This window comes from Vicugna pacos, chromosome 3, assembly GCF_048564905.1.
Source record: "Vicugna pacos chromosome 3, VicPac4, whole genome shotgun sequence".
In the NCBI taxonomy this organism is placed as follows: domain Eukaryota; kingdom Metazoa; phylum Chordata; class Mammalia; order Artiodactyla; family Camelidae; genus Vicugna; species Vicugna pacos.
In genome coordinates this window covers 64,288,739-64,862,885 of record NC_132989.1, presented here as the reverse complement: position 1 = coordinate 64,862,885, position 574,147 = coordinate 64,288,739, and the positions used below count along the sequence as shown (strand labels likewise).

Genomic DNA, 574,147 nt, shown 5'->3' with positions numbered 1-574,147 from the left:
CCATTCAGCCATGGATGTCTCAATTGCTGACTCTGGGCCAGGGGTGCAGCCCAACACTAGTGTTTGTTAAAAGATCTTTAGTACACTAATTTTAATACTTAACCAGTCAATAGTATGTGTTTAATTTTACTGATATTGATGCATTTGTTGATATTATATACATTTCCATTCATTTGTGGGTTCACATGTGTACTATTTGAAATTTACATTGGAATTAGCTTTAAGAGTCTTTTAAAACAGATTTTTGTGTTTAGTTAATTCCCTTTTACAACTTTTTACTGCTTTATAGAGATATACATTACTTTGATCAGTCATTATAATTATGCGTAAGGGCAAAGTCATTATAATGACCTTTGGTTAAAAAAATCAAACCAAGTAAGTAAATAAATAAATAATCTATTTTTGTGACTAAATAATTTTACAAAGGTGTAAGTTGTAGGAAAATATTAGAAGACCCAAATATCTTTTCAAGGAAAATCATATCAAAAGAGTAGTCTATGTATGAAGATTCCTTCTAATTATTAACATTAATAATTTATGTGGAAATGTTACTGAATGCAAGTTCATGTGCCTGACGCACAGTGAGGCCAAACAAATGCAAACATTGGCGTTTGGAGCAGAGAAAGTTTTTATTGCAGGGCCAAGCAAGGAGAACAGTGGCTTGTGCTCAAAACCCAGAACTCTCTGACGGTTTTTGGGGTGAATTTTACTTCTTTTTTTTTAAACTAGGGTGAAGTTTATAATAGGCAAAATGAGGCTTGAGGGCTGCCAGGTGTGTGACTTTCTTCTGACTGGTTGTTGGTAGGTAAGAGGGCCATGCTCCAGGAATCTCGTGCTCAGCCTGAAGTTATCATCCTCCACCTGGGTGGGGGCCTTAGCTCCTGCAGAAGAACTCAGATATATTAAGGACAGCCCTGCCCCACTGCTGCAGCAGTTATTTCTTGACCTGCCTCCTTTGTTTCTGCATACCCTGCCTTCCCTGATTAGCTGCCGTTTGAGTCTGCCCTTTGGAACTCTGGGAAGGTTTAGAAGGCGAAGTGAATCCTATTTCCTACAAACAAGAAACGAGGACACACAAATAATTTGCAGCTGGCAGGGCCCTGCAGGGTCCTGCTCCGTTTCAGAAACGTCTTTCATGGCGTAATGAGGTATTTTGTTTTTGTTTTGGAGGAGGCAAGGAGATCAGCTTTCTTAAGTTTCAGGAAAAAACATATTTTCTTCCATATTAATTTTTAAAATGACTTAGGTGCTTAAAATTCATGTAAGGTTTTACTTTAATTTACCTGGCTAAGTGCTACAGATACAGAGCCTAGAAATTAAAGTTGAAAATCAAGATTCTGGAAAAGCAAATACTCATTTAGAGTTAATGTGTGTGTGTGTGTTTGTGTGTGTATATATATAGTATATACGTATGTTTATCAGCAAATCTTGAAAAGACCTTGTCGAGCATAATGTAAAAGTATTTTTTGAGAATGAAAACTAGGTCAGAATGGTGTTATAAAATGTAACTGCATTTTTTTTTTTTTTTTGCTAATTGTAAGGCAGTTTGGGTAATTGGGTTGAACTAGATAAAATGGAGTATTCAACCATTTTCGACCTACCGAAAAAGGCAATTTCATCTGGCCTAACCTAATAAAAACTTAAATATGTGCGTAGTATAAACATAGCAGGAATATTTTCAACATTTAAAAAATATCGATATAAAATATCATGAATCGTTAATATGTAATAAATTTGCAAGCAGAGTGGTATTCCTCCTGACATATTACCTTTCTAATGGAATATACATTTTTATTCAAATGAAGATTACCTAAATTCATCTCCTTTCCAAACTCAAAAGAGGCTGCTCTATTATCCACTGAATTTCAGAGAACTCCTTCCCTGTGAGTTTGTGTTTCCTGGAATTTTTGCCTCAGGCTAATATCCTACCTGGTTGAACATCTGCTGGGAAGAAGATGCAGCTCTGGGCGCTTTGAGGTAGCAGATTGGGGGTGGGGAGGAAAGCCATTTGACCTTTCTTGTTTGAGGGCTCAGAACTTCATTAAAGCATCCCTTGGGAATGTGGGTAAAACCATGAGAAAGACATCATTAGTAATTAAGTCCTTCCCACTGGCAATATTCCTGTTAAACTCCACGATTAAAATACAAATGCAATATTCTAAATGGTCACAAAGCATTTGATAAAAGGTTATTTTGCTTTTAATGCAATGAGGTGGGGTTGACTTTCCAAGGGCCCACTTTTTGTTCTGTCACTCAGAAAGTGTCCTGCAGAGAGACTCTTCAAAAGGGCAAACGAAGTAATTAGGCCATAAATTGTTCAAATGTTAAGAGCAGAGCTGTTCCAGAAGCTAGTGAGGCCACAGGAATATCATACCAAGTGATAAATACCCTCAGGTCCTGAGAAGTTAAGTGCCTGCATGTTCTCGAGTTTGTCTGCTGGATTGGTTTTGGTTTCACAGCACCTCTCTCGTAATCTGTTGTTCCCGTGGTGTGTTTCTTTTGTCCAGAATGCCCGAACTCTTTCCTTAATTTTTATCAATACATTGGTGTCTATTTGGTTATTAACCAGGTTCCATTTCGCAGGAGCACTCAAATGGAGAGAATCCTATCTACTTCTTTGTGCTGTCTTTGATTGTTCTGGTGTTAAGAAACTTCTTCCTCTCTCACAACCCTATATTACTCTTAAGAGCACTCATTGGCCAGTTTCATACTGCCTTGTATTTTATTTATATTTTCATGTATTTAGTTTTTTTTTTAATCAAGTGTACTGTCAACTCTCTAAGGGATGATATTCTATTTTTGCATCTTCAATTTCCAGCACACAGCCTTGCTGGTAGAAGCTGATCAGAAAATCTTCATTGCTGTTACTGAGGATGACGGTGGCATCCTTTATATTCAGGAGAGAAAATAAGAACACATGAGGAAAGCTAGTCATTGAACAAGCTAGTTCAAAGTATTTTGCATCTGGTAGCCTGTGGCATAAATAGTAAATCATCAGAGGTTGATTAATAATTTGTATCATTCTTATTGCTCTTACGGAATTAAAGGAAGCATAATGCATATTTTTCTTCCATGCTTGGCTGATGAGTGATTGTATAAATGATAATCAACAAAGGTAAAATATTTTACTCTTTGAAGAAACTAGGTTGAGGTTAGTGACAAAATAAGGTTATTGTCTTAGAATTACAGTATCAGCCACTTGAATATTGATTTTTTTCTCTTGTATTTGTAGTTATTTTAAATTTAAGCCCATTATAACTGTCAGTAAATGTAGTCCCTGTTATATTTCTTGCTCTTTTTTTTTCTTATAACCTTCAGAGAAAAGGATGTCAAGTCTAATTGGGCTGGAGTGATTTATACAGAGTTCTTCTTAGGGTAAAAGGGGTGAATTAGCTAATGCATCATGGTTGGCATGGGGCAAGACCACTCAGGAGAGACTAGAGTAGGCTCTGATTATTGGGAAGTAAAGGAAGGTAGTTCAGATTTGTCAGAAAGATGGAGGGAAAGACAGGAATATATTGTATTGGAAGTCTATGAAGAGAATTTCAAAAGGGAAAGATTGGTTAGGTGCCAAGCTTAGAGTCTATAAGACTAGAAGAGGATATTAACCTAAATACTTAGAACAGCATGCCTCTTAGTAAATTTTGATGTAAATGGTTTGGAATAAACATCTGGATGTCTTTGAAATTTTATATACCAGTCTATGCTAAACTTGATAGGTAAAATCTATTTTTTCCCCTAATATCACTAGAAATACAGAATTAATTCTTTCTTTACATCTAAGTTTTAGACAGTCACTAGGCAGTAATTAAAATAGTTTTATGTACCTATCTGTCTATATATATACACATGCATGTAACATATGTATTCCCCCCCCCCCCTTTTTTTTGCATTAAGGTCATTAGAAAGCTCACTTGTTTATTTAAAGTACTAAGGAAGTAAATGATTTTGGAAGGAGCCTTTGAACAGTGCATGTGGAAGTAGCCTCACATGCATTGATCTCACACTTCCTTTCACAGACTAGCTCAGCCAGCTGATTCTACTGTAAATAGGAAATCTGCACTTCTTCCTTAACCACTATCTGGTTGTTTCAACATATGGCTAAATTAAGGCATGAAAGATTAAATTGGAAGGAAGACGCTTAGGAGTAAACAAAGAAAGGAAAAAGAGGAAGTATTTCTCAATTTTGTGTCTAATTGCTACTAACCTTGTTGATGAAAGCACCACAGTTCTTCAGTAATCCTGCCCAAAATGTCAGCTAGAGAATATTCGTTTGCTGGTACAAATGCCTGGTGTTGGATCTCTTTTGAGCTTAAAGGCTGGTAATTTGGGAACATGAATAATTGTGAAAATTTGCAAAGTTGAGGTGACTCTGTCTCAGCTTGTACATGGAACGTGTCAGTAACTTGAGAATCTGGTGATCTCTAGGAATTTTTTTCCCTGTTAATTAATGTTCTCTATTCATAACTCTCCTTACCTCTTTCCAATAACACTTAAATAGAAATAGAAAGGTTTTAGAATGAAAAGTAAGCTAAAACAATCTAAATCAATCCTTTACTTTCTGGATGGGTAAACTGAGTCTGTTGAGATTAAGGGTTGTCCCCAAAGTCACTCTGGTAACCTGTCTGTGAATTGTCTTGGCCACTTATTTCTGCAAATTGGACTAGTACTTGGGATGCAGTGTAATTAATGTACTTCTAGAACACAGCTAAGAATTAATTATTCCTTCCTCTCCATTTATTACCTTATATCTCCATCATGGAACTTGGCACAGTTCAACTCATTAGTTAGGTATATATCTCTCTCTCTCATTATATATGAGCACATTGCTTATTCACGTCTAATTGATTCTTAAATCTTCCAGTGTTGCTTCCCACCCTACCCCAAGCACAGTGCCTTGCACTTTCAGGGGTAGAGAACATTTTGCTGAATAGAATCACATCGAAACCATAGAGAAAGCATGCTAGCAGGGAGAAATGGAAAAGTGATTTCTAGTTGAACTTTTCAGGTTTATCTTCTGTAAAAAAAAAAAAAAATAGCCAATATGTTTTGACTTAAAACCCAACTTGACTCATTTTTATGGTCTTTAGCTCTTCTCTCTTAGTTTCTTTCCTCAGTATCTTAATGTCTTGCAACACAAATGCTTTATTTTTCTTACTGGTTGAAAATTACCCTGTGAGGAGTCTGTTGACTCTGGAGGGAAGTCGAAAGTATTTCTCACACCTGTCACCTCTTTTCCATTTTGCAAATCCCTTTCTTATTTGATCCCTACTCTTCTGTAGTAGCATCCTGGTTCCTCCCTGACTCAGCCATCCTTTGGAGGGGTCCGTTTCTGCATGCTTACAGTACCATTTTCTTCTGTCATAGCTCTGAACGTAGCACTTGCTTCATCAAAAGCTTTTTTTTTTTTTTCCTGGATTAGGCTTGCTGAAAAAAACTGAGATGTGTATTTAGTTTCGTGACCTACACGTTAAAATCTACATTGCTGTGCTATACTTAGCCCAAGAGTGATAATCTTTACTCTTTGAATTAACTACATTGTTTGGAGGCTGTTGAAACTACCTTTGGATCAAGTTGAGTGAATATAGTTGTTCATTAGACTCTGGCAAGTCCTAAAATACATTTTTTTGATTACTAAGTTACTATAAATGAAAGTTGCTTAAGCAACTAGGTCCCTGGGGTGGAATTTTGTACTCCACTTTTGTAGACAGTCATTACGCTCCGTTTCTGTATGTCTAGACCCATAAAGTAATAGACAAATATTTGTAGACCAAAAACTATATAATTTTGTATTATGGTTTGATCACTTTGTAGATTTTCTTGTGGATAAAAGCTTTGTGTTACTTGAGTCAGACTTATTGAGTCCTACAATGAGAATTGTGTGCAGAGGTCAGAAGCCTCCCCCCTCAACTGGAATATTTGTTAAAAACAAAAACAAGCCAACAAACAGTGTGCATTGCCTTATTGAGATTCAGTTTTCTTTAAAGACAATTTTTTTAGAGCAGTTTAAGTTCACAGCAAAATTGAGAAGAAGGTATAGAGATTTCCCAAATACCCGCTGTCTCTACACATGCATAGCCTCCCCCCAATATCCAAAGTCCCCACCAGAGTCACACATTTGTTACAATTGAGGAACCTACATTGACATCTTGTTATCACCCAAAGTCCGTAGCTTACAGTAGGGTTCACTCTTGCTGGTGTACTGTCTGTGGGTTTGGACAAATATATAATGACGTGTGTCTGCAGTTTTAGTATCATATAGAATATTTTCACTGCCCTAAAAATCCTCTGTGTTCCACTTACTCATCCCTCCTTCCACTTCACCCCTGGCAACCACTGGCTGAGTTTCCATTTTTAATGCCTCTAGATAATTTAAGAAGCTGATACTGAACTTTTGTGAGATCCCATACTGAATGAAAATGTATAGTCCTAGAAGCCACTTAAAAACACAAATTAGGGCGCTTTTAATGCATGTTATTTATTTCAAAATGTGTCCCAGTATTATCTAGTTCTGCATAGAAGGGGATAAATAAAAGTTTTCAGGTAAAATAATTCAGTGCATCAGGAGTGCATGCCTGGCTCTTTAATAAGATTAAAGCTTCATTTCTGCCGCTTAGATTGTCATGCAGGCTGCTTCACCACTGCTGATAGTAATTAACTAATTTTCTTTCAATCTTTATTGATGGTAATATTTTCTGTTTTGTAATCCTGCTATTAAAAATCATGAAATTGTTTTAATCAACTACATAATTTGAAGTGAAATTAAGGTTCATAGCATTATTTTCACTTCAGTGTAAAATATGTATATCGTTTGTGATTCTCCTTTTAAAAGCTAACTATGAGAATGACTCTTTTCTAGCACCTTTTTTTTGTTGATAATTAAACCTGAAGCATATTTTGTCTCACTGATTCTTCAAAGTTCTGGCTGTCAAAAGATCTCTTTTCCCTTAGGGTTTAGAGAAAAAGAGAAGACTCTTAAATAATAAAATACTCAATTTTAATGCCTGTAATCTTTTTGTTTGTTAGGATGATGATTTTGGCTAAGGCTTTGTTTTTTTCATTCCAAGATGAAGCAGATTTTACTCTAAAATGTGGAATGAGCTACCACAAGTAATTGGCCAATAAAATAAAATAACACTAATCTATTCTTAATACTTTAATAAATCTTTTAGTTTGTGTTCTTACATCAAAATACTCATCAGCAATTGTTGAGGTTATTAAATTATTTAGTTGTCATGCAGACAATGGAAATAATCATTGATTTTTAAAAAATTTGTAATAGGAAATGGAAAAGAGTGCATTATGGTAATTCTGTAGTATTGAGGCCACATGCGTAGATGGACTTGTACTTTATGTATTGGTAAAATGATTCTCCATAAAGATCTTTGCATTCTCCTGCCCAACAGAACACATGTCCTGTTGAGGAAAGGTTTATAGCTATGAATCTTTGATGCTTGGACAAATTACAGTTGGGCAGTAATTTTAGAATCTTAATTGCCTTGCTAGATAAATTTTTTTTGGTTTTTCGCAGAGATATCTTACTATTCTCTCTTCCTTTAAAGTGTTTACCAGCACATTGATAAAAGGGGCTGTAATCACTTCTGTTTTTCATTTGGACTTGAGGAATAGATTTTGGTAAAAGTTACCCACTTGATCTGCCAAAATCTTGAAAGACTTCCGCTTATGCTGCATTAGAATTTCAATCTCTGTAAAATTCTATTTTAAGCTGGATTAAACTGTTATCATTATAAGATTACTGCCAACCACAGTCTAACCATTTTTAGAAATTGAGTGCAGTTACATATGAAAAAGAAACAGAAAGGGGCCAGAATTAAGCTCTTTTGCTCCCATTGGTTTCTTAGGGTATTTTTCATATGAGGAATAATAAACGATGGAAAATGTAATAGATTTGGAAGTGAATGAGATATAAATTTTTCTTCTTAAGAATCACAGCTTTAGCTTTTCTGTTGTTTACTCCCTTAGCTTCCTGAACCCCTTTACATCATAGTTATCACTTGTTTGCTGTCTGTCTTCCTTGGTGGAGTTTGTTACCCTCGGGCAGAAACTAAGTCCATTTTGTTCACTGCTTTATCTTTAACACGTAGCATGTAGTAAGTTATTGACAAATGTTTGACAAGCATTTTAAAAAAAAGCTTATTTTGAAAGTTTATTTTAATAAAAATAGAAAAGAGTAAAAACTTCTTAACCAAAATTAGGTTTCATATCCAGGGTGTCTTTAATCGAGTCTTTGAATGACACTGACACTTGAGAGAAAAATGTTTCCTACCCTAATTTATATATTCCTCCTCATAAATCTTTCTCCAGATCTATTAATAAGGAATGGTATTGAATTCCTTTGAGCTGGGATGATCCTACTTATAAACAGAGTGGGAGGCAATTAACGGTATAATTTGAGGGACAGCAAGGGACAGGTCTGTTCAAAAATAGCTCCCACATGGCAGCCGCAGTATTTGGAGTCCCCATCATTGGAGTTGTTTTGTTGTTGTTCGTAAAGCATCTCTAGAAGGGCCATTTAAACTGACTTATTCTGGTTGTTGTAAAAACAAAAAAAGATATACTACCCCCTTTCTGGGGCAAGACTTCTAAATTAGGAGTTATGTGAAAACTTTGATCAGTAGAATGACATATGATGTGCTGTCATTTTGTTGAATAGGCAGGGATTTTTCACTTAAAAATTTGAGAATGAGGAAAAAAAACAAACCTAAAAAGATCTGTAAAGCTTCAGGTAAGGAGTAGAAGCTGCTCCTCTAAGGAAGATAAGCAGGAAAGGGATTAAACTCTATTAGCTAAAAGATCATTGGTGCAAAATTTAAGAAAAAATGAAATATTCCTGAAGCCTGGAAGAATGTGGGGAACATGGACTTTCAATATATTATTTATTTGGAATACGGAATGGGTAAGATGACTGGGTCAGAGTTTGAGAAGCAGTGATGGAAAGGATACAAATCGGGGTGAGGGAGGGGAGATGCTTAGCAACCCAAAGTCCATTAAGGCAAGGAGATCTTTTCAGAAGAGATACCCTGGCTTGTGGACTCACCATTTGCCCTCTCACCTAAGCCAGGAAACAGGGAAGAGGTGGGAGATTTCATTTGGACTGTGATTTATAATAAGCAGTACATATTTCTCTTGGTCCTGTTTCTGGCACAGAGCTCTTAAAACTCTTGGAGTTTCCCAAGTGACAAGAGAGGCGAAGGTGACTTTTTGGACCACACCTAAGGATGGGTTCTGGTTGTCAGTGGAGCCTACCCTGTGATCAGAGGGTCGGAAATCTCAGTCCCATCCCTGACCTCCTGGGAGGGGAGAGGGGCTGGAGGCTGAATCAGTTGCCAACGGCCAGTGATTTAGTCGGTGATGTCTTTGCAACAAAGCTTCCATAAAATTCCCAAAGGAGGGAACTTGGGGAGCGTTCAGGTTGGTGAACACATGGAGTTTGGGAAGACTGGCACGTTCTGAGAGGGCACGGGAGTTCCCTGCCCTTCTCCCGTCCCTTGCCCTGTGCATCTCTTCAGCCAGGCTCTTCCTGAGTTACATCCTTTTAAAATAAACCAGTAAGCTAGTAAGTGAAAGTTTCTCTGAGTTCTGTGAGATGCTCTAGCAAATTAATTGAGCCCAAGGAGGGGGTTGTGGGAAACTGATTTCTAGTCAGTCAGAAGTACAGATAACAACTTGGACTTGGGACTGGAGTATGAAGTACAGGAGAGGGTCACAGGGACCTCCAGTCTGTAGTCAGCGGGTCAGAAGCCCAGATAACCACCTGTCGGAAGTGGGAGGAGAGAAGCAGTCTTGTAGGGCTGACCCCTCAACCTTGTGGAATCTGATGCTCTCCTTGGGCAGATAGTGTCAAAATTGAGTTGAGCAGTAGGATACTCTGCTGGTGTCCTGAGCATTGCTTGTTGACCTGTGGGAAAGCCTCCCCACCCTCCGCAACCCACAACCACAGTTGCACTGGGTGCTGGATGTTGGTGTGGGGGAAACCTCTGCACATCCGGTGACTGGAGGTGAAGTGTTCTGTGTGGGCGTGTCAGCAGTGTGAGAATACAAGAGAAACACAGGGAGACTGAAGGGGTTTTTTCCTGTTTGCTGACTTTCTTGTATGGCGTTTACTTTTTCTATTTTCTCCTTCCTCTCTGGTAAAGGTGATCCCGGATTCTGTAGTGGGTAGAAGGCAAACTCAGGAAAGAAGGAAGGAAAGTAATTCATGACTTAGTCCCACAATAAATAGTCAGGCTCCTGAATCACTAAGAATTTGAATCCTTGGCTGCTTGTTTTCTTACCTTTGCCTCCACTGAATAAATGAATGGTGTACAAGGAGAAGAAAAGCCAGAGGATGAACCCACCGCCATGTACTGATTGTGGCTGTTTATATTCACATCTGGGCACTCCTCACTGCTAACCCCTGCAGTGTCCTCAGGCAGGTTATCTAACCTTTGTAAACTGAAATTTCATCTGCTATAAAGTGAAGATTAAAGTGGCTCCTGACTGCCAGGCGATGTGAGGGTTAAATGAGCAGCAAGAGAGCATAACCCAAGCTGTGTCCACAGACGCGGGATGAATGTCAGCTGTAAACCTCAGGGTGCAGCCCCCAAGCCTGGGCTGATCTGGTCTGGGCTGGAATGATCTCCAAGTTAAAGAGGACCCAGAAATTCTTGAACCATATTTGGAGATTCCAGTTTTGACATCTTTCTAGCTAAATATGGGTAATTATACAAAAACAAAACCCCCTTAGGGCTCCAAATTGCATCTGGAAGTAAGTGCCTCATTGTCAAAAGTATGGGGAAAAGGAAACCTTTGATCTCTGACTAAAGTCATCCTTTATTGAGCCCGTTTTCCTCCTGGAAGATTTGCGTCATAGGTGGTTTATGTACGTGGAGTTAATGCTACCTCATAACTAAATTAAAAGAGAACTGCTGTGAACTGTAATCAGGGAGAATTTTAACTACTCCACCCTGGATGATTTACTTAACAAGCCATTCTGGGCAGACTAATTAAGTACTCAACCTTTTGAACTTCTCTCACATATTACAGCTGGCCTTTTTTTTTGGGTCTAAACTCTGTCACTCTTTAGAAATTTTACTTGAGAATTTTCTGACAATTGCTTCTTTCCTTCCACATTAGAAAATCTTCTGAGAGTAGCTTTTCTCCTTCACTTTTCCTGCTCGACCACCTGTAAGGCTGGCTTCTGCCTCATCCACTTTCCTGTTCTTCTCGGGGTACTAACGGCGTCCAGTGTCAGCCTTAGAACCGGTGGATGCTGTTCGGTCCTTATATGCTACCTTGGTACTGTTGCCCACATGGCAGGTTTTTCAAATTATTTATTCCCTTTGCTTTCATGATAATATTCTCTCATTGTTCTCCCAAATCTCTAACCGCTCACTGCTACTTTGTTTTGCAGTTTTTTCCTTTTCTGCTATCCTTTTATGTTTCCAGTTTTCAGTCCTTGGTCTGTTGCTCTTTCCGTTTTACATACTCTTCTTGGATGATCTCGTTTATCTACCATCCATGTGTCAGTCACTCTTAGATCTGAATCTCCAGAGTTGAGACTCTTATTTTCAGACATATGTCTGACCGTATGTCCAAAGTAACATCTCCACCTAAGGCAGCCCCATCACAAACACACTCTTTATTTCCTGCCTTGGCTCAGGAATTACCATCTGCCCTTCACTGACTCTGAAAGCCTAGGGAGCGTTCTTAGCTGCTCTTGAATCTTTACCCCTATCAAAGTCCAGTCAGATTTGCTTCCTCGAATTTCTTATTTTGATCTAAAAGCCTGAGTCTTTGCTGATGTGAGCTGTTGTGTTCTTATTTTTTTCAATAGGCTTCTAAGTGCTCTCTATTCTCACTACTCAGCCATAAAAAAAAAAATGCCATTTGCAGCAACATGGATGGACCTAGAGATTATCATACTAAGTGAAATAAGTCAGACAGAGAAGGACAAACATATGATATCACTTATATAAGGAATCTAAAAATATGATACAAATGAACTTATTTACAAAACAGAAGTAGACTCACAGACATAGAAAACAAACTTACCAAAGAGGGAAGGGTGGGGAAGAGATAAATTAGGATTTTGGGATTAGCAGATACAAACTACTATACATAACATAGATAAACAACAAGGTCCTACTGTATAGTGCAGAGAAATTACATTTAATATCTTGTAATAACCTATAATAAAAAATATGAAAAGGAACATACATATGTATAACTGAATCACTATTCTGTGCACTAGAAACTAATACAACATTGTAAATCATCTATACTTCAATAAAAAATAAATGCTCTCCATTCTCACCTTTTTAATGATGTTGATTATAACAAACTTTTAAACAGGGGTGATTACATGTCAATCTCTGTTCTAAGTGCTTAACTTATTTAATTCCCAAGATAAGCCTCCAAAGCAGGTATTCAGAATATCTGCTTTTTATAGATGAGATCATTGAGGCACATAGTCGTTAAATAAGTTGGTCACAGAGCTAGTAATGAGTGGAGGCAAGATGTAAACTCAGGCAGGCAGGCTGCAGAGTCCATCCTCCGCACTGTTATCCGAGTAATCTCTGCACAAGGAAATTTAACTGTGTTTTCCCTTCTGTCCAGAGCCCACAGAAAAAGCTGAATCTCTTCACCATGGCATAAGAGTTCTGGTCTCTACCTGTCTGTGCAGTTTCACTTGTCACCTTCCACTTTGCACTAGGTTCTAGCCACACTTGCCTATGCTATGCTCTGGCAATAAACTCAGGAGCAGTGATGAGTTCTCTACCTTTGCACACCTGCCATACAGCTTGGCATTCATTCTATCTGTTCTTGTACTGATACATTTCTTAAACACATAGTTACGAATGCTGTAACAGTTTAACCAGTTTGTTAAATGGGTGTTGTGCTAGACGGAATTCCAGGATGCCCCTGCCTCCCCACATTCTCGGCTGTTGCTGTATGTGTTATCTTTTCCCAGTTATTCAAGTAAGCAGTAATTTCAGTCTGGCTATGAATGGATTTTGCAGATGTAATTTTAAGTACCAAATCAGTTGACTTTGAGATTGTCTTAGTCGACCTGAGCTAATCACTAGAGTCCTTTAAAAAAGCAGAGTTTTTTGTTTTTTGTTTTTTTTCCCAGCAGGAGGAAGTCAAGAGATTCAAAGCCTGAGAAAGATTTGATGTGCTATCACTGGCTCGAAAATTGGAGGAGGTCCCATGGCAAGGAATGAGGAAGGTCCCTGGGAGATGAAACTGGCCCCTGGCTGAGAGTCAGCAGGAACCTCAGTCCTACAATTGCAAGGACCTGCATTGTGCCAACAAAAGGAACGAGCTTGGAGCCGTTTTTCAAATACAAGATCACGGCATCAGTGAGTAAAGATAGTTTTACTTTTTGCTTTCCAGTATGAATGCATTTTATTTCTTTTTCTGCCTAATTGCTGTGACTAGAACCTCTGGTACAATGTTGAGTGGAAGTGGCAAGAGTGGAATCCTTGTCTTGTTTGTGAATTTAGGAGGACAAACTTTATTTAGTCTTTCCCCATTAAGTATGATGTTGGCTTTGGGGTTTTTTTTTGTAGATGCCCTTTATCAGGTTGAGGAAGCTCCCTTCTCTTCCTAGTTTGTTGAGTGTTTTTCATCATGAAAGCTTGCTGGATTTTGTCAAATGACTTTTCTGCATTGATGGATTGATGCATTGATGATCATGTGTTTTTCTGTTTACTCTATTGATATGTTGTATCACACTAATTGATTTTGTGATATCAAGGCTATTTATTCCATTCCTGGGCTATGTCTTACTTGGTCATAGTGTCTAATCCTTTTTATATGTTGTTGGATTCAGTTTGCTAATACTGCACTGAGGATTTTTGTGATTCATAAGGAATGTTGGCCTGCAGTTTTCTTTTGATGTCTTTGTCTAGACCACAGTAGAATTACATTAGAAATCAATAAGAGAATGAAACTTCGAAAATTCACAAATATGTGGGGATTAAACAAAGCTGTTATAGAAGGGTCAAAGATGAAATCACAAGTGAAATTTCATTAAAGATGAATGAAAACAAAACGTAACATGCTAAAACATGTGATGCAGTTAAAACAGTGCTTTGAGGGAAATCAATGCTGTAAACACTGATACAAAGAAAGAAAAAAAATCTTAGATCAATAACCTAAACTTTTAATCTTAAGAAGCTGCAAAAGAACTATAAAACAAACCCAAACTAAACAGAAGGAAGGAAATAGTAATGATTGAAATGAAATGAAATAGAGAATAGAAAACATTAAAGAAAATGAATAAAACCAAAAGTTGGTTTTATGAAAACATCAAGTCTGTAAACCTTTGTTCATAGGATGACAAATAAAAAAGAGAAGGCTCAAATTAGTGACATCAGGATGAAAGAGAGAACGTGACTGTCGAGCCCTAATTTCCTCGTCTGTATAATGAAAATTATAGTGTGTGCCCCATCAAGTTGTTACGGATGTTAGAGGAGAAACTACTGACCGCTGTGCCTTGAATGTAACAGGCTGTTATGAGAGGTGGTTTTCCTCTTCCTCTTTGGTACTTCTAGTTCATTTCACACCATTTAATTTTTTTTAAAGTCCAGCTTAAAACTCAGCCGTGATTATTCATACGTGTTACAATGACTGCATTGCTTAGCTTCAGTGCCTTCTGTGTTCTAATCCCAACTTACCTGTCTGTTTACCGTCCTCCCTACACTTTGGGATGATGCTTCGCTTCAGCCACGCTGTTTCATTCACTTTTCCATGGATTGCAGTGGATGTAGGGATTTGCTTTCGTGGATTTATCTACTTGTTTTCTGGCTTTGCTTTCCCTTTATCTCTGCTCTCTCACTGGTACTCTTCAGACTCCTCTTTCCCCTCCACCCCAAACAGGAGCAGATCAATGAATTGAGGCATTTCTTACTCGAGTGAAAGGCAGAAGCATTTGGCTCCTGCTAGCAGAGCTGTTTCTTGTCTCTACTCCCTATGTAAACAGCCTTCAAACTTCTCAATGTCCCCATTCTGCACACCTTTCAGGACCTCAAGGCCTGCGTCCTGTAACTTCTTTCATGCCCAGTTTGAGGCTCAGTCTATTTCTGCATAGTTACAATCAATTTTTTCAACTATTTTGTCTTTTGGTTTCTTTAATTGCATCATGACCAAAGTTTTAGCAGGATGTGTGTACTGGCATATCACTACAACATTATCTTCAGTTGAATTACAAACATCAAAAGAAAATACTCAAAATTGTAAAAGGTGTGAGTATAAAAGTAAACAATGTTTCAGAGAGGGGTTAATAAAAAGTTTTTATGCAGTTTGTTCAGGCATAATTTTGCCCACAGCTTCTAAAATAAAAGTGAGGTATCTTTTAAACAATGCCATTTAAAAAATGTTAACTTTAGATGTCATTTACTGAATACCTGCTGTAACAGATTGGGAAATCAATGCACACACATTTTTCCACTTTCTATCAAACAACTTAGTGCTATTTTTGTCAGGCATATTACTATTTTTTACATTTTCAAGGTTTATAGTGTTGACCTAAAATAAATAGAGTGCCATTTATTTCTCCAGCAAAAATGGGTTTACTCAAGATGAAAAAAGAGTTGCAATTTCAGGTCTGCAGCCTTAGCAAATCACATGCAAGTCCCCAGGCAACAAGGAGAGGAGAACTCTTTTAAAGAGGGGAAAAGGAAGTTGGGAGGGTTGTAGTAGACAAAGGGTCCATTGAGAAATTGAGAGTTCAAGGTTTAGTGGCTCTTCATTGGCTGAGTTGTGACGGTCTCTTGTTGGCTGAGCTCTTGCCAGACTAGAAGAGAAAGTCTTCCTTTTACTGTTGGCCTCTGCTGTCTTGGTAGGGCAGGAGAGCTCCCTCTTCTAGCCTCCTTACTTTAATTGAGGCTTCCGTTTATTCACTGTTACAAGTGCGTATACGTTCTTAAACTAACCTTTTATACTGAGCAACAAAATGTCTACATCCCTTTGAGGTGATAAATACATTTCTCAGCATTTGTTCTATGGATGCATAGTATATTCTGTTGTATGGCTGTACCATAATTTATGTAACCTGTGTGCTATTTAAAGACATGTATGGTATTTTCCATTTATCTTATATAAGCAATATTCTGATGATCATTTTTATAGCTACATTTTTGCTCATATACTTAATTTGTTTCTATTCTTTCCTAAGTTTATGAAGATAAGGCAAAGACAAGTTTAAAAATATAAGTCTGGGTAATCATTGGCTATCATGTTGACCAAGCACACAGGAATTTCAATTAATGTATACTAAACCTACTGTAGTTCACCCATAAAATTAAAATGTAATGTCTTTTCCCTCAGGGTTTTGAAAGTTGCATTTAGATAACATCTGAAAAAGATATGCTGCGTTATCAAACAGTGCAGTATATTACTAATCTCATTGTTGAGGCAGTTTTATGAAATCACTGCCACCACAGCCCTGCTTTTATGCTTTATTACCTTTTGACATAAATGACTACTTACAAAAACTGAAAACACTATGAAAATGTCAGAACAGTCCTGAGTTCTACACATACCTAGCTTTATAGACTCTAGCAGATCATGAGGTTTCAAAGTATGCTATAATTAAGAATTCCTAACACATATCTTTTTTTGGAAAATACACAATAATGACTTTTCCAAGTTGTTCATTTAATGACTGCTGTATTCTACATTATAAATCTAAAAATTTAATCTGCAGGTTGTTGTTCCCACAATTGCAGTACAATCCCACCCATTGTGGTGATGATACTTTATATACTTTAGAAAAAAAATTATCAGAGGCTCTGAATGTACATAGTAAATAGATTAAAAGAATCACCATTAGCTAGTTAGTACCTTTCATAGTATTTCCAAATAATAAACTGAAACATAGCTTCACAAAATGAGTTAAGGTTGGAAGAGTTTATTTTTAAGAATCTACCTGAGTATGTACTGAGGTTAAAGGAGAGGCAGGGTGAATTAGTAATTCAAAACAATGCCGTTTATATTTGCCTAATTAAAAAAGGCTCCTCACTGAATCTGTTGAGTGGAGTGGAGTGTCTGTGTGCTACTGATGTCTCCACATCTTCGCCTTTCCTCCTCTATGTGGCAGTGCTTAACAGAAGGGCAAATGCTATTGTAAATATGCCATGGCTTTGCAAGGGATAGACAAGTAAACATTATTGAGATCCTACTATGTAGCGGGCACAACGCTAGGTGTTAGAGGTCCCAAGATCTGTTCTTTGTGGTTTCTGTCTTTGATGAGTTGACAGCTTAGAGACAAAAACAGACACACAGACAGGTCATCTCCATATAATAGTTTTAGCACTCAACATTTTGGGGAACAGAGTTTTGGCCCTGTTTGGTAAGGTCAGGTAATGCCTGACCCAAGTCTTCAGAGTTAAAAGCCGCATAGCCCGCAGTCCGTGCTGCCAGGTGGACGGGCGCAACCCCACCGGTTTTCGCAAGCGCCGCCGTGGCCCGTGTGCAGGGTGTGCTTGTGCAGGCTGTGCTTGAAGTAGAGCCCATGCTGCGCTGGCTCGCACTTCTATGCCGTTTTATAATTCGTCTCCCTAGAGGAGGCATCTTTCTGTAATCTCTCCGTCCAGCTGTGGTGCCTTTTAATATTTGTTCACTCAGAAGGGCCACTTCTCTGCAGTCTTACAAAGGTGCTGTACTTCTAGCCTGGTACTGTTGGTCAGAGAGCAGCGCTTTCTTTTCATCTTTTAACTCACAGGTTTTCTAAGCATCTAACAGCCCCTTATCCTCTCTTCTGAAAGCTTCCAAGTGTCCTGAGCTTTCTACCTGTGGCTCGTCAACAGCTAGCAGGTTGAGAAGAGGGTGGAGAGGCTGGTCTGCACTGTGGGCTGGCTCTGTGTGGTCTAGATCAAAGTCAGTACAAGCCAAGAAGCCAAAAGAAATGTGGACAACTGGCTGACCGCTCAGGGAGTGGGTCTCAAAAGAGAACAACTGCACACAGAGTGAGTTTCCAGAAATGTGAGCTCCCAGGGGCTCAGGGTTTCTCCGGTGTCTTCTCCTTTCTATGTGGTACCTCCCCATCTTTTTATTCCTTCCTCCTAACTGGTTGCTTCTATAGACTCTGCCAGAGGAAAACTTCCTCTGCCGTAAGCCTCCGAACCTCTGCCTCTTGCATTGTACTCAGGCTTTGTTGATCTTTCTGCAGTAGGTGATTTCACATCTACCTGCCCCTGTGTGGCCTGGGAGATGGAAGAGTTCCCCTGTGGGGTGTGAGGCATGGGCAGTGGGGTACATGGAGGAATTCACTTTGTTCAGAGAAGGTGTGATGTAGGGAAAAAAGGTTAAAATTTAGAAATATGTTACCACATTGTGTGTGCTGGAAATCCCTTACAAGAGAACATTTAGGGAATGCCTAGGGTAGTGGCCAATACAAAGAGCCCCTTACTTTAACTGAATGAAGAAATCATAAACCATGTCTCTGAGAACTAGGTCTAGTCCTGGCACAGAACAGTGTCCTAGTACCATCTCAGAACTCCAATAAGCAAAAAGATGAGCTTGGTCAGCTACTGAGTGTCTCTGAAGTTGTTAGGCAAATGTTAACCACATAGATAATAAAGGATGATGGTAAATAGTTTAAATTCCTTTTCTCCTCCTTGGCAGAGACACAAGGAGGGCCCTAAATGTATTCAAAAGCCTTTAAATTTCTTATTCAGTATCTCTGAGGTGCTCCCAGGAAAAGGTCACACACTGGGAAGCGTGACTTTGAACAGAAGTTGTGTGACCTTCAGGGAAGTCCCAACCCAGCAAAGTCCCGTGTCTGCTTAGAAGCTGGACACAAAAATCTGATCCCTCGCCAAGAAAACCAGCAGTAGTTGTTCACCAGCAGTCAGGTGGCAAGTAAAATGTACAATCTGGAGAGGAAAAGTGCTAGGATAAAATTATCTGGACAAATTGGAGGATGAGTTAACTTGATTGGGGCTCCGGAAAGAGGTGGGTATTGAGACGTAAGCATGACCTGGAGAGACTGGACAGATACTGCTTCTTTGAGTAGGTGGGTTCAAAGTAATTCTTGGCAGGGTGACCAGATGCCTGCACATGCTCTGCCACCACCCCAAACACAACCTTATGGCAATGCTTCATCGGTGTAGGCCGAGGACGCCTGGGAGCAGCACAGTCTCCTGGGATTCTTTAAATGTCTGATTCCTAGATCCTACCCTGGCTTTGCGGCATAGATTTCTCTGTGAGTCTCAAGAATCTATTTTTGAATGACCCCGAATAATTCCTAGGTCTGTTACCATTTAAGAATCACTGACTTACAGAATACAACGTGCTGTACACAATATTCACAGACAACCATGTAGGAGTTGGTTTACGCAGAGCAGCTACAGACGTAGACTTTAAGATAGAGAAATCCCATAGGGTGCACCTATCTCTTTGTGGGAGGACTGCAGAGATATGTTGCTACTTCAAAATAAGAGTACTCCTGCCGAGCCAATGTGCTTCTCACTTAGGTTTTTCCTCCTTTTAAAAAAAAAAAAAGTTTGGTATGGATGAACTGGGAGTCGATAGATGAAGAGGAAAGGAAAGAAGTCTGATATTCACATGTGGCCTGCTTATAATTAAAGTGATAAATGTGGCTAAGTAAATGGCACTGAATACTGTGGTGGTTTGCTGGTAAACGTTGAAGCACTAGCTCTTTTGGGAAAAGGTCCTGATTTGTAGAATTTGCTGATTTTTGTGGTGTAAATACTTCCACATTCATCAATTACAAGCTGCCAAAGATTTAACAACTGGCTAGTCAAGTTCCTGAAATTTTAATATCAGGTTTTAGAAATCAATAACAGCTAGCTCCACTGACTTTATACATAAACTAGTGTATCTATTTTTCAAAGTTAACTTTATAACTTATTTATTATATTGAACAGTACATAATTTCCTCTCCAAGTCCCAGCCAACATTTTTTTCCCCTTTTGCTGTTCTTTTTGCATCATTATAATTTTGACTTGTTAACATGGCCAGTGCACTTTTCATTCAGATTGCTTTTCTAGAATTACACACCCTTAATGTGCTTTTCTTTTTCTTTTCTTTTTTTTAACTTAATGTGCTTTGAAAAGGAACAAAGAGACCTTATAACAGTAGTGGAAAACTAGCTACAACTACTAGATGGAGTAAGGTAGTTATTTTTTAGAAGTAATTATAAAATTAAATGGCATCAGTATATCAGATACCATCTTACTTGTTCTCGAAAAACTTTCCGCAAAATAACTTGGTTCAGTAGACTTGGAGAAAAAAGAGGAATCTGGTTCAATTGCTAGAAAACTCTAAATAACCATGCTTGTTATTCTCCACGGAGAAGAGGAGGGTGATGTTCTCTGGCAGCTGGCAGGTCTGTCAGGAAAGTATTTGTCATATAATTTTCTGAAAGGAGAGTGAAGGCATGAGAGAAATCTGGGAAGATCTTTTAACAGTGCCTACAGATAGCCACGTACAGAGTTTCACAGTTGGAAAGGTTAGTGGGAAAGACGGGTATATTTTGAGAAAGCTTCCTGAGAATTCTAATTATTATGTAACAATCTACCAGCTGTGGCCCCGCCTCAGCCCAGCTCCCTCTCCTGTAAGAAGCGCTTTGGTAGGATATAAGCAAATATAAGAGCAGAGTTATGATTATGGTAAGTTGGTTCTACCTGAAAATGCTATTTTTAAAGGAAATCAGGATTTAGGAATTTATTTTTTCAGAGTGCTATTAAATTGTTCTTCCAGTGACTAATGCGGCTACAGGAATGTGGGCTAATTAGGAGGGAGGAATTTTGTGGTGACATTGGTTAAAAATGCTAAACATCTGGATTATATGTTGTTATGGACTGAATTGTGCCCCCCCCCAAATTTGTATGTTGGAGCCCCAACTCCTCAGTGACTGCACGCCTGCCTGCTTGAAGACACATGTCGCTGAATAGGCAAAAACATCATTACTTCAACTCGTGTGTTCTGGCTTCAGCAACAGTGTTTTTGAACATCCAGCATTACCAAGTGGTACGAGTTAATCGGAAAGAGTAAATCAAAATCAGTCTTCAGTATGTTTCTATCATAGTTCATGAGAAAATTCTAATATACCTTGGAGAAAAAATTTCAATATAAAGAAAATATATTTCAAGATTGAGATGGAAACAATTTAAGGTAGGCCTCTCTTGTCCAATTATATGTATTATTTAAAATAATTAAATTAAGGTGGATTTTTAAAATAATCAAGTACCTAACTGTGATAGGTTCTTGTGGATGAGGCTGTATGTGGGAACATTAAGACTAAAAAAGTGAAGTAGGGAATCACATGGTAAAGGAAAAGTAGTTCTGCTCACCGGGGATGACACAGTCGGCAGAAGTGCGATTAAATTGGCTCTGGGAGTCTTGGTATTTCAGGGAAGGAGTAATCTAATAGTTTGCATACATCTCCTCATTGGTATTATTTGCTTTATCATTTTGCAGTACATTTCATGTCCAAGCTCTGGTTAACACTCTGCTGTCGAATGGAAATAGCTGGTTTCTAAGAATGAATAATGGTGGATCGTAGGGTTTCATCAGTTTACTCTGGTGCAGTGTTTCCTTGTGGCCCTTAGCTTCCCTTGCAGCTGGCTGAGTGCAGCAACTCATGTGTTCTGGCTTCATGAAAAGGAAGAATGGCTGGCTACTGCCCTGTTTTTTTTTTTTGTTTGTTTGTTTTAAAGTATCTGTATCTAATAGATGTATATATTTCCTGGCTAAAACAAAGGGTGACAAAGATCCTTCCTGTTTTTGCTGTCTTTGGTCTCTTCCTGCAGTCTTCGCTCTGGCTCCTCAGCTTCTTTAGATCCCCCATCTTACCGTTTGCTTGAACTTTGACCTCCCATCCTGCACCCTCTGTATTAGTCATGCTCTTGTCTCTGACTCTAAGGCCTGTAATATCTTTAAGGATTCTTCTTCTTCTGTTTGTTTTTTTTTTTTTGGCATAGATAAACTACTCAGAGGTTAATTTTCAGTTCCAGTAACTAAATTTGATTTATTAAAGTCACAAGTTCAAAAACTTAGTATTTCCTTAAGGTAAATTCTTATTTTTAGTTTACAGATCCTACTATTGTAATTCTTAAGTCTAGCAACTTTTCACCATTGCTTCAAACTTAGTTAATGAATAAACACCTTCAAATATATTTAGCTGAATTTATAAATTAAATATGTTCAGTATTCTTCTTAAATACTTCAGTTGTCCAAAAGGAAAGACATGGCCAAAATGAGATCATCTTTCTGCAGAGTAAATGTTTCCAATTAATATGGCAAACATAAATACTTTCAATTTTCTTAACATTTACATAAAATAGTTTAATTTTAATTGAACTCTGTCCTGCGACACATCATCCTAAGACTAGCTTTCTGCCTGGTTCTACCTGGTTGTCATGTGCTGCTGAGAATTTCCTTTAAAGGAAAATCCATTTAAATATGGATATTTTTCAGTGCAGTACCTTTTTCAGTTTTCTGCCTGTTTTGGTCCCTCTCCATTGCTTTCAAATAGTTTTTTATTTATAATTTGCCCAAAATTTTAATTGTTTTCTGTGGGAGGGTTAGTCTGATATCAGCTACTGTGTCATTACACTGGACTGGCCCTCTTGAATCAGAGGCTCTTTATTTGTTAACCTGTCATTAAGATAAAATGAAGGCTGGGGAAATAAAGATACCACAGAGAATTACCCAACAGCAAATAATGTCTTCCATAGGCAAAGCTAGAAAATTAAATGTGAAATTCATAGTGTCTTATATCATACGAATAAAGTAAAATGTCTGAAATGCTATTCTGTTGCCAGCAATGCTGTTGGTGTGCTAACTAACAAGACTGAAGAGAAGCTGCCGTTTCATTAGGGTGACCAGCAGTGCCCTGCCATTGGCAGTGGCCCCTGGCTGGTTTTTCAAAACTGCCCTAGAACCCATGTTGTATTTTGTTCTTCTCAAGTGGCTAAGATACCTGACAAATGGTAAATGATTGGCCTTTTAGCCTGCACAGAATAATGGCTGTGCCTTCAACATTGAAAGACTTAATGCAGCTTCAATAACTATACATTCTGTGAGTTTAAACCTTTAAGAGAATTTGTCAATACTCCATTTGAAACTTACGTTAAGATGCCTTATTAAATGCTATGGATGAAGAGTAGCAAGAAACAAGTACAGAGGATGGTAGAGGAGAGGATAATTTTCAGCAAAACATTGCATATAAAATGTATCGGAGGAAAAGGATCAGAGAAGCAGGGAGATGGGGTAAACCATCTCAAACAAAAGAGTAACTCCTTTTGAGAATTAATCTAAGCCAGTTTGGCTAGCCAACAACGTCGCCCCACGTGAACAGGGATATATCTGGGACTGCGTGTTCCCTTCACACGTTCATGTTAGCAGGTGATATTTTATGATGAAAGCAAGTCTTAACCTCGACCCCAGTTCTGCCTCATATACAATCGTCTGTTAGCAAACAGGATATAGTCCATTTTCGTTACTTCTGAAACATCCATCTCTCTGTCCTCAGCCCCTGCGACGGATATCTTACTAAAAGGTTCAACCAGAGCCAGTGCAACAGTATTCTGATGGAAGGGTCAGCCAGTATTTACCGGGGTCAAAAAACAAAGTTATCCTTGAAACGGAATGGCCCCAGGCTACTGGAACTAGAAATCTCAAGTGATTCCCAGTTGGGGTTGGTTGAATTTTTATGCCTTCTTTATTTAGTCTCATATACTCTTTTTCTTTTTCTCATATGACTCTTTTTAGTCATATATTTCAGAAACCATTCATGTCAGCAATGAAAACTGATAGCTAAGATTTCCTTGTGATTAATAAAACTTCTTGTAAAGATTTTGGGAAAATATTTGAAGGGCTTAAGTGCACTTCCCAAGTGTGGCTGCTTCTTTAATCTATTTCAAATGTTTACTGAATGCCCCACCTTAAGGGTTAGCATAAACCTGTATCTGTATACATTCTACTGCTTACTGATGGCTTTTAAAAGTAATTTATTACACAGATAATATAATGCTCCCAATGACCGTCAGATATGTCTAGAATCCCTTAGCCCGAATGAACAGATTTGAACCACTACCCATGCACAGAGGATACACACTGCTAATGAATGATTAACTGCTTTTCTTCCAGGATTAAATATAGATTCATGATCTTCGGCAGGAAAGGCAGCCACTGCCAATCAGAATTTTCAGTCAAGATATAACTTGTCATTCTAGCCTTAGCCTTCCCTCGGTTTAATATCAAACATTGATCTGATTTAAACATCTAAGTAATAACCAACATTCTCCATTTCCCATATTGGGATGCCAGCAGTTCAGCAATACACATCTGACATTTGCAGTCATTAAGTTTTTTGTTTTTGTTTTTCCTAATGGAGACAAATAACGTAGGAGGGGGTTCAGTGCTGAGTATCACAGCTTTAAAAGAAGTGTACATGGCAGATGATTGCTTGGAAGCTGCAGCAGCAAGAGACCACCTATGAGGAAAATAGAGCTAATTACAAACAACAATCACAGCTGTTAACGGCAGCACTCATAACACATCCTCAGCATGAAAGCACTGCAACTAATGCATCAGATGTTCTGCCGCACTCAGTCACTGTGTTGGACCCAGAGTGGAGACGATCTACAGACAAAGCCAACATGAACAGCAGGAGAGGTCAGAATTAAAGTCCAGAGTTTGCCTTGCATGAGAAATTTTTAATCATCTCAGCATTAAGACCTAAAGGCTTAGCTTACTTTGCATAAAAAATATATTACCAGAAAGTTACTTATCAATCAACTCTGCAAGATTTCTTACCATACTTGAACATTTCCTATAGATGGCACTTGAATCATTGTACTTACTTTTCCCAGCTGCATAAAGAACCTTCACACAGATACTGTGCTCTGCATTCTTTAGTTCCAAAGCTATTTAGGATACATTTCATTGCTCCCAGACAGGAACATATAACATTCAGGAGCCAAGGGCTAAATTATGTTGGATTCATCTCCAGAAAAATAATTATGATTTATTTAAGAATATTCATTTTTGGAAACACTTATTCATTTCATTTCCTGTGAAGTGTATTTAATGTTGTGATTGTTTAGTAAGTGACTTTTATCCTCTAATTTCTTCTGCATTAATATCTTCCCAAGCCCACAAAATAACCAGCGACCATGACAAGTCAAGTAGCACAAAAAAAACATGCATAATAATAATAATAGTATAGATCCAATAGATTAATTCAAATTCTGATAAGATCACATATAATTTAAACAAACATAGTTCGTAGTACTTTGAAATGAGCAGCATAATCAGAATATATTAAAATTTATAAGTAAGGTAGAATAAGATAATGTTGCCATCACTTCTTTGTGTCCCAAATCTGCATATCCTGTTAACATGAATTTATATGCATTTCAAATGTTTACTGTCACACACAAAATGTTTTGCTTTGGGCAAAATGTTAGTATTTAATGTATTTGCTTAAGGGACACTGAAATGCAGAAAAATATTGATGAATTTAGTTTTTGTTTGAAGTGAATGCCTTTTAGCTGGTCTGCAGTGAGCTTTAGCTGGAAGTTGAGAGAGAAAATCATGCAGATTAGCTGCAGCCTTGGCCAAAAAAGAGCTTCCGCGGAGAATGCATAGAGGAGCATCTCCTATCCTAAATGAGGAAGGCAAATAACAATGTGTGTAAAGTTAGGTAACTTGGAAGGGAGAAGAGGGATATTAAGGGAATTTCTGGTCATATCTTGTTTTTGCTTAGAATAGAGGGGAGGTCAGTCAGTTTTAAAACCCAGTCTAGAAAGTAGCCCCATTTCTTCTTTAAACCTTAGTCTTGTCCCCCAAATCTGTTTTCCCTCCTGCTAATGGTGATTTGGGGGGACACCCCCTTAGGGGGACCAAGAAAACCTGCTTTTGCTATATACCTGGACCCATATCAATGTGGATAAAGTGATGACAGCGAGAAAACTGATTTCTCACCTGCCTTTCCCACCATCTTTCATCTGGGTCAGTAAATCAACAAATTAAGCAACTTTTGAGTATATCCAAATGCATTCTTTATTTAAAATATACTAAGTTTTCAAAGCATTATCATGTACAGTGTTTTACTTGATCTGGACAACAGTCCTAAAAGTAGAAAGAGGAGACATTCTTGTTGTAAGACACTAATGGCATCTAATATTTATAGAGCACTCTATAATATGCAGAGTGTTTTCCTATAATTTTCTCATTCCAGCTTCAAACAAATTATCAGAGTATCAACAATTTGCAATGGAATAAATATGAGTAGTTAATATTCACAAAAGTTTTTCAAGGTCACTTAAGACCAAAGAAGTATAAATTAAAATTAACAAAAAACATTTTCACCTGTCAAATAATTGAGGGACCAATATGTTCAATTTTGTCAGGGGCATGTGTTGGCAAAAAGGATTCTGTTATATGCTGCTGGTAAACTTGTAATTTGTTACATCTTTTCTGAATGACATCTTGGCACTAGAAATTAATTCTGAGGAAAAATAGGAGCTATAAACAAATCTTTATATGTAAATGAACTTATTACAGGTTATTTATAATATAAAATATTGGAAACCTCATTTATTTGGGCAAATGTAATTAGAAGCAGTCATCTTGGAACATGAAATCTTGTAAATGTAAACCCTATAAAGTGAAACAAAAGTTGAAAGAAGGTTGGGATCATAGCTGCCTAATCATCTGCACTGACATCCCTGGAGTTTTTAATATAAGAAAAGCAAAATGCTCAGGCAGGGCATTATGCTTTGGGGATGCATGTTACAGCCCAACCTGATTTTAGCGGGCACAGGTGTACCTGCTTGCTTATTTGTGTGTGAATGCATTTATTTAACACTTAAACATGTGTTTTTGGAAAACTTTCAGTCTCCTTATAAGCATAGAATCTGTGTTATTAAGGGACTAGTAGGAAGGAGGCCATGTGGTAATTGACATGGTAGCCCATTATAAAGCCAGTAGATACTGAAGGCCTACAGTTATTTTAAAAACTATTGACGTGTATGTCTCTGCTTAAACTGGTGTAGGTAATATCCTTTATTCTGATTCTCAGACTTGATGATCCTGAGATTTCTTTTAGCTTTATGAGTCTATGGTTGATTTAGCCGCCACATTTATTATTTAAAGAAAGTGAGAAAGATGGTGTTAAATGTTCCTCAAAGTGGAATTGAGGTTTTAATTATTACAGGACATATGGGGGAGAGAGACACAAACAGCTCTATTCCAAGCCTGAGAACTGTTTCAGTGAATATTTAAAGACACAACAGTGTGATTATTCAATTTAAAAGTTGTTGCTGTTTGTTTGCTTTCACTGGGCAAAAATTTAGCCAATCAAGTTATTATAGCACTTCGAATTTAATAAAGAAAAAAACTTTTTGTAAAGTACTGATTAAAACCTCCTTAATTTTCACTTAAACAAAATCAGTGCTATAATATGTAACATTTTGGGCTGTGGATGCATATTTTGTCATGTAGATTAAAGGCCACCTTAACAGTTAATGAAATCTGCAAAACTGAATTGTGTATTGGGCTATAGGAAGTTCTCAGATTTCTTCTCTTTCTGAATTATTATAGTGAAGATGGCAGATGCCTTAACTATTGAAACAACTTTCCTGAAAGAATACCGTGTCTCTCTTCTCCCCCAGATGCCCTCTCAGAAGACTTTGTTCTTTTTTTGGCAAGTGGTAACTCTTACACTGTTCAACTTTTCTATTGCATCTTACGTTATTTAATATTTTATCCTTCCTCTCTCTCTCTCCCTCCGTTCCTTCTTTCTTTCCTCTTTTCCTTCTCAGTTATTGAGATCAAAATGTTAGTGCTACTATAGATAGAGACAGGGAAATTGTGGCTTTATTTTGGCAGCCACATGCAGCTACATACTCTCTCGAATGAATATTCCCCCAACACTGACATAGATGGCCCCTCAGAGTGGTGTACCTGACTGTTAGCACACACTGGAGAGCCGAGAATGCCTGTGTGCCCTGAGGACATGTAGCGCCAGGGATAAGCACTGCCCTTCTGGAAACACCCTCAGCCCTTGGTTTCTGCCCCAGCTCACTGTCCTGTTCTTCCCTGCTCCCTCTCCATTTCTTAGATGTAGCTTCTGCCTTCACTCTGCCTCTTCTCCTTTAACTTGTTACCCTGAGGCTCAGATACTCCTAACATTCAGTCTTCTCTCGTATACCCACTCCCTTGGGGGCTTCTTTTTACACTTGCAGTTTCATGTATTATGAAGGCAAACACCAAAGGTATTTCTCTAGTTCTGGCTTCTTGGCTCCTCACTGGACATCAGTAATAAAACTCATTTTTAAAACCAAACCACTCCTCTTTCTCCTTTACAAACCATTCCTTTGATGCCCACATTTTTGCTACTATATCAGCGCTTTTCCAGTCACCCAGACGCAGAAAGTCTGATATCCTTTCCTCTAATCAGACATTCCTTTGCCATATCTCCTGTTTCCATCCTTTCCTTTCCCTTCCCCCGATACCATGCTGGCTCCAAATCTGAAAGGGCCACACAAAGATTTATTTGTGCCTGCTGTTTTCTGCCTCTCCCTTGTCCATTTCATCCTGCAGACACCCATCTTCTCTAAGGTTAATCTCCTTCGCCTTTGGAATTAAATCCCTTTATATTGTACTGGAGAATTCACACAATATACCTTTTACATACCTTTGGAGCTAATCTACTTTTCTCACACTAACCTTCCATTCTAATCCAACTTAACTCATCTCTATTCTTTTAATAACTTTTTTCCCCTGTAGCTCTTTGCTTATTCAGTTCTCCCTACCCAGACATCTTCCGTGTATCTCTCTGTTAAAATCTCACCCTTTCCTTAAGGTCCAACTTAAACTTTACCCCCTTTCACAAGCTTCTCTCAACATGAAATTATACATGCTGCCTTTTACACTCAACGATGAGTTTTCAAATTTTTTTTGTTATGTTGAGTTTTATGATGCTTTGTTGCTTTGTATAGTTTTAATATGTTTTATATCTAGTGTTAGATGATAAGCTGCTTGAGGGCAAGGAGTGTATTGGTATTTTCCATAGTTAACAGGAGGGCTCAGTGTATCAAGTTTACTGATTGCTATTTGGAGATTATGTCACCTACATAAAAGCTATTTACCTCCTATCTTTCCATGAGTCATGAGTGATTCTGAAAGTTATTATTCAAAATAGCCACCTACATAATAGGGACTGGATTTTTCTTGATAACATATGTACTTAGTTTTTTCCTCACTTGAATGCCAATGTGGGTTTCAGCTAATTATTAATTTTATTCCACTCATGGGGAACTCTTGGGGGCCTTTAGAGCTCTAGGGCGCTATTTATCTTTGGTAAATAATATCTTCATGCACAAAAGGAAATCAGCAAAATTAATTTCCTTGTTGTATAACCACATGCAAAACTGCCAGATTTAGACTATCTGAGAACAGGGACTGACCCATGAGACTTTTCTGTTACAATCCACAAAGCTTTGAAGAAGATTCCAAGGCTAAAAGTAACATGTAGTCAAGTGAGGGATCCAACAAAACTAATGAAAAGCCTTTCCCCAGAAAGATAGTGTGATTGTTGCTGTCCGGGGACATGATCTTTCTCTTGCCTCCAAAATGGTGTGTGTTGACAATTAAGCTAAGATAGATTCCTTTTCAGCTTTTGAAAACAAGGGTTGGTAGGTGGCAGTAAGAAAACTAGCATAATGACAGCAACTGCCTAATGTGAAAGGCCACGTTGCTTAAATTTCAGCATGAAATGAAAAATTTTTAAATAAATGGAATTCATGTCCTAAAAAGCAGTTCACATAATTTTCAGTACTTGGACTGTTCTTTTGCAAAAAGTGTGGGAGAGCATGACCAGAAAATGATGCAGTTGCTGACAGAGGATGCCCTTTGTTCACAGATGTAAAGTAATTTTGACTTTTTAAAAATATATTGAAAGCAGCATTGAGTTACAGCCACCTTGGAGTTGTAAAGATCCATAGAATTCTCTTTAAACTAATTTTTATTGCTTCATCTATAAACAGAAACATTAGAATCTAATTTTCTATAAACGGTATTCTTCAAGTATTCATTAAAATGCTCTGTGCATATTTCCCATAGCCTCTTTTTTGCATTCTCTTTTCCAGGCCAGCTAATCTAGTAAGTGTTCCCTTGGTCTAATTCCGCACCTCTGAATCTCTGCTCTGACTGTCTTTTCATCAGAAATCCCTGGGGTTGCAGTATAAGGCAACCCAGTCTTAAGTCAGTTAAGACATAACTTGCGGTCACACCCTTTCTTTTGGGAACAAATATGGATTCCAGTTCACCCTTACATTATATCACAGCCATCCAGCACATACTCAGGTCCAGCTCCTTGATAAGCATCATCTTACCACTAGCAACAGGAGGACTATTTTAAAGAGTTAGATTAATGGATGTATAAACTACCCTTGTAGTTCTAAAGGTGACCTTAGAAAAATATCACTGCCTCTAATTTTCCGATCTTAAGATATTTGCTGAAATAGCAAGAACATACAGTTTTTAACATCTCAATTTCATTTTCAGGACTCCGCACAGCATTTTTATAACACACCAAGTCTGCAGTCACTTCACTGGCTGTTGATGGCCCCTGTCTCAGCCAGTTCAAGTGGAGGTTAAAGTTGGCGGCTTCCGTGGTGCCTCCCCAGTTTGAAGTGGACCAATTTTCTGTTCTTTGGCAGCATGTGACTTTTTAATGCTTCATTGTATTGCTTGCAATCTGTATTTCGATTGCCAAGGTTTTCAGACTTTGTTTTGGAAGTAATAACTTTTGATTATTTCTTTGAAAGTTCCAGCTTTAACTGAGCATATTTAGCATATGCTTAGAAATTAAAGAAGCAGCATCTGATTAGAGACTTGAGGGATTGTTGTGCAAAAGGCAAAAACCTCACTTTCAAGTCAGTAGGTGAAATGCCTGGATTGAACTGGCTTACCTATGTATGTAAGCTTCTTAAAATATAATCACTGAGAGTCATTGTGTCAGGTAATTTGCTGAAGTTATCTCTTGTATTTGTCACGGTGACTCTGTAAAATAGGGATGAGTAGACCATGTTGTGGGTGTCCGCTACTTCTTGAATTGCTTTAATCTTTTTCTTTTGGAAACTACTGCTCCTTGTAATTCAAGTGGTGCAGGAAGGTAACTGTGCCTTCACCTCCATGTGACATAGACTGATCTCAGTGGCCAAGATTATTGCCCCAGGAGAAAGAACAGGATTCAAGAAAAGCCATCCAGAATTGATGTTGGAGATTCATGTGGCTTTTGGAGGAGCAATACCTTGCCATTTTGTCCGAAGTTTCCAATATTGAGGGAATGTATACTTGGAAGGGCAAGGGCCCAGCTTTGCTGCCCCATAGGGAAAAATCTTCCTACAAATGAAAGCAACCCAGAGGAAAACAGAGCCCAAAATCTATGTTAACCAAAACTTATTTTATTTTACTTTTTTTTTTTTTGCTTATGCCAAGTTTAGTAGGGTTCCTGACATTTACAATCAAAAGAATGCTAACTAATATTCCCTTCCCATTTTATTGCACACAAGAGGTTACCTGACTTCTCCAAACAGACACAGCTAGTAGGTGGCAAGCCCAGGATTTGAATACAAGTCTCTCTGATTCTAGAACCATAGTCAGTCACACTAGGAGTATCTTGGGGAATCTTGGGACCAGTCAGCTACTGAAAACATCAAGATGGCCTTGGACTCTGATTCCAAATTGTGCAAACCATTTTTCCCCAAGACGTTTTTGTGTACCCCCAAATTATAAGGAGAGTAGTTTCTGAAGGGTAGATGTAGCCCCCAGATTCTAGCACGTTATCATCTGTTCTTTTTAAGATAGTCTTGAAGAATGTTTGCTTATCTTAACCTTGACAAGTGAGAACGTTTTGTAGAAATCCCAGTTTTACCTCTATCAGTGTTGGCTTGGACTGGTTAAAAATTCTGATGTTTGCTGTCTTCTAAATAGTCAATATAATCTAGTACCAACTGATAGGAGCTGCTGAGAAGAATCCTTGGATTTTGATCGCCGTCCTCTCCTGAGAAGGCCCTTCCTAATGTGCACTTTCACGGGCCCAGTAGGAGCTCTTTTCTCTTTCTGGCTCCTACCGTGTTTTGGTGACTGGGTTAGTCTCTACTTGGGTGGCGTGGATAAGTGTAACGTGGGAAAGCTGCTTCTCTGATGTCTGAGACGTTCAGTGAAATCTTATAGTCTGGTAAATATTCATGGGCCACTCAGGATATCCCCGTAGGTTGAGGCAAAACAGCTACAGGAATTCTTTCCAAACAAGATTTCTAAACCTGTTCTAAAATTTCCTTAAATTAATATTTCGAAAAAGAAGTTACACTATTAAGATAGATGGCACAGGGCTTAGCTGTAAGGAGACTTGCCTTAATTTCTTCCTGAAATTCAAATCTCTTAACAATTTATGGAGATAGGACTGCAGGTATTCAATAATTTAAGCGTCTCAGGCTTAGTGGATACAATGAGAACTTTGCGAAGGGTGGATTTTCATGTCTCATAGGTGTCTCATAGTTTTTGTTTTATTTTTTAGACTCTTTTTGTTTACTCCAAAGCATAAAGAAAACTTTCAGTACACTGATTCCAAAAGTTAGGATTCAAATGTTCAATATTTATCAGAGTGCACATTTTAAACTCAGTTTACCCAAGTACCAGGACAGAGGCTGAGTTAAAAATCTTAGCAAAATTACTTTAAAATGGATTTGTATTGCCTGCTATCCATTTACATTTTGTTGAAAAGAAAAGATTCCAACCCCGTTGTTAGAATATCTAGTGTTTGGGGATTAAAATAAATAAGCAGACATGCCTAGCTTGGCCTCAGTTTTTAAAGTCTATAAAAGTATACTATAAAATGCAAATTGGAAAGTTGAACACAATGAGTTGCCCAAGCATTAGCTTCTGCTCCCTCTTGAAACTGCAATAAAATGACATTAAAAGGTGTTTTTTAAGGTCACAAGTAAACAAGGACAATGAGAATGGAAGAGAAGATGTCAGCAATGAAATGTGGAAGCTGAAGAACAGATGGAAGAGTTATAACTGACTTAGCAGATCCCAGAAAGCAGCGTCCTAATCGCACAGTAGAGACAGCAAAGAGCAAACTGATCTGCACCGTGGGACCTCCAAAAGGCTCCGGAATTGCTGATGCTGGAAGGAGATGGAAGTGCACTGAAAACAGGATTTGGGTTGAAGGTCTTTTAAGAAAGTTAGCCCCGCAGTTCTTTCTTCCTCTCTGTGCAGCTCATCACTTCTCCTTCCCAGTGCTGGCATGTTTGTTCTCTACAGAAGATCTCTGTCCTGTTTCTCTTCTAAAACACATTTAGAACGGAATGCCCCACTGTAAACAGGGAATGAAGTGAAGATTTGCGTACTCTTTGTTGACTTGCCAAACTTCGTTGTTAGGCTTATATCCTCAAGCAAGAATTGAAACTGTCTCTGGGAAATCTATCTGGTCCCCCCTCAGTAAAGATGCTGACTATCCCCAGTGGGCTGATGTAGGCACACTGCACAGAAAAGAATTCACATCCAGCTCCCAGCTGCCTCCACCGCGTGTAGACCTTCTAATCACCAATTTATGGCTCAGTCATAAACTTGAGCAGACAGTCAAGGATCACCAAGTATTTGAGAAAGCCTCCAGTGTGAAAAGTATAAACCAAAATAAAGATACAAAACAATAAATAAAAACAGTGTCTTAGAGGAAAGAGTTACTGTGAAACAAGGAAGAAAAACAATGACCCAAGCCCAGTTATCTTCAAAATGCTTGGAGATAAGAAAATATATTGTGTCCATAAAATAAAAACAGAATGTCAATAAACTAAAACACTTTCATAGACTATAAAAGAGCTCTTGAAAATTTAAAAAAAAAATGAAAGAACAAAATGAAATACTTAGTAGAAGAGTTGCAAAGTTTGAAAAATTCTCCCAGAAAATATAGCAAAAATTAAAGATACAACAAATAAGTAAAAGATGAAATTAGAGGACCAACGTAGGAATGTCAACATCTGAGGAGTTTGGGGAGGGGGGTGAGTAGGAGAAGAACACAGAAGAAATAATTCAGTGAAATTCTCAGCTTTGAAAATGATGAGTTTCCAGTTTTCAAAATGTGTATTGTCATTGAAAGTTTGGGTTTCTAGATTTTAAAATGTATACTGTGTCTGATATAAAGAATTTTTAAAGAGAACTCATACTTAGGCGGAGTCCTTTGAAATCTCACAACATTAGAGACAAAGAGAATAAGCTAAAAACCACTTAAAAATTATGATGGGAAAATGACTTTTATTTTAGAAATTTGTCTTGCCAGACTATCACTCAAAGTTGAGAATAGACTAAAGCTATTTTCAGAAATGTAAGGCCCCCTAAATTTTAGCACCCGTGGTTTTTTTTTTCCCCTAGGAATATTAGTAAAGTATGTGCCTAAAACGAAGGAGTAAACCAAGAATCAGAAAACACAGGATCCAGGAAAGATACCCAACACTAGATAGAAGCAAAAGGAACCTCCAGGAGAAAGTTCCAAAGAATAATTGGTCTTTATTGAAGTTTATCAGTAGGATCTAGGAAAAACTTTCTAAAAAAGGAATGTGAATACCTAACAAGTATAAATCAATTTAGAGGAGATTTAAGTAATGGGTAGGGGAATAGTTTAGAAATCAATTAATCGTTAGTTGTTAGGAGACAAAGCATACAAAAATAAGATATCTATTAATAATAGGGACAATAAAATGTTGTATAGAAAAGGCAAAATAATCATAGTGTACTAAGTAGTATATACAGCTGAAAGATGACCATTGATCTAATAAAAACTATGTTTTGATCATCTTGAGCAAATGGGAAATGGAGGTAAGGTGTGTGATGGAAGCCTCGTCTTCACAGGGGGAGTCAGTAGTGTCTAACACTCAGATCAGGAAGAAGCAATTTAAGTAAATTACTCAAAATAAAAATTAGTAAGAAAAATTGTTAAATGATTTAAAAATGGTTACCTCTAAAAATCAGGAAGTTGTGGCATATAGGAGGTCAGAGGTGTGTTGTTTTTTTTTTTTTAAACAAGCTATTAACTCTAAACTGTTTGTGTATAACTTACAAAAATGAAAAAAACAAATTAAGAATAAAAATAAAGAAAATACATGCTGGAAAAATTTTTCTAAGGATACCTAAGTATTTGAAATCTAATTTTCACAGACCTCTTCCCCATTCTATGCCATAATATGTAGTCATTATTTAATATCTGTGTGTCCAACATATATATAACAACATATAATATATGTATATAATATACTAAATACATATATATGATATGCACATAAATATATATTCACATTTCTTTTTACTTATAAGAATAAATCTGCAATGAACCTCCTTAATCATATAACTTTATTCATAAATATACATGCACACACATATGCTTATCCATATATCCAGATAACTATTTTGAGATTTAGAAGTGAGGGTCTTTAGAAGCAGAAACAACAGAGAAACTTCCAAAATTGCCCCCCAGAGCACCCTCTGGCACACATGAAGCATGAATTTTCATTCTTACTCATGTGCTAGGTACAGCTCAAATGCCACTTCTTTTATGAGCCTTCCCTGACCCACCCAACTGAAAATAGAATGGACTGTCTGCTCCCTTCTCTGCTTTACCTTTTGGCATCTGTCACAATTATCTTTCTGTTTCTTGTCTCTAATCTTCTGTTACCACTGATAGCTCCCTAGCTTTATATCTCACAAATTCAATATCTTGGCGAGACTACTTGTTTATTTCTTTGGTTCCAAGTTCAAAACCCCCTTGGGCCAGGTGCCCACCTCTGTAGGTGCTCTACTGTGGCCAGGGCCTAGGAAGATTTTGTGGACCGTAATAGCTCTTCTTAAGATGGCCATGTGTATGAAGGAAAAAGACTGTTTTCATGAGGTGAAGGTCCTGGACAGAGGCTCCCTCGAATGTTTTTTCCACTAGTGTCCATCTGCTTTGGGAAAGAGGTGAATAACTACTGAAAAGATCATGTTGGGTCAAAATTATTTGAGTACAAAGGGGTAGGTATCTGGAACTGTGGTCGAGACACTGGCCCATACAGCCTGGTCCGGGGCTGCTCTAGTAATTGATTAACCTGTTCCTTGGTTAGGTTTAATTAACATTGCATATCAGCATTTTTAACAATTTCCAATTTGCCATATGTAAAGATGGTAGTCAAAGCAGTATTTTCATAAACTATTCTCTCTACTGGTGAAATTTATCCAGCACTGCAATCCTTAGAGACATGTTCTGAAGTGTTTAATTCATTTTAATTTCTGTAGATATTCCACTGAAAGGTTAGGATGAATTGTTATGAAAAATTAAGGTTAAACCAGTATCTGTTCAGTAGAGAAAGGGACATGACTGCAGGAAACAGAAAATATTAGGGGGAAGTGTACTGTTTGCAGTTTAATGTAGCAATAAAATTGTCCAGAACAACCCACTGATTCAGGTATTGTCACTGCATATCCTTTAACTGAGCAACGAAGTATGACAAGAGAGCTTTTAGAAAATCTGTATGAGGTTTAGATTATAAATAGAAATACCAACTTATAAACATCAGCTCATTGAGGGGTGCTCACCTCACTAAGAAATGATTCTTGTGAATACCATATTCAGATTTCTTGTCATTTTATGGTACAGTTTTTCACACTGAAGATACATTGTCCTTTCTTTGTCTAAATGTGTCTATTCATTTTTACTCAGTCCTGAGCAGAATGACTTAAACATTATAATTTTCTTTAAAGAAAATTTTTTTCTTTGGGGAAAAGTTGCATTTTTACGCCTGATTCCTTTGTAATTAATGGATTAATCTTTAGCTCCTCTTACTTCTGCATAAATGGGTATCTGATTGCTTATATATTCAGGGTATATATTCCTCATTTAAATCAGAGAACCTAATCATCCTATTTCCCCTACTTTAGGAGCCTTACTCTCCCAGCTAACCATTCATCACTGGCCTTTAAATTGCTGCAGGCAAGCAGAGAAAGATTTCCTTCTTTTCATTTTCTTAGAATATTTTCACAGAAAATAAAATTAATAGAAGAGTAAAAGACTCCCTGAGAACATTTGCAGCCACGGCAATTTAGAAATGTTATTGAATTGGTATTTTTTTTAAGCACAAAATAAAAGAAAAAGATTAGGCTAAAGAAACCTGCAATTTTTTACTCTTTAAAAAATTTTTTGAAGGGGTGAGGTAATTATGTTTATTTATTTTTACTTATTTGTTTTTTAACAGAGGTACTAGGGATTGAACCCAGGACCTCATACATGCTAAGTATGCACTCTACCACTGAGGTATATGCTCCCCCACTAGAAACCTGCAGTTTTGATTTTTAAAATATTTTTGTGATGATCAAGAAAAACCTTAGGTTCAGGTTGCCAACCATACAGTTTCAGAACCTACAACTAAGCAGGTACTGGCATTCTTTGTTTCACACACAGGCACACTCACGTGCACACACACAACTTAGATTCTCTTTTCTCTCCAACGGACATTCCCTATACTTAAAGTCAGTCTTGACCTATCTTGCCTCTTTGAGACCCATGAGGGAGACAGTGTAAAGAGCTGAGGTTTTGACAGTAAACAAATACAATTTTGGGTCCTGGCTCTGCCACTCAGCTATGTGACATGTAAGTTACACAAGCTTTTTTAAACTCTACTTCTCTGAAGTTCCAGATACTTGCCACCCCTTGTTGTGAGAGAATGACACATGCTTCCTGTGGCTTGTGGCTCGTGGTTTAGTCTCTCCAAGAAAGGACTTGACTTCCAGCCATCATGTCCCCCTTGTCCATGTGTCTTACTTTAGCCAATAAAATGTGAACAGAGGTCTTAAGAGCCATTTTGTGGTTCCACTACTGATCTTTTCCTCTGCCTCAAGATTAGTATGTCCCAGGTAGGCATTGTTCCTTCAGCTTTGGTCCGAAACACAGAAGACCAGCACAGACACAGTGGATCCACAATGGAGACTGGAATGTGAGCAGGGAATACCGCCCTTATTGGTGTCAGCCACTAAGACCACACAGTACCTTAGCCTAAACTGATTGCTACATTTCCTTATCTATAAGGTGGGGATAATATTATCCATTCTGCAAAGCTAATGTAAGACAAAGTGGGATAATGTATATAAAAACTCAGCAGTTGATAGTCAATGAACAGCTTGAAGATGGAGTTGAGAAGTTTAGGGGGCTAGAAAGAGGGAATTTCTGGAGCGTCATCATAGAAACAATTTTAATTTATGCCGACATACACAAGAAAATTTGATACGATTCTATTATCTCGTACAATGACACATCTAGTAATGCGTATTCAAATTATCAGGTTTATGATAGAACGGAGTAGGCACTGCACATAAGGAGAATGCCTTAGAATTTTTCATCCTCCTCTCCATCACGGGGATTAGAAGCAGAGTGGTTCGAATGTATTCACTTTCCTTTTGTCTCCTTTTTTTAGTCCACTCTAGTGGTTCTCACAGTGTACTCTGTATAAGAATGTCTGTGTATAATATATGCATGTTTATTATAGCTTAGGGGCAAGTTAATGGGTTTTTAACGGAAAATTTTCAATAACTTTACTGAGGTAAAATGGCCATGCAATAAACTGCAGATATTTTTAAAGTTCAGTTTGAAAAGATTTAATCTATATACACACCCCTGAAACCATAATCACAATCAAGGTCATGAACGTGTCTATTACATTAGAAGTTTGCTTGTGTCCCTTGTAATCTCACCCCCCTGAATTCCTCCTTGCTGGCCCTTCCATCTGTAGATGACCACTGACCTGCTTTCTGAGCTATAAATTAGTTTGCTTTTTCTGAGCTTTATATAAATGGAATCATACAGCGTGTACTCTTTGTTTGGCTTCTTTCACTCACTGTAATTATTTTGAGATGAACATTTGGGTTGTTCCCAGTTTGGGGCTATAGCAAATAAAGCTGCTTTGAACATTCATGTACGTGTCTTTGTGTAGACATGTGTTTTTATTTATCTTGGGTAAATACCTAGGAGTGGAATGGCTAGATCATATTATAAGTTTATATTTAACTTTTTAAGAATCTGCCAAACTGTTTTCCAAAGTGGTTGACCATTATGCATTCCACTAGCACTATATGTGAGTGCCAGTTTTTCTACAACCTTGTCAACACTTGGTATGGCCAGTCTCTGTAAGTACAGCCATTCTGTGAGGTACGTATCTTCCTGTGGTTTTAATTTGCGTTTCTCTAATAACCCACAGTGTTTAGCATCTTTCCATTTGCTTGTTTGTTACCTACATATTTTCTCTGGAGAAGTGATTGTTCATTTTTTTTCCATTTTTATTTTTTTTTATAATTGCATTTTGAAAGTTCTTTTTATTTTTTCAATACAAGTCTTTTATCAGAAATATGCTTTGCAGATTTTTCCACTTATCAGTGGCTTGTCTTTTCATACTCTTAAGAATGTCATTGGAGAGCAGAAGTTTTTAATTTTGATAAAGTATACTTAATCATTTTTTTCTTTCGTGGTTATACTTTAGTGTCTAAACAATTGGTTCCTAACACAAAGTCATATAGGTTTTCTCTTACATTCTCTTCTAGAAGTTCTATAGTTTTAGGGTTTACATTTAGTTCTGTGATCCATCTTGAGTTAATTTGTACTATAGTGTGAGTTAGGGATTCAAAGTTTATGCTTTTGCATATGGATATTCATTGTTTCTGACACTATTTGTTGGAAAGACTAATAACCTTTCTTCACCTTTGCAGTTTTGTTGAAAGTCAACTGTCCATGCCTTGGCTATTGTGAATAATGCTGCAGTGAACATCAGAGTGCAGATATTTCTTCGAGATAATGATTTTGTTTCCTTCGGGCGTATACCCGGAAGTGAGATTGTTAGATCATGTAGTAGTTCTACTTTTTATTTCTTGAGAAACCTCCCTACTGCTATCCATAGTGGCTGTACCAGTTTATATTTCTACCAACAGGGTTCTTTTTCCTGCACATTCTTGCCAGCATTTGTTGCCTCCTGTATTTTTGATGATAATCCTAATAGGTGTGAGGCAATGTCTCACTGGTTTTGATTTGCATTCCCCTAATGATTAGGGGTATTTCATGTATTGTTGGCGTTTGTATATCTTCTTTCCAAAAATGTCTATTCAGGTCCTTTGCCTGTTTCTTAATTGGGTTATTTGTGTGTTTATTTTTTTTTTGCCATTGAGTAGTATGAGTTCCTTGTGTATTTTGGATATTGACCCTTTATCAGATATGTGGTTTTATATATCTTCTCATATTCATATTAGGTTGCCTTTTCATTTGTTACTGAACCACACTTGGGTCTGCTCACCTGCACACAGTAAAGCCAATCTATTGACACCAGCTTGTGGTAAAGGAAGGTGCAGTGTTTATTGTAAGGCGTCATGTAGGTAGTCCAGGATAGCTAGTGCTCAAAAAGCTGGAACTCCTCAGTGGGTTTCAGGAAAGCATTTTTAAAGGGCAGGTGAGGGATGCAGGTCCAAGGTTATGTGACCAGCTTGTGCACAATTCTCTGATTGGTTGATGGTGAGGTAACAGGGCAGTGTCACAGGGGTTAACATCATCAGTTCTTAGGCTCCAGGAGGCCTGGGGGCTATGTGGTCATGGTCATCAAGTTAACATCTTCCATTTGGTGGGGTTTTCACATCTGTAAAACAACTCAGGAAATGTGCATCAGATATTCATCTAGGTACTTCAAGGAGGAGCTAAACCAGAGGATTGGTGGGGGGGATCTGTCCTAGGAAGGCCCCATAGGATCCCGCTTAGTTGTAGTTTTGTTGATGGTTTCCTTTGCTGTGTGAAAGCTTTTTAGTTTGATGTAGTCCCACTTACTTATTTTTGCTTTTGTTGTCCTTGCTTTAAGTGCCAATTTAATAAAATCATTGCCAAGGCCAATGTCCAAGAGGACTTTACATACTATAAAGGAAATGTGGTGTATATATATGCAATGGAATATTATTTAGCCTTAAAAAGGAGGAAATCTTGCCATTTGGAGCAGCATGGGTGAACCTGGAGGGCTAGAATATCTAGTGCAGTGTTGAACAGAAGTGATGAGGGTGAATATCTTTGTCTTGGTCCTGTTCTTAGGAGGAAAACATCCAGTCTTTCACAATTTAGTATAATGTTAGCTGTAGTTGTTTCATGGATGTCCTTTATCAGGTTGAGGAAATTCCCTTCTATCCGTATTTTACTGAGAGTTTTTATCAGAAATAAATGCTTGATCTGGTCAAATGCTTTTTCTGCATTAGTTTGGATGTCACATGATTTTAACAGGTATATGTATATGAACAGTTGTAAATTATCCTGATTGATTTTTGACTGTTTAATCAACCTTATATTCATAGGAAAACTCCACTTTGTTGTGACGTACTTAATTTTTTTAATGTATTGTCAGATTTGGTTTGCTAAGGTATTATTTAACTGTTGGCATCTATATTCATGAGGGATATTCAGCTCTAGTTTGGCTTTTTTTGTTTTTGTTTTAGTTTTTGTAATGCTTTCGGGTTTGGTTTCAGAGTAACACTAGCCTCACAGGGTGATTTAGGGAGTAGTCCATTCTCTTTAGTTTTCTCAAAGAGGTAATGTGAAATTGGGATGAATTCTCCCTTACGTCTTTGGTAGACTTCACCAGAGAAGACATTTGGGCCTGGAGGTTTTCTTGTATGAAGATTTTTACCTGAAAATTCAATTTCCTAAGTAGGGATGAGGTAATTCCTCTTATCTATTTCTCTTCTTTTTGAGAGAACCTAGGTAGCTTGTATCTCTCAAAAAATTTGTTCATCAAAAGTTGTTGTATTTATTTGCATGAAATTGTTCATAATACTTTCTTATTTATTTATTTATTTATTTATTTATTTATTGCATATGTAGAATCTTTGGTGATGCTCTTTCTCTAATTTCTGATATTGATAATTTTGTCTTCTTTTTCTCCTGAGCAGTCTGACTAGAGGTTTATTGCTTTTTATTGATCCTCTCAAAGACCCAGTTATTGTTCATTGGTATCTAGTCTGGCTGGTGGGAACAGGGTCTATTCCCCGTCCTGTGTGAGTTTCTGGAACTGTTCTCTCTTATTCTCAGAGATGGTTCTGTCTCTGGCTGTGGGTGGTTTCTTCACATGCTCCGACTGATCTAAACTCTCCTGAATATTCAAGAACGAACTTCTGCAGGTCTCTAGTGTTCTTTTTCTGTGCGTTTCACTTCTCTCCAGTACTCTGTCTCAAAACTACACCCTCTTGGTTTCTTTAGACACTCAGCTTCATGCCTTCACCTCAGGGAGTCCGCAAGCTCCACCTGGATTCCCTCCTTCCCATAACACAGTCTAGAAACCTCTCTTGAGGCCATAAACTGGGCAGTTATAAGGATCACTTCATTTGTTTCCCATCCTCAGGGATTACTTCTTTTCTTTGCCTGATGGCCAGGGTCCTAAAATTCATTGCTTCAAATATGTTGTCTGGTTTTGAGATTGTTTCAGACAGGAGGGTAAATCTGATCCTTGTTACTCCATTTTGAAAGTTCCTCTTCTAAGATGGCAGATGTCTCTTAAAGCTAATTTTGATTATGCGATTTTTCACTTCATTAAATTAAGTCTGGAAAAGTTAATTGATTTGAGTAAGGTTTTGCTGCTAGTAAATAAAGCTTAGCTGGGAATAGCGAGGCCTAGAACTCACAACTCAGTCTTTATTTTCATGTAGCAGTCAATCCTTAACAAGCTTAGTTTAAAAATTTTTTCATATAGTCAGATGTATGTTTAGGCACATATGCACAACCATACTGATTTTTGATGCATGATAACTTAATTTCAAGTAATTCACACATATTCCATTAAAAAAAATAGTGGAATAAAATGATTTTTTTCAAAGAAGATCTATTTCTGTCTACATGCCTACTGTTACTTTGGTGTAAATTTACCATTACCTAGAGTTATAGCACTAACAGATCAAATTTTATGGAGTTTTCCAACACTGAACATACAAAACTGTCAGCTGTCAGTTGGGAGCTATAGGTTTATTTTGAATCAAGTATATCTTGGAAAGTGAAAACTTAGATCTGTATACTGTGATTTTTATGCAAAAAAATGCTTAAATTAACACATAGGGAGATTTAATTTTATTTACATATTTTAACATTATGAGAAATTATATCTGCTAGATTTGTTGGTGAAAACTATGTTGTAGATTATTCTAAAGGTAGAATTGGCTTATTTTTGCCTGCTATTGGCAAGTACATAATATTAATTTCTTCCACCTGGGAAAAGCTGAGCTGAATGAAATGGATTATAGGAGAGTTTCTAGCAAGTGATATATATATACTCAAAATATATTTACTGAATGAATACTTTCATGCTTCTTCAAGCTCCTGAGCATACTTTTTATTCTTTCATTCTTAATTGTACAGATATTCACTAAGTGCTCGTTAAGTACCAGGCACTGCAGAAGACACAAAGATGAGTATATTTTAATTGCTGCACTGAATGAGCTGATGGTCTAGCATATGGCACTAGCTGGGAGGCACCTGCTATAGAATACTAGGTGCTGTGTGTAGGGTTAATGCCATAAAAGGATGCAGAGAAGCTTCTGTAGGGACTGGGCACCTCAAAATCAGAAAGAAGTCACCTCCACTTGGGAGAAATTGGGAAAATAGACAAGGCATTTGAGATGGATTTGGGAATATGGGTAATGTTTTGATGGATGGAAAGAGGCATCAAGGAAATTCCTAGTAGGAGAATAATATATGTGGAGATATTCCATTTATTTGGTAAACAGGGAAACTGCAGAAAGAGTTGAGGGGTGGAAACCGGAGTGACAGGGAGGAAGAAGTGGCAGTTATATTGTTAGCAGCCATGAAATGAGTAGGAGAGTATATTTAATGTCATTAGAGAATTGAAAGGCTTCACATAGTTTAGTAGGAATTCAGTGTGTAATCAGAGCTGTGTGTATGAATATAAACTGACATTTAAACATAGAAAAGAAGTGGGCAGGATGAGAGGAGTGGAAGCCCAGTTAGGGGGCAAGCAAAATAATTCTCGAAAGGAATGTTGAAATGCAAGATGGGGAAGGTTGCAAAGACATTTCAGAGGTAAAAATCTAAATAATTTGGCAACTGGTTCAGTAGTTATTAAAGTGAAAAAGAAGAAATTTAGCTGCAAAGAAAGAATTTTACAAATGTACTCAATTTGTTTTTAGCTAATGTTCCCAGATTAGAAAGCACAGAATACTGACTCTAAAGAGAAGTATGTGTTGAGAACATAGTAACCTGAATGTAAACCATGTCAATACCTGTGCACAGAAATTGAGACCAGACAAGTTAAGCCAACACAAGATAAATATAGTTTTGAAAAGTACTCACTTCTCTAATGACTTGGAAGTTCTGAGCTTACATGTCTGGTGGAGTAATCAAAGTATTAATGGAATCTGGAAATCCAAGGAGTAGGCTAACTAACTCATAATTACCAGTTATGTTTTTCAACTCTGAATGCACTTGGACTACCAAAGCAAAACAAAACAAACAAACAAAAAACCTCAAACAACGTCTTTCTTCTTTTCCTTCTTCAAGAATAAAATTGTATTCAAACTACCAGGTCAAAGACATGAAAGGGGGTTGCAGATGTTTGTAGCAAATCTAATATAAAAAAGTTTAAAGAACAGATTATGTTTCAAAAGGCCACATTTAAGTCTAGTGATTGCAAGTTCCCAATAAAACTATCCAAACACCTGGACGTTTCCAGAATTAGCAATGAGCTCACAGGCATTTGCCACTGATGCTGAAACACTTTTTAATTCCAGTAATCACTTGTCTCTTACTCATTTTTGAAGATTGCATAGACACAGTACTTTTCTCAGGCTGTTTGTGAACCCTCTTTGTCTTTCCGAATTATTCCTGATTTCAAATGTTTCATCCCTTACCCAATCATCATCATCTTTCACCAGTTTCAATTATTCTGTGATCTTGAATGTTATTTTTAATAAAACATATATCTCTTCTTACTAGCACTTTTATTATTTCTACTGAGTTTTCATATATCAGGATTTATGTTCATAAAGCATGACAACAGCAAACACACCATCTACTAGCAAGTACTGTGACAGGCGACACTAAATGAATGTTCACAACTGCTACTGTCCTCCGTTGATTGGATGCAGAAATGAAGCAACTTTGCTTTGCTTATGAGAGGCAGTAGGTTGAGAAGTTCATGAGGACAGGAGATTTGTATATTCTGTGGCCTCAGGCCTTCTGTCTGCTGAGAACATACTGAAAATGAGTCAGTCTTTCCCTGCAGGTGAGCCATGGTGGTGTAAACTAAGGAGTTTGAACCTTTCCTTTCTCTGCTAAGCAAAGAGGCAGGCTCAGTGTGATGAATACTTCATCAATGTCTGGACAGTATCTGAGTTTCCCTATTTGAGAAAATCACAAGAAACATTTATGAAAGGATTCTTATTAGCGAACTTCTCGCTGAGAAAATGCACCCAGCTTACAGCTCACCAGCCTCAGGAAATCTCAGGACTTGGGACTTTTGCCAGGCTCCAAGGGGTGGGAGGGTTGGGGGAAGGGGATGCCATGTGAGGGTGGGATGGGGACTTTCTTCTCATGTCCCCAAGTCTGCTGGGACTGACTCCTGCTGTCACAACACTTTTCCTTCCCAGGGAACGAAAAATCTCGATATTCTCTTTGATTGATCTTCCTCTTTGTAAATTTCTATCATTATTTCCCCCCACTACCTCAGTGTTACTTTTTAAAAAACTGCACTGGAGTCTGATGGGCAAAGGAAGGGAGAGCTAACAGGGAACTTCTGGGTCTTAAAAGGCATCAGTTAGAAATCTAGAGATTAAATGACAACAATAACAGGCAAGTTGTGAGGCTGGAAACTGAACTAAAAAAATACAGGAGAGTAGTTTGCTTAAAATATGGTATTGATTAATTGTCCTTTGTCCCAGAAAGCAAAATTTTACAAAATTACTTTCATATTTGGAACAATGCAAATTGGACTTTTTGACTCTAATTTGAAAAGGTAAATGCACCCCAATATTTGTAGTAGTCTATTTACAATAGCCAAGACATGGAAGCAACCTAAATGTCCATTGACAGATGATTGGATAAAGTTGTGGTGTATATATATATATTTTTATATATTTGTATTTACACACACACACACACACACACACACACACACACACACACACACACTGGAATACTACTCAGCCATAAAAAATAATTAAGTAATGCCATTTGCAGCAACATGGATGGACCTGGAGATTGCCATACTAAGTGAAATAAGCCAGAAACAGAAAGAAAAATACCATATTATATCACTTATTTGTGGAATCTGAAAAAATAAGACAAATGAACTTATTTATAAAACAGAAACAGACTCACAGACATAGAAAACAAACTTATGGTTACCAGGGGAAATGTGGAGGGGTAGAGGGAGGGATAAATTGTGAGTTCAGGATTTGCAGATACTAAAAACTATATATATAAAATAGATAAGTAGCAAAGTCCTACTGTATAGCACAGGGGACTGTATTCAATACCTTGTAATAGCCTATAATGAAAAAGAATATGAAAAGGAATATATATATAACATGTATAACTGAATCATTATGCTGTACACTAGAATTAGCACAACATTTAGACCTACTATACCTCAAAAAAAATTGAATGGAAAATAAAGTTAAAAAGTAAGTTGCATTTTCCAAGTCCAGTATTAATATTGGTTTGAGAGAATTGGGTGAGACTCAATATTTAATCAGATTTCATTTTTCCTGTAAGGTGAAGAGGAAAATTGAGAAAATACCTCTTCTCTAAACATTCAGGTTTATTAATGCAGAAAATGAAAAAGACCAATAGGGAAACCTATGTAAAAATAAAAACTCATGTAGATAACTATGACTCTGTTTCCTAAATCATATATATTGGGAAACATGTAAGCAACAGCTTGCCCTTTAACAATGGCTAGTATCTTTAAGTCAAAGAGTTACTTGTGGCTGTGGCATTGTTTTATGTTAAGACTTGTGGTTTTTTATTTTTTGTTTTTTTGATTTTTAGGGTTAAGTGATTAGTAACCACATGTTCAGGATTTTGTGGAACTGTCTTGATTTAAAAAAGGGAGCCTCAACAGGGTGATTTTGACCTCATACAGGGGACAACGTCTAGAACATTCTGATGGTTGCACTTTGGAGATGGGTGGGTTGGTCCTACTGGCATCTTGTGGGTGGAGAGGCAAGAGGTGCCGATAGATGTACTACAATGCACAGGACAGCCCTCTCCAACACAGAATTATGCAGGCCCAAATGTTAGTAATAGTCTGGTTGAAAAACCTTGATTTCAAATATCGTATCTCATTGTCTTTCTGCATACTTCTTAGCTCATGTAGTCTGGTAGTCCTAATTTGGAGTTCAGTAAGTATTATTTAGTCATTTAATTCTATAGTAGGTTCCATTTAGATCAGGTTTTGCAACAAAAGTACTTGACAATTTTACATGTAAGGAATGAATATTTTTGTCTAATATGTAATACATAAATATATATTTTTTATTTTATTTCAGCTCTGTGTTAACATTGTAATACAGTTTGTACAGGCTCATTAGGCCAGTTATCCATGAAAAACATGTTCTAAACTGACAACAAAATGCTTCTGCAAACATAGGTTGGAACAGCAAGTTAATAGTTTTCATGACAAGGAAATCTCAAAAATTTAAATCAAGAATTGTAAGCTTTGAAATACGACTTTGTTTCAACAGCATTTTATTCACTCCAGCTTTCCCAAGTGTATAGAATAAGTACTGACATTCTTAAACCTGGACTGAAGGTGAATGTTTTACCCAGTGGTTGCAGAATGACTGAACGTACTGTTCCTCCTTCCCAGGCCCTCCTGTTTTACAAAGAGGCCATTTTGGGTGTGCACGTACCTGGTGGTGGGAGTGCAGCTGGGACCTCTGAGTGGGTGTGAATAATCTTTCTGTGGGTTGAGTTGTACCCAAGAACAAAGTAAGACCTGAGCCTCCGAATGCAGCCTCTGTACTCTCTTTTAAAGAGTTTTATTTATCTTCAGGTTAAATAACATTCTAGAGTATCTAAGCAGAATCCCCGAGGTACATCGTGTAGTAGGACAGACTGCACAGAAGTGAAGCTTGTGTTGGGCATGTTGTGTGCCTGGTGCTCACTGGATATTCCAGTATCATATGAATTTTCCAAAAAAAACTTAGATGTTCCAGCAGTAAGCTAATGTTTTGAGGGGCCATTGAAGTGTTATGGGTCTGGAAGTATAAATGTAAATTCACATCAAATATAACTGGTCTGTTAAAAGATCAACAGAATTAATATTCACCCCCCCTACCCCCGCCACCTCCTTGGCCTTGTGATCAAAACTCACTGTGTATTGACATTTAAAAAATGAATGTGACAAAAATTTATTTCTTTACTGCCCTTTCAATTCCTATTCTTTAGGGAGAACTAGTTGTCTAGGGTTGCTGTCTTTTGATTCATGGTGCAGCATCCAGACTGCAGTGGTGTGCTCATTTTTTCTATTTATTCAGTCAGTAAGGAGATGAAAATTTATACCCTCAGAAATATCAGATTCACTGCAAAATGCACTCAATCAGGGCTAAAATATTTTTGTTATTTTTGGAGAAATAAGGTACATACTATCAAATTTAAAAATATACATATAAAATTTAAAATATAGCACAGGTATTGCTTTTAAGTTCTAGATCATATTTTTGAAAATCATTTGAGATATTTTGAGTTTTAACAAAATCGAGCCTGACATATTCACCTGAATAAGCATAAATTAAGTCTCATTTATGATGAGTTTTTTTTAATTGGCCTCCTTAAGAACAGTAGTTTTCAAATCAATCTCATGGTTTTATGGGGTAAGAGAATTGCAAGGAGAGAAGAGGGTCTTGAGGACATAGGAGAGTGACAGAAGTAGAATTTCCAATGTTCCTGTTGTCCAATATTTATCCCTTTCTCATTTCCACTACTTTTCCTGGATCCCCTTCCTTCTTGTTTTGTCTTCTTTTGGGTTTACAACTTTCTTTCTGATTTGACAAATTAATAGACACAGAACTGAAATAAACTTTTCTGAATAAATACACTCTTCCTTCATTGCAAGTGTTTAAATATTCAGTACAAGACACTGTAAGGCCTTGTGGGGACAGGAGATACGTGGGCCGTGGTGCTTGTTCCAAAGAGAGCTCCACACATCTGCACAGTTGGCTGACTAGCAGTGAGAGAGGTGCTACAAGACAGATTTCCCTTAAAATCCTGCCTTTGCCTGTGCGCTGCCCTCCCTTTCGAGCTCAACTTCAGATTTCTACCACGAGAATTACTGTTATCCAGGGTTGCAAATTTACCTAAGCCAATTTAGCTGTTTAGCAAATGTCAGGGTTTCTGGGTAAATGTCAGGGAGTTAGGGGTAGGTACTGATTTTCTGCCACCATCTCTTTGAATTAATGGCCAGATGGTTAGTTACAACGAAAGCAAATCTGAGACCAAAGTCTGCCAAAGGTTCCTGCATTTATTAGTGAGTTATGGTTAGTTACAACGAAAGCAAATCTGAGACCAAAGTCTGCCAAAGGTTCCTGCATTTATTAGTGAGTTGTCAAAAACGCTATCAGAGCCTCTGTTCTCACAGCTTGGGGAAACCTCTATCCTTAAACCCTCTGACTAGTACCATGCATGAAAAGTTGACTTTAAGGAGGATTTTTTCTTACTTTTTATGATTATTAAGATACAATTAAAATACAATCATAAGAGAATTTGTTGCATTTTGATAATTTTCTGTATACTTGTGTAACCACTGTTATTTATTTATTTGTAAATGAGATGATGTATATTTTCATTCCCTGCTCCCCAGAAGACAGCCCGCTGCTCTTTCCCAGTTCATGCCCTCCCTGAGAACGGCCCGGTCTCCATCTGTGTAAAGCGGATGGTGTGCGTGTAGATTTCGTGTAGGCAGTTGTACTAAGACAACTTTGTAGCTGAGTCAAGACAGAATCCCCAGGAGGTGGAGGGATGCTCGGCCCGATGGGCTGGATTCTTCCTTTGCCCTCATACCAGGGATGTGGGTCTGTGACATCTTTCTAACCAACCACATGTCCTAAATACCAGTCAAGAATGAGTGACTATTTCTTAACTAATAATGCCATTTAACATCTTCTGGCATAGATTTGGATAACAGTACGTAAATCAGCTATCTTGGAGAGTATATTAAAGTTTTTGCACCTACATTATATTCTAGATTGATAGAGGAAATTGTCTTCCAATAATCTTGCTCCTGCCTTTACCTCCTTCCCTGAGTGAGTCCCACTCACCCTTAAATGCACAAGTCTTCAGCCCTTTGTCCACCATCATAGCAGGGTTTACTGTGGCTTCCGTTTCCCATGGTTCTTTGTATGAACCTTGATTGTAGCACATATAAACAGTGAATTTACCACACAATGTGCTCTGTCTTTCTTGGCATGTAGATTTTCTCTTCAGAAATCATATCTCAGACATCTCTGCATTTTCTATGTAAATCACTGTATCCTCCAGCAGAGAGTGCTCAATAAATATTTGTTACACTAATCCAAGGATGGGTGGATGAATAGTTAAAATACTCTTGTGTTTCCTGGGGCTTTTTCACAGAGCGGTTTATAAAGAATTCATGACGCTGTCTAGTTGTTGGGAATAGAATATTTTCACTGGGGGGATTTCAGCCACAAAGGCACTCTGGGTGGGTGGTCCAGAATGACGCTGCCTGATGCGGAAATGTACCTCCCTGAGGCACTAAAAAGAGATGGAGGATGATGAACTCTATAGAAATAGATTTCTCTTCTTTCCCGACTTCACTGAGGATTTACATTGCTTCCTCACCATGCCAGTTCTGTCTTTCCTCCCTGAGTCATTATATGAGGTTTATTATATTATAGGAGGATATGAGGTTAATCACGTCAGTGAACCAGCTAGAAATCTTTGCAAGATTTAAAAGACTTTAATCTCAGAAATATTGAGATGATTGGCTTAGATGGAAAAGATTCCTGGAAAACACTGATTTGGATACCCATGGCCATCTTCACCTTAGTTATGACTTTTGCTTTTTGAAATGATAGATAAAGTCTTCCTCTGAATAGAAAAGCTTATGTGCTAACATATCTTACTGGGGGAAAAAAAAAACCCAGCCTAAGTTTGATTTGCTTTATGATGTATCAGAAAACATTAAAATTCTCAGTACCTATTGCAAGTTATCAATTAATTGATCCTAACTTGGCATAATCAAAATTAATTCTTTCTTAATTTCACATATAGGACATGTGCTCCTCTGTAACTAGAGAGGAAATTTTTAGTGCCTAATAGATTCTTAGCACTAATTAGGGTTATACAATTATAGCTCAGTGAACTAAAGAAGAATGCTGCTGAGAAAATTAGCGTACCACTTAGAGTTTTAAACATGAAATGGAGAAATGCCTTTATCCAAAGAACACACATCTTTTACCTCTCCTTCTCACTCAAGGAAGTACTCTATCTCTAGCTACATACTCCTTTCTGCCTTATCTTTCAGTCTCACCACTCTCTCCTTCTGCCCTGGGCTCCTTTGAATGATTTTCAACCCACAAGCTAGTGTGATTCTGTTAAACTGCAAATCAAATCATGTTACTGCTTCACTGAAAACTTTGTAGTAACTTTCCATCTCAGTCATCCCTAAAGTCTATCACTATCACTTTATCCAAGGCTGTAAGAAAACCAGACCTCCTCGCTCTGGAACAAGAGACTGTATCTTCCAAGCCTCTTCCCTATATAAACATCCTTGAGAAAATAGCCCAGAACAAAGGTGGTCAGTTCCGCTGACCACAAGATGTATGGGACTGTGAGAGACTCATGGAAAATTATTTCTGAGCAACTGTGCCCTGTCCTCCACTGGTGTACCTCCAGCACCTAGAAGAGCACCTAATAATAGATACTTAACACATAGGCTGTTGACCAAATGAATGAATGGCTGGTCCCTCACCAGAAGTTATAAAGGAAGCTAGCTGATAAAACCATCCTTCAGTTCAGTTGATGTGGGTATGAGATAGGCTTTAGCCTCAGTGAAAGATATTTGACCACCGATTCCATCTCCTACTGCTTAGAATGCTGTCAGGCTCATGGTAGGCCCTCTGTAAATATTTGTTAGATATCTATGATTTACTGTCAGGAATTGGATCATGTGATTACAGTAGTTGAGAAGGCAAAGATGTGCAATTAGCAGGCTGGAGACCCAGGAGAGCTGAGACGTAAGTTCCAGTGCAAGTCTAAGGGCCTAAGAACCAGGAGGGCTAGTAGTGTAAGTTCCAATCTGAGTTTGGAGGCTGGAGAGGACCCATCTCCCAGCTAAAAGACAGTTAGAGAGACAGAGTTCTTTCTTACTCAGCTTTTTATTCTATTCAAGCCTTCAGTGGATTAGATGAGGCCCACCCACATTGGAAAGAGCAATCTGTGCTCAAGTTGCTTAGAACAGAAAGAGAGGGTCAAAGGTCCAGAGATGGGGTAGTTTGTAGGGTCATTTTGGGGCCAGAAAGTAACCAGGCTGAAGAGAGACTGGGGTGGGGCAGGAAAAATGCCTTGGGGCTCCCTATCCGGTCTGAGATACGGAAGCCTACTGTGACCCTCGTGGAAACTTCTGTGTTCTTTCCTTCTGCTAACCCAGGGAGGGCCCTGAGAAGAAGGAGACTTCCTCTCTCAGTTTCTTCTTTGCCCTGGAGAGTTTTAAACAGAAGCCCCATCTCTCCAGCCAATGACACTTTCTATGTGACACCAAGTGCCTCAAACTGGAATGGCGAAGGGGGACAAGGGTCACTCTATTGAGTGAGGGTGGAAACCAAATCAGCCTATGGATATAGTTAGGACTTCTCTATTAAGTACGTGGTCCTAAGTATGTCACACAAAAAGACCTAACTAGAAATGTGGTAAAAAGTTTTATGTTCAGAAGTTAAAACCTTATTTGAAAAACTTCTCATCTTATCCAGAAACACCCTCACAGACATCCTCAGGAATGATGTTTTAACCAAGTGTCTGGGAGTGGGGCTCAAAGACGGCAAGTTGTGGTACCTTGGGAGTGAAAGAAGAGAGACTGTCCCCACAAACCTGGAGCACTGTGGAGCCTATATCTAGTTAAGTTTGGAGAAAAATGGACGAAGACAATAGAGACCCTCCCAGGTCCAGCCAAACTGACATGTCGAACAAACCATCACCATTTCTCTGGTCCCTCCAATTCATAACAGGCACTGATAAGTAAATAACAGGGTTCCGAGGATCTGGTGTGTTCAGACCATTGTGTTCAGGGTCATCTTTACCACACACAAAGCTTAGATGATCCCAAGTAGCAGAGGGTTAGTCCTACTTAGCAGATCATGGCTGTTGATGGTGAGATGAACAAGTTCACACTAAACTAGCTGAAAATTATGAATTCAGAAATTAGGTGGATGACAAAACAATCATCTTTCAAAGGTAGAAAGGATGCCATAAAGATAACCTTGATGCATTTGATCATCCATGGCGTTGAGATAGTGAGAGAAATAGAAGCATTGTCCGCTGGAAAAAGAAATCGCCTTGATTGATTTTCATTAGATATCTGAAACATTGGGAAGTTCTGAGGTAACAGGACCTGAAACAGGCAAGTTCTAGAAAGTTGGGAGCAAAAGAAGGGAGATTGTCTCCATGGAATTGGAGCATATGTCTGGGTCTGGAGAAAAATGGACAAAGAGAGCATGTGGACCAACCACCAATGTGACCGATAACACAGCTCAGGCATAATCCAGCTGTCATCTTGATTCGCTCATGTAAAACGTCATGAAATCTGTTTCCTTTCTAACATCTCCTTTTTCATCTCTGTTTTTTTTATCAAGGACAAATGAAATTTTTAACTCCCCAGATATCTCCCTCATAACTGCATCTTGTTTTACTTGTTTTCCTTGAACTTACAGACATACAGTATTTTATTTAAGATTCTTTTAAAATAGTTTTTCAAAATTAAAATATCATTGATAAATAATTCTTTTAAAGAAGATGCTATTCAATATTTGATTTCTTCCCCATATAATACAGTAGTGCCAAAAAAATAAGTCAGAGTGAAGCTCTAAGTAAACAAATTATTAGAGCTGTTTACTTTGTAAAATTAGTGTTTGACAGGTAAATATAAAGTTTCATATGTACAAACTATTTTTTAAAGAATAAATTGTAATTATCCAAGTGACTTCTAATCAAAAGTTTTAAAGACACTGTACTGTTGCTTTTTTGTTCTGAAAGAATCAGAATTTCACATGTTGAAAATTACCCAAGGTTATTTTTCTTTTGGGGACCCCCCCCCCAAATGGCTTTGACTCATCAAAATCTCGTAAGACTTCAATTCATTTGAAGCTTTAGCTTCCCTTCTGGTAACTTATTCATTACTTCCTGAGAGTAGCCAGTGTCCTAGGTACAAATGACTAGATTTCTAGAAATGGTACCTCAGTGAGTCATCATTTTGGCCTGAAAATCCCATTTCCAGGGGTAGAACATTGTGGATGGTGGCACGCCCATCATGAGACACATGCTAGTAAGCAGCATTTATTTATGCATTAAAATTTTTTTCCGTAAAGTTTTGGATGTAAAACAGAGAAATTGAACCAAATTAGGAGTCATTCTGTGGCCGTGGTCACGTACTGTTTTATGGAATAGGGTTAAGCAAGTACAAACCAGCAGTGCTTCAGGGGTTGGTTCCCTGTGGGATTACCATCTGGGCTTGGAGATCAGACCGGAGTTCAGGACTAGTCAAAGCCAGTGACTAAGGATCAAAACTGAAAATCCCAAGAGCCAGGTGGCCTAGATTAGAACTGTGAGTGAGTAGTCATAACTGGGAACCAGTAGACGTGAATAAGTCAGATAGGGACTCAGAAAGTAAATGTAAGACATTCTGATGAAATCTGGCTAATACAGACTCGCTGGCTGAGTTTGCTTAAAAAAAAAATGACTTCATATCATCCTCATGAAATTCAAATAATACCTGTGGGTATACGTTTAAAAATTAAGAGGAGAATTGACACCTTTGTAATATTAAGCCTTTACATCCATGAATATATCTTTCTTTATCCAAGTCTGTTTTTATGTTCTTCATTAAAGTATTACTCCTTCAAAAGTCTTTGCATCTTTTCTTAGCTCTACTCCTGGCTTCATGGTGATTTTGTTTTTTCTATTGTTTTCTACAATGGAAAGGAATTTTTTTTCTATTACATTTTCTAGTTGATTATTATGCGTGTATAGGACCTTAATAATTTTGATGTGACCTTGTACCCTGCACACTTTGTGAAGTCTCCTGTTAGTGAAAATTCCACAATAACCACAGAGGTAGCCAATACATATCATTTTGTTTCTTTATTTCCAATATATTGCATTGGCTAAGATTTACAGTCTAAGAATTATCTACATTTGTATTTTTAAAAGATCATAAATGTTGAAGTTTATGAAATGCTTTACTCTTTCTGCATCTATTGTTATGATCATGTGGTTTTCCCTGTCATCTGTTCATGAAAGTAATACTTAATATTTTTCCATTATTGAACTCTTCTTGTATTCCCAGCATAAACAGAATTAGGTCATGATATATTATTTTATGTACAACTTTACTCATTTAGATAATATATTGTTTAAGATTTTGGCTTCTATATTTATGTCAGATCAGTCCCTAAATTTGATTTGGTTTTAAAATATGCTTTATAAATATAAATCTGTCTTTTTTCATTCCTAATAATGTTTGTGTTGTATTTGTTTAATTGATTAGTCTTATTTCTATTTGTTTTTTCAACAAATCAGGTTTTGATTTCATTGGTCATTTTTTTCTGTTTTTTCATTTCACTAGTATGAGTTAGTAATTTTATTATTTTCTTGTTTCAACTTTCTTCAGATTTGTTTTACCTTGCCTAGTTTCTTGAGTGAAATGCTTAACTCATTTAGCTTTTTAGAAAACTCAGTTTCAAAATACTTTCCTTTTCAAATAAATGAATTGTGTACATTTTTCTCTGTAGTACTTGCATTGTCACTTGCTTCTAAGTGTCTCATAATTTCCGTTGTAGTTTCCTCATTATCCCATGAGCTACTTAGTGCATTTTGAGGTTTTAATGTATGTGTGTGTGTGTGTGTGTGTGCGCACACAAGTTTATGTTTTTCCATATATGTTTACTCTTACTTATCTTAGCTAGAAAACAAAATCTGAATGATATTAATTATTTGAAATATTTTGAGACATAAAGTATTCTCTAGTTTCTATCTTTGGCTGCTAATTTTACAGTTGCTTCTACTTATTCTCACAGTCCAGAACTAGGTCTTAAAATTATGGCTTAAAGCTTCTTCCCTGCAGTGATATTGGAGGATTTGGAAAATCTAGAGACCAATCCTGCAGGTCTCTTGACTTAGGACTTGATCCTAACTGGCTCTGTGTTCGTTGCCTGTGTAAGTCAGCTGCTCCGTGGAAACAGGAACCCTAGGAAATGGTTGGGAGTAGTTTTTTCTTGTTGTTCTTAAGTGTGTTTTATGGGAGGGAAACACCTTTCCTGTCTGCAACTTTAAGCTGTGGTCACTGACTCACCTGGACCAGTTTTCAGCTACCTGCCGTCAGGACCTGAACTCTTGGTCACTACTGCCTGCTCTTAGACACAGGGCTTAGGTGACCCATGACTTTGGGACCCGCTCAGTGCGTTGAGGTTTTTTTTTTTTTCCTGTTTCTGATTCAAATGAAATTTTAGTTTGCTTTTGATCCTACTACCCTGTTTTGGTTTTTTCTTTCTGTATTATATTCCTATGTGTTTGAATCAGAGGTTGTGCATATGCATCAGAGCATAAACTTCCTGCATGCTATTGACTTAAATGCTTTTAGTTTTACAATATTTGGAATTATTTTTGCGTGTGGTATAAGGTGAACATCTAATTCATATTTTTCCCTCTATGAAATGAAATAAAAGTATCTCATTTATTCAGTGATAAATGATACTTCAGTTCATCCTGTGAGATTTAAAATACCTTAATTGGTGGCCTCTGGTTGAAATTGGGAACTCAGAGAGCTTTTTTGAGCTTTTTTTTTTTAACTTTAGAAATTAAAGTCATTTTGAAAGGGGCACAGTCTTTATAGTTAGATAGAGTCGACAACCTTCTCTATTGTCTTATGAACCACTTCACCCATTCTATAACTTACCTGGCCCTAAAAGCATCCGAGTGTGCAAATTCTTATGTAAAATGCAGTCCTTTAAGTTTTAATCTCATGGATGCTATTATTTTTGACTCATTAGTACAAAGAGTTCTTGAAAAATGAATTTCACTGAATATCCTCCCCCTGAATTTGGCTTGCATATAGCTTTATTCCTTTCAGATTGCAGGTGGAGTACCTGCAGGGGAAATAGTTAATGAATGGCCAGTGTAAGATTCTGCATAAATACTATAAGCAGTAAATGATTTTTAAAAGATCACTGAACCTCACTTGGCCTAAACTCCCTCATCAGTTAAAATGTGAGAAATGGATTATCTGACCTTTGAGATTCGTGTAGGAATATGGCTGTGTCTGTATCCTGGATCTGAGTTTAAAAAATAAACAATAAACAGCACTTGGGAGAACCTACCATATGGAGTATAACTGGGTGTGATGCTATGATTAATCCTGTTCTTTTAAAATTTTTGAAAAAACATTAGTGAATTGGAAGACAGGGTGAAGAACATATTAATTACATGGGCAGATGACGCTATATAAGGCAATACTGCAAATGTGAGAGAGGAGAGATGATAGGTGTGACTTATTACATATGCATGACCAAGAGAGAGCAAAGGACTTGCTGACTGATGCACATATTATGTTTGTTATTCTAGCACAAATTTTTCTTAATGAGCCAGATTCTCTCATTGTTTAAAAATGGTTCCCTTAATTCTTCCAGGCAGTTGGAGTACCATACCCTGAAGTATCAAAATTGTCTTTGATGTTACCCTAATGTCCCAAATATTACACTTCCCACAGTGTAGTTTAGGCAGTTGAGAAGATCTGACTCAATTTAATGTTCAGCTTTACGTATCAGGGGCTTTTGCATGATACCTTGTTTTCTCCCTGGAGAGTTATCTTAATTGCAATAGGAACACCAAAGTGGTAACACAGTTAGCATTATTTATCTCTGCATTAGGCACACGGAGGGTCTGTTTAGCATCATTTTCAGTTTCTAAAGAAATGAAGTTTTATTCCCAGTGCGAATTCCCATTTCTCAGCCAGCTTCTCTGGAGCCTTAATGATCTATTCACCTTCTCAAAGGAACACTAAGTGTTAATAACAAAATATCCCAAAGAGACCAACATTTTGTTGACTTCTAGTCTTCTTAATTTTTCAGATTTGCTGATTGTAACATAATCTGGGTTACTTATTCCTTCATATTTGTTGTTGCTGCTATTGTGTTGAACATCAAAGAAATTTCATAACATTGACTGGAATACTGCTACTTTCTGGTGCCCTGAAATGTTTATTTCAGTACTTGTGCTCACAGCTGCTGTAGCTCAAGTTCAAGACTAATACATTATACCGATATCAAATATTTGCCCTTCACATTTCCTTCTCTTCCCCAGGTTTGGTTTTGTTTTAATTTGGGCTGACATGAACTGAAGTTACCCCTTGGGACTTTTTGCTTAGTCTTCTGCCCATACCCCATGAAAAACAAGAAGACAAATTGTTTTCATTTTTAAGTTTTACAGCTACTCACTTATTTAGGGGAACTGAAATGAAACAGCAAAAGTAACAAATTCAACCACATTTAAATAGACTTCCACACATTTTTATCTGTATTTCTGTATTCTTCTCTTCAAGGATGGAGAGATCTTTTGCATTTCTCTTTTCTTACTTTCCTCCTTGAGTGGCCATCAGCAGTCATCCTTTTTTTCCTCCATATTCACACATTAAACCAGTATTTATTTTACAAACCATTTCTTCTCTCTCATCTGTCTTATTTTGTCAGAATACAAGTAATGCATACTGACTAAATATACTCCTGAGTAATAGGAGTTCTTAAAAATACAAAGAAGATGCAAACCAAAAACAATAAAATGTCACCCGTATTTTTACTACTCTGAGGCACCTACTGCACCATATTGCATTCTTACGTACTGTCTTCTACAAATCTTTTTGCATATATACAGTGTTCACAAGGCTTTGATCAACTTTATTCTCACCTCTGAAGAACAGTGACAGTTGTCCACCAGGGTACGTCTATGACTCTGAATTTTAAGCACTTGAACTTCATTTCAAAAGCAAACTGATGGCAATCTACAGATTTAATGTAATCCCTCTCAAATTACCCAGGACATACTTCACAGAACTAGAACAAATCATAATAAAATTTATATGGGACCATCAAAGACCTAGAATTGCCAAAGCATTACTGAAGAGAAAGGAAGAGGCTGGAGGAATAACTCTCCCAGACTTCAGACAGTACTATAGAGCTACAGTCATCAAGACAGCCTAGTATTGGTACAAAAGCAGACATATAGACCAATGGAACAGAATAGAGAGCCCAGAAATGAACCCACAAACTTTTGGTCAACTAATCTTCGACAAAGGAGGCAAGAATATACAATGGAATAAAAACAGTCTCTTTAGCAAATGGTGTTGGGAAAACTGGACAGCAGCATGTAAAACAATGAAGCTAGAACACTCCCTTACACTGTACACAAAAATAAACTCAAAATGGATCAAAGACTTAAACATAAGACAAGATGCAATAAACCTCCTAGAGGAAAATATAGGCAGAACATTATCTGACATACATCTCAAAAATTTTCTCCTAGAAGAGATAAAAGCAAGAATAACCAAATGGGACCTAATGAAACTTACAAGCTTCTGCACAGCAAAGGAAACCATAAGTAAAACAAGAGACAACCTATGGAATGGGAGAAAATTTTTGCAGATGAAACCGACAAAGGCTTGATCTCCAGAATATATAAGCAGCTCATACGACTTAATAAGAAACAACCAAACAACCCAATCCAAAGAAGGGCAAAAGACCTAAACAAGCAATTCTCCAAGGAAGACATACAAATGATCAATAAGCACATGAAAAAAATACTCACTATCACTAATTATCAGAGAAATGCAAATCAAAACTACAATGAGGTATCACCTCACACCAGTCAGAATGGCCATCATTCAAAAATCCACAAATGACAAATGCTGGAGAGGCTGTGGAGAAAAGGGAACCCTCCTACACTGCTGGTGGGAATGCAGTTTGGTGTAGCCACTATGGAAAACAGTATGGAGATTCTTCAAAAGACTAGGAATAGACTTACCATATGACCCAGGAATCCTGCTCCTGGGCTTATATCCAGAAGGAACCCTACTTCAGGATGACACCTGCACCCCAGTTTTCATAGCAGCACTATTTACAATAGCCAAGACATGGAAACAGCTTAAATGTCCATCAACAGATGGCTGGATAAAGAAGATGTGGTGTATTTATACAGTGGAATACTATTCAGCCATAAAAACCAACAACATAATTGCCTTTGCAGCAACATGGATGCTCCTGGAGAATGTCATTCTAAGTGAAGTAAGCCAGAAAGAGAAAGAAAAATACCATATGAGATTGCTCATATGTAGAATCTAAAAAACAAAAACAAAAAAAGCATAAATATAAAACAGAAATAGACTCATAGACATAACATACAAACTTGTGGTTGCCAAGGGGGTGGAGGGTGGGAAGGGATAGACGGGATTTCAAAATTGTAGAATAGATAAACAAGATTGTACTGTATAGCACAGGGAAATATACACAAGATCTTATGGTAGCTCACAGAGAAAAAAATGTGACAAAGAATATATGTATGTTCATGTATAACTGAAAAATTGTGCTCTACACTGGAATTTGACACAACATTGTAAAATGATTATAAATCAATAAAAAATATTAAAAAAAAAAAAGCAAAATGATGCATTACATCAGTATTTGCTGGAAAAGCTCAACCAAGGCCAGCGTCATCAGGATCGGGCTTCCGAGAGCTGGAAGCTGCAGTAAGGAGGTGCCCCGTCCACGCTTGCCTGTAAGGTAGGAGGCAGAGGGACCAGAGTACGTGGACATGGAATGGCTCAGCCTTCTCCAGCAAGGCTGCGCATCTGAAAGAAAAATAACCACTTGCCAGATGATAAAAATGAATGAAATAGCATTTTCTTTCTTTGAAATCAAACATTAACTGGCCATTATATGAACAGCCATATAATTTATAATTCTAACTAATTGGGTTAATCTTATGATTTCTCTCCAAAGTATTTCTGAACGTGGTATCCTGTTGCACCCAAAATATATTTCACTTTGCACATATTTGAATCAGGTACAGAATTTCATGAATTGAATCTTTATCTTCTGCCTCAAGTCATGTTTCATATGACTAAAACTCTTAGTTTTACTCTGTCAGCAAAATGTCTCCTGGCATTCTCCTGTGTGCGTAGTACTAGGTGAGATCAGAGGACACCAAATGGAAATCAGTGGGCCAGACCTGGCTCACAGTTACCTTTTTTTTAGGTCTGAATTAAAAAAAAATTTTTTTTAATAGTTGCCAATATTTAAAAATAGATGGAATGCACATAAATATATGGATTCCTTGCTTCTTCGTAAGTCAAGGGACCAGGCGGTGTTGGGAGTATATTCAACTACAGCAACAATTGGCTTGGTTGGAGAGTGTTGCTCCCTTAAACATGGGGTGTGCACCCTCACCTGCCATCACCCTGCCAGCTCTGGCTCTTCCACGCCCGGCAGCTTTTCCTCATTAACCTCTGTCTACATTCAGGTCTGAGGCTTCTTCTCTCTGTGTTACTCTGGTTCCCCCTCACCACTTAAGCTCTTCACATGTTGACAGTATAACCTGACCATGCGACTGGTGATTCTTCCCTTCTTAGACTTGTTTCTACTTCTGGGCTGTTACTTTTGTTGTTGCTGTTTGTTTCCACAGGTTCTTTCCCTGTCTATTTTCAGAGTTGCCTTTTGTCATCTTTTTATATTCCAGGCAAACCGTTCGCAGTTTTCTGCAGTTTTGTATGGTCTTACACCTCACAGAATTCCTTCTGCCTGTGGTGTTTCCTCTTCTCATCCATCCTTGGATGTCACATAGTCATCCTCCAAGCATCAGTACCAATGCTGCATTGTTCTGACACAGCCTGTCCCTCTACCAGCTAAGTTAAGGGTCTCCCTCTTTGTCTGCCAGGGAAACCTTGGGTGCCATTCTGTTAAAATATGTGTTCCGTTTACAACTCTAGAGTGTGTTTGTTGATATCTCTGTAGTGCCTCAGTTTCTCCACCCTCTGACTCATTCCTTGAAGGCCAGCACCATGGCTCACGTAGGTCCACTGTGCCTGGCTCAACAATGTGCTCAGCATACAGAAGGAGTTGAGTAAAGGAATGAGAAGTAAAATATGTGTTTAAAGATAGTGCCAATTTTATAGTTCTCTAGTTGTTTCCTTGAGTTGTGCTTTATTTGATAACTTTCACCAAACTAACACTTTTAACATTTGATGGCGTAAGTCTTCTCCCAATCTCTTCTCTTCCCTTCCTTCTTTTCTTCCCTTACTATTTCAGACTGCAAGTGTGCCTGGGCACACACACACGCGCACACACACACACACACACACACACACACAAGCGTGCACTGCTGCTGCCACTGCTAGTATCACACAGCAGAGTAATAATACTTAATCAGTATTCACTAATTGGGGAGGTTGCAGTAGCACAGAAATAAAGATCTAGAATTTTCAATATAAATATCAGACTTATATGCTACAGTATCTTATAGAGTCTATTAAATTTTATTTTTTTAATTGCTCCAAAAGTAAACAATAAGGAAGAATTTCACGTAGAGCTAGAATGAAAAGAAAAGAATTTCTGAAGGCTTGAAAGACTGTGATTACTTAGTATGGATCATTTAAATATGGCTGCTTTTTGAAGAGAGGTTAGGAACTTTTAGATAAGCTGGAAGGGAGTTGACCACAGAAATCTTCATGATTACAGTATCACATCTCCTTGCAAACATGGGGCCATGAATACCCTCATCTGTGTGCCTACTGTGGAGCTCTTTGTCTTTATGGGACTTTGCACAGCTGACAGCTAATGCAGGCATTTAAATGCAAAATCTGACACTGATGTTTTCCCCCAAATGACACTTTGATTCATAAATCATATGAATGTCGGTAGCACTATTCATTTATAAAATAATGCAGCTATCACTTAGTAATGCAATTCAAAACATCTTTCGCTTTATTTAGTCATTTCCAACTCCATTACATGTGACTATGTAAAGAATAAAAATTGATTAGACAACGAGTGAAAAGTGGGCAAAAGCATTTCCCGGCATGTTGCCCGCATCGTGGCAAAATGATGAAACCATAGTATTTTATGTCCTATTGAGGAGATGTTTCTTGCTTAGGTGGCCTGTTTCTGATTAAAAGCATCTTTGTAATACTGCATTTCACTTCCATAAAAAGAAAAATATTCTGTGTGCCCGGGAAGAGTCTAGTACTAGCTGCAAAAAAAAAAAAAAAAAGATGTTAATGTGGTGAGACAGAGGATCCCTGCTTCCAAAGCTGGTAGGATAGTGGGTTTTGAAAACACAGCAAGTCATGTCTCTTAGCTTCTAATTTCTCAATGGTGGGTCAATGATAAAAGTGGTAGTGATGATAATAATAATAATAGTTGCTAAGATAAAAATAGCTATAATTTTTGAAATGCTTTTTGAATGAGTTGTATTACAGATAAATATATTATCTTCTATTAAATATATTATCTGTAATTGTCAAAACAACCTGGAAATGTGGAATTATTGCCCTATTTCACAAATGTGAACTCTGAGACCAAGCCTGGTGAAGTGACTTCCTGAGGTGGGCAGTTAGTGCTGAAGCCCAGAGGGCTGCTGTCAACAACTCCTCCTCTCTCGTTGTATCTGCATAACTTAGGGGTTATAGTGCCTTTTGTGAAAACTAGGAGGTTCCCATTGACTGTCTTTCTTAAGGTGGCTCACGGATCTGTGTCATGGGAGCACTCTGCTTGCTTCCATAGACTGTTTAGACTTATAAAAATATATGTTTTCCTATTTAGGATTTTCCTTTGGAATTTTGGGGCACTAATCTGAATACAGATCTGCTCTGTCTATTTCAGGAAGGGCAGGGAGGTGGCACATCTTTCTCTCGGGTGGCACTTGGGGAGTGTCTTCCTGGCTGATCAGCCATTGTGGGAGAACTCAGGGACCAGTCACTGGTGTCCTTGTCCACAGATGCTGACTGAGAAGCAGCTCAGACTAGAATTCAATGAAGAATAGCTTATCAAAGGACAAGGGAAATATTTCACATTTACTTTTCTGATATGTGGTGTTACATACGGGGGCCTTGCATTCTGAGCAGAAGGCTGCTAATTTCTCATGTGAGCTTTTTCACAAAGTACAAAAGCAGTGAGCAGTGTCCAGACAGAAGAACACATCTCAGGTGGCTGGTGAATTACACAGCAGGATGGCCTCAGCTGCCCAAGGACTGTTCCAAGGTCATATACATTCTTTATTCATTAATTTCAGATTTTGCCTAAAATTTTTATAGGCATGAAGCTTTTCTCCAAGGGGAAAAATTCAATTTTAATGAGAAGAAGAAGAGTCAATTTGAGCAGTATTCATTTTATAGAAAAATACAATCCTATATCTATAAAACAGAAAAGAGTAAATGCTAAGATAATGTCTGTGTTCAAAATATATTCACAAGTGTTTTTACACCTCATTTATCAGAACTATTTAAGTCGTATCATTATTTCCTCTTACTAAGATCCTTTGCCTTGTTAGTGGCAGATGGAACCCTATGGACTGAATGTTTTGTTTTAAATGTAACATGAAACTTATTACATAGAAGTGCTTTCCTTTCCCTCTTTTGGTTCATTTCTTTCTCTTAATCCTATATGATCCTGATACTGTATTTTCAGTCAGCTGGACTTGGCCAGTTTTATAGAATAAATGGTATTGAGTTGTACTCTCAGGCTGAAAAGTCAACAGTTGGAAGGAAAGGAAAGGGCTTAAGTAATCATGGTCAACACTAGAAAAGCTTTAGGTTAAATATAGACAAGAAGATCATAAAATAATGGCTATAATTTAAAAATGTTTCTTTCTTTCCAGCCCCACCCCCCAGTTTGATGTTTATAAGCATGGTACGGTTTCTGAAGCAACTTCATGAATATATTATAGATGGGCAGAGGAAAATGAATCAGACCTTTTTTCACATTCATGTATATATTCATTAGATCAACATGTTCTTCCCTCTGTTTGGCATAATCTGAAAACGGTACTTTTGATATTATTAACACAGCACAGATGGCCTGCTCTGATCAGTTGGGCCTCTTGACAGTCCATGGACAGACCATGTCTGTTCCACCTCCAAGAGGTTCCTTCCGTTTCTGTCTCTTCACTGTCCACAGTCCTGCCCTCCAGGGTCCAGCGCACGACTCTCTCTCTCTGTCTTCCCTTGCTTCAGAAAAACTGTGGCACCTAATTGCCTGTTTAGTCCTCGGCTGTATTGCTCTTCAGTATGAATCTCTCTCTGCAACTAGACTACAGGCTTCTTGAAGTTACGGACCCTGGCATCTGCATCCCTCAGTGCAAAGCAGAGTGTCAGCTCTCAGTAGGAACTCGTTGATTCAGAGCCTGCTTTCTGCTACTTTATGTTTATTATTTAATTGAGTGAGGTTCTGCAGGGCATAAACTACGCCCTTGAACCCAAGGCACCCTTGGGAGCTATATTAACTTAAGTCACATGGACCTTATTTATTTACTGTTTCAGTACACTGAGTTGGCTGTACTATCAATCTGGCAGTCTTAAGCATCTGACAGTCTTAAAAGAGGCAATGCTGCTTCTTTGCTCCTCTCGTTTGACTTTCTGGAAGTGGTGGAGAGGGACTTGGGAAGAGGAGTACTTGTCATGTTGTATCAACTAGAATCTGAATTGAAAACTGAAGAACAAGAATTCCTTTTGTCATATACTTATTTTTTTTTTAATAATAAAGAAGTACCTTCCCATAGATACAGAAAAGCTGAGTATTTCCATTCACTTTTAGACTTAGAGGCAGGGAATGAAAAAGCAAGTGCTTCTATTAGGGTGGTGTTTGGCCAGATGGACCCTTGGCTCTATTTCCTGCTTTCCTTTTTCGTTTAGAAGGCATCTGGTTTCAGTGTGTCTGAGATGGCATGGATGAGCGTTGGGGGCTTGTTTGGGGGTAAGTCCCTCGGGAACTCTCAGCCAAAGTGCATTTCCAATGAAGTATTCTAAATAGTGCTTCCCTGGCCATCAAGTTTTCTGGGAGCTCTTGAGTTGAAGGATCTAGGAGCAATGAGCTCAAAGTAAGAGTAAGAAGGGCAAATTAATCCCTGGACAGAACCACTCCAAAAATAGCCAACCTAAAGAGATATAAACATGTTAGACGTAGCCAGGTTAGTGTCGAAATGCCCATTGTTTGAAGGATGTCTGCACGGAACAAAGGAAGGTCAAATCTGCCTTATGTAAGCAGAAGCTGGGTCCAGCCCAGGAGCTAGGGGCTGCTAGGAGCTTTACGAAGAAACCAGGAGAATGGTTGGTTGGACAAGGCCAGTCCCTGGTTCTAGGAGAAATTTTGGATGAGGAAAGTTGGGTAAAAGATTCACCAGGTGAATCAGATACAGGCGAAGGGATTTGAAGTCTGATGCCCTTACAAGTGCTCTGAAAACTAAATGTACCCTGAAACTGTCGGGGTAACTGGCAGACAGGATTCCTGATGCTCTTCCTGGGTTTTGCGAGCTCTCAATCTACTGCCTGACCTGACTCTAATTGCCTCAGGGACCTGCACTCAGCACATCTTTATTTCTGGCCTCAGGGCAGGAAAAGTATTGGCAGGAATTCTTATAAAGGCTCCTGAGAAATCAGATCAGTTTGACTTTAACTTGAAATGGCGTTAGGGTGGCCCCAGACTCTTGGGCCAAACCTGATTCTTGGGTCTGCCCTAGAGTGAACCCAAACCCTCTGTCTGAATTATTCGTTGGGTCTCCTGGCTTTCAAGACCACAAGGGCCCTCTCTGGGCTAGAACAGACTCCTGGATTAGCCTCAAGCAAAATGTATTTCTCTGGAATCCATCTAGGGTGGAAATAGCCTTCCCAGGTCAGCATCTGTGTGTGGTACAGCATTGCTCAACCCAGAGCATTCTCCTTGTGTGTGACTTCAGAGGGGAGGTGGGGCTAAGGTGGGGGCTGAGGGTAGAGGTTTCTCAGAAATGTCTGTTTCACAAAGCAGCTCTTTTTCTCCGCTGAACAACTTTGAGCCTCTTGCTTTCATTTTCCTCAAATATCTATCAGGGCTTTGTAACTTATGAGCAAACAAACTGAAACAGAAAGCCATTTTTTAAGTTAATTTTATGTTTGGTACAGGATTAGAAACTGAGCTCCGTTTGCACAGCAGGTTTACCCTTTAGCACAGAAACGGTGCCTGGTCTTCTGACACATGGCAGTGATATTTGGTCTGAAGGGGATTAAGAATCAGAAAAAGGAAAAAAAAAAAGATCAGTTTCTATTTGTAGGTAACTCTCAATGTCCCCTCTCAGACTCTGTTACTTCTTATTTTCTTTTCCACGTGTCTCATGGCCTTAAGACGTGCTGGAAACACTAACGTCCTACATTCTCATCACCAGCCATGGCTCATAGCACCACTCGCTGACGTTTTACTGCGGTGTCCTGAGCTGCCCAGTCACCTCATGCTAAATTTAGGCTTTAAATAAATAGAGCATTTTAGTTGCAGCGCTACTAGAAAGCATCTGGAATAAGGATACATGGACGTACTGCTTTTGTATTGCTGGAATGGGAAGCATAATTTTGAAAGTTATTTTTTGTTTTCTTTTTTTATATTCGAAGATATTTTATGGGAAAATAAATGAGTAGAACTCAGGGTAGCAGTGAGAGAACAGCCTCTCAGATAAATGAATTCCTTAGCTAATTTTTAAAAATTAAGCAAATAAGAGACAGCCAGTCTGAATAAATTAAATGTCTGTCCAGATCTAGACTCTGAGCTAGAAGTCCCAAGGTGACACAGTTGTCATCCTCTCAGCCTCTTTAGAACACTTGGCTATTGAACGTCACGTGTCTGGTGTTGATTTGCTAATGATCCATGGGGGTGCATCTTGCCTCCCCACGAGTACCTTGAGGAGAAAGACTGACGTTTGTCTTCCTCATACTCTCTCATAGTACCTGCCATGGGCACACAGTGAAGATGGCATACAGTGAAGCCATCAAGAAGTGTTTGCTAAAGGGATATGCCCTTGTTGACCTAAAACAATAAAAACAGCCAGTTGTTTTACCAGCAAAAAGGGCTTATTCAGGAACAGTAAAGAATTGCAATTTAGGAAATGTAATCTATGGTGAACCACAGACAAATCCAGAGAACAAAGGAGAGGAATATTCTTTTATAGAGAAAGGGGTGTTGGGAGAACCTGTTATAAACAGAGTCCATTGGAGGAAACTGGGAGTCCAAAGTGTAGTGGCTTTTCATTGGCTGAATTGTGACAGTCTCTAATTGGCTGGACTGTTGCTGGGCAAAGAGAAATTCTTCCTTCCTCCTGTTGGGCAGAGAAGTAGTAACTTTCTTCCTGTTGGAGTTGCAAAGGTACCTCTCTTTTTTTCAGTCTGCAACTGATCTCAAATGGCAGGATGTGAAAACTCTCCCTTCTGGTCTCCTTACTCTATTTTAAAGGGGATTTCTGTTTATTAATTTTCACATTATGAAATTCACAGTATGAAATTGACATTTTAGAATCAAGGCATACTTAAAAAATAATTTTTGAACATGTACACAGTACAAAATATAAAAGCTGCTACAAAATATAAACTTAAAAGATAAGGCTACTGTTACCTCTATTTCCTAGTCACCCAGTTTTCTTCTGAGAGTGGAACAGAGGCTTCCTGTGTATGTAACTTTCCATAAATACTACATTCATTTACAAACACATACATAGACAAATATATATGTACATATCAAATTTTAGCAAAGTATGCACACTGTTCTGCAATTGATCATTTTTTTTAATCTAACAGTATATCCTGGAGAACTTTCTGTCAACACAGGAAGCTAACACATTCTTTTAAAGAGCTGCTTAGGGTATATTCTATGGTTGTCCATTTTCCCAAACTTTTCACTATTATCAATTACACAGCAAGGATATCTTTGTATACATGTCATTTTATAAATGAGTAAGTATAGCTAAAGGATAAATTCCTAGAAATAGAATTGTTGAATAAAGGCATTGACAAATTGCTCTCCACCAGATTTCTTTCCAGCCAACTTACAATGCATGCAGTGATGATTTTTTTGACATGCCTTGTGATACCCAAGTGAAGAAAGTCACATTATTAATGGCAAACGCTTACATAGCACTTAGTCTGTGCCAGGTGTTGATCTATGTGCTTTACATATATTACCTCAAATAAGACTCACAACAACCTTGTAAGGGAGGTACTTCCATTACTTCCAATATATAGGTGATACAAGATATTTTGCCTCAGGTCACACATCTGGTAAACAGGAGATGTCATCTGAGCCCAAGCAGTCTGACTCTAGGAATCAGTAAGCATGATCCTAGGTTGTGCTAATAGTGACAATTAAAAAAATACTCTATATGAGATACAAGAATAATTTTTCAAGAAACAAATGTTTAACTGTTGAGTAAGGATTGCATCAGGCTCCATCATCATACCTCCTTGTTGCAGTCTTCCATAGCACCCTGAGTGCCTCCCTAGCAGTCCTTGAAAGTATTCTTTCCTGGTTCACTAGCACATTCTCTAACCTCACTCTGGTCATTATTTGGTGGAATATCAGTGCTCATGTAGATGAACCTTGCATTGCTCTGGCCTATCAATTTCTCAGTCTCCTCTCGCTCAGTGATCTTACCTTCCACTATACCTCACTTCTCTTTCCTGCTGTGTAACCAAGATCTACATCTTACCATTATCAATAACTGCATCTCCTTTATAATGTCACTTTCAAGCATCCTACCATCAGACCAACAATTCCCATTTTCTGACTCACTTCCTCTAATACCCCTACTTCACCAGCTCTAGAATCCCCACTGGGGTCTACATTCTATTGATACTATGAACAAAAAAAGAACAAAGAACATCACTCATCTCTGAGTTATATAAGGGTTAAATCACAGCCCTTTGCTGTTGCTCACCAACAGTGCACCCTGAAAGGAATTCAGGATGAAAAATAGGATGAGGCACTCTGTGCTTTGGGTAAACAGCCCCTAGATAGTTAGATGTATATCTCAGGAAGAATTACAGTAACTCCAGATTCTCACATCTTCTCGTATATAGGAAAGCACTAAAGTCATTAACTTAGATAGTTGTTCTTTGTGATTAGCAGTAATCTTTTACCAAAATGTATGCTTGACTACGTGTGTTTCCTAGCCAAAAAATCGTATTCATACAGCTCCTCCCCTACCTCTTTGGACCACTTCCCCAGAGTTGTCTCCTAGGCTATAGTCCTCAGTAAGTCCCTGAAAAAAAATGTAAACTCATAACTCTTTATGTTGGCAATACTGCTGTTTTTTTCGCTGTCCACCCCCGCACTGGTGCCCTCACTTTTGCCTTACACAGTAGCTAAGATTTCACAGACCATTGCTACAATCAGTTTTGTCTAGATTATTGCATAGCCTCCTGAAAAATCTCTCTGCTTCCTTGCCCCCCTTTTATGTATTCTCAAAACAGCAAATGACTATTAAAATGTAAGTTAGATTAAGGTACTTGTTAGTTTAAAACCCTCCGATGTCTTTGCATTTCACTCAGGACAAAGGCAAAGTATTTTAAATGGTTTATAAGTCAGTATGTAGCCTCTCTGGCTATTTCATACTACTCTCCCTTTTTCTCACTCTACTTATGTTCCATGTTTCCACCCTGAAGTCTTTGTGTTTGCTTTGTGACTTTGCCTGGAACATTTTTCTTCCAGGTATCCACAAATCTCCCTCTGTCACTTCCATGATTCCAAGAAAAAGTATTGCAATTATGATAATTTCAGTCACAAAAGTGAAGTGTGTAAATGTTAACTTGTTCCCCTTTTTTCTTTTTTACACTACTGAGCTCTACATAGGGTATTTCCCTTCATTAACTGAATTTTAATCAAAGTTTAATCACTTATTGTTAATCCTTGGTGTTGAATTAGAAGTCTTATACTCCTTTTCATGAGTTTCCCCTATTATAAATTCTGGCATAAGAATGGGGATACTTTGTTTCAGAGCAACTGATTTTTGCTTAAAGTATATACTTCCTATTTAATTGTTTGCAGCTTTGTTTGTAATAACAAAGAACTGGAAACTGTGTCAATATTCCATAAGTGGAAGATAGTACTTGGAACTTTTATACAATGAAATGCTATGTAGCCATTAAAAAGTAATGAAAATGTATCTGAAAATACTGATTTGGAAAGATTATCAGACTAAGACAGGAATGTAAGTGAGAAAAAAATATAGGACAGTGGATACAGTGTGGTTCCTGTATATTTTTTCTAGATTTGGTGAATAACAGAGTTCTAGTTAGTATGGTGTGAATAAATGGAAATGCTTTTTAAGGTATGCATGGGGCACCACCGAAAGCATTCACTGTGGTAAAGGGTGGCTAAGGAGGCTCAGTGTTCATTCCATTTCTTTTTTATAGTTTTATTTTAAAACGTGTGTATTTTTATTTTTTTGTACTTAAATTTTAACTTACATTGAATTATTGAACTGAGTCATTTAGCACAAACTATTTGTTAGTTATTCAGTAAACAACAAATCACTCTTAGACTTTTACTGTGAGCATAGTACCATGCCCGGTGCTGGGGAGGCCATAAAAGGAAACAAGAAATAATCATTGACCTAACAAAACTTAGAATACAGTAGAGGAAATAAGATACACAGAAACAATTAGAGAAGGGCATAAAACTCCTATAATTTAAGCTAATGTTGATGAAGTGGATGATAGATGTTCTATAAATTGAAACAAGAAGTTGCCAAGTGTCATCAGGTGAAAGAAGATATAATCTGAATTTGGTGTTGAAAGAAATATAAGGATTAGATTAAGGGGCAGAAATGGAGAAGATAGTCCAAGAAAAAGTAACACATATCAGGCAGCTTTAGCAGAGTCACAGGTAGCTAACCAGCAAGGTCAAAATGTTTTAGGAAGGTGGATTGTCATCAGCATAAGAACTGATAGAAATGTAGAGACTGGGGAGGAAGTACATTTGAAGACTAACATAAAAGTGAAAGCCTGAGTATTTCAGTCTAAAGTGGAAGAATAAAATTTGGATGGAGAGAAAAGGGTGAATCCAAAATCTGCCGGAAAAGAAAACTCATATAGAACTTGGTTGAATGTTAGCACTGCGAAGTAATTTTCAGAACATAAATGTTTCCAAAAAAAGTTTCTACTTTTCTTACTTTGGACACATATTAATATAATATATATTGATATAATGTCATGTCTATTCAATTAAGAGCTGAAGCATAGAAAAAAAGTTTATAAAATGTCTGTTGATGTAATTACTAATAAAGACAGACACAAGTAACTATAAATCTGTTTAATAAAATTGAATGTAAATTCAAAACTCAAGAGATGAAATAAAAATTTAATGCACTAAGAATGACCTAGATGCAAAATTTAGATATAACAGAAAACACTGAGAAGCTAGGCAGGTTGAATGAAAGAAATAAAAATACACTGCTGACTCATTTTCTCTTGAGGGACCTGAATGGTTTTATGAAACTCTTAATACAACTTTCAACCCTGACTCCAGACATTGGGAAACAATGTTGTCTCCCTGCTATTTCCCTGGATTGGTTCAACTCTCCAAGATAGTATTAAGAGGAAGGAAATAGAATCCAGGGTCTAGACTGATAAGATTGCCCTGAAACCCTACACAAAGCACCAGAAGACTGAGCATCTGCTTTTGCTAAGGGCACATTTCCTAATAAATAAGGATTCCTTTTAGGCAACAATGCCATGGTAACTAGATGAGGCAACTTGAATGTAAAACTACGTGATTAATGACTTAACGTCTATTCCAACCTGGATCAGAAAGAGTAGCAATAAGTCTGCAATGCTCAGGTCTCTTTGATACTTCTTTTTACAGGTGTCACATTCTTCCCCTTCATTGACATCATTCTTGGTCTCTATCAGAATTCCTCTCCAGACCCCTCCCAGGCCCACCCTCAATGTGGCACTCTCCAGGCCACCTGTGGCCCCACCCCTAATTAGTGTTCACTTCATTTGCATGTACGTTTTCTTATTATAGTTCACTTTCATAAAGTAGGATTCTTTTGTCAGGTCAATACAATAAAGCTTTGTATTTTATTTATTTTTTTATTGAAGCATATTTGATTTACAGTGTTGTGTTAGTTTCTGGTGTACAGCATAGTGATTCAGATATTTATAAATTCTTTTTCATGATAGGTTATTACAAGATATTTAGTATAGTTCCCTGTGCCATACAGTAGGACCTTGTTGTTGTATTTTCACATAGTAGTGTGTAATCTGCTACTTCCAAACTCCTAATTTATCCTCACCCTTCTTTTGCTCTTTGAAAACCATGAATTTGTTTTCTATGTCTGAGTCTATTTCTATTTTGTAAATAAGTTGATTTGTGTCATTTTTTAAGATTCTGTATATAAGTAATATCATATGGTATTTGTCTTTCTCTTTCTGACTTAGTATGATAATCTCTAAGTCAATCCATTTCGCTGCAAATGGCATGATTTCATTCTTTTTTATGGCTGTGTAGTATTCCATTGTAAATACACACTGCATCTCCAGTCATCTGCTGATGGACATTTAGGTTATGTCCACATCTTGGCTATTGTAAATAGTGCTGCTATGAACACTGGGGTGCATATATCTTTTTGAATTAGAGTTTTATCTGGATATATGCCCAGGAGTAGGACTGCTGAATTATATGGTGACTCTAGTTTTAGTTTGTAAAAGGAATCTCCATACTGTTTCCATAGTCGCTGTACTAAGTTACATTCCCACCAGCAGTGTAGGAGGGTTCCCTTTTCTCCACACTCTCTCCAGCATTTATCATTTGTGGACTTTTTAATGATGGCCATTCTGACCCATGTGAGGTGATACCTCACTGTAGTTTTGATTTGCATTTCTCAATACAGTAAAGCTTTGATAAGAACCCTTAATGTTACCTGGTCTGATTTCTAATGTATTCTCACTTTCCCTCCTGTGGTAGACTGAATAAGGGCCCCTCAAAAATCTCTATTCCCTAATCCCCAGAACCTGTAAATAGGTTACATTACTTAGCACAAGGACTGTCCAGATGTGATGAGGGTAATGGATTCTGAGATGAGACTATTCCTTTCAGTCTAATCTAATGACGTGAGGCTTCAAAAGAGAAGAATCTTTCCCAGCTGAAGTCAAGAGACACAGTGTGAGGATTCAAGCCAGCATTTCTGACACTGAAGTCTAGGGAAGGGGACTATAAGCCAGAGAATGCAGGTGGCCTCTAGATGCTGAGAACACAGCCCTTACCTGACAGCCAGCAAGGAAACAGAACCTCAGTCCTAGAGCTGTAAGGAACTGAATTCTACCAGCAGTCTGAATGAGCAAGGAAGAAGGTTTCCCCCCAGAGCCTCCCAGAAAGGAACAGGGGCAGTTCCAATACCTTGATATTAGCCTTGTGAGACTCTCAGTGGAGCCTGGAGTCCACTGACTTCTGACCCATAGAAACTGTGAAATTTTAAATTCGCGTTGTGTTAAATGACTCCGTTTCTGGTAATTGTTACAACAGCAGTAGAAAGCTAATACACCTTTGTTGTGTGGTTAAGAGGATGCAAGTCATTCCATGGATTCTACTTGTCTCTGTTCTTGTTCTCTTTTCTTTTACCTCTCAGTGTCTAACTGGTAGGCACAATTCTTTGTCATTTCATAATCTAACTCCTTCAATTACTGCTGGCAAACTCTGATGCTTCTCCGTGTGTACTATACAGCAGATTCTCTTTCTAATCAATGCATCCTACTCAACATAGAAATTAAGTAATTTCAAATGTAAAAAAAAAAACCATGAAGGTAATTTAAAATATGCATATGGTCTAAAACAACAGGAAATATGAAAACAAACAAGAGTCCATATGTCACAAGTTAGGGGGAAAAAAGGAAAATGTTAAGAAAACATTATAAAAAAGAGAGAAATCGTTTAACAAGCAGATGGAAGTAAGACCAAATATTATTGTAATAATAAATGTAAGTAGAAGATTAGACTGTAAAACAAAACCCAAATGACATACTTTAACACAAAAGGATTAGGTATTAAAGCAGGTACAAAAGCATATATAATGCGTTCAAGTCATAAGAAAGCATTGGTTACAGTAATAATATCAGACAATGAGTTGAAAACAATAAGCACAGTGAAATAAAGGTCTTATTTTTATATTTTAAACTACATAATTTATGCAAAAAATTAAGTTATGATTCATCTGTTAAATAAAATTTTATTGAATTATGTTAAGCAAAAGTCATAAATGCAAGGAGGAATTGAAAGAAATAAAAAATTGAAGATTTAAAAATATGTAGTATTTGACAAAAGAATATAATGATGCACATGCTCTGAATTAAAGAGTAAGATTTGTTTAAATATCTTAAAATGTATGCCTTAAAACCGAAATGCAACATTTTTTTAACCACTGCCCATTAATTGGCATGTCAATAAATTCCTGAAAAGAGACATTTTATGGGTCATATTCCCTATGCAAAATGCTTTAGTTATTATCAGAAACTTGCAGTAATAAATTAACATTAAAAATCTAATCACTTAGAAATCTTAAAATAATTTACTTAATATTTAGTATTTATTGGTTCAAAGTAGAAACACAGCTACAGTATAGAATACGTAGGAATCAATAACCATAGGAAGTTATATGCAATCTGGTCAAGGGAGTAACTCAGAGCAAAATTCATAGATTAATAACTATATGACTAAATTTAAAAAGTAGGAAAGAGTTGCATTGATAAAGACCATAAATAAGCAAATGAAAAAGATGATTAGATATGTTATGCTTTTCTAGAAAAATATAAACTAACAAAATTAATTGAAAGAAGATATGACTAAATCAGAAAAGTTGGAAGCAATTCTTACCAAGAAGTTACCTTTATGAGGAGCTCCTAATCCTTTCTAGAAACCAGATTTGTTCTATTATTACCATGAGTCACAATACCAATCTAAGGAGAGGATGGGGAAAATGTATATATGTAAGCACAGTAGGTGGTTTCCATTCATGGTTAGTTCTAGTCAGTATGGAGCAGAGTACTCTCATGAAAATGTGTCTCCAAATAATGCATAATCTCACCATATGAGAAATGATTTGCTTTAAAGGTTCAGCCATCCCTAAACGGTGTGAACCAATGAAGACTTTATACCTAGATGAGTTTGTCAGGTTGCTTCGCTCCACAATAAAGAGAAATGAATCCCAGTGAACTACTAATGGACATTTTGGGAACACGTCCTTGAACTGGTTTTTACTCTTTCCATGTTTCTTCGGTTCCTCTGCCCCTCATTCCTTCCCCCCGAGTCACTTCCCAACCAGCCTCCCACACTGAAGCTTTTGTTGTGGACTCTGCTTTCTAGAGGACCTGAGCTAAAACATGAGAGAGAGATGGTGATGTCCTGAAAGGAAAGATGAGATTGTACTTTACTTGGGTTAAGCTTTTTCTGTGTGTCCTAGAAATGACCGAAGGGTGATAACTTACGGGCCTAATACTATCCCATGTGGAATACCACTACCGTGGGTGGATGGAGTGGGTCACAGGATGGAAAGAATACTCTTCACTGTTTCACTTCTTTTATTTTCGCTCATTGCTATTACATGATGAGACTAATTTGAAAACCCTTTTCCACGTCCATAAGTACATTTTTATCTATAAGAAAACACTCCCAAATTTTACAAATAAATCATATTCAGTGTTATTAATGTGCATGCACTTGATGGGTCTCCAAATGTATATAATGCTTTTGAAAGCCTTAGATTTAGAATACAAGATTTAAAAAATAAGTTTCAGGAAAGTCAGGGGTACAGTAACAAAACCTTTGCATCAGAACCCTTTGGCATTTTTTAAAAAAAATTTAAAATCTTACCATTCAGCAAGAGAAAGTCTATTTAACACCCTCTGTGCTTTCAGAGAAATTAACACTTCAGCAGATGTCAGCGATGCTTTTTTTTAAGTGATGGCCTTGCTCAAATTCAAGCTTTAGAGCAAATTCTCTAAATGCACATTCATAAAATATTTATGGACTATAATGAATACGTATTGTAGGAAATATCTAAATGACTGGTTTGGGGAGGGGGAGGAAAAATTAAAAACAAGGGGATGAAATAGATGAATGTCTGTGGTTAACATTATTGTCCACTGTTTTTTTCACTCATCGCATTAGAACTTTCTTTACAGCATACCATAAATACTTAGTTCTGTTTCATAATATGTGTGCTACTGCACCATGGGTGACCAAAAGGAGTTTTTCCTGTTGACTGCTAACTGTCCGTCTTGTTGACAGTGCTGGAAATGAACAGCAATGCGGTACTGAGACATTATCAGTCTTGAGGAGAGTAATCTGCTCAGAATTGAGGGGCTCCATTGCTTTGAGATTGGTCTGGATCTGAACTATTATAAGGTCAGTCCTGAGACAGAAGCTCCAGAACCTGGGGAAGAAAAATAAGCACAAAGCTGGAGATAAATTGAAACAGTCAGAAATGGTATGCTCTGACCTTGAATGATATTTTAGATAACTGCTTCATTCTTCCTTTCTTTCAATGTGAGGGGACCTTGCAATTTTGTGGCATAAATTTTCAAGTCTCTATTTTGGCTATGGGGAAAAGTGTAAGAAATTTGATTAGATTTTACACTCAGCTTTTTAGTTTTCCCCTTGTGGGTCAAAGGAATTATATATGAACACTACTAATTGTCTAGCAGTTAGGGATATCTATTATTAATCACTGTTGAATCCAGAAATACAACCTATTTTAGGATCCACACTCTCTTCTAATCTTCCCTTGGGTGGAGGGCGGGCACACCAATGACACAAATTAAAATTTTGTTCCATAAGGAAAAACTCAATTGTTTTTTTCTTTGATCACCAAAAATAATCAGCTCTCCAGTTGGTCAGGTTCCATTGTGATTTTTTCTCCTAATGCAAAAGCTGTGGAGGGGAAGATATTAAACATACTGTAGGATAGAGGTAACATTATCGTACAGTCTACTGCATTCACAGAGTAGCACACGCATGCCACATCTCTTCAACATGGCCAGGGAGCACTCTATAGGAAGGATATGATGGCACTTTAAAGCTTTTTTTTACAGTCTGCAATGTATAGGACTTCCTTTTCTTACTGTTTTATGTATACAGACCCAAAACTTAATAGTTTGGCAGTTTTTGAGTTAATCTGATTATTTGGGACAGCCAGATTAAATAATTCAGTTCCCAGCTGGAATATGATTGACCTGAATGACCTGGTTTGGTGGTGTGCAATTATCCAATTGACACACATATTGCCAAATCTCCACTTCATGGCAGTTTTACAACGTTTGGAACCACTGCTTTAAGTAGCAGTCCCATGAGACCTAAGCTGGCTCTTGCTGCTAATGAGTTTAGTTACACACATGTTGCCTGCTCACAACCTCCTTTACTGCCAAAAATCTAGTTACAGGAATAGATTAAAAAAACAGAACAAAATAAAACAGCGGGATTGTTAGAGCATTAGGGTTAGATGGCGTTTTGAAGGGGTTGAGCAAGGTCGTGCCTTCATAGGAGGTGGGAGGGAGGAGCAGGGATATCTCAGGAATTGGGGAAGACTGATAACTTCCGTCTTTTCCTCAGTCTCCCTGGGGACTTGAGTTAAAGTAGCCAACAGATGCACGTGGCATTGGTGGTTACTGAGAGCAAGCTCCTTGTAGGGTTCAAGCTGATGGGGTCTAACGTTTCTCAGGAATCCTACTGGAGTTTTCGCTTGCAGAGTTCTGAGGAGACAGGAGGGCTGCCCAAGAGCCCCACCTCCCTGGCATGTTCTGGTTGACAAAGCTGCCAACTAGGGTGGCCCTGAGCCCAGGCTGAGTGGCCAAAGCTGCCCCAGCCTGGCTGTGGAGACAGGCACAGTCTGCAACTCAGCAAAGCCCTGGTTCCAGACATTTTTGGTCATAGATTTAATTTCTACTTTCAAAAATATCCCCGAAGCAAGCAGTGAGTCCGTAAGAGATCTTCTGTGTATTTTCCCCCTCCTTCTATATTATCCACATCTAAATGACAGGTATTTTTTTTTCCATAGGCTTAGTTTCAAGTAAAACACTCAACAGGGAAGTAAAGTTGTGACACAAAGTTTTTGTGAAAACTGAATCAGAGGAATCCAGTCACAAGATGAGCTTTTACTTCCAGAATTTTCCTCATTGCCACTCTTAGTACTGAAAACCACCCAGGTACACACCACGTAAAAAGTCATATTTAAAAAGATTAAAATGTCACTCTAACTTAAACATCAGAAGTGAATGTGCAGTCCTAAGTAATTTTAATCTCATAATCAGGGTGAAAACCATCTAATATCTTTATCTAAGATATAACAGAAGCTATACGTACATATGTAAAAGTGTAAGAAGAAAGGCAATATGAAAAATACTGAAACAAGACTAAACAGAAATCATCTTCAATTGCAGCCAAACAAACTTGGATTGCATATTAGAAAATTTCTAATTCTAACTCGAATGTTTTATTGAGGGGAGACAATGGTTGTCAGAAGATGTTTATACACAAGATTTTATGTATGTATGTATGTATGTATATTTAAAAATTTCAGAATGACTTGTTTGTGCAGAAGCAGAGGTAGGAACGAGATAACTTTTAGGAGCCCCAGTAAATCTATAATTCAGGAGTCCCTGTCCTGATAGTCCACATGCCTTGTGCAGCTGGAAGACTAAAATACCAAAGGGCACATTAGTCTCTTACTACTCATTATTCATGCTTTAATATTAAGAAAATCCTTCCTGGACCTATTCAAGAGGGTTCAGTAGAAAGTCCTTAAGTTCAGAGCGATACCAAGAATGAGCAGTTATGGCCACACGATGGTGGCAGGCTAGGGTATACAGATCCTGGATTTCACTATAGTCATCTTTTCTCTTTCTCCCCATCCTCCTTCCCCATCCAGTCTTAAAGCAGGTTTGCAATCCCATCGTAATTAAGATAGGAGTTGGATTGACAGGAGTTTGGATTGCAAAGTCTTAAAGGGATTCTGGAATTGTTAAACGAGGCTGAAAAGTATGCTGTTTTGTGCCGAAGGGGAGGGGATTCTGAACACCTGAATGTGTCAGAAAGCCATCAGTGTCCTTAAGATGCCCATTGTGAAAGCCCCTGGGGGTGGGAATTGCATCATAAATATCACTCAAGTGAAAGGCTGTGGGAAAGATTACCAAAGTAGTCCCAGATATAGTTAATTCTCTTTCTGACTGGAGTATCTCTTTTCCTTCTGGTTCCCAAATAGGACTCGTCCCTGGTGTCAGATTGCTGGCTCTCTGAGGAATGTCAATAACTGCTTATTTTTTTAACTTCCTTGTACCCATCTCTGTGTTTTCCACAGACCTCTGGAATGTGAGTCAACACGGCATTCACTACATACACTCATAAAGGCTCAGTAGCTTCCTGAACTTCATTTTCATTTTACTCATTCTTGATGATTGTGGCAAAAGACAAAGAAAATAAAAGTTCATGAAAACAGGGAAGAACTGGGTTTGAAGGTTATTGAGGACAGAGATACTGGAAAATAACATTAGATACAGGACAAGACACTATTATTTAATGTTCCATGTAGAATGTGCCAGAATATGCCAGCATACTCCTCAAAACACAGAAACTCATTTTCATTGGATTGTTATTTTATCAGAATCAAACTAAATGAGACTGTCAGAAACTCTACATTCTCCTAGTAATTGCATCTGCCATCTGTACTGTGATCCTTAGCAACGAATTATTAGATTGTGTTAAGTGCCCAGAGTGTCCCCATATTCTATGGGTATTTTTTAAAAGATATGCATTCCATTCTGGCTGTCTAATAAGTGAAAGCACAAAAATTCCATAAAAACAAGCAAAAGTTACATTAGCCTTCCTAAACTGTCACTGCCCTTCGTGTTTTAAACACTCGTGTTCCAGTATATTCCTTCTGCTGTTTTATAACCAGATAGATGCAGTTCCTAGGGATGGGTACCATTGCTCATAAGTGTAAGTGTTCTCAGTGTGAACTGGCCCGAATGACAGCCCTATAAGCTTGCATTCCCCGGGGATGAAGGTGAGGTGTTTGCTACCAGCACTTGAAGTGCGTGTCACTGTCTTCTCCAAGTTGCCCCCCTGAGCCAGCTTCAGGAAAAAATGTGAAGTGACTGAAATGTGCTTTTGGTGCTCTAAGTGTTCTTGTTTTTTTATTCTTCTCCATGCATCAGCATTCACTCCCCTCAGCGTCTTAACCCTGTCAAAATTTACTCTCAGAAAAAGAGCTCCTTAAAATCTTTTTAAGTTTCAGTATGAAATTCTTCGTGTCATCTCTCCCAGGGCGATTTGTATGTTAATTCCTAATGATAATTATAGAATGAAATGCTCTTCCTCTTCTGAGGAATTCCATGCATCATTGAGCAGGTTGGAAAGAGGTTCTGGAGGGACACGGGAGAAAGCCTTCTCAGCACTCTGGAACATTCCTTGAGTTCACACACACCCACACCCACACAGCCACAGAAGACATTAACACACACCACCTCTCCAGCATGTGTCAGGAGGGCTCAGCAACAATCATTTGTGTGCTTCTCACTAAATTCTGTCCTGTAAGACTCAAGAGGGAGGTCAAGTTATTTTGTCAAGGTTACACAGCTATTCAATATTGGATCCAAGATAAAACGCTCAGCCAATCCCTGGTGTCTTTTCCCTGGATGGACTAATCATTTTTGTTGATTTGGGTGCAAGGCATTTTCTGGGCTTAAATGCACATAAAAATATGGGAGAAACCAAGTGAGAAAACGTGAATGTAAAATCCTCTCAGAAATCCCAGGGGGAGCCAGATGGATCTTAATGTCTGAAGTCTTCATTCATTTTTCTCCGTCTCTAAAGAGACACTTCATTTATCATTTCTGCGTCATCTCTTGCTTTGGTTAACGGATGGTGTTACTCTTTGATTACTGACTGATCTCTCATAACTTCTGTGCTGTGAGGCATAAAACATTGCACATCACATAACATGGCATTCTCACTATGGAGTAACTAAATATTTATTTCCCTGGAAATGTTCAGCAGGGTCTGAGTGCTTCGTTTTCGCATTTTCCAACCTTTCCCCTTTTATTCATTTCATAATTACTATCAACAGTGTGTCATAAAATTCTTTTCTTGATGATCAAAATGAATCCAGTGTTCTTTCATCAGTGCTTCTGCCTTCTCTATTCCCTGTGGAAATGAGTGTCCTGTCATTAGACAGACTCAGAGGTACTCAGAACAGAAGTCGCTGATATTGAAACTTCTCAGTGTTTGACATTCCTTCTGCATTTACTGCTCTTTAACTACCTATGTGCATCCAACAAGGCAAGGCCATGAACATAATTTCGTACTTCATTGTTTTGTTAAGCAAAGTGTATTTTTAAATTCCGTATTTTTTATTGAAGTATAGTCAATTTACAATGTTAGTTTTGGGTATACAGAAAAGCTTTTCAGTTGTGTGTGTGTCTGTGTGTATGTATATATGTGTATTTTTTTCCAGATTCTTCTCCATTATCGCTCATTACAAGAAAGAAAATATAATTCCCTGTGTTATGCAGTGGGTCTTTGTTGTTTATCTAATTTATATACAGTAGTGTGTATCTATTAATCCCAAACTCCTAAAGTGTATTTTAAAATAATAGTTGACTTCCATTAGCAATGCAAGTCATGCAGTTTGAAAATTATCTGCTGTCATTTACGTAACTGGTATTAATGGCTTCCTGTGTGACACACACCAGGCGCTGTTTCTGAGCTAGGGAACGCAGGGTGAACAGATGTGGCCCTCCTCTCCTACAGGCTAGTTGGGGGAATGCGTATTAGTCAAATGAAAATGCAGAAGAATGCATGATGACAAATGAAGATATGTGCTCTCAAAGAAAGGGATGAAGGAACAAAGAAACAATGAAGGAAGGGAGGGAGGAAGGAAAGAAGGACAGACTTTGTATGTAACAAAGGAACCTGGCCTAGAATGAGAATGGGAGGAAGTAAGGGAAAGCGTCCAGTGTTAACACGAGGAAGTGGGGTGAAGAAGAGCTTTACAGATGAAATAGTAGGACCAGAGGCCTGCGGTTTAGAAAGAAAGTGGAGAAATTAGAAATTGAGAGAAGGTAGCTTGGCGAAGCTCACAGACCAGGTGAGAGAGTAATGATCAACGAGACTCGGGAGAGAAGCCAGGCTCAGACGCAGTGGACACTGAGCAGTGCTGTGGACGTTGCTCTTCAGGTGAAGAGTGATGGATTTTAAGCATGGGGGTGACATGATTGATGGGCTTCACACTTCGAAAAGATTCCTTTTTGCTCCTGGCAGAGTTTGGTCTTGGTGAAAGGGAATCAGTTATCAATTTTGGCCTCTAACATCCAGTTATTGTTAAGATTTGATTGGAGGGGAAAATGAAGAATATGTTCTATAATGCTATGTAGAAATTTATCTCTGCTTTTTTTCTCTCCCTTCCTCTCTCTCTCCCTCCCTCCCCCACCCCTCTCTTTCTTCTTGAATTAATACGATCAAAGCAGACTTACTCAAATAGAAATAGGCTACTTGATAAAGGTGTTCACTAATCTTCACTTATAAACATGTATAGAAAAATCTGAAATCCCATTCACAGTGTGAAGAACAAGTGGTTAAATAATAATCAGTGGCCAAATACAGATTTATATGCTAGAAGCAAATTTGTTTCTCATATGAATATAACGTTGCACAGGGAAGACATGATATACGTCCTTATTTACAAAGAGATTTTAATCATCTTTGGAATGTTTTCTAAGAAATGTGGCTGTCTTATAGAAGTATGATATATCTTTACCCAGACAGAAGTATACTGAAACCTACCGAGCAGATGTTTATAATATTTCTCTTAGTGTGAAAAGAGACTCATATTTGATTGACTGATTCATTCACTTATTAAACACATTTTTATGGAGTCAATCCTGTTAGGTCCTGGTTCGAGAGATATGGCAGAGAACTAGAGATAGTTTCTGTTCTTATGAGGTTTATATTTTGGGTGGGGTAGATACTAAAGAAATAAGGCAATATATGGTATGTTAGGTGGTATAAACAAAGGGGGACAGGATTTCAAGACTGATTGAAGAGTCACGCACACCCATAAAAAATCACTACTAGTAAGGTGTTCTCTCAATATGCATACACGTACACGTACACATAGGTATGTATATGTGTGTATCCACATACGTGTATTGAGAGAAAATATTACTGATTAGGTGGCACTTGAGCAGGTCAAAATGCTGATACTTTAAATCAAAGGAAATCAGAAAAAGCCCTTTCAGAATTTTCTCTCTACCCATTGGTGAAAGACACACAAAGTCACCTTAATTGTTAATTTTTTTCACATCATGCTGAAATGTTGGTGCTTTTTGGTGCTTGATATTGGGAGATCACACGAGTGCAGCCTCACCTCCAACTGCCAGGCCCTCTTCTGCTTTATTCTGAGTCACGTGTGGCTGCTCTGCTTCTGGCTCTGTCTGGAGTGCCTGCTCTTTGATGATTATGGATGCTGTGAATAGCATGTTTGGGAAAAGATCCACTTCATTTGCAACACAGTTTAATTATAGGAGAACTTTTTAAACTAATGTTTTCTTGCTAATTCCTTTCTCAAACTTGGTCTCTCTCTTTTGTTTAGCAGATATGTTTTCATTACACACGCATTTGGCAATTTTGAAACACGTTCACAATAGAGCCAGTTTTCTAAACAAAGCTGCACAAATATGCAAACTGTGAGCTTGACATTCAGCTTTACAGCTGCAGCAAGTGAAGGATAAATAGTTTGTTGTTAAGAATTACCATCGTGAGACTGGAGGTACTACTTGTCCTGATACCTAGAAATAAAATGATAACCGTATTTATTTGTAATAGCAGTGTTTTCAAAGTATTTAAGAATCTATTTCTTCAATAGCATGAAAATATGTCAAGTCAAATCTAAGCACATTTTAAAAATCATCTTTGTGTACATACTTTAAAGTTATAAGTCTGTCATTGGTTATTAATCTCATAGAATTTTTTTAATGGATCAGATTGCTCAGAGTACACATATGTTTATTTTACAAGCTAGATCTGCTCTGTTAATACATGAATTCACTGATAAAAGCAATGTGACTGAAATACTAATCAGAACTTTCCATATAGGGTATCAGAATAAGAAAGCAAAATTACAAAGAAGAATGTGGCATGGCCCATGCACAACTGGCATTCAAGTCATCTGACTGGGAATAATTAAGTACTTAAAAAAAAAAAAGAAATACTGACATCACAGGGTCCTGGATTCTTCTTGGCAGACCCTTAAGATTCAGAAACACATGCAAATAAACAGTTCACGTTCAGTCCACTTTCAGTAATATTTGAGATACTAGGCAAGATATTAAGAAAGATCAAATTGTCATCTCACTGTGGTGGTGATATTTTAATTATCACATGAAATTTTACTCTTAAAAGGAGTGTCTGAAAGTTTTACAGTTTTATTTGTTTATTTTTTGGACCAGCATAGACCTATCTGAGGGACAATTTAATAATCTGTGTGAACTTATTTATGTGGTTTAAGTACTGTTTTGTGGAATTCTGAATACCATGATATAGAAAATTTGATTCAGAAACAGTTGTTATACCACCAAAGTGCTCATTGTGGTTTTTTTTTTCCCCCCAAGAATAAAGGGCAAAATTTAAAATAAAAAAACTCAGTTGGTTTTTTAAAAATATATTAAATATAGTTCGAGTTAGAGTCATGACTAAAGCAAAGTAAATTCCCTTAAGGATTTCTGAAGGATAAATTATGAAAGATAATTCACACATACAAAGATAATTCACACATAATTTTTTCCCTGTCCTTCTATAACCTACCTCAGAGTGAATAGTAAGGTCACATTACAGATATTACTGTTACCCAGAGATTAAAGATACTGGGAGAAAGGTACTGAATTTAGTTTCTGAGTTATATTTAAAATTATGAGGGTGTTTGACTCTTGGAAAGTCACTTTCCCTCCTCAGTCATAGGTTCCACAGTAAGGTTATAACTTACCCTTAAATGTCTGTTGAATAGCAATTAATGATTAATTACTAGGTTTTCCAAAATTTTTAGTGGTTAGATAGCAAATACTAACTTAGCCCCTGGTCATGTTTCCTTTTCATATTAAGTTCCATTAAGGTTTCATTCTATCTAAGCTGAAATGAATCATGCACTTGAGAATGATACCATGTTTAGGAAAAAATGTCTCAAAACGAAACATAAAATATAGACCACATCAAATTCAACTAAGTATGATTGAGAAAAATCTAAAGCAATAACAATTCAGGACACTCTAGCAAGTTAACCTTTTTCAGTTTGCTCTTAAATCTCTAAGTTCTTGTAGGTGGAGAAGAATGCCACCCAACCAAATTCTGCCCTGCGTGTATTCATTGAACCTTAACCAACAGCCGTTAGCAAATAGGCACATACGTTCATGCAGTCTCTTCTTTAAGCTCTCAGTCCTTTTAGAGGCTCAGTTTGTATAAATTATCAATCGTTAATTTGTATAAATTATCTCTCACACAGCAGGCCCAAGGGTCTAGGGGCAGAATTCTCTTCGAGGGTCTCTAGTTGTACCAGTAAACCAGAAATGATCCAAATTCAGATGCTTGGATTAATAAGGATGCTGTGTATCTCAGAGACCTCTTAGCCAGTTTATAAATATGACGAATACTTTTAATTCAGCTAATTAAAACCCATTTTTAACATTTATGATGATAACTGAAAAGCCACTATTTCACATATTAAAACCATTTCTAACCTTTAAATGTACTAGCTAGCAAATCCCCAGTTGTTGATGGAGAAATGGTAATAAAAGTAACAAAAACACTTTGAATCATCTTTAGACTGGGCTTCAGGAATAGAATGCCAGGGTCTGGTGAGCACTGAGGTGCTCATGAAATACACATAGAACATCACACTATATAGAGAATTTGAAAATCTGAGGAACTACTCTCTGTCCAGCTTATTAACTACTAGGATTTTATCGACATCAGCCATGTGTCCTGAAACCTACTTTAGTACAAAATGAATGAGTACCCATTATGATGCCTTCTACTGGGAATGGTTTTAATTGCTTTTGTTTTGACTTTTTCCATTTCTTTCATGTCACATTTACAGTATGTGTCTATTGTGATTTACAGTATGCCATCTACTGTGTGAATACATTCACAGTATTGAGCTCAGGCTTGGCTGTATGACTTGCTTTGGTCAATGAAATGTGAGCGGAAGTGGTGTGTAACATTTCTGGGCAGAGGCTTTAAGGAATTGATTATCTCTTTTCTCTTCACCATAAGATTGATAGTGTTCTAAGTGGAGGGTTGCCAACAGCTTGGGTCCAGAAGTAAAGAAATATGGAGCAGGGCTGCATTCAACTTATAAGAGACATACAGTGTGAGTGAGAAATAAACCATTGTTGTTTTATGCTCCTGAGATACTAGCTCACTAGTTACCACAACATCACCTATTCTGACAGGATGTAGTTACAACAAATGTAAGTATGGGCTCACTGTGGCTTTATTCCCAAACACAGACTCAGGCATTTGAAAGCTGCTAAACCTAGGTTTGCATTCTGACTGCACCTCTTGTTAGCTTTGGGACGTACTTATCCTCTCTTCATTTTTCCATGTCAGTGAAATAAAGATAATTTTAATAGTGAAACTATGCTAACAATATCCTTCAGAGATTCCTATGGTGATTAATTGGGTGTGGTTTAAATACCCATGGTGTGTTTAAAATGCTTATTATGAGGCAATATATCACGTAAATCTTTTTGTTATGATGATGTTTTAATTGATGTCTTGAAAAACACTACTATGATTCCTTTCCCGGGTCAGTGCTGATAGTCATAGACTTTCTATGTATTAAGGTTGTTTGGGTTTTGTTCGTATATTTACTTATTTCCAATTTGGCTTCCTAACCCAGCATGGAACATTTTCTCACACTTTTGATATCGAGAGGTGAAATTTTATTGGAAGGCCTCATGAAAGTGTCAAACTAGAGCTATATGTGATAGGATCCCCATGTTTTGGACCTGTAGTGCTCAAAGTTTTTGTTCATAAAATCCCTTAGCAATCTCAAAAGTTACTGAGGACCTTAAATGGCTTTTGTTTATGCTGGTGATAACCCTGCTTTATCATATTAAAAATGAAATCATTTTGTATTACTTACTTTTTAAAAATAATATCACCATTACATACTTTAAAATTAATTTTATAAAATAACTATATTTTACAAAACAAAAATTAATGAGAAGAGTGGCATTACTTTAAATTTGTGCAAATCTCTTTCCTTAATGTCTGACAGAAGACAGCTGGATACTCATACTGCTTCTGCATTCCTGTTGCTATATATTGCTTTGGTTGAAGTATGTAAAAGGAATCTGACTTCAAACAGATACGTAGTTGGAAAAGAGCATTTTAGTAGCCTTCCCAGATAACTGTGAATATTCTTCTTTGATACTCTACCAATACTTGACACGTGATAGTTTCTTAAAGATCAGCTGCAGTGTAGAATTTGAAATACCAATGTGCTTTTTAATACTCATATAAAATTCATAGGTCTGTCTAGCACTTTGAATAGATCTGTTACACATGTATGATTGATTTTGTAACATCATACATTGGTTATTTGTAAAATATTGGTTTATTGAGTTATGTAGAGTTTTCAAATGCTGACATATTTCACTTTACAGTGTCAAATAATCACATTCATGAATATCCCCCCAGTCCCATCAGAAATGTCCATAGGTTTTGGGACACTCTCAAGTTCGGAGTAGTGGGTATAGTTTTTCAAAACAGTTTCACTTGGAAATCATATGTTGTCACTTGCAGCATATGTTGGGAGTTGTTTTCCTGAACTGGCAGGTTTGCTTCATCCCTTTTTTGAGAAAACATGCCAAACACTCAATATATGTTAGAAACATTATCTTATATAATCTATACTGGAAACCAGTGAGAGATGTATTATTATGTAGCCATAATTTTTCTTCATTCTTTCAAACAAAATGGTGGTTTTTCCAAAAAAAAAAAAAAAACAAAAAAAAAACCAACAAAAAACAAATTGCGTAAGTGCTTTTCCTGGAGATCACTGTCGTCCTTCCTACGTGCAAGAGGAATGCTTTATGTGTACTTTATATTCAGTTGCACAGAATGTTAAAAATAAGATTACTCAAGGGTAGAACCTTAGTAAAGAAAATTCATTTTATTTATCAAGGACTTAAGTAAAGCTGACCTTTTTTTTTTTTTAAACCGGGAGTACATTCAGGTAAAGAATACAATGACCATTAGTAAAGTTTGGTACTGCTGCCCTCATTTGTGCCAAGACATTGGTAGTTTTGTCTGCAGTTGCTTTTGCATCACCAGTGCAAATGTCAACATAGTGAAAATAAAAATAGCATTGTAGTATTAGAGAAATAGCTTTTGCCTCTCAGATAGCCTGAAATGGTCTGGATGACTGAGGGTACTACAGGACACATGTTGAGAACTGATTACTATTCTAAATTCTTACCTTTGTTTTGTTTCATAGTAAAAAGTAACATTGTAATATTGAGAAATTGATTAAAAGTTATTGTCGTAATAATAATAACTGCCATCTATTTAGAGCATCCAGTGTGGCATGTAGATGCTAAGTGTATTAGACACATTATCTTATATAATCTATACTGGAAACCAGTAAGAGATGTATTATTATACCTATTTTATAAATGAGGAAATTAATCAACTTAAAAGGTTAAGTAGTTTTCCAAGGTCATGTAACTTGTAATTTGTGGAGTTGAGAATAGAACCCTGGAATTTCTGATTTAAGCCCTAGCTACTGTTAACCACTGGGTTAATTCATTTTTTTAATGGATATACATATTTGAATACAAACTTAAGGTGATTTAGGGACCCAGAGAAGTCAATTTATATAAATGATAAACAATTATTGTTCTCGAATCTAGATCACTTTTAAATATTCCAAGGAAGACTTCCTAAGATAGTTTCCCTGGAACAACAACATTTATTCTTTTTCCTATACAAAATTCCAATGTTTGTCTCAGCCATTGATTCCTATTTCTTCATCACTTTCCTTTTGAAAATTTAGTCTCACATCCAGCGGAGGCTTACTTTTAAAATTTTGGTGAAGACCATTGACAATGGTTTTTTTTAAAGTCTAGGTCATTTTTGAAACTGATAGAATTTCAAAGATTCTCTTTAATACCCAGACTCACTTGAGACCCTCATATCACTCTTGATTAATCAGGAATAACTAACTTCCTTTTCCAGAAATGTGTTATTTTCTTTCAGATGCTAAGCCTATGGGAACAGGAACTTGTTTCATCCCTATATTGTCTCCTGTGTGACATCATTGGTGCAACTCTTGATAAGTGAGACACGGTGATAAGGGGGTGTCCCCTGTCAGGAATTGATAACCTAACAAAGTCTGCTCATTTCCTAGTTGAGTTGATTCTTCCCTCCCAGATAAGGTCTTGAAGTCTATGGGAACTCTGCTCCAAGAGGGGTAACCAGGAGCCTAGTGAATCACTGACATCCAGGCTGAGAGCGTTTGGCTGACCAGTAGATGTAACAAATGCTGACTGTGCAAATGCTGCATTTTCCTGCTGGGCAGAAAGACATGGCTTCTGGCTTTGCATGGCTACCATTTGCACCCAGTCCTGGACTTGAACTTGCAAAGGAGTAATATATATTGCTACTGAAAACATATGTAACCCAACTCTTACATATTGTAGGCATTAGTACTTGTATTCAACAAATAGTTCCCAGGCATTTACTGCAGTCACAATGTTAGGAGCTGGAAAGCCACAGTACACAGGACAGTAGGTCCCTGCTCTCAATGGTTTGCTGTCTATAGGAGAAGTCAAATAGTCAGTATACACATAGTTTTTGTCTACAGACATTTTAGTGGCATTCTTGCCCTTGCCTGGTTATAGGACAAAATCATCTCAGCAAAGAGGAACATCTTCCTTTTGGGTTAGGACCTGCTAAAACCACCCGTCTGGTCTCTTCCCAGGCCTCTGCTCTGAGCTAACAAGTTGCTGGTAAACAAAGCCTCGTCCTGACCATACCAGGCCTTCCTTTGCTTGGAATGGCTCTGCTCTCATTCAAAACTTCTTCTTTCTTTAGCTCTCTAGACAGAGAAAACCAGTCTCTCTCCTGTGTTCTCTGAGCATTGAAGAAGCCAGAAGGTGCAAGCCTCTCTTCCAAGGAGTCAGAATTCAGAATGCTTGGGTTTGAAGGCCAGCTCTGCTGTATCTCGCTGTGTGATATTGGTCTAGTTGCATAAACATTCCAAGCTTCAAGTTCCTCAGCTAAATTACGAAACAGGCTGACTGTGCATATTTGTGAAATAACCTGGCACAGAGTTGACTGGCTGATACTATGTCAGTGATCGCATTCATTCTTTGACAGAGCTTCATGAGTCTGTGAGTGGACGCTTAAAAGCCTAAGTTCTTACTCTGCTCAAACTCTTACCATGGCCCCCGTCACTCAAAGTACAAGTAAAAGTTATTCCAATGACCTATAATAAGGACTCCAGATAATTTCTCCTTTTACATCTCTGTTCTCGCCTCCTGCCACTCTTTCTCTCCCTCATTCTACTCCAGCCACGTGGGCTTCCACGTTCTCACACTTCAGCAGCCTCTGCCTTCCAGCTTTGCACTCCATTCTCCCTGGAGTGATCTTCCCTCAGATATACTCTGGGATTCCTCCTTTATCTCCTCCACCATCTTTTCAGGAAAGAACCACCCACTCCAGTCACCAACAAGAACGTCACTCCTCCTGATGTCACTCATCAGCCCATTTTTTTGCTTTGCTGTGTGTCTTGTTCATCATCTCCCCCTACTACGGGAATAGACCTTATGAGGTAGAAGTTGGTGTCTTTCATTCATCACTGAAATCCTGAGCACCCAGAACACTGGGTACTCAGTAATTATTGTTGAAAGAAATGAGAAGTGGTTCCCCTTTTCCCCCTGAGTCCCTTCATAGTTTCATTTATAAGAAATATTCAGTAAATACTAGGTTAGTTTATGCAGATATCTTGCAGTAAGTGAACTGAAATAACAGGTTACCTAATCAGTTTTTAATCTTTAAAAATGAGTATGAAAGATGGTTTCCTGTGTGAACAAGTCTTTCTACTCTATGGAGCTATGGATTTTCACTGCTCATATCAGAATCATTTTCTGAAATCCCTTATGAAGGTGTTTATTATATAATGCCCCACCCCGACCCTCCCCATAGCACTCTACAGCTCAAACATGTAGAAAATATTCTTTATTTGACATTCAGGTGTGTTTGTTTTGTTTTATGTTTTGAGTCTAGAGGCTTGAACGAAGGTGGAACTTATCTTTGCAGTGGTGAAGTTTTTATTTAGACTTCTGAATCATAAGAATTTTTCATCAAATGGTTTAAATCGCCCCTGACCAATTTTTACTCCAAGAAGCTCTGTCATATTGACCAGAGCCTAAAAGAAATAATTAATTCTAATGCCGTATCAGATTGCAGCCAGCATTAATAGGAGTTGGCTTTCCCATCACACCACTGCTGTTAGCACTCAGGATTTAAATCTATAGCCAGGTTCTGTTCCATTGTTTCTCATTTGCTTAATATTTTAAAATATAGATTATACTGTTTTTAAAATATTCACTCTCTTTATTGTGTCTGTTTAGAATATATCTTTCAGTCTTAAAAGCATCAATTTTTCTCTTAATTATATTACTGAAAGCCTTTTGCTCAGAATCCAGCTGATGTGCATATACACTGCACAGAACTCCAAAAATACAAATACACTACTAGAAAAAATGAGTGCATATGAGGAGAATATAAGACGTCTTGGATAGCAGGGAAGTAAATAAGCAGAATATCAATAATGCTTAGACAATACTTAACTCCAAGAAATGCATGTTATAGGTCTCTAATACTTAATTATTAAAGTAGACACAGAGATTAGTGGAAAAGGAACTTGTGAAGAAACCAGGTTAATTTCCTACTACATTTTGTTATCATTATGAATTTTTGTTGAATCACAGAAAAAGAAAAAAGAAAACTTACTGATTCAGTAGTGTAACACGAAATATAAAATGGGTTATTCGATAGAAGGGGTGAACATGTGGATGAAAAATTACATTTAAATGACTATAGTCTCAAAGAGAAAAGCAAGAAGTACAGAAATGAGCCTCTGTTTGGTTCGGGGAATTTGCAAATGTGAGTGTTCTGGGCCTTCGCAGGTCTCTCTTTGGTGTTTTCTCCTTTCTACTGACCCTTTGGTGCAGAAATGGCTTATGACTTTCTGAAAAGCAGCTTTCCAGCCAAGGTCTGTCTGCTTGGCCTGAAAGTGAACCTTAGGGGTGACATATGAAGGCTGACTTTCTGTTCAGGGCTGAAGTTAGGCCTGTGGGCTCAGACTAGTTTAGTGTGTCAAGAAAGAGTATACATATCTTGTGTATGTCAGTGTTAGTTTTGGTTATTTATCTGGTTCGTTCTATCATTATTGTCATTACTATTACCTAATGACACTTGAGCAATTGTATAAAGAACTTTGTTTCATATTAAAAAAACAGAGGCTAGCAAGGGTGAACCTTGAGTGTATATTTCATTTTCTCATCATAATTTTATCATCAGTTGGACACAAGAAAATAGATTCCAGGGAAAATGGCCATCCCCTGTACTAGCTGTGGAACAATGTACAAATTACTCTCTTGGGGTTCTTAGTTTCCTCATTTGTAAAATGAGAAATGTTAAGGTGGTGGTGAAGATTAAATGATCTCATAAATGGAGAACACTTAGAATTATACCTGCTTATAGTAAGTGTTCTGTGAGCATTAGCCATGTTGGTGTTGGGGTGGTTGTCATTTTCTGTTTAATGGACTTGTTCTACAATTCAGACACAGGAAATGACATTGAAATTGGCCAGATGCTATACATGAACAATATTTTGGAGATAAAATAATGTCTCTGCTACTTTACCCGAATCCAGTTGTCTAATTTAATCTCTGGTTGGTACCATCCGGGATCCATGGCACACTTCACTATTCACTGAAGAACTTCCGGTATTTCCTATGGATAAGTGGTTCTCCAACTTCAGCATGCATCATTATCATTGGAAATACTTGTTAAAGCACTCATCGTTGAGCCCTGACCCCAGGGTTTCTGATCCCTTGGCCTAGGGTAACACCTGAAAATTTGCCTTTCTGTCAAGTTCCCAGGTGGTGCTGACCCTGTGGGTACATGGACCACACTTTGAGAACCAAAAAGAAATGGTGCATGTGTTTAGGTGCCTTATAATTCCCTTTGTGCTCCCTCCTAGTCTGTGTGTTTGTCTTTCCTTGCTTACATCTAGAGCTCTTGGTTTTGGTGTCAGATGGGAAACTGATGGATGCTAGGCTTTAGGAAGCACTGAAAGAGAAGCAATGACAGAAGATCCCCAAAGACGACAGATTGTGACAAAATGGCATTCTTTACACTTTTATATTGCATTTTAAAAATCATATTACATTTACTTTCTATTTTGTAGCTGCTTTGAAAATCTTACAGAGATTTCCTCTTAGACCCATCTTGTGGGTTCCATGGCCACCATTTCTAGCCCTGTGGAGTGGCACAAAATACTAGTAGTAAGAATGATTCACTCTGAGTATTTCCTTCTAAAAAGGCCAAGGAATGTTTTGCTTTATTAATTTTCTTTCTTAGGGCTTTAGTAGAATTTGAGAATCACACATTGCCTAACAAATCAGATTTGGAATATAATGTGATGTAGCATGTGTTAGACCTGATATGTGAATGGCAATTCTGTTTTTAGTAGCTATTTCGTAAATTCTTCTGACATGTAAGAACATTATTAAGAGAAATGGCAACGTCTCAGGTCTATGAGGACTTAAAAAAAATTCAGCACTGGATGAGTTCTTTTCAGGATGAATATTGCAATCTCAAGATGAGTTACAATGTTCTTATTTTCTGAAAATATTTTTTTGAGAAACCCTCCAATTGCTCAAATTCAATAAATGTTGGGCCATTTGAAATGAGCAATGGGTGGATGACAGAAGGATCCATTCAGCTAATCATAGGCAATATCTAGAGACTGTCTCTTCTTACAAGTAATTTGCTGTTTCGCAATCTTTTAAGAAATGGCCATTAATACAAACTACAAACAAAGCCCTTTCAAGTCCAAGGATAGATTTACTCATTTCACATTACAGACCTTCCCAGTAAGTCTATACACAGCTTCCATCACAACTGTAACTAAATTTGACCTTGTGTTGGAAACTCTTCACCTTGTTGGGTATACGCATTTGAGAAACACTCATTTTAATTTGAAATTTCTAATTTATTATATTTAACCCGATTTTAATACGTAGCGACTCAGGAGATCCTCTCCCAAACACCTCAATCAGGGGGCCATTTGTAAGACATTCAGAGACAAATGACCACAGGCATGAGGCCTGGGAAGAGGGTTTGAAATAGCAGCCAAAGAAAACTGTATCTTGTTAAATGGGCATGTTATTTAGAAACAAAGTTGTCCTTTTGAGAAGTGTACTTTTGGAGTGGTTCCAACATTGGGGGTGACACTGAGCAAAATAAGAGTTAAAATGGAGTCCTTCAACCTCCTTGTCAATGCTTTTGGAAGTGAGGCACCGGCCTCCCCGCCGGAGGTGCTGTTTTAGGACTGGGATGGAGAAGCGGCTGACAGGAGAGAAAGGCACTTTGCTCAGACAGGATGTGCCTGCGTGCTAGCTCTCCACAGCTGCAGCCTCAAAGACGATAAATGAGGGCCTGTTCACTCATTAATCAACCAAGAGGGATCGCACACACAGAAAAAGGCTCCAATCAAATTGCTCAGATGTTTTGGTCTTTCAGCGCAATCACTAATTGCCTGGAGATGTGCCTGCAATTCCCAGAGTTGGCCCTGGGCCCCTCTCATTGTGAGTCCAGTCAGAACAGTGAGAACCAGCTCCCCAAATCCTGTCCACAGCTGGAGCCTCAGATCCCGGACACACTCAGCTATCTCGCACTGAATTTGCCAGAAGGAAAGCGGCAGCCGCGTTTTGAGTGGCTGGGGAGGGAGGGCTGGGAGTGCAGTGGCCCGTGTCCTTAAGAAGAGTCTGAGTTACTGAGTTTGGTTCATCTCTGGTTTTCTGTTTGTTTTATGACACATGTGGCTTTCCTTTCCACAGGAGATACGTTGGAGGCTCCACATTTAACAAATGTCAGTAAGACAGTGTGAGTCTTCTTACAGCTGAGTTCCGTGCGAGCCTGCAAGAAGAGCTGTTTCCTGTTTGGAGTGAGTTATAAGATGAAGCTGTGCTGTGGGATCTAGACAGCAATTCTTCACAGCAAGACTTTATTATTTAAAGACAAACTCAGAGATGCTTTGATTTGTTGTGCTGTGAGGGGCTCTAGATTCAGGCTCTGATCTCACTCTTTGTTTTCCCTGAGAGGAAAGGAGGTCAGAGAGGGGCAATAACTAACTTACAGAGGTGACTCAGTAATGGAGCCAAGACTAGTTCCCAAAGGTCATGGTTCTCAACGACAGTGCTTCAGTTTGAAGTGAATTTCCAGATCATTCATATTCAAATGTGAGAACCAAAATACATTCTGAAGTGAAAGGTAAAGGATTTTTCCCAGAACATTTGCTTGCTTTGTCTGCATTAGGAATAGCCAATTATTAATTATTTGCAATGTATATTTTAAAAGAGGAAGAGAGAATAATTAAGGCAAATGCATATCTATCCTGTAGGTATAATGGAGAAGTACCAATACTTTAGAAAGGATTTGAAAAGAAATTAGGAATACATTAACTGTACTCTAAATTTTATGGCATGGTTAGGCAAGATGTGGGAAGGTGGGTTTGATTGGGGATTGAGAAGATGTAAGATGTATTATTAAAACCTTTTTTTTTTTTTGCATGTATGTGCTTCCCTTTAGCTCTCTAAACATGACAAAGGCATTCTTACATCCTCTAAGCCATATGGGCAAGTGTGTGAAGTAGGCTTGAGTCTCCAGCTTTTGTTTTTTTACTTTTTAGAGGGGAGGTAATTAGGCTTATTTATTTATGTTTAGAGAAGGTTCTGGGGATTGAACCCAGGACCTCTTGCATGCTAGGCATGTATTCTACCACTGAGCTATCCCCTCCCCCTCAGATCTCCAACTTTTGGACAAACTAGTTAAGCCTCCACTGAGGCACATGGATTTTGCTGAGACTTACAAAGACCCTTCCTGGGAGGAAGCCAGCCCCAAAGCTTCTATAGCAAAATGCTAACAAACAGAGATGTTAACAAACTTCTTTAAGGCACTATGTGTATAACAGAAAAGACAGGAGAGAGTCTGCCTTCGTAGGTTCTAATGTGACAGGTAGGTTTTCCTCAATAGACTTTTGATACCATGGAGTAGATTTTAATGTTGATAAATGAGGTTTGTTTTGGAAATTTCTATAACTTTTACCTTCTTAGCAACCATAGTTTTTCTTCAAGAATGTAATCTTTATAATTTAAGAATTTACTAGATATTGAAGCCAGGTTTACTAGTGCCTCGAAAGAAAGACAGCAGGAACCACACAGCACACAATCAGCCCTAAGGCTGTTTTCATCAACAGAGAGATCAATATATCAGCAGTGGGATGAAAGGGCTGAAAAGGGTTTAGCACCGTTCCACTCTGCCTCTTCTGTAGACTTCCCTCTCCTTTGCTGTCAGCCATGTTTGCTTTGCAAAGATAGGCTTTTTGAATCTTTGGGATGGGACTACTGGTGGTAAATGATGGGGCTAAGAATAAGCATGGTAGGCAGTTTGGGCAGGAAGCACAAATGTTCTGGGGTGGGCTGAAGTAGAGGTGGAATATACTATTGGGGTCACAGGTGAGCAGGCTGGGCTAGGCCTGACTCGGAAAGTACCACTCAACTCAGCAAGCAGGCCTTGCACCAAACTCTGAATTTGGGGAGAAAAGAGTATTTTTATGAATTCTCACTTTTTAATGCATCTTCATAATAATTTAGTAGTAATAACTTCTGACTATATTAAAAAAATTAAAATAGGTATTTCTCTTGTTAAAAAATAAACACTTGTTTATTGTAAAAAACTTACATTTTAAAGTCTTCCTGCCCGTTAGTCATAGGAATATATTTTCAGAGCCATGCCTAGGTGGGGACGGGTGGGAGAGGCCACCCAAGGTTCAGGCCATCAGGGATCCATCGTCTATGGAGAATTTAAGAGCTATAATAAAACCTTTAGTGGATCTGCTTTATATTAACACCATTTGCCCACAATTCCAGAGAATGTCAGTGATAAAATACTCTTCCTCTCCAAAGAGGTCCACTCCCGCTGTCTTGCCCTTGGTACACCACTCTGATTTTGCTTTGACAAAATTGGATCATTGAATTTCTATCTCATTTAACATTTGTCCTTGAATTTGTTTCTTTTGTAGGCTGTTTATATCACAGCTTTCTTTTTATTTGCATTTTCTTGATAAATCTGTGCTCGTTTGTTTATTTTGAATCTTTTACCTAATTTTATTTTAGATACTTCTCATGTAAACAGAGTTTTTATAATAGAGGAAAACAGTTTAACTTAAAATCCAAATAGACTGCAGCAGCATCTTGTTTTGAGGAACTAAGGGAGGATATGAGAACAGATGATGGCCTAATTTATATTTGGGGGCTGGGGAGGGGAGTACAATCCCAGGCTCTCTTATGCCTACGTAGGTTTATAGAACAAAGGAAATGAAGAGTGAAATTTCAAAGCCCATTCTGGGTTGCTGAGTTGAGACCTAGAGTAGAAGGGCTGTTTGAGTAGTGATATTAGTAAGACTCTGGAAAGCAGAGACAGGATAGAAGTCTATTTGTGATTCAAAAGCTAGGTAGGCTGCTGTTTAATGAAGGGAGGATAGATGAGTTTTCTGCAAACATGATGGTGAGGAGGTCTTGGAAATCTGAGAGGCCTAGAGATGTGCAGAGAGTATTGAAGACAAACAAGGGACACATAGTAGGTGACTAGCACCTTTCTGTGGTCCCAGAGCATCAGTGGTGTCTGCAGCTCACACCATTGCTTGTCTAAGGTGTTGGGGATGTGGGAAACCCAGGAAAGGGGCAGGAGCAAGAGCTGGAGAGGTAAGAGGTCAGATGCAAGTGAGATTTAGAGTTTAGAAGTTAAAAGACCTTGAATACAGCAGTAATAACTACAGGAATATACCACCCCGGAGCATTGATCTTCCTGTAAAATGTGAGATACTTCAATGAGCATTTGTTTGTTTGTTTTAATCTCATAGGAGAAGATGATCTCACCTGAAAGCTGGAACACACATGTTTAAAATTTTTGTTTAATCTAGCCTGGCCATCTTGGTCTTTTAGTAGGAAGCATAATCTACCTATCTTAATCATCATATCTGATGTGTTTTGGCTTATTACCATCACATCATTTTATGCCATTTTAATCCTTATTTGTTATTTCATCGTACCTTTCCATTCAAACATTTTGAGCCAATTTTTAACAATTTAAAATATCAAATAGTTTTCAGAATGGGTGCATGGATGGATACATATTTTTGGACCACTTGAATGACTGAAAATGTCTTTTTATAGCTTTTTCACATGAACAGAATCAAGGATGGGTAAATAAATCTTGGGTTAATTTTGTTGTTTCCTTTTCAACACTCCGCAAACATTGCTTGATTGTCTTCTGGCACTAGTGTTGGGAAGGCGATATCTAAGTCCAATTTCAATTTTGTTCCTTTGTAAATTATCTACTTTCCTATATGGTAGTTGAGTGTCTAATACCCCTCTGTTCTGTGAAATATGAATTGTAACTAGGATATGTTATAATATTGTCTCTTCTCATTATTTACATCTTACATTTGTCAAATCCCTTAAAGATTCAGTCTTTCTTCAGCTGAAACAATTTTAAAAAATTTAACTTATTACTGATTTTGTAATTTAAAACCTTTTTTTTTCTTTGTCCTGGGATGTCTACTATAGGTTGGATTCTCTGACTCTCCTCCACGTCTAACATATTTTATTTGCATGATTTTCCTCTTTTTGTCTTTCTTTTCTGAATTCTGGGTTGATTTCTTGCATTCATCTTCTACTACACTAAAATAAATATGCAAAATCCAATCTACTGTTTGCTCTCATTATCAGGGCTCAGAATGTACATTTTCTGTAGAGACTTTAAAGACAATAATAAAACCAACTAAGTCAGTTTGCTTTTTCTTATCACTATGTGCTAACCTCTATCATAATGCTGGTTTAGGAGACAGGTTGTGTCTTCAATCCTGGTGGAACTACCTATTTCTGCACTAGAACAGTGAATATAAAAATTAACAAACAGATCTTTATTTACTTCAAATCTGTCTTCCTATGTGCCCAATGGAGTTTTTATTTGTGTTTAGAATTTAAAGCAGTGAAACAGAGTGAACTGCAGGTGTGATATTTTTGGTTAGTAAGTGCAAATTTTAGTTATACATAAAACATTTTATTGCATTTAAATAATAATTTTTTAAAAAATATTCTTTTAAATGATAATTGTTTTAAAAATATAAAAAGTCAGTAAAATAATGTGTATTACTGATTATTACATTATTGTGATTCTTGTGATTCTTGTCATATAGAGGAAGGAGATTTTAAAAATGATCTGCTTTGGTCATCAAATGTGCTGGTCATGTCACTGCCAACCGTGATGATAGTTGGCTTTTTGCAGGAGCTCACTTTATGCTGAAGCTTGATCAGTTAGGTGTTCTCCTTAGGACAGCAGTCTTTTCTTCAAGGAAGTCCCCATTTACTGGCAGTTTTCCCTTTTGGCTGCCTGCTCTGGGATAAAACCCTATTAACCTTAACAGCCTGCTTGATGTGGCCATCTGGTCTACCCTGACCTCCTTTCTCTCCCTGCCCTCCCCCCCAATCTTGTGTAAATGAAACTATGTGGGTTATTTTTAAAGTCTCTCACCCTTCTTTCCTAGGCAAACTGAAATCTTGCAGGTCTCTGTGGCTCTTTTAGTCCAGTCATATATGTACTCCCTCTTCAACAAATTAATCAAAGCTTCCAGTTTCTGATGGCACCCTTTCTAGTTTCCAGATGGGTAGAAGTTTTGCTCTATTTTGTTGTTTTTTGATTTCTATACATGTCATTGAGGATAGGGGTAGAAATCTACGCTCATGTCATTATCTTTCCCCAAATTCTCTGCATCTTACTGATTTAAATTCCCCCAACTCTTTCTCTCATTAAATGTACTTCTGGAAGAGGTGTTAATAAGCAGGCTGTGTGTGTGTGTGTGTACACATGGAAGTGTGTGCAATGGTGTGGGTGTACATGTGTATGGATTAATTTTAAAGACTTGCAGCTGTTAGAAGAAAGCTCTTGAGTAATCCTGTAATTACAGTGTACTGAATAGTTTAATGAATTCATGCAGTTTTTTTTTCCTTTTAAAGGAATTAATGTAAGAGCCTGAATAAGTGTACTGTTATAACAAATTCTTGACACATTTTTTAAAGTTTATACATGCTTGCATTCATAAAAGAGGAGACTCAGAAAAACACTTTCACCAATTCAGGAAATACATCCTTTATATTCCCAAAGAGAAGTACCCACAGTACTTATAGAGGTGGTAGAACAGGTTAAGAATTACTGTTTTGAAGCTGAAAGTTCAGAATCAGTTTAGGGAATTGTGATATACCTAAGACTTTAAAACTCTTTATTTCTATCCTATATATTTCAGAGCTGATGTTTTTCTACTCTAAAATTTATCCAATGTACGTCTGGTAAAAATGATTCTATGGAATGTGAGTGAATCCCTGGCTCCGGAGGGAGTACTAGCAAGTCCATAATGTTGGCTGCAAGTATGGCAAGGATATAAAACTCCTGAGAAACATCAGAGGGATTTAAATGATTCAGTACTAAGCTGGGTGTCTGGGATTAATAGGTAGCATCCTGGTACTGAGATAGTATTATTTGCCAAAATTAATAGTTGATTTAATTGAAAATGACTACTTAACAATGTTTAAGAGGTAAGTCCATAAAGAGGGGAGAAGGAAGGCTATTTCATGACAGATTTTTAAATGAGAACAGGAGCCTAGGGGACAAAAGCAAAGCATTTGTGTGGGAGGAAGGAAAAGAAGACATTTGAAATTTTGGTTCCCTCTGGGGTCTCTCTGGCTCACCTTCTGAGAGTAAGGCTCCCATTCCCGTTCTGCCGTCCCAGATATACATGATATGCTCCATCTCTAATGAACTTGTGGATCATTTCCTGAGCACACACTTCTTCTCAGAGCATTTTCCTTTGTACATGCTAATCCCTCTCTTGGAATGCTTTTCCCATTCTTGCTTGTGTGAAGAAGCCCTCCTCAAGTATCAGGGTGCAGTTCCCACGTCCTTTCTTCTGTGAAATGTTCTCACCAATCAGACATAAACAGAAGTTGTTACCATCCCTGTGCCCGCACCACTCCGTCACCTTCAACAAGTCTGGCATTTTGTTTCTACCAGCACCTACCACATGTTTGTCTTTTTAATGCCTCTCCCTGCTGGACTGCATGCTCCTTGAGGACTGAACCGTGTCCTATTCCTCTTTGCACTTCCAGTATCTTAAATAGTGTCTGCTCTTTAGTAGAAGCTCAAATATGTTAAATGAACAGAGTGAAGAAAACAATTCCATAATGTTAGAATTACCTCCATAACATAGACTTAAATTAACTTGTCTTAGAAAGATGGACTTATAACTGCATTTATTTAATTCAGAAATAAAGAAACTTTGAGTGCTCTACTGCTTCCTCTGGGAGATGCGCCTTCTAGAACACTGGAAAATGAGAGATACAGATACTGTTCAAAGGCACTTGGGCATTTGACAATGCTTTCTCCTTGTAGATGAGAAAGTCCTGGTTTATGCTAAATTTGTATCAGGAATAGGTTATTTGTAAATAGTCTCTTCTAAAATACTACTTAGGTGTAAGTTTTTCTGGATTGAGTGTAAGAGGGTGCTGGCATAACACCAGTGTTGCTTCATTCTTTCTGTTTACAGGAGCCTAAAAGGCTAACCTGGAAGCTCTGGAAGAGAGAAAAACCACACTAAGTGTACTATTCCTGCAGCATATTCTATAAGGCCACTTACACGTGCTTCATAAATTACGAATTCATAGCAGGTGTGCATCTATGATCTTTCCCTGCCATCTGTGATCTACCTGCAGTGCTGCAAATTATTTACATTGGATTGCATTGATCACTCTCATAGGCACTGCACTTATCAAGGATTGTCTATTCAACGGGAATGTCTTTGAATTCATAGAAGAACTCTTTAGGTCCCCAGTTAAGTATTATTGGAAATAAACTTGATATGCACTTAGTGTGTATCTTTAAATATGCCTCCACTTCTAGGCTATTTACAAATGTATCTGTGGGCCGTTTAAGATGATATTCTGAGTCAAAATAACATAGATCAATTAGGTCACGGGTTAACTATCTGCACGTGAACTCATCCTCTTCATGCCTTTGCCTTTCCTTCTTTGTATGCTAGCTCCGATTTCTGAAATTGATAGCAATTTAAATGGATGTTTCAGAATGTCCCTCTGCCTTGGAAAATTATCTATAGTCGAGGGTTACAGAAAGTTATATCAGAGCTTCTCAACCATTGTGCTAAGATACATTTGTGTGTCTACAGTACCATGGTATTACACTAAGACACTGGTCCTTCATTCCCCAGTGTGGCCACAAGAAAGCCCCAGGATGGTACCTCCAGCCACAAACAGTCTCATACTTTTATTCCAATCTGCCAGTCAAATGTGATCATTTTTTGTCTGTGCCATCGTGTGAAAAAAATTCAAGAAGCACTGGTTTGTAGCATGTTGGTATAAAAACCCATGGGGTGTATCTGCAAGAGAACCGCGAGGATGCTGAGAAGGTCACTGTGTAATGGCAGGGAGCCTAGACCTTACATGCTGTGTGAGTTTGAATCCCTTGTCTGTTCTTTACTAATTGTGTGGAATCAGACAAGTTACTTAGCCTCTCTGTGGTCCAGTTTTCTTATCTGCAAAATAGAGATAGAAATAGAACCTAGCCTATAGGATTGAGAAGATCTGTTAATATACCCAGAATGCTTAGAACATGCCTGATGTACAGTAAAGGCAATGAAAGTATTTATTATGATGATTTATTTTCTTGGTGAGGAATACGTTTAATTAGCATATAATTGATAAGAAAAGTTGTCTCTAGCACTTAGTATGCTATCATAAAGATGTATTCATCTCTAATACACCAGAAGCAAGGACAATATGTTAATAGTTATTCATGTAAAATCTATAGTGCTAAGGGCTTCCCTTAAAATTCTCATAGTCTCACAGACATCACTTTGCAAGCAGGAATTGCTTATTCTGAATGAGTTTTAAAAAAATTCTACTTTATTTTCTTGGGCCAGATTTAATGACTTATTAACTAGGTGAATGTTGGAGAGGAAAAAAAGCTGGTGAATAGGTATAGTTTGTTGGCCAGATAAATTTGGGGAGCAAATTTCCAGGACACTGGAAGCCCCATCGTTCTTCTAAGGGCAGTCAGGTTGATGGATCAGGGTATCTGCTTGGGAGAGGAACATGGAGCTGGTTTCCAGAGCTTCAGTATATCTAATATGTAGACCTCAGAATCATAGACACTGAGTCTGCTTAAAAACCCAGGACATGATGCTGACATCTGATTTTTTTTTCTCTCCTTCAACCGTTCTCCTTACCCAACAGACTTATTTTTAAGACTTATCTCTGATAGGTCAGTATAAGGCAGAGGTCCCAAATGATCTGAATTTATGATTTAATTGACTGAAACTGTATAATATCATATCTAAAAATGGGCCAAATGTGCTGCTTATAAGATCCCTTTTTTTTTTTCAAACTATAGGTGGTACATGTGTAATTTTTTGAATTTCTTGTTAAAGCTGACAAGGATTTAATATTTCAGTAGCATTTTCATTAGTGGGACCCAAAATATTGCTGTATACATTCATACAGTTCAGGAATCTTTCTACATATGCTATTCTGTTTGAGGAATACTAACAAAGATTTTTTTTTTAATTTTATACTTCAACTTAATGCTTCAGTCCAACACATATCTAATAACTGTTCTTTCCCTGAAAATTAAGTCTACCCTTTAACTAACATTGCGATCAAACCATAAATTAATCATGCAGTTTATTCACCCCACTGCTGCAGTCATCCCCCAGTAGCAACTTGGATGCCTTGAAGAGTAAGTTGACTGTGGAAGTGCGCGAAATGGCATCTTAATGACCTGAAAGAGCTAATACACTTCTGTAAGTGCCTCGCTAAATATCACAGAGTGACTTGGACGCTGGGGAAATCTTGGCTCATTATTCCACTCTGCTGAGCTAAATCATTTGGGTTCTTTTTATTTGCTGTTGGCCTTTCTCTTTTCCCTTCTCTGCTCATGCATAAAGGATATTGATTTAAATAAAAGATACTGTAAACATGTACTTTGTTAGGGAAATCTGACTATGCAAGTATAATTTCAAAGGTCAGAGTTCTAGCAATGCTTGATTTACATTAATTTGTGCTTGAGAAAAATATCTACTTGACTAAGAAAAAAAGTTGATTCATGTATTGCTCTGTGTTTTTCTATCATGTTCTCGCAAAACTGATCAAAGAGGAAAATCATATTTACCAGAAGATCTTACACTTGGGATCACTCAGTGTAGTACAATAGGTTAAACCTCTGGGGAAAATATATAGCCTGAATTTTAAGTCTGAAAGAATTTGGGACCTCCATCCTAAAATGATTGCCATAGTGAAATAAACAGTTTGTATTTTTTAAAGGTTTTTTTACAGCTGTTTTAAAGACAGCATACTTTTTAAAAATTCCATAAAGATGGATTCCCTGGTATTTAATGAGGCACAGCTACAGTAATCATCATTAGCAATATCAAGATGCATAGTTTAAGCTCCAACTGTGTGCAAGATAATATTTCCTGACATGGAAAAACTGACAAAATCTTTTTAAACAGATGATTATATATGCTCCATGTATTGCAAAAATGGCAAATGGTTTAACTCCTTTACCTACTTCAGCAGTAAATCTGCCGTTAAATGCCCTTACTTTTTGTTCATGAATTCAGTTTTTAGTGCTGATTTGCTTATATTAACAAGCACTTCTATTAATAAGGTTAATACACATTTTCTTAAGGTGCTATTCCTCTTAAAGCACTTTCAGAATTGTTTATTTACCATTGTATTACTTCTGTGTACTTTAAAGATGAGTAAAAACTGCAAGTTAATGATCAAATGCAATTGACAATAGTGTCATAAGCAGAAAATCCCTTAATTATTTAGTATCAAGGAATTTTTTTTTAAACCTGGGATTTTTGTTTTTCCCAGATTAGGTTCCAATTCCCAGAATTACCTCTTCCTAGCTGAATTGTGAAAGAGAGGTAACAAATACTGCCTTATATTATACATTGTCAAGAAAATTGCTGATAGTAAAAGTGACCATTTAGTGATCATTTTATTGTGTTCACTCTCCCTGCAAGGTGTTAAGGATTATACTGTTTCATTCCTTCCTTATGACAAAACTTTAGGGTAGGTAGCAAGACTGTTCATAGATGAAAATCTAGGATTTAAGATAAGTTATGTAATAGTCAAGATCACAAACCTAACAAATTGCAGAAAAAGGATTGGCATCTTGGTAGGCTTACTTACACACACACACAAGGAATCTTGGTAGGTGCGCGCACACGAGTGCGCACACACACACAACACACACACAAGCTTAACTTTTGTTCTGAACTATATGTAATGTTTTAAAAGGACATAGAATATCATCTGGACTCTGATAGGAGATTAATAATTGATTGCTATTCTTAAGTATCATTATTGCTTTGATATTCCATTAAAAGACATCTAGATGATCAGAATCCAAAATTAATCCTGGAGTTAATGAGTCTGTACTTGTCTTGGTAGTTGCAATTCTAGACTTACCATTGGCTCAGTTTATTGTTACATTAAGTATCTTTGGTGGGAGGTACTTTTCTGTGCTTGAATTTTGACTTTAAGCCCAGTACTTCCCTTCACTGTCCAATCATACCTTTGGCAGATTTATCATCTTTCAATAGTCATGTGCTGACACAGCACACAGAATCAATTCTGTTTCTGTTTTAGGTGTATGAGGGTCATTTACCCTTCCATGCCCGTAAGATTTCCCTAGGCTTCTTTTGCCTAGTTCATGAAACCTTGCATTCATTCATATTATTCCCCACTCTAGTTTCTGTCTCTGCACATCTGCTGTTGCTTTTTCTGTTGACTCCATACTCGTTTTCCCCCATGAAACTCTCACAGTACAGAATATACATAATGCAATTTTTATGTTGCTGTCATATTACCTTACTGCTTGTCTCTGTCTCTACGTGTTGCTAAAATCCTCAATAACTTTTTCTAGGAGGAGAATCTTAGAGCCCATATAGTTCATATAAAATGTTTCCTGCATATACCTCATTATTCAGGTATTTGTAATTATTTTGTTCTAAGGTGAGCATCACCCTTTGTTGTCTCATGTTAAGGCTCATATTTTCTTTATAAATGCCCAGAGTATTATGCACAGATACGGAATTGTGATGAGGTTTTATAAACCTGAGATGTGCTTGGTAGTTTCAAATGAATGAAAGCTGTTTTGTCCCAGTAGTGTTCTGGTTGTCATTGTAAGAGTGAAATGAATGATTTTTGCTAGTTCTGGTACTCATCAAATTATTCTATCTTGAATTTTTTCTGAAATAGAGAAATAGGAACAAAAGTCAAAAGACTATTTTTTTAATCTCTGTAGTGACATTATTCTATCCATACGCAGTTACACACCAAAAGTTCATTCATTAAAACACATACTTGTAGTAAGCCAGAAAGAGAAAGAAAAATGCCATATGATATCACTCATATGTGGAATGTAAAAAAAAAAAAGATACAAATAAACCTATTTACAAAACAGAAACATATGCACAGACAAAAAACAAACTTAGGGTTACCAGAGGGGAAAAGGGCCACATGGAAAGGGATAATTTGGGAGTTCAAGACTTCTGGATACTAACTACTATATGTAAAATTGATGAACAAGTTTTTACTGTATAGCACAGGGAACTATAGTCAATATCTTGTAGTAACCCATAATGAAAAAAATAGGAAAAGGAATATATGTATGTTCATGTATGACTGAAGCATTATGCTGTGCCCCAGAAATTGACACAACATTGTAGACTGACTGTACTCTAATTTAAAAAAAATGCCTAAAAAGCATAATTGGAATAAAATTTATTATATGGGTAAATACATATTTATTTGAGGTTATATGTGTGTATATATAAACATATTTTTATATGTATATACAAAATCAGAGATTCTAGAGGAATATAATATAGTACTATGTATATTATATATGGTAGAATATATTTTACATATAATTCAGTTGAATAGTTACTTTCATTTAAAAGAACTAGATAACTAGATTTATTTGGCTTCAATCATGTGGCTAACAAATCAAGTTTTCCATTTCCTGTGTATGTGTGTATCTGTGAAGTCTATTTATTTAGTGCATTAAAACTTTAACATGGAGAGTTTTTCTATATCATCTTTTCAATTACATCAATGCAACAGAGATATATTTGGAATGTTCATTGTGATACTAGGTAGTTCTCTCTAATTTTAAAAGTGAGAACCTAAAAAATGGATCCATGTCCCTCAGTATCAGTATTTCTTAATTGCTTATATTGAGCATTTGGTTTAACTTATCTTTATCTCCATTAAAAAAAAAATTGTAACAAAGGCCCATTCAAGCAGAATCACTGAACTCTAGAGTTGCAGTGAACTCTCTGGGTCATTAAATCCAGATTCTTCATTTTACATAAAATTTAAAATTAGGTTTGTCTGTATATTTTTTTCATAAATAAAAAATGAAAACAAAATGCTTGATACCAAAGTGATAGAATTTTTTTAACTTTCAGAATTTTCTGTGACTTTTTTTTTTTTAACATTTTTCACATTTCTTTAATGGGTGTACTTCTTGAAATAAACCACACACACCTGTATTTTAATGCAAAAGTTCTTCAGTTTAATATACCCATTTTTATTGTAGCACCATCTCAACCTATAATATAAATAATGTCATATCATTCTCAAATGTCTACCTGGACTTTTATAACAATCATTGTTTCAGTCTTTCTAAAATGTTGTAGGCCTTAATAGAGAAATTTTTAAACATTCCTCCTTCACAATCATTCATCAAATACAATTGAATACCATTCAAAATATTTTTGTATTGTCTTTGTCTTCTCTTATTTATTTTTCCTTTTTCAGTTTTGTAAGGTAGAGTTATTACAGTTTGACTGCATGTATACATTATATTGCATGTAAATACATATACAATATATTGCACATTTTTTTTAGTTTACATATATGTACTGATCATTGTTTCTAAGAACAGATTAGAGCTTTAGCTTTTTAAACTTACATAGTTATCAAAAGAATAAAGCCAACAAATTAGAATCAACAGAGTGTGGTAATAAAGGGCAGTCAAATGTGCTTACACATATTCAGGAAATCAGTCACTAAGTTATAAATAATAAGTAGTTCATTTGTGTTTTTATTTTTATTTTGTTTTATTATTATTTTTTAGATTCCACATAGAAGTGATACATGGCATTTTTCTTTCTCTTTCTGGCTCACTTCACTTAGAATGACGATCTTCAGGTCCATCCATGTTGCTGCAAATGGCATTATTTTATTCATTTTTATCGCTGAGTAGTGTTGCCTTGCAGATATACCACATCTTCTTTATCCAGTCATCTGCTGATGGACATTTGGGTTGTTTCCATGTCTTGGCTATTGTAAATACTGCTGATGTGAACACTGGGGTGCATGTATCTTTTTGAATTTTATTTTTCTCTGTATATATGCCCAGGAGTGGGATTGCTGATCATATGGTAAATCTATTTTTAGTTTTTTAAGGAGCCTCCATACTGTCCTCCATAGTGACTGCACCAGTCTACACTCCCACCAACAGTGTAAGAGGGTTCCCTTTTCTCCACACCCTCTCCAGCATCTATCGTTTGTAGAGTCTTCAATGATGGCCATTCTGGCTGGTGTGAGGTGATAGCTCATTGTGGTTTTGATCTGCATTTCTCTGACAATTAGCGATGCTGAGCATTTTTTCATGTGCCTATTGTCCATTTGTATGTCTTCATTGGAGAATTGCTTGTTTAGGTCTTCTGCCCACTGTTGGATTGGGTTGCTTATTTCTTTGATATTAAGGTGTATGAGCTGTTTGTATATTTTGGAAATTAGTCCCTTGTCAGCTGCATCATTTGCAAATATTTTCTCCCATTCTGTAGGTTGTCTTTTTGTTTTGTTGATGGTATCCTTAGCTGTGCAAAAGCTTTTAAGTTTAATTAGATCCCATTTGTTTATTTTTGACTTTATTTCCACTATTTCATGTGTTGGTTCAAAAAATATATTGCAGTGATTTATGTCCAAGAGTGTTCTGCCTATGTTTTCCTCTAGGGGTTTTATAGTATCTAGTCTTACATTTAAGTCTTTAATCTATTTTGAGTTTATTTTTGTACACAGTGTTAGAGAATATTCTAATTTCAATCTTTTACAGATAGCTGTCCAGTTTTTCCCGACCACTTATTGAAGAAACTGTCTTTTCTTCATTGTATATTCTTGCCTCCTTTGTCACATATTAATGGATCACAAGTGCTTGGGTTTATTTCTGGACTTTCTATCCTGTTCCATTGATCTGTGTATCTGTTTTTGTGCCAGTACGATATTGTTTGATTACTGTATTTTTGTAGTATAATCTGAAGTCAGGGTGCATGATTCCCCCAGCTCCATTCTTTTTCAAGATTGTTTTGGGTATTTGGGGTCTTCTGTGTTTCCATACAAATTTTAACATTTTTTTGTTCCAGCTCTGTAAATAATGTCATTGGTAATTTGATAGGGACCACATTGAATCTGTAAATTGCCTTGGGCAGTATGACCATTTTAGCAATATTGATTCTTCCAATCCAAGAACACAGTGTATTTTTCCATTTGTTTATGTCATCTTCAATTTCCTTCATCATTGTCTTGTAGTTTTCGTCATATAGGTCTTTTGCCTCCTTCAGTGAAGGCAAATACCTAGGTTTATTCCGATGTATTTTATTCTTTACGTGCGATGGTAAATGGTATTGTTTCCTTAATTTCCCTTTCTGCTATTTTGTTGTTAGTGTATAGGAATGTGACATTTTAATGAGAAAGGAAAAATGATCCATGACTTGGTTTTCGAGTTCCTCTTTAAAATTTTATAACAGCTCCACTCTCTGGGAAAGCATCTCCTAAAATGGCCTGCAGTAACCTCTATGGGATAATGGTTTATAAATACACTTTAGTTACTTGAGTGGTGATTAGTGACACATGAGTGAAGAACCATATTTTAAGTTCATGGATACTGAGCTTAGTGAATGATGTTTTGCTTTGTAAAAGTCTGTTGGGGGCTGTTATGAATAATAATGAGGGAAGAACACATATTTGCATCCATAGTGAATACCCTCCGGCAGCAAGGCCTTGAGAGCCCACACTGCCCGGGTTCCACTGCCTAAGTGACATCCCAGACTACCCTTCCCCAGCACAGCAAAGCCGCAATCAGTGTGTGGCTGCAAGGATCATTACCTTTTTGACACCGCTTCCATTGCTTCTTTCATTCTGAATTTCTCTGAGAATGAGTTTTATTCATTCTATAACTATAATACATCTAGTTTTGACACTTTTTATCAGTAATTACAAAAGAATCAGTAGACTGGAATTTGGAGCAATTCAGATATTGTCTAACTCAAGTGTAACTATTGCTTTTGTAGAACTTTTTGTATGAAATATGACAAGCACACTTTCCTACCTCGTACAGTAGGGACCAGAGAAAGAGTGCTCCAAATCCTCTCATTAGAGGCAACCTTTGGACACCCTTTCTGAACCCACAACTCTCTCATCCTTCTCTGTTTTCTTCCTCTGTTTGTGTTTGTTCTAGCACACATCACTCCCTGACATAATATTTAATTATTAATTCACTCGCCCTATTTCCAGTGGAATGTAAGCTTTATGAAAATAGAATTTTGTCTATTTTATTCACCTGTGTATCTTTAGTACCAGAACACCGGCTGACATATTTTTGCTGGATAAATGAATGATGAGATTATAAAAACTTTGAAGCTGCTGATAAATACTCACTTTATAGGCTGACAATTCCAGGGCAGTGGATTTCAGCTTTTATCCCATATTAAGTGACTTCTGACTATGTGCTTGGCATTGGGGTAAGTGAAGATGAACAAGATAGAATCCCTGCCCACATAGAACTGACTAATTCATAGATCATTCTACTAATCTGATTTTCTGGGGATGGGTTTTAAGACTGCGTAAATGGAAGAGTTTCACTTATCTCTAGACTAAGAAGCTGAATTTGAATGTCATGAAAGACGCCAACTACAAATCCCAGAATAGAGCTGCTTTTATGAGTTAAGCCATTACTGAGTGCAAACACATTAATGGAGGTGGTCATTTATGAGTGCGACTGCACTTAATTTTTACTAAAAGTTTTGATTGAATCTGCTATGTGCTGGGTATATCAATAGCTATACTCACACAAAGTACCGAGAAGAGACAGGAGAAGATGGGGTTTGTGAAAGGCAGAGGCTAAGGACTGAGAGAAGTCTAGGTGGAGCACAGGGCTTTGTCAGGACTCTCAGTGTTACCACGGAGGAAGGCCTGGGCTAAGCAGGGAGAAACATCAGAGGCCAGAGAAACTGGTAGGCAGGCATTAAATGGGTGGGGAAGTCAGATAAAGAAGTGGAATTTTGGCAAAGAGTAATATTTATGATTTAGGACTTCCCATAGAACTGTGCAGTAAATTCATGTGCTGGAAATCATTTAGGTCAACCTGGCATCTTAAAGATGAAGAAAATGAGGTCTGGAGAAATATTTGGTGACCTGCTCACAATTGGTTGCTAGAACTGAGTATTTTGACTACTATGATTTTATGACCATTCGACGTCCACTTGTTTGTTTTTTGTTTTTTTTGGTAGCGAGCCATGAGTTGGCGTAGGGATCTGCCTTTCTGTCATCCCCAGCTCTTGTGGCACAGTGAGCCCCATTCACAGACTCCAGAGGTAGAGTATGAGACAGTAGCCTAACCCAATAAGAATCAGCCATCTCCCCAGGTCTGAGGTCTCCTTCGTGCTATGGGACTCAAGTGATACCTTGCTACTGCCAGTCTTTTCCTGGTCCCTTGAAGAAGTGGTCTCTATTTCTAGCTTGACTCAAACTTGAAACATGACAGACTGAAGCTGCCTCAACTATCTTGTTACCCCCCAGATAGAGCCTGCCCGTGACTGGAGCCAAAGTTGAGGACTCGGAGCCCAGGAGGAGGGAGGACTCCAGGCTTGGTGTCATTGTTGGAACCTCTGTATCAGGCAGTGCCTGAAACACAGTAGTGTCTCCTGGACTCCCCAGTTTCCTGAGCTACTGAGCTCCTTTTCTTTTTTTTTTTTCTTTCTTTTTTTTCTTCTTATACATTCTTGGACCAAAGATTGAGTTTGTTTTTGCGTTGTAAATGTCCTAACTGATACACAGGTGGATTTCTAGTTCATTTCTTACTTGTTTGGATGTGTTTCTTGAATCCTGACATAAGGACATTCACATAGTGAATGTGTCTGGTTAGCATGATTTGGTAGAACTAGTTATAGTTCAAATCATAAGGCCATGAAAATATTAGTATAGTACAGAGGTTAATAATACCAAGTTTGGAGTAGAAAACTAGAAGCTCAAATCCTGTTTCTACTTCTAGGACCTTCAGTAATTTCCTGAAACTCACTTTCAAACACACAATGGAGATAACAGTTATAGTTGCCCGGTGGGATCATTGTAAAGGTTAAGTGAGATTATATGCCTATAGCACGAACAGAGCCCAGCCCGTGGCAAACACTCAGAGGAGTTTTATGGTGATTAATATTATGTTGTGTTAACATATGTTGCTTAGAGTCATTGCTCACTAAATGGTAGGTTAAAAAGAGATTGTTTTAATTTATGATTAGAAGGATTTGACTTTATTCTCTCCTTCAAAGATTTTATTTTTAAAATCTCATTCTGGCCCCTTTTCAATTTTGTAACTTTATTTTGGCAATTATTTTTTATGTTCTCATTTTCTCATTTTTTTCATGTTGTTCTCAAAGACCCTTTTGGGATTTTATTTCCATCTTTGATTTCCTTCTGATGGCCAAGTTATTTAATGGACAACCTCCCTGCTAGTAAAACATGGTCAGAGGAACTGCATCTGATCCACTTATTTTTATTTCTAGTTTGTTCTTATACAATCTCTAAAGATGCTTCTTACAAGTTTCATTTTCAGAGATCCAAATTTTTTCTTTTGGCAGAATGAATTTCTTTTTATGCTTCTGAAATATAAGTTAGAACAGGTAGAAAAAATAGAGCTTTTACATGTTTTTAGTTCTACTCAAAAGGTAAAGGTAAAATTCCTTTTGCACTTATAGAACAATTTTGTAATTTTTTTTTGTATTTGAAGTTTATCTTCATTTTTGTTAATTACACTATTCAGGGGTTTAGAAGTTTCTGATTCTATGTTAACTGTTTCTCATTGCTCTATGTTAGCATGTATCAGAAGTGGGATTTTAAATTAGAGTGGACCACATGCTGAGAATATGAGATAACCCAGGCAGTGAGAATTTAATAAGTGTGATAACCTGGGACTCTCCTTGTATTCTCCTTACTGGGTGATGAATGAGACTCTTTGTATATAAGGTAATTCTAAGGCAAGATTTTCCAATTACTTTTTTTCTGTATAATAAAATTTTGTGTGTATAACTGGCACTTTTTCCATATTCCAGCAAAACTCCAATAATGTAGAATTATTTTGAAGAAACTAATATTATTTATAGTTCTTCAAACAAAACAGCTTCTACTGTACTTCAGGGTCTGAGCTCCTAGGACCTAAACAAAAAAGTACAACTGACGTAGAATTCAAGAATATTTTTAGAGCACAGGAAAACCAGTAGAACTGGCATCACTTGTAACAACCAATATCCTGAGTGGGCCACTTAGGTAAAAGCCCATTAAATGTTTTTGTCAGTGCTACATGAAAATACAAGTGTTCAAGGGTTAAAAAAAATTTCTCTGAATCAATGTGATTGAGTAGCTTGAGTGATAGATTTTTATGAAATTAGTGTAGTCTAGTTTGGGAATTAAGACAGTGACACCCACAGTTGTATAGATTTATCCTCTAGTAAATTTTCATACATGGGGTGTCTGAAGGAGGAAAAGTGTACTTAAGTAGTCTGATTTCTTCCCACAACATTGACTTATTTCTCTTTTGTTTCTGTGTCCTACTGTAAAATGGAGTAAGTTTATCAGTCAGGTTCTTAGCTGCAGAGAATAAAATCTATTCTAGATGCTTTAAGCTCAAGGGATTATTAGGGTTTACATAGTCATTGGTAGACCTGATGAAGCAGATGCTGGGAGTTTTCAGGAATAGATTCCCAAACTGTATAGCAGAGCTGGACCACAAAGGGAGCAGGTGACTCTTTAGAAACCTGGTGAATCAAGATGCTATGGTCCCAACTGTCACCTCCAGCACCCTGTACTTCTGCCACGATCTGCACCGAAAAATTGTGTGCCATATACCCTACTCCTCTCCTCCTATGAAACTCAGCTTAGATTCAGAGCCTCCAGAGATTATATGAGTGACAGAACCTAAATTATTGGTAATGTTAGCTGCAAAGGAATCTGGGAAATCTAGCCTTTACCCTTCAAGACACTGCAGATGGAAAGGCAGGTAGAAGGGGGTTGGAATGACTGCTGAGTGATCCAGCTGTAGTATCTGCCACGTGGGGACAGGAGGTGCATTCATTTTAGTAATTTAAGAATCTGTTGTGTGACATCCTTAGGAGCAGATAATTCAGATTAAATTCCTGAAATGTGTGAGTTGTAAACATCTGATGATTTGACAGAGATGCATAGAGGGAAGGGAGAGAGATGGGAAGGAACTGGAAGGGACTAACAGAAGCCATAATCCTAAAATCAGGGAGATTCATGTTGGTGAGATCTTCTTTAGAGTCTTCAGTCTCCTATACCTCTGTCTCTGCCCTGCTTTCTTCATGGGCAGTCACTTACATAAAACATTTCCTTGCCTTACCTCTTTATCTTGCTCATTCAACCTCTTAGCAGAGGACAGAAGCCACTTATCTCCCTGGACAAGACAGAAGGCTTTTGTCTGTGAGTGAGAAATAAATAGTTTTTTCTATGGCCCTTTACTTTTCTATATAACTAACATCAAATGCACCACTAGATACGTTGACATCCTCCCACCATCACCATAACATGAGAAGTGGGTTAAACTGCTTCCCTATCAGAGGTGTGCACTGCACCCATTTGCAGCTTCCTTTGCAGAGCTTGATGCTACTGCCAGCAGTATGCCTGGGGAGTGCTTGAAGACTGCTGGGATCTGGCATCAGTTCAGCGACAGGGATGGCAATCTGAGATTTTAGCAAGCATCTTACGGCCCCACAACAAACTCTCAATTCCCCAGCCCTGCTGAATTATTTGCTTCTTTCCTCTTAGAGTGGCAGCATCTGGACAGGGTCTTCAAGATGCAGAGCATCTGTTCCCACCCTTTAATTTTTACTTTCTGCCTATAACTCAGACCTAAAGCCTAGGGCACAGTGGAGCCAGTCGGCAAGATATGTGTGTTTGAGTGGCAAATCCAGGTGTGAATATCCCCTTTCTGAGCGGTTTTGCAGCCTCCTCTCTCCTAGTCATGACCTCCACAGGGTCCGTTGTCTGTGGCTTCTTATGGCCGGCTCTCTGCTGCAATTTTGAAAGCACTGAGCTTTTTTAGAGCTTCCTTTTGATGCTCTTTCTAATTATCTTTAAGTATGAGAACCTGAACTACTATGATCAAGATTGGGAAAGCCACCCACTCCCCCATCCCAGTACTGCAATTATTGGGAGTCAGAGTTCTAGGCTTCATCGGAATGTTTGGAACAAGTTTTTTCAAAGACTTACCTAGTAGCCCTTAGTAGAGGGCTTCTGAGTATTATTGTTTCTCTTCTAAAACAAACTAACAGAAAACCAGTGTCAGTTGTTACTTCAAAAATTCTGAATCCTCTGTGATTTTTTGATAAGATACCAGCCATTATCAAAGATCTACAAAATAGACTGTTACCTCTTCCATACAGATGAACTTGTCCTTTTAAACAGTTGAGCACAGTTGGCTGGGTGAGTCAATGCTATTAATATCTGCTATTTGGTAGAATGTAAATGGTCATTTGAGCCTAGTAAAGGACAACAGTTGTCTTCTAATAGGGTCTGGCAGTATTAAATACTGGCTTTAATTGTGGAAGCGTCAATTGTATGTCAACTGGATAAATGCTTTTCCAAGTGAAAGGAACATTCAGATGGTTAGAAATGTTTTCTTTTTCAGACTCATAGTCCTGAAGTTAATAAAACTTAAATTCAATAAATAGATTTCTGCATGAATGTAATGCTGAAAATGTTTGTCTAGCACTTGACTACTATCAACTCTAATGACATTTGTAACAAATAAGCATTAATTAAAATGTTTTGCAACAATAATTTTTGTATGTCTATTAGTAGTAAATGAATTTCTTTTAAAATAAATAGGCTTTGTAGAGGAAGGTTGAAGATGTTATTTTCTGTAGTAGGATGACATCGATGTAGTAAAAATCCTACAGATTTTGAAATTTTGAGTCCTGTTATTTGAGCAAATTTGGGAAAACATTCTGCATCTGTTTTCTCTTAGGTAATATAAAGATAACTATTCTGAAATTAAGAATGTATTGGGGGGTTGAATACAGTCATTGGTTTACTCAGTAACAATTTATTGGGTACCTACTCTGCAAGGTGCTAAGCTACAATTCTGGACCAACATTTGTTACTACCATTAAGAATCTGTAATCTAGAGTATGAAAAAGCACTTTGGATATGTGAAAGATGTTAAACAAATACTTGTAGTTACTACTGAACAATGTAAAGATGGAGTAATTATTAATTTTATCTTTGAGATAAAATATTCAGTGCTCGAATCTTAATCTTAAAAATACCTTAAACAGCAACTTGTCAACGCTAGGTCAGTTTAGACAGTGCATGCTAAGAGAATCTCTGCTTTTCAGAGACTTTCACAAATAACTACAATAATAGTACATTTCTAATCCCAACTCTGTCACATGACTTAAGCAAAGCCTTTATTATCTCACCAGTAACTAATTTCCAACAAGGCAACTCGCTAGTTTAGCTAGTCATAGCCTGATTCAGCTTTTTTAGTGCCTGAACTGTATACAACTTTGGGGTCTCTTAAGAAAATGAATCCAATATTAAAAATACAAAATTAAGTTCAAATGGAATATAGATTTAGAATAAAATAATAAATCAAATTACAAATATTTAAAAAGCTATCAGATACCACAGACATCACAAAATTCAAAACCAATGCTTAATTTCCTCTAAAAGTAAGGATTTTTTTCCTACAAGATCACTTCTCCATATGACAATAATTTTCTACTATCACTTTCTATACAGACAATAGAATTCAGTCTTTTGTCAAACATGGCAAATTTAAAACTGCTTTTTATTAGTTTGGAAATGTTTCTTTCAACTTCATAGCTCTCTATTTGACAATGTTGTATATATATTTTTAGGATGTCTATCGAATTTGGGGAAACTTCTATCAAATGTCTTTGATATGTGAATTTTACAGTTTGGAAAAATTTTCTCTGTCCAGTCCGTTTCAAACTGCCTTTCTCTTATACTGTTAGTACCTTCCAAGCATTAGAATAGAAATTCATATCCTGATTCAGCATCTGGTTGTGCATTTATGTGCCATGGAGCTGGGTGAGTTGGCATAACTGTGGATAAATGTGTTCCTGAAACCCATTCCTACACCAGCTAGTCAGCAATAACTTAACCATATGTGGAAATAAATGAAACTACATAATATATCTTATTAAACCCAAACTAAACATATTTTCAGCTCAGTCTCCCCTTAACTATACTCCCCAAGTCGCCGTGACCTCACCCAGGTGAAAGGAAGTGAAAACAAAGTGGAAGTAGGAGTAGAACAAGGCACATCATTATGTGTAAGCGCCCTGTGATTTTAAGTATTAAAAAATACAAATGACCCTATGAACAGACTGCTAGAACTCCCCTAGTTGCTGTGGAAGTGGCCTCTGCAAGCGAGCAGGAGCAAATATTGTGCTTCATTATTTCACAGTACAGTTGCCTCTGTGTCCAGCGTAGCTCTTTCCTTATGGAGCAGAAAATTTATTGGATGGGCGTTAGCCTCACAATAGTGTTCTACAACAGTGATCTAATACTGTGAGAGAGCCATATGGTTCCATTTCCCTGAATAAGGCCTTTATCTGTTTCAAATATTGTCTTTGTCAGCTGCTCATTTGTTTTGAGCCATTGGTTCCTAATTTGTCCATGCCGTTAACCAACGAATGTCTCCTGTGCCAGGTAGTGTGCTCGGCCTGACAGATGACAGGAGCCGTGGAAGGGTTACTCGCTGCCCTTCAGGGGTTGTGGGCAGGTTTTCAGTGGAGACTGAGAATGAGTAAATTGATACTTCTATTCCTTGGAATTCCACCTTTTACCTGATATTTTGCAAAATAACACAGAAAAATCTCTGCTTTCTCAAAAGTCTCTTAGTCATTTTCTTTCTCAAAGCCACAGTGGTACATTTCTAATATTCTCTAACACTCTCTAACATTCTCTATCTTTAAGTGGATAAGCCACTTCCTGCCACCAGTAGGCAGATTCCAGAGGCTGTCTCTCTCTGCTCCATGTAGCTTTATAATTAGATGTTTATAGCCATGTCCCTTGGCAGCAACTGATGAAGGACAAAAATCTTTGAACGTTGCCAATGGTCTTGAAATGCTGTCTCACTACTAGATGCATGAGACTATCAAAGCACCTCATATCTTTGTAGTGTGTGTTTTTTTTCCCCCTAGCATTCTCCCTGCAGTGAAGACATTGTCTTTCACATTTGTTTGAGATGTAATGGTAATCATTCTGTGTCTTCTGGCATGTCAGTTGGTAAAACAGAAATGCTGACTGATAAAGCATTGATAATTTCTGTCAAGTATCACTGTATTTCATTTCTGGGATCCCATTCCTGCAGAGAGGCTCTTTTGATGTTGTTAATCTAGTGATTTGTAGGGAATGGTATCATGTTAGGTATGTGACATGTATTTTCCTTTTCTTAAAGAAGAGCACTTCAGTTAAGAATTACACTAGTCTGGGAGAGGGTATATAGCTCAGTGGCAGAGCGCGTGCTTAGCATGCACGAGGTCCTGGGTGTGATCACCACTACCACCATTTTAAAAAATAATAATAAATAAGTAAGCCTAATTGCCTCCCTCCCCTCACAAACAACAACAACAACAACCAAAAGAGTTATGCTAGTCATCTGAGGAACTAACACTGTAAGAATAGAAAGAATCGCTCTGCACTAAGAGAATCAGAGGTGTGGGAGGAACCCGGGCCATGGGCGTGATTATCTTCTAATTAATCAAGACAAATTAAAAACAGTATTTTGTGTTTAAAGAAAGCATCAGAACAGTTTTCCTAGTTAGCCATTCCAGTTTCTAATAATTCTCACTCTCAGGCAGTTGTTTTATTTATAATAAAATGGCCCTACAGTGAGTTTTTGGAAAGGAATACAGGTGGCTCATAGCAAGAGTTCTCCAAAGGGTACCATGAATTAAAGCAGTGATACTGAGGCTTGGAGTTTTGAAAACCACCAATGGCTGACAGGGGAAATGAGGTAAAGAACCCAGCTTTGCAAAGAATTCCTATGAAGGTCCTGGAAACTCACAAATTTGTAAAAATTGATTGAGCCCCTCTAATACCAAGTGCAGTTGACTTCTCTTTCTCAGAAGTGCCTTCTTCCTGATTCAGAACTCTCTGCTACCCTTTGGTGAAGTATTTTATTTTGTAGGCACTTAGTTTTTCATTCAACGTATGTTTTCATTGTCCCTAACAATGTTTAAGATAAAACATTGAGGATTCAGAGATGAACAAAGTTCCATAGTCCCTGACCTTAAGGAACCCCGTCTAGGAAAAAAAAACCTGAGAATGTGTGTGAGGTTTGTTGTGGTGAAACTATGCACACACAGGGTAAAACACATTAAAAGATATTACTAAATGAGGGAGAAATGCAGGAGTTTACCTACCCTTACTATATTGGCTTTCTTTTGGGGGGGAGGGGTGGGGATAATTAAGTCTATTTATTTAATTATTTATTTAATGGAGGCACTGGGGATTGAACCCAGAACCTCCTGCATGCTAAGCATGCTCTCTACCGCTGAGCTATTCTTTCCCCATATACTGGCATTCTTATGCAGTTTTTCACATTAAAAAATAGAAAACCAAACCTCCCAAGGAACTATGTGCCATTAGATTACATCTCCAAAATCTAGAACAGCCCAAATCCAGTAAATGGATTCCTGAACATGAAGGCTCATGGAAGTGATTCCTTCCGAAATGACTTTCAAAGTCAGATTTCCCACTTTTACTAATTGACTTACAGAAAGTAAAATCTTGGTAATGTTATAATGAATGGTTGATCTTTTCTTCCATTTATCAATACTTCAGAAATATTGAGATCCAGTCTCAAAGTAGTTAACCTGTGCAGGCAAGAACAATTAATGATTCAAAACATAAAGTCTGGAATCCATTTAAAATTGTAGTCTGGTCACTTAGGTAATGAATGGCAGCAGAAATTTCAAGAATGTTTTGAGGCATTCTGAATGAGACTGGACCACACTGGAGAATTGTGTGTGAAATAGTGATTCTCACTCTTTTTATCTCATAGACCCCTTAAGGATTTGATGGAAGTGTGGCTCCTTTTAGAAAAATGCACATACACAATTTGGGGGGTTTCGTTGAAGCCAGTAAATGGAGTCTCCATCAGTGTTTTGGAGCCTTTTCTTGTCTTGGACTAGCTTGCTAGAGCTTCTTTCATCAAGAATCCACATGCCACATAATTACTGTTGGAATACAAGGAACACTTGAGAGTAATGGAATCACATAGCTAAATATTTCTGAGTTTCCTAAAACTTTGGGGTTTGGCCTTAATAAAATCAGCTCCTACATTTGCAGTGGCTCTGTCTTCCCATGGCCTGGTCAAGGCTTGCCTTGGCTGTCTGAACAGCCTCTTAGGTGTTTAATCTGTCACTGTTCCCGTACCTCCCACCCCTCTGCCACACTAGCTGCCAAAGTGATTGGACCAAAACATGCATCTCATGATTGAAAACCTTCATTGGTTCTTCAAACCCATATGTTCAAGCCCTGCATCATGGAATTGAATACTTAATCATCTTGCCCCTGGATATTTCTCCAGCCTCCTGTTCCCCAGCTCCATCTCCTACATCTTTATCAGATGCTCAGTTGTTGCATTCTGTTACTGTAGAACCTGAACAATCCATCATGATTTATGTCTCCATTCTTTGCCCTTTTGCTGGGAATCTACTTTCATCTCTTGCTTTCTCGTGAACTATGTCTCATTCTATAAAATTCAATGCAGAGGTCAATTCCCCTGAGAAACTCTCCCAGGCAGCACTAATCACTTTCCCTCTGATTCATGATATCTTGAACAGAATTCTGTTGATGCTTTTATCACATCATATTTAAGTCTTGTTGTTTACTTACTCGAATCACCCACTAGATACAGGGTTTCTTGTGAGCAGAAAATTTTTGTCTTTATAGTACATTGCCATAGCCAGCACAGTATGCAAGTTGGCTGAATTGAGAAGTGCAAAGTTATTCTTTTGGAATTTTTTAAAAATCCGTTTTATTTTTAGTAATAACTATTTTGTCTGCAGGAGCAAGGGTTAGTGGTATTTTAATTAGATGTTGATTAGGGCATTAAAGTAGTAATACAGCAGTAGTCTTAAAATCATCCAAAAGCCATGTTGTACAGTGAGTCCTTAGAAGAGAAGTTCAGGGATAAATTAATGGTAGAGACAGTCCTAAAATAGTGGCAGAAAGAGTAGGAAAAACACATCACATACAGATGAGTACGTTGGGGCAATAAATAGACAAATATTTCTAAATATCACCCTGAGGCTGACCCCAGACTCCCAAGATCAATTTAAAGTGCAGAAAGTTGTGGAATGAATGGCATGACTTTTATCTGAAAGGCCTACTAGAGCTGGCAAATATTTCAAAATAATCTTTGAGGCATTTTGTAATTAAGTTCTAATTAGTAACTATCTACATGTAGAAGTAGATCAGCATTGTTACTCTAGTTTTAAAGGCTGTCCTTTGTCTTCTGAGTATTTCTTATTTTTTTTATCATTCTGTATCATTTATTTCAAGAGGTGTTTTTTCCTTAAAATGTAGCAGTTGCTTAAAAATAAATTTCCACTTATGAAAAAGTCATTCTTGATATTGTTGAGTAAATATCTTTATAATGCTGTAGCTATAGAACAGACACTGTTTTATTTTGTAGTTAATTGCACCTTTATTTTGACCTTTTCATGTTTCCTTGGAATGCTTTTCTTTATGCATTGTTATTTTAAGGATAACACTATACCAATTTATTAAAATTTTTAGTATAAATCAGAAAACAACCAGAGCAGAAGAAGAAATGTTATGCTGATGTGTTAGAAAGGCACTTGTCTCTGTTTTGCTTTTAATATTAGTCTTGTTATTATTTTCTCAGTGTCATGTTGATTATTTGATTCAACAATTGCTGAAATGTATCACTAAATATAGAAGTAGAATTGGCACTCTCTAAAATTTGAGTTGGATATACCTGGTGTTTTCAGTTGGAAATAAGATTAGTAATGACAAATAAAATATGATCATAGAATAAATATGAGGGAAGTGAAAGAATATAACTTGTAGGGGTTTTCCTGACCAGGAGAGCAGGTTAACTTTTGGAATGGGGCATCAAATTGACTATTAGCTGAGATAATTTGAGCATTTGTATATACATGTATGTATATAGGAAAATGTACCTATATGTGTATATATGTGATTATATATAGTGTCATATATATAAATAATACTAACATATACATAAATATATTGTTTATACAACATGTAACACACATAAATGGTCTATTTCATATGACAAATAATATATGTTAATATCAGTATATTGCACATATATTTATATTATATGTAATATAAATATAACAAATGTAATAAATATAAATTATATGTAATATAAATATAACATATATATATATTATATGTAATATAAATATAACATATATTATATGAAATATAAATATAACAAGTATATTGCACATATATTTATATTATATGTAATATAAATATAAATAAAATATAGGGATATTTTATTGTTATTTTATATTTATGTAACATAAATATATGGATTATATATATATATTTCCAGGAAGATAATTAGTAGAGTCATTCAGCTTTATGTGAGTGGAAGCTATTTTTAAAAATTTAAAGAAATCAAAGCATGCATTTATGTCTTGAAATATTGAACTTGAACAGCAGTTAACTTGATCTTTCAGTTTAAGTAGTCCTTTTAATTGCTTTCTATAAAATGTGGCCAAACAGCCTTTCTCCTACCTTCCTTCCACCACTCCATCTCCTATTTTTTGTTAGTAGTCTAAGTTATTTCTGTATCTCAAAATTCCTATGGCTGTGCTTTGATTTGCCCTTGGAAACATGACCCAAATCAAAAGCTATTTTACTTCATGTGAGTGTTTCCCTCATACTATACAATATTGTTTTCTTCCAGGACAGTAGAAAAATTTATTGCTCATAGTGAAAACAGGTAAAATTCATAAAACAAACTAAGTGAAAATAATCACTTCATAATCCCAGGACATTAAACATGGCAATAGCTTTGCTTTGTAAAAAGCGTGGTTTTTAGAGGCCTCTGGAAACATCAGTGTTCCTGCCCTAAAAAGTATTTATTTACTCTGTGAATAGTAGCAGGTCCTTTGTCCTCTGAGGGTGGGTTGTCAACCAATATATCTTTGAATCGATACCATTTTGAAGGAGTCACCAAGTTAATTTATCTTTTCAGTGTCTTCTTTATATAGATTGACAGCTAGGCAGACAGCAAGAGTGTAAACCCATGTTTCTTAAAGTGAAGTAGTTTGTAGGGAATTCTAGGTCAGTCTAATTACTATCACTCTAACTTAAACATAATGGCAGGTTGCCTTTTGATTCAGAGTCTGATGGTGTAAAGGGATTTGAAAAATGAAACAAGCTTTTAATCCAGTGTGTTTGCAGAAGGTTGAATTGACAGTCACATGGGCAGAGGTGGGAGCAAGGTTTGAGTAAAACTGATAGAAGTAATACATCTTAATTTCCATTTTCCCATAATTACGATTGTCATGCTAATTAATCATAGTCCGTGTCATGAGCATCTCAAGACTTAGGGATGGGTAAAATTAGAGTATTGCCTTTGATCAAAAATTGTATGTTAGTTGTTGTAAATGGAATCGATCCTTTTGGAATGCCTCTTGTCACACAGCAGGATGGCTCCTGCTTGATCCTCTTGAGCCTGTTTTGTTGAAGCATCTGCTTCCATTGGCTCTGACAGGAGCACTTCCCTGAGGGAGACCCACTTTCCCCTCTTCCCTTCTAATTATTATTCAGAATGTTTCTGTCCTTCCCTTAACTACCTGCATCAGTACAAAGTTGTGTTCAGTGATTTCTCTAGAGATGAGGCTCAGCTGGCAACACATCATAGACAACTCAAACGTGACAAGAAGTCATCTAAGAATTTGAAAAATCTAAACAAGAAAAAATGTATCCCCAAGCAGCTTAGGCAAAGAGATTATCCTTGTAAATATCTTTCCTGGTGCTTCAAAGACCTTCCAGAGGAAGGGCTTTTATTATCTTGCACACAGTGGGTGCTTAAACTGCACATCTTGTTACTACTAATGATTATTGTAGCTCTGCCTCTTTAAAAGGAAATGCAGTGCAATAATTGTGGCTATCTAGCTGCTGAATCGGGTGGCCTTGCAAATTTTCTTAGCTGGTTATTCAGTGTTCCTTAATGTTAGCTGCACATAGAATAACCTGGGTTGGTTTGAAATATTGATGCCTAGATCCCATCATCAGATACTCTAATTATGTGGGCCAGTGTGTAGCCTGAGCTTTGGGATTTTTAAAACCTCCCAGGTGATATATACACACAGCCAGGGTTGAAAATCATTGTGTTAGTTGTATTAGCTGGCATATGCTGGGTGCTTATTATGTCCTGGGCTGGTGCTAAATGCATTACACATGACATCTTGATTGCTCAGCAGAACCACTCTTTAAAGTTGCAAATCATACCTCCATTTTACAGATGAGGACACTAAACTCAGGCTAAGTGAATTTCTCCAAGTCACATGTCTGGTGAGTAGTAGAGGATTGAACCAGATCTATCCACAATCCTGTACTGTTGACCATCCTCATTGGTGGAAGTTTTGAGGCCAAGGCAGAAAAAAATGGCTTGTTACACATTACATATGTTGTACAGGAGTTTCCTCACAGGGCAGGAGATTGAGCTGGCCAGGGTTTTCCAAACTTTCTTAATGATGAGAATATTCTGGGGTTTCTGAGCGTCTTTCCCAGAAACTGATTCAACATTTCTGGATTGAGGATCAAATAATTTGCAAGTGCTTCGGTTGATTCTTATTTTAGGGACGCAGAAGAAGCACTGGACTAGGTAACTGCTATAAAATCCTAGGATTCTGTGTGATCATATTCCAAATCTTTCCAAGGAAAAGCAAGAGGAACGATGGCTCTGAATCCTATTGGAAACAGTTGACAGGGCAGCCTGTGTACTACCTACTCCTAAGACACAAGCTCTGCATGTTTCCCTGTCCCCAGCGTTCTGAGGGTGCTCTTAGTGTACCTGTCTTGGCAGTGTTGGGACCCGTGCCTCTCAGATGCTGCTGATCCTGCTCCATCATCTGAGTCCCTTCCTCTATCTTAAGAGGTGATTGTGCTCATCATCTCTGCCCAACTCCCCTCTGCATTCAGTGATGTCCAGTTGGTAGTTTAAAGTTGGCCATCCTGAATTCTTAATTTTTAATTAAATTTTTCTTTTAGGGTAATTTTAGATAAGCAGAAAAGTTGCAGAGATAAAACAGATTTCTCATCTACCTCTTGGTGGGAGTTTTTACACCACGAAATTCAGCAGATGCTAAAATCAGAATTCTGCCCCTGCCCCACATACCACTCTCCAGCTCATGTTCAAACATTTAGCAACAAACCACTGCTTAAGCATCTAAAGCTGCTTACACAGGGCATTAACATTTCTGCCTGGAAAAGTAAAAATTTCACTTAAGAGATATTTTCCAATTTTTTGCAGACTTTTTGGTATTGGTAAGATTCTACTTTAAAAATATGCACATGTAGGAGATGTGTGCTCAAAGATTGAAAGATGGGATGCAGTGCTGTTTCTTCCTGGTAATTTTAAGTGATTTTGAACGTGATGGAAAAAAAAGGAAATGATGTCTGTATATTTTACATCTCACGTATATAAAGAGAAGTACTAGATAATTTGATGTAAAAAATTCTGTAGAAGTCCCACTGAGGCTCAACCTAAACCTGTATGTACTAAGGTATTGTAATGCATTTATTTTTTAGGAAGTGCTTACATGAATAGAAGTTTCACTACAACCCATGATAGAAATTTGCTTCATATTTACTTCATTATAGTTGAGTACTTCTAAATTTCTATCTTGGAGATGTCATGACATAATAAAATATTTTAAGGGTTTTAGAAAGGGTTTCTATTTAAAACACATCCAAAAATACCTGCCAATTATAAAAGCCATGTTAACGTCAAATCAGTATAAACTTAGCTAGATCAGACTCCTCAAAGACAAGGCCATTTCTCACTTACTCCAAAATAGTATTTCCTTTCTAATTCAGTGAAAATGATCCTTTGTCCTGATTTATCACTACTCTCCCCAGTCCCCACACTATTCACTCAGCACTTAACACAACACCAAGAGACCTGTGTTGGCAAGGGTGGTGTTCAGGTTTCATAAGGCAGCTCCTGTTGTAAAGCTCTTACCTTGAAGTTCATCTTACCATGCATGTGGTTTTCTTTCTCTTGCACTGACTTCTTAGAAATATTCAGTTCCATAGTATCTTATGTTTTGAAGAGATTGTAAAGGTCTCCTTTCCAACACCTCATTGGTGATTTCCCCTCATGAAGCTTCCTCTTTGTAACTGTAGTGATGGAGCTGGAGTTGATTTTGAGGGCTTGTAACCTGTGTGCTTACACGAGATTCCATGTTCAGAAGGACCTCACGCTTTGTTTAACGTTCTGCGAGTCTTGAAATTCTTTGTATTTTGTGAACACTGGGCCCTGAATTTCATTGGGTGCTGGGCCTGTAAAGCAAGGAACCAGTTCTGCATCCAGCTGTTGACCACTGGAGGACACTAACTCCATCCTCCCTCTCTTTATAATGCTCCATTGCTTAGCATGTAATTATTGCTCATTAGATATTTTCTGATTGTATGGAAAAGACTCCCCACTTAGCCTTGCTGATCCCACAAAGGAAGATGAAAAGACTAGGTCTGGGTCCAATCTCTTAGAATGTAGAATGTTTTTACAGCAGTAATAGCTCTTATTGTGAAATTAAATGGTTGATGTTTAAACTTAGAAAAGGAGACTTTTGGGTAAATAGACATAGTATATTTTCTGACAAGGTAACCAACATTAAGGACTATTTTTATAACACTAAAAATTAATGTAAAATTAATGTTTTAGGCTTTGTGCATAATGTTGGTAATACTATATTTTTAGTGTAAATTATTAACAACATCAGGAAAAATCCAACTGAGATTTCTTGTCTCATTTTCACTTAAGCCTGAAGGTATTAAAAACACCAGTTGGCAAATGTAGGTTTGGAATAATCAGTTAGCAAAGCCTAAACCATTCCTTAATGTTTCATGAAAATTAAAAAACAGAAAAGGAAAGAAAGATTTTTACTGGAGACTCAAACTGAGCTTGTACTGCTCAGTGGGAAACCTTAATCAGTTTATTGTTGTGTCATGTTACTTCCCTTCATTAGGTAAATGAATATTGAGAAATAAAATAATGAGCAAAAAAGTAGTCTTAGGTCTGTACCTTGAAAAGCCTACAAAAGATCCACCAGCCATTTAAATGCTCATAGACTCTAATACAATTGGAGCTTTTGATTACTGTATTTTAATATTTGTATGTAGAATTGGTGAGCATGCATGACACAAAAGAGAAATGCTTACTGTTTAAGGTACTTCCTCAATTACTGAGGTATGATCCAAACAGCTTTGTTTATGCCATATCTCATTTTTATGATGGAGAGTTGCATAATTAAATGAAAGGAAATACTTAATCATATAGTAATACTATTGTAAGAGGGTTCTTAAAATGGGTAATAATAATCTTTTATGTTTAGAGAATGAATAAACTAATATTTTTGATATCTATGGATTTAATTTAGCCTGCCCTGAAGCTATGTAATAGAAGGGCATTACACTGCATTACATTTTGAAGACTGAGGCTATCTCTGTATAATAGTAAACACTAAAGAGACAAATAAGGCATTACATTAGCAACCATTCCTGTAATACTGAAAACTTGCCTTTCTGACTGAGCAGGGAGTTTATTCAAAAATCCAGGTTACCAAACAGTAGGCCAGATTCTCCCTTTGTCATTTTTGTCTATTCTTGTTAAGTGCTGAGAAATATTATAGGGTAAGTGTTCAACAGTAGGCATTATATGGATTGCTACCCAGATGTGTGCTTTGCCTAAAAAGGAACCATTTATTTGGTAGTGAAAAATGTGAGATTCTAAGAGTTAGATTTGATGTTCCTATTAAGTGAGTTGAAATAGGCAACCTTCTGAATTTGTAAAAGTTAAGGAAAAAGTTTAAGCTAATTTTTGGCTTAAACATGGGAAGGTTCTCATATGGAAACAATTACACTGTATTAAAAAATAGGAACTTTAAAAATAAATTTGTTGAAATCTTCCCCCTCAAAAATCACATTCTGTTTTAAATAATCGTGGTTCATACGTACATCAATTTCTTGGGTAGACTGTAACTCCTAGTGGCAGGGCTAATGTCTGTACAGTTTTTGCATGTAATGTGTTTGCTTGAAAATATGTTTGTGAAAGGAATTGCTGAAGTATTATAGATGTGATGAAAATTGTGATACCCTGATGAAGAAACTGCACAAATCAGCCAAGAGGAAAATCAAAACTATTGGTGACGTATGAAAAAGATGTGAACAGAAATGCTGAAGTGTTCATTTTGGCTTTCTATTGACACATTATTAGATGAAATACATTAAATGAAACCTTGTTGCATTTCACGGCTTCACTGAGAACTCCTTTAAACAAAAAAATAGAATCCTCAAACTCCCCCAAGTTAGGAACCTGAGAGACTAGCTGCTTGAATAAATCTAATCCCTTGGACCACACCAACCTAGATGTCAAGCATGCTTTTCCATTGTCATACATCTGTAATTTATATCCTCTGAATATTTTTTCTGAAAGTCCATAGGATGCTTAACTCCGAATCACGTCTGTAATATTTACGTTTAATTTCTAGAAATCCCCCACAAAGTTAGGCTTACAAGTAGTAGATGGGCTACTTGAGTGGGGATTTTGCTGATTCTCAAGGAAAGCTGATTCCTGCAAAGGCAGAAGTGGAGGCCAGGCAGATGCTGTGTCAGGGATCACTTCCTGCCAGGCTCAGCGACGGTCTATTTCACCCTGCAGAGCAAAAGGGACGAAACCTGAAGGCCAGATTTTTGGAAATGTTATATGAAATTTGAAAACAGACTTCCCATGAAATGTAACAGTTTCTCATTAAACTAATGACTGGAGAACAGCTGTTGACATTAGTTCAGTGAGCTCTGGGGCTTTCTCTTATTGCATCTTTCATAGTGTGCAAGTGTTAGTGGAAGGATACAGTCTGGGCCCTGCGGTTAAGTGCCCTGAATTCTGTGCCCTCTGCAGCACTAATAGGCTGTGTGATCTTCATCAAGACTTTCCTCTGTCATGCTTCACGGCCACGTATGAAATAGGGACACCGATAAGGTGTCTTTTAGAGATTTCGTAATTTTTGGTTTAGCTATTACATTGAAAGGGACACAGATCCACTACTTTTATTAGATAATTTCTTGCCTTTTTCTTCTAATTGAATCATTCTCTATCGCAAGACATGTGTGTGCACACACACACACTCAAAAGTACGTCTTGCGGCTAAGTGGAAAATATTTGTGGCTAACCCTCTAGGCAAAGGTACCTCAGTGTTTAACATCTAAAATGTCTTTGTGTAAGTCCTCATGCAAGTTTCTTTCTGTCACAGTGAGTTTATTTTATTTTGCAGTTCATATTTCCTACTCTGTATTTTTATAGGTATAGGCTGCACACACCCTTTGGTTAAAATCTCAGTTTACAGATTATTTTTGCTCACATCAGAGGGTCCATTAGTTTGCTTTGGTTCATAAAAGTCTGTATTTAGTTCATAGGAAATATTTAAAGAATGTGACCTTTAGAATTAAATTTATTCTGAGCAAAAAGTAGTATGTCAATAGATCCTTTCCCTGTGGTTACACAGTGATTTTCTTTTATGAAAAAATTAGACTATTTAATGCAAATGGTTTAATAATTTTAAACTGCATACAGTTTTATCTCTGTTCATGATAAAACTGTATGTGAAAGAACCTGGATGCCCTGTGATTTTTATTTATTTATTAAACCCAATTTGTATTAAAAATCATATGATGAGTTGGAGAAATTCCTCAGAATTCATATTTTTACAGGAGGTAAATATGGAGAGTCTTTAAGCAGCCTAGTTATTGGATTTAAAGTCAAATTTCCTGACTAGCTTGTGCTGTTTCTACTTAAAAGAGCTCAGTGGGCTCTATTATTCCAAGTACTTGGTTTCTTCTTGTTGTGGTATAAATCACCTTATTCCATTTACTTGGGAGTCACAAAACATACTGCAGTGTTGAGAAAGTAAGTTCATTTATCCAGCTACGTAACTTTATGGTGGAAAAAAAAATGTTGGAGTAAGATCAAAACTACCATGAAAAAATGGAATCTAAAAAGGTAGGATGTGGCATTGGGCCAACACTCATAGAAGTCACTGGTCTTATCATGTTCTCTGCCATCCTAAAGCAGCTGGTTTGGTAGAATGGTGAAACGGCCTTTGGAAGTCTCAGTTACAACATCAGTTAGGTGGCAGTACCTTGCAGAACTGGAGTGAGGTTCTCTAGAAAGCTGTGTATGCTCTGAGTCAGCATGCAGTATCCAGAGCTGGGATTCACAGGTCCAGGAATCAAGGAGTGGAAATGGGAGTGGTACCACTCCTTATTAGCCTTAGTGACCCACTAGCAAAATTTTTGTTTCTTGTTTCTGTAACTTTATGCTCTGCTAGGCTATAGGTCTTAGTTCCAAACAGAGGAATGCTTCCACCAGGAGACACTACGGTGATTCCATTGAACTGGAATTTATAACTGTCACCTGGACACTTTGGGCTTCTCATTTCTTTGAATCAGCAGGCAAAAAAATGAGTCACTCTGCTAGCTGGGGTGATTGATCCTGACTACCAAAGGGAAGTTGGAGTTCTGCTCTATAATGGAAGTAAGAAAGACTGTATTTGGAACACAGGAAGTCCTTTAGTGTATCCCTTGGTATTACGATGCCCAGTATTAAAATCAATGCAAAAAACCATAACTCAATTCAGGCAGAATTACTAATGTCCTAAACCCTTCAGGAATAAAAGTTTGGGTGACCACACCTGGAGAGAATTACAGTCAGTTGAAGTACTTGCTGAGGGCAAAGAGAATACAGATTGGGCAGTGGATGGTGGTTGTAAATACCATTTATGACCACATGACTGGTTACAGAAATGAGGACTGTAATTGTCTTGAGGATTTCTTCCTTATTTTGTTGTGAATATGTTTGTGGAAAGGTTTGGTGTGTTTTCAGTTGTATGCAGGGTATTTGTATCATGTTAGGTGGAAGTATGATCGTGCTTTTGTCTTTATTTGGAGATTCAGTGTGATTTAAGGAGATGTATTTATTAGATGCCAAGTTGACAAGGGTTGAACTTGGGATGGTTAATTTTATGGGTCAACCTGGCTAGTTCACAGTACCCGTGTATTTGTTCAAACATTATTCCAGGTAGTTCTATGAAGGTATTTTTTAGATGAGATGAACATTTATGTCAGTAGATTTTGAATAAAGCCGATTACCCTTAATAATGTGGCTGGGCTTCATTCCTTCATTTGAAGGTCTTAATAGAAAAAGACTGATTTCTCTGGAAGAAGAGAGAATTCTTCCAGAAGAATGAACTTGAACTACAACATTGACTCTTCCCTGGGCCTGTAGACTGCCTGCCTCATCTGCAGGTTTGGGACTTGCCAAGTCTCCACAGTTACATGAGCTGATTCCTTAAAATAAATTTCTCCCTATATATACATACTTCCTGTTAGCTCTGTTTCTTTGGAGAACCTGGACTAATATAGAAAAATCTCCAAAACAACTTAAAAACCAATGACAACAGTCTGCTGTCCATAAGTAATGTAATGAAATGCCATTAGAATTAAGCTCAATGAAGGCAGAGGTCTCTTGATCACTGCTCTCTCCATCACGTAAAACATTGCCCAGACATTCAATAAATACTTGTTTAATTAATGAATGAGAAGCCTAAAGAGGAGTAATCACTTGGTAAATGAAAAATCTATGTACATAGTTTATGAAGGGATTAATCAAACCCATTACATACTTGAAGATTGGATTTGATGATCACTGATGGTCATTGATAGAGGAATGAGACAGAGGCAGAGGCCAGTTTAATGTTGATTTAGGACTCAGTTGAGAAATAGATGTAAGTGTATATCTTTCAAAGAATTTGGTAGTAAAATTTCTTTCTCTATGTCTGTCTCTCTCACACACATACACACACAAATACACATACACACACTAAGGTGGGCCATAGCAAATTTTCTTAAATTTAAGGGAGTTCAGTAGACAGAGAAAGGACTGTAGGGGAAGGAGAATGAGTCACATTTGTTAGGAATAGTATTTAATAAGAAGAGCTTCAAAATCCAGGTTTATTCACTAGCTAATTGTTTGATCTCTGGCAGGTCCCTTTGTCATGTTGAGACTGTTTATTCATCCACAGAATAGATACAGTGATGTCTACCTCATAGGGTTATAATTGGAGATTAAAACATTGTGAATTTTCCAGAATGTGTTAAAGTAGCTGGTGGGTGTTGCCATTTTGAAGCTTGGCCATGTGCTCTTTGACACTCCTTAGGTTTTCTACCATCTTGAATCTGGAGTTATTGTAACTGGTTTGAATGATAGTTTGTCAAAACAGATGATGTGTGACTTTTGACACTAGGTCAATAATTGCTTGGCAGCTTCTGCTTCGTGCTGTTGGAACACTGAACCATCATGTAAGAAATCTATCTCTCCTGAGGCCACCCATTATGCTGGAGAAGGCCATGTGTGGGTACTCCAGCCAACAGTCCTTTCTAAGTCCAGTCTTTTAGCCATTCCAGCCAAAGCCCCAGCACAGGAGTGATGAAACTGTCTTAGAAGGAGATTCTCCAGCCCCAGCTTTTCAAAGACCCCCAAACAATTTTGGTCTTCCCAACTATGACCCCAACACCAGGAAGCAGATACAGTCCTTACTTGCTGTGCTTTATTCAAATTACTTACTTGCTAAATAGTTGATCATTGTAATATGGTTATTACTTTACAACACTGAGTTTAGGGTGGTTTCTTACAAAGCAGTAGAAACTGGAAAGCAGGAGTGAAGGTGGTTGTTAATACATCCAATAGGGTAATAAGCACATTTATACCAGTAATTGTATGTTACCCTCATACCAAATCTATAATAAATATATTATTGTCATATAGAAGGAAGTCAGGGCACAGATATGATAAGAACTCCCTTTCTGATGTCACAGATTAATAAATGGAGACTTAGCATTAAAACTTACATCTTTTCACTTTATAGTACCAAGAATTTTAAGATCAGGAGAGAGGAAAAAGAAAGAAAAGGAGTTATAGAGGGGTACAGGGGAATGCATGTGAGTGTGGCATCTGTAGATTTAGAACAGGAGAGGAAGGGCTGGTTTTGGCCAAGAGCAGTGCTGCTTCTGAGAGTGAAAGGGAGGGAGGCTGCACTGATGGGCTCAGGTGGAGCTGGGTGAGGGTGGCAAGGAGCTGTCAGTTTTCTCTGTTCTGAGTGAGGGGCCCTTGACGGGAGCCCTTGATGGGGCTGAGGGACTGAGGAAAGCAGCAGTGGTTTAGATTTAGACTACTACTGTAGTGCATAGGAGAGGAAGCTGACAATGAGAGGCAAAGAGATTACTGAACACCATTGCATTATGAGTCCACAAGGAACTGGAGGTGAAGACTTGGTCATGGCAGCAATCTGTTACTTCCCTCTGGGGTGATGTCAGTCCAAATACAGGCTCTGAAGAGGAAATGTTGGGCTCGGTTGAAGATTAGATATTGGCAGGGCCAGTGTGCTGGAAGGATGTGGTAAAACAGGAGGGAAGAAGAATTTATTCAATTATATTTCTATCTACTACTGTCAGGCACACAGCAAATATTTGTTTGGGGAGTCAAGAATGCTGGTGAGGTAAGGTCTAGATTAGTGAGAATGTATCTCGTCAGTTTAGGGAATGAAGGTTTGAATGAGAACAGAGAGCAATTGTCTGAGAATGAGGAGGAGAGAGAACCTGGTAAGTGGGAGATGGTGGTGAGAGAGAGAGAGCGAGATCTTGAAGCTGGAAATATCAGAGTAATGTATCTTGTTGGTGACAAGGTCTTGAAAGTTGAGGAGCTATTATTACCAAAGTGAAGGAAATGGCAGATGAGGAATTCAAAGAACAGTGAGGCTAGACATGATATCTTCCCCATCCTCCTGGACCATCCATTTGTCTGATGTGAAGATAAGGTGACTGTGATGGATTAAATATTTGTGTCACCTCAAAATTAATGTGTTGAGATCCTAACCCTTAATGTGATGGTATTTGGAGTTGGGGGCCTTTGGGAGGTAGTTAGGTCATGAGGATAGAGCCCTTGGGAATGGGATTCGTGCCCTCATAGGTAGAGACCCAGGAAACTTGCTCCTCCTCTCTCTGCTCTCCGTCACGTGTAGCTACAACAAGAGACGTTCTTCTGCAGTGTCTGGTGGGGAAGGGGGTCCTCACCAGACACCGCGTGTGTCAGCATCTTCATCTTGGACTTTCCAGCCTCTGGAACTGTGAGAAATACATGTTTATTGTTTCAGGTACCCAGTCTATGATATAATATAGCAGCCTCAGTTGACTGAGACTGTGACTTTTAGGGTTGGCCTTTAAGGACGAGTAGGATGCTTCCAGATTAAAAAAAAAAAAAAAAAGAAAAGTGAAGCAGAGTATTATAGTCACAGGGAACAGATTCAGTAGAAGATCAGAGATATGAAAACCTTTTGAGCCAAACTAGCCCAGCTATTATTGCCTTGGACATAATGCCAACAGAAACTGTTTGCGTAGGGGTGAGAGGGGTTAAGCTCTATCTGAAGGGAGAAGTCCTCTCTGAGTGTCACCTTCTAAATATATATAGTAATCTTAGATGTTTGAAGATGAATTTCTGTTTACAGCATCAAAATAACTCACTTCATTGTTAATGTAAACACGCTGGTTATAAAAACGCACATTATGAGTGTGAGAAGGCGTGTGAAAGTGTATAACCCTTTGAAGATAGCTATATTCAAAATTCTGATTTGTGTGCACATGTGGGGGGAAAAATCCTGACTTCTGGCCAAATAACACTGACAGTGAAACATGAATGTACGTGCTTAATTGAGATCTGAGGAATCATCAGACAGCTGGCCCAAAGTTGTGTTTTTCCTTCTATTCACTGAAGAAGGTGAACCACAAGCTTTATGAGTTTATAATTCACAGCGTATTGCATTGTCAGTCTGAAAAATAACACTTCGGCTAGAATCACTCTGTTGAGTGAAGAGCCCCAAAGGCAACGTGCATGGAAATCCTACCACTCATGACTGTTCATCACAAGCAAGCCCGTGCGCCACCTGCTGTGTTGGGCTCGCGGTGGCGCTGTGATACTCAGTCAAGGGGACAGCCACTGGGCTCCCAGTGACCAAAGAGAATGTCAGTTAACTGGGATCACAAAAGAGATTGCCTGAAGTGGCTGTTCTCAGGCTGCTGCTCAGTGAAGCAGTTCAGTGAAGTAGGCAGAAGCCACGCTCTCGGCAACAGTTGCCTGGATCCGGATGTGCCAGCTGCCAAGTCTTTCTGATGTCTGGCTTGCATCACTGTCTTCCTCTTCGCTGTTTTCTGCAGTCACTGCTTTAATTCAGCTCATCAGCCCATGTCCAGGCTGATCCATAGTCTCCTAATGGGTCTCCTCCTTCACTCCAGACCCTCTACTCACTCTCTAGAAGCATGTTTCTCAAACGCAGTGTCAATCATTTCATTCTTTTGAAGGTGAGATGGCTCTTTAGCTGAAGAACACATTTCTGTGCTTCCCTGGTAGCTAGGTGGGGCCTTGTGACTGGATTCTGTCCAAGGGGACAGGAGTTGATGGTGCAAATTGTGGTTTATGGACTTGAAAAGGAAAGGCTGTGTCCTCCCCTGCCCCTTTTCTTTCCCTGTTGGGATGCAGACATGACCACGGGGGCTGGATCGAGCATTTAGGGTGTCCGTTCAAGATGGCAGAGCAACAAGATACAAGAGGATCTGAACTGGAACTCCAACAGCGTGACACTGCCCTATCAACACTGGATTGCTTATGCTCGAATCTGTGTGTGAGAGAGAGATCAACTTCCTTGTTGTTTAGGACACAATTATTTTGGCCTTTATTGTGGAAGGAAAACCTCTATTATCAGACGCCCTATTTAAAAGGCTTCATTGGCTCCCCATTGACAGTTAAGTCCATATCTCTACAGAGGGAATTTAGAACTCTTTCAAATCTAGGTTCAGTCCACTTTTGCAGCTTAATTCCCTGTCACTTGCCCTATGGATATACTCCTCCAGTCAAGTTAGTCCTCCCTTTCTACCAAACAGATTTCACTGGTGCTTTTACATATTGCTGTTCCCTCTTTAAAAAAAGCTTCCAATTCACCCTTCAAGGTCTAAAGGTCTAGCTCTAATATTACCATGTCTGTGCTGCTTTCTTGGACTTCTGGCAACAATTTTCCCTGGCAGATTTAATTTTTTCTCCCTCAGAGCTTCTAGAGTACTGTGTGTGTGTGTGTGTGTGTGTGTGTGTGTGTGTGTGTGTGTGTGTCTGTCTGTGTCTGTCTGTCTGTCTGTCCCTGTCCCTGTCTGTGTCTGTGAAGAGAAAGAGTGAGACACGTTTCCTGTAATTTCTTGCATTATTTGTGTTTATCTCCCTCACCCGGGGTTTATTCCATCAACCACGTTATTGGCCAGAAGTGGACTCCACTCCAACTCCCCACCTTTAGTCTTGCCACGGGCAAAGTAAACAGTGAATAATCAGGAGGACATGAAACTGAGGAATCTGTCTTTCATGAGGAGTCGAACCCTGAATGAAATTGATGTTCTGTTAGCAAAGAGAAATGGAATGAAAGTTCTGAGGGACTTTCTGGTTTTTCCTACTGAAATGCCGTTGACGATGGAGGGGAGACCAGGAAGTCACACATCACGGGGCAGATGCCTTTGCTTACCGGATTCAAGCTGGAAAAACAGTCTCTGATGGGCTTACAGTCGTTATTGTGTATTTCTAGAACTTTGAAAGATAAGGAGGAAATCCGCAGAGTAGCCCACGAGGGGTATGAAGGGAATTAGGCCAGTGTCGTCCCTGGAAACAGGCATGTCTCGTTGGACTGGATGCAGAGATGTCTTCCTGCGTATCTGACATCAGCAGCTGCCCTTTGACACTGCTGCTCTGACAGTCTGCCTGGCAGTCCCGCTGGGTGAGAGTGCGAGAAGTCCCAGCCAGTACATTTGGTTTCATCTGCTTTAGCCCATGCTCAGCCTTAAACGAAGAATTGCTTAATCTCCCCAGTCTTCAACATTTGTGAATGAAGAATTTTACATCTTAGCATCTACAATTTCCACTGAAAAACACTGCTCTGAGGTGTACCCCAAACATCCCTACCCTATGAGAAGCGTCTGTGAACTAGGCTTGGGTGAATTCTAGTTATATGAAGGCAGGAGCCTTTGAGAAAACAATGCACACATCTTAAGTTACTAACTGAGTTTGAAAATAAACTTTGAAATGAAAACCAAGAATATAATTTTTTTTTCGGTGTCTGAATAAACTTAGAGTGGAGAAAGCAGGCTGTTTAAAGAAGGAATGGAAGATTGCCACATAAATGCAATGGTTGAGAATATGAGTCCTGAGGTCCAAGTGTGTGGGCTGGTGGCCTGGTTCCATTCGACAGCAGCAGGCACTTAAACCTGCTGCACTGTAGTTTCCTCATATTTAACCTGGAGATGATATTGCTGTCACCTCATCGGCCTCCTTTGAGAATTAAATGAGATGAATGTGGAAGATCTTCCTTTAGTGCTTGCACATAGTAAGTACAATAAATATTAGAGCTCTCCGTCTCTATTTTATGTAACATTCACTTGTCAATTAATACTCCTTTTCCTTGACCTCTTACACAGCCTCAGACAATGGACTGTTTCAAAAATCATATTATATTGCCGGCATTGGTGACCTTATAAAAAGAGAATGTCAAGAATTCAGTATCTTCTTTTGTGGCATACTAAGACATGCTCTGGGGGGATATAAGCTGATATCTAAGTAATGACTCCAGATTGGACTGAGAAAAAGAAAGAGGTTCTACTATAGTTGGTTCTTGTGAAAATGTGCATCGGACTGCATACGGTGGGATTTTGGAGGTAGATTTTTCGTAGGTGGTAGTGGGTAAAATCATAAATGTGGTGGAGGAGGAGGACACTTAAAATTAACCCACATAGCATTTTTGGCACATATCTTTATGTTGGCCACCCCTGAGACAGTGTGAGGGCTTGTGGTGGCTTTCTGCCCAAATTCTTCATGGCATAATTTAAAAGATTTTAAGGAAAATAGGCTGCCACAATGAACACACACTCTATGCTTTATGAATGGCCTGTTTATTGCTGTGGTTCTGCACAGCTAGAACAAACTGGTCTAAACTCGTCAAATTCATGCAGAGTCACGAGGTTGTGCTTTCAATCTATCCCTCACTTCTAAATCTGCTTTCAACTCCATTAGTGTGCAGCTATTGCAATGAAATACACTGGGTCGGGCACCTTTTCGGTGACTCCATATAGGTGAAGATTTCATTCGGAGCATGGAAGAATTTCTGATTCCCAGGCTTCGGTGTGTGCGGCCAGCTTGAGCGGGTCTGGTTGCAGGAAATAGCAGCTCAATCTTTGAAGCAAAGACTTTTCCTCTGCCTCTCAGAGTCAACAGCCCAAGAGAGCTTCCTCACTCCAAGGAAGTTGAGATAAGTGTGTGATAGGAAGGGAGAGGGCTGTCTTTGTGTCTGGCCGAGCGGCACCTGAAGGAAGGCAGCTGGCTCCTGCCGACTGATAAGGTTAAGGTCACTGAGGCAGAGATAAAAAGCTCGCTGGGTCAAAATGCCTTACAAACCAAAAGATTACCAACAGGAGTTTTTCACTACACCCCTAGCCTTCCTCTGAACAAAGTGACAGTCTGTTCCAATTTTTTTTTAAGGGGATTTAAGACGTATACTTCACTAAGTGTGGCACACACACATACGCACACACCCTAGTTGCTGGCTTCCTTAGCTCTAGGTGGCTGACTCCCTCCCCAGTGGAACACTTTAAGAGAAGAAATCATTGCAAAGGACCAGAACAGACAGGATAGAGAATTTTATTGCTTGAATCAGGAACTTCCATTGCAGGCTTTGTTGGTGGTGGTTCTGGTGGTGGTGGTACTAGTCAGGGAACTCCAGGAGCAAAACACCTAAATCTAAGAGCTGGGGAAAACCTCACTCACTCAGTGCTGTAGTTGGTGCCTCTCAAACATTTTTAAGCTCTTCCTGCTTTTGATAAACATGCTCTTCTTCTCACGCTGGGGGTGTGTCCCTTGCCTTCCCAGCTCCCTCCATCCCACCCCAGTGGTGCCTCCGCAGTGAGGCCTTATTTTACGGGGCCTTATTTTCTATGGTCTGTATTCCCTTCAAGTTAGTTTCTCCTTCGTGCAAAATATGAAATTATCACCTTGACCTGGCTCCTTCCATACTATGTGTAGAATAGTCCTTCATACTCCATGGGTGGGGTTACCACCCACCTCCCCTCCTCACTGCCATGTACTCTCCTAAACTTTTTCCAAAAAAGTTTTTTAAGACTTACAGGCTTGTTGACAAAATTTTCCAAGATAAAGCACTGGAAAAAGTAGTGAAATCACAAACCTTGCCTAAAAGAGATCTGACAAAGTCTGTGCTATGCTAAAGGGGTCTTAAAGGGAGATAGTTATTAATTCTCTCTCTTAAAGAGAGATACTTATTACTTCCATCTCTTAAAGAACAAACAGACCTTTTCTCTCTGACTTGTTTCTTTGAGATGCTATTTCAGCCTGTGTGTGTGTGTGTGTGTGTGTGTGTGTGTGTGTGTGTGTGTTTTCACACCTCCAAGCAACAGTCTCTATGTAGCAAAGCAAGGATTCCTGAACAAAAGCTTGTACTTTGCTTACCCATTGGCAAGTCAGATCTGTCTTACCGAGCAGGGCCGGCAGGGGGAGACCTTTGAGTGAGCGTCTGTGAGGACTAGGAGAAAGATAAGGCAAGACTTGGAGAGGGTGGCAGATTTGCAGGACTAACAGTTTCTGCGTGCAGGGGCCACGAAGACCACCTTCCCTCTAACTTTGCTGGGAAGGAAAAGAAGTGGCCCAGTAGAAATAAAGAAATGGTCAAAGTTTAAAAAGAGATGAACATGGGCGGGGGAGAGGGGTAGGGCGATAGCTGGATGTGTAGGTGATTTTTGAGTACAGAATAGTGGGCATTCATTGCCTCCAGGCATAGTTTTGAGGAATCCAGGCCTGTGAACATGGATGAGCAAGGCCCCAGCACAAGGTTGTAGCCTCAGGGTGAGGTCAGCCCCGGTGGTGGCCTACTGATGGAGTAGGTAAAAGAAGTGAGCAAGAAACAAAGAATAATCTTGTTGACTCCAGTACAGAGTTTACTGGGACAGAGTCAAAGAGCAGCTACAAAGATACTGATGTAGAAGACCAGGTATTAGTTTTCAGAATGACAGAGGGAACGATCAGTGCCTTAAGATGACAGAAAAGGAAGAGAGGTATACGTAGACCTGTGTGAGCCGGAAGGGAGGGATTTGAAGAGCACAGAGGTTCCAGAGGTTTTGCTCATTGTGGGTGAGTCAGATCTACTGTTCTGATGCTGGATTAAAATCCTACCATCTAGGATGACTTGGGAAAGAGTGTGTTAAAGATTTTGTATACACACACACCCTAACAGTATCTGTACAGATCTAAGAGTATCCATACATCCCTTCGTGAAGACGTGTAGAGCTTCAAATATGGTAACTTTCCATTTCCAATATGTCCAAATTATGATTTGCCCCCCACCTAAACCATATTTTCTTTGGTAAAACAAGAATAAGAAAGAGCAAGAGAAAAATAGAAGGTGTAGCTTTTTTTCTCTGAGATTCCCGGGAAAGAATTCCACCATAAACGGCACATTTACCCGTCACTGCACTACAGTAACACTGTCTACAGCCTCCCACGGAACCGGTTTCTTCAGAACCTTTCCTGTGAGGCTAAGTGAGGCCTTCCTCCTGGTGGAGTAACTGACAGGCGGGTCAGTGAGGGCTCTGACCTCAAGTGCTGGGTTGGCACAGCCCGGGCACTGCAGACGTTAGGCAGATGCCACCGGGATGCGCTCCCGCCACTCTATGAATAGCTCCTTCAGGGGTGGCTGTTGCCCCTGGAACCAGCAGGACTAAAGGAGTTCTGTGTGCAGCAGGCTTTTCCAGACCTGTGGGCTGGAGGAAAAGCTGCATGAAACTTTTTTTTTTGGTATGTTAAACTTGACATTTATGTTTTGACCCCCTTGTTGGAAACAGTGGGACAGTTGGGGCATGTTAATGACTCCTTTCAAAACGTGTTTTCTAAACTTAAAAAAAAACAAAACAGTCAATTCAGAGACTTAGGGCTTCAGATGAGTGAAACATTTCCAAGTGTTATTTGATTTTTCAGCCCAACCAGCTATTTCTGAATTTACAAATGGAAGAAGTTCAGTAAAAGAAATGAGTCCAAGAATAAGGAGAGGGTGAGTAATAGAGGGAGGGAGGGAGAGAGAAATAGACAACAAACAGGGAAAGAAACCGAGTGTAATGAAAATAAATTATTGGTGGGAATACTTTAAAGGTCAAAATGTTTATTTCTTCTTTTAGCTTATCTTCATTTATTTATCAATTCCCATTGCATTAAATTGTAACTATAAAAATGACGATTATTTGTTTTGGTAAATGTGAATAACTTACACCTTTTGCCTGCAGAATTTAATTACTAAGAACTTTCATATATATTTTATTTATTCATTTATTGTTTATTGAAGTATAGTCCATAGTGATTCAGTTACACATACACATATTTTCCTTTTCGCATTCTTTCTCATTATAGGCTACGACAAGGTATTGACTATAGTTCCCTGTGCTGTACGGTAGGGCCTTGTTTATTTTGTATGTAGTAGTTAGTATCTGCAAATCCCAAACCCCTAATTTATCACCCCTCTCCCCTACTCCTTTTCTCCCCTGGTAACCATAAGTTTGTTTTTTATGTCTGTGAGTCTGTTTCTGTTTTGTAAAAAGTTCATTTGTGTCATTTTTTAAGATTCCACATATAAGTGATATCATATGGTATTTTTATTTTTCTTTCTGGCTTACTTCACTTCGTATGATGATCTCCAGGTCCACCCATGTTGCTGCAAATGGCATTAGTTTATTCTTTTTTATGGCTGAGTAGTATCCCATTGTATATATATACAACTTAATCTTACATATAGTTACTAAATATAGAATTCCTGCCAGTTTCATTTAAAATCTTCAATTAAAGGAACAAAAATGCATATTGTGTCATAATTCATTGTGCTTTAGTAAAACTTCCTGAGGGCCAGGGTTTTATCTGTCTGCGAGTTCATCAGCTACTTCATTTTACTAATAGGGAACCTGAGGTCAGAGAGGTTTAATACTCTTTTGTTTATGCATGTGGATGAGTGTTAAGGAAATTATTAACTGATGTGTTCCTTCCCCACGGGCCTTTGCGCCTCTGATCATTGTCTTCTCCCTATTCTTTAATTCCAAGTAAAAGCAGAAAAGCCAGACTCTGGGTGTCACATGCAAACATTTTGGGGAGAGCCCCTTCTGACTGAGTTCCCCAAAACCTGACCTTCACCAAGCCCCTCTGAGCTTGGGAGGGAAGGAGTGGAGGAAAGAATGGCCCTTCTGCATTGGAGCAGGGTATGCAGGGTCTGTCTCCCCTCAGTAGTGCAGTCAGGGAAAGGAAAGACCTGTGACTCCCTGGCAGTCCAAAATTCTGGCAGTCGGTGACCTCACAGATGTGCTTAGGCTACAGCGTCTTGGGGCCTAGAGTGGAGGTGGCTGAGTCAGGGAGCAGAGCCATTCTGAGGACAGCTCCAAGTCTTCCTCTCTAAAGAGAATCTCAGACGTTGTATTCATTCATTCATTGATTCATTCATTCATTCATTCAACAAACATCTATAGAGAATAGATGTCTGTGTGAGGACAGGGATTGAGTAGCACACAAAAGCCCTTATGGAGACCACATTCTGGTGAGTCGTCCCAGTCACCCAAAGAAGGGCCCAGTATCAGCTCAGGCAGAAGACGGTGGCCTGAGGGGTCACAGTAAGGAACAGTGGCTTCTGATAGCAGGATGGAGCAGCAAGTGGCCCAGTGGAGAAAAGACTGTGTTGTCCCCATGGAGGGCAACAGAGCACAGCCACAGACAAGATAATTCTGTATCTCACACCAGCTGCCAGATATGATGGGGACATGGGTATCCCTGTCCTGCTAACTCACATGGCCTTCTAATGCCCTGAAGCTTAGGCTTCACCTCCAGCTGAAAGACTGGCAGGAGAAAAGTAGTGAATTTGGAAGAAATTAGTAAATACATAAAATAACTTGGAAATCACTGAAGTAACTGAGTTTTCTTGGAAATGACTAGATTACTTTTTTTTTTTTAGAGGGAGGCACTAGATGAAATATAAAGAGTAACATTTTTGTACACCTGAGTTTGTGATCTTTGAAAAGTAAGGCAAGTAAGGCTGCCACGGGACAAAACCGAAAAAACTAAAATTTACTGAGAACCTATTTTTACACACACACACACACACACACACACACAGACACACACACACACACACACACACAGACACACACACACACACACACACACACACACACACACACACACACACACTTCCAAAGGAAAAAAATTTCCAGACAAAACACTCCTGGAAACCTGCCCAAAGAGGATTTGATACTTGAACTCGGGGCTATCGGATTCCTCAATCTTTTTTTTTCTAGGACAGAAACCTTAGGTTCTTTAACTGACTAATGATACTAATTATTTGCATACATAGTTGCCTTGGGTGTGCCAATCTAAAGAAGGTATGACCACCAAATGGAAGAATCTGGCATTTGTCAGCAGATGCTACAGAATCCTGTAGGCTGTCTGGTGCACTTCCTAGGGATAGATTGGGAGATGTAGGTTTGTAAATAGAATTTATAATTTACAATACCAGATTTAAGACATGCTAATAATATTGAAGTTTATATATTTCTATTCTTCAGATAATGTCAATGTTTGGGCCTGTGACTTTTTTTTTTGAAATGAAATAGGTAGCAGAGGTAAAAATACGATTCTCAGATGGATTACCATTTTTATTAAAAATTAGCTCATAATACAGAAACCATTCCATTGAAATGGATCTGTTTTAATAAATGCTCTCTAAACTAAAGTAAATCTCAGCTGAAGCAGAGTATTATTTCAGGGCTGGATTTTGTGATAGGGGCCAATTACATTTTTATTTTGGCAGCATTACATAAATCCTGAAAAGTCCAAAGGTTATGCTGACAGAAAGAAATATGACTTGTATAGGGAAAATACTGCTTTTATTTTTGTGTAATTGTGGGAGTAAATTTACTTAAACCAGAGACTAATGTAGGAGACATGTTTTTAATATTTTAAGAATCCCTTTAGAATATAAATCAGTGACTCTCATCCCCTATTAATTTATGGGATTGTTCTATCAAAAGTTTCAGTGGACTCACCTAGCAATTGAAGTTTGAAAAGGCACAACAATGTGCCTTTCAGTTCATGCTTTTTGGTAATATGCAATATAAACCATAAACTATAATACAAATGTATAAATATGTGGTTTTATTTGCATTTTTCTTCCAACTCTTTATTTTTTTTAATTGAGATATAGTTGATTTACAATGTTGTGTTAGTTTCAGGTGTATAGCAAAGTGATTCAAACCATATATATATATATATATCATATAGTTTATGATAAGATATTGAATATAGTTCCCTGTGCTATACAGTAGAACCACGTTGTTTACCTATTTATTTATTTTTATTCTATTTATGTCAAAGAGTGTTCTGCCTATGCTTTCCTCTAGGAGTTTTATAGTATCCTGTGTTACATTTAGGACTTTAATCCACTTTGAGTTATTTTCATATATAGTGTTAGAAAATGTTCTAATTTCATTCTTTTACATGTAGTTGTCCAGTTTTCCAAGCACCACTTATTGAAGAGACTATCTTTTCTCTATTGTTTATTCTTATCTCCTTTATCATACATTAATTAACCGTAAGTGCATGGGTTTATTTGTGGACTTTCTATCATGTTCCATTGATCTGTGTCTCTATTTTTGTGCCAGTACCATACTCTTTTGATTACTGTAGCTTTGTAATATAGTCTAAAGTCAGGGAGCATCATTCCTCCAGCTCCCTTCTTCTTTCTCAAGTTTGGGCTCTTTGGAATCTTTTGTGTTTCATACAAATTTCTAAATTTTTGTTCCAGTTTTGTAAAAAAAAAAAAAAAGCCATTGATAGTTTGGTAGGGATTGCATTGAATCTGTAGGTTCCCTTGAAGTACGGCCACTGTAAGAAAAGTGATTCTTGCAGTCCAATAACACAGTGTATTTTTCCATCTGTTTGTGCATCTTCAGTTCCTTTCATCAATTTCTTAAGAGTTTTTGGAATACAAATCTATTGCCTGCTTAGGTAGGCTTATCCTAGGTATTTTATTCTTTTTTGATGAGATGGTGAATGGGATTGTTTCCTTAATTTCTTTTTCTGATATTTTGTTGTTAGTGTATAGAAATACAACAGATTTCTGTATATTAATTTTCAATCTTGCAACTTTACCAAATTCATTGATGAGCTCTAGTAGTTTTCTGGTGGAGTCTTTAGGATTTTCTATGTATAATATCATGTCATTTGCAAACAGTGACAGTCTTCCCTTCCAACTTGGATTCCTTTTAGTTCTCTTCTCTGGTTGTTGTGGCTACGACTTCTGAAACTACGTTGAATAAAAGTGGTGAGAGTCAGCATTCTTCTTGTTCCTGATCTTAGGGGGAATGCTTTCACCTCTTCACCAGAGTATGAAGTTAGCTGTGAGTTTTTCATATATGACCTTTATTATGTTGATGTGTCCAATTTTTGGAGAGTTCTTTTGTTTTGTTTTGTTTGTTTAATCAAAAATGGGTGTTGAATTGTATCAAAAACGTTTTCTACATCCATTGAGATGATCACATGGTTTTTATTCTTCAATTTGTTAATGTGGTGTATCACACTGATTTGCAGGTATTGAAAAATACTTGCATAGCTGGGATAAATCCCACTTGATCATGGTGTATGATTCTTTTGACTTATTGTTGGATTTGATTTGGTAGTATTTTGTTGAGGATTTTTGCATCTCTCTTTGTCAGTGATACTGGCCTGTAATTTTATTTTTTGTGATGTCTTTGGTTTTGGTATCAGGGTGATGGTGGCCTCATGGAATGAGTTGGAAGTATTCCTTTCTCTGAAATTTTCTGGAATAGTTTCAGAAGGATAGATGTTAACTCTTCACTAAATGTTTGGTGGAATTCACCTGTGGAGCCATCTGGTCCTGGACTTTGGTTTGTTGGGAGTTTTAAAATTACTGATTCAATTTCAGCACTGGTAATTGGTCTGTTCAAATTTTCTATTTCTTCCTGGTTCGGTCTTGGGAGGTTATTCCTTTCTAAGAATTTGTCCATTTCTTCTAGGTTGTCTGTTTTATTGGTGTATAGTTGCTCATAGTAGTCTCTTATGATCCTTTTTATTTCTGTGGTGTTGTTTGTAACTCTTAATTTTTATGATTTGGGCTCTCTCCCTTTTTTCCTTGATGAGTCTGGCTAACAGTTCATTGATCTTTTCTATTTTTTAAATCTGTTTCATTTGTTTCCTCTCTGATCTTTATGATTTGTTTTCTTCTACTAACATTGGCTTTTGTTTGTTCTTCTGTCTCTAGTTGCTTTAGGTGTAAGGTTATGTTGTTTATTTGAGATTTTTCTTGTTTCCTGAGGTCAGCTTGTATTGCCATAAACTTTTCTCTTAGAACTGCTTTTGCTGTATTCCATAGATTTTGGACTGTCATATTTTTATTTGTCTTTAGGTATTTTTTGATTTCCTCTTTGACTTTTTCAGTGATCCATGGTTGCTTACTATCATATTGTTTATCCTCTATGTTTTTTTTTTTTCCAGTTTTTTTCCTTGTGGTTGACTTCAGTCTCAGCGTTGTGGTTGGAAAAGATCCTTGATATTTCAGTTTTCTTAAATTATCCAATGCTTGTTTTTTGGCCTAGCATGTGATCTATCATGGAGAATGTTCCATGTGCACTTGAAAAGAATTTGTATTCTGCTGCTTTCAGGTGGAATGTTCTACATATATCAGTTAAGTCATGTGGTCTAATGTATTATTTAAGACCTGTATTTCCTTATTGATTTTCTATCTGGATGATCTGTGTATTGAGATACATGGGGTGTTATGGTCCCCCACTATTACTGCGTTACTGTATCTCTTTTTATGTTTGCTAACAGCTGCTTTATATATTTAAGTGATCCTAAATTGTTTGCATATACATTTACAATGGTTACACTTTGTTCCCGGATTGATGCCTTGAGCATTATGTAGTGTTCTTCTTTATCTGTTGTAACAGTCTTTATTTTAAAGTCTGTGTTGTGTGATACAATGATTGCTTCTCCAGCTTCCTTTTGGTTTCCATTTGCATGGAATATCTTTTCCATTCCCTCACTTTCTGTCTGTATATATTTCTAGATCTGAAGTGACTCTTATAGGCAGCATATATATGGGTCTTTACTATACCCATTCAGCCACTTTGTCTTTTGTTTGGAACATTTAGTCTGTTTGTATTTAAGGTAATTATCAATATGTATGTTCTTACTACCATTTTTGTTATTTTGGATTTGTTTGTATAGGTCTTTTTTTCCCCCTTCTTCTTTTGCTCTCTTCTGTTATGATTTGATGACCCTCTTTAGTGTTATATTTAGATTCATTTTGTGTGTGTGTATATGTATCTATTACAGATTTTTGGTTTGTGGTTATCATGAGGTTTTTGTACAGCAGCTTGTGTGTGTGTGTGTGTGTGTGTGTGTGTGTGTGTAGTACATATATATGATTGCTTTCAGTTGCTGATTTGTTAATTTCAAATGGACTTTTAAAACCCTGTATTTGTACTCTCCTACCCTCATGATGACTGCTTTCAATATCATATTTTACATCTAATTGTTCTGTGTATCACTTAACTGCTTATTGTGGAGACTCAATTAGACAATTTTACTACTTTTGTCCTTTAACCTTCCTGCTAGCTTTGTGTGTGGATGATTTACTACCTTTACTGTATGTTTGCCTTTACTTATGAGCTTTTTCATTTCATAATTTCTTGTTTTCTAGTTATGGCCCTTTTTTCCTCTCAGAGATGTTTCTTTAACATTTGTTATAAAGCTGGGATGTTGTTGCTGAATTCTTTTAACTTTTGCTTGTCTGTAAAGCTTTTCATTTCTCCATCAAATCTGAATGAGAGACTTGCTGGGTATAGTATTCTTGGTTGTAGGGTTTTTTCTTTCATCACTTTAAATATATTGTGCCACTCCCTTCTGGCTGCAGAGTTTCTGCTGAAAAACCAGCTAGCTTTATGGGAGTTCCCTTGTATGTTTGTTATTTGTTGCTTTCCCCTTGATGCTTTTAATATTCTCTCTTTATCTTGAATTTTTGTCATTTTGATTACAATGTGTCTTGGTATGTTCCTCTTTGAGTTAATCTTATATGGGACTCACTGCACTTCCAGGACTTGGGTGACTGCTTTTACAAGTTAGGGAAGTTTTCAGCTATTATCTCTTCCAATATTTTCTCAAGCCCTTTCTCTCTTCACCTTCCTGTACCCCTATAGTGCAAATATTAGTATGCTTGATGTTGCCACAGAGGTCTCTTAAACTGTCCTTTCTTTTTATTCTTTTTTCTCTTCAGAGGCAGTGATTTTTCACTACTCTGTTCCACCTTACTGATCCATTCTGTATCATTTAGTGTACTATTAATATCTTCTAGTGTATAGTTAGTGTATTTTTCATTTCAGTTATTGTATTCTCTAGTTGCTCTTTATATTTTCTAACTCTGTTTACAACTTCTAATTTCGTGCTTTGTGCATCCATTCTCCTCCCGAGTTCTTTGATCATCTTGATGATCATACTCTGAAGTCTTTCTCAGGTAGATTGCCTATCTCCACTTAACTTGGTTCTTCTTCTGGGGTTTTTATCTTGTTCCTTCATCTGAAACGTATTCCTCTCCTGCCTCATTTTGCCTAAGTTGCTATTTGTATTATTACGTATGTGGTATGTTAGTTATGATTCTCCACCTTGGCGAAGTGGCCCTCTGAAGGAGACATTCTATCTGTCTCAGCAATGCACTCCACTCTCATTACCCCAGCTATATGCTCTAGGGGTTCCCCTTAAGAGGGCCTCATGGGTCCTTCTCTTGTGGTGGGCTGGCTGTGTGGGTGGTCTTGTATGCTTGGTTGGCCCCTAATCTGATTGGTTGCCAGACCCTACTTTGTGCGGATGCTGCTTACTGAGGCCCAGTCATGAGGCAGCTGGTTGCAGAACCCTAGGGGCCCCGGTGGTTAGTGCTGTCTCACTAGTGGATGGAGTCATTATCCCAAAGACTCTGGGCTGTTGCCACCCACTGACAAGTGAAGCCAGGTTTGCGGTTAGTGCTAGCCTACTGTCAGGCAGAGGTGTTTCCTGAAGTCTGGCTACAGGGCCCAGGGATTCCAGAGCTCATTTCATATCACTTGTGAGAGGGGGCTGGCTCCTGACACAGTTGGGTATGGGGTCTGGAGTGTCCTAAAGGTTGTGCTGGGAGGGCCAGTGCCCGGCTGGTCCCAGGGTAGGATCTGTCTTGCTTTTGGTGAGCTCAGCCAGCAGGCTGTGAGATTGTAATTTTCTGCTTCTGGTGTGTGAGGCTGGTCTAGAGGGTAGTGGAGACTTCCTGGCTGGAAGGGCCAGTGCCTTCCCACTAGTGGCTGGAACTGGGTCTTGGCCCTCTGGTGGGCAAGGTTGTGTCTAGGTGCATCTCTAGAGGAGGCTGTGGACTCAGGAAGACTTTAGGCACCCTGTCTACTGATAGGTAGGGGTAGGTCCCTATCCAGTTAGTTGGCCTGAGGTGTCCCAGCACTGGCATCTGTAGGCTGTTGGGTCTTGGCTCTGAAGGGCCAAGATAGCAGCCACTAGCAGCAGTGTTCACACATTTGAATATTCCCCATTGTGTCTGCCACCAGTGTCTATTCCCCAAGGTGAGCCACAGCCACCCCTGCCTCTCTGGGAGACTCTCAAAGACCAGCAAGTAGGTCTGGCCCAAGCTTCTATCAGGTTACTGCTTCTACCCTGGTGTCTGAGATTTTGTGTGCACCCTTTAAGAGTGAAGCCTTATCCAGGAGCCGGGAGCTACTGAATTATGCCCTGCTGGCCTTCAAAGCCAAATGCTCTAGGGGATCTTCTTCCCCAGTGCTGGACCCCTGGGCTGGGGAGCCTGATGTGGGGCTCAGAGCTCTCACTCCTGTGGGAGAACCTCTGTAATGTAATTATTCTCCAGTTTGTGGGTCACCCACCCAGAGGGTATGAGATTTGATTATATCACAAGTCTACCCCTCCTACGCATCTCATTGTGGTTCCTTCTTTGTGTCTTTAGTTGTGGAAGATCTTTTCTGGTAGGTTCCAGTCTTTTTCATCAATGGTTTTTCTGCAGAGAGTTGTGATTTTGATGTGCTAGTGAGAGGAGGTGAGCTCAGGGTCTTTCTACCCTGCCATCTTGGCCACTCCTCCCTTATTTGCATTTTTGAATAAATTTTTGATTAAAATATTTCCAATAAACATTCTCTAAAGGGAAAAGTAACTCAAATACTTTGCAGATAGCCTGAAAAGGTAAATCTTGAAAGATTCAGTATTTCACTACCTTCCAAAGCTGTCAATGCAATGAAAGAGCTTTCTTATATGGGGGGGGGAGCAATTTGTATCAGCTCCTATGTTACCTTTGGTGCCCCCAGTTCTGCCAACATTATTAACAAGCTCTCTGAGTTCAGTAGAATGTCAACCTGGTTATGTGGGTCTCCAAGTCCACTGGGTAGGCACTTAAAAGTAACTTAATGAATAAAGAAGATTCTAGAATTTTTTTTTCTGCCCAGTATATGACTCACCTGATACATCCTTACTGTAACTATTCTAGCCATTTTGAAGGCAGTAAATAGGGGTAGAAAAAGAGGACCTCTATACCCATGTTGGGTACAAGTTGTGATCTATAGCAACATCAGTAGAAGGGAGATTGAAACAAAAGCTGGAATTTTCACTTTCATTTTTAAGGTTATTCTAAGGAAAGTTTTAGAATATGCTAACTATATTGCAAAACTGTAAAATATTGATAGTGTCTATACCGAAAGATTGAATTTAACAAAAATTAGGGGCAGGCATTGAAACTAATCACGATGCCTCTATCCCCAGAAAATAAGATGCTAATTATAATTAGCAAAAGGGGCCTTTCTGGGAATATGATATACACAAAGGCACTTCCTCTGGACAGACCTTCTTTAGGAAAAAAGAGAATGTACCTCAGCCTGCACTCAGAACCCTTGGCCTGTCAGCTTTGTGCCGGTCACAATCTATTTGACCATCCACAGATGCCATGGACATAAATTTCATCCTTGATATTTTTATGGGTCCTTTTGTTTTGCCTTTAGTACACTCTAAATAAATTTCTTGGATGAGAGAGGGCCTGAAGCACAGGTTTCAAATTATTATTTACTGTGAAAATGGTTTTTAGAAAAGAAATAGGAATATATACATGACAATGTGCTTAATAAGGAACAGAATATTGGCTCAAACCAAGACCCAGAATAACTTAATGTTCAGGAATGCATTAGACATAATCAGGTACTCACATTAGACTACAGACTGAATATTCTTAAAGCTTTCAGGTGCTACTGTAAAATTAGCCCACTGAAAGGATAAGTAAGGATCGTAAATGATCTTTTCACTACATTCAGTGTGCCTTATCCGTGCTGAGGCCCTAAATTTTCAAAAGATGATTTAAAATATTGGGTAGGTTTAAAAAAATTAAAGAGAGATGAAAAAGCAAAGATATTTTCTTTTTCCTGGAAAGGGCAAGAACAGAGTCAGCATAAAAAGACCATCGACCAGTTTTCTGATTTTAGTGAAATATATGAATTCGGCTTTAGCAAGGTTATAATTCAAATATTAGGAGTAATATTCATTGGCCATGAGAACTTTACACTCTCCTTTCTTGAACACATTTAGATACTGGATGAATGCAACCTAGGGAATTAAACATTTAAACAAACGCATCCCAGAGCTGATGGTTCCTTAATTCCAATTGTCTAGAATTATTTCAGCTTATTCTGGTTCACTGATGAATAACTGACAGAGAATTGACTATTTAAATCAAGTTATAGGAATTTCATTTACTGATTACATGAGGTTGCACAGAGTTATTAGTCACTGGTTAAGCTTCTAATTCTACTAATTGAAAAGTCACCAGGGAATGAAAAAGATAATGCCATCTATTTATTAAGTTGGTTCCTTAAACCGTGTGAATACACGTACCTTATTTTCTAAGATACTGTTCACTACTCAGCTTCCTTCTAATCAAGAGCATGTTACCTCTTAAATACTGGGAACTAGAACTCAAGAAGGCATGGTTTTTGTTCTTGTTTTTTGGGTGTTATGTGGAAATTGTTTTAAAAATGGAAACTATCTGTGGCCTCTCTTAACTGAGTGAATGCTATTCTCCAAATTTTCTTAAATATAAATGTTTTTGATTTTTCCATGAACAATCTCATGCTTCTGCACATGGGGACAGGCCATTTACTGTGTCGTGGGATAGCAGATACTTTGACAGCTGGGGCTTATTATTCTCCTTTTAAAAAATTAATGCCATCACATATCTCATGGTGCTCATTAGCTGTTCGTCATCTTTTGAGGACCTGTCCTCATATGTCTTGTGATCAACACCTCGCCCGTTAACCAATTATTTCAAAACCTTATTAGATAATACTGGTCTATGCAATTATTTAGGACAGTGTGAGGAGTTGCAGGATAAACAATGACTGCTTGTCTGGAGGAATATCATTCCTGTTGGTAATTTATGTACTAGTATGTAAGGAAACATTTTCAGCACCTCCTTTGACTTAAAAGAAGAAAATGGGTATTACACCGGGATGGAGAGGAATCAAATCTAGGGACAAAGCAGAGCTCTGCAACTTGGGCAAATCTCCTAACCTCTTTCAGCCTCTCTTGTTTTCCAAAGAGGAGATGTTAGTTACTTCCTAGAGTTATCATGAATAGTAAATTGGAGATTTTGGGGGTCATAAATATTAAATTGGACCATTTTGATGTCATTTCAGATGTCCCCTCCCCCAGGGTAACTTGCCTGACCTACTTCATTTACTAGAGTGAGTGCTTGTGTTCTGTGTTCTCTTTGCACTTTGAGCATAGTTTTGTCACGGCACCTAATACGATCCTTGGCTTCCTTGTCTGCCCACTCCCACCCCCCAGAATGCAATCTCATGACAGTTGGAGTCTTTTCATTTTTGTATTTCCAGAACCTTGCTTGTGTAGATTTTGAAATTTTTCTCAGAGAATGATTTTTTAAGAGTTGGTTAATCTAAATCTTAATCTTCATTTAGTAGTTTCTACAGTGTTAATTATGAAAGGATTTAGCTTTTATATCTCCAGTGAAAGTGAAAACATTTCAACATTTTATAGGTCCTGAATTACAGCCCAATGCTACTATTTGGAGGCATTTATGATATCAGGTTTAGGTAGGAAAACTCTCAAGCAAAGAATTAGTAGTAAGAGTTCTGAAAGGTTGGCTTAAAAGGTTAGAATGAGGGTGTGGGGGGAATCAAATTATCAATTTTTAAATCAGAAGTGACTGTAGAAAAATCTATTTAAAAAAACTCATCAATGTCTATTCAAACAAACAAGCAAAAACAGAACAACTTTTGGATCTGTATGTTTAAACTCAAGTGCCAGGTGCCCACAGGCAGCCTCTGCTCATGCTGCAAACCCACCTTCAGGCCATACTCGCACCTTCCTTAGCAGAATAAACAATGAAGTGGAATAGGGAAAAATTTATTTTATTAGAATATTTTACGAGGAGGACAAAGGGCTTTGCCCACCGCAGAGAAAAAATCCACACAATTCTCCGTGTAGTATCTCTTTGTTTTCTTAAAAATCTCTCAGGCCTCCAGCACCATGTGCCGCCTCTGTCCCCACCCAGCCCCTAAAAGCCTGTTGACAGGATCCATCCAATTCTGGCTCTAAACTCGCATCAGCCCCCAGCATACCTGGCAACCAAGAGATGCCACTCATTAAGAAAGAGGTTCAGGGACCATACTGCAGTGGTTTTCAAACTTTTATGGCTATCTCAAAGTAAGAAAAATAATTAGCACTGTGATAAAGAACACTTACATACACAGGAATATAACTGATGTAGTATGTTTTGCAGAAGAATTTTTACAATGGACTCAATCCTTCCTTCCTCTCTCCTCCCCTCCCCTCGTCTCCTAATGTATTTAATCAAGAAAATAAACTAGTCCTAACCCACTAATTTTTCTCCACTGTAAAGTTGAAAAAGATTTTACTATTGTTTAAAAGTCCACATGCCAAGCAGCTTATTTATACCACTAGTAACAGATTCCTTCTAGGGATGTGTCTTAGTTCATTAGGGTTGCTAAAACAAAATACCACAAACTGGGTAATGTATCAGCAACAGCAATTCACTGCTCACAGTTCTGGAGGCTGGGAAGTCCAAGTTCAAGATACCAGCATGGTCGCTTTCTGATGAGGATCAGCTTCCAGGTTCATGGCTAGTGTCTCACTCAGTGGAAGCGGCTGGGGAGCTCTGTGGTGGCTCTTATATAAGAGCCCTAATCCCTTTCATGAGGGTTCTACTCTTGTGACCTAATCCCCTGTACCACAGTCCCCACCTACTCTGCCATCACCTTTAGGGGTTAGTATTTCCACATATGAATTTGGCAGAGGGTAGGGCAGACATAAACTTCAGATGATAGCAGGCTGCTTCTACTTAAAAAAAAAAAAAAGAAAATCCATACCATTACCTAAGAAGCTTGAGAACTGAGAAAGTTAAACTGTTGGAGTTGATTATTTAGTGCTTCCTTTGTGATATACCATGTTTAACCTCTGTGTTCAATTCCTCTCTCCTAGGTTCAGGTGGAAAATGCCATGGGCCTTGGGAAGCACAGTGCTAATTAACCCTGCCAGAGCCACCAGCCTGCTATGGTTCTCTTCTGGAAAGGCAAGTCCTTTTTATTCTTTTTCTTTACATTTCAAAAAAGTGGGAAAATTATAAAATGTGTAAATATGTTTGTCATTTAAATCATTTATCCCTGAAAATACTCCTCTGTCATAGGCATGCTGCCTACTCCCAGTTGTCGTCTTGTTAATCCTCTGTAGTGTTTTGGCCTGATGCCTATGGAAGTTATCACAAAGCTGTTTGTGTACTGGCCGCGGGGGATGTGTTGTTTGAATGCGCCCCATCAGTCTCAGTAGCACTACTTCTTTTCCAGGTGGCAGCAGGTTGAGCCTCTGAGCCATTGATCATCATTAATACATTTATATGTGGGCATATGAATAGCACTATGGGGATTTTACATAAATAGGGAAAGTATGAAAGTGTAGTTCATGCCTTTGAAGACGTTAAAATAAAATTAGAGACAGTGACCATATGCAGTGCTTAATCATGTAATGTGACCATGTGCTGGTGCTACTCTACCGTATTTCCACAGCATTAGTGGTTTCAGATGACTCCATCAGCTCCTGCCAAGAGATGCAAAACCAAGCAAATGAGGAGCCTTTTCCAAAAATGTTTTCCTATTTCTGCCACCAAATTCATTTAATAGAAATAACTCTGTGAGCAAGTGCCACTTGCCTGCTGTGGAAAGCACTTTATTTGGTGGCAATGTGGAAACATCTAGTATGAATTATAGCCTCTTACTGCAGTAGAATCAAGGACTCCCATTTCCTCTTTCAAAACCAATAGAAAAATGCTACCTCTACCAGGTGTTCTTTCTTTGCAGAGACAAATGACAACACCTTCTCTTGCTTCTCAACTAGCAGAGTTGTTTAATCCTCCATTTTAACTGCTCGGGTGAAAGGGTACTTTCGCATCTCACAGACACTTTTGTGGCAGTATTTTTTCACAAATAAATAAGACACTAACTCCATTGTTAACAATATTTTCAACTAGCGTTTGGGAAGAGAGAGCATTGCACTTCTCACAGCATTAAACATCATGTATTCAAAGCTGAAGTGCTAGATGTTTTAAAATTTTAGATTATGTAGAGAGAATATTTTCCATTCATGAAGTTATTCTTAATAGATTTTTAAAATCAAATTTCAACATGATCGGACTTTCCTCCTTGGAAATATTTTTATTATTTTTACATTTTGAACTAGTAATTTTAAAAGCCTCATAGTTGAAAAGTTTCTGTTGAATAATTCTTCTATCATAATGAATTTTTACCCCGTTTAGATGTCATAATTCTTTATTGGCCTTATTGGGAAAATACGTATAATTGCTTGTATTTAATAAGAAACACATTTGTATAGGTTTGTATGTGGGAAAAGTAGGCAAGAAATGGAACCCCACTGAACCATTCACATTAAAATGCAATTAAATAGAAACACGTACGAATACACAAACATATAATAAGAAGTTAGTCTGAGAACTAGCAGAGATTCACTGAACCTCAACTCAGGAGTCAGCATTTAATATCTCAAGTCTCTTCCCTAAATTTTTTGAATGTTAAGCAAATATCTAAATGTGGGACGTACATGGACTGAATATTTTACCAGTGACTTTCAGAGAGGAAGAAGCAGGGTTTGTGAAGAAGCCAAGTGTTAGGATTTTCTTTCAGCAGCAGCTGGCGTTATATGGATAAATATTAGTGTTTGTGGTACTGCTTACTATTGACTGAATCTCTCCATTATACTCCTGAGAATCATGCACTTAAAGAACAATAGAAATAACAGCAGTGGCTTCACAACGGGCAGATCAGTCCTGGAGCTCAAGACTTTAAATATGCATGAGGCAAAAAAACACGACTCTGGGTTATCAGTATTCTAATAACATGTTCCCCAGCTAAAAGGAGCCGGAGAAATGCACACATTTTAATAATTTGGGAAAGGCCAATTTAGCAGATAGCAATGTATATTTGAAGGCTATTGTGATTTTGACGTTTGTTTTTGTTCTGTACTTGTTTAATTTTCCTGTGCAAAGTTAAAAGTAAACCAGCATGTAGGTAAGAGTAATGGGTATTCACATTGAGACAATTTGTGCATTCTTACAAATGTGTTTGATTACAGCGGCTTCAAAAGTATCCCAGATTTTCAAAAGTTTATTTTAACTCTGAAGACTAGACAAGGTCATACTGATTTTACAACATCCTACATGATTTAATATATACAAAGGAAAAAAAACCCAACATTGGAATATTACACAGCTTGAACGTTTGCAAAGGTTATCTTGTGTCTTAGTTATTTCTGTACTTACTGACACATCCGACGCCAGCAGTGAGTATTATATTTCATGATTTGTTGACTAGCAAAGGTACTATCATTAGTACCCCAAGTCTTCAAAATTCACACCAACCCTTATGAAGCCATTCAGAAAGAGAAAGTCAATCCTAAAATTAGAATTAGTGATTATGATAAAGGCTTTTAATAAGACATAGATGAAATGAAGATGTTTAAAATTGTAATTTCATAGATCATAAAATTAGCATATTATAGTTACTTAGTATGGTGAAGACTGAGTCTTCTGTGTATTCTGCTTATGAGATTTTACTTGTTTTAGTGTAAATTTAAATAGAATAAGTAAGTTTGCTTTACTTTGATGTCATTGACACAAAAGTTACATAATACTTCACAATAATTAATTATTAACATTTCCACATGTCGGAATCTCTTTGTTGTTATTAATTTGGGGCATCATGGACAGACAGCCCATGATATGCTGTGTTGGTGAAAAGCATACAGAGCAGAGAGAAAATGCACAAGCAAGAGAAAGCCATCTATTTCTGAAAGGTAACCGAATTTTAACAAACTCCTTTTGAAACTAGTTATTTTTTTCAAAAAAAATCAGTAAACTACAATTCAAAACATTGTAAGAAGCCATGAATAATTTGAGAAAGTAAAGCATTAAAAAGTTACTCAAAAATTTAAAAACACACTCTGTTAAGGATCAAGAATTGTGCACAGTGTACAAAGGAAAATGGCTAGGAATTTGGTAGGACAGTAAATTTTTAAAGAAATAAGAGCCATTGGCTATGAAGTAAGTCTGTGTATATTTTTGGACCTAAGTCATTATTTGTAACATGACTTTAATATTTAGCATATTAAAAATATTTAAATTCATAATTTAAAGTTCTCTTAAAAAGGTGATATTGATGACACGGAAGTTTTGTTTTTGAAAGATGCTAAAAACTGATCACCATTTCAGATACTTCAAATCAACACTTTTATAATAAGAACCTAAATTAGAAAGCGTGTGGGCATAGGACAAAAATGTGGCCAGCTAGTCTGTAGTTTGATCTTTGAAAAATGCCATTATGATTGATTGACTTTCTCTTTAGATTCTTCACTATGATTGAAGACAACACCATATATACATCATTAAGAGATGCTGTTAGCACGTGGACACAGACAAGACAGTAACAGTCTAGTGGCTTTTGTTATGCAGCACAAATAATAAAGAAAAGAACTTAGCAGTGTTGCACAGGACCTCAACGTTTCGTACACATACCATACTTTCTCTTCCAGGATCCTTAATTTTAAACCCCAATAATTCTGTGTCTAAGCCTTAGAAAACAAATACTTGTAAAGGTTATAAATTAGATGTTGAAGACTTTCATGGAGGCAGTGTGAGTTTTAATTTGAGAGACTGTCAATGAGACCTCCATTATCAATAACAAATTGTGATGATAATTGCTTATTTTTCAGAACCTTTGAAGCAAAATAAGTAGAAATCAATTTTCATCTTGAAAATGGTTGACAGCGTTGTCATTAGTATACTTCTTTTCTCACAAATATGTACCCACTGTGCTTTCCTGAGAAACCACCACCAGTTTCAAACCTCAATAAAATTCTAGTTTCACAGGAAATGCAGAGATGAACAAAGAAATGATGAGTATGCTTGACCTGGTTATGCAGCACTATGTCAATATTTGTTTGCTAAAAAATTTTTAAATAGACATTTTATTCTATTATTTTAAAGTAACGATAAGGCTATGTAAATGCTGGTAAAACAAAGGTTTACATTTTGTTTTAAAGAATCAATGAAATTTTGTTGTTTATTTTGCAAAATGGAAGTATTTGAAAATTAAATTTAAATAGTTATAGCGTCCTTCAAAAACAAAAGAATTGCAGATTCAACCTACTGATAATTAATTATGACCAATGTACTGACTGATATTCAGTCACGTTTCATCCGTGTGTGTGTGTGTGTACACATATAAACACACACACACAAGCATGAGTTCTTTTAGGCGAGTAATAGGACAAAACTCAATTAGGAAAAATAGGGAGTTATTCAGGCAATATACAGTGTATAGAATAGAACAAAAAGAAACAATCTGATTAAAAATAATGAAAGTAAAATGAGAATTACAGTATCAGTTAGTACTGCACATTAGATTCTTCGTCAGAATTCAGTTTAAACACCGTAGGCACAGGGAAATAGGATAATATAGAGTCATTATGGAAGGAAAAAACAACTTATTGCTAACATTGCAGTATTCCTTTTATAAGAATTGATTATAAAAGCTCTAACAACTCTTGTGTTTGGTAACTGTGAGATATTTTTACCCTTGCTATCAAAAGAGTGCTACTATCTTTCCCTAATATACTTCAACCAGTATGAATAAGTCAGAAAACAATGAGAAAAGTAGTTCACAGTTAATGTGATGTTGCTTAAGAAATTTAAACGATAAAAATCAAATTAAACCATTGAAAAGGCAGGCTTAGACCTCCTTAAGAAGACAGTTAGTGGCCTACCATAATTTGAGCACTTTTTCATGAAAAATCCCATTCAGTTTCCTACAGATTTTGCACAGGTCATTCCATGGAGAGACTTTTAGGGAAACAGGAGGGGTGCAGGATGTGGGGGTCTCCTCACTCTTCCTCTGTGCAGCCCAGCAGCTCCGACCGCAGCGTGATCCTCCCATACCAGGACCAAGGAAGGATTCTTATATGCCGAGCATAGATGGGAGGGTCGATGACGTTTTTCCTGTGAGTATCGTTGTCAAAATTGCCCTGGAAAACCTAGTAAAGAACAGACTATCAATCATCTGGCCTTCCTTTTCTTAGAAATGATTTTTATTATTTTCTTGCTTAGAGCATTCTTCCTAAACATGAGATTTGATAAGTAATTCATGCTGGGTTTTTCAAAATATATTGCAACTTCTTTTACTGATCATTTTGAAATGAAACTGTCAACGCATGTTTAAGACTTAAATAAGATGAAGATTGTCTAACACAGGAATACATAGTTATCAATTTTAATGTTTTCTTAAAACTATCAGGATTTTTTAATGCAGCAAATAGTCATTCTTTGCATCTGTTACAGGCTGTTGGTTAGGCAGCCTGCCGACGTGCTTTCTTTGAAGGGGTGCTACAGAGATGCGGGCTGTTGGAAATCACAGCCACCGTCTGAAAGAGATGTCCGCATCCTCAAGGGGAGAGAGAGCTGGGAGATTGTGCAGGATGTTTTAAAGAAAAAGGTATGGGGGCAGCTTGGATACATCTCATTGACCTTATCTAACTATAGGACCCCAGCCCAACTGCAAAGGAGTCTGGGAAATGGAGAGGAGCACATGGATACTTGGTGAGCATCATGGTCTTTCTCACAGTGTTTTTCGCATACGTCTCACAACAGAGAACAAAACTCATCCCCAAGAGAGAAACCCTAATCAATACTGTTTTGAACTTTTTTTTTTTTGGTGTTTCTATTAATTTCTGAATCCATACAACACTGTTGTGAGCATGGTGCCGTATAATGTCCTGACGTGTTGGCATTGCGTCACTGTTCCTCATTCTTCTTTTGTTTCAAAGTTTTTTTTGAGCTTTTTATGTCCATTTTTCTCCCAAGAGACTTTAATAGTAACGTTGGGAAGTGCTTGCTTCAGGGAGAAAAACCCAAAATCAAAACAGTGGAGCCCATGGGGGTTGAACCTCGATATACCAAGAATTATGTCTACAAACCCACTGAATCACACAGAACACTGACTGAACTCCGGCAGAGTGTTTCTCGCTTTGAAATACAGGAGAATTCTCACAAAATCCAGTAAGAAAAAAAAAAAATTGGTGCGGGACTGGTCTTGCAGGGAGGGCACAGCATGGGAGGTCAGCGGGGGTGAGGGTCCCTGCGATCCTTGGCCCTAGACTCGAGCCAGCAGGAACAAGCCGGGACTGGCTGCTGGAGATCTGTGCAAAGCAGAGGGCTCACTGCACAGAGGAAGTCTCAGGGGACTGGAGGGCATGTGTGGAACAGAACAGCCTGGGACCTCCACATAAAAAAGGAACAGTGTTGGGGGGTGTGGTGGGGATGGGCACAACACAGCCCCGCCATAGCTGCTTTCTCCACTTGGCTCCATTGTTGGTGTTTTCTTGCAGGAAGAGAGGTGGGGCTTGGGCATAGCCCTCACGGAGGCAGGGCTGAAAGCTGAATCCACACCCAGCAGCCCTGTAACTTCACAGGCCAGGCGGGACTGAGATTTGTTTACAGCCCCAGGTAGAGCGGGTGGATTTGCTCTCTGGACCCACGCCTCTAGGGCAAACAAGCAGTAAGCAGAGTTCTGATACACGGCAGAGGTGAGTATGGATAATTAATAACAGGCCAGCATAATGTCCTGTATGCAGGTGTGGGGCTGGGGTCTGCTAACCCTGTGGTGCACCACAGATTCAGGCTGTGACTGCACTCTCCCTATGGTGGGTCCTAGCACCTGACATTGGCGGATGTGCACTGGTGGTTCCTGGGCCCCAGAACCTGGTGGACACCAGAGCATGTGGCCAACATTCCCACAGCTAAGGACAGGACAAAGGCAGCATCAACAAAGAGCGCTTTGTAAGCCCACATAACAAGTAACAGACACCACCACAGAGGGCACTTACCAGTGGACATCTCCTGCCTACCAGACACCACAGCTCAGAAACAGGTCTAGAAGCCTCTAATCCAGCAACAGGGGAGTAGACCAGACCCCTGTCAAGGCTGTGACAACCATGGAACAAAAAAGGAGGCCCAGCTCAACAACAACTATCAGGGCAGGCTCTGATCACCACACCCCCAATTAAAGAGCTAATAGCCCATACAGACAGAGGAAAGACATGGTGAACAGCCATCACAAAATCTGTACAGAATGCTCCTATTTAAATTAAAACAAACAAAAAATAAAACAGCCCTTCAAGACCACAGTAGACAACTGATACTCCCAATTAAAAAGACCAAGAGAAATTCCTTGAAAAAAACAATCAATGAAATAAACCTCCTCAATAGTCTACTAGATCATGACTTCAAAAAGGGAGTGATCAAAGCACTAAAGGCAGTCAAGCAGACTAGATAATGCAGAGAAATGAGTAAGTGACTTAGATGACAGAATAACAGAAGTCACCTAATCAGAACAGCAGACAGAAAAGCAAGTAAAAACTAATGAAAGCAATATAAGTGTGCCAACCTATACATAATATGGGTCCCAGAAGGAGAAGAAAGAGCAAAAGGGATTAACAAGGTATTTGAAGAAATCATGACTGAAAACTTCCATCCAAGTATAGGAAGCACAGAGGGTCCCCAACAAGAAGAACACAGATAGACCTACACCAAGACATAATCAAGATGGCCAAGGTTAAAGAGAAATGATCCTAAAGACAGCAAGAGAAAAACAAAGAGTGAGTTTACAAGGGAACCCCCATAAGGCTCTCAGCTGATTTCTCTACACAAACACTACAGGCCAGAAGGGAGTGGCAAGATATATTCAAAGTCCTGAATGAAAAAAAGATGCAGCCTAGGATACTTTATCTAGCAAGGTTATCCTTTAGAAAGCAAGAGAAACAATTTCACAGGCAAGGAAAAACAAAGCATTTAGAGTCACAAAACCCAAAAAGAAGCAAAGCTAATACAAAATTATCAAATGACAGAAAGAAAAGGAAAAGAAGGGAACAAAGAAGAAACACCAAATCAACTTGACTACAAAGTTCAAAGTGGCAATAAACACACATCTATCAATAATTACTATAAATGTCAATGGACTAAATGCTCCAATCAAAAGAGTGGCAGATTGAATAATAAATGAAAAGCCTACAATATGCTACCTACAAGAGACCCACTAGATTGAAAGTGGGAGTAGCAATACTCGTATCAGACAAAATAGACTTTAAAACAAAGGCCATAAAGAAAAAGAAGGACACTATATAATGATCAAAGGAGCAACACAAGATGAAGATATTATACTCGTTAACATATGTGCACCCAATATAGGATAATAGGATCTATATAAAACAAATACCAACAGATATAAATGGAGAAATTGATGGGAATACAATAATAGTAGGAGACTTTAACACCCCACTAACATCATTGGACAGGTCTTCCAGACAGAAAAGAATACAATAATAGTAGGAGACTTTAACACCCCACTAACATCATTGGACAGGTCTTCCAGACAGAAAATCAGTAAGGCAAGGGAGATTCTAAATGACACAATAAAACAGTTATACTTGGTTGATATTTTTAGGACATTACATCCCCCCAAAACCAGAATATACATTATTTTCTAGTGCTCATGGAATATACTCTAGGATAGACCACATACTCAGGCACAAAATAGGATAGACCACATACTCAGGCACAAAAGAAGCCTCAACAAATTTAAGAGGATAGAAATTATTCCAAGCATCTTCTCTGACCACAATAGCATGAAACTAGAAAAACAAATGAGAAGAATGCCAGCATGGAGACTAAGCAACATACTACTATAAAACCAATGGGTCAACAATGACATCAAAGAAGATATTACAAAATACCTTAAGACAAATGACAATGAAAACATTACCACACAAAATCTGTAGGCTGGAGCAAAAGCAGTCCTGAGAAGGAAGGTCATAGCAGTACAGGCCTTTCTCATAAAGAACAATCTCAAACAACCTACCCTACCACCTAAAAGAATTAGAAAAAGAACAAACAAAACCTAAATTCAGCAGAAGGGAAGAAATAAAATAGAGATTAAAAAAACAATGGAAAAAAACCAATCAAACCAAGAGCTGTTTCTTTCAAAAGAGTAAACAAAGTTGACAAAACTCTGGCCAGGCTCACCAAGAAGAAAAGAGAGAGGACACAAACAAAATAAGAAATGAAAATGGAGAGAGATTTCAACCATCACCACAGAAATACAAAAAATCGTGAGAGAAAACTATGAACAAGTAGATGGCAATAAATTGGACAACTTGAAGAGACCAATCACTAGAAGTGAAATAGGATCAGCCATAAAAATTCTCCCTGCAAACAGAAGTCCAGGCTATCATAGAAAGAGCTCATACCAATCCTTCTCAAACACTTCCAAAAGATTTAAGAGGAGGGAGTACTCCCAAACTTATTCTATGAAGCCACCATCACCCTGATACCAAAGCCAGACACAGACAACACCAAAAAAGAAAGCTATAGGCCAATATCGTTGATGAACATAGATGCAAAAATACTCAACAAAATGTTAGCAAACAGAATCCAACAACACATAAAAAAGATCATACACCATGATCAAGTTGGGTTCATCCCAGGGACACAAGGATGGTTCAACATATGCAAATCTATCAATGTGATACACCACATCAACAAGAGAAGGGACAAAAACCACATGATCATCTCAATAGATGCAGAAAAAGCATTTGATAAAATTCAACACCCATTTATGATAAAAACTCTTACCAAAGTGGGTACAGAAGGAACATAGCTCAACATAATAAAAGGTATTTATGACAAACCTACAGCCAGCATAATACTCCATGGTGAAAAGCAATCTAAAGATTTAATGCAATCCCTATCAAATTACCCAGGACATTTTTCACAGAACTAGAACAAACAGTCCTAAAATTTATATGGAATCACAAAAGACCCAGAATTGCCAAAGCATTACTGAAGAAAAGGTATGAAGCTGGAGGAATAACCCTCCCAAACTACAGACAATACTACAGAGGTTACAGTAACCCAAACAGAATGGTATTGGTACAAAAACAGATAATACGGATCAATGGAACAGAATAGAGAGTCCAGAAATAAACGCACAAACTTTTGGTCAATTAATCTTTGACAAAGGAGGCAAGAACATACAATGGAGTAAAGACAGTCTCTTCAGCAAATGGTGTCAGGAAAACTGGACAGCTGCATGTAAATCAATGAAGTTAGAATACTTGCTCACACCATACACAAAAATAAACTCAAAATGGCTAAAAGACTTAAACAAGACAAGACACGATAAACCTCTTAGAAGAAAACGTAGGCAAAACATTATCTGACATAAATCTCAGCAATGTTTTCCTAGGGCAGTCTACCCAAGCAATAGCAATCAATGCGAAAATAAACAAATGGGACCCAATTAAATTTATAAGCTTTTGCATAGCAAAGGAAACCATTAGCAAACTGTAGATTGTCTTTCTGTTTTGCTTAAGATCAGACTGACAAGGGCTTAATTTCCAGAATATATAAACAGCTCATACAACTTAAGAAAAAAACAAACAACCCAACCCAAAAATGGGCAGAAGACCTAAACAAGGAATTCTCCAGTGAAGAACATACAAATGGCCAATAGGCACATGAAAAAATGCTCAATATTGCTAATCATCAGAGAAATGCAAATCAAAATTACAATGAGGTATCACGTCACACCAATCAGAATGGCCATCATTCAAAAGTCCACAAATGATAAATGCTGGAGAGGCTGTGGAAAAATGGGAACCCTCCTACACTGTTGGTGAGAATGCAGTTTGGTGCAGCCATTGTGGAAAACAGTATGGAGATTCCTCAAAAGACTAAAAATAGACTTATCATACGATCTAGCAATCCCACTCCTGGGCATAAATCCAGCGGGAACCTTAATTCAAAAAGACAATGCACCCCAATGTTCACAGCAGCACTGTTTACAATAGCCAAGACATGGAAACAACCCAAATGTCCATCGAGGGATGACTGGATAAAGAAGTTGTGGTATATTCATACAATCGAATACTACTCAGCCATAAAAGACAATAAAATAATGCCCTTTGCATCAACATGGATGGACCTGGAGCACAGCATTCTAAGTGAAGTAAGACAGAAAGAGAAAGAAAACTACCATATGCTAGCACTCATATGTGCAATCTTCAAAAAAAGAAAAAAAGATTCGAACTTACTTACAAAACAGAAACAGACTTACAGACATAGAAAACAAACTCACGGTTACCAGGGGCGGCGAAGGAGGTGGGAAGGGATAAACTGGGACTTGGAGATTTGAAGATACTAATATATATAAAATAGATAAACAAGAAGTTTATGCTGTATAGCACAGGGAACTATATTCAGTATCTTGTAGTAACCTATAATGGAAAAAAATGTGAAAACGAATCTATGTATGTTCCTATATGACTGAACCACTGTGCTGTACACCAGAAACTGACACCTTATAAACTAACTATACTTCAATAAAAATATAAGAAAAACAAAACTAAACAGTGGAGTCCTGATAAGAGTGGCAATAAATTATAAATTACTTTGGGAGTAACTAATATATTTATAATATTTAGTCTTGAAGATTTTACCATTTTTAACCTATAGATTCTGAACATTTATTATTAAGTCATTTCTAACTATTTTACATTACCATTTTTGTTGCAGTTCAACTAGGATAGTGAAAATCTCTTCAGGGTTTTGCCTTTCAGCTTTATGAGGTATCTTAAAATTGGAGGATAATTTTTTACTCGTGTGAGATCAAAATGTGACTACATGGTCAAAGAGAGACCTGAAAATAAAATTCTTCAAAGGGGTAAAAAAAAAAAAAAAAAGAAACTCTATTATCACATGACAGAATATTTAACCCTATCTTTGAACGTTCTGAAATTAATGGAAATGTTTTAAAAATGGCCTTCTGGAATAAGTGGTTCAGTCTCACATGATCACAAAAGGTCCCCTGGAAAGAGAAAAATCAAGATACTCTTCTCTAAAGCATTAGACAGTGTGTGACACTGATTAATGGAAGCAACAGGCAAGATGAGGTAATCTTTCCGTTGGTTCCATGGAAAGATTATGTGCCATTGAAGGTGAAGGCAAAGTGCCGTCCCAATCTTGTGGGGAAATAATTTTTCACTTTGACACAAAATATATCTCAAGGCTGTTTTTGAATAAATATTTGCTGAAGAAAGGAATACTGAACTGTGCCAAGTCTAGAATTCATCATCCTGGCATATCTGAATCCACATTGATTTAATACAAATTTTATCCTCAGCAATGCTCTAGCCTGCAATGACCAAAGAGGAATTAATTCTGGATTGAAAATTGTTACTAAATAACAGTGTCTCTGTTAGCAAAAGCTCACATGTATAGGATATACCACGTACACACTCACCAAAAATCTTGAGAAATGTTACTGTAACAACAGAAAATAAGAAGAGTATATTCTGTGGTTTCCTGACATTCTCTCTAACATACAATTTGGATTCAAGTGCTTCACTGCGACTGTGGTGTTACAGTTTAATAGAGAATCTAAAATCCAATTTCATAACCCTGCTACAGAACGTTAAAAGTATATCTCTGGAATAATAGAGTTTAAATTTACTAACTTTCATCACAAGATTTGCAACCATCCAAGTACAATGCTATACCACTTCCTGGGAAGGAAATACAGGAAGAAACAATTTTCTTTTAAGTAGCTTGTTTTCGGCACAAGTTTCAATATGGAACTGTCAACCCACAAAGCAGTTGAATTATTACTTATACTTACTGCTTTATTCATAATGGAGAATACATATAGAGAAACTATAGCAGCTCTGAAATTGCATACAGCTATGACATCTGATTTAATATGTGAAAGTCATAGATATTTGAATGTTCATCAACAAAATTAAATGAAGTTTCATAAAACAGAATAAAGAAAACAGCTTAAGTCTGTAAGGGAATCAAACAAACAAACCAAGATCTAAAAATACTGAAAATATACTTTTTTCCCCACAGGTCTCTCAGTAATGACCCAGACAGCACACAAGGCACACATTTGCAAATTCCAGCATGACACCTTGTACTTGCTGTGCGAACATGTGGCACATGTGCTGGATTCTTGTCTCCAGCACCAAGAGGATCCTGCTGAAGAATGCTATGTCAAGGCTTTACCTGGCAAAGGGATGCAGACTTGGTATTTTCAGTTAACTTTATAAAACCTGTAAGAATTCTAGAAAAGTGCTTTCACATACACACTTTAGAGATACAAGCACCTTGATTGAAATCGAAGTCTGAAGAGATGGATGGAGAACATTAAATCCCCATATAGAAAAAGGGAAACACTGTACCCGACAAAGAGAAGTTGATTTAGAAGCTTTTAGAAAGAGTATGCACACATTTCAGTTTTAGGAGGAAGCTTAGCTACTTAGCTGATGACAATTTTGCTGAGATATTCAAACATGATAATGCTTAGAGGTCTTTCAGGTTTTTCCCAACATACAGGGCCAGGAGAAAAAGGTACTCAAGGTACCTTGGAGAGGAGAGGCTTCTACAATTACAACCTAGGAGAAGGTAAGAGAGAGAAAAATGCAGCTGTGTCAATGTGACTGAGATCTTGGATCTGATTTTCTTATATCAGCTCTCTTGTGATATTAGCTAAAATTCAAGTCAGATTCTGGTGAGGATTCAAATCTCAACACAGAGACCGTCCAACAAAATAGAACCATCAAAAGTTGCCGGGAGCAACATTTTTTGGTAAGATGAGATGTGTCATCCTTCAGTAGGGACAATGGTCTACTCAGGCCAGAGGAGATGGTATCAGCTGGAGGCAGGCAAGACTGTCCTCCATGGCTCAGTCACAGAGCTGGGGAGCATCTCAGTGTCTCTTAGCACTGTGACTCTGTCTTTCACAAACACCAAGAAATCCTTTGGGGATTTATTGCACATATTATTTATTTACTAAGTCATCGAGGTTTGTAAAAAATGTGCTTTTTATTTGTCTTTAACTTAACTTATTAAAAGTTTTAAAGAGATTCACACTGTTCTAACCTTTTGGAATTTATGTTCACATCATCCAAATAGCAAGCGGTATTAAGCATTTTTATATAGCCTCCGTGAGCTCTTCACAGGGCTGACAGGTCAGTATTTTAGCAAGGTCTCAGGTGACCATCACTTTATCCCTGTGGCCTCTTAGTCATCTCCTTCTAGATTTCATTATTTCTCTTCTGATATGTAGATTCTAGATATTGTGGAAATGAAAGGATTGAATCAAGCTTTCTCAAGTTTTCTCTGTTGTTTACATTTGCCTTGTTAATAGTGTCAACCACAGCGTTGGCTTTATTGACTAGATCTGTACACTGATCTAATGTCCTTAAGGGAAGGACAAAGATAAAAACCCTTTTTCCTAGGCAGACTGTGGGTGGGGCTGAGAGGTGTGCAAAAGCTAAGAATTCTTTACTTAGCATACATAATTTTGAGTATCTACCCTTTCATTCAGAGTGCTTATAAAGAAGTTAGAAAAGAACAGTGTTTTGCAGCTCTGATCCCTGAGAAACCCTGTTTTTATCTAATTCTACTGATAGAGTGAACAGATCTGAGACCTGAAAGAGAAGACAGATCTGGCTATTGCCATCTTCCCCAGCATTTCTGACATGGAACTTTCAGCCCATCCATGACAAGTCTCAATGTAATAAAGCAGGTATGTATTTAGACACTTGGAAACCCTGCCTTCTTATTAGGCTGAAATATGCCTCTTTCTAACATCCATGTATCAATCTTACAGCTTTATTCTCAACACACATAGAATTCTAGGTGTTAAAAGAAAAGCACTTTAGACATATTTAACAATAACTGACACAAACCTTTCATACTCAAACCACTGCTTTAGGCTGAACATTTATGGTTCCTTACAAAGTTCCCTATGTTAGATGATTTTCAGACTTATCTTGATTGCATTCCATTAGATACCTTCTGCTTTAACTGTGATTCTATGAAAAAGTGGTATTTGCTTGTACATAGTATGGAGTTGTTATGCCAATGGCTCAAAAACTGAGTGCAGCTTTGCTGTGGATACAATGCTTCTATCAAGGCAGGCTAAGATTTAAAACTATTATATTACATTTTGGGTCATGACTGATTGATTTATGGTTGAATAAACTGAGCTTTTCCATAAAATTTCTCTTAAGCCAGGACTTCCCCAATTTTGTGCTTGTAAAATGGGTTTATAGTGCATGTAGAAATTTATATTCATCCCAGTTTTTCATTGAATTCATGACATTTTAAAATTAGCAATTTCTAGTTAAAATAATGGTCCTTTTTTTAAATAGTGGAAACTTAGTAGTTATAGATTAAGTATCTATTTCATAAAGTAAGCATTTACATATTATGTGAGTATAAAATCTGATTTTTGTGGGTGACATAAAGGACTTATACTTACTAATTTATGATTCAGCATCATAAAACTCATTTTTATATACTTAGTATCAACATTATTTGAATTTTCTGGACTGTTGAACATTTTAGAGTTACAACTTGAATCAATGCTTTAAGTGATTTAAAGCCTTATGAAAAATTTCACAGAATTAGTATGCACAAATGATGTTAAACATAATATTTATCCATATGAATATTGTACATGAGACACTTCAGTTGTTTCTGATTCTTTGGCCACATTATTCATATGCTTTAGGCTGAGCAACAATTTATGTCCTACTTTGCCTTATATTGGAACATTGCAAAATTCCAAACTTTTCATTTAAAAAAGTAAAATAAAAGTTACTGTGTTAAAATGTGTAGAAAATTGTTTTCTGAAAGTTTCAGTGAGTGGTATAAATCTACATCATGTTTAAAAAAATCTTATTGGAAGTTCTGCTTGTTTTGTGAAACTTCTGTTAGTGATTGGATATAAAAAATTTGAAACCAAAGTCTGATTCATTTATCCGACATAGACTCTAGCTATTATTCAGAGAATTCAATTTTCTAGGAAAACATACCAGTACCCTGAAACCATTTCATGATTGAATGGCTGGTATATCATTCTTGATGGTTTTCTCTGCAATCAATTCCACTAAACCAATGAAACCCTGTAACAAAATTAGCCTAAATATAAGTACATTCTTCCAGCTGTAATAAGGAAGCAAGAACCAGTTTCCAGGTAAATTCTAGGAAATGTTCCTTGGAAAATTGTGCAAATTGAGAATCACATTCTAAGAAGTACAAAGAGGAAAAAAGGTTCTTGTTGGAGGTAGTAGATGTGTTAACAAGAATCTACATTGATTAGTAGTCTAGAGAAGAATAAGCTGGGGGATGAGTCCTCACTATTGGACATCCCAACAATGCTGCAGGAAAAATTCTCATCAGCAGAGAAGAACAGGAAGCTGTCTTCTAACCCAAAGCATCTTGAATAAAACTGTTGCCTTCCAAAAGTGCAGATGAAGTAAGGCCATAGCCAACCAAAATAATTCGTCAGCAGAACATTTCTGTATGGTTTAGGATGTGTTGGGCTAATATAGTCACAGTGTTTGCAGACACGTCATTCCAGTAAGGAGCGTAGAGTTCATATGTACAACTTTTTTAATATGAGTGTGCCGTGGAAGATTATCCAAAGGGCTGGGGTTGGGGGTTCTAATCTTTGCCCTCAGCTCCTGGGAGGTAATCTCTAAACCTTGTAATATCCTACATGATTAGAGTATCTCTGTTTATCTGGGGGCTGTGGTAAGATAATCCGTGATAACAGTGTGATGTATGGTGGGGCTTTGGGCCACCTTGACCACTGGAGGGGCAGGAGACTAAGGTCAGCCATGCATGTGCTCAACCATGTCTCCATGTCTAAGCCTCAACAAATACTCTGAACATCAAGGCTGAGATGAGCTTCCCCAGTTGGAACACATCATCACTGAGAGGAGTTATCACTATCCAAGGCTCCACCAAGGGAGAGCCTGTGTTTGGAATCTCCTAGACTCTGCCCCATATGCCTCTTCCCTTGGCTGCTTTTTATTTGTATCTCTTCACTGTCATAAGCTGTAACTGTGAATGAAGTAGATTTAAATGAATTCTGTGAGTCTTTCTAGTGAATTATCAAACCAGAGTCTTGGACCTCAGCACTCTCAATTGGCATCAGAAGTGAGGGTAGATTTGGGAATTCCCAGTTCTGCACTGAGTATTTGGTATTGGAAGGTTATAGGCTCCACAGCAGTTTTGATATTTGTAACACTCACTGTCTAAAAAGGACCTCAGTTGTCTGGAAGGATTATGTCTAAAACTTCCTCGACCTTATATGCCAGGCCTGGGACAGATGTTCAGGCTTCAAAATTAATTGTGAACTTTTTTTTTCTGATTCTTTGACTAAGTCCTGACACAACAAGCTATTAAACTGTATTTATTGTGACCCTTGAGACAAGTGCTAAATCCTCTGCTCTTAGGCTCTACTCTCTATTTTACTCACTCTTCTTAATTTCTGGATAGTTATTCTCATAGACATAAACTTAAATATAGCAACAACTAATGTTACTTGTTCTATTTAATATTTCACTGACTTAACAATTCAATATTTTTATTCTTCTTTATTTCTTTAATATCATTTCTACAAAGGTTTATAGAACCTTTGGGGAATATTACTTGGGCCTTCTATGGGGGATTAATTTGAAATCTCTTAAGAAACTACAGTCAGCTTTGCTGAAAGCTACAGAACATGGTGACATATATAAATAATTCTGTACCGCATTTCATATTGGATACCAATTTTTATCTGTTTCTTTCAAAATGCTGTTTTATTCCATAAGCCCTTTTAAAAATCTGGACCCTGGAGCCTTCAGAGATTTCTTTGTTTCCGAAACCCCTTGATGAAATTATCTGAGGCTTTCAGACTGCCTATCCAAAGATTTAACTTTGAAGGTCCAATTACAGAGCATTTTTGTTTGATTGTGGAAGTGAAAAGAAAAACATGGGAACAAGTTCCATGTCTTTCTTCCACCAGTGCATGAATCATTTTAAACCATTAAAATGAATATATGGATTCTCTGAGAAAATGATTTTCACCAGCAGTGTTGCTCTCAGGAGATTTCTTGTGGCTCTTAAGTCTGCTGTCTTTTGTAATTAAGTTCCAGGTAGGTCTTTGGTTTCAGGGAATGCTACATTTCACTGAACTGATCTGGCTTTGCTTCATGCTCCTACTGTATGTAGATCTCTGATATATTCCAAGAAAATTTCACTAAACTGCAAATTTTATGTTCACTTGGAATTCTTGTTGCATTATTTGCCCTCTATCGTTCTTTTTGTGAGTTTTTTTTTTTCAAAATACACCCATGTGAGATTCTAATAACAGGTGGCCTCAAATGCAGAAATGTTGCCTTTTTCCCCCTACCCTTTAAATTGCTTTTCAAATTGTCACACAGTCTTTTTCATTGTCCTATAATTGATATGAAAGCTGGTTGACTGATACTTAATTCTTGCTTGGGAAAAAGAGCTGTGATATCTTTCTAAAATTCACTCTTGGGTACTCTGGGGGTTGCAAATGTTGGGAAAGAGGATGAAATGACATACCTTTGGGAGTATTTCTGTAAACTTTTGAACTTCTGGACTCTCCTAGAAGGGTGCAGATGACCCAAATTGGCAGGAGAGTAAGGGATACACTGATCTACAGTAACATCAACCTCTGTATTACTGGAAAGCAGGCAGAGATTATCTTGTGATTCCCTGGTGCACTGTGACAGTGACAAGTTCAGCTAAAGAATTGCTAAGAAAAACATAGGACCTAATCAAACTTGTAAGGTTTTGTACAGCAAAGGAAACCACAAACAAAACAAACAGACAACCTACAAAATAGGAGAAAATATTTGCAAATGATGCAACCGATAAGGGATTAATTTCCAAAATATACAAACAGCTCATACAACTCAATAACCAAAAAAACCCAACAACCCAATCAAAAAATGGGCAGAAGACCTAAATAGAAATTTCTCCAAAGACGACATCCAGATGGCCAACAGGCACCTGATCAATATCACTAATTATTAGACAAATGCAGATCAAAACTACAATGAGGTATCACCTCACTCTAGCCAGAATGGCCATCCATAGAAAACATGGTTACCAAAGGGGGTAAGGGGGTGGGGAGGATGAATTAGGATTCCAGGATTAGCAGATACAAACTACTATATATAAAATACATAAACAACAAAGTCCTACTGTATAGCACAGGGAACTATATTCATTATCCTGTAATAAATAATGGAACCATAATGGAAAAGAATATATATATAAAACAGAATCATTTTGCTGTACACCAGTAACTAACACAACATGGTAAATCAATTATACTTCAATGAACATTTAAAAAAAAAGAGAATGGCCATCATTAAAAAGTCTACAAATAATAAATGCTAGAGAGGGTGTGGAGAAAAGAGAACCCTTCCACACTGTTGGTGGGAATGTAAATTGGTGCAGCCACTGTGGAGAACAGAATGGAAGTTCTTTAAAAAACTAAAAAAAAGAGTTAAGATATGATCCAACAATCCCACTCCTGGGCATATTTTTGGAGGGAGTTCTAATTCAAAAAGGCACATGTACCCCAATATTCACAGCAGCACTATTTACAATAACCAGGACATGAAAACAACCTAAGTGTCCATTGACAGATGACTGGATAAAGAAGATATGAATATATATATTTTATGTATATGTAACGGAATATTACTCAGCCATAAAGAAAGAAGGAAACCACATCACTTGCAGCAACATGGATGGATGTACAGATTATCATACTAAGTCAGACAAAGTCAAATATCATGTGATATCACTTATATGTAGAATCTAAAAAATGATATAAATGAACTTATTTATAAAACAGAGACAGACTCACAGACACAGGAAAGAAACTTATGGTTACCAAAGTGGGAAGGAGTAGGAGTGGGGGGAAGGAGGGATAGATTAGGAGTTTGGGATTAGCAGATACACACCACCACATATCAAATAGATAAACAACACAGTCCTTCTGTATAGCACAGGGAACTATACTCAGTATCTTATAACAAACTGTAACAGAAAAAATATTGCTAAGATTCAACCCAGTCAAACGATGGAGAGAGAGGACTGGGGACTAAATTCTACCTCCATCCCTTCTGTGGTTTTCTACCATAACTTTGTCACCAAGTAGCTGGAGACCTGGCAGCCTCTTAGAGCCAGAAGAACTCCACTGAGAAATTCATATGACTTGTTAATAGGTCTCGACCCTGGAAAAAGACCCAGAGAAAAATCAAAGCAAAAGTTTTCAACTCTGTCGACTGCTACCTTCCTTCCCCTCAACTGGCTGACATTTAGAATGCTCACTCTAAAAGTCAGTAGGTAGGACACACCACCATATTTAACTTCTTTTATGATGAAAGTCTCCTTAAGTAACAAGAATATCCTAGGAAATACATCACCTAGGATGATTACCTATAAAGATTTATGAAACATAAAATATGCCATTCTAAGCTGTGGCTATATATTTAAACTATCTGCTTTCCAGCACTCAGGTTTTGACTGCCCTAAGATATATTCCTACAGAAAAAAAAAACAGAATTGAAAAAAAGTCATCTGCTTTTCGAAGATATCTCCAGGAGATATTACCAGTAGTCAGAGAGCAAGGCCATCTAATGTTTTTCCTTTTTTCAGAAAACATCAGAAATGGAGAAATGTCCTTCCCCTTTTCTATAAAAGTACAGAACAGCCTGCTTCTCTTATTGAAGCTCAATGCTTAACTCTCAGAATTTCCTAAATCACACCAGGCATTTTTCATTTTATCAGAATAATCTCTGGTGTGATTTTGACTCCTTTTAGTGACATGACATGGTAGTAGAGAAGTTGGCATCTGAGAATTCCCACCCCACGTTAGGAACCTCTTCCTCACGCCCCGTCTAAGAAAATTTTACCCGATCTTGGTCAGAAATGACTTAGTACAGAGCTGTATGTCTGAGCACAGCAGTGATTTAAGCATTCAGCCATGTGTCTTCTCAGACAAAACAGTCCTGAGGAGGAGACAGTGTTAGGAAGTGGGAGAAGATAATCCTGGAAATGGATGATGAGGTAGCAGAGGGGAAACTTGGAGCTGAAGCAGTGTGTGCGTGCATGTGTGCGTGTGTGCATGTGTATGTGTGTGTGTGTGTGTGTGTCTAGGCATGGAAGGAAGGCATTCTCCTTTCTCCTCTGTGTACTCTCAGGAGACCATCTGATCCAGGTAGAAGATGGGGGGGGGGGATCTTTAATGGAGATAGGACAGCAAGATACAAGATATGGGATGTACTTACACTAAAAGCATTCATTGTTTATCTGAAAGTCAAATGAACAGGTATCTTGTATTTTATTTAATGTGGGAACCCTAGTTGAAGAGCCTAGGGAATCCAGGCCCTGAGCTGAGCAGGTGCAAACTCTGCTTTGGTCTGAGCTGAATCCTAGGTCTTTTTCATCTCAGTGAGTTAAGGGAGTATTAATTATTAAAATATACTTGACACCAGGGGAGAAAACTCAACTGTGCTGTTCTTTATTCCTGCGCTTCAGCTGGTGAGCTACCGAAAAGAAGAAAAGAAATGAAAGTACATTTTCGCTCACTCGTGAGGAATGCCTCCCTTGATTATTAACTATTTCACATTTCACTTATCTGTACAAAATTAATTTTGTTTCCAGTTTTATTGGAAAGTAGGAAGTTGATTTCTACGTTCGGTCTTCCAGGGCTTGGAATCTGTTCACAGCCGCAGAGAAACTAAGAGGAATGCCCTTTCGTGAAGGTGTAATTGCTGGATTCATCTTTCATTTTTTTTTAAAGTTATCTTTTAATCAGTTTTGTGTCTCAAATTACACCAGAAGCTTTATAGTGATGAGAAATGCACTGCCTCTTTAATAAGGGCCCCGAGGGGCTAAGTACAGATGTGAGTCTCAAGAGCGCTCCATACATATTAATATGCTTTCTCTTTGAGTTCCAACAGAAGGAGGTACATGACAGTCACTGCCAAATGGGTCATTTTGTAAAGCGTGGCAGATTCAGAAATCTTTTTATCGTTTTCCATAAACATGGAATGGTGACAGGTATCTTTTATTCTTTTTTAATTTTAAACTGTGAAAAGGCAGACATGAATATGAATTCATTTTAAAAGTATTAGAGACTTTTAATTGCTTGACATATTGCAGCTGATGGTGTGATGGTAGATAATAAAAATGGCCCTGGTACCACATACGACGTCCTTACGGAATTTTTTACCTTCAAAATATATTAAACAGCCAAAATATTCATTGTTTGGTAATTATTTACAAATAAAATGGGTTCTTTCCTTGGTGTACTGTAACCAGAAGTCAACGCATAGTTCTAACAACCAAAATGATGATGTGGTTTCTGTCTTAGACTGATCGAGTACTCACTTTCATAGTAGGAATGATTACTAGCAGATTCACATTAAGTAGGACTCTAATTTTTCTGGTAAAATTATTAAAATTTTTTTCAGCTAAGCTCTCCTGCTTTTATCAGGTTCATCATCAGCTTTTAATGAATAAAAACATAATTGAATTTTTAACAATTTATGAAAGTTTGATAGCCTTGACCATTCTATTGAGGACCTATCAATGTTCAATACATACATTTTTTTGACTTTTATCAAAACTTTTTTAAATTCATAAGATTCAACAAGTTTGCCTTTCCCCTCTCCCTCAGTTAATATTTTTTTATGTGTTCACATTTTTAACCAGTGCACAGGGTCATAGTTGTGCTAACACTTGAACCCTTCACAGTAGTAATACAAGCATGACCTAAATAGGGAAAGAGGTAATTCTTTCCTGTTGAGGAATATTTTTATTACAGAATTGTGTCTCATAATATGGAAGCCAAACAAACATGAGATTTCACAGTTTTCAGTGAGGAACTTTCTATTAACCTTTGATGAGTGATGATTAGGAGGACAAAAATTAGAAAACTTTTAAGTGTTTTGGCATTTGAGCATTGGGAAAAGTAAGGCCATAAAGCTGGCAATGATAAATTTTTTTTTGAATTTATGAACATTTGACTTGAATAACTATATAACATATTCCTTTTGTTTTTACATATATTTTTCATTCATGCAGAAACATCTGTTAACTAGAAGGACTATATGCTTTCATATTTTAAGAGAGTTTATCAAATTTTCTGAAAATAGAGAAGTTGAGTTTTCAGAACATATATAATTAACACAAAGAACAAACATATATTTGTTCCTCATTACTGCATTTCTATACATTGTTTCCTCCATTTCCCATAAACTTCTATCTTACTGAGAATGATGTTTCATAGCATCTGTGCTGGGATGTTATCTGTCACTAAATATGAGTCATGGTGACAGGGATGCGATTCCTCTTCCAACCCATCCCAAAAGTGATGAGTTTTATGGATTTTGTGCCTGTTGCTTGATTGTTTTTTCCTACTACTTGATGGTGTGTCCTGTTTAGACAATCACTCTGCTTTTTGTTGTTGTTGCTGTTTTAAATGAGGAAGATTAAAAAAAATCCAAACACCTTCTAAGAAATACAAAGGCTTCAATAGCCGAAATTTACCGTATGTTTCACATTGCTAGTCTTTAATATTATAGACTGAATTGACATACAGAGAATTTTCATTGCAATATCAGAATCAGTCCTTGAAGACAGACAACTAGGTTTCTAATTCTGTCTCCAAATAAACAGAATGCTTTAAAATGAATGAACTCCTGAGATACACTGGCTTCTGACTGTTCCTGTGGTTCGTCTGCCATTCCAGCTTGTCTTCTACTTGTAGCATGCAGCTAGTTCCTTGAGTCTACAATCAAAGTTCTTTAAATTACTAACCCTCTCCCTGCTCACCTCTATCCCGTCAGCCCCCATTTCTTTCCTCTCTTCCTTTCTTGCTCTTAAACCCTTTTCACACGAGGTTCAGGAGCAAACATCGCTGGGTAGGCAGGCCATGTGGAGCTCATGTTAAACATGATCCAGCCCTGTCTGCCTTGGACTTGCATTCAGTCTCTGCCTTGTTTCTGACCCCAAGCCCCTACTTCACAACCAACTCTAAGTGAGTCCCTGTCACATTCTCTGTGCACCTTTACAACTGCTCTCACACTACTCACTGGTGACAATATGCTGCTTTCCGAATTTAAATTTGTTCAGCGTGGTTGCCCTTCCCCAATCCAGCAGGCAGACCTAGGTCTGCAAACAACTTTCACTTTGATAAATTAATTCTTCTATCCTGGGATATTTCCTCAGATGTGGACTTCTTGGTCAGAGGCCTTAGAAAAATTTACAGGGATCCCATTCTATTTTGGGCAAGAACATGTATTATTAAAGCTATGTAAGGAATTACAGGATCTCCTTGAATTCTGCAGTTGGTGCATATAGCTTATGGAAATAACTGAGCTTACGTGTTTTCACTAAACGTTTTGTCTCCGCATATTATCAACCTTCATTCAGTCTTGATGAACATATTAGCGCCTACGATTCCCTTCAATTCCTAATTCCATGTATTTTTTTATTGCATTAAAAGTGGAATCATGACATTAACTATTATCTTCCTCTATCCATTCCTGAGCAGAGCTACTTAATACAATTTAAATTAAAAAGGGTGCACTCATCACTGAACTTTATATTCTGCCAAAACGGAAACATTCTCAGGTGGTGTCCTAAGTTCAAAAATCCAGTAACACCCACATCTATGTGAACATAGGCAATTTTGTGTTCACACCAACTCTATCCTACTCAGTCCCGTAATATTGAATTACCGCAAAGAACACAGCAGATAGAATTGTAAATAACAGTTGATACCAGATGGCGTTTATTTAAATAACACGGTCCTTATTTTTAGACAATGCTGAAATTCTATTGCTGTCTCCTTAACTTAGTTCCAGTTAGTTCACTCGCTCACCAGACCCCTAAGTAAGTACACTCCTGTGACTACATTATGACTCTCTAGCAAGTAAAAGCACAACTCACTTGGTATTTTTGAATTCGAGCATTTTGTGCAAAGCCAATTAGCTTTGGAAATTGCTTTCGGAAAAGCAGCTTCTTTTCTTTCCCTCCCTGCCTTATTTGAAAACAGGTAAGAGGACTCTGGATGAGACTGAGGGTCTCCCTGCAAGATTGCAAGCATCTGTACTTGATCTTGCTGCTCAGAAACATGTGGCTGGTCCTCCTTGAAAGACTTAATTACCCCCTTTCGTATTCCCCTACCACCATCCTCCTCACTGCCACAGAGGATTCCTTTTATTCACTTCCTAGAGCATTCTTCAGGTTCTAAATTCCTGATTCAGATCAAATTTCCAAAGAATAGTATGGGTACTGACTACTGGGCAAGACATCTCAATTGAACCTGCTTCACTGATGAGCTGGACTTCCAGGGCTCTAAATATTCAAATTTAATTTCAGCTACCCGAGAGTGCCAGCATCAGCAGGAGAGACGGCGTGCCCTGTGGCACCTGTAACTCCTGTTGGGCTTGAAGATATCCTCCAATACAGATTATGGAGGCTTTATTAATGAGGTTTGTTATGTCACTGTTTCTCTTTTCACACTGATGCTGAGAAAAGAAAGGAAGTGGAGAAGGACCAGGATTTTTTTTTTCCCTGTTAGAGAGTCACAAACTTTTTGAAACGGACATCTATATGCTATTTCTTTCCTAGAGTTGTTTTAGAAAATAACATGGTACATTAAATTTTGCTTCTTAAAAATAAGTTGATTGAATCAAAGCCCCTGGGACTTCTTTGAGCCACTGTGTCGTATTCAGACTTTTCCCCCTCACACCTGGCATGGAGTACACAGTAACCTCCCACTGAACACGTGACTGAATGAATAGAAATGTCACATTCTCCTAGATGCTTTCCCACATAATCTGTGTTCCTAACGACTTAAATCTATCATCTAAATTTAAAATTTGTTTAAAGCTAATACCTGTTTGCTTTCTGGTATTTGTATAGAATTGGCAAACATTAAAATTTAAACTTACTCTAGGAGACATTGATTCATACTGACTACCACTGACAAATTAGAGGCCAACCCAAATCCTACAGAATTACAATATAATAAATTCCATTCTGACTAGAAAAATATAACACTACTTTTAGTTTCAAAAGCTTAATTTGAGTTTTGGTGTCAGTTAGAGTCAGCTGCCTCACACATGCTTATTATTCAAATTAGCTGGGGCTTCTGTAAAGATTTAGATTCCCAGTTCATCCCCAGAGGGTCTGAGGCAGGGCCCAGCAATCTGTATTTCTTAACAAGCTCCCCTGTGGGTGTTATGCTCAGATGATTTTGGAAACTACTGAATTAGAGTTTACCTAGATGTTGCAGAATACTTCTTGATGAATATGTGCAATTCGTCTTTTTAAGAACCAACAAAATTTTACTGGAAACGGAGTTTTGGATTTTTTTTTTTAAACAGAAAACCCAGAATAAAGTTCCAAGTTTTTGACTTATGCTTTAAAACAAACAAACAACACCTAGGTAATTTTAGGGGGAAAGACAAAAGATTATACCAGCTTTTTTTTCCCTTCTTCCAAAGAAGAAAGCTCACATGGTGTAAACTCAGGTTTATTTAAGTACCATGACATTATGACTAATATACTGGATAAGAAAATCCATTTTCATTTCTAATTTTTCCATGTAAGTACTCTTCCTGAAATTTATTGTTGTTTTACTTTGGCTTATAACCTTAAAAATTAAATACAAAAAGTGTCTTGTCAGATTTTGCAATTTTCCTGCTAACTGCAGTAAAAAGAGGCTTCCAAGAGTATAAAAACAAATGTCACTTTCATGAGAGCAAAGGAACATTTGACTTTCAAATAAAAATGTATTTGAATCCATGTTGTAGACATTTGACTTTCAAATAAAAATGTATCTCAATCCGTATAGAGAAATATAAAAATTAGTTAAATGTTAGAAAATATTTTAGACTAGAAAGAGAAAAATAAGAATGTAGGATCTGTAATGAGATAGTAGCATCACATGCTCAATAGCAAAAGATTTACTGTGAAATTGTGTCCAAAAATAGAATACTACAGTAAATTACATTTCTGATTAAAGCTCTGAGAGGGTAATGAGAAAGTAACACCTCGATGAAGAGAACAAGGCATCTATTTTTTTTTTTTTTGCAGTTGCCTTTGGTTTGCATGTACACATATACACATATATTTACATGCCCATTCATATGTGTATTTAGAAACTCCTATGCACATATATAAGTTTTTTTGGCATTGCTTTCCTGAAGCTTAGTCAGTTATATTAATGAAAAACAGAAAGGGCATTCATACTTTTAGAATTTCATTTATACCACTTGTAGTAAACCTAGAAAACTGCTATGAGTTTGAGATTGTTTTTCTGATGTTAATCTTGTTTCTGGATCTACATCAGACTTCCACATCCATACTCCCAAAACTGATTAGAGCAAGCAGTCAATAAAAACAGAAAAGCACAAAAAAGAAGTTAGATAACTTTGTAGATATTTCCCTTTGAACTGTGTAAATATAAAAAAACATATAAAACGTATTTATTTACATAAAAACGTGTAGTTGAATTTACACTTATAAATATTGAAGACTTTTATGGAAAGTAACCATGGAAACAAGACACAAATAATAATAAGAATCAACAGGAGATAGGTCATTCAACTTTAGAAAAATTAACTGCTGAGTTGTGCAGGACCTCTCAAAAGAAGAAGAACACGTCTATCAAGAATATAAGGATGAGGACGTCAAGATGGCAGAATAGAAGGATGGGAGCTCATCTTCTCCCACAAATACATAAAAAACACATCTACATTTGGAACAGTTCTTACAGAATACCTATTGAACACTGCTAGAAGGTCTTGTACAAGTAGAACTACAAGGAAAATCATCATGAAAGCTGGTAGGAGAAAAAAGAGAAAAGAAATTGGGACAGGACCTGCCCCTCGGGGAGGGAGCTGCAAAAGAGGAAAAGACCCTCATCCTGGGAAGCCCCGTCTCCAGCAGGAGCTTAGATGGGATAGAAGGGGAGCTTCAGAGGCTCAGAGGAAAGCACAGAAGCTGCTCTGTGGCAGACAGAACAGAGGCTGGCATAGAGGATCTATGCAATCCCTAACCTGAGATGCAATTCTTTGATGAATACAAATGCAAAGATTCTCAACAAAATCTTAGCAAACAGAATCCAACAACACATAAAAAAAGTCATATACACTATGATCAATTTGTATTCATCCCAGGGTCTCAAGGATGGTGCAACATATGCAAAATTAATCAGTGTGATACACTGTATCAACAAGAGAAAGGACAGAAATCACATGGTCACCTCAATAGATGCAGAAAAAACATTTGATAAAATTCAACACCCATTTACGATAAAAGCTCTTACCAAAGTATAGGGGTATACTTTGGTATAGAGGGAACATATCTCAACATAATAAGAGGTATTTATGACAAACCTACAGCCAGTATAATACTCAGTCGTGAAAAGTTGAGAGCCTTCCTATAGAAATCTGGAATAAGAAAAAAGATGCCCAATTTTGCCACTTCCGTTCAACATAGTACTGGAAGTCCTAGGCATAGCAGTCAGACATGAAAAAGAAATAAAAGGGATCCAAATTAGAAGAGAAAAGGTAAAACTGTCACTATATGCAGATGACATGATACTACATATATAAAACCCTAAAGACTCCACACAAAAACTACTACAGCTGATGAACAAATTCAGCAATGTAGCAGGATGCAAGATTTACATACAGAAATCTGTTGTATTTTTTATACTAACAATGAAATATCAGAAAAAGGAAGAAAAAAAATCACTTTTAAGTCACATGAAAACAAAAAATAGTTCAGAATAAACCTGACCGAGGAGGTGAAAGACTAATGCACAGAGAACCACAAAACACTGATTAAGGAAATTAAATTAAATTAAGGATTTAAAGAAATGGAAAGATACGCCATGCTTCTGGATTGGGAGAACTAATATTCTTAAAATGTCCATATGACCCAAAGCAATCTACAGATTTAATGCAATACCTGTCAAACTGCCCAGCACTGTTGTCACAGAAATAGAACAAATATTCCTAAAATTTATATGGAGTCACAAAAGACCCAGAACTGTCAAAGCAATACTGAAGAAAAAGGTATGAAGGAATAACCCTCCTAGACTTCAGACAATACTACAAAACTATAGTAATCAAAACAGCATGGTACTGGCACAAAACCAGACATATGGATCAATGGAACAGAATAGAGAACCCAGAAATAAACCTACACAGCTACAGTCAATTAATCTGCAACAAAGGAGGCAAGAATATACAATGGAGAAAAGACAGTTTTTGTGACAACTGCTGTTGGGAAAGCTGGATGGTCGCATGTAAATCAATAAAATTAGAACACTTTCTCACTCCATTGACAAATATAAACTCAAAATGGCTTAAAGTCTTAAACATAAGACATCATAAACCTCCTAGGAGAGAACATGGGCAAAACATTCTCTGATATAAATCTTAGCAGTATTCTCCTAGGGCCGTCTAGAGAGGCAGTAGATAGAGGAGCAAAAATAAACAAATGGGACCTAATTAAACGTATAAGCTTTTGCACAGCAAAGGAAACCATAAGCAAAACAAAAAGACAATCTACAGAATGGGAGAAAATATTTGCAAAAGATCAGAATGACAAGGGCTTAACTTCCAGAATATATAAACAGCTCATACAACTTAATGAGAAAAAAAAAAAAAAAAAAAGACCCAATCCAAAATTGGGCAGACCTAAACAAGCAATTCTCCAGTGAAAACATAGAAATAAATGGCCAATACACACATGAAAAAATGCTCAATATCACTAATCATCAGAGAAATGCAAATCAAAATTACAATGCTTAGGATGTGTTCATTCCTGCAAAATATATATTAAAGGACACAAGATCCATGGCTAAATTTAATTTTAAAACTAACAGTTAGAAAATAGTAATCCCTTCCAATTAAATTGCGACATTGAGATATACCAACTCCTGAGATGCAAAAAGTGTCTGTCCTGAGATGGTAAGTGAACGTGGCTGCCCTAAGACACAAAATAGGTGTGTTCTGAGATGTTAAAAGGTAAAAAGATGTGGCTCTGGTAATCTAAACCTAAAAACATGTCTCCCCCAAAATGAAGTTTGTGTGAACTGAATTCAGACTTTGTAGACTTATTGAAATAGCCATTCCAGTCTTAGTATTTCTCGGAAAATTTAAATTCTCTATCTTGCATACTTGAAGAAAGGAAGATATTCCCAACCTTTCTACTGGTTAAAAATACAACAGTAAAGGCATAAAGGGTTTCACAAAATGGAAAAATCATTATTAGCTCAGAAATGCTTAACATGTATGAAAGTGTATTACATTATCCCCCGAATCACTGAACTAAGATTTTGTTTCTGTTGATATCTTTAGAAAGCTACGATTCTTTGCACAGAGTCTCTAAGTAATGAATTCTTTCAATTTCATTAATCTAAGGCCATATTTTAACATCTAATCCAGTAAGTTTTTGATATTGCCCCTGAGCTCTCATTCTCCAGGATCCCACACACATTGAGACCAGTAGATACTATGAAACGGTATTCAACATAGAAAGAACTTTTAGAAAAACAATTAGAAACTGTATGGTGCCTCGATATATACTGATCATTATCATATCAAAACACAGATTATACAGGTCACAAAAATTAAATCTATGAATTAAAACAATCTAGGAAACTGAGCAGAGAAACATCCCACATTTTAATTTCAACAAATTAGTATAATAATCAAATCTTTTAATTTCTGTAATTATAATTCTGTAATTCCTAGTTATCAAAATAATCAAGGAAATAAAAAAAATATATTAAGCCATTTGATTCTCCACTTCTGCATGTTATAAATTACCTGGATGACTTACCTTATCTTTTCTTTGCTTTTCATCCTGGTATACCGTCCAGTGTTCTCCATCATTGCTGTAAGCTAGTTTGTAGGACCCTACAAACTGCACATGACCAAAATCTTTAGCTCCTTGTGTAATAATGCCAGTCACCTTGGTAGGAACCAGAAGATCCACCTAAGAAAAGGAAAAGGCATAATTTAAATGCCACAATATAATCCATTATAAATGTTCAATTCTCTTGAACATAAGAGATTCAGAAATACATATGCTAAAGCCAAAAATCTACTTGATTATTTGCACTTTGAAATGCATGACTGAGTCTACTATTGGCTTGTAATTTTGATTATGCCCCTGGATAAACTTAGTTTAAAACTTGAGCAACCATTTTGATCACTTTTAAATAAAATGATGGTCATTTCAGCCTACCAGTCAATTTTGTATTAAACTGATTCCCCTCATGGGTGATTTTTGGGGAACTGAGATGGTACGGGATGGGCGAGGCTGACCTTCCTGGGGCTGATCGTTACCTCCTAGGGTTTGTGCTTATAACTCAGTTTCTTGGCTTTATTGGTCAATTCAATAATAATAAAAATAAAATTGTAGCTGTGTACATATCAGAAATGAAAATAATATTTGATGTTTCATAATTAAATATTAAATAAAAAGTCAACCCTGTTTCCATGAATTTTAATCAGTTAAGTAATATAAAATTGAGTAATAGTAATCACTGTCTACTGAAAATCCTCTTTCAGAAGACTACAATCCTAAAAATGTGGAAGAGGAAGTCAAGTATTTTTCAAAAATGAAAGAGAATTAAAATACACATCTATGACTTGTGGGACCTGTGCTTAGGATGTGTTCATTCCTGCAAAATATATACTAAAGGACAAGAGATCCATGGTGATTTATAAGCATTAAGTTCTTCAAATGCAAAATTGAAATGCAAAAAAAATCAGGATGATTTTCATCAAAGACTATGTAACATTGAATAAGTTAGTATTCCTACTCTCTGTTCTCTTATTCATGCATCTTTTCTTCTATTTATGATGCTAATTAAAAGAAAAATTATAGGAAACTTTGTTTTCCATGTGGACAATTCTTACAAGACCTTTAGCATTTATTGTATTAATGTTCCTTGATCTATAGCTTCCTCTCTCCTCCTACAATAGCCACCTACTTCCTCCTACTTCCTCTGACTAAATAAATGTCCTCTTACATCTTTGATCCTTATCATCTTTAATTGTCACGATCCCATGTGTGATCTTGGTGACTTTCAACCACTATGTCCTTTTGTTTCTATTTCAGGTTCTCCATCCTGAGAGAGGTACCCAGCCACAAATAGACAGTCATAGGTCAGACACAGGCCACGAATGAGAAGAGTGAGCTGGGGGAAGGCACTGACTAGACCATATTTAGTGACACAGATGCTCATCAATAAGGATACAAAAACAGCTCCCAATGTTTCACTGCCTAGGAATATATTTCCTAAAAAACACACTTTCCCCTCACTTTCTGGACCATTAATTTAAAGACATTAGGCTCAAACTGGACAATGGATGAAGTCAGAAAACTGCCTTTAATGCTTTATTAAAATATTCTAGAAACTTTATCAAAAATCTAAAAACGATTTTGTTTCTGCTATTTTCCAAACACGTATTACATCATCTAAAATATCTTGGGTGTCCAGGAGCAATGTGGGCTAGTGAAATTATGATATCCTGGGAAGGAAACTGTTGCGGCCTCACACCATGCTAAGTGCTTCCTTGCCTGCCTTCCTTGACGCTTAACGATCTTGTACGGTGGGGTATTATTTCCACTTGAGAGGGAACAGATGCTTAGGGAGGTAATGTCACATGATGTTGGACTCCAAGAGAAACAGTAAAGGGAGGACCCCAGATTCAAATCCATGTCTTTCTGGGTCAGAGTTCCGGTGTACATATGAATTCTCACTCAATGATTTCTTCCCCTTCTCTGCGACTATTTCAGAAATTCCTGAAGAATCTCAAAGTTTCTCACCACATTCATCAAACTTACAGTAACCCTAAGACTCAAACAAAAAGAACCCTAGCCTTACAATATTAGGGGCACCCTGTCTTTAAACATGAATTTCCTCTCTTTTCCGCAGCTGTCTGGACTTGAAAATATGGATTGCTTTTGCTGTCCTAAATCCAAATCTAATTGCACAGAAACGTCTAGGCACAGCCGCTGGTCTTCAAAGTGCTCGTAATGTTGCTGACACTCAATAAATGGAAAAAAAACCCTTACAGTCCTCTGAGTCACTGTGCTGTCGTCAAGGCTGTAAACACAGGAATTCAAACTGTCATTGAGAATACGAACACCTCCAGGGCTGGATTCTTCAGTGCCTACACGTCTTTAAGTCCTAAGCTAAGATGACGCAATGAGGAGTCTGGTAGCATCTCTTTTTCAGTGGTATTTCTTAAAGTCAGGGTTTCCTGCTGGGTGGAGATGTTTTCTCCTTAAGTTGTGTGTCTTGGCTCTTTCTCACAGATCTGTTTTACTCCCACTCTCACTGCTCCCCTTCTCCAGCAATTTTTTTTTTTGATCTAGAAATGTTTTTCTTTTTTGTTCCAGCTAAGTCACTTCTCGATTTAAATAGTCAGCAATCTGTTTCAAGCTGGATTTTGTCCTAAAATATGCTACATTATAAACTTAGAATACCAGGCCTAAGCAAGACTTATTTCAGTCTAAAAATACTCAGCATCCCACACTTAACACGAGGTTGCTGCAGCAGGGCATGTACAGACCTCACTCTGAGATACACCGAAAGGACGTGCCACTCTCATGTTCAGCATGCAGAAAAGCCCATTCCTCTGGACCTATGCCTACCCCTGGCCCAGGATCACTCTGCCCGCCTGCAGATTTTCTGAGTTAAAGTTGTACTGCAAACATGCTTCTGCTGTTTTAGACCCTCACCTCCCAAGGTTTGGCTCAGACAGAGCAGGTTATTTAGGGCACTAGGCTTAGTGCACTGAACTTCACGCCTGGATCTGTATTAAAAGTGCCTTACATGTAGCGGTTTCTTAATAAAGGTTTTGCTGGGTTGAGCTGGCACAACTTCCTAAGCATGCTCTACAGACAAAACCAACTGACAGCTAAGAAGGCCACAATGTGTCACATCAGAAAATGCTAACTGCTTTTCTGTTGTTTCTCTACGTGACATTACTGGTCAAGAAAACACAATGTCATGGTTGTACCAACAATTTTTTACTGGGAAGAGAACTAGTTAAAAAATCCTCTCCAGAGTGTGGAGAAATGGGAACACTCTTACACTGTTGATAGGAATGCAAATTGATGCAGCCACTAATGACAACAGTATGGAGGTTCCTTAAAAAACTGCAAATAGAGTTACCATATGATCCAGCAATCCCACACCTGGACATATACTGGAAAAGAACAAAACTCTAATATGAAAAGATGCGTACACCCCCATGTTCGTAGCAGCATTATTTACAATAGCCAAGACATCGAAGCATCCTAAATGTCCATCGACAGATGACTGGATAAAGAATATATATATATATATATATATATATATATATATATATATATATATATATGTGTGTGTGTGTGTGTGTGTGTATATATATATATATATATTATATATATATATATATATTATATATATATATATATAATGGAATACTACTTAACCATAAAGAACAATGAAATAATGCCAATTGGGGCAACATGGATGGATCTAGAGTTTAAGTCAGACAGAGAAAGACAAATATCATATATCACTTATATGTGGAACCTAAAAAAAAGATACAAATGATCTTATTTGTGAAACAGAAACAGACTCACAGACAAAGAAAACAAATGTATGGTTACCAAAGGATAAGCAGTGGGGGTGGGGGGAATAGATTAGGAGTTTGGCATAAGCAGATGCAACCTACTATATATAAAATAGATAAACCACAAGGACCTACTGTATAGCACAGGGAACTATATTCAATATCTTGTAATAAACTATAATGGAAAAGAATCTGAAAAAGAATATATATATATGTATGTACACACACACAATACACACACACACACACACACACACACATAAAACTGAATTACTTTGCTATACACCAGAAACTAACATAACACTGTAACTCAACTATTCTTCAATAAAAAAAAAATCCTCTCCACCCTTCAGGAATGTGATTGTGAGAGGCAGCCTATTCTGGCAGAGCTGAATGGTCTCAGTTTCCAGACTGGCTCTCTACCTTTGCTAACTATATACCCGTGGGCAAGCTACTTTACCTTTCTACATCCTCATCTGAAAAAAAAAATTAGAATAACAGTCCCATGATTAGGATTTTATGGATTTTATGAGAATTCAATGAGTTAATATTTATTAAATGCATAAAACAATAAATAGAACATAGTAAGGACTATATAAAAACTGTTAACTATAAAACAAATAAATTGGGGGGAAGAATCTATTTAATCAGTCTCAGAGCACCTTTTTAGAAACATAAATATAGAAACGGAAACTGGGTGGCCAGATTCTCCTAGAAGCCACTTCTTGATCATAGCATATTTTGGTCACCTTCTTAGGATGTACAGAGACAGTCATGTCATTGTTACTTAACGTAGAGAACATTTAAAGTAACTAAAATTCACATTTATGGGTGAAATGATTAACAAAGAATAATATAAATTTATGGAATTTTGTGCAGCTCCATTTAAATATTAAGATTATATTATAATGGGGAGATGGTTCTAAAATAATATTAAGAGAAAGTTATATTCCAAATTATAGTGAATAATTTATTTCCTTTAATAAGAGTGAAAAAAGAACGATATATATAGAGGCTTAAGTGATGTGTAAGTAAAGGAAAAACTGCATGAGCGTTATGTAGGAATGTAACTTTTGCTGTGAAATATCCTGTAAGGTTTTAACCAAGCATAAATATTTTTAGGGTCTAACTTAGAAAACCAGGGTAGAAAAACTAAGAACATTTGTTTGAGAAAGTTCAAGAGAAACTACATTTCAGATTATCTACACTTCAGTATAGCACCCTGACAGATGGCTCCCTGAAAGGAGACAGGGCAGACCAAGGAAAGTCCGTTGATTTTCATGGAGATGTTCTTAAAGGGGTGAGGAAAATGAAAAGTGATACAGATAAACAGGTGCGCAAGGAAAGTGAACAAAAAGACGAAAGAGGTTTGCCACAGAAATATGCCACTCAGCTCCATCTACAGCACTCTAGTTTCTGCTTTTATGCTGTTTCAGTGATTTTGGATTACACATTTTATAACTTCATGAAGGTTTGTAAAGCTAACTCATTAAACGTAAATAACTTTTGAGGCTAATATAATTATCTGTATTTAAAACTTGAATTATAGACAAAAGAGTCAGACATTTTGGTTTCAATAAAGAATTGTTTACCATAACATTACATGAAACAACGGTACATAATGCTAGCTCATACATACATACTTCATTTTATTGCACTTGGCTGCAATAGGGTTTGGACTCATGTAGGTAGTTGAACTGCATATTTTAACTAAGGATGGGAGACAGCATAACTATGAACATTACATATTTAATATTTTTAATAATTTTCCTCATTATAAAATACAAGCTATGAAGAACAATTGAGAAATACAGAGAAGAATCAAAAGCAACTCTGTCTAACCATGAGATACAATCAATGCTTTCATCCCCCTTAAGTGTGGATGTTTTACACAAATTTGTTGTATTTGGCATTTGAACAATATTATTGGTTACCATGCGTTGGTTGTACTTTTAGTCCATATTTGCAGGTCAAATCATTCTTTTTTTCTTAATATTTCACTAGTAATTCTCTACGTCAATAAACTATTTTTAAAACTTTTTTTTTATCCTAACAAGCCATTTTAAGAATTTACCACAATCATTTATTTACTGTAAAACATTTACTCCTCCCTGTATCCTTAAATTTTCTATGAAAATTAATACTTTCATTGAATCCTAGTCCTTTCATTTGGCCACATATCTCATTGACATATGATAAATTCATATAATTAAGAGTATTTGGTCAAGGAATATGAAAAATAGGTTTATTTTCTAAACATAAAAGTAATAAATAGTCATGAGTGTTTCACATGGTGTGAAGAGATACAAGGAATTCAGATAAAATAACCAAAACTCTATTATCCAGAGTTAATTCTTATTGGTCTCTTGATATTCATATTTGCAGATTTACTCACTGCTGCAACTGTTTCCTTATACATAAAGGATCTGCTATTTCAAATGTGACATATACGTTGTTTCATTTGTTTCCAGGAAAGTTATATACTTCCAGCTGTTGTATATGGTAATTTTTTCTCTACATACTGACCAATCTTATGTTTTATATGATTTTATATTTTTGACAATGTGAAAAATAGCATTTTTTACGTTTAATGTACATAAATGGTGACAAGTGGCATTTAATTTACATTCTCCTAATTGTTCAGTCTTACTAATAACATATATTATTATTAATGTCTTTTTAATGTCCTCTAATACTTCTGGGATTAGAGATTTTCTTGTTCGTATTTGAGAATAATTTATGTAATATCAATATTGGCTTTTGTTATATTTATTGCATTTTTCCTAATATGCTATGTCATTTAATTTTGTTTCCATACACGTTTTTAATTTTCCTATACTCACATCTATCAATCACTTCCTTTGTGACTGAATATTATTGTATGCCTAAAAAGACCTTCTACTTCATTAGATCAGTTAAAAATTATTTACATGTTCTTCTATGATTTCCTCTGTGTTTTCTTTCTTAGCTTTCCTTCCTTCCTTCCTTCTTTTAACATCTAAATCTTCTTGGCTTTATGCATATATATGACGTGACAGAAGGTTCATACTTTGATTTTTATAAAAATGTCATTTTCTCAACACTTTTTGTTGAATAATCCATTTTTTCTTTGTTTTTATTTTCCCTTCTATCTGGCTGGTAGTTACAAGGTTTGCTCTTTATTCTTAAAATCAAAACTATAAATCATCATCATCACATACCAGGATGTATCTTGGTAAGGTCTCTTTAATTGCTTCTGAATAGAAGAAAAGTAGATCCATTCTAGCTGTAAACTCATTTCTGGGGAGGGAGGTGTGCTCACAAGGTTTTCTTTTCTTACATTTTAAAATTTTGCTTCTGCTTCTTCTGATGTCTCTCACTAGAAGGTCAATTATCCAAAGACTGGCTCTTTACTTCTAATTTTTCCTATTTATAATACTTTCTCATTCATCATTTTTTAATATTATTCGCCTTTGTATTCAGAGTTTCTCCATTTTGCCCTCAATATTATGGATTTGATTTTTAAAATGGAATGCCTGCTGCTAACTTAAAAAATTTCCTTGAAATACATTACTTAAGACCCCTCCTCATCCTCCCAGCATTCATCTATTACTCATGGAGAAAATCCCTTCATATATATTCTAGTAATCTGTAGTTTCTGTAAAAAAAAAATTTTCCACCTTTACAGTTTTCTTCATACCTTTAGAATAATTTCTATCCTTTTCTTGTTCTGCATATGTAAAAATAAGCCCAATATAATCTTGTTTTATTTTCCCTTCCTTGAACAGAGAGAACAAGAAATCAGTAAAAATGCTTTGTTTTAGTTTTGTGAAAAGTGCCATTGGTAATTTGATAGAGATTGCATTGGAATCTGTAAATTGCCTTGGGTAGTATGGTCATTTTAACAATATTGATTCTTCCAATCCAAGAACACTGTGTATCTTTCCATTTGTCTGTGTGGTCTTCAATTTCTTTCTTCAGCGTCTTTGTTTTTATCTTTTAAACTTTCTTGAGATTTAGTAAGAACATCTTGATAGATGGACTTTCACTTAGAATTATCTTTACACAGAGTTTTAGTGAAGCCTGGGTGAATTTTCTCAAATATATTTGTAAGAACTACATTTGGAAGTTTCCTCTGGAGCTGAGAAAGCAGACCTGATTTTAAATGTTCCTATGTTGAGCTTATCAGGAAATCACTTACATGATTTTATCACATTTAACCTATCAGTTGTGACTGATGCAGCCTTTGATTCCCTTCCCATCATCCATGAAGTATGCATACAACTATGAGCAGTCGGTGACTTTCCAGGCTCTGGGCAGAGCTTCCGGTAACTACAGTATGGAGATTCCAACATCTGAATCAGGACAGGGGTGGCCAAGACCCAAAGTTTGTTCTATGGACCAAGGGCCTGGAGGTCACTTTACCATAGCCAGAAACTGCATGCTGTGGCCAGCACTCTACTTCTCAATGTCCCATCACACCAATAAAAAAAAAATTTTAATTTTCATGAAACACAAAAGACCCTGAATAGTCAAAGTAATCTTGAGGAAAATGAATAGAGCTGGAGGAATCAGGCTCCTTGACTTCAGACTATACTACAAAGCTACAGTAGTCAAAACAGTATTGTACTGGCACAGAGAGAGACACATGGGTCAATGGAACAGCATAGAAAGCCCAGAAATAAACCCACACACTTATGGTTAATTAATCTATGACAAAGGAGATAAGAATGTACAATAGAAAAAAGACAGTTTCTTCAGTAAGTGATGCTGGGAAAACTGGACAGCTACATGTAAAAGAATGAAATTAGAACATTCTCTAACACCACATGCAAAAATAAACTCAAAATGGATTAAAGACTTAAATGTGAGACTGAGATATATTAAAACTCCTAGAGGAAAACATAGATAGAATCCTCTTTGACATAAATTACAACAATAGTTCTTTTGGATCCATCTCCTAGAGTAATGGAAACAAAAGCAAACATGTAGGACCTAATTCAATTTAACAGCTTTTGCACAGAGAAGGAAATCATAAACAAAACAAAAAGACAACCTATGGAACACAAGAAAATATTTGCAAATGATGCAATCAACAAGGGATTAATTTCCAAAATATACAAACAGCTCATACAGCTCAATGTCAAAAAACAAAATAAAACAAACAAAATCAACTGAATCCAAAAACGTGCAGAAGATCCAAACAGACTTTTCTCCGAAGGAGACATCTAGATGGCTAATAGGCACGTGAAAAGTTGCTCCACATCACAAATTATTAGAGAAATGCAGATCAAAACTATACGAGGTACCACCTCACACAGGTCATCATGGCCATCATCAAAAAGTCTATAAATAATAAATGCTGGAGAATGTGTGGAACTCTCCTACACTGTTGGTGGGAATGTAAATTGATGCAGCCACTATGGGGAATAGTATGGAGGTTCCTTAAAAAACTAAAAATAGAGTTACCACGTGGACCAGAAAACCCACTCCTAGGCATATATCTGGAGAAAACTTTACCTTGAAAATATATATATATATCCCAGTGTTCACAGCAGCACTACTTATAACAGCCAAGACATGGAAGCAACCTAAGTGTCCATCGACTGATGAATGAATAAAGAAAATGTGATATAAATGTGTATGTGTGTATACACACACACACATACAAAAACAGAAACAGACTCACAGATATGGAAAAACTTATAGGTACCAAAGGGGAAAGGTGGGGGGAAGGATAAATTAAGAGTTTAGGATTAGCAGATGCAGATTCTATATATAAAACAGGTAACAAAACCTATTGTATAGCACAGGGAACTATATTCAATATCTTCTAATAACCTATAATGGAAAAGAATCTGAAAAAGAATATATATATGTATAACTGAATCACTTTGCTGTACAACTATACTTCAATAAAAAATAAAAACAGATTTGACACAACATTGTAAAATGATTATAAATCAATAAAAAATGTTAAAAAAAATAAAAACCAAAACTATAAACATTTGGAGTTAACAAAATAATAGTAAAAGGAATGAATCTAATGCCCTTGTGATGATTTATTTAAAGCATGACATATAAAGAGAAAATAATTTGATTTTCTGTTCTTTTTTAATGAGCAGATTTTTGTAATAGTCTATATAAATTTTATTTTTGAATTGTTTTTAAAATTATTCTCAAACAACTATAGTTACAAGTAAATAAAATTTACGTCAAATTAACAGGTAAGCTATTACCCAATTTCTCCAAATCCTATGTCAGCAAAACTAAAACATACTAGATAAAAATATAAAATTCAGAAAATTTTTAGGGGAAATAATCATACTTTTCCCACTGGGTTACTGAAAGTGACTTTCTGCTGAGTTCATCAAAAATAAGATCAGCCTGAGAAAGAAGAATTAGTTAAATAAAGAATATCTTTGTTATTTACCTTCTGAGCCTGATTTTGATTAGGCTGGGAACTTTAACTTACTCTATGAACAATAATTCAGGTTGGTGACTAATTGAATTAGTCTATAATTGATAGGGTAGTTATTAATTGGTTAATGGAGACGGTACTAGGCTTTGATCAAATAGCTTGATGATACCCAATAAATGTTATTTAGATACTTCAATTACAGCAGTGCTGATGCCCAAATGAAGTAGAAAACAAAGAAAATTACTGGTGAATGATTTACATGTAGTTTAGAAAACAATAACATAACTTTTAAATAGGAGTTAAAGTAGCTTTTATTTAGTGCTTTTAGAAAGCACGGTGAGAGGAGATCCTAGGTGGAAAGTGCCAGGCTCTTTTAGATAGCTGAAAATTCACTGACGTGGCGTGCACTTCAGTAGCTAGAATTTGGTTGGCTGTTCACTTGAAAGAACTACTGAATATATATCTCTGACAACTACTTTATTGAATATAATTTTATCAAAGGCGTTTGTGTTTTGTATAACCCTTCTATATCTTAGAGGCTGACATTTACAAGCACCAAACATCTATACACAAATGTGTGTGTCAATATGTATATTTACATAAATCTTCTTGTTCTGTGACACATAAAGGGAAAGCACGAGAACTCTGAAAATAAAACATCTACAGCTTAAGGTATACTGCAGAGGCAAATCACATTGCATATCTTAAATATTTAGAGGCCCTTGTAAGGTAGGAAAGTTGACAGAACACACAACATATTTTTATGCATCACGCTTGCTAGGAGCTGTGCCTTTTATATTGATATAAAACTTTGTCATTCCCACAATACGTAGATCATCTGTAAAGTCCTATACATTATTTTGTTTCATTGGACGCATAAGCCTTAATTCTAGATTTTTCAATCTTAACTGGATATATATGCATGTTTTATCCTGATTTGACTTTTAGGCTAAAACAACAATAATGCAAAGAAACCTAGACGTAACCTTTTCCATCTTGTTCTTACAAAGGAAAGTGGAAAGGGGCATGGCCTCTCAGGAATCAGGATGAGATAAAGGCTTCAAATTGCTTTGGGAAAATGGACCATCAGTGTCAACAGTTGAAAAACAGCCCAGGTCAGTGCATTGCTCTGAAGTGATCAGAGTGGGAGGGGAAGGAGTGGAGGATGGGTCCCCCTGGAAGAAAAGTGCCCCCGGATTACAGGGTTAAGAGCCACTGACACAGAAGGTGCAATGCCCTAAAGGGTGACTTATTAAAAAAAACAAAACTTTTGTCCAGAGTATGCATATAGTCTGGATAAAAAGGATACAAATTATTTCCACTGAAATGCGTAGTCAGTAACACTGTCAGCATTTTAGTTGCAAAGGAAGAACGAACTCCCCGGAACTGGCAGATGGCTATCTGGTTCATCAGGACTCTAGTCACCACAGGTTACAACTGTCAGAGCCTCATTAGAAGCCAGGGTTAGAGTCCCTCACTGCATACGCACAAAATCAACATGTTTTATTTATTTATATTAATTTCTTCATGGTGAAAACGTCTTATCCGTGTTCTTCTGCTGCTATTGACGTTAATTTCCATTTGTTTTGTTCCCGAGTAGAAATAAGGAGCAGCTGTTCTACACTTGAAATCTGAATCTCGTCAGATTCTCCTTTAGGTCCCTATATTAATTTCCTACTTATTCTTCTTAATACAGTGTTCAAGGTCTTTTTGAGCTTATTAAGTGTCAGAATATAAAACTGGGCTCTGAATGCTGATAAAATCTGACTACTATCTGATGAACATATTTTAATTAAGTCCCACAGCACAGTATGGCCTGGATATATCTATAATGAAGCCCCAAATCAGTATATGCTTAACAGTTATACTGTTATGGCGCAAGTATGGGGTATGTAACTTTAATAAAATATGTTCTTCTTGATTGCTTGTGAACAATAAGATGCTCATACTCTCCTTCTTTTGAGAAGTGGCACTTTATTTAAGGGACTCTTGTATATGTGCTCATTTCAGAACAAGAGTTCATTTCTTTGTGCAGTCAGCTCCAAACAATCTCATATTTTAAAAATCACATTCTTTAAAACTATTCATGCACTGTATTTTCTATTACTGCAAAATAGCTCATAAACTACAGTTTTAAATTAGGTATGGGATTAATAAATCACTTGGAACAAACTCATTATACTAACTTACTTTTCTTTGCATATGTATTTAAGAGTTTAAAAACTCTCCCAAGTTATACTTCACTTCACTGAAGGCCCACTTAGAAATTTAAGTGAATTTCATGAGATAACAACCCTACCCCCTGCCAATGGTTGAACACCTTTGCGATTGTTTTTGATATTCCACCTCAGACTTCAGGCATAAGCTTCTGGCATTTTAAACATAATTTGCAAAAAAAAAAAAAAAGAAAGAAAGAAACAAGCAATTGAAGTATACTTCCCTTTATCTGATTTAAGTGCTTAAGGATCCTGAAGTCCAAAGATGAAATTCAAACAATGATTTTTTTAAAAAAGAGGAATTACGTAGAAATTATTAGAATAACACTAAGAATATAATTTCAGAAAGTTATTTACAGTGGAACCAGGCAGCAAGGAAGTATTAAAAAAAAAAGTTCATCCTTATAAACAACTCACAAGAGTTCTCTCTTATCTTGTGGCTTGTCATGCCTAAACAGATTATTTTGACATGTTTTTCCCTTCACGGAGAAATCTGGTCCATTTCAAGAAATGCTGAAATACCCGTTAGTTTATGAATCAGAATACAAGCTTTGACACATCTATACATTAAACAGAATCACTATAGGTCCAACACAAATTACTTTTTGCAAGTCTCCCTTTAGGGCACACTTGGGACGGAGGTCACAGATATAATTTACTGACTTTTTAATGGTTCTAGGTACTTTTGCCATAAGTATCTTAGCTGTAGACACCTTTGCTGCAAACATTTTTGTCACATAATTGGTTATAAGGCAAATTTGCCATAAACAATAAAAATAACTGTAAGAAGGACATTAAAAAGGACAGAAACATTAAACATGAAAAATGAGTAACAAAATTAAAGACTTTGTTATGAAGTATTAAATATTTGAATACATGTAAAATGTGTGTAGATTCATAGCAATAACTGTGTGAACAACATTTTATTTTGTGGGTTGAACCCACATACTTGTCTTCCAAGTTTTTCATTCATAGTATCTTATACTGTTTGGTGTGGGTTTTTTTTTTTTTTTGCTTGTTGGTTTGACTCTTCATTGGGCATCACACTTTTTCTTTTTTGCTAAAACGTCATTCTCCATTAAGAGAGTTATCCATTTCCAAGTACTAGAATGCATATTTATACCTGAGCTATTGTACTGTGAACACTGTTGTTGGTATTTGGCATACTGTCATATGTCCGTAAGATAGATGTTCCCAAGTTCTATGGGAAATGTGGCAACTCTATGCCATCCAGGCCCTTGGATGGACTCTCCCTATTCCAATGCAAAGTGTTTCAAAATAAGGAACCAACTCTTGGGGCAAATTGTTGTCATCTGTCAGCTTGATAAAGCTTCCAATAACATTGCTAACTGGAAGAAATACTAATGTGTTTCATCCAGTTGAAAACAAACTGTCACACCCAAAACTGTCAACCAGCTATTCTTTCAGGGCAAAATTGCCTCATGGCCAATTAGTTATGTGGCAAAAATGTTTGCAGCAAAAAAACTTATGGAGGAAATACCAGACATGCTTTTTAATACCCCGTATTCTGAGAAGAAACCATGGCCTTATAATTCATTGTCTCCAACTCCTTTGTAGAATGACACTTTCATTAACAAGTAACAGCAAGTGACATAAACCATCAGGAAGAGATTATGCTTTAGGAGCAAGAAACGTCACTGTCGTTGGGCAGACTGGAAGGTAAACTGCGAAGAATTATTCTGAAAGAACATATTCTTTTGGAAACTTTCAGGTCACAACAACATCTTGTATTTTCAAGATGGAAACAATAGTTAAAAGTAATCCAACAATAAAAACCCAGACATTAAAAGAATGTATATTACGTTTCTGCCCTGAGAATGCTTTTTGATATAGCTTTTCTGTAGACATATTTTATTAGATTAAGAACTTTTCCTTCTATTACTTGTTTCAGAATTTTAAAATCATGAATAGGTGTTCAATTTTATTAAATTATGTCTGTTCATATTGAGATGATTATACAGATTCCTCCCTTAATTAAGACATAATAAGCGGCCACAAACCCAACCAACTTGAGAACCATAACACTGACAATACCTAAGTGTGTATCTTCCCCTATCTTCCTGCTTCTCTCAACTATGGTTACTCAGTGCTGCATTTTCCTCTATTTCTTTACTTTTTCAAACACATTTTACTAGAGTGGACCCCTAAATAATATTTAATTTTAAAAGTTCATAAAAAGTATCATATAGTAATCTTTTGGGACTTTTTTTCATTCAATATTATATTACTGAGATTAATCTATAAGTTTGTTTATAGTTATGAAGTATATTTATTTTCATAACTATGTAATATTCCATGTATACATATAAGACAATATATTTACCCATTCTACTGTCATGAGTATCTGATTATTTCCAGTTTTGTCTTTTAAAATCGATGCTATGAACCTTATTGTACTTGTCTGCTGGTATAAATAGTATTCAAAATTTTTTTGTGAACATGTCCCTAGGAGTGGAATTTTTTTGGTTGTAGAGTACATGAATGTGCAATTTTATAAGATATGCCAAATAATTTCCAAAATGATTTTATCAATTTATATTCCTATCAGCAAGATATATACATTCCTCACATATAATTTCATACCTTGGTGATTAACATTAGATTTTTTTAAGTTTTCTTCTTTTCAAAATTTGATCATTTTATGCATTCTTGGGATAAATTTTTCTTCATTATAACTTTGGTGGGTTCCATTTAGTAATGTTCTATTTAAGACTTGCATTTTGCAAGTGAGATTCTAAGTCAATTTCTTGTATGTTTGCCCAGTTTTAGTAACAAGAAATCATAGTTTTATAAAAGAATTTGTGAACCTTTTTTCTCTCTGTTTTCTATGGAAAACAGAGGGTATATGTGTTCTGTGTAACACACAGGGTATATGTTTTTTGAAAGCTGTTAAAGTCTGACTTGAAGTCTTTAACCAGGATAAGTCTATTAAGGGATTCATTTCTTTTCTTCCTCTCTCTTTTATGTGTGATCTTTCTTGACCCTACAGGTTTCCATTTCCCTTTTAGTAAATACTTTTTGGTAATATATTATTTACTGTATATATAATATATATGAAGTAAATAAGGCATGATGTTAATGTTTGTTAGATTCAGGTATTACATTATTTTCTATAAATGACTAGGATACTTTATAATTTTAAAAAAGCACAGTAGTCTCTGAGGAAGGACTTAAAAAATATGTGTATTTGTTTTTGCTTCTTAGGAAGTATGTACAGGTGAAGGCTGGGGTAGACTTTTAAGATATCTGTCTAATTTTCTCTAGTAATATTGACCATATGTATTTTTTGCAACATAACCTCAAAACACATTCAATCTTCAAATGAAAAGTAACATAATTAAACAAGTTCTGAATGTTTTAAAAGAAACTCTGCTTGCTCACAATATTGTAACTCTAGGCCTAACAAAAACTAGTGTACTTCAGTGCTTAAAATCAAAGTTCTTAATTTTTTGGCATTTCACATGACTTGTTTTTATCATTGCAATCATACCACTAACACTGAGCCATTCATTTTAAAGAAGGACTTTGTTCTGTTAGCTGAATTTATTTTGTATAAATTGTTCTCATGTTTCTGCAGTTTTGCTGCCTTCAGCATAAGAGAGTTATGGCAAAATTATGTAAACATGAAGCAACAATGAAACCTGAACTATTTCATACATTCTATCATAAAGCTATGTTTTTCATAATGACAGGTAGATAGGTAAGGAAACTAAATATAATTAAGCTATCTTCCACAAAGTTTATTATTTCCTTATTATAAGTTTTATGGAAAACACAATCTAACACATGCACCCTAAAGGTTTTCTTTAAAAACCATGCAAAACAAACTAAAAAGTTTAATGAAAGTAATTAAAAAATATTTATTGCCTTCTAAACATATATTGCCATCCCCCCAACCCAGCTTTTTCTATACTGCATGATGCCTACTATGGAACTAGATGGTTGACAAATTTTATTCTTTTTATTTTTGCATTAGTGAATGGGACCAAAATGAATATCAATTAACATGTCAGAATTAATTATCTACATTTGATATTGATCTGAAACTCAAATGTAAAGAGCTCTAAGCCTTTTCTCAACTTTCAATCTATGCTCTCCTTAGAGCCTCCATTATAGCAGGTAATACATCGTGTTCACAATGACCCATTTATGAATGTCTGTCTGTAATGGAGCAGGACCATATTGTCATCAATGGTGACCATCTGATATCCGTAATGATGTTTGAAACTGCTTAACTGTATAATGGTATAAAGGTTTTTCCTATGCTCTTACTGACCAGGGTTGGACTGGAGAGAAAGGTTTGGATGGTCTGCTCAACCCCTTCATGATGATGTTCAGTGTCCTGCTTTTGCCCATACTGACCTACTCTTGACCCTTTGTGGTTTCCTTGTATCCTGTTGTTTGAGCTGCAGGCCTCAGCCTACAGCAAGAAATCCCAGGCTTCAGCCTGATTAAAACACTAAAAGCATTTATCAACCTGACTTTAAACTGCACAAGTTTTTCTCTAGAGCTCTTTTCCAAGGAGCCCCTTTCTGTGCATCCTTTGTTCTAGGCACAAGAATATTAAGAGAGTCCTAAAGCCAGAGGTGAATTTCATACCCAGCAGAGGGAAGGGGACCACTGCATCTGCAAAAGCAAGAACAACTTTGCAATGCTTTGTTACTCTGTAAGAGATCTCTATGGAAACTAGGTCTGCCCCTTGAACTGTTGAACTTTTACTATAAAATCCTCTGCCTTCTCTTCCCAGTAGGCTCACAATCTTAGAGGCATTAGTCCACTGTGACCTCCTTTGCCTGGCAAAGAAATAAAGCTGCCTTTTCTGCTTCATCCAAAACTCTGTCCTCATCTCAATTTGGTAAGCAGGGTATGGAGGCTGTGTTTCTGCAACATGTCCTCTACTAGATTCTGAACTCCTTGACTACTCCAATCATATTTTAGTCATCTTTGCATCTTCTAAGTTTATCGTAAGGTTTTCATGTGTTATGTATCCAGGAACATGCTTAATAGATAGGTGGACAGATAAGATGGAAAGAAACTGACCAGGAACACAGATTGGGGCTTGTTTTTAAAATATAGCAGGGTCAACTTTTCTTCATAGATAAGCAGCAAGGAAAAATGATGTGCAAATATCTAAAGAAATACTTGAGTGGAGAAAAAGATTTTCTTGAGAGAGAAGTTTTAAGGTGTAGTATTAAAAATCTGCTTGTACATCTTAGCACTGTGAATTGGCAGCACTGGGCAATATAAACCTTGGCAGGAAAATGTTACAGTTAGTGAGAATGGCTTTAATGCTTTGTCAGTATTGCAGAACGAGGTAAAGATTTCTAGATTCAAAGACTAGTAATAAGAATGGAAAACCCAGGGACAATCTGGTAGGTAAAAGGGCAGGGTCTTTTTCTTTCTTCTGCACTGTTCACTCAATTTAATCAGAACTTAAATCAAGATAAACAGCACCAAAATGACAGCCAATGACAGCCCTTAGGAATGACTGAGTTAAAATGTCAGAAATAGGTAGATAAGAAACCAGGGCAACTAGAGGAAACTAGTAGATTATCAAGTCCAATATCATTTTGCCAAGTAAGTTTCAGAATCAGGAGGTTAAGAGAAGCAGTATGGGTTGGATTTTCTTGCTAGGGTGCAAGAGGTAGACTCTGAGAATTTGAACTCCACACCGTCTGAAGAGGCTGGAGCAGAGGAATGTTTCTTGGGAGACAGCATGTTAAGTTGGCTGTTGGAATTTTGGGGACCCAAGAGTGACCAAAGACAAGAGACCTTCTGTAGAAGGTTGTAGATCTCAGAGACATCCAGCAATAAGCACTATTTAAGAAATAGAGTGACAGATGGGGTGCAAATGGTACTGCTAGGAGTTTTGGAGATGTCTACAGAAAACAACAGGTGAAGATCCAAGCACACAGACACTCTGTATCACCGAGCAAAGACATGGGTATAAGACGATGTCCCCTCAGTGGTTGGATTCTCTTCTCAGGGAATACTGGTGAGGCTAAATTTGGGAAGGGATGGAATATCATGCAGGGAATCACTTGGGAAACCAAATAGGACTGTGGTCCAAAGCTGCATCTAGCAACAGAGAGGAACAGCAGCAATTCTAATGATGCCTGATCCAGAGTTCCTATGATAGGGTTTTACACGTCCACTGTCTTGGAATAAGATGAACTCCAGAGTTTGGGACTCTAGGGGATGAAACTTCAAGTACGCATGAGGTGCTCTCAATTGTGAAGGCTAGAAGTACTCAGAGATAAAAAGCCAGAGAGGCCGTCATGCTGACGAATTCCATCCAGATCACTGAAGAACTGAGGGTCCTGAAAAATGCTGCACCGGATACCATCTGCTCCTCCGCCTGTCTCTGGCATAAAATGCAACCCATTCACACCCAGACAGCTTCTGCCTATGACAGACCAGACTATGTTATGATGAAAGGAGGCTTACCTGCATAGGTAATGCATCATAGCACTAAGCAGGGGTGCACATTCATACGTGTACACACACACACATACTGTATAAGCAGAGTATGATTTCTACAACTTTTAAACTCCCTTAATTTGCTCCTCAAACATCTCCTTGATTCTCTCTTCTTCTATCTCAGACTAAGGAAAAGGAAGAATGCAGGAGAATGGAAAAGGCTCTTTCCACTTGGTGATTGTAGGTTCTTTTTCATGCTAATTATATGTTATATTCCCTGGTATGCTGATTACCCCAGAGAAAAATAGTCAGATATAAATATAATCAGAACCTCTCGTGATCAGTATAGGACACTGTACTAGTTTTCTGTTCTGGCATAATGATTTCTGTAGTTTACTGAGTGCTGGTATGGCATACCTGTGAGGAAAAATGGAAGATATTCTTTTGATTGGACAAAATATTCTTTATAAATCCTCATTTATTTCTTCACTCTTGGTTATGAATATGAAGTGTGGGTTTTTAGTGACAGGATTTAATTGAATTTAATTGTAATGTCTGTAAGTTTGTGCCATGCCCAGAAAGCTTTGGAAAATGGATACTTTTGTATACCAAAGAAGTAAATCAGGGCATACACCCTCTGCTCTGTCATGTCATGCTTACTCTTATTCCTGAAATCAATTTTTGGTTAAAAGAGAAGGAAAAAATCCCTACCTTTTAAAAATAAGGTGGCCTTGATTTTATGTTTGCCCGAACTCTCTTGCTGATTGTTTTATGTATTTTACCTGTCTAGTGCTAGGTAAAAATGTTAAATTCATTACTCTAAAATTCAGTAAATTATTTCATGCAACCTTAAATATGCTTTTCATAGCTTATGGATAGGTTTGTATTGTTAAGTACTGAGATCTGACCTGTTTTAGGTGACTGTGATGTTGGAATTGATACATTAAAAAAAAACTTTCAGGGCCAACTAAGGTTTACAGTGAGATACAAAATTTCACATTAAAAAGTATAGGGTTACAAATGTGGAATATGAAAATAAAAACTGGAAACAAGATCAATGCTTACTGAAAAAAAAATGGAGAGGCTAATTAAGTTCCTTGATTTTAAAATGTGCATGAAAAATGTTCCATACCACTTTTTTTTTGATGTAAAAAATAAAAAAAAGACATAATCAACAAACCACTCCAATGATTAAAACAAAACCCAAAAACAATGGCTTGTGTAAAAGATCAGTCATCACATGCTCCCCAATACTTGCAAAACATTTTTCTATTTTTATGTACAAGTCAAATTCCAAATGACCAAGACATAACAAAGTTTCTTCCATCACATGGCTTATGATGTAGAATTAAAACCAGATGATATGGATTTAAATCCTGAATCTGTTGTACACTAGCTTAGTAACCTTAAGTAAATTAATTCACCTCCCTGAACACGTTTGTAAAATGAGAGGCATAGTTTAGATTTTTGAATTTTCTTTCCATTTGAAAAATCTCTGTGATTCCCTATGCTACATATTAATCAATAATAAAGACTTCTATTAAATGTCCTCTTCTACTCTATTTATCCAAAGGTTAATCCAGTATTTAGTGAGTGCCTACTATGTGCTAAGCCCTCAGGTGACTAAAATTTCCTTGTGGAACTCTGGTGTCTTGGAGAAGCAGACCCGGGTATGCATAGCTTACAGGTGAGGTGTGGACTCTTGAGGCAAAGAACAAAATGCCTACAGTGAGTGGAGAGCCAGCAGAGCCCAGGTGAGCCTGAATGTTGAAGGAATGGTATGAGTTGGATAGTGAAGAAAGGAGGGAGGGACATTCCAGACCAGGAGTTCACTTGCAAATGTACAGTATCTTGAAAGAGCTTTTTGTGTTTAGAGAAGGAGGAGCATTTTCTTGTGGCTGGAATATAGGGCAGAAAGAACCTTAGGAGAAGGAGGCAGGAATGGAAGGTTTGAACAACTTGTGAAGGGCTTTCTGAGTCAACAGCCAGTTGAAATGAAGACATTTACAGCCTAAGGAATTTAGATTTTAACTTAAATGTGCCATTTTAAAAGTAAAGGCAATGTTAACCACTATATATAAAAACAGATATAAAACAAATTTCTTCTGTACAGCACAGGGAACTATAGTCAATATCTTGCAATAACCTTTCATGAAAAAGAACATGAAAAGGAATATATGTATATACATGCATGGCTGGAACATTATGCTGTACACCAGAAATTGATACACTGTAACTGACTATACTTCAATTAAAAAAGAAAAAAGGAAAGGCCATTAGGTTTTTATCATGTACTCTACTGGAAGAAATCCTTTAACCTCTCTGGATTTTAGATTCTTTATAAAATGCCTTAGGTCCACCTTTAACATTATGTTTCTGTTTTTCAATCTTCTTAGGTTAATCTCTGAATTTGGGCAGTCCCTGGCTATCAATTTTTATATAGAACACTCCATTGCAAACAGCTTAGTTTCTTCTTGTTTTAGTGTCCAACAGAAAAAGTCTATCACCAGTACGTAATTTGTGAGTCCAATGTGCAATTCAGTAGCATTTTATGCCTTTTTAAAAAGTACCATGTATTCATACAGTATGATGTAAATTTAAATCTTTTGACTTAGACTACTAAATAGTATTCTATCTTTAATTTCTGGTGACATTAGTAGGCGGACATTTTAATGTTTAGTATATGTCAAAATATGTATCCAATTTTTCATAGGGAGACATTCCCTACGCCCCCTTTGAGGTGTGCTAGAAAAAAAGCATCTGCTAAAAATCAATTTTCCATTTCTGAAAAGTGCAGATCCTTTGTGTATCTGGGGCTTATCTTTCAAAGTGTTTGCTTCTTACAGCTTAATCTTTTAAATGGTCACTGCAACTTTTTCTCATTATCCATATACATGTCCAGTATATGCAGACTCATCACTTGTGTCCAAATCTCCACATTTTTGCTATAGTCTCTGAGGAGGAAAAATTACACACTTAAAAAAGAGTCTTAAAAAGAATAATGTAACACATTCTTTTTCATATTTCTTTGAGTTAAAAATTTTTGTTTTACAGATCATATCAGATAATATATCTAGATATCACCCTATATCCCATATAGTTCATATGTATAATTAACTATATACCTTATATTTAGTTTATGAAGAAAAATCTCAAATTACATTTGTTACAGTGTCACCAATGTCTACTAGAAAGCAAAATGGAACCTGGGCTGGGGCCTCAGACTAGCACACAGTGAAGGTCTCCAGATCTCTCTTAGGTGTGGCACTGTCTTCTGACTACACAGGATATGCTTGCCTGCAACTTGCTTTTTCCCACTGAAAATGACTCTCCTTGTTTAGATACTACCATTTCAGATCCACACTAAAACTGATCAGAAAGGTATCTTTGTAAGTTCTTTCTCATATTCGAGGAGAAAAGTAACGGCAGCATTAAGGCAGCCAAAATCAACACATTTGTGTGTTGACATTTCAAGTGATTTATGTGCTTATTGGGCTGCTCAATAAAATAATGCATAATTACCAAATCTACTGACACATAAAACAACTAATCATATTTTTTTTCTGACTCAGGCAATTTCTTTTTTAAAGATGAATGAAATTCAGTCAGTTTTATATTTATTGAATTTAAATACATTTTCCTCTGAAATTAAAAAAAATGATCAATTAAAAACTATGATCCCATAAGAGCAAGAGGGAAACAGCCCTGCTTTAATGATTTCCTCTAGATTTGGTGTCTGTCCCATTTTGCACAGAGCTCATCTGTTCTAGTCAGGAAGTACATGGAAGAGCTCCCTGTGCAGAGCTGGCAGCCTGGACTCAACGGGACCTCAGTCATTTTTTGCTTGCGTACCCTTGGACAATCACGTATCCTTTCTGAGCCAGTTTCCTTTCCTACAAAATGGGGTTCATAGCAACTGTCCCTGACTTCCTCATATAGTTGTTCTCAAGGTTAAATGAAATATGAAAATATTTCTCTAAAAGTAAAATGCTATACCAAGATATGTTTCGGAATGATTTTCCTTTGTTTTTAGCCAAAAATATGTTTGTTTCCAAAGAGCAATATAAGCTGAGTTTTCTAGAAATAAATTGCCACCAATTTAAAATCCAACGTAAAGATGTTATAGAGAACAACAGCAGCTGTATTAGGACCACCTAGGATGACATTTCTTAATCCTAGGTCAAGGGCAAGTTATCACCACCTGTAGAAGTGGTCAGCTTTTTCAAGTTGAGAATCTTTTGAGAGGGAATATTTTTAAGTCATTGGAAGATGATGTTAAGGTAAAAAAAAAAATCAAACATTAAGGCTTTTATTCACCAACTGATTTAAGGACAAAGTAAACTTCAGATTGCTTACTTTCACTTCCACGTGGTTCAGGATAATTGAATCCCTGGCCGTGGAGTATCAGTTCTTCCCTAGGTATTAAACTCTAGGAACTGAGCTTGTGGGGAAATATAATTTCTCTCTCATTTTAACAAATGCTGAGCAGAGAGAAGCAGCAGCTCTACCCCATCTGCTCATCCTCTTCCAGATACAAGAAAAGATTAGTCCCATTCGATAAAGATCTGGAGTCTCACTCACTTCCTTTTTGCTCCTCTCCCCCACCCCATGTGCTAGGGTTGCTTCTGTTCCCACTGTCCAAATGTGACGCTTTGCTAACAGCTCTGTGGAATGGAGATGGCTCCCAGATAAAGGAGCTGCACTGGCCAGAAAAATGTTCTGATTTTTCCCTTTACTGATGCTATCTTGAAACATGTATTACTCCTTATCTTTTGGGAAGGGGAGATGGAATGTCCCTGATGGTTATTTTGTGTCTTTATAGCATGTGATTTAACATCAGTTCTTTGAGTGAAAGGGGACAAAGGACACAGTGGAATGGAGGCTGGCTAAAGAGATAAGTGGATCTTGTAAGAGGTATTTGGCAAAAGTATGGACTTAATGGTGTGGTGGACGGGCTTCAGGGTGGCCCCATGATTTCAGCCTCCCTGCTGTCCACACGGGTGTATAGTCCCCTCCACCGAGTGTAGGCAAGACCTCTGACTTGCTTCTAACCAACAGACTATAACAAAGACAGTGGGATTTCAGTTCCTGTTCACATTATATTATATGAGACTCTGTCTTAGCAGACTGCCCTAGTTTCTTCTAGCTGGCTTGATAAATTCACAGACCATGTTGAGCAATCTACATGTCAGGAAACTCTGGGTCACCTCTACGAGAATGTGGCCTCTAGCAACTAAAGTGTCCTCTAGGACGTGAGGGCAGCCTCCAGCTGAGAGCCATCTAAACAGCGGGGCCCTCATCCAGCAACAAGGAAATGAATTCTGACAACAATCTGAATTGGCTTGGGAGCAGATTTTTCCCCAGCCGAGCTTCCAGATGTGCATATGGCCCAAATGACACCTCTACTGAGTCCTTTTGAGTCCCTGAGCAGAGGACCTAGCTAAACCACACCTGGACTCCTGACCGTCAGCAACCATGACAAAATAAATATGCAGTGTTTTAGGATGTAATAATTTGTTACGCAGCAATAGAAAACTAACATAACAGCTAACAGGAGGAGGTCAGAAAGATGACTTGGTGAAATGATTAGATGTCAAGTAACAGAGCAAAGGATGAAGGAAGCAGGTTAAGTGAAGGGCACAGGGCAGCACAGAAAATGGATACCTTAAGAATCTTTTGTATTATTTATAGAGTAAAGACCTATATTTGTGAATGTGATATGAAGCGTTGCTTTACAGCATACCTTTAGAATGCAAAGTCATTTCAACGTATTCTGTATTTTTCAGATTCTGAATATTTCCTTCTGATTAAACATTTATGTTGCTTGCTTCTCAAGTGCCATCCCTGTACTGCATATTTCATCTCACAGCTTTGTTTAGAATCCCTATGGCAACTGGTCTACTCCCACTTTCTTTCTTTACCTAGTTGAACTGCAAAAACTCTACTTTTCATAATAACATCAACAGTGAGCTTGATATTGTAGAAGTCTCTTTTATTAAGGGTAAGAGTACAATAAAGTAGTTAAATCTTTTTTTTTTTTTTAATTAGAAAAAGCTAGATGTACTTTCCGGTAACCAATCACTCTATCTTACTGTATCTGCCTCATCGATTCACCATCTGCTTCCAAATTTCATCCAACAACATGTTTTTCTTCTTTGATCACACCTCTTATTTTTCTCACTTTTATTTAAATTCACATGAACCTTATGAAAGTTAACACGTTCATGCTCTCAACACTGCACACATGATCACTGTCTCTTGGCCACTCATCGTCATTTAATCTTGGCCATGAGTTAAGCAGCACAAGGAACACGGTATCTGGACAACTTTGTGTTGATGGCAACAGGGGTGAGGAGAAACAAGACTGTATGTAATTGCACTCACAGTTACAAACAGCACCTCTTAAGTTTGGGCAGGAGGCTGACGTATACTTTTTAATTATCTGCCACCCTCATCATAGGTGAAATGTGGGTTTTCCTCACTGCTCTCTTTCCCCCTGATGTCTTGGCAAAAGATCCTGATCTCCCCAGAGTTCCCCATGTCAAACTGAGTGTACTCACATTCCCTGCTTCAGTGAATATATTTGTCATCCACATTTGGCAAATTTGTGAATTCAGATAATTTCCATTTTATGCCCTGCAATCTATTAGTTGGCCTTTGGAGGTTTCACAAGGCTTAGCAGGTGCATCACATAGGGATTCAGTGATGCAAGAATGATCGTAGATAATAAGGGCTATTTTCGCACACTACGTTTCTAGATGGCAATTCCCAGCATGGACCTACAGAAACACTGAAAGGTAGACTTTGGAAAACACCAAGCCAGTTCATAACAGCAAATAATTTAGAGAATATGATAACTGTGTGCAGCAGTCCACTTCATAAATTCTTTAGATTAAAAAAATCTACATTTATTCCATAGATGGCAGTAAGGCAAAATACTGACTGGGCCATTATCAGGTTGATTTAGACTATATGCTCCATGAACCTTTATAAATAAGGCTAAACATACCATTAATTTTCCAAAGTCTCTTCACAATGTATGGTCTTACTATGACCATTTCAATGAAAGATTCAAAACATGGCCATCTAGACACTGGTTAACAAAGGTGCAAGGAAGAGATGGAGGCAAGCAAATAAATAAAAAATTTTGCAAGCACCTAACGCTTGAAATACGTTTATATTCCAATGATTAAGTTCATTGCCAATTCCAGTTTTAAGGTACTTTATCTATGAAGACACTCTAATATATGCACATATTTCAGGTTTTTTTCACTACTTAATTATTTTCAACAAAGTACAGCCTGGAAAGATGAAAGATATTTTACATGAATCTATTCATTTCAAATGTTACAGAAATATTATTGCTGACTAATAATTATTATCATACATCATATTCTGAAAGTTATGACCATCAAATTATTTTTAAAATGAGATCTTTTGATTAATTAGTTAATGATTATCGACTTTGGCGTTCTCTTCTGGATTAGTAATGTATAAACACAAAGCTTTAAAACCTTGGTGCGGATTAAGTGTCTACCCAAATCAACGACTGCTGAAGTATCTGTGGAAGCACTAGTTGCTGTCCTGGAAGATTCAAGTTACCTAAACAAGAGACTAGCTTGAAACAGTCACTAATATGAAACATTAGAATGAATAATTCCAGTGAGGAAGGAATAAAAGAGCCCCAGTGGTAATAAACTGTTCTTTAAGCAAAACCTTAATTATAGTAAAGCAGTATTTCTTGCCTTTATAAAAGGCACATTTCCATTCTTTGAATATAAAGACTTCACGCCCTTGTTAATATTACCTGAAATTTTTTAAAAATTCCACAAATAAAACAAAATCAAAGTAATGTGACAAAAAGTATAAATCACACATACTCTCCTCCATTCCCCTTTGAAATAAGAAACCCTTGGGGTGACAGCTTTCTCCTATCTGCATCCTGGCTCCTTCATTTTGTAAATAGCATCCTTTAATCACATTAAAGGAAGAATAGAGAGAATCGTCCAAGTACTGCTATTGAATCTCTTTGTCCACCTGCCATAAGACCTCCTCCTTAAATTCTAAACCAGTGGTATTTAAGCATGCTGAATTTTAAAGTAATTCCAATGCGGAACAAGTTTCCTTGAAAAACAAAATTAGGAATGATTTCTTTGCATATAATTTAGGGTGCACCCTGTATTTGCAAAGAGAATCTTCCATGGAACTTAAGTCTGCAAAAATGGTGAAAGTTGGACTACTCAGACTGACTGAGGAGGGAAGTAAGTCTGCCCAAACTCACTTGTTGGCTCTTTCCTCTGCCTTCTAGCACCCACTTGGCACCCAAGACCTTCAAGGCAATCCTGGGATCGTGAGGAATAAAACTAGCAAACCACCAATTTAAAATATTTCTGACATTTTCTATTATTGGTCATATTGTCCCCTTCCTCTTCTGATTCAATTCTTGGCCACTCTACTCCCTAAAGCTATCCGTAACTATGTGTAGTTCCCTTTAGGGGAATGCACTAACAATGTCTTCTAACATAGTTACTTTAAATTAGGACATAATTGGAAATCTTGCAAATTATCTCTCTCCATCACTCTGTATTTAAGTATCCTGTGCTGTCTTTATGGTGCAAATATTCTTAGATCCTCCCACAGAGCTGGGAGCATTAAACTTAACTTATAAGATACTTTCACATAACCGGATTCTTTTTCAATAATTATATACCTGCTGTACTTATAAGTAGACTTAAATAGAAGAGATTTTTGACTACTTTACCAAGTTACATTTTGGAAAAGTATTTGAAACTAAAGATATAGAAATCCACTGGTGATAATTTCTTAAGACTTTTTTTTTCCATTTCAATTATTCTACCATTTCAGGCTATCATGCAAAGCTTTTTATTTATCAAAAAATAATTTGTTTAAAAACTCAATTTTTTTTTCTTTAAACCCAGGCAACAAATATTAATTGCATTAAAAGCAACCATTTAAAAACTTTTTTTTCCTATGCTGGCTGACAGAAAGATCTGAATAAAATCTTAAATAGATTCTCTGTTTGGCTGGCATTTTATGAGAAAGAAACACTGTTTACCAATACCATATTGCTTAGTCCTTTCCAAATTACTTTTTGCCTGGAGAGAAAACCTGGATCTACTGGATGTACTTCCACCTAAATTATGTGCAGAGAAAAACATTTCTCATTTTGTTTTTCAAGGAAACTTATTTCACATGGGAATGACTTAAAATTTGGCCAAATTAGAAAAGAGAATTATGTGTAAAACTCTTTATTCCACAATCCCTAACTTACCTCCTTTCTCTATTTATATCTTATACATATTTATCTAGATTGTTGGTAGGCGAAAGATACTATCTCTTTCACTGCAGGAGCATTTGGGATTAAATACACACACACACACACACACACACACACACAGAGTTTGTGTTGCCTTTTCCTTTTCTTTATAGTAGCAGTTTTGCTTATACATGTTTATTGATAGAAGACATAGTAATAACTTAAGAATTCAGTGACATTTTAAAACGCGTTTTGATTCCTAACAGCAATACACAGGAATATTTATAAAATATATATGTGTGTGTGTGTGTGTGTGTGTGTACATATTTTAATCCTGGCAACACTCAATATGGTAGGAATCCAAAGTACCCCAGCAAGCCCTCCAACCTCCCTCTCTGCTCCCTGCTCCCTGCTCCCTAATACCAGGTTTACTGGACTCGGGCTTGGAGTCACTGCTTTTGTACATAAACACGTGTTTCAGGGGAGAAGCGTAAAGAACTAAGGGAAGGCCTTTATTCTACGGATGCCATTTTCTATAGTGTCCCTGCACCAGTATCTGGCATACAACTGATGAACCATTGTACAGTTATTTCTACATCCGTTCTAAAGAGTAGAATTATCTGGCAATAGTCATTAGAACTGCTGAGCTGTTACATGCTAAAAATAAATGTCAAATCTAGGAAGTTGAAACTTTAATCCATTTTCATATACTCTTAAAATTTTTAATAAAATGCAAACTCTGTAACAGTTATCACATAATCACTTAAGGGATTAAAAATATCATAATCTTGCCTGACAAGGCGTTTTAATGGTCAGTGAAATTTGTATGCTCTCTGTGGTCTTACTTAGTGGGTATGTCTCAATTTCTGCTTTATTGCATTCTATTACCATGTTTTATTCATTTGCCTATTCCTCTCCTGCTCAAAATTTCCAACTGAGAACAGAAAATGCTTTAACTTTTATGAAGGCTCATTCTCCCTCCCACCCAGTAAGCAAGGCTGCAAGTCTGATTATGTTCTTGACAGAGGTATTTTTATCCGTAATGAGCTAAGGCAATGGGTACCCTAAATTTACCTTGGCTTCTGTAATTGATCAATTAGGAGGCATAAAGTGTAGCCACTATGTTCATATTTCCCCCTGACCTGTTTATGAGTAATCTTAAGCATCTCTCATTTCAGTAGTCAAATTTAATGATCCCTGGTAAATCCGAAGATATTTTGAGATGAATAATCTAGATGAAAAGAGAGCAAGGGATTTCTGATTAACTTTAGTTGTTCCTACAAGCATGTCAGCCAACGTATTATGTAAGTGCCATTGGACAAGTGCAAACCTTTCTAATAATATTGGACACAGAGTGATTAAATGGTGAAATCTCACACTACAGTATTGAACAGGAACTTTCATGATGTCTATATTTCTGGATAAATATAGTTACGTTTTCTGCTTTGGTATTCAAGCAGGATCTACTCTGACTGAAAGGAAATTCAAGTACCTCTCCTCTTCTGCCAATGTGTAGAAGAATACAGACCAGGAGAGAGGACACCGCTGTCAGAGTGGCACAAAACACCGATGGTGCCAGAAAATGCACTCCCCATGGAAAATGTGAGTATTCTCCAGCTGAGAGCCAGCACTGCTGGTGATGAAGCCTTACTTGTTCTTTGAGCAAAGGCAGACATAGCAGCAGTAATGGAAGGAGCACTATCAGTAAGGGGCACATTGCAGAGGATCCAGAGTGATGCTATGGGTCCATCAGACTGTGGTAACATTACAATAAAGAAGCAATAACGATGCAGGCTCATCGTGCCGTGATACGTGGGAATGCTCCACATGTTATGATAATAGCAGCTTTCCAACCTTGAAAGGTCACGCGAGTCTTCCCAGGATGAATGATATCTGAAGGGAGATCTAGAACCTTCCTACTCAGAGGGTCACCCGCCAGACTGTGGCCATCATCTAGAAGCAATCGCTGAAAATACAGAATCTTGTGCCCAGCCTGGACCCACTGAAACAAATCTGTATTTTCACCATATCTCCAGGCGACTTGTCTGCACATTAAAGTTTGGGAAGCACTGCTCTGGAAGACACCTTGTAAGCAGCCAAGGGAACAGGCCTTCCAGGCTGAGGAAACAACGCTGGCAAAGGGCTGGAGGTAGGTAGAAGCCACCCTGGACTGGTAACTGTAGGCACATACTGGTTAGTATGGCCAGAGGGCAGAGTTTAGTGGGAGGGGTCACTGGAAGGGAGGCAGGAGAAACGTGCAGAGGTTGGATAATGACAGATAATGCCACATTCAGGAGCTGGGCTTTCTACAAGATAATGATCGAGGGGCGGATTTTGTATTTTAGTGAGATTCCTTCAGCTGTTATGTGGAGAACTTTTTGGCAGAGAGCAAGTAATGAAGCAGGGAGACCACTTAGGAGCCTATCATACTTAAAGGAAAAAGGACGGTTACTTAGACTAGACAGTGGCCATGAGGGTGGGAAGAACTGCCCACATATGCGGGACAGGAATATGAAAAGTTTAAACAGCCTTGGCGACTAACTGAATACAGAAGACTGAGAGGGGGGTGGGTATGAAAGAAGAAGTCACAGGCCCTCCCAGATTTCTGGCTTGTGCATTTGTGGTTGGTGGGCCCAGTCCCTGAAATAAGGACTGAATTTGGATAGAAAAGGTAAGCAACTTGATGAACATAACTGAGTTTGAAATATCTGTAGGACAAACAACTGATATCCAGGAGTACTTGAATATATAGGTCTAGAACTATAAATTTGGGAGTCATCAAACAGAGTTGTTAATAAAGGGTTAAGAGTGGATTGTGTCACCTGGGAAAGCATGTAATTTGAATGGCAAAGAAGGCACAAGGAGTAGTGGGCAACAGAAAGAATAGCTGTGAGGGGGCAGAGTACAGCTCAGAGGCAGAGCGTGTGCTTAGTTAGCATGCATGAGGTCCTGGGTTCAATCCCCAGACCTCTGTTAATTAATTAATAATTAAACTCAATTAACCTCCCCCCTCCAAAAAAGACCTGAAGGAAATGAAACAAAGAATAGCCCCAAAACATACCAGAAAGGATTAGTCAAGAGGTTGGAAGAAAAATAATGTATTATTTCTGCAACAAGAAGGAATTTTCTATGTCAAATGTAAAATCTTTATTGCTGATAAGATCTTAATGAAAGTAGTTTCAAAGAGGTGATGGGGTGGAAGAGGGAGGAGGAGGTGAGAGGAATGTGAAAAAATGAAGATAATGAATAGTTAGTTGACTATTAATGGAAAGGGAGTGAGGGTATCTTGGAGTCCCATGTTAAAAGATGCTTCTGAGACTGTTAAATATATGTATCTGAACGTGGTGGGCCCACCCAGGTTGTCAGTCTGCTCTACTTCACTTTAAATTTTTTCCCAAAATAAAAAAATAAATAAAGATAGCCACCTTTCTTGATAAAAATCTGCTTAATGAGGCTTATTTCCATTTGAGTTTGTTCATATTATACAAATATCGTAACTGGGACATCATAGAAGTGATAATCATTAACCTGATGATCATTTTGATATAGGGCCAAGAACAGATGGGGCCAACGGGATCTCCCGGCATTCTTTCTGAGCTTGGAAGATCCAGACTGCATGCGATATGATGAGATGGCATTTTCACTCCCTGGGTCTTATGAAGTCTTTGTTTTGAGTAACAAATACCTTTAACACATTGAAGTCACTATCAATCTGTGTTATGGTGATCTACTGAAATAATCTGGGTATGCTAACATTATTGTCAGGTTATTAAGCAAAATTCCTGGTAGATTAATGTTTAATTTAATGAGGCTAACATTTGAGTTAAGAACTTGGGAGATTAACGACACTGAGAAATGTCAAGAGTGAAAAACACTGTCACACATGGGTTGCTGCCAAACAACAAAGTGAGTCTCTGTGAAAGAGCGAGACTTTGTGAAGGGGAATTAGATGGCTGGAGACGGGGAGGTCTCTGGTAACTGCTGAAAACTGTGACTATCATCAGACAGTAGAAGCACCACAGGTGATGGGACAGGAGAACTTTCCATGAACCCAGGCAGGATGGCTGTCAGATGCAGCACATAGTCTTTTTTTTTTTTTTAAACTGCACTGGCCCTGGCCCCGGCCCAGATGGCACCCTACTTCCACCAAGTCAGGCATACGCTCGAGTACTTTGCTAGGTTCTCTATTTCACAGGCAACAAGTGTGTTAGGTCAGGCGTAACGATCACTAATCCACAAATGTGGAAACTGAGCTGAGTGAGGTCACACGGCTCCTGCTAGTCACACAGCTAGCAGATGGACCACTTGGGGCTCAAAGAGTCCGGTAGATGCTGGGACTCACACTTGCAACGGTGAGGTCCCCACCTGCCAGGAACTCACTGAGTACTTTTTTTCAGGTACCTGGTTGAGCTGTGCTTGAACTGTAAGTTTAACATCCAATCCCGTTTCTTCCTCTTTCCACGTTTCCTGTGATCACCTCATATGCAATTCTTAATTAGCAGCCTGGGGACTTTATAACAATCATTCTTTCTACTCATAATCTCATTCTTTGAAACAATTGGCTTGTTCTTTCCACTCATATTACTCAGGCAGTTCATTTTCTCCAGCTTTGTCTTCTTTACTGGACTACAATCCCCTCTCCTTCAAAAGTACTACTAAAGCTTCTCGATTACCTTTTCAGTACAGGTTCTATTTCCTTCCAAATTTAAATGTGTAGCTGTAGCTGGCTTTACAAATGTAAGGTACAGTTCCTTTGATATTCATGTCTAGTTTCACAGGTGTTATTTAATGTTAATAATGCTGTATACTGTTTTGTGCTTCTTGGTTTACAGAGCATAGACATTATCTCAATTAATTATTCTTTTTGATTTACACATAATATCCCTCATTGTATCGCCAGTTCTACTGTGTTCTTCATGCGCTGACTTTGTCCGGGACCTACTAGCATTGGGGGCTTTATAAATGGATGTCTAAGAGGCAGCTCACACTTACATGCAATCACATTCACCCTTACAGGAGAGAATTTCAGATACATGTGAAGCCTGGGGCAGCCAGGAGTGCTTCTGGGCAAACTGACCTGGACTTCCGTCAAAGGTAGATCCACCCCAGGAAGCAGGTGGCACATAACAAAAGTATCCAGAACAGGGTGTGTGTGGGGATAATATGTGCTACGGGGTCAGCGAGCCCCCATAAAAATGGCTTCGTGACATCTCAGTGTGGAAAGTATCATCGATGTCCCAGGGAGAATTCTGGGGCCTGGAAGATCCACACCTCCTAACCATAGCATTCTATGCTACCTATACTGCTTTATGTAACATCACCTTTAGTTTTTATATCCTTTGCCATTAAAGACATTTCACATCATCTTTATCTTTATACTTCTTTGGTGGGGGGCAGTGGGCATTACAGGATTTTTTTTAGTTGAAGTACTGTTGTTTTAACGGAGGTACTGGGGATTGAACCGAGGGCCTGGTGCACGCTAAGTTCGTGTTCTACCACTGAGCTATGCCCACCCCTTTTATACTTCAATCACCTACATCATTGTCCACTGTAAACCCACAAAAGCCTAAACCTGCTCTTCTCCTAATCTTCCCTGTCTTGGTAATCAGCCCCAAACCTAGAAATCATACTTGATTTCTTTTGCCCTCAAGCCCTATATTCATTCTATCAAATCTCCTAAGTCCACCTTAAAAACTGAATCTGACTCCATCCACCTCTCCTTATCTCTATTGCTGTCACTCAGGTTCAAAATCCTTTCTCACCTGAATCTTGTGCCGTGCTCTCAGATGATCCTAACTGGTCTCAGTGCTTTTATTCTTGCTCTTCTGTAGTCAATTCTCTTCACAGTTGCCAATATCATCTTTTAAAACCATACACAGTTCAGATGACTTCCTCCTGGTATAAGAGCTCCAATCATTTCTCATCACACACAAAACAATGTGGGTGGCCTTGGATGGTCTGGGCTCCACCTTCAACTACATGTGTCTCTGACTTGCTCACACCACTCTGGCCACAGTGTTCTGTTTTCTCTAATATACCAGTTTATTCCTACCTTAGGGCCTTGCTTTTGCCTTTCTCCCCAAGTACTTATTTTGCATGGCTGGCTTCCTCACATCATTTAAGTATCTATTCCAATCTTGAGTCTTTAGAGAGGTGGCCCCTCTGAACATCCTATCTAAAATAGCAACCCCACATTCACATGCACACACACTCGCGCAACACACGCATACCGACTTACGGCCTGTTGCGAGCTTACTTTATGGCATGTTGCACTACCTGGTATTATCATTAATTTAAATTCTTTGTTGATTGGCATCCTCTCCACTAGAGCATAAGTTCTATGAGGGCAGGGATTTGGTCCACCTTCACGGTCCCTCCACTCCCAGTGCTTAGCATGGTGCCCAGCACATGGTATGTGCTTCAGTAAATGTTGGTTGAATAAACTGATTATTCATAGCCATCTTTTCAGGCAGAATGGAAAATCAAGGCCTGACAGGGAGGGTTCCCTTAAGAACCAGCATGATAGACGATGGTAGAGGATGTGATCTGGAGTCAGACAGACTTGGACTTGGACTGGCTAGAACAGTAATTCTGGCCTTAAATAGCTAACTGATCTTAGGCTAGTTAATTACCTCCCTAAACCTGTGTTATTGTTGCTTCTTTTTTGACTTGTAAATAGTGAAGATTAGAAAACTTTTTGTAGTTTTTGTAAAGATCAAAGATAACTTCTGTGGAAATCCTAACATCGTGCCTACCACTGCAATTGGTAGGACTGTCACCAGACAGGGTACACCGTGGGTCAGGACACTGACCTCATTCTGAGTTCAAGTGACAAATATCAATTCAATAAAACACACTGTTTGGATTTAAACAAATATTCATGCTCACATTAGAAATAAAGTCCAATGGTATTTGAAATAGTGCCTGTTTAACATTGACTGTACCAAGGCTTTTGTAAAGCTTGTATTTTAAAAAAATTATACTGATTTTGAGCAGAGTAAACTAGCTTCCCACTGGATTGAAAACATTCCATTTGTAACTGTAAACACAGTTTCTCAACTGGTTATTCTCCATGGTTTAAGGCATATTTTAAAATTATAATTATTCTATCCTAAGCTATTGGAAAGGATGATAAAGTAATCAAAGAAATTCCTAATCCTCCCAGATACGATTTAATCTTTTTTTTTCCCTGACTGAAGAAGCCAAGCTTATTACCCTACAAATAGCTTTCATTTTATATGACTCTAACTGAATATATAAAATCTATTAGGTACATTTCCATTTATATGAAGATTTTACTGTGTTCAGATAAAATGTGCACTTGCAATCTTACTAGAGTTTCTTCCTAATTAAAGAACATACGGCTGGCAGATTTAAAGAATTAAAAAGTGTTTTAAATTGCTTTACAAAATACAATTTTTAAATAATAAGGAAACCTTTCCATGCTTTCAGGGAAGAATTTTTAACCTATTATGACTTATTTTATTTCTTGGAACAGAAGCTAAAAAATGTGCTTCTTCCGTTTTAAAAAGACCTCATATACAAGTATAATATGCATTAAGGCAAATTCAAAATTAAATTTTAAACCTTTAATCTAAAAACAATAAGGTGTACTGTTCATTACACACAATACCATTCTATTAGGAAATCTCAGTTGAAGTACTAAGCATGGTTTGTGATTTAGAACAGGGTTGAATAAGAGCTGGAATGGCTGATAGTTTAATTTTTTAAAAAGAATGCTTTAATCATGAAGAGTAGAACTATCTGAAATTTATCAAAAGGCTTCAGGAATATTATTCTGCCAAGCACAGAGATTATTTCTTAGTGGGTGGTGATTGTTTAGATAGTAAATGAATAAATGTTGAAATGTATGAGATACATACATCATTGACTTGCTCATTAATTCTTTCATTCACTTAACACTTATTTACTGAATGTCAACCACATGGTAGGCATAGTTCTGGAGGCTGGCATACAGCAGTGAAGAAAGAAGAATGTGGTATGGGTAAGCAGATGTTCCTACTGAAGTTTAAAGTTCATGTTCAACCCAAGCCAACTGATGCAAAATATATCTTCTAGAACACAAAACGTTTTGAAAATCTAACCTGTTTTCCAGGGAATAACTCTTAAGTGGAATCAACAAAAAGCCAAAGTACTGAATTTGGTTGAAAAGTTGGGCAATCCAATGATATTATATCACATACATTATATTATAGTAACTTGAAAGAATTTTTCTGTTTCTCTGTTTTGCTTTTAATAGACATGATGAACCTTAAGATCAGCCACACCTACATACCTTGTTTGTGACTTTCTAAGCTTCCAAATCTGGAATGCTAAAAATTGCACCAGCTCTGTTTACCAACTCTTTATGATGATACTCCATTTGGTTCAAATAAATCTTGACTCCACTATGCTTAACAGGATTTTTCTTTCTTTCTTTTTTAAAAGGATATCTTAATTATTTATTTATTTATTTATTTATTGGGGGGGGGGAGGTCATTAGGTTTATTTTATTTATTTTTAATGGAGGTACTGGGGATTGAAGCCTGGACGTCCTGCATGCTAAGCATGCACTTTACCACTGAGCTATACCCTCCCCACTTTAAGAGGATTTTTCAATGTGCTACTTTGACTACTCTTCTGAAGGCATGGAAATGCCACATCAGATGTCTAGAACAGTTAGGTCACTTTAGAAAAGTCTTTGATCACATTTGTGACTAAAAATTAGAGACTCTCTAATGAGGTATAATGTGAAATGAAATGCTGCTTTAAGAAGAAGCCAAGAGAAAAGAAAACAAAGAAAAACTAGCTAACTAACTAACCAACCAAGGAAATTACTTTTCTGCATCTGTGGGTTTTGGCTAACTGAAGAACAGATACAGAACTCTGGATAGCCAAACAATACCAGAAATCGATTGTCCTGCTCTTTGGCTATAGTAAGATTTGCAGCTAAAAACAGAAGGAGGTAGGACAGAGTGCACAGTGATCTCTGTACCATAGACTTGCTTCTTCTGGGGATTACAGAACTGTTCTCCTTATATAGATGAATGACCTAGGTCACTTTGATGAGCTCAGGAGTGATTTCAGTATGTGGTACACTTGGGACCTAACAGGGTATAGTCAGTGACTGCCTCATAAGCATCATTATCTGAGAAGTGGAAAATACTATTTGTGAGTGAAGCCATATGAGCCGTGAAGGGAAAAATCTAAGTTCAAGAGACAAGTACCTACATTACAATAATGCAGTGGCACGTTAGAGCTGGATAAATGGGACGAGTCGTTTACTCCAAGGGGGAATGAGTATGATTACCACCCAACAGGTGGCGCAGCTCAGACTGAAATGCTAGACTTTGGTTCGTAGGCTAATATTTTAGCACAGACCCATACCTTCTTTCTAGAATTTACTACGAAGTTTCTTTTCTAGGTATAGGTCACCCATTTCCTTTTTCAAAAGATTCAAATAAGAACTTGGTATCAATTAAATAAAAATATTTGATTCCTAAAATGGAAATTAAAAAATAAATTATTTTCATGTCCCCAAATGCATATTTTCCCAACAAAACTCTCAGTATGGTATGAAGAAAATCATTAGGCTTCGATGAAATTAATAATGTACATTTTTAATTTAGACAGGATCAGGCATGTTCAAGGTGATATGGCCTTAGCCTATATTATCAATTTATAGTGAGAAACAGAACAAGAGTACCTGGATAGGAACATGGCTGGCTGGTTTTCAAATAAAGTGAGGAAAATAAGGTTTTCATCAGCACTAAACACTCATGGAACATCTATCAAAAAATGACCCAGGCTGAGAAGCCTCTACAAAGTGAAAAGATTCATATGAATAGCAGAAGCTCTCTTGAGAAGTAAATGTTAAAATTGTGGCAATAGCCTTGAGAGTTTTCATTTAGAATTACAGCTTTTCTAAAGAATTGCACTTCTTCTATACCTTTGTCATCTCGTAAATCTGTTTATTACCACATGTGCTACAGTTTGTAGAGCAAATTTGCTCTAAATGGTGTGTGATGAGATTTGTAGCTAAAGAAAAATGTTTAAACCAAAGTTCAGCTTACGTCTAGTTTACCTTCATACATACCAAAATCCTGGTTAGCTGTAATAAAGCGCATCTCATTTATTTCTCTTCTTCCTATAAAGCCTTCTTCTGATCCCAGTGTTGTGAAATGTGTGGAAATTAATGTTCTGAATTTATATTCCCTACTGTATTTCATATTTGATGGGTGTTGTAATTCATCTAGTTCAACAGATATTAATTGAGTGTGAAGGCTTTGTATTGAGAATATATGAGATAACAGATGATTTAAAAACCGTAAGATTATTAGAGCTGAAAAGGTTTCAGATTACTTGTCCAACCTTCTTATTTAAAAAAATAAAGAAACTGAGAATCTGCCTAAGATTTCCGTACTTGTTGGTAGGGCTAAGACTAAAACTGAGGTCCCCTGAATTCTGATCTATTTTGCTTTATACCACACCTCAGTGGGCCAGAATCCCTGAACCTCCAAAGCTTCTTATTTTGTAAGGAGGATAAATAAATCTCTTTTTATAGTTAACTTAAAGAAGGGTAGAAATACAAGACGCTATAATGACTCAAAATATGCTGGGAAACAAACTATGGTTACCAAGGGGAAAGGGTGGAGGAGGGATAAATTAGGAGTTTCGGATTAACAGATACACATTACTATATATAAAACAGATTGCCAACAAGGACCTATTGTATAGCACAGAGAACTATACTCAATTTCTTATACTATAACATATGATAGAAAAGAATCTGAAAAAAAATATGTATATGTATAACTGAATCACTTTGTTATACACCTGAAACTAACATTGTAAATCAACTACATGTCAATAAAAAATAAAATTAAAAAACTATTATGTTGGGAGCAAAGAAAACTTAAACAAATAAACAAGAGCATTATGGACTTTATTACAGGAAAGGTGTGGTGCCTGTAGTCTTTGTTATCTGGACACACATAATTAATTTGCGGTTAAGTTACTTGTTCCACTTGGATTGCTGTACTTCCTGCTGAAGGCTACCCAACTGCTGCTGTAGAAACAAAGTGCGAGTCAAGCTGGGTGGTGGCCATAGAGAGAATCAACAACAGTAGCCTTGATACTACCTCAAACACTTCTCATATACAAAAAGCCAAATTTATTCCTCTCAAGGCTCTTGTGAAGGAGCTAACAGGTATCTTGTTTAAAAGGTCATAAATCAATTAATAAGGGAACATTACCTAAATGGGATCAATGTGGCTATCCAGAGTCTAAGCTTTTGTGGAAGAATGTGAATTCATACCCAGAACTTTCCTTTCACAAGTCTCTGACCTTTCTCAATAAAACTGGGGCAAGGGAGGGGAGTCCATGCCCTTCCAACAATGTCATCTTGTCATTCAAGCCTACTTATTCAAAAACTTTCTTTAGATAGAAACAAGCTGTCTGTGAACCCTGCGGAAACCCAGCTTCCACACAGGTTGGTTATCTATGGGTGGTATGGGAAGGACACAGAAGGGCACTGGATGTGGGCATCAGAAGACCCAGGCTTGACTCTTCCTTTTGTTATGCAACAGCTCTGTAACACAGGACATGATCCTTAATCATCATGAGTCTCAGTTTCTTCATGTACAAAATGGTGAAGATAAGTGAGGAAGACAACATCTGTCCAACATCCCTCACAGAGTTTTTATGAGGATCAGTGTGGAAATTACTCAATAAATCTTCTCTCTACTGATGTTCTTTCTCTCATAGATGCCATTACACCCACCCTAGTTCTACCATCAAGATTCACAGTACCCTTTTTGTAAATCTAAATTGTTGTATGAATAGAAGGTAGGACGTGCCAGGCTGTCATCTGGGGCTTTGCTACTGATGAACCTGTTCTTCATTTGTTATTCAGTATGGTACAGAGAAAGGATCAGTGTGAGTAATTATTACCAGTTTTATTCACTTTAATGACAGTTTTACTTTATAAATGTGAAATAACACTCTGTGATTTCATGAGGATCACAACCTCCTGAGGGTTTTTTTTTATGAATTTGAAAGCATCTTTTATAGGCAGCTATATTTATTCTTAGGAAACTGTGTACGGATCAAATCATTTTTAAATTTAGGGTTTATCTTAACGGCTTAGGAATAGAAATACACTGTGCAATATCAGTGCAAAATTTTTAAAGTTTTTTTTTAATTACGTTTTTAAAATAAATGTGTAACACATATGGGGACTCATTCATTGGGCAGGAAATACATATTGAAGCATGATTTGGAAAAAAATGACAGGATGTACTCATTGGGTAAAATGACATGAATTATGAATAGTATAAAGTGAATTCATTCTGTTGTTTTCTTTTCAATGGTTACTTACTCTGTCATCTGTTAATATTGATCATAAATTGTGTCACTTCCAAAAAAGGTGCCATATAAACCCAGAGGAACAAATAACACATTCCCAAAGAAGGCTTATTTTACTCCACTCTGAGTCATCATGAATGTCACCTTCCTTGGGCCATCATATAAAAAGCTGTCCATCAGGGGAAAAAAAACATTGACTTACTTGTGCATATATGAGCCTTATCCTTTTATGTCCAACTAAATCCCTCCTTCTCTGATGTCTGGCTACCCAAGTTCATGGGCATCCCTTTCTTTTGGAATTCTTGTGGCATGGTTGTCTAAAGTAGGCAGTAGGCCAGCAGCATACAGTAACTTGCATTGTTTTGCATCCCAGAGTATAAATTCTGATGCTACATTTAGATATGAGACTTACATCTGATATTTCTCTGCACGTTTTGTCTCAACATAGTTTTAATAGGCAACCATATAAATTCATGTTTCTGATTCATGAAGAATGGATGATCAAGAAAACTTGCTGATATTTTAACTATTCCCTCCAGGAGACTAATTCCCTTAATGATAGGAGGGCTGCTTGGTTCCTCTAATTTCTCTGGGTTCAACACACTGAAAGGCGAGAGGAACCTGAACAAAATGCTCAAGAAATCTCTCCACAGCTGTCCTGATTCTCAGATGTGTACTTGCAATAAATTTTGTTCTACCCTCAAGAATCATGAAGCACCATCAGCGCCTGGCTCCTCTCACTCCTTACGATGTCCTCTGTTTTCAAATGGAGTTACTGGGAAGCTCATAAATTTCCCCAAAGAACTAGTGAGGTCTTCTGAACCTAGCCTTCCTTCTAGTGGTGTTAGAAAGTCATTAACCCTGGAATTACAAAACTTTAAATACCCAAAAGATAAAGGGAAACTCTGCTCCTGGGGCTGGTTATAAATATACATTGCAAAGACTCTGATTGCTCTCTTAAAATAGCAAAAGAGGGATATAGCACAGGGACCCTAACACACCTTTCTTGGGCTTTTAAGTAACTATCAGTGAAGGGTTGGATATGCAAGACCTCTTTTCATCTTATTTGCTAGCAACATATATTTGAACAAGAAGCCCAAAGTTGGCCATACTGGTTCTAGCTGAACCTTTGGTTCTACTCTTGAGTCCTTGGAACTTGTGTTCTCACTTAGTCTAGGTTTCTGGTAAGACCTTCCTGGGAGGTTCTGGGGTTGCTCCACAGAGCACCGACTGGTCTGGCAAAAGTGCCTTGCAACCAAAGGGATCCTTGGCCAAATCAGTGTGGGGAATTCTGCAATTAATGGCTCTTCCCCAACATTCATAATGAGTATCAGTGTATTAAAATGCAGATTTAACTTTGTGCAAAAAAAAAAAAAGCTTTCTTTTTATAATCCCATGTGTTTCCTTCAGTATTAACCTTCTAAAGATAACACTTTGTAAAATGCTATTTTAGTACATAAAATATATTTTTTGCTGTGATACACAGAGAAGCATTTCTTAGATGCTTAAAACAGACTTTACCCTCATCTGAACTTACATTCAGCTATTAATTGCTTTAATAACTTAGGGAACTTGAATGGATCAGGAATGACTCAAATTTATATTCACCCAAAGGAAATATGGATTAAGAAGATTGCTTTCTCATGGGCCATTTCTCCAGAGATAGTTTGCTGAATTAAGGAATAAAATGTCAGGTCAAACTCATTTCTTATTACAATCTAGCAAGCTAAATGGCAGCCATTGAGATAAGTCCAGAGGGGGTTACACTTACAAGGGAATAGTTTTATTGACTACTTAAAATCAATTCTTCTTTGCATCTCTTCAACTTTTAGAGGAATAATTTTTACCAGGTTAAGGTGGTCATTCCCTTTTAAAGAAATCTTGACCCTCAGTATGGCTAACTTTGCAATAGGATGTAACAAGTTGGTTACACACATATGCACACTCTGTGTGATGATGTCTGTCCCAGTGATTGATTTATCTATATAACTAGCTACTTCTCTCAGCAAGAACAGTGATATTTGATGGGAAAGGTCTAAATATATACATAAATCATCTTCTACTCCAGAACAGTTATATTAGAGAAACACGTTTCTAATTCTTTTACATTTCTTTACTTAAAGAAAAGACTACATAAGTATACCAGTAAGTAGTCATGGTGTGCATGCCAACAGTTTCTACTTTTAGATAGAATAAGGAAAAAATTACTTGCATTTAAAAAAAAACAGTCAAGGAGAAAAATCTTATTATAGGGTTATATAAAATCATGTGTGTGAAACTTTTGAAAATTGTAAAGCACTATAGAATTTAAAGAATCTCTCATTCAATAAAAATATTTAAAAATTAGTAACATTTCTAGAAGGAGAAAAAATGTCAAATGCAAAAGAAGTGCATTAAAATTAAAGATAAAGAAAATTTAGTCCAAATACTAGTAACGTATCGTAACATCTGGCCCTATGGAACAAGACAGCTATTTAGCAATGTTTTGACATAAATACTTCTACTGATTTAATAATTTCAAGATTGCACAGAAAGTTTAAGTGTAGTCTGGTCGCCTATATATTGCCTCACACACGTTATGATAACACGTTTAATGAAAATAAAAAAAATGCATTTGACTACTTAGATTGTATTCAAATTTGAAGCTGAAGAGATGTGTTCTCCTTAAGAAATAGTTGGGTGTCAAGGCTCCTATTAACCTGTCTCATTAGGCCTTTCTTCTTTATTGTATGCCGTGGACACAATTACTAGCTGACAGAGGGCAAAATGACAAAGCATCCTCTTATCAAGCCCAAAAAGAAAAACCTGAAAAATCATTTCAATATTTAAATAACTTGCAAGACTGCAGTTCAAATGACACAGTAGCATTGCTCAATTTAAACTCACATCTTTCTGTAAAGCTGAAAAGCAGATTAAACTTGAATAATTGATTTTAATGTTTTCATTTATATGTGGTGCGTTAAAATTTTACTTGCTCTGAGCTGTTAATAATGGCTGATAACCCAATTTCCAGGATTTAGAGATTATTTCCACAGAGATTAGCCTTGGTGCTTATATCAGGCACACTTTCTAAGAGGCAATACAAAATGTGTAACTGTACTTCACTCCTAATTGGCCTGACTCAGGCATACTATAACTAAGCAGACCCTTCATGGTATACTGGCCTCAAACATATTGTAGCTATATCCTGGGAAATATCCTGTCAGTTAATTTTCAATCACTTTTTAAGTACAATGTAGTCCTTTGACATCACTCTTAATAGCCTACTTTAAATCAAACATTATTTGGCACAGCCAAGAAGAATGTTTTTAATAAACTTTCCTTAGCATCAGTCAGAATCTGCGGGGTTTGACCATGAATCTGCTACCTTCTAGCTATGCTATACTCTGAGCTCTAAATAGCAGAAAAACTCAATCCATAATGCCTTAATTATTAAGGAGATTTATTATTTCACATAACATGAAGTCTTAAAATAGGGTCACTACAGGTTGGTTAATTAAAGGCCTCATTAGTATCCCCAAAGACACAAGTTCTTTCCATTTTTTTCACCCTACCATGTTAAGAATATTGATTTCCTCTCTTCAACTAGCTTCCTTCAATATCCCAATATGGCCACCACAACTACATGTCACATTACACACGAATACAACATGGAGCATTCTGTATCTGGCAAAACCATGTTTATCAAAGGAGAGGAGCTGTCCCTTCCTTTGTAACTAGACACAAAAGCCAGGGCTTTTGCCACTGTGGGTTTATTATGTATCCCTTGCACCCTTTGCCACTTCACTGAAACTGGGTTAATCAGATTTTCTCAAAAAAAGAAAAAAAAAAAGGGACTGAGCAATGGCTCATTAGTTTGATCTAATTGCCCAATGAAGACATAAATTTGATTACATGAGCAATCCTAGTACGTATCTACTCAAAGTGAAGGCCTTGAACCACTGGTGTTGGCATCCCCTGAGAGCTGGTTAGACCTGCAGAGTACCTGGCCTCACTCCAAGATGTATGCCTCAGAATCCGCTGTGTAACAGGGTGCCCAGGAGATTCATACGCACACTATATTTTGCATGGCATCACTCTTGTCGAATATAAGATTTCTGTTTTGACTCCTCAGATGCTTTGAATCCAAATATGTCATTGGAATTAGGCTAATGCTGATGCTTTCACAAGAAAGTATTTTCTGCAGCAAATTGCCGTGAGCCAATTTAATTCTTTAATCAATTTTCAGAGAAAATGTGTTTCCTTCTTTTTTTTTATATTCTTCAAATTACCTTATTGGATCAATTCTTCTCTAAGTAAATTTTACAATGAAGATTCAATTCACTCATCATCTTTTTCATATAAAATTATAGTATTTAACCTGGGCCACTATGTCTTTTTCAGATGAGAGGGGCCTTTCTACTAAGTCCAATTTTCCTGGTTTAAATCGATCAGTTCTAACTTTTTTCAGATATATTTAATTACTCTATTAATATTTAGTTAATAGAAATTTTACTATATTTGGTTTTAGCCACAGCAAACTATTTTATTTTATTCTGGAATTTTATTTTACTTGATTATTTCTAACTGTAATTTTCCTTATGAATTAGAAATCAATCAGCTCTGAATAGTTATCTTCAAACCAATCAAATAGCTGCAGCTATCTGCATGTTTTGTCTACTAAAGAACTAAACGAATAAAAGAATCTTAACATTTAGGTTCAAAATGGTTCATGTAAGAGCATCTTTCTTTAGCTCTGATATCCTCTGAACTCAAGCTCGATTTGTACAACATAAAGACATTAACACATAGAATAGCACTTGTCGGTTAGTATGAGTATCCACGTATCCACAAATAAAGATTCTACTGGAATATAATCTCCTAAAGAGTAAGGTCCTTGTGTCATTGATGCCTAGTCCCCTGGAATAATCTGTAGTACATTGCAACTGTTCAAAACAATCGTCAAATTAGACGTAATAAACATACCATTCTTCAAACACATCCATGAAAATTCAGAGAAGAAAAATTTGCTCCTATCTGGGTTATAAGAAGTTTTCATGGAGTAGTTGTTATTCCTTCTAGAAGGTACAGCATAATCCAGGGCTTTTTCTGGGACACTGTCCATTTTGATTAAGTGTAAAACACTTATGGACTACCACTGGCATGCAAATTTGGACAGGTAGGAAGATTTTGAAAGTGAGTCTGAGCATTCTGATCAGTGAGATAATTAATCCGACAGTCAAGTACATATTAGATGGAGACAGGGTGTGGGCTGAGAAGAAAGTAGTAAAAAAAAAACTGGAGAAAGTCATGTGTAGGATAATAAGAGGTAATAAGAGCTTGAACCTAGAAAACAGGAACTGGGGTGGAATTAAAGGGCTCGATCCTGAAGATGCTTTGTAGCATTAGTGTCCACTGCCTTTGACCCCCTTTTTTTCATGCTGTACATTCTTCTTGAGGAATTTAACCCTCTGTGAAGCTATTTCCAAATAATTTTCAAATTCTAGCTTGCTCTCCTTCTGAACTGTAGACAACATTTTAATCACTTTAGAGCACCTCCTGGGCATTTCTACTACCATGTTTTATATGAACTTTGGTGTTCCAAGAGTAATCCTCTATGTTGTTTCCCAAATTAAGATTTGCTTTCTTGGTAACTACATCATGACATGTGCAAACAATCTTATATACTACTGGTCGTCTAGGGCTACCAATTTTACCTCTTAATTCGCTCTTCCAGTTCTCTCCCTGCCCATTCCCACTTCTGATGTCTCTGCCACACTCAGGGACTTACTATCTTCTACTCACCTTTACAGTTTTTTCCTAACTGGTCTTGCGGTCTAGAGTCTCTGTCCTCCAAGTCTACCCTTCACACAGTTACCAGAGTAATCATTCTGGTGTGCAAATATAACCATGTCACTTTTTCACTTAAAGTCTGTCAATGGCTCCTAAATCTTATCTATGGAAAATGTAGTGAGTTCTAACAGAAAGGGCAATATGATTTAGAACCAGATATGTGCATCTGAATCTTGATTCTACTATATATTAATCATGTGGCCTTGAGCAAGTTATTTATCTGGTCTTCAGTTTCAAAAAAAAATCTTTCCTGACAAGATTATTCTGAAAATTAAATGAAATTGTATATATAAAGTGCTTAGCACAGTACATGATAGACACTGGATAGATGCATATATAAGAAAATTACCGTTGAAAAATCGATAATAATAAAGTGTAAAGTATTCTGGGCAAAACTAGGACTGAATATTTTCTTAGCCTAATATGGCTAAATACCATCAATTACCCAATGAGGAAGCAATGAAGTTACTATTAGGATCAATGCTAATTGTTTAGGGAAATACAATTCAATTTAACTGCAGAATTAACTATTTTCAGAGAATCTTAGCTCATGTCATAAAAAAAAAAGCCATATATCAAGGAATCTTCTTTGCTACGTTGGTTATTGGTCTCTGAACTAAGTACACCCAAGTAATATGTGCTCAAAAAAATTCTGGTGTCCTACATAAGCACATACAGAATTTGATTTATGTTTACATAAGTGCCATTTCTATCTGGGTATGCCACATGGTAACTGATGGGGAACGAAGTGGCAAGATGTGGCCACGATTAGAAGGACAGAGAGCTAGGAGTGATGGAGAAGTTGAGGAAGTAAATGGAATGAAATTTATCTTATGATGGTGGGAGGAAAAGAAATATAGGATTACACTTTGAGTTATATTTTTCTAGAATTAGGAGATACCTAACTTTTTCCTGTAGACAATGAGTAAGAAGAAGTGAGAGACTCAACCTGTAGTATAGAAGCATGTAACTGAAGTATCAGATGAAGTAGGAGGGGGTATAATCAGAGAACTACACCACTTGATACTTTATAAAGGATCCTTGATAAATAAAAGAACATTGGATAAAGGTAAGCCTTGTTAAAGTTAAGTCTTGATAAGAAGGAAGAGTCCTTTATCTATTTAAATAGAAAGAACGGAGGCAAAGATTCTTGTAATTGAGACAAATCTGTGGCCATGAGTGATTTCCAACCTTGTCTGCACATTAGCATGACCCAGGGAGGTTCTATAAAATGACAATACCACGGCACCACCTTTGACATTCTAATCTAATACACCTGGACAGAGATTGGGGCACGTGAATTTTTTTAAGCCCCAGGTAATTTTAATGTGCAGCTAGGGCTGCAGTCTACAGAGTTGCTTTGATGTAGAAGAGATAAAATGAAAGACAAATGATATTAGGAGAGACTGTCCTGATCTCAGCAGCTATGAAGAAAGTACAGTTTTTATGCAGGATGGGGGAAGTGTTTATGGGATGGGGGCAGGGAAACTCTTGAAGGTTGTGAAAAAGCTCTTATTTGTTGTCATACTGCTTCTGTCTACATCAGTATGTGGTAAGTAATACTTAAAGGCATCCAGAACACATCCTACAAGGAAGAGGAGCTTCAAAGAACCATCCATTTGCTGTCAAATTCCCAAGGTGAAGTTTAATGGAAGTAGAGGTGGCTGACTTAGGAAGGAGAGCCACCAGGAATGGCTGAGTGGCATATTTTTCTCAACCACATTAGAGGAAAACCCAAAAGAAAAAAATTAACATTAAAAAAACCCTAAAACAAAACAAGGGGACTGTAAAGAATGTACATGTGTGTAGATTATACTTGTAGAACATATGACGAATTTATACTTTTATTCAACAACTTAAAATTCTGCCACATAAAACACCTAATATAAGAGATCCCAGTTAGGCAAAGATGTTACATGAAAATACATAAAAAAAATCAATGGACAATTATTGGAAAAAATTTAAACTTCAAAAAATATTTTCAAATGTTTCCAATAGTCCTATATGTACATATGGATGGATGTATATAGGTATGTGCATATAGTTACACATATACATATATATTCACAGTCTTTAAATATATACATAATATTGCTTATGTATAATTTTAAATTTGAGTAAATATGTTCAATTGTATTGAAGTTCTAAACACAGACTTAATATTTATATTTCATGAAAAATAATAGAAATAAAAGCATAGAAATAAGCTACTTTAATGTTTTCACCGAAAGGGAGTTTTCCTGAGATTAAGGTGATCTTTATCACAGGTGTATTTTTGAGAATTGCTTTGGCATCCTGCTGTTAGTTGGAACAGAAAACAAAATCTTAAGTTTTTACGTGAGAGTATACTAACAACATGCAATAACTTCTTTCATCTCTTTCCTGTAAGAAATGTGATATACTCCAAAATTGTAATAATACTGAAAGAACAACAATAAGAAAACCTTCCCTAGTGCTAGGCTGCATTAATTCAAGTCTGTGTCTGCAAACTCAGAGGCAAGGGCACTCTCTCAGGGCCCTCTGTCCATCTCACTCCACACTGATTAGAACATGTACAGGGCTTTGTGAGCAGTTCTGAGGACCACATTTTAAAAGAGCTATTAAGTAAAAAAGCAAAACAAACAAACAAACAACTGGAGAGAAAGACAAATGAGTTGTCTAGGATTACCATACTTAATTTACAATGTAGAGGTCAGAAAGTGGCTAGAAACGCAGGGAAGTTTTGTTTTTTTTTTTTAAAGAAGGGCATTCTATGAATTATAATAATATGGATGGACTTCCCGGTAACTGGAATAATCTAGGCACAGGCTCAAGGATTATATGTCTATAAAGGCTGTGTTGCAAGGATTCTAAATATTAGGTCTGACTCATCACGTCTGATTTTTGATCTGGATGATCTTAAAATCTCTTTCTAAATCTATTATTCCATTATTATTAGGAAAAGAGACATATGCGGTAGACAATCATTAATGGTTTTTAATGGTGCTTGTGTTTTTCTTTTTTAAGTATTTTAAGTATGAGATACATACTTAATATTTATACATATAGTTGCATATTTAAATGTAATACTTTTGTTAACTTTCAAAAATATTCATTCAAAAATTACAATAACCCATTACATGTTAAAGTAAGTTTAAATGTAAATAATATTCTTTAAAAAATTACATTTCTCAGAAAGCTCAAACCATTTATCCACAATTCTATTTTATTTTTTTACTTCCAACCTTGTAACCTTTACTTCATAAGCACTGAAACATGAGGTTAAGTGGCTTTCCTTATGGAATAGATGCATCAAGAGTGGTTCTAAAAATATCTACCAGGCAAAGCAATTTTCTAAGATACAGCTGAGAGATGATAAACAGCAAAAGCACAAGAGTATGTACATCGGTTTTCTGTTTATTCTTAGGTCTTATATTTATACACTTATAATATGCAAGGGTTTAAAGGATAGTCACTTAAACATATATCTTGAAGCACCTGACAGATGATGTGATGCTATGGATTTTCAGCTACTGGGATTTGGTTTTACCATGAATGAGGCAGTATTTCCTGTCCTCCCTAGGTTATGTCCACATGGGAACATTAGGATACTAACTGATTCCTAGAGTAGCAGAATCACAGGCCATCTAACAACTGGGGAGCGGCCAGGACCTATGATCTGAGGCAGCCCGCACCTCAGACTGCGCCTTCCTGGAGCTTCTCACACAACCCCAAGCATGGCTCTACTTTTCCCGATCTCATCACTTAAACAAATCCTGTCACAGGTTGACTAGTTTCAGTAATTGTCTTTCTTTTGCCATTAACAAAGAACCACAGACTAGGTGGCATAAACAACAGAAATGAATTTTCTTTCAGTCCTGGAGTTAGAATCTGAGATCAAGGTGTCAGCCTATGGCCAATCTTTCCCTGTCTTCACATGGATGCTTCTGTGTACACCCACGTCCCAATTTCCCCTTCTTATAAAGACACCAGTCATATTTGATTAAGGCTTTCACATATGACCTCATTTCACTTTAATTACCTCTTTAGAGTCCTTGTCTCCAAATACAGTCACATTCTAAGGTACTGGGACTTCAACATAGGAATTTGGAGGTGCGGGAGACACTATTCAGTACACAATAATTTTAAAAGCTAGTAATACACTAAGTTGATTTTTCTATGTGAAATACTTGTTTGGCACATTTCTTTTCAAGCTTTGACTAGATGTTTTGGTGTTAAGGAATTTTGCTATTTTAAAGAAGATAATTGTACTTTCAGGCAAAAGTCTGGATCCTATTTTGGAGTTGTGGTTTAGTTGGTAATTCTACATGCTCACTACTTATTACCAGAGAAGCTCTAACTAAAGATGACACAGAAACCTTTATAATTTAAAATATTACAAAGGAATTTCAGTTATAATTTCAGATTTGCTGGACTTTTTAGCACAAAATGTCATTAAAGTTTGTTCACATGCCCTATGAACCACACTAAAGAGAAGTGCAAAGAAGTATTTGAAAAGCATACTTGTTCATCACATATGGAGAAATCAGTTTTCTTTTTCTTATGAAAGCATTTCTCAGAAAAGTATTCACGTAAGAGTGCCAAGTGCTTTTCCTGTTTAATTAAAAATAAAGTTTAAGCTGAAATGGATTAAACACAACTTAATTAAATCAAAAATCTTTAAGAGGATCACTCCACTAAGATCAATTAGCATTCTGTTCCATATTGGACATAATTAGAAAGCAATTCTTGTAATCCACTGGCAAAACCTTTAAAATACACTTGGCCTTTATAACTTATCTACATGGCATTTCTTTAAAAATCCAAACAGATAAACAGAAATAATTCTATACTAGGTTAAATGTTAGTGCTCTTTTAAAAATTATAATTACTCAAAAATAGAACTAATAGATCTTAATTGACAAGTGGTACTTCTGATTAACTTGAGAATTCCACGTGAAAAATATATTCCCGTAGATGAAAAAAAGAGTAAGTTAAACCTTAAATTTGGGAATTGGAATATTAAGCAAACACAACAAGAATTTGAATTTACACATTCCTTTTTTTGTTTTGAAACTGAAGAGTTTTCAGTCAAGGTTTTTGAAGTATTTGCTTTAAATTTCCGAGTCACAGAGCTTATGTAGACATAGCAAAATGTTATCAATGTCAATAATAATTTGAAAAGAAAGCTTTTATTTTCAAGTCTTTGTATGAAATAGCCAGAAAAAATTCAAGAAACAGAAAAAAAATACTGACGTGACCCTTGACCACTGCTGCTTTGTGGTATAGTGATTATTAATGGAAAATTTAAAAGTATGCACTACAGCTTAAGAAATATACATGACACTGTTGCTGCCGAATATATGCAGTTACATTTTTCCATCAAAAAAATGTTTAAATGTGCTCTAAGACATCTAGGTGAGTGATAGAGAAGATGTGGGAGTGTAACATTCAACATGTTCAGGTGGGATAGGTGACACTTCAGAGGGATCTGGCGTTAGGCATCTTACTGGGGAAAGCAAAGCCACTAGACATGGTAGAGCTTCAGACCTCTTAGGTTTGAATGGCTCCCTGGTTCCAAAGGTCAAATTTTCAGGTCTTGTAGGGCATCATCCCCACCAGGTGCACCCATTAAGGAGCTGTCAGGAGTTGCCCTCAGGTTGCATCTTTTACATACTTAGCTTCTCTGATCCTCTATGCCTGTCGGATGCTTCTTTAGAGAGATAGCTACACTTTCTCTATTGTGTGCATATGGCACTACTCTGTCCCTTGCTATTTTGGTGATTCCTTTCAACTTAATTATTTCCTGGCCAACACCCAAATCTGCATATGAAAACTCCACTCACTGGACCAATAAGGATTAGTAATCCTTTAGTAATGGGGTTTCTTCATCTTTTCCATACCTTCTTAAAATTTTTTTCCTGTCTTATTTCAAAATTGATCTAAAGCAACCAACAAGATACAATTAATTCAAAATCATTAAAACATTAACTTGTTGCCATGTGACACAAAGAGAAATAAAGTTTGGTACACTTTCCTGTGAGCCACCAGTTACCTCTGGATGGTTGTGCTCTCTGTGGGGTATACTAACTTAGTGATCTGTACTCTGCATTGTACTAGGACTACATTTTAACATAGCAGTCAGGCAAAAAAAAGTCTGTTCTCTTAACCCCCACAGCTATCTCTCTGAAATAAAAATAAAGGTTACTTCTCACCCTGAACAGTCAGTCCTCTCTGGAGAGGAAGTTCTTATGGGAAGGAAGAGGGGGCACTGGCTGGCTTGTAGTCACATCTCAACCCAGCAGAATGCAGGGCAAGATTCTGAACCCACTAGAAAGACTCCAGGCTGTACAGTTGGACATAAGAGCTGTGTGCAGCTACTGCAGGAAATTAGAAGATCAGAAATTTGATAGTTATAAAGGCTTCAGCATTTAAATTTACTCATTTCAAAAGAGCAATTTGTTATGTATTTTCTAAATAGTTTAATCAATTTTACTAAAATTAGAAGAGCTGCACATTGCAGGTGCATAATTACACTTGCCATTAAACACAAACACAGATGCACGCAACAAAATTAGATGCAATCATTTCATTGAGAAAGAATGGCACTTGTTTCCCATTTCTCATTTTTGATTCAAAAAAATTAAACTTTAGTTTTTCTCAAAGACCAAAGGATATGTTGGGTCCAGCATTTTAATTCTGCCCCCCCCCCATTTTAGTGGGAATTAATGATCAGGTCATTCTAAAAGTAATGGAAAGAAACTTTATCAGACTGGAGACTTGGCCTCCTTCACTGTAGTCATGATAATAATCACCACGTCATAATCAACTCTACATGGTAGACACCACAAAAAGCAAATATGCCTTCAACTAACCTAGAACGGCCCTTGCTATCTGCTCACTCTGTCCATTGGGGAAAAGGCACTGCTTACGTGCCAGGCAGTGTGGTAACGACTTCCATGGATATCCCTCTCATTTCAAGTCACAAAAATCCCTTGGGTTTTTTGGCTGACCTCATTTTGAGGTTGAGAAGCCCTGGGGTGGTAAATTCATTTGCCCTGCTAATAAAGGTGGTAAGAAGCAGAGCTAGAATTTGAACCACAGTAATTGGAATGCATCCCAGCATTTCATCTCCTTACCAGCCAATAATCCTCAGAGGACAACGCCTTCTCCAGCCTTGATAAGACAGGCCAGGTCACTGATAACAAGTCCCACCACATAACTCTTGCAGGCCTGAATGAGTGACCCTTTTCAGTACTTAATCTTTGGAAGATAAAAGTTACGGTGATTTACTTTTTATTCTTCTAGGATGTTGCTTTTCATCATAGACTATAAAACTACACTGATACTTCTTAAATTGGGCTTATGAAATTAAAATAAATGTCTAAAACTCAAATGACTAAGAATAATTAAACTGCATCCCAGAATTCTCACTGTTATTTAATTCATCTGAGCATCTGTGTAAGTAAAACTTTTTTATTCTAGCTTTCGTGCAACTTTAGGGACAACAGGGAGCAAAGTTTACCTTCATGTTGGTACTATGACTACATCTCAGCCAAGATATGCCAAGTCAGCTTTCTTACGCTAGAATCATAATCTCAAGTCTCTTCTTTCTAGCTCTTTTTATAGAAACTTCAGTTTTAATATTAAATGATATATTTTAAACTTTTCTTAGCTAGAGGATTAAGAAATAAAACCAGTTACATTTGAAAAAACGATGATCTCTTAAAATTAGATTAATTTAATTCATAATAAATATTTAAGTGAATATTTCTTGAAATGGGGTCATTCATAAGTACAACTATTCCATTAAGCATCTTAAATTTCATTTTACTTTTATGCTATCACCTTATGTAAAACTACATGCAGAGAGTATACTGGGTAATGTACACACAGTTTCATTCAAATTACTAGGAAGTAAACTTCTTTCAGTTTCTCTGATATGCCATGCTTTTATCTCAAGGACTATTCATACTGTTCTTTCTAGAGTATTCTTTCTATCCCATCTCCCTCCTCCTACTTGCAGGCACAACTCCTGCTTATATTCTAGGTGTCAGTTCAAATATCACGTTCACAGAATGTCTTCTCTGATACCCACATCAGATCAGATTTCTACTATATGTTCTAACAAAGTCTTCTATTTTTCTAGAATACTTATTTTACTCTTCTTTTAATTCTTGTTTATAGCTCTGTCCTTATAAGCTATAAAATTCATAAGGGTAGGAAACTTATCTTTCCTTTTCACCTCTTCAACCCCAGAGTCTGAAGTTAGAATTCATACAATAAACATCCGCTGAATGAGTGAGTGAGTGATACTGAGTAACACTGCAAAAAAAAAAGTGCAAATTGTGTTTAAAAATCTCATAGGATACCATGATGAAAATTACTGAAACAAGAACCAGGGATAACTCTTTGTGTCATTTCCTCCTGAGTAACCTGAATGAAGGTTCTGGATAATGGTGTTAAATACCCAGGAGACCTGTCTCTCCTGGGAATGGCAACTGGGAGCACAGCATCTAGCTCTTGGGGTGGGCATGTGTAGAGTCAGTACAATCAGATCTGTACTTCTACGGAAGATCATTCTGAGTTTGGTCTGGATCAGGTAGGATCTTAAGGCACAACTGTAGGTACCAGTTTTTCTCCCTGGATACCAGGTAGGTATCAATAAGAAGGAAAGGCATTTTAATTGCCATAGATGACATCTTATCTATTTTAAAAATAAGGAAGCTGCGCTCCAGAAGAGGCAGGTCACCTGCCAAGGGTCATCCTATAGTTAGTTGTTTACAAACTACTTGTTTACACATTTTAAGGCTAACTTTCTAAACATCTCATTTTAAGACGTTACTTTGGAGTTATACTTCATCTCCTAAGCCAGAAAATCATAGACAGGAAGGGATTTAAGGAGTCCTGCATTCACCATTGATATGGGGATAATTCTAAAAGCCATAAAGACTTGACGGATTATAAGACAATGCAACTGCAAAATTATAAAACCTTAGTTCTGTGAGAGAACTTATCTCATTTAGAGCTTCTTGGGAGCTAAGTTTCTTCACACCTATTAAAGTACACCTTTCTCTTCCTGATGCTTAATCTCTGCTTGTCAGTAAAAGACCAACATTTTTGACAGAGAAGGTGACAGGCTTGGCCAAACTTTAAGACCTTGCTTTCCCTAGCTCCCCAGCTGCACCCTATCTCATTCAAAACTAGATCAAGCCTGACTTGAAGCAGGCGATCTCATGCGCCTTCTCTTCCCATTTGCAAGATCACTTCAGGTCCATAGTATATCACTGTACAAGTAGGTTATGCCCCAGCTAAGGGGATGAGGCATCCAGCTAATGGGACGAGATGAAGCCGAAAAGCTTCCTGATGCCCTGGCATCACTGTTCTATTCAGAGGAAGGGGCGCATTTGTACAAATGCACCTTGTAGGCATACAGTGACCTGAGCTTTTTCTTATTCAAAGGCTGTGATGTTCCCTTGTTTCTCCCCACCAGGTCCCTGCTCTGTCCTCAAGTGTCAGGTCCCAATGTCAGGCCAGCTCCACTGAGCTTCTGTATCTCTCTTGAGCCTAGAACTGGTTCTGCTCCTAGAATTGTGGTCTCACAGCTGAGGTCCTGCTCAGGATACATCACTTGTATTGAATACTCTGTTGTTAGACGCAGACTTACCAAACTGCCACCAGTGGTGCTCCAGTCACTGTACCCATTCTTTGCTGGTATCTGGGCTAGTGTGTGTGTGTGTGTGTGTGTGTGTGTGTGTGTGTGTGTGTGTGTGTGTGTGTGTGTGTGTGTGTGTGTGTGTGTGTGTGTGTCTGTGTGTGTGTCTGTGTGTGTGTCTGTGTGTGTGTGTGTGTAAAGCTGGGGGACTATTTCTTCCTTGAGGTTTTTACCAACTAAAATAAAAACCCTTTTGGTCATCTTAAGCAAGTGAAATACCTTCACAGGCCTGCGGGGAGTGAATCAAATGACAATTTTGGATAAAAAAGGTACAAGCCAGTGGTGGATTGTGGTGAATGAGAGGACAAGTGCTCCATTTCAGCCATTCAAGGGAAAGATTAAAAAGGACACAGTGCCATCTGAGAAAACTAGACTGAGTCAGAATCCAGCCCACTGCTACTGGGCTGCAACCTCTGTCAAAACATTCTTTTCAAAGCTAGCTAATTTTGTGCAGTTGTTACCGATAATACTATAAAATGTTTGCTTTCTCACCCAGTTCCCATCAAATCTTCCTCATTCACAAATGTCTCCATTTGGGTGAGGTCCAGAGTAGCACTGCTGTGACTGTCACTGTCATCGTGCTCCTTGCCATTAACTATTTACTGAGGGTTTACTATGAACAAGGCATTTTACTGAATTACACCTAAATTCTATAATTTAATGCTTAGAACAGCCCTATATATGAGTAAATGCTATTATTCTTATTTTGTACACTCTCTCCCCTCTGGCTTCCAGACATTTAAAAGTTTACTGGTTGACTTCCTTTTGGCTCCAGGAGACGCCCTAGCTGCCCGATGAATCTACCTGAAAGTGACATGCCCCGTGCTATAAGGTAACCTGTGCCTACCTTTATAATGTAAATCAGGACCCGATACCTGTTTTTTTCCATTCCCAAAATTTTCCACTCAGAAAAGAGAAGCATTACTTTGCTTCCATTCACTGGCCAAGGTAAGTCACATGGCAAGGCATGAAGTCAGTTAGCGGAAAGGTTTATCCTTTTTCAGAAAGGAGAAATGTAGGGAACAGCAGGGGCAAAACTTTTGAACAACAATATAATCTTCCATCCTTTCTCTCTTAAATAGGTATCATGTGTCTGGGTAATCATGAGCTAGAGTCAGTACCTGGTAGTCCAAAATTCTGTAATTAAATTCTCATGTGAAAACAAACTATAATTTAACAGAGTGAGATATGGTTGTTGTACATTCTTGCCACATTAATACCATAACATCATAACAGGAATGGGGCTTCTATGATTGAAATTTGATGGTCACACGATACAGCTATCTCCTAATTGGCATTAACTGGCTAGCTTTATACTATTGTTCATTTCCTCATTTTTTTTTTTGTGATTCTATGTGTATTGGTAAAATGGCAGAAAATAATAAGCCTCATTTATTTGATTTTTACTAGGAAATAATTGTTGCTTCTAATTTACTTTGGAGATATTGAAAAGTAGGTAGACTTTTTAAAATTATAAAGGAAATACCAAGAAATAAGATAGATTTCTTTAATATGTTTTGTGTTTATTTGATCCATTTAAAAACCCATCTTGGAAATGAATATGCTTATGTTCTATATAAACAGGTTTTAGTATATTTAAAAACGTCAAAGGATAAAACTTCCTAAAGAGATTCTACACTTCCTATATTTAAACCTAATTAGCATTTAAATTCATGATATTATTTATAGGTACAATTTTTCAAGTGCTGTGTTTTTCGCTTGTATTTTTTCCCCAGAACCTGAAAAATAGGCAGAATACTATTTTCTACTACTATGCTCCCATAAGACCTCCAAGGCCAACAAACAAACAAAAACAACTCCAAAACAATCTAGTGGATAAACTTTTCTACTTAAGGTCTTTTACCATGAATTTTTCTTAAATACTCGCCATTCTCTTGTTGGTTAGTATGCACTTGACAGATGGAAAAAAAATATTGTCCATTAACATGAACAGTGAGCCCAAGAAATAGCAAAGTGTATTGGGATTCTCTTCTCCACTAATGCTCTTGGAGTGTCTTTCCACATGTGGCAGGTTGGGGACAGTCTCCACCTAGCCTGTCCCTGAATTTCACACCTGAGGGTGGACTGGTAGCTCCAAGGAGCTGGTGGCTCCAAGGTGGTTGGGAGTTTCTGGTTTCTTCTTCACCTCTCCACAAAGCCTCTCTAATAATCATTTTCTCATAAATTATGGTGGGCTTGCTCTACAAGGGTAGCTTAAAGGAATGTCTCCTGCCTCTGCCTCCACCTTCTCTGTGACAATTCCAACAAGATACTCCCCTTTTACAAGGAAGTTCTGAACTCCTCCCTAAAGAACTCAGCTGCACTGAGTGAAGGCAAGACTATGTTGGCAGCTCCTATTACAAATATCTGGTTAGACTGAGATTGCTCCCCAAAGGCAGTGACTTTCCAGAAAGAAACCTGGGCTAATCAAATCATAGATAATCTCACAAAGTGGGTAGGTGAGAGAAGTTCTATGGCATGTTTCAGATAGTTAAGAAGAACTATTGAGAAAAAATCCAGAAGTCTAGGCAGCTTTTGGAATATATGAAGTAATCCAACTGACGGCTAAGGAGACAAAGGAATCTGTGTTTCCTCCTTTCCCGTGTCTTGCGATTAAATATAATACAGTCACAGCATTCGGGGTCAAAATTGGTTCTACTGATGCTAATCTCTAGAGTTTCTGTTTTAATGCTAGCGAAAAGGAAGGGAGGGGACACACATGGGACACTTAGCCTATTCCAGGCACCTTGATTTGAGTCTTATATTGGTAGTGTCTCAAGATCATTTTTAAAAACATCTGTTACTGTGTGATACTTTAACTTCCATAATTTCACTAGCTATATATACATTTCATACTCAGAGAATTCAGTCTTCCAACAGCCCTGTGCAGTGGGCATTTACTACATTTCCCAGATGAACAAACCAATGCTCGGGGGGGAAAGACCATTTCCAGTATCATTCAGGGGACCAGGAGTTAGGTCTGTGTCTGTCTTTTTATAACATCAATTCACTGAGCCAAAAATGTCTGAAGATCTTAAATGCCATCTAATGGTAATTTCTACACACTGTAGACACAATATCCCAAATGTCATTAAGAGTCATGCAGCGGCATTCCTGGCAAATTCAGACTATTCCCATGATGAAAATTATTATACTGAGTTCCAATATATTGAAGAAACACCGACTTCCAGCATTTATCACCTGGTGGATCCAAAAAGGTTCATCTTATCTCCAGAAATTCACTAAACACAGAAGCACCAGGATAAAGAATAGCTTCTCTCTTTTTTTTGAAGGGATTAGTAATTTTGAAGTAGAAGTCAATTTAAGCATATTGTCTGGGAGTTAATAAACTACTGGCTTTCTAATATCTATTCATCTTGGAATGTAGGCAGAGTGCAAAACAATCACAGGTGAACACTTTATTAAAACCATTATCTATTGACTAAATCATCACTATATCAGCATCGTAACTTGTTCAATTATAGATTCCAGAGGAAAGACGGTTGTTGAAAGTCTGAGATGGAGTGAAAAAAAGGTTGCCAGATTTAGCAAAATAAAATAGAGGCTGCCCAGTTAAATTTGAATTTCAGATAAACAATCTTATTTTTGTGTGTGTGTGTAAGTATGTCCCTTGCAATATTTGGGACACCCTTATATTAGACAAGTATTCATCATTTATTCTTAACTAAGCATTCTATATTTTTTTAATTTGACAACCTTAAAGAAAATATGCTATATAGTTTCACCGGGAACTGGTTTATTATGATATAAAATAATAGTAACTAACATTTTTATGGTAATTATTTGTAAGCACTTTACTATGTTAATTCATTCAGTCCTTAACACAAGCCTGTAAGATAGATACTGCTTTTACCATTTAGAAAATGAGACTGCTGAGACGCTAGCAGGGTGAGTCACTCGTCCATAGCACAACTAGTTAGTGGTGGAGAAAGGGTTTGAACCCCAATAGCTCTGCTGTACAGTCTGTCATCTAACAGTTATAAAATACTGTTTCTTATCAAATATGTACATTAATTTAAAATTAACTCCATAAACTGCACATACATGTACAGGTTTTGAAAACATTCAACAGACTTTTAACAAGTGCCTACTTTAAGCAGGGCCTCCTGTATCAGATAAAACCAGTGAATTCAATACTCCATCTTCACTGGACATATTTTACTCTCTTCTAGTGGTACTTCAGAAATTGGTAGTGTCTCCTGGTCATTGTTAGGAATATTTGCTACTGTACTACACACATCAAAAGACCAATTAACAAAAGTCCGTGATTATTTAAATTCCATAATTCCATATACTAGACCTTTTCTTCAATCTAGCCATCTACCTTCTCACCTACCTATATTTCATAGCCAGAAAATACTAGAGATACAGAAACTAATGCAGATCCTCTTTCTCAGATTTGAGATCTGGTTCTATGTGTGTTTGATATACCTTACTTCTGACAGAGGTAGGAGAAACTAAAGATTTGTTGTTGGATTCACTCATTTCACAGAAGTCAAGTCAATATAAATGGCTGAATTTTTGAATTCTGCATACTGCTATCATGACGTTTCTTTAATTTGAAGTATCCTGATACTCTACTCCTAAACTGCAATTAGATTTATACTCAAATAATTTTCAAGTCAACATGTCTAAGCAAGTCCCATTAAAATAGTTGCCTCTAAATGAATATGTTTTTCAGTCAAGCCACAAATTACCAACTCCTTTTCTCTCAAGTTTCACCTTGTGCAAGAATCTCTGGCTATATATCCCGAAATGTACATTTCTGCCCAAACTAGATCTAGTGACATCTGAGTCTCTGGGGAGGGGATTTGGGAACCCGCATTTTCAGCCAGCTCATGCCAGTTCACTGGATGCAGGAGGTCTCTAAACCACACTTTGAGAAAATGACTTTGACCCCAACATCCAAAAAGACAAGCAGCTGGTGTGTGCTTTTTCCCACTGAGGGCTTTAAAGCTGCTTTATTTTTAGAATTTCCCCTATTTCCCATTACAGAGCTTTGAGGCAGCTGTAGAAACATACCTATATATATTTAGTGTTATATTCTAAGTACTCTTAGATCCATTATCTTGTACATACAGCTCCTCCCACATCATCAGGCATATGCCTTCCAGAACAGATGGGTCCTGCGGTACTCATGAAGGGCCATCAAATCCTACAGCTTTGGGGATTAAAATCCAAAGTGCTTCTCATGAAAGAAACAAAGGCTGAGCTTCGAATGGGTGATAGAATGTTGGGAGAAGGGAGAGAGGGGACTCAGTGCTTAACTGGAATAATAGTCAATTACTGTTGTTTTTATTTTATTCATTTACTTTAAGCCCTCTTAACTATATTTGGTTTTGTTAACTATGCTGCACATAAAATGGTAATAATAATAATTTTACAGTTCCCCAATGATAATTGATACAATGTTGAATGCAATCAACAATATTTTATTTTATTTTTAATTTTAAAACTATGGATATCCTATAAATTAGTACTAATTAATAATGATTATATGTAAGTATCTCTTGGTTTTTTCTCTTTCTTATAATGGATAACCTTGATGAAATGCTTTTTATCTGTTTTTAGCTTTCTCTATTAAAAGTCACAGAGCAGTTAGAAGAAAAAAAATGTATGGGACAATAGAAATCATATTCAAAGAGACTGCAGCCTGATTTCTTAAGTTAGGAAAATCTGCAAGGAATACATTTGTAAAACAATGATGATTTCATAGTTCCAAGTTCACGTTGCTCAAAAGAGGTGAGTGCTACAAAATGTCTATTGAGTGAGTTTAGTATCCCATTTTACTGTAAAACAGTGACTATCCTAATATGAATCCTGTATTACAGTTCAATGCATGTCAGGGACAGAAGTCTCTCTCATTGAAACGAAGAGATAGAATTTTACACTGTGAACAGAGAGAAGGCAAAGCCAAAGGGTCTGAACCTTTGCAGGAGGAAGAACTTACAGTTTAGTTATTTAAAAGTAAGTTCCAATGAAAATCTATCATTTTAAGTGAGAGGGAAATGAATTTTAAGGAAAATTATCAAATGCACTTTTCAACAAATGAGAAATTTTTTTTTACCACTCACGTTGACAAGTATTTGTGTGCTATTATAAACTTCTGTAGCTAATAGGCCCATTAGCTCATAGGAACTGTTTCTTAATAGGCAAAACTGTTCACATGTTACTTTCTGTATTTAGACTGACCAATGCACAGAGCTCATTTTAACGTGGGCTGACCACTGCTCCGGCACATCTGGAATACCTGTAGCTATGTGCAACATTCTTTTTGAAGAGGAAATGAAAAAATGCTTTGAATTCATTTAGGCAATTTTTAAATGCTTGGTTTGTACGTATATGGACGTGGAACTGATGAAATTGTTTGTGATACTGAGTAGGTCTATCACAAAAATTGAAGAATGCAGTGAATTGGAAAATCGTATTTCCAAATATGCATATTTTGCATATATTTTGCTGTACTGAAAAAAAACATGAAAATTATGAACAAAATTCATGAAAAACAAGCTACTAAGGTTAGATTTCATTCTACCTGATGTCAAATGCAAACAGCCATGAAAAAATGGCACTCAGTGGAAAAGAGAGAAACCAGATTTTTAGGTCAAGTTCTTACATTTATAGGATTAAGTCATATAATCACTATAAATTGTTTCTTTCATGTTTTGGGATAGAATACACAAATAATTAAATGTACCCAGATTATTATAAAGACACAGATTATTAGAAAAGCCTTTTGAAAACAAAGTGTTAGAGAAATGCAATTTAATTAATACAGGATATTCTGAAGTGGTTACTGGGGATGTTAAGATAGTTATTTTTAAAAAGCACTTTGTGATCAAAGGAGTTTGAAAATCACCAAATAAAACAAATCTCTTTCCTATAGAAGTCTGAAACATTCTATGTTAATATTCATCTGAATCAGTAAGAATGGAGAAAAGGATAAACACTTTAATAAGTACATTTCAGCACAGAATCCTTTTCTTTGTTGGTAGGGAAGAGAACTCTATGGAAGCAGTGTTTTTCATGGTACGTCTGGGAAAATGCTGATAAAATTGATCACTAGAGAGAAAGGCAACTTAATTTTTTTATGGTGCTGCATTTTTAGGATCAAAGAATTATACACATTATCCTCATTTTATCATTTCATAATCAGACTGAGAAAGAGAGAACCTTTGGAAACTCTGGGTCTGTAGTCAGGAGGGCTGCATTCTGGTAGTGGAACTATCTGAAGAAAAGAAGCATCTGGAAAAAGAGAAACTGTAAGTGCCAGGACCAGGAGCTAAGAGAGCTAAGACTGAGGTCAGCTATGACAGCACTGAGAAGTCTGATAGTCAAGGGGGCATCAGGTGGCCCTTTGAGAGCCAGGGCAGGGCTGAAACTCCAAAAGGATAAGAATAAGCCAGTTATAAATTAACCTTCAAGGGGCAGCTGGAGCTGGAATGCAAGATCAAAGATTAGACAAACTAAACAGGGACCCAGGAAAGCTCAGATAAGAAGAGGGCACAGGAAGAGGACAGCCAGATGTGCACCAGGACTCGCAGGAAACAGTGGGCAGACCAAACGCAGAGAGCAGCAATGGATACCTTGACAGACCTGGGCAAGGAGCCTAAGTGATGAGTGAAGAAGTCAAAACTCTGATTGACCTTGATACTCAGGGCACAGTCCTGGCCAAGGAAATTGTTATCTATTTCCCTCTGAAAAATACACTAATTCCAGAAAGTGATTCATTGGAAGCTAATGAATTAGCAGGCAGATATGTCCTTAGGCACATCTTAAAGGATCGCAGAGAAAATTCTAACCAAAGGTTAGTACCGAAATGGGCATGGCCAGGTGGACCAACCCTTTCCAGGAGACATACTGTGCTGGTGAACTACAACATAAAACAAAGACATTAGAAATTTAGAAGTCACTTCACTAAGGCATGCTTTCTCTACAGAAATGCTAATTTAATAGTGAGAGAGAAAATGAATGCAGTATTTGCAATTAATAAATTTATTTTATGTTGACATTAGCTAGCAAATAAATACTCCATAAATGGAAGATACTTTAATCATGAATGTAAATGAAAACTGAATGACCTATTCATCACAGCACCACTGGCTTTGAAGAGAAATGACAAAGATCCTTAGGATAAACCAAAATAACGAGTTCAGGTGAGATTAACTTAGACCAAGAGTGCCGGGCAGAGCAGTGTGGCCTAAAGCATGGTGTCTGCACACAGGACGCACCATCAAGTTACAGGAAGAAGAAGTTAGAATTTCCACCCTATTTCCTATTTGTTTTATCGGAAACCAAAATCACAGAAATTAGGTTTTCTAAATATCATGTGTATGTGTTCAGCGTTTACTAACACTGTGAGGGGTATACAATTTTTACAGTGTGGAACCCCAAATTTAGAGGGCAGGCTGAATCCACAGAAAATACCAGAAGCTCTCCTTCAAGAAATGTGTGGCCAGGGCTCTGCTGGTCAGCGCCGGGCACTGCATGAGCTTCCTAATTCAGCAAACATTCCCTGAGAGAAGGAGGCAGTTCCCTCACTAAGTGGTCCACAAAACGCTGCGGTAACAATCATCGCGTGGACTCCCTGGCGTGTTGAGTTCCCCTCATGCTGCTGACCGGCCGCGCAACCCTTAGCAAGCCTCTCAGACTCTCTGGGGCCTCGGAAAACATCCAGGAGTGACTTAGTCACTGCGAGGGCTGCTTGAAAGGCAAAATGAGATCCCTGATTCAAGTTGACTCTCATTCCCATTGAAAGCCTTTATAAACACTTATCTTATTTGAAACAGTATTCCCAAGTTCTAAATTTTATTCCTCGGCATATTTGAAGTTCATATCTTCAGAATGGTTCCTACTCTTGTAACTGTATTTTGCTAATACAAAGATAACTAATATGTCACAAATTAAAATTCATTTGCACACAAAGGAATCGGAAGTCATTTAATTCTCATTATCATAAAAAAACATGAACGGGCCTGCTGTGTACACACAGTTCTTACAAGCCCTGCTGTTCAGGTTTTCAATGCTTCAAATATGGCTTTTAAGCAAAAGCATCAAACATCCCACATTTCCGTGAATTGCCTTTGGAATGTTGAATCCATGACAGTTAGTGCATCAATAATCATACCTGCAGGCAGACGTAGTGCTGGATACATCTTTCAGTTCCTTGTACCTGGTATTATACTTTGTTATAATAGATGTCTCAAAAATATATATTTGAATTAAAAAAAAAAAACAAAACAAAATTATGAAGCTGTTCATAAGAACCTCCAAAACCACAAAGTCTCCATCCAATTTTCATGTACCGTCGAAGCCTGCCTTCCCCAAACTGCCACTTGCACTCAATCTAATCTCCTCCTTCCCTGCCACCAGAAGCTGCTGCTTTGTGTATTTTTCATGAGGTGCTATATGCAGATGCTAATGTATTAGTACTTCCTAATGGCTTGTGTCATTGCCTTGTCTTAAGTCTTTTCTTTCAAGCTGTTTATAGCGAGCTATAATACAAAGAAACAACTCAAAATTGGAATGCGTGGAAGGAAAGGGGCAATATTTTGGGTATTAAGTAGACATAATACACATAATGTAAAAGTTTACCTTTTAAAGGTTAATTTTAAGGTTATACTGCTGCATCCACAACACTAAATAAATCATATGATGTCTTTTTGTTAACTTCACCAGAAGTTATCTGGTGGGCCTGGTAAATTTCTAATTACTTTGGATTTAGTCAGTCATCATTTAGATACTAGAATCTTAGTGATGTGACAGTTTTTAAAGGGGGGAAGGTTGACTGGGAGGTGATCTTTTTTGCAATACCTACGTTTTAGGTGAAGAAGAGAAAAAACTGAACCCAGAGTATTGATGTGATTTGTCAGTCTTCAAAACCAGACTTTTGGCATTTGGTCTATTAGTACTGAATTATGTACTCCCTCTAACTACACTGATGCTGATGCACTTTCCTTGGCCCTCCAAGTACTTTTTGTATAAATACCCTATTCAATTTTGTTTTGCTCATTGAAAGTTTTTTTTTCTAATTAGATCATGGAGATTCCCTTTGATATTATAAAATTATTTAAAAATTTAAAGATGAATTTATAATCCAAGCCAAGTATGGAGTTCTTGGATTCAATTCATACACTCCAAAATATATTACCATGTATGAAAGATGGGAGTGGCTTCACAATCCTACATAAATTAAGTTTCATTATTTGATCTCTTTTAGATCTGCTTTATAACTGCACCTTTCATGCAGGCTTACTGTTTATTATACATGAAATATTGAAATAGTGAATTGGAAACCAGAATATCCCTTCATATTGCCAAATGTTTCCCAGTGGCTTAGAGGTCCCTTGATCCTTGAAAACCTTTCCTTTAGGTTTTCTGTAAATAAACTGTCCAGAAGGCAAGGGAAGTTATTGGCTTTAAAGAAGTTACAAATTTTATGGCTAGAATACTTCCTTTCAAAAATCTGAAATGGACTAAATTAAATAAGGCTTATTTAATTTGAAAACCTAAATTCAATTGCTTTTTTACATATTTCCACAAAATTGGTATTGAAATGAAGCTGTGGAGGGTTAGCTGCAATTCTGACAAAGGTCAGCATTAAAATGCGCAGGCTAACAATTCTATTAATTCTACTAATTTGGTTGAAATACTATACAGACTATCTTAAATTAGCAAATGTCTCATGAAATAGACCAAAAAGTCATTTCCTAGGTGACAATGTGAAATTTTCCTTCCTGTTAGTCATTTATAGTATGCTATACTTCATGAAATCCAAAAAAAATTCGGTAGATTCAATTACAGAAGATGAATTATCCATTTTCTATAGTCACCACCAGTTGGACAATGAATATATAAACACTGTATTTACCGTAAGAGAATCTAGGATGTCTTATTTTAAAAAGGTTTTAATCAATCCAAATTAACTTGTAGAGTGCTTGTTGTTTAGATGCATCTAATATAGCAAAATATTTCTTCACAATTTATAAAATTATTATCAATAATGCTCCTACTCCTGACAGAATGTCACTAAACATCTCAACTTTATGCTGAATTTTAATCAGTTTGTATAATCTGAAAATAAACAAAAAGAGGATTTATCCAATCTGCTGAAAAGCCACTGAAAGAGAATATTTAGAGCACAAAACTATTCAAAAAAGAATACGATTTCAGTAGAGAACATTGCCAAATGATGTAATGTTCATTTTAAGTTATTAATAATAGTATTACTACTCTCAGGTAAAGAATATGAAAAATAACTGATGCTGCTTAGGTTAAAATATTTAAAAATTTTCATTTGCCAATGCAAATTTATGTAATTTATCAACATTACTCACAATTTGCAACTGATCTAATAATATGTTACTTTACATTTCACAGTTTCATTGGAAATTCTCTTTTGGAAGAAGCTAAGAACAGATGCATATCTCCATTCTTGGTTATAAAAGGCGGTGTCAGATTACGAGCTCCTGAGGCTTCAGAAGCCACCAGAAAGAGAAAGGGAGCTACTTGTTGATGGGTACCTACATGCATTGTCTCTGTTTTGTCATTTGTTTCATTTAATCTACCTTAAAACCCAACAATATTTCTGTGTTTTTCTTTAGAAACTAAGCACAGGAGGTAACAGTCTGATTCTAAAAGATCTCTGTAAATTAAATGTCACTTTATTTTATTTTAAGGATTAAAATCCAAGCCAATCGTGTGTTAAACGTCCAACTGTGAGTCTGGAACGATCGGCTTATGACCCCTCAACGGAGATGTAGGTAAGACTTTTTGAAAGAGAGAAAATGCAGTTTAACCTTTGCAGGCTTTTGGAAAACACACTGGTAGAACAATATGCTCAAAGTTTCAGAGACCATCAAACATTTCAAGTGATGGGACAATGTTTGTTCATAGGTCTGAGATATGCTTCTCACTTTGGACCACCTGTGGACTTCACACATATTCATAAAGGAATAGCATCATGCTTTTATGATTAATAGTAGTTCAAGGAAGCTAATCAGTTAGGTAAGATCACTTCTAAAAGAAAAACACAAGAAGTTTTGCTTGAGAAACTTCTGAGATTTTGACCTTAGAGAAGAGACTGGAAGAAACATTAGACCCATAATAAGAATAAAATGTTAAATTGATATTTGAATACTTAAGAATTCCCTAAATGAATGTATATGAATTCCTTAAAATATACCACAACTGGGTAAAGGGTGTTTTGGGGGGTTTCATTTACAACAACTGTATTTCCAGGTATTATCTGATCAAGTTTTGGAAAAACCTACCAAACTGAAATAAAACTTATTATTAGGGAGTTACATAAATAGTTTGCATATGAAAGAAATTTCTCAAAAAACAATTAGCAGGAGACTGATAATGAAGGAAGAGAATTTAAATGACCAACACAGTTTCTCTTCTGAAGAGCTATTTCTCAGAAGTGATGCATCTTAGTTAAGAACACAGCCAAAATTATAAAATCAGAAGCCTCCAGAAAAGGATAAAAATTGATTCTATATCAACAATTCAAAAACAGAGTCACTCTATACACTATCTATAAAAATATTAAGCTTCTTGTCAACAAAGATACTAACGAGTATAACTATGTCTAGTTGAACAGATTATATTCTCTTGAGGAGAAGACACTAAAAATAGTCACAATTTTGGAGCACTTTCTTGAATGGTATCAAAAAAGGGAAAATAAAAATAAGACGTCAATTTACCTTAGCTTGGAGATTCTGAATATGTTCTGATACAACAAAATATAGACATATACTGGAAGAACCGGTCCTTGGATTGACAGAAAATCTGTCACCCACAGAATGAATCAATTTCAGCATGCAGGTGACTTTAAGAGGACAGATGAAAAGCCATCTTAAAAAAGTGATGGATAGAGGTTTGCATTGAACATTACACTCTGATTTGTGTAAAAACAGTTGTTTTATTTTTGTCTTTCTAAAGAAATTTGCCATTGGCAACACCTTTATGTGGATATTTCGAGAGTCTACCAGCCTGACTGAATTACTTATGGGGTGTAAAATATTTTGTCTTATTCCACATGGCATTATGACTCACAAATAATATTAGCCATACCCAGCTAATATGAGATATGACTGGAATGTTTCCAATTTTAAAAATATTACACAGAGGCAAAGAACAAGTTTAACTTCACCATTCAAGTCTAACAAATGGAAGGGTTATTTTCCACGGTGTCTTCAAATTAAGAACTTGAAAAGTTCATAAAGGCTATGTATTATAAAAATCAGTTCCTTTACTAGTAAGGCCACATCTTAATAAAAAATTTTAGGTTTCTTTTTCAATTACTATTTTAAAATTTGAGAATAAACAAATGGGACCTAATGAAACTTACAAGCTTCTGCAGAGCAAAGGAAACCAGAAGTAAAACAAGAAAACCTACGGAATGGGAGAAAATTTTTGCAAGTGAAACCTACAAAGGCTTGATCTCCAGAATATATAAGCAGCTCATACGACTCAATAAGAAAAAAATAAACAACCCAATCCAAAAATGGGCAGAAGACCTAAACAAGCAATTCTCCAAGGAAGACATACAAATGATCAAAAAGCACATGAAAAAATGTTCAATATCACTAATTATCAGAGAAATGCAAATCAAAACTACAATGAGGTATCACCTCACACCAGTCAGAATGGCCGTCATTCAAAAATCCACAAGTGACAAATGCTGGAGAGGCTGTGGAGAAAGGGGAACCCTCCTACACTGCTGGTGGGAATGCAGTTTGGTGCAGCCACTGTGGAAAACAGTGTGGAGATTCCTCAAAAGACTAGGAATAGACTTACCATATGACCCAGGAATCCCACTTCTGGGCTTGTATCCAGAAGGAAATCTACTTCAGGATGACACCTGCACCCCAGTGTTCATAGCAGCACTATTTACAATAGCCAAAACATGGAAACAGCCTAAATGTCCATCAACAGGTGACTGGATAAAGAAGATGTGGTATACTTATATAATGGAATACTACTCAGCCATAAACACCGACAACATAACGCCATTTGCAGCAACATGGATGCTCCTAGAGAATGTCATTCTAAGTGAAGTAAGTCAGAAAGAGAAAGAAAAATACCATATGAGATCGCTCATATGTGGAATCTAAAACACAAAAACAAAAACAAACAAACAAACAAAAACAAAGCATAAATACAGGACAGAAATAGACTCATGGACAGAGAATACAGACTTGTGGTTACCGGGGGGTAGAGGGTGGGAAGGGATAGACTGGGATTTAAAAATTGTAGAATAGATAAACAAGATTACACTGTATAGCACAGGGAAATATACACAAAGTGTTATGATAAATCACAGAGAAAAAAATATGACAATGAGTGTGTATATGTCCATGAATGACTGAAAAATTGTGCTGAACACTGGAATTTGACACAACATTGTAAAATGATTATAAATCAATAAAAAATGTTGAAAAAAAATAAAATTTTAGGATCCTAGCAGGTGATCTCTTAAATTGGGGATCAAAATTATAGGCAGTATAGGCCCAAATCACTAACTTGAATAATACTGAAATCCATTCATTCATTCTTTCATTCAACGGTATTTACTGAATGCCTACCATATGTCAGGTGTGGTGACAGGTATTTAGTTAGGTATGAGACAAGAGGTTGAGAAAGTAAACAAAATAAAGATGTGGTTCCATCCCTTCTGGAGCAAATAATCTAGTGTGAAAACACCATTTCCAGTACAGCATGATAATATGACAGTGAGAGAATTACAGACGACACGGTAATATCCAGGGGACAACTCAGGCCAGATTTGCTGTGGGATGGAGGTGGCAGCAAAGCCTTCCCAGAGGAAAGTACATCTAAACTATACTTGAGGGATTTAACCAACAGAAGGCTGGGGATGCTGTGGGCAGGGGTCTTTCCAATCGTTTCCTCTAGGAAGAGGACATTTATAAAGGAACAACTGAAGCAGATTCAGAAGTGTGGTAAGAGTTGAAATGCAGCCAAGCATGCAAAGACTTTTAGGCTACATTAAGGAATCGGCACTTTATTCTGAGGCTGATAGGGAACAGTTGAAGAGCTTTTTAAAAAAGGAGCAAAAGAATCACATTTACATTTTAGAAAAAAAAAATCACACTGGTTACAATTTGGGAAATAGGTTTTTACAGAGTAAGGCCAGAAACCAGAAGCCTGGTTGGAAGGCTTCTGCAAAAACCCAGGTGAAAGAGGGTGGTAGATCTTGGAAGTGGCAGAGGGGGTGGTGAGAAGGGAAAAGGATTTTTAAGTCACTGAATCCTTTCTTCAGTTGTCGAAATTACCAGTACTTGCTAGATGAGTTAGTGTGAGTGTGTGGAGTTGGTGAAAGTGAGGTTGTCAGGAAGGTCACAGGCTGGGGAAGGGTGGCCTGGAGGACAAGGGGACACAGCAGCTAGAAGGATGAAGGGAGACAAAGCATGATGCCATGCACACCAAATAAATGGAATGGTCTATGACAGAGGTAATGTCTTAGGAGTATGACGGTGTGTTGCTCACTCAGGCACCATCACTATTTTTCATAGTATGTGATGCTTCCTACATGCATCACAACATTTGTCAAACGAATGATTTAACTCAGTAGCTCTGCTACATTGTAAGACAAGGACATGAGGCTGGGTTCTGGGATGACAAATCTATCTTGTGTTCCATATATATGGCCTATCCTCACAAAGCTCATAGAAAAGGAAAAGGAGAAAGACATACGTAATTATCTATAATGCCTGGTAACGAAAGAACTTAATATAACTTCAGCTCAGTAAGGCTCCAGATAGAATGTTAGGGGAAAGTAAAGAAAAAAGTGATTATTTCTATAAGACTAGGGAACATGAAGGCCAAGAAAGCAAAGACTGAGAAGAGACCACTGGAAATTTCAGGTCACTTGGAAAGAACAGTTTCATGTGTGGCAAGTCTGCTTTGATATAGGGCGACATTTGTGATTTTAATTATTTTCATGATTTCCAGAAATACTATGAATTACCACATCTTTGAAACTCTTAAACGCAGCCTAAAAATCAGTAAGAGGAGAACTCATAGCTTTCCAAAAAAAAAAAAGACCTCATTATGGAAATAAGCCGTCTTACTTTTCTTAGCCACAGAAGACATTAACAAATTTGTGCATACTTATAAATACTCCACACATAAGTGCATTTTAAGAAGACTTAAAAAGCACTGACTGTAACCTAACCTCACGTGCAAATGATAAACACACTCCGCAGTGTGTATGCTTTCCTTCTATAAAGCCCTCTTATGAAAATGTAATCAAATTGCTCAGTTGCTTACCAACCACCAGTAAAGAGCTAATAAGTCATGAGTCATGATTCTACGGGAACAAGCTGCAGGTCAGTGGCATGATTTCAAGGCGGTATGGATTCCTGCTGTGATGCTTTCAAACCAAGACTGACACAAAGCATTAGAAAAGATGAGAGTTAAAATGCAAATGTTCTCATAATCAATCAAATTGACCTATACATAGTGTGGTCTGGTACACTCTGCTACATCAGTCTGACAGGAACATCCATAAATCAACACCAGAGCAAATATAACACGAGGACATGGATTCCTAAGGAATTTTTGTTTTACCAATTTAGTTAAGCCAAAGAAGAAGGCACCTTTAAATCAGTATGAAGGTAATGATTCCAACATTCACCTAAAAACAGGAAATCCTCTAAGGATGGGGAGCAGTGGGTACTGATATATTTTTGGAAAATATTACCTGTAACCATTGTGACTGGTCATTGTGGCCGGAGGTCCAGGCATTCACTTTGCCCTGCTTGTCCAGCCGAGCTTTCCTCGGTTCCCAAGTGAACATGTCCATATTGAGAGTTCTGAAGATGCTGGAGGCAGTGATCTGATAGTCTTGTATATGTCCTGATTTCATCCCCAGAGGCTCAGAACAGCCTGGGAGAAAACAAGAAGGGCTCTATGAGAAAAATAATTTATCACCGTGGAAGGTTTCTGCATTCATTTTGGACAGGCAAGAGAAGATTAAGCATAATGCTATTCATTCCCCAAAAGAGAGAGCATCTAAATTCAAAAAAAGGCTATAATCAGAAATAAATCTGCAACAAAATCGAAAGACAAGATAGCCAATTCAAGCTATTTTGTCTGAATATATTTTGGAAAAATTGAAAACAAGACGGACCATTCAAACTACTTTTCTGTGATAGATGATTTTGCAAAATGAAAACAATGCTGAAATGCTCTCTCCTGTCTCATTACTGATAGCCTCATGACTGTTTCCTGGTTTTCAGTGGTTTCATTGTGTCTTTAAAACTGGAACATTCTTCTCGCAAAGTATATTTGGTTGTCTTTTATTTGTTTCTATAATACTGCAAATGAAAATTCCCTCAGTACAAAGTCTATTTCACAAAATGCTCCAATGGTATATTCTTAACTGGACAGCATTTTGTTTTCTAAGAAATCTGTTCATCATTATCTTTGATTCTTACAGTATCACCACAGCTTCTTCTGGAAGGTAGGAAGCTCATATTTATTCCATGTATATCATGTGCCCAGCATTGTACAAGTGTAGAATTTAAACTAGTAGATGAGATTTTAAGAAAGCTAATTCTAGCAAAAACCATTAGTGGACAAGCCTTTTTATAAATTTTTATGTTTCAATCATTCTCAATAACCTCTAGTATTGGATATTTTTTGAGGATTCTCAAATCCAGGTTTGACATGGTACAAAATTTAGGTTTGTTTGTCCTTGTCCTTGAAAAATCTCATGTGTGAGTGTGTATATATACACAGTATTTCCCAATGTTGAATTGCAACTGTGACAAAATTATATTCACAAAGCTTGTAACAGGCAGCATGATTCTACTACCATATTAACCAGTGATTGAGCCTTCTATATGTAAACTTTTACATTTTGGCCAAGGAACACACAGGGTAAGTTTGTGCATCAAGAAAGTTAGGATAAAAGAGGAGACTTCTCTAATCAATGTCACCTCACACTCTCTTGGTCCCCTACTCACTAGCTGTGTGACCTTGTACCCATTATTTAACCATTCAGTGCCTCAGTCTTCTCATCTGTGAAATGGAAATAATAATAAAAATTGTCTTAAAGAATTGTTCTAAGAAGTAAGTTAATAAAGTATTTAGAAACAGTGCTGGTATATAGCTAGCATTCAGTAAATGTTAGCTATCTTTATTATTTCCATAAAGCTCATTACAACAGATGACAACATTAAGTCCCCAGATCAGAGTACTAAAGAATATCCTCTGACTGGTTGTAGTTTCTAAAACTAGACCATCTTAAGTCTAGGCTCTAAGAGAGGTGGTTTAGACTCTTCACTGATAAAATGAATTCTTAACTATAATTACTTGCTTTCTTTCCTAATCAGTCTAGATCCAGGGTTCCTTCTTGAGGCTCCTCCATGTTTGTCTTCACCCCCACCTTCTAACAAACTCCTATGCAAACATGACAAAAATGGACCCAGAGGGTTAGCCAATTGGATGTCTTAACTCAAGTCTTTTTGGGCTGTAGGATCATAGGAGACCTGTATTCTGAGTCCAATGATGAAAACAGTTCTAAATCCTAAATATAAATTCTGGAAAAGAAATATTTCATGACAGATCTCAAAGATTCTAGAAAGTTCTAAGATCTTAACAACATGCTATTTATCTTCAAGCAGTTCTAAGATAACATGATTTGTCTGTATTATGGATTTCTGACCAGTTCTTCTATTCCCACCAGCAACCCCCCATCTCCACCCGACTTGCTACCAAAGTCTCTGTAAAATTGCTTGGCTTGCAGAAGAGACACAAGGGAAAAGGAAAGGTAGTCGTTTTTCTCTTTTTGTGATAGAGCATAGTATCTGAAGTACTGAATAGAAGAGGGATACCTTTACTTTGACCATTTCTGCTTTGTTACAGATTCATTTCATTGCTCGCTCCGTTGTCTAGTACTTAGCCCAGAAAAAGTGCTGTATTCTTTGTTTAAAGAATGAATGATTATTCCTCTACTAATTGTAGTCATGATTCATTTCATTCTGAACATCTTAAATCATATCTCTTTCAGAGAATTTAGGGGTTTTTCTTTTTAAGTGTCTGAGACAAGCTTTACTGCTGATCTTCTAGGCAGGCTGAGAGATCTTGTAACAGTTTATTGAACACAATAAGGCAGCCTTGGGCTTTACAGTGCTGCACTGGATTGTGGGAAATAGTTTGGTGCATTATATTACTGTTTATTTCCAAGTGTTATAGTGAACTTGCTCGCCAATTTGCCTCACATCACGAATTCCCCTTCTTATCTGTATGACTTCGTATGTCTAAATTGACTCTTTTACCAGCATGGACAGCACCTGAACAAGATGAAGCATTACCAGCATAGGTGATTATTTCTATAGTGAGGTACCCTAGCTTTTAAAAGCATTCATCAAGAGATATTATTCTCTGCATGCATATTCAAAATCAGTTGGTGGGGTTGGGAGGTGGGGTATGGCTTCTTTTTAAAAACATAAAAATCTGTAAAGTGTCAGTTGTAACCTCTTGTCAAACTTGAAAATAAAATATATTCCTATCTTAGGGGTGTAACTGTGTCATGTCTAAGAGACTGGCCCTCATGAATCGAAAGACTGAAAAACTGGGGAAGGTAATATTAAGCAACTAAAATCCATGGGGCTTGCAGCAAACCTCAACATATTATGGCTTCCCCTCGATTGCTTTATGATGAATGACTGAGGGATGACACTGGCCTGCGATGATATGGTGACACACAATATAAACACTCTAGAGCAATCATTCTGCTGAGATTTACTGGTAGTCAATAAGTCTGAATTACCAAAATAAGGAAAACATCCCTATTAGGATAATTAATGGTACTAAAACTGTATGTTTGATTGCTTCCTAAAAGACACCCATATATAATATGAAAATGTGATTCTTAAAATAGATTCACTCATCTGCCCAAATGTTTTTCATTCCACTGAATGTAGTGCGTTCATTTAAGGTTTGGTTGTTTTCTGCTAGTAACTTCTATTTCCTTAAAAATCACTCCCTTTCTTGACATCACAAATAAACCTAAGAAGGGAATAGATTTGAAGTATGCATTTTAACCCACATGCAACCTTTTGAAATGAATATAAAGCTCTCTGTTCTCTCTTTGCAGGGATGTTTTCTCCTATTTTTAACTAAATGGTATTATTGTAAATGTGACAAAAGTCTCTCAGACTTGGAGGTGATGCTAAAAAGTAGGGCACACGTGAATTTTTTGTTTTCTTAAAAACACACTCGTCTGAACAGAATTTCAGGCAATAGGGGCAAAGATAAATGTTGATGTTAGAACTATAAGAACTACCATCAAAAATATAACACAGTGAAACACCTAGACGAGACTGTCTGCTTAGTTGAGAACCTAGCTACACTGAAAGTGAACCACTGTGAGATCTGCACATAAGGTCTACTACACCTTTGTATCTAGTCCTGATGCTCCTGGAAGACAAGGATTATTTAACTTTGAGTCCTTGGATAGATTATCTTTGTGTTCCATAATCACTGTTTGTACAATAAGCAGGTTACTAGATAAGAATGATCTAAGAATGAATTTAGAGTAGCAATCTGAGATCTACCATCTCCTTGGAAGGAATGTTAAGTTTGCATGTTTCATACAACCCCCCAAAAAGGACAAAACCAAATTCTCATGGTAGCTGGACAAAGATAAAGCTTACTTTTCTATACTGTAACCCTAAACATAACTGCAATTTGTGAGGTCAGGCAGACTCCAGTTTTTACTGAAATCCTGTCACAAACCATAAATCATAGTTACTATTAAAATCAAGAAACACATTTAAATTTGACAAAAGTTTTCAGAGTGAACATTTGTCGCACTTTCTTCAACCATTCAAAGAAATACACTGCCCCTTCTACATTAATTCTATCCTGTAGTGTGTTTTAGAACTTATTTATCCTGTACACACACATTCTCTTTCTTGCTTTCTCATTGAACCAAGCCCGGATATTCTGAAGCAGTAATGATTATCTATGGTGTCGAAAAATTGCAAGTTAAAAGCAGACCACCAACAAATACGCTTTTTTTCCCCCTTTAAAGAGGGTACAGGAATAGATAATATGAGACTCACCTGACAGCTCACATCCAAGAAGTTCCATTCTCAAAGTGCAGTGTCTTCGACAAACTTGGGGATAGAGTCTTACATACTGAGCTTTGATGGGGGGTGTGAAAGAGTTAGCGTAGGGTGTGTTGTTATCAACATTTCCACGGAACACCTGTGTAAAAAAATAATACAGAATTTAAAAATTTTAATTGCCGGGGTGGGTATACCTCAGTGGTAGAGCACATCCTTAGCATGCATGAGATCCTGGGTTCAATCCCCAGTACCTCCACTAAAATAATAATAATAATAATAATAATATAAAAAATTTTAAAAATTAATTGCAATAGATTTGTTTAAAGAAACCTGTTTTCATACAGTGACTCTATATACTACTCAACATAATCTTTCAAAAACTGGATTAAATAATTTAGGGGCCTGGAGCATTTCAGATGCACCTTGCCATCAGCTGTGAACATAAAACCTACAGATAAAATCCTAATTAAAGCTATAATATCACTGTGACCTATGGTTCAATCTCCACCCTACTACGATGGTCTTGTCAATTTAAGGCCAGTCCTTCAGAGCCAGGGAATGCTTCTTTCTTTTCTTTTTTTTTTTTTTTTTTGAGAAATGGGCACCTTAAATCTTTCAACTTAATTTGGGGTCTGGGTCTGCCTGATCATTTTGCTACTTGGTAGTTATAGTTTTTGTTTGTTTTTGTTAGAACTAGTCTTCACTACTGCTTCCTGATCACTGGGTTTCTCTCACGCTGTGATCAGATTTATGACATTTTAGGGTCTGATTCCCCAAGATTCGTTCCTTATTAGTCAGTTTCAGGTCACTAGATAAGAGACTCGTAATTCTTTATATATATATATCTCCAGTGAAAAGCTAATTTCCCTCTAAAACTTAAGTGCTAAAATGTGTTATTTTTAATTCTTTTAAATCTCATTTTCATTTTACCCTCTATATAAACTGGTAATCAGAAAACCTACATAGGTTTAATTTAAGAAGGTAATTTTTAAAATCTTTCATAAAATCTTTCTTTTATTAGTCTAGTCTAATGACTAGTTTTAAATGGAATAAGCTATAGTCCTGGTATTTTTAAAAATTAATAATGTTGAGTAAAATTGATTTAAAAATTGAGACTACCTTATGAAAGACAAAGGAGATACTGAATATTATATCCATTTCTTCTAAATATTTTCTTCTGTTAAATAACAAAATTTTCTTCCAATATGAAGTATATTAAGATATAAATCTTTTCCATAAAGGTATTTTTCTTTAAAAATCGTATTTTTTCTTTAAAAATAATAGTACTGATCTGCAGTTATTTGATTAAGGAGAGTGATGATCTGCCAAAGCAGTAAAATGAAATTGAAAGCTGACTACTGTTGAAACAAAACTTAATTGTCATACACAGGACCATGCTAACCTTGCGATAAAGTATTTAAAGGACCACTGATGAAAATTTGAGAAAGTCTTAAATGGTAGATACTGTACATTTATAATTTGGGATAATTTCTTATCCTCTTCACACTACTAGTCCAATTAAAAAAATCATAAATTTATTTTCAACAACTTAAGGCTTCTGCTGAAGACTCAGTAGCCATTTAGTAATCAACGACTATTAATGGGAGTTTATTTTTAAATGAAGTATATCATGTCAGCCTTACCACGTCTTCACTGGTGCCTTTCACTTTGTACATTGCCCAAGTCTTTCCATCATTACTATAGGCAATTTTGTAGGATTTTATATATTCTGGGCTTCCAATCCTCTTGGCTCCTTGGGTAATAACACCAGTAACTCTCATTTTTCTTTGTAAATTTATCTGAGGAGACAAGGCATAATCAACTATAATCTCATTTCTTTCAGGATAACAATGTTGATGATATTAAATTTGAAAGTGGAACATTTTTTATTTATTAGCATAGATTTAAAATAATACAAAATAAGCATATATCCAGCTTAGCTTCAAAATGTCTTTCTCTAATGGTATACTTTTTTTTTTTAAAGTTAAGCAGCATTTGTGAACAAGCTTTGAAAAGGGCAATGTGTTCCAAAAAACATAAGGATTAAAAAAGCATTTGGTTGATTGTGATATGGAAGTGTGACTTACCAAAGTGAAAAATGAGAATATTATCTTATTAAAATAACCTCAATAACATTACTATGAAACTCTAATGTTAACATAACTGTTATTGTATCTCAAACTGGCTTTAGATGCCAAGAAATTTCCATTGAAATAAAACATGCAAATCTCTTTAAGATCTTTGAGCACTAGAGTAAGAAAAAGTAAAGACAACAATGATGGCAAAATACAAAACAAAGTATCTTCAGTTTCTGAATCTTTATACTGTAGTCTCTGCTATGGACTGTGTGAGTACACACTGTCATGTAGGACTCCTCACCAGACACTTCTCATTCACTATATGGAGACGTTCTAACTGGTATTTTTGTTTCCATATTTTCTCCCCACTCCAAATCATATGTTTCCCAAAGTCTCATCTTCCCTCTCCATGGCTCCTCTCCAGCTAGTGCTCACCAAGTGATGCTCTGTCTTCCTTGTTTATAAGGAAAATCTGGGATTTGGATGAGTTAAAGAACTGGGGTGAACAGTCCCAGCCTCTGACTGACGAGCATGCCCATGTAGGTTGTAGTGAAAACCCACAAACAACATTGTTGTTTTTAAATTTGGGGTCAGTGGTCCAGTACCAAGAGAGCTGACTCATATATCCAATTCTGCTGCTCTCATTTCAATACTTAGATGTCAAAATCACCAGCAGGGATACGTTTCATGTTCCATTCTTGTCTGGAGGCTCAAGTAAAAGAATATTCTTCTATGAAAGTAAATTTTACTTATTTCTCTTTTATTTAGTTCTCTAAAGAATGAGTTTGGAATTTTAACTGTGGGATGTGGCATCAGTAACCTCCAAAAGAGACTTTATTTTACTATGTTAAGTAAATTAGCACACTGCCAGGAAAGAGCAATATTCTCCCACTGTCTTGTGTATGGCATTCTTTTTCTTTTTTCAAACTGAGACTCTTCATAGTCAAAACCTTACAAATATATATGTGTGGGTATTCATATATAGATACACATATGTATATAACGTAATCAGTGGACACTATGAATCATGTTTCCTCCCATTTTGGAAGCCAGATTCCATATTTGATACTGCTAAACACTCCTTTTTCAATTATCTTTTATCTTGTTTCAATTATCTTGTTTATACTTCTCGTAGATGGCTAAATTATCTCTCCTCCAGTTTTAGCTGATGAGCTGTAGACTAATTTTCTAAAGCTTAAACTGTATCACAATCAAAAAACAAAAATCTGAGTATGTTTCTCTCTAAATCATCACAAATGATGTTTTAAAAGATTTCTATTTGCTCTAATATTTACAAGCTCTGAACATACATCTCAGGGAACTGTCACTCCAGAGAGTAAAGCAGCACCTAACTTGGGCTGCATCTACTTTTAGTTAAGTATTTGTAATCAAATATCAGTGCTGTTTTCATCCAATGAAAAATAAAAACCACAAAGTGATTCATAGAATACTGGTTCTGGGATTATTCACAATTACTGGGCTTTAGACTTTACGAGTTCTCCTGCATCTGGCGCTATTAAGCTTAGAATAATAAGGAATTCGTATGTAAAAGGGCTACGATTTCAACATCATGGTCATACTCAAATTTAATACCAGAAATCTGTATTATTGTGAGAAAAAAACTAAGCCTTCGAAGAAAGCCATCACATGATTTTTGAAACATCTCTACCATTAAACATGCTGCAAGTTATCTCCCCTCATCCCACCCCAACATTATTTTGATCTTATCATAAAATAACATTGGCTACAATGTGATTTGCCTTTTATTCTGTTCATTCTGCTTGCATCAATCACCCCAGACATTGTTAAAGGCCTACTAAAGAGGACTACAGGAGAAATTCCAAATTACTCCCTGTGACGTTGATGGATGTTTGGATATGCAATAAAATATTTTCATTTATTTCTCTGGTTTAAGAGAAATTATTGTTCCACTGGGGGTAGGTATAGTGTATGGCCTTAAAAAACAAGTGTGTTCTAAGGTGTTCTATGTGAACTGTTTCCCTTGCATTAGCATAAATATTAAGAAATGTAACCTGGATGCCTAGAACCCAGGTAAAGACCAGGCAGAAAAGGATTGAGGCTTTCAATCCTGGCTTTTGTCACTTCCCACCAATATAATCTCGGACAATTTTGTCTAAGCTTTCTGAAATTTAATTTCCTCCCTAATAAAAGGAATTTTAAAATAACTATTACATCATGTAAAAATTATATGATACAATGAATGTAGAAATTTAATAGCACCTGCCACCTAGAAAATTCTTAGAACATTTGCTTTTTGGGTTTTTAGTTTCTGTTGTTCTTTTTTTAGCTGAAAAGAAGCATTCTTTTTCTGTTTTCTATCCTTATATTTAAGAGCTGATGATCATAATTACCACATGAAAAAAGCTTCGAAAATAACTTCCAAAGCTATGCATTAATAAGACATTTAGGACTATTACATTTAAGAGAGAGAGAGAGTGTGTGTGTGTGCATGCATGCATGTGTGTGTGTAAATCTTATCATTCGATTCAATGTGAGGGGAAAGAGAAAATTAATGGGCTTCTGACAAGAAAGCAAACTAGTATGGCCTACTGGCTCTCACCCCTGAATCTAGCACTGGAGATATTCCAGGACAGAAAGTTGCTGAGTTTGGTACGCTAACTGAACTCCATCACAAAAGAACCATGGGAAACCCTTAGCAGAACAGGGGTTTTTGAGACCCAGTGCATGTTTGTATGTCTGGATGTGTGGAGGGGAACTCCAAGGGCCAATGATGATGAAAACAAGCTTGGGAAGAGCTTTCTAGATGTGCCATTTCTCATTCTCATTTTGCTTGCCTAGTTCTTTCCTGATTTACACAGTTCCAGCCCACAGTCAGTGGGAGGCAGTGGTGAAATGAGGGCCAGGCTGGAATAGGGGGCCTGTAGTGACTAACAGATCTGAGCCTTTCACCGTCTGCACTCTACATTCCCAGTCTATGAACTAAGGAGGTAAAACAGAGAGATGGAGGTCTTGGTGAAAGCAGTGTCTAGGGCAGACCAGGTCTTCCACTGGGAGAAGAGAGATTATGGCTGAGTACAGCTCCATCCACCTGAAGTCACTGAAGCTAGGGCATCAGCTTCACCTTTCCCTCCAGATACATCTCTAGCCAAGATATTAATAACAAACTACCTGAGGAATGCTAGTGTCAAAATTAGGAGGAAGGAGAAGGAAAAAGAAGTAATATCAGAAAAAACTAATGTAATAGAACTGGCAGGCTAAGACTTCAAAAAAATTAAATATCCCTAAAAAGATAAAGGAGTTTTTGAAACATAAGACAGAAACAAGCATATAAATAAGAACTCATTAGAAATAATGAGAATGAAAAATATAATTAAAGTTAAATGAAGTTCAAAATTAAGCAAAATAAAGCTCCCAGTGAAGAGAATTAAAGCAAAGAGGCTCAGCTGAAGCATAAACTAGTAAGCAGAAAGACAGATTATGAAAAACTTTCCAAAAGGCAATGGGATGGGATAATGATATTGCCCACATTGGCAAATGATATAACAAGTGACTTTGAAAATTCAAAAGTAACAAATAGTAAAAGCTAACTTACAAATCCTGCAAGTTTGTTTAATATAAGATCAGCATATACTTAATCTATACTAGCAATTATCAAGGGAAAATATAAGTAATTAAAATAGGACGATACTGGCACATACAGAGGCAGACCAAACAATAAAACAGAATAGAAAATCAATAAATAGACCCCTCTATGTAAAGGAATTTTGTATACGAATTAAGTGGCATTCAAATCTGTGGAGAAGAGATAGAATATTCAATAACTGGACTGGGACAATTCGGTAGACATCTTAAATAAATTTAGATCAATGTCTGTCTTCTTATCCGAGAGTAAATTCAAGGTAAATTACACACTCAAAAGAAGAAGAGGAAGGAAGGAAAGAAAGAAACCACAAAGGACCAGAGGAAACAGAGAATTAAAAATAATCTCAGAGATAAAAATTACATTCCAATCATGGCACTAGTTTTCAAAACATTATTATATTAAACTAAATTTTTCCTTAAAATAAAAAGCAAAATAAAGTCAAAATACAAATGATTAACTGGGATTAGTATTTTCTAAATCATATCATAGTACAGAATCATTAATCAAAGAAATACGATCTCACATATTAATAGTTAAAACACAAGCAACCCAAGAGAAAAAAATGGGCAAAGGATTTCATTAGTTGACATCTTAGGAAATACCTATGATTCTTAAACTCATATAAAGATACTCAATCTTACTTATAATATGAATTAAACTAAATCTACCCCAAGGTACTATAATTCACCTTTCACATCAGCAAAAAGCAGAAGGAAATTATCACATGGTATTAGCCAAAATGCAAAGAAATAGGCAAGCATGTACATTCATGGTGGGCGTATAAATGACACAGTATTTTGTGAAGGTCAATTTAGTGACTTGAAACAAAAAAATGACAAAAGCACATTTTCTTAAACTCAGCAATTTCATTCTAGAAAAGTAGCCTACAAATATAATCATACATAGGCAAATTGATGCAGGTACAAGGGTGTTCCCTGCAGAGCTAGATATAATAGAACACAATTTTGAACAATTTAAAATGTCTATCAATAGGGGTCTAAGCCATTTCATTATGGAGAAGTCCAGAAAATGGATACAATTCATTTGTAAAACAAAAGAACAAGAATGAAGGAGAGAGGGAGGAGGAGAGGGAGAGAACAGCAAAAGAGACATCCTCAGATATGATTTAAGAAATTACTGCTTGTCAAGTTTTGGTGTGGTATCAAAGAAGATTTACAATTCTCAGGAAATTATGTGGAAAGAGTACAAAGACTTCAGCAATAGGACAGTGCATACTGTAGGCTCCTGTTTATATTACTGTCAAGGGAAAATAATACATATACATATTTTCTTGTACATAATTATAGTGTCTGAAAGCAAAAATGAGAAGCTAGTTACCAACGGTTTCAAAAGGAGATAAATAGACATCTGGAAGACAGAGAAGGAGGAGGAAGAATTTTTACTATACTTGTGTATCGGTTTAAGCTTGCAATATGTAGATGTCTTACTTATTCAAAATACAAAAAAGTAAAAAATGATTGATAATAAGATGTTATTTATAATTGCAAATTCATTATAAAATATCTAGAAATTAACCTCATAAACAATTAATATGATCTTACAGAGAATATTTTTTAACTAAAAGACATTACAGAAGATCAGTATAAATTTGAATAGATGAGACAATATAATACCTTTATTCCTTCCATTTTGTTTGTGAATTCTGCACAGTTTTCATCAAAATCCAGAGGAAAACTATTCTGTGTCATTATAAATTTATTCTAAAAAATCAATACTTGTTTAGTTTAAATTATACACTGAAAAATAAACTTTCATTAATAAATAGCTAAATGAATCTTGGAAAAGATGTTAACAATGGGGGAAATCTGCCATACATTAAGACATTACAAGATGATTTTAATGAAAAATAATGTGGTACCAGCTGAGAGACAGATAAATATCCATGTGGAATTGGATCCCAAATATATATTCACACCTGAGGCAGCATTACAAGTCAGGGGGTGAGAGGACAGATTATTTAGTAAATGATGTTGGGGAAACTGATTCTCTATCCAGAGAAAAATGAAGTTGGACTGGAATATAATGAAGACCAAATGTGAAAAGTAACACTATTCATCTAATGGAAGGAAATGTAGAAACATATTTTTGTGACCTCAGAGTTGAAGAAGCTGTTCTTTTTAGAAGACCAGAAAGGCACAAAATGTGAAGGAAAAATGGAACTGGCTCCAAAAAGAAATTAAAGATTTCTGTTCAACCAAGTACAACACAGGTAAGGTCAATGGGAAGGTGACATCCTGGGAGAAGATATTTGTAATGTCAAAAACTGACAGATTTATTTAGTACACTAGTTCTCAAACTTAGGTCTCAAGACTCCATCCCTCTTAAAAATTTTTGAGAGCCTCAAAGAGCAAATATATTCACACCTGGCATTGTGGTATATATATATATATATATATATATATATATATATATATATATATATATATATATATATCAACAATTATTTTATTAGAAATTAAAACCAAGTTTTAGAAATATTTACTACTTTTTAAAATTAATAACTTTCTTAACCATAATTGAATAATTAAAATAACAGTAATAAGCCAATTATATTTTTATAAATTTTATTAAAAATTATATAACATTTTATTTTAAAACTCCATATTTTCATAAAAAATAAATTGCCCAAAGCCAAAAACTTACTGAGGAGAGGTAATTTTACATTTTTGTAAATCTCTTTAATATCTGACTTAAGAGAAGATAATGAGACCCTCATGTTTGCTTCTACATTAAATCTATTGCAAAATGTTTTTTGGCTGAATTATGTGAAGAAACTCTAACTTCATACAGATGTGTAGTTGGAAAAAGAAGGGTATTTTAATAACCTTTCATGTAAATGTGTATATTCTTCCTTGCTATGACATCAAAACTTGACTCAATAATTTCTTAAATTTTAGTTGCATTGTGGAATCTGAAATCTACCAGCGAAATTCTCCCATTTGTTTCATGAACATCCATTGGTTTATCTTGTATTTTGAATGGATCTTTTATCCTTGCATGGTTTTATAGTATCATGCACTGGTCATTTGGAAAATATAGGCTCACCGAGCTATGCAGATTCTCTAAAAGATTACACATTTAATTGTATACTATCAGAAAGTCACATTCATTAATATCACCACCAATTTCATTAAACATCCTCAAGTATCAGAAGCTCTCAAGTTTATGCTGGCAGTTAGAGTTTTCCCAAAATTCTAATTTTCTCTTGGAATTTCAAATTTTATCTAGCAACAAATACTGTCAGCTATTTCCCTTAGTGTGGCAGGACTACTTTGTTCATTTTCAAGAAAATATCAGCCAAATACCGAGGTATGAATAGTCACGGTTTGTCAGTTGTTCTTTGAAGTAAACATGATGTTCAAAAAAAGGAGGGGGTTGTTCAGCTTGCAAATCACACAATCTCCCAAGTGCTCTTCCTCAAGATCATCATTCTACTTCAGCACTCAGCAGAAGTGCTCTATGTGTGAGTCCCATGTCATCATGCAGAATATTAAAGACAAAGCCAGCACTGGCATTTAATAAAATTAATGATCATTACTGTTTCATCAAGGACATTCTTAAATGAGCTGGATTTTTCTTTTTTTTTTTTTTCCCTCTAACGTGTGCATGATGAAGGTGAATACAAAGACTACTAGTACAGTTTGATGCTACTTGTCTTAATTTGCGGTAAGACTCTAGCAGTTTTACTCACCGTTGTTTTGTGGCATCAGTGCAAATGTTAACATAATGAAAATGGCAAAGTCTTATAATTATTATGGAAATAGTGTTGACCTGTGAACCTCCTGAATATGCTTCTGGGGCCCCCTACCTCCAAAAGAGATGTGTGAACTGCAAGTTCAATTGAGAACTACTGATCTGAAATATACAAGGGGCTATTGCAAACTCACATACACACCCCCCCCAAAGAGAGGAAGAAACCAATAGAAAATGAAGCAAAGCATATTAAGAGGCAATTCAAAGAAAAGAAAATGACAACAGTTAAACTTTCACTGTTAATTAAATAAATGCGAATTGAATAAAAAAATAGCAATTTATAGCCAACAGAATGACAAAACAAAAAATGTATGACAGTATCAAATATTGGTGAAGTATTCCTTGGCTGATGGTAGAAGTATAAACCGGCATAGTTATTTCAATCTGTTACTTATTAGTAAAATCAATCAGCCTATTCCTGGGTATTTTCCCCTGAAAAATTTCTGCGTTAAGTGCTCAAGGAGAAATGCACACACATATTTACTGCAGAATTTTTTATGTCAGCAAAGAAGAGCAGCTTAAGTGAATATCCCCAGAGGAATAAAGATTTAAAATAGAAAACATGTGTGTGTGCACAGGCATGTATTTGTGCGTACACTTGCACACATACACAAAGGCATACTTCTGAGAGAACTGGATTTATACATAGCTACCTAAAAACATAAGAACGTAAGAAAAAGAAAAAAAACAGAATGAAAAGAGACACAATATAATTTATGTAAATTTAAAAACATACATATACAAGATAACATCATACACTTTCCAATAATTCACTTGTCTAAGTCAACACAGGGAAGGTGGAATGAAAGGATCCACATCAACTCTCCGAGGCTGTATTTCTATAACAGAAGAGGAATGGGAAGGAAGGTGGGGGAATGGGTAACAATCCCACAAAACAAGGAGGTTCACCCTCAAATCAGTCCTGGCAAATGATACCCTACGTGGGGGAAGGAATCACTGGTTCCTCCCATTTACTGCTCTAATCTCAAGGGAAAAGATTTAAGTATGGCCATTTGATGTAATAGAACTGTTACATACAGAAGTATTTTCTGAGACACATTCCCTAGTGTAAGACGCAGTGCCACAAGCATTTCAAACACACTTAACTACATAATAACGTACTTAAAAGTATTTATAGTTGTAATTCAGACAAAGCTAGTATTAAATAAGCAATTATCTTTGAGTAGCTTTGTGAATAGTTAATTGTTTTTCTCTACCTCAAGCTTGTCGCTGGAAGATGTGATATGCCTAAGTAGTACGCATGCAAGTGTGGGTCTGACTGATAGCTGCTATCACTATGTAATAATAATATAAACATAAAATGCAAATAAACAGTTTGCCAAGAGAAACTATTTTCCTATTTCATTTAGTTGAAAAAGAAGCTGTCAGTTTCTTTAATGTCGTAATACTTGGGAATGGAAGAATTCCTTTTGGAAGAAACTCTAAGAAGCATTTGCCAATAGAAGGTTGCTAAAAGGTAAACTGAGGCATATTAAAAACTTTGAGCTTATTTGAGCAAACTTTGACTGGAATGGGGCAGCACCAAACCAGAAGTGGTCTGGAGCGCTCCATGAACAGGACTCACAGAGAAGAGGGGGAAGCAAAGCAAAGAAATCATCTGACTGGCTATAGCTTAAGCAATTGCATCACTTGGGAAAGCCTAGTTGGCTGTTTGTGACTGTCCTTAGGTTTCCATTTTTTTGACCTTGAGGAATTCACAGGCTTAGGTTTATATTTACTCAGGTAGGCTGCTAAGGCATTAAAGCCAACTCAGTCTAAAAATATATAAACAACTCAACACTCAATATAAAAGAAAATAATCCAATCAAAAATGGGCAGAAAACATAGAAGACATACAAATGGCTAACAGACACATGAAAAAGATGCTCAACGTCACTAATTATTAGAGAAATGCAAATCGAAACAAGGAGATGTCACCTCACACCTATCATCAAAAGTCTACACACAACAAATGTTGACAAGGATGTAGAGATAAGGGAACTCTTGTACAGTGGGAATGTAAGTTGGTGCAGCCACTATGGAAAACAGTATGGAGGTTCTCCCTCAAAACTAAAACTAGGCCCAGCAATTCCATTCCTGGGTATACATCTGGAAAAAAATGAAAAAAACTAACTTAAAAAGATACATGCACCCCAATATTTATAGCAGCATTATTTATAAGAGCCAAGATATGAAAGTAACCCAAGCATCCATCAACAGACGCATGGATAAAGAAGATGTGATGTATACATATAAGAATATTACTGAACCATAAAAAGAATGAAATTCTGCCATTAGCAGCAATGTGGATGTACTTTGAGAACATTATACTTAATAAGTCAGATAGAAGAACACAAATACTGTATGTTTTATCTTACATGTGGAATCTAAAAAATAAAACAAATGAAAGTATATAGCAAAACAGAAACAGACACAGACACAGAAAACAAACTAATGGTTACCAGTAGGGAGAGGGAAGGGGGAAGGGGCATGTTAGGGGTATGGGAATAAGAGATACAAACTACTATGTATAACATAGATAAGGAACATGGCTATATTGTATAGTACAGGGAATTATAGCCATTTCTTGCAATAACTTTTGATGGAGTATAAACTGTAAAAATACTGAATCACTATTTTGTATAACTGAAACTAATATAATATTGTAAATCAACTATATTTCAATAAAAGAAAAAGCCACCTCAGTCTAATGGTCTCTCTTTTTAATGAACAAAATCAATTAACAAGGAAAATAAATGCCTGATCCATAACTTGATAGGAAAATCATGTTAAAATCAAACATTCAGTGGTTGTTTACTTCATGACTGAGGTACATACACAAGCAGTATTCTGTGAGCTGCTATAGAAAAAAATGCAGATTTGAAGAGTAGATAGCATGTTACATTAAAGTACTATATAAACAAACAATACTTAAATACTAATGATGCTCTACAGCAATCATTATGCATACCAGTGTTTTAATAATCTGCAGATTTATTTAAATTGACCACTAAGTGCTGGTGAATAGCGATTTTTGAATTACTGATTTTTCTTTTCTTCACGATAAAGGTTATGGATTATCATATAACATTAAAAGTATCAGGTTAAAGATTAAGAAATAAAAGAATTTGCTAGACAGGATGAGACTTATGTATGTCCATCATTACAACTGCTAAATCACAGCTTGAGGAGTTTTTGCTGTTACTGCCTATTAGATATGCACACACTCATGCTTAAACTAAAGGAAAAGCACGTTTCTTAGGAAAACAATGACCAGACTATAACCACCTTTCAATTTCAGGAAACAAGTATTGCACTTGAACATCAGAGTTGTCCTGCTGCTGCATTAAAAACATTATTTTTGTATGATTACTATAAAGAAAATGTGTAATTGGAGTAAATTAGAGCACCTCTGAAATTGTAAATCATCATTATTCATGCTACTTTCATCTTCACAGAGATTTTATTTCATGTACTAAAATTCTACCTGTAGTGGAGAAGTAAAAAGACTTGTATTCTATGAGCTCTTTTTCCTAACACCAAGGAAGTTTGAATATATATATTCATATACATATACATGTATAGGTGTGTGTATATGTATGTGTATATATGAAATTTCCAGATAACCATTTTGTATTGATAGTATTTAAACTTCTAAATTTGTAAATGAGATTTTTTTTTCTGTCCACAATATTTTTTATAACCCACTTCATTAAGTATGCCTTCGTAGGTCACAGCAAGGACAATCCTCCTTTTGGGAGTGGGCAATACAAATAAGCCTGGGGCAGAAAGAACAGGCAGCCATCTCTTTGGTGGGATATGAGAAATAACTTGAGACTCACAGGCAGTTTTAAATATTTGGATTGTAAAGATGCCACTTGAGGGGTTAAAAAAAAAAAAAAAAACGGGAACATCTCCAAAAGCTTCTAGGTAAGAATTACAGGGAACTAGAATGCCTGTGTAATTCACATTAGATGATAAATTATCTTACTGAATGTATCTTTAGTATCTTCTATGGAAGGAAGATGGGAAGCATCATGAACATACCCACGAAGAAGACCTTTGAGATGTGTGAGGGTATAAGGAGTAACTCAGACCAACAGTGCATAGCTCACAGTTTTGACAAGACTGACTCTAGTGGTTATAATAACATTTCTCTGAAGCAAACTCCGTATCACCAACGACCTGATCTGCTGACACGTCATTCCTACTATCAGACACACACGCTGCTCTGCACCTCCCAGCACTTGCCCCCGCTCCCTGCTGCTGCTGCCTGGACTGTATACTAACCCCGAATCAGCTGTGTTTGCTCTTAATCTTTTTTTTTTTTAAGTTGTGTTATTTTAATTACATAATTTGATTAAACATAAACGCTAAAAATATGACTAGAAAAGAAGAGGGGTTTTTGTCTATGCAAACATGAAGAAGCTTTGAAAAAAACCCCAAAAGCAAATTATAGAAAATAATCGGTAATACTGGGGAAAATGATTAATATCTAAGATTCTGTGCTTGAGTAACTTTCCCAGTATGTATAGGCAAAAAAATAAAAACTGATATATCAGGAATGCTTTATGGGCATGGTTCATCTAAGAAGCGAACAGAAAAGAACATACGTGAATAAACATTAAAAACTAGCATCTCTTTATGACTCTGCACCTGGTAAAGCTTCCAATCAAAGTGAAACCCCTCATTCACTAAGTAAGCTGCATGTGACAGAAGCAATATACTACCAAGGGTGTAAGCTGTTGGTTGTTTCAAGAGCCCTGGCCGGGCCTAACAGTTTCATCCGAGTTTCCACCTGTTTCTGAAGGGCTTTCACTGTATTGTACTCACCTCCCTACTCTTAGTACTTGCTCTGGTTAGAGTTTCTTCACATCCTCCACCATTTACAGCTTCGCATTCAGGGGCGAAATGAACTGTGGCTATTTTGTTTAGAGATGTCAGTCGGTATATTAAGTTAGATGCAATAGTATATCTTAAGGTAGTTTAGACCCCGTCATAAATACAGTTTTCTGGTCTGAGGTAAAGATTTTAATTCATATGCTCTGGATTTTAGATTCTTCTTGCCTTTTTCCTGGTTACTTCATATGGCTGGGCAAGAATTAAAGGAGTCACTGTATAAAGCCCAGCCATCTGAATAGATTCAGTAAAAGGATGGATGGATGGATGGATGTATGTATGGATGGACGGATGGATGAAAGGAAAAAGGAAGGAAGGAAGGAAGGAGAAAAACAGAAACCTCAACGAACAGATAGAAGTTGGAGAAGAAACAAAAGGAATAAAAAAAGAAAAGGATGACAGTACATGAGTGGAAACACTAGTCCCAATAAAAATACATTAGAAATAATGAAAACAGTCACTTTGCTAATGTATATTTTTCTAAGAAGCCTGAGGTGCTGCTAAAAAGGAAAAAAAAAAAAACCCTCAGTGCACAAGCGCACTGGGCACTGGGTGTGCCATGAAGGGGAGAGGAAAGAGGGAGTCCGTGGGGGAGAGATTGGACTTCCTTCAAACTCCTGTGAATGGCCAGTGTCAACAGCAATAGCTCTTATGTGGATGTGAAGTGGGCAATCACCTATTCCACAGATAAAACAAGAAAAGAGAGGAAGAAAATAAATAAGCTTATGGAAACATTTTAAGAAGTTAATTATTTTTTTAAAAGACAGGCCTGAGGAGAGGTGGATTACTTCCAATAGCTGGCCCAGGAATAAGGTGGGAAGGGCGTGGAATTTCACTTTAAGGTCATATGAATGTTCTCCTCGGCTTCAACCACCTCGCTGAGTGGACTTCAAAGTGAATGTGACTGAGGACGGTGCTGAGTGAACCAGAAAAGAAAAACAAAAATGGGATCTCCAGTTACTCTAAGCAGAGTCTTAGCTAAAACTGAGAACTCCCTGATTCCATACCCCTATCCAGGATGACGAAGGGTTAGCAGGTAGAGAAGAAGGCATAGTCCCCTGTGTTCTCTAGTTTTTTCTTAATTCAGTGTTACCTCGAGCACACAGAGTGATGCCAACAGGACAGTTTTCAAGTGTTGCTCTGAGAACACTCTATACCTTTCCATTCGTGAGGGTATTATGGGTAGTGGCAGTAAGTGTCCTGAAATTTAGAATGCTGATGTGGGATCAATTAAACATCAAGAGGGAAACAAACATCACATAATAAAACTTAAAAGGTACTTCTGGGAAATAGAATACCATGATACTCTTCATTTTTATGTACTGAAGGAAAAAGAAGCCTAAGCAAACATATGCTCTAGCACACAAAGTGGCAAACTTTCTAGGATATTATTTTCTAGCATTGAGCAATATGAATAAATTAACCAAAAGGAGAAATCAGGGCTGAACAGAAGGAATGGAACCCCTCTGGAACACAGACGCAGCAGCTATTACCAAGTCATAACTTTGTGTTCTGTATGCTTTGTGTTCTTCTGGCTTTATTTTAATCTAAGGAAGTATGATCTTACATCTGTGTTTCAAAAATAAAATTAAATAATTTTAGAAATTAAATTTCATTGCCACATTGCAATATACCAGCATATGTTCTGAACAATAACAAAGCAGACTTACATTTCATGCCTTTTTTTGAGAACTTCATGATTCAAAAATCCTCTTTAAATAGACAAACTAAAAAGTGCTTGGTTATTTTTCCTTATTTGTTACTTTCGACTTAAAAGTAGCTGTTAGGAATGTTATTAACTGGCCTGACCAGATTATCTAATTTCAGACACACTAAAATCACTTTTTAATATGACTGCAAAACCAGAGACACACTTGCAGTATTCCATAGTCTCTTAAAATGCTGCCTGACACAAAAGATTCATTGTGGTCTATAATCAAGTCTCCCTAGAAGAAGCAAGTAATATCTTTAAATTTTTCCGCCGGCTTATACATTTCTATAATAAGGATTAATTTATAATATCATTGTATTTCTATGGACATTACGGGTGGGGTACCACACTTAAATATCTAATTATTTTCAAATAAAATATGGAAGGTAGAGTGCCCTAAGCTGTTTTAACATTTTGAATACATTTATGAGCAAATAAATTCTGAAATGTGAAGTCAGAGCTTTTCACAACAAACCAGCACCTGGTACTAGACATGTTGAGTTTGGGACCGTTTATTATTAGGTGTTGGGAGAAAGATGCTGCTTTGGGAACACTGAAAAGATGAGAAACACAGAGAAGCAAAAGCCTGCAATCGGGAGTCCTGTACTACATGTCTTTAAGATGTGCAGACAGGCTCTCCTCTCTCGGTGCTGATCAGTGATAAGAACCACTAAGACTCCAAATTGCCTGTCTCTGCCAACGGACATTTGAACGAAGAATAGAAGTTATGTTTCTTCAGGGTGAGAGTAGACCACTGTACTTAAGATGTTGATCTTCTGAAAACCCAGGCTAGAAACCTAGTTGTGCTCTGGGCAAGGTTCTTAACCATGTGAACCACAATTCCTTCATCCCTGCGATGGAAATGAGATGCTATGTAACTCATAGGGTCCTCTGCATATTAAAGGTGATGTTGGCCCTTAGGAACCGAGCATCTTTAAGCATTCAATAACTGTTTGCTGTTATTGCCATTCTTCCCAGGGAAGAAGAAAGTTGAATTTCTCATTTACGAATGTGGATAAACAACAAAAAGAAGAAAATGATTCTTTAATTCACACTGATCAGGCATATTAGATTCTATTTCTTGAAGTAACTTTTAATTTTCAAAGTGCTTTTATACACGTTACACTGTTTCTTTGCTCTTTATATTAACCTTAAGAAATAAGTTGGACAATTCTGGTCTTCTGTATAAGCCAACAGGGGGAGGTGATGGGGGAATTGTGGTCATCTCTGCTCCCTTAGAAGTAAGGAGAAGAACACACAAAGAGCAAAACCAACCACAAAAAATTCTGCTCCTCACACTACACGCATATCCAACATCAACTCCTTAATAAAGTAAAAATATTTTTTTACAGGTTTTCAAGGAAATCCAGTTTCATCACTCCCAAAGAATTCTGTATAAGCAAAAAATTAAAGTGCTTAAAATTTATGAAGAAGAAAATAGAATGTACTTACTTATTTTAAAATAATAATTTTGCTGAACAGATGTTGGCAATTAGGAACTGCCAACTTACTTTAAAAAATGCAATAATTGTATTGTTCGTAAACTTTTATTTCCATTTCCCTAACTAAATACTATAATTTTATCTAACATTTTCAAAAGCTTGAATAAATTATTTTTAAATGGAAAAATATCATCTTTTATGTTAGCAATTTCATTAGAGTGTGACCCGAATTTAGAAAACAAGTTATTTTTAATGATCAAGAGCTACACACACTTACCAGTGACTGGATTTATTTATATACAAATAACATTCACAACTCTAGTTTTAGAGCTAATCTTATGGACCCATAATTCTAATATTCATATGATTTTTAAAGTGACATAAAATTTCTGATAATAAAATACTATAATCATATTATTAGGACATTCAAAATTAGGCAAACTCTATTACACTTGATTTTTTTTTGTAGCTTGAACATGAACTTACAGATTTTCTACAATTTGACATCACCCCTCTGTTTCCAAAACTTCAGTGGTTCTCCCCCTACAACACCAATTTCAAATATGTACATTTTTTACTCTGACACGCACAAATTTCTACCAGGTCATCGTAACATATTTTCAGTTGCACTTCCAAATATTAAAGTATTTAATGTGCCCCAAATTCTTACATGTCCATAATTTATAAACATGATGATAGATATAGTGGGAAATGGAAAATCAGAAAAGATCTTTGCACTTGTCACATGTAATCTAAAGAGGAAAAAACACAACTAACTGTAATTCAAAGCAGAATGTTACAAACAATAAGGGGACAAATGCCTTGTCATGGACATAAAGAGAAAATATCAGTTAATAGTGACTGGAAACAGAAAACTAAGGTCTTGAGAAGTCAATGGCCTGCCCAAGGTCACATGCTTGGATTGAATGGGTCATCTCAGTCCCAGACAAGAGGAAGAGAGACACCCTAGGAAGTTGAGTACTCACTAAGCTTTATGAAGGTCTAGTGAGGCTGGACAGAACAATAGCTCTTCTTCTGCTAGGTCTGTCTACCTGGAAGGCCCCTTGCATCTATTGCAGCAGTCTGAAAACTTATCTGCTCTTTGAGTCTCATTTTAAATAGCTTCTTCGCACCCACATGTAACACTTAAAAATTATTATTATGAAACTTATACGTTCTGCCTTGGATCTAATATTGAACATGCTAATGCAAGCTTATATTTGGTCTGATTAGGTTCAGCTTTGAGTGACAAAAACCCAAATTAATAGTAGCTTAAGAAACAAGGTCCTCATGTATAGCATAGGGAACTAAAATCAATATCCTGTAATAACCAATAATGAAAAAGAATATTTATATACATATAACTGAATCATTATGCTATATACCTAAAACTAACACAAAATTGTAAATCAACTATACTTCAATAAAAAATAAATAAACAAAAAAATAAACAAAAACAAATAAACAAAAATAAATAAATTAAAAAAAAACCCAAACAGTGTCTAATAGGAAAGAACTTGGCTTCTCTCTTGTGTAAACATGGGACTAGGCAGAGGGGCTGATATAGCAGGGCCCCAGGGCTCTCAGTCTTGCTGCTACTGTATGTAACCCAGGTCTCATGGTCCAACATGGCAGCACCTGAGTTCCTGGCAGCAGGATGGAGGAAGTGATGAATAAAGGAGAAGAGGGCATGTGGGTGCTGTCTCTGAAGGAAGGTTCTCAGGAACCGCCATGTGATACTTTTGCTTATATGCCTTTGGTCACTTGTGAGTCACATGCCTACACCTAGCAGAATGGGAGGTTGGGAAATATAGCCTAAAAGACTATATTTTTATATAGAATAAACATATATTACACTGAATAAGATATATAATCTTATACAGAATAAAGACTATATCCTGAGGTAAAACATGCTTAGATAACAATCCTCTTGCTACAGAAACAAGTAAAAAGGATGTTGGGAGACAGGTAAAAGTCTTGGCTATGACTCTCAATCAACATTTACTGAATGAATGAGAATGTACATTTATTAGTCGCTTGCTGTATGGTCTATATGTGACAATCCACTATGTAATATCACATTCCTAAAAAGCGGTTCTATTTCTTTTTTTACCACTTTATATATAAAGAAGTTGTATCTTAGAGTGGTTAAGTACTTTTGTCCACAGTGGCCAGTGGCAGTGGCCAGTTGAATCCAGAACCACTGATCTTGAACTCCATATTACTTCACCTTAGAATACAATACTACAGAGCTACAGTAATCAAAACAGCATGATATTATTACAAAAACAGACATATGGATCAATGGAATAGAATAGAGAGTCCAAAAATATACCCACAAACTTTTGTTCAATTAATCTTTGACACAGGAGGCAAGAACACACAATGGAGTAAAGACAGTCTCTTCAGCAAATGGTGTTGGGAAAATTGGACAGCTGCACATAAATCACAATCAATACACAAAAATAAATTCAAAATGGCTTAAAGACTTAAACATAAGACAAGACGTGATAAACCTCTTAGAAGAAAACATAGGCAAAACACTCTCTGACATAAATCTCAGCAATGTTCTCCTAGGGCAGTCTACCCAGGCAATAGCAGTAAAACCAAAAATAAACAAATGGGACGTAATTAAACTTATAAGCTTTTGCACAGCAAAGGAAACCATAAGCAAAACAAAAAGACAATCTACAGAATAGGAGAAAATATTTGCAAAAGATGAGACAGACAAAGGCTTAATTTCAAGAATATATGAATAGCTCATACAACTTAATAATAAAAAAACCAAAAACCCAATCCAAAAATGGGCAGAGGACCTAAAGAAGCAATTCTCCAATGAAGACATACAAATGGCCAAAAGGCACATGAAAAAATGCTCAATATCACTAATTATCAAAGAAATGAAAATCAAAACTACAATGAGGTATCATCTCACACCGGTCAGAGTGTCCATCATTCAAAAGTCCACAAACGATAAGTGCTGGAGAGAGTGTGGAAAAAAGGGAACCCTCTCACACTCCTGGTGGAAATGTAGTTTGGTGCAGCCATAATGGAAAACACTATGGAGATTCCTCAAAAGACTGAAAATAGACTTATTATATGATCCAGCAATCCAGCTCCTGGGCATATATCCAGAGGGAACCTTAATTTAAATAGATACATGCACCCCAATGTTCATAACAGCACTATTTAACAAAAGACATGGAAACAACCTAAATGTCCATTAACAGATGACTGGATAAAGAAGTTGTGATATATTTATACAATGGAATGCTACTTAGCCATAAAAAATAATAAAATAATGCCCTTTGCAGCAATATGGATAGACCTGGAGACTGTCATTCTAGGTGAAGTAAGCCAGAAAGAGAAAGAAAAATACCATATGATATCACTTATATGTGGAATCTAAAAAAAACAAAACAAAACAAACTACAAAACAGAAACAGAGACATTGAAAACAAACATATGGTTACCAGGGGGAACAAGGGGGTGGGAAGGGTTAAATTGAGAGTTCAAGATTTGCAGATACTAATTAATATATATATAAAATAAACCAGAAGTTCATACTGTATAGCACAGGGAACTATATTCAATATCTTGTAGTAACTTATGGTGAAAAAGATTATGAAAATGAATATATGTATGTTCATGTATGACTGAAGCATTATGCTGTGCACTAGAAATTGTCACGACATTGTAAGCTGACTATACTTCAATAAATATATATATAAGAGAAAATAACTGCTTATGCAAATGTATTTTACTTGCATTAGATTTATAGGTAATGTGGCTTATCTTCACACTACTTATTAATTCATTTAATAAATATTTACCAAGCAAATAAGAATTCTTCTGAGTCTTGGGGATACCAAAAGATTTATGATAGCATATTTTTTCTTATTTATGAAAGGTTTAGCCACTGGGATTGGGGAGAAGTCTAAGTGAGCCAACAGACAGTGGCTCTACCCTCACGCAGCTTACCTAATAAAATAATCTCCTACATGGTCTTTAATTGTAAGCTACAACAAGTGCTAGGCAAGAAAAGAATAAGAAGTTACATGAACGTATATTAGGAGAACCGTATCTAGTCTGGGGCAAAGAGCTCAGTTAGGGAAGGCTTCCTTGAGAAGGCAGCATCTAGATGAGCAATTGGCACCTGGGAAATAATGAATATACTGAATGAATGAATGAATTTATTAGTTAAAATGAAATTGGAAGTCACTTTGGAAGATGTTTTTCCTAAGCCTGGAAAGCAGAAGGAAGTACCCTTCAAGAAGTCCCATCTGGCTGGAACTCAGTCAATTCACTACACTTTCCCAGCACATAGTTCACAGTTCAATTGTTCACTGAATTAAATCAAACCGCTTTTTTTCCCCCTCAAGTGTCCATACAACGAAGTAAAAATTTTCTGCATCAGATCATGTTTTATTTACTTCAGTGAACTCTGCATGGGCACAGAAAACTAGTCTACTGCCCAAATAGTTCTCTGCAAATAAGAGCTGCTAAATAAATACCAGTTCTTCTACAGCAGGTTCGAAACTAAGGAAGACGTTCTACAAAATATATAAGTGCTCCTCCTTCAACGTTTACATCCATCTTTCCAAGTCTAGGTTAATGCTCCTAAGAAAAGAAAAGCGAAGATCCACTGGCAATATTAAAATGTCTTATTTGTTGTTTTGTTTTGCAGGATAATCGCATTTCAGTTTAAGAGCATCTTGAAAGCTGCTGTTATGTAAAAATACTGGCTTAGGTTGGGCCCCTGCTAGGAAAACTAAGATAGAAAAATTTGCATCTACTTCTGAAATTCAGCACTCTTTGCCTAAGCAGTGCTAATGATAGTAACTAGACAGACCAGAGTTTCATATTGGTTTTTTTTTTAATCTGAAAAGTGAAAATATAGCCTATTATTATGAACTAGGAGAAAAAAAATACTTCAAAGCTACTGAAGCATTAAATATATAATAGAAGCAAGAAATGTGAGAGCCCCTTTGTGGAGAAAAAAGAGTCCTCTGTTACTTTTTCAAGAACCAAAATCACAACAAAATAAAATAATCTATCCTAAGTACACCAATGTTAGGCTGAAACAACTACTATTTTAATTAAATATATCAATTCTGGGGAAAACAGCAGAAGCCCCAGCAGCAACAACAACGTTAAAAACAAATACATGGAGAAAATGTAACCAATGTAGAGTACAAAAATGAAAAGTCCTGAAAAGGGCATTCATGTAGAATGGATACACTTACTCAGAAGCTCTAAGTTCAGTTCTTTTCCCCCTAAGGGTGCTGTGCAATGGTGTGCCCAGGTAAGCTATTGTCCGATTAAAATTATTTCTTGGATATGTGCTTTAAATTGTTTTGATGGAAACAGAAATAGGACAGAAAGAAACTTTCACCTTCATGGGAAGATACTGTATTTTGGAGTTCTCATCTGTTCCCTCAAGTGTCTTTCAACTCTAAGTGGACACTACCTAACCTCCCATTCCACCAGGTGTGGCCATGTGATGTGACTCACAAATGGCCAATGGCAATAAGAATGTCACGTGGCAGCGGTGTCCACTTGATCATTTCCAATCTCTATACAGAAGCAGCAAACTCACTTTTTCAACTTCATGCTGGGTACTGTTATTTTCTTCAAGTAAATCACTAAGACCCCAAATATATGCACCATTTTTCCAAGCAGAGAAACTCCTTGTCTTGTTTCCTGTATTTCTGTTAATGGTACCAAAATCATGCTCATGCTCGAAACCCTGGAATTTTTCTTATTTTTTAACTCCTGCCTTTCCCATAACACACAGTTCAATCAGCTGTCCATGAAGCAGCCTCAAACCCACTTACAAATTTATTTTTTATTTTTATTTCCACAACTGCCAGTGTAATTCAGGTCCTCCTCTGGGCTGTTAGCTGTAAAAGCCGTTTAACTGGGGTGCCTGCTCCTAGACCTGCCTCTGCATGTAGCGCAGTATTTATTCAATACAATTTTACTCAGTGCCTCAGAAGCACTAGGTTTTGTGTTGTATACTCATAATACACACAACTCACATGCCATCTTCCTAAACTCTGAGTTCTGACAGTGTTAATACCCTGCTGAAAACCCTTCAACAGACATCAAGTGCCGCCTTAGCCTAACACTGGTGTATTTCACATTCTGATGTTTCCTTACTTTGCAGACTTTTATCCTCCTATGCCCCAGATACACACCCAAATTTTCAGCACAGTAAACCAGTCCCTGAGGACCCCGAGTTCCCTCTCTCTTGTGACTTTGTTCATTCTACTCTTTCCCACTGAAATAACCCCTTTAATATCATCCTCAAAAATGGTGAATATGCTAAATTCACCTAATAATTAAAATGTAAATGGCTTTTTTGATGTTTTCATTATACTCTGGTTGCACAGAAAATAGTACATCTTCCTTAAAGACTCCTAGGACCCCGCTGAGGGTTTAACAATAAAACATTTAAAGCCTAGTCTTCTAGGGATGTGGACAGTTTTACAATCCTTTTACTATTTAATTATGACTTAATTATTGAAGGCCTCCATGTCACAGGCAAAAATCCTTTGAAAACAATTAAGCATTACTATTTCCAGTTCATGGAGGAATGGGGATTCCACTTAAGGCAGGCAGCTGATACAGGCAGGTTAATAAAATATCACCGAAGTAGGTTAAGTAGTTACGTCTTAGATTTGTGATGTCTTGATCCATTACTTTAAAATATTTTGCACTGATGTCTCATTTTGAAGAGCACTGTACTGTTCTTCAACATCTTAATTTATTTAATTAAGTTGCTTCTACTAGTGGAAGGGGCACAACCAAGGGGTAAGTCTCTCTTATTAGACTGTGAGCTCCATCGGGGCAGCAGTCACCACGTTTTCTTCCTTAGGATCATCAATATCACAGTCCACCTGAGGTGTCTGCTCATGATGTAGTCCCCTGAACCTCAACTCTAACTCACTGATTCAGCAATTCTAAGGGTGGGAACCATGTTTAAAAAGCTCTCCAGGTAATTTTTTGTAGAGTTAAACTTTGAGAGCCACTGTCCCTGGCTAGAGGTGGACTGCTTGCTTATGGGCAAATGCAGATTTTATAAAATACAATAGCTACTTTATAAAGCCTTAAGAAAATCCAAGACTCCTACCAGCACTCACCTCCCTTACCTTCAAAAAAACCCACATAAAGTAAAAGGACACTTTCAAGAGCTTTCAAAGAGAGGATAGTACAGAGGTTAGGAATGGTTTAGTGCTGGCCTCTCACACAAGCTATGTTTCAATCTGAACTATGCAATTTACTAGATCAGTAGTCAGTTTGGACAATTTATGGTTCCATTTCTAGATTTCCTTATCTAAATAATGAGAGTAAGAACAATACGAATTATATGGGGTTATGGATTCAATACATGCCCTGTAGTTTGAATAGCAAACAGTGCTAGCTGTTAGGTTATTTTAAAGTGAGTACGTAATAGGATGGATAACGAGACTTGCCTATAACCTAAGTGTAGTTGACTATAGTAACCTCTTCCTGCACATGAATCTAACCACATTTAGCTCGTTTTAAACAACAACGAAGTCACCCAAATTGAAATGGTTTCAAAGTAATTGCTGTCTCAAGAAAATAAAGCTTTCAGAATCAGGCCAGGTGGCTTGGTACTAGGTCACATTTTCAACACAAGGAGGTTTTCAGAGAGGCCAGGGAGCAGAACTAATTTGTTCAATGTCTACAGTAGAAATAAGGGATGCCTTCAGCTCAGTCCAAATAGTAATCCCGCTAGTTCCCAGAAGATAAACATAAAGAGACAATCAAACCTTTAGTTCAGACTCTGATTTTTCCCCTTGCTTCTCTGCATTTCTCACCCCCAGGGACTCGGGACAGACTGCCAGGAGACCTTCCCTGTCCTGGCAGGAGGGAGGTGCTGCTGCAGTCCTTTCAGGACGAATTGCTGTGCTGGAAGCAGGAGCCGACTCTAATTCACAAGCACAGTTTTCCATGGACAGGATTCAGAACAGGTTTAATACCTCCGGTTGCAGCAGGATTCACATTCACAGGGGAGTCACATTCACAATTGCATTTAGCAGTATCAGCAAAGTTACAAGATGCTCTGGAAGATGATGGGAACTGAGTGCTGCCTCCTAGAATCCTAAGTGCCAGAAATTGGGATATAGAGCCCAGGGACTGCCTAGATGGTCATGTGAAGAGGGATGAAGAGGGAATCAGAGTAAGTTTGCCATGAAGGGGATCAAGGTAGATTGTAAAACCAGAGATATTAATCTTTGAATGCTTTCTTTTTTCCATGACAAGAGCAAGTTGTTATTTATTGTCAGTCAATTCAGATGACCTTCATTTCACTCGACCAGTATCATAAACAGAAAACAAAATTCACTCTAGTAACATTCATGACACTAAATGAACCACAAGACATTTAAAATCTCAACCTTTGTAAATACAGAAGTTAAGCTGGAAATGGTTTCCTCATGGCCAAAATGTGTAGCAAGTATATAGAATTAAAACGTCTTTCACATAAAAGTGGTTTACTGAATTATCTACTAAGATTTTTTGAGATGCTAAAATTGTGTTAAAGAAATCCCTGTAAGTCTTTATATTCTATATTTTATGAATAACAGTAATAGATGTAGTTGGTATGTTTTTGACATTTCTGTAAGGATGAAAATGACATAGCATAAGCTAGGGAGATACCAGTATTTTAAATGCTTTTTTTCCTATGATAAATTTGTCTTAGAGAAGATATGGTTACTTTAACAATGGCACTATCTAAAGTTTCTGGTGGTGTGATTATGATAACAAATGTATAAAAATGTGCAGGATGCTAAAGCAAACATTTATTTATTTTTTTAACATTTCAGGAACAAAACATAAATGGGATAGGACAGCATGAACATTCTGGTGCTTGGTACACAGGATTTAATTAGCAGACTTCCCAGCAACCACCTTACAAATATCATCCATGCTCATCCAATGTTGCTTATAAAAGTGGTTTGCAGTGATTATGGGGGAAAGTGTGGGGCACTAGGGTTACAGAAAGTTTGATTCCTCTGCTGTGCAGATGGGTGAGGCATTTCTTATGATGTGGAGAGATATAGCACCTATGGCACCCATGGGATCATGCTTAGATGGTGCAATTGAATTTCAGTGTAAAACAGCTGAACACAGAGAGAGAGCAGTGTTGTTTGGACATTCTCTCAGTGCTGTATAATTACCACGTGAAAACGACCGCTCTCTCTCTCCCATCTGTTTTGTTCAATAGTCTCTATTCTTCTTTCAGTCAATTACCTGCATCTGTTTAACATAATTTTTCTTATTTGAGGGGCTATGAAAATAGACTTAAATCAGGTGTAAAATCAGCTCTCAAGTGGTATAGAAAAAAGGTAAACAAAGACCCTATTATGTTAAGTATGTTACCTGCTACGACTGAAATATATAGTTGGCAGAGAGGGAAAAAAGGACAGTGTAGTTGCTCCTAGCTTTGGAGATAAAAAGTAGGAATTCCAGGAATCCCTTTATAGAAAAGGCAACAAAGGAACTGAATCAAAGGAAGATTGGTAGATGGTCAGTAGAAGAACCATTAAGTGTACGTGCCTAATCACAGGAGCAGAAAACAGCCAGAGGAAGCTGAGGAATAGCAAGAAATCCAGGTCAGTGAGGATTTGGATGCTGAAAGAGAGGAAGCAGCTTAGAGGAAAAAGAAAAGAGATTCCAGATGCAGCTTCTTTTACGTTGGAGAACAACTGCTATCTAGTTAATCATCTGCTCCGTAGCTCACAGAATCTGGAGTTAAGATTCAAAACATACCCTTAATAGCAAATAAGCAAGTAGTAGGCACTAGTATTAGTATAAATGTGGTAAATGACCAGATGATTAGACACTAAATGTAATATTTTTCAGTACAGATGCATCAAGTCATTTTTACTTAATGCTAAGTGCCTTTTGGTTTTTCAAAATTAAAAGGTAACATTTTTTTCACATACACAACTCTGTGTGGAAGCTCACTTCTAATAAACAACTTAAAGGAAAATAGTAATCTTCCATCCAGAATTACTGCTTTTTAAAAGAAGATCATTAGAAACAATATATTAATGAATAGATATAATTAACCTTAGAGAGGTATTTAGCATGGATGGAAGTGTATCTGGGAAGGTAGCTTTTTTCAGGAAAAAACAGGCTACAACATTTTCTGTTTGAATGAAGAAGTAGTAAAGTTAGATCAGACTCAGGTTCTGTAACTTGAAAACAATCTGAAAATGAAAAAAAAATTACTTCTTAAAATCCGCATTTTAAAAATGTTTTTTTGTCTCAAGGAGCTCCAAGTGTCTGTAAGTACCAAAGAAGTTTTCACACACGTTATATACAGCCTTTTGAAATGAAATAGATGGTTACTCTATGTTTTGTAACATATTCAATCCCATTGTTCACAAAGTTGAAAAAAAACAAAAACACATATAGAATTTATATTCCAGAAATGTGAATTTGTAACATTACCTGTGCTCACATAAATCTCCTTTGGGCCCATGTATTCCACGTTACCATTTTATTTAAAAAGCAAAAGTCAGATGGTCTTGCTTTTGGGCATTCTAAATTTTCTAATGAAGAATTTAATAGCCCTTTAGGAAAAACAACTACTGAAAATACTTAAAAGCTTTATGACTAATGAATATTTATAAATTGTTGCTAAAGCTGGGGTGCACTTCTGACTACCATCTACAACATGGTTCTACTTCTTTCTAGTTTAGAAACTTTTTGTGGGTCACATAATTCCTACTATTCTTCTTCATTTTTCTTCACTGTTCTTTCCTTTCCTTCCACCCATGAAGTTATCACTACTTGCAGTTCCAACAACAAACTGCCCAGATCATCAAGTAAAACTGTTTTTCACTCTGGGCATAGCCATTCTAGGAATGCTACAGCAATTAACATCAAAATGGTAAAAGATTCAACCCCTAGTAAGCCTTGAGGCTTAAGATGCAGGAGATTTAAGTTTTAGTAGACCTTGAGCTTCATTATACGCCCACTGTAATATATTAACAAGGTGAATAAACATGCCCACAGGCGCCATGACAGTCCCAAGGCTAGCCACAAAAGGTCAAAGACTGGGAAATGGCCAACTTCCTGGGAATCCCAGCCCCTTCTCCAGACTAGTTAGACTGGTCCTTCTACTTATTTGCATATGAAGCCACCAAGCCCATAAAAATGGGCAGCACTGCCACCACAGCCACTGCTCGCTAGCTCGCTCGCGCTCTCTCGCTCTCTCTTCAGAGACGGCCGCTCTGTCTATGGAGTGTGTACCTACTTTTACTCCAATCTGAGCACCCAACCCCTACACCTCATGGCCCTTCTCTTGCCTTTCGATGTATCTCTTTAAATAAATCTACCTTTATTCAAAAAAAAAAGTTTTAATTTTAAAAATTTCCCCCTTTTGATTGAAGTATAGTCAGTTTATAATGAATGTTACATTAATTTCTAGTGTTTAGCATAGTGAGTCAGTTATACATATATATTCATTTTTACATTCTTTTTCATTATAGACTATTATAAGATATTGAATGTAGTTCCCTGTGCTATATACAGCAGGACTTTGTTATTTATCTATTTTATATATAGTGGTTAGTATCTGCAAATCCCGAACTCCTAATTTATCCCTCCACCCTCCCTTCTTTGCCCACTGGTAACCATAAGTTTGTTTTCTATGTTTGTGAGTCTATTTCTGTTTTGTAAATAAATTCATTTTTGTCATTTTAAAAGATTCTACATGTGAGTGCTATCATATGGTACAAAAGTGCTTTTTAAATTATATTTATTTATTTTTAATGTATTTCAGGCAGTACAAATCCAGGCTTTATGAGCTGATGAGACCTGTTTTTACGGTCAATCTGAGGATGATCTGTAATAAATAGGTCTGTAGGGCAATCCAGAAGCTTCTGTTTTTACCCAGTGATCCATGTGATTACTGTGCACATTAAAGTTTGAGAAATAACTCTGGCATATAGAAAAGGAATATATTAAGATCATACTCACATTTTCTAAAAGGGTAATGCATTATTTAAAATAGAAAGATCAAAACCTATTTTTCTCAGTAATAAAATATTAGCGCTGAAACAAACACTGGTAAATTAATTTTCCAAGGAAAACTATGGCTTTGCCATAGTATACTCATCAAATAGATCAGCATGTAATAATTTAGCTAGGTAATACATGGTGTAATGGGGATTTCTCTACTTTCATATTCTACAAATATTATGCTAAACTAGTCTTTAGTTTAACAAAAACTCTTTTAAAATAGACTACCTGGATAATAGTAAAATATTATGGTTCAAATAAAATGGTTAGCAGATGATGTAAGATCAGATTATGTATGTTATATTATTATATTTACTCTATTTCCTTATCTATATCCTTGATTTAGAGCATCCTGTAGGCAAGGGCTGTCTTTTTTCTACTGCCCAGGAGAGAACAGACTACAGAGTAGACATTCATTTAGTGAATATTTGTTGAATGAGTGAATAAATAAATGGCTGGAAATTCAATGTATATTCATTCCAGAAAGAACACATACAAACAAAATCATTTGAGAAATTAAAAAACAATAAAATGGAGATTTTTACCACGTTACAGCTATAAAGAAAAGAAAAATAAGAGGAATAGAAAATAAATATCTTTTAAAATAAATAATAAATAATCAGCCTGACTGACCTTATTCAGTGAGTTAAGTTCCCAGAAGGTTTAGATAAACTTCTACATTGTTATATGAGATAACACAAGACCTATTTCCATAACTGTGTGAGGTAATTTCTAACGCATCAGCCAGAAAGAAAAATTGATATTCCAGGAAGCCAATGAACTAGTTAGTGTTTAAGATGGTGGTTATTTATTACTTGGATAAAAATCTAGGCGAGGAATTAACGGTCAGAAAAATTGAATAAAAGGATAAAATAAGGTTTTTGTTTAACTGTATTTACTGCACTAACTCCTTAAATTCAGAACCAATTATGAACACTGTGGTGCTATCCATAATTACATGCTGAGTGTGTAAATTTAAAATGGCAATTTCAATTTTCATTTCATCAAGATGAGGAAGAAAATGAAATTGAATACTAATTAGTGCATGTGTCTCATACACCTGAAAGGGGAATACTGTGCTCATTATAAGTGAGTTTAAGCAAAGCGCTCAAATGTTTCATTTGAAGGCCTGAATATAAATAAGAGTTAAGTGACAAGGGAAATTAATAATGCTCAAACACAGAAAATGAGGAACAGGATTAGACTTCCCAGAGCCTCTTAGATATGGTTTTCCTTTAAGAAAGGGATACACTTTTTCTTTCCAGAAAAATAACTTAGAAAATAAGATGTTATTAAAGAATACTATAGCACAATATGTACTCCAAACACAATCATGAAGTATATTTTGAACAATGGTGAGTTTTCAATTTTCCTTCCATTATATGTAAGATTTCTTCACCTAATATAAACTCTTTTTATTTACTTTTACTGTTTTTCTCAGAGTTACTATCTTCACACTAAAAGCAAAATAATAAGAAAACTAGCAATAATAGTAATAGACTATCCTTAAAAGAAGTATTTAACTATTCTACTGAGGTTGATAAAATTATATTTACTCTAAATTCCTCTAAGAGACAACTATTGTTCCATTGAGGATATTTCTACCTATAATTGCCGGGAATAAGAAAACTTAAAATTCATTCATACTTTGAAAGACAGAGCATTGCATAATGTTAACTAGGCAATAAACCACAACAAAGTAAAGTGAAAAATCAGGACATAAAATATTTGTAAGGTGCTTCTCAGAGAAAACACTGCAGAAGTATATTATTTATGGTTTACTGAAGCATGGTAATCACTGATACTCTCAAACATAATCTGTCAAGTGGAAACCCTGATTCAAACCTGTGACATCATTTCTCAATTGCTCTGCAATTTCCGCTATGAATCTTAATTTCTAAAGTTTTATCATGACCTCAATCCTACAAATGCATTTTATAAAGTCAACTAAAAAAATGGTCTCCAGAATGACTTTAAGCAAATAGAATGCAAGCATTTTGTTGTTGTTGTTTTCTGTTTACTTAAAACTTAACTGTAACTTCATTAGTCCATGATCAAACTGTGCAGATGTGCCATTTCAACTATCTGGAATTTTTGCACATGTGGCTATAGATTAGAAAGATCATGGTTAGGAAATAATTTCTGCAAATGCATGCAAAAATGAATTCATAAAACAAAACAAGAATATCAAGTAACCACATGGAACCACATAGATAAAAGAAATGTATATAGGATATGTAAAAATTCATAAGAAATCTGAAGATATATCTAAAGCAGAGCTTGGTCCTGTTTCGAAAGTATGCAAATTACACTACTTGGCCATAAATCAATTTCTCTAAAACTGCCTGTACAGCAGCCTCTCGTTTTTGCACCTAATAACATCACATCATGCATTCCCATTTAAAAAATTATCTCTGACTCAAAATATGTAGTCAACAGATAAAACAGATCAGCTACCTAAACAAATCAAAATTCTGTAACAACTCCTTATTCTGATGGAATAAAGCCAAAATCTTTTAGTATGTATAAATCTGATGGCACACTAAACTTGCACATTGGATTTGAATGCATTCCTCCAGCAACCTAAACACAGGTCATAATTTTCTGTATGTCATTGCCCAGATTCTCACCTAGCATCTTTGATCATGCTGTTCCCTTGGCACCTGGTCTCTAGTGAAAGCCAAGGCCTATCTCAAAAGCTACCCTCCCCATCATACTTTCTCATGACAATCACTTCTTCCTCTGTCCCCAGTGTATACTGGATTTTCCCTCTTTATTAGCACACATCAATGACTTGTTAGATGTTCTTAACATGCTCCCCATCAACACAGGTATAATTTTTCACAGAAACCAGAGTTTGACCACCTTTTCTGTCTCTAAATATGTAGTTTCCTGTCTCACTTCAGCTAAGGGCTCAACAAGTGTTTTACTAGGTAGAATATAAGATGCAAACATCACTACATCCATCACATCTTTGGGAAATCACTTAATATTTCCATATGTCATTGCTTCCTCATGCTTTAAAAAAAAAAGGTAACAAATAAGAGAGTATGAATTGAAACACCCTCAGCTATTGACAGAAGGTGCTGAAGACATCTGTGGTATTACCCTAAGCTTCTACATATTGTATATTTGCACATATGGAACCACTTATAAGACATAGAAGGAAAAGACAATTTTTATATTCTTGAAGTGTTAACATTTAGCAGCAATGTTTGATAAAGTACTAATGAACACATGGTAAATGTAAAAACCTTCCCCTTGATATGTACCTTAAGATAATGATATTTATAATCTAAGAATTTTAACATTTTTAACCCTCTTAATGCACTTCCCAATGGAATGATCACATTTCCCACAGTTTCAGAGTTAACAATCAATTGGGACTCTAGCTAAAGCATCCTTTCCTCTGCAACCATGAAGACAAGTCCCACTGTGGGCACCTACTATGTTCTTTCTGAAACGACTCTGGTCATTCCGTGACAGTAGCCCTGACCCATCCCATTTGTTACCTGAATCCATGGCCATCTGTCATTTTCTGCAGCTGTCCAGGCATTTATCAGCCCCTTCTTATTAAGACGGGCATAGTAGGGATACCATTTCTGGAGTCCAAAAAGAGCTCGGTGGGTAGATGAAGCTGTGATTTGTTGATTGGATATGATTCCACCTTCAATTCCCAATGGGCCTGAGCATTCTGGGAACAAATCAGGAAAAAAGTGTGAATGTATTAGAAATAATCCCTATCGAAACGTGGCTGTTAGATTTGATGGGAGATAATTTTTAAGTGATTTTAATTTGGGCCATCATACCTTCTGAGCCCCTTCTACTTTCAAGATTTGTTACTGGTGACATGATGGAGATAATTGCTCCTCATGCCACTCTTTTCTCCCTCTGCTTTGAGTGTGGCACCTGAACACTCCCCTCTGCATTGTGATTCTGTACGATTTAATGTTATCCTTTAATTGTTGATCACATCAACAAAAAAGTAATGTCCTTAAAAGGTCTGTCTCATCTTTTATATTCCCATTAGCATGCTTCATAAACTATAAGTTCTCAAGAATATCTGTTGATACAATATTTCTTAACTAGCCTACACCTGAGTTTTGTATCAAAAATCATTTTCTTGCTGACTTAGCTCTTCTCTCTACTATGCATTTTTTAACTTAAATTTCATAACCACTGTCATTTATACTTCCACAAAAAGGGCAATATGTCAATCTGTTCACATTTAAGACTATTATAATAATGACTTGTGATATGCTATAATAGAGAATAAACAGACAAATTCTTTCTGTAAAGTAAGTAGGTAAACTCTGACATTATAAACAGCAGTATGAACACCACTCATTAAATCAAGATATTAAATACTTACATTTCTAATATTTTTAATTCAAAATTCACAACTGTACCAACAGGGATACTGAATTTACATTTTAGTTTTTTTCTTTTATTTTTCTTTAAATTTGCGATTTGGAAATTCAAGAAAACTCTCCCTATAAAAATTTAAAACACTAACATTAAAGCATAATGTACTCAAATACATTTTCAGATACCAAATGTGCTTAGATTTTAAAATTAAAAATGAATTTACATCAATCTAAAAATTATATATATTATATATCATATATATTTGAATTTCTTACTTATTTCATAGAATTTCACCAGAAAGTACATTTATTTTAAATTCATTTTCAAAAATTTTGAATAATACTATGCTATGGTGAAAAGTAATAGCTAGCTTTCTTAATTTCATTAAAATTTCATATACTATATTCAACTTTTTGCCAATTTAGAGTTATATAGTAACTAATTTGATAATCTTATTACAAAATACACTACAAAAATGCATCAAAATTCCTGAAAATATGAAACGAGCATACTGCCATTATTAATGTTAGCGTATATAAGTCAATTTGATCAGAGATTACCACCAAACCTATTACAGATTTTAATTACTATTGAACTCCAACATTTGTCAGTGATTAAATGTTTACACTCCGACTGAGGTTGAAAATAAGAAAGGAAAAACCTTGCAGGTAGACTGTAATATTTTAAAAAGTTACAAAGATGTTTCTCAGTGGTAACCTTTTTTTCACTAAGCATAAATGTGTTTTTCTCTTCCATTCTCAGACAATAAACAGCTCTTAGCACATTACTTACTAACATTTCCCCAACAGATTAAAAATCTTTAAACATTTTTTATAAAAAGGAAAATATGTGGATAAGTAATCATCTTAATCAGATGTTATTAGTAAAGATTACATTACTACAGCAAAAATTGTACCTTTGTGATTGACAATTCACAAATCATTCACTTGATAAGTTTACTTTACACAGTAAGATCTTTTCTAAAACATGCATTTAGAACTCTTTAGCACATTATAAAGGTGTGTTGTATCACTTTGAAGTCACTAAGTAAGAAGCCATTCATTTTTAGAATCGTAGTATTAGGAGCTACAGATAATAATCTGATTTTCATATTCCAAAAAAATTAACATTGAAAATTCAAATGTTGAGTCTTTGAATTCTTGCTTTGCTTTGCATTTTAAACATCAAGATCTTTACAGATTTCATAAAAGCACTAAGAAACTTTCATGATGACACTTTGATTTTAAACAACTGCAGGAGGCTGGCTTTTTAAGAATATTGCCATTAAAAAGAGTCTCAAGGATGCTTGTCCTTGATTTGTACAATGTTTGGATGGGAAAATGTAGCAGGCAGGGAGGCCATTTATTGTAGGCCAGTCAGTGGAATGGCAGAGCCAGAGAGCCAGCTTTGATTAATTAAACTGCAGGGCAGCCTTAGAAAGAATTCTGTACCACTTAGTTCTGTACTTCTAAAGACCTTATGCGGAATTGGATATCCTCCCTGAATTTGTAACCATTTTAAAAGAGATTAGACCTCAAACCACACTATTCAGTGTCTCTGCTTTGTCAGTCTTCTTAACCTTATTAGCTACCGTATCAGCAAAACACACTGGCTGTGAATTGCTGCATCATCATACAGACCAGATACCAATGAGCAATTTTTAAAATATAGTTGCATTTTTTTTCACTCTGCCATAAGGCCCCCAATCTTTGCCATGCCATCAACAGCCGTTCTTTCAAACAAAACATAATTCCAAAAACAACTGACATGTTATATTTACATAGGACTTCACAGCTTATAAAGTGTTTTCACATGAGCTCTCATTGCTGTAATGTCAAATTGAACATTTCTTTTCTCAGTTCTCAATTCCTCCTGTTTTTTTTGTTTTAAAATAAACTCTTGTAAAATTCACTTACATACTATGCTGTGTGTTGCCAATCAGTGAAGCCCAGCAGAGGGAACACACCCTGTGGGGGGTTCTTGAGTGAAGCGTGCATCAGTGAGGTTATCAGTTTAATTCCTTAAACATTGAGTGGTCCTCAATTTTTATTTTCATTAAAAAAATTGTGGTTATGATGACAACTAATCCACTAGCTGTGAAGTAATGAAAGATAAACAGTGTTTTGCCTTTGTAACTACAAATTGTTAATAATGAGCTTGGTTCTACAAGGACATTTGCACGTTTCTCTTTATTGCTGATAAAGAGGTGATCCTGACTCTGGCTCATCTGGAGCAGGCACTGAATCTTACTGTTGTATCCTTAGATGTTCACAGTGGCTTGGCTTCTTCACAGGAAGAGCTCAATAATCATGTGCGTAATGTTGGTATCAAAGGCTTTTTTCCTAAAGAGGAAGCTAATCATCAAATCCAGGTCTTATAGTTTGTTTCACCCTGAAAAGTTGTCACAACAGCAACTTTCCTTCACTAATCATTTGGACCACAATCAAATGGATGTCATCATAATAAAGGATTCAAAATTCAATTTCTTCTTGCCTGGGCTATCCACTTCCCCAGTGCCCTATTAAATTCAACAGTTATAAAAACGAAAGAAGTTGCAATTCAGAATGCAAATGATTAAACACCTAAGATTCAGTGACCTTAAGCAGTGAACAATAAGATGCTTAAAAGAAAGACAATCTGGAGATACACATTGCTATCACTATCAATAACTGAGGGAAGGATATAAAATAATGCTTGATGAAAAATGGTCTCAGATGATCATTCTGAAGTTGGAAAAGTACATCCGCATGTGTTTCCTCATGTAGGCAAAATTATACTTCAAGGGAAAAAAGTCACCATGCTAATTCATAAGTGACAAAACTTGTGAGGAGGGAAGTTCAACTCATAAAAAAAATGAGTCTGGAATTAAAGCCAAATGCTCTTTGGCACAAACAGAAAATAATGTCAATTGATAGTGTAAGGAGCTCAGTAATTCTTCAAAATTGGATCCTGGATCCTTTCCTTCTGTGGTGATTTTACATGGAGGATGCGGGCTTACACATACTAGAGTAGAGGATATGAGAATTAACATTAAGAAAACTTGTAGAATATCACTAGTGGTACCCAGGATATGACCGAGTTTTCACAAATTGGGACATATTAAAGCAGCAGGTGACAGTCTGTGGCAGTGAATCATGGAAGTAAATACTGAGGTATTATGGTGGTCTGTGTTCCTTTAAAGGTATCCAAAATTGACCTGCTACCATTATTGGCTTATATATTGCTTATCAAATATGAATAGGCTAATTCAATCCTGACTAATTTACTGTCCTCTCATTATACTCATCTATCTATCCATCCATCCACCTATTCTCCGTTCATTCAGTTCAGTTTTTAAAAATGCATATTTATTAAAGGCTTACTATATACCAGACACTAGGCAGTGTAGACAGTGAACAAGGCAGAAAAAAAAACCCATCTCTCATAGTTCATATTCTAGTGAAGAGACACACTATAATGAATCCTTAAGTAAAAAAGGAAATACCATAAAGTGGTTAGTGAAGGAAAAAAAAAAGGTGGACCAGGTAGCGGTGTCAGGTGATCAGAGACAGCCTTTCTGAGAAGTGACACTAAATCTGATCTCTGAGTGAGAAGCGGGTGGGCTACTGCGGTAGGTTTACTGTACTGTTTTCTGAAGGAGCTTCAGTCCAGTGGGAGAGACACACCTAGAAGTGAAAACATTTGAATATAATATGGCAGATGCTGTGATGTTGGATACACATTATTCAACGGGAGAAGGAGAAGGAATTATCACCCAGACTGAGGTTCAGGACAAGATTTCCTGGAAAAGAGAGGGAGCTAAAATAGTGAAGAAGAAAGAGAGGGCAGACACAGAGACAGGAAACAGCTGGTATGATTAGGGAAGTGGAGGTGGTTCAGTATTACTAGACCAAGATAGTTGGTCAGGAGATGTTCAAGGATGGGGTGAAGAAGCAGAGAGAGCCTAGATTATTTTCCTAAGAGCTTCTGAGAAAAAACTGATTCTATTAATGATGTGGAGTTTTTGAAGGATTCTAACTATGGTCATATTTTCATTTAATATAAATAATTTAAGGGGGGACAAAACTAGGGCCAAAGAGCAAGCTACTATCATGGTCCAGGTGAAAAATGGAGCAGTCTGAAGGAGAAATGGAAAAAAAAGTTTAAAGCATATTTAGAAATTAAAAAATGAATAGAGCTAGGAATAATTAGATGTTGAATGGAGAAGAGTAATGGAGTATCTTCAAGGGTGACGGACAGCAGACAGCACATGGCAACCCCCAACAAAGGGACTGGCCATGCCTCACAAAGAACACCTTTGAATCTAATTCTTCCCTTAAAATTTTATCAAAAATAATTCCTGCTGCTGGAATTTGAGAGGACCTGTTTTTGTCCCAGCTGGTATTGTCATGTAGAACCCTGCCTGCTACGTTCACAACCAGGCTGCAGGGACAGGATTGAAAAGAGAAAACCTGCTTCCACGCTGAAGCCACACTCAGAACTCCCCTGCCCTACAGCTCATCCACGTGTACTGTGCGGGTACATCTCTTGTCCCACAAAATGGGGAGCCCTATTCTGGAGAGGGATTACATCCCTCCCAGTATCTAGTCTCATACTTAGCAGAAAATTAATTTCTTAAAATAAATCCAAAAGGTATATAAACAGGAAAAGCTACAGCTAACACTGTAACAATTTTATTTGTATAATGCACTTTTAAATTGAAAAATTATTTCACCTAGTCTCTCCAGAGCACACAGATACTGAGGTTTTTAGAAACGGTATGCTGAGTGAAGAGGGAGTAATTAACAAAAATGGGCTGACAGTCAAGTGGGTTACTTCTCTTTCAACTAGTTGTCACACAGCCACAGTATTTTTGAAATTGTCTACTGTTACCTCTAGAGTGGGCCCAGAGGCAATGGGATCATTGCCGAGTACGACAGCAGAATATGGTCAACATTTCCGGGCTATGTGAGCTGTGTTTATGCATCTTTGTTATTGTGCTTCCTTTGGTCAGGTTTAACAATCATCTTGAATTAATGAGTCCAATCAACATCGATTACCAGAGGATTTTAGGCATCATTTAAATAATCAGTTAAATAAATGTTTTGCTTGAATTGTCTGAGTGGCCTGGAAATGCCTTCTGACCTGAGGCCCTGCTGTGCAGACTAACTGAGCCAGTGACGTCACCCGGCAGGCTGAGCAAGAGCCGCTGGGCCAGCGGGCGGGGGCCAAGCCTCCCTAGAGTGATGCCTCCGATTTTGCCAAGTCCACGTGAATCACATGGCCTCAAAGTGAAGTCCTTCTCACTTTGCAAACTCAATCTCTGGAGTGTGGCAAAGAATGGCATCTGCATTTTATTGATCCTGCAGCTGACAAGCCAGCAGTGCCTCAAGATGTCTCACATCTTGTTCCTGAGTGTGCTGATTAAGCCTTTCAAATAAGGGAGATGCTCGGCTGAATCTGTAACAGGAATGTACTGCTTTCCTTTGCTCTATCTCAATATCCAGACATCTTCAGAATGAAAGGATTTCAAATTAAAGCCATGTAAGAAACAAATCTTTAAACATCTCCAGCCCTCTCTTTCTCCGAGCATCTCATCCTCTTGCAGGAGTGTGAGTCCTCTGCTGTGCTTAGCATAGCATGATAATTGTGCTGAACACTAGCACCAGCGGATGAGTTACTGATGACCTCCACTGCTGCAGAAACTAATGCTGAGTCAAGCATAAACCTCCCTCTCTGCCACCTGGACCACAGCCTTTCTTTTATTCCTAGCATTTGTTCTATTTTAGAGCTGTCTTGAGACCAGGTTCTAAATTGATGAGGGAGAGATCAAGGCCACTATTTCTCACTTTGTGGCCCAGGGGTTAAAAGGAGCCCTGAAGATCTTTTTCTTTTGAGTCCTGTCACTTAAGCCCCACCCCACCCTCCCCACACACACTTGCCGAGTTCTGTCAGGCTATCATTTTTCTGGTCTTGGGGAGCGGTGTCAGAGGAAAGAGGATGAGGGACAGAAGGACTACAGGAGGTATAAGAAAAGCTGATTTCAAGAAGAGTTTAGATGCACCAGTTTGGTGACAGGAGATAGGGGAAATGGGGAAGAGCTCCCTGGACATGGTGTAAGAATGTGAAGTGGACACGCACAACACGGTCCTCCCTTAACTCATGTGCTCACAAATCCCCAAGGAGCACCCCTGGGGGTCAGCCTCCCCTCATTGCACTGAGAGTGATCACCTTAAAAGGACTTGGAGGGAAAATCTATGTGGTGATGCTTGTTTCTCTCCACACTTAGAGAACACGCTTCTTTTATCAGGACTTAAATTTCACATCTGGCCATAGTAACCTTGCTTAGGGAAACTAGTAATTGCAAAATCATCAAAATAGTTTGCAAAAATCAGTTAAGCTTATTTGGAATTCACATAAAATGCATGTGTACCTTGGAGAAAAGTCTATTTCTTTGCATCAGATGGGCTGCACACCCTCGATAAATGCCAATTTTCTTCACAATCTTGAAGACTGATTCTGTGACATGTGGCCACTAACGTATTTGCCCCATGCCATTAAGAACTGAATGCTATTATTTTCTACTGGAAAGCTCACAGGTGCCCAAGGTAAACGATGAGGAACAACTATTTGTGCATTTTTTTTTCTCTTAGGTAATAAACTTCTTAAAGGTAGAAACATGCCCCTTTTGCACTATTTATGTTTCCAAATCACTTAGCACAGCACCTTACAATTGGCAGTTCTCAACATTGTGGGTTAACGTAAATTAAAACAAATCACTGCTTTTTTGGGACGACTTCTCTTCTTGAAATTGAATCAATCTTCTGAATGTAGGTGTATCATCGCTCTAAGGAGTCAACAGACTGGGTGGGTGTTAAAAATCAGAAATATGTTCTTGGAATGCTGGAACTCTGGAAATATGTAAGAATTGGCTCTTGGAGGTAGGGGAAATAACATGTTTGGAATGAAAACCAGCATTCATTAAGTTACAGATTCAATTATCAGCCATCTAGCTATTTTCCTATAAAATGTGATTATGCTTTTCTGCACACTGTGTTATCTCAAGTCAGTTATGATGTACTATCAGCTTAAATTAATCATTTTAAACTCAGAAAAAATTAAACTCATGATGAAGTTAAATTATAATAGGAAACTGTCCATTCATATGTTCCCAAGCTAATTTCTGAGCGCACTGATGCGGACTGATAGTGTTACGTGGACTGATAGTGTTACTAGAACAGTGGGGCCTGTGGACTCTAGTATCCAAAGGCCAAAATTTGTATTGCAGTAATTCACGAAAGTCAACAAAATCCAATGCTATCCTCCTATGACAGTTACCAGCATTGTCATAGGACAATCAAAGAGTGCATTTTAGTTTGTTTAAGATGCCTCCTTTCAGGAAAGAAAAGCATACGGGCTTTTCAAGTGCTGAGTGCCCTTTGGCAGTCCGGCAAGATTTCAGGAACTTGTACTCAGGCTTCCACTTACACTGCACAATTTATCTTCTCCTGACTATGAAGATAACAGCATGGTTTGATGAAACATTTGTCTGTAGAGTCAAAAGCCTGCAATTAAAAAACCTGCAGACATATACCTATTCTTGCCTTCCGACAAAACGTACATCTGCACAGGAAAGAGCTGTAAAGGGGTATAATGCCAAGGTAAATGCTAAAGGTGGATTCAGCTGCTTCAAGAGACCTGAGTCGAATACTAAATGTAAATATTCAAACCCTGCTATGCAGAAGACACTTTCCCACGCTTAAAAGTTATTTACCTCCTTTAAGTTTTTTTGGTAAACGCATAGCGGGATAAGTAATGCAAGGCATTGCCTCTGATGTTTTGTTATAAAGTAGTATTATTGACATGTCAAACTCAGAGTTTTATTTGAGAGATAAATCATTGTCCAAAATCCAATTATCAGCTACCTAGCCATTTTTTCTGTACAATGAGGCTGTGCTTTCCTTCATACCAGATTGTTATCTCAGGTCAAGTGTGAAGTCTCAGTGTTCCAGAGGTCAAAAGAAACTAAACAAGAAGAGAATAAACAGGAAGCCACTGCAGATGGCAAGGTACTACGTAATGAGCCCCCGTCCTGCTAGAACATTTTGGCAAGTTGGCAGAACAAAGGATGGAGAGCAAAATGGAAACTGGAAGTGCACTGTAGATGATCTGCTTATATGAATTCTAGAAATATCTGTATGTGCATTAATTCCCCAAAATCTAAGAAGTGTTTGTCACACAGAAAATAAAGAGATAGGAATCATATCGTCAGAGACGTGCTGGAGTTGGGGAAGGAAACTAAAAGTTCTGCAAGTAATATTTTTCAGACTGCCCTCCATGTCACAACCTCAGCTCCATTGTTTTTCCTCCTTCCAAACTAAATAAAACAGAAAAACTTTTGTCAGCATTTCCAGTATAAAACTGAGGCAGGAGATGAATTCTTGATAACAACATATTTACTAATCGAACATTCCCAGAGAAGAAAGTATCACAAGGGCTTTGCATACAGTATTTGCCAGGACTTTGGTAGTTCTGAAAGGGACAACTCAACATAGAATTTTAAACACAGCAAATGTAAAGTTCTTAAAACAAAGGACACTTTGTGAATTTCATAGAAAGTACATTCTAGGAGAATTTAGTAGCTTAACAAGTAATAACAATATTATTACAAACTTACAGAAGCAAAGCCGGCTTTTCATACATTCTTTCTTTTTGTTTTTTTTTGGGAGGTGGAAATTAGGTTTACTTATTTATTTTTAGAAAACGTACTGGGGATTGAACCCACGACCTCCTGCAATGTAAGCATGCGCACTACCACTTGAGCCATACCTTCCCCCCAACACATTATCTCTTAAATTTAAGATTCATATGGGATATCCATTTTATAATGTAATGAATATAGGTCAGCTTATTAAAACAGGATATTTAACTTCTATGTATTCTCAAAGTTATTATATATAATAATAAAGTAGACCTTGATATTATGTTACGACCAGGTTTAATGTTCACTTTTGCTGGGTAGTATTTGTAGAAAAAACAACTAAAATGTGTATCAGAGCTACCTAATAATGGATACTACATTTCAGAGAATTAAAGGTATTTAAAAATCTTAAATCTGCATTTAAATCTTAAGCTGCTAAAAAGAGCAGAGAATATTATCTTTGTTCAACAAAATATTCATAATGGGATATGATGCTATTTTCTAGTATGTTCATATTATTGTTATATTGTCTGACCTAATAGATATGCTTCTTACAAACTTATGTTAAAATTATATGATGAATATAAAGACTTAGGCTACAAAGAATATTTACAGGATTAACCAGGAATCAGGTAAGAATCAGCAAATCACACACATAAAACAAAGCACAGCCACTAACCCCGAATGGAAATAGAAGAATTACTATCATTTCTAAAAGCGCCTATACAAATGAGGAAAAGAGTGACATGCTTTTCTTAGGAATCCTTCACTTCAGTCAAATGCGTCAAAAAATACTAAAAACAATTATTTTGTAACTTAATAGTCATTAGGATACAGATGGCTATAGCTACTAATTTTAATGTACAGGAATGATAAATTACACAAAATAAATAGACTCTGAGATGTAAATTTAATCTTGCATTAGTAAGAAAATATTTCATTAGTTGAACACTTTTTTTCATTACCCAAAATCTCTTTAGCTACAGAAAAAAGAAATGACTGTGTGAACTATAAATTGCTCAGGCAGGGGGTTATGACAATATATCCTTGGGCCTTAGTACTTTCCAAAGTTATCTGCTCAACTAAACCAAAACTACAAAGATAAGAGGAAAATAGAAACACTCTTATATCAGTAGATTCAAAGGTCTATAATTTCATAGCATTATACAATTTACAAGTATAAGCAATTTATGTGGGGAAAAAGGTTAACAATGAAGTGTAATATACTGGTGGCTTATGACGTATATAAAGTGACTTATTAAGTCTTGGCAAATTTGCTGGTATATCAGGTCATCAAGGCTGTTTTCACTGCAATTTTGGTTACGGGCATGAAGGTAAATGCAGTCCCAGATACCCGTAATTTCTTTTAAAATCTGGGTAATGCCAATACATAGCGAAGTATGGAAACTGTGCATTAATAATCTGTATTACAGGGAGAATAACACCCACCTGAGCTTTGTTGCACAGGTTAGGAAAAATACATGGTGAGCACAGAGTAAACCATATGGCGGTTAATATGCCCTCAGTGAATGGTAGCTCTTATATTGTAGTTGTTATTGTTATTTTATTGTTATAAAGCAAAAGTTAGAGCTAAAACTTATGGCTAGGGGAGATTGACTCCCACAGTGACTACTTGGAGATCCAAGAGTTGAACATATACTGCTAGTTCAGCCAGGTTTTTACATGCACTCACTTCTTATTCAGGAAGTAAAAGAGGAATAGAACGTCCACTCCCATTTCCCATACAAAATATTCTTCAATAAAAATTAAAATACATACATAAGCACAATTGTTAATCATGAACAGTTACTGGCAATGATTCAAAATGTCATGTCAGTTGGCGTCTCCCTAATATCATATTCATCATCAGATAATTCTGTCACCAAAGCATGCAAATTGCCACATAAATCTCTGCCTGAGGGAAATACAAACTATAGCTTCTTATAATGAATGAAAATGAAATGATTCCCCACAGTATATGGCCAGACTCACTGGAAATAAAAATAACTAATTAAATAATCTCTTTTTAAAATAGGTCTATGTCTGGCAGGTGCTTTTTGTCGTTGTGGTACAGAATAGGGAGCCTTCCTATGGAAAAGTCTCATATTAACACTCTGATAAACCAGATTACAGTTTTGAAAAGCACCTTTATAATCAAGTTTTTTTCCCAATTCAATATCCGAGTAATCCTATCTTTAGGTTAGATGGAGATGAAGTTTTAGCCGGCAGCAACTTTGTGCAGTAATCAAAGGAATCTTATTTCCTCAAGTCCATAACCGAGAGTAAAGTAACAAACCATTTCCCTCCAAATTGAATGATACTTGGTTCCCATATCTTCAGCATAACCTTTTTTGTTTGTTTCATCATGACTCATTTTTCCAATCAAAGTGAGAAGAATGCTAATTTTCATTGTTTCACATATCCAAGGACATAAAGGGGATGTACTGGAAGAAAAATCATGAAATGCCCCTTAGCACATAGCCAACCCTTTTTATGATCTGATTCTGTAATATAAGAAAACCATGCATGAATACTAGTTTCTTAGGAAGTGTCAACTCAACAAAGTAAAATGAAAAGACACTTTCAGAAGAAACTTCTTTGCTCCAAAGGTGTGGATCTTTTCTCTCACAGACATTCCAAGAATAAAAATGAAGCCTGAATATATTTATTGCAGAGAAAAAAAATGCCATGCATTTCAGCCTCAAAATAACCCCAAGAATAGTAGTTTCATTTCCAACTTTGAGGCAACTGAGGCTCAGAGAGGTTAAATAGCTCCCATAAAGTCACAGAGCCAAAATTTGGCACCAGGTGTATCTATTACCAAAGGGTCACGATAAACACGCTGATATGACGTGCTGGGGACCTTCTGTTTGCTGCATAAGGCTTAAGCAGTGTGGAGAAGTGATGAAAAATGACAAACAGGGCACTTGGTGATCATGTTTACAAAGACAGAGAGTAGTAACCTCACTCACCTTGTGTTCATCATTGTTTCTGCCATGGCTCATAGACTGAAGGCTCCACATAGACTGTTGTTCATTCAACATTTAAAAATATTTGTGGAACCTCTTCTTTGTGCAAGGCAAAGTCACAACATTTCATACTTTAGTCTTTTGAGGTTCAAAGTGATTATACAGCTGGGAGTAGCTCAGTAGAAACTAATTTGAAGTCAGCATCATTTTATAGCTAGAGGTCCATAGAAAAGGACTAGAGTGAACTGCCTACCTCAAGGATTTCTACAGCTATATTTTTTCCTCTCCCTCTTACTCTTTATTCTCACTCTACAACTGCTTTCATCTTTTCATTTTTAAAGGCCAATTATGACACAGGGCATTCTTCTATGTTTAACAAAATGCCTCAGGATAAACCGTGGAAGCAATTGTTTTCAATGTTAGTATCTTCAAACATGAAATTAGCATCTGGGTAAGTATCACATTAGTCTAATTTAGGTTACAAAGGTAAAGGTTTATGTATAATTTCCAAAATTTTTAGCATTACTTTATCAAGAACTTTGTGTCCTAACCCAGGATTATTTTCGTTGTCGCTGTTAATTTTTTTTTTTTTTTGCCAATAGCTTTGTATTTTCGGTGTGCAATAATCATTAGAAAAAAATAAGCAAACACCAATTAAATATTCATGTGCACATTAGCTTGGATTTCTCCAGTGTATTTCTCTTTTCCCTCAAATTCACTTCAATGTAAATCTAAGATTCATTACCTGTGCTAACAGATTAAAAAGTAAATATAAAGAAGAGAAATTAATTGATTAAATCTATGCCACACACCTTGCAATTATTTTAAAATTCAGTTTTAACTCTCATTTCTCATAAGCATGACTAATTAATAACATGATTGACTAAGACATAATTTTTGCCATATTTAACCTCTATCAATACTCTCTGGTTAAGGTGGAATACTAAAAAGAAAAATCATCTCTACCAGTAATAAAAGCAGCCTCATAGACAATTTACTTGGCTAGCCAGCTCCTGGAATTTCAACAAGTGTACGTACTATTACATTATTTGGAGCAGAGAGGCTGTGACTGGAATGTAAAACAGTCACTTCTTTAACTTAAATGCTGTGAGGTAAGACCATGTCTATAAATTTTCCCAATATTTTTCTTTTTTAAAATACAGTTTAAATTTGGGTTACATATGTCTAGCAGTGTATTCATTATGTTTAAACAAGTGAAAATCTGCTTCCCATTATTATATTAATCAATATAGATGAAGGCACTCTCTCTTGCTCTCTCTCCATCTCTCAATCTCTCTTTCTCTTTCTCTAAGATTTTTTTATTCTAGCTCTCTCAAGAAATCTGAGTCACTCAACTGCCTGGGTTTGTCAAATGTCCAGTCTATCCAGGTAGGGATTTTAGGTGTTACAGATACTAAGAAAGAAAATACAATGAAGAAACAATGTCTATTCTTGAAAACTTTAGATCTGAAATGGGATTTGGCCAACTAGACACAGGGAAGCCACACTAGAAAGAATAAAGCAATGATAAATAAGTGTTACAAGGGCAGTATTTGGTAGTATACTACAAGCGGTGGATTTAAGCAGACTCCATTTTAAAAGGAAAAGAAATTCAAACAAATTTTGTGTTTTCCAAGTGTTCTTTTCTAGTGTCTTGTGTATACATATATAAATATATATATAACTGTATATAATTATATATATAACTATATATAGGTATATATATGTAACTCTGTAATCAGAAGAAAAAGTTAAAAAAAAATTAAAGGGTCATTACAAGTGACATGCCAACAGTTTTCCAAGTTAGACTATCAGAGATGCGATCACCTGTTGCTAAGTGGCACAGAGATATGCACTAGAAACTTCTTAATAATTGTGCCTAGTAAATGACAATTCAACTAGTTTCTAATTAAGGCAGGTATGTGTGTGTGTGTGTGTGTGTGTATGAAATGCTGTGTAATGATCTTACTGGTTTTGAATTAGTCTAAGCATAGTTCTCCATATTTGGAAAGGGTATAATCCATGTGCAAACATACGGGCTTCTACAGATGTGGCCTGACATGAATAACGGTGAAGTATTCATATTCACAATGGGAAATACAAATGGGCAGCATGAATTTATGCATCATTTGCTTTAGTCTTAATCCATATTTTTATTCTATTGATCTAAAAATCATTACTTGGATGGCTTAGCTTAGATATAAATGCTTGTTGGTAGTCTGTTTTTTGGAATGGTCATGTTACCTATTTCTGTTTTATTGTTAATTTAACAGACTGCAGTGAGACCAAGTTCCCATTATTGTGTACCATTTTCTTATGTCCCACCAATATATCACTGATTTTAAGGTACCTCCCAAATTCAGAAATACTAATGTGTTTCAACAAAAAAGGCATGCATTTTAGAATGGTGGAAATGAGGAAATGCATATGATTTATGTTTATTTCTTCTCTTAGGGTTGCTTGTTTTCATTTGGGGGGAGAATTCTTTATTCCCATATTACTGGTATTAGGCAATTAGGCAATTAGGCAATCCTACAATTGATACAGTTAAACCAGAACTACAAAATTCTCTCTTTTAGGTCTTATTAGAAGCAAAAATTTGAGGGCTTATTACCAGACTAGGAAAATGAAATAATTTTTTTCTATTATACTGGCTTATCCATTTTATTGGACAGAATTTTATATATTTCTTTGTAATATTTTCAGTCAACAATGCCACTATCCCCAGAATATAAAATTTGTTTTACCTTTAAATGACTAGACCAAACACCAGAAGCCAGTTAATAGTTCTGTGGGACTTCTGTAGTGTTCTGGTTAATGAATGAACTCACTTAAGCTCCTATGATAAAGTCCACCTGACTGCTCAAAAGGTTAAATGCTTATGAAAAGCTGGTATTTTGCTATGCTAGGAAGAAGAGTTAAGAGACACTAAATGAATTGTTTTTCCTTCTCAGATACAGTTGTATGCTTACTACTTTTCTGTGTTATAAGTAACCTTTTCATGTATAATTTAGAGCACTATTTATTATTCATTAAAAAAGACACCTCAAGTAAAAATACTGCTGTAATTGAGGAATATTTGATAAACTGAAATTCATCATTCATGCAAAGAAGGAAACAGTACAAACACAGGGAAAAGTAAAAATTGTATGAGTCCATGTGACCTAGAAACAGGAATAAAAAGAGAATTCAGAAAGCAAGACAGATTTATTGAAAAAAAAAGAAGACAGACAGACAGAGGCTCAAGTAGTACATTAGCCTTCTTTATAGTTTTGGTTCACATGCAATCTTGAAAATAGCCCTCTTAAGGAGGTAAATTGAGTGGCTATATTTTCCTGGTACTCAAAAAGCCAGAAAAAGTATATCAGACATATTTCAAATGTCTGAATGTATATGATCATGTGCTAGATATCTTGACAATTGTCTCAGCACCTAGCATAATGCTACCGTCACAGTCAAGTTGCAAAAAAATCTAGGTTGTTCGAAGACCAATCATTTCTACTTTTTTATTCCCGTCCAACACCCAGAGATCTGTGCAAACTCATCCTCCTTAGAGAAGGCCAAGCAAATGACAGAATCATACAAATCCTGGAAGCATACACTGCTTAAATAATTCTAGGCACCAGCATATTCTGAAATAAGAACTAAATTCAAAAATAGACTTAATTATGTGTTCAGTGACAATACTCTGATGCTCTGAAACTGATGTGAACATCAACTGAAAATATCACTAATTTAATAGACTGGCATCCTTTTTTTATGTAATGAGTAATACACATTTACTTGGTATTTCACGCTATGATTCTGGATGATCAGTAGTTTTTGGTTAACTCATAAGCAGGCAGCATTCTTCTCAAATGTACATGTCATTAACAACCCAAATAACTGAACTGATTATAAATTTTACACAGATGACAATTAGTTTTGAGAAAATTGAAAAGGTCCTGGTAAAAGTGCTCAATTTCAGACCATAGCCCCGGGCAGGAGGGATATTCTTTAGTTTATCTTTCTTCTCTCGTCTTTTAAATATGGGTTAGTGTCTGAAATCAACTCAGAATACTTCATCTTTCTCTAGGGTTACAAACTTTCTAAACCGACATTGTTGGTGAGAAGCAGCAATGGGTTCACTAAAACCTCAAGCCTGTTAATAAAACCTCTGTAAACATGATAACAAAAATGTGACTTAAGAGTATCATCTTCTGCTATTTTATTCTACCAAACATACAAAGAAGAACTGATACCGATCCTTCTCACACTCCTCCAAAAGACTGAAAAGGAGAGAATACCCCCAAACTCATTCTATGAAGTCACCATCACCCTGATACCAAAACCAAAGACACTACCAAAAATGAAAATTACACACCAGTATCATTGATGAACATAGACGTAAAAATCCTCAACAAAATATTAGCAAACAGAATCCAACTACCCATAAAAAAGATCATACACCATGATCAAGTTGGGTTCATCCCAGGGACACAAGGATGGTTCAACATATGCAAATCTATCAATGTGATACACCACATCAACAAGAGAAGGGACAAAAATCACATGACCATCTCAATAGGTGCAGACAAAGCATTTGATAAAATTCAACACCCATTTATGATAAAAACCCTTACCAAAGGGTGTATAGAGGGAACATATCTCAACATAATAAAAGCTACTTTTGACAAACCTACAGCCAACACAGTACTTAATGGTGAAAAACAGCTTATATTTTTTATACATGGAGCTAAAGAACAAACTCAGAATCAAGGCCAGAAACGAACATTCAATGAAAATGGATCATTAATATCTTTTATTTCCAAAAGCTTCCTCCATGCTATACAGAAGGAAAAAAATATCTTTTGAAACCAATAAGCTATTAACTCAGGGTTCTGAGCTTTTTCTACATTATGGACCCTTTTTATCAGTCTGGTGAAGCCTGGAAGAGCCCTTCTAAAAATAAGCTTTTTAGTGCATAAAATGAAATGAACAGGAGCACAAAGTCATTATCAAAATATTTTAAAATGTGTGATATAGTAATATATGTGCTTATCAATGAACACATTAACAGAGGTGGTGCCAGGACTACTATTGCTTCTTACTAGTGCACAGTGTAAATGGCATTTTCAGATGTGTACAATGCTTATAATGTGCTGTGAAAACATTTGTGATTTCTATTAGTGACAAAGTTACTGGTACTGCTAATAGGATGACTCATTGTTGCCTATGAAGGCAATGAAAGGAAATTCTAAGTTTCAGGGAACCATTAGGAAAAATTAACATATGATTTTTCTTTTCCGATCAGAAAACACAGACACTGTGAATTCTATCTACCCATCCCTGAGGGCCCTGTATCCTTGGTCAAAAACTTTGCATTAAGCACTTAAAAAGGCAGGGCTGAGAACTGCCCTTCCATTAATCCCTGTCGGAAAGTGCTCATGTTTTGTTAAACTGAAAACTATTAACAAGATAGACTCCAGGAATAATTCTAACGGGAAAGGAAATGGCATTATTAAGTTACTGCTGAGTGGACATGAGGCAACATTTATATACCAAATAGTCGTTTTATGGATGTTTAAAAAATTGTGCCTGCCAGCGTGTCCCAAAAAAACACAAAGCAAATTTTATTTTGAACAAACCACCACAAATACGCTCGGATTTCTTGGAGCTGAGAGGTGCAGGTTCAATTCTGTGGTGCTTTGTAGTTAGACAACAGCCCTGAGTATTTATAGGTTCCCTTATATAACTATAGTTCTATCCATTTTTCTTGTCAGAATAGTTTATTTTCTGTCCCTGCGCCTGTTTTCCTTGAGTTTTAGTACTGAATTTACTGACTTTGCTTGGACTCCACTTCTTTTTATAGAACCATATTCCTCAAGTTCAATTTATTTTTAAGTTGGATACTTTATATGTCCATTCCCTTCAGAGCTCTAAAAAGAATGTGTATTATTGACCAGATAAAGCTATTAAGGTAACTATTATGAAATTTATTTTTAGGACCTTGGGCACCTTAATGGCTCTTCAGGGTTTCAGATGGGCTCTAAATGGAATGCACTGTAACCTAGGAGGAGTGGTCTGTGGCAATTACTTCTTCCTCAGCACCTGCTCGATCTGGAATAGCTGCAATCCGCTGTTCTCTCCACTGCCCACCACAATTATTTAAGGACTATTAATGATTTGAGGCTTCAAACTAAAAGTCTTTTCTCAGTTATCCATTTCCTTGAGGAGCTCCTGTTTTGGAAACATTTATTCCTTGCCCTCTCTAAGGCTTTATTCTCTATTTCTCTGATTACTTTTTTAGTTACTTGCCCCTTCGCAGACAGGATTTCTTCACCTGTCTTAAATTCTATCTTCAGTGCTCTTGATCTTAAACCCTTTATTCTTTTTTTTTTAATTGAGTATAGTTAGTTTACAATGTGTCAATTTCTGGTGTACAGCACAATGCTTCAGTCATGCATATACATACATATATTCATTTTCATATAGTTTTTCATTACAGTTTACTACAAGAGATTGAATAGAGTTCCCTGTGCTATACAGAAGAAACTTGTTTATCTATTTTACATATAGAAGTTAATATTTGCAAATCTCAAACCGGTACTAACATTCCATCTTATCACTTCACCATTCTCATCTGATTCCCAAATCTGAATCTGTGTTACCAATGCTCCCGAGTTATCATCTGCATTTTAATATCCAGCTGTCCTACCTTCTCAGGACGTGTCCTACCTTTCCAACTATACGTACAACTCAATATACCTCCGCAGGAAAGAAATCTGTTGTGCCCCTTCCCTTCAGCTGAAGAAGGTTGCTTTGAAGATCAGACTCAAAACACGTACATGGCTCTTCGTGTTACATGCTGCTGGAAGCCATCAGTTCCAAGTCTGCTGATTGAGTAGAAAACCACAGCTAGGGGCCTGTCAGGTACTAGGTTTCTGCCCAACTCAGCTCCATGGTTGCCAGTAAAATTTTATTGCAACTATTTGAAACTCTGTGATTTCAGGAAACCCCAGAAAATTGTGCATGTTTGGTAAAAGATCAGAAACCATCTATATTCTGATCTTTTTCCTATTTGAGAAAAGCATTTATCTCTGCTGTTCAGTGTATCTGATAAAAGCAGAAACTACAGTGGTTTATGCCTGTCATTTCCCCATTACAAAATAACCACTTGAGTCTCATTTTGATATTTAGACTCAAATTTCACCCAAGCAATCCAAAATGCGATGGTAAAAGTACAGTATAATGACTAGCCTACAAATTACATTTTAATCATGTTCTAACTTTCAAGTCCTAGGATGACTTCTTTTCTAGTAGTTTTCTTATAGAGAGATTTTTGTTTCTCTGGAGTGTACAGACTTTACTTGGGTTCTTCCCTTTTTTTTTTTTTTAAACAAAAGTGAGGATAGGGTGATTATTGAGAAGACTGATATTTACAGTCTGAGAAAAGTACAATATTTCTTAATTATATACTACAATTCTAAATGTTATGAAGAAAAATCATGTTACCCTGTTTCCAAACTCTCCTGATCTCTGCATGTTTTATCTTTCTTTGTTTTTGAGATAGGAAATATTAGAGTGAGTTTTAGCCTGGAGAATAAATGCGAAAACTAAATTTTAATCCCTGGATATATGCAAGTTACCACATAATGGGAATGTTAACATAATTTGAAAATAAAGGTCTTACTAGATGTTTCAGTAATTATTTGCAGTCAGATACAAAACTGTCAGGTAATGAGAATCTGATTGAATTTGTTAGATGTATTTAGTAAGTCCTAGGGGGTCTATCTGAGCATTCTGCAGATATTTTTTCTGTCATTCCTTTATTAGATCATCACTTTAAGGTACAGCAGGTGAACTTCCGAAGTGTGATATGTCTGTACTAAATTGTCGGGCAAAATTTGGAAAAATTATACCCAGAGGGAACTGATTGAAGATGGAACTTCCATGTCAGACACAGAAAATCCAATTCAGGTTTGTCACTGAGTCAATTTTTTGTGTTTATTGTTGCAAAGACTTCATCTTACAGTAATGTTGGAATCATGTCTTTCCTTGAGGGCTACTGATACACTTGCACAGTATTCTGTTGTTTTTTTTTTTTTTCTTTTTTCTTTCACTTATTGTCGTATCTTTAAAAAGAATGTCAGGAATTAAGTTAAAATGAGTATCTACACTCAAGTATTTATAGTTACGGTTATTTCCACTTATTTCTCTATATATTTACTGGTAGATTTAAAATATTATATATCATGGATTTAACATTATACAATTAAACCTGAATATAAACCTTTCATCAACTCATAGTTGATTTCCTTATTTTTATTATTTTTATGTTCACAAAAGGTGACAGCCCGAGGTAAGCTGTCCTTCTCACATCCTATTGGCATTCTGGATTAATTCCTATTCTATCTATTCAAGGAAAGTAATCTTATGCTGGTATTAGGCAATGCTTTCAAAGACAAATATTGCTAAAGCATACCATTTCAAATTTCTAAAACAGAGCAGATATTTTAAATCTGGAATAAAACTAGAATTAGCATTAATAATTTTTCTCTGCTTTTCTTTGATTTCTTGCTACATTTGCAAAAGTTAAATTCTATTTTGGTGTTTTAAAAATCCCTTGTGGATGCACAAAAGCACAATTTATGAGATGGGTTTTTAATATATAAATATTCTTGTCATCAATTGATCTTGATCCCATATTGTCAAAATCTAAAATGTAAGTTGATCATCCTACAAATCTCATCACATGATGATTACAAAGCAATAATAATTCATACACTTAATACAAAGATTCTAAGGACAAAGGGTCTGTTTATCCTTGGGAATATCATCCTTCTTGTAAAATTCTCGTTTCCAGAGCCCTTTATCTGTTTAGTACTAACTACATATTCTTCTAGCCTCAGTTCAAATGTCATGTCCTTAAACTCCCCAAAACAAGACAGGTGTCCTCATTCATGGCACTCATCATGTTTTAAACTTAGACATTATGTAATTCTTGTTTTTCTCTCCCACTGATCTGTAAACTCCATAAGAGAAGGAACTGAATTTAACTACCATTATTGTCCCAGCTCCAGAGCATAGCTACTGTTTGATGCAATTTGGTAAATGAACTCATTTATGTTCTGAAAAATTTGTACATAGTTATGCATTGAAAAACCCGATAAATATTTGTGGCTAAGTTTATTTGACAACATAATGGAATATATTCACTATGTTATAACACTGGACTTACGTAATTTCCTTATTAAATTTATGTGTATATTAATTCTTATTTTTACTTCCTTATAAACACCTCTGATTTTTTAACATTCTTTATTTTAACCAGAATCTCTTTATATTTGGCTTTTGGATCCATGTCATACCTGGATAAATCAGAGTAGGAATTTACAGTTATACAGGATAAAACTATAATCTTTGACTATCTACATAGTATAAGAAAATACTGGAATATTTGTTCCACAGTTAGTCTCTGTTCACAATTCACTAAAATACTTAATCAAATTAACAGTGACAGCTGACAATTATTACAAACATAAAAACGTAAAGAAATGAACTTAGGTGTTTGCGGTTCAGAAGTATGTTATAATGCCATGTTTTAAAAAAAATTTAAGCAACTCCTATCTCATATAATGGTTTTGGATGGATTAATAATATTTGTTTATTAAAATTATGTTAATGCCACTGGATTTCCTAAATATGTACTTGTAAATCATGGTATTATGCAAGGCATTAAAGCTAATTTCTATACATTTTGTTCTTATACACACAGTTACTAAGGATAGGCAGTTGTTTAAAAATTTTAAATTTCACAAAATTGTAACAAAGGAAAAGTGGAACATACTGGCATCAGCTTCTCAAATAACTCAAGGATCCTTCTGTCTACTTAATTATTTATGCAACTGTTTATTTACATTTACTGCCCTAGGTAATTTATTAGGTATTTGAGATATGCTATTAATTTTAATCTGCCCATCAATATAAACCAAAAGGTATCATTCATTCCATTTACAGATGAGGAATCTGAGGCTCAGAAAGGGCAATTAATGTTGCTCAGACCTATTGTTACAAATGAAAAAAGCCAGAGTTTAAACTCCATTTCTATTTGAATGCAAAGCCAGTGCCCTTTCCTCTTCTCTCTGCCACCCCTTGCCAAGACCACTCCTCAGGTGCAAACGTTCTTTAAGTGTACACTGTAATCTACAGGGTTCTCCAAGGGCCAAGGCGTCATGCTTCGGAGAGCAGGCACTCATTGCAATGCCTGGGGTTAAGGCCAGGATCTGCAGGTTACCAGCCTTGTGAATCTAAGCAAATTATTTAATCACTCAGTAGCTCAGTTTTCTCTGTAAAATGGAGCCAATGATAAACAGAATCTATGATAAAGAGTGTTAAAGGGTCAAATAAATTAATATTTAAAGTCCTTAGGACAGAGCTGGGCTCATACTTAAAGCCTAAATTAAACTCAACACTATCATATGAAAATTGGTGATAAAATATTTAGGTAAGTTGACTGTATTTCTTTACAAATTTGCCTTTACAAAAGCAATAATGAAGTGTTGAGCATATAAAAACACATTATCACATCATGTATTTATCCATAAAATACTTTAACAATTTTCACTGCATAAGCCTACGTATGTACAGATGTACTTGGCAGCACACCCTGATATCAAAAGAATACATATGTGCATTTATATAGTATATATTGTAGATGATTGTGTATTTGTAAATACTACCTCATTTGTAATGAAGGTTTAAAGAAGTACAGCTGCTCAAAAAAACTGAATATACAGAAATATTCATTTATAGTTTTTAAACCATATTCACATGTATTATCTATCACCTTTTGTCCTTAGGACTTTATAGATGGAATTCTTAAAGTGCTATAGAATTACCTAGATTATTTTATAAATTTAAAAAACTGGATTATTTTGGCATTTAGAAACATCACTTTATCTTCAGTTGAAGATTTTAGCTTTCGTTTTTAATAAAAGTCTCTGAAATCAGCCTCGTCTCAATATTTTCTGGCATAATAGTTTGGGGATGTTGTATTATAAGAGCTCCCTTGGTGACTATCTTAATTTCCAGAAATAGTATTAGTGATGGAAATGAATTTGAGTGCTATTTCTGAAATTTAATCATGTCACATTTAAACACCCAGGAGGGAACTGTATATGGCTACTGTGGGCCACGTGGCCCAATAAATGAAAACAATTCTACTTATTTTAGATTAGTAAATTAAAGTGCTATCAATTTCCATTGTACTCACTTTAATTTAAATATCATGATCTGTTAAACCTACATGGCAAAGCATAAACCTGTTCTTATGAGAACAGATTCCTCATTCCAGTTCATCATCATTGTCCTTTCAAACTCTATGAAAATGGCTATCTGAACACTTGAGCATGTATCATTTAAGAAGCAATAAGGGAACATAAATTAGAAGTTTAATTAGAAGAATACCTGTAATACTGTAATAAATACTATGGAAACATCTAAATAATTTTTATCTATTAATCAAAAGTAACTTTAAATAAAATAAACAAATAATCAAACAATCAAATCTCCTGTAATAAACAAATGAAAAATAAAACTAAAAGTAACTGAGATCTGGCAAAGTCAATCATAACTTATATGAACAGTATCTGGAAATTTAAACTGAAATGATTTAAATCAGATGTATGATTGCCTTAACCCACCTATAAGCATTAGGAAATAATGTGAAAATAACAGGCAGAGTCTTTGCCAAGTATTAAGACATGTGTTGTTAACATTTGAAATAATTACATTGTTATGTAATTGTTATGTAAAAACATATTAAAAATGTTTAATAAGTGATTGATATGCATAATAATTATGATCACATAATTAGGTATATCATAATAGATAGGGTTAGATAGAAATTTATTCCTCATAAAGTAAAGGTATTTAATAGCTATATTAATTAAAAACATACATTATAATAAAGAATTCAGATAACTTTTAAAATAATATTAAAGTAGCATCTCAACATAAACATCTTGCCTTTAAGTGAAAATGAATAAGTATACTCAGGTTTTAAAAATGTAGTATATCATTAATATTAAAAATATTTCAGATGGCCAAAAAGCACATGAAAAAATGCTCAACATCACTAAATATTACAGAAATGAAAATCAAAACTACAATGAGGTATCACCTCACACCAGTAAGAATGGCCAATATTAAGAAGTCTACAAATAATAAATGCTGGAGAGGGTGTGGAGAAAAGGGAACCCTCCTACACTGTTGATGGGAATGTAAATTGGCCACTATGGAGAACAATATGTAGGGTCCTTAAAAAACTAAAAATAGAGTTACCATATGATCCAGCAATCCCACTCCTGGGCTGGAAGATACATGCAACCAATGTTCATAGCAGCACTATTTACAATAGGCAAGACATGAAAGTAACCTAGTGGTTCATCAACAGATAAATGGATAATGAAGATATGGTGTGTATGTACATATATATCATATAGATGTCTGCATGTAGAAGTGACCTAAAATGAGAAACATGTCCCTATTTACCTCTCTTAACCCCACTGCAAAAGACAGTTATAAAAGATTTTATCGAGTTGAAGGAAAGCAATTCAACTTGCAATACCATTTATTGAGTACCAAATAATATAGCAGATTGTATTTACTATATTGGCAAAAGCAGCTTTAGAATACTGCTTAAAAATGAAAAGTCAGGTGAAAAATGACTTGACAGTAATTGAGAACAAAGAGAAATCAGATATTATCCCTATACTTAAGGGAGTGCTAGCTTCATTCATTCATTCAGCAAATATTTATTGAGCACTTACTGTATGCCAGCCCTGTTCTGGCAACTGTGATTACAACAGCAAAATCTCACCGTCCTGGAATATACTTCATGGGAGAAACAATCATAGACAATATATTAAAGTAAAAATGTGACAGAGTGATTAAATGCTAAGCAAAAAAACTATAGCAGAGAAGGGGACGAGTGTGTGTTTCGGAGCACTGAGGAAGGGACGTGGAGAGGCTGGGGAAAGCCTCGTTGAGAAGATGTCTTTTATGTAATGACGTGAAGGAAGCGTGGGAGTATTCATAACAGAGAATATTACAGAAAAAGGGAGAAGGGAAAGGAAAGGCTCTAGGGTAAGAACATGCCAGGTGTTTGCCAGGGACAGCTAGGAGGCCAGCGTGGCTGGAGCAGGGCCTAAGAAAATGATAGTTGTTATGTTTAATTTCATTGAATTGAAAGATATAATAAATTAAGGATGAGAAATATTGCCTTTCACGTTTATTGTAAATATGTCCCCAGTTTATTATTTGTGTTTATAGTTTACTGTTTTGCATAAATTTTACAAAATTAATTCTATTCCTTTGCAACATCTTCTATTATTTGTTATTTTGGGGGGCACTGCGAATGATTTCATTTTAAAATATACCAGAACTTAATTATCCCATCAGTACAAATAAGAGAGAAGTGGAGTAAGTAAAGCAAATATGAGTGCAGGAGCCCCAAATGAGACTAAAGGCAGCTTGGATTTGAACACCAAGATGACATCATTTTGGTACGAGTGTCCTCTGACCCACCCAGCAGTGAGTCTCCATCACTCTCCCTTCTCCCTGTCATGAGATATCTACTAAAGCAAATGGCTTCCCTGCCATTAGTGCAGGTGAAAGCTGACCTAGTGGTACCCCTGTGGGACATGATACAAAGCCTGAAGAAAGTTTATCAATCTTACTTCAGAGTGGAAGTGGGCAAATTGGCTATAATCTATGTAATGTCTACTCCCAAAATCCTAAACTCAGTCAGCTTGGAGCTGGCACCTGTAACCTGCAGGTGCTTCTGCATGCCCTGCAGTAAGTGAAGGATCTAAGTTCTTAGTGCATAGTACTAAATCATCACTGCGGCAAGATGCACTTTCTTGCTCTAGATTTCCTAAACATTCTAAAAAACCACAGGAAAAGCAAAACCATATCCTTAGAAACCTAGACAATGGGAAGAATCAGGATTCTGAATTCATTACACAATCTTACAAATCAAAACAATAAAAACAAATACCCCATTAGGAATGTATTTTAAACTGTATGTTAGGTAACTCTCATCAATCTCTGTCTGGACACAGAGATGAACAGAGGAAAGGGTAGAATATCAGAGCATGTGAACATGTGATAAGTTAAGGGAGGTACCTCACTACCACATTCATGTTCAGAGAGAAGTCTGAGTTCAAACATAAATATACTACAAAGATAAAACCAAGTCAAAGAAAAACAAAGAATTTTAATTAAACACAACAGCAAAAACTGACTGGAAGACACTAGACACAAACTGGTGACAATTAAGTCCAAAGTATTTCAATATGTTCATTCTAATCAGGTTTCTTTCCTTTCAGGGGTATATTTAGAGGTGGTGACCTCCATAAAATTTCTGATGCAGGGATGAAAAGGCTTCATCAATTTCAAATTCTAGCTCACGTCCAGGTCTCTATTAATTTTTATCGGGTAGGCAACCAACTGACTGTCTAAGTGCTCCTCGGTCAGGACAAGGGGCAAGGGCTGACTAGGCAGCCATCTTCAAGTCCCGTGAACTAAAGGGAAAAGGACACAAGAGCTGCACCTGGGTGGGCCCAGGACCAGATGAATCTGAATTTAAGTTAACTTGGTGAGTGGTCAGTTAAATGCTTTACAGGAAGTTTGCTAGGTTAGATAACTGGGTAGCTATTGGTCTATTTGGTTGTATGATCAACCTGCTTACTTAGACGGTCCTTTCCTTCCATTCATCCTTGCCTGAAGCTTCCTTTATTAACTCATGCTCAATTTCCTTCTCCAATTACTTTTAAGCCTAGAAAAATTACCCCCCAATCTGAGGTATTTCTTTGATAGTCAAAATTTCATTATCTTAATGAGGTTTTTCAGGACTAGGGTGATAAGAATCCCAAGATGATCATTTTGTTTACATATAAAACCCAAATAAATTCTTCACTAATTTTCCGTTTTATTTTATGAAGTAACAATGGTAAGGGGGAAGAAAGAGAGAGAAGGTGAGAAATAAAATTGCTCCTCTGGCTAAAGCAGAAGGGGGTGGATTGTGTACGTGTATGTGTACGTGTACGTGTGAGTGTGTAAGGGAGAGAAGAGATAGAGGGTGCTTTCACGTTTATCTTGTTCAACTCTATATGGAAAAATATGTTGAAAAGACCTGATTATAGATTCCTTCCAGTCCTGTTTCTGTCACTAACCATGAGGGCTTGGGTAAAGCACACAGCCTATGTGTCTCAGCTCTTGCACCTGAATTCTCATCCCCATCTGCCTTCTGAATCTGCATAATGTTACGATGCTGTAATAATACACACATCAAAGCAGTAGCTCTATGAAGTTTCTGTAAGTGCCCAACAATTAATAATTATTGTTCTCATTAGCATGCATTTGTACCTAATTCTGGTCTCCTCCCACTGACTGTAATCCTGTTACTACCTTTCCCTAGTTTGAGGGATGCTTTGTGCTTATTTGTAAACACTTCAGGCAAATTATTGTCCTATAATCTGACCCACTGTCTCAAGACCCTACTGTTTTAGGCTTCCAAGAAGACAAATAAATAGCACGTAAAATTCTGACCAATGTCTCGGCCAGTTCAACATGAATCCTTGTTAATCTCTACCTTTTATCTGTGATGAAGGCTATCTGGTTAGAATGCCCTGAATTTATTGTTTGAGCCAGAGTATCCACTCTGGGGGAAATTTAGGTTATACACATACTCAAAAGTCTAAATGGAGCCCATGGGAGCGATGCACTTGGTTCTCTGAGGAACTGCTGGTCTCCTGTGAGACTATCAGGTGACCACTCCTATGCCTATCATGCTCTGAGTGACACCCATCCTGGAGAGTATATGTACATGGATAACATTAACAACAAGTATGACATGTACCATTTCAATACATTATGAACTCTGGAAGCAAATTACATTGACTTTGACCCAGATTCCATAATAGATGGAGGTTATGCAAATAAAGGTATATACATATATATATTCAGATATATATGAATACTTACTGTATTGACAATTTCTTCCCATAAACTCCCCTGGGCACTCACAGGAATAGTTAGCAACAAGGTCTGTGCATATTCCACCATTTTTGCAAGGCTCAGCTTCACATTCATTTATATCTGCAGAACATAGAACAGAGGAAGAGAATTATCGGTGGAAAAAAATGATTAATTATTGGAAGGTTTTAGGCATTCCAAATAAAACCACGTCAAAATAATGCTATTAGGTTGTGTGTGTGTGTGTGTGTGTGTGTCTAGTCAATAATGCAAACAGTGCTTACAACTGACAATTTATTAACAATCAAATTAAATCAAGTTGAAATGGAATTGAGAATCCAAATAAAAGACAAACAAAACTAAACCACTCTCCAATCCAGAAAGTAAATATGAATAGTTTGGGGAAATATGCAGTGTATCCTTAGAATTAAATCAAACAAATTAACCCTGATAGAGAAATGAATTGGTCTCACTTTTAAGATCTAGAAACCTCCCCTGCAGCAACCACTGCCAATTAACACTGTCTCCTTTCATCTTAATTCATTAAAATTCTAACTGACAGAGATGTTTTAGTTTCTAAATAGTTCACCCTTGATGAATGCGATGAGAAGCAAATTAAAGTTAATAGCTAAAGCTCGTTACATGCAAAGTATAATAAATGCAAATGATGATCACTTCCTAATCTCACTCAAGGGTTTCTAAAGTTAGGGTGACTAAAGGGACTTACCTTTGCTATACCATTATTATACCTGATGCAAAATCACATGAAACATAAAACATTTAGCAGGTTATACTAATTTCCATGCTAATTTTGGACAACAGAGACAACAAATGGGATTTTGAACAAAAAAAGAAATAGTGACTAATTCTGGCAGATATCAGTCACTGATATTTACACACCGTTCCCTGTAAGCACAGCACATGCTAGGGTCTGTGGGAGGTAGGCCTGTAGTCAGAGGGCACACACTGCTCCCCAGTGCTGTCTCTTCCTATCGTCTACTTCAGCTGAACTCCCGCTCTGCTCTTATTACCGCAGCTCCTGCTTACACACTCAGATGGAGTTACTTATGGGCTTTCTGTTCATGTGTCTTTCACCTTTTCACTGAGTCAGTCTGTGAGCTTTACAAATGCAGCACCTGCCCTGCACTGTTCTTTGTACCCCAACAAATCTATCTGGAAGACCACTAGTGCCCAATAACTGTTCCTTGATGAAATTTCTAACAAAATATTGCTACAATCTGAAAAAAAAAATATTTCAAATGTGTAATGTGCCTTCTGATACACTACAACGTATCAAAAGTTATTTCAAAGTCCTGGTTTTTCACAGTGCTTAAAACAATATGATTATTACACTGCTCCCTCAATACCAAATAAGGACAAAATACTAGAAATCCCCTATTTTGCCCTTTCCTTTAACTTCTTTCTTCTCAACAACATCTTCTCTTGGAAGCAGTATGGTTACCCTCATTTTAAGTTTACAGCAAAGCTTGTTCTAAACTTCCTTAGGCAGGTGATCACTTTCTCTGAAAGCCATCCTTTTTAGTTTCTAGTGAATTGCTCCAGATTTAGAGTGGAGACAATTCATGACTGGTTAGAAAGAATCTAAATAATTTGCACACTTTATAATATCAAATAATAGGATAAAATCAGAATCTGATAATTTTTAAAAATAGCTATGTACTACAAAATATAATATACTCCCAAATACTTGACATTAAAACTCTCCAGGAAGGAAGGAAGGTAGGAAGGAAGGAAGGGAAGGGAAAGGAAGAATATGTCATTTATTTATTTTTCTAATCTGATGAAATATTTAGTTCTTTTTTAGTCTTTACAAAATTTCACTTAGTCTTTATTTATATTGGACCAACATGCAAAATATTTTCATCAAATTTTGAAAGTGGCAACAAAAGTCACTGTGTCACGTATTTTCTTGCCAGCTCAGTGCGAGGCAGTGGCAATAGCTGGCTACTTTGGAATATGACTAACAAGCCTTTCCCTGTGTTATATCTACTGCAATTGTTTTAGGTGAGAATAACGTCAGTGGTTGATAAGAAGTTTAATCTTCCTACTTAATCTTCCTATCTTAAAGAATGTATTGCCTTATTTTGTAAAGTTAGACATAAAAAGCTACCTTTTAAATACTTATAGGGAAGAAACTGAATATTAATGTCTGGAAACGACCACATAAGGGAAATAGAATTTATCTTGGATTTGAAGGAAAGTTTTAATTAGGGTTAATAAAAACAGGATGAGGATGGTGGTGTATGTTCAAGCAGGGATCCAGGATGAGTCACAACTTTGTAGACAAATGTTCATGGTATGACAATGTGTCCAGTTCATGAATAGCACAGTCTGGAGCAGAGAGTGGGAAGGGGAGTGCTGGGAACCAAGTCTGAGGATGTAGACGGGGACCAGATTACCATGAACCCTTAGGGTCAGATAAAGAAGCTGGCCTTTATTTTTTGGCACTGAAGACTTGGAGCTGGCTGGGAGGGCACCCTCTGTATCCCCGTACTCTAGAAAGCCCTGGTGAAGCCATACGTGGGATGGATTTAAGAAATAAATGAAGCCAGGCAGGACAGAGACCCACCCAGGATTTGATGCTAATAGGTACCACATACATATTAATTCTCAGGTACTCAAAGCATTTCTAAATTTAATACTGAACTATATCACCGGTAAATAAAACCTAACTCTTGCTTCTTTGAAATGTTAATAGAAGGAAGTTTTCACAGTGGGTAGAACAATCAAGAGTTTTTAATATATACTATTAAGAATATTCAGGCACTGTTTTTCTTTTCTTCCTTATTTCTTCCAAGTCTTTACACAATAAGTAGCACCTGTGAATTTAATTAAAACACATCAACCTTTGAACCTTTGAACTTCTATTTGTTCATCAGGTCAGATCTATAATCATCAATGAAAGAAGTTATAATTAAGAACATTTGTTTCTAACAATACAGTTACATCTTTATCAAGAAGTTAACATGAGATGGAATAAACTGGAATTGCATTTGCTGAAGTGAAAATGTTTTCTATCCGTACTCAGTGTGTGATAAGAAATGGACCTCTTGTCTGTGCATTAAAAATTTTTTTAACTCAAAAAACTATGTTTATATAAATTCATAAAAATATAAATGTTATATTAAATGAGTTACATACTTTAACATAGTAGCAAAATAAGTAAAGCATTCCATACACATCTAGTAACATGTAGGCGCACACCACAGATGAGAATTACACAGAAACGTTTATATATTAGTATAATGCAAGAGCTCTTTCAGTTCTATTTGCATTGTGATTAACACTGCAAGCAATCTAAATGGAAACAGACCTCAATCTGAATAAATCATGTTTAATTAAAGAGTAGATACAAATGTTCACAGAATAAAATGTAATGAAATGAAAGTTAAACTCCTTTGCATGTACATTTCTATTTGTCATAGATCAAGACATTATTATTTCCAGAAAAAAGTCCTGATCTATTCCAAATATACTGAAATATACTAAATTGTTTTATAACAAAGAAAAAATTGGCATAGCAATCCTCCTATAAAATAGGAATTTCCATATTTGGTCACTTTTATAGTTCATTTCTAATAATAATAGCTATGATTTTTGAGGTTTTTACTTCTATAACTTCTTTCTGAGAATTGTAAAAAAAAAAATAGCCTCATTCAAAATTGGATTCTATTATCAAGACACCTAGCAGAGTTCTGATTCCTCACTGAGAACATAAAACCTTGCTGCCCACCCTCAAGCTGACTGAGGTACAGTGACTAGAGCTGAACATGGATTTCCAGATATAAACTCACAATGCACTTTGTGTGTGTGTGTGTGTGTGTGTGTGTGTGTGTGTGTGTGTGTGAAGGAATTAAAAAGCAAGGTAAAGGAAGGAAGGAGAGGTAGAGAAGAGAGAATAGATAGCTGGTCACAACAGCATGCGTATCTTTGAAACAAAGAAGTACTCTGCAAGGATTTCCAGACCCTCAGATTTGTTGTAACTACTTACACAGGTTTATTCATATTATATACATAACTCAGTCTCTTTCTGTCGCCCTTAGCCCACCTTATGCAGATTTGTAAAGGTGTGTTGGTAGTCTTTTCCCTTTGGCTTGGCTTTTTGCTAACATAAATAATGCCAACGCAGACATACTCTGGAGATGTCTCTATGGGAAGTCTCCTCCACTAATTGAAAAACACAGATTCATTAAGGTCACTTTGAGTACGCATGAACTTCCACACAGCTGGGTTCTCGTCTTTTTTTCTAGGTGTTTTTCGATCCATCATCATGCAAATTATAGGCCCAAAGCTCATGAAATTGACTCTGGGTGGTAGGCTGTCAGAGAGTTTTTGAAAAATCAAAATTATATTTGCTAGTTCATTTCTTTGTGCTTTTAAAAAAATCATGGCTTCTCTGGGCATAATTTCTTGTCACAGAAATCATGCTGCTTCTTTTCAGATAATTATACTTGAATATTCAGTAATTCCTTTCTTCATGATAGATTCCACCAGCTGGCCAGAGATGAAATGGAGATTTTTGGAGTCTGATTTGCTAAGGCATCCTGTCCAAACTTTCAAAATTAACTGATTAACTAAATAACTAATTAATTGCTTGGCTTTCAAGCTGGCTCACCTTTGAAAGTGCAGAATAGGAATGATTGCAGGCTGTACTCTTGGGCCATCAGTGTCCCAATTTACCCTCAAGATTCTCCAGACTCCTCTGTCGATGCCATCTGACCCCAGTAGCTCCACTAGATTTACTTTTGCCAATTTGATTTAGGATATTTCGAATACTGCCCACCATTTAGATGAGGATATCTGTTCTTTCTTGGGGATGGAAATCCATGTGACCTCCTCTTGACTGGAGAAAAAGCAACTTAATCACGAAACTATCTGTTTTCATCCCCAAGTACATCCAGGACCCATGAGCTTCAAGAAAGAACAACTGACTCTCAGGCTGAGCACCTTCATTTTGATATATTAAAAGGACACCATAATTAAGCCTATTTTCCTTTGCAAAGATAAATTCAACTTCCTTATTCCCTTCCCTTGAGCAGTCTTTCCTCCTGCAATATTGTTATTGACTGTTAATTAGCTGGCAACAGCTTATTTTCAAGAGCCTGCTATTTTTGATCCTTAACAACAGTCTTCCCTGGGCTCCCCATTAGCTATTAAATATTCTCCAGGCCTCCGGTGAGTGATTGCCTTTTAAAATTTGACCTTTTATTATTTTTTTTTATCTAAAGTCTGTGGTTTTTCAATTTCTCTTTCAAGGCTGAATAAATTACACTGAATTTCTAGGAATTCTGTCCCCCTACTCAGATACTGAATTTCGTCATAAATTCAGTCATAATCAGAATTATCTACAGGGTTTCTCAATCATCCCTGGAACCAGTCAGTATATTGTTAATCCTGTGCGATTGAACTTTCTTTTGATCTGGCCTTTTGCTGTATCACTAGTAATTCATTTTCAAGTGGCAAATTAAAATGAGCATTCTTCAATCAGAACATACCACACACAAACCTTTTATAATAATTTACTGATAACCTTCACTTACCAATAATAGTTTAAAAAAATCCAAGAGGTATCTATTCATCACTGCTTACTCACAAAGATAATACTCTAGGCTACTCTGGATCCTGGCATCCTAACATACGTATTGAGATCTCAGTTGTGACTCAAAACGTTTGCTACTAGTATCCAGCTACAGCCCAATTCTCCAGGATGTTTCCATATAAAATTAATTCTGGAAGGTTTTATTTGCCTTAGTCAGGTATTTGGCCAATATGATAAAATAGCTTTTCCAGGATACTTATAAAGCCAAAACCAGGAAGAAAGAAGAAGGGTTGGGGGAGGGGCAATCAAGAGAGTGCTACACTTCAAATATCTGAGGCCTTGAAAAATTCATAAATAAAAGCTACAAGAAAGACACAGTAGAAGTCAAAAAGAACCAATGTCTCTGTAAAAATTTTCACTGAAGAGCAAACCATCTCAAAGAACATTACCTTAGGGGCATGCAGCAGAGTAACTTATCCTGCAGTACGTATGTGTTGATTGGTAAGACAGAACTGAGGAACCATCAACTGTACTGTACAGTGAGTCCCTTGATTAGGGCAAGTGTACCAGCCTACTTCTAAAGGGGTTCTACAGAGGAAAATGGATTTAGAACAACAGTCTTTCTCAAAGCTCAAACTTTTAAAATATACCAATGCAAAGATTCCACATCAGAGATTCTGATTTAAATGGACTTGGGTGGAATGAAGGCAGTAATATTGTTTATATAGAAGTCCTGCGGATTCTAAGGATAGTCAGGGTTGCCAAACACTGTGTAGAACCTCTGTGTATGAAGTCCATCTATTCATCCATCCATTCAACCATCTTTAGTTCTCTGTGAGGTGCTAAGAATGCAAAGATTAATATGTCATGTTCCCTTACTTTTCTCAAGGTTCTTATAGTACAGTAGATACACCAGAAAATAATCAGTTACAGTGCACAGTGACAAGCGCTCTAACAGGAGAATGAATGCACAGTTTCTCAAAGAAAATTCAAATATCATTAATTAGTCTAGCAAGACAGAGAATGTTGAGTTTTAGATGAGTCTAGCTGCCTGGAGAAAATGCTTCTGAGTTATGTTAAGTTACAAGTAATTAATCTGAAAAGTTATTTTTCTAAATTAATATGCATCTCATTATTCTACCTATCTGAGGGTGACTTCTCATTGTCCCATAGTTCTTGGCTCCAAGTATAAAAGTCATGTATTTTTCAATTTCTTAGTTTTACTATGTATAATTTATATATATTTGCATATTCATAAAGTTTTATCCAAAATTAATCACTATATTCTGTCACATGCATGCTAAATTAGTTTGCTTGCAGCTCTCTAGTTTTAGTGCTCAATACCAATGATCAATTATTTTGGATTTTTTCTACAGTGAGTTAAAAAAAAGCCATAACTGGCTAAATGAGACAGGAATCACATGGGAAACAAAGCTTTGATCTACATGGTTGAGTTCACCCATCCGTTCACTCACTCACTCATTCATTCATTAAAACTGTGATGAGCACCTTCTATCAATCAGGCTCTAAATAAAATATATGATTAAATACATCAGTGGACAGATAGAGTTCCTGTTTTAAGAGATTCATCTTCTATAATTCTACTCAGAGAAATAGTTATAATATAGTGAACTATGAAAATATTATACTATAGTGAAATTATAATATAGTGAAATATACCATTATGGACAAAACGTTCTATGATAATAGATGAGGCAATGGCTTTGCCCAAAGGAGATGTGGAAGACTACTTAAAGAAGGTAATACTTGGTTGCTGCTTAAAGGATATGCAGGCAATTTTTAGATGTGTTAAAATAAGAAGGAACATAAAAGGACACAATGTTTTCAGTGAGAACTGAACACTTTTATTGTCTGGATATGCATGTGACTATGTGTGTGGAACTATTAGGGATGGTGGTTACTAGGTAGTCTGGGACCAGATTTTTACGGCTTTACAAATCAAGGAGTTTGAAGTTCAGTCCTTCATTGCAGGGAGTTAATAGAGAATTCAAGAAGTGTGGAATGGAATTGAAGAGATCTGTGTTTTAAAGAGCTCATTCACTCTAGAATTTCATCACTGGTAAGTAACACTGTGGAAAAATAATTCAGAAGTCAGAAGGGAAATTTATGTTGAGTCCATATCACTCAGACCATATAACATGATCACCCTAGTGTGTATCTAAACATTTAGCTTGGTTTGAAATGCATACAGACTTCCTAATATGTGGGTTGCCAGATTTAACAGATAAAAATACAAAATGCCCATGCAATAGTTCACTCATATTTTATCAACAAATAGTTTATCTGCAATTCAAATTTACCTGAGCATCCTGTATTTTATTTGGGAATTTTCCTTGAATTGTCAACTAGAATATGATTTCTCCATATTTTCTTTCTTTCTTATTATATAAGCACTTTAATTTTCAGCATATGGTCATGCTTTCCATTTTCTATATTCAGCAGACCCCCAAGGAAAACTACCTACAGTAGAAAATCATTATTGACAAATGAGTCTTCCTCAAGCTTCTGCTCAAACTAAAATTCGTTGCTTGAATTCAGCAAAGCAGTTCATAATCTTTCAAGTTTATCTCTATGTAAGCTTCAATGTATTATTTATACAGTTATGCTTGCATGTATACTTTGGCTATGCAAGAGCTAAAGAAATCCATTTCTTAATAGACAAGCAGCTGTAGATTCCAGGAATAAAATTAGAACAGATGCCCATTAAGCCCAAACGACTTAAGATTTTGAGAAAAATTACAAAGAGAGATAGATAAAGAAATTATGGGGAAATCTGCACTCCTCTCAGCAATTTAATTCAATATTTTTGAGGATATACTATGCATGAAACTTGCAGGTAACCATTTATTTCGCTCCGTATACACGTCATAAGCAGAAGGGCTCAACAACAATATACCACTTTAAGATATGTTTTTTTATTGAGAGAGACTTTTAAGGGAATGAATTAAAACTTCTAATTCATGAGGCTGAATTATTTTTCTCTTCAATGACAGTGACTTAAAAAAATCCCGCAACTTATACTAAAAGTGATGAACCACTAGAAGCATGTAAGCAATGCCACATTTAAATAACAGGCACTGATTTTCAGCAGCATGGTTGGACCTAGAGATTGTCACAATAAGTGAAGTAAGTCAGACAGAAAAAGACAAATATCATATGATATCACTTACATGTGGAATCTAAGAAAAAATAATACAAGTCAACTTATTTACAAAACAGAAACAGACTCACAGACATAGAAAACAAACTTATGGTTACCAAAGGGGAAAGGGGTAGGGGGAGGGATAAATTAGGAGTTTGGAATTTGCAGTTACTAACTACCATATATAAAGTTGATAAACAACAAGGTCCCACTGTATCGCACAGGAAACTAACTTCAGTATCTTGTAATAACTTGGAAAAGGAATATGAGAAAGAATATATATATATGTATGTATAACTGAATCACTGTGCTGTACAGAAAGTAACGCACTGTAAAGCAACTATAGTTCAATTAAAAAAACAGGCACTGATACACACTTATATTTTGCATATACAGAGAAATAATTTCATTTAACTCTAAAATTAATTTCTTAAAAATAACCCTGTAACTTGTATTAAGTATGGACAAACAGCTCTCCAGGATGACAACTGATTGACATCAATTAGCACATCCACCCACTTGGACTATGTGCCAAACACCGTTCTGAGAATTTCGTATATAACATCACACCCTCTGAGCTACTTACTATTAGCATAACTGTTCTACAGATGACAGAATTGAGACATTGAAAATGTAAATAACTTGCTCAGGGCCCACAGGGGTGGTAAAACTGAGATTAAAACCCAGGTGATCTGTCTCAAGAATCTGTACTATTCACCAGTTACCACTAGCACCACTGGAAAACAGGAACACTCCCTCCTCAGCTTCCCTTCGAGGTACCAGGCTGCGTGCTGAGGAAGACAGACAAGGGTAATACACGGTCCTCGATCGCAAAACGTTTATAATGTCCGAGTGATATTAGTATTGCTGCTCTAGGCCAAAGACCCCACTCCTAAAATCTTAGCTTGGAATACTTTTTTTCCCCTCCAATTCCTCTATTCCTTTTAGCAATTTTTCTCAAACTCCTAAGTGGTTTGGGCTTCATGGGCATCTGTTCTAAATTTGTTCCTAAAATCCACAACTGCTTGTCTATTTAGAAATGTATTTCTTTGGTCCCTACATTCTTTTATGCATGATTTTTCACTTTACATTCTGATGGAGAGAACACGTTTATTCCTGTTTCTTTCTTTACAAAGGAGATGGATATGTTCTACAGCTGTACAGTAGAAATTTTCATTTTTCAAAGGTGACAATCCACAGTATTTTTAAATCTTTATTTGCAAGATATCATACAGAAAAGCACACACAACCATCGAGTTAGATGAATTATTAAGAGACAACCTGTGTAACAACCACCGGAGTCCGAGCACAAGAACAGTGCCGAAACTCCAAGAACCTCCCTGTGCCCTTTCCATTTACAACTTCCCTTCCACCCTCACAAGGGTAACCGAGCTCCTGCTTATTATGCCAGTCACATGCTCCTGTTTTGTGTGGTTTAGAGTTTCATTACTTGAATATGCATTCCTAAACTGCATCTTCTGTTCTTGCCTATATTTGAACGTTAATAGTGGGGAGAAAAAAAAGAAACCATTCAGTATGTGTTCTTTTGTTTGTGGCTTCACTCACAATGTTTTCACAGATGGCTGCAGTGAGTTCATTTTCACTGCTTTATAATACTTCACTATAAAATAGCCCACGATGCATTTCCCTTTTTCTTGTTAATGGCACTTGTGTTATTGCTGAAAATAAAAGCATCCATGAGCATGCTTGTACACAAGCATACTGAATTTTCTCTGGGTTTACCCAGAAATGAAACGGCTGAGTCATTTACATATTGTAGTAGATAATGCCCAACTGGATGTGCAGTGCTTGTACCAATCTGCAATCCTGTCAGTGATTTAATTCATAGTCTTTTTGAAGATATAATATGGATGAAACTGTCAGTTAAGCACTTACTTCACTTCATATACAAATTGTAAGTAGAAAGATTTAACACCAGTAGGTCTTTTTAAAGTGTAATTTTACCAAGAGAGGCTTTTACTTTCAACTCACTAGGTTGAATTATTTTTCTCTTCAATGACCATGACGTTAAAAAAAAATACAGTAATTAAAAATGATGAACCACTGAGAGTATATAGGCCATGCTGCAATAAAGTAATAGGCACTGACAAACACATACAAACTGTATATATGGAAAAATAATTTTACATAACTCTGGAATAATTTCTTAAAAATTACTCTATAAATCAAACTCTCACAGATAAGTAGATATTCTGGTAATAAAATAAGAATACGCCCTGCTTTTACATTTCAATATTTTTTGAAATTTTATATCATAGGCATAATTAAAAATGATGTCTAAAATGGTTAATTCTATTATATTTTTAAAGCTACTATAAGAATTAAATGAGGTAACTTGTGAGAAAAAAATGTGTTGTAAACTTTAAGGAATGTAAAAAGAATTATCCACATTCTTATAATACAGCTTAATCCATATTTATATTATTCTGTAGACTGTTTCTTGATTATGCTGCAGGAGGAAAATGTAGGTAAATTTTTAATGAGACTTTCTGTACTCATGTATGTCTACTTTTGGGGTTATCATCAGAGTAAATAAGTGGGTAGGATTTTCATAAATATTCTACAGAAGAGCAGCCTTTCCTTGGAGGGACATGGAAGATAGTATTTATTCCCATAATTGCAAAGCCCATGGAAACTCTGATCCACTGAATGGGATAATTCAACAGATACTCTCAGTACACTGCTTTCTAAAATGGTGACATTTACTATTTTTTTTAAAGCAGCTCATTGACTCTCCATACATTTCGCCTGAGAGATTGTTGAGATCCATAGGTGACAGACACGCATTATGGCTGGCGAACGTAGAGAATCCTCCTGTTAACACTCTTAGGCATTTCCGTTCTCGTCAAAGTGAAAGAGCTGCACGGCTACATTGCCCTCAACTCCAGAATCCTGCTACACAATTCGAGGAGGTTTCCGGGATCCCTGAATGCCTGGCAGAGCTAGAGGCAACAAAACATCTGCCACACTCAAGGCTACCACAGAAGAATCTGCTTCAGCAACCAACTCACTCCTCAGTGCCAAAAACTGCTGCCTACAACTCACTACTTTTCATATTTCATTTTTTCCCATACTTATTGTTAAGGATGGCAAACTGACATTATGTTCTTCACTAAAAGTGACAACACAGGATCCAAGAGAACTTCTCCTTCTGGTCAGTATGTCATACAGGGACCAGATTTGCCTTCCTGCCAGAATCAACCAAAACAATGAAAGAGATCAAACATATGAGACAACAGTTTTCAAGGCACTGGACATTAGGAAAGAAAGGCTAGTAATAAGCCAGATAAGTTCTACAACTGATCCAGTTTACTGCCCGAGAGGGGTTCCAGGCCATGGCACAGAGAGGAAGAATCGTCTAAATGGATGAGAGCTGCCAGTTCCCTCCAGACAGACTGGAAAATAAAGTAATTCACAGGTCACTAAGCAGAGGACTCAGAAGGGCCTCCCCTCAGTAACGGGCTAAATTAGCCCTGGACTAAACACCTCATTGGTTCCATCTAACAAGTCTTAGAAGTAAGCCCCAGAAGAATCAAACCATTTCCAAGTAATTTAACTGTGTAAGAGAACTAAGCTTAGGAAGTATATAGGACTACAGAGTGTTTAATACTCAACAAGGTAAAATTCATGTCCGTAATCCAGTCAAGATTAATAGACACGTAAAAAAGCAGGAAACAAACCAGATTTTAGATTTAGCATACAATACTAAAATAGTTATTATAAGTATATTCCACATATTGAAAATGTTAAGTGCAGACAAGGAAAATATAAAGAGATTATACTGAACTTATAGAGATGAAAACTACAATATGTGAGATGAAAAGTACACTAGAAAAAAATAAACCAAATTAGATACTGCCAAAGAAACAATTAGTAAATTTTTAAGATAGAAACTACAGAATAAAATACAGACAGACCAAAAAAAAAAAAACCAAAAACTGGACATCAGTGAATTTTGGGAAACACACACATATAGATACACAGCCTAAAAGAGATATGATTAGAGTCCCTGAAAAGAGTGGGCAGAAAAATATTTGAATAGATAGTGGCCAACATTTTTCCAAATATGACTAAAACTATATCCACAGATCCAGGCAACTTAGCAAACGCTACGGAAAGGACACGAGGAAAACCACACATTATCACATCATGATAACAAAAAATGTAAATGTAGTTCTGTAGATAGATGTAGTCTTTCCAATAAATGATTCCAGAACAACTATTTAAATAACTATATGACAAAAACAAACAAAACCAAAATCTCAGATCCATATCTTATACCATATTCAAAAGTTAACTTAAAATGTATTGGAGATCTAAGAATAAAACCTAAACCTACAAAAAGTATAGGATAAAATCTTTCAAGGTTCAGTTCAGGCAAAGATTTCTTAGATATGACATTAAAAGCATGAGTCACCAAAATGGATAAATCGTATTTTAACAAAATTATAAACTTGTGTATTTCAAAATCAATTTTAGGAGAATGAAAAGACAAACTGCAGACTGGGAAAATATATTTGCAAATCAAATATCTGATAAAGCACTTGTATCCAGAATATATAAAGAAGTCTCAAAACTCAGCAATAAGAAAACAAATGACTCAAAAAAATGGGCAAAATATTTCAACTTCAGAAAAATGAAAAAAAATGGATAGGTAAACATGAAAAGATGTTTGACATCATTTGTCAAAGAGTAACACAAATTAAAACCGAAAACAATACCACTACACAACTATTACAATGGCTAAAATAAGACTGATCATATACCAAGTGTTGGTGAGGATGTGGAGGAACTAACTCTCATATACTGTTGATCAGAATGTAAAACAGTACAATTAGTTTGGAAAAGAGTTCGACAGTTTCTCAAATATTTAAACACATAAACACTACATGATCCAGCCAACCCACTCCTAGGTATTGAACCAAGAGCAGTAAAAGCTTATGTCCATTTGAAGACATGTATGAACGTTCATAGTAGTTTTATTTGTAATATCCAAAAACAAGAAACAACCCAATATCAATCAATTAGCGAACAGCTAGTTAAATATTGGTATATCTATCCAACTGAGTACTACTCAGCAATAAAGAATAGTGAACTACTGATATAACAACATGAATGATTCTCAAAATAATTGTGTAAGAAAACAGAGAAAAAAGAGACTATACTTGTAAATTCTGTTTACATATATTTCTAAAAATTCAAATTAATTCATAGAGACAAGATCAGTAATCTGTGATAAAGTTGGAGGGACAGACAGAAGGAATTACAATGGGGTAGGGAGAAACTTCTGGGGGTGATGGAAACGTTCAATATCTTGATTAAAACGATGGCTTGATAGGTGCATACATATGTCAAAATGTAGCACATTGTACATTTTAAATATGTGTGTTATATTGTATTGGATGGCAATTATGTCTCAACAAAGATGTTGAAGACAGTGATCATGTCAAGGTTCTTTTTATAACTCACTTATTTCTCATCTGTGAACTCAGCTCTACACACACACATGAATCCATGTACACACAAACACACATCCCACATACACTGTATCACAAAGGCAGGCCCAAAGAATTAATGAGGGGCATCAGCCTTCTCAAATGCACATCAGAGAGGGTTTGTTTTCTTTTATACTTACACCTCAAAGTGAGAGCCATGCTGCCCAAGTGAGATGAGGCAGGCCTTAGTGGAAAGACTGAGCAGTTTAATAAAACATACTAATAGAAGGTGCTGTATTCATAAAAATGACAAAAATACTATTTTTTCACAGTAGTTCACCTCCTGCTTCGCAGGTTATATTCATCACTCAAGGAAGGCTTTGCAGGAAGCCTTAAATGAAGATGAATGGGAAAAAACGTCGTATAACAGCAAGATTTTCTATTGCTCATATATTTTTGGTTTCAGATTGGATTTATTTCTGATACAGATGGCTATCAGAAATATGAAATTAAACTATAACTGGAGTTATCCATACCTTCCCAAATAGATATTATTTCCCAGAAATTTTTCTGCAGTAAGTTCATAAAGTATATTGATGTGTATGTTTCCTGCACTCTTAGGATCTATTTAAGAGGTTGCAATTTTCATATTAAAATCATGAAATAATTTTCTCTAGTTCTCTCGGCTCCTAAATGAGAGGTCTGACTAAACACACATGTGCATACACATATATAAAAGGAGGGTTTTATTATTATTTTCTTTTACTATACACTAAGATGGAGATCTCCATTCCATTAATCACTTACCATGTAATTTCATATAGTAAAAGTAAGCCTTCAGGGCAACAATTTCCATCATCTCCAATGAACCTGATTAAAATAATTGGCTATTTCCATAACAAGCACATTAACAAATGGTCCTATGTTAGAGCGGAATGGGTCTGATTAGAAACTGCATTGCTGTTATGCTATTATTAGGTTAATGCAGAAAAAGAATTTAGTTCCTTTTAATAAAATCCAATCACTCGTAAAATGGACTAAACATCAGTAAATAGTAAATGTAAGTGTAACCCCATCTACTTAATTTGGTTGTTTAATTTGGCCCTGAGTTTGATTTGAGTTTACACAGCAACTTACTTCCCTACCCTCATTAAATCTCCTTCTGTGTTTCAGGGGATGAAGAAAGACCTATGCAGTCTAACTTAAATGGACTAGAGTTATCTGCAGAAGTGATGTTAATATTTTCCAAAATAAAATCCATACCCAGGGTACCACAGTATTTAAAGCATTTTGGTTAAATCACAAAGAGAGAAGGACCAAGATCTACTGATTAATCTATTTTACTGAATATACAAATACATTTTGAAGCCTGTAGATCTCTTTATAGATACCACCACTTAACTATATAAATTCATATCTTTAAGAAATATGGAGGCTGCTGTAACCATACATAATTAAATACAGTTGATACCTTATTTTTATCTACTTGCCATATATATTAAATAAAACATAAAATACATATTACATATATATATATGTACATAATCTTGTGAATTACAAGTATTTAACCTATGGCTTTTATTCTATTCATTATCAATAGTAACTCATTATACAAATGAAAAAATGATCTCCAGAAACTACCTCCTCTTATTCTCTGTGCTTTCTGAATTTTCTTAGTTATCTAATTATTTTCCTTCTTCAACTGATTACATTTACAATCTTAACCAGTATATTTAAACCCACTGTTTGTTCACAAGCTTTAGACATTAAGGCTATATATCACTTTTCATGTCTCTTTCCTGCCCTACTATTTTTTTCACTATCAAAATTTTATTTATGTTTTTTCAACACATTCTGTTCTATGGTGGTGAATCTATCAGTTGATGAAAGCTACAGAGCTGTGTAACAATCACAAACCTCCATGGCACACAACATCCATGTATTTATCTCCCCAACATCCAAGTCTCAGTGAGGGGTTTTGTTGGTGTCAGGAGATCTCAACGGGCTTCATGGAGGAGCTTGGCTTTGACCTAAAGATCTCACCATACTTGGCTCCTTACTGAGGTTTGGGCTCAAGTTCGCCCCCTGTGTGATCATTCTGGGACTCAAGCTGAGGGTATAGCAACTATCTTTTGCATCTCGCCTATGTGACAACTGAAGTTCACAAAAGTGAAACATACAAGACTTCTTAAGGACTAGGCTCAGAAGAGGCTCACTATCATAACCTCACTTCATTTCAATTGGCCAAACCAAGGCACATCTCCAAACTCAAAGTTAAGGAATGAGAGAAATAAATTCCTCCTTTACAGGAAGATCCAAAGTCACATGTGACAAAGGATGAGGATATATGAAGGGATGAAGAACTGGGGTGATAATGCCATCTTTATATTAATTATCCAATGTCTTGTATTTAGTTGATTGCAAGAATTGGAAAATGAAGAGCATTTACAATAACATGATTATATGAATATTTTTCACTGCAGAACCAAGTAGAAAAATGTTACTTTGCTTCCCCAAAATGTGCCATATTATGGAGACTGTTTTAGCATCATGGTCAGATGGACTTCCTTTGAATATTGAACATATTCTATCAGTTGCTTAAAATCATGTCACATTTAGATGCTTCATATTTACAGAGCTTTTTTCCCCCTCTCTTTCTCTTATTTTTCCTGAATTTTTTTTCTAGTTGACAGAAATATCAACATATCCACCATATGATCACAATCTTTCCATATTTTATTGAAATTTATTTCCATGATACTTGAAGACAGTTTCATTAAGTCCTCTGATTTCTCGTTCTGAGTTGGGCTGATTGCTTTCCAGGTCTGCTGCAAGCTACCTCCTGGGACTTCTTTTCCTTTTTTCTTTCCTTCTTTCCTTTCTTCCTTCCTATTCTTTATTGGAGGCTGTTTCTTTTTCATATCCTCTTTTCATTTGCCATAGGACATCTTCAGGTAATTTTCATGAAAGGAGTAAGAAAAATACTATTTTGAATTGCTGTCTTAAAAATTGTCCCTACACGTGAATAAAACCTGGCTGGTAAAAGAAGTCTAAGTTCAAATTCATGTATCCCTAGAAATGTAAAGGTCATTCATTTCTTTATTTAATTCTAATGTATACTGTCATTGTTTGAGAGGTCTGAAGCCAACCCAATTTTTGCTTCTTTAGGGTTAACATGTTACCCTTCTTACGGATTTTGGGATTTTTCTCTATATTCAGATTTCATTAGAATTTGTTTGGATATATTCATTTGCTTTGTGTTCATTTTGTTAGTATTAATTAATTTATTTCACATGAAGACTTATTTGTTACTGTCTCCAATTTCTGTTTTCCCTGGATCTACAAAATTAGTCCTACGTTCAATTTTTTAAATTGGTTTTCCATGTTTGCTAAACATAATCTTGTGCTTTTCAGGTCTCTATATTTTGATCTAAGTTTTGGAAGATTTCTCTGACTTTATTCTTCTACTACATTAATTTTTTTTTCTACTCACATTTTTCATACCCATAAACTTTTTCAAAGTGACATTTTCTAGTTTTATGAATATCATTTTCTTTATGTTTCTCATTAAAATATTTTTTAAAAAGTTCTCTCCATTCCACGAATCAGGCTTGCTTAGTCTTGTATCAGTTATTCTATGCGTTGATTTTGGATCTTCTGCTTTGTGTTGTTGACTTCAAATGATCAGCGATTGTCTACTTATCTGATGAAACACTAGATTGATTAATATACTTAATTGGTGTGGTTTCTTCAGTCTCTTTGTAAGTTGATTTTCACCAAGTCTTCTCTTTTGAAAGGATGGACTGACTGGAAACTCTAAGTTATGTGGAAGATAAGGGAGCAGGCAGCAAGAACACCTCCATTTGCAAAATGAGAAGGGTTTTTATTCAGTGATGCCTACTTCCACATTGGGAACCCAAGCTCTCCCTGAGGAAACTCTTTTTAAGTTTTCAGACAGCTGTCTCCCAGCTTTAGACTCAGAAATCATGCTTTATATACAGGAGAGAAATGAAAGGATGGACAACTGGGGTCACTATTCCAAAGAGAGTTCTTAATGAATGAACCTGATGTCTGTCCACTCATTTCTGTAGTAGACCAGTTAACTCCAGGTTGACTCCTAGCTCACACTTTTCTACTAGGAGAAAAACAGCCTCTGATACTATTTCAGATTTTTCTGGGTCAAGGATGTAAAAGCCTAAATTTAAACAACTAAATAAGAAACTAAATAAAAATTAGGTAGAAACATGAAAACAAGAAGAAGATCCTCTATTAGGGCATCTTCTTTCCAAACAATTTCACTAAAGTGTTCACTATTTTCTCTACTTGTTGTATAGGTTGATAAAGAAGCAGCTTTTCAAGCACTTGAAAACCAACCTCTCACCATAGTCCCTTGACTTAAAGATGGCCCTCGGGGGAGGCGGCAGCCCCGCACATAAAATTAAAGTTACAGTAAAGTTACAGGAGAGTGTATTCTCTGAGAGAGCAATAAGTTCAGTTCCAGAGATTGTTTGCAAAAGCTTCAGGAGAAGTTATTCTCTTTTTTTAAACCTAGCATCCACTTGATAAGATCTTTCTCCAATATACCTTCCTTTGTGACACCAGACCAGAGCACCATCAGCACATGTCACAGAGACAGAAAGAGAAGTTAAACACAGCTGGGCTTCCCCTTCTTGGGTGCCACCCATATCCAATTTTTTATGCCAGGAATGAACCATGATCCAGGATTTTTGCTGTATTTTTCTTACAGATAGATAAAAACAAAGGATTCTTAATAAAGCTCTAAAAATATTTCTTCTACCATCTGATTCTAACAAGAACCTGAAGAGTTTTTGACAAGAATCTCACCCTAACCTTTTGTTTTTTTTCTTTAAAATGAAGTGGGGAGAATTATCATCACCGATTCCAAAACAGCTTTACATATGATCCATATGTGAACTAAGGCGCCCAGTAAATAACATTCAAACTACTCTGAAGAATCAAGGTAAAGAAAGCTTAGCAGTTGTCAGGGATAAGACACCCAAATCTTTCCAACTAAACACACACACACACACACAGTTACACAATTTCTGGTATTATTTCCTTGAAGTCTTATTTTCTTAAGTGTTCACATTCTGCACATTCAACATAATTTTAAAGTTACAAAGTCTGGTTCTATGCTTTCCCAACATCAATGTCTTGGACCCTTTCCATTCTGCCCACATAACGTAACTCAGTGTTCCTGATAGTGGCAGAGCTGCGAATCTGTGTCATCTCTCTAAGGAAGCCTGTAGAGAGAATGATCTAGAAGAAGATGATGAGTGTTTTTAATTCTTCTGAACTCTTGTTGGCAAATTTGCTTTTCCCTTATAATTATTTCTTATAAAGTTGTGTTATGAATTAAAGCTAGGAGTATATAGACAGCTAAATGTGCAAGTTACAAAATGCATAAATATTCAGAAGAGGTAGTTAGAATAAAACAATACCTCAGCCTTATTAGAATATAGCATATTTTGGTGACAAATAAAAGTGGTGGATGTTTCTGAAAATTTCTAGACCACAATAACTGGAATATATTACTGAACAAAGTGGTGGTGCTATAATGAAACAGCACACTGCATATAATTAATAAAGTATTAAAATAGTATACAGACAAAGAAACCGTTAGGCACAACAAGCTTCATTATATACAAAGGAAGATAAAAATGAATACATTTGTAGAACCAGATGTCTTAGTAAATAAAAGTAAAAGTAAATGGAAATCTGACTAGTTTATAAATATATCACTTATATTGGACAGAGTCAAGTAACTTCTGGCATTCTCATTTCTCTACTTTTATCCAGCAACTCACAAAAATAAGTAACCTTACGGGTGTTGCCAATTTACCTCTCAACTCTTGAAGTGAATGCTACTCTGATATTTTAAATAATAGTATTGGCATGGAAGGAAATTAAAGTGAATACTGGAAAAATAATTTATCGAATTCCCACTAGCAAAACACACAAAAGTTCAGCTGCATTCATACATACCTAAATATGTCAGCTTTTTCTCAGAGACATGCCTTGAATTATGCTACCAAACAGAATACCTGAGAGATGAAAGAGCACTCAGAACGTCAACACAGAAATACACTGATTACCAAAACATAATTTTAAAGTGCTTCTAGCATACACAAGATACATTTATATTCCACAGTTCTGTTGTGCGTGGTCCTACTTTATTATAAAGTATAAGCTTTGCATCTATTTTCTATTTATCCCTCAATTACATGTTAAAACTGGATAGTTAAAAACAAAAAAAGACATAAATACAGAAATCTTTGGTTTTATGTACTAAAATCTTTTCTCTAAAGATGTGCAGAGAAACTACTACTTTGCAAATAGTATTTGTGATAAATTCTCCATTTTCTATAACAAGGTATTTACCTTGATTTTTGAAACTTTCAGGACAAGGAATGCAATTCTGTCATTCCATCCCTTTGTGCTTCAGTATCATTTTCAGTATAGACAGTATTGATCTAATATTCAAACTCTGCTCTCCCAAATATCTACAGTCATTTTATATCCTCCCTAATTTATTATAAAACCTGTAAAAGTATCCCCTGTGGTGCCTATAACAAAGGAACAAACAGAACAATAAAAAGAAACAATGTGCATTTTTATTATATTTTAATGATATCCCTGTTGCTTATACATGCACAACCAAGTGGAAACATTTTAGCCACAGGCATCTCTGGAGATCCACTTGTTGCCACTCTGCAATACAAATTAGTGGGTAGAACCTTCCATTCACAAAAAAAAGTTAAAAGGCCACTAGCTATCCATTATAAATAAATAGTGCATTTATGAGTTAGCTCATCTTAAATCACTTTCATAAAAGCCAGGGTGAAGACATTGTTACAAGTATTGTATTTCTCCAAGGGCTGCATAAATCTCTGTGATTGAAGTTTTCTATTGCTTCAACAATCCTAAATGGCCTACAAATTTATAGGTAGAAAATGCTATCTTTGGTTAGTTAGAAGCAGAGGAAATGGGTTAATATAAATATAGTAAGGCATTCATTTGTCTTACAAGTTTAAGGGTACATAAGCTCTTATGTTGTATTTTTTTTTCTTTTAAAAAATTTAAATACTCTGCAGTCCTTTCTAATCATAGTCTCAAAACTCTTGATCATACATGTCTATCAGTAAAACTTTAACTGCAGTATGTACTTCCAAAAGTGTATAGTTAAGTATTTGTAAACTATATACAAGTATTACTAAATAAATATATTTTATACATTACAAAATGTATGTAGGGGGGGATAGAAGTTTTTTTTTTTTTTTTTAATAAGAAAGGTTGGAATACAAATTTTAAAGAATCTTCCTAACTGTTATGCTTCGTATTACCATTAACATCTCAAAACATGGTATTTACTCTGGGTAAATTCATCAGCAATAACGATGGATGTAAAATATATTCTACATCATGTTGATAATAATAAGGGGGCCAATCTCCTCTTAGATATGACTAGTCTGACATGGCTTTATTTCATAATGCTTTGTGCTGAGCTCCTAATAGGAGAAGAAACATAAGCTGCCATTTTCTCATCTTCTTGCACTACCGGTAATTTGTCTGATCTAACATTTCTTTGCAGATGTCTTCTTAGGCCAATTGTGGATGGGGTGAGGATTAATTTAATCAAAAATAGATGACATAAGCAGAGCACTGTGAACTCCTACCTTCCCTCAGAACCCCTGTCCTAGTGTCCTTCTGACAGATAAACCCAGTGAGATGCCTCTGGTAATCTATGTGGCAAACGGGAGTTTGATTAAGATATGTAATGTTAACAACAAGTTAGAGTGTGTCACCTTGTTTTCTTTGCAGCTGTCAGAGGACTGTCTCTTGCACACTTCCAGGGTATATGCACTCAATGTGGAAACTACATTATAGGGAAAGTATCTAGGAAGATGAGTCTGATGAATCTGGGAATTTAATGTTGTGTCCTACTTGCTTTTTTTTTTTTTTTTTTAAGAACTAACTGTCTACATGAGAAAACTCTTTATCCAGATTAATTTGTTTTTAGGACTTTCTGGAAACAAATAGTGATTTTTTTTTGGTTTGCAGCCTTATCTTTCTGGAGTAGAATTTCATAAAGAAATAGTAGAGTCATGTTGACACAGTATCAGTTCTCTAATCTGGTTATTAAGCTATGTGGATAAAGATGAGCTCAATTTTAAAGTGGTTTAAAATATAAAGACATACTAAAGGTAGAAGAGAAAAATTATAGGACATAAATCCACTTATTGGAATATCACAATTTTCTATGTGCATCCAAAAGCCCAACACAAACGCCTCCTCCTCTGTTATACCTTGCTGTAGTCTCTGAACTGAAATAGGTTCCTTTCCTCATCCTCTTAACAACTTTTTGTGTTTCTATTATAACAGATGTGTATTTTAGCAGAAGGTTTTAATTTCTTTTTTCAAAGAAAGACAGATATGTCTAATTGAAACCATTTAAAAAAAAAACAACCAGAATTATAGTTTCATGTGAGGTGATTTTTAACAAACATTTGCAAACTAAGCCTTCCTTCCTTCCTCCCTTCCTTCCTATTTGCTTTAATCAGGAAACCATGCTCAACTACCTATGGCTTCTAGAGAATAAAAAGTGGTTAATAGGATTGGATTTTTCTTATTGCAGTCTTTTCTAATCTAATGAAGTATTCCCAAGTTAAGAAAGAAAAAAATTATTATGCTAACTTCAGGACAATTACCTTTTTAAAAACTCGGTTTGGTATGACTAATCTTCTATTCAAGCCTATGTATCTTAGACAGATGCTAAGATCACAGGGTGACTGTAAGAGAATGATTTACCCAAACCAAAGAAAACGAACACTGGGTTCCTTATTGACCAAAGAGCTTCCTCCCTTGTAAGATTTAAAACAAAACAAGAATATCTTTTACCTAATACTAGATACTTATTTCTACCTATCACTGAATCAAATCTTGAAGCAGCTTCCATAGTGTTTTTGGTTATTTTTAGGTAATAAAACTATCCTTGGCTTACTTTCAGTTAATAAACGATCACTTATATTTTATATAGTAAAGTATGTCCAGTCTTGTAGCATCTAAACCTCCATAATCATATCCAATTTGGAAATTTCCTTCCCAGCCTACTTTAGGCTGGGAACATAGCAGTGGGGAAGGAGCAGTCCCCCTCTTAACATGTGCAGGGTCTGGGCAAAAAAGCAGCTCTCTTTCTTGTCTGAATATTGAAAATTTATAAATAAGGTTAACAAACTGCAAAATATAGATAGAAAGACAGACAGACAGACAGATAGATAATTTCTCCCACATTTCTAACAATGTAGAAGACTAAGTTTGAGTTGAGAATCCCAGATATTTCAGAGTTTCATAAACAAAGTGAGGACCCTGGAAGAAAGGGCTTTCAACACACTCTTCTCAATGGATACCCCAGTCTGAACATCCAAGGTCTATCTCTCATCCAGCAAACAACTACCCAATGACCTGCCACTGAGCAGAGGGTTACGCATACCAGTGACACAGTTCATTCATGGCAGGGCAGATATAGAAAAGAGACCTACTTTACCCAGGAAGAATGTTGGGTGTCATCTGGACAAAGTATTCTGGGGTCTTGAGTACCTCAGGCATGAAAAGGGGGAACTGTCTCCAGGTGGTCATGCTCCTTGTGCCCACTGACTCCTTGCCCCATGGAGAAGGTTGATGCCAGAGGAAGGCCAGAGCAAGGTCCCCAATATGAGATACAGGGCAGGGGGCCCTCCAGGCAGTGTCCAAGGGAAAAAATGGGAAAAGAGTTAGGTTCATACTCTGTCTCATCCCAACTCATCTTCCGTTCTCTAGATATATTTTGGCTTCTCCACTGTCAGAGTAGATGAGATGAAAGTCCTCCTTGATATTCAGGTTGAAATGTGGCATTGGTGACCTGGATGTGGCAGATGTGCAGTTGTGGGCTCATTCTCTCGTAGGGCAATTTTGTCTGTTCTTTGAAGATATCTCATCACTGGAAATTCCTTGCCTCTAGCTTGCCTTCTCTGATGGGTTGCTATGCTCTGACCCCTGGTTGGCTGCCTGTGGACCACCATGTTGGTGGGTCAGAGAGCTTCTCTGGGCTTTCCTCTAGGGCTCTAGCCCTCCTAAGACAACACAGCTGCTTCGTTTGGGGTCATATCTGACCCACAGGAAATCCCCACACATCCTTTTCCTGCCATATTCTAAAGCGAAGTCCGTTCCTCAAACAATATCTTGCCCTTGTTCCACATCAGGCAGAGGGGCAGCTTCAGTCACAGTCTTTTGTCTTTGGACCTCTCCAGGCAGGCGGTAAATCACCCAGTGTGTAACTGAATATGAGAAGTCACTACAAATACGAAAAGAAAAACTTGGTGTTTTCTTTCTTTCTGATTTCCCATGGTCTCTTTTTCCTTTATTAGTGACAATGTTCTTAGTATTAATCATGGTTTCTTAAAGAAAATATGTGGAGGAAAAAAGACGGTCTACTTTTAAAATACACCAAGGTTCATGAGTTTGGTACCTGAGAAAGGTTTAAAAATAAAAGTTGGGAAAGAAATTTGAACATCAAAGAGTGACTCTACTTTCACATGACAAAATCAAATCATGTCCAAAGTCCCTGAAAGACAGAAAATGACCAGGAGGTTCATTTTAAATATACTCTCTGAACCATTTGAGAATGGCAGGCCATAAACTACAGCAGAAAGATAGCTAGCAATAAATATTTTTCTTCAATTCAACTGCTCCAAAGAGGAAAGAAAAAGACCATGTTCTCAGATAAAAATGTCATTTACACTCTTACAAGACTACACTTAGAGAGAAACTGAAATATGTTACATTTCCTATGAGTTTAAAATATCAATTAAAAAATTAAGAGTCCACTAGGAGTAAGACTACCTCAAGGAAATAAGATAATTTCACATCTGTTTAGTTCTTGATATATTAGACCAGCAACACAAAAGTATATTAAATACCTTGTATTACTTTGCAAGTTAAAAAAGTAACTGACGGACTGGGAACTTATCTAAACAGACTTAAAAGATTAGCCAGTGTATCTCAGAGATAGCAATCAGCCATCCTGAGTCAATCCATCTACATAACTTAGAGTCATGCTGATAGTAGTGGTTTAACAAGGACACTGTGTCACCTTTTACAGAGAGAACTACGCACATTGCAAGTTTTATAAAAAAAAAAAATCTCAGGTGTAGACTTGCAGATTTACAATGGACTTCATCCTAAATGAAGACATAGAAAATGATTCTAGAAAATGCTAGCCATATTGTCACCAAAATAATATTTTATTAATTCCTAAGTGGACTCCCCTGCTTACTCTATTCAAATATGGTGAATTATCTATACATAGCTCCTTAGAAATTTGGAGTAATTGTCCTGGCTCTAAAAAGGCTGACTTGAGCTTCTGGAGCTGGTCATAAGGGATTTATCTTTACTGCTATACACGCTGTGCTGTGATGTTCTCACTATATATGCAGAGCCATTTGGGAAGCATTTGGAATAATTATTTATTTTTAATATATACTCTGCTTTTTCCATAAAGCAGTTGAAACAGCTTGTAGTAAAACCCCTATAAATTAAAATAGTTAAAAATAGAAATAGATGTCCAAACCCATATAGAGTGGGCGCAACAGGAACTTAGAATACTTAGTGGATTTGAATGTTAAGTACGTCTCTGCCAGCCAAGCCAAATAGCTTTTGTAGTTCTCAGTATCTGATAACATGCAGCATCTTTGTACCTCAGAAAAGAGAAACATGTGCTTCCCTGAATTTACATCAAATATGTAAACAACACATTGATAATAAGTATCCTCATATTCATCCAACAAATACGTATTGTATACCTACTTTGTGACAGGCTCCTTGAGAGACATAAAGGATAAATGGATATACAGAACAGACATAGAACTCTGCCAGATAAGGACAAGTAACCCCAACAGGACTGGTGCAAGAGACAAAGCTACTCCAATGATCTTTGTTGCAATTCTCTAGGTTTCTATTTTGGTAGTCAAAAAAATATAGTCAACTTTATTTTGAGTACCTACTATGTGCAAGGCACAGTGCTAGGTCATGATCAGGAATCGAGGATGGTTCAGGGGGAAATTGTCTTTAAGCAACCTGGGGAGATGAGAAGTACACACATCAACACGAAGCAGATTAGAAATACGAAAAAAGTGCCATAGGAGGGGTAAAGTACAGGGGCTTTCTTGCTTGAGGGAGGAGTGGGAATCGTAGCAGTGCCCGCGGAGGATCTGGGCCTGGTATTACAGACAAGTGAAGAGAGGGAGGGCTCCTGGCACAGAAGGCACATCAGTAGAGGCAGCACAGTGGGCAGTCAAGGAACGTGAACTGGGAATGGCAAGTGGTTCACGTGGGTGAAGCATTTGACATATAGAGGAGACATGGAAACAGCAGGGAAGTTAGCTCAGGGCTAGATTTTGGCAAGAGATAAGGTTCAGCTGGTGCCCCTAACTATGACCCTTGCTATACAAAGGTTGGCAAAGGAGACACATGGCTAGACTCCTGCCCTCAAAGACTTCATAGTCTAGTCTGTGCACGGCAAGGCAAATGCAAATCACTCGCATTAAATTATTCTCATGTACTTTTCTCCTACTAGATGATTACATAGAGCTGTGTTTAAAAAAAAAAGCAACTATACAACTGCCACAGTTCTGGAAAGGGCACAGATCCGGAGCCATCTGATCTGTGACAGAATCACCTCTCACCGTGTTTACCTCTTATGTGTGACTATGACTTCTCAGGACCCGCTTCTCCCACAAGGGTAACTCCTATGTCGCATTCCTCTCTAAGTGGTGCTAGAGCCAGCCTCACAACACTACTCTTGAAGGATCACTGTCTGCGCTGCGAGGATGTAGCTCACAGAGCTCTTCAGTTCCTTCTGAAGAGACGCAGCAGTAAAGCGAACACAGCCGGGAAAAGGCAGCAAAGGACTGAGCTGGTAAGGAGACACAGGAAGAACACCGACTCCCAGAAAAGTGTGCTGACTGTAAACCACAAATAACAGCAAAGACTCTAGCAGCAAAAGTGGCAATGTCTCTCTAGACAATCCTGATGGAAAGTACTGCTCATCACTCCATCTCTCAGACAAAGGAAGTCACCACAGGCAGGGCCACATGAACATTATTATTTCTGGGTGAACTGTAAACGCTGAATCAATGCTCTTAAAGAAGTATGTGTGGGTGGACGGTCCCCTTGGTGTGTATCTGCATCAAAATTGCATGAATATGCACAGATGCAAAGGATCCCTGAAATAATTTTCCGCATCACCGAACACTTGCTTCTCAGATATTTACCAGTCGTTTGGCAACAACCCCCTTACCTTTAGCATCTCTACCTCACTTTGCTTTCATCTATACTCTCTCCTTTGCATAAAGAGTCAACTTTCCATCTGAGCTTTCGATGTCACTCCCACTCCCCTCTCTCGCAGATAACTGAGTTAAACACTATTAAACAAGTTTTAAAAATTATTTAACAATTATTTATCAGTCAAATTGACAGTCAATTTATTGACAGTCTATTGACAATCTCCCAAAGGAGTTAAAAACAGACTTTGTTCCCAAACTTAATTGATCATATGACTTTTGTTAGATGACACATTATTTTTCTCCACCCTAATTTCACAAGCCATTGAAGGCAAATACCATTTCTTGGAGGTTTTAGGTCTTCCACCGAGTCCAGCATCATGGGAGATGGGGTCTTAGCAGATGATACATTAAAGGGTTAATTTTTTTTAACAGACTCATGAGTCAGTTATTTACTTATTTATTTAACAAATATTTACTGAGCACCTATTAGGACCTTTTTGGGCATAGAGAACAGAACAAAAAGTAAACAAATCAAGCCCTTGCTCATAGGAAGCTTACTTTGCAGAGGAGAGGAAAACAATAAAAACAATAAAAAATAAATATATAATATGTTAGGTGGTGAGGAGTGCTAAAAAATAGAGTAAAAGGGTTGGAGAGTACAGATGGCAGAGGAAGGTTTTACAAAATGATATTTTATTCAGGGTAGCTGGAGAAAGGCGCTCTGGAAAATTACCACTTGTGCAAAGATCTAATATGGAAAAGAAAAGGAGAGAGCCTTGTGGTTATCTAAGAAAGACCAGTCAGGCAAGCTAACACAAATGCAAAGGCCCCAGACTGGAAGCGGGTGTGACACATTCAAGGGCAACTAGAGTGGTGTGACCACAGCTAAACCAGCACCACAGAGCGTGGTTGGTGGTAAGGCCACAGATGGCTAGGAACAGAATGCATCCATCTCTTTTGGTCTATACAGGGCTTTGGATCTTTCCTCAAGTGCACTAGGAAACTGTGCAGAGTTTTACACACAGAAATGACCTACGATGAGTTGTGTTTTAAGAGGACCACTCTGGTTGTTGTTTTGAAAACAGACTCAGGACAAGTGCAGAGACAGCATGATCCTTAAGAGTATGTCCTAATGGATAATGGTGCCTTAGGGAAAAAGTGGAGGTAGTAAGAGGTGATTAGAATCTGGATATTGTCTTTAAGTAATCACAGAGCATACAGAGGCACTGACTTGAGATAACTCTTCTAAGGAGCTTTATTGGGAAGCACACAAACGGAATGAAAGTACTAATGTGTCTCATTCATTCGTTAATTCTCTCTCTCTTTTATCCTTCCTCTCTCCCTTTTACCCTAGCTACTGAGAAGGTGTACACTCTCAATGACAAGATTTTGTTTTTTAAATTGAGGCATCTGATGTTCCCATCCTCTCTGCTGCAAAATTAGCTCAGATAAAATCAGTATTTATGTTAGTTTTATTCTAGTGCCAATTTTTTCTACTATGATTAAAGAAAAAGTATTTTGAAAACTAATCATAGAAATAATGATAGTTTATGATGTACAGTCTTCTAAGTTTCACATAACATTTTCATATAAATTAAATTGTCTGGGCATCATCAAGCTGGACCTAAAAGTAGGCAAAGGATCCAGTTATTTCTGTTTCACACAGGAGAAAACAAAGGCTTAGCAGAATCATTAGTTCAAATTGATATGACCTGTTAATAACAGAATTCAAGCCTGAGTCTCTTTTACATTTAAGTTCTCCACCTTCTTAACAATCATGCCTTAATGATTCAAATAAACTATCCTCGTTTCATTTAGCAAGAATTAGAGACAATTCCTTTGCTTAACACGAAGAGAGTCTTTTTCATATGGTTGAAGGGAAGAATACTCATTTAGAAATATTCTAGCTCAAAATGTATCATATAAAATGGGTAAAACTTTCTGAATATCTTGGGATAATTTAATTCCAAAGAATATATTGCCTCAAATTTTTCTCAACTTACAGGCTGTAGCATGACTGCAAAGTCAATTCGGAATCATGAGAGCAAAATCAATCACATTACAGTCTAAAGGCTGATATCAGTAAATATCCACTCAATGCAATTGCGATTTCCAGATTTCCCATTAAAATGTAAATGATGGCCTCTTTTTCAAAATCACTATTGTATTTTAGTATGTAATTGTATTAGTCTTTATTTACATACCACTTCTGTTATAATGTTTTCTTTAAAATGTATGACTCAGCTAATATGAAAGATTAACTGACACAATATATCTGAAGATAATCAGTTTCATTTAAAATATCAAGGGGGAGGGTATAGCTCACATGGTAGAGTGCATGCTTAGCATACACAAGGTCCTGGGTTCAGCAGTACCTCCTCTAAAAACAAGTAAATAAACCTAATTGCCCACCCCCTCTATATACAAAAACAACAACAACAACAAACACCAAAAAAAAAAGTTGGAAAAAATATGAAATTTGAAAATTCAATATCTTAAATAATATCATGTATATTTAGAGCATCGATTATATATGCATATATGTGTACATATACATAAATTTTTTAGATTCTAGCTTCTGTCCTAATGATGCTGTTAGAGACTAGAAACAAATGCCAATAACAAGGCATAATGAAAATTAAAATATTCTGCCCAAGTCTATGACAAGAAATTAAGCAAAAGCAAATAATAATTCTACAGCTACTGAAATTAACTATAAAAAAAGCAAGTATTTATGACCCTCAGGTAATCCACTTGAAATGATTTTCCAAATCTGAATGTTGTTCAGCTCCTCTCAAGCCTTCATTTCCACCTCTGTCCAAGCTGCCATCATCTTGCCCCCAACAAGACTTTATGCTTCACCAGGTGTCAGAGTCATTCTTCAAACAGAAATTATTTAACACGTTCCCTTGCTCTCCACCCTCTCCCAAACTGCTCTTTTACAATTTCAATAAAACAAAAAGTCCTCTTTATGGCTTTAAGGGCCCTACATGATCCACCCTTGACTCCCAGTTAGATCTCCTTTCTGCCTCCCAGCCTCATCCCTCACTGCGCTCCAAGCACACACCCCTCTTAGGACTCTAGTTCCTGCTACTCCCTCTGGTTTAACTGCCTGGCCTCCTGACTTCATTCACGTCTCTGCTCAAGCGTCGCTTAATGGGAGAACCTGTAGCCATGCTCTAAGATATAAAACACCTCTGCTCCCTAGTCCTTATCCTTATAATACATATTATTACAGTTGATATTATATACTGCTACTGTATTACTATGTGTTATATACATTACTTATTGATTGACATTTGTATTGAAATAATTGTAGAATCACATGCATTTGTAAAAAATAATGCAAAGAAATATCATGTACACTTTACCCAGTTCTCAATGGTTAACATTTTGCAAAACTATAATATAAAAGCACAACTAAATTAGTGATATTACTATATCAATCTTACTCATTTTGCTCCAGTTTTACTGATTTATGTGTATGTAATTCTACACAATACTATCACACATGTAGGTTTGTGGATCTATCATTCCAGCAATACACTGAATAATTCCAACACCACAAGGATAACTCATTTTGTCCATTTAAGACAACATTAACCTTCCTCTATTACTTCCCCAACACTTGGCAGTCTGTCCTCCCTTTCTAAAATTCTGTCATTTAAAAAATACTATTTAATTGGAATCATCCAGTATGTATCCTCTTGGGGTTGATTTTTTTTTTAACCCACTCAGCTTAATCTCCTGGAGATTTATCTAAGTTTTATTTATCAACAGTTCCTTCCTTTTCACTGCTGGGAAGTAAGTATTCCAGAGAATGTATGTACCAATGTTTGTTTAACCATTCACCTGTTGAAGAACATGTGGGCCACTCTTAGATTCTGGGTATTACCAATAAAGCTGCTATGAACATCCACATACAAATATTTGTGTGAATTTAGGTTTTCATTTCTCTGGGATAAATGTCCAAAAGTGCAACTGCTGAGCCATATGGTAAATGTGTGTGTCCTATTTTGTATTCTTTCCTCCATTAGAAAGGAAGTCCTATGACATGTGGCACTAGGTCACACTGGTCTTTGTCCCCAGTTCCTAGCATAAAGGTTACAAGACCCTTGTAATTTCCTAAGTAATGGGAAGTATCTTTTATCCTAATACTTGGCCTCTGAGCCTGGTTCCTCACACAAGCTCCTGAAATTCTTGTAATTTCTTGGGTGATAAGAGTGTCTTTGTTCTAATGAGGGAACTCTGGGAAGGTTCTTGGCTGGCTCTTGGATAAGGGCTGGTCACCATAAAGACCAAGCCATGATGAGAAGCTTGGAATTTTCAGACACACACCCCATTCTCTTGAGAAAGGAGGATGACTGAAAATGGAATTAATGATCAATCACGCCTATGTGAGGAAGCCTCCGTAAAAATCCCTGAAGTACTAGGTTTGGAGAGTTTCTAGGTTGGAGAACACATGCATCCTGGGAAGGTGACACACCGCAACTCCATGGGGATTGAAGCTCCTGTGCTCAGGACCCTCCCTGACCTCCCTCTGGGCTTTCATCTGTATCCTTTATCATATCTTTTAACACGCTGGTAAAGTATTTCCCTGAGTTCTGTGGGACTATAGCAAATTAATAGAACTTGAGGAGGGGGTTGCAGGAACTTCCTATTTGTAGCCAAATCTGACAGAAGCTGTTGCTAACCTGGGGACCTACTACTTTCCACTGGCATCCAAAGTGGGGTGGGAGCAGTCTCATGGGACTGAGCCCTTAATCTGTGGTATCTGACACTATCTTCAGGTAGACAAGGACAACAAACACAGATAAAGAAAACAAATTGATGGATGCCACAGGCAGGGGCTGGGGAGGGGGTGGGTGAAATGGATGAGGGAGGTCAAAGATACAAACTTCTAGTTATAAAAGAAGTCAGTCCTGGGGATGTCACGTACAGCATGATGACTATAGTTAGTAACACAGTACTGCATGTTTGAAAGTTGATGAGAGTAGATCTTAAAAGATCTCACCACAAGAAAAAAAAATGTAGATTGTACACCCGAAATGAATCTAATGTTATATGTCAATTATATTTCAATTAAAAAAAAAAGGAGCAGTTAGGACAGATAGTTGAGCAGTTGGGTCCATAAAAGGATGTATGAGTTCTGGGAAATGTCACGTGACTCTCCAGCCCCACAGAACCCAGCAGTACCCAATGTTGTTCACACAGCTGGACTTGGCCTGACACTTTCTCAGGCCACGTGCAGCTTCAGGGGCCTGGGGGGCCACCCGCAGAGGAGAGAGCAGCCGGCCCCTTAGTGGTGTTTTCAAGGTGGGGCCGGCAGTAGAGCCAGGGAGCGTCCAGCACCCGCTCCTAAGCACGTGTGGCAAGCTGGCAAAATAGAAAGCAAGCTCTCAAAAAATATTTGTCAAATGTGTAAATAAGTAAATAAATTCCTAAGTTGGGGAGACTTCAGGGGAGAATGAGGCCCAATGGGGCAAATGGTATGGAAAATGGTGGCTGAGAGCAACAGGAATTTAGAAATCAAGCTAGCACCACCACAAACAGAGAGGCCTGGGAAATTTGGATTACATGCAACAAATTTATTTTTTAAACTGTGTCTGTGGTACTAGCTCTATTCCTGGAGAGATCCTTTATGAAATCGCGAGTGAACCAGTCCTAGAAGGTCAGGCTTATTAGTGGACATACACCACCTTCAGGAGTATAACCTTTCTGACTAGTTTGGTTTAATGTATTTTTCTTCAGAGTTTATGGTTTCCTGACAGTCAAATTTCTTTTAATAAGTAACAGGAAAACAAGAACGTTTAACTGTGATTTAAAGTAGCAATTTTCAAATATTTTGAGTTTGACAATATCAGAATATTTCATTGCAAAAGTCACAGACTGTCTATATTTGAACAGTGTTTCTGTGTAAATACCTATTACATATATCTGCCAGGACTGTGCTCTTTGTGAGGCTCCTGCAAAGAATGAAAACAAGAAAACAAAAATGCCTTGGAACTCTGACTACTGCAGACTGATTAAGGGATAACATATTTTAAGAACAGTAAGCTGATACTTTCCTCTGGCCTGATTCTTTCAATCAGTTGAGGGTTCTTGCTGTAAGATGATTTCCATTCTATTAAGCAAAATGGCAAAATTCAATAGGGTTGCCTGATTATCCATTTAGTGTGGAATTATATTTGTGTATTCTAAGCTTCGTTTCTCTTTGAGTATTTCCCTGCTTGGTTTCTTCAAGGCATAGTAATTCCTCACAGTATGACTCTAGAACGCTGACTCCCAGCCTTGGCTGCACATTAGAGTCATCTGGGGAGCTTTCAAAATCTCCTAATGCTTAGACCATATCCCAGACCAATTAAATCAGAATCTCTGGGGTGGAAGCCAGGCATCAGTATTTTTTATAAGTCCCAAGGTGATTCTAATGTGCAACCAAGGTGAGAACTGGTGTTCTAGAATCATCTGTGTCAGTTTCACTACAGTAACAGTTAATAGTCAGACCTGGTCCAAAATTACATCTATTAAATTGGAATCTCTATGGATGACAAGAGGAGTTTGAATATTTATCTTCATTCCCAAATGATTCATATGCACACCAAGTTTGAGAACCTTTGGCTGATAGGGTTAAGGTGGCTAACAATGACCTGCAAAAGCCTCAGTGATCAGGAAAATTTGAATTCTCCATCTACAGTCAGAAAATTTTTCCAGGTTGGAGGCAAGTCTATTTTGGAAGTCTCCTTGGAGGTCTTTATTTAGCCACTATAGTTATACAGCTTGCAGGTGTCAGTAATAACTCCAGGTAAAGTTTCCAGACAGTTTTGAAGTGAGTACTTTATTAGGGAAAATTGGTCCTTTAGTGGAAAAGTTCAAATAAAGATGCTATCGGGCTAAAATTAGAAAGAGTAATTTAAGAAAATAATAATTACGTATTAGAATTAAGAATGGAAGAGAGGAATTCTCCTAGAAAAACAAAAAGCTCCAAAGTGGGCTTCCACCTGTCCCACAACTCATTCTTTTCTAGAAAAAAATTATGATTAAAATGTTTTTAAGGGAAGAGAAAAATTAAAGACCAATAAGAAACCCCATTATATTTTAAAATATTCATCTATTAGGCATATCTTACCCTTTAAGATATGTAAAGTATGTTCTAAAACTTCTCATTTTATTCTAACAAATATCCTAATTAGGGAAGCAGGACAAAGGACCGTTAATTCCACTTTTTATAGACACATTAGTATGAAGTTCTAAGCATTTTGAACTGAACTGAATTGCCAAATGAGAACGCTGAAGCACAGGACCATAAAATGCTAACTGATGCTTCATCAACTGATCAAGATAGAACTGCATCAAAAACCCAGGTCTAATCCAAAATTCTTTCCCTAATAGCATGCTTACTCCAGTATGATTTGGAAATTAAAGGTCATTCTTTTAGCCAGTAGTCCTCAGGCTTAGTATACCTAAGGACCACATGGATACTTTTAATTATCTCCAGGGTACCAACCAAAGATTCTGATTCAATAGGGCTTAGGAGGGACCAGATCCTGTTTGTTTAGCAAGAACCACCTACCAGAAAACACATGTAATTGTCAAAAATGCAATTAGTCCAATTTACAATGATTGTCAAAACAGCAAATACCATCGGCTAACTGTGAGAAAAGTGAAATATATAAATTAAAGAAGTAAAATGACTTATGGCCCCAGTAAATATTTGTTGACTGTATGCATCTATTAATAGTATAAAATTAAGACCAAACTGGTTTAGAGTATTGAGCATAATATACAAAGAGGAAAGCTTTAGAATCTGTGTTTTTCTGGCCAAGTTTCTCAGTTCAAAAAGGAGTTAGAAAGCATGTTATCTTGAGCTAATTTGATAACATGGGCCCTTCTTTAAGCCGATCCTTTTCTTTTGGGGCTTGGTGGGGACCTACATCAGCTCTCTTTTCTCAAAGAACAGGAACCAAGAAAATGTGCTCTTAAAAGGAACTGAAGGCTGCAGGGCTATGCACAGGTAGGGAGGAATGTAGAATTCCTTCAGTAATAAGATGGCCAAAGAGTCCTGGGGATGAAGAAACAATCCTTCCCTAAGGCATTAGATTTGTCACTAGGCGACAAATAAGATATGGTTACTTCCAGCTGGCCCAAAATGCAGCTCCCAGCAGGAAAGTGCTTGCTTAAAAATTGCCTTTCAAAAGTCTAACCTCTAGACAATGTTAGTAGTGTTCAATATATCCTATAATTTTCATCTTATAATTTACACACACACATACACACATGTATGGTTTACATTATTGTGTGGCATTTTAAGTGCATGCCCAATTTGATAATTCTATATAAAAACCAATGCTAATCATTATTAGCCTTATAAAATTACAACATCATGCTATTTTCATTACCAAAAAAAGCATATGTAATAGCCAAGATCCAAAACACTGACAATAACAAGTGCCTGGGAGGATATGGAACTTCCATCCATTGCTGGTAAATATACCAAATGGTACATCCACTGTGGAAGATAGTTTCTTACAAAACTAAATGTACTCTTACTAAACAACCCAGCAATTGCACTCCTAGGTATTTACTCAAATGGGTCAAAAACTTATGTCCATATAAAAACCTGCACGTGAATGTTTAAAGCCGCTTTATTCATAATTGCCAAAGTAACCAAGATGTTCTTCAACAGGTGAATAAACAAGCTGTAGTGCATCCATAAAATGGAGTATTATGCATTGATTATGAGAAAAAAGCTATCAAGTCACAAAAAGACATGAAGGAAACTTAAATGCATATCAGTAAGTGAAACAAATTAGTCTGAAAAGTCTGCATATGATATGATTGCAGCTACTTAATGTAGGATACCAACTATATGACATCTTGGAAGTGGCAAAATCACAGAGACAGTAAAAAAGATCAGTGGTTGCTAAGATTGGGGGTAGGAGGAAGGGATGAACAGGCAGAGCACAGAAGATTTTTAGGTTAGTAAAACTATTTTGTGTGAGGCTGTAGTGGGATGCATGATATTATGCAGTTTTCAAAACCCACAGAACTATACGATACACACAGTACACCCTAATATAAACTATGGACTTTAGTTAATAATAATGTATTAGTATCAGTTCACCAATTATAACAAACATACTAAATTAATGCAAGAGGTTTAATGATTGAAGACACTCTGTAGGAGGAGGGATATGGGAACTCTTTGTACTCTCTGCTTAATTTGTTTGTAAACCTAAAACTGTTCTAAAAACTGAAATCTAATTAAAAAAATATGTAGGTAAGATTAATGCCAGCACTGGAAGCATTTTTTCTAATTTGTAATATATTGACAAAATAGTTGTTAAACTAAACTAATAACTATGTATCTGTTGCTCCTGTATCATGAAACTTAAAATTCTTTAGCTATTTAGCTATATTCCGAAAGATACTTAATACACATTGTCCTACAGAGCTGAATTAATAAGCCATCCTGTAATATGGATGTATGAAGAATTTTTTCCAATTCTTTCTCTAAATGAAATGTTCATATTTTGATATAGCCCTCATTTTCATTGATTTTCAATATAGTTTTGTTTAACAGAAAACATAATAAATATTTTGCATATATTGTTATGTAACTGAATAGAGAAGTTGCTACCTGCTGTAAGATGATTCCTTTTGGCTACTGAAAGCCTCGTGCAGTATTTAGCAAACTTCAGTATGTGAGGGAATCAACTGGGGATCGTTCTGAAACTCAGATTCTGATTTAGCTCATTTGAGGTGACACCTGGTCATCTGCATTTCCAACAAGCTTTCAGGCAATGCAAATGCATGACCACAATTTGAGTAGCAAGGTTCTAGATCATAGTTGGCCCATAAAACTACTACCACTATGAAACACAAACCCAAATCCCTAGAAGCTCTTGCAAGGGAACAAAAAGCTGCTTTTCTGCATCTCCCACCTAGAAAAGCTCTCAGGGCTTCCAGCACTTCTAAATTTGCTTTCTCAATATATAATCCTTTTCAATTTTATCTATAAAGAGGAAGGCTTGATAGCCTTTGTAAGCTACCCATTTAGTCATAATACTCTCCAAGCTTGTATGAACCAAAGATCATTTATTTCTAGTTCAATTCCTCTATTTATATGTCTTCAATCACAGAAAGGTCAAGGGACTGACTCAAGGTCACTTACCCAATAATTTAAAGGTAGATCTCAAATCCAGGTCTCGGAATTGATTCCAAGTCCAGACCCTTTCCCTCCATTCTCTCCTGCTTCTAATAATGATGCACTTCAGAGAATAGGGACCAGTTTGTTTAGACCACAAAATCCCTGTTCTAAATTGAAACCCTCAGCGTCTGGCTTCCCGCTGTAATTTCTAACATGGGTTTAGCATCTTATAGGAGACCAAGTGTAGTAAGGAGACTTTCTTTGTACTTCAAAATAAGCCTTGAAATTCAACACAATTATGTGGATTAATGAGCTTATTTAATATGGTGTAAGGTATGAGAGAAAAGACTTGGATGTTCCACTGTGAAGAATGTGGACAAGAATGATTCATTCTATTTTTCCAAACTTGATGGTTCTCTTGACAGAATTCATAGCCAACCACATTGGAAGTCAAAGGCAGGCAGGCACTACCCAGTACCAGCTGTACAGAGCAACCTCGCTTATACTGGGACAAACAAATGGTGACTTACTGGTTTCAGAGGGACTTTAAGGCTACTAAAGATAACTGAAACTAAACATTTCTTCACAATATGAAGAAAACAAAGCTCAGACATGTAAAAGGAATTTTGTGCCACTGTACCGGGATTACTCATTGAAACTTAGATTTGGAGTTTCCCAACCTCTGGTTTAAGGATCAACCCAACTGCACACTGACATCAGCAGTAGGTTAGGGGAGGTGGGCTGAATAAATATGAAATATGACATGTCTACACATGCCTCCCAAAGGACAGTACTTTATCCTCAATGTTATTTATCCTGATAAGTGTAACAAAATATGTCTACTTGTGATGATTTCTTCTTAGAAGTATGGTTCAACGTAAGTGCCAAATGAGTGGTGTGGGTCCTTAACCGCTGTAGGGGTTTAGGAAGCAAGAAGGGAGGCCACAGTGGACCATCAGCCATCAGGGAAGCTGTTACAAGGCTGCTTCATATATTCTGAGTCTTGAAGGAAGTGCAGGGTATTGATCAGGGGGAGGGGAACAGGGGAATGGTACGTGGCCCAGAGTGGGTAATGAGTATACGTAAGCCCTGAATAATGGGGTGACGATGATTAAGACCATGGTGTCAGGAATGAGTAAGGCAAAGGTGGATACTTCACTCAGAGCCAGATTTTCAACCACCAGTAAAAATTAAAGAGTGCCTCCTGGCTCTGACACTTTGGGGTCACTGTGTACTTTTCTGGAGACTTGCAATGGTCAGGAATTTGTGGAATTTCTGTTACAACAACAGACCTTGTTAAAATACCTAAACTGCTTACGGAGGGAGGGTACAGCTCAGTGGTAGAGCACATGCTTAGCATGCACAAGGTCCTGGGTTCAGTCCCTAATACCTCCTCCCCAAATAAACAAATAAGTAAATAAATAAGCCTAATTATCTCCCGCCTCCAACAACAACAACAACAACAACAAACCAAAGCAAAACAAAACAAAATAAACTGCTTTTGATTGTCTCTAAGAATTCAGATCACCAACAAGGAGCTGAGCAGCTATTAATTTTTCCCAGGCTGAGTTCAAGTCACCCCAAGGCTGATTCTCCCTTATTGTAGCAACATGGTTCAGCTTTCACACATGAAGATCTCAAAACGTCTCTGGAAAGACAGGGGTGGGAGCCCAGAATCTTGGCTGCCCTGACATTCACCTAATCACCTGAAGAGAATATTAGGAGTTTTACTTATTTACAAAGCTTTGTGATGTGGTGTCAGAGCAGCACCCAGAGGGAGTCAGTCTAGCTCCCACACTTGAGCCCCTCAACTCAGAGCTGCTTGCTCGGAGCACACACACCTACAGAGGAATCATCCCTTGAAATGAGAACAGAATATCCATAATGGGATGTTGTCCAGTGTTCAGAGGCAGGAACTGCACTCAAGGTTGTATCATCTTACGTTTCTCATTTTCTATGCTGCAAGGCACCAGGGCAGAGAAAGCAGAGTATACAAGGCAGATTCTTACTGTTAGAAAGCCATAGAAGGACAGTAAAGTTGAGCCATAGTTCTCAGAAGAAATCATCACAAGTGGACATATTCTGTGTAACTGAAGGATACATGAGAATGAGGATAAAAGAGAGAAGTGAAGAAAACACATTTGTTGAACTTGCAGATTTTCACACTGAACATGCAAACACGTAAGGAGGAAACAGGAAACAGGCTTGTACGAAGGACAGAGTGGGCAGTTTTCTTCTCTGGGTATCATTTCAGAACTTAACAGAATAACATCTAGAAAGCTTGAAGAATAGCTTCCGAACAAGTGCAAAAGAAAGAGAAATACCAGTTTAATATAAAACACAAAACTCTGATATACGGCTATATAACAATGAAAAGGACCAATGCAAGACTGCTACCCCCTCATGCCACTGGGAGGATTGAAACACAGTCCAGAAGTCCTAAGCAGGGGATGTGGTGTGCTCAGTGGGAGAGAAGGAGCACGAGCCAACAGTCAGGCCTCTTTGCTGCTCGAAGTTTCTATCATTCTACTACAAACAAGAATGATGATGACTTGTATACTGTGCAATCAATGATAATCAAAACACAATGACCGTGGATGACTTACTGTGCTGACAGTGAATCCCATTAAATCCTCGGGGACATTTACAGACATAGCCTATGAATGTATCCCCTCGGTACGCCTCGCTTATTTCACAGGTTCCTCCATTATGGCATGGATTAGGACTGCAGGGACCTGCAAGACAGAAAAAAATATTGCTGCCATGATGCATATGGTTTACAATAGACATTGGGTCAAACTTTTACAATTAATAATTTTATAGGGAAAAAAACACCTTGGATAGTAGTGGTTCAGGAAATGCAGTAGTTGTGCGAGCTTTGGAAACCAACAGCTTGGGTTTGAATCCTAGTTTCATCACTTTCTAGCCATGTGGTCTTAGATGATTTATTTAACCTCTCTGTACCTTAGTCTTATCTGTAAAATGTCAGTCCTCAATCTACCTCAAAGGCTAAAGATGCAGATAAAAACAATTCATATGTTGAAAATCCCAGAAGCAACACATATTAAACACTCAAAATGTATTAGCACAAGGTAAAATATTGTTATTAAGATCTCTGAATAATAAAATATCTTCTGCTTATTTAAAAAGCAATACTGAATGGCAATTTCTAGAATTATGAACACTGAAGAGCTTTCGTAGTCTGCTGGTGAAAGTAACATAAACTTGCAAATTACTGTAAACACATTTTTTAGTAGATTTAGCAGCTATTTAGAAGTAGATAGTGGGTTGTAATACTTCTATCGACTCCTTATGAGTTTGTGGTGGGCCATACTTCTGGAGAAGCACAGTTGTTGCTGATGTATTGCAAGCAGCTCATGGAAAATTGCAAATAAACAGAGAAGAGGTGCTGAGAGTTATTTTTAAGCTTCAAGAAAGAAACTTCACTAGGATAACTGGTACTGGTGACAGTCAACAGAAGTGCTCCACCTCCCTTGGAGAGAACCAGGTGCCAACACAGTGCGGGTGCAGGGCTGGGCCAGTCCTGCCTGACCTGGGAGTCCTATAATGTACATTCCACATTCTTTACTCTGAGGTGCCCCTTTGGTATGGCTTCTTCTTTGCAATATTCTTCCTTCAAAGTTGACAGGCTTGTGTCACAGTCTGAAGGCTCATCCTACCTACTCTTGCTCTATCTCGCCTTTGTCCATCACAGTCATTCCCCTCAATACAACATTTGGACCTCTAATTCTGTCATCTAATTGGCCTCCTGGAGGATGCTAATTAGCTTGGGGTAGAATCAAGACTGGCAATTACGAAGAAGGGAAGAGAAAATCTGATGGAAGAGAACGCTCTCCCTGGGAGATGAAGACAGACAGAGGAAAATATATAGTATTCTCTACTTTTGTCCTTCTATTAAATTCAAGAGACGAGAACACATTGAGGTAAAACAAACATCACTGCAGAAAAAGTTAAGATGTACATCTTAGAAAAGGAAAACAAGAGTGATTAAACTAAGTGTCTGACTCTCTATGTAGAGATGAATCCCAGAGTCCTGGAGGCAGGTTAGCCAAGAAGAGGAGCAAGTAGCTTTAGCAGAGGCTGGAGAGAAGGCTGAAGTGTTGGGCACAAGAACAGTGATAACCTGAGGGAACTGGCTGGGGCTCCATCAGGAAAGTCAATTAAGAGAGGGCGATAGTGAATGGCTACTCAAGTGTGGGTCAAAGCCACTTTATGACTTAATAAGAAAAGAGCAAATTCACCATCATCACGAAGTCAACACAGGAAGCACTTAGGGGTTAGGCAATGCTGTCCTGCACAGAGGCAAGACTTTATAATTCTATTACCTCCTCCAGCAGTTCTTTGACATTCAGTTTCTTTCAGTTTAAAACTTCCTGACATTCAACTGTTGCAGCACACAATAAAGATCTACATGCAGTAAGAAACAATGTAGCAGCTCTGGTGTCTGGATCTTCTCTTCTTGGTAGTGCTGACTTTCAAAAAGTGAAAAGCAATTAAATGTTTTCTGTGATTTTTTCCAGATATCTCCATACCAATTAAAAACAATACACTTACTCAAGTAGGCAGTTTTGTGTGGTGCAGTGCTTGAAAATGAAACTAACACCTGCCTTTGAGGTGGTATATTGACAAGAAGAAGGTCAACACCAAGGATCATTTTCTTCCATCATCAAGAAATGCAAACCATGCTACACAACCTTTCTCTTCTCTTCTTTCTCACTTTCTCTTCTTCCCCTCTCTCAAATTAATGAACATTCATGGTGCCTGACCATTTACAAATTCCTTTCACATAATTAATCTCATTTATTCTTCCCAGAAACTAGAGAAGGTAGTATTCACTGTCACTCTTTTACCTTTTTTAAAAACTAAAGGTTTGAGAGATTAGATACTATTTGTTAAATGAACATCTACAAGTGATGCATTTAGGTCTTGAGCTAAGAAGCTGTGGCTCTAAAACCTATACTCCTTACAGAACCAACCAATCAGAGAAAGGAGAATGAAACAAAAGTGATATTTGAGTTTTGACTCATCAGTTCACTCAAAATTAGAAAATACATGACTTAGATTTCTTTTTATTAACTGATAACTGACACCCAGGTATACAATTGCTAAACAAAAATATTAATAATGATAGCCAAAGAATTATATAATTTTAGATAAATAAGGAGTATTGGAGATCACCTAATCCAGTCTTTCAATTTTGCAGATGAGGAAACCAACTCAAAAAGAATTCAGTGATTTCTCAAAATGAAAACAAAAACAAAATCCTCACCTAATATGAGGAAAACTGGGCTTAAGGAATTCTCTCTAGGAGGAAAAATATTACTAAAACCAAAAATGATTAAGCTTTTTCTGACACCTCAAGAGAGTGACATAATTTTTATCAAAAAGAGAGTAAGTGTTTTTCCCCTCCACTTGCAGAGTCGGCTGGGTGATGGAGGGATAAAAACAATCGACAATCGACTGCAGTAGTAAGGTCTCTGCCAGTTCTTGGGGGCAGCTAAAGCCGAGATTGCGAGGAAGGTGGTCCATGGAAGTCACCCTGAAGAGCAGGAAGCAAACATGAGCTTGGAAGAGATGACTGTGTATTCAAGCCTACCGCCTCCCTGGAAAAGGAGAACTTGGTGAGAAGCTGAGGATGAGTTAGTGGCTCTACCTTAGAAGGGCAAGGACTTAGGAAGGGATGGGGACAGCCCGGGAGGGGAGATCTCACAAGCAGAGCTGAAAGTAAACTTCAGGGAGCGAGGGGGCTCAAGCAGTGTGCTGTAAAGCTGTAACATGGGAAGACAAGCAGCTAGTAAGAATTGGTGATGTCTAAAATTCAGGTTTGAGGAGGGAGGGTACAGCTCAGGGGTAGAGTGCATGCCTAGCATGCACAAGGTCCTGGGTACAATCCTCAGTACCTTCATTAAAGTAAGTAAATAAACAAAAACCTAATTACCTGCCCCTAAAATAAAGATAAGTCAATAAAAATTAAAAAAAAAAATTCAGGCTTAAGTTGTTTGCACGGCTGCAATGTTAATCTGTCTCTGCCAGAACATCCAGATCTACTCTCAAGCCTGCTGGACAGAGCTGGGTGTGGGATCTGGGGAGGTGAGGGAGAAACGGCTCTGCTATTCATCTCGTTCATCGGGGCAGAAGGGAAGAGTTGTCGCACAAGACGCCCGAGGGACTCAAGAATCCAGGGGAGGACGGAGCTGACAGATGTCTCGTCCTAGACACTCTAGATATTTCCTGAGGGCACAGGTGATGCCTGTCCAGCAGTCCTGGCCAGCCTCTGGGGTTCCCCAAAGAGATGAGTTAGAGAGTTGGAGCTCATTTTATTTATACCCTAGAAGACATCATGACCTCAGCCGACACCTGGGTTTCGGAAAAAGACTACGTGTTACAAAGGTTGTAGCTGCTGTTACTTTTCCTACTGTAAGAAATTCAGCGCTTTTCATTCACAGGGTGAGGATGAGGTAAGGCTAACAGGGTAAGGATTTAACCTTTCTAGAGTGCTTTATATGCTAAGCAAAAAAGTATACATAGTAGGCAAGAAAACAGGCTTGTTCACAAAGGTTAAGTAACATGTCTATCTGGAAAAACCAAAATTTTGCTTTAGTACCTTCTGCCTGACTACAAACCTAAGCCCTTTCCTCTAAGCTGCACTTTCTGCCACTTTACAGATCGGTGTATTAATATGTTAATCTTGACAGATGCATACAGAAGCCGCAGGGACTCACTAAGCACATTCCTATACATGATACAGGACTCCAAAGCCTTCCTAAATGGAAATATTTCAGAACATTTTCAGCAAATGGGCCAGAGTGTATTAGACATTATGAATACAGATGGCCTCTGCTACGCCAACGATACTCCACTTCAGCTATGTTCGAAATCAGCTGTCAGATACGTGTGTTTCCCTATTATTATTCTGTAATAACATATTTGGTATGTGTATACTGTTGCTTATACTGTGAGGATAAGAAATTGACCCTGTCCAACACAGAGATTCTTTTTTTTTTCTTTTTTTGTCCATAACAATTATGAAACTGATGTCACATGCCCTGTATATCCATGACAGAATGCTGAAATGGTCACCATTAGACCATTAATTCTCTGTGGTAAGAATCATGGTTGGCACACAGTAGGTTTCTGATATGTTTTTAATAAACAAGGGTATGGCAATAATGAGTGAGAATCATTATATCTTTTGCCTAAACCCCATTCAAGCTTATGAGGTTTATAAACTATCAATATCTTTTGGCATTTCAATTGGTAATTAATGAGGATACTTTCTATAACTTTTCCATACTTTTTAAGGTTCAATCCCTCTAAATTTATATATATTTTTTGTCTGTCAGATGGTTCAAGCTTCTGGAGTATTATATCTGTAATATTATAACTGTAAATAACAGATAATTAGAATGTTAGCTTTTACATAATGATTACATGTATTTTAATTCTTTGGCAAACAAATAATCAAGAAAAATATAATCCCATCAATAGTGTTTTGGTCTCCTAATTTAACAATTCCTATATAAATAAAGACATTCACTTAAAGCATCAGCAAGGTGAAATAATCTGAATATAAATTTGTACATAAAGATAAGATAATACACGTAGTCCAAAGTCTCAACTCACAAACTCTTCTTAGTAGTCAAAAAATTTTGTGTTTGGTGTTAAGTGTATCAGCAGTTTCCAGGTTTCTTTCTCTAAATGACAAGTGGGCTAATCATATGAGAATTAGAGATCCTAGGAAACTCTTGACTATTTTTGTGCCCCCCCCACCCCCCGAATCCAACAGTCTTCTCTGATACTGAAAGTCAGAGGTATTCTAAGGTCTTGGCACACTGATAAGTAACAACCAGCCCCTACAGCATGTCCCATGAGATATGTACTATGAGATGAGAAAGAAACTGACCCTGACCTTGCTCAACATAGTGGTGTGTTTTATTTATTTTTTCCAATTTCAGTTTAAGTAACATTTATCCATTAGGCATCTATTTTGTGCTGAGCACTCTGCTAGTGATTTGGGATAAATATTTTAAATGGAATTACTATTGTCAGCAATTGCAAGAAGCTCACAATACAAGAAAGTACTTAGTTATCCAGTTTATATACCTAATTTTTTTAAAGATAATTTAAACAGTTATCCTCTTCTGTGAATATACTATGACTAGTATTAATCTGTTTTTTTTGTTTATGTAATGGTTTCTGAAAACTTAATTCAAGAATTTCGTTAGTGACATCATAGTAACAAATGTAACATGGTTACATTCTTAACTTTCGCTGCCAAAACTTTGGTATATTTAGGGGATCTCCTATCTTTCTTGTAACACATCAGCACGAATCTATAATCTATACATAGCTTTGAAAACAATTCAATAGCAGAGCAAAATGTGAAAACAAGTAAGTACTACTCAAGCACTCAGAGCTTGTGGCAACAAAAAGGATCTCAATTCCTTTCCACTTCAAAGATCTGCTTCTTTTGATATCACAGGTAGAAGAAGAGGTCTACGAGCTTCAGTTCTGATTAGTATTCATAAAAGTCAAAATTTTCTGATTAGACAACACTTGGTAATACCACTCTTAACCATGAAAGTATAAGTGGACTTTCAAGATACAAGAGGCTTCAGGGAGTTTTAAAATCAATAATGCTGTAATACTTTGGTAGGTAATCTTTAAGGAGCTCCTAACACAATGGGGACAGCAGATGATCAATATTAATGAACAACTGAAGTCAACAGCATGCTTTCCAGGCATTTTTATGCAAGCTCATAGAAGTATGTCAAGAAGATTAATTGCTCACAAGAGCAATAGATCTGTATGGCTTGCTACTTTTCTGCATCTACCTTTTCACAATCCCAACAGTTGAGAGACTAAGTTACTTTTATGCGTGTAACATGGTTAGCTTTTCATGTATTTAGAGACTATGTCCCACATCATGAATTTCTTATAGTGTGTAACCAGATTAAATCTTGGCAGTTAGATATTAAAAATAAATGTCCATTTCAGATTACATAACAAAGAAATGTCAGTTTCACCATTTATTTCAGCAGTACAATCAAACAGGAATAATTATGACCTAACAGTTCACTTCAAATTCTGGTCTTAAAAAACATGTTAACATTCTCTTATTATAGTGCTACTTTTCCATTTAATAAGGTTTGAACATTCTGGCAGTTCCCATTTTAAGCCACTGCCACTCCACTTTAAATCTAATTGAAAAAGAAGGAATTAACCCGGGAATGTTCACCTGACATACTTTCAAAGCATTTTTTTTTTTACACTAGTCGTTTCTCCTCCTCTTCCTCCTCTTTTCAACTCTTTCTCCCTTTTAAATGCAAAAGGAAGATTCAGCATTTGAAGAGAAAACATAGTCTGTAATTTCTGGGTATTCTGTATACATACAGAGAGGTAAATGATAAATAAATCTAAAATATTCAATTTAAGGGGAGAATCGGCAAACTTAACAAATTGTTCTTTAAACATAAAATATTTAAGTGGATTATGAAAATTGAAACCTGAGGCTAAGGAGAGATTTTTGTAATACCTACTGAAACACTTTCTCCTCAAGAATTAATCCTGGACTCTACACATAACCGTCCACAGGAAGGCTCTGAGATGACTAGTGGCTACAAAGGTGATTTAGCGCCCCTGTACTAGTTTCCAAGGGCTTCTCTAATAAATCACCACAAACTTGGTGGCTTCAAACAGCAGAACTTTATTCTCTCCCAGTTCTGTAGACTAGAAGTCTGCAATCAAGGTGTTGGCAGGGCCAGGCTCCCTCTGAAGACTCAAGGGGAACAACCCTTCCTCAGCTCTTCCAGCTTCTGGGGCTCCTGGCATTCCCTGGCTTGTAGCAGCATAATCCCAATCTCTGCCTGCATCCCCTCCTGCCTTCTTTCCTCTGTGTTGTCTCCTCTTCTGACTGAGTACACCAGTCACTGGATTTAGAGCCCACTCAATTCGGGATAATTTCACCTCACGATACTTAATTACTTACATCTGCAAAGTCCCTGGGATGGGCTGAACTGTGTTCCCCCAAAATTCGTTTGTTGAAGCCCTAACTCCAGTATCTTAGAATATGACTGTATTTGCAGACAGGATCTTTAAAGAGGCAATCAAGGTTAAAGGAGGCCATGTACGAGAGCCCTAATCTAATCCAATTTCCCTTATGAGAAGGAATTTGGACACACTGACGAGGTATCAGCAGTGTGCCAACACCAGAGGAAAGGCCGTATGAGAACAAAGCAAGAAGCTGGCTATTGACAACCCAAGGAGAAAGGCCTTGGAAGAAACCAGACCTGCTGACACCTTGACCTTGCACTTTGGGAACTGGGAGGAAATACTTTCTGTTTTATTCCCCCTAGGCTGTGGTACTTTGTTTTGGCAATCCTAGCCAACTAATACAGACCCGATTTCCAAATAAGGGCCCCTTCTGAGATTCCTGGGAGACATGCATTTTGGAAAGGTACTACTGAAACCGCTGTAGTCCCCAAGTACTTGTTTCGTGTAGCAATGCAGTTAAGGAATCCACAGCCCTCACCTACTGTTAGAGTCGGCTGACAAAGAACACGTTTATCAACAATTAACTAGCTAAAACTGATTTGACTTGGGTCTCATCATAGAATAGTAAGCAAATTTTGATGATTTTGGAGATCAAGAGAACAGTTTAAATTCGGAGCAGGGCCTAGGAAGAGCACAGAAATGGCTATCACATGACATCAAGGAGGACTTGTCACTGACAGGAGAAATAATTAAGATTTCTTGGAGTCCATCTTTATCCACTTACTTTTGTTTGGCCTTGGGCTTGACAATGGCAGTGTGTTTTTTAGGTACTCAGCCAACACTCTGAGGAAATCGTCATATACATTATTTCTATAAACACATATAATCACTTGTGTAACAACAGTTGAGCTGTTCTCTTTTCCCAAAAACTATCTTATTAAACATTAGCATGACTTTTAAAAATCAGTAACAAAATACAGCAAAAGGATGTCTCATCTACAAAGTGATACTTATTACTATTGCTCCATCTTATATTTTTCCCCCTGGCCATGCAGCCTGAACACTGCTGCCAAAACGGGCTTCCTAAACCACCACTTGTATAATGGAAATTCTCAGCTCAGAATGCTTTATTACTCAAACAGAAATCTGTCTCATTAGTCTGTTGTCACAATGCATATACATTTTTTTAATCTTTCAAAACATACTGCCTAATTTAGGGCATCATTTAACTAACCAATAATATTTGCTGACTGATTATGCAATGTCATGGTTAACAGAGCAATAATATGCAGTGAATACAGGACAAAATATAATGTTGCCCTTTGATGTTCTTGCTAAAATAAAGGACACTAATTCTGGAATACTATGCCTATGAACATTAAAGATAGTATATAGAAGCCTTTTGTAACTACTGAATGCCATATGAAATTAAGTATTACTGTTGAAGTTAGTAACATAAGGCATCTTGAAATCTTGGGTCAATAGAATAAACAATCCTAAAATCTACAGGAAACATTGATATTAAAAGTATGGACCATCGTGCTTTCCTTTGTTTTGTCAGAGAGCCACTAGAGTAAGAGATTTCCCTGTGAAAAATTCCTGTGAAACTTTAGAAACCATAAATGCAATTCAATCTGATGGATAAAACTGACATTCAATAATTTTTTCAATCAATCTAGGGAAAAAAATCACTTTCTGCTTCTAGTGATTATAGTAAACGAGCTCTGGTTATCTCTAAGAAATAACAATTTCCAATTCCTTAAAATGCCCTCTTTAATCAGGGAGCTGTTTCCAAACAGAGCTCTGCAAATCACTTGTTTGAAAGTGCATCTGTCAGAACTCATGTGCCATGCACTGCAAAATACAATTCAAGCTCCAGAATACACATCAGCAGGTGGTGCAAAGTGGTAAGAAATCATTCAAGTCTGCCATTAGCTACGTTGGTTTGTTTCCTCTTCTACGTGTCAATAGGACAGGGTAGAGATTAAAAACAAAGCAGAGACCAATGCTTTCCATCGATATTATTATAGAGAAATTATCTGAGCCTAAGTTTCAGGAGCATCAAGCAATATCACTGTTTCATATGGTGTCTCAAAAAAGCCACAAAATTTCCACTTTCTTCATCAATCTTCCTCTGACAGCTTTTCACCTTTTTCAGGCTCCTGCTGAACTTGTTGCCTGTACTGTATGATTAGCATCTCACCATATACTGCTTCCTTCTCTAAGTATTTTATGCATCTCTTTGGTCTCCCTGACAAGACTGTAAACTACTTTTGCACAGGAACCCCTACTCCTTATATTTTTATCCCACTATAGACCCTGGAAAAGTGCTAGATACTCTAATGCTGCTTCATAAATGTATGATGATTGACAAAAAATATCATTAATTTTAGGAATAACAGCATATTATCCAAACTACTCTTCATGGTCAGTAATGAAAACCTAAAGTTTCGAGATTGATACGTTTCCATTTGCAGCCCTTTCTCATCCACACTTAGCAGGCTGCAACAACCCAGTTTAAGCCTGGAGCCAGGTTCAATTTTCTTGCTGAATGCTGTGGCAATTTGTAAAATATCAGATTGTGGATAATCTTATATTTACAAATAGATATTAAAACAGGTGCACTATTTCCACAAAACTGCTAGGTTTCAAAAGAAAGAGTTGTAAAGTGGTTTGGTTTTTGAAGGCTATGACAGAAGGTGGGGGAAAGGATTTCTATTTTTACTTTTGGAAGCTGCCCTGTGTGACTTCCATCTTAATCAGGAGGCAGCAGGATCCCTGTAGGAGAGGTGCCAGCTGTACTCAGATGGGAAGGGTACCTGCCCAGACTTCACAGCCGAAAACACTGGCGCACAGCTGGACAGGCAAGTCACTGTTTGGACTGCCTCCTCGGGTCTCACAGGGGGCTTCTCTGAGGCAGACTGGAAAAGGCATAAAGCAAAGCAGGCATGGATTCTGGCCAGCTGGCCATCTGTTCCTTCACCCACTGTGATAATTTGGTCTTGTAGAATTTTGTTAAGTGAGCATTAAGTAATGACCATGTCAAACAGAGTGCATAATGAATGCTTCTTAATCACTGGGTGAGAGCTTAAGGGATGGTTGCCCAAACACAGAAAAGGTCACCAACACAAACTAAGAATTAAAAACAAGAAGAGCAATGAAATAGTTATAAAACAGCAATAATTGACGTCTCTTCCATTTTTGCTTTTGTTCGTACTGAATCTGTTTCAAATAGAAGATGTGGGTCTCATACAGAAGCGAGGTAATATTGTCGTGGATTCTACTATCCCACTATGCACGTATCAATATATATTGGAAAACTACAAGCTAAAGAAGAATGTTAAAAGTAAGAAAACACGTGGGGGGCTTTATCATCCTGACCTGAGTTGAAAGTACTTATGGTTATAGCCATTAACATCAAGCTTTTCCAAATAGTTCCCCAGAGTAATACCAACTATTCATTGATTGGTCAGGATTCTTTCTGTATATTTTTTAATCAATTGCAATATCCCATTCTGAGAAAGCAGCTTTTTCCTCATAAACAATTAGTAATTGCAAAATCATAAAAGGTTTTAATCCCCTGAATGGAATGGAAAGATGTACTCGATAAAAATTCTGAAGACCATAAGTTTGGACTAATCTTGTATAGTCAATGTTACCTCTACTGTTCACAAAAATGAACCAAAAATGCTTCATTTGATTAAGTTACCATCCTATGGCCTAAAGAAGGTAATTTCTTTTCCTCAGATTCTGCTGAAAAGGTTCCCCAGCTCAGAATGCCTTTCTTCACCCCACTCTCCCTTCCAAATCTGTCTTTCCTTCAAGACCACCCCAAGTTTCATATCTTTCATTAATTCTTCCCCATCATTTATTCTTATTCTCTTCAACAAATTTTCTATTACTCTCTATTACAGCCATGTTTCTTTCATTCCTTCATTCATCCATTAATTCACATAACAATTCAGTTTATATTTAAAGCTCCCACTATGTTCTAGACACAGCGCTAAGTACTAGGGTTGTAACAGTGAGCAAAACAGATACTCTTTCCCTTCTCATGTAACTTCAGTCAAGTGGAAGGATTGACACCAACCATATAATCACATCTAAAAATGTAATTTCAATAAGTCATTAAGGAAAGGTATGCAGTATCCCAAGAATCTATTAATAGGAGGTTCCCTAAAGAAGTTACACATAAGCTACGAGCTAAAAAATAAAACAAGAGTTAAAGAAGAAAATGAGTTTTGCATTTATAAGTCTATGGACAGAGAAGCAGGACAGAATCAAGGTCTTCAAGAAGGCCAGGGTAACCGGAATAGACACAACACTGATAGAGACAGAGAGGGACCAGGTCATATACAAAAAAAAAAAAAAAAAGAAAGAAAAGAAAGAGAAGGGAGGGAGGGAGGGAGGGAGGAAGGAAGGAAGGAAGAAAAAGAAAGAAAGAAAGAAAGAAAGAAAGAAAGAAAGAAAGAAAGAAAGAAAGAAAGAAAGAAAGAAAGAAAGAAAGAGAAAGAAAGAAAGAAAGAAAGAAAGAAAGAAAGAAAGAAAGAAAGAAAGAAAGAAAGAAAGAAAGAAAGAAAGAAAGAGAAAGAGAGAAAGAGAAAGAAAGAGAGAAAGAAAGAGAGAAAGAAAGAGAAAGAAAGAAAGAGAAAAAAGGTATTATGGGATACACTGGCACATGTAAACAATAGAATAAAAGGATTGGGATTTCAATTTTAAAGATAATCTCTGTGCTATATGGATAATAATTTGGAAAGGATCAGCATAGATTAAGTAGACCAGTTAAGAGGATTCACTCTAGCACAACTGAAACATGATAAGAAACCTGGATTGGAGTGGTGAGCTGGTAGATATGGACATACACAGATTTGAGAGAGAAGGGTCAAGGATGACTACTGTGTTTCTAGAGTTCATATCTCAATAGATGAATGTTGGTGCTGTTCCCTAAGACAGAAATACTGGAAGAGGGTCTAGATTGGAAGGGAAGACCATGTAGTCAGTTTTTGGATCTGTTATTCAAGAGGAGGTATCAAGGAGGCAGAAATGAGTGTGGCCTGGAGATATAAATGTCAGCAGCTCCGCTGTACGTGGAAATTAATGGGTATGGATGTCATTGCCTGGGGCAAGACTAGAGATAATATGGAGAATCTAGGATCAAGACTCAACAAGTGCCATGACTTAATGGCCAGGTAGAAAATGCAGTGTTCAGAGAATGCAGCAGCCAAAGAGGCAGGAAAAAAAATCAGAGGGAAAGTGAAAAGATTGTGGCACTTAACATATTACTTTGCATTATTATTAAACTCTTTAACCTGTATATATTTTATCATTCTGTATAGGTTTTAAGGTCCCAGACACATGGGACTTCTGTTTTATATTTTTTTTATAATCCACTCGGTGTTTTATATACCTCCCAGCCCACAACAAATACTTGCTGGATGGATGAAATATGTTCACAACTTCATAGACTGATTATACTAGCAATGTATGTTAGGGGTTTAAGTGACATCGTTTTATACCAAGAGGACATTCTGGTTGATTCTTTTGCTTATCTAGGGAGTCACTTTCTTATAACTAAAGGAAAAACCAAGCTGGAGACACTGCAAATACTTTTTGTTTGCTCCCCAAAGAAGGCTTCTTTGGTCAATAGGAATAACAAACGTTTTAGCAATCTCAGTTCCTTTAGCATCTGTGAGAGGAAAAAGAAGAACGTAAAGAACAAAAAGAGTGATATGAAAATGAAGAAAAGCAGCAAAAATACATGTTGAGAACACAGACATGTTTGCAGATTTACCTCAAATCCTCTGGCTGTTTTTCCTTTTCCATGACTGTCTCTCTGGTGCTACTCTCCACATCATACTGTCCTTTTACTAACCTTCAAAATCCTTTTGACTTACACATCTCAAACTGGTTCCTCTAAGATCACGTTGACAAGGGAATCCAACTTGTTCTGCTTTACTGTTTACAAGACAACCCAGCTTAAATCGCTTTACTCTTAGGTTGAGAAAACCTCTGTCAAGATTTGCCCACAGGGATAAGCAGTGTGTGGGTGAAAAAAAAAACCCAAAAAGCCATTTAAAAATAATAACATCGCACTTTATGTAAAGTAGTTGTCTGACATGAAAATGGGAGGCAGTTAAATATTTGAGAACTCTGGAAATCCACTTAAAAATGTGTCTAACAATTTACTATCACTGCAAACCCAATTAAAAATGCTGAGCTATTAAACACAATTCACTTTCTAACCCATGAGAGAAAATATTAAATGTATGCAGCACAGACTTGCATTGCTACAAAAATCCTTATTTCTACTCTTCCAGCATTATACATTCAAATTTGTAAATTCCATGTTACATTAATCACATGAATATAGATGGGCAATTTTTAGATAGGGAGCTACAGTAATCTCTGTATTCCCTATAAAAGAAATCATTCCTGCTGACAATTCTGTGGTGAATTTTGTTAAAAACTGACTATAGTTCATAAAATGGCAAGGCTTTCTTCACAAAAGTTATTAGATGTTTAAGCCCTGCTCAGCTTTATCAAAATAATAAAAAAACACTACACTGTAACAGCACTGTCTTTGGACTCTGACACTGTACTTAGTACTACAGAGAATGTGGTCATATAACCATTAAAAGAAATGGCAATAACCCAGATTTGACTGCACTGTGATTTAATATTTATAGTGTTTTCAAGATCAAAGTGCTGATTAAAATGATCAGGATGTCACCATGTGGAAGGACAAAGAAGCTGAGGTCCACATCTTCAGTACAAAATGCCTCAGGTTATTTCTGCCTGTTATCCTTTCTTATTTCCGATATAATTTCTGTTAGATGAAATATTATAGTATAGAGGAATTATACTCAGTAGAGAAGACTTTAGTCAATAAATAAATACCTTGAATAATTAATTAGAGAAGCTATTACCAATATACTATTTAAATTTAGTAGGTCTGAAATTTAAATACAGTAGGTCATTCTTTAAGATCAGCATATTCAAATATAAAAGATTTTCAGAGTAATCAATAATTTACTAGAAGTGATAGACTATGTGGCTGCCACTTGGTCAATGTGGTATGGCTTTTACTGTGATTTTTCCTACAAAAACTGTTTTAAAATAATTTATGAGTCTAATTGAAGTAGGCCACAAACAATGAAGTAAAGAGATTTATGATTGTTTACTTAGTACTTAAAAAAATCAGCTGTAAATGTACAGACATGGTAATTTCTAAAGAAGCAGCTAAACAATGTCTTTACATCACTGTACAAGACACTATGGCACTTTGATAGAAAAGATGCATTGAATTCTCATAGAAGACTGGCAAGTAGCAAAAATGTCTCTAAGTTGGGTATTTAAGATAACCATATTGTTCCAATTAAATATCTTCCGGATGTGGACTGAGGCTGACCCTCTTAACTGTAGCAGGAATCTTATTACACCACTTTAATATTTTTCTGGGTAAAATAATTTTGACCACGCTTTATGTCACAGAACATGCGGCATCCAAAATTTCTTTGACCTATGCGCTAGAGGGGACATGAAATCTCGAGAGTCTCAGCTGTCTATACAAGAGCTACCTTTGTCCACCTCTGGGCTAAAAAGTGCAGTCTTTGATTCAGACACTTGCTCTTGTCAGGCCTCTCAACTTTCCTAAGAGGATGTCACTACCATTCATGCCTATGCTACCCCTTGCTTGGGATATTTGGGTATATATGCCTTCAGCCTACATCTAACTCATTAGGAAACACTGTTGGTTCTACCTTCAACATATAACTGAGTGGCAATAAGCCAGGGGACACAGATAAGTATTTACAATAAATGGTATATTGACATTACATTGCAAAGCAATGAAATAATTTTGATCTACATGGCCCCTGTTGTTGTATTGAACATGCCAGTCAGACTTCCACTTTGGGAACTTTGCCACCAGCTGTTCCTGCTACCTAAGAAATTTCTGCTAACTCCTTCATCTTTATCAAACTTTTGCTCAAAATGACATCACCTGTTTCCTACTCAAAACTGCAAAGCATACCCTCAATCCCAGGATTCCTATTTCTCCCTTACTGTGATCTGGTTTTCTCAGAAATATTTACCTTCTAATACAACTTTTAAAAGAATCTCTTTTTCTTTCTTTCTTCAGATCTATCTATGTATCTATTCTGGGTTTGGCTTATTATCAAAAAGACCCCCAGCTAGAATATGAGCTCCATGAATACACAGAACTTTGTTTGATTCATTGATATATCCTAAGTACCTGGCATTGATGTAATCAGTATATCTTTGTTGACTGAACGTGTCTCTGCATTTAAGTGTAAGTTCTCCAAGCACTTGTCAGGAAATAGAAGGTTAAACTTACTAAATACTGATCAAAAGCTGGATTTAGCTCTGCATTATGTCAGAAAGGCCATTATCCCTGTACACTGGATCATTTTGACAAACACTAAAATGCTTTTACAGGATTGTTGTTGCTGTAATCCTACTGACCTACATAAAAACAACAAAACAAAACAAAACTTTAGGGAAAAAAAGCATCCTGGTTTATTTATTTTAAGGAGCTACATTATCCAGTATCCAAGGAGCAGTATCTCTGAACTTGAAACCAAGAATAGTTTTATTTTTCATGAACAACAAATCTAGTTTATACTTATGGACAATTGAAATTTATAACATTATTCAGTCGTCAGAAACCTATTAAGCAGCTGCTATGTGCCAGGCACTGAGTATAATGAACACTATCAAAAAAATAAAGAAGTCAATGGTATCAAGAATCTTATATGTCAATGAAGATGACAGACAAGTAAATAGAAAATTTCAATATAATGAAATAAATTCATGCCAAGAACAGAGAGTTCTAGGAGAAAGTATGATGAACACCTAATTCAATATTGGAAACTCAGGTATGTTATCTTGGAATAATGAACATTTAAAGCTGAGGTCTACAGGATGGATAGAAGTTGGCTGTTAAGGAAGGTAGGTTTTAGACCTTGAGACAGAGGAGGTATGAATATTCAAAGTAAAGAAAATGGCTGATTTGTAGAACTGAAAAAAATGCAGTGCAAGAGGGAAATTGGTAGGAGAAAAATTCAGTGAGATTAGCAGAGCCTGATTATGACAAGCCTCCCAAGCCAAACTGGGAATTAGACTTCATCCAGGATGTTATGGGAAGTTAAAAGTTTTAAGCAAAGAACGACTGATCAGATGTACACAAACTGAATATGTAGGATCAGCTATTTGATGGAGTTATCAAGGGATGGTTTCTGTTTCATCTACAAAACGTATGTCTGTTTCAGTAGTAGAAAAGACAGTGGGAGGTAGTGTGATAGGAAAGGAAGCAGAAGCATTTTAAATAGCAACTGGCGGGGCACAGGAGACATCTGAGGAGGCAAACAGGGAATCTGTAGGTAGTGTTGATGTTCAGCTGGTGTTGAAGATGAGGAAACGTAAGGGCACCACTCTCTGCATGATGCGACATTTCTTCTGCTCTGCTTAGCAGAGAATGATGATGATATCGTTAACCCAAAGTTAGGAGTTTTCTAGTTGTACGTAACTCAGGAATGGCAAGGCAAGGAAAATGAAAGTGTGTGCAAGAGTGGTCTTCGTGATGGAACTTACATCTTGGCTAGTAAAAGGAGGGAGATCAGGCTTTAAGAAGCTAAAAGAGAAGGGTGCAGGAACACAGGGATTGGAGGTCCGAGATCAAAGACAAGGTGTAGTTTAAGGACTAAATGAATTCTGGGTCTGAAAAAAAGTAGTTACTGAGTTCCATCACATAATAAATGCATATATACATTTTGAATATAGATTTATAAAATGTTAGAGACCTGTTAAAGATTACCAACATACTGAGCCATTCTTCTTGACATGATCAGAATGAGTAAAAGAGAATTAGCATGAAAGCAACATTCTGTGGAACACTGTGTCATTCAAGATTATTGATATCTTGTTTGCTCACCACCTAAAGCCATCCAATGACAACCAGCAGTAAGTACCATACTTTCAGAAACACTGTGTTAAGACAAAGAACATTTCTGGGAAGAGAGACTCAAACCTCTGTATAAAGAGCAAATTGCAACTTGAATTAATTTTGCTTCTGAAGGAATCTTTCTTGGTGGGTAGTGATGAGATGGTCCAATGTGTTAGGGTCTTTTAGACAGCAGCCCTTAAGGAAGATGTTTAGAGCCCAGGTCACACTCACCTCTATCACACAAGTCTATGCTAAGAGCACATGAGCCCTTTAGACACAGACCTCACCCCAATTTCATCTTAATTTGACTGCTTTAATTTTTTTCCTTTGTCACACATAACCAGAAGAACAATCCTCCTCATCCTTTGTAACCACTTTTGGAAGACGGAAAATCCTTACATTGCATATAATGAAAGTTCAAACATCAATCAGGAGAAGGCAATAGGCCCCCAAATGTGATCCAACCCAAAGTGAACACCTCTTAGGTAGGTGGGGCTTTTTGTTTGTTTGTTTGTTTGTTTGCCTGGCAATACTTTCTAATGAACTTGATCTCTTAATCAAGTAGGACTCCACCATTACCTGTAAGTATGAGATTTGCAATGGGAAGACTGAACAAGGCAGCATATTCTAAAGAGAGAAAGAAAATGTGGTGACTGAGTTAGAGAAGCAAGACTTGGAAAGGAGTGCACCAATGAAGAGAAAACAATGCAAATGGTTTGTTTCTATTTCTTCTTTCCTTAATTCAAATAGTCATATTAAATATCAAGTTTATTTTTGATTTGTTCTGTCTTTTTAATTTCTTCCAGGGAGCCTCAAATCTCCAGTAAAATCTTTGCAACAGGAAGCTTTTATTTCAGTGGGCTTGAGGGGACTTGAGTGGTAGGCAGGAAGAGGAAATGGCATTTCCTCCTACCCCACTGCAGCTCAGAGAGCTCCATTAGCAGCAGCAGATGGAAGAATCTGGAAATCTGTCCTGTGACCAACTACAAAGTGATCATGGGCTGAGAGCCAAGCTGAGAGCAACTAAAGCAAACAGTATCTAAACACTGAGGAAAATGAGACCTTCCCAAATCTATACAATTGGGGATTTCTAATAGTATATTGGTAAAATTCCCCCTAAAGCTTGAAAAGTTAGGGGAACCCAGGTGACTGCAATCAGGATTACATTCAGGGATTAATTTTCTTAAAATATGAATTATAAATGTTGTATAATTCATATCTGAACTTAAAGATCCTGCTGTGAAATCACTTTAAAAAAAGAGAGTATTAATTAATCAACCTATTTAATGAGTTCAAATTGTCTCAGGAATTAAGCATGATTCTATGTAAAGATCTTCAGCACACATAACCAATGAAGCATATTTGTTTCAAAAAACAAACTGGATATAAAAATTAATATTTATGAGTAACTAGAGGAAATATAGTATGCTTTCTTCCTAGTTCTAAAAAAAGTCACAAGTTTCAAAATAGGAAATCATAATATACATAAAGAAGAATAGCTATATCATCTTAAATTATTACAGATTTTAATTGATATTTAATGAGATTTCAAATTTAGAAGAGTCTATTTATGAGACATCCAAATAATTAAACCTGTTACATAGTTTTATGATATACTTGTCTTAAGAAAACTGAAGTGATTAGTCATATAATTACTCTAATGAAACTGAAACTCATTATAAAAAGAAACAAAATAAAATTCTTAAGTCTACATTAGGCCAACATTAACAGCAGACAGGCATTACTAATTATGTAGACATTGATAACAAGAAAAAAAACTTCCTCGGAAAGTATTGGCATAATGGAAAAGAGACTGGAAAAAACTGTCTCATATGGATTAAATCTGAGTGACAAGTCTTCCAGTTGATATGATTTTCACTAAAATTTATCTTCACTGGAAAGCCTAAGATAATTATTTATCAAGCATAAGGCACTCAGGAATGGAGCACAGTATAACTGGATGTTTTACAACATTTTAATAGGATATATTTGTTTGGGTAATGAAAAAATTTAATTTATTGTATCTTAAATCTCAAAGAAATAATCTAGGATATGAATACTAATTCCCAAATATATACCACTTCAGTCTTGTGGAGAAAACAGCTAAACAATTGACTTATAATCCATTTGTCTCCTTTTATCAGGGGTACGATCCAAGGGAAAGAAAGGCAGATGTTTCAGTTCTTTGTAAACATACTGATAACTAAACCTGCCAGCAAATATTTGCTAGGAGGAGAAACCTTATCTACAAATGTTTTTAGCAGTATATCTCTAGTTCAGGATTACTTACGGTGAACAAATCTACAATCTACGAATTTACAAGGTATAGTTCCATGGCAAATGTCATATAAGCTATTCAACTACAGGAAGACAGACTATTATCTAAACACCCTGGCAGACATGGCAATCCAAGTACCATACTTAGAGACTCATCTTTTTTTCTGGGTCAGACAGAACGTGTCCAATGCAGGAAAGAAGGACCTAGACAGCTGTCCTCAATGTCCTAAAGCTCTCTGCTTCACTTGTGCCTCTTGACTGCTAGTATCCTTGAAATCAATAGTAAGCTTTGATATTGAGTAAGATCTCATTTGTGTAAGGCTGAACCAACAGTCTCATCTTTTGAATTAACTCAACTCTAGTTAGTCAACATTTCTGGAAAACGTATGCAGACTAAAAGTGAAATGCTTGAGGTAATCCAAATGCCCACAAGTTGAGGAATGGTTAAACAGCTTTCAATATAACATAACTGTGAAGTAGAATAGAAAATTGCCAATTAAATTAAAATATGAAAACAATTTAGTTATATGATAAAATCTACATAGAATTCTACTAAATGTAAAGAGAGCACAGTTTGTACTACAACCAAGTAGAATGTGGTATAGTAAAATAATTGGCACTGAAAGAATCTATATATTTTTTTAAATAGCAGGGTTATGATGGAGAATTTTGATATAAAGAGCTTGAGGAGGAAGGTCAACGTAGGCAGGAAACCAGTGTGCAGGCCCTTGTAACGGTCCGATTACAGTCACTAAAACTCTGCAAGTATTCTTCATCTCTAGACAGACACATGGTGGAGCTGCACTTTTCCATCCCTTTTCAAGTTAGTAGAGGCCATCTGAATTTCTTTGGCCAACAGTTTGAGAAGTAACGTGTGTTACTTCTAACGATGTTTTATGATTAATCATGCTTGACTCACACTGCTTTAGTGACTACAGAAGCAACTATTGAGATGTAGACTTTGTTGGCCTGGGCGCCAAGTACAATGAGCAGAGATCCCCTACTGACCCACACTGGACCTGCATGATAAGCCCCTGAGATTTGGAGGTGGCTTATTCCTGAGGCATAACAAAGTTCATTCTGACTGACTCAGCAAAAAAAAAAAAAAGAAAAAATGTAATGGGAGTCTAATACCTTCACTGTTTAACATTTTGTAAACCACAAAAACTTAAGCAAAGTTTGTGCAAACACAGATATTTCAGTCCTACAGGATGTCGGCTGGGAGTACCTAGTAAGGAATGGACTTAATAGTTCTACTGAGTAAGAAACCAATCATCATAGAAGGTAATGTTCAAGAGAGTGAAATTGAAGGTGACGTGGATGTTTTACACCTGACAGAGAAATTGGTAATGCCACTGAGAGAGGTAACACATGAGAGCAGAGGGAAAAAGGAAAGAATGTTCTGTTTTGCATACTGGCCATTAGATGTGTCCAGCTGATGTCTGAAGATGAAAATACGAAATTTATGAGAGAGGCCATGGCTATAGAAAAGAGGGAGAAGAGAAAGCAGCCTAACATATTCTATGAGATGGCTATTCCCCAGGTCTTTTACATGTAATATCTCCAATAATAATTACAATTTCACCATTTCACTGAAAAACCTGAGTCACTAAGAGGTTTAGCTACTCAGACTTGGGAATACAATTGGCATAGGAACTAACAGAAGTCTGGGGAAGATTATAGAAAAAGGGGCAAGGAGACAGGAAAGGCTATACTTAAGAGGCGGGCAAAGGATAAAAGACACTAAATAAACAAACAGTTTTAAAGCCAACCAAGAACAGAGTGCCTCTGGGGTCAAGGGGGAAATGTCAAGGAGGAAAGGGATGTTGTTTACGATGAACACCACGAGAAAACTAACTAGATTTGTCATCTTCAAACTACTCAGTTTTTCCTCAAAAGAGTTAACTTACAAGAGGCAAAAGCTGAAAAGTGTTCAGCTTTTCATATATTAATATTCTGCAGAATATTGAGCTGAATAAATCTCAAAGATGGGGTATTTTATGAGCATCACACCTCATGTTTGCCTAAATTAAAATCCAGGGAATTAAGTAAATACTACCACTAGGAATATTTTTTTATTTCTTTAGATAAAAAATATCTTTAGCAAAGATGATCCAACAGATGTTGAATGAACCTCTTCACTGGCCTAAATCAAATTAATTCCACAAATTGCTCTCAGAAGGAATTTGCATCTCAGTGCTGATTTTGGTGTGCCAACAGCACATGTTCCTGGTGGGTCATATTGCTTCATGAGATGTATGGGAATCTCTGAATTGGATGAATATTCAGACTGATCTTCAGGAAAATCTTAAATTAGAGTGCATTCCAATAATTTAATTAAAAGGTGAGTGACTATTATAAAACCTATAACATAATGGAAGCACTGTACTCTCACATGGGGCAGTTAAGAACTTTAGGTCAAGGGCTCTTCACATTTCTAGACTTATAAGAAGACAATACTCTTAACTTATAAAAAGTGTCCACAATTATTTAAGAGGAAAAAAAAACCTAGCCTTTTTACATAACTGAAGATAATATACTTGAATTTCTCATATTAACTATCTCAGAAAAGAGGCAAATTTTAAGTAAGGCAAGCACACATCTGCAGATACTTTTTTTTTTTATTTAACATTTCGGTTGTTAAACGCTTTTGCCAATTCCTTAGACATGATTAACAATTCATGCAGATACTGGGTTCAATTATTAGAAAGCTGCTTTGATTTACCTGTTTGTTCTACTTTTGTGGCTTTGTACTTTAATTACTTTTATTCTACAATAGCTACCAAAAGCAAAACATCAAACACAATTTTAACTTAGTGAAGAATATTTACAGCACTTTTGGACACTTAGTGAATAAACCTAATAATCAATATTACAAAATTTATTCAAAATACTTCATTAGAAAGGTATTAGTTGTCCAAGAGAAAACTACACATTAATATAGCCCTGTTAGTCAAATTCACTTGCCTATACTTCAAGTAGTAATGTCCACTGTATATTCCTTAAAACTAACAATACAGAATACAACCAATTCTAACATTAAAATATTTTGAACACTGTCTATCCTAATAATGTTTGGTGCAGAAATTATTTCCTTAATTTTCATTAAATATAGGTAACATATAACTGAATTTCCACAATCAAGATAATATATTTTTATAACCAAGTTCCATGTTTTTGATGTTCAGTCCTTTAATTAAAAAATTCTTCCTTTTCCTTCAATTCTATTATAAAATGTGTATGCACCTCCATTAAATACCAGTTTTAGTCATTATCCAATTATTTTCCATCTCTAGGTCTACATGAAACCTGTTCTTCACTTGTCGGCTTGAGTTCCAATTAACTTGGAAATTCAGCAAGCCTCTTGTAAGTGTGACATCAGTATCCTTCAAAGAGTCTTCTGCCTTTCTTTGAAATAACAAATTAGTGATCTCAAAGTAGTTCTTAAAATTCTCTCTCTTCTACTGTGACCATTTATAAAGCATAATTTAATTGGCCCAAGGCCAACTATCAAAAAATGGCTGCATGATCTAAAAAGAATAATGTAACTTTTGTATTATTTTTAATTTTTAATTTTTTAATTGACACAGTTACAATGTGTCAATTTCCAGTGTACAGAATCATGTCCCCATCATGCATATATACACATATATTCGTTTTCATATTCTTTTTCATTAAAGATATCTGTGCTATACAGAAGAAATTTGTTTTTTATTTATTTTTATATATAGTGGGTTAACATTTGCAAATCTCAAACTACCAAATTTATCTTTTCTCACCCCCTTTCCCCCTGGTAACCATAAGATTGTTTACTATGTCTTCGAGTCTGTTTCTGTTTTGTAGATGAGTTAATTAGTATCCTCTTTTTTCTTTTCCTTTTTTTTTCTTTTTCAAGATTTCACATATGAGTAATATCATATGGTATTTTTCTTTCTCTTTTGGCTTACTTCACTTAGAATGATGATCTCCAGGTCCACTCATGTTGCTGCAAATGGCATTATTTTATTCACTTTTTATGGCTGAGTAGTATTCCATTGTATAAATATACCACAACTTCTTTATCCAGTCATCTGTCAATGGATATTTAGGTTGCTTCCATGTCTTGGCTATTGTATATAGTGCTGTTATGAACATTGGGGTGCATGTATCTTTTCAAATTAGAGTTCCCTCTGGATATATGCCCAGAAGTGGAATTGCTGGATCATATGGTAACACTATTTTTAATTTTCTAAGATATCTCCATACTGTTTTCCATAATGGCTACATCAAACTACACTCCCATCATCAGTGTAGGAGGATTCCCTTTTCTCCATACATTCTTCAGCATTACTTTTGTATCATTTTGAAATGCAATGTGTCCTATAAACAACCTTAGTCATTAAAACAGTAAACTTCTACTTCTACACACACCAATCTGTGTCCCACTTTTTTTCCAGGAAGGATTTTAGACAGCCCCAAAATAATGTAAAATAAGCTAGAAACATTCAAAGAATCAGCAGAAATAAAGATGAGCAGTAATCTGACAAAGGAGTAAGAAAAACAATGAGGTCAGATGTGTCATTGCAAAAGACTACATCTCTTTCACAGAGGCAAAATGAAACGTGTAACAGCCATAATATTTAAAATGTTATAAAGAAGCTGTATCCACTTGAAAAACTTCACTCTAATGACAGATGGTGAACAGTAAGGCTATTCTCAACATCTATCAATCATAGGGTAGAGAAGCTGGCAGTGCTATAAACACTCAGCAACAGAAATACATGTATTTATTGAGTACCTAGTTCACTGGTAAATAAAGTGGAAAAAATTCCTTTAAAATGTTTTCTTGACACATTTTTCACAGCAATTTACTGATATTTTCTGCTCTATCCCTCAAGTTACTCAACATGATGATTTCCCAAGGGTTGTTTTCACAACACAGTGAGACACTTGGTTCTTGTTACCTGAAACTAGGAAGAGCTTAGACTTGTGTTTAAGGACATTCTAATTTAACCTTTATCACCATCACCTTCAAAGGACATTTTCTAGGTATAAAAAGTATATTGGCTTACCAACAAGATTTATATGTTAAAAATATCAGAAGAGTAAAATTTAAAACAGTAATAGTTTAGAAGTTTCTGTATTCATTATAAGAAGGTTAAGCGTTGGCTCCCACATTGCTAAAACGAATTTGCACAAAAGACTGTTCTCATTTGCCACAGTAAATATTTGTTTTCTACTCAGATCAGAACACTCATATGGAGCTGATTATTTTTCTGCCAATAAATAAAAATAAAAATAAGGTAAAGGTTAATTTTATGTTTCTTAGTTCTGCGTTATTCTAACTAAGCTGACTGGATAAAATAAATGCATTTTGGGTTTCTATAATCTGGGGCTCTGCTTTTCTTTTTCTTGCTTTTACAAATTAATGAATCCAGCATTAAAACTGGAGAACCTGTGAAACCTCAAGTAATTACAAAATTATGCCAAAATACTTAAGAAAATTATGAATAACACTTTTCTTCTTTAAAATGAAAAGGAGTTACTTTATAATGTGGCAAAAATATTGTTTATCTCTGTTTTTTTTCTCTCCAGATGTTTCTTAAATATACATTTGTTTAAAATAACATATATATTGTTATAGTTATTATCTAATTTTGTTTTACTCAGAACCCATTTCTTAGAACATATAGAATTTCCACTAATACCGAGATTAGCTCCAACTTTACCGAATTATATTGGCTGAGGCTATGACAATGTCTACAGGCTTTATGAATGCTCTCTGTGCCGCTTTACTGAGTAAACTATGATTTCATCATTCTAATTTTACGACCAATTTCTAAACCAGGAAATAACAAATCTTAGAGGTGCAAGAATACATAATCTGCCCATTCTGGCACATCTTTCATTACACATTAATATGTTCATTTACTTAAAAATTTCAGGTCTCAAAAATGACCACCAAACTCACTGTACATTTATTTTCCACGTTTACTTTAAGCTGTTGTAGTACCCTGAATGGCATCCTACAAAGATATGTCCATGACCAAATCCCTGAACCTTTAAATGTGACCTTATTTGAAAAAAGGGTCTTTGCAAATGTAACGAAAAGATTTTGAGATGAAATCACCCGAAATTACCTGGGTGGGTCCTAAATGCAATGACAAAGTGTCCTTATAACAGACAAAAAAAGAGAAGCCAAAGAGAAGAGAATAGGATGATGCCATTATGGAGGAAGAGATTGGAGCAACGTGGCAACAACCAAGGAAGCCGAGGAGTGCTGACAGCCACCATGAACTAGGAGAGGCAAGGGAGGATGTCTCCCTTGGAGGACTCACGGGGAGCACAACCTCAATGACACCTTGGTTTCAGACCTCTGGCCTCCAGAACTGTAGGAGAACAAATACGTGTTATTTTAAGCCAACAAGGTTATGGTAATTTGTTATGGTAACTTTGGGAAACTAATATACCTGTAGGGAATCAAAGTGATTAGGGAATGATATACATCAATAAATGTGGTTAACATGTATCCTTCTGAAACTATTCCAAAAAAATTGCAGAGGAAGGAACACTTCTGAACTAATTCTATAAGACCAGCATCACCCTTATACCAAAACCAGACAAAGGTATCACAAAAAAAAAAGAAAATTACAAGCCAAAATCACTGATGAACACAGATGTAAAAATCCTCAACAAAATGTTGGCAAACCAACTTGAACAACACATTAAAAGGATCATATACCATGATCAAGCAGGATTTATCCCAGGGATACAAAGATGTTTCAATATTCACAAATTAATCAATGTGATACATCACATTAACACACTAAAGAATAAAAACCATATGACACAGAAAGAGCTTTCGATAAAATCCAACATCCATTTATGATAAAAACTCTCCAGAAAGTGGGCAAAGAGGGACTATACCTCAACATAATATAGGCCATATATGACAAACCCACAGCTAACATCCTCAGTGGTGAAAAGCTGAAAGTATTCCCTCTAAGATCAGAAACCAGACAAGGATGTGCAGTCTCACAATTTTTATTCAACATCATTTTGGAAGTCCTAGTCAGAGCAATCAGAGAAGAAAAGGAAATAAAAGGAATCCAAATTGGAAAGGTAAAAGTAAAATGGTCACTGTTTTCAGATGACGTGCTACTATACATAGAAAATTCTAAAGGCACCTCCAGAAAGCTACTAAAGCTCATCAGTGAATTTCGTAAAGTTGAAGGATACAAAATTAACACACAAATCTGTTGGGTTTCTATACACTAACAACAAAATATGAGGAAGACAAATTAAGGAAACAATCCCATTTATCATCACATCAAAAAGAATAAAATACCTAGGAATAAGCCTACCTAAAGAGGCAAAAGACCTGTGCTCCAAAAGCTGTAAGACTCAGATGAAATAAATTGAAGACAACACAAACAGATGAAAAGACAGACCATGTTCTTGAATTGGAAGACTCAATATTGTTAAAATGACCATACCACTCAAGGCAATCTACAGATTCAATGCAATCCCTATCAAATTACCAATGGTATTTTTCACAGAACTAGAACAAAAATTTTTAAACTTTGTATGGAAACACAAAAGACTCTGAATACCCAAAACAATCTTGAGAAAAAAAGAACATAACTGGAAGAATTATGCTCCCTGACTTCAGATTATACTACAAAACTACAGCAATTAAAACAATATGGTACTGGCCCCAAAACAGACACATAGATCAATGGAACAAGATAGAAAGCACAGAAATAAACTCATGCATGTATGGTCAATTAATCTATGACAAGGGAAGCAAGAATATACAATGGATAAAAGAGAGTCTCTTCAATAAGTGGTGCTGGGAAAACTAGACAGATACCTGTAAAAGAATGAAATGAGAACATTTTCTCATGCCATACAGAAAAATGAACTGAAAATGGAATAAAGACCTAAATATAATAAGACCTGAAACTATAAATCTCCTAGAGGAAAATACAGGCTGAACACTCTTTGACATACATCTCAGCAATATTTTTTTTTTGATCCTCCTCCTAGAGTAATGGAAACAAAAGCAAAAACAAACAAATAGGACCTAATTAAACTTAAAAGCTTTTGTACAGCAAAGGAAACCATAAACACAACAAAAAGACAGCCTATGGAATGGGAGAAAATATTTACAAATGATACAACCAACATGGACTTCATTTCCAAAATACACAAACAGTTCATACAGCTTAATATCAAAAGAAGAAACAACCACCCAATCGAAAAATGGGCAGAAGACCTAGATAGACATTTCTCCAAAGAAGACATATGGATGGCCGACAGGTACATGAAAAGATGCTCAATATCACTAATTACTAGAGAAGTGCGAATCAAGACCACAATGAGATATCACCTCACACTGGTCAGAATGGCCATCATCAAAGTCTACAAATAATAAATGCTGAAGAACATGTGGAACTCTCTCACACTGTTGGTGGGAATGTAAATTGGTGTAGCCATTGTGGAGAATAGTATCTACGTTCCTTAAAAAATAAATAATAGAGTTATCATATGATCCAGCAATCGCACTCCTGGGCATATATCTGGAAGAAATACTAACTTGAAAAAATACATGCACCCCAGTGTTCACTGGAGCACTATTTACAATAACCAACACATGGAAGCAATCTAAGAGTCCATGGACAGATGACTGGATAAATAAATTTGGTATACACACACACACACACACACACACACACACACACACACAAAATGGAATACTATTCAGCTATAAAAAATTGATGTCATTTGCAGCAACATGGATGAACCCAGATATTATCATAAGTGAAGTAAATCAGAGAAAGACAACTATATGATATGATTTATGAATGGAATCTTTAAAAAAAGATACATATGAACCTATTTACAAAACAGAAAGAGATTCACAGCAAAGAAAACAAACTTATGGTTACCAAAGAGGAAAGTGTGGGGAGGGATAAATTAGGAATTTGGGATTAACAGACACACACTACTATATATAAAATAGATAAACAACAAAGCCCTATTGTATGGCACAGGGAACTATATTCCATATCTTGCAATAATCTATAATGGGAAAGAATCTGAAAAAGAGTATATATGGGTATATATAACTGAATCACTTTGATGTACACCGGAAACATTATAAATCAACTACACTTCAATTAAAAGTACAATTTTAAAAAATAAAATATATTTTATCTGAAAAAAAATGACCATAATTTACACAAACTCAGGAGGATATAGCAGCTGTACAAGGGTAATGTCACATAACTTAACATATTTTATATATCTGAAAAGCACTATGTTCATTTAATTTCTTTTTGTTTTATGATCCTAATGGGTGATAATACTTTTAATGGTAAGTATCTACCTATCACAACATGGATATTGATCCCTGACTCTGTCTTCAGCATTGCTGGGAATACAATACAAGAATGAGTCACAGTCAAGTCTGAGTCCCCAGGTAAGGGAGACAAGCAACTGCAGTGCACATCTAGTATGTAATAAAGGAACTCAAGCCCCTCTAAGGATAGAAGCTATTGTCTCCCCAATAACTATTTTATCCCTTCTTTCATACTCATAGAAACAGGGTTTATTTGAGAGGTAGCAGCAAAGATCCTGTGATCTTAGAGAATGGACTCCTTCCCCAGCCATGCTGATCTCAGTTCCCTGCCACAAAGAACATTCCTAACAGATACACAAGCTGAGATTTGGAGAAAGAGACGTCTGTGTCGGTTACAGCAGATGGGAGACGCAGAACCTGAGATGAGTTGAAAAGATGGATAGATTTGGGGGATATAAAAGGGAAAGGAAAGCATGCCCTAGTCAGACAAACATGAATTAAAGCTTTGAAGTAAGAATGAGCAAAGCATGCATGACTTGGAAGAGTGAAGATGGTCTGTCTCCTGGGGAGAAGACGCCCCAGTGTGATGACAGTGTGACGACAGGTCATAAAAACCAGGCACAGGTTTCACGGAATGAAATGAAAGAATGCCTTTATGGGAACACATTTTACTGGTTCCTTCATTTTCCTAGTGAAAACAAAAGTAGTGTGAAGCAATAGTTTTATCTATCAACCTCCCACCACCCACCCAAATGTCAAGGAATACAGAAATTGGAAAGATATAAACACAGAAGACTGAAAAAATACCCCACAGTCTGAAAACTCAAGTTATTTAAAAATATGTTGATCTCCCTCTTCTGGAGCTCTATAAATTCTCAGAAATTCTGAAATTTAGGACACTTGCTTGAGCATTCTGCCGAAAGATATCAGACTGAGGACTGGCCTATCATACGAGCTCAACATGGATCAGAATTTTCAGTGGTTTCTTCATGATCTTATGTATAAAACTTACTGCAAAACAATGTGTTTAGACAGGTAAAGATGCAGAATGTTAAAATTCTGGGGAAAAGTCCCTATTTATTCACTTTCTGATCATTCTTATTTAACTTTGTTTATATTCATAGATTAGTACTTCCACAATTCCTCCCAACACACTTTTTTAAACACTATGTTATGGATTGAAATAGATTTCAGAGGGCCTCAGTCTCAGACAGATATCACACTGCCTTAAAAAAAAAAAAAAAACTAAACCCATGGCACAAACTATTACTTGACATGTACAGTGGTTTTTATTCTTTTTTATTTTGGGGAACTGGATTGTTCACTCGTTTTCAAGAAACTCTAGTAAGTTTCTAAAACAATCAACGATGTTGTAACATATTTAAATTAGATAAGAAATTCTGGATGTTCTCTCATTTAGATTTATGTTTTGAGAAGTATAAAATTAGATGCAAAACACAGAATGCATCTCTAAATCTTGGCTGTACTGGATAAATAATCATAAACAGAAAGGTGTATCCCAAGAGTATTGTATCCAGATACATTTTATTTTATTTTTAAAGGTATTACTCAAAGGCTTAAAATTCTACATTTCACTCAAGTTTGAAAATAAAATTACTTGAAAATGTCTTTGAGCTTATTAGACATAAATTGATAACAAAGCAATAAGGGGGAAGTTATTGCACAAAAAATTTGCAAGCCCTTTTTTATTCTACTTAAGAGTCCAAGAAGCCAGTGGTCCTGCTAACACCATTTTGGCTGCCTCCTTGACCTAAGCCCACCCACTCCTCTACCCACGCCCAGCACTAGACAGTGGTTGTTGTCAAGTTTCGAGCTTTTTAGAAATCACTGCTGCAGGTTCTGTTCAGTAATTACTAAACAATGGCTGAATTATTGACATTGTTAGGACACCACGCTAAAAGAATTACTAAACGTAATGTATTTTATTCTACTGAAACAACAGACAAAGATCAATGTGATGGCTTTTCACTGCCAAGGGATTCAAGTAATTTTAAAGCAACTTTAAGACTGTCATCAAATTATTAGTGTTATCCTTTTATTTATTTCCTAAATTGGGAAATATATCTATCATCACCCTTTCTCTCTGTATTAGCATACAGGGAAGAACTATGTATTTTCTTGGGTTAATAATGCTTTAAAATTAGCATTAAATCAGTAGGGTTTAATTTATTCATTAATTCACTCACACAACAAATATTTATCAAGCATCTACCGTGTACTGAACACTTGTTTCAGCAGCTAGGGATTCAGTACTGAATAAAACAGTAATAATAAAAAATCCCTTTCCTTGGGGAGTTTATGTTCAGGCTGGACAGAAGATAAACAAGCTACATACATAAAAGTGTGCAGACAGTGATAACATTAAAAAAAAAAAAGCAGAGCAGGGGACCATGACAAGATGGAGAAAGTGTGACCTTTTTACAGATAAAGAGAGGGCCTTTTTGAGAAGGCATCTTCAGGTCAAGACATGAAGGATGAGACAGAGAGTTCATGCAGATCCTTGCAGGAGAAGCTGTCAGACAATGGATCTGTGAATGCAAAGTCCTGTGCAAGACAGGAATGTGCTCAAGGTTTGTGTTTGTTTTATAGAAAAGGAAGGACAGAGTAGCTGTAGAGGAAATGCAGCCAGGGAGGTAATGGAGAAGAGTCCAAGTTATATCCAGTTTTAATCCTAAATTTACTGCAGGGGTGAGCGAGAATTACTAAAGTATTAAGCCTCAGGGCTGCAGAGTGATGGGATCTTATGGCCTTGTAAGAGACTACCCTGGCCTCTCTATAACTGCAGATGGGCCAAGGGTACCAAGAAGAAGACCAGTAGGAGGCTACTGCATAACAAGCCAAATGTGAGAAGATGGTGACTTGGACCAGGGTGGTGGCATATGTGACGGCAAGAAGTGATTAGATTTTGGATATATTTTTGAGGAAGAGGCTAAACGGGTCCTGTGAGAAGGAGAGGTAGTAGGTGTCATCAAAGTTGACCCTGAAGATTCTAGATTGAGCCACTGGGATGAAGAAGGCTGTAAGACCAACTGGACTGAGGCAGGATGTTTTATAAAAATGCACAATATTCAATATGGATAAAGGCAGTCAGAGGGATTGTCATTTCTTATCTTACTATTTTAAAAATGTCTACAAGGTCCATAAATTACTACAGTAATCAGATTGCCATTTAAAATAATAGGTCAAATTTTGCACATGTAATTAGGTATAGCTTTACAACCTATGCATGACAAAAATCTTGGATAGCTGTGTATTTCTCTTACCACTGAAAGAAATATATGCTACTTAAAAGTATTTATAAGTGACCAGAAGGCAGTTTGCTGCAGTAGAATAAGCACAAGTTTTTCCAGAGAAACTGGAATTTGAACCCTTTTGTCACTTGCTTATTATGTAACCTTAGGTATATTTCTTCATGCTTTAAAATTCAGTGTTCTCCTCTTTATTTAGGAATATATATATATATATATATATATATAAAATTAGTTGTATAGCTTTATCATGAAAATTAAATAAAATACTATACATAAAATACTCAGCACATTGATTGACAAATAATCATAATAAAAATAACAATAACACGGCAAATAACGATGATAATGAAAGTGAAAACAACATTGTGCTTAGGTTCCCTACACTTAGTACAGAATGGCCATCATGTGGTAAACACTTTAATGCATCATCATGTCTGATTCCTACAGCAAATCTTTAAGGTGGGCACTGTCACTAATCCATTTTACAGATGATGAAAAGAAAACCTGTAAATGGAACCATATGGCTAATTATCTGAAGACAGAAAAACCTTAAGGCATAGATTCAGGGCTTCAGGTCCAAGGGGTTTTATCCCACCCATCATGAACTGGAAAGTTTAATGCCTTCCCTGAGCTTAAAAAAAAAAATCCCTGGAATATTAAATTAATACTTCTCAGTGTTCTATTTATAATCAACTTTGAGGTGAAACTTGGGACAATAAAAAAACTGACCCAGACAATCGGAGATGGCCTTAACAATGAATCCAACCAATGCAAGGAGGAATAGAAATTAAATAAGGCTTGAAGTCTAAGCATACACAGACAGTAGGGCAATGTGCATTGGCTTCAAACACTGGAAATGACACTTGATCTGTTTTCCTGAAATAAATTTGGTGAAAAGGAAAATATTTTGCATTTATATAATTTTTAGTCACTTTCTGTGATGGTTAAATTTCCTGTGTCAACCTGGCTAGACTATGGCACCCAGTTACTTGGTCAAATACTAATCTAGATACTGTTGTGAAGGCATTTGGTTGATGTAATTGACACCTACAGTCAGTTGACTTTAAATAAAGCAGACTTCTCTCCATAATGTGGGTGGGCTTCATTCAATCAGTTGAAGGCCTTAAAAGCAAAAACTGAGGGTTCCCTGAGAAGACAAAACTTTGCCTGAAGACTGTAAAACAGAAATTCGAGTTTTCAACTGGCCTGGCCTACCCTGCAGATTTCAGACTTGGCCAGCCTCACAATCCCACGAACCAATTCTGTAATACAAATCTCATTATTTTACATATTTTATATGTCTCTCTCTATATATATCCTTTTGATTCTGCTTCTCTGGAGAACACTGGCTGATAACACTTTCCTTTTCCATCTACATATCTTTATTACTATTTTAAACTTTATCTGAGTAAAATAGAAGTATAACAATATGAAATATGAAAATCCTATCTACATATAAAATAAATTTAAATAACAATTATTTTCTCACAATTCAACATCATTACCAAATACATTTCAGTAAGGAAGTTTTGTTATATCAAAAAAGAAGTAAGCAAGCACTATTAGGTCTTTTCACTAATGTCTTAGTGAATTGACCAAAGCTAAATCTTTAGAAGCAATGATTTCTTCCCTGTTCCACTGAGAATCTATAAATGAGTTCTTTCTATTTTTTAGAGCTTGTAGTAATAAACTTTTTAGTCTTTATATATTAGGTTTTAATATTTAAGCTTGCTTAGCATATATTTATGAACAAGAATATACTTGATAAAATAATTAGTCAAGTTGCTCTAGGCATTAGAGGGAAAATAGGCAGCATGTCTGTATAAAAAAGGAGAAAGTCTGTAACAAATGTAGGCGAACAAAAACAAGGATGTGAAGCTTTACTTCAGACCCCCAAGGAAATAAAGCGCTAAGATCAAAATGTAAAAGCAACTCTTGTTCATTAGAGAATACCACGATTGGATATCATTCCTTTTCAAAATGCATGAGTTGTAGAATAATTGAGCATAGTCAGCCATGCAGAATTAAACTCTACAAGAAAACAGGAAAGAGATCTTAAAGAAATATGTAGCATAATTAAGAAAAATCACAAAGCTCATTATAAACAGAAGTAATATTTTTGTAAGACTAAAACAATATTTTGAAAGTTAGGGGAAAATATCTAATCACTGTGTCCTGCGTTTGCTACACATATATATATAGCTTATTTGTATATAGTCTGTTTATAAAACTATAAATACATATTTATATATAAAACTATAGCTTTGTATCTTTATTACTCCCAGCCAATGTTCCCTTATATGTGATGAGTTCTTAGATGTTCTTCCTCAGTGGCCAAATCAATCATTTAAAAGATAAAACATATTTAGAGATTGAGAAGGAACTAGTAAAAACGATGAAGCTCAGGTGTGCCGAATCACTGCTGTCTCACCTCTGATGGGCATCACAGAGGTCACAAGATGTCTAGATAAACTACTTATCCAGGCAGTAACCTCTGTCATCATACCAGTTGGGAACAGATGTTAATAAGTCCCAAATGCAGTTTTACATTTAAGTATATTATGAAATTTTAACTTTATAAACATGTGAAGAACCATATGGCTTTTGTAGTTTAGTGTTTTAACATAGCTGATTGCTAAAAAGATTGTTCCTTTTATATTCATTTGAAAATTCAATTTTTTCCTAATCATAATTTTTTTATTATATGACCTGACTCAGTATTAATAACTACGTTCATATAAATTCAAACTCAGTTTCTTTCTGTGATATTAAAAAATGACAAATGACTATTAAAGCAATTAAAAATCTCCCCTTAGGCAAGAGAGTAAGGAAAAATTCAAGCTTTGTTTTTGAGGTAGTATGAACAAAAACCAGTGAGTTGTGGTTTGATTAAATTTAGGCATTGATTTACTGCACAGCTATAGGATTGCCACTGTCTCATTTTCTGACTGATTGATCCCATTCAATAATATATTCCATTTCTGTCCCTATTTTAATTCTTATAATGATTTCATTAATTTGGTGAATAAATGGTATTTCTAGAGAGGTAAAATAATAGCTAATAAAACAAAATAAATTAAGAGGAAGGAAGAAATTTATATGAGAATAAGCCTGATATGATGCAGATTCTAGTTAATAAATAGAATTTTGTATCGATTAGTTCATTTTTAGCAGTCAATTTTCTTATGTAAATGTCTTAATTTTTTTAAAGGAATGAGCAAAGGCATTGGTGTAATCAGTTTATCAAGCCCGTCCTTACTATGATATTTAAATAAAAAATAAATGAAAATTGGATTAGTACAAAATGGGAGAAGCAGCCAGTGACTTAACTTCACTGAAGAGTGTTATTAAAATTATGAACTGATCTGTATTTCACACCCACCGATACACACGTATATTATACACATCTTAATATCTGGAAGTCTTTGTTTTTGAAGGCCTACTTATTAGACCAAAGTCTGATGAATATAGCAGCACAGTTTTTAGTGTATGAAAGGGACTAATTGATATTGCAATTTTTGAAGGAAATTGGAAAACAGAGTTACCAAAAATTATCTGAGCAACAGCAACATAATTGGATTACATATATCACCTCTAAACATGACTCATATGGAGGTACAGTATCTGTTGTGGTTGCTTTAAAAATGTGAATCTCATTAGTTTATAATTAGATCTTGGGACATAACTTAGTTTGAAGGAATTTCTTGTATAGTTAGTGGATGTGTTTTTGTACTCAATGATAAGATGTTTAAGTACCTGAACATAAGATTCAACTAAGATAAATAAAATGATGCTTCCGGTAGTTACAAAAATAGGTGTTAGGCGAAACTGCCCTACTAACTCAGATGCTACAAACATGTTGCTGTAGGCTAATACATCCCATCAGAACATTTGGAGATGAAAATAATTATCAAGTGGATGCTTCAAGTTCTATACAGGGATATAGCTCCATGAGGAGAAATGCAGATGTGATATATCATGCATCCCTTCTACAAATCCACACAAAAAAGCAGTCAGTAAGTCCTTGCTTTCTGCAGGGAAAGGTTCAAATAAAAGAAATCAGGCATATTTGAAAAAAATAAAGACAGAGTGAAGCACAAGAATATTGTAAAAGGAATTATATGGGAACAGAATCATCACTTGTCTGTTTTAATAATGGCAGTCATAATAATTGTAAATATAGGGCAAATCAAATATGCTCTATTGTAAAGAGAAAAGCCCATATCATTTTGTAGTATCATAATACAAGTAAAACACTATCTAATATTGCATTAATTTACTGAGTTATATTGCCTTTTCCTAATTTTTTACAGTATATGTTAGTCTAGACAGAAACCTACTATTTTCTTTAAAAAATACTCTGAACAATGGTAATTTATTAATTATTGAATTATAATTAATCCAATTCTGTGTACCTCACAGGTAAAATAACTTAGATTTTTAATATAATGTCCATACTGCAAACATTTAATACATAGTATCACTCAGTAGTAGTATCTACTAGGCACCTACATGTTTAGATAAAGCATGCATATATTTATTTTTTAAAATAATTTTTAATTCATAATTCATACATTAACAACTAGTGATCAGGTGTGTGTGACTATATGGCACCAAGAAACACCCCCATTTACTTTATTACTTCTTCTCCTATTGAACTTGGAAGGGTAGCAGATCTCCTGTTAGAAGTATCTGAATAATTTAAAGAAACTAAAGTAAGTATTAGAAGAAGTTACTGTCCAATTATGCTGTGAATCTGAAGGAAGAAATTGAATTTGATAAAGATATTGGGTGAGGAGACATGAAAGTTTAATTCAGGTACAATTTTTGTGGCCAACAGAAGACTCCATTTTGTTGATAATTTAAACAGAATGGAGAAATAAGAGGAAAGGAAGATAAATTAAAGAAGGACCACAAAAGATAAAGCAGTCTGAGCTCGGAAAAGATCACTCTAGATAAATTTTGTTGATGGGAGGAAATGAGAGTGAAAACAGAGAATATTAATAATATAGTAAATATATTATGGATAATAGTTTTAAATAAAAAATATATTTTGATAAATATCACTGAAAAGACACATAAACAGAATAAATGCTTAACTAAGAAAAATAATTGTTGAAATAACTGGAGGTAAGAAGTACCAAAAAGGACTAAAAAAATCACAATCCACTTTCTACAATTATTCATATTCCTTACAAAACTAAGCCTTACAAATATATCTTGTCAAAAGTTTTAACACAACTACACAATAATACTCTTTCTTATACACTTTGATCAAATTAAAAGAAAAATTTGGCTCCCATTGGCAGTTTTATATAAAAGGAATGTCTGCTTTACTAAATGCAAATTTTCTTAATGTTAATATCATCTGTATGTGAAATTAGTTAAAATATTCCTTAAGAATACATTGTTCTTTTCTAATCATCTGTGCTGAAATCAACAACAAAAACATCTGCTCTTATCTGAAAACAAAACTATATTTAAAACACAGTTTAAACTCTATGATGTTCAGATCACTCTAGAGTCAAATAAATATTTGGAGGAAAAAATGTTCATAAGTTGCATTTATCCAAAGATGTTCTTAATAAGCAGGGAAATTATTAAAATAGTTTTAAAATAACAAAATTACACCAAGAAATAGTTATACTGTAAGCACAGTTTACATTAAGTTAAAATTGATCTCCATCATGCAAAAATAATAATTCTTTTGCAAAGCCACCAAAATTCCTTGTCAGGCAACATAGCAAGGAATGGGATGTAAGAATATCAGAGAAATGAGACTGAGCTAGAAAAGCATGGGTACTCACAAGGATTGGTACTCACATGAAGAGAAAACTCAATCATGACTGAGAAACAGACTCCTGGAGAAACTCTGTAAACACTAGAGCCTCAAGTCAGGGCAGAAAGAAGTCAGAACTAGGCAGATGAAACTCAGAACAACTGATAAGTCTGCTAGAAAGTCACATGATGAGGTTGCTTCTAAAAATAGGCTACAAAATAGGACTAGGGTAGGAGAAAATTATAGGGAGTTCTTATCCAAATCAGTTTATAAACTATCTAATGATATTATGAAAAAGAAACATTAATTGAGAACTTATCCTATTCTGTGATTCCATTTCAAGGCAGTTAAAATGAGTGTAGTGCAATATGGCATCCTTGGAGTTGACCAAAGGTATTTGTAAGATGTCTATTTCATTTCCTTCCATTGAATGTTTGATCTTTTGAACTTACTTTTCCAAGTGAAAATCACTCCCCAGTTTCAGAGAACAGCAGGAATCAAGAAGTCTCCCACCAGTTGAAATAAATTAGGTCTATGAATTGAAAAGACCCTGCCTTGTACCTGAGTTTCAGTAACAGGGTTACATTCCCCATTTCCTGTAAAATCAAGCCCCATTAGTTCCAGTAACCATTTCCTGCTCCTCTCTCTCAAGCCTAACTCCTTTCCTCAATTACTTTGCCTAAGAAAGAGTCTGGTTCTGAAGTCTTGTCTTTCTATTCCGACCAGCCCCTAACCCCTCTCCATCCCAGGGCTTCATCCCCCTTTCTGGATGCTGCTGGTCTGCTAGCCTGGGCCTTTTATCACTTACTAAGCAGACTGGTGGTAGTGTCTCCTATATTCTCACAAATGTGTCTGTTCTTTAGGATCCTAGCATTTCTCTTTGACCCACCCACTGTCCTGGAGCCATGTTGAAAATACCATGTGGTCTCTACCATTTGCATTGGTCTCAGCATTGTTAGGTTATAACTGTAAAAATTATTTTTTTTTAAAGAAAGTGAGTATTTGCGGCAACAACATGATTTTTATCCTTAAACTTAACTGAGTATCATGCTCAATGTCAGGCATATATTTGATAATTCAGTATTCCATCATGAAAAGTCAGATTTCTAAAAGTACGTTGTATCATTTTTCTCTTTTTCATTCTCCTCATTTTATTATTTCCTGCATTTTAACATTTTAGTTTTCTCTCCCCATTTTATTATTTTTGGCATTTTGCTCAGTGTTTTAATTTTCTAATTTTCCTTATTCCTTAATGTGTATGTGATGTTTTGTGCTATGTTTTCCTCTGTGATAATTCATTTTCACTTATCTTCTCTTTTTATTTAAAACTCATAACCAACATCATTTAGTCTAGGACAGCATAATGGGTCCAAGAAAGAAAAATAAAAATCTGCCAGTTTTCTGGTTGAGACCTGAAAAAAAAGCACATTTTAAGCGGTCTCTATTATTAAGGGGATTACATTAAATAGGAATGATCTTTACAGCATAGGAACTTTACCTGCTGTAGTTGGCGCTTCTTCATCGGATGCTATGATGAGAAGAAAAGAGATAAAGTGGGGAAAAGGAGAGGATGGGAAAGGGGTGAGAGGGAGAGGGAGAGGAAGAGAGAGAGAGAGAGAGAAATTGAGATTGAACATAAATAAATTTCACATTTCTACATAATGACTACAAGTCCCTGACTTGTAACTTTGAGTATACATTAGAAATTTGTCATTAGATAATTACAGGTTAATGGATATTTACATCAATCTAACACTTAAATAATCTTATACATTAAAATAAGAAATAGAAAATAAGAAATAGAAAAGAGCATACAGTTGTCTGAATTTGAATTTCCCATTCTTTTACAAACAAGATTGATTTTTTCAGTTTGACTGTAAATTATAATTATTAGAAATAATAATTGTTTGAAATATAAATTGTATATCACATGTAAACACCCCACTCATCACCACTTTGTGGGAATTTTCTGCTAGCAAAGAGGAATGAAGGGGTATTGTTGTTTTAGTCAAAAGTTTTGTTCCGTGAGGGAGAAATTATACAAAGATAGCAATTACTAAGACTCAGAATCACTTTGCGTGTTGGTTAGACACAAAGATTCTGTCTTTCTCTCTCCATCACACACACACAAATGCACTCAACTCATGTGTACCACACACTTCAGGATTCTGTAGCAGTGGTTCTGTGGTGAAGCCATAGGAACCTGCATTCTAAAGGTTGATCCCAACTGATTTTGACACAAATATTTTACAGACCATACATGGATAAACAAGGATATTATACAAACAAAGGCCACATTATGGAAATACAACTTTAAGCTAAAACAGCGGTTCATAACCCTGAATCTCTATAAGAATGCCAAACTCTGCCCCACCCCACCAAACCAGTTAAGTCAGACTCTCTTTCAGTGGCTCACTTGTGGCCAGGACTGAGACACTACTAAGTAGTATCAGTATAATGTGAGATGAACCGTAACTCAAAATGTTAGTTATTTTGGTTCCTGCTTTAAAGGGGAGAAATATATGAGAGCAGCAACACTTCAAGGGTAATAAGGTGCTGTGCTTAAGTCCGGGAGGTAGCGTGGTGGTTGCAAGAGGGAAGGAGCCTCACAATTTCTCCCTCAATCCACCTTTTCACCTTCCTACCAACAGACTGACTCTGTGAGAAGACATTTCTGCTCTGTGCACAAACACAGCTTAACCAGAAAATTACTTTTGAATTATATGACTCTGGCCAGTACTCCTTCATTTGATTCACGAAGTTTTAAAATAAAAATTTACTCAGCTGAATTGCTTATAAAGGAGCTTTGTCCCCAAGTGATTCATTCATCAAGGTATCACTGTGCAACTAGGGAGCGGTCTCCACTATTTTCCGTTAAGGTTACATCTGCACAGAGTACACATTAAACAAGCTTACTTTGTGTCCTGACAGTATTTTCGTCTCACACTGTTTGGCTTGTCTCTTTGGCACCAAAAAAAAAAAAAAAAAAGAGAGAGTGAGGAAACACACTTGGCATGCATGGTGTGGAGAACATAAATATTTAAAAAGCTGTTTACTGCTTTATCATGTCCAAAATATTATCACAACACATACAAGGAAAACTGTCGCTGGCTTCCAGGAATTCCCTTTTAGGAAAATACCACTGGGACCTGTAGAAGTGCTGACTGAGATGGGTCATTATTAGTAAAAGTCTGGAGATTCAAAAGGAAAGGGACCACTTTTAACTGGTCCCTTTGTGTATGTGAACTCAATTAATAAAGCAACCTATAAGATGAAATTACTCTTATCTGATAGATGAATATACAGAGACGCAGAGTGACTGAGCAATTTGTCTAAGGTCAATTTGAATTTGAGCTCGCGTGACTTTAAGACCACTCTTTCCACGCTGCCTCACTGCCTCACTAAGTGCTGATTCAGTATCCACTTAGAAAGAACGGGAAAAGGGAGAAAGGGTCAAGGAACACAGACTGGCTAGATCTCTAATTATGTTCGTTGGACTTAGCTTAACAAACAAAAACAAAATCAAAAACTGGATGTAAGGGCTACAAGAGAAATCCATTTAAGAAATGAAATGCTCCCTGGGAAACAACGTCAAGTCCCTATAATCCAGAATAGACACAGCTAGGTGAGAACCTGACTAGGTGGTTAAAGAAAACATCCTAAGCCAAAAATGCCTAAGAAAGAAAGATAAGACATGCTAAGATTTTATTCCTCCATTATCTAGGTAAGAAAGAAATTTTAGGAAAGAACTAGCAATCACAGAAGTAAAGACAATTCCAGATTTACAGGACTCATAGCAATTAGGTAATCTTAAAACCACAACCCCTGGGGCAAGTAGTGCATTTACCTATGCTTCAGGCTATAATACCTGAAAGCATGCTTGTAACAAATTAACAGTATTAGAATCAGCAGGTACACAAGTCTGCATAGAATTCTGTTTCTGTGCAACATCTCCATAGTGGTGGTTCCTCATAATATGTAGATGTAACTAGATTTATGCTATTAATCAACATACATATTATTAAGATATATACACACTCACAAAGACACATACAGGGTTAGGATTGGTATTAATTTGCTGTTTCAGTGATCAGTGACCAAGATGCTGTGAAGGCTAACTGTATTAACAGACAAAGCATCGTGAACTATTAACAGGTGGTAGCAAGAGCCCCCAGAGTACAAATAAATCTAACAGTGGACATTAGTGGCCCATTTAGTGACATTAGAGTGAAATTAAGTATCACAGAAGTAACGTCATATTATCCAAATGATTCCTTACTCTTCCTGTTTGCTTCTTGGAACTCATAGAGTTAGTAAATTAAAAAAAACATATATGTGTATGTATATGTGTACATATATGTGTGTATGTATATGTGTGTATACACACACACACACTTGTGTATATACACACACACATAAGTCTGTGTCACATGCAAGTTCCTCTAATCCTGGAAATTAAAACCATACATACCAAGAAAATAAAAATAAACTGACAAATAACTCTGTATTGTTCTGGCTGGTGACAATGCAGAAGAATTTACTGAAATTATGCTGATGATAGGAAAACACACAGTAGAAAGACCTATCTGATATACAGAATTTAATTCAGTGTGGTCCTCTCATTGCACATCACTGAATTGCCTGGGCGTCTGTTAAAATGCCACAGATCTAAAGAATTTGAATTTTGGGTGTTAGCCCAGGTCTCTGCATTTTTGGAAAGCTCAGCAGGTGACTGCTATGAAGACTAAATGTTGAGAATTATGACTCTACCCATAGAAAGTTTGTTGCAGAGCCATGGGTCCAGTTGCTGGAACTGCAGCAGTAAATGAACACTGTGGTAATATGCACTGTGTTTCATCAGGCTTCAATGTTCTTTTTCTTGTAACGTCTTCAGGTTTATGTGGGCATCTACGTCAATGTCTTGGGGGAAGATGACCCCTGCCTGGGATTTAGAAAGAAAGTCTGTATCTTAGAACCAAGTGAGTCTTTTTCCTTTTCCTGGCCATAGTTACTGGTCTAGGGAGGTATATGACCCATCTGGGGACAATAACGTGTAAGGAGAGGCTTGCATGTGTTTGCGTGAGGACAGGCTCTTGGAAGGACACTTTCTTCGGAGAAAGCATCTGCTAATAACCTTCTCTCTCACTCCTTTAGATATGGACAAGGAAGTCTGTGGCCCCAGAAGTAAGTTGGCAGATATCTTGCCACCATGATTGGAGCACGTTTCAGGAAAAAGCCAAGCCTCAAAGACTGAGTAGATAAACAAAAAGAAATTAGATTATTGATAATATTATTGGGCATGGAATCATATCTTGACCTCACTCTAGACTTCCAGTTCTGAGGAAAAATACTTCCACTTTATTGTTTATCTAGTTTTAGTTGAGCTTTCTCTTACTTGCGACTAATGGCATTCTGCTGCAACCATAACCAGTTTCATTGTTTCCATTTAAAATATATCAGAATGCATAAAACATTAATTACCTCTGAGGCAGGCACATCTGGAGCTGTGCTTTCAGAAGGAAGCTGGGCTTTCAGCAAGTTTTAATTTTAATTTTTCCACAGTTTCCCACCATGTTTTGATACAATAAACCTATCCCTCTGATTCTTAAGTTGGGCAGTTTTTTCAGGACAGTCTGGCATTATACATGTTCATGAATTGGGCTGGTAACAGGATCTACTGTCAGGTACAAATAATTACCCACTGAGCTGTGTATCACCTTGATATACATACACTATTAAAACACACATACTTCTTCATTGGACAGGGTCTAATCTTTTTATGTGGGTTCAACTATTCTTGTATCTCCTGCTTTGGTTTGCCTTATCCTTAGATACTTAGATACTTAGATGTCTTAAGTAAACTTTCATAACTTGGAAAATTTATCCATTTAAAATAATTCTATACCCAGTGTGACTCACTATCAAATAGGAAAAGCTCATTATGAAATATATAAAATACATTTCTTAGCATATTATAATCTACTTTACATAAAGATGTTATGCAGTTCATATTGACTTGTGCATCATTTTGGTTGCTGTATTATAAATTTAGTTAATTATGCATCAACTATGCTTTGCAAGTATACAGTTATACATGTAATTCATTACTTCCATGAGCAAAGCAACAAGAAATATGTATTCTTATTCTCACATTTTAGTATGTTTTTATTCAACTGAAGTGATGCAAAAATAACAATGATGATATTTACACATTATTATTCATGCCTACCCAGATGTTAAATGCTATAAATGTGTGTGTGTATGTGATCACTATGGCAAAGAAGAGTAAATTATCATTTCAAATTTGTGAACTCAGTCATTTGAGTAGGATGTGCAGTTGCCTCTGGACGTTTTCAGAGAAATATTTAGAGAGAGGCATTGGTTTATATAGTCTTTATTGTCTGTCTGTTGAATTGTTTGTTCTTTGCCAATGGCCCAATGAGGACATGCCTCAGGACTTAAAAGTTGCTGTTACCAACTCCTTCTTTGCGAAAATACAAAGAAAAATATTAGTCTCTCCTGGCTCTTCAGGCAGGATATTATCCGGTCAATTCTACACTGTCACAGCCGCAGAGTATCTGGGTCACAGGGAGGAGCCGCAGGCGATGTATTTGCATAGAAAATGTTCAGAGACTCACAAAGTCCTCTATTTTATCAGTCTTTTGTGTGCAGTTTAATACTTGTGCTAGGTTTGGAAGATAGCATCTGAGTACAGTTAATAATATGTAATACATAAAATACAATTATGTACACAGGTAGTTAGCATGTAAGTTTGTATCTCTTTGTGTGTTCACTACTCTCTCCCATTAGACTAGGAGTTTCGTGAGGACAGGGATGTGCCTTTTTTGCTCATCATTCTAACTACAGTTTTTAGAATGGTACCTATAACACTGCAGGGCCAATAAATATTTGTCAAAATAAAGAAAGAAAATATGTATAAATATTTAATACCGTCTTCTGTATTACTCAGTAAAATTTAGCTGCTTCATTAGCTACATTACTAGACTTACCAAAGAGAAAGCCTTACACCGTCATCTATGTTTTAGTTACATCAATCTCTATATATCATTATATATGTAATAACTTACATAACTATACAAAGTCCTATCAATCCGATTTTCTTTCTTGCAGCAGAGAGAAAAGGATTAATAGTAGAAAAGACAATGGTTGCTCCAATAACCATTTGATCATCTCATGAAAAAACAAATCTGTGATTTTAAATTAATTCAGAAGCATCAAACTGTAGTTTATTAACTAAATAGATTCATTAAAACAGAACCACAATTTCTAAGTTTTGCACTAGAATGCACTTTCTATAGTTCAGTAGTAATACATCTCACATGAGTTTTATAAGCTACTTATACAGTGAGTCATGCTAACAGCAATTGGCAATGCATTTGTGATTTTCTCATTTTAGAAATAGGTACAAATGGGGAGGATAATAAAGAATGAATGGAAGTTTGGTTTCATTTTTCTCTACTGAGCAAAAATATATATATATATATATAAAATTCACAAAACTAAAGCACAGTATTGGGTAGCTGGGAAGTAGTATGACTCAAGTAGCCTACATTCATATCCCAGCTAGTACTAAAGAGACTTCGGGGACATAATTAGGACAGATTTTGCTATTTAAAGGAAGCATTAAAGATCTTTAAGTTAGCGGGTCTGACATTATAAAGGCCCATAATTCAATATCTCATTATCCACTCAGTCATCCTCAAATATATTTCGTTTATTGAATACGCCCCCTCCCTCCCTATCCAAATTCATCCCATCTTTGTAGACTGAATTCAAGTCTCACCACCTTTGTAGACTGAGTTCAAGTCTCACCACCCTCAGTTCTTTAATATTTATTTTAGTTTCCAGATTTATGTAGTTATCCACTTGCATGCCCCACTAGCTTTTAAACTATAACCTAAAGCCAATTGTAAAGAAAATGGCAATAATATTTTCAATCTTGTTCCCAAGCTCGACATTATTCGTGGTGCTTCTTTCAAGGGCAGTAGTTATGTTTTAACTTTGTAGAGTGCACATAATTAACATTATTAACTGAATCAGTATTTTTGGAAAGCTTCCCAGTTTTAGAGAAGAGAAAATGAAGTCCTGAGGTAAATTTCATGGTTGTTTTTACATTATTGTGAGCCATGTAAAACAGAAGATTGGAAATTAAAGCTAAAGTATCCTAAGGAAATTCGTGGACAAATAGAAGAAACTTGAAGGAAAAAGATTAGAAGTTCATGTGAATGATTGCTCAATTTCCAATAAAATTAATTCATAATCTTTTTGAAACTTTACTACAGGAGAGGGGGGAATAGTTCTAGCATGAAGAATGCTGTTCAGTGTGACAGGGAAGCCATGCAGCTAAGGTTACCTGCTCATCATATGTGAAGTTAAGATGGTGCAGCACCTGTGTAACTCTGCTTCACAGCAACTGACAGAAGGAAGCTAATACCATCAGGCTCGTACTCTATGGATTTCTGCTTTATTTATGTGTGGCCAACTACTCACTTCAACCTCAATCCATTTCCATAAGTCTGGACAAAGGAGCTAATCTAGAGAGTAAATCTGTTAAAACTGAAAGAACAAAACATGAAAAGCTAATGGCTAGATCAGCAATGTTGGCACAAATCTCAGTGACAGCAACCACTTAAGGAAACTACAGAATCATTGCACATATAATGTTAATGTCAGAAGAGGTTGTGTGATTAAGGGGTTGGCAAAAAATCCATTGTTACAATGGGTTAAGGCTTGCATTAAAAAATAGAAGTACATTGATTATATCATATTTATCAAATTATCTAAATTACCAACTAAAAACTCAACGCAAACTGAATTTTGAAGTAAAAATACTGTAACATCAGAATACATACACAATGTATAATAAACATTTATATTATAAACAAAAGAGGATTATATGATACATGCTGTTCTATACCTTGTTTTCATCAATACATTATATATTTTTCTATGTCAATATAATCAGTGAATATGGACAATATTTAATAATATTTTACTTTATGGATGTACCATAATTTATTTAATGAAGTCTTTATTAAATGGTATTTGGGTGGATTCAGGGGTTTTTCTCTTGCAAATAATATTTCAAAGAATAATCAGACTCCATTTGACTAGTAGTAGAAATATGAAACAAAAATATGACCAAATAATTTCCTTAAGTAAATAGGAGCCCATAATCTTAAACACAATGTAAAATATGCACTTTTTGTAGAGAAGGCTTTAAAGGATCCTCTTTTATGCCATCAGCCTATCTTTAGTAACATGCTTCTTAAATATATTAGACAACAACTTTGTGACTTCTTCCTATGAAAGTTACTCTCTTGCAATAGAGTTGCAATATTAATGGAGATCAAGCAGAAGTTCCAGTGTCCCATGTCCATGTAGCACAAGACACAGAGACAAGAAATGGCTGAGCTCTGTGTTTGAATCACTGTGTCCTTAGACGAAAGGGTTTCCCTGCTCGACACCCCTCGCCCAGCTATAGATGTGTAGGAATGTATACTAAATATAATATTCTTAAATTAAATAACATAAAACTTCATTGTTTATAAAAAATTAATGGTGACTATCTGAAGACAGAAAATTATCTTATCACAAAATATCGGCATGTAATGCGTGTGTACACAAGTAGGTATTTATTATATTAGTTATTTCAAACATGGTATTTACACTTTTGAAATTCGTGAAGACTTTAAGCAAAATATCATTTCTTTTTCACTACTTATATTCCAAGGAGGAATTCAGATACTTTACGGTGGCTTTGAAATAATAGGTTCCCAAAATATAGATCCACACATTAGGCTTAATTAAAATATGTTCTGAAACTCAATAGATAAAGGGAAAAAACAGTGGGAAGGTGTGACTTGAAAAGAGCTGAGATATCTCTGGTGGATCCATCGGTTTCTCTTTGGTCAGATGAATTATTTTTTCATGTATTTTGAACTCATTCCAAGGACACTAACCGTAAGAGATACAGTAAAGCCTCTGCTTGCCTATACAGAGCTCGACTAATCTAATATGCCGCTGACTTATTCAGCAGCGAGTTAATGACTGCTATAGGGATTTTTTCCCCTGCCTGTTAAGATAGAAGCTAAAATTAAATGCTTTCTTTTCGGAATCATTAGGACCTCCTTTAAAAGAAAATAGTCAGTGTATCCACATTCAGGTGTTAATCAAATGACATTGACAATGTAATTTCCTTATCTTCAAAACTTGTCTCCCTAGGCTAAACTTTTCCTTAATTGGAATGTCTTTAAGGAACTCAACTGATAAAAAAGAGGACAGGTCTAACTTGAAGACAATGAAACTGAATAAAGGTGCAGGGCTATTCAGGGATGGCCCAGACCCTTTCTTCTTATCTTTGAGGTTATTTTCAATTTGTGAATGCACACTATTAACTTCTACTCTTCCAAACTATCAAGAAACAGTCTAGGAAGCAGCCTGTAAGGAAACAGGATGTAAGCAACTTTGCAAAATAAAATTTTAAATCCAAACCAAAATTAAAGGCCACTTAGTCCAACCTACCAACCAAAAATCTAAACACTACTTCAAAACTTCTAGTGGCAAAGAACTCAGTCTCATAAAGGAACATGTTACATCATGTTCCCAGAGATAGCCTCTGGAAAACAATGGAATAATGTGGCTTTCTTTAGCATACGAGCCATTCAAATATTTGAAGAGAACTATCATATCCCCTATACTTCTTTCCTTAACTGAGATAAATATTTCCACTTAATTTCACATGCCATGACATATCACATTTTCATCATGTTTGATAAATGATAAATTTCCTCTTCTTGATAAATTTCCTCTTCTTTCCTCCTCTTGATAAATTCAAATTTGTCAAAGTCTTTTAAAATACAGTAACAAGTTGGGGGCAGCGAGGGGTACATTAGGACTTTGTGAGTAGCAGATACACACTACTATATATAAAACAGATAAACAACAAGGTCCTACTATATCACACAGGGAACTACATTCAATATCCTCTACCCATATGAAAATAATACCTACAATGAAAAAGAATATATATATATGTATAACTGAGTCACTATATTGTACTCTAGAAATTAACACAACATTGTAAACCAACATAGTAGAAAAATAAAATAAAATAAAATATAGCAACAAGAATTAGATGTCCAGACAAGATCTAACTAGCACAAAATACAGTGTTATTACTGCCTTCTTTAGGCTGCTACATTACAAGTAATAGTCCAACATTGCTTTAGCTACTAAAAGAGTAAAGAATGCATTTCCTTTATCTCCTTCCTCCAGTTCCAGCTTATACACCAACTCTGAGAGCACTAGTGACTTCTAATCTTTTCTCCTTCCTATCTGAGGGCAAGATGAGGCAAAAGAAAAAAGAGGTGGAGGGAGACGTGGGGTGAAAATCAAAGGAAAATAGACTGGCTTGCAAGCAATGCAGAAAGTACCTCAGCAATAGGAAAAATTCCAAAAGTTTGAAACCAAGCAAAGCCTTAAAGGCTTTTCCAATCTTTCACTTTCTCTCTAGCAAAGAATCTAGTCTGCATGTTTTATATGTAGTTGATTAAGCTCACAGACAGGAAAACCAAACATCTGTCGTCAATGAAACAGCTTTCTTAGTGCCCAGGACTAGGTGCCAATCCAGGTGAATATAAATATTTTGTGGCTCCTCATGGAATTTTCCACATGTCAATTGACATTTCTAGTCATAGAAGGGTCTCCTGAAAACTATTTTGAAACCTTCGTAGTTGTTTCTTTCAGTAATCAGTTTCTGGTTAGAAATTAGCACTCATCTTGGTCAATAAGCCACACTGAGCCTTTTCCAAATCAACAATCTTGTGGACAAAGTCTTATTGAAAACAATCACAATAATTAGTGAATTGAAAAAATAAATTCAACTTGTAGGCAGAAAAAATGTAACAGCAAAAATAGTACAATTTAATCCTCAAAAGAAAAGCCTGAGGTAGTACTTAAAAATTACCTCAAATATTCAGAGTTTTGTGTTGTTTTCTTTCTATAGTGTTTCTATGCCTCAATTATTAATTATCAAAAGAGGTTACAGACTCACATTCCTGGGATAACTTCTTTAATAACATTGAAAACTGTATTATGGAAATAGTTCAAGAGGATGACTAGAGGCCCAGTATAGTATAGATCCAAACCACCTTCCTGTTTGGCTTCTAATCTCTATAAACACCAAATAATCTGGGCAACCTCTAATGCTAACTCTTCCAGAAGGTTCCCAAGTTTCTCATCTTTGTGTTTTTTTTTTTTTTTAATCATCCTGTATTTTGCTTAACATGTTCCTACCTACTAATTTCACGGGTGATGTACACTCCTAAACCAGCTCATCTCAAAAGCCATCTCACCCGTGAAATTTGATCCCTACGACTGGAAGCAGCGTTTGCGCCTCTTGATACCTACAGCACTTCCTTCTCTTCCTACAGTGACTACTTTCTGCACTGTCTTAATGACTAACGGCGTGTGTGTTTTACAGTCCTTTCCTAAACATGAGCATCTCGAGGTGCAGCCCTTTATCTTGGGGGTCACAAAGGGGAGGTTAGCCTCTGGGGGTCAGAAACAGACTTCCAGAGATGCTCAATAATCTGTGTTAAATAACAGATGCTAGTGTTCTTTTGTGCTCTGTGCTTCTATCTTCATGCAAAGAGCTTATTGTTGATCTCTCACATCTAAGACCCTAATATTAATATGGCGCCATAAATTCCAAGTTGGTATTTATTATGCTTTACAGGATTCCCATTTTGCAATCTTATAAAGAAAAATCAATTCATAAGTTATGTGCTGTAAGCATAAGGAAGGCTATATCCCTGAAAGGCCGATTTCTAATTATGCAAGCATTACTTACATTACTCATAATTTTCAAATAATAAAACATAGGGTTCTCTCTTTCTCCCGTAACAAGTGAGGTGATTTGTCAAATTATACACTGAAGAAAAGAAAATTTTTAAAAATTTAAAGCTGACAGCTAAATTGCCCCCAGTTTGCATATTCAAGCACAAGTAGGAAAAAAACCTGACATTAAAATAACAGGCCAGGATTTACTGGACATTTGAATGTTATTAATGATTAAAATGATGGAAGAATATTCAGAGACTTAGAAGCTTGATTTCTGCATGTAATTTTTGAATTGTCTAAAAGGTTTAATTATTTTTATTTACTTATTTTATAACTCCTAAATAGCTCTCATTATAAGTGAGAACCTAGTCTAAGAACCTTACATATATGAATTTACTTAATTTGAACATAGCCCCTTTGACGGCACTATTATTACCCCGATTTTACAGATAAGGAACTAAGGCATCAAGAGGTTAAGCCACTTGCCCCAGAAGACAGAGGTAGTAAATAGAAGAGTCAGAATTTGATTCAGTCTGGCTGAGTTCTTAACCACAACACCATGATGCAATCCTCTAGAGAATGTTCCTACAGAATTCCAAGAGAGCATGCTCAGCATGACAACGCTGCAATTAGAGGTATTATTAATAATTATTGTTATTATGTACCCGGGTTCTTTTATTGTTTCAAAGTATCCATCCCCATATGTATAAAAGGAACACTTTAACTTGGACACAAATGTTAGAGCAGGCAGATAGCTAGATATGAGCAGAGAAGGGGACACAGACCAAATGGCAGGAATTGGGCAGAAAGGAGGGCACAAGCCAAATGCAGGAAAACAGACATCATCCAAACACCAGGAGTCCCTGGGCAGAGACCAAAAAGCAGAGATCTTTTGGCTGATAAGGGGCCACACCTTTTGGCCTGGAGATCAACAAAGAAAGGTGAAAAAAGGGCAGGAATTTCCAGTGTCTGAATGTAACCTTTTGCTCATTATGCACTGATTTTGATAAAATTAGCTTTACAGATCAAAAGTACCCATCATGCACCGACACCATGACACTTGTGATCCAGAATAAATAAGGACAAAAATTCCTCCTCCCTTTGGGAAGGTGGAGTTGGGATGACAAGCAGGACATACGACCCCAAGCCCTTCCCTCCTCAATGAATATTCCGCCCATTCATTTTTTACACCCTATGTAACTAATTTGCCAAAGAAACTCAGGGCAGCCGCTCACCTGAGCCTGCCCGCTCTCCTTTTGAGAGTGTACTATCCATCCTTTAATAAATCCTCACTTCATTTTTTTTAACCTCTACATCTTATCTCTGAATTCTTTCTGGGATGGGACAAGAACCTGGAACACCGGTTGCATCCACCAGCAACACAAACACTGGACTGTGCAAACGCATGGGACAAAATTTCACCTTTTTTTGCTTGCCTTTTAGCAGAAATCTACGACCTTGGTTTATCAAAGAATCACCTTCTCATGTAACATTGAGATTGGTATTAGCTCAACTGTTTATTTCAAGATTATTATAGGAATTACATATATATGCACACACACACATATAAGCCTTTTAATGGATAGAGTACTCTAAAAATACAAGACACTATTAAAGGGACAAGGGTGAGGAAAAAACGTCCTTGGTATTATGGTGACTGATAAACTGCATAAATGCCCTGCTTCAATGTGCATGACATGATGGCCTGATAACCAGAATGTCTGGTTGTGAGGTGAGCCTTACCACAGAAGTTGTGTGTCAGGAAATCGTTGTAGAGAATAGTACAGCTCGACTTCGATAGTTGAATAATTAATGGAAGCTGACCTGAGGGCCTAGAGCACATTCTGTGATTCACTCTGATTTCTCCATTTCCTGAGGAACCAAAGCCATTGATTGAACCAGAGCTGATCTGACACAAACAACATTTGTCTTGTTGAAAATGTTTGGTAGCTACGGTGTCGATGAGTAACAGTAATGACTCCTGTACCCTACTGCTCTCTATGATTTGGATGAAACCCTTGGGGTCTGATTTCTCAATTAAAATTTTACCAGGTAGAGACATTGTGGGAATTTATCAACATTCTACCCGAAAGATGCTAATTCTTCCTTGAAATTTGCTCTATTTTCAAACGATAGTACTTAAGAAAACATCCTTATCTGTGGTTCTATCTCTTACTGAGGAACTGAAACTGTGTCCTCCCTACTTTACTTTCCAAGGTTTGATTAAAATAAAGATAACGGTAAATATTGACTGTTGTCCATTTTAAATCATAGTTTGGTGAATTTTAGAGACAAAAAATTGAATATATTCTGAAAAAGATTCTGCCCAAATTCTCTCTCATTATATGATTTTTAAAAATTATGTACTGCCACTTGAGTAATATAGACTGCAGACTATGCCTTCATATAAATACTTTGATGTATATTTAACAATTAGAATACAAAATAAAAAGGAGTGTATTCTTCATATGCTATTACCTTGAGATGTCACCCAGTTTTCCTATGGCTTCAGAGACTTTGGCCAAATAAACCTTCCCACACAATGACATCTACATGAAGCTCCTTGAGAAAAGATTCAGGCCTTCAGTTTCATTTCAGTAACCCTTCTGTTTTACTCTAGTCACTCCTCATAACAAATGGTATGATTATAGCACAGAGTGGCTGCCGATAAGATTTACTGATTAATCCAATTTACTAGTATTAAATACTACAGGGGGTTCTGATAGTTTTAAGAAATAAATATCAACCTATCAAAATGCTTATTTTCAATGAATTCTTAATGCCTCATCTTTCTCTTCATTCTGTCTTCCGTGTAACTAAGGGTAAGTGGAAAGATGAGAGCAGACGCTCCATCATTCATCCAACAGCCCTTCACTTTCCTGTAGTCATATTCATCATTTCCCCACTCCCTACCTGTGTCTAACCTTCTAGGCTTTCCTCATCCAGTCATTCTAAGTCAGCTCCGTACTCTAGATGCTCTAGAGCCCTTCTTAAGGTTTCTTTGATAAAATGCCTGCTCCTCCTCTTTCTAGTCTTACTTTTAGAGAATAGCCTTTTCCTTGCAGTTTTTATCAATAAACTGGACTTCCTATATGACTATTTCTAGTTTACCCTTTTAAATGATGTATGGCCTTATATAATAATTGTCTAACTGAAAATAAAAAGGGATGTATTCTTCATATGCTATTTTAAAAATACATTTGATGGGACCATCTCTTTTTTTGCTCTTCAAGTATATTTTTCTCCTACTGTTATACAAATCAAATAGCCCCAAATGTTTACAAGGTTAAGTAGATTTAAGCCCATTAAGCTTTCTTTCATCATAAATCCATCATAATAAACCGTTCAGCCTTTTCCATATAATCTTTAGGATATTAAAGGTTCTCAAATAATTCTTACTGTAGTCATTTACTTCCAAGAATTCCCCCTAAGGAGACAGAGGTGAATGTACACAAAATTCAGTTGCAAACATGTTTATCAAAATGTTTATAATAGGGGAAATTTGCATGTAACTTAAATGTCCAAAAATAGGGGCTGGTCGAATAAAATGATGGTAAATGATAGAAAGTTAGTCTAATAATTAACATCAGAAAATAATTTTCAATGAAATGGAAAGATTAATTTCATAGTCTAAGTGAAAAAAAGTGATCAAAGAATATGCTTTGTATACTTTAAGTTTTACACACATGTATGTGTGCATATAAACACACGTACACAATTTTATATAAGTTGTCAAAGTGCTATTGCTCACTATATGACTATGGCTACAGATACAGACACAGAAAGATTCATAGATATAAGCAAATGATAAAAAAAATAATGAAAGTCTACATAACCTAAGATTCTGTTATTTTTATTTACTCCTTTACCTTATATTTCCTAAATTTTCTTCTTTATTACTTTCATAAAGAAGAAAATCAATAAATTTTATGTAAAATATAAATTCTTAAATATAGCTAGCTATCCCAAGACAAAAGCAGTGTAGACACTGTTCACTTTTCTTCCTGTTAATGGCATTTAGCAACTCAACCTAAAGATAACTATGTTTTCATTTTCTTGTCTCTATCGTCATCAGAGGAAGAAAATTTTGCTCATTCTCCAGCAACGTATCAATTTCCCTGAAATGATAAAACTTTAACACCTTGTCATGACAAGCTCAAAATAATGTTTTGTGTTTTTTCAGTGACCTGCTCAGTTTGGGAGACCATGGATTGATGTGGACTTAACTCAGTCAAAAGGAAACAAACATTACGTGTAATTGTTAAAATCAAGCAATAGATGGTGAAAATCAATGAAGAAAAAACCAAGCAACAATTTGAAAGGTTTTAAACATTGTTGGGCATGTTTTAATTATTTTATAAGTCATTTGCAAGTCTCTTGTAGAACTCCTTCCATGATATGGAAGATGAATTTTTTTTCCCAGATTAATGCTACATTTGTCATTTAGCCTATTACTTTAAAATATTAATTTTCATTTTCATATGTATGTAGGATTGCACATTTTGGCAATGCCACAAGTGATTTCATGCCACTCCATTTGGAATCTGAATAAAATAACAAATTAATGTCACTTTCCATTTCACTTTCTAACTTTTTCTATTTATTTTCCTAAAATAAACAGAAAATAATCAAGTTTTTCCTTTTTAAAGAGTTTTTACTTATTTCTCCCTTATAAAAAATAGAGGATTCGATAAAAATATTACTAAAATTTTTGTATGCATAGCTAGTAACAAAAATAAGTATCTAAAACCATATCTATGTTTACCAACTTTTGGCATTGCCAATAAAAACTGTTAAAAATATCAAATAAAAATAAAAGCAACTAACATTCCATGGTAAATTGTAAAATTAGCCATAAATTCCTCCCCTTCTTGCATCCTCATCTTTGCAATATGAAGTGGCAAGTCCTCCAATCAAAAGTGTGGTTAGCTAACACGACACACAGAAACTTGAGTAGTGCCTGTAATTGGGACTTGATCTCACTGCTCTTGGGGATCTTTCCACCACCACTATGTAAGGAAACCTGATCTAGGAGAGACAAGCCATCCCAGCCAAGCCATCTACTACCCAGCACCAGCCAACCAGCATGCCGCTCAAATGACTCAGAGAATTGTAGATGAATTGTTGCTGTTTAATTCCACTAAATTTGTGATTGGTTAACCAGAAAAAGCTTAATAATACACATCTACTATCACTTCATTCACAAAAGCATTTATCTCTAATTAACAGGAAGTGTATACTCAGAAAAAAAAAAGATAGTGGTTTAAATGGCTAACATCAGAAACATTTAATGCGTTACATTGTCTTTTGTTACAAATAAAAGTCTTACCACAAATTGGCACTCATCTTTTGATTGGGCAAGAGGGAATCTGTGTCCTTGATATTTTCTGCACTACTCTGATTTCTATATATTTTTTCTGAAGTTAGTATGTAATTGTTAGGGCTTGGAACTGCAAGCTAACAAGTTCTCATCACTGTAATTAACAATAAAGTAGAACCATTTTTAAATTCATAAACTAGTTTCTAAGCTATATTATAGAAATTTTTACATATTTATCATGTAACAAAATTATTTTTCTGTAATGTACACAAAATAAATGGCAAAACATGCCCATTATGTTATTAACTCAGTCATTTTAACTATACAATTCTATTTGTTTGTTTGAACACATATTTAATTATTTTTATTATCAGAAAAGTTAAGTAAATAAAACTCTGAAAATAAATCCCTTTGACTCTCATTGACCATGAAATTTCTAAGCAATCATCCGTGGCTAGCCGCTTTTGAGAAACTATTTTAGTCTATGCAGAACAGCTCTCATTATGATAATTTCTAGAAATATAGATTCAATCATAAGTGATCCTTCCTTAGTTCAAGGAGTAATCTTGGGGGGAGGAATCTGACAACTACTCATAATTTCATCTAATATACGAATAATTTAACTGAAATGTATCAAATCTCTCATTTGGTAACCAAAGTTTGGAAATGTAAAAATAGCCTCACTCTACCCAAGAGATCTTTTTAAGACTTGTTAATATTCTGATATGGCATGATCTCTAACAAGAAGCCTTTTTTAGACAGAGTCAGCCTCTGTTATACTACTTGATATTCTGACACTGATCACCTTTTAAAAGTTAAATATGAATATGGCTATTCAGAGTGCAAGATATATAGTGGAAATGGGTGTGTTTTTTGTTTTTTAATTTTTTATGAGCCATTTCATGTTTTGGGGCAACTGTAACCAATTTCTTATAATGAAATGGAAGCAGAAGGATGGATTAGCCATGATGAGACCTGAGGGCCACAAATTTAAAAGAACTTGAATTTATGTTAGAAAAAGAATACCAATTACCAAAAGGAATTACGCTTGGCTGGAGTATAATAGAACAGGAGAAGATAAAACAGGATAAAGCAACTTCATGTTTATTAATCTCTTCTAAATGAGAAAACCTGGTTAGAAGCCAATGCAAGTAGAGAGAAGATAAAGAGGAAGAACAAGAAATGATATGCTAACTTTGTACTGAACTACTCTCAGAAATGCAGGTACTTTGAATTCTTTGTAAAAGTGATGTTGAATATTAAGTGACTACCAAATGTCCTTTGTTTTCAGACTGAAATTTTTGATAGGTTAAATGTACACTAAATATTATTGAAATATTTATGAGTCATCTAATATAGTTTATTCTTAGTAAAACACAAGCTTAGGCTTTATATCATGTTTCTGAATCATAATGCCAGTTTCATTTAAAAGAAAAATCTCTTTTGGCCCAAATTCCCCTTGTAGTTACTGTCCTTTCTCTCCCATCCTTATACAACAAATCCATCTCAGTTTCTCCCTCTGTTCAAACATCAACCTCTTGGTCTCTTCAAATCGTCTTATCCAAAAATAGACCTCCTCTTAGTCTACCTCATTACCTGTCTTTATTTTTTAAATGGAGTTTACCATGATAAGTGTAGTAGTTTATTGTCTAGTTCGCCATATGACTAGAAGATCTGTGAAGGGAAAGCCTCTTTTTTAACGTTGATATCCTCAGTTCCAGGAAGAATGTCTGCACATAACATACTCAATAAATATTTGATGGATGGACAAATAAACAAATAAATGAATAAATTGATCAATGTCTGTTACAGCCATTTTTTAATTAAAGGCTATTTTTACAGCTGTGTTAAGCTCATGGCAAAACAGAGGAACGTACAGCAAATTCCCATATGGTCTCTGATCCCACAAATACACAGCCTCCCCCATTATCAACACTCCTGACCAGAATGTTACATTTGCTACAACTGATGAACCTACATGTACCCATCATAATCATCCAGTCTATAGGTTGCATTAGGGTTCACTCTTGGTATTGTACATTGCATGGGTTTGGACAAACATATAATAACATGTATCCAACACTACAATATTATACAGAGTATTTTTACTGCCCTAAAATCCTCCATGCTCTGCATATTCATCCCTATCACCATTCCCCAGCATGCACAGATCTTTTTCCTGTCTCCAGTTTTGTCTTTCCCAGAAGGTCACATAGCTGAATTCATACAGTATGTAGCCTTTTCAGATTGGCTCCTTTCACTTTGTAATATTCACGTTAAGTGTCCTCCATGTCTGTTCATGATTTGATAGTTAATTTTTAAAGGCTGAGTACTATTCCATTGTCCAGATGTACCAGAATTTATCCATTCACCTACTGAAGGACACCTTGGTTGCTTCCATGTTTTGGCAATTAACAGATAAAGCTGCTATAAGCATCTGTGTCTAGGTTTTTGTTTGGACATAAGTTTTCAATTTCTTTTGGTAACTGTCAAGGAGAATGATAGCTGGATCATATGGTTAGAGTATGTTATATTTTGTAAGAAACTGTCAAACTACTATACTATTTTGCATTCTCACCAGCAATGAATGAGAGTTTCCATTGCTTTACATGCTTCCCAGCATCTAGTGTTGTCAGTGTTCCAGATTTTAGTCTTTCTGATAGGTGTGTCATGGTAACTCGTTGGTTTAATTTGTATTTCCTGATGCTGTATGGTGTGCAACATCTTGTTATATGCTTATTTGCCATCTGCATGTCTCCTTCGGTAGGGTGCTTGTTAAGGCCTCTGACACATTTTAAAAATCAAGTTGTTTTCTTATTGTTGAGTTCTTTGTATGTTTTGGAAAACATTTTATCAGCTATATCTTTTGCAATGTTTTCTCTCAACTTGTGGCTTATCTTCTCATTCTCTAGATACTGCCTTTCACAGAGCAGAAGTTTAATTTTAATAAAGTCCAGCTTATCAATTATTTGCTTCCTGGATTATGTCTTTGGTGTTGTACCTAAAAAAGTCATTTTCATACTCAAGGTCTTCCAGGTTTTCCCTTACGTTATCTTCTAGGAGTTTTATAGTTTTGCACTTTACATTTAGGTCTATGATCCACTTTGAATTAATCTTTTGTGAAGGATGTCTATGTCAAGATTCCTTTTTATTATTTGTTTTGCATGTGGATGTCCAGTTGTTTCAGCACCATTTGTAGAAAAACTACCCTTGCTCCATTGTACAGTCTTTGCTTCTTTGTCAAAGATCAGTTGGCTATATTTATGAGTGTCTATTTCTGGACTGTCTATTCTGTTCCATGGATCTACTTGTCTATTTTTTCATTGATAACACACTGTCTTGAATAATACAGCATTATAGTAAGTCTTGAAGTCAGGTATTATCAGTCTTTCAACTCTGTTATATATTCTATTGGCTATTCTTGGTCTTTTGCCTCTCTGTATAAACTTTTGAATCAGTATGTTGATATGTAGAAAATGTTGAGTGGGACTGCTTGACTCTATCAATCAAGTTGGGAAAAACTGACTTCTTGACAATACTGAGTCTTCCTATCCACAAAGATGGAATATATCTCCATATATCTTCTTTAATTTCATTCATCAGAGTTTCATAGTGTTCTTCATATAAATATTGAACATATTTTGTCATACCTAAATATTTAATTTTGTGAATGCTAATGTAAATGCTATTGTTTTTAATTTCAAATTCCACTAGTTCATTGCTGGAAATACATAGGAAATCATATACAGGAAAATGATTAACTTTTGTATATTAACCTTGTGTCCTGAAACTTTGCTATAAAACCTTATTAGTTCCAGGAGAGTGTTTTGGTCGATGCTTGAGGATTTTCTACATAGATGATTATGTCATCTGTGAACAAAGACAGTTTTATTTCTTCCTCCCAATCTGCATATTTTTCTTTCCTTTACTTATCTTATTGCATTAGACCACACTTCCAGTACAATATTAAAAAGGAGTGGTGAGAGAAGACATCCTTGCCTTGCTTCTTATCTTGGGGGGAAAACACCGAGTTTCTCATCATTAAGTATGATGGTAACTGTAGGTTTTTATAGATAGTCTTTTCAAGTTGAGGAAGTTCCCCCTTATTGCTAGCCACTTTTTAAAAACTTTCCCCTAAATCTTCCAGGTGACACCATCTAGCTCTTTCTCCATGAGACTCCAGCAAAACTGATCTTGGTGAGAGCATCCATAATTCACATGGACTCAATATATATGTCCACTTCGGTCATCTTCTCCACAGTATTTGACATTGCTGATCATCCATTCCTTGAAACACTGTTTATCCTTGACTTTGGAGGCACAATCCTTTCCTGTTTTCTATTCTATCTCCCCAATCACTCCTTGTCAGACTTAATTATATATTTTACTTTCTCTACCTATTGATTAATTATTAATGAACCTCTAATCAGTTTCCATTTCTTGGTCCTCTTTTCTTTTCACAAGTTATTCTGCTTCTGGATGGATTCATACACTCCTTGAGCTTAAATAATTATCTATGTAACTATGACTTCCAAATCTATGCCTGACTTCTTCACTTATGTCTAGCAGATTCCTCAAATTCAGTACGCAAAATACTCAACTCATTTTCTGCCTCCCAACCCAGTGTATCCTCAATTTACACTATCTCAGTAAATGGCACCAAGTTGCTCAGGCCAGAAGCTGGAGATGCTTTTTCTTTACTCCTCCCTTTATCTAAAACCCTTTTATTCAATAACCTCACAAGTCATGAATAATTATCTACTGTATCCTTTAAATACTTACTGACTCTCCCATCTCCACTCCCTTTGTTGCTACACTGAGCCAAGCTAAGAACGTCATATCTGACCCGGTCTCTGCAGTAGCCTACAAATAGCCCCCTGCTTTACTCTGCATGAATTTCTTCCATATTGCAGTGACAATGATCTTTTAAAAGTACAAATCCTCTCCATTAATCTAAGAATAAAATCCAAATTCCTTATAACATCTTGCAACACTGCAGAATCTGCCACCATCACCATCTCCAGACTCATTAGTGGCCACCATGTTTCTATCTGTTTCTATCCTTTTAAGCTCTAGCCACCCTAAATTTCTTTCAGCTCATGGAATTATGACTTTTCTTATTGCCTGATTTTTCTAAAAAACATCTCCACTGTCTAGAATACTCTTAGCTTTCTGCCTGGTGGATTAAAATTAGTTTTTAGAATTATGTCTAAGTATTCTTTTCTTCGGTAGGCATGCATTCTCTGACACTGAGCTTAAAAAAGGACACCTGTTTTAAATTCTCAAGGCTCCATATTCTTCTCCTATCATAACACCAATCATATTTATCTACTTATTTATCTGCTCTCCTAGCTAAACAGCAATTCCTGTAAAATTGTTTACAACTGCATCTCTACCATTTAGGTAATTATTATTTAGTACTCAATAAATATTTGTTTAAGAATAAATGAAAACTAAGATTTTTTTTTTTAAATTTCAATCACTTATTTTGTTCTCTTTGGTTACATTAATATACTATGTAATTGGGTTGTATAATTCGTATTCATGATAAGTTTACCAAATTAATCTGATAGCATAAAAAGGAGAAATATGCCATGGAACTTGGACAGTTTAATAATTCCAGATTTACATATATGAATGCTGGAATATTCACTAGGCATAGAAATTTCTTCATGAAATGAGTGTGTCAACATTTGGCTCCAAGTTACAGTGTCATATAGGAATATGATCAGGTAATTGGCAAGTCATTTGGGGCTTAACCACATGGTGCTCTGTCTACAAGTCCCCGGGAGAAGGTAGCAGTGTCCAGTGCACATCTGTGCAAACTCTGGTAAGTCTGGCTGAAGCCTTCAAATCACAAGATGAAAATTAGGTTTTCTTTTTCCTCTCCTCTGTCACAGAGATGCTTTCCTATTGTATTTTGTGGATATTACTAGTGAGTCTTTTTAACTTTAAGAGGCCAAGTACATTGAGAGGTGTGTAGATGTGTATATAAGAGGATGCGTGAGAGAGAGAGACAGTAGAGTAGAGACAGAGACAAAGAGTCAGAGGTAACAGAGCACACAGACAAAGAACTAAGTTCATAGAAAAGCAATGCTGTCTAGTGAATGAAGTTCACAAATCTGAGGAAGTTAATTTCTCTAAGCTCCCACAAGTAGTATGGGAATGTAAGTGACGTGAGGATTGACTGCAAAGGTGGTAAAGTGTTTTGTGTTTATCTGACATTAGATGCTTTTAAAAGTACAAAAAATGGATAAGGATCTCTTGAAGTAGCATCAAGAACTTAAGATAAGGTTATGGCAAAGTAACGAGGTTTGAGGTAAAATCAAGAAGTAATTTTTATCTCTAAGAGCAGCATGTATTTAAAATTCCCCTCTCCAGATGTGCTCCAATAAAAAGAGTATATTTTTCGACTGTAGAATAAATGGAGTAATAATAATTTTTAAAGTTAAGATCAAAACTCAACTTTTTCTAAGCAAATCTAAACAAGATAATTTTCTTTCTTTTGGAAATTCAAAATAAGGAGATTCAGAACTTCATATAATCATAAAATTTATATGGCTCACAGGGTCAGTAGACATCTTAAACATATCTCCATCTCCATCTTTGGGAGGATTAACATGTAAGTAAAAATACAGCAATGGTGACAGCTCAAATCTTGTCTATTAAAATACTACATTAAAATACCTACAACTTTGGGGAGTTTTTTGATATAAAACTCCAGTACATTCTGCTTTTCTGCACTGGGGCTACCTAACAGCAGGGAAACGACAACAATGTTCCAGAAATGTTCCAGAAAAATAGTAGATGCTTTAAACTAAAATAGGCAGGATTGTCTTTAATGACCTAATGTTCACATATTTTGCACCAATAGTTTTAAAAATATGAAAAAAAAGACAAAGGTAAGTTAGATATTAAAGGTATTGCTATTAAGTGTTTTTATTCAATAAATATTTAGTATTCCCTGAATATATGCAAGAGTTAAGAAAGAGATCAAAGAAAGGTAAGAAAGGTAATAACACATCTGTCCTAAAGAAGTTTTTTTTTTTTTTTTACATTTTTATTGATTCATAATCATTTTACAGTGTTGTGTCAAATTCCAGTGTTCAGTACAATTTTTCAGTCATACATGGACATATACACACTCATTGTCACATTTTTTTCTCTGTGATTTATCATAACATTTTGTGTATATTTCCCTGTGCTATACAGTGTAATCTTGTTTATCTGTTCTACAATTTTGAAATCCCAGTCTATCCCTTCCCACCCTCTATCCCGCCCCCCCCCCCCGGTAACCACAAGTCTGTATTCTCTGTCCATGAGTCTATTTCTGTCCTGTATTTATGCTTTGTTTTTGTTTGTTTGTTTTTGTTTTTTAGATTCCACATATGAGCGATCTCATATGGTATTTTTCTTTCTCTTTCTGGCTTACTTCACTTAGAATGACATTCTCTAGGAGCATCCATGTTGCTACAAATGGCATTCTGTTGTCGGTTTTTATGGCTGAGTAGTATTCCATTGTATAAATATACCACATCTTCTTTATCCAGTCACCTGTTGATGGACATTTAGGTTGTTTCCATGTTTTGGCTATTGTAAATAGTGCTGCTATGAACATTGGGGTGCAGGTGTCACCCTGAAGTAGATTTCCTTCTGGGTACAAGCCCAGGAGTGGGATTCCTGGGTCATATGGTAAGTCTATTCCTAGTCCTAAAGAAGTTTTTAACCTGAAAATTTTATTTAATTTTCCCTTATTTTCTCACCCTTTAAAAATTATTTCACATCCTATAAAGTTATATTTAAGAAACTATGGACATTTTAAACTTGTAGAATACTTGTTTTCTATTTTTTAATGCTATAAAACCAATGCATTAAATTAAAATTGGCATAACTAATATGCTATGATAAAGCAAATATAAATTAAACATATTTCTTCCAAAAACACTTCAATATACCTCATAGAAGAATGAAGTTGCCTGAAACATAAAAACATAAAGCTTAAGGTAATATAGTGTAACTATGTCATTTCTGAATTTCAGAGGTGTTCTAGTAACATAGAATAATGAATGTAGGTAGAACTTTATTCTATAAGCATTTTATTTCCCAAAGTCTTATCAAACTATGTGGAATATGCTTAGTTTTTAAAGTGTTACTGACTATAATATCATCCTTCTGATAAAATAATAAATGTTGAATTAATGTTTAAGAATATGGCCCAAAATAATCAATTTTTTACTTCAGAATTCAATAAAGATACTGGTTTCTTAATTATTTAAATACATCTGCCTCTTCAGTTCCAGATTTGGCCCTTACAATTAGCAACAAAAACATTATACACTACAAATCTAAGGCACTGCCAACTTGGGGTCCGTGGGCTTAAAATGTAACATTAAATTTTTATTCTATTCATATATTCCTGTTAGGAATATTTATGACTATAATTTTTCTCAGAGTTATAGACTTTTGTGAGGATATGATTCTCAGATTAAACTCTGAAACTCACAGCACGTATTTGGAGACTGGGTCAAAGTGGTCACAACAGTTTTATTTCTATGGCATTGCATCAATCCCCCTAAAAGCAGCAAGTTAAAAGAGAAGTATCTTTGAAATGACTCAAATGAACAAGGTACCTTTCAGAAATAATGTAGCTAACTTTTTCAGATATAACATACTCACAGCAATGTAATATAAAAAATACAAGAAAAAACATTTAAAAAATAAAGCACACAAAAATGCAGTAACTAGTGGCTCCAAATGGCAAGTCAGTGGTTTTATTTAATTATTCTCTCATTCATTCAACCAATAGTTACTGGACTCCTACTATGCACAGAGGTACTAGGTTAGGTGCTTTAGATACAATGATGAATAATTCAAATTTATCCCATACTATAGACACTTTTACTTCTCTTTTTCAAAACTATTTTTGAAAACCTAAATAAATCTGAGTTTTCCAAGATTTATGTTGCCTGACAGAATTTTAATCCAACACATGTTTGGTTTTCCTGTATTGAACAGATATAGTCTACTTTTTTCCTTCTTAACATTGGCATGAAAAAAAATTTCTTCAAACTTAATCATGGTATTACTTTTAATCAGAGGAAAAGAATTTCTATACAAGTTTACGTCATGCTAAATTATTAAAGTATAGCTATTTTCTTACTGGGGAACTATTTGTATATTATGCAAGTTACCCTGACTCCATAACTATACATGCCAATGAAGCACCTCACAGATAAAAACATTTTGAAATGTGATCAATATTTGCCAAGCAAGTTTTTGAGACCTTGAAGAACAATGCAGCTGGAACATTTTTTCTTTCATCATGTATTTGTAGTCTTAGAAAAGTAATGATTAGAACAGCTACAACATACTGATGGATATTTTCAGATACTAAAATAAGTTCTGTTTTATCTGAAGTGACAATTTAACTTGAATAAATTGACCTGGGAATCATTTTCCAGTGAGAGCAAAATTTAAATGTATATTAATACTAAAAAGGTAGGAAATTTCTTATATTCAAGTAGTACAGGCAGTGCCTTTTATGTAGTGTGTTAATCACTAAAACAGGTTGAAATTATTTAAATTAAATTAAATTAAATTAAAAAATAATTTAAAAATAAAATAGAAATGATAAAACTGAGAGACCTACGATTAGTACTTGCTAATTAGTACACTAATTAGCAACACACAGCAATCTTACATAGAACACCCATAATGCCCTGACACCCAAACTTGCCAGTCACTCAGGAAAACAAACAGGTTAACTACTGAAATGATTAAATCTTGCACTTACCAACCTCCACAACACTAGAACAGTTGGGATCTGTGAAGCCATCTGGACACTCACAGGAAAAGGAACCATCAGACAGTCCTGACACACAGATACCTCCATTCTCACATGGATTGGGATCACAAATATCACCTGAGGAATAAAGAAACGGATATTGACTTTTTTTTGCCTTAGGCACCGAATGTACTATTTCACATACTCCATTCATCTCCCTTTTGTAAAGTCACCATACGATTTAGATTTACAGATAAGGCAGGCAAAACTCATTTGAAACCATGTGCTTCTAAGAGGGATGGCATGTAACATGGTAAAGAATTAAATTTTATAAATCAAACATTGCATACTGAATTGCCTAAAAGTTGTTAACTCAGTTGGGGGTTTTTTCATTACATGTAAATGAAATATTGTCTAATTTGTTAAAGAAGATTACCCGAAATAGCTGTCGTAGACTGGTTTATTAACTATTCCAATAAATAACCTATCTACATCCACACACTTTGCTCTGTAACTTTGCAATTCTCTCAATAAAGGGGTGGTGCTTATTTCTTGATTCCCTGGAGTCTGGGCTTGTCCATGTGACTTGCTTTGGCCAACAGGATGGTCGCAGACTTGAAGCCAGCAGAGGTTTGAAAACACACTTGAATATTTCTACTTCCTTTCTCGGAAACCTGCCACAGCCAAGAGAATAAATTCAGGCTAGCTTGCCTGAGAGAGGTGAGAGAAACATGGAAGAAAAGAGCAATGAACTGTACCACAGCAAAGAGCTAAAATATGTGGCCTTGGCTTTAGTACTGGTAGCAGATGGAATCCGGAAAGGCACTGAGAGAATGGCTACAGGAGACTAGAAAAACGTCTATCCATGTTATGCAGAGAGAAGCAGCTGGTAAAGCTGTCACCTGAGGAAACTGCATGATAGAAAATGTACCCAATGAACATTTGTAACTGAGTAATGAGATTTCTAGGCAGAGTGTTAAAGTACCACTTGGCTCTTAATAGCTGTATTTGATAAGGCACTACCAGAAAGAGACGTGTTAAAGAAAAAAACTGATGAGTTTGAAAGTAAAGAAAAGGATTATAGGGAAACCAGGACTTGTGATTGAAAAGAAAACAATTTCTCAAATCCAGCCCCTCAAACCAGTGAAGGATCAAATCCAGAGCTGTGTTGGAAAGACATGGCCTCAACAAAAACATCGCATCAAGCATGTGGCTATGAGACCTTTGTGAAAACATTTCAAGTAATTCAGGTGCACCTGAAAGACTCTCTCAGCTAAATAAGAAGGGCTTCTAGAAATCTTAAGGGTTACTAATTCCTGAGTAGCCTGATGTACCCAAAGCAGCACTGGTTAAGTCTGGGGAACAACAGGCTTCAGAGACACAGGTGTAGCTTTATTGCACAAAGAGGATGTGAATCAGATTCAGAAGAGCCCACTCAGTTTCCAAGGGAGCTTTACAGGTGGAAGTGCCACCTCATGGTGAGAAGAGACTGAGGCTTGTCAAAACTTAAAGAAGAAGCAGGACCTCCTACTACTACTTTGTATTTCTTAGGCATTCTATCCCCTGTAGAAGCTTTCTCATGAATTAATTATTTCATCTCTTTTCCAGACCAGCCACTTTAAAATATTAGAAAAATGAAAATGGAAGTTAGAATATATGTCAAATGTATAAAGCAAGTCATTAGCTATTCTAAGATGACAGACAAAAATGCATCAGCTCTGGAGCAGATATCAGAAAAGGGAGTCACGAAATAAGTGAATAAATGAGTATGGTCTGGAAACACTATAGGATTTAGTACGGCTGGACTGTGGAGTATTTGATTGGGAAAGGCTGAGAAAGTACAAATATGTCAGATCAGGAAAGATTAAAAAGTGACATCGCCATTTGTAAGATGAGGAGCCAATGAATGTTTTTAATACGTATTTTAAAGCTTTGACGTAATCAAATCTATTTTAAGAAGACTATGCTTGCAGCATTCCATAGAGTACACTTGAAATTGGAGGTTGATGACTGGTAAAGATATTTCGATAGATTATCTGTCTCTCCATGTATCTAGCTAGCCAGCCACTCAGCCATCCCCCCATTTGTCCACCCATTTGTCCATCTATCCTTCTATACCCAAGTACCTATTTTATGATAGGCACTGAGGTAAGTGCTGAATATACAGAACTAAAGATAGTCTTTGAGATCAATAAGTAACAGAGCCTACTATCCAAGATTAAAATATAGGAACAGTTACAGCACACAGCAATAAGACCTCTGATTGGTACACATGCTTCAAATTGTGGGATCACAGGAGACTTCTAAAAGGACTCAGTGCTGTTAGGTGATGCAGAAGACGAGGGGGTACATGCTCAGCATTCCAGGCAAAGAAAATAATATATACAAAGAAAAAAGATCACAGCTCACTCCAGAAACTTCAAGCAGGCCACTGTAATTGGAGCACAGATGTATATGAGGAATAGAGAGAAAGGAGCTCAGAAGGGTAGCACTGTCATATAGATAAAGGCCTTACATGCTGTGCCCACATTCTGAAGTTTATCCGTGAGCACTGGAAATCATAAAAGGACTTTACACCTGGGAAAATACACGGCCTCATCTGTGTTCTGAACGATGACCCAGGCAGCATCCTGTTGGATCAAGACTGAGGGCAAAAGGATTAAACATTAATCTTCTGAAGTAGTCCCAGCAAAAAATGATGAGGATTTTCTCTTTTTTTTTTTGCCTTTATATATATATTTATTATATATTTAATTGACGTATAGTTGATTTACAACGTTGTGTTAATTTCTGGTGTACAGCATAGTGATTCAGTTATACATGTATATATTCCTTTTCATATTCTTTTTCATTATAGGTTATTAAAAGATATTGAATATAGTTTCCTGTGCTATACAGTTGGACCCTGTTGTTTATCTATTTTATATGCAGTAGTTAGTATCTGCAAATCCTGAACTCCCAATTTATCCCTCCACACCCCCTTTCCCAACTTGCAACCATAAGTTTGTTCTCTATGTCTGTGAGTCTGTTTCTGTTTTGTAAATAAGTTAATTTGCGTCTTTTTTTTTTTTAGATTCCACACGTAAGTGCTATCATATGGTATTTTTCTTTCTCTTTCTGGCTTACTTCACTTAGTATGACAATCTTCAGGTCCACCCATGTCGTACAAAAATTTTTAATGGGTGAGTAGTATCCATTACATATATATCCCACAATTTTCACAATTTCTTTATCAAATTATCTGTCAATGGACATTTAGGTTGCTTCCATGTCTTGGCTATTGTGATTAGTAGCACTATTCCTAACCCTCTTTAGAGGTAGCTCTGGACAGGGAAAGCAACGGAGGCACAATTTAAACCCAATCCATGGAATAAATACTGGAAATGAAATGAAAGTCTCCCCAAATCATGACCTCCTCTCCCCCTAGATAATTCACCTAGAAGCAAAAGCATTATTGTTGAAATTTTCTAGAAAGCCAATCACCAGTTTAAAGGTGTGATCCTGCCTCTCTGCCTTTGTGAGTAAATGAGCACAGCTCTGTACAGCAAGACTAACAACACCACCATCTGCTCTGTGCACTGCATGATGATGTGTATAAACACCCGCTTTTTTGATAAGATGTCAGTCATATTTCTGTGAAATGTCATTACTATAAAAAGGACTTCTCCTCCCCAGACCAGGGTCTGTTGTTACAGCAATGTCAACAGATCAAGGCATATTATAGATATTTATATTGATTTATTCATACTGACAGAAGCAATGTCTACAGGAGAAAGGCAAAGCATGAACAGTATCCTAGAGGTTCTCAAGAATCCAGGCTACATTTATAACTGTACCCAAGTCAGGAACCTCTCATTCGGATCCCTCTCACTCCTACAGCCAGGTTCCTGCATAACCTAGCAACTGATGTGAGCTTCTAGTCCTGATGTACCCAGGGCCACATGAAGCCAGAATGTCTGGTCTATATGAATATCCCATTATTATGGGGAGTTTTGGTGTCTTAAGAAATCCTCCTTGTTACTGGTAGCTGCCCTTTCTAGGTGATAACCCTTAATCTAACTGGTTTTCTAGCCGGGGTGTGGGCCAGCCACACAGTACTTCTGTGGTCAGAGTCAGAAAGACCAATCTGTCCACCTCTCACTGTACCTTGCAGATGCCAGCTGCTCTTCAGCTGACCTGCTTTTTCCCTCTTGTCCTTGTACTTTTTGTTCTTTCTTTTTGCTTACATCTACTTATTTCTAACACATTATATACTTGTGAAAACTCACATTTTATTGCCATTAGTGATATTTCCTCAGTGTCTTCTTAAAAGGTAGAAAAGAGATAACAGGTTTGACCAAAATGTGTAAGATAGACTCAGGATGACACTGTGACCAAACTGACATGGGGTCTGTGGGAGAGCAAAAAGTCTGGGTTGAGTTTCAGAGCTCCTGCCTTTATGACCATGTGGCCATCTTTCATAAGGAAATACAATGGGTTTAGTTTTAAAGGAATTACTGAGTTTGAGAAGCCGGTGGGATACTCAAAGTGAAAATGACCCATAAACCTACTGAATAAGCAGATATGGAATTGGAGAGCTTCCCTTAAACGTGGACTGTTAAGTACAAATGTGAATACTGTATTCCTGTGAGAGTCTTAAAGGAAGGGCAGAGGAGGGGAGTAGAGAGGAGGTCCTTGAGCATACTAACAAATAAGTGAGAAGGAAGAAAGAAGATTCTTCAAAAGAGAAAAAAAGAAAAGAAAATCAGTGCTAGGCTCTTTCCACTGCAGTGTAAACATGTAGTTTATTCACTCAGGGTCTAGTATGTCAAGGTCTTTCTGAGATTAATTAAAGGCCCCACATAGACCTATGTTAGATGGACAATGTCAGCAGAATACAAAGTTCTGCCCTTGAATGAAGTAGAGGGAAGACCACAGAGCTCATCAAACATAATTAGGGTTGTTACAGACCATTCTCTATATCTGGTTCCCTGTATCTAATTATTAGTAGGACCCCTGTGTGAGTTGGGTTCTCCATGAAGTAAGTGCTAAAATGAAGTTAAAAGCACAGGTTTACTGAGCAGTAATGCCTAAGCAAGATAAAACGAGGAGGAAGCAGAAGTGGGCAGCACAAGTCTTCATCTTGTGATGTAGATGTGACACCTGGGGAGGAAATGTGGGTGGGGGTTGAAGGAGGAATGGGCAGGTGAGTCTTGGGCCATCATGGCAAAGTCTTAGCCAGTCCAGCTGGGATCTCCAGGAGCAAAGGCTACTTTTTAGAGGAATCCCCCAAGGGCAGAAATGACCAGGCACTAATGCCCTGACCGTGTTCCATCACTGGCTGGAGGACACCCAGGCAGAGCAAGGCTCTAAGGCTCAAGCCGGATCCTGTCGGTGCTACAGAAGGGGGTCACTGGAAGCTAACTGAATTATTTGCAGCCAAACAGCACGTTCTTTCCTGAAGGGAAATTGGAGCCAGGCACCTCCATGGGTGCCAGAGTCCCCTTCTACCCTCAAAACTGTCCTGGTGTGGACAAGATGCACAGTCACCTTGGTCAAAACCATCATTTCTTAGCCCACTTTTTCCTCTCTACACCCACTATCTCAGGGGTGCTACAGTTATAGGCTGGCACCTTCAGTAGAAACAAACTCTCTGGCTAGATTTTCAAGGCCAATTACAATGTACTGTAGGCAGTACTATCATGCTGTACACCAGAAACTGACACAACATTGTAAACTAACAATATGTTAATAAAAAAATTAAAATTAAAAAAAAAAACGCACTATCAGGACTTCTGATTCCTGGTCATTGCAATTAATCTGAGAAAGCATCAGCTCAGGTAAGAATCCTCGTTAAAATGCAACCCATTTCTGGACTTCAAATCAGTGCTTTGTCGTCAGCTTGCTTGTTTCCTGGAGAGGTGTTGGTAAAGCCTTTTAAAACTAAGATGGCGACCAGGACAAGAAGGCAGGCTCAACACAAGGAAAATAGGACGAAACACCATTTCATGCTTCTTTATTCCACTGTCAGCAGTCTCCTAAAATACACCTCTGCCTATTGTAATCTGTGTGCGGTGTTATACCTTGATGCTTCTTGGCTGGCTGGACTCACCGGCTTTAGATTAGGACAGATGTGTTTAATTTGAATCTAACTATGTTTTATGATTCCATCTGCAGTTTATGGCAGACTCAGGCAAATTAAGCTGATGCCGATTTGCCTTTTGGCAATAGAATGAAGCAATTATTTTTCCCGGGGGCAAGAAATCATTGCAGGCTAAATTTAACTTCCCATTTGCCTGCTCTTTGTACCCTCCCCCCAACTCCAGGGTTCTGCTTGGACTGGGACCATCCTGTCTGTGTTCAGTGTCTGCCTCATCCTTCTCACTGACCCACCACCTGTTGCCAGTCACCTCTTATTCAAGGTGATTCAGAGACTGTCTTATTTCACTTTATTATCAATTTGCATGATCTTTTACCCTAGATAGCAAAAGTTTGTATGCATCTATAAAATATCATGTAGCACTGCAGAAGACAATGCAAAAGGAAAAAAAAAAGACTCTAAAAACTTAAAGTCTGTACTATTATGCTGTGGTTGTGTTTTTCTTGTGAGCTCAGTATACGACCATGCATCTTATAATGCCAATGCCAGGTAAAGAAGAAAATTCTATGTTCTCCAGGAATCAGGTGGACAGAATAGCTAATTTCTTTCATTGATATTTAAACTCTTGGATGCTTCATATATTCAATTTTCCTTATATGTGAGTGCCAAAATCCAGTTCACAGATCAGAGAATCAGTGATCACTCTATCGTGTATTGATTCTCCAGGAATCACATTAGACACTGGGAGTACAGACTAGATAAAGACATGTAGGCTTCTGCACTTTTAGAATTTGTATTATAGTGGAGGGGATGGAAAGTGAAAAACTTACAAATAAATAAGCAAAGTATTGTCCATTGTAATGAAAGCTATGTTGCGGGGTGGTAGGGCGAGTAGACAGGAGAACAGGCTGATGAGAAAGGCAGTAAATAGATCTGGTTACTCAAGGGAGCCAGTCAAGGAAGGTGCTGCTTGAGCTGAAGAGGGATATTAGCCAGTCTTGCTAAAGCCTGAAGAAGAGTCTTCCAGGCAGAAGGAACAGCAAGCGTGTGGCCCCAGTGATGGGGCAAGTGAGTGATGAATTCAAGAAACGCTAGAGGCCAGTGTAGCTGGAACACAGTAACAAAGTGTCACTAAATGTTTTTCATCAGCAACACAGTTTTAGTAGGAACCAAATGATATCCTAAAGCCCCACATTTGATCCTCTGTCCTCATGATAATCAAGGGCATTTCTGCTAAGCCTATTCTTACTACATTATCAAACATCTACTGAAAATATATTATTGCATTTATATATTAATGTACTTATGTATATATATTGATACATTTTTACACATTAATATATTTACCCAGTACTGCTAATGTACTCCTGTACTCACACAGTATTGTAACTATATTAATCATTTATTTGGATGAATGCATGCATTTCCATTTTCCTTGTTCCTTAGCAATGCTAGAAGCCACCTAGAATATGTCTCCACCCTCATCCCTGCCCTCTCTCCATTTCTGCAAAAAAATCTGTATAGATGTAAAATTAGAAACAAAAAAGTGGTAACATCCCTCTTAAGCATGTTACTTCATCAACACAAGATATTTCTTCAGTATCTCTGCAAATTAAATGTGAAGAATATTAAATACATATTTATATGTGGTAAAGGAAAACAGACCGTTATTTTTGTTTGTTTTCCTTTTGATTTTTCTTAGTGGAATTATAATTGACATATGTTATTTTTGTATTCCTTTTGATCTTTTTTAATGGAATTATAATTGATATACAACATTATATTAATTTCAGATGAACAACAAACACAATGATTCAGTATTTCTATACATTATGTAGTGATTATAAGTGCAGTTACCATGTGTCACCAAAGTTATGACAATATTATTGACTTTATATTTACATTATATCCCCATGAATTACTTATTTTATAACTAAAAGTTTGTACCTCTTAATCCCCTCATCTATTTTACCTGTCCTCTTACCCTCCTACCCTTTGGCAACCACCAGTTTGGTTCTCTATGAGTCTGTTGTTTGTTCATTTGTTTTGTTTTTTAGATCCACATTTAAGTGAAATCACATTGTATTTGTCTTTCTCTGTCTGACTTCTTTCACTTAGCATGACACCCTCTATGTCCATGCTTACATGAGCAGTTAATCTATGACAAAGGGGGAAAGAATATTCAGCATTGAAAAGACAGCCACTTCAAAACTGAACAGCTACATGAAAAAGAATGAAACTGGACTACTTTCCTACACTATACACAGAAGTGAACTCAAAACAGATCAAAAATTTAAATGCAAGATCTGAAACCATAAAATTCCTAGAAGAAAACAGGCAGTAAGCTCTCTGACATCTTTTCATAGCAGTATTTTCCTGGATATGACTCCTCAGGCAAGGGCAACAAAACAAAAGTAAACAAATGGGAATACACCTCACTAGAAAACTTCTGCACAGCAAAGGAAATCATCAATAAAAGGAAAAGACAACCTACTGAATAGAAGATATTTACAAATGATATATCTGGTACATACATAAAGAACTCATACAACTCAACATCAAAAATAAAAACATAGTCAACTAAGTATATAGTCAACTATATACTTCAATTAAAAAAAAAGAAAGAAAACCTTAACTCTCTCTGTTAAGTGATGGAGGCAAAAAGAAAAATCTCATGTGATTGTGTAATAAAAAATTGTGAAAGGCTTTGAGAAGAAAAACAAAAAATAAAAAACCAAAAAAAACCCTCCAAACGATCTGATTAAAAAATAGGCAGGGGATTTGAGCAGACATTTTTCCAAAAAAAGACTTACAGATGGCCAACAGACACATGAAAAGATGCTCAACATCACTAAGCACCAGGGAAATGTAAATCAAAGCCACAATGCGAAACAAGAAACCATTTAAATTCATGTTTCACAACCACAACAATGCAGGTCTGTGTATTACAACCTCATCTTCAGTGTATTGCTCTCCCATTGAACTTGGCAGCTATACTATCATTTCATTTAAAAACAGAAAGAAAATAAAGGCTTTGTCTTCAATTGCACAAGTTAGAATTTGAACTAACCTGTAAACAGAGTACTTTGCAAAATGAGCCAATTCCAGTACACAAGTGAGCAGTAACTCTAGTTAAAAAGAGATAAAGTTCATGGGGATTTGCATACTCAAACTGGTAAAACTCACAGAAAATGTTAGCACCCTATGACTTACTGCCAGTGAAACTGTACAGAACAAATAAATGTCACTTTCTGAATCAGCAATAGGCCTCTCAATTTATTTTGGTGACTCTGAAGAGGCTATTTGTGTTGAATATTGAAATTTTATTTGTTGTATGTTCTAATGAGTATGATGCATAGATTTAATTTTAAAGCCTTCTTTCACAAGTTAAATCTTATAAGTGTGGCCAGTGTAAATATCCACCCCCAAAATTTATATAGTTCCAAAGATCTGATCTGCTTGTTAGCTTTAAAACAAATTTAAGTTGGTATTTCAGACCATCCAGCAATTAGGAAGAGTAGAGAAGGAAATAAGATAAAAATGCCAGTAAGAATATGTTTATCTGCATTGAGATGAACTGTCATTTTACCAGAAAATCATGGGAAATGCTTGTAATAAAAGACTATCCAAATGGTGTCCACAGAGCCCCAAATGACCATATTCAGCCATAGAAGAAGACACAGATCTAAGGAATGAATGAAGAAATTTCTAAGACTCACTCAGAGGCACAGGAAAGCTAATTTAAAGCAGAATGTTTCTCAGCTGTTAGCCAGGGATTTATCCCACTATTTCTAGACACTTTTTTTCTTTTTAGATAACTTTTCAAATGCTAAGGGAATATTGTGCTGGAAAGAATTAGGAGAAAACCAGCAATAATTGTTGACTGTTGACTACCTGAATTTTACATCCTTTAACACACAGCTACAATCAAGGCTAACTGCATGAAAAGACAAAAATATTTGGGGCTCTACATTTTGAAAAAAAATCTTTTGGCATATTTTGTATTTTAAAACACTCTGGAGAGTCCCTTAAAATAACAAAATCTAGAGTTTTTAGAATGGAAAGGGACATTAGAGATGATCTAACCCAGTGGTTCTCAAACTTTGCTGTATATTAGAATCACAGAGGAGATTTTAAAATTCCTGATGCGCAGTCCAATTCAATCAGAATCACTGGTGTTGGGGCCCAGCCTTCCACATTTTTTTTAAAAAACTCATCCAAAGATTTCAATTTATTAGAGAAGAAGGAAAATGAATAAGAGGAAGTGAGGAAGGAAAGAAAGAAAAGATAGAAAGAAGGAAGTTAGTTTATATTTTCCTACCTTCAATTAAGAGGAAAATAAATGAGGAAAGATATTTATTTGACTAATGTTCTTTGCTAGTATACTGTGGGTTATGAAAAAAATTATTTGCAGGAAGCTAGAATCAGCAAATTAAAAATAAAGGTACAGAATGTGTTAGGGAGAGTAGAATAGATACTACTCACTACTAGCATATATTGAATTTTCATAGAATAATTAGCTTAAATTTTACAAAGTACCAGAAAATTCAACCATATACTGGAATTCCCAAGTATTTTTTGACTATATTATTTCTACCTGTCGGAGCCAGCCGACAATCGATCAGGTCCAGAAACCTGTGCTGCAGGACTGAGAAAAGGAAAGACGTAACAAAGAGACAACAAGACAAGAAAAGTTGGGGTTGAGAGGGTCTCACTCTAGCCCGCAAGACGCTAGGTCAAGAGTGGACGACGAGTTTATTTCTTGCAGTCAATTTATATGATTTTAACCCATTAGCTCATACATTCCTGCCTGTAGGCAAAGGTATTGTTTTAAGGCGTGTACTAAAACCATTAACTTGTATATTGTTACAGACATCATTATTGTTTACAGTTCTTGTAAAACTAAGATTAAGAGTTCCTGGAACCAAGATGATAAGCTAAGACATTGTTCCTCTAGGCTAACATCGTGACTCCTATATATTTAGCTCAGGTGATTGTTCTCTAAAAAGATTACTGATTTGTGTGCCGATTGTATCTCTCCCTCTGAAGGTCCTTTGTGACTTAGTAGCTCAAGGATATTTCCTCAGGCATAGGCGCACCTGGTGCATTCTTTAGTAAAAGGTGTGGCGGGACAGAGATTGTTCTGACTCAATTGACCTTTGAGCCGGGCGCCCCGCACTGTGGGAGTTTAGGCCCAACCTTTGTGCTCGGCAGCCTCAATCTCAGAGCCTGGCGCCCTGCACTTTGGGGTTTTACGCCCAAGTTTTGTGCTCGGCAGCCCTCCGTCACGAGCGGCTCCCCGCACTACCTATGAAGCATATCCATCCATTCAGTTCATATTAACTGAAGCCCATCTACATGCCATTAAGTGATAATTGCTGTACATATTATGGGGCCCCTGATAGTCAATAATCTGTTCTTTAGAGTCTAACAAAAGACAGGTAGTTCTATGAGAAAGGAAATATCTAGTGCCAAGGGAGCACAAGAGAGGGACACCAAACTCAGCACTGTGAGTCAGGAAGCCTTCCCAAAGCAAGTGATCTCCAATTCAAGACCAGAGGATTAGCAGAAACCAGCCAGGCAAAGGGTGGGACCAGAGGTCCAATGCAGAAGGGAAAGCTTTGCAAGTGCAAGGAGCACAGTCAGAGCACGAGCTTAAGAAACAGGATGCAACTCACGTTAGCTAAAGAGATGAGAGCAAACAGGAATGGCAAGGGGCAAGACTGAGGAATAGGCATTGCCCAGGCAATGGAATGTCTTTAAGACAGTCATAAGAAGTCTGGGCATTCCTGAGCATAAAGGACAGTGATTGAAGGGTCTAAGCAGGAGGGTGACACGATTTGGACTTCAGGTAACTCACCCTAGATGTAGCGTGGAGAAGGGATTACAAAGAGGCAAAGTCTAAGGGTGACAGACCAGCTAGGAAGCGGCAAAGTGTCTTCTGGAACAAGGGACTGCTGGCTTACATTACAATACCAAAAACTAAATGGAGAGAGGAGGATTCCAAAAGGTATATTGAGAGACAAAATTTATAGGTCCAATTTGACGGCTGAAAAGGAGAAGAACTAAGAATGAAATTCCTATTATCAAAATTTAACAAAGAGCTCTCCCTTTCATTTTGATAGAAAACATGGTCTAAGGAGCAAGTTTGGGGATGGTGGTGAAGGAGGGGAACCCCTTTTAGGGAACACCTGGACTGAAGTGTCTATAGACATCCACATGCAGATATCCAGTAAGAAATTGATTTTAAGGATTTGAACCTGTGGAGAAAGATTCAGGTTAGAGATAGAGAAATTTGCATCAAGTCGATCTATTAAACCATGGGAAGGTAAACAAAAAATTCTGAGAAGTGTTTTTGGAAACATGGTCTAGATGCAGACAGGTATTTCTACATTGTAAATGCTTTGAAGTTCAGAATCATTTCAACTTATTCACCAAGTCTCCCTGCTCCAACACACCCCAACCCTGACAAAGATCAAAGATCAGTGCCTGGCACATAGTCAGTGTTTTTCAAATAAAATGTTACCTAAATGAAAATTGGGTAGGGCACAGGGGTTGGAAATGTATTTAAAATGGCAGGAAAATGACAGTTTTGGTGATGATGGGAAGCAGCTACCAGAAAAGAAGAGGTTACAGATGCAGAAGAGAGGGAATGCTCAAAAGGATAGGCAGTGAGAAAACAATATGATGATGGGCTTCAGAGTACAGGTGGAAGGAATCCCCTTCAGTGTGAGGAGGGAGACTGACATTATATGAAGTATGGCCTGGAATGCCTAGGTGTCTGGAGATGCTGTTAGACAAACTGACAAGATACGGCATTTTCTCTGTGGTATAGGGCGGCTGGAAATGGGATGGGATTAGAGGCTTGAGAAGAGTAGAAGGTAAGGAACACACACCTGCAGTAAATAAAAGGTTGCTGCCTGGAAAAGCTTAGAAAAAAGACTGAGGGAAAGCACTGAGGGTAGAGCTGTGTTTGGGGACAAGAACTGACAGAGGCATGTACTCAACCACGTATCTGGTAAGCGGACAGCAGCTGGCACTCACGCAAAGTAAACAGCCTGCTCCAGGTTTGTTGCTGTACCAGATGGACGTGTTGAAGGATGACAGAGCAAAGGAGTGACACCTGATGGCTTCTAATTTCTTGAAAAATGCATAATTAAGATGGCTTATTGAATTTTATACTCTAAGATTATATATTTTTAAAATGATGCAAAAATCACATAAACCAGTGAATGGTTCATTCAGAGAACATTGCAGTTCTTCAGTTGACAGCAAAGGACAAACTAAACAACAGAATTTGGCTGCTGTGTATAAATAATGCAGTACATCATGATGATAACACTGAGACCATCAATCCTTGTCAGGACACTAACTCATACTGACTTTATAAAAACAACCAGGTGATACAAAAAAAAGATGAAATCCAGTGCCATGTCCACTGTGGAACTTTCACATTGTCTTCTTACTTAGACCTTAGATTGTGAATTCCTCCTTTTCTAAGTGTAAAGCTGCTAGACCAAAATTGAAACATAACCTCCAAGGAAAATGAGTAAGAAAATAAATTGTCTCAACTAATCACTTATTAAGCAGAGTGACCCAAAGACACAACAGGACATTTTATTAATTGCTATATAACCCATTTTATCAATTTTTCAGGCAGAAAGGATATGTCATATTAAAATTACAGAAAAAAATTTTGAGGTCTAATTTTGTGTTTTGTTTAGAATTTTCTTTTAAAAAGTCCTAATTTAAGATGGCAGTAGAATGACAGTTTCAAACTACAGTGTGAAAAAGCTCAAGAAATATATGTTACTGTTTTAAGTGCAGCCCCAATTATTTATTCCTAGAATCTTTAAAGTAGTATCTTTATTCTTAGTATCTTTAAAATCATCTCATTACATAACGTGTTTACAAACTGTACCACTGAACCTGACTATGTTCATCCATTTGGTGGGTGGAGAAAAGAAATTACAAAATTTAAAACTAGTCCTCTTTCAACCAAAAATAACCATAGACACCTATCTAATTTTATGGATGTAAATCATTCAAAAAGTTAGATTTAGATCTCGATTAAACTTTGTAAAAAGGAAATGATTTCCTATTCACCTTTTACAGCAATATTTTCACATGAAAGCAACACTTTATAGACTAGCTGCTCAACACTCTAATTCCAGGCAGTCTCTAACATTTCAGAATTTATATCTTTTATCCACAGACAAAACAGTCTTAGGAGCAGAAACATAAATCTCTTTGATAGGCCACTCTCCGTGGATGCGCTTACTGATAAACATGACAACAAATGAGCTCCTTAATTCTTTTAACAAACATGGAATCTGTTGTTCAGATTAATGGCTATACGGCTAATGTGTTTTCCTAATACAGGGGAGTTCCCGACAACTAACTTAGCGCAAATCAGAAATTATGGGTGTGCTCTTACCACCTTCCTGGTTTTCAACAGGTATCAGGTTATTGCTATAAGCACTCCAATTTGCATCTTTGCAGGGGACAACTTGATCGTAAGGACAGAAGCAAAGTGCCCTTTCTTCAGGAGTTCAGAGGTCTTACTGGAACTCCATTTAGAACCTCACGGCTTTTATACTAAAAAAGATCAGGGAAATACTTAGGAAGTGGAACTATGTTATCCCTCTGGCCTACCAAATAGAAATATGACTTGCTGAAAGAAGCCATTAAGCACAGAATCGGAAAACTCTTCAAGAACTTGAGTGCATTAAAAATCACATTGTCTCTGGTCTATCAATAGTCTTGACTCCGTCTTCGATCACACACCATGAGTCTTTACCCAGCATTTAATCTCTGTACCCCTCCTGTCCTCACTGCTGGGATCATTTGATACCTACCAGCTCTTTCCCAGTCTCTGAACTGAAATGGGAGAGTTTTATGCAGCTCTAGCCCAAGGCTCAGAACCTGGCATCAGTTTCTCTCTGCTGTGAGTGAGCTTCTGACTTTGTCTCTCTTTTCTCACTGGTGAAATTACTGTCTCTGCAGTTTTGTCAGAGATTCTCATATAAGAATGGTGTGAATGCAGTTTAGAATCATCTGGGGTACAGAGCCTCAAACTACATGAACTTTTGGGGACCTCCTTGTCCCAGGCCCCATAGTGCTCCTTTTTGACCTAAGTGTCTTGGTGACACAAGTATCCTTAGTCCTAAACTCATGCAATCTGCTCCTGAACATTTTTTTCTGATACAAATAACCTGCTAGCTTAAATTTCAAAATTTCACATATCCCTGGATTTGTTCATTCTATTACTAGACCAATCTGTTAGAACATTTTATTATTTTATAGTAATACTAGTATTTTTTGTGCCTTAACTATGTGCCAACATTATACTAAATGCTTTATGAGTATGATATCACTTAATCCTCATACTCTCTATGAGAAAGTTTGCTGATATTGTTAATAAGCCTTATTTTACATATGAAAAAACTGAAATCTACAAAAGTTGCAGTTTACGGTTCGTGACACTGGGTTGAGATTGCTTACAATAATGTACGTTAATTTGCAAACAATGTGTACATATCATTCCATTCCTCCTTAATAGGAGCAGTTTCCAATTTAGTGCCAACAAGATAAACTGAGTTTTTGTCGCCTGGGAAGAAAACATAAAGGATGGTCTGTTTAACTGCATAACTAATCCAAAAGATAAACAAATTGGAGGCTCTTAAAGCTTTAAGTCTATTCCGAATGTGGGCCACAAAGTGAGTGAGATTATTGTTGGCAGTTTTCCCAGACCCAGGGTTAGGAAACTTAAGAGGCAGATCAGTAGATCTACGGGGTCTTCAGAGGACCTAGCTTCCCTCCTGCCGGCCCCCGCCCCCCCAACCTTGAGGTTGGAATAGCTCTTTCCAGAGATCATTACAATTTGTCAGCATGGGGCCAATATACAAATGCTGTTAGATCTTGTCAAAATCCTGAGTTAACGGAAAAAGCAGGAAATGTTCTATGAGCTTTTTCTAGAGTTGAAGAAAGGAAAAGAAAGGTCTGGAAAAGCATACACAAAGAGATCAACAGTGAACATCTTTAGGGAGATTACAAGAGTATTTAAATATTCCTCACTGTGTTTATTTTGTAATGTTTCCTACAATTATATGTACAGATTCTTGGTAATAAGGAAAAAAACTTCATTAAAAAACGTATGACATTTATAAATCCAATTAGCAGCTAGGTAGAAGCAGAAAGGGTAACTACCAAGGTTGAACTGAGAGAAACAGAGGTTAGTGAGCCTTATGATGGGCCATGAATGTTTAATGTTTACTAACGCGGGGAATACTGACAAAGTGCTCCTAGGAACTCAGCCTATTCTCATCACAGACACATTGCAGGCATGAGCTCTCAAGGTTTATCTTAGTTGTTAAACTCATGAGCCTGAGGATATACAGATGTCAGTAAATATGCTGATATTGTTTGTTTACTTTATGTGGTGTTCTTTGTCAATTTACAACATCTTTTTGGTAAAAATTAATGCATAATTCAATTTTAATTCCTTTTTTACTTTGTTACATATCCTGGGAGGTTAAAGTTTTTATTTCTTTTATTTAATTCTATTCAATTTTCAAAATTCATACTAATACCAACAAGTATAAAAGCTAACTATTAGTTACTAATTATACACCAAGCATCATTCTAAGCACTTGAAAAGTATTATTTCACACAAACTTCCATAACCATGACATGGATACTACTATTATCACCATTTTGGTGATTAAAAACAAACAGTGAACAGGAAGTAAGGTTAACTCACTCACTCGAGCTTCCGCTCTAATAGATAATGTCACCTATACTCAACACCATGCAACCTGACCTAGAACTCGATGAAAGGAATGAAGTAACATATATGCAACAGGCAGCCAGCAAAGTCTAAGAGAAACCTAAGTAACCGTCTAGGTCGCTTATACAGCCCAGTCCTGAAAGAAGTCTTACTCATTCATCCCTTGAGTCATTCAAAAATAATTCATCATTTCTCTACTAGATTCAACGTACTGAGTTAAATTACAAACTTATGACACAGTCCTGGCCTACCTAATTTATTCTTCCAATTTTATCTGGACACCGTAAAATTCACCTTTTCTGGGGCTTTCTACAAGAAGGGAAATAGACAAAGTTGACTCACTTTGAAAGCGTCATATTATTAATATGAATTTTCATGTGGAATTAAACTACCCCTTTAACTGTTACTTAAAATTGAAAAGGGACATAGTTTATTATAGAAGGAAAACTAATGCTGATGTTCAGAGGGCCCCTCATGAATGGTTTACATGCTTTTGATTTTCCCCAGGAAGCCTCTAGTTACTGATGTGTTGTAAGCTTGTAAGTTAGTGAGATTTAGTTTACTACCAGAAAGAGAATCTTTTTTATGTTCATTTCAAATCCCTTATCAGGTTTCTGACTTTGATTAATATAATTATGTCTCATGCTTTTTAAAGTAATTACTTAATTACTAAATAAGCTACATTCTAATACTATTGGGAGGTGAGTTCAATTTTAGTAACTTTACTGGCATGATAAAATCTATAAGTATTTCCAGGGTCAACACAAACTCTTCAGCAGGATGATATAATTCACAGCAGCCCGAGGAGCTGCACACTGCATCCTCAATTGGGCATTATTCAGATCTGGATACTCCGCTGCCACTATTTTCTCAGAAGATTTTCTTGGAGCTTTCCTCCTTTGTGATTTAAATTTTTAAAATTTAATTGTATTCTTTAACAGTAAAAGGAAAGAAGGAAAGAAGGAGGGAAGGAGGGAAAGAGAGAACGAGAACCCGGAGCTACTCAACATTTTCACAATTCCTATTGTCTGGGGGCACAGAGTTAAAAAGCTCAAGAAGCATTCAAGCCTGTGGCAATGATAACACTTTACACGGTGGCTTCTAAGTGGACAGTGACTCTACCATTGTCCTCTGCTGTTCTCTTGGCTTTGTCTGTCTCTAGTTCCTGGTTAGGTATCAGAAGGGTTTCTGATATAGTGCCCAAAAGACCAAAGCAGTAATAGGATTTGAAACCACACACTAACATATCCAGAAGAAGAGTCTCTGATGAGCACTCTTTACTAAGAGCAAGGGGATTTCTTTCCCAGAAGGCTTGGGGATTTTCTCCACTATTTATTGGTCCTAAATGTATATGTATAGTGTGCATTTCTGGTTCAGTTCTATCAGGAGAATGCCTTGTGTTGATGGCCTTAACCCGAATTCCTCAATCACTCACTCAACCAAAGAGAAGGGGTCTTTAGAAAAATCAGGCCCACTTGTGGGACAGGCAGAACAACATGAATCTGCTGATGATGATCCCAGCCAGACTCCAGGGTTCAGACTTCGCTTCCCTGCGTACTTGAGCAAGTCTGTGCTCCCGTTTCTGCATGTATAAAGTGCAATTTAAGTACCTGAGAAGGTTGTAGTGAAAACTCAGAGTTAGTATCCATAAAATGATTAGAAAAATAACTAACACGTAACAAGTGGTACTTAAGTGTTTATTAAATAGACCCATAAAATCTATTGGAATAGCGAGAGACACAATTGTCACAGTGCCCTGAAAATGGTCAACCCCATATTGTTTCAGTTACTGATGAATGCAAATGCCAAGCCTGGCCTTTCTTCAATTTCAATTTTCACTATATCCAGGTTTCTTCTACAATTCTCACATACAGTGGGTTTCATGGTAGTAAGTCCAGAACACTGCCTTCTTTCAAGCCTCTATGTAGGGTGGACACACCCATCTCCTTATATTTCCAGGTTTTTGTAATACAGGCAGAGGTTAGACATCCCCTTGTTTCATTTCTGTACCATTATTTCTTGATTATAACTCCAATACTAGTTAATATTCTTCACAATGTGAACAAGAATGTTTTATCTTCAAAACAAGGCCAAAAGCTTGACATCAGGCAGAGATGAACTGACCTGTTTTCCATTGTCTTTGTGCCATGCCTGTTTTTAATGCACAGCAGCTTTTCCTCAGAATGCTACATTTCTAACTGCATACGTGCTATTTGAATTTGCACAACCTAAAATATTTTAGTATCATTTTTACTCAACATTTAGCCTCTCTTTATGCACCATTTTCTAATAATACTCTAGCCCAATTCTCACAAATATTCAGAAAAGGCTTTTAAGTACTGCACAAAAGGATATCTTATTTACTTATTTTAATATGTATTAGAAAAAATAAAATCAGCATATGAAATCAACTTTATGGATATTATTAAAGTTAAAAGTGAGACAATGCCAAGTAGTGGCATATTTGGGATTAGAATCTTCTTAATCTCCTGACCCCCTAACCAGTGTTTATTTATTTATTTATTTTTTACTGTATCACACCATCTACTCCATAGTTATTCTTATTTTGGGGATGGAAAAACTTAGGCTCTGGTGCTAATGAGTGACTCAAACATAGTCTGGGTAGGTTTTGATAAATCAAGCCCCATGATGTTTCTACTGTCTGCTACATCACACAGTTGAGAACATAATAAAATCCACCTTCTGTTTCACATCCAGCAGAGCTTTCTCTTTGTCAAATGTGCAAAATAATTCACTGTCACAAAAGTCTTGCACCAGGTACTGATTTCCTACCTTAACCACTCATTCAAAATACAGTCATTTCATTTGGCAGCACAAGAAGGAAATCAGAAGCCTCTGCATAAAATGTATTAACATGCTCTTAGCAATCACTCTCAATTATGTATAACTTATAATCTGTTGGTTTCATTTACAAATTGCATTTCAGTTGAGTATTTTTTCACTTATTCCCAACTGAACTGGCTTTAGTGTGTGATTTCCGTTAGATATTAAAAGAATATTCTGGAAGTTCTCTATTTTTATTCCAAAGGCAATCTAAAGATTGGTAGAGGTGATAATCTAGAATACTTGCAGCTCTAATAAGTGATCAAAGAAGCATCATTATTTTCAGTGGATATGCAAGAATTATAACAATAAGCAAACATATTAACGGAGTCCCTGAAGGGAGCTAGTGAATGATTTTGACAAATGCATGCTCAAAAACAAAGATCTGATAGGTAAAATGGAAACGTAAATCTTAAGCATCAACATTTTTCTTGTCAAACAGAACCATTAATATTAGCTCAGGGCCTCATTAGCGAAAGACTGAACTACTTTTTATTCATTGGATTTATATATGTGCTACAGGGATGTTTCCTAGTTTGCATTTTTCATGCATGAATATTTAGTACGTTCTCCCCTTCTAAGGTGGGATCTCACTTTCTTACCGCCCTGTGTATTTTCCAGCCAGTCCCAGTCATCCAGTGTTTTCCTTTTCAAACCCATTTGTGCCTTTACAGGCCGATCCTTTGCCATCTCATCCTCTTGCACATTATCTCTTTTGTTGGATGCTTACTCCTATGCATCTGTTTGTAAAACTTTTGGTTTGCTTAGTTATACAGGGAACCTCAAAATAAGAAATATGGCTCTCTAGGTCCGGTCCATCTGAGAATACTACACTGTGAAGGTGGGCCTACATTTATACTCAGATGAATTTTAGGAAGGACTTACATTTTCTTGCTTATGAATTTTCAACACAAACTCAAGGTATGTTTTCAGAATTCTCAGCCCTGATTGTTAATTCTCCCCCACTAATCTCTAACTGTGCTTTAATTGCTTTCCTGTAACTCTTTAATCCTTTCCTTTGTAATCTATCAACATAAATTTATTTGTTTTTTGATCTGTTTATTTTGTTTACCAATGCCTTTATGTCCTCCTTGGCATTAGTTTGCTGATACCTCTTGACTTTGTGTTCAAGTAATGTTGGTTTTATCACATTCTAAAAATAAACAAACTGAATCACACACTTTTTTAATCATTTAAAGTTTTAAAACATATGACCTACAATAATCACAACTTTGTTATTCTCTAACCTTGGTCCATTAACACCACTAGTCCACAAAACACTTCCCCTTGTATCAAGTAAACTATTTTTAACATTAAAAAGCTGATATCATTATTTGCTTAATAAAACTTTCAGTTATTGATTATTTGCTATTTTATGTTAAAGAATTACATTTATCAACTTATTACCATTCATGTATCTTCATCTTCAATATGTAGCTTCTAAAGTTATTAAGACCACATTTCAAAGACCACATTAAGACCACATGTTTACTCATCAACAGTTCAGAACATAGTTCAGCATGACTGTCTTTTTTTTAATTCACTCATTCATTCCACAAATATATTTTAAGCATCTACTTGTGCCTAATACAGTGAAACAGCCATTTATAATGTCATAGGTACAGTTCCTACCATTTACATAGGGATCCTGTATTTTTTTCTGAAAACACTGAATAAAAATTAAATTAAAATTGATTCTTTTAATTTAGAAATCAGTTTCAGTGCACAAAATTGAACCGCTTACTTTGAAAATTAATTCACACCATAATGTAGTTATTAAAAATAACGTATGTCCTTCTATTAGTACTATACCCTTGAAGGACTATCCCTGAAGACCCAACCTTTTAATGTCTCCATCAGTGTGACTAGAATTCTAATAACACCTGTTTGTGTGTAGCATATCTTCCTCAAATAACTCAAAGCAGTTATGCAAGTCTTTTTTCCCTAGGAGCCCATATCAATCACATAATCTAGTTTGTTGTTTTGATTTTATAGATAGAAGAGCTGAAGGCAAACAGACATGAAAGAGGATGTCTGAGAATGATCGTAAGGATGAATGAGAGTTTATGAAACAAGAATAAATGGAAGGCAAGAAAATTTAGAGCGACAAGTGCAAAAGAATGGATGCATGCAACACTCATTACCAACTGCTTCTCTCGTGTATCTCACAACACTTCATTCATTCATTAGTTCACTCATTCATTTAAACCACTACCTCTGTCACTAAATAGCATAGATGCACTTGAGCAGATGAATTGAGTCCACTATTTGTGTTTCTAGCATTGACCCTGGTACAAAATAGGGACTCAAAAATTATCTGGACTTCTACAGAATCACATGGGTAAAATAACTTCCTCAAAGACTCAAACACATAGACTTAAAACTCATTTCAGCCTTCTCATTTTCATTCTTTCAACACAAATCAGCAAACGGAGGATCTACCACATGCCCAGTACTGTGTCAGGTATAGGGGACAAGAAGGACTGTCTCCTGTCCTCAGCACTGAGGAAACGAGCCATTGAACATACCTGTGAGTCCACTGTTACTTCCTAAATTCTAACCTTATCTCGAAGAGACTGAAATTCTTCAGAGAAAGAAAAAGAACAGTGCAGACTGTCCGTACATAACCTAGTTGCCTGGCCCCAGTGCCTTTCATAAGTAAATGCAGATCTGCTAACTCCTCTCCTGGGGAGGCAGGGATTCCTCATCCTTCTGCCAGAATTCTCCTTCACATCTCTGACAGGGAGTGACCGGTAAATTGTCCCTACCCAGGTCCTGGCTCCTTTTGAGAGTGTGCACAGGGCAGCATTCCATAAAACAAGGCTGCAGGCTCTAAGAGACAGATCAACCTCTTTCACATCCCAGAACTACTACTTTCAGCCTTGCCACCTTGGGAAAACCTCTGCCTCGATTTCTCTTCCATTCTTACACTGAGAGGCTTAACTGGGGATAACAGAATAATGTATGTAAATCAAGTAGCACAAGGCCTAGCGCATAACAGGCATTCAGTGGCTATAAATTCCCTTCTTCCCTTCTTTCGGTGAAAGAAAAATTATTCAAATCCTGCACCATAATAAAGATTATTAAGTCTAGCTCCCTCCAGTGAGGAGGAATATTTTAAATATATGTGGAGCAATCACATCAAAAGGTTGTTGTAACATTAGTAAACCCAATCAATTAAAGAAAGCCAATCTTCTCCCTTGAGAAGTTTCTTCAGCAGCCCACTGACATGCTAAAAATTGTTTTCTTATATTTTCCTTAAGGAATCCTGCCATATAGATTAGCATAAACACTGTAATTTACATTCCACATATGCATTCTTTATCTGTATGCAATGGCATTTACAAAGGTTATTAACACTGTCCTGTTAAACCGATAATGGCTGATGCTTTTTGAAGAGATGATGCTATATTGTGCATATCTTAAAATTGTACCTTTTTGAATTTGCAGTCAAAGCTACTATTTGCAGAACGCTTTGCTGTTTGCAACACTGCCTCTCCAGTTCTGCTTTTGGATAGATGCTTTGGTCTGCAAGGATCTCTGCCTTTGCCACTGGTCCATCTTTACCTCCTTGTTACTCTTGTGACCTGCTGCCCACAGCAAAATCACGGGACTGAAGCTTCTTTCAGATATTTATCCCGCCATCTCTGCTGACACCTTCTTTTTTCCAGCTCCCATTCCAAAACTCTTTGACGACTCCACTGCTGCACATTCTCCCCAGACACCCAGGAATTCTGCACTAAAGCAAGCATTCCTTTATTGCCAGTGGACTGATATGTCAGTACTTAATCCCCAGGGTCTCATTCCTGCTATTTAATGTACCACTGCTCAAGATTTGATGCTGTCCAGTTTTCACAGAAAACCAAAAGCTGCACATTTCCACTGCTTTATGGTGCCTGACGCTTTGGCCACATTGCTCTTCATTCTTCCCACATGACTTGTATCACAGAAGGACAGTGGCTGAGTCAGAGAAAGGCCAAATATAATGTTTTGTCTCTTCACTCTCTACAAAATGCCTAGCAAAGAACTGTTTCCTTGTGGCATCCAGGACTCATGTCCCTCTTTGCTCTTCCCTTTCCTTCACCTCTACTGGGTACTGGGTAGTAAGGGTTATCACTGAGAAAGGTCATGATGGGTAATAATAGCAATTCCCAAGAATCCTACCAGACCTGGTAAGAATGTGAATGCCCAAATGGAACGTGATGTGGTACAAAGACCCGGATCTGGGGGCCACAGACCTACGTACAGATGTAGCTACAGAGTATGAGAAGTACAATCGTGAATCGATCCATTAATTTCTCCAGGGCTCAGTTTCACCTCCTGAATATTGCTATCATTAAATAAGATAATGATCATCCAGCAAGCATTCATTTAATGGTAGCTGCTGTTCCACTAGTACATTCTAATAGCCCTGCTTCTTCTTCACTGTCATTGCACTTGTCTGTATGAGTTTCTCTTGGTAAACAGTAGTATTGTGACTATTAAATAATGATGTTGCCTTTTCTTGGCTTGTGAGCTATTATCTGCAAATATATTTCTACTACCACTTTTTTACAGTACTGCTCTCACACTGCATTGTGGTTACACATGTGAGCCCTGGAATCCTGTCCTCATTATAGACTAATTTTGTGAATTTGGGAAAACGGCTTAACATGTATACTTTGGTCATCTTTTCCATAAAGAAAAAAAAATCTAAGGACTCAACTCACAGGGTCATTGTGAGAGATAAATGAGTTCAGGTTTGCAAAGCCCTTAGCACAGTGGCTGGCACTTAGTAAGTGGTCAATAAATGACCACTCTCGTCACTAACTGCTAACTTTCCATGATCTAGTTAATAGATTTGGTGAGCTTTCTGAAGTGTAGTATGTTACTTTTTTCTTACCATTTTATTCTCACTGGATTCTGTATCTTACCTTTACTGTGGTCAGTAACATTCAAGTTCTTCAGGAGTTGTGCTATTTTTATACATAGGCTACCATCTAAATCAGTTTAAAGTGGAAATAAAAGTTGACTACAAATAAGAGGATGGGGTCTATCTTGTATGACATCACTTAATCCCCCAAACACACTGTTCATCTGTCTTTTAATGCCTTTTGTAAACCACGTTCCCTTTCAGTAATGGACAGTTCACTAAAATCACTTCAGGTCTCACTTAAACATGACTTTTGTTTTCATCTTATTCTAATGCCACAACCAACATACAACACTCAGCAAAGTACCGAATCAGTGGTTAAAAATGTTCGCCGTTCATAAGATTTGTGAGCGACATCTGTGATCACAGTGTGGGAGTGGCCCGGTCTTCCCCGCATGGGCGGTTGTGTGTACAGGACTGACTCTGGCTTGTTCTCTTCTGGTTATGACAACCAGGTGCTCTCCAGTCCCCGCACCCCTTATAATAACCTGTAATCTCAGGCAGTCCAAGTTCTTGTTTTTCAAAGTTACAAAATATTTCAAGAAAACAGAAAAGTGTGATTAATATATAATCAACATCCATGTATCTATCTACCATCTAATTTTGCCAAATTTTAACACTGGCTTCTGTTTCACTTCTTTTTAAGAAGCAAAGCAATAAAGACATGGTGTTAAGTCCCTAGTCACCCCTCCTTGATTCCATTTCTTTCCTTTGCTCATTCAAAAGAGGAAACCAGTAATATAATTTTTATATTTATCATTTAAATACATGATTTATACTTCTGCTACCAAAGCATGGATCCACACAAATCTAGAGTTTGATTTTACTCTCTAAACTTTACATATCATATTATACTAAATGGACTCTTCCACAATCTCCTTTCTTTCTTAAAACTGTGTTTTTGAAATCTATCCATGTTTATCCACAAAACTCCAATTCACACATTTTAACTGTTTTATTGTATTCTATCGTATAAATATACCAAAATTGATTTACCCATTCTCCTGTGGATGGATATTTAGGATTTAGCTTTTTCCAGTTTTTTTTTTTTGGTATTTTAGTATGTTTCTCCTTATACACTGTGCAAAAATGTCTTTCAGATATATATCCAGAGGCAGAGTTGCTGGGTCAAATGATATGCATCGACTAAACTATTTTCGAGTTTCTCCACAAAGCAGTGGCACCTCTGCGTATCCCCACCATCAAGGTGTGTCTCTACGACTCCACACTCCTGCCAACACTTGGTGCTGTTGGACTGTTAATTCTCCGCAAGTTGATAGGTATGATATCGGCTCTTTATTGTTTTAGTTCACATTCTCCTGATTACTGTTCAGTTTTTTTCTCTTTAAATTGAGGAAACTGGCACGTGTAGTTAAGTATCCAACAATGACATTAAATGACTAATTCTCCGTATTTTTCAGTCTGTTTCATACTTTTTTTGAAGAACAAGTATATATTGATTATATTTTATCAATGAATTTTCCCTAGGATTACCTCATCAAATGTCACGTAGGAAAAATAAAAGGGTACAAATAAACGGTGTCTATTTATTTTCCTTCTTCTTTTTTTAACCTACGTGTCACTGTGACAGAAAGAAATAACCAGATGAAATTCTGTACTGGGCTGGTACAAATGAATCAGGATTCATTTGTAAGAGCCAAAACGGACTACAGGAACTATATTAAAGAGGTGACTATAAATGCCCACTAAGCGGGGCTACAGTTTCTTCCCAATTATGCCCTCTCATGTGGGTAGTTAAAAAGTGGCTGCTGCTGATACAGTAATCATAACATCATGATGATAATCATTATAATAATTGTACGATCAGTTTACTATTCATGTTTATGCTCTAAGAGTTAGAAACTGCTGTGATCATGGTTGACTGCTCTTTTTAAATAAACAATTTTCTTCATCCTAACTCCACTTTTCTTCCATGAGAACAAACTGAGATAACTCCAATTTGCTGAGTTATCTGTACTTTAAGGACATCTATTTTTATAGCTAAGTAGGACCCCAGGTTTTCCTTCAAAGGCTATTTTAAAGTAAACCAGATTACAGCTTCAAATCCTTCAGAGGTATACCATTCATTTTAAAAGAAAACTGTCAATTATTTAGAATTAAATTCCTGTCCACATTTCTGGCCGTGATGAATTACTAGTTGCAATTCACAGATCTTTCTCATTATTACTGAGCAACACAAAGCATTATCTATTCAGGAAACACATTTTACATATATTCCTCACTTCCCAGCACTTAATCCTAGTTTTCTTGCTACTTCTCTGGTCATTGTTTCTTTTTGTATTTTTTTGCCAACTGGTTATCCCAATTCATATATCTCTACAGCACCACAAGTTTATTATATTTAAAATTGAACATATGCCCCCTCTAACTATCCCCAAAGCCTTCAATGAAAAGGGTAACCACTCATCCAGTTGCACAAGACAGGACCATGTACAAGAGCTCTTTCCTCCCTTATCCTGAGCATCCAAACTATGACCACCAAGTCCTCCTCATGTTCTACCTCCTAAAACAGCTTGGAATCTACTCCCTCCCTTCATGTCCACTCCCACCACCATCATCACACCTCTGCATTTTTGACACTCCCTTGCCAAGAATCCTCACTCCTACATTTTTCAGTCTTCATCTCTGAACTACAGACTGACCTTCCCAAGTCGGTGCCACTTTTCCTGCCCTCCTTCCACATCAACTTCTGGGGAGAGAACTCCTCTCAGAAACCACATGGCATGATCCTTACGACATTGCTACCACACCCATGCACCTGTCCTGCATACTGCTCCTTCCCCACTGGACTACAGTACCCTCGAGGACAAATGCCTATCCTTCATCACTTTACCACCAGCACCTGGAATGGTACACAGTGCCACTATTATGTTCAAAAACCACTTGCTTTAAGAATTGATTGTAACCAATCTAATTAGATGGACATTATCATAGAAAGTAGTCTTAGGGTTACATGGTAGCTTTTTCTCTTTTGTTGCTTTTGACTAAGAAATGTTTCTGCCTGATATAATAATACTTTCAACTTCTACAAGTTTTGTCCTGACAGCGTAATTGAGAACAATGCAATAAAATTAAAAAAAAAAAGATCTTAAGGAATTCAGACCAAAGAGACAGATACCACAGCTTATTGCTATAACGCTACCTTTGTTTCCAGCACAACAAAGAAAAAGCTGCCCCATCCGCTCCTGAAAGATGTAGCTTTTGATTTGTAGCTAAGTATCAGTTACCATCCAGAAGACAACAGGGAAAAATCTATAAAAACTATTATTTTCAGTGACACTCTGTGTACCAGAGAAAGCTCTGTGATGGGTTGAAATTTAGTTTAACAAACAAACCAAACAGCTGTCACAAAAAAGTCGATATCTACGAGCGTTTCGAAAGACACCTGTAAGTGAATCTGTTAAACAGCACTGTGATGAAAGTACAGTCGAACTATATGTGTAGTCTGTGTAACAATGAATTTGATCATTTCTCAATAAGCAGGCTCCTTTTAAATGTCAAAAGATCATCAATTCTCACATAATCTAAATTGTACTTTGGGGCTCACTGATTGAGAGAAATCTTAATGACAAATGCTACTATTAATCAAGTAAACTAAATTTAAAACATTCTAATCCCACTTTCCAAAAAAAAAAAAATAGTGTGTGTGTATGTGAACTTAGCCTTCAAATGCTACTTTGCCTATGTATACATTTGTTAATTTGAAGCCAACTGAGAACTACTGATACATAATAAAAAAGCATCACTGGTTACGAAGCAAGGACCATGTCTAGGGACTTGGCGCCCTTTGCACCTGGCACAGTGTCAGGCATATAGTAGGTACGCAATAAATGGCCAGTTGAATGAAACAAAACACTTTGTCTTTACAAATATTAAAAAAAATGTGGTTCATATTACCTGAGACAAAATAGATTCATAAAAGGAACACCATGAAAAGATAATCTTACGTTAGACTGAGGCTTCCAGGTTGTTGAAAATAAATTCCACGTGGAGCTACTAAGATGTTGGACCCACTTGGTATGCATTACTGCACTTTCAATGAAAGCTGCTGCTTTCGCCATGGATTTAATGAAGGGGACTGATGGACTGTGGAGGCCTCAGATAGAAAGCCTTTACAGGGAAAGTGTCAGGGTGACTGTTCCGTCATTGGCATGAGGGATCCAGTGGCACTGATTAATTTCAGCGCCAATTCTACATATGGAAATGCGGAGACACACAGCACACAGAACTGGAACACTATTACGCATGGACTTCTTTTTACCTGTTTGAACATCATTGCTGGCAGCCAGAATCTCAACCTATATGGTTCCGTGGGAATGTTTACCGTGCATTTACCTAAATGAAGCTCTTCTCCTGTATCTTTAAATTCTTTTTCAAAATTCCGTATCTTTTAAATTCTTGTTTTAGCTTTAGGCTTACCTCAAACTCTGTAGTCAGACTGCATAAATATTCTCGCGCTGGGCTTTGTGAGTCAAGCTCTCCAGAGAGAAGCACAGGCAGTAGGCTGCAGTTTAGGATATTAAAAATGTTTTTAATTCTGTGATATCATGTATTTTCACAAAAACTGATGTGTTTTAGCTTGCAACACTCCTTCCATTCCATACTTTTAGAAGGAAAGGACAATAAGTAGTAACAGTCTGCCCCAGATTTAGAAGAGAAAGACATAGATAGCCACAAAAAGGAAGAGAAGATTTATTAATGGAAAACAGAAATAAATAAAATACTCTGTAAAGTACAAAAAAGATGATTCAGCAATAAAGCTTGTAGTACAGGCTGACAGGCTGTCCTTAAGGTCTTATCAAGCCCGTATTGAAGGAGTTCAGCAGGCAGCCATGCTCTGGATCAAGACAATGCATTTAGCATCTATTCCTAGCATGCTTGCTTTTTTGATTTTGATAAACATAAGCCAGAGATCCACAACATGATACATTTAGTTGGATTCTTTGTACGAGGGACTCTTGATTGTCATTTTGGTATATTTTATAACCTACTAGGTCAAATAGGACAAGAGAATACACAGAATCGTGTAGAATCTATTTGTTCTCCCTGAAGATTTTGGATACACTTTCTCTGAACATTCTGTTTCTCCTGTCCCCACAGGACAAGGCTCTGCACTTCAGCGTAGGATTAGTTAGGCTGGTGTTCAGCTAGTCATCAGGCAGGGTTCCCAGTGAGGCAGCCCCACACGCAGTGCCTGCTCTCCCCACTGGGGCTTGAGGCTGAACTCTGGGAACTCTGTCCACCTTTTACACCCTGCCCAGCATCTCAGTGCATACGCATAAGGAGGACTGTAAGAACCCTATTTCATGGTATAGATAACATTTTATTGGTATGTTGGGGAGGGGAAAATTTCCTCCTCTACCTCTCTTGAGCTCTTGTGGCTGGACTAATAATAAATATGTCATAAGACAGAGTAACAGGAGAGGAAAAAAAATTTTTAATTCATGCACATAGAGGTCCCATAGGAATAGGACCTACGAAATGGCTAAAGCAGGCAGGTTTTATATTTTTAGACAAAAAAACCCCAATAAATTTGTAAGGAACTGACAGGACAAAGAAACTTAGGTTTTGGGTGTCCTATTAGTGAAGAATCTAAACAGAGTTTGGACTTGAGGTAGTAAATTAAAGAAGTAACAAGGTTTGTTTATGTAGGCTTCTCAGCTCAAATTCCCTATCTTTGATGATAAGGATGTCCTTCTAACTTTAGATCCAAGGAGTACACCTTCCACATGAGAGAAATTATTTCCTGCTTTCAGGGAGACAAAGAGGAGGGTCAGAGTGTCACTCTTGCATTGGCCATTTCTTAAATAACTTTAATTCTGAATAATCAATATGCCATTGAGGCCTATTTTGGGGCAGCCTATTCTGGGCCCCAGCAGGTATTCCTCTAAAAGATGACTACCTAAGATGTCTATGACTGCAGACCATCCCTGATAATGACAGAGGAAGGCAGCCACATAATAGGAGACATAGATACTTCTGGTTGGTGATCATTTACATAATATTTTTGAATGATGTAATATATGCATATGTTTTATAAATTGCAGAGTTCTACTGATTTTAAGCCTGTGTTTATCAACATGCCTTATTTCTGTAAGGTATGCATTGTAAACTACTCTGAAGAAAAATGTGCTATTTTGATCCTTTATACAAGCTTAGTTTTGGATGTAACACGATATGTGAGATTATTTTCAAAGCAAAATTTCTTATTAAGAATCTAAGATGTTGGTGTTTGACTTTCAAGGGTGTTGGTCTTGTCCGTGGCGTATCTTTGCATAGATCATCATTAGAAGAACTGAGTTCAACAAAAATGAAGAAAACAACAATGTTGCTTTTCAGATTCTAAATAGTGGGATATTAAATTTGGAGGTCAGATCACCATGGAAATATGTGTCAAAATGATTTCCAATATTGTTTGGAATTCAGGATGAATTTTTACATTAATCCATAAAATTACACAGACTTAGTTAAGTGGGGATCAAAATGCAACAATGTCTGAATCTAGGACACACACAGAGGCCTGATTTCTACATGGTCATATGGGAAAACGAAGTGAACCCTTAAAACAGAAAACACGACTTCGTGCAACTGTCAAGTCTTAGTCTTCATCTTACTTGACCAGACAGCAACCTTTGACAAAGCTGAGCACTGCCTCCTCTATAAACTATTCTCTTCACTTGGGTTTCCAATACATTTCTTTCCTCTGGTTTCTCTACTACTTCTCTGGCCATTTCTTCTTTGCAGGCACCTCCTCTTCCTCCCTAACTCTTAATTTTAGAGTGCTGCAGGGCTCAGTCCTTGGACTTCCTGTCTTTTTAGTCTGTACTCACTCCCTTTGTGATTTCATCCAATCTCCTGGCTTTGAATACAACCTACAGACTAATGACTTAACATTTTTTACCTCCAGCCTGATACATCCCATTATCCTCCAGATACATAATTACAAACTCACTTGGATGACTAATGGGCATCTTAAATTTAATATGTCCAAGCTCCTAATCATCTTCCTCAAACCTACCTCTCCTCTGTCTTTCTCATCACAGTTAATATCAATTCATTCTTCCAGGTGCTCAGGTCAAAAGCCTTAGAGGCATTCATGACTCATTACTTTCTCTCATATCCACATCCTCTCTGTCAGCAGTTCCTGTTGGCTCCATCTTCAAATTACATCCAGAATTTGACTACAACTCATCCCTCTACTGCAAACAGTCAAGATCAATCCATAATCATCTTTTGTCTGGATTATTGCAATAACCTAACTGGTTTCTTTACTTTCACCCCTGCCCCATTCAGTATTTTCTCACATGTCAGCAAGAGTGATTTTGTTAAAACATGTCAGATCATGTTACCTCTCTGCTTGAAATTCTCATGGTAAGGATGATATTCAAAAACTTTAGCAGGGAAAATAATGCAGTCCTGACAGATGGAAATAGATGCCAGTATCAACCTAACAAGACTGGACCAAAACCTACTAAAATGATTCTAACATCCCACTCCAACATGTGTGTAGAGGTGGGGTGCTGGTTTTCCCATACCAACTAGCAATTCTCAGACACCAGCTGAGTGTCCTAAAATTCAACTCAATTCTTACACTATCTACCCAGAAATAACAACAGATCCACAGGTTAAGGGTTCAGTCCTAACAGACAGTCCCTGCCCAATATACTTCAGATGCCAGTCACAAGTCCAGGTTGTCACCTGTGTTTTAAACTGACTGGCTATTACAGGTTGGAGGTTCCTACAGTCCCTTATTTGGGTTAAATTAATTTGCTAGAGTGGCTCACAGAACTCAGACAAACGCTTTTCTTACTACATTTCCATTTTATTATAAAAGGCTCTATCTCAGAAAAGCCAGATGGAAGAGATGCATAAGGCAAGGTATGGGGAAAAGGGTGGAGCTTCCATGATCTCACAGAGTGTACCACTCTCACCTAAATTTCCACATGTTCACCAACTCAGAACCTCTTCGAACTTTTGGGTTTTAATAAAGGCTTGATTACATAGACAGGCATTGATTAAATCATTGGCCACTGGCAACTGATTCAACCTCCAGCACCCTCCCCTCTTGGAAGTGGGGTACGTGAAAGCTCTAACCCTCTAATCAGGTGGTTGGTTCCCATGGCAATCAGCCTCCATATTTTGGTTACATAAGGTTTGCCAAAAGTCACCCCAATAACAGGAAAAAAAATATTTTCATTGCTCTTATCATAGGAAATTCCTAGGTCTATACCAGAAATAGGACAAATGTCAAATATATACTTCTGACTATAAATCACATGAGTACACCTACCAACTAAATTTCAACCACAGTCCAATGACTTCCCAGCATCTTTGCTACAGTCCAAGTCCTCCTTGCTGTTTCTCAAATATTTCAGCCATACATTTACCTCTGAATTTTTGCCTCTAAAACACTTCCCTCTGCTTGGAATGCTCTTTCTCCCAACGTGAGATGGCCTTGTATGCTTACCTTATTTAGGTCTTTACTCATATATTACCTTCCCAAAGGCCTCCCATGACTACTAAACTTAATGTTTATGTTCCTTGTCCCCAAATCTGGGCATTTCCTTTATAATACTTATCTATCATACTACTAATTTTACTTAAATATTTTATTTACTGTCTTTATTTTCCACTAGAATGAATCCTCACAAAGGTAGGATTTTTTTCTGCTATATTCATTACTCAGAACCAGTCTACATATAATAGATGGTCTAGAATATTATCTAATTTCAAAATGAAAGTCGAATGACTGAACAGACCAATAAATTTGAAATGTATAGAGTTAAGAAATGCAGATCAAGGCTTGGCCACTGTGACTGAAACATCCCTGCCACCAACCTGGAATGCCACTTTTTAATAATATTTTTGTTTTTTTCTAGGCAAACTGCTACATTCAACAGTTTACATCCTCTAGATCTCTAAAGGGACCAGGGCACATAAAGACAAGCAAACAAACAAGTAAATAAATAAAGTCCTACAATGTAAGGTTGGCTTTTGGTTTTAATGTTACATACTTCTGTTCCTTTATCTAAATAAATTTACTTAAACTTAGCCATTAGCAATAACAGAGCATTTCATTAAATTTTTCTTCCTTTCAATTAACAAAAGAGTTTAGTCAGGAAGACAAATTGCTGCTTGAATTTTCTATACTACGTCTTATTTCTAGAACATATTTTTCCCACCTTCTCACTGGTGAGAGATGCTAGACTCTAGTTCTAAGTTCTTTCAGTCTGCTCTTCATAAGCTAATTCTGATCAGCACCAACACACACTCAGATTGTCAAATACACTTCCTTCCCTGTGATTCATTCGATCACCTCTTCACTCCTTGTAAGCCGTTGTCCGTTTGCAGTTTATCGCCCCTGAAAGACCCCAGGACCACTTGGCTGTGAATCTAGTGGGTGCTCCTCAGTTCATTCCTTACCTGACTTCCTGTCGGCAACTAACATAGCTGTGACCACTCTGATTCTTAGCATACTTTTCTCTTGGTAGCATTCACTCCCTTTTATCTTTCCATCCTTCTACCTCTCTAGGTTATTCTTTCTGATGTTATTTCTTTCTGAGAAACAAATAGCTTTTCTAAAGTTATTAGCAATCATTTCAGACACTTCCAACTTGCAAGTTAAGAAACTACTTAAGCACTGAATTATACTGAGGAAAATGAAAACCTTAATACATGAATTCTATACTCTGCCAGACACATCCTGACTATCCATCATAAGGGATGTCATTTTAACACCCCAGTGACTAACAAAAAATAATTAAAAACAAACTTTTTCTGCCTTCTAAGTAACATATTGTAGAAGATACACTAGTGGACCCATTAGGTCCCCCATCAGGAACAAAGCATTCATTTTTCCGCAGTTGAGAATACTGGCTCCTATAAGCTCAAACGTTAGTTCCTTCTCAGTAACTGTCCTGGACAAGGGAGCAGCTGCACTGGAGACAGCATGCCCTCCCTGGGGACAGCACACATCCAGTGATCGGCTGACGCTGGGGTACAGAAGTGCAGATAGACCCTGGCTGCAACACCAGATTACTTGGAAGGGCCGTCCCAGCTTCAGAGCTGCCCACGGTGTCACCCAAGACCTCTTTTACAACTTCATCATGGTCAACCACTCGGTCTGCCTGTCCCTGTTTCCCTCACTCCCTTCAAGTGTTCTTCCTGCATACACGTACCCAATTCAGAGTTCCATCTGGATATACAGCATCTCTAATACTTAAGATACTGAATATCTATGCTATTTCAAGTAGCTCAGTTTCAATCCTTGAACAGACTGCTCACTGAAAACTTGCTATTTTAGCTCTCCTCTGACTACAACACTTAAACTAAAATATTCTCCACAAGAGAACATTATAACCGGGATAGCTTGCTCATATTATAATCTGCCTGATAACCCAATTTAAAATTCAATATACGGTACCCCACAAAAATGCAAGGTAGTATCTGTCCAACAGTGAGGCTATGTGACATTTATAACCATACAAGTTACTTGGTAACTGCTTGTAGAACTGACGAGAACTAAAGAGAGAAAAGAGCTCACAGCTTTATATTTAGCTAAATCAATTAGGAGTTACTGTTTCTCCTTACTAAATTGATTTTCATTATATCTATCAGAATGTTAGACAAATGAGAGAGACATTTAATTATATCTTAGCTCTATGTACACACACAAACACACACACACACATAGGTACACACAACTGGTTTGCTCAAATATAGTTAAAGAATATTGAACAAAGGAATCACTTCATTTTTTTAAGGCAGAGGTTAGATTGAACTTTGGAAATCATCTGTACATATAACTTCTGAAAAGGGCAGAAAGCAAAACAACCCTGAAAGACAGAAAATAATATAATAGTGTTTTATATACATATAAATATATATATAATATACTTACTTTAAAGCTATAAATATTGAAAAATGGAATTTTAGATAAAAATCGATACAATGATTGAAAGGTAAGTGACAATCAACCAAGAAGTTAAAACATTCATTACCATGTATACACATAAACACATAGCCCAGGCACATTGAAGATAGTAACTGAAAGAAAGTATAGTACAAAATGTAGAAAAAAATTTAATTATATTTTATACTCCTCCCCCAACACATAAAAACAAATATACCATTAGTTTGCTTGGATTTTTTTTTAATATCTTAGAAAACATACTAGAACTTTACTGTTCAATGTGGTAGCACCAGTTATAATAGCTATATGAATTTAATTACAGATAAAAATAAAATTACACATCAAACTCAGTTCTCCAGTCACACTAAGCACATTTTAAATACTCAATTAGCACGGGACTGTTGAATTGCTACCTTGTTATATTCAACAGATACAACATTTCCATCATCACAGAAAGTTCTATTGGGCAGTGCTCTTCTAGAGCACAAATTCAACTTTTAACAGAGAAGAAACAGGGATTGGGGGAAGTCACTGAAGAGAAAATTGCTTTGCACAATCACCTAATTTTTGTTTTAAAGAACTGTGTTCATGGATTCATTATGTAACTAAAATTACTTTCAACAAGGAATTTCCACTCTTCACAGAAGTGATAAATTTAATAAATGATTCCATGCATGCTATTGTCTTGTATATTTATATTTATATAAATTTTGACTTATATCTTTGTACGTCACAGCTGAAAGAAAATTTACACAGACTAGACCAGTTAAACATCTTATTAAATCCCTATTGTTATAGAAAAACAGAATCAGAAACTTTGTATCCTGATGTGCAGGTATTTTGATCTCAATTGTGTCCCTCCAGATTCCTAAGTCCTAATGCCCAGTACCTCAGAATGTGACTGTATTTGGAGACAGGGTCCCTAAAGAGGAGAAAATAAGCTAAGATGAGGTCATTAAAATGAGTCTTAATCCAGTTTGACTGGTATCCTTGTAAGAAGAGAAAATGTGGACACAGGGAGGACAATATGAAGATACAGGGAGAAGACAGCCATCTACTAGCAAAGGCACAAGGCCTCAAAAGAAGCCATCCCAGCTGACACCTTGATCTCAGATTTCCAGAATGGTGAAAAAAAAATAAATTTCTGTTGTTCAAGCCATCCCATCTGTGGTACTTTGTTACGGCAGCTCTAGCAAACTCACACGTCAGGCTTGACATCTTTCTGCTACACCATGCTCTCTCCCATACCTGTTTAACAACAATGATTGTGATGATCAATGTACTGATCGCATTATTTAAGGAAAAAAAATCTTTAAAATTCTAACATTCAAAATTTAGACCTTGTTTTCAGCATAAAATATTAAAAGGCACTCAGAGTTTCAGAATCCATCTCATGCTGAATAGGATATAGTGTTCTGGAGCCAGGAAAGCATTCACTCTTTATTAATGATTTTTTTGTTTGCCTCGCTCAGCTGTGTGTAGAAGAAAGAGGACAAGAGCATGGCACAGATTTGCACAGCACATTGTCAAGCCAACAGCAATGATACAGACTCCATGGCGGAACAGTGGCTATCTGTGTTTACCATTAATGGCTGAAGATTTAAAAGGGGGGAAAAACAGGATGCAACAATTGCATCCTCTCTATTTTAAAATATTTTTGAAAATACCCTACCATTACATTTGCCTCTCAGACTATATACTCTTAGTGATTTCACAAACTGATGCCTATATCAGGTACTAGAAACGCATGTGTACACTGAGTAAACCAAGAGTTATTGCTAACATAACTATAACTGTTTTTATATTTACTTAGCACTTTACCAAGTCCATTAAGCTTACTAAAATTTTTTCTAACAACCCTATGAGCTAACATGATCATTTCCCAATTTTACAGTCGAGGAAGGTAAGGTACAGAGGAGTTGAACAACCCACTGAAGGCTCCTGAAGCAAAACCAGCATGTGGACCCAGGTCCTCCAGCTGGAGTGTCTATACTCCTAGTCCCTGTGCTTTCCTTTGCAAGCGGCTCAGCTAATACTTGTTTTCAAGCATAGCCACGTATGGGGAAAATGAACCATGTCAAGTTCAATCCACATGTGCAAAATCTTTACGTAAAGGCAAAATTTTAAAACTAGCAGATCTATAGCCTTTGGGGATACATTTTCAGGATGTAATGTGGTAAAGCAATCAAGAAAGTGATTACCATACAGATGAAGATAATGTTTCCTTTGCCAATCAGGAAGGACAAGGGATAGAGATATGTGGTTAGAAACGGGGCACCAGAGACAATGTATCTGGGCTAGAGATTTTTAGACCAAGTGACAGTTACATGAATTTTTCTTTTTGAAATAATTCATTCCTTTCCATGTGTATTTCACAACAAAATCTTAATATACTTATACAGACATAAAAATACATCTTCTTTTGGATCTGATGGAAACAGAAGAATGTTGTGTAGCCCATCTGCAAGTGTTTATATGAAATACATGAAGTATGGCAGCAGATAAAATATAAGTCAAAATTACACACTGCAAAGTAATACATTCCTTTTAAAAATCAGATGTGCCATAATGACCATAAAGTGAGCCATCATCAAATGGAAATGCTCTGAGAAATTTCCACTAGTCATATATACAACACAAATATTTGTAAGAAATAAAATGTTTTGAAACTAATTTATCACCAGAGTTTAGTCTTCTGGCAGATGTACACATGCATAATACATGTACATCTCATTCAAGTACTATACCAATTTAAGGGATTCCTATTAAAAAAAAAACCCTTCAAACCATTTATATTATCTGAAAGCATTCATATTATTTGAAAGCATTTTAAAAAACCAAATGGATTTCCCAGTTAGGAAATACATTAGCCAACATTTATTGATTAATCTTTACAAAGTACTTACTATGTGTCAAATACTGTGGTAACACATTATGTGTATTACCTCCCTAAACCCCAACAACGAATTATGCACCATTATCATCCTCGGCTTACAGAACTCGGAGGCTAATAACCTGAACAGGTTACACTGCCATACATGCAGATTCTAGGATCTAGACCACAGAAGTCCTATATTCAAGGCCTCACATCACTTCACAGAAGCACCGACAAAATTGAAGTGTGGCAGTAAATTGAACACAATGTACATTACAGGGTAATGTATTTTAATCCTTACACTTTTCAATAAAGTGTAAGTTTATCTGAAGCATTTATCTAGTTCCCACAGATGTTGTGCAGGGAATTCAATACAATAGTAATCGGAAAAGAAAAAAGTAGAAGACACAACAGTCACAAGAAAATGGAAAATTTTAGTATTTTTTCTCTTCTGATGTCACACAATAGCATAAAGGAAATTAAAGGAAAATATCACTGTATATATAACTTTAAAAAAATAACAACCCCGTAAGTGTGAATATGTAGGTGTGTCTGTTTTAATATGTATATTTAATTTGCATGTCATTTGAGGGAAAGATGTTACCCCACCCTAAAATGATGTTAGATCACATTCATGCTCTAAGAATATGAACTACAAAAGGAAATTGTCTAAAGTAATTCAAACAATGGTATTTATGCATAATTACAAATTTAGCAATTATTACTGAAGCAACAGGAAAGCCTGTCATTATAACAGTGGGACATTAAAGCATACCTAACATAAAGATTAACTAAATTAAATTGTTAAGACTTTAAATATTCTTTTGAATATTCAACAAAATTTTTAGATGTTAAGTGGAAAAAGAGCAGACCTACTAACTTTTCCGTAATTTAATGACTAATTTCTGAAAGCTACAGTCAGAGTTCATTGCTTCATTTTAAAAATAGCAATTCGAGTAGTAATTAAGGATGTGCCTATTTAGTTTAAATATATTACTCTTAAAAGACACAACTACAAATTTTACTAAATCACTTACAACACAATAAGGCAAACATTCACTTTCATTGTTTATTATTCTTAACTGCTATGCAAACACTACTTACTACGTTGTTATAGAAACATTCTGAATGCCCAAAGACTTGGTCTCTGTGTGAACAAAGACTCAGGATGTCAGCAGTCACGTAGGGAAGGAAGACTTGTCACAGACATCTAACAGAAGTTAGCGTATCTTTACTTTCAAGTTAAGTTTTAGTAACTTTCTACCTGGGCCACATTTATTGAAGGTAAGAAAGACGTAAAGCAAACCTCTTCTAGTCTTAGTCTATTCGTTTGTGAAATTCGATAATTAGAGTTACTACCTCGATTTGTTATAACGATATATTTATACTGCACAGAAAGCAACAAAATTTGTATGTGACACACAGTAGGCAATTTATGCCTGTCAGGTACTTTCTTTCTTCCAACTCTAGCAAGAATGAGGTAGTCACAGAAAGGATATTGAATGCCTTCCCTCCTTCTTTGCCCCAAGGCATCTTCCTTTCTATACACTTGGAGCTCCAGGCATTAAAGTTCATACTAGCTAAGTAGGCACCTTATTACTGTGTATCAATGTTTAGTTAGGTATTTTAGTAATTTTCATGGTTAAAATTTATATTCCAAAGTAAGTATGTTCTAGTCTGTATTTCCCAGAGGATCTAGGAGAGTGACACATACTCAATGAGCATTAAATACATATTTTGAAATGAAAATGAAACCAAATCTGTATCTGAAAAGCACAAAGTATTTCTTTTTTGGAGAAACTAAATGTGCTTTAATCTGATAAAACTAATAACATTAAGTTTTTATGTCATCTAAATTTGAAACAAAAGGAAAGTTTAGGTTGATGTTATACATCAAGGCACCTAAAGGAAACCTGTCACCACCACGTGATGCCTGCCCTCTCTAACTCACTCCACTGGAGCCACTGGCCACAGGACTCTGAGGTAGCTGCTCTTGCTGAGGTCGTATATGGTCTCCAAGTTGTGAAAGCAATAGTTACATCCCTGCGTTTCACTCAAATGGAAACTAACTGACCTTTCTCTCCTTGAAACCACTCTCCTCTCATGCCTGCTACCATCTCTGGTTCCTCTCTTGTCTCACTGAATACTGATTCTTAGTCTTTTAGGATTGGGGTCCCACTGGGCTCAGCTCTTTGGCTGCTTCTTCACCCGTGACTACACTCTCGCTAGAAACCGCATAGAGCCTCAGTTGCAAGCTGCCTACTGGTCAGTATAGCATGCTCATCTGCTGGTGAAGTGGGGAACCACAACCAGCACACAAAATACTTTTCAAATGCCTGGAAGATCTATCAGCTGTGCTGAGAAACTAAATGATGAGGGGACAACTTAGTTCAGAATATTCTGTTACTAAGCTGCAGGGGAGGTAGGGAGGGTCTGCCTCTAACTGCCACTAACAGTTAGTAGGTAGAAAGACAGGTATAATCTTGACCACATATGGTAAGACTCCAATGTCCAAAGTCACTGAACTAAGAGGTGGTGGTAGACATATATTTTTTAAAAGCATGTAGGCTAACATGACAAGAAGGAGCTAAAGCAGCTGAAAGTGGTGATGCCTAGAGCGGCAGGATAGGGCTGGGTGGCAGGGAACTGCTTTCTCCTCTATTAGGACTCCTGGCATTATCTGATATATTTTTTAAATAATAAGCATTATTAGTTGAATGTATATTTTTTCATATATATGTATGTGTGTGTATATATGTGTGTCTCTCTCTCTCTCTCTATATATATATATATGGCCATTTAGTGCAAGTATAATTCTCTTCAAAGATGTTGTTTCCTTGAGATTCCCATTCTGTATATATCCCTATAAAACTTTATATTCTCATTAAGGGTGGTCCGATAATTGTATCTCCCTAAAGTAATCTTTTCTCTACAGTAGAAAATATTTTATCTATCTTTTGAACCTACCCTTTATTCTCCCAGTATAAATTTAACTATATTTAAATGGAGTTCTGTCCTTTTTCTGACTATAACTATTATTTCCTGCTCTTCTAAATAGTCTCAATTTATTAAATGTATTTACATGTACAAAGTTCATTATTCTAGAAGAGTTAGTTACTGCCTTTTTATTTTCATGTGATCTTTGTATGTATACCTTTATTTCCATCATATCTCAGGATGTATAGGAGGTAAAAAAAAAATCACATGATAAATTAATTACCATAAGCCCAAAGCATTTATATTTTGTCTGTAATCATTAATAACCTGTGCATTTGTAACATTTTGTATATCATAGCATATTGAAAATTTGGTTATCACACACACAAAAAAAAATGTACACTTTTGATCTGAATTTACCATTTCCCAGTATACTAGCTTTCTGCTAATATGCTAACAAACTACCACAAACTTAGGGGCTCAAAGCAACACAAATTCATTATCTTACAGTTCTGTAAGTTAGAAATTCAACACAGTTCTTGCTGGATCAAAATCAAAGTGTCAGCTGAGTTGCATTCCCTTCTGGAAGCTGAAGGGAAGAATCTGTTTGATGCCTTTTCCAATTTCTACGAGCTGCCCATGTATTGTGGCTCTTGGCCCCCCTTCCTCTATCTTCAAAGTAAACAACACTGCACCTCTCTGATGATTCTGCAGTCACATCATCCTCTCTTCTGAACTCAGCTAGGAAAGGTTCTTTGATTTTTAAGGGCCCATGTGATTACATTGAATCTGCCTGGATATTCCAGGAGTCTCCTCATCACAAGATTCTTAACCTTAATCACATCTGCAAAGTGCCAGGGAAAGCAACATATTCACAGGCCCTGTGGATTAGGAAGGATGTAAACAACTTTGGGAGGCCACTATTCTGCTTATCACACCCAGTTTGTATCATCCATGCAATCTTATCAATAAAAACTCTTAACAATGGATATGGTGTATAATACAAGAAAATTATTTCATTTCCTGAGTTAAATTTCTATAATTTAAAATTAACTATGCATATACAGAAAATAAAATGTAAATCCTAACAAATAGTAGCATAGGTCGAAATTCATCCTGAAGAACTATTTGTTCACTACAAATGAATGTACAGCATGTGGAACAGAGTCAAAATAATGTAATATGTTTGTATGGTGACAGATGGTAATTAGACTAATTGTGATGATCATTTTGTATAGAAACATCAAATCACTTATGTTGTATACTAGGAACTAACATAATATTTTAGGGCAATATACTTCAAAAACAAACAAACTCATAGAAGAGGAGACCAGATTTGTGGTTTCCAGAGGTGGGGATGGGTAGAGAGCATATTGAATGAAGGTGGTCAAAAGGTACCAACTTCCAGCTGTAAGATAAGTAAGTACTAGGGACGTACTGAACAACATGATAATTAACACTGCTGTCTGTTATAGAAGAATGTTAAGAGAGTAAGTCTTACACGTTCTTAACACAAGAAAAACATTTTTTTGTGGTAGAACCCAGACTAGAACTAGAATCCAGACATAATGACTCCAAGCCAATCAATCTTGCTCATAGGCATGCGTACACACACACACACACACATCTCATAAAATAGTTTGGAAAGTTTACAGAACCATATGGAATCAGAAGTAAGAAAAAGCCAAATGCAAACTCATGAAGTAAAAATGAATCCAACAGCATGAACTACAAAAGATAGTTACTATGACAGGACAAATTTTAGACTTGCCAATCTCAAAATAATCTTGTTAAATCAAGTCATATGTAATACAGCATACTCTTATTCTTGTAAGCCTTAGTATTTGCTTGCTGCAGTGGGCTAAGTACAGAAATAAAATGGTCAGATCCTTCCCTGCTGAAATATGTCAGCCTCCATTGAGTCGTATAAATCACAATTATCATTACTTTAACAAGAGCTTGTCAAACTTGTAGTAAAGAATGAAACTACAACTATAAATCATCAAGTTGCAGGCCACTGTGACTTACGACTCTTTGAAGCAATCATTAATCAAGTAAATTCTCCATTTAAAAAAAATCAGCAAGAGCAAATGCTCTCCTGTGATGATATTTGCTGACCCTTACAAGGAGTGTCTCTAATTCCTCAGCACTGATTGGTCTAAAGCAGATAGAGAGAATATGAAGAAGATGAAAAAAAAACTAGACAGGAATTCTGAGTGTTTCTTCACCTGGTATCCAGATGTGTATGCTTTGTGTAATTTTTTTTTCTAACTACAAATTCCATAGTTTTCATCATATTATCAAAGTACTGTAAGACACAAGAAGTTAAGATCCATCCTATTCTGAATTTAAATAACTGCAGAGGCCAAGAGTAAACTTTTTTTTAACAATATTTTCTCTATCAAGAGTCTTGACTGTGTAGGGAATATATTTGTATAATGTTTGTCTTAAAAAGCAGTCATTTAGTGGAATTATAAATCTGATTGGTAACTTCCTGAGAGATTTAGTATTAACGGTATAGACTCCACTTTATTCTTTAACCAGTTTCATTTAGAAGTTTTTCTTTTTTTCTGTAGCTCAATTAGCGCATGAATAGTTGTGCACTTTTTTTTCTAACTTGAAATCTGAAGTACTTCAATTTTAAAAGGAACCTTTGTATTCTGTAGATGGTCTAGTATGGATTTATCCTCTTCATTTCTCAAAAATGAAATGTCATTTTCCGAAGCCTTTCTTGTGTTGTCTATTTCTATTACATGTCTTCGATTCTAAGCAATCTCATCATTTAACTTGCTGGTGATTTTGAACCCACGGGGACAACAGTAGAAACTAGTTCAATCAATGTAGAAGGTGGCCAACCCCCCAAATTTGTGGCGAAGACCGAGATTGTCTAGCAGAAACCCTGTGACCAGCCTGTATTTTAACTCAGGATGAAAATATTTCACTCATGCCTCCTTTAGGCTTTGACCTGTGCCATCATGATGCTCACAGTGCAGTTTAGAAGCTCCTAAATGAGCCTTCTCAGAGGTAGAGGTGATGTCTTTTCTGCAGAGAATTCCCCTGCCTGCACTCTGGGTCTCATCCCTTGCCCTACCTGCCAGACTTTTATTTCTGCAGTCATCACCTTCAGGACCTTTAATCATTCTCTCACCAAGAACCTTTTCATTTCAGCTTTCATCAGGCGCCAGGTCTTTCCTAACCTTAAAAATGAAGTAAACTTAAACCTCAGAATTCATTCAGTTTCTCTGTTAATATCTTCAAAATAGAGTTCTCCACAGTGTCCACTTTAATGCTCCATCTCAGGCCCTTTGAATGGAACAAGATCATTTAATCATCCATTAATTTAATGCATTCAATGAACAGTGTGCTTCTTAGGGCGACTGCCATCATGAATTGTGGTACGAGCCACAGCATCTCTAAAAGCAAATGAAAAATACTGATACTTTTCCTAGAAGCAATTTTCCAGTTACGAAGATCTTCAGGACAGTGTGGACTGCTGAACAGGTTGTGTCCCACACAGCCCCAGAAGCGCCATGTAGAAGGATCTGAGTGGTACCTGTGGCAGGCGTCTAATGAAATGGCCTGGGCCCCCTTAGCCTGTGGCCTAGGTTATGTAAGTTCCCCCTCTGTCTTTTATGGATCCTATTTGGACTGGCCTGAATGTCACTATCCACACCATCCTGTTCCTTCACAAACAGCTGAATAACAGAACATGTCACCTAGCACCTTCTCTGAGTCACTGACTAAAATCTGTGTGTAACATGACAGTAAACCTGTACACTTGTGCTGTAAGCTGCCGTTTCCTGTTTTCTTCCTGGTATCCATCCTCTGCTCTTTCTTAGCTGTTTGGCCAGAATCTTCCCCACCTCTGTTTCTTTTCATGACATATAACATCTAAGGACTGGCTACAATATATTTGAAAGTGCTTTCTGCTACTTCTGTCCCTTTACTCCTGACATCACAGTCACTGCATCCCACTGAGAGAACCAGAGAACCAAGAACCACCTCCAAAGCTGAGCACACTACCCATCCCAGCCTTCCTGTTCTAGCCTGCCTTGTAGCCGCTCACAATTAATTTAGTGATTAATGTCCAAGGGGACACATAATAAAGTTACTATTTTAATTGTTTTAATTGTTTTTACATTATAATGCCTACTTTTTATCCTAAAAGTTAATAATTCGATACAGTTAAATTTCTATTAGGCATAAATCCTTTTTAATAGTTACAGCTAAGTTTTTACATTAAGTATAAAATCACAATGTAAACTTTATTTTTTCATCTCTTGAATCTGACTTCCCTGAGGTGACCACTTGAACAAGTCTGTTTCTGTGTATGTCTGCATATGTGTGTGTGTGTTGTCTCTGTGTGGGATAAAGTGGAACGTGCCATATAAACTCTTTTGCAGCCAGCTTTTCCACTCAGCAGTGTATCCTGGGCAACTTTTCATGGCAACCCGTAGAAATCTATCACTTTATTTTTAATGGTTACAGAGTAATGCATTTCTTGGTGTGTACAAACCAAAATTTATTCAAAAATCTGACTAAATGCTTTTAGAAAAACCTGCTGTAACGGTAAATATATGAAGATATACAGAAGTAGATGGTCCAGGAAACAATACAGTTCATCTTTAATGTTTCATCATTGAGTAACAGGAATGTTTTCTAGGTAAAAACTGAATTGGTAACAGAATGTCTTGGTTTTAACCTAATGCAACAAGGCTGACTACATTTTTTGGTATAGTCAATGGACTGACAAGAATGTCAAACTCTGGATTTTCAACTCAGAGTTACCTAGGGTGCACCAAAATTGTGTTAGTTGGAATGTGGAGTTTTCTCAATGTGTTCCAGAATATCTGGGGCATTTCTGTCATTTAACTGACATGCACGACAGAGCACACAATGCTAAATGCCAGCTTGCATTCTGTACTTTTGAACAGGCAGCCTCTATCCCACTCTTCTTACTTTAGTGAGGTTGACACAAGAATGCCAGGGGAAAATTTGTTTTATGTATCCTAAACGAACGTTTGAAGCCAAACCTTAGAACAAATTGTTAAAAAGATCAGTTGAGCGTGTAAGGTGAAATTATGTTCTGAATCTCACATTGAGGATCTGATGAATGATACATCTTGTCTGGGGATAAGCCTCATTGAAACCCATTAATTACTTCTATATCTTCACGACTAAACCTTCAAAAAGTTACTTCAATATAAAACGAATCTAAGCAGCCAAAAAGCACAACCAACAGATACAAGCGAAGGAATGCTAGGGGTGATAAAAACTATCACACCTTAAAATAAAATTAAAAAAATAAAGCCCTCACTCTGTGTGGTTTTAGAAATGTGTCAGAATCAAGGATCTCACTCATGGAAAACAATAAATAAAAATAGTCATCACCAGTGTAATCCCAGAGACGGGAAAATGTCTTTTTAATGTAACTTGAAAGTAGCTAAAAATAAATCTAAAGCTCTTAGGAGGGCAAAACACTGCATTAGATAGTGGCTTGGAACATGCTGGATTTGCTAACAAAATAAAACAACTCCTAGTATTTAAGAAAGTGACTAAAATTAAGCAGTCAGAATATAAATCTAAAAATAACAAATCCGGGGCTTAAAGGAGTAATTAAATAATCCTGACTCCATCAGTCTTTAAGAATAGAAAAGATGCATTTAAATGCTATTAACTTTTTTTTTTTAATTCCAGGGATTTCCCCATGGGTACATATGTGAACAATTATAATAACCAGCTCCTCCCCCTTGTATGGTAAAACCATTTCTTTGGACCACCTTGCAATTATCTGCTGCGCCTACCTTGTACATAATTTGTTCTACGAAATTGAGCTCTTAACAGTTGTTGTGGAATCGCTCCCAAAGGCGCATATTAGCTCAGTTGCCCTAGATCCCAGGAGCCTTTTTTAGATATAGGCTGTAATCCACTAGCTAAATGAAGCAAGGCCTCTCGAAAGCTCTCAGCTGAGTGTGATTTGATGCTATGTTGTACAATTCCAAGCTGGGAGTTGTATTACTCTTTACTTAAAAAGTAACTTCAAGATACACGTTGTACATGTTTTCTTGACTTTTGTGTCATGTCCTTCAAATCCTCTGACCTGTGAATTTGAGCACAAACCTCTTCAGATTTAAAGGAACAGAATTTCTTTGTTTGTCATGAGAATTGTCAGTTTCTAACTTTCTCCTTGTTAAGACAAAAGCCCCAAAGCAAGTTCAGGACGTTATCATAAGAAAACTCACCAGGCACAAGTGAGCCCTTTGCCTTTTACATTTCTTGCACTGTAGGCAGAAAAGTATTAGAATCAGCTGCCACATAAAAAGGCGACTGGCTTGGGCTGAGCACTGGCTGAAAAGACAGTAGGAGACCAATTACAACAGCAACCAGCCTGATGACGCACTTGGACTGTATTCCTTTAAAGTTGGATTAATATTGGAAACAGGAGCATATGAACTGATTGAACTCTAACGCTCAGGATATATTTCTAAAACTGGGGCGCACTTTATTGAAAACACCATCCTGGTAAATGTCATTGTTACAACAATAATTTTACTCTCACGTCCCACCTTCTATGAATGAAACAGGATCTTCCTTGAGATCTGGGACTATGACAAATGGGTGAATTATAGTCTGCAGTTCAAATTATCCACAATTCTTTCGACTAAAACTGCTTAGGTGATATCAAAAACATTTTAGAGCTTAGTCAGTAAGTTAGTCCTCAATCATGAGTCAAGGCCTAAACATAAATCATTTCTACCAAAAGCAATTCCTTCCCAGTGCTTCTGCTTTATTATTTTGTGGTGTCAAAGTTGGTGGCACAACTTTTAGGGTTGTAAGGCATGCTTCCTGAGCAAGTCATTTCCTGAGAAGATGTAATCAATGGCAGCATCTTCTGTAGCCCTGTGAAGTCATATTTTCCAAACAGAGTTAGTGATTTTAAGTGTACAAGGCCCCAAACCCCAGCTTCACTGCTCACCTGCCATATGACCTTACAAACCATTTTACCCTCTTGTGTCTTAGTTTCCCCACCTGCAACAGGAGAGCTGTAACAGTACCACTTCAGAGGAGCTTTAAGAAAAATATACAAAATGATTCATGTAGAATACTTTATATAATACTAGACTTTTGGTGAATACTCAGTAAGAGTTAATTATCATTCATGTACTCTTCCAGTAAGCATTATGTAAGTATCCATCTCTAGTGTATTAGGTACCAGAGGGGGAAAAAAGACACAAATCACATGATCATAACAGATATATAATCTAGTTAGGGAGGTACAATTAAAGAACAAAAAGAAATACAAGAACATGTTTTAAAAGCAAAAGATAAAGATAAGTCATTCCAAATTAAGTGACAGGAGAGAAGTAGGATTGGTCAAAGGAGGTTCCATGGAGTAAGTGAATCCCACCTGCCTTGTGTTAAATGGTACCTGCAGAGTAATGGACAAGTGGGAAGGATGTTCTAGGCAGAGAGAACAGTAAGAAAAGTCACAGAAAAGAAAATTAACAGTGGTATGGGTAAGACTGCTGCTGGAGTAATCTGGATAAGGAAAAATAAAGAGGGGACAGTTGAAAGAGGGCCCACAAAACAGAGAAGTCACTTGTAGAAACGCCATATCAGCTACAGTCATAAAAGAGGTATTTATTTAGACCAGCTTTATCCATTTATACACATAAGCAATAGAAAAAAAAACACTATAAGTTCTTGAAGAGGAAAATAACTTGTCAAAAATTATGTTTTAGAAAGGTTCTGTCAGCAGCTGTAGGCTGCCTGCTCTGGGTTGAGCAAACACTGGAAGCACAGAAGTGGCAGCTGAAGCTTCAAGAGCAAATGAACTCTCTCTGAGGGAGTTATTAGAGGGGGAAAAAAAGCAGAGGGCAAGGCTGAACTTGAAGAAAGTCCACAATTAGCTAGAGACTGTTCAGGAAAAGAGAGATACAAAAAAATGTAAGAGGAGAGATGAGAAGATACAGTATATTAAAAAGTTTGGTCTCCAGTGCACAAAGTAGTGAAGAGATGGAGGAGAATATGAATGAGGAGGGGGAAAAAAAAAAAAGACAAAATTGGGTTTGAAAAGAGTGGCTAGGGTAGAAAAATGAAAACAGGCAGTTTGAGGCCAAAACTTTGTAGGATTCTTGCATTATCCTTTTACCCACAAAAAAAATTTCAAGCAATCATGGTTAGATTTGTATTTTACAACAATAATTCTGGACAACAGTGTAAAGGAAATACTGGAAGGCAGAGGAGGTTGAGGGCAGGGAGACAACTTAGGGGTCCCCTGGAAAACTCAATGTGAGAGGAACAGACACAGAAATGAACAGGAGAGGAATCTAAGAGACAACGATGCTCAAGCAGTCTAACCTTTTGACCTCTTCGCTTCCTGGCCTTCATTACTAATAAATGATCCAACTTGGGCAGACAGAGGAGAGACTACAAAGTATGCTTTGGAAATGCTGAGTATGAAGGGCTTGGAGGATGTCCAGTAGGCAGGTAGGAACATGTATCTGGAATGCAGAAGAGAGAAGCAGTAGCTGAAGGTGTCCAGGACTGTAAAGCTCAGGGTGATTTGTACACATGAATAGTCCTAATGTTTCCTGTGTTAACTCCTCCAGTGAAGTCTTCTCCTAACCATTTGCAGGGCAGTCTAAACTAGTGACACCTTAATTGCAACTGGTTTTTATATGATTGGTACATGCCCTCTCTTGTATTTTACACTAATTCAATTTCACTAAGAATTATTTCCTCGGTCAGGGATAAAAATATATTTAGCACTCATGTTTGGCCAGCAATTTCCAGAAATATTGAAAAAAATATAAATAAATTATTAATTTAGGATTCAGATTTTATAAAATAGAAATGCTTGATATTCTAACAGGATTAGATTTGTAACATTAGATGCAATACTAAAAATAAATCTTTAAAAAATAAGACCATTTGTATAAAGAGATCAATCTATTGGTCCAATAGATCGCTGATAGTGATTTTTATAAATTGCTACTTCTTTTTCTAATAATATATCATATTTTCAAATAAAGATTGCTCAGGAGATTCAATACAACCTTTTGGTCATGCAAATGGACAAAATTCCACCATCACTGAGTTGTTTCCTTTTAAACCCAGGAAAATAGTTATCATTTATGTAGGGTAAGTCATTTTTATCGGACATACAAAAGGAGACATTATATTTGCAGTTTGTCAAATAAATTTCTTTTCATAGTTTATATAAAGATATAGGCTCTAATAAGACATACTTATATTTCCTTTCATGAGCTGTCTACTGGTGATACACATGCAGAATACAATTTTTACCTTGGCTCAAACTTGTAAGTCATGATTATGTTCAAGATTAGTGTCTCTAACAGATTTTCCCCATTTATCTTCCCCTATCCATTTATATGAAATCTTTATCTTAAAAAAAATGTTTCTCAAGCCAGCAAGTTCATCCTTATGTGATAGTGATACATGTTATTTCCTCAGACCCTTCTGTCCCCTCTGTCACCCCGTGCTACCCTTGCTTCCCCTCAATTTCAGAGACTCTTACAAATGTGACACAGCAAACCTGTTACGACAGAAAAATTTCACGAAAACAAGGAACTGAATTCTGACACTGAGACCACACAACTTAAAATAACATTCTAAAAGCATTCTCTTGATCAAGAAATATCTGTACTTTGATAGCTAGACATTCTTTCAGAAAACACTTCTCAGCTCAGAGTAGCACTTTATCAATAGTTATCATTGTGCAGGATGCTAATGATGATCACGAGGTTTTATCAGAAATCTTCAGATTCATGGTGGTAAGTAATCTACCCAAAGTAACTGGGAGGAAAACAAATACATTTTTTAATGTGGAGGAGAATTCATTAGGGCAATGTTAAGTTTTAGGCTCTGCTATCATTATGAAAAAAACGTATATTGTAAGAATCGTATGCTCAATTTCCTTTATGTTAAGACTGCAATTTAAAATTATTTGAAGAATTTACACAAAAAATTAATTCCACTGCACCCCCAAAGACAGGCAAACCTTGAAAACAGATTAGTTATCTAAGCACCAAGGTGAGTGACCCAGCCATCTAAGGTGCTAATTCTAAATCTGCTGAGGTCACAATTAATTTTTCTTATGTTTATACAAATATTTGCTGAGTTCCAAGGTCTTGCTCAATCAAGCTTTGGTCCTTTCAGATCGAAACTAAAAAAAAATAGATGCGCACACACACACGTGCATACACATACCTATTGTACCTCGAAGGAGTTACAACTTGTATCAAGTGCAGAAACCAGGTGTGCAGCTTCATGTTGACACAAGTATCCTCCCTTTTTGCCTCCCAGATAAAAATATAAGGCATTTTCCACGCTCCCTGGTGCTCTTGGTCAACAATCACCTTCCAAAGGAAACACACCTACGACCACCACCATTACAGATTAGTTTTGCCTGCCCCTGGACTTCACTTCATAAGTGCCGTCTTTTGAGTCTGATTTTTCACGTCAACATTATACCTGTGAGACTGATCCAGATTGTTGCATGAAGTAGTTTTTCTTCATTGCTGTAGAGTGTTCCTTGGATGATTATAACAATTTATCCTTTCCACTACTGGCAGACATATGGGGTTTTCCCCCCAGTTTTTTAAATTCACAAATAATGTCACTATAAATATTCTTTTACAAGCCATGTATTTCGAATTGCATGGTCTTAGGTTCATTTTGTTAGTTAATTAACACACACTGGCTTCGGTACATAATGACAAATCACTCCCAAAAGATGGTACCCAAGTGCACTCCCACCATCCAATGCACTTTCTATTGAACATTTTAACAATCTTTTTCTGTTATTAGGTTATTCTTTTTGTCAGCTGTACAAAATAAACCAGTCAAGTGCTCATCTTTTAGGATTCTTCTTTCTCAACAAATGGATGATTTAAACATAACCAGTAATTTTAGCATAGAGAATGAGGAGAAGGAAATCCGTAATTTCAAGTAATTATCCCATATAATATTGGAATATCTTAAATAAATATATTTTGAAAGAAAAAATACAATTTTCACAAATCTCAGAAATGTTTTGAGGGGCATTCTGCTCCTGCCACAAAATTATGTGAATTAACTGATAGTAAAGGTCTGGGTTTTATGACAGAGCCCACAGACTGAAAATACATGTATACATTTCAATGCATATCTAAAACTAAATGGGGGAAGATTAGAATTCTTTTCTACTAAATAGAATATAGCAAATATCAAATAGCTATCTTGGCACTGCCAGTCAGGTTAAAAGACATAACATACCAATTTAAATTCAAATGGACCACTGTCGCATCACATTAAATGAAAGGGAGAAAATAACTTAAATCATTCTATCATTACAGATTCAGAGTATTAGCTTTATATATAAGTAAATATCGTTTCTTTAACTTTTTACGAAGACTACTGATTTAACAATATTGTGATACAGTAAGAAAAGAGACCACGGCTTTGATAAGAATCTGGGTCACATAGCACAAAATTAGGCTTATTTCTAAGTAAAGCGAAGGAGCCAGCCTGCAATCACGGAAAACAAGGGTAGAATCCTGTGGCTATCACATACCAGTGGTATTAACCATAGGCAAGTGGAGAAGAGCAGAATACGCTACTGCAAGTAACAACTGAAGGAGTCCAGGACACGCTACTCCAGAATATGCCACTTTCATATACTGATTATTCTGAGCTGCAGGCATTTCAAAACAGCAAACGCAGGGAGAGGCTTTCTCTGAACTGCTTTTATCTGCCTAAAGACAAATGCTTCAAAAGGCATTCAGTTGTCATAAATTCCCTCCCAGGGAGTTTCATCAACCAGGGAGGACTGACCTTTTATCACAAGAGAGGAGCCTGGAAGACACCACACCCAAATGGTCATAAATTATCACACCTCCCTTCTATTCTTTTAAAAGCCCATTCATATCTCCTAAAAATCATTGATTCTCCCCCAAGGAGCTTGCATTCCCCTCTCCCCAAGCTTTCCCTATTAAGATGGTGTTGAAGCCTGAATTCGAAAACCATGTCTCTGAGTTTCTCTTCTTTCCTCTCTCCCATGTATGCATGAGGTATACAACTTAGTGTACCTTTTTCTCTTGTTCATCTATCTTTCATTACAGAGGTCTCAGCTAAGAACTCAGAAGGGGTAAGGGAAAATCACTTTCTGCCCCTACGTAAGTCATTTAACCTTTCTGATATTCCATTTCTTTTTTTCTACAATGTATATAATAGCCACCTAGAAGGGTATTTTGAGCAATAAGTAGATGGTGATTCCAAAGAGACGGGTCCACTTCTCAGTACATTTCAGCAGTTCACCAATTACATGTTAGTTACCTGGAAAGCTTTTTAAAATCCCAGTCCCCAGGCCACACCTCAGACCAATTAAATCAGAATCTCGAGGGGTAGGACCTAGGCACTAGCATTTTTTCAAAGCTTCAGGTGAGTCCAATTTCGTAACCAAATTGTAGATACTTAGATGAGATCCACATACTACAGGTTCAGAGAACATCGGGCAGATACCATTTAGTAGGGTCCGGTAGCTGAGAAGAAAAAGGAAAGGAAGACCACAGTGGGAACCAGAAGGGAGTTTGAATTAGGACAAAGAAATATGAGATGCACAGATCATGCGGAAGGGACAGGGCAGTGACTCCAATGACCAATCTCTGCCATCACAGTCCTGACTTGCTCTGCTAGGTCTTTACAGTATCAGAAACATCTGCTTTATCTTTGTGCCCACTTTGCTTTATCTTTTTCCTTCTTAATTTAGCATTTGACTTTCATATAACAAATGCATATAAAGGAAAGTCTATTTTAGGCTATGGAGAATCTTTTATTAACACAGACATACAGACATGTAAGTTAAAAGGTTTCTTAGATTTCATAAATTTCACCATGCTAAAATTATTAGGCCAATCTACTTTTACAGGAAAGAACATCACTCTTCCTTCCAAAACACTTTGAACATAAAACGACATCATTTAATCTTTCCCTCTATCACTCTCCTGTCCTATAATGTGAAATATTTAAAATACAAAAATAGAATTTTTCTATAGAGTCCCAAACAAGACATGATAATATATAAATTTTTTGAAAAGCCTTCAAGACAATAAACTTTAAAATCCACACCTAATTTAATGAGTATATATGCTTATTCAATTTTCTAAATGAATAAGTCTCAGGAATCAAAGAAATCAAGAAAATTATATTCTAACCTCATTATTTCAAGAAGTTCAAACAGCTTAATTTAAAATATAAACATCTTTTGGATTTTATGCTTTTTATGGCAGTTGTAGAAACTGGATAATGAGGCATGTGAGGTGACATTACTAAAGGTTCACAATACATGAATGTTTTTCTATTGCAATTTTTCTTTCATTTACCATTGGTTTAACAGAATATACGGCAAGGACTAGAAAGATAAAAGATGAACTGATCTATTTCCAGTGAATTTGATCATCTGATACCAATAACCCAACTGAAAATACTCATTATGTTTCTCAATGATTGAGGTAATTGCCTGGACTCAACTCTGCACTTCACTGCTTGGCTTATGTATAAATGATCTGAAATCTCATATGTGAGTTACCTCAAAACTGTAATTCTGAAAGTGTTAGAATCATGTCAGTTTAAAGCTGTAGCAATCCAGAGAAATCATGCAGCTCATTCAACTCCTAAGTCTTCAGATTAAGAAGCTAAGATTTAGATCATTTAAATCATAATCAAGTAGTTGGAGATCTAAGATTAGTTAGCACCTAAGTCTCATCATTACCAAATCCAGAGTTTTTCACTTGTTGATTTTCTGTTCCACCACACCTCCTTCCATGCTTGAATTTTTTTCTTAAAATGATAAAACACTTCACTGATTTCAGTGTATCTGTGATTTGGGCTATATCAAGCAGCTAATTAAAGAAATTTAATGTAACTAATACTTCTGAAACAGTTGTTTGTGGTGGCTGAGTCTCTTTTTAAGTTCAGTCAACAAAGTATACTGATTGAAAGAATTACTCTAAGAACCTTTTAAAAAATACCCTACTATTTGAAATACATTACTTAAAAATGCAGAGCAGCAGCACTGGCAACACTTGTTAGAAAGACAGAAACTCAGGGCCCACCCCCAATCTAACTAATCAGCATCTGCATCTTAACAGAGCCCTGGGAACTTAGCTATCCAGTGAAATTTGTAAAGTGTGGGCAGCCAGCTCTGGCTGCACCCAGGGGAAAGGATGGCAAATAAAATCTAGTTAACAGCAGGAATTTTGAAGAACCAGAAATAGAAGTTGAGATGTGCAGATTTCATGAAGATCTCTAACCTGAGGCTGAATTAGAACTGAGGCATCCTAAATCTCTTGCTACCACATCATCCTATGAATCCTATGTAATACTGACCTCCTCTAGGCAGATCCAGCCCTTCATATTGACTGTACAAGCAGGGAGAGCAACCTAAACCCCAGAATGCTACCAACACTCTGATTCCAAGCCATCCTACACCAAACAGAGAAGGAAAATAAAAGAACATCCACCAAGGTTTCTTCCACGCAGGGATGCCAACAAGAAGAAAGACAATATACAGTTGTCTCTCGGTATCCACAGATTAATTCCAGGACCCTCGATGACACCATATCCATGGTTGCTGAAATCTCCCACATAAAATGGTGTAGTGCAATTGGTTGCCCTACTGTCCATGCTACTATATCACTTCTTGGGGTCTGAGGTTTGCTGAAGTTTCTGGTGGAGAATCCATATTAAAAAAGGAATTTCCTTCTATTCTACTTTGCTAAAAATCTTTGTCACAAATGATTACTGAATATTACTAAATTGTTTTCTGCAACTACAGATGATATTACTTTCTTTTTTAACATTTTAATATGGTGAACAGATTTTAAAAGTCTGAGCCAGATTGCATACATAAAATAAATTCAGTTTGATCATGATGCATTATTTTTTCCCACATTGCTTTATTTTTTTTTTCTAAAATTCTGCTTAAGATTTTTACAATTATCTTTGCGAGTAAGACTGATCTGTAATATTTTCTTCTCCAAATGTTCCTGTCAGGTTTGGGGATCAAAACTATAAAAGCCTCATAAAATACGATGAAGCATTTTCTATTTCTCTTTTAGGATGATTGCTCTAAAAGCTGTATCTTTCCCTTTAATTATTTCTAACAGTTGGAGGACTATTCAGATTTTCTATTTCTCTTTCAGTGAATTTTGGCAAATGTGTTTTTTAAAGAATTCATTCATTTCTCTAGTTACCTTTTTATTCTCTGTAATATCTGCAATTATGACCCTCTTTCTCCTACGAATGCTGTTTGTTAAGGCCTTGCCACTTTTAGCTTGTATAATCTTTAACACCTTATCTTAGGAATTTCAAAGAGCCAACTATTGACCTTTCTGATTCTATTATTTTATTAATTTGAGCTACTACCATTACTATCTCTTTAATTCTAATTATCTTGGATTTTTTTAAACCTAACTTCTCAAATGTAATGCTTACATGATTTTCACCTTTTTCTTCCTTCCTAATATCTCTATTTGATTCTTCATAATAACTCTAATGGCTACACATTTCCCACTAATAATTTCTTTAATGCATCACCCAAGTGGACATGTAATATTTTAATTATTCATTTCCAAGTATTTTTTAATCCCCACTATTACTTCCTTGACTCGTGAGTTTTTTTAAATATGCTTTTTAAATATTTCCAAACACATTGTGTTTTGTAGTTATTGACTTTAAGCTAAAGTTATGTTCTGAGAATACAGTGACATAATACTGACACTCTGAAATATGTTGAAATCTGCTTTATAACCTAAAATGCTAAAAATTTTGGATAATGTTTTATGTATTCTTGAAAATTATACATATTCTCCATTTGTTGGTGGTAGTGCTCTATATGTATCCTTAGATTGAGTTTATATTTTAGATACTCGCTATGTACTTTATCTGCTTGTTCTATCAATTATTAGGATATGAAGTTAAAAGTCTGCCTTGACAGTTGATAATGTCAATTGATCTTTATTTACTTTTGGCTTTACATATTTGAAACTATCATTAGTTGATACAAGATCAGAACTGATGTATGATACTGGAGATTTAACATTTTTATCAATATGTAATTGATAATCTTTTAATCTCTAATAATGGTAGTTTCCTTTAAGCCTATTTTGCCTAATTTAAGAAATTGCTTCATTTGGTATTTGCTACGTTATATTTTTCATTATTTTACTTTCAACATTTTTGTATCTTTATATTTTGAACTTGTGCCCTGTAAATACTTTGCTTTATTATTTCATTTGGCAATCTTTCCTTTGAAGTGCAGAGTCCATTCATTTTGACTGGGATCACCAATATGTTTGGATTAATTCTACCATCTCATCTTAAGCTTTTAATTTGTTCTGCTTTTGCTTAGGTGTATTTTTACCTCTCATTTGTACTCACCGAGATTCTCCTCATCCTCACCCTCACTTCATTCACTGCCCTGCCTGGGATATATATTTCTATTTCTTTTCTTTTAGTTATGATTATTTGGTTTCTGCTTTAGTTTAGTTGACTAGAAAGCCGAAATCTTGTATTTTATTCAACTGTTAGGTTAATCAATATTTTTATCCTTTTTCAAACTAATACAATGATATTTCAGTCTTTACCAATGATCATCTACTTTAGACTTCAGTATAATTGCTTTCCAGGGATTTGCTTATAACTTGATTTTTCTAACCTAAAAGAGATTGCATATTTTTGTTATGAGTTTACACATTATACATTCAATTTTATTTTCCTCTGTGTTTGGTTTTTTATTCGCTCACTATTCCTTTATGCAGATTTTCCCAACAATGATTACGCTCCTTCTTCTGGAAGTGCATAAATTTCTAGAAAGTAGTTCAGCTACTTTTATCTCCGATCTTGTTTCTTCATCATTTTCTAAATTTTCCCTTTTAGAAAGTTTAATTGGACATATGTTGTAACTTATTTATCCTTAACTCCTCTTTTAATTTTTCCATCTCATTTTCTCTTTATTCTGTTGCCCCTACCCCTAATGTCGTTTTAATTATGTCTACCCTTCAGTTTTTCAGTTTAACGAATCTATTTATTAAAAAAGAATTTCAATTATTATGTTTTTCATTTCCGTAAGTCTAATTTAGTTCTATTTCAAATATAACTGGCCAACTTTTATAGTCATTTTCACCTTTGCCACACTTTCAACTCCATCGTTTTTAGGTTTGTTTAAAGAGATTAAAGATATTTATTTTATATTCTGCATATAATTATGCTATATATAGTCTGTACAAACTTGTCTCTATATTTTCTAAACTCTTTTCATAGCAGATTATGTATCTCTATATTTAGTGTTATTTTCTATGCTTTTAAATTCATGTTCTTTGGAGCTTTTTCTGTTAGAGTGGTGTATTTCATATTTTTTCCCTACAGAACGGTTTTGCATTAACTTCAGTTACACACTTCAGACACCAATTTCCCAAGACCACTTTATATTAAATTTTAGGGTTGCAGTTTTCAGAGCCATACAGTTAGCATGAATGGCAGTCCCAATGCCCTATGAGGGGGGCCTACTATAGGAATTCTCAGGGAGACACTGTACTTTTATTATTTTACCTTTTCCCTCTGACTGGCAAGATTAAGAAAGCTGGGTTTATTTCTACTTCTCCCATGGAGAGTATAGCCCCAATTCATCTCAGTTTTGTATGAGGATAGTGTGTGGAGGTCTCGCCAGCACACAGGGGCACTCCAAGAATGCTTGGAGGCAGTCTGTACTTACTAATTAAATGAATAAATGGATGCTGCTCAAAGAGAACTTATTTCCAATATTAAATTTACCAATTCCATAACACTGATTAAAGTTCTTCAGAAGTACTATTTCCTTCTGCTTCATTAAAGTGAGAAAGGAGCCAAAAATGAATATTTTTTAAAAGGACAGGTAAGATAGAAAATCTTCTGAATCATAACTGTAGAAGCATGTCATGTGTAATTAAACATTTCAGCCTTTCTCAGTAATCCTCTTCTACTATTTTATATACAGAACATATTTCTTAAAGCTGTGTCTTAAGATGAAATCAATCCAAGCCTGTAAAGCTTTGCAAACAATCATGCCATGGTGATACTGACTACAGAGAAAATCCTTCCCACCACTTCCACCCACCTCTTCTCCATCTCGGTGCTCTGACTTTTTAAAAAGATGTGATTACTACCCTAAGAGTTAGCTTTAATATCCTCAAGAGAAGATACCTTTGCGTATCACCATTGAGTGATGCAATTCATCTAACAATAAATGCTTCAGGTGACTTTTGATTTCTGAAACTTGAATCAAATATTTCTGAACTGGACAGATTATGCCCAGGCTCTCTTCATGTGTATTACAAATGGCTCTACAGAAAGACAAAGTTCACCCTACTATCTCCTTACCCTGCCTCTGCTTCAGTGCAGAAAACGGCAAATTTCTTCAGCTCAAAGAACACCAGGATTCAGCAGAGATAAAATGCTTCATATCATTCCATCAGTAAAAGAAGCGCAGTCGCCTGAATGAAGTAAATTTCAAGTAACTGTCCGTGGTTCATATTATCTCTCACTGCATCTGTAAGATTATTTCCGCTGGGAAAAGGAGAAGAGGCAGATACTTGTAAAGTTTCTTACAAACACTTGAAATTTTCCTCAGGGAACTTTCAACTTCGCTGTCTGACCTTTCAAAGAGAGATCATCTTCTAAAAGAACTGCCATTCTCTGCCAAGGAACCCTCAGCTGCACCAGCATTGAAAAGCAGGCAGCACTGAATCTCTCACTACTTGGGAAACCTCACTATCTGCATACTAAATGAGTTTTATGCTAAGTACTCCTATTCTGCACATTTCCTCCTTAAAATAAATGCAAGAGTGTATCTTCTTTGAGAACAGGTTACTACTTTGGTATTTGGTTTCTTTTCTTCCCCCCAATAACGAGAGAGAGAAAGGCATGAAAAGGAAAATTACCACCATTTTTTCTCTTCCATGGCAACTACTTTGTTAAAAACCTAAACCCCTTGTCTACTAGCTGAATGTTATCAACATCCCAAGCTATAAAAAGACAGGAAGAGTAAAGCAAAGTTGGGCAATTTCCATTAAATGTGGTGATGTTTTTCTATAGTAGTAAGATTTATCTTCAATATTCAAGATAACACTTCAACTCTAATTTTGAATTTGGTAAATCCATGATGTATGTTCTTTAGGTGCTTGTTACACAGCACTTACCATGAAAGGCTCCCTGAGTCATACAGGTCCCCTGACTGCTTTCTATGATGCTGTGCCAGGTATTAACTTACATAATTTTCTCAGAAGTTAGCATACTGATTATACTTCCTTTTGTCTATACTGCCTGTCTCTATTTCTGCATTTGATATTCTGCTTCCACCTCAAAATTAGTAAGTTATTACTGGTATTATTTTGCTTCTTCATTCTCCTGTATAAATTTATCATCATTTTGATAATAATGGTAAAGACAATTTCAAAAATAATCATACATACAATGATTAACTTATAATAATCAGCACTTTGCAAAGTATTTTCACATAAACTCTTCACAACAAAACTGGCAAATAAGAGAGATCATATTATCTCCTTTGCACAAAAGAAAAGAAAGACTTAGAATTTTCTATCAGGTGACCTGTCCAAAATTACAGTTTATATTTTTGTAACATTATGTATAGATTTGTAAAAGAAATTCCATTTCAGAGAGAACAAAATTACCAGTTTGACTGCTAAATATCACAGGAAAATATCTAAATACTTAGATATCTAATTACCTACAGTTATCATCAGGAAGTGAGTACATAATTCTCCAGAGACATTATAGATGATTATAATACTAACTTGCATATGACTAACCCAAATAAATGTAAAATATGAGTATGTATGATAACCTGAGGGACTAAAAGTCCCAGAAAAAACTACCATTTTCTCCTGGAGTAATAAACTACTTTTTTCTTTTCAGTGCAAAGAGAAAGGATTTAGTTCTAAAACTGGTCCTGTCATGCTTGGAACTCAGAAATGTAGAAAAGCACATCCTGCCTTCATTCAGATGACAACAAACAAGTGTGAGTAAGATGGACAGACGGATACAAGGCAGGCTACAGTGCACCCTGAACTGAACTGCCAAAAATCCTCCCTGAGAGGTACCACTTGCCCTGCAAATGTTGTGTAAATTGAGTACCTAAGCAAAGTCTCAGGATCATATTTTCTATGAATGCATATTTTCTTTTCCTAAAAGTCAGAAAACTTATTTTATGACAATAAAAATGGAATTAAGTTAGTCTATATAATTGTGTGGATAGAAGTAGTATAACCATAGCTCTTGAATTCATAGTTGACATGTTATTTTTTAAATAAATTAAGGCTATGTATTTTATATATAGTCACATCTATTCCCAGAGGGATAAACTGAAAATAACAAAATTTTAAAATATTATTCTTATTAATATTCACTCCTCACTTTCAGCTATCTTCCTTTATCTGTCTTTAATGAACAGAGTCAATAAAAACATCATCTAGATAAAGGTTTGGACATAAAAAACTGTGGTCAACATTTGCAACAGAGAGATCAATTATCAACAAAATTCCCGAGTTCTTTTTTTTTATTAAAGTATAGTCAGTTACAATGTGTTAATTTCTGGTGTACAGCACAATGTCCCAGTCATGCATATATATGCATATATTTGTTTTCATATTCTTTTCCATTAAAGGTTATTACAAGATACTGAATATAGTTCCCTGTGCTAGACAGAAGAGATTTATTTTTTATCTATTTTTATATACAGTGGTTATCATTTGCAAATCTCACCAGCCTCTCCATTCCACTTATCTTTTAAGTAGACAGGGCTACTAGGAAGGCTGCTGCAGGGCTGCATGCAAGCCTGTGGTCAGGCTCCCCCTCCCTGAGTAGCAGCGCTGCCCTCAGCCAAGAGTAATAAAGGGCACAGGGTTAGTTCTATGCCCTACAACACTGTGAGGCAATGAAAAATGCATCAGGAAGGGGTTGACGTTCCAGCCCTTACAGCAACTTCTCTGTTGTTTCATTTCATTTTGTTTCCTCACTGGTATTTACCTTCGAAAGGATTTCTTATCAGAACACTTATATAAACGTTTCTCTGTATACTATTTTTTCTTTAGCAGTAGGACCCACCAGGGTACAGGAGCTATTCATTTGTACGTTTTTTAACTCCTCCAGCACATATTCAAAACTGGAACATTGGATTCTCAGTCGATACTTGACCTAAAGAGAAGTAAACTTATTATATGAGTCCTTCAAATTACTCTATTCACTCTGGAGTTAGGGGCAAAGTGGCTGAATACATCTGTCCATTAGAAGACTAAGTGAAAGCCTCCCCCGCCAGTCCAGTGGAGGGATCTCGTTTGACTGATAGAAGAGAAAATCTAGTATCACACTAGTCTAGGAAAATAAAGCACACAGAGTACTGCAATGGTTGATTTCCTAACTCAGGTTCAAGTGGAACGCTATTATAGAGATTTTCAAGATAAAGTTCTGATTATAGAATTTCAACCTCATGTAATCTTTCACTGAAAGTTAAGTGGCTGTTTTCCTTACAGCGCTTAACAGGACCGCTCTCCTTGCATGCCCGCAGAAAACATGCCAGGCTCTCAGCTGGGAGACATAAAGTCCTATGGAAGGAGGGTCCAGGACCGTGTGGCTGTCTCAGTCTTACTGGCGTTTGTCATTGATTCAATCAATAGTGTAATGGCAGAGGTACAGCTTCAGTAAGTAACCCCACAGTTCCACAGTGATGAACACAAAGAGTTTGCTATGGTAAAGATCTCCTCGAAAATCCCATCAGCATATTGCAGAATCGGGGCAAAACCTGACAGTCTACACCTTCCTTGCCACATTGAGGACAGGGATTCTCAGGCTATTTTAAAAGTGTGTCTACACATTTACGTAGGTAGGTAGGTAGGAGAGACACAAATGAAAATGACAAAAATTGAGAAGTATATGAGGAAAGGAGAATGGCCAATAAAAAAGGGGGAATGTGAATAAACTTTTTAAAATAATACCACTCGCGAAAGGAGGATCCAGAGTTATACTAAGGCTCAGGCTTAACCTCCTGCTAACATATGATTATGTAGTTTGGCACTTCTCCTTACTTCAGGTTGTGAATTGGTAAACTTTTCATAACCAATTTCTTCTATTTAAGTTGTAAACAATATGGCTGATCAGCAGGAGCTGAAGCTATAGTAAGAATTTAACAACTAAAGCTATGCATTTCACTTGCTTAAACACCATCATTTCTCCTCACTTGAAAATTAACATAATTTGCCTTTTAAAATTGGGGTTGAGAGGAGTTCAGTTTTTGATAGAGGAGAAAATTAAAAACAAAAACTGATTTGAATGAAAATTGAATCAAGATGTCAAATAAATACATGCATTAACACATTCTATTTGTTTAACTTCAACGGAACAAGCTAATAATGAGACTGGTAGATACAGTAAGAGAAAAATCTGTGTGATATTCAAGTCTTCATCCTTTTAGAAAGAAATCTGAGGTAAGTATATTTTTATAAATGTAAAGAATAACTACCATTTCTATAGGGGCCTTTGAAGATAAATTATTATATGCATTCAGAAACGATTAAAATTCAATAGCAAAATAATTATAAACATTAGGCTATCACTAAATAATATATTGCTTACACATACAAATTGAAATTTACGTATAATACATAAAATAATAAAAAGGAAATGTATACCTTCCTAGGTAGGAACAAAAGGAAGGTTTCAAAGCATACAAAATTAACATTTCACTGAGAAATATTTTAGAAAAATAGTCCTGAGAAACTGAAATATGCCTAATACAGTGATTAATTATGATTTCCTTAACAACAAACTAACACAAAGACCACAAGCACAAACTTAACAGAAGAGTTACTTCACATTGAAAGTTAAGTTTCTGTGTCAAAGCAAATAGAAACTCACTATTTTTTACGGCATAACATTCTCTTACGCTAAAATTTTTTGTTTTTTAATCTTTGACGCTTACACTCTTCACGAATCGACAGGACCCCAAGGCCTTAGGTTAAACAAATAACCAAGTACAACACTAAAATCCATAAATATTGTATCAGTTTATTTCCTACCATAACATATTCAATAGGAAAAAGACAGTGACACAGAATTTTCCCTCAAAAATTAACTAAGAAAAATCACTACAGATTTAAAATTCTTATTTAGAAGAATTTCTGAATGCTGCCTGATGGAAAGTAAAGACACCAAAGATACCAAAGATGTAACCTTCAGGTAGCTTGGGGAAATGGAGCAACCACTGTGACTTAAGAAGTGTAATAATTACACAGCATGTTTCTTCCTGCCCAGAAGAACAGAAGTAGGTATCAATAGACACTGAGTTTCTTTCATCCTGAATCTCTTCATGTAAGAGTGATGCCCTTGCACAGGGGCTATGTGCGATGAATGAAGTATTTTATTCTTCAAATACAGCAACTAAAAAGAGGGGAATTTTTTTTCCCTACAGTACAAGAAACCAAGTTCTATTACTTTCTTTATCTTAAACTTAATCCAAACATCCCCATTCAGAATTTGTTGCCAACTGGCCCTGATTCATTCTGCCTTTTCAGTCTTTGGCTTTTAATTTCCTACCTGCCCTTTCAGAGATACATAATTTGGCGGATATTTATTGAATGCATTTTATGTGCTGAGCAAAAATAATGAAAACAAACCTCGTTCTTACATTCATTGAGCTTAAAGTCTCATTGCAATAAAATCTCTGTCTTTTTTAACGACACTGTTACAAATTTTTATTTTTTTTACTTATCTTTTGTCAAGTATCATCTATTTGTCTTGCTAAAATGATCTCTTATTTATTAACAATTTATTGAGGTAATGTTGGTTTATAAAATTATGTAAGTTTCATGTGTACAACATTATAATTTGACTTCAGTACTACACACAGAAGTGTGCTCACCACCAGAAGTCTAGTTTTCATCCATTACCATAAAATTGACCCTCTTTATGCATTTCCTCTCCCCATTTCATCTCCCTTCTGGTAACCACCCATCTGTTCTCTGCATCTATGTGTTCAGTTTTGATTGGTTCATTTACTTTTATTTATATTCACATATAAGTGAAAACATACATTGTCTTTCTCCGTCTAACTTATTTTACTTAGCATAATGTCCTCAAGGTCCATTCATGTTGTCACAAGTGCATGACTTAATCATCTTCATGGCCAAGTATTACTGAATTGTGTGTATATATCACATCTTTATCTATTCATCTATTGGGCACTTTTAGGTTGTTTCCAGATCTTGGCAATTGTAAATAATGCTGCAATGAACACAGGGGTGTATCCATCTTTTCAAATTAGTGTTTTCATATCCTTCAGATAAATACTCATAGGTGGAAAAGCTGGATCATATGGTATTTCTAGTCCTAATTTCTGGAGGAATTTCCATACTGTTTTCCACATTGGCTGTATCAATTTACATTCCTGCCAACATCCTACCCATCACTTGTTATTTCTTGTCTTTTTGATAATGGCCATCCTGACAGGGATGAGGTGATACCTCACTGTGGTTTTGAGTTGCATTTCCCTGATAATTAGTAATGTTGAACATCTCATGTTCTATTGGCTATCTGTATGTCTTCCTTGGAAAAAAAAATTCTATTTAAAGCTTCTGCCTATTTTTTCAAATAGGGTTATTTTGTTGTTGTTGAGTTGTATGATTTCTTTATATATTTTGGGTATTAACCGCTTATCAAATATCCCACTCAGTATGTTGTATTTTGTTTTGGTGATGATTTCCTTTGCTGTGCAAAAGCTTTTTAGTTTGGTGTAGCCCCATTTGTCTATTTTTGTTTTTGTTTCCCTTGCCTGAGGAGACATATCCAAAAAGATATTGTTAGAATCAATGTTAAAGGGTGCACAATCTCTTCTTCTAGTTTTATGGTTTCAGGTTTTACTTTCAAGTCTTTAATCTATTTTGAGTTAATTCTTGTGTTTTGTGTAAGACAGTAGTCTAGCTTTCCCAACAACCATTTATTGAAGCCACATTCCTTTCTCCATTTTATGTTCTTGGCTTCTTTTTTGTAAATTAGTTGTCTCTATATGTGTATGTATATTTCTGGGCTCTATATTTTGTTCTACAGTCTGTGTGTCTGTTTTTCTGCCAGTCCAATCATCTTTTCTTTTAAATCCTCCCTCAATAGATCCTGGCTGTTTGTTTCTTAACATTCTAATTAACCACTGATGAATATTTGGTTCACATGCCTTTTTTGTGCAATAAAATTTTAAATTAAATTTGGGTCAGAAGACTCAAATCCTTTCCAGCTCTATTCTCTATGTATATAAGTATACATGTAAATACATATTCTCTGTTATAAAATATGTGGGAAATAAAATGAATTTTATATAAAGTAATTCTCATTACTTTCCATTGTTATACTGAATTTTGATTCTCATAGTTATACCAAAATTAAGGAGAGGTCTTATAAGTTCCTAGTAAATGGGGTTCACAAGTGGTCCTTCTTAACTGCAAATACCAACAGTATATTAGTCCCATGAGGTGCTCAGAATAAGGAGCTGTGACTGACAGAGGCCCCACAGGTGAAGTGTACCTTGGGGAAAAGTCATTTTGTAATCACAGCCTGGCCCTTAGCAGTTACTGACTATCCAAGCACAAAGCCTTCCACCACTCACAGGCTTAAAGTAATAAGAGCTTTCCACATAGTAAATATCTTCCCAACCTAACATAAAATCAAGTAATCGTGAATCCATTCACTGAGGTATGATTTTCCAGTATAGCATGTCTGAAAACAGTTGGGCTCACTGTGATGGTTTGAATATTGCTCCTCCACTTACTAAATGGTTGGGAACAAAATGGTTTGTCTTCTCTAGACTCCAGTTTCTTCTTCAAACCAATGGGGATACTAATGCTATCTACCTGGGAGAGACAGTGTGAGTATTAACGAGAAGATGTATGTAAATATCTAAATGCAGCTTCTAACTCCTAAGTTAGCCCCTGGTTAACTGTCAGCCCTTACCATTGTAACACCATACACTTCCAGTGATTTTAGCAGGAGCTCATTTGTTTGGAGACATTTTTCCTCCAGAATCTGTTAGACTGGACTTTTTCAGATATATTTACACTACAAACAGTAACTCTTTTTTACAGTATCCAAACTAGCATGTGCAAAATTACTTTAATGTAAGAACTGTAACAGCAACCAGCACTCAGATATTGAACCAACAGCCAGTTAAAACTAGCTGATCCCCAGTAAGGCTCAACATTGAAACCATAGTAGTAAATGGTGCAACCCTTAATGAGCAACATCTATCAATTTAAAAAGTAAATCACCTCAGTTTTTGGTTAATAAACAGTTAAATGCATAACAAAAATCCTCCAGAGTAGGAGAAAGTAGAACAGGGTGGGGAATCAGGTTTTGCAAAAAATCTTAATAGATGAACGTGGGCAAGTAACATCGGTCTTAACTGCCTCACAAGACCTGAAGCCACTTCTGCCTAAGTGAACCACCCAGTCAACCCAGTCACTGGGGCAATGGGGTTCCTTACAGATTAATCCAGCTGAGTCCTATGATGAATCCTAGCCCTGGCCTCAGGGTGCTGGACTCTCCCAGAGGCTGACTGGACCATGTCTTCCCTCCTCTGAAGTACCAGCTAAAGCTAGGCATCTTTCAAGTGATACGATAGTGAAGGACATCCTAATGGTGATGGTCCCTTGGACCCGTCTACCATCCACACACTCTCTCTTATTATCTTCTTTCATGTTATCACGCCTCCCCAAGAGGCACGAGCTTGATATTTTGTCCTCCTTACTGACAGGAATGGTGTATTTGAGAGCAAACCAAGAGTACAATTTACAGTCTTATTCCATTTTGTTAGTAATTACGTTATTCTAAAAGAAACCAGACATTATTTTTAAAAAGGAATCCCATTTTCCTCACAATTCCAAATTTAATAACAATATTTCACTAAACCCTTTATAGTAATTTTTTTTTATTCCTGCTCTTAGTTTACACAGTGACCATTTCTATTACTCCTCACCACTTCTTAAGTCACTTTTAATTTTACATCCTTGGTTTGTGATTTTTGTTCATCCCTTCCTCTGGCATAGCCACCATACATACAAAATGTTTAGTCTGAATTTTCTTGTCCATTCTAGGCAATCTCTTTGTCTGCATTAAAATTTTCTTCAAATGTTACAAGTTTGCCTCTCCTTTCTCTGGTAAGGGCTTTGCAGCCATGCTATCTGTTTAATTTGTCCCTGCTTTCCAGATCTGCTCCTCCTTCCTCTTCCTGACCCCCTGTCACTGGAATCTCTTTTCTTCTTTTCATTCTCTTTTTACTAGCATTATTATATCCTCCATTTTGCTCCAGATCATTTCTACTTTCATTGTATAGTATCTGTCTGTACTGGAAGGCAAGCACTAACCTAGACACTGAATGTTAAGTAATGCCATTCACTGGAAAACATGTGCAGAACAGCTATCCTGAGTCATGCCTTAAATAAGAATCCAAAGGTATTTCAAAAGACAAGACAAAACAACAACAAAAACAAAACTAAGACCTTGGCTTCTAGCTCAGAGCAAACACACTTCAACGGAGACCACAACTTGTAAATAATTATAATACAAGTAGAATTAACTGTTATAAACAAGAAAAAAAGTATATGCCTTGGAAAAGAAGTGGAGGAAAGGGGAAAGGGTTGGGGAATATTTAAACTGACTCTGATACACAAATAGAAACTTAATGAATGGGTAAGAAATCATAGGAACTGGGAGTGCAGCATTTGAGATAGTGCAACCAGCAAGTTGAAAAGCAAAGAAATGTAAAAAAGCTTCATGTGTTTAGGTCTACTTGTAGTTGAAAAACATGAAGGTAGAAGAGAAGACTGGAAGAGTCAATGGGCGTCAGAGCATGAAAGGCCTCATATGTGATGCTTATGACTGAAATTCATTCCTGTGCACTACGGTCTGCCACTGAAGGATTTCAGGCAGAGGGGATAGCCACACGGTAAGGGTAACTATTGGGACAGTACAGAGAATGGATGAATGGGATTGAAACATGATTCAGAATTAATAAGCAGTAATTACAATAACCCATGGAAAAAATGAGTGTGGACCAAGGCAGCCAGAGTCGTGATAGAAAAAAGGTGAAATATAAATTATTTTTAAAGAAAGGGCGTTAATAAAGCTCAGTAACAATGGCTGGTGAGGGGGAGGCAGTTCATAAAGAATTCTTGGATTCAGGCTTGGTTCACAAAGTGGATGGTGGTATCTTGAATTTAGATTCATTTAATCCCTAATTAAGTTGAGAGAATGCTAAGTATCACTTTAAAATAACGATGTTTTGTAACTTTATTTCTCTTATGTAATACAAACATAGTTCTAACACAAGATGCAGGGACGTATCTCCCCTGTTTTCCCTTCCCTTTGAGATCTCATCTCAAAACCCTAAGATCATTTTTTCTAAAAAAATCTTTGAAGTTTAAGGGACTTGCTCAATGTCACTTACCTATTAAGTAGCAGAGCTGGAAATTTATTCAAGCTCTTGCCTAGGCTGTGGTAGTTCTTTTAATCATAGGGACTCCTTACAGTTGTGCAGGTTCTTCACTGCATAACACTGTCAAGACAAGTGACCAAGTGAGGGCTGAATTCCTGCCTACATATTACTGGTTTAGCCCTGGGCAATGACCCAAGCCTGCATATAACACTTTGAAGAGGTACTTTTTCCCAATTCATAGAAAAGTCCTCTGGTAAGAGCTGTGCGCCCTCAGAGCTCTGTCTTCTTGGAGGAACTGTTCCAATTCGCACAAAGGTAGTAAAGTCAGCCAGGGTCTTGAGGTGGTTCTTGACTCACTGTAGTAAGAACTTTGTCTAGGTACACATTGGTCTGCTTTGGCAAACAGTGAAGGGAAACTATCCTAAAGCCAGAAGCAAGAATGGAGAGGGTGGGATCCACTCTGAATGTATATATATGAGACTATGGGGTTGGAAGTTTCCTGCATTCAGTTCCAAATGGTAGCTACATGCTCAAATCTGAAAACATAGACAACTTAAAAAAAAAACTGTTATTACAGTGTGACTAAAATTCATTACAAATTATGTTTAGACATATCTTTGTATAAATATAATTTGAGTGTGTGTGTATATATATATAGCCCCTTCAGGGCATGACTATTCTGAAAGTAGTGGGGAAAAAAAATCCACACCAAGGGCCTGGCTCTAGAGACACACAGAATACAATTCTGATATAATAAAGAATAAAAACACTTTTTCTGGCACTATGTAGATTTTATTTTACATTACCCACAAATTTATGACTCAGTGACTATATTCAGACTGACCTTCAATATTTTCCCTAACTATTTTTGGTCATGGTAAACGATGAATCATAATCAGAAAAGTGGCTTCTTCTGTACTGATGCAAATATTTCATTTTTACTATAGAACTGTAACATTCAATTCCATACTGAATAAGAAATCATAATCATATGAACACTATGCAAAAGCTGTCCTTTTTCGTACCATAATAAAATGAGACTATTAATCATCAACTTGACAAGAATGTGCATTTTCCTTTCTGTTTGCGTCAAGCTTTTATGCTTCTCTGAAGTTTCATAACTATTAAATACTGATCCATATACTTAGATACACACATATCTATATCAAATAATTGGATATAGAAATACATCTAGAAAGCTAACTCTAGATTTCTGTTAATTAAAATTCTTCTTATTTTCTTTCACAATAATACTATTGAGGCTAGAATCTCTATAACCAACCACCTCTGGAAGCTATATCCTAATTCTTGGGAGGATGAGGACAAGGAGACCATTCCGTAAGAAGCCCATTTCTGACTGAACATAGCTGGCCCTGTAACTTGCTTTGGCCAACAGAATGCATGCAGGTGTGATGTAAGCAGAAATGTTACAACGTGCTTGTGTGGTTCGGTTAGCTTCTTGCCCTGTCATTCGTCATGAGAAGACATGAGCATGTGAAGTAAATGTGAATTCAACTTGCAGCCTGTGGTCAAGTCCAGGCAATCTACAGCAGGAAGAGGAGCTGCCCTTCTGGGCCCAGTCTAGATCTGAGCACCAGTTGATCTCCAGACTTGTAAGCGAAAAACAACCTACATGGGCCTAGAGATTATCATGTTAAGTTTATAAGTCAGACAGAGAAAGACAAATATCATATGATGTTGCTTATATGTGGAAGCTTAAAAAATATGATAAAAATGAACTTATTTACAAAACATAAATAGACTCACAAACATAGAAAACAAACTATGGTTACCAAAGGGGAAAGGGAAGGAGAGAGAAATTAGGAGTTCGGGATTAGCAGAAACAAACTACTGTATATAAAACAGAAAAACAACAAGGACCTACTGTATAAGCAGAGGGAACTAAATTCAATATCTTTTAATAGCCTATAATGGAAAATAATCTGGAAAAGAATATATATATGTGTGTGTGTGTGTGTGTATATATATATATATATATATATATATATATATATATATATATATATATAACTGGATCACTTTGCTGTACACCTGAAACTAACATATTGTAAACTAGAATTCATTTTTTTTAAATGAATGTTTTTTTGTACATGTGAGCAAAAATTCATGTTTTTTGTTTTAGGCTGCTGAGTTTGACAGTGTTTACTATGCAGCATGAATTTGGCAACAGCTGACTGATACAGCCATATAACCTTATACAACATATTTAATTTATCTGGATCTCACTTTCCTTACTTGCACATAAGAAAAGTGATTGGCATCTGATGATAATACCTAAGTTCAGAGGTCACTGTAAAATAAAACGAGATAAAATATGTAAAATTACTAGCATAGTCCCTTAATTACCTTATTTCACATGAGCAGTTTAACAGGCAGATTGGCCCAAGTTTGGCTCCATGTTGGCACTATTGAAGCATTAATTTTATCCCTTTGCCTAAATAAGTTTCATGACAAAGCCCAACATCACTGTGGGGGAGAAGAGCTCTCACTTTCATGTCTTTCACACTGTAAGGTCACATGACAGGAGGGAGTGAAGAACTGAGAATGATAATCCAATCCACCAAAACCTTTCCATAGAAAAAGAGATTATTGCATTTCTTTTCTAAAGCTAAGGAAGCTCCCCAGGTCTGGCTTCATAGGCATGTGACCTATGAAGTCACACAGGGCCCCACCCTTGGAAGTGTGCTTGCTTGGTTTAATGTTCTTCTATTGCTGGCTTAAAGTTTTAACTATTTTTTAACAAGGAGTCCCATATATTCATTATGCCCTGAAAATTATGTAGCTGGACCTGCAGCTCTCTCCTGTTGCCTTCCCCTTCTTCTCCCTTGCTCTTCTTTGTGCTGGGACTATGGTAGGTGCTGGGCAAACAGTAAAAATGAATGGCTAGGATCTACATTACCTTCCTGTACTGCACAAGAGGCCAGTTATCAATTTATCTTTATGGTTAAAAGGAAAGACTTTTGAGCTATGGTGTTAGGGGTTCAGATTTCATTCTTCCACTCTTCATCTGTATGACCCTGGTCAATTTACTTAAATATTCTGTGTTCCAGATCACTGTTTAATAGGGATAATGTAATGACAGTGTCTACTTCATAGGGCTGTGTGAGAATTAAATGAGTTAACACATACAGAACAGGGCTTGATCCACAGAAAGCATTGTATAAATTATATTGGCATTATCAGCATCATTATAATTAATCTATGTTTTCAGGGAACATACTAACTTTTATCTCCTCTTACTTCTTCTCAGGCACTCTATCAGTCATCCTGTATTTTTTATATTTAATTTTTATCTTAATTGGGTGCTTTCCCTCTGCCTACAGACAAGCTCAAATTTTAAGAAGTTTGTATCAGGATATTACCTATCAACTTGAATGATTGACTTATCTCCTGAGAGGTTTTTTTTTAAACACTGGAATACTTTTTAAAATTTTCTGTGATACTGTATTTATTGCTCTTAACAATTACCTTTATAAAAATTCTGCATGTTGATATCTGAGATATGTTATTTAATCTTAACTCTAGCATGGACATAGAATGCTCCATAAAGTACAGCTAAAAGACATTTGCAGTTGAAGTAACTTCTAACTGTGATGTTAAAAGAAAAAAACTAAGTATTAGGAAAGATGAGAAATGAGGGGCAGGCTATCCTAGAGGGTTTCTTTTTTTAAGTCTTACTCTGGGAAAATATACTTAACGATTGAATTCTGCTTATGCTCTAAGTTTTTAAAAATAGTGACTTCAATTTCTGTCCATGTAGAAGAAAAAATTAATACAATATTAAAAAGAAAAACATTTTAGTATAGACGAATAAACCAACCTTTAATAACTCATTTTCTGAAGTATATAAATATTAGATCTTACAACATTCTAGGCTGTTGAAGGATTTTTTGGCTGCTTTGTTTTTATTTCCTTTTATTTGTTGTCCTGATACATATTACAGGTCTTACTATTGCCTATGAAGAAAACTTATTCTTGATTCCTAAGTAAATTATACATAATACATTTTGCTCAATTTATAATTTTACAGTCTTCATAAATGTAAATAAAACTTTTACATGAAAAACAATTTTAAAAAAAGTGGTTCAGAGTATAGGATCTGAAATTAGACAGTTCTGCCACTCATAATCTCTACTCCCTTGGAAAGTCACTTAGCATGGCAGCACCTCAGCTTCCTTTATCTCTAAAATGGGGATAATAATAATGGTCTCCTCCTTATTTGGATAATGTGAGACTTAAATGAGTTGCTGTGTGTAAAGTAATTAGAACACAGTATAACAATGTGAGTTGACAGACAGTATTATTACTCATGGAATTTCACAAAGGGAATATTATTACTTATATTTATACATAACAGAACTCTCTATTACTCCAAGTAAAATGCATGTATCTGGCTTTCATATTTATGTAAAATGAGAATTCCTACAGTATTTCAACTGTAATAGCATGCTTATTGTGAATCTAACACTGGGTGGACCTACACACAGTATCTCACAATGACTTCTAATTTTTACATAAATGTAAAAACCTACTCTACTATTTTATTCAATGTAGTAGTGGGGCTCCTAGCCACAACAATCAGACACATACACACAAAAAGATATACAAGGATTCCAAACTGGAAAAGATAAAGTAAAACTGTCAATGTTGGCAGATAGCATGATGTTACATATAGATAATCCTAAAGATGCCACCAAAAAACTGAACTCAATGAGTTCAGTAAAGTTGTAGGATACAAAATTAATATTCATAAATCTGCTATGTTTCTATACACTAATAACAAACTAATAGAAAGTGAAATTTTAAAAATCAACCTCATTTATAATCACATCTGAAAGAATAAAGCATCTCAGAATAAATCTAACTAAGGAGGTAAAAGACATGAACTCAGAAAATGATGAGACACTGATGAAAGAAACTGAAAATGACACAGAACAAATGGAAAGATATACCATGATCATGAATTAAAAGAATTAATACCATTAAAATGACCATATTATCCAAGGCACTCTACAGATTCAATGCAGTTGGTATCAAAATACCAATGGCATTTTTCACAGAACTAGAATAATTTTAAAATTTGTATGGAAACACAGAGGACCCCAAATAGCCATAACAACCTTGAGAAAAAAGGACAGAGCTGAAGGTATCACACACACACTCTGACTTTAAACTATACTATGAAGCTGGAGTAATCAAAACAGTATGGTACCAACACCAAAACAGACATAGATCAATGGAACAGAATAGAGAACCCAGAAAGGAATCTATACTTATAAGGGCAATTAATCTATGACAAAAGATGAAAGAATATACAATGGGGAAAAGACAGTCTCTACAATAAACGGTGCTGGAAAACTGGACAGCTACATGATAAAGAACCAAACTGGACTACTCTCTCATACCTTCTACAATAATAAACTCAGAATGAATTAAAGACTTAAATGTAAGACCTGAAATCATAAAAATTCTAGAAGAAAACATAGGCAGTATGCTCCCTGACACTGGTCTTAGTAATTTGGGGGTGGGGGGATGGTTGTGTCTCTTCAGACAAGGGAAACAAAAAGGCAGTCTACTGAATGACAGAAGATACTTGCAAGTGATATACCCATTAAGGGGCTAATATCCAAAATACACAAAGAATTCATACTACTCAAAAATAACAAAACAAAAATCTGATTAAAAATTGGACAGAGGATCCAAATAACCATTTTTCCAAAGAAGACAGATAGGTGACCAAAAGACACATGAAAATATGCTCAACATCATTAATCATCAGGGAAATGCAAATCAAAACCTTAGTGAGGTATCACCTCACACCTGTCAGAATGGCAGTTATCAAAAAGACAACAAATAACAAGTGTTGGTAAGGATGTGGAATAAAAGATACTCCTATGCACTGTTGGTACAAATGAACACTAGTGCAGTCATTATGGAATACAGCATGGGGTTTCTTCAAAAAATTAAAAATAGAACTATCATATGATCCAGCAATTCCACTCCTGGGTATTTATCTGAAGAAAAGTAAAACACTTCCTTAAAAAGATGTATGTACTCTATGTTCATTGCAACATATTTATAACAGCCAAGATATGGAAGCAACAAGCTAAGTGCCCATCAATAGATGGATGTATAAAGAAGAGGTTATACAATGGAGTATTATTCAGTCATGAAAAAGACCTTGCCATTTGCGGCACGAGTGGACCTAGAGAGTCTTATGCTAAGTGAAATTGGTCTTTCTCAGAGAAGGACAAATACTGTATGATTTCACATAGATGTGGAATCTAAAAAAAAAACAAACAAACATTAACAGAAACAGACTCATAGATACAGAGAACAAGTGGTTCCCAGAGGGGTGGAGGGTTGGGGTATGAATGAATTATGAGTACAAATGTTATTAAAATTATTTTTGCTTTGCTTTTTTTAACCTGTCTTTTATTCTAGAGGAGGTCTCCACCAAGACTCTAGAAGAACAGAGGGAATTTTTTCTTCCCCTACTGCACCCATTACATTTTTTTTTTTCAGCTTACATTCATTGCCTGGTTAAGGTTTATCTCCCCTGACTGATCCAACTGGCTTGGTACCAGAACACATCTTCTTGTAAAAATAGGTTCTCACAAATATTTACGGAATTTATACACATTTATCTTTTATTTTCCACATAGCTCAATATTTTACACATAGCATGCACTCAACATGTTTCAGTAAACACTGAATGAGCTCCTGTGATGTGCATTACTCTAGACTAAGGGAGAGAGCAGTCGACAAGACACAACTCCTTGCATTGATGGACTTTATATTCTAGTTTGATGAACAGCTGTTTGACAACTGTGCCTGATTATAAAATATATGTATTAAAAATACACACACACACACACTAGTCGGAATAGAGCTGAGCTTCATAGAAACCAAGAGAAAGTAAAAAAAAAGTTTCAGGTTAACAGAAAATACATGTTTCTAGTATTTCTATAAAGTTTGTTAAACATTTCTGTATTTTTTTTCAAAGTAATTTTGAACAGCTTCTATTGTCATTAACTGTATAGGTCAGAAATCTCACACAATCACCTCAAATCCTTCTTAGACCCTAAAAAAAAAAAAACCTGATGACCTGAGCCGACTAACATAATCTGACATGAGATCAATCAGAAAATCCATCCCACTTCATCTAATTACATTTAAGTTTCTAGTAGATTAAGAAGTTTTGAAAATGTCCTTTTTCCCACTGGCAAATAGGCATATTTCTTAAGAAAAACCCAAATGAGAATTTAAGCATAATATCCCTTCTGTGTATCCAAATGCCCCTCTGTCATAACAAAGAATTTAATACAAATATTTTAGCTTATTTTAATACAGCTTCTTCCTACCTAGAAGCTCAGTGTGCATTTAATACATTATCAATGCGTGCTTTTTCCTTATATCATCCTTAAGTTTTTAATTAAAATAACAGCCTTTCTTCCAATTTTAAATGATGAAGGTTTACAATCACCATGTGCTCTCTTTTGGCCCTGAGGGGTGAATTGATTCCTACCCTTGAAAGAAAATTTTATCAATAAAATTTATGACCCACCATTACTCAGTTTCCTAGAATCAAATAATCCTTTCTTTCATCTATTCTTTGAACACAGCACAGCAAGTCAATCTTTGTATGATGAATTATCTCTCCTTCATGATTGTTCCGTATTACATTTCAGTTTGAAGTTCAAATACTGACTTAGAATCACGCTGTCTGCCAGAATGTTACTCTTCATTTTTCACAGTTTCCCTCGTTTTAGAAACTTTAAAACTTCTAGAGCTGAAAGTAAACTTAGAAATCATTTGTCTATATATCTGTAATCAAGTTTCCTTTCAAATTTTGACAGTATTTTTTTTATATAATCAAAGAGTGTTTTTGCTGAATTTCTCAGCTGTTAAGTAGCCATGAGTTCTATTTATAAACATCCCCTTTTCAAAGAACCTTACTGTTCTAAACCAAGGTGTTGGTAATAAAGTCTGGACTACAATCCTTCACTTGATTTCCTGTCCAAATTTCTTTCTACTTTCTCACAAGTTTCTTAAAGTCTTCATGATCCCAAATCATAATTTTTCTGTATTTTTCAAGAGTCAGACTCATGATAAATTTATATCTTGAAATGTTTAATGGCTAAAATGCAACGAACAACCAAGTTTATTTTCTTTAGAGAGAAATTTAAAGACGTATTGAGAAGTCATTTAAATTTGGCCTATTTAAAGTTTCAGATGCACACTGTCTTTGCCTCCCAATACATTTTTTTAAGCAGGAAACTTCATCTGATAAAATTCAACACCTGGAAATTATGTTTTTCTCTTATTTAATGCTATCTGAGTTCTCAGTACATTTAAAATTGAAAAAAAATGTGTTTGGCATATCTTCTCCTCTTAGCTATGTTCTTGAACTGCTGTAACAATGGGTCAGATCTTTAAGTTCTTCTAGCCTCAAGTAAAAATAGCTTTTTGACATTCATGTTATGTTGTTAATAAATTGTTTTTTTCTTTTTGGAGGAGAAATGAAATTGTCTAGTAGTATATATTTTAAGATAGGCCAGCTCATCTGTACTGGGGCAGGAAATATACTTGGATTTGCTTTAATTGTTAGAAAATTAAGAGAATTAACAAGTGATATATTTCCACAGGAACTTCTTCCTACTTTAGGACTTCAGAAAGCTAACCTAAACCAAACAACCACTAAGGTATATTTCATATATACTGCATGAGTAGACGTAAATTTACTTGTATGTCCACAGGAGAAGAAGAATTGAGATTGATCTCTGTGGTTTCCCTCTAACTCATATTCTCTAGCTGGATCCACGGCTGGGACCAGAACCTGGGAACTAAATAGGAGGTGTCTTCTGTCCTATGGGAAATACTCTTAACATGGTCCTAAAGGCCCAGGGCCTCTGGCCTCCATTACTTAAGAGTCACTCTGTAGCAAGGCCCAGGAAGAGTTTCAGAATGAGGTCCCACCAGGATTCTGACATGAAACTGTTTAATCTTTAGTAACCAGAAAAAAAGAACAACACATATTAGAGAAATGTTCCTCCAATAAAATAATTGTATTTTTTTTTTGAAAAACAAACAAAACCCTAGCCCATCTTATCTATGTAAGCTGCTACCTACAGTAGCAGAGGCTTTTCAGCTGTGGAAGGATAGCCACTGTTTGGGAAACAAAGAGAGAAATATCCAAAATGCCTACAGAATATATGCCAGTCAATTTTTAGTGTAGAAAGTAATTTTCATATTTTTTGTTACAATTGGCACATTGTAGATATTCCTATTTGTATGTTTTGATATTATAAGGAAATAAGTCACTAGTATTTTAAAACTTTGACCTGTGTAACTAATGTTCCCCCCCTGCACTGCCCAATGATATCCTAAGTATAGGAGTTGTGGCTCCTGTGGCTGAAGAATTTTCACTTTTTTGGATAACTGTATGAATGTTCATTTAAATAAAAATCTAATAATCAATCTAATGTAGCTATCAGAAAAATTTTAATTGCTAGCAACACCTTGGATACATGACTCTTCTCTTTCAGATATAAACTTTATGAAATCAAAATACAGATAAACTGTTTCTGATGAACATGCAGCATCTAGATAGAGATGTACTGCTAATGTAAAATGCGCACAAGATTATAAATACTTAGAATAAAACATAAAATGTAGTATATATCATTAATAATTTTATACTGTTAAGCTTTAATGAGAGTATTTTTCACATACTGGGTTAAGTAAAACATAATTTTCTCAGTTTTCTTAAGGTATCATCGACAAAATTATAAAATATTTAAAGTGCACAATGTGGTGATTTTATATATACTTTTTTATATATATATTTATATATATATGTTTTTGCATATATATATATATGTTTATTTACATTTGAAAGGGTTCCCTCCACTCGCCCCCCTACCCAATTGAGGTAATCGACATATCTATCACCTTACATATTTTCCTTTTGTTTTCTTTTCGGTGAGAACATTTCAGTTCTGCTTTCTTAGCAAATTTCCATTATACAATAGAGTGTTAATCTGTTATCAACTAGAGTCACCATTAAAATATATTATTAAAATTAATTTAAACTATTTATTTTTGTGTTTTTTAATGTAGCTACTAGAAAAATTTAAATTACACAAATGTGGTTCACATTACACCTCTACTAAATACAGCTGCTTTAGACAATAATAAATCATTCAATGTGTCAAAGGCGAGGGCTCTTGATTTAAACATTTTATGTTGCTCAAAATTATATTTTCATTTTCAGCCAATCAGTTGTAAGTTAATGTAAACTGGTGGTGCCATTCTAAAAACTCTTAGACTGCTTAGGAAACATTTTAAAAGGATTATGTATTTTCACATAAACATTTTAATGACCAAGTCATTATCCTGTCATCTTTTCCTGTGGCTCATTTTCTTGGCCCACACATATAATATTCTACCAGCTCTACAGAATAAACCTATTCTATAACATCTCCCACTTTACCACAGAGGAAATACCTAACCACTTAAATCTTCAGTAATTATATTACTGTATAACACACAAGTTCTCTTGCCATAGAGAGAGAGAATCCTACTGAATAGAGACATCTGAAACACATATTCTGCCAAAGAAATGTCCTTTGAGTTCACCTACCTACAAAAAGAAAAAGGAATTACTCAAATATTATTTTCAAAGTGTCTATTATTCTTGAGGTAGCTTTTAGTGGGAAAAAATAAACAGCAAAATTAAAAAACAGGATAACAAAAAATCCAGACACTCTCCCAATTTAAATGCTATCACTTCAGTTCAGTTCAAGAATTAAAGTAAAGCTTTATAGCTCTCTAGTTACCATGCTGCCAAAAACTGAATCTGGATTACTGTGTAACAAAATACCTACAATCTAGTTTTGGGTCAAGATGGCAGAGTAGGAAGACCCTGAGCTCATTTCCTCTCAGGAGCACATCCAAACCACAACTATCTGCAGAACAGCCATCCATGAAAGAGACCAAAACCAACAAGAAAAGATCTTTGACAACTAAAGACCTAAGGAAGGAACCATAGTAGACGGGGTGGACTCATGATATAATCAAGTCCTATACCCCTGGCTGGGCCACCCAGAGACTGGAGAACATTCTAGTTCCCCCACAGGAGTGAGAGATCTGAGCCCCAAGTCAGGCTCCCCAGCCCAGGGGTCCTGCACCGGGAAAACAAGTCCCCAGAGCATTTGATTTTGATAGCCAGTGAGTTTTAATTTCGGGATTCCCAAAGGAATCTGGGAAATAGACTTCACTCTCAAATGGCCCACACAAAATCTCATGAGCACCAGGACCCAGAGAAAAAGCAGTAATTTAACAGGAGCCTTGGTCAGACCTACCTCCTGGTCTCAAATAATCCCCTGGAGAGTAGGAGGTGGCTGAGGCTCAGGCTGGGGACATAGACACTGGCAGGAGCCATATTTGGGAGTTCATTCTGCCACGAGGAAGTCAGTGCTGGCGGGCACCATTAGCTCATAAGTGCCAAGACCTGGTACCAAACAGAATGCAGGCACCAGGGCTGGAATGCTTCAGGCCAAATAACTAGTAGGGTGGGGACACAGCCCTAGCCAATAGCACACAGAATGCCTAAATACTTTCTGAGCCTACAGCCCTTTCCAGACATACTGCTATACAATGTCCTTACACCACAGTCCCAAGACCCAGTTCTGCCCACCAGTGGGAAGGCACCAGGCTTGCCCTCCAGGAAGCCAGTACCAGCTTCTAGGTAAGTCTCACCCACCAGGGGGAAAACACTAGGTGCAACAGAACCACAATCCCATGCCTGCAGACCCAGTCTGCCTATAGTAAGCCAGACCCTAGCCCCAGTGCTGCCCATTAGCAGGCTGACACAAGCTTTGGGACACCCAAGACCACATACCTGACTGTGTCAGGAACCAGCATCACCTAACAGCAGTCTGACACCAGCTCTGGGATTCCAGGGCCCAGCAGCCAGACTCCAGGGCATTGCTCTGGTTGCCAGTAGTCTGGTAGTAATGCCAGTACCTGGCTTCTTGCACCAGGGGAATAATCCTGGAGTCTTCTAGACCCTCACTCTGCCCACCAGTGAGCCAGCACTAGCCCCAGGGCCCCCTGGAGTTCTGCAGTCAACTACCTGCTGACCAGGCCCCACTAATCAGGAGCCAGCACATCTTCATGAGGCAGGGCTTGGCATTCAACTGGATGAAGGGCCAACCAGTCTACTAGACCACCCACATGGACAGTCCAGCAAGAAGGACTCATACAGACTTATCAGAGGGAATCTCCAGAGCATACAGCTTGGGTGGGGAGAGTGGAGTGTGCTTCAGAGACACACAGGTCTTCTCCTAGAGGGCCACTTCTTCAAAGTTGAGAACTGTACCTAACCTACTACATACATAAAAATACCAATAGCAACTTAGATAAAATGAAGGAACAACGTACAAGTTTCAGACAAAGGAACAAGATAAACCCCGAGAAGAAGAATTAAGTGAAGTGGTGAAAGGCAAGCTACCCAAGAAAGAGTTTTGAGTAATGACTATAAAAAATACCAAGACTCAGGAGAAGATGAATTCATAGAACAAAAAGTTAGAAGCCTTTAATAAAGAGCTAGAAAAAATAAAGGACAACCAGAGACAAAGAATATCATAATCGAAATAAAAAAATAAACTAGAAGGAATCAATAGTAGACTAAATGATACAAGGAAACAGATTAGTGAGCTGGAAGGCAGAGTAGTAGATGTCACTGCCACTGGACAGAAAAAAGAAAAAAAAGAATGAAAACAAAGAGCATCATTTAAGAGACACCTCTGGGATATCAAGTGCACTAATATTCACATTATAGAGGATCCCAAAAGAAAAGAGATAAAGGGCCTAAGAAAATATTTGGAGAGACAATAGCTGAAAACTTCCCTAACCTGGGAAAGAGAACAGTCATCCAAGTTCAGGAAGCACAGAGTACCAAACAGGATGAACCCAAAGACATACATATAGTGTCTACAAGAGACTCACTTCACACCTAGAGACACACACAGACTGAAAGTGAGGGGATAGAAAAAGTTATTCCATGTAAATGGAAATCGAAAGAAAACTGAACTAGTAAAACTTACATCAGACAAAATAGCTTTATAATAAAGTCTGTTATAAGAGACATAGAAGGACATTATATAATGATAAAGTGATCAACAACAAGAAGATATTACAATTAAAATTATATATGCACCCACCAGAGAAGACTTAAATATAAAAGGCAAATATTAATGGACATTAAAGGAGAAATCAACAGTAAGAATAATGGTAGGGGACTTTAACACCCCACCTACATTAACCAAATAGATCATCCAGAATGAAAATCAATAAGTAAAAACTGACCTTAAACAACACAATTGATCAGATGAACTTACTTGATATATATAAAACATTACACCCAAAAGCAGGAGAATACACATTCTTTGCAAGTGCACATGGAACATTCTCTAAAATAGAACCTAGGCTAGGCCACAAAACAGGCTTTGGAAATTTTTTACAAAATTGAAATCATATGAAGCGTCTTTTCCAACCACAACACTATCAGACGAGAAATCAACTACCAGAAAAAAATTGCAAAAAACATATGTGGAGCCTAAAAAATATTTTCCTCAAAAACCAATGGATCACTCAAGACATCAAAAAGGAAATAAAAAAATACCAAGAGGTAACTGAAATGAAAACAATATGACCTAAAACCTAAGGGACTCAGCAAAAGCAATTCTAAGAGGGAAGTATGTAGCAATACAAGCTTACCTCTGGAAACAAGAAAAAGTTCAAATAAATAACCTGACCTTAAATATAAAGCAACTAGAGAAAGAAGAACAAACAAAACCCAAACTTAGTTGAAGGAAAGAAATTATAAAAATCAGAGCAAAAATAAATGAAATAGAGACTAAAAAAAAATAGAAAAGATCAATGAAACTAAAAGTTGATGCTTTGAAAGATAAACAAAATTGATAAGCCTCTAGTCAGATTCATCAAGAAAAAAAAGGGAGTGGGCTCAAATCAATAAAATCAGAAAGGACAAAGGAAAAGTTACAACCAACACCACAGAAATACAGGGGATCATAAGAGACTACTATGAAAACTATACATCAATAAAATGGACAACCTAAAAAAAAAAAGGGCAATTTCTTAGAAAGTTACAATCTTCCAAGGCAGAACCAAGAAGAAACAGAAAACATGAACAGACCAATTATCATAATGCATCAGTAATTTAAAAATACCCAACAAAGAAAAATCCAGGATTAGATGGCTTCATTGGTGAATTCTACCACACATTTACAGAAGAGCTTTAACACTTAGTCTCAAACTATTCCAAAAAATTAAAGAGTAAGGGACACTTCTAAACTCATTCTATGAGGCTAGCAACACCCCGATATCAAAACCAGACAAAGATATCACAAAGAAAATTACATGCCAAAATCACTGATGAACATAGATGAAAAAACCCTAACAAAATATTTGCCATCGAAATACAACACATTAAAAGGATCACACAACATAATCAAATAGGATTTATCCCCAGGAAGCAAGAATTTTTCAGTATCTGCAAATCAATCAATGTGATATACCACATTAACAAACTGAAGAATAAAAACCACAAGATCATCTCAGTAGATGCAGAAAAAGCTTTATATAAAGCTCAACATCCATTTACAATAAAATTCTCCAGCAAGTGGGCATAGAGGGAACAAACCTCAATATAATAAAGACCAAATATGACCAATCCACTGCTAACATCATACTCAATGGTGAAAAGATGAAAGAATTCCTCTAAGATCAGGAATGTGACAAGGATGTCCACTCTTGCCACTTTTTTCAACATAATTTTGGAAGTCCTAGCCACAGCAATCAGAGAAGAAAAAGAAATAAAAGGCATCTAAAGATGCCTCCAGAAAACTACTACAGCTCATCAATGAATTCAGTAGATTTCAGGGTACAAAATTAATATATAGAAATATGTTGCATTTCTATAGGCTAACAATGAAGTAGGAGAAAGAGAAATTAAAGAAACAACCCTATTTACCATTGCATAAAAAAGAATAAAATACCTAGGAATAAATCTAACTAAGGAGATAAAAGACCTGTACTCATAAAACTATGAGACAATGCTAAAATAAGTTGAATACAGCAAAAGCATGTAGAAAGATATACCATGTTCTGGATTGGAAGAATTAATATTGTTAAAATGACTGCACTACCCAAGGCAATCTACAGATTCAGTGCAATACTTATCAAATTACCAAGGCCATTTTTCACAGAACTAGAACAAATAATTTCAAAATTTGTATGGAAACACAAAAGATGCAGAATAGCCAAAATAATCTTGAGATAGAAGAATAGAGTTGGAGGAATCATACTCCCTGACCTCAGGCTTTACTACAAAGCTACATTCATCAAAAGAGCACGATAGTGGCACAAAAACAGACACTCAGATCAGTGCAACAGAATGGAGAGTCCAGAAATAAACCCACACACTTATGTTCAATTAACCTATGACAAAGGAGGCAAGAAGATGCAATGGAGAAAAGACAATTCCTTCAACAAATGGTGCTAGACAGTTAAATTTAAAACAATGAAATTCAAACATTCCCTAACAAATACCAAAAAATAAAGTCAAAATGGATGAAAGACCTAAATGTAAGACCAGATACTCTAAAATTCCTAGATGAAAACAGGCAGAACTTTCTGTGACAAATTGCAGCAATAGTTTTTGGATTCGTATCCTAAACTAAAGGAAATAAAAGCAAAAATAAACAAAAAAGATTTAATTAAATTTGAAAGCTTTTGCATAGCAAAGGAAACCACTGACAAAATGAGAAGACAACATACTGAATGGGAGAAAATATTTGCAAATGATATGACTGGTAAGGGGTTAATATCCAATGTATATAAACAGCTCATATACATCAGCATAAAAAAAAAACACACACAACCAATTAAAAAATGGTCAGAAGAACTGAATAGACATTTTTCCAAAGAAGAAATGCAGATGGACAACTGCATGTGAAAAAATGCTCAAAATCTCTAATTATCAGGGACATGCAAATCAAACCTGCAATGAGATATCACCTGACACCTGTCAGAATGGCTATCATCAAAAAGAACACAAATAACAAATGTTGGGGAGGACTCAGAGGAAAGAATCCTCATACACAGCTGATGGGAATGTAAATGAGTGTGGAAAGTGGTATGGCAGTTTCTCAAAAAATGAATAGTAGAACTACCATATGGTCCAGCAATTACCCTCCTGAGTATATATCCAAAAAAACCCAGAAACACTAATTTGAAAAGATACATGCACCAAAATATTTATACCAGAATTATTTATAATTGCCAAGATATGGAAGCAACCTAAGTGTCCATCAACAGATGAATTGATAAAGAAGTAGAATCTGTCTACAATGGACTACTAGTTAACCATAAAAAGAATGAAATTTTGCCATTTGCAAACAACAACATGATGTATTTGGAGGGCACTGTGCTAACTGAAATAAGTCGGACAGAAAGACAAATACTGCACAATATCACTTATACATGGAATCTAAAAAATACAACAGACTAGTGGATAAAGCGATAAAGAGGCAGACCGGGATAAAGACAACACACTAGTGGTTACCAGTGGGAAGAGGGAGGGAGAAGGGGCGATGAAGGGATGGGAGAAAAGGGTTATTATGAAATTATATGAAATCATGTGTGTGAAACATGAAACTTCTGAAGATTACAAAGCACTATAGAATTTAAAGAATCTTTCATTAAAAAGTTAAATAAGCAGAAAGATAAAAATAAAACTTAAAAAAAAAACTATAATCTGAGCATCTTCCAAAGATTGTCCACTTTATACAAACGAGCACAACACTGTTAATTGCTCCCTAATCAGTAAGGACTTACAGTGGTACAGAAAGGGATGATGTGTTTAGGTTCCATTATTAATTTATATGGATGGATGAACAGAGGCCATATAAAAATCTTTATGCATCATCTATATGTACAGAGACATACACAGAAACACACACACATAAAATTAACCAAGCATTTTTCAAAATTTCCTGAAAATGAAATGCAGTCATATGCAAGTCCAAAAAAAATAAATTTCAAGGTAGTAAAGGCTGGCTCAAAACCTCTAAAAATAGGTACATATTGAATAACCTAAAATGTATGGGGAAATCTCACTCAGCAGATTCCTATGCAACTACAGCAATGTTTCCTAAACCACTGAAGCAGATGATTTTAGAAAACTGTCTATTGGAACAGGTTCAGAAAGCACCAATGTCTATTTTAAAAACTGATGTTTCTACAAATTTTATTTACTCTATTAATTGTAGCAACTTAATACTATTCCTTTCTCTTAAATCTTTATTTCAAGGTCACAAAACTTTTTCTATAAAAGGCGAGACACGAATATTTTAGGCTTGCAGGTCATACTGTCTCTGCAGATATTACTCAACTCCACTGCTTTTGTGTAGAAACAGCCAGAGACAATATATAAACCAATAGGTTTGCCTCTGTTCCTATAAAACTTTATTTACAGAAACAGATTTGGTGGGGGGTGGGATTGCTGTTGCTGATTTAGTCTGAGGACTATAAATGATTGATCCTTGCTGCTCTGTGTCTCTGAACTACTGATCTTGCCAATTTAATTTTGCTTATCCTGGCATTTTCCAGAGTATTTCCCTTAAGTAGGTGAGTATAGTGGACATTTCTGGTTTTGTCTATGACGTCTATTCCTTGTATCCTGTTAATAGCTCCCTGATATTCCCTGGGAAACTCCCCTCTTTGCTAGTCTCCATGTTCTAAGTGACTATTAGAGTCACTCAGAGATGAAGCAATGAGGACATCAGAGCCAGTGATCATAGAGCTTATTCCTTTTCTACTAGGTTTGAAACTAGTAAGCTGTATATTTAGAGCCACTGATAACTATCTCGCTTTCATATGGGGTATGCCTGTCTGACAATGAAACCAACACAGAACCAAGGGATGTACTGAGACTAAGTCCTGATGGCATTAAAACCCTGGATCCAGCTGTGTCTGAGGACAGAACATTTCAATTACATGAGACAATGCATTCTCTGGTTTAAGTCTGTTTTCTGTCTTTTCCACACAAGAAGTACTGACGAAAAGACATTGAGAAATAACAGTATCTTAAGGCTTCTAAGACTAGCTCTGGACATCAGCTGCAGAGGTGAGCCTTGGCTTCTTTTATGTGTATCTAGGAGGTCAGACATTGTAACATAGTGTCCTTTTGTCCACAGTTATGTCCTAGGCAGCATTAGATATATATGACTGGAAGAAAAATAGTAAAACTGAATTTACTCAGATCTCATCAAATACAAAACTCTATTTTTATCTGCTGTCTTATCGGAAAACTCATCTCATACTGCTGTAAATAATTTACAGATCTTGTATCATGAAGCAGAGGACACAAACTGAGTAAGAGGAAAGCAATGTTATGCCCCATTTGGGAATAGCTAATTGACATTTCCAGTAATGTTTGCCTTTATTGTTATAATGCACTGTGCTCACATCATTAATTATAGTAAGTAAAACTAAGTGCAAGTGACTTTCCTATTGATCTTTTTTCCCTAAATAAATATAACCATATTTTGCCTTTATTCCAGATACAATTTATTAGCTTCTAAAGAGAGGGTTAAATTAAGGTTAATTTTGGAGAAAATATTCAGTAAGCATTAAGATCTAAACTAGTAGGAATAATTATTTAATTTGAAGTCACATATTGTACTAGTCTATCTTATAATCATCTTTACATTTGCTTTCTCCCCCAATATTAAACTGCGGTTTCCTTGAGGTAGATAAGTGAGTTTCACTAGTTTTAGCCCTTGCAGGGCTACTGTAGTTTCTTCCATGCTGAAAGGAGTCAACATCCACTTAATTGAATTACTCTTCCTTATAAGATACATTTAGAATATTTGCTTGCATCTATATTGTAAAGACTTGGAATGCTGGACTGCCATTTTGAATGAAAAAGATAAAGACCTTTCTTGCCTCTTGCCTGCATGCTGTTATCTCATTCACCTTCGCCAGAGGTAAATCCTGACACTAGGTCCAAGCCCAGGAAGCAACGGTAAGGGAGTGGGAAATGATTCACGGAAGGAGAGGCAGCCAGTAAAGAGCTCTTACTACACTATTGCAGAGGGTGACCTGGGCCTAATTCTATGAGGAAAAGGTGGAAAATACTTCAGAGATGTATACCTTTTGGTGAAGAGAGCCAGGCTATCAACTCCCCACAACTATTGCTTGAGGACTGATCCACAGAGGTGTTAATTCCTCCTCATGTCCACTCTATCTGTTCCAGAAAAAGTTTTTAGGCCTAGAAATGGTACAGCCACTGGACATCATCCTGAGTACCCAAAAGGGCAGGGCCTGAAGGATGCAGAATGCAGGTGGGGCACTGACAGCATCTGCTCCCCCCATCTTGTCTTTCTCCTTTCCACCTTTCCTGTGCAGTATTCTAAAAAAATACCTATTTTATCAAACTTCCTTATTCAAAAAACTTCAGTGATTCTCTCTTTGGTTTTATCTAAAGCGTCTCACCTGATTTTCCTTTTTGATGTTCTGTGTTCTTCTGTGGCAAAATCAAACCAAATCAAATCAAACAAAAACTATCCACAAAGGAAATTGTGAATCTAGGATGGTGCGTGGCTAGTTGGATTAAAGATGCATAAATTGAAACCTATTAATGATTTCCAATGTGCTAAGTTTTTCTCTCTGACTCGGGCATCCAGAAAACTCACAACACAAAGAAAGTCCTCAATGTTACTGAAGATATAAGAATCCTAATTTTTTCAAAATGTTTCAAGTATCACCTCAATGGTCACAAAATTCATGTTTCTAGCTAGTGTTTATTAGCAGTTTACACTTGCAATACCTTTTGTTTCATTAAGTAAAAATCCTATTTCATTACCTCTTAGACTATGAAAATTATTCAATCATTACTTTAATAAATACAATTTTACTTATGACAAGTCATAGCCCCAGTCCATAATCTGAATAACTCTTGTATATTACAGTTTAAAATTTCACCTAAGATATAGCTCCCTCATCTCTTCTCTTTACTAATATAGCAGCCTTCTTAAAGAGATAAATAATATTCTTACTAACTTCTATTGCCAAATTTAGAAACATGGTCTACTACTGCTGTTATTTATAAAGAATAACGGCTTGCTTTCCCAAGCACAGGTCTTGAACCAACAGTGTACCAGACGTCTCTGAAGCCTGTGTTGTGGAAAACTCAAGGTCCAGAGGAGCCTAATTAGTGATAGCCCTTCCACCTGTGTTCCCTGACCCTGCTTGACCTGAAGCAGTTTGTTTCTTCCTCCTGAGGCTACTTGTCAGAGTGTGTTGGAATGTAGTGATCTAGTTAGTAGATCAACCAACTCTCTCATCCTAAAAGGGAAGTAACAGCAGTAATGCACTTAACATTTGCTGATTCAAAAGTATATAGTTCATTATTAAAGAAAAGAACCAATGTTTTGGGACATCACCTTGAATTGAAATCTGAACTTAAATTTAAAAATTCAGGATAATTAAAAAAAAAAAACATCGTGTAAAGCAAAATTCTATTTTCAAAGGAATCATGTTCATGTTTCCAGTCATTTCCCTATGAGTATACACAAAATAGACTATTGCACATTGTGTCATCAAATGAATAGCATCAATGCTCTGCCATGTCAATAAATAGAGCTCGTATCATTTTAATGACTGCACATCATTTTATAGCATGGATATACCATTTATTTAATTTCTGATTTTCCAATTTTGCATCATATGCGATATCAGAGATTTTTATATGCACATATGTCTTAGCAAGTACTTTTTAATGAACTTAAGAATGTATATGTAATTGATTGTGTGCCAGGCACTGTTCCAAAATCTCTAACAATATTAACTTAATCCTCAAAACAGCTCTGTGAGTCAGTTCTTATTCGTGTTTCAATTTTTCAGATGAGGAAACAGAGGCACAGAGAGCTCAGTACATAACTTAATGTTAACACAAGTAATAAGTGGAAGATCTTGATGTCAAACTCAGGCAGACTAGCTCTAGCATTTGTGCTCTTACTCATTGTAGTAAGTTACCTTAGTGTATTTCTCTCTCAATATTATGTGATTAATGGTTATTTCTCTCTCAATATTATGCCTCACCTTTAGTTATTATATTAAATTCCTTAAACTCTTACATCTACTGACAAATTTCCCATGAGAAAATCTGAACCAATTTATACTCTCTCCAGCAATCCACGACCAGGATATTAGATATTAATTGAACTTCTCATTTTTGCCTTGCTGACAGGTGGCAAAGAGTGTATCATACCATTCTAATTTGTACTTATTTACTTACAAGTAAAGCTGAGTATTCTTGATACATCTATTAGTCTCTGTAGATGAATGTTCTATTGAAGTAAATGAGCACCTGAATAAGTTTGGCTTTACATCCACTTAAAAGATTTAGGACAATTGTGCATATATTTAAACCTCTCAAGCTTGTACATACTTAAACCAAAGGCCAACCACCTGGCAAGCCACAGAGATAAGATTTAGTCTTGAAAGAACAAAAATAATACTATTAAAATAATAGCATGTTATCATCTAGCTTTCAAAATTCTAGTTAGCCAGAACTGTCTTTAAAGGGCAGCCATACTATGTATCATTTAAACTCACAAAAGTACTTCGTGGGCAGATATCCCACTTCTGATTTAAATATTCACCTTTATCTTTTATTTGAGCCCAAAACTGTTCAATAGAAATATAAAGCAAGCTACATATGCAATTTTAAATTTTCTGATAGCCACGTTAAAAAAAGACACAAAATTAATTTCAATAAAATGAATTATCACGTGAACATATAACCAATATAAAAATTAAATGAGATAATTTACATTTTTTTTGCCAAGTCTTTGAAATCCAGTATGTGTTTTACATTCATTGCACATGTCAATTCTGACTAGCCACATACTCAACAGCCATGTGTGACCAAACACTACTGTACTGAGTAACAGAGCAATAGCAACAGCTTTTTTCAGCTACAGCAGTGCCCCCCCCCCCCCACTATCCTTTTTCATCCTTTAAACTAGCTCATTGGGGTGTTAAAAAAAAATGTTCGTAAGTCAGCAATGACAGGCAGTTCTGGGAAACTGTATGTTCTTATTAGTGCTATTTACACATTTTAAACTATTTTGACTCTTCTTAGGATTGTTTAGGACAATAAATTTGCAGCATCATTCTTGTTCTGCAGTATTATCTGATTCAAAATTTATCTACAATTTTTTGGCATTATTTTAAGATGTCTTGTTGACACTGTGTTCTGGTCCTAGGTATGTTCCTAATTTGCTGTATAAACTTGAGTAACCCAAGATGCCTGTTTTTTATCTCTGTGGCTAACAGTGCAAGCAAGCAATGAACTAGACCTTCAGTCCTAAAACTCTGGCAGGGCTCATGTTTTGTCTTACTGATGATGAGCTGGGTGACCCTGGGAAAGTTACTGAAGCTCTCATTTTCCTCATCTGTCACCTGGAGATAATACTAACCTCATAGAGCTGTTGTTAGGAATAAACTATATACTGTTTACTTCATACTGAACCTCAGTTACATTTAACATTTATCAATTATTAAATGTAAATTCCCTTATCTACAAAATGAGGATGTGAACTAGAATGCTCTCCAAGATTCCTTCCAATTAAAATAGTCAATCATTCAGTGAAGTGTATAAAACCACGGCATGTGGATAAGAGGTAAGTCTAAAGAAAATTCACCCCTTACCTCCCACCACCAAAGAGGGTAGGTTAGATTTGTTTCCCTAATGGCTGTACAAAGATAGGATGGGTATAGTGCAGGACCAGGAGTTTCTGTAGCAGGCCTACTTGGGAAAAGCATTTCTTCGAGGCAGTAGAGTCAAGGGTGATAGTCAACGTATTTAACAACTGGTAAGTCATGAACACCAACCAATCAGAACAGTTGTGGCAACATGCAAGGAAGAATTCATATTGATCTTTCTCAAACTCTGCCAAAAGACTGAAGAGGAGGGAATACTACCAAATTCATTCTATGAAGCCAATGTCACCTTGATACCAAAACCAGACAAAGACACTACCAAAAAAGAAAAAAAATTATAGGCCAATATCATTGATGAACATAGATGCAAAAATCCTCAACAAAATATTAGCAAATAGAATCCAATAACACACAAAAAGATCACATGCTATGATCAGTTGGATTCATCCCAGGGACACGAGGATGTTTTAATATATGCAGATCAATCAACGAGATATACCACATCAACAAAAGAAAGGACAAAAATCACAGGATCATCTCAATAGATGCAGACAAAGCATTTGATAAAATTCAACACCCATTTATGATAAAAAAAAAACTCTTACCAAAATGATAGAGGGAACATGACTCAACATAGCAAAAGCTATTTATGACAAACCCCAGCCAACATAATACTCAATGGTGAAAAGTTGAAAGCCTTCCTGCTAAACGCTGGAACAAGACAAGGATGCCCACTCTCACCACTTAAGAGTATTGGAAGTCCTAGCCATAGCAATCAGGAGAGAAAAAGAAATAAAAGGGACCCAAATTGGAAGAGAAGAGGTAAAATTGTCATTATATGTGAATGGTATGATACCATATATAGAAAACCATGTGTTCCAACAATCTCACCTCTGGGCATTATATTTGGAGGGAATTCTAAGTTGAAAAGATATATGCACCCAATAGTTATAGCAGCACTATTTACAATAGCTAAGACATTGAGACAACCTAAATATCCATTGACAGATGACTAGATAAAGAAGCTGTGGTATATTTATAGAATGGAATACTACTCAGCCATAAAAAATGAATAAAATAATGCCATTTGCAGCGACATGGATGGACCTGGAGATTATCATTCTAAATGAAGTAAGCCAGAAAGAGAAAGAAGAATACCATATGATATCACTCATAAGTGGAATCTTAACAAAAGCCACAATTGAACTTACTTACAAAACAGAAATAAGCTTGTAGACATAGAAAACAAACTTATGGTTACCAGGGGCAGAAGCTGAGGTGAGAAGGGATAAATTGGGAGTTAGAGATTTGCAGACATTAACTACTATATATAAAATAAACAAAAAGTTTATACTGTATAGCACAGGAAACTATATTAAATATCTTGTAGTAACCTATAATGAGAAAGAATATGGAAATGAATATATGTATGTATATGTGTGGCTGAAGCATTATGCTGTACACCAGAAATTGACACAACACTATAAACTGACTATACTTTAATAAAAAAAACAGAACAAAAAGATTCTAACTAATCAAAGAGAAAGTTCTATGTAAACCAACTAGTATGGCTACACTGGCATCTCCCAGTCAGTATGAACACTGACCAAGAGGCAAGTTGTGGGGAAGAGTCTGATCTCTGAAGACTTATTTCATGTGTGATCTTGTGTAGATAACTTAAACTCATCAAGCTGTGGTTTTCTCATCGAAAAATCACAAATGATCTAAAATTACAAATGATAAAATGAGGTGTGTTTACAAGACGTCTCTTACAGAAACATAATTAATTCCAGGATAAAGGAATTTTAAATGCATCTACTTAAATAGTACTAAAAATATCTTAGGATTTTAGTAAAAATAATAGTTCTGATTAAGACTTACCTTGAACCAAAAATTATGAAACTAAGTTTATTTCACTTTATATATATCAAAACTAAGTTATAACTGCTCTAGTGCACAGAACAGTGAATTAAAAATTGATTGGGAGGAAGGACTTCTGATAACTTTTCCCCCAAAGTTGTATAATCACATGTTTTTTTTTCACTTCAGTGGTAACTCTGACAGCACAATCACAAGGAAGCTTATTTGAAAAACAATTTTGTAGGTAGTCATCAGTTATCCCAGAGATTTCTCTTAATTCTATGTCTATCATTTTCATTTGAAGCCCTGTTGCTGTGGGTTACCATTGTGTCTATTTTGCATTATTCAGTATTTCCTGTATCTGATAACTGGTTAGTAAACAACAATATTCTGCTTCAGACTGCTTTGTTAGTCAGAGAGTGTTATTAAAATAAATACTAATTTTATTAGTCATCTCTGGACTAGTTATTATTTTCTTCTCTTAAAGTCGTTGGTTTTCTGTAAATCTTTACAACTCTGGTCATGTATATGATAAACACTTGTGTAATAAGAACCTTGTAGATGAATCAACTGTGACTATGGTGAAAGGTAAATGAAATAATGTCAACCAAAACATAGTAAATACATAATAAAGGCCAAAGCATAGACTAGTCTTGCATTTGACCTCGCTGGGCAGAAAGAGCAGATGCCAATCTTTAAATAGGAAGAGTGTACAGCGACACCAGAAACAGAGGCATGTTGGGGCCTCTTCCCTTTCCCTTTCCATGGTGACAATGCTTAAAGACCAGAAAGGAAGGGAGTATGTGTCCAACTGCCACTGAGTTCACTAAAAATAATTTTTAAATGTCCAGCTAATCAATGATAATTATCATATAAAATTAATTTTGTAATTCCTCAGGCCTACATTGGTACAATTCCCCAAATATGTATTACTGAAATACACTCAAGACACAACAGTACAGAACTCCATTTTACATTTTATATAATTTCTATCTTGAGAATTTTTATATCACTCTTCTACCTCTAGGTTCACATCTCCCCTATTTTTTTAAGTACTTGAAAATCACCTATCAAATTCTGTTAAAATGATCCTCTGGATATATAGATCTCTGTATGAAAAAAAGCATGCTTCCAAATCTAAGCAGATGGCCCCTCTGTCTCTAGCAATACCAAGCATAACAGTATTTTAGTACTGTAAAATTATACAGAAAACTTTTAAGGATAATTTTTAACGAAGTTACAGAAGTGTTAGAAAGTGTAATTTCACATTAAAATTAAGAAAAAGGAACATACTCGGGAGAAAACTGTAGTCCAATTCACTGCCGCTATTAAGTCTTTTAAATGAATTTACCGACATATTTTAAAACACACTGTCCTCTAAATTTGTTTTTAATTCAGATAAACTCACTCTATTAGTATTTTAAAAATCTTAACCAATCACATAAAAATTATGTAAAAATATATTATTCCCAAAATCCAGGATGCCAAAGTAAGAATGATGACACAGAGGGAATGGCTGGGATTATGTAAGTGGGAGAGATGCTCCTGCATCAGTGTATTAGTTTCCTATTGCTGCTGTGACAAATTACCACAAAATCAATGGCTTAAGACACTATACATGTATTACCTTACCTACCATTTGAAAGACAAAATATGAATGAGCTTCACTGGACGAAAATCGAGGTGTTAGCAGGAGTGTGTTCCTTCACGGAGGTTCTTGGAGACAATCTGTTATCCTGCCTTTACCATTTTCTAGGAGCTATCCACACTCCTTGACTTGTGTGGCCTCTTTCTTGCTTCAAAGCCATCAGTGGCCAGCTGAATCTTTTTCATAGCCATCACTTTGACTTTGCCTCAATTATCACATCTCCTCTTAATCTCCTGCCTCCCTCTTCCACTTTAAGGGCCCCATGTAACTACCTTGTGTCCACCAGATAATACAGAGTAATACCTCCATCTAAAGATCTGTAATTTACTCATATCTGTAAAGTTTCTTTTTCACAGGTTCAAGGGATCAGGAGCTGGACATCCTTGGGGGACCATTATTCTGCAACCACATCATAAATACAGTGCTGTAATTTCCTCTCCCATACAATCTTTGCTGTAACTAATCATACTTATTTTCTTCTAAGAAATCATTACATTGATGATTTAGGAACTGATTCTTCAAATATCATTTTTTTTTTTTTTGGCTTTTCTGGCCTTAAGAGGACAGTCTTTCTGATATCAGTTCCCACTTTCAGTTGCAGCCCCTCACTGCGCTCCGCTGCCCCAGGACTCCCACCATGTTCTCATCTTTCTGTGAATAAAATTGAAACACAGAACCACCAGGAACACTGGCAGAGTGTACACCCATTTCTTTCTCCCCAGGGCTGCTGAATCAGTCTCGGTAGACACAAAGAAGCAGTATTCACAGAGAAAACCCAGACTAACCACAAAAATCCTCCATGCAGCCAAGGAACATTCTGCACAAGCAATAATTAGCTCTGGTATACCCTGGAACCTCATAATTTGGGGTTTAGAGGCCAGTTCCAGTGAACGCATTACAAATGGAGATTGTGTTCTGGAAATACACCTGGCCTTCTCTTACTATTTAATGCATCTTCTCTTCTCCTTGGACCCAAAGTGGGGCAGTTTTCTCCAGTCATACAGAAGCCATAAGGCTATAGTAAAGTGTTGCTCTTAACTGCAAATATCTACAATAATGTGATGTGAGCAGGGGACACCGAAGTTGTTCTGAAGGAACACGAAGCTCCCTTTTGAAATATCCCACATACTGTGCTGTCACACACTGAAGAACCTAAATGGTGGTAGCTTTAGGTCATTGGAGGTTATATATAATTTTTAGATGATGTAAAACATCTCTCAGTATCAAGCCTAGAATACTAATTATCAAGATACAGCTGTTTTGGGAAAGAAGCTAATTGTGGCATGAAATAGTTGGTTCTCATTTTTATCTGATGGCTTTAAAGGCAGTTCCAAAAGGAATTTAAGCTACCATATATGAACAGTTGTGGTATCATTGGGAAAAAGGAATAAACATCCCGGGGTGATTACTTTAAAGAACACTCATGTAGATATGGGAGTGTGGGTTTATTAAAAACTGCCATTTGACTATTTCTGCTGCTCTGCTCTAAACAAATTAACATTTACATTTTATATCTTGTAGTTTCAGTCTAAGACGACTTAAATATGAAGAATAAAATTTTCAGATCAAACCATTTGATTGATTAAAACCAGGCATGTCTGCCTTTATAGCATTATCATAAAATGTGCAAGGCAACTAACACTCAACACAGCAAGAATTTGGATAAATGTCCTCTCTTGTGCCCGACTTTTACCCAAAATTTGATCAGATAAGCATTTAATTAGATAAGTGATTTATTACAACACACTGCTAAATCATTAAACATAAAAGCACAAATTGCATTTCTAGAATATACAATTTTATTTCTGAAATAAATAACAAACTCAAGACTTTAAATTCCAAAATTATGGCCTTCTAGTTATACAGCTCATGCATACCGAGGTTGCAATTTTAAACAGGATGGGAATCCCCTAAGAACATGGAAATCTGAAAAATAAATTTGCTGGCTGACGGTTGAATAATAAAATTCCAACAGACAGAAAAGACTGGTTTTTCAGGACAGCCGCGGTTGACAGGGAACTAACAGAATGTATAATCATATCAAAGGAAAGAATCTACCAGCCAGAGTGCTTTGGTGGATGAACAGGATTGGGGAAAAAGAGGTTATTCAACAGTTAGAGCACCAGACCTGAGAGGTAGAGGCTAAACCTGGCACTGCCCATCCCAGCACTGCACTGACCAGAAGAATGAGGGCTGTAGCACAGACCGTGGGACGGCTGTACCCCTCATGGGATCAGATCATCTCAGCCTCAGACCATTAAACAATTCAAGTTGTTCAATTAACTCGTCTCTTTTAAATCCAAGATTAACAAGGAGTGAATAACTGATCGCAAGTCTCCGATGTCTTTCTGTATCTTCAGTGATTATAATTATCATTATGGAATTAAAAATTCATATTATGATATAATACTTTCAAAGATTATACATACCATAGATGAATCTGTTCTCAGTGCACTGACCAAACCTTGTTCCTAGAACTGAAATACTAAACTATTACTATCATCTAAGCCTGAACGAACACCAAGTGAAAACAGCTCAAGGTCTCGGGGAGGTGAAGATTCACAAGGGAGTGGCTAACGTCAGGGGCAAAATGATAAAAGCTGAATAGAAAAGAAAGGGAAAGCATGAGGAGGGTTAATACAAGGAAAAAGGGGAGATTTTACGCGGTCAAAGAACAGGTGTTTCAGGGGTAAGTGAGTAATCTGAAATCTAATTGCTTTCCAACAGTGTGGACCTTACCGAAGTCTGAGAAAATATAGGAACAACTATTTGTACAGCCTTCTCTGAATTCAATTAATTCAGGAGGAACCCAGCTAATTTACTTAAAGACTGAAGTTTGACAAATTGAAGGCCAAGGTGTTTAAAGCCTGGGAATAAATTCACTACCCCCTAAACATCTCTTAATACGAAGTGAGCAGATAAATCGAATGCCCTTTATCAGTCATTTCCTATTAAATTAGTAAAGAAGCAATAAGTAATGCCATCACTGGTGCAGGTTATAACCTCCAGAACGGTAATTATCTAAATGAGAACCTCAGTAAACACCGAAAGGAAAGAGACCTAAGCAAATTTCAAAGCAATGCTTAGTATAGATCTATGAAATCTTACCACAGATCAGCATGGGAAAAAGTAGTCTTTTGGAAAATTTTTATTTCATTTCACTATAATAATATGTGATATAACTAAATCATGGGAGGAGAATTAATATAAATATATTGCTAATAATTGCCTCTCAAGCAAGAAGAATGCAATCCCTTTTCCAATAACTCAATCTGGAGTTTAATTATCACATAAAGCAGCAAAAAAATAATTTACTTGGGGAGTGGCTTACAATTATATAGCAAGGTTCTCCTAGGAATGTTTTTTTTTCCCTAAAATGTTCTAGGCACCATATTCACACATTAAATATTTCTGAATGTACTGGAAAAGTGCCAGCAATGAGTGGCTCAAAAGCATATATCTTGGTTTCAGTATAGCTGTCCACTTTCCTAAGTCAATTCTGCAAAACAAGTGGTAAAAGAAAAGACAGACAATTCATGTTTTTTTCTTAAAGTGTTTAAAAGAAAATCACATTAGCTTGGACTTGATTCAAGAGATTCAGTCAAAGCAAAATCATTCTGGTGATAACACTCTTTTGGGATAAGGTCATCATCACACACACACACACACACACACTCACTCACTCACTCACTCACTCACACAACCGTTTAGCTTCTAAAGCCAGATGAAGCCCTGTACATGTCTTCCTGCCTCGGGAGCCTGAATATTCTGTAAAAAGCTAGAAAGAATTCTACCTACCATTATCTTTATAAATGGAAGAGCACTTACCTAAGGAGGCTAAAGTGTAATCATTATTTCTAGGAGAATAAAATGATCACAGGTATTCTAAATTTCTCTGAGTCTATTAAGTAATTTCCAGTGTTTTAAAGATTTTGTTATTTCAGCTTTTAATAGGCCTGATGCTATCAATCTGTTTATTTTTCTCAAAACTTGTGTATTTATACACTTCAGTTTAAAAAACTTCATTATTTGAAATGTTGATTTTTGTTTTCTAACAGCATTGTCATATTATAAAAGTATTAACAAAATGGTCTCCTGGGAATTCAACTTGTCCATCAAGTATCTCCTATATGCAAAGTGCTTTTGTAAGCACTATGAAGCCTTATGGTACTAAATGATCTCCACTGTTTACACTTAATTCCTGCTTTAAAATGAGATAAAGTGGAGATCATCATGCTAAGTGAAGTAAGCCAGAAAGAGAAAGAAAAATACCATATGATATCATTCACATGTGGAATTAAAAAAAAAAACACAAACCTATTTACAAAACAGAAAGACTCATAGACATAGGAAACAAGCTTATGGTTACCAGAGGGGAAAGGGGTGGGAAGGGATAAATTGGGAGTTCGAGATTTGCAGATACTAATATACATAAAATGGATAAACAACAAGTTTATACAGTATAGCACAGGGAACTATATTCAATACCTTGTAGTAACTTATGGTGACAAAGAATATGAAAACGAATATATGTATGTTCATGTATGACTGAAGCATTATGCTGTACACCAGAAACTGACACAACATTGTAATATGATTATACTTCAATAAAAGTATATATACAAAAAAAGATAAAGTATGAGTAATGAGATAATCAATGTGAAAATGCTTTATATTTTATAAAACCCTACAGAAATAAAAGGAATTGGTACTTCTGTTAAATATGGATCCATATAAACATATAAATGAACAGATGTAATATCTTAATCAACTGGAAGATATAATATTGTTAATATGGCCATTCCCCGCCAGGTGATCTATAAATATAATGCCATTTTAATCAAAATTCCAGCAGGACTTCAAAAAAAAATTGACAAGTTAATTCCAAAATTTGTATGAAAATACAAAGGATCCAGATAGAATTTAGAAGAATTACATTACATAATTTCAAGCTTAATTATAAACCTAAAAAAATCAAGGCACCCTGATTTTGGTGTAAAGATAAACGGATTAAAGACAGAATTGACACAACCAAGGTGGCAGGTCAATTCAATGAAGAAAGCAGTCTTTCCAACAAATGGAGCTGAAATAACTGAATCTTCCTATGGAAGAAATAAATCTCAACCTGTACCTCGTGACACATACAAAAGTTAATTTAAGAAGAGTCATAAACCTAAATGTAAAAACCAGAAATATGAAATTTCTAGAGGAAATAAGACAATATATTTGTGACAATGGGCCAGGCGAATACCTTTCAGGATATTAGAAATACTTACTCTAAAAGAAAAATGTCAATAAAATGCATTTCATCAAAATTACTAAGTTCCACAACAAAAGACACCTTTAAGAAACTGGATATCAAGCCACAGACTAGGAGAAGTATTTGCAGTATGTATTTGGCAAAGTACTCACATCCAGGATTTATAAAGAACCCTTACAAGTCAACTTTCAAGTACCCAAACAACAACAAGAAGAAGTATTCTTTGCAAAAGACTGGATACTTCACAAAAGATATACGAATGTCAATAAACTCATAAAAAGTTCTTAAATTCTTAGTCATTAGGAAGCACAAATTAAAATACAGTGAGATACCACTTCATATGAACTAGAATGGCTACAATCAAAAGACTAATACAGTTGACCCTTGAACAACGGGGGTTTAAAAGTTCAGGTCCACTTTTAGTGGACACTTAGTGACCTTGTCTCCTTCATTGTTCAAGCATCAGCTGCCGTGACAAATTTTGGTAAGGATATGGAACAACTGGACCCCTCACATGTAACTGTTGGGAGAGTGAAATTATACAATCACTTTGGAGATCTGTTGAGTACTTTTTCAGCAAGTTAACATATATCTACCCATGACTTAGCAATTTCATTCCTAGGTATTTAGCCAAGGGAAATGAAACCATACAACTACAAAATAAAAACTTCTATAAGATTTTTCAGATTATCCTTATTTAGAATAGCTAAAACTCAGAAACAAGCTACTCGTTCATCAATAGAGAATAAATACATTGTGGCATATTTATATGAAATATTATTCAAGAATAAAAAGGAATGCCCTCAAGATATATGCAACAAGAAGGATAAATACGAACATAGTCATGTTGAGCGAATGATGCCAGACTAAAATACACACACACACACACACTCACACTATCATAACAATGGTATGATGTCCAAATACAAACAAAATTAATCATTAATCTATGGCAACAGAAATCAAAAAACATAATGGAGAGAGGAGGGATAGGATTTGACTGGAAATAGCATAGGCAAATTTTATAGGATTATGGAAATGTTCTATATCTTGTTTTGGGTAGTGACTAGATGGGCATATACAATTTTGAAAAGTCATTAAACTATACACTTAAGATTGTTTGGTTTTTCTTGAATAACAAAATGCCTCTAAAATTTATGGTACCATTTTGTCACTGCAAATATATCAGCAATTTTCATAAACCCCAAAAATCAACATTGACCACCCCAGCATAAGACTAATAACCTAAATTGGAGGTCATAAATACTCTGGCTACACAAGAGTTTTCTGAATGTTGTTTCACTGCGACAGTCTGAGTGACAGCACCCTGTAATAACAAGCTTATGGAGATACACAACATAATGAACTTAATGTAAAATACCTATAAACCAACTTCCCAAATGAGCAGTAATGCCAACAAAACTAAGTTTTAACTATAAACATGTATTAATAGGTTTCCTGAGCTGGTTTCCATTTTAATTTCTGGATTATCAGCTTTAAAAGCACTTAACAATAATGTATTTTTGCTTTACTGCACACCTTGGTCACTACTCCAACAAAAGAAACAACAGTGTTTAACTTCCTGAAGTGCAACCAAATTATTCATCAATTCATTTTGCTTTAATTTCCTTTTGTAAGAGTCAGGGAACCACTGAACCATCTGAATAAGCTCTAAATTGTTAAATTGTATCTTCCTCATAGTCACTGTGTTCCTACGATTTCTTGAATCAAAAAAAAAAAAGGTTGATTCAAACTACACTGTATGATTATAATAAGTATGATTTCATCATATTAGCTGTTATGGAGTGCTGGTTTTTATTGCCAAATGATCTAAATATGAAGATTTCTATAATGCAGTTACACGTAGAAATGCATACTTTCAGACTGATATACCGACATAACGAGCCCAAGAAGTCACTGTTCAACTTTGTATGCTCCAATTGGTGGGCTCAGATTTTAAGCTTTGCTCCTAGTAATTGCCTTCACAAACAGTTTGGAAGAGTTCTTTATGCTTCTTATTATTCTAAAGTCAATTGACTTAATTTATAACATATTTCCAATTAGAGTTAAATCAGAAAACTGAAACCTCCAACCCTAGATTAGTTTACTATGCAGCTGTTATTGGTAGTAACATTTTAAACATTCAAGGTCCTTGAATTATGGGGAATATAAAACAAAATAATCTCTTTAAAATTATCAAGAAATGTTACTTCAGAAATAAACAAATGGGACCTAATTAAACTTAAAGCTTTTGCACAGCAAAGGAAACTATAAACAAAATGAAAAGACAACCTACAGAATGGGAGAAAGTATTTGCAAACAATGCAACTGACAGGGCTTAACTTCCAGAATATAAAAATAGCTTATATAACTCAATAACAGAAAAACAAAGAACCCAATCAAAAAATACAGAGAAGAGCTACACAGACATTTCTCCAATGAAGACATACATATGGCCAACAGGTACATGAAAAGATGCTCAACATTGCTAATTATCAGGGAAATGCAAATCAAAACAATGAGGTATCACCTCATACCTGTCAAAATGGCCATCACTAAAATGTTCATAAATGATAAATGCTGAGAGGGTGAGGAGAAAAGGGAAACCTCCTACACTGTTGGTGCAATGTTAATTTGGTGCAGACACTATGGAAAATAGTATGGAGATTCCTTAAAAAACTAAAAATACGAATTACCATATGATCCAGCAATCTGACTCCTGGGCATATATCTGGAGAAAACTCCAATTCAATAAGATACATGCACCCCAATATTTATAGCAGCGCTATTCACAATAGCTAAGATGTGGAAGCAATCTAAATGTCCACTGACAGATGGTTGAATAAAGGGGTACACACATGGAATACTACTCATATAAAAATGAATAAAATAATGTCATTTGCAGCAACATGGATGAACCCAGACATTATCATACTAAATGAAGTAAGTCAGATAAAGACAACTACCACATGTTATCATTTATATGGAGAATCAAAAAAAAAAAAAGAGAGAGAGAAAGAAACATTTCCAAAAAAAAACTGGTTTACAGACATGGAAAGCCAACTTATGGTTACCAAAGGGGAAAGGTGGAGGATACATTAGGAGTTTGGGGTTAGCAGATATAAACTACTATATATAAAATAAAAAACAATGTTCTATGGTATAGCAAGGGAACTATATTTAATATAACAATCTATAATGAAAAAGAATATGTGTGTGTATGTATATGTATAACTGGATCACTATACTGTATGCCAGAATCTAACACAACATTGTAAAGCAATTGTACTTAAGTAAGAAAAAAAGTTATGTCAAATTGATCTATACCACTTTCCAAAGACTATATAGAAATTATTTTTAGCAACCATTTTACTTATACTTTTTGATCTGAATACGTTTTATTTTAGAAGTATTCACCGTATGAATTCAGATGTATTTCTTAATAAATATACATAATGGCACAAGCGTAAGTTACCATAATTAAATCCATGTGCTACTGTCACACTAGTAAAGAAGCAGATCAGTAGGAATCTGAACTGATGCAAATATTTCCTAGAATTTAGTATATGATATATGCTTCATTTCCTAACAGTTGTTGGAAGCTGTGTTGGGGCATATTTTGTGGGAAAAAGAAGAGCAATTATTATGTACTTAAATGTGATGCCAAAAGCAGAATTCGTAAGAGAAAATATGGACATATGTTACAAAATAAATTTATTTTAATTGTTGCATAATAAACCTAATACATATAAAGACAAATGAAACTTGAGACAATATATTTGCAACACAACTCACTTTCTTAAAGTTTTTGAACAGTCACGCTTGACTTAAGCACCCTACATAAAAATGAAATCCACTCCTGAAATTCTTATACCCTCCTCTTAACCAACAAGACAATTACCTTAGGTCATTCTGTTTCCTTTTACTAGAATGAAAGCGCTATATGAGCAAGGATTTTTGTCCATTTTGTTCATTGTTTTCATTAAAAAACCTAGAGCAGTTCTTGGCATTTGTCTCTACTAAATAAAAAGCTGTTGAATGGATTATAAAACTAACTGGTATGATCCCTTTTATGGATAAAAACATTACTTTGAGATATTTATTTATTGAAACAAGTCTAATAATGTAGACACCAAAATGTCACCAGTTACAACTCTTCTTGAATGAGTGACTATAGTTTCAAAAATAATTAAAACTTCAAAACAAAGATGAGGAATTCACTGCCCCTCCAAAAAAAAGTTTCTTTCTTATCACATAAAAAGGAGCAAAGCATTAGATTTTACAATTTTTACTATACATAATCCTTCGCTGTGTATACCGTTTTAAAGACATGTCCCTTTCACAGCTTTCAGAAAAGGAGTGGAAATTACACAATTACAGGGGTCACAAGCATACAGATTGTTTTAGAACTACTGAAGCATTTAAGAAAGACAGAAATAAAGTTGCCCAAAGAGGAATGAAGAGCAGTTTGCTGTGACATAAAGATGGTCATTATGCAAACAACTCTAAACAGAGCTGATTCAGGAAGGCTCTTGGCCTGTGCTGATACAGCACCCAGGTGCTGTCCTTTTCCCTCTGGCAAGTACATCTGGGCTCATCAGGTGTGACTGCGTGGTGGGAGGAGGGAACAAAGTTATGGTTGGAGGAAAGTTATCGCTGGTGGAGATCATGGGAGTGATCGCCAGGGCACTGGGGCAATCAGCAGACCAAAGGGCTACCTTGCAGCTCCTCCACCTGACAATTAAAACTCCATCAAGCACTTTGAATTTGTTTCACATACTTTTCTTGCCAACTCTTGATAATAAAACGACAGCTGTCTGAAGCTGTCTATTCTCCATATACAGTTGCAACTATTTTATTGCAATTTGGTAATTTAAGGTAAAATCCAAATTACAATTTTAAAGTGTTTATAAATTAGACAGCTATGGAAACAAGTAGGTAATTTATTTAGTCAGCTCTTAGAGTTTGCCACCACTTAAGTATTTATTGCTTTCTAAAAGTGTATCACTTGTGCCATAAATCACACGTCAGTGCATCAGTGTGTCAAGCAGAGAAGAATTTATTAAATGAGTTAACAGGTCTAGCAAAGGAACATTTTTGTTTTTAACCAGAGAAAGATTTATATACCAGCAGAGTTGTTTTTCATTCATGTTTTTCACTCATTCAAGCATGCATAAATTCAGCCAACAAATATTAACTGGGTACCTACTGTAACAAGGCATTATATTTGGAGCTGGATTTACACATTAGGGAACAAAATAGATGCTTTTCCTGTCCACATGGAGCTTGCAATACACTGGAAACAGGACAGAAAGTAAAGAAACAAGTGATTATGATTATGACAACGATTTTAAATGCCGTAATTTTCATAAAGGACAGAGTGATAGAGACTAATGACAGAGGTATATTGTGTGTGTGTGTGTGTGTGTGTGTGTTAAATCCTCAGCTACTTGGAGAAGGTAATCAGAGAGATTCTCTGAGATGTGCTGTTTAAGCTGAGGAAAGAGCTGGGAGCAAAAAATGGCAACACACAGAAGGAGATATCTAGAAATAAATACAGACATAGGAAAAATATGGAAATAGAGACAGATGATAGTTTCAAGAAGATAATGAATACTTTAAAGACCTGAAAGGAATAAATATGCAAAAAAAAAGCTAAGGATAGGAATTTGTGTATTTCATTATTATTTAGCTGATATGTATGTGATATAAAAATAGCAATAAATAGCAGAATAATATAATTTTCAGGAAATAAATTAGGTTATTCTGAGATTCTGTGGGTGGAGAATACATCATATTGTACTAACAATCATCATGCTAGATAGAGAATGAAAAATAAAGTAAAACTCCAGTGAAAGCTAATGCCAAAGTGATGGGGAAAAAAGAACATAGATAAGTATTACTTGGAAAAAGTCTGATAGGGAAAAAAACCCAGCAACACAATAGATTAAAAATTAAAAATGTATTTGCAAAATTTAAAAGTACAGACTAATGTGTGTGGAATTATTTTGGGGAAGCACATCCTTGGAATTCTCTGCTGAGTTTTTGGCAAGCCTGTTGCATAATTATGTAGGCTACTTGGACAGATTCCAAATGAAACAACTAAAATGATGAAAGGATTGGCTTACAAGGACAGATTAAAGGAAAAACTATGTACGACTTTAGCATGTCAGAAACTAAAGGAACATTATGGTTTACAAATACTTGAAACATGTAAATTTGAGGAAAAAGAATTCTTTGCGTACAATGTTGCACAATTATAAGCAGTTAAAAAGGAAAATAAATTTCCCATAGTAATAATGCTGTTTTCCAGTAAGAACCACTGGACAAATAATCCAAGGTGGGCAAGGATTAAGGCCACCACAGAGACACAGACATTCCCAGTAACCAAAACTATGCAGACCTCAAAGTACAGAGGCCCATCTGAGCGGGACAAAGTAGGTCAGGGCACAACTGCAGAAATCTTCCTATTCCTCCAGCTGTGCTTTAAATTCAGAAGGGGTCCTTCCTTGGATGTAAGGCTTTTCTCTGTAATTGTGCTAGAGTGAAAATGAGTCCTAGACTTGGGTCTATAACACCTAGTTTTGAGAGCTGATCACTTACCCTACTCAGTCTATATCTTCATCTGTCAATGGGGATAGTAATAACCCCCTAGGTGGCTGGGAGGTTTAAAAGAGCTGTCGCATGTGAAAACATATTTTATGTGCTTAAAAGCATAGCTCTTCGTGAGATGTATCAGTTATTATAATGAGCTCACTGTCAAAGAGCATGGCACCTGGGACTAGGCTCTTGTAAGTCTGCCTTTCTGCTCTAGACAAAATCAGCTCTCCTCTGAGTCACTGTTTACCCTGCAGCCCTCTTAACTGGATACCGTTTTCTCTCCCATAGCTTTAGACATGAGGTAGGCAGGAGTCCCTCTTGTTCCTCAGTACAACTTCCTGAATATTCTTTCTTTCCTCTCAAAAAGAAACAAAAATATTACCCCAGTTTTAATTCCATGCCATAGATCTCTGTTCCCCACTCCTATCCCATTACTACACCTATTTCCTGATTTCTATACCATACCCCCTCGAAGACTTCTGTTCCTGGTTCACTGTCATTCTCTCCAATATTTCTCCTGCTATAATTTCTGGGGGATTTCAATACCCACATGGGGGATTTTTCAACACCCAACCATTCACGCCTTCACTCTTTTCTTCCAACGAGCTTGCCTTCTACCCTCCCTCAATCATAACTTCTACGGCCATACTCCCAAATTTATACTGATCATAGTTAGAATTACAGCGTAATTATTGCAATGCCCACATAATCTTACTCCTCACACCATCACTTTCTCTATTTCTTACTCATTCCCTTTAGGATCCACAACTCAGCTTTTCAGATCCACCAGGATTTCTACTGGATCCTATCACCCTTTGACAGAACTCCAGTTTTCTCAGTGCCAGGGGTAGTAAAGGGACTTTGGAAATTACCTTAGTCTGGGACATAATGAAGAAAAAATGATGCAAGCATCTGGGCTGAGAAATTCACAAATGTTTGAATACCTCTTGAAATGGTTAAACAGAGAGACCAGGCTGGGAAAGAAGACAGAGAGACTACAGAAAATTAGAGCAATGAGAAGAGTGGGTTCATGGGGAATGACGGGCAAGGAGAGGTAGAAAGACAGAAAATTTTGGTAAGAGATGGACAGTCTGAGAGATCTGGTAACTGTTAACTGAATAAATCACATGATGAGAAAGTCTAATGAACAGCATTGTCAGTAGGTACCTAAAAACGGAGATGAGATCATTAGTGTTGGTAATTTTCAGCAAGTTTAACACCAGAATGTTAAAAGGGTCGCAAGTTTTTAAGGGAACAAGTAATAGAGAAGAAACAGGGTTCTAAAGCCTTTGAGGAAGCTCAGGATATTGTGATGGTTAGTAACTGGCTCCAAAGAGGAAAGGGAGTATGATATGCTGATGGCAATTAAGTGTTAATACTGTACCGAGAGGCAGAGTAATTTCTGAAAAAGCAAGTAGTACATCCACTCCTCGTTCTCATCTTGTGAATCCAAGAACTGAGAAAAAAGCACAACTATAATTACCTCAAGTAAAGCTATAGCAGGAAAGAGTATAAAGTAAGTTGGAATCGGAACACATAGAGTCAAGTTCAAACTGTGTCACTGGTTGCTTGAATTACAGGTCATGCCGAATTACAGGTGATCTGACGTTTTTTGAACCTCAGGTTTCTTATCTGTTAAACAATATTAAGAATGCCTTCTCTGCTTATGTTCCGTAGAACAGACAAGGGAAATGCTTATGAAATATTTTATCACTGTTATTGTGGAATAAATGTAATGAAGCATGTGGAAGTCCCTTTCAACTATTAAATATTATACAGCTGTACAGAAGAAGATACTGACAAGATGATCTCAGATGATGCAATTCTCATTGTTTTGTAAAATATTTAAAGTTTATCTAAATCTAGTTTTTAAAAACAAACCATATTTTGGTTAAATGATTTTTAAAAGAAACCAGAAAATTTAATTTTCTAGCTGATGTGATTTGAGACCATTTGGTATCCTTCTTTGGCTAAAATTTCTGAATGACATTACATAGAAATAAAATTAAATGAAGATGGGATGTAAGGCAAATAAAATACCTTCACTAAACTAGCAGAAATAAAAACCTTGTTAACCTTTAAAATCACAATGTCCTACATTATGTATCTGCTAACCTTTAAAATCACTTTGTCCTACAATACGTATCTGAAAATTACAGAGAAAGTATGCTCTTAAATATCTTACTGAATAACAATGGAGCAGTGGAACCCTAGAAAAACAAAATATAAAAGTCATGTTAAAATAAAAATGAAAGATTTCGAAGAACATGCACTTTGAATCACTTCCCAAATGCTCCTCCTCTTTTTCCTGTCTTCACTATTCTTACTACCAATGCATTATTCTGGAAGACACAGTAATTCCTTCTGTCCAAACAGCATACTCCAACCTTGATTTTCGAATGTGAAAAGAAAAGAGGCATGACACTGAGCCAACTTAAATTTGAAAATTTTTAAAATACCCCAAGAGAATAAATAGAATTTACCCCTCCCAAAATATCTATCAGTTAAATAGTAGTAAGATATGACATGTGTGTTTTACAAATCAGAAAATCATTTAACAAAATGTCCCTGTGACATATATACCAGATGTGTAACTCACCAAAATACAGCCTAGTTTAGTAGTTAAGAGAGAAGACTTTAGATTTAAACTGGGTTGTATTTCTAACAAGCTACTTAGTAGATTATTTGTTTTGGGAAATTATTCAGCCTCTCTGTATCTGTTTTCTTATCCATATGTAAATAACAACAGTACCTGCCTCACAGAATTATTGTGAGAATCAAGATGGTATTCAAACAGGGGAACACACAGCATACACTAAATGAATATTAGACTTACTAATTATACTTAAGAAAGATATTAAAATGAATGCCCCTTGTTAACTTGCCTACCAAGATGCTTAAAGTGACATCACGGCAGTTCCTAAGAAAAGAAAAGTAAGGAAAAACAAACTGATGTCTGAAAATTATTGTTTCTAGGTCAGAATTAAAGTTAGCTGGAAATGTCAGATCCTTGTATCTAAGGAAATCTATCACTTAGCAGTAGCTTTTAACTGAAGATGCATAACAAAGATAGATAGCACTTCATATCATGAATGTCCATTAATATCACATATTTAATAATGCTCTTGCAGGAGTATTGAGAAGTATTTTCAAAGTAGGTTCATTCTACAACACAGACTGTAAAAAAAAAAGTTCATAAAACAAAGTGAGAAACAAATCTTTTAAGGTTCTTGAAACTACTTTGACTTATCTTTTCTATAAAAGATATACTGCTGTTGAAAATATGCAGGTACTCCTTATGACACACTGATGAGCGGGTGTGCTGAGGGGATAGCTTCATTCATTTCGATACATATTGAGTATTTCAGTATTGTTGCTGTTGTTGTTCAGCCGTGTTGTTTGTTTTGCCTAGCACTGTTCTAAGCCCTGGTTCTGTAGGAAGCACAAAATTTTACTCTAGAACTTATAAATAAATATTAAAGCATTTTAAATGGTAATTTGCATTTTGTTTGCCTATAGACAATATTTCCAAAAAGTGAGCGTTAACAGTACAAAAGTTAAACTATAGAAAGAAAAAAAGATGAATAAACAAACAGGAAAAAATAGTGTGAATAAAATAAAGAGTTCAATTATACGAGCGGAGAAGGACATCAAAGATGTGAGCACAGATAAAAGACTGATGCCTAGAACTGGCAGACTGCTCTACATTACTGGGAGGGATTCGTCAACTTATTGCAAATGAAACACGCTCCAATGTTCCCACTTCACTGTTCCAGTCTTTTCTGCTCAGGAGTCATGAACCATTTGACCAGGACGGTCTTCATATAATCTCCAGTGGCAGTAAAATGTAAATGGTCATTCTGACCTCAGTACAAGAAGAGACTTAAGAGGATTATGGTGCATTCGCAAAATAAATGCCTTTATCAAATACCAGGCATAAACCTTCAAGAATGCATGGTGCCCTAACCCATTTAGAGATTACCTTCAAATCAAGCACAAAATCATTTGACAAGAGATTAAAACCTTGGCCTTCCTACTTATGGACTAGGACACTTAATAAATTATTTTCAAGAGAGATGGATCAGTTTGATACAGACCTGTCTGGAAAAACAGAAAAAGTAAAGCTAAGATCTCGTCAATCTTCTTTCTCCATAGTAACAATCACGTTCAAAAGTGCTTTAGTACTTAGAAAGCCTTCACTTGCATTCTTGTACTTAAATCCTCCATTTTACCTCACGCACTGTTAAATCTTCTGTTGAACAAATCTTACAGTTACTAACACCATAATAACCACATTTTTAAAACAAAATAAGAGGTCATTTTCTCCTAAAATATAACCAAATAATTGCAGGATGTCTTATCTGCATTCCGAAGTCTACTTCTTTTCTACAAAATTGAGTCCTTTGTTTTGTAATACATATCTTCATTTCATTACTTGAGGGAAAAAAATCAATAAAAATATATATAATAACATATTCTCTAGAATGATGGGAAAATAAAGTTTCAAACAAGCATATTCCTCAGAAATCTGCTCTTTGACCTTTAAGCAGATTTTCAAGCTTAAACATTTTTGACAAAATCTCTTCCATGCAAACATTTCACTGCCTTTGTACCCCAAATGTCAAACATATTGTAGTGGGTCTTTGTCTAGCATGCAAGACCAATACTGACATCAATTATTGTAATATTCTCCTACAAGGAAATGCCTTCTGGCCTTTCAACTTAGCCCCTCTCCCCACCCCCAGTAAGTGTCCCTAATTTTTTACAATGTTAGCTGCTAGCACTGCTTGTGTGGATGCTTTTCCAATCTTCTCTTTGTCTAACAGCTGCCATATTTTATTGCTCTGATTAAGCCTACTTGTTCCGTCATAAGCCTTTCATTTTCTGGATCCATTTATAGAGAGTCCAGGAACTTAAAAACCAAGAGAAATAGACTTTACTATATGCTTTAAGGCCTAAATGTAGTATCTATTCTAGGTGGTCAGGAGCTTTTGATGTTTTCTCCCAGATTCTCAGTTCTGTGCTCCAGGCAAAGAAAGAGGCTTTTCTACAAGGAGGGGGCGGGGTGGATATAAATTATTGCCCAGTTGATAGTTTTAGGCACGACTCTGTGATCAAATCAAGGTATAGAATCTTGAACTGTTCCATAATTCAGATCCTAATTTATTTCCATTTATGTTTTAAACCTCAAGATTTAGCAGTAGAGGCTTCACATTATCATTTTCTCTTGTTTTTTCCTCACAAGAAAATAAACTGCAAATTCCACAATGTTTTGGAGATTTGCAACCTTTTGATAATGATAACAGGATTTTATAGTAGATGCTGCGCCCTAGTTGCTATCCAGCAAAGAAACATTGCGTGTTGGGGGTAGTTACTTAAGGGGGACTCTGACACAGATAGGATGCCACTGGAGACAGACTGTTTGGCATGGTGTCTGTGACTTTATAAAAAACTGAGAGAACTTGTAGAAATGGTGTAACAGTGAATCAGTAATGCTATTTTAAGAGAAATATAACAGCAGATGCTAGAATTAATCTGCAACTTAACAGATAAGGATCAATTAGAAACAAATAAATGATGTCAAGTCACTGACAACTATTGAAACACAACAGGCACATATATAAGGATTAGTAACTGGCCGAAATGAGTAATGACAGAACTTTATCATGTCATTTAGTCTTTTTTGCCACATGATTTATGTTACATAGAAACTTCCAAGGATACATACACCTTACCATTGTGATAGCAAAGGATAAGCAAGGTTGTCTCTTATCAGTAATACAGATATGTACAAATACATAGCTGAATATACATCCATGGAAGTCAATGTAACAGAACTTCTATTTATAAAACTTACAGTTGTTATGGAGAGTAAGCTTAAAAGTATGCCAAACGTTTCAGTAATAATTGTTTTAGTACAAGCACCACAGAGCTCTCTGTGCATTTCCTTGGAAGGTTTTCAGGAGATCTCTGAAAAATAGCGGTTCAACCTAGATATGCACTTGCATTCTGCAACCAAGTTAAAATCCTATGGTACACGCAGTAGGTCCTTGCAACGACCCATCCCCTTTTTTCTCTGGGGAGCACTGAAAGCTTAACTAGATACATGTTTCACATAGAGTAAAAAGTCACTTTATGTGGATTTGCAGATTAGCATTTACTAATTTATTCCCACCGCTCCCCCACTCCCCATCTTCCCTTTAAAAGATCTCCATTTATTATCCTGACACCTGCTGGCAAGGGCATAGTTGATTCCAGTCTATTTTTCCTTCCAACAATTTCCCCAAGTCAAAGACTTTTTAGAGGCATTTTCAGTAATAATTAAGTGGTACTTCATTCAGTTTAAGTATTTATAGTACTTCATTTGTAGCATTATCACACAACCATAAGAAAATTTTTAAGAATCCACTTCATGTGGTCAACCACTTGACTCTTAATATTTAAGTGTTTGCTTCAATTAACCAAAAGATATTATAATCATTTCATGGGTTATAATTTTAAAAACAAAAGCAAAATACACTAAGCATCTTCCTTAAAACACAGATAAGAACTGAGTAATAGGAGTGGCTTGGCTTTGGTTTTCCATGATTTTTTTCCCCATAATCACGTCAGTGTGCAAACTACTAGGAAATAAGCTCAAATTCATATAACTCAGAAGAGTAAATTGACTAGTTATGAGAGAAGCCATACCATTAATTACATATTTGCAAAATTTGTTAGTTATTTCTTGGTACCTACTCATTCTGCTTTACTCTGATTTGAACTGAGTTCTGAAACCCACATGGTTTTTTGTGGGTGTCTTTTTGGCAAGGATATAATGAAACTACATCATCATAAGACATACTCAAAGCTACTGTGCCTTGCGAGCGTGTTTAGTAAGCAACAGATATCAGAATTACTTAGCCTTTACAAAACTCTCAAATCAGGCAGGTTCTTAAAAGTGTACACAAATGATAACATACACAGTCTATTTCATTATTTAAAACCCTTCAAAAGAGGAAAAGTTTTAAAAATAAATTACCTAATTAAAATTTTCATCTTAATTAATATCAGTGAAATTAAGAGTATGGACTGTTAGAGTCTAAAAACTATCAAACTTATTTTATAATGGTTCTGAGTAATCAAGCTTTTTTATTTTAGTCATATGTATTTTATCCCTTTAGTTTATATTCCTATCATTTTGTGAGAAGGAAAATTTCTGTACATCTAGCAATAAGAATAAACTTCATTAAAATATTAAATACACTAGATCCTGCATACATGTTTGATATGAACATTGATCTTAAGATATCTGAGAAAAATACAGTAGAGTTTTAATTTAGAGAAGAGTTCAGAAGTAAAATAAATTTGTCTGGTTTTGAAGATCTTTAAAAATTCAAGATCAAAAAAAAGGGAGAATAGACCATTTTAATTTTCATATCCATTAATTTACATTATAAATGTTTTCCCCAAACTATATAAATTTAAAACAAACTGGATTCCAATTCTAAGAAAACATTTCAAGACTAATTAGGAAAACTTTTTCAGGAACACAGGGGGAAAAAATGCGTTTTGTATCATGACAGTGCGTGGCATGGCCAGGGTTTTGCATTAGTTTCAAACTATTAGAGCGGGACACTTTGCCTCCAGTTTATTATTTTTAATTCAATATTTTAAAATTATTTTTCAATGTTTCACCTGAAATCTGAAGTTGAACTTATTTTTAAGGTATAAAATTAATGATCCTGTAAATCAGGTAATAAAGACACTAATGTGTAATAAATTTTTAGAAGTACAAACGCCCGTTATATTTCAACATAAATATTGCTATACTAATGATAAAAGCATGGTCTTATTATCATGAGTGAGACTGTTCAGGTACTAATTGATTCCCACCTAGAATTAACTAAAAATCACCATTGATTAAAAAAGGAAGTGCAAATACCAATGATTCATAGTATTTAGGACATATCTAGACATTTTTAGACATTGCCATTTGCTTAAAGACTTCAGGCACAAACTGCAGGCACAGGGACAGATTGCATAAGATGTCACGTGCTTGCTGCAATTGTATGCATGTTATTGGATTTTTTAGAGCAACCCATAATGATGAATAATTTAAGAGTTAATAAAATATTCAGTCTGACTGATCCATTGGTTTAATTTTAAAATAAAAACGACTAATGAAAGGAATTACATGTCCTTATCAAATCCCAGGCATTAATGAATGTATACTGCAACCCGTACAGGAAAATACCAATTTCTAAAAAGCATACACTAGATAAATGATGTCTGGGGAGGAGGGAGGCACTGCGAGGTAAATTCTCATCCTAATACTGGCTTCAATAAGTTTGCTCAAAGTTTAATTGTTTGGAGCTGTCGTGCAAGCTGCATTCTGCTTTTCCGCAGAGCTGAGGGTGAATAAATTTAAAAGGTGCAAGTTTAACAAAAAGAGCTCATAGAAAAATGGCCCATTTCTTGCCTAAAGTCCTCTATCCCTCTCCCCACAGGCTAGCTGGAAACTAGGGAGTAATCTACTGAAAAATGTGGAGTACTCTGCGCCCGAACATTGCCTAGGAGCCAGAATGGACAGCCCAACAATAACACCAAGGTTGGCTTGTCTGGCAGAGTAAGCTGTGCCCTATGCGTGGGTATCTTCAGGAGGCAGAGCGTCAAGATGCAGGGAGCCGGGACTCACCGCGTCCCAGGGTTCCTGCAACCACACACACGCTAGACGCACTTTCTCCTCCTCCACACTCCCCTCCCCCGCCCTCTACCTCCAAGCCGGGACTGATGGTGGCAGTGGAGGCATGGAGTAGGTGCGTGAGAGAGGGTGAGTGGGTGAGTGTGTGTTTTCGTGTTTGGGGTGGGAACCGAGGCGGGCAAGGGAGGAGTAGAGGGGAGTGCCTGCAGTTCTCCCCTTCCCTTCCTGCTAAGGGATCAAAGCGCAGAAGGAATCCAGACAGGAAATGAGAGAAAGGAGAAATACAGAGAGTGAGAGCAGTGTCTTCTTCCTATCGCTGGGAGACGGGCAGCGCAACTACAGAGCCATTACCATTCCTTAACCTTCAGTGGAGTGGCTGCCTCCGCCTTCTAACTGGAAGGGCACTTTGCAAACGCAAGCAAGGCACACACCTACACACACACCTACATGCTGGGGAAAATAGTCACATTCTGGGGGAGAGAGGGAGGGAGACTGAGGAAAGGCGCGGCCACGGACCGCTACCGGCAGGGCAGCGAGGGCAGATGGCCAGGAACACCCGGCTTCTTGGGCAAACGGTAGCCCAAGAGTTCATAATTTTCCTGTGAAACAAATAGATGGTTGGGTACATGGATGGATGGTGTAGAATATTCATGCAGTGCGTAGTCCCAAATGGATCTGAGTCAATGCATTTTTAAATCCAACTCCACTCCTTCAGAGGCACAGCATTTTAAACCCTGTAGTGCACTCAGCTCTCCACTTGAAGCAGTCTGCGAAGGTTTTTTTTTTTTTTTTTTTAAATACTCGTACCCCTTAGAAGAGGCTGCCTGGATATGCGGCCGCTGAAAGGGCGCAGGTCTGCTGGAGCGGCCTCCCCAGAGTCTCTGCCGCTCCCCCTGCCCTTTCCAGGAGACAACTTCAACACTGACCTAAACAGAGACGGGGCCAACCCAGGCTTGTACTGACAAGTCATCTTCCGCAAAAGACCTGGAAGTCGACTATACAACTCAGCAGGGGACTCACTGAAGTCCTACATTTCTTTTCTTTCTTTTTTTTTTTTTAACAGACTGGTTTATTTCATGCAAGTCATGGGAAGCACCACCAGACCAGCTCTTACAACTTTTTCGCTCTGAGGCAGGGGCACCAGGGATGTCTTGCAATGTACGATTCTCTAGTAACAGGAGTTACGCTTCTACCACAGGGAGCACTTAGCAAAGCTCTAGGCCCCTGGGTTAGAAGAGAGGCAGGTTCTTGTTTTTTTTTTCTAATATTGATGCTGTACTGTGCGTCCAGTACGGGGAGACGGGAGAAAGCCGAACTGACGCTTGAGAACGGTCTCCATCGCATCCCTGACTAAAACCCCCAGCCCAGGTTCAGATTTGCCAACTGCTCAGCCCTGCCAGCACTGTAGCACTGCACCCCGGGGGGTGACAGCTTTTCCGCTCTTCAGCCTCTTCGTGGTTTCAACTACTCCACCGACACCCGGGGTATGCTCGCTTCCCTTGCTCCACAGCGAAAGCCCCGCCTGGCGCCAGTAGCCGGCATTGCCCACACTGCCCAGGTAGCGTTCTTGGGAAGACCCGGTGGCCAAGTGAGCTGCAGAAAATCTGGTTTCCCTCCCACCTTCCCTGCGCCCTGGTTTTTCTCTCGATCTCATCCTGGTATCACGCACCCTCTTCCCCAGTCGGCCCCGCGTACTCCGCTCTTGACTTCGGAGCACTTTTTGGGGGGGTACCCAAGGTGCGTCGCCTGCGGCGCTCACCACCCTCAGCGCGTAGGGGAAACCACCTCCAGCCCTCTGAACAGCGTCTCCCAAGGGACTCCCCGCCTGTCCCGTGCCCAGCGGCCCCGGACCCCGCTGCCTCACCTTTGCAGAACTGGGGGACACCGAGGCTGAGCCCGACCAAGAGCCAAGCGGCCACCGAGCGCTTCATGATCCCGTCTCCGGGACTTGACCCCGCTGGTCAGGGGTCGTAGCAGGGGGTAGTGTCGCTGAGGTGGCACAGCAGCTCAGGCAGACCCCGCCCCTGACAGAGGATTCAAGAAGATGTCTTCTTCCTACAGCTTTTCCTTGAACAGATTCTTGGAGTGGACGAGAAAGAGTGGCGACCAAAGAGAGGACTCTTCCCCTTTTGCCAGCGCTCTGGTGCCGGGAGGTGGGCGAGCTCCAGGGAGCCGCCAGCGGGCTCAGCCTCCGCTGCGGGTGGGTCCCAGCCGAGGCACGGCGGGCGGGGCGGGGCGCGGGCTCCCGCGGCGGCTCTGGGTCACCCGCAGACCGTGCGCTGCGCTCACCCTGCCGCGGCTGCCGGGCTTCTGACTTAAGAGAACAATGAAGCGTGAGCAGGCGGGAGCGAGCTGGCGGCAGCCGGCAGCGCACTGTGTACAAACAGAGGCGGCGTGCGTGCGAGCCTGAGCCTCACAGGCGCACTCCCCGGCGCCCGCCCGCCCCGCGCCCCATCCCTCCTATTCCCTCTACCAATCTCCCCCTTTTCTTCCCCACCTCTCTCTCTCTCTCTCTCTCCCTCTCCCTCTCAGAGGTGGCTCCTTCTGCTGGAAAAGAAAAGGGAGACAACTGCAGCCACACCCTAGCACCTGCCACTGCCTCTGAAGTTCCTACAGCGCTCGTGCCTTCTCCACACACGCCAGAGACTCTGGGGTTAAGAGAGGCACCCTTGGTGTCTGATATTCTCTTGTTTTCCAGCACTGACTATAATTAACCACGTTACGGAATCCCCTCAAGTTCCATTCTCAGTCTAGCCAGGAAAAGAAGTTAAGAGATCATGAAAAGTGACTCTTGGGGCACGAAGCTGCTTGAGAGGACAGAACCCTGCAAAGTGAATTGTCCTGGATTCTCAGGAAAGGCAACTTAGTCAGCAGCCAACCTTTAAGCTAGGACAGGGCTGCTCCGCTGCTGCTCTGTATGCACTTTAGTTGGTTCTAGGCTTGGAAGAGAGTGTTGTGGGCTCATCTGTTCACGTGGGCAAAAAAAGGTGACCGCATGGGGCAAGCGAGTGGGAAACATGAATCTCATTAAGCAGGACATCTGTTTCAAATAAATAGTAGGGTGAGTTTGGGAACCATGCAATAAGACAGAAGGCAAGGAGAGATTCTTGAAGCATCGCTATGGTAGGTCAAATTTCCCCTCTACCCACCAAAAGCAATACAAATGGTCTAGCTTTTGCAGTCAAAGTGGATGAGCCAAAATACAGCTCATGGCTTACAATAGTGCTTTTTCGTCTGTTTTTCAGTTAGAATATTTGCTTGGCGTACATAGATTCAGTTCTGGCAGTTGCAGGTAATAAAATGAAAAAGTCGTCTTTTTTTTTCTTTAAGGGGGGAGGTAGGGAGAGACAGAAGCATAGACATAAAGAAATTGAAGGAAACATTCTTGAAGGCAAGTATTTGAAAGGAGTAGCACCCCCCCAAAAAAAGAGGACAATTGGTCATGCAACTTCACCTCCTGTTACCTCCTTGAGTCCTTTAAACTTCAATTTCTACCTTCCTTTGGAATTTGAAGTGAGAACAAGGATGCAAAGCTGATGGAAAAGTAACACTGCATACTGCTATGGAGGAGTTAAGATACTGTACACAGTGACACGCCAACAAAAAACAACAGCAACAATAAAAATGATTTCAAAACAAGGTTTGTTCAGATCTCTTGTTTGGTAGAAGGGTAAAAGAATATTTTTTAAAATGCCTTTGCTAAGACAGAGAATCATCGATTTACAGCCTATTTTCTTGCTTAAAGCAACAGAAGTTTGAGTAAGACATCATTGTGCAGAGCTGTAGCAAAGCAGTCTTTATCAAATCCCAACTTTCTGATACATCACTCTTACTTAATTTTGAGATTATGCTTTCAGTCATGCTGTGGCATGTCCATCTCTTTAATTTTTTGAAATGAGGTATTTAATATTTTTTAAAGGTATTATTTCTAAAGGATAGTACTAAATCTCAAAAACGTAAAATCAGAAACCAATGACTCTGTGATGAGATTTTAAAGAAAAAAAGTGTGCCAAGAGTTTTTTGTTTTCCTATTTTGTTGTTTATTCCTACTTTTCTGATAATATATGACCTCACTTAATAGGCATGTTAGCAAGTTAAGTAACTTTTTTTGCAACAGCATATGGTACTAAAACTATCTTTTAGTTTAAATTCTTAAAAAACAAAAAACTCCAGGAGTGTAAAACTACATTAAAATGCATATTCTATGACCAAATACCTGGAAATGTGACTGTAAATGCCATTCTGTATTACCTGGTAGTTTACTTGTAAAATATGCTGCCAGTTTAATACCTCTACTTTCTTAAGTCCCATTTCCAATCTAAATTTGATACACAGACTTTAGACTCATAGTTCCGTATACTTAGTTACCCTGTCTTTTTTCCCACTTATTGACAATGATCATACACCAATAAGCGTTTCATTTTGAAAATTCCAGGCACTTAATCTAATTTACATTTATAGGACTCATTTCACTCTTACTAAATTCATATAGAACCTCTTCAGAAGTGAAATATAAGAAATGTTAAAGGGCCACAGAAATAGACATTAAAAAAAGGACAAGAAAAAGTAAAAGGGTGAAGTTCTGTTACGAATTTTTATTTCACATAAAGTGCTAAGGGACCTTTACTAATCACATACGATCCAACCTACAGTTTTATAGCTTCTCCAAATATATGCCTAAAGTGCTGAAAATGAATCTATGTATCAATTGAAGACAGCACTTTCCAAAATATTTTCTGCAGGCTCACTCTCCCCAAGATGTTAATAGGAAAAAAAAAAAAGTGCCATGGTCAAATAACTTTGGGAAACATCACCTATCAAAGCAGCCTCTTAAAGATTCACAGTGAATGTTAGCATATTAAAAACTTAGAAAGGTCCAGTGATTAAGAAACTTTTCCAAAAGTGTTAAGCCAGCATTTTGCAAACTTTAGTTACTAAGGCAAGCTCTTTCACAGAACACCTGTTAACATATTGGATTTAGTGTTACAAGGAAAACAACTTGGGAAACATCTGAAAATAAAGCAGAATAAAATATCTGCAAAACAAACAAAAAAGAGACTGTGAAAAAGTTTACTAGTTTTCAAGAATTTTTCTTATCAGTTCAGTGTTTGGATTCTGGAGCAGAACATATCTGACTGGAATACTGTCTCTATCATTATAATTCTTTCAACGTAAGCAAGTCAGTTAGTTGTCCGGCCTCAGTACTCTCCTCTCTAAAATGGACTTAGTAATTTAACACCAAACTCATAGTGGTAGATTACTGTCACAAAAGGACCCAGGCCAGTAGTGGGCACACAGTGGTGGTGATGATGATGATGAGGATAATGATGAAGGTCACAGTCACATATGGAATTCCAAAAGAATTTTCCTCAGTAGCTAATTATCCCCATTCTCCTCCCCCATTAAATTATATAGAAAAATTAACTCATCTTTTAATTTGTCAAGCAACAAATAAACACTAAATATAGAATTTTTATTATTCCTGTAATTACTGAGTAATATTTATCAATAAACTAGTTATAGGAAAAGTCAGATAATTTGATCAAGTTACACTCAGTACTATTATTTTTTAAATTTTACATTTAAAAACTGTATTTTGCATTTCAAAGACTTTATTTTCTTTAATATCCAAAATTCTCCTGAATTAAAATCTCAGCCTTGTGAGATCTAAAGCAGACAGTGTAGTCAAGCCCACCTGGACTTGTGACTCGCAGAGCTGTGACCTCATAAATTGGTGTTTGAAACCACTAAATTTCTGATAACTTGTTAATCAACCAACCAGGGAAAAGTAATACAGTAAGTCACTATCATTATTCCCTTTTTAGAGAAAAGGAATGAGGCACAGATAGGTTAGGTAAGTTGCCTGTGGTCTCAAGTTAATGTCAGTCCGAATCCAGAAACCACTTCACTCTACCAGCAACAATAATGGGGGGCGGGGGGCAGCTGTATGCCAAGCACTATGCACTGTCACATACATTGCTTCATTAAATCATCCCAACAACCTTGATGAAGTACATATTATTATTATTTCCATTTAACAGTTGAGGAAACCAGGGATCAAAGCATTCAAGTAATTTGCCCAAGATTAAGGCAGCAGTGGGGGATGGAGCCAGAAGCTAGAATCTGAGTCCTGGCTTGATTCCAGGAGCAGTTATCATAACCATTCTGTTGTGGCATCTATTTTGTCAGTGGTCTAACTTATTTCATTTACTTATATTTTCAATTTAAGTGGCTATAACTGTAATTGTCTTTTTTTTTTTAAGTACAGTCTGCATGCTCTCTGGTCTTGATTTATCATTTTACAGGATACTTTGCTTGAATGTAGAATTCCCAGTATATTTTAAAGTTGTCTAAAACATTTGCATAACTCAAACTCATCACACTTTTTTTTCCATCACTCTCCATAAACACCAAGAAAATTCTTTCCTCCAACTCTCTGGCCATGCTGTTATCCCCATCTGAAAAGATCTCTTATAAATTCTACTAGCTAAATTCCTGTCTCCTCATAAGACCTCCCAAATTATTCCAGCACCACAGAACCATGCTTTCTTAGAATCAATACTTCTTATTTTTCTCTAGTTGTTTCATTGGCGTCAGCCTAATCTTTCCAAATATAAGCGATTCCTGCTGCAAAGGTAACTGCATGTCTTGGATATAGATGAATATTACTTTTTTGCCCCCAATTTTTTTATTTTTGTACAATTTTTAAAGGTTATTTTCCAGTTATAGTTATTACAACATATTCAGTCTTTCCACTATGAACACTAAGGAAAAATTCATTTCTAAAACCTCACATTTTATACCAAATTCAGAGTTTCCAGTATTTTGCTGCCTGATTCCCTGATGGATGCTGTTTCCAGAAGGTACGCAGGGTCATTACACAAGAGTGACCCTTTGTCTTCAGAGTCTGACACTGGTAAGAGCAATTTCTGCTGGCTCTAATTCCTTCCTTCCAGTTTCCTGCTCAACCCATTTAGCAACTAAGTCTTTAGCTCCCTAAAATATGTTTTAATGATTAATACACAGATGTAGTAAAAGTTCAAGGTACAGGTGGATATATAGGGAAATAAAAGTTTCCCTCTTGACGACATTCCCTCCTTACACATTCCCTCCCTGGGGCCACCAGCTGGTACCTAGTAGCTATGATGGTATATCCTTCAAAAGATGTGTGTATATGTACATACACACACAATAACACACAAATACACATGTGTATATAGAGTGTATACGTGTATACATACTTGCTTTTCACAAAAATTACTAAATTATAAACACTATGCATGTTGATTTTTTCCCCAATAAGTTATAAATTTTTGAAGTTGCATCAAAGACTGGCATAGTATTTGTGTAACATAAATCCCTTTTGATAGACATTTAAGTTGTTTCCAATCTTTTGTGATTACAAGCGATGCTGCAGTGAATGCACAATTGGATACATGTGCAAGATAAACTCATTAGAAAAGACTGCCTGAACTGGTAGTGTTGGTTGAGGGTGCCTGCATCTAAAATTGTGGTAGATACCACCATAGTGTGAGTCATAAAACATGTATGGATCCATCCTTCCACCTATAATGCATCAGACAGCTTGTCTTCCTTACCATCTTGGTTAATACAGTGTGACTGCAATTTTTGTTCTTGTCAGTCTTGCAGATTAAAAAAAATGGTATCTCATGGTTTTGAATATTTTTTATTATGTGGTTTTAGCAACTTTTCACATATTAACAAATAATTCATATTTTCTTTATGTTACTACATTTCATGCCTTTTGCTCTTTTTTTCTACCAGACTGCTGACCTTTATCTTGACTGGTAGGAGCTCTGCATATAATAGAGAAAATAGCCAATTGTGTGTCATATTTACATCAAAAAATTTATTCAGCTAGTTTACAGCTGTTGTTTGCTTATGCTGTGCTAAAATGTTTTATATTTGGAGTGATGAAACTTAACCATCTTTGCTTTATGATTACTAGGGTTCATTTTTTGCTAACACAGGCTCTCACTATTCTGAGTTTATAAACATATTCTCTTATATTTTCTCACAGTACTTTTATGGATGTTTTCATGTGTGTATTTTCAATTTTTATCCAACTGAAATTTATTTTTGTGTAAAGGGGTAGTATAGATCTTACTTATTTTACATAAAACTACCAGTTACATAAAAACCATTTACTGAATAAATTCATGTCTTCTTTACTTCTATGGCATGCCAACACAGTCACCTAGTCACGATATATTTGGTGCTACTGACTGCCTTTATAGATGACACCACTGAATTATCTATTCATGTGCTAGCACCACACTCTTAGGTATTCTTGTTTAAAAACATTTTTTAACAACTGCTCAGGTAAAACACCTTCATTTTAAAAAATATTCCCTCACTAATGGTGTACATTTATTTTTCCCCATATGAACTTTGGAATAAACTTGTCTAGTTGAAAAGAGAGAATATGCATATTTATAGTATTATTATTCTTATCTATATATTCAAGTTTTCTTTTATGTTTCTCTTGTTAGGTTTCTACTTAGGTATTTTATATTTTTACGTACCTACCTCCAAGGGAGATTTTTTTTCCCTGTTATATTTTGTAATTAGCTGTTTACATTTATAAGAAAGCTATTTGTGTGTGTATTTATATTATACCCAGCTACTTTATCAAAGTCTTTTACTGTTTGAACCAGGTTTTTAGTATTTTTTTCGGGTTTTCCAGATATACAATTATATCATCTGAAAGTTCTATTAGTTTTACTTCCTCTTTTCATATTTTCATACTTATTTCTTTTCCCCATTGAATTGTTACAACTGCTGCCAAATAAATGCTAAATAAATACACACTTGCATTGATCCTGACTCTATAGTGACCATTCTAGTGACCTTTTGTGGCACAATACCTGACTTCTGGTCTCCTGGGTCCACTGCAGATGGTACAGTCATTTCCTATATACCAGCATTTGCTCAAAAAATAACTTTAAGGAATAAAGACATTACTGTCAGTGTAGAGAGGAAATAATGTTTATGAATGTACAGAATAGAAAAAAATAAAAAAATAATAATGTTTCCTTCAGCAAGCAAGAAAGAAGGCTTGTGAGGATTCGACAGGATCGGATGTTGTAAACTTTGAGGTTATATTTGACAGAAACCTGGAACGCAATGTCTTCAGATTTAAAGCAAAATGACAAAAACTCCTTTCATGCCCACCATAGCCATAGCTGTTTAAATATAAGATTAACTGGGGAAAAATGATACTGAAACAGTCCAAAGGACAAGTCTGGACTGTATCTATCCCTTTTATCTAGTTTTCATTGGTATTTCTCTTTTTCTCCAGAGATTTATTTATTTAAAATATACAAGACTTCTAGTTTGATACATCAGGCATAGTAATTGGACCAAAGCTAAATGAAACTTAGAGTAAGATATTTCTGTCTCCATAAACAAATGAATATGTAAAATCCTCTTTGGTTTCCCTGGTTCCAAAATAAGCTACAATTTAACAAGAGAACTCCATCAAAAATTTTTTTTCACAATCACTGTTTCATTTAAAGAAAAACAAAGTTCAAGTGGAATGTATTTTAATACATGGTATTTTGGCAAATGCAATTTGAATTATGGTTTATTTACTTTTCCATGAGGAGATTAACATTTAATTTTATGTGTTAATTGACATTGATTCTGTTACTTCTATCTGAAGATAAAATACTCCTATCACATTCCTTAACATATACAGTAATTTTAAACATTTCACTAAAATAAAATATTATGCATGTCTCATATCATAGCTGTAATTTTTCTTAAATTACTGCATTAACATAATATGAAATATGTGATTAACTGTTCTTAACCCATAACTTTCCCACAAAAACCCATACAAAACCATAATGCTTATATTAAAATTGGAAGGATGAAGGAAATATCACGCTCCTCACCATGAGGAAAATTATAATATCTTGAACTTATGCCTTTGAGAGTGAGCAAAACAAAAAAAGTGATTTAAACCAAGATTTTTAATAAGGTTTTGAAAATACCATGACAGCATGCCTTTCTTATTTTATTTGATGATCTTGGGGACTTTAATTCATAGGGAAGCTTTCATTTTCATGAACAAAATTATAAAGCATATATAAAAGAGACAATGAAGCAAAATTTCACCATTGTCTCACTACATCCTCAGAGAATTCAGAGATTTCTAGTCTATTCTAATCATTATAGTTTTCTTAAACACATACAGAGATACAATTTGATTTGTAATGCAGTTTATGATCTGAAAGATAATGAAACGGATATTTTGAACTGAAAAGTTGCAGCTTACACAGTAAAAACCCACTGTAATATGGGCCCTCAATCTTCTAATTATCAGTAATTAAAACTGAAAACATTAATATCCCATTTAGTTGAATTATTATTTACCATTTTACTGTACAGAATACATTCCTGAATGTTTTCTTTAAAATAATGTAATGACAAAAAACATAAATTTGAAAATAGAAATGAAAAATCAGGCTTTCTTAAAAATGATGAGTTTAGAGGATTCTTTAAATTCCTCCCAATTGTTGATGAGTAAATAAAAGTGCCTCCAAATGGAAAGAAGAGAGGAACTCTTGCCAAAATGTTATAAAATTGCATTTGTGTAATTTTAAAGATAAAATTAACAGAGATACTGAGATGTAAACTATTTTCTGGGCTTCCTGTTTATGAGTAGGAGACATCATAATAGTGTGTAGGGTCAGCGGTTAAAATGTTTCAAGTACCGTCTTATAACGATATGACTCAGAATCAGCCGAAAACACCCGTCTATTATTTTAACATTTTCCTTTCCTGTATTAAATAACGTGTCACTCTGGGCTATGGCTCGAGTTTGTGACTCAGTTCTGCCTGGGAACCCTGAGCAATGACTGAAAAATGCCAAGAAGTTTTCTCCCTTATAAGAGCCTTGGTTTTGATAACTTAAGTGCATAGATTACTGATCCACAACTGTTAGCCAGTTTACTTTTAAAGAAAGGTAATTTCTAGGCCCTTTACCTTTAATAGTTTTTAACCACAGTAAAATGTTTTATTTGCTTTATAGTCTACTTTACTTACATTTATTATCATCATATTTCTTTTAGCTTTTTTAATTTTTATTTTTTCAAACACAGAAGAATAATCTTCGGAATTCCCTGAATAGCTTACATTCCTAACAAGGGAGACGCCGGCTCTTTTGCTTCTAATTAGTTCTGTAAAATCCTTCGTAATGCTACAAAACCGATCTCCTTTTTTAGTCTCAGATGGCACCTTTGCCCTAAAAGGCTGTGGAGGAAGTGGATAGCAGGGAACTTAACTCACTGCTCCTGGCAGTCCCTGGGACTGTTGGCTGAGGATCCCATCCCACTACAGTAATAAGCACCAACTCACAGACAGCTCAGGGCAACGACTAGAGTATTGCTGCTTTCTAATTTCTAAGATCATTCAGTCCTTAATAAACAAATCCATGAATTAAAGATTAGTTTCTGACAGTGACCAAGCCCTCCATTCAGTCCTTAGCATGGGGTGAAGAGGAAACTGGAAATCATCGTAATTCCTTTCATCCTATTTACTTTGTTCAGCACTCCCAAACAAATCTAAATAACCCTCAGTGGTACGAAATTTTGGTGGCATTCAAGCCCTACTACAGTGCCAGAGGTGTGCAAACTTGAGTATGTCATATGCTGGCTTGTCTCTGCCCCCTGCAGGAAAATTTCCCAACTACCTGAAGCAGAGAAGGAAGCTATACCATACCTCATTGTATAAATCTTTAAAAAGGGTAGTGAGTCTATCCCTAAGTCTATTTAAACAATTTTGTGGTGAAGAGGTCTAACAAAGGAATTTAATTCCTAGCTTGATTTTGGTCTCTTCTTTAAACATAGGCAAAGTAGAAAAGGAGGGTGTCGGGGAGGAGGGGGGAATGCACCTATGTCTTCCCAGGAAACCCAGGGAGAACTTTCCTCTCTAAAGTTAAGGGCATCCTCATGGATACTTCTCATATCAGGATAAATGGAAATCAGAGTACACACTGGAATTCAAAAGGTTAGTGAACGTGGAGGGGGCAGCACGGGGTGGCATAGTCCTAGGAGGGCCGGAAGTGGAACACGAGGCACAAGCTAGGAAGCCAAACACCTGGATAGCAAATTTTAGGAAGTAGAAAGAAGAAACTGAAACAAATCACAAGTGGGTATTAGTCTGTTTTTCACTTGCATCCTGAACATTTAAGATTTTATTATTAATTCTCTGCTTACTCAGCTTCAACTCAACTACAGAATAAATCTCTATTAAGAATTCTGGTAAGCAGGAGAGTTGGTTGTCTAGTACGATTTGTTTTCCTAAACTTTACTTCATCATCAATATATCAAGAGCAGTTTTTCATTTTCTTGAGAAAAGTGGCCAAACATATGAATGTGTCCCTTAAGATGAACCTAGGAGCAGTTTATGGATTGACCAGCTACCTCACAAAATTAGACCAAAAAAAAGATATCTTACTTTCTTAGTTTGGAACATCATTTAATAATATTTCTATCAATCAAATTTTTTGATCAGTCGGTTTCTTTGACTCACCTGAAGAATTAATATGATGATAAGCATTATCGGCTCCTCTGTCACTTGGTACTATTTTCCTCATCACTTACTCTGAGCTCTAATTTTTTCCAGGAGTGTGGGTTGATTCCCCTCCTCAGTTAATTTCCCTCTCATCTAGTAATGAAACCTAATCATGAGATGTTCAATCATTCACTTACTCTTGTTTTCTTTTGCGGGTGGGGGTAGTAATTAGATTTATTCATTTACTGTTTTTTTTTAATAGAGGCACTGGCAATTGAACCCAGGGTTCTGTGCCTGTTAAGCATGTGCTCTACCACTGAGCTATACCCCACCCCTTCACGTACTGTTTCATGCATTCAAAAAACATTTATTATATAATATGTCTCAGGCATTATACTAAGTAGCTCCTTTTAAATTATTAAATTTAAGGCCTGTGAAATACTCAGATATTCTTTTCTTGACTAGTGTTAATTCGCAGCTCAAATATTTCATTAATTTACTAGTCTTGACTAAATTCATCAGCATATACCCCCATACTCCCCTTATACACTCATAACCCTGGTCAGTTAGCCAAGACTACATCTCCACTTGAACTCAACAATATTGGAACCTGTTTAACTCCAGACACTAGGGACATCACAGTTTGATGAGGAAAATACCCCAGATTAACCCTGGTAAGTCTTCTCTGTAAACATCTATCTAATCTATTATTTAAAATGAAAATTCATGGAGATCAGCCAAGATGGCAGAGTAGAAAGATCTGAGCTCACCTCCTCTCATGAGCACACCAGAACAACAACTATCTGCAGAACAATAATGGATGAAAAGACTGGAAACTACCAGAAAAGATCTTCTGTAACTAAAGACTTAAAGAAGAAACCACAATGAGACAGGTAGGAGGGGTGGACTCATGGTATAATCAAATCCCATACTTGGTGGGCAGGCCACAAACTAGAGGATAATTTTATATTGTAGAGGTTCTAACACAGAAGTAAGAGTTCTGAGCCCCATGTCAGGCTCCCCAGCCCAGATTTCCTGCACCAGGAAGATGAGCCCCCAGAGCATTTGGCACTGCAAACCAGCAGGGCTTAATTTCGGGAGTCCCATAGGTCTGGGGGAAATAGAGGTTTCACTCCTGAAGACTGCACACAAAACCTCACAGGCTCTAGGACCTAGAGCAAAAGCAGTAATTTGACAGGGCCTTTCTGCTGGTTTTAGGGTGACTCCTGGAGACGCAGGGATTGGCTGTGGCTCACCCTGGGGATAAAGACAGTGGCAGCAGCCATGTTGGGGAACATTCTACCACGTGAACACTGCTGCTGGCAGCGGCCATCTTGGGAGTCTCCCTCTAGCTCATTAGTGCCAAGACCTAGTCACAGTCAACTGCCTGTAGTGCTGGGATACCCCGGGCCAAACAACTGGGTGGGGACTCAGCCCCAACCATCAGTAGATAGACTGCCTAAAGATTTATTAAGCCCACAGCTACCTCTAGACATGCCCCTCAATAAAGTCCTGCCCACAGGAGGGCCAAAACCTAGCTCTACCCACGAGTGGAAAGACATCAGCCCTGCCCTTGAGGAAACATGCACAAATGTCTAGACCAGCCACATCCACCAGGGTATAGACACCAGAAAACCATGATCCCACAGCCTGTGGACCCAGTCCACCCATAGCAAGCCAGACCCTACCCCGGGATCAGCTAGGCCTTGGCCCTGTCACTAGCAGGCCAAGGTAACCTTCGAGACACCAAGGGCCCCAGGCACAGCTGTGTGAGGAACCACTACCTCTCTCACTCCCCACAATGATCTGAAACAAGTTCTGTGAATCCCTAGGCCCTATAGCCAGACTTCAGGAACCAGCTCTGCCTGCCAGTAGTCTGGCACTAATCCCAGGACCTGGAATACTCACCAGTGGGCAGGCAAGAGCCTTGAAGTCTTCAGGACCCTGATTCTGCTCACTGGTGAGCCAGCACTAGCACCAGGACTCCCTAGGGTTGTGCAGCCAACTGCCTTATTACCAGGTGCCACTAATAAGCAGTCAGCAGCATCCACACAAGGCAGAACCTAGAAACCAATTGGGCCAGGGGCAACCAAGCCTATAAGACCACCTACACAGCCCACTACAACAGAAGGATGCACCCATAGCTTGGATAATTAGAATGGAATGCACTTCTGGGATGCATAGACATCTCCTACAGAGAGCTACTTCTTAGGGTCAGGAAATGTAAGTAACCTACTTACTAGGTTACCTAAAGATAACCTAAAAATACAAATATCAACTTAGGCAAAATGAAGCAGAAGAGGAACACGTTCTAGATGAAGAAACAAGATAAAACCCTAGGAGTAGAACTAAGTAAAGTGGATTTAGGCAATTGACCTGAGTAAGAGTTCAGAGTAATGATCATAAAGATGACCAAAGAATTTGGGAGAAGAATGGATGCACAGAGCGACAAGATAGATGTTTTTAACAAAGAATTAGAAAATATAAAGAATGACCAAACAGAGGTGAGGAATACAATAAGTGAAAAAAAATACACCAGAAGGAAACTACAGTAGATTAAATAATACAGAGGCCTGGGTTGGTGAGCTGGAAGACAGAGTGGTAGATATCACTGCTGCTGAACGGAAAAAAGAAAAAAAGAATAGAAAGGAATGAGGATAGTTTAAGAGACCTTTGGGACAACATCAAGCACACTAATATTGGCATTATAGAAGTCCCAGAAGGAGAAGAGAGAAGGAAGCTAAGAAAATATTTGAAGACATATCAGCTGAAAATGTCCCTCAACAGGGAAAGTAAACAGTTGTTCTAGTCCAGGAAGCACAGAGACTCCTATACAGAGGAACACACCTAGACACACTGTAATTAAAGTGACAAAAATTAAAGATAAAGAGGGAATATTAAAAGTAATGAGGGAAAAGCAACAAATAACATAAAAAGGGAACTCCAATAATGCTAGCAGCTGATTTTTCAGCAGAAACTCTGCAGGCCAGAGGGCGGTGGCATGGTGTATTTAAAATAATGAAAAGGGAAAACCTACAACCAATAATACTCTACTCAGCAAGGCTCTCATTCAGATTTTATGGAGAGATCAAAAGCTTTACAGACAAGCAAAAGCTAAAGAGTTCAACAAACCAGCTTTACAACAAATGTTAATGGAACTTCTCTAGGCAAAAAAGAAAAGGCCATGACTATAAACAAGTAATTCACAAAATGAAAAAGCTCACTGGTAAAGGCAAACATACAGTAAAGGTAGGCTATCAGCCATATACAAAAAGCTAGCAGGGACATTAAAAGACACAAATAGTAAAATAATCCATATCCACAGTAACTAGTTAAGGGACACACAAAACAATCAGATGAAAAATATGATAGCAAAAACAATAATCATGAGGGGAGGAGAGTACAAATGCATGGTATTTAAAATGCATTTGAGATTAAGAGATTAGCAACTTCAAATAATCGTATACATCATACACACACACTCACACAGAGTGCTATACAAAACCTCATGGTAACTGAAAACAATAATCTATAAAAGATACACATACACACAAAAAGGTATCCAAACATAACACTAAAAACAGTCATCAGATCACAAGAGAACAAAAGAAGTGAAAGGGGAAAAGAAAAGACCTATAAAAGCAAATCTAAAACAATGAACAAAATGACACGAAGAACATATATCAAGAATTACCTCAAATTTAAAAGAACTAAATGCTCCAACCAAAAGATATACAATGGCTGAATGGATACAGAAACATGACCTATACATATATGGTGCCTACAAGAGAATCACTTCAGATTTAGAGACATAGGCTGAAAGTAAGAGGATGGAAAAGGATACCCCATGCAAATAGAAATTTAAAAAAGCCAATGTAGCAATACTTCTATCAGACAAAACAGACTTTAAAATACAGTCACAAGAGACAAAGTCTGACATGGCACAGTTATCAAGAGGTCAATCTAAGAAGAAAATATAACACTTGTAAATATATATGTACCCAACATAGTAGCACTAAAATACATAAAGCAAATATTAACAGACATAAAAGGAGAAATCATCAGTAACACAATAATAGTAGGGGATTTCAACATCCAACTTATATTAATGGACAGATCACCAGACAGAAAATCAATAAAGAAACACTGGCCTTAAATGACACACTAGATCAGATATCCTTAATTCATATATAGAGAGCATTCCAAAAAGCAATGGAATACACATTTCAAGTACACATGGGACATTCTCCAGGATAGATCACAAGCTACACCACAAAAAAGTTCCAGTAATTTAAGAAAACTGAAATCATATCAAGCATCTTATCAATCACAATGCTATGAGACTAGAAATCAACTGCAAAAAATAAAAAAAAAACAAAGATGCAAAACCCCCACAAATATATGCAACCTAAACAATATGCTACTAATCAGTCAATAGATCACTCAAGAAATAAAAGAGGAAATAAAAAAAACCTAGAAGCAAATGAAAATGAAAACACAGTGATCCAAAACCTGTAGGACACAGCAAACACAGTTCTAAGAGGGAAGCTTAGAGCAATACAATCTTACCTCAGGATACATGAAAACTCTCAAATAAAAAACCTAGCCTTACACCTAAAAGAATTAGAGAAAGAAGAACAAGCAATACCCAAATTTTGTAGAAAGAAACCATAAAAATTAGAGCAGAAATAAATGAAATAAAGACAAAAAATAATAGAAAAGATCAATGAAACTAAAAGCTGGTTCTTTGAAAAGATAAACAGAATTGTTAAAACTTCAGCTAGACTCATAAAAACAAAAGGGTGGGGGAGAGGGTAGAAATCAATAAAATCAGAACGGAAAAAGGAGAAGTTACAACTAATACCACAGAAAACAAAGGATCATAAGAGACTACTACAAACAACTATATGAAAACAAAATGGACAACCTAGAATAAATGGACAAATGCTTAGAAAGGTATACTCTTTCCAGACTAAACCAGGAAGAAATAGAAAATATGAACAGAACAATTACCAGTAATTAAATTGAATCAGTAATTTAAAAACATTCAACGAAAAAAGTCCAGGAACAGATAGATGACTTCACAGGTAAATATTACCAAATATTTGAAGAAAAGTGTTAACATGTATCCTTCCCAAACTATTCCTGCAAAATGAAGAGTAAGGAACATGTCTGAATTCATTCTATGAGGCCAGCATCACCCTGATACCAAAAGCAAAGACATAACACCACAAAGAAAATTACATGTCAATATTACTAATGAAAATATATGCAAAAATCCTCAACAGAATGCAAACTGAATTCAGTAATACATTAAAAGGATCATAAACCATGATTAAGTGGGATTTATCCCAGGGATGCAAGGATTTTTCAGTGTCCTCAAATTAATCAATGTGATACATCACATTAACAAACTGAAGGTAAATACCATAAGATTATCTCAACAGATGCAGAAAAATCTGTTGATAAAATTTAACACCCATTTATGATAAAACTACAGAAAGTGGGAATAGAGGGAACATAACTGGACATAATAAAGGCTATATATGACAAACCCACAGCAAACTTCATACTCAATGGTCAAAATCTGATAGTATTTTCTCCAATTTCAGGAACAAGACAAGGATACCCACTCTCACCACTTTTACTCAACATAGTTTGGAAGTCCCAGCCACAGTAGTCAGAGAAGAAAAAGAATCCAAAGGAATCCATATTGGAAAGTTAGAATTAAAACTCACTGTTTGCAGATGACATGATTCTATACATAGAAAATCCTAAAGATGCCACCAGAAAACTACTAGAGCTCATCAAAGAATCTGTTAACATTGCATGATACAACATTAATATACAGAAATCTGTTTCATTTTTATAGATTAACAATTAAATATCAGAAAGAGAAATTAAGGAAACCATCCCATTTACCATTACATCAAAAAAGAATAAGATACCTAGGAATAAATCTGCCTAAGGAGATAAAAGGTATGTACTGGGAAAATTATAAAATCAGTGCCTAAGGAAAGAAACTGAGGATGACACAAACAGATGAAAAGATATACCATGTTCTTGGACTGGAAGAACTAACACTATTAAAATGGCCATACTACTCAAGGGCATCCACAGATTCAATGCAATTCCTATCAAAATACCAATGACATTTTTCACAGAACTAGAACAAATAATTTTTAAATTTGCATGGAAACACAAAATACCCAGAATAGCCAAAGCAATCTTGAAAGAACAGTGCTGGAGGAATCATGCCCCCTCACTTCAGACTGTAATACAAAGCTACAGTAATCAAAACAGTATGGTACTGGCACAAAAACAGACACCTAGATCAATGAAACAGAACAGAGAACTTAGAAATAAACCCATACACTATGGGCAATTAATCTACAACAAGGGGGCCAAGAATATACAATAGAGAAAATAGAATTTCTTCAGTAAATGGTGCTTGTAAAACTAGACAGTCAAGTGTAAAAGAATGAAATTAGAACATTGTCTAACACCGTACATAAAAATAAATTCAAAATGGATTAAAGACCTAAACGTAAGACTGGATACTATAGAACTCCTAGAGGAAAATACAAGCATACCACTATTTGACATAAATTACAGCAATAGTTTTTTGATACATTTCCATAAAGTAAACAAAACAAAAGCAAATATGAAGAAATGGGACCTATTTAAACTTAAAAGCTTTTGCACAGCGAAGGAAACCATTGACAAAATGATAAGACAACCTACTGAATAGGAGAAAATATTTGCAAAAGTTATGATTGATAAGGGATTAATATTCAACATATATAAACAGCTGATACAACTCAACACCAAAAAACAAACAACTTGATTGAAAAATGGGCAGAAGGACTGAGCAGACATTTTTTCAAAGGGGAAATTTAGATGGCCAACAAGTACATGAAAAGATGCTTAACATCACTAATCATCAAGGAAATGCAAATGAAAACCATGAGATATCACCTCACACCTGTTAGAATGGCTACCAGCATTCTGTAACAAATGTAACAAATGTTGAGGATGTGGAGAATAAGGAACCTAGTACACCACTGGAGGGAATGTAAATTGGTGCAGTCACTGTGGAGAACAGTATGGAGGTTTCTTAAAATCTAATAATAGAACTACCACATGACCCAGAAATTCCACTCCTGGGTATACATCAGGAAAAAATCAAAACCAAAACCAAAAACACTAATTCCAAAAGATACATTCACTCCAATGTTCACAGCAGCATTATTTACAATTGCCAAGACATGGAAGCAACCTAAGTGTCTATCAACAGATGGATGGATAAAGAAGATGTAGTGTGTGTGTGTATATACATACATACATACATATATATGTATATATTACATATATATATGTAGTGTGTATATATATATATGTATGTATATGTGTATATACACACACACACAATGGAACACTAATCTGCCATAAAAAGAATGAAATTTTGCCATTTGAAGCAACATGGATGGACTTGGAGAGTATTATGCTAAAGGGAAATAAGTCAGACAGAGAAAGACAAATACTGTATGATATCATATGTGGAATCTAAAAAAATACAACAAACTAATGAATATAAGAAAAAAAGGAAGCAAAGATATAGACAATAAACTAGTGGTTACTTGGGGGGGTGGGGGATGGCAATATTGGGGTGAGGGGGTAGGACATACAAATTATCAGGTATATGATAGGCTATAAAGATACACTGTACAACATGGGGAATACAGCAATATTTTGTAGTAACTATAAATTCAGTGTAACCTTTAAAAGTTGCATAAAATATACAATGAAAATTTACACTAAATTCCTACTATGATTAGGCAGGCACAGAGAGGAGTGAAATGAACTTTACTGAACAGAGTAAGGAGTGGTGGCAAACTGGAAAAGGCATGTCCAATCTAAAGTATGTAGCAGCTACCCAACTACCGTCAGTTGCTGCCTTATGGGATTAAAGACCCCAAATAGCTACACCTTAGTTTTTCAAAACTTCAAGTCTAATATGAAACTTTCCGATTTTTAACATGCAGGTGTAACTCAAAACATTTCTGCAGATCAAATAAAGTAGCGTACTTCTAGTAATTGGATATTTTCGAAAATAAGACAAAACTGCCATTTGGATAATTCACTAAAATAAATTAAAAATTTACTAACAAGCTAATCAGCTTTACTATCAAACCACATAAAATTAAAGAAAAATTAGGTCAAAATTTCAATGCAATTTTTGAATAAGGAAAAACAAACTAATGTAAATACAAAAGAGGTTAGTGATCAATTTCCTGTCTATACAAAAATGAAAAACAAACACTTCTGTAGATCAAAATAATCATAAAAATAATTAAAGGTAAATATCAATGCATAAAAAATACTGTGATGACCTACTGTCATGTACCACTAGTGGAAATGTTAATTGCTTCCACCTTCTAAGAAGCAATGTGGCAATACAGATGGACTTAAAATATAAGCTTTGACCCTGTAAAACAACTTCTGAGAGCTGATCCTAAGGAGTTCATTTAAAAGTTTCATATATGATTACAATTCAGGTATAGGAGTGGTTATTGTAGAATATTTATTAGATCAAGTATAATATATATAACATTATTTATTATATCAAATATTCATAACAAGTTGTATGTCCAACACTAGCTACAGTTTAACTAAACTACATCAATAGTTTTACGCTTTTCCTAACATGATGGTTTTAATTATTTTTTAAATTATTAAGGTAAAGGTTTATGTTTAATCTGGATTATTTTAAATGCTAGAAAAATTCACTTGCAAATTTACCTCTGCTTCTTAATAACTGCTAACATTTTAGAATATACCTTTCTAGAATATATGCTAAATGTAAACAGATTACAGGAATATTTATACATTACCCCTGTCTCCCTCCTTTCTCCGTTTCTATTTTCATCTTTTTTCTCTCTCTCATTATGCCTTAAATAATGTATCATAAATATATGTATTGTTCATTACATATTTCAATTTAATTTGAAATGGTTATATAAATGTAAGTGAAAGTTATCATTTAGAATGACCAAGTTTATTTTTAATTCTTAAAAAGCTGAATTATATCTCATTTCAAAGATCACAAAATTAAACATTTTATTAATAGCCTGACACATGTCATATATTCTGTAATTTTTGTGGATATATACTAGGAACAATTTTTAAAATATGAGTTTCTATAGTGATGATGGAAAAATAATTTGATCTTTTCTCTAGCATGATTAATCAAAAGATTTTACAGGAATTGTTAACTTTGTTTATGTCACAACTCCTAGTCAGTAATACTGAAATTTTAGAATTGGTATTAAGGTTCATAAAACTCTATTAACTTTCTTTTATGAACAACATGGAACATTTCAAGGAATATTCCACAGACTTGATCTCTGGATCTGTATTTGTTGAACTGTGTTTCTCCATTCTCCACACAGTTGGTGCAGGTTACTTCTGTAAGGTCTAGTCCTGAGTTAGTCAGGGTAGTAAGTGGTAGTAATATTCATGGAGTTATTGCTATCTACAACAGTGAGTAGTTACCTACAGTAAGTAAAAGTGACTGCAAACCATATAAATAAATGTCATTAGACCGAAAATAAATGTATTGTCATCTCAACTTTTTTATAACAGTAGCTCCAAAATTCCCATGGCTCCTCCAATGCCACCCTCCCTATCACCCCCCGCATAAAGGAAGGTACAAAGGAGGAGTTGGACTGGAAAGAGACAATGGTTACAAACCTTCCTTTTTCAAAATTTTCAAAAGTCTATGGCCATATGAATACACTGCCAGCCCCCTCCCAGGGCCTTGGAAAGAGCTGGTGAAAAGTGAGAGTCCCTGAAACACAAGCTTCACTAGTTTCAAGGCAAATCTGCCTCTAGTGAGAACTGTGATCATCCTATAAAATTGCTCTGTCCTTCCCCAGAATGAAGTAGTCAGTTGCTCAGTAATTTGTGGAGTAACCTGCATTTTTCTGTTACCAATGAAACAAAGAAAGATAGAATAAGTGACAAACTGCTGCTAGAAATTCTAGTTCATGGTGGGCATCATGTAAAGCAACCAAACTGACTAAGAGAAGTAAACAAATGCAAGTCTTGTTAAAGAGAATGGAAAATGTATCCTTCTATTATTCACCAGAATTTTGTTTCGAACAGTTAACGAACATTAACAGACTAATTAAATGCAAATATGTGCTTGATCAATTAAATAACAGTACACTCAGCAATGGGATACATGTGACCCTTAACACATCACAGAAAAAAATTCATGAATATGGAGAAATAATCATAATTCAATGATCAAAAATGTATCTGTAATAATTATATACGATATGACATAGTTTTTGTAAAAAATGCTAATTGTTACATAGGAAGCATTCTGGCACGTTTTCATTCAAGTATTAGCAAAGTTTATCTCTGAGCACATTGTTCTAGGTGTTTTGAAATTTAACTTTAATTAAAAAATTAAATATTACATATATTGCCTTTTGGAATATGCTGTAAAATTATAAAACTATTTTTATTTAAAAAGCAATAAAATATGCTCAGTAGGTAAGCAACACAATAGTGTGAAGGTTTCAAGTAATAGGAAACCATTTTGATTCATATAAACCTCCTGTTATGCAGGATTTATTTTTGTATCAGTTATTTGACTCTGGCATCAGTCATACAGCATTTCTGAATGTCTTGACAAGTCCATGAGTTTTCTACTTTTTTGAGCTAAATCTTGATGAAACAAATAATAATCTGAGGCTTGCCTGCTATATTGTGAAATCCCTCTGGGCTGGCAATAAAGGCTTCATCTCTAGCTAACGTGCGGGTCAAGAATGAATAAATAAAACTCTAATTTTTAAACACAGAATAACGTATTGATTAGCTAGTTATTTACTTGAATTATTAAGTATTTATAAAATTATAAATAAAACTATGATAACATCCTATTTCTATGAATTACTTTATGTCAAGAATAAACCAAGGCTTCCAGTAAAATTTTTCTGCATTTTCAATGATAAGGAAAGGCAATATACTTTGAAATTAAAAGGCAAATGAATAAAATAACATACCCCAAATAGAATCGGGCCAGTATAATTGTACATTTTATAGCTTATGCTGTATGTGATTGTTTAGGAATACGATGTTACTAATCTTTGAGATATTGTAGCCAGTGCGGCCTGCAGAGTTTAGCAGTTCAATTTATCTTATCTTTAATACGGATTTATGGGCTCTTAAGGCTATCAGCTATCCTGTGAAAAGGCCCTCCTTTGTTACTTCTATTTGTCATTAAACTCTTGTTTTCAATCCATCAGCACACTTTTCACTGAGCTCCTGTTCTGTTAAAGCAAGACTCTGCGGAAAAGGCAAACAAATACAAGAATCACAACCAGCCCTTCAAAAGCTCATCGTCTTGTGTGCAGGTAGAGGAGCTGTAACGTTTGAAGATAATTAGGAAAACTTATAAATACTAGTCCAACAATAAATATTGAAGTTTTGTTGTTGTCGTCATTTTGCTCCTAGTTTGTCTGTATGTTTCTACTCTATTTCTATTTCTATTCTACTATGTAAAAATACAATGTTTACGCATTCAGAGATGAGAGAGGAGACAGGGCAGTAACACACTGTGTGTGTTTACAATATGGCTGGAGGTGTGGACTGTACATAGAAACAAGAAGGAAACATGCATGTCTGAGGTGTGGGTCACATA

At 36.5% G+C, this 574,147-nt stretch overlaps 1 protein-coding gene and 1 long non-coding RNA gene across 3 annotated transcripts; both read right to left on the bottom strand.

Annotated features, from left to right (window-relative positions):
- Positions 1-17,291: 17,291 nt before the first annotated feature.
- Positions 17,292-20,467, bottom strand: LOC140689636 (uncharacterized). Its single transcript, XR_012064670.1, has 2 exons — positions 20,210-20,467; positions 17,292-17,685 (listed from the first exon to the last, which is right to left on the bottom strand). It is a non-coding gene; the product is annotated as an uncharacterized lncRNA (long non-coding RNA).
- A 138,848-nt stretch (positions 20,468-159,315) lies between these two features.
- EDIL3 (EGF like repeats and discoidin domains 3) lies at positions 159,316-552,296 on the bottom strand. Of its 2 annotated transcripts, XM_006197636.4 has the most exons (11): positions 551,756-552,296; positions 433,108-433,236; positions 406,629-406,658; positions 367,088-367,216; positions 326,825-326,938; positions 298,291-298,472; positions 266,830-266,985; positions 265,181-265,325; positions 260,809-260,993; positions 188,036-188,191; positions 159,316-162,258 (listed from the first exon to the last, which is right to left on the bottom strand). In XM_006197636.4, exons 1-11 carry the CDS (start codon positions 551,820-551,822, stop codon positions 162,109-162,111), a joined length of 1,443 nt encoding a protein of 480 aa, XP_006197698.1. In that variant the 5' UTR covers positions 551,823-552,296; the 3' UTR covers positions 159,316-162,108. The 2 variants fall into 2 exon arrangements, with proteins under 2 accessions (XP_006197698.1, XP_006197699.1); XM_006197637.4 differs by lacking the exon at positions 406,629-406,658.
- Between the last annotated feature and the right edge of the window lie 21,851 nt (positions 552,297-574,147).

Bases quoted from the DNA above. Each gene is read 5' to 3' on its own strand.
- EDIL3 (XM_006197636.4), bottom strand. From the start codon at position 551,822: ATGAAGCGCTCGGTGGCCGCTTGGCTCTTGGTCGGGCTCAGCCTCGGT. The intron at 266,986-298,290 runs GTAACAAATGGG...TTGTCTCCTCAG, and splicing joins ACAGATGGCCATGGATTCAG to ATAAATTTACAAAGAAAAAT. The intron at 265,326-266,829 runs GTAAGGCTGACA...TTTTTTACACAG, and splicing joins AAGGCACCAGTGAAGACGTG to GTGTTCCGTGGAAATGTTGA.